Source organism: Megascapheus bottae, chromosome 10, assembly GCF_031878675.1.
Source record: "Megascapheus bottae isolate mThoBot1 chromosome 10, mThoBot2.hap1, whole genome shotgun sequence".
Lineage (NCBI taxonomy): Eukaryota > Metazoa > Chordata > Mammalia > Rodentia > Geomyidae > Megascapheus > Megascapheus bottae.
In genome coordinates this window covers 23,639,741-24,062,940 of record NC_143518.1, presented here as the reverse complement: position 1 = coordinate 24,062,940, position 423,200 = coordinate 23,639,741, and the positions used below count along the sequence as shown (strand labels likewise).

At 40.2% G+C, this 423,200-nt stretch overlaps 2 protein-coding genes and 2 long non-coding RNA genes across 5 annotated transcripts; 1 reads left to right on the top strand and 3 right to left on the bottom strand.

The window, feature by feature from the left end:
• Window positions 1-18,287: 18,287 nt before the first annotated feature.
• On the bottom strand, window positions 18,288-318,268 carry Astn1 (astrotactin 1). Of its 2 annotated transcripts, none has more exons than XM_090340377.1 (23): window positions 317,485-318,268; window positions 213,622-213,809; window positions 183,232-183,625; window positions 181,680-181,826; window positions 180,318-180,425; window positions 175,180-175,329; window positions 173,973-174,164; window positions 165,157-165,241; window positions 116,110-116,184; window positions 108,732-108,869; window positions 107,399-107,549; window positions 97,880-98,046; window positions 94,179-94,373; window positions 92,379-92,506; window positions 85,940-86,044; window positions 83,078-83,266; window positions 47,667-47,935; window positions 43,684-43,817; window positions 39,643-39,794; window positions 38,234-38,369; window positions 30,344-30,444; window positions 23,985-24,168; window positions 18,288-19,897 (listed from the first exon to the last, which is right to left on the bottom strand). In XM_090340377.1, exons 1-23 carry the CDS (start codon window positions 317,771-317,773, stop codon window positions 19,660-19,662), a joined length of 3,915 nt encoding a protein of 1,304 aa, XP_090196503.1. In that variant the 5' UTR covers window positions 317,774-318,268; the 3' UTR covers window positions 18,288-19,659. The 2 variants fall into 2 exon arrangements, with proteins under 2 accessions (XP_090196503.1, XP_090196504.1); XM_090340378.1 differs by having other exon boundaries at window positions 173,997-174,164.
• Window positions 318,269-324,355: 6,087 nt separating this feature from the next.
• Window positions 324,356-422,979, top strand: Brinp2 (BMP/retinoic acid inducible neural specific 2). The gene is made up of 9 exons (XM_090340376.1): window positions 324,356-324,391; window positions 325,024-325,205; window positions 377,337-377,681; window positions 404,419-404,609; window positions 405,659-405,867; window positions 414,349-414,454; window positions 417,123-417,359; window positions 418,622-418,844; window positions 420,336-422,979. The coding sequence occupies exons 3-9, from the start codon at window positions 377,413-377,415 to the stop codon at window positions 421,450-421,452; spliced, it is 2,352 nt and encodes a 783-aa protein (XP_090196502.1). The 5' UTR covers window positions 324,356-324,391; window positions 325,024-325,205; window positions 377,337-377,412; the 3' UTR covers window positions 421,453-422,979.
• On the bottom strand, window positions 343,878-356,487 carry LOC150057720 (uncharacterized). Its single transcript, XR_016536780.1, has 3 exons — window positions 356,440-356,487; window positions 355,184-355,256; window positions 343,878-343,972 (listed from the first exon to the last, which is right to left on the bottom strand). It is a non-coding gene; the product is annotated as an uncharacterized LOC150057720 (long non-coding RNA).
• On the bottom strand, window positions 356,582-375,983 carry LOC150057719 (uncharacterized). The gene is made up of 3 exons (XR_016536779.1): window positions 375,848-375,983; window positions 356,740-356,835; window positions 356,582-356,653 (listed from the first exon to the last, which is right to left on the bottom strand). It is a non-coding gene; the product is annotated as an uncharacterized LOC150057719 (long non-coding RNA).
• Window positions 422,980-423,200: the final 221 nt, after the last annotated feature.

Sequence of the window (423,200 nt, the reverse complement as noted above, 5' to 3'; positions counted from 1 at the left end):
TCAGCTATTTTGGATCCATTTTGTCATCTTTCTTCTTGTTCAGATGAGCTATGCATGGCATGGCCATTTTAATCTTGCTTCTGTTTATGTACATCCCATCTTCATTAATTTTTTTTTGGCATGTGGTCAGTTTGGGTTGTTTTCTTTTAACAGTTTGTGAGTTAGGCCTTAGAGAGTGTCAGGAGCAATTTCTGTTCAATATCCAGTTGTATCATTTCCTGAAGAAAGGACATGAGCCATGTCTCTCACAGCTTCTTCTGTAGTAGGTACCAAGAACCAAACTTAGAGCTCAACTTCAGTTTCTCCACATCATCTGTTCTTTGTTTTGACCAGTTATTTTACTCTTCCCGTCAATGCTGAAACAATGGCTTTCCAAAACAAAAATACTCTGTGCCACGAATATAAATATCACCCATAATATCATGTATGAGGAAAAATATGGTGGAATGAAAAATCAAGACTACAATCACATATGTGTATTCATCTGTAGGCATATGACATGAGAACAACAGTCACTAGATAAAGAATAGTTTGTTATCTGGAATTCTCCTACTGTCTGTTTCTCACTGTAAAGGAAACTATAGCCTAAGTATAATTCACTACATAAGCTATGCTTATATTACCCTGGGAAGACAATTAACATTTCTTTCTGGCATACTGATAGTCTTGAATATGGACAAGAACATGGAAAACTTTAGATTCTCTACTTAAAAACACACACACACACACACAAAGCACATTGTAAAATTGTTTTCCTAGGGGGAAACATCCAAATTCCTGGATGTGTATCAAGCTCTGCCTTAGGCAGTTCTGCCAGAGACTAGGGCAGAGTTGTAATTATGGTGGGCTTAACCCAGTACAGGAAAGATATAGACTTTACAAAAAGTATGGAGAGTCCACAGTGTGTACCGTATGTGTCCACGCTCAATCCCTTCCGAGGAGTAATAGTGAAAACATTTGTTTCTTTCTTCATTTAAAACTATTTGGTTCTCTGTTAGCAACATCTACAACTCACCAGTATCTGAAAACTCTGAAGTATTTGAAATGCCCCTAGGCAGAAGGCTGCCCAGCCAAATAACTAATAGACAGCCAGAGGTGGCAGGGTCTTTTAGTCCTTGTCTCTGGACCCTAGTGTTCTGAATGACTCTGGTAAAGACTAAGAAGCTATGTTACAGATCCCAAGGTAACAACTCACATTTGCTCTAGAGGGTTCTCTGCATTCTGCTACTTTTCCCTACCCATGGAGCCATTGAAGACCAGTCACAGAGGGTCTTTTGCTTATTGTTGTGGTTGTTCCAGAGTCACCACTCTGTTTCTTCTGTTTCCTGGTCATTAGAAGTTCTGGTGCTTAGGTTGCCTGAGATAGCTGACTATTGACTAGCTGTGGTAGTTCTAATCAGAAGTATAGGTGAGAGGTCACAGTGACATGAAAGGACAGGTTCTGACAGAAATAAATAAGCAAAGAAGTAAAGGGCTCTGCTCGATTCTCTTCTTCCCTTTCCTCCATTATACAGCATTGGACTTGGCACTTCATCTATTCTGTGTGATCACTATCGAGTGTGTCAGCACCCAACAGGACAGCTTGATTAAAAACATAGTGAAAGGAGCTGATCTACTGTATTGTAACGTAAAACAGCTACAACTAGTTATTTTGTAAGATTATAAAATGTTCATTAAAAAAATCAGCACACAAAATGTGAAGTGGGTTTGGTGTATTATTCCTGAGTTTAAATCATTTCCTTATTTCCAAATTGCCTTCTATTGGCTCTATATGGGTCCACATCTTAATTATTTGTTAATCGGTTGGTTGTCCATTCTTTTTTCCGTCACTTCAAAAGTACTATTTACATGAATAGGGTGTATAAGGGAGATGGAAATGACATGCACAAGAACAACATATAGGAAAACCAGTGTGTGCAATGATAATGTCCAGTGCCTCAGATGTCTTGAAATAGTGTTCAATGTCCATTTAAAGTTCAAAGGAACTAGGCTGATGCCTAGATGCCAAAGGCAGGGGCAGTTAAAGGATGGTTGGTGAAAGATGGCCTGAAGAAGGGTTGGGGAAAGAGAAGAATAGAAAGAAAATGTGAAGGTAGGTATGAAAAAGTGAAGCCTCCATCTAAGCTGGAAGGTCAGGCGAGACTAACATGTACCCTGCATTTGGTAAAAACCATCTACAAATTACAAATCATGAGGATCTACAACTCATGCAGAAATAAGAATTTCATGGAAGAGAACACCAAGCAATGTCCTGGGCAAGGAAACTCAAGTCACATGACTAAGTTAGGTTCAAGGCCAGTCTGTGGGGCACCAAATGTAAGAAGGAACAGAAGAAAGATTGAGACTAATCAGGGAAAGTAAGAGAAATATGGAGGATGATCTGTAATCAGTAAGTAAAGTAGACTTTAGAGGATGGGTGTTTACTTCCTCTTTTTAAAACTTAACTGACAACTAGACAGATAATTAGTTGGAAATGGCATAGACATCTGTTCTCTCAACAACACTGGCACATGCCTATGAGCCTAACTACTCAGGAGACTGAGATCTGAAGATCACAATTAGAAGCCAACTTGACAGGAAAGTCCTGAGAGACTGATCTCCGATTAACCACCAAGAAGTCATAATGGAGATGTGGCTCAAGTGGCTGAACATTAGCCTTGGACAGAAAAGAAGCTCAGGGAAGATGCCTGAGCCATGAGTTCAAGTCCCAAAACTGGCACACACACACACACACACACACACACAGAGAGAGAGAGAGAGAGAGAGAGAGAGAAAGAGAGAGAGAGAGAGAGAGAGAGAGAGAGAGAGAGAGAGAGAGAGAGAGAGAGAGAGAGAGAGAGAGAGATATCATTACTCTAAAGGAAGCTTCTACATCTGGGAGCTGGTACTAGCTTGCTTGTCATGCCAGGCCCATTTGGGTACTAGCAGTGTTGGATGGGTATCTCAGCATACCTAGCAAACATAGGAAGCTTTGAGGAATAAGTAGTTGGATTCCTAGACTTGGAACTTGGGAAATAGTTCTGTGGTTAGAAATAAACACATTATAGTAAAAAAGAATACTACCTGCCATCTTCTTTGAAAGTTTACAAAGTGCTTTCATATGTTTTCTGATTAGCCAAGTACAAAACAGAGCAGGAACAGTTTTTTGCCATTTTTCTAGAAGAAGAAATTGACAGATAATTGGAAAAATTGGGTCCATATATCAAAGATCAAATTGGGATAGGAATCCAAATGTTTTGCCCCCAAATATAATATGTTTTCTGTTCCACCATACTTAACCCACTGGGCCCAAGAGTGAACCCAGATCCAACTATAATGGAAAATATTAACATCTCTTTTACCTCTTTGTTTCAAGGTACTCATTGGTATCTTTGTGATTTTCTGCTGGCTTTCCACTCCTGCCAGCTATCCATTGCAAATAGGAGAGCCTTCTTGAACACCCTTCCAGGACCTTCTCCTCATGCCAGGCCTTGAGGATAAGCAGATGCCTTGCACATGCCCGTTAGGACAATTGGATAGCAACATCTGGCAAGGCTGATTTCTTTTTAATAGCTTCCCCAGGGAGAGCCCTGGTCAGAGCCTTTGGAGCTCTGGTTTCCACCGACTGACAAATTTAAATGGTGTGATGAGTCACTCATAGGCTGGGATATTGGCTACTCAGAGATTTAGGCCATGCAGAGGATGAGGCCCTCTGTGAGGTGGAAGGAGGCAAATAAGAATGGTTTTTATTTAGAAATAGCTTCAGTGCATCCCTTGAGGTGTCTTTAGGTCACCTATTTTATATCATCCCAATAATACAACTGGGCCATTTACGGTTTCCCAATGGTTGATTCAGAAATAATGAGAGAAGTGATAGAACCTGCCTTATATGTCACAGGTATTTGTCCTAAAGAAAAAAAAACTGATTAAAATGTTAGTTTTCAAGTCCACTCTGGTCTTGAAAACATATTTTCCAGATCGTACCCACTTTGGTAGTGAATGCACTGGGAATTCTGCCTGAGGGAAGCTGAAGACAAAGATTTGCTACATTTAGCTCCTGTCTATTGGTCATTTTGTTTGCTTGTTTATATTCAAACCCTGCCACTGGAACTTGAGGGTTCTTTGCTTAGAGTTCATAGTAACTGCTGTGATGACAGAACATATCTCCAAGGAAATCTATCTGGCCGATCCAGTTTATACTTCAAATGAAGACAATCAAAACATTTCGAAGCTCTGAAGGATTGTTCAGAGTGACAGCAATGGTTCTGAGTAGCAACCTTAACTGGCGTTTTTTCAAATCAAATTTTCTTCTAAAAGTAGTATTTTAATATAGACATGTTTCCTTTCCTTTGTCATTGTCCACATAAAGTCACTTACTCAAATGAAAATAAAGGTAAGTATAGGAAGACTGTTGACTTTGTAATGAGTATCATCCAATTATACCAATCTGCCTTTTCTCTCTATCTTAAGGCAGTTACCTTTTAAAATATGTATACAAGGGCCAGGAGTTTGGCCTACGGGTAGCATGCATGAAAACCCAGGCTCGATTCCTAGGTTACTACATACATTGAAAAAGCTGGAAGTGGTGCTGTGGCTCAAGTGGTAAGGTTCTAGCCTTGGAAAAGCCTAAGGACAGTGCCTGGCCTTGAGCTCAAGCCCAGGACTGGCAATTTTTTTTTTAATGTATACAAACATACAAGTCAGGTATTGAAGTTCCACAAAAAAACTGTTGAAGTTTTATATTTTCATATTTTTCCCCATACTAAGTGTGGTTTTAGTTTTTGCTTTGGTGGGGTTTCATTTGTGTGTGTGTGTGTGTGTGTGTGTGTGTGTGTGTGTGTGTGTGTGTGTGTGTGTGTGTGTGTGTGTTTGTGTGTGCTGGTCCTAGGGCTTTAACTCAGGGAATGACACTGTCCGTCAGCTTTTAAACTCAAGGCTAGCATGTTACTACTTGAACCACAGCTTCACTTCTAGCTTTTAGCTGGTTGATTAGAGATAAGAGTCTCTAAGACTTTCCTCATGGGCTGGCTTTCAAATGCAAACCTCAGAACTCAGCCTCCTGAGTAGCTAAGATTACAGGTGTGAACCTTTGGTACCCAGCTGGCTCAATGTGGAGATTTTGTTTGTTTTTAAGTAGCAACTCAAGTTGTATTACAACACAAATGACTTTCCAGTAATGACTTTGTTGACAGTGAATGAATAGCTATCAGAATGGCTGTAAGCGATCCTATAACTATATAAAATATTCATGTAGTCTCAACGCTGGGAAATATTGCTTATTAACACAGGTCTGCTCAGATTTTTCTCAACCTGGAGCCCAGGGCAAGGAGGACTCAATCTGGGCTTTGAAATTCAGTGTGTAGGCTGTATGAGTGACTTAAGATCCATGGGCAACTCAATGCTATTTTGCAAGGGTGGAAATTCCCAGGCTGGTAGAGTTGAACCTAAATCTAATTAGAGTCTCTCAAACATACTGCCTAACAATGTGTCTTTGCAGCAGCCTGTCTCCAGCATAGGACCTAAGCTGTGCCAGAGAAACAACGAGTAAGGAGAGTTGAAGGGATGTCCTGAGTGCGGACGATTCTCTCTGGAGCTGGAAAATGGAATGAGGGAGGAAATTGCCCTAAGATGGATACAAAAATGCTCTGAGTTCTCAAGCACCATGGGACTCTGATATTAGAAGGCTTCTGAGATGCATATCGGCTTTTCTTACGTTCTCAGAATAGAGAGAACAGATGGAGACTCCTGAGTGGTTAGGCTGCCAGGACCTGTTCTAGACCACTGATTCAGAGAGAAACAAAATGGATTTGTAGGATAATCATCTAAAACTTGGCACAGAGAAAAAAGGGGAAAGGATAAAAGGAAATGTTAGGCATTGGAAGAAATGTTTATAAACTCAGCTGGAATCTTCTTGGAAGGTTGCATTATCCATGCAAACTGCTGAATCTTTTCCTCAAAAGATAACTGAAAGTATCTAGTTTATAGAATAGCAATGCCCTACATACATGTTTATGATGTTTGGTATCTGCATTGTGGGCACAGGTTGCTGCCTGGCCCTAGTAAGATTGGGGAACTGATCCTTGAATTTTACTTAATTCCAATAATTTAAATGTGAGCAGCCACATGAAAAGTAGCCACCGTATTGGAAAGAAAAGAATAGAATATTTTTTTCTAGAATATTTTTTCAAACATATCATTGGAATGTCTTTTAAAATATCTTTCTAGTGATGTTTAAAATTGTAACTGACCTAAAGCACATGACACTCACTTTCTGATTTGATTATTCGAGTTTAGTAAAAACAAATGTAATAAAGCACCTACAATTTATGACACCAGAAACCTCGAGTCATAAGTTAAAAAGAAATACAATCCCCATGTAGTTGAAAGACACAGACGGGAGGATAGCAGTTTGAAGTTAACACAGATACAAAGTTCACTAGAAAAAAAAAAAAAGCTGGCTGTGGAAGCAGACACTTGTAATCCTACTACTAAACAGAAATATGTAGGAAATGACATAGGCACAAGTACAAGACTATCTAAATACAAATTAGCAAAATAAGTAGAGGCAGTACTGTTTGTAGGGTTCATCTTGGGCTCAAGTAGGGCTCAAATAGTAGAGGACTTGCTAGTATGCAAGGTCCCAAGTTCTCACTCCACTAATGCAGATTTAATGTAGCATTAAAATAACTACTTTTGTCTAAATTGAGAGAGAAGTCTGTCCGAAATTGAGCAGATAGCCTGTGTTATCATGTTAAACTTTTGACTGATTCTTTTTTTCCAACTTTTTAAACTTTTTTTATTATCATTAATTATTTGTACAAAGGGATATTATTTTGACATGTCTACATGTGCAAATAATACATCTTTTTTATTGTCTGGATAATGTGTAGAGGGGTTACAGTTACATTTGTCAAGTAGTAGGCGCATTACTTCTCACACATTGATACCTCCTCTCGTGTTTTTGTCCGTTACCCTCCTCCCAACCCCTCCCAATCATCTTGTTTTCCCCCTTCCCTTTCCTATTTAAAATAAACAAATAAACCTATATACAATATACCAGATAACAAAGTCAGACACAGTAATAATATGAGATTGACCATAAGGCAAAAAAAGAGAAGAGAAATAACATAGTACATTAAGAACAACCATCACACAAGATAAAGCTCTTGTTTCCATATCCTAAAGATCCTTTCATTTAGTCTCATCCTATATGACCTTATGTACCTAGGTTTTGAGCTACTGTAATCCTCTGCTAGGAGAGTCGTAGATGTGTACTAAATGACTGATTCTTTAACAATAATTCCAGTAGTGATGATAATACAAAGCCAATACAGATGGCTTTGGGTTTTAAGTTAATAGTATCAAAATAACTGATTCTCAAGTTGGCCATTGGCCTCGGGGCTTAAGATTCACACTGATGTTGAAACATACTTTGGTCCAGCTAAGGAACATACATGCACATTGTAGGTATACATATGTAGCCTGCACGAGCTGGGAAAAAGAAGCAGCAACTATTTGGGGGGGGGAGGAAATGTTTTATTGAGTGGGGTCAAAGAAGCTTCCTGCCAGAAGATCAAGTTAGATGATCTTGAGCAAAGGTAGGTAATGGCTTGTGATTCAGTTTTCCCATCTATGAAATAGAATAATAATCCCCATGCAGATGTGTTACAGTGAATATGAAGCACACATTACAGAATATCCACTTTGTGCAGGGTGGTTATACATATTCTTTGCCTAAATGAATGTAAATTTCCCCAACTTAGGAAATAGAGGATGTAGTGTGGTGAGTGGCTGACTTTTGATTTTGTACATGCTTTTGCACTTTGACCTTGGATGTGAGTTACTCTAGTAGATTGGTTCTGTGTGTATGTGTTCTCCCTCCCTCCCTCCCTCCCTCCCTCCCTCCCTCCCTCCCTCCCTCCCTCCCTCCCTCCCTCCCTCCCTCTCTCCCTCCCTCCCTCCCTCCTCTCTCTCTCTCCCCCCCTCTCTCTTTCTCTCTCTCCCTCCCTCCCTCCCTCCCTTTTTCCTCCCTCCATCCTTCCTCTAATTCCTCTCTGTGTATCTGTCTCTCTCTCATACATTTCAATGACAATTAAGTGTTTCATTTAAATCCATGTTATGTTCCATGTTCCAATTTGAGGCTCCTGATTAAATAATAATTTGTTCCTGATTCTAATCCCACATATTATGGGAAGGAAAATGTTTCTAAAATGATGTCTGCAAGGCAATGTAATTTACCTGCAGTGCAAAGATTCTTCCTAGGTAGCATATTTACTAATGTGTAAACCATAATTAGTCCTAATAGCTTTTAAGCTTCAAGATTTACCTTCATGAAGACAAGAGGACCCAATTTACGAGAGTGGGGCAGAAATCATTTATAGATACAAATGAAGGTCTTGGTGGGACCAAGAAATCTGGAATCGGGCCTTGATAGCCTTGGAAGACAGTCTGGACACTTCTGTAGTTATGTGAACATATTCGGAACGTAGACCTCATTTAGAATCCCAGTTAAGCATGTCCTTGAGCAAATGGACTCCAGTCTCATGTGTTGAAGAATCAGGTTAAAATTTGCTGGGTTGAAGCACAGATTCAAATAAGTCATATTTGTAACAGTTGACATTGAAAAGCATTCTTCGGTATAGTCTCATAGTATAAATGAAACTAAATAGTAATAATAATACCTTCCAATAAATACTTATTGGAGAATCAATTTCCTTCCTAGTCAGTGAAGTGCCTATGTCACTTGATTAGCGTTGTGCTCAAAACTGCATTATTTACTTCCAGTTTCTACTCACACTGTTATCTTCTTCAGGAGTTCTTTCTCAACTACTTAAGCTTTAGGGGTAGGATAGAAAAGACTTAGGAGAAAAGAAATTAAGGAGCAAGGTCAGAACCTGGCCAGCACTTGACTTCATTCATGGATTGTGCCTGGTTTTTCATGACCTTCTAGCTATTTTGTTCAGTCAGTCCTGGAGCTTGAACTCAGAATCTAGGCCCTGTTCCTGAGTTTCTTTTGCTCAAAGCTAATACTCTACCACTTGAACCACAGCACCACTTCTAGCTTTTTCTATGTATGCAGTACTAAGGAATCAAATCCAGGGCATCATGCATGCTAAGCATGCATTCTACCACTAAGCCACATTCCCAACCTGACCTCCAGGCTATTGAAGGCTTTGTCTAACCACTGGTCTTCTGACAGAGGATTCAGTCTTAATCTCTGATTTTTTTAACTCTCTAATTCAACTCCCAGTGTCATATTAGCTTTAGCCCTTCACTGTACTTATGGACTAGACTTTCAAGATTCAGCTTTTCTCCAGACTTCCTTCACTCCTCTGCCACCCACATCTTCTTGCTAAGCCATGACTTTTCTTTGATCAAACTGTGAGGGCCTTGAGTTCCAAGGTTCATCCTTACAGTGGAAATACCACCTTTGAGAAGGGCAGGCAGGACATTGCTGAAGTGAACTTACAGAGAAAGACTTTCAGAATTCCTTTTCATTGCACGAACAATGTCAGTCTCAGAGTTTTCGGGGAGGTAGGGAAGACATGATTTGTAGAGTCAGTCTCTTTTGGCTCTTTGAGGAGTTTTCCAACTTTCTTCTGGGAAGCCCCTATTCTGTGGCCAGCAGTAGGAAAACCTACACCTGGGAGGCCTGCTTGACTTTTCCATTCCTGTCTTCATCCCTCTCATTCCTGAGAGGTACAGGCAGTCCCTGCTAGTGGCCTGGCTCCAGGCTCTGCGGGAAGAAACGCAGCAAAGCTCAGACATTCCAACTGCTGCTCAAACCCAATGGCACTTCATTAAGTTCTGAGCCACACCCTCATCCTCTGGAGTGTTTGCTGGGTTGCCGTGGCAACCAAATAGCTTTCTTTATGTTCTCTTCCTTGCCTTGCTCCAGTCAGCTGCATCACCAACACCTCTATTGCGGACCTCTCCAATCCTTGTCCAGTGGCCAAGGGACACAGAGGCTACAGGGTGAGGATTAAAACATCCTCTCCTGTCTGACACCCTAGCCGTGAGGCTGTCTAAAATGCAGTAACTGATCTTCCTAGGATAGGAATAACCATGGTGTAGACACATGAACGAAAATGGATGTGTTAGGACATTTCTGCTCAGTAAGTGAAGATACTTCTAAGTAGCTCTGCGAATATGACCATACTAAGATAAGGCTGGTGATTATGCCTTGGCACTTATGCCACAGTAGGCCAAAAGGTAATGAGAGCAGAGAAGAGAGGCATTCTGGAGTTCTCTGTATGTTCATTGAGGCCTACCACCTGGAGCCTGGACTATGCATAGACACAGGCCCACTGTTGATCCTTTGCCATGGCACAGACTGACATGGTGCTGAAGTCCTAGAAGACGAGGGGAAAGTTGGAAACATGAAGACCACTATCTGATAGAGTACAACATCCCATTCTTCCCAAACACAGCCAACCAAACAAAGCAAACTCATTCAGCTGTTGCCATTAGGTGAGTTCTCTGTCATATGGAACTAACCTAGATTATTTCAGTGAGACATAGGATCTCAGTGCCGAGTAGCGTGCTTAAGACCTATATTGCCTTGAAGGGGTTATTTACCACCTCTAAGTTTCCTTATGGGTAATATGGGTTCATAATGTTAGAATTAGACAAAGGAGAGATTTAGAATAAAAGATTTCACTCTTTCATTCTAAAATAATTAGAATAAAGGAGGTGTTTTGATGGTCCTGACACATAGTAACCCATCAGTGGTAGTTGTTATCTACACATTAGCATCTTCATCAACAAAAGGCCTTCCATTAACAATGGCAAAAGTGACAAAGTTCTATGCTGAAAATTCAACAGGATCTTTGATACATTAAAAAGATGCAGAAGTGGGGGCTAGGCATGATGCCACACATCTGTAATTCCAGCTATTTGGCAGATGGAAGTAATAGGAAGGATTGCCACTCAAGGCTATCCTGGAAAAGAAGTGTGAGATACTATCTGGAAAACTAAAAGCAAAAGGAATTGGGGATGTGGCTCAAGTGGTAGTATGTTTGTATATCAAGCATTGTGTCTTTTCTCAGGAGAAAAATGCAAAGAGTAATTTGAACTCAGAACATATGTTCATACTGTCTTACCACGTAGCAAGGGAAGGCACTGGGGAAGGGATAACACTGTGAAGCAAGTAGCTGCATCTTAGGAACACTGAAGGAGTCCCATGCATCTCAATATGGTTAACACATCTACACACTTTTCAGGCATTACAGTTACTCTTATTTCCAGGTCAGATGCAGTGACTCATGCTTGGAATCCCACCTACTCAGGTGGTGGGATGAGAGGATTTCTCTTGGAGAAGAGTCTTGGGAAAGCATTGTCAAGATGCCACCTAACAGAAAAAGTTGGGCATATACTTCCGTATTCTGCCTTAGATGGTACTGTCACAATAATGGAAACCTTGATTCCTTCCTGTTCTCATAATATTGGCAGGTTTTGTCATCAGAGATCCATAGTGGGAGACTGGAAAGTAGAAGGGCAGAGAGGGGCTGCTTCCATCCAGATAAGGCACTGCCTTTATCAGGACCACCTTGCTAAGGGTTCTTCATGGCAGCAGTAGTATAAATCCATACTGTAGCAGCAGTATATTCCAGTCTCAATTACCTTGGTTCACTTAAAGACTAAGTCCAGCTTTCCCTCCAAGAATGTTCCAATGCTTACCAAACAGCCTTTCCTTGATGGGGGAGGTCTAGTTTGTGGTAAACCAACTTCTTCCTTTTGTCTCTCAGATCAAGGCAGAATTACAAATACCTCTGTGCTATCGTAGGGTTTCAAATGTCTCTCCATGTTGACTCTTCAATGTCTTCTAATCACTTATCTTTCACACCTTAACTTCACTCTTCTGAAAAGTCAACTGGAGCTTAACTGACTAATATCAGAAACAGAAAGAGTCTTAAATCCTTTGTGTTATAATTTCTAAGGTAGTAAAGTAATGAAAATGACAATTCAGTAAACAAGAGCATATTGTGAATTTGATCTTAAGGATATGGAAAATCTCAGATAAGTCATTTGTTCTCAGTGTTCACAGCCAACGAGCAATGAACCTACATTTATCCTAAGTTATAAACAAGATAGGATCCATATAAAGCAGAGTTTCCTGGAGAGGCCTGATTTTAAATATTCTGATCCTCTAAATCAGGGCAGCCTAATCTTATGCCATAGATCCTGGTATTTGCAAATTTCATACTTCTAACCAGCATTGATCCCTACCAGTCTAACTGGTCAGATACCAGTGCGCTATGACAATCCTCTTCAAATCAGTTATCCAGGTGGATTCTGACACTTGATCAGATTCAGTGAGAAACTTGTATAACATCACTAAAGTTAATCTTAGAGTTCTTGCAAGTACTTTTACAAAGTTTGATACTAAACTTTCATTTCCTAGATGGCTTCTCAAGCCTTAAAGAGTTACAAAAGTTCTTTTGTTGGACAACAGGCAAAGATAGTTGAAATATGCATTAGGTAAGACCCACATAGGCAAATATAGAACACTTTTTGGGTAACTGAAGAATAGATACAAGTTAGAAAGACTTTAGAACAGATGAAAGGCTGTGGAACATCTTCAAGATTAGCTGCAGCAAGATTCACTTTTGTGTGGAAGAACCAGAAGACACAAGAAAGAGACAGGGATCGTGAAAGAGTTTCTACAGACACCATCCGGGGCAGAGGCTTGTTTCTTCATCCTGCCCTCCAATCTTACACATGTTCCTCCTACAGTCTGCCTGAAAGCCAGTTGACAAGAGAGTCTAGGGAATGCAGTTATTAATAATCAATTTGAGGGCTGGGACTAGCAGTGCACACCTATGGTCCGAATAGAGACTCCGAGGTAGAGATAGGAAGATCAAGGTCCAAGGCCAACTCAGGCAAAAGCAGAAGACCTTAATTAAAAGCAAACTGAAGATACAAAGCCACTAAGGATGTGGTTCAAGTGATAAAGTACTTGCCTAGCAAGCCCAAAACCTGAGTTCAATCCGCAGTATTGCTTCTTTAAATTATACTATGGCTGGGCGTGGTGGCTCATACCTGTAATCCTAGCTACTCAGGAGGCTAAGATTTGAGGAACACAGTTCAAAGCCAATCCAGACACTACAAAGCCATGAGAATCTTATCTCCTATTAATCACTAGAAAACGGGAAATGGGGCTGTGGCTCAAGGGTAGTGCAGTAGCCTTGAGCTGAAGAGCTCAGGGACAATGTCCAGGCCCAGAGTTTGCCTCATGATCCCCCCAAAAAATTAAGCTATGGGGCCCGGAGTTTGGCCTAGTGAAAGAGTGCTTGCCCCTAGGATGCACAAAGACCTGGGTTTGATTTCTCAGTACCACATACATAGAAAAAAGCCAGAAGTGGTGTTTGTGGCTCAAGTGGTAGAGCTCTAGCCTTGAGAAAGCCCAAGGAGAGTGCCCAGGCCCTGAGTTCAAGGCCCAGGACTGGCAAAAATAAATAAATAAATAAATAAATACATACATACATAGATAAATAAATAAATAAATAGTTATGCTACAGAACAAAGCAGTAAAAGTTGGAAAATGAATCCAAGAATGCAGGTGAGGAATCTATGCATTATCACAATAATTCCAATGGTCATTAGGTCAAACTGGTAAATAATGATAATTGACTCCAGTGTCATCCATGAGTCCTGTGATCCCTGAGGAACATGGTTTGAGGTGATTCCACTCTCTGAGGTTAAAAAACACTGGACAACAGCCTCAGGATCACTTGACATTTGAAACAAAAGAAGCTTTTTTTTTTTTCACTTATTAAGTGCAGAGTCAGGCTGAGGTTGGCTGACTGGAAAAGGTAATAAGGAATCAATTACACTAATTTGTACCCCCACATGAGCAGGCCTATCATAGACTTGAACAAAAGACAGTTTTGTTGAAAGAACATGGTGTCTAAACCTATCCAAATATAAGGAAATGCATCCAATGGTGGCACACATTGCAAAATCCCAGAGCAAAGAAGTTTATTTTTTCTAACTTTGGAATAGAAAAGCACACACACTAAGTCCTGGATTCATGTGAATATCAAAAGAAACTGTCAGCTTAGTCTACCTAGTTTTAAACTAAAAATTCTAAGTAGTTTTGAGTCATTTGAAATGATAATAGGATTCATGGTAGTAGCATGATTGGAAGACACACAGTTTTCAAAATTCAAGCTGAATTCTGGGTCCATGTTGCAAGCTATGCTGTCTGTAAATCTTTGTTCTCCAAGTTCTCAGCCAAGTACTAGGTGACATGATGGATTTCATGAAGATCACAGAGAATAGGACAGAAAAGAAGTACTGAAAAGCACAATAGAGGACAATATTGAACATACAAAGCTAGAATTATGGTTTTGTATCTCTGCATTATCTCTATGTGGCAGGCAAAAAGAAAAACCTAAATCCAAGTCAAACAAACAAGTCAAAATACACTCAGAAATTAGATGTAGCCTGAGCTGCTCTCTTCATGGGCATAGTGGGTTTTCAGTGGGCCAGTTATACTCTCTCTCATCACCTAACACAGATTAAATGGATAATACTTTGCAAGAAAAAGAAAGAAAGAAAAAAATATATCGGTGGGAGGAGTATTTTCCTTTCTAAGAAACTAAGCAAGAAATAAGCGTGTTGTTATTAATGGTAGAAGAAGTATAGTATAAGGATTATTTGACAGAGATGGTATAAAGATTAAAATCAGATGGCCCATGTATTTCCCTACATCTGTGAACTTGGACAGTTTATACAGGACCTTTCAGACTTGCAATGAAGACTGAGGAATATGTAGGCTAAGGGCTAAGTGTTTAGCACAATACCTGGAGCATACCAAATGTGCCCTATGCACATTCCCATCCTGAAGTTCAAAAAGGGAAGATATTCTTGATATTCTTCCTTCTAATGTTTCTTCCTCATTCATTCCAGGTTACTTTCTTCATTCTTTTTCTTTTCCTCATCCCTAGGGATTTTTTCTTCCCTCTTGCGGGGAGGGGGTTCTCACTTGATATCTAGCCTCTCAGATACATTAGGATACAGGATTCCAAACTTTTTGTTGCTGCTCCCTTTTTTGTGTGTCAAGTTACCCGGTTATTGAGAGGGAATATTATACCAATGCAATTCCCTAGTCTCTTCTCTGATTCATAGCCAGGGCAGGCCTCACTTAGATGCTCTGACACTGGGTAGACAGAAGAGACTTTACAGGCTGCAATCCCTTATTAGTTGCTTAAAAAACAACCATTTAATTATGCCATAGTTATGGAGGTCAAGAAATGAGAAGAGACTGGGCACATGGCCCTCCTTTTCTACATGGCATTGATAGAAGTTGAGTGTTGATATTCACCTAGTGCAGGGCTAGTCTCAAGGGTCCTAAATAGTCTGCCTGGTCCTTGGCAGTTGTGTCCCAGATGGGACTGTAGGCCTGAGTAAGCACTCCATCCTTCTCCATCTTTAAGGGACCCTTTCATTTTCTGTAATGACTCAGACCTCCAAGAGCAAGAAGAACAGAAGCAAAAGCTTCTGGGCCTTCCATGACTCACACTTGGAAACCAGCAGACTGACTTCCATCTTATGTTTTCATCAGTACAGCCATAAACTTGTAGACTCAAGGAGTAAGTGGCAGAATGACATTTTTTGAGATGGAATAGTGTGGAAGAAACTGTGGCTAACGTGTGAACTAAGTAGTGTTCTAATTATTTCTGCTTGGACTGGGACTAATTCTCTGCTCATCTCTCTTCAAGATGATATATTAAGTCTACACCCTTAAAATCAGATAATCAAAGAATTTCAAGGAAATTACATGTCTTTTTGTCATCCAAGTTCACCTTTAAAGTTACAGAGAAATAATAAATGTTTGGGGCTAGCCATCATGAGACATTTCATTATACCCAGACTATCTCAAAAGCCTCCACAGAATTCAAGACAAGAATGTGTCTGGGAGAGCTTTGTGCAGCATTTTTCTTACATAACCCTAACTTCAGTTCTAGAAAGTCCCATCATATCTCCTCCTTACCTTGTAATTATTAGGTTCAGTGTCTAACTTAGCCCATAAAATTCCATCCTCTGACAAAACAAATTTGCATTCTCCATATCAAACACAGTATCTGGAATGCAGCAAGGATACAATAAATTATTTTATTGGCTATCTGGGGAAGATGATAAAATGTAGATGAAACTCGCTATTCTGTAGCAGTAAGTGTATGGTTCACTATGAATAAATGCCTTTTTTCTAGCTAGGAGGACTACATGACCTACATATTTTGAATACAAGATGTAACTGTTAAAAACTTAACAATTCCCCAGTGGATCTGATATCTCTCATTCTAAACAGACACAAGTAACACCAGGTGCTTACTAACCGCTTTATTACTTAGTTGATTACTTCATTTGTTTTAATAATTGTACAATAACTCTCTTTTAAACAACACTGTTTACTTGAAGCTGGTCGCATAAGATTCGTCTTTCTACAGTAGCAAAGTGTTTTCTTCCACACTTAAATTTTTTAATAGAACATTTGAATATCAAGAAGTGAAGTTAATTTAAAACAAGGGACCAAACTCTGTGGAAAATGACTGCACACTCAGTTAAAGGTCTACTGCTATTACAGTGGTGGCTCATGTACATTCAAGAGGAAATGACAGAGGTCTCAAAGGGATACCAGAGCTGGAGTTGTGTTGGTAGATGGAAATAATTCTACTAAGACTTGTTTGGCAGCTTGAAAATTTAAGGTTTAATACTGGCTCAGTGCCATTGCCTTTTCTAGCCAGAGTGGTTTCTCCAGGAAAGCAGTGAGAAACATAGGCAGTATGTGATCCATTGTATCTTCCCAGGGAAAATGTCCTATAGTTACTGTACACCATCCATCCAAAGCCTTAGGCATGCTGGCCTGTTTTAACTGGAAAATCAATAGGACTGACTCATGAGAGTTATATGTATAGTCCTGTGGGCGTGGGTGTGTGTGCATGCACGCGATTGTGTGTGCACGTGCGAGTGTGTGTGTGTGTGCATGTGCACCCGTGCACACTCACGTACAGTAAGGAGGTTACATGAGAATATTGAAGGAGGAAAAGAATCATGGGAAAGGAATGGAGAAAAGAAGAAAATCACAAAAAAATCAAGGAAAGAAACAAAAACAGGAGGTATAAAGGAGTCAGGAGTACTTGAGGCAGTAGGTAAGAGAGACAGAAGAGGAGAGGAAAATACATCTAAAGTAAAACCAGAATGGAGGTGACATTCATGTGATTCTATAACACTCTTTTTCTTCTCTGCCTGACCCATCAGCTCCTATTTCACCATCAGTGTGGCAGGAAGGCATTGGCAGTTTTCTCCATCCTTCTGCTCAAAGTCAAGGTGTTCAGGGAGACTTGAATAGAAGGAAGGTAAAATGTAGCAGCAAGGAGATACAGGCCCTGCCACATTAACTCAAAATATCCTTTCCTCTAGCAGTAGGTGAAAACCTTACATTTTGAGGTACTTTAACTGAAGCTCTGCACTGACTAACAGTGAGATAGCCATGTTTCCTGCTACCCTCTAAAAGTAAAAGAATCTCTGGGGCAGGTACATTCGAAAGTATGAAATAAATCTTCCAATCTTTCTTTAGAAAGAAGCCGAAAGGACTGAGACCAAGCCTTACCATAGGCTCATCACAGACTTCATTCCAGACAGCCATAGGGAGGGCCTGTGCTGCACAGTTGCTAACACTAAAAGAACCTTGGCCCAGAAGGCTAAGAATGCACTCTGGCTCCTCCTCCTTCTTGCAGTGCATGATGCTGGGGAGATGAAGCTGAAAACTTGGACAGCCATATGCTTTTTATTACGATTCTCCATGTCATTAAAATCCTAGGCTCTGAAGGAGCCTGGACTCACACTATAAACTCAGGCATAGAGTAAATGAGAGATTTGGGCCAAGGTGAATAACCTCTGCTTTATTTTCCTTATCATCTAGAGGTAGACAAAAATAGTACCTTCTTCAGAGGGGGGGGAAATTTTTTCAAAAATTCAATTATAGTGCTTACAGTAGTGCCTGGCACCTACGAAGCACTCAAAAATGTCATTTGTTGTTATTTGTACTTAGAAAAAAATTGATAAGACTTGATGACGTGCCTTGCAGGTTCTTCATCGCCTTCCTGCCTTTATCATGTGTTTCCATATGAAGGGTTCTCGTCTAAGGCAGCAAGGTGGCTGGAAGTGGCATCTCAGGCCATACACTGGTCAATATAGTCCTGGGAAGCTTATGAAATACTGTGTTTCTTGTCAGTCATGCCACTTTGCAATACTTTGGCAGTGTGTGAAAATGGTATCCCAGCCCTTAACTGTGGTCAGAAACGCTGCTATACTCTATGGCTAGAGGAAGGTGTTGTGTGTGATAATGCCAATGATCACCAGAGAAATGATGGGTGAAACTATTAAGCAAAGGGTGATATTTAGCAGGGTTGATAGACCAAATTACTTTTTGTGTATGTATACATAGTACCTGGGCTTGAACTTGAGGCCTCAAGCTTTCCCTTGACTGGGCCCTACTGTTTGAGACACTCCTCCACTTACATCTTTTTGCTAATTGAAGATAAGAGTCTCTCAGATTTGTCTGCAGAGGCTGAGATCTGAGGTCTTCAGATCTCAGTCTCCTGAGTAGCTAGAGTTATGCATGTGAGCCACCAGAGCCTAGCTCTGAAGTACTTTTGAGATCAACAATATCTTCAGTTCATTAAAACACTGGCATGAAGTATCTGTGCTCCTTGACTTGACCAAATCTCGACAAAGCCCCTTCGGTCCAGAGTAAAAAATTTAGTGCTAAATAAAATCAAAGTATTTGGATATAGATTGCTGGCCTGATTAATCCAAAGGAGACACGAAAACTTGTTCTACACAGTCATCTTCACTTGTTCCCTAGAATATGGGCTGCTATCTAGTTCCTTCAGTAGACTTCTCTGGAGGTGCATTTGACACGTGGCATCTTGTTGCCTCTTGAGGATCATGCAGTTCCAAGATGAGGGCAGAGAGCAATCCAAGGAGGACTTAACTGTGGGCCTGCCTTAAAACAAAGGAGGGCCAGAAGTCCCAGAAAAGCCACTGGGAGAATAACGGAAGCTAAGTTCACCTGTGAGGTGGGCAGATAGATAGCAATAAGAAGGCCTGGGAGAAAAAATCTGAGGCATAGACAGGGAGCAATTTTCACACCGCTTTTCTCTATGAACTTAGCTCAGGCTCCCAGAGTGAGATGTCTCCTCGTGAACATCTGAGGTGGGGCATGAGGCAGGTCCACTGTCCTGGCTTCACCTCTGTCCCCACATACAATGGACTCATGGATTTTCTGAGCATACCACAGGTGCCTCAAGCTGTAGACCTTTCATGAAGAAGAGCACGAAGGAGCTCTTGCACATCTTGATGAACCTCTTGGGGAAAAAACTGAATGAAACAAATCAATAGCAAAATGAGTCCCAAAAGTAATCCTTTAAGGACAAAATGGCACTGCATGAAACTGGCGAGTTTACTGATCATGCAGATGGAGAATAGCATATGGATGAAGTTCTTCTGGGAGCAAAATCATTTCTCTCCCTGGTTTAGACGGTGCCCGTGGGGCTTTGAATGTTCCATTAAAAATGTTAAAAATCCACAGATCACTCCAGATGTCCCCCTCTTCTCTTTAGCTTTTTTTGTTTTTTTTTTTTTTGGCCGCTACCTCCTAGCCTCCTGGTGCTAGATGTCTTTGCTGTCCCCATAGTCATTGTAGAGGACACTCAGGGTCTGCTCCTCACATGTCTTCCTGAGGTCCCGGCTGAGCTCTGACCAGTCAAGCCCATAGGGCTTGATTTCACTGTAGCGGCAGCCCATGTACTTGAGTGCGCTGCGTCTCAAACTTATTTTGGGTTCCTGAAGGAGTCCATTGCACCAATTGCTGAGATCCCCAAGCTGGGAAAGGATGAGGCCGGCTTTCCTATGGATCAAGCATGGAAAACAGTTAGATGAGGAAGAAAAGAAGACTGGGAAGGACACAAGGTCATGGATAGAGTGAGACGAGGCAGAGCCTGGGTTGTGTTTGGGGGCTTACCTATCTTTCACCATCAGAACAGTGCATTCTCTATGAACATCTGTCCAGTGAATGAATGGAGGAGTGAATAATATAGTTGTACAAACAGAAAGAAAAACAGAGACAAAATACACTAAAGGAAACAATATAGAGGTCGGAAGTTTGGCCTAGTGGTAGAGTGCTTGCCTAGCATGCATGAAGACCCAGGTTCAATTCCTCAGTACCACACACATAGAAAAAAGCTGGAAGTAGTGCTGTGGCTCAAGTGGTAGAGAGCCTTGAGAAAAGTCCAAGGACAGTGCTCAGGCCCTGAGTTCAAGCCCCAGGACTGGCAAAAAAAAGAGAAAAAAACAATAAAGGAAAGAGAATAAACAACTAGTCTTTTAGTAGGAATATGTACCTGTTTCAATCATGTAATTGGCAGTCTTAACAGACAAATCAATTTTCTTTAAAGCTAGGAATTTATCATGAAATGACAATGTGCTTGACTGAGAATTTCTCCTATCAAGGCTGTATACGAATTGAGCCAATCTATTGTACTGAAGAAGATACCAAATGTGGCCCATTGTGCCTGTACTGAGGTAATTATATCATAAAAGGAAAATAGTTCAATGGATACAGGAATATTCCATGGGCAAAACAGACTATTGGTTGCCTGTGTCACCTAATTAACCTCCAGGTAACCTCCTGGCTCATTCCTCATCCCTCATCTTCCTCAGAAAGTCAAGAGGTCTCTGTTATTAAGCCTTAATGGAAAGAATGGAGAAAGGAGAAAATGAGAACATATGTGGTTTAGGAAATCTGAATGCCATCAGACCTTCATTGATGGTACCCCATTCTGGTGCCACAGATTAAAGCTACTGAGAGATAGTCCCCAGAACTATCTAACTTTTGATGTGAGCATTTCAGATGAGCACAGGTAAAGAATTCCTTCCCTTATCATGTTGTTTTTATTTGGTTTTTGTAGAACTTGGGTTTGAAACTCAGGATCTTACACTCACATTGCTTCCTTGCTTGCATGGTTCTCTTACCACTTCAGCCATGTCTCCAGACCTGGTTTTTGAGGGTTATTTTCGAGATGGAGTCTCATGGCTCTTTCTATGGGGGTTTGGCCTTAAAGTGTGATCTTGTGGATCTCAGACTCCTGAATAGCTAGGATTACAGGCATGAGCCACCTAGCTCTCTGGACTCCATTTATAACGAGCCTTCAAACAAAAAGAACCACATTTGTTTCATTCGTCTTCTTTGCTTCTGGTAGTGAGATTGTCAGGATGATGTCAGAACATTCCTATGAGGGTATGTGAGAGGTGAGTGGGGATGATTTTGGAGGAAAGGCAAATTCAAGGGACTACGAGAGATGTGACATTATTGGAGACAATCATATTTCCTCTATCTTCAGTAGAGAATCAGAGGAAATCAAACAAACACTCCGCCTGCCGACTAAATAGCATCTCAGGCAGATGATCTGTACTTTCCCTATCAGCTTCTGTAGTTTGGCCAGGCCTATTTTCCAAGAGTCATCCCCAACAGGGCTTTGGATGGCCCTTCCTCTTAATTCATCCTGCAGTATGCCATCAGTTGCTGACATTCTTGGGAAGTGAAGGAAGAGGAAGCAAAGAGAGAGGGTAGCCTCTCTTCATCTTCAAAGGAGGGACCATGTCTCCTACCTTCTTGAAAAGAGTGAGTTGAATGAGCCTGTCAGTTTTTATTGCTGGTTTCATTGCTCAGTTTTTGTTTTGAACATAATAATTAGTTCGGGTTTGCCCTTGACCATGGGTTGTTCTTTCTCAGAACAATCGATGTTTTCAAAATAATCTGGAAACCGCTAGAAGTTTCAATGTAATTGAATTTAACTGAACTAAGGGAATCCTGTCTGCTGGCTCAGGAAGTAAATACTCATAGATCCATTTTTATTCATGCTCACAACAAACTCCAAAGTGAATTGATGTTGCTCGAGGCAGTGGGCTTTTCCTTTCCTGTGATTCTCTCTAAAATTCATGACAAAAGAGCAAGCCTTTATTTAATGAAATGGTGACATGGTTTCTACTATGCTTCTGTGAAAGACCAGTATTACACATAAAGCCACCCTAGGTGAAGACTGGTGGAGGGGAGTTTGCCGTGAGCTGTGGCCTCTTCTTGATAGTGCTCGTGTACCTCATTAGCCAATTTCCTTATAACTTGAGTTACAAAAGAAATTTTAAAAGAGTCCAAATGCCTTCCAAAATCAAGATTAACTATGCAATGCTTTTACTATTCAAATTGTGACATTTGAGCTCCCTAAGAAAGAAATGCATTTGTACATGCAATAAATATCAGAAAAAAGGGAAGAAGAGAAAAGGGACCAAGTAGGAAGCAGAGAGAAGGGGAGGACATGTAGGGAGAGGAAGTGGACAGGGAAAGACGCTTGACTTAGGTTAGGAGTAGAGACAGGGTATGGCATGGAAAGGACATTTCTTAATAGGCATCGACTTTTTAACCTGGGTTTGTTTCTGATGAAAACCAAGAAAAAATTAAGTGTCCCTTTCATAGTTCCCCAGGGTCTTTAGCAGTGGCTTTGATTGCCCAAGAACTATCTTCCTTTATAAACATCAGGAAATAATTTATGGATTGTAGAAAGATCCTGTCTGACATTTTGCACATAATCATTTTATTTCAGAAAGACTACCCTAAAATTTGCTTCAAAAATAAAAGAAAGAGCAGGTCAAGCAATGTCTTGAACAGCAGTCTTCTAGGAAGATAGATAATTGTAGATTACAATAGGCTTACTGAAGCTGAGTGCCTGGAGAGGTAGGTAGTTGGATGGATGATTCTTTGGTTTGACTATGTTATCTAGACAGCAAAGATTCTTCAAGACTGGTCTATAGCACTGATCTTTCTAAGTCTCCCCTTCTCATTGACTCTTCTACCTCTTTGTTTCCATTCCTTCTTTCCTTCCTTCATTCTTTCCATCCTTCCTTCCATCCTTTTCTTCCTTCCTTCCTCTCTTTTATTTCTTTTACCTTTTCTCTCTCTCACTCCTGTTCTCATATAGCTGTTGTTCTATCTTTATTTTTTCTTAATTCTTTTTTTTTCCAGTCCTGGGGCTTGAACTCGGGGCCTGGGCACTGTCCTTGGGCTTTCTCAAGGCTAATGCTCTACCACTTGAGCCACAGCACTACTTCTGGGTTTTTCTGTGTGTGTGGGTACCGAGGAATCAAACCTAGGGCTTCATACATGCTAGGCAAGCACTTTACCACAGGTCCACTCTTCCAGCCCCCTTTTTTCTCAATTCTTAAATAATTTGTGGATGCATAGGTACCAGTTTTCCATGGAGCAGTTTTCTTTATTATGTTTATCTTAAAAATTACAGAATATCTCTTGTTTCAAGGTGCAATTTATAGTCAAGATGAATCAAAAGATTGGTGGTATCACTACACAATTTTCTCATTTCCTGTTTTCCATAAACTCTAACTGATCATCTGCAAAATCATGGTTATTTAATATTATGAAATTGCAGCTTGAGACTAAGGGAAATCAATATGCACTACACCATTTAGCTTAGGCCAAAGTAGATGACAAAGTGGATCTTCAGCAACATGTTGCCTTTACAAGTTAATCCAAATTACACATTACATAAGGAAAATAACATATATAAAGTTCCTGTGCAATAAAGATTTCTGGATAGACTCATTAGTAAAATTCCTAAATTTTCTTCACAGGGCACTGACTGATCCCTCCAATTTCCACATTGGGAAATCTGTTGTCGCCTAATAATGGAAATAAAGCAGATCAGGAGCAAAGGTTTTCTCCGGAAATGCATTCATACTTCAACTGCTAAATAACTACTTTCTCCAAAAGGATTCTGCATATACTGGGATATCGAAAACTAAGGGCTTATTTCTTCAAGCACCCATGTTTGCTTAGGAGATCTCTGTAATTCTGGGAAATAGTATTATAATGCAAGAGGTATGAAATTTCAAAGACTTCACCAAAGACAATGCAGTTTATTGATTACCTGGGGCCTAATTCGTCCTCACACCTCCAGGTGAATTCTCCAAAACTCTCATAGTGCTGGTTATAGTGGTAGAGGACTCGATGCAAAGTGGGGGAACCCAGATCCAAAAGGGTGTTGTAGGCAGTCTGTTGCTCCTTCCCACTAGTATAACCATTGAAGAGATTGTAGATTTTGTCTGCTATTTCTGAACAGGAAATAAAGGGAAATCTCATCACGTATCCTTGAACCGTGGTTTTAACAAATATATCATTAAGTCATTTCAGTGTTGTTCAAATATTACAAAGCACACTTACACAAACCCAGATGGCAGAGCCTACTATACACACAGGACACAAAGGATCCGTATATCATAGTCATATGGACACAAAGGGTCCATATAGCAGAGCCAGTTTCCACAGAGCCCAACATTAAATCATTTTTTTTTTGCCACTCCTGGGGCTTGAATTCTGGGCCTGACAACAACTGTCTCTGAGCTCCTTTTGCTCAAGCCTAGCACTCTAATAGTTGAGCCACAGTGCCAACTACTTTGGCATTAAATTTAGAACATGAGAAGTGATGCAATAAAGAAACATGGCAAACACAAAGATTCAGGAGGTTGCTACAGGAGTACTGATGTACAACTAATATATATATATGCATACATATATGTATATATGTATGCATATATATATGTATAGAGAGAGAGAGAGAGAGAGAGCGGACCTTCCTGTACATCCACAACAGAGAGAGGAAAATGGTGAGGATGGATAAGGGAAGGCAGTAGACAGAAACCAGAAAATATCTAGTAATATTGAACTTAGTATTTACAAAAAAAAACCATCAAACCAAACATACGGTGCTGACAAAAAAAAATGGTAGGGATGGAAGAGTCTCTCCTTGGGGCAGCAGTGAATGAGCAAAGGCCAGCCTCAGACTGATCCACAGAGGCACAGCAGCCACGATCCTCCAAAAATAAACTCAAGGTAGAAAACCTATCTTACTCATCAAACAGATGCAAGCAAAGGAGCCTCTTTGACTCTCTTTCTTGTTTACTGGTGCAGTGAGCAAAAGTCACTGCAGAAAAAGCCTCCTGGCTGGGAAAGCAGTGGACTGCTCGCTGTTAATACTGTTTTTAATACCAAACACTTCTTCCCTTCACTACCTAAGTCTGGGATTTCCTCGGAATCACTATGGACCCAGAACACTGTATGTGACTTGGTCTGAATTTCAACAAAATTTGTTTGGAAGGGAAAAATGAGCTGGAGCTCAGCAACAGAGCTATGGACTAAATACCAAAAACAATAGTGGCAGAACTGGGTGGGAAAAGTCTTGTGGTAGTTGGTGGTGGTGGTGGTGATGGCGGCAGAGTTGAGCACTAGAGAGATGAGGGCACCAGCTGTCTATAAAGATGCGCTGTGCTGACAGAGCAGTGTGAGTCTACAGAAGACAGGATCAATTAGAATACCTACCATGTCTTTCCTAGCCAACTGCAAACCTCTTGGTCTTGTCAGCTTTGTCTATTTCTAGAGGGCTAAAGAAATTGGTGGACAACAGTAATTGCTCAATAAACTAGTACACACAAACTGTCTTGAGCCCAGGAGGCACCCAGCCTTGGAGCAGGGGAGGTAGTCCACAGGATCCACTGGCAGGGACAGCTTGAAAGTGACCCCTAGACTCCCCCAATCAGTGCTTAAAGGTAAACTATGTTGGGAATTCATCATAACAGAGAAGGCAGCTATAAGCTCAGCCTATAAACACTCTCTTCTGTGCTGTTGTTACAATTTAAGAAAGGAAAAATAAAACCAATCAACCAACCAAATAAGCCAAAAGGCTACTGCCCCTTAAAAGAAAGCTGAAAGTGTAAACTGGGAGAGATCCATGCTATTTACTTCAGGAAGGAAGCAATGCTGTTTGTTTGTTTAGTTGGTTAGTCATTATCTATTTTATTTATTTTTATTCACATAGTTGTTACAATTGTTTGACTTTTTTTTCCATTTTTCCCGCTTTGGCTATGTTGTCTTCTGTTGTATTCATTCTATCCTATTTTCTCTTAGCATTTTTCTACTTTTTTCCTGTTCCCTGTCCTATGTACTTTTTGTCTTTTTCCTACTTTGCCTTTTCTATACATTTTTTCCATTTTCCATCTCTGCTTTTTGATTGGTTCTTAATTCTGAATATATCTAGATATAATCATTTTAAACTTTTAACATCTGCTCTAGCTCCTTTATTTTCTAACCATATTGGAGTATAGACATATCTCCTGCATTTTTGAATTGTGGCTGCTTTCTCTGAATGAGAATGGAAATGTTATCCCAATAGAAGGCTCTCCACTATGAAGACTAACAAAACACAAATAAATGCATGTATACATCCAGCAAATGCACAAATTGGAACACAAAACCAGAAGACATGTGCAAAACTGAGAGAATAACTCCTTAATAAGTGGATTAAGAATACTGAAATGGCTGAAATACTAGAAAGATAATTCAAAAGTATATTTCATAAATGACCTATGACCTCAACAGATCATTTCTGAGCATCTCTGGACCATTAGCCTAGACTAAAACAGCATCCTTTTGCCTTTAAATGTCAGTAGCCTTCTGTGTCCAGTTTAGACCCCCTCATCGGAGTCTGTTCTCATCACAGCAGTCAGAACAACCATAAAGCATCATGTGTAATCACGCTCACTTCTGTTCTGTGGGGTTTCCCTTTCACAATCCCAGGGACAGTTCTGTACCCTACTGACAGCCAGGCTCTGTCAAATCTGACAGGTCTTAGATTCTTCTCCTACTTCTCTTCCTCCTACTCATTCCCCTCTTTTCTATTGTTTAAATTGGAGTGAACTATAACAAGCTTGCTTTACCTTCTTCAAACCCCGTGAATTTGTTTTGCTGCCTTCTGAAATGGTTTCTCCCAGAATACCTGTGTGACTTCTTCATTCATCTTCTCCCCAAACCACACCAGTCAAAATTCTACACCCTACTTCCTTCACCACAATCTGTTAATTTATCTCTATGCTATATACCATCCTCTGATGATTATATATTAATATTAAATATTTTGTTATTTTGAAGTTGCTTTCCTCACCCCTACTAAAACATGATCTTCAGGGATGTTGCATTGATACTTAGGATAGATACTAGTAAGAATTGGATATTTGTGGGAGGAATAAATAAATTCATGAAATCTAACTATAAATTCTGGGAAATCGATTCTGAATCAAATTAGTTTCATTTCTTTCATATCTAATGCCAAGGATAACTCAATGGCTATGGGAGGACCAAAGAAAGATGAATCCATCTTTATGTTTGTTATCAGAAAAGGAAGATGGGTGGTGGGGAGTAATAGGTGAGAACTATCCTTCTCTTGGTGAAATAACTTGAAGACCCTCAGAGGCCCTGGCCTACCTCTTAGGTCAAACAATAATGATGTTCTTATTATTGACATAAACCTGCTCTTGCTGAGGAGGCATTTCAGTAAAACATGGCTAGAAACTACATACAGTGTCATGACATGATAAAAATTATTCTTAGAAAGTATTTAACATAGGAAAAATGTTCACGGGTGGATATTGTCTGGCTTTTGCCTGGGTAATTAGAAGGCTGCCGTTGCAGTCTAGGTCAATTAAAAGGTAATTCCCATTTGCTATTAGATTTAAAATCAGGCCCAGGTGAATTCTATTTATGATCACCATCTGGATTTGAGGGATTCAAAGCATATGGTTTTCTTGGTAGACCTGTGAGAACAGTACGAATATGCAAGGATACCCTCAATTAGTCTAGCTTATTAATCTCCAGATTGTCTCTATGCAGGGCTCCATCTTGGCTGAAGGATAACAAGACCTGGGAGTATTATTTCAATCTCTCAGCAATCAACTGGTTCTTGTGCTGCTGGGATTTTTATAAACTGTCCTTTGCCAGGAAGTACATGCAGGTAGAACACATCTCGATAACAAACACTCAGACTAGAGCTGACAGAAAGGAGTCCTATAGGGACAATAGGGCTGTGGTCTATTCCAGGCAAATGTCCCTATTTTAGCCACATCCATTTCCTCATCATCCATCCCACAGTTAGTGTCTTGAGGTATCCTTTCTACCTGCTAATCACCTTCTTGCTGCTCCACCATCCCACTGTCTCTTCAGCCAACAACTGCAAGGCATTCACTGCAACTTGCAGTGAATCTCCTCCCCTGCTCCCCTCTGGCTTGGAATAAATCCATAGATAAGGTGCAGATGTTCTCTAGATCTCCTCTCATGTAGGGGGATACGACCCCACACTCTGACACCATCAAATGGAGCTTCACAGATGCTCAAACTCATACCTTGTAAGCCTACAGCACTACCTGCAGGGGAGGCACTCCTGTCTCACAGGTCACTGTCACCACACACTCTTCCACCCCTCCCCCAACCCCATCCCTGCAGCAGACTGACAGCTATGAGAAGGAATCTTTTTGATAACTTTTTAAAGGTATAGCTTTGGGAGACAAAGGAAAGATTTTGAATATTTTACATAATAACCCATTACCTAATTCCTGGTAATGTTGGAGACAAAATGGGAGTTGCGGGGGGGGGGTCAAGTTCTATTAGATATTTTGTGATGCCAGTCGTCTTTCATAGTCTACTCTTAATGTTTATGTCCTAAATGGGGACAATATTTTATTCAGGAAATACTTATTTTTAATAGAGACTAGTTTCCCCTAATAGAGAAAGGGCTCTATGCTTGTTTATTGATAATAATGATTCCTAACACTTACCGAATATTTACAAGGCAACTGTGTTCGACTTTGCTATTTTAATTTAATGAGTTCCTTCAATTCTCACTAGTGCTCTATTAATGAAGCTACTATTTTCTTTATGATTCATTTCACAGACAAGTAAACTGACGCACAGTTTAGTTTCTTGAACTTATTCAAGATCAAGGAGGTGGGTAGCGAAGCAGGAATTTGAACTTGGGCTGTTGAATGGAGAGATCAAAGTCTCCTATGGTCAATCAGCCGTGCTGTTTTCCAGATTCCGGGAACATAGCCATGAAGAAAAAGAGTGTGGAGCCATGTCTTTACGGAACTGATTATTTAGGGAGGTAAAGAGAGACCAAACACTTTATTATATTAACAAATGGAGATTAACATACACAGGGAAAGAAACATGGTACCATGAAGAGACCTAACTAGCTCCAGTCCCTCTGTCCGGGACAAACACTTGATCTGAGCTCTGCAGGTGGAGCTGAGTTCATCAATTGACAGCAGTGAGGGTAACAAGTATTTCAGATAATGGAATTGACTCATGAGAAGACTCCACAGAGGAACCAAAAATGGTGTGGGGAACTGCGTAAGGGAGTAAGATTGGAACACAGAGATTGGACAAGGAGTGGAGAGTGGACGTGAGAAGGGACAGGGGCTCTCACATTGGTTCTAATACATCTCCTAAATATTTATGTCATGAAATTTATGAAAGACTTTTAAGAAGGAGCTTAATATGATCAAATGTCTCTGTTAAAACACCAGGTGGTGTGTAAATAGGTCTGGGTCCCTCTTCCACCATGGGTCATTTGTGTGCCACCCTTGCATCTTTCCTCAGATATTCTGGGACTGTGTCCCGCTTGGTCAATCTGACACAATCAAGAGGCAGAAGCCACATATAAGGTCGCTGAAAGATATCAGGAACCCACCAGCCACTCTACATCCCTTCCCTATATATAGCATAGGCTTCCAATACTAGTCAGTATCTTGGTTAACATGCAAATGCTTTCAGTTCAGTTCTACCCAACAGATCAGTTTAACGAGTGCTGCTGCTCTGAGGAAGAGGTGACCAAGATGGAAGAATTCTGCTTATTGAGGAGATGTTGTTGAGAGCAGCCAGGGGACATCATGAGTGCAATGGAAGATGACTAAAGATGGGACTTTCTAATTAACCACGCCAAACCTCCCCCCTCCCCCCAGAGCTGGAGTTTAAGAGTTCTATACTGAAGGTCCAGAATAATTCCAAAACTTAGAGTTGCAGATTTCAATGCATCTTTGCTAGAAAGGAACTGATATAGCAGTGAATGCAAACCTTCAGCCTTGTGTGTGTATACTCAGTCATAATAAACTTTCAGATGTTCACAACCTATGAGGATAGAGTGCTTTTAAGTATCCCAAAGGCAGAGCTGTCGGGTCCTTCAATGGGGGTTGCAGAAAGCCATGAGTGCTTCTGCAGAAGGCAGAGGCTGAAGAGCCTATCTATGAAGTCTAGGTGTCTCCTCTGGGCCTTGAATAATGGGCCCCTCTCCATTAAACTCCAGGTCATAAGCTGCTTGCATCTGATGGTCCCTCACCTCTTGTGGCAAGAGCTGGTCCCTGGAGCATGTCTTTCGCGGATTCTGCTAACCTCTATATCTCTTACCTTGAGCTTTGACATCATCCACGACAGGACATGGAGTCTTCACAATCACATCACTGGGCCTGGAGCGGCGTCCTGTGTTGTCCACTCCCCACAAGGTGAACCTGGCAGGGGCATGGGCAGACCAGGTTAGCAGGGAGAAGGAGGCTGGAGGCTAGGGCTCTGCAGCAGCTTGTCCAGAGGCCCTGCTTTGCCTGACTTCTTTTTGTCATCTTGAGACACATATGCTGCCAACACTGCAGTGGGAAAGCACATAACCTACAGCCCCTCACTGCTCACTGTGGCACAGGAGCCATCTCTCCCTTTCTTAGGTGTGCTATATGGCAGAAAGCATCACAGGGGAAGATACTTGTTCTCCACATAGGGGCTCCAGCACGTTTCTAGCCTATACTGTCTCCTTGGAGTCAGAAGTGAAAAACAAGAGTAGAAGGGCTTTTCAGCTAGTCCAGGGCTGGACACATGCAGTTAGTTTCCTCCACTCCCTTGAACTGCTGCCCACTGTAGCCCAGGGAATCTGGAGAAAAAGGCCAAGCCTGACTGAGAGCACAGGGATAAGAGGGAATCCCAGAGAGGAAAATAACTATCAAAGTCCAATATGACATTTCTCTTTCGGATGATGGTGTCGATAAGAAAAGGAGACATTCCACAACCTCCTATAAAGAGAGGAATTTAAGCCTAACCATGAAAACAAATGATATTGTCTTTGTAGGCCCTCTGATAACCTACCCATGAGTACAAAACAAATGACTAAAAAGGCTTTTCTGGCCCCTTTTCTTGTCTGATATGGACTTTTGTTGTTATTGTTATTGTCGTTGTTCCTCTTAGCAAAGTTACAGGGAGAAATAGAACACCAAGAAAGAAGAAATACCCCAAATTGGAATGGCCCAGGTTAAACATCAACTGGACCTGAAACCATGGTGAACTAGAAAGAATATGACCTGAGTAGTCCAGAGAGACCTTTTGTCCTCCTCCACATTCCCCAATTCTTCACACTGGCATTGTGGGGGCCTCACACTGGCTGTATCTCACCAAAGGCCAGTGGGCTCTATAGTATGGTGACCTGATAAGTTCTAGAAGGTTCCACCCAAATCACACCTACCAAGTCCCTAAAAGAAGCTCTTTGATGCTGCCTGGACCCTGCTCAGCTCCCTTCCCCTCTGTACCAGAAACAAACAGAAACAGTTTACCCTGCTGACTTTCTACCTCAAGTTTTGATCAGTGGTCTTGCCTAGTAAGAAATAAACTCACCCTGATTGTGGGACCCTGACACCCTTCTTTTCCCCTTCCCACCATTCTTTTTCCCTTGCCACTCACCCCATAGAGCTTCCTGGCACTAGCCTGGAGCTGTTTAATCCCTGGTGCTGCCATCCTCTGCTGTTTCTTTTCATTTGCCCCCATGTTCCTCATCAGCTAGAATTGTGGCTGAGGTGCCTGAACCCTGATGCTGGTACATCCGATCACACCTCCCTGGTCAGAGCACAGTTATCAGTTCTCTCCTTTGCACACTTGCTCCAGATCTTCTTTAGCCAAGTTTCTCAAGGATGATCTCAAAGGCACCTAGAGCTGATTGCAGACTGCTTCTGGATCTGGGCTTCCCATGATAAGAAAGGTTCTCATGTCCTCCACATAGCACAGAAAGCCTCTGGATGTTTGTGTCGAACAAACCTTGGTGGGACTGTCTTCAGGTCTAAGGAGCCCCTAAATCTCCCTGGAGATCCTGGTTGGGGAATTGTGTGTAGGAAGTGTATCCCCTGGACAGAGGTAGATGGCTTGGTCTTCACCACAGACCCTACCTCTACCCAGTTCTACAAGATGTCTTCAGCAGAGCCAGGGATGCAAAGCCCTACTTTTTCATAGGCTAAGGACCTATAAATGACGTGGCCATGGAACAAGGCTGGCCTAGTGTTTTTAACAAGGTGTTCTTGCTCGTTTTCAGCAGCTGCCCTGTCACTCTGTGATCCAGCACGCGGAACCCTGGCCTCCTTGCCTCCGTGGCTGAGGTCCAGCCTGCCTTGTGCCCATCCTCGTGCACATCTGCTCTTCCTTTGTTTTTTTTTCAAATATTTTAATTGTAATTAATAGAACTGTTTCATTATATTCGCCAGATAGAAGGTGCATTAATTCACATACATTGATACCCTTTCTCATGTCTTGATCCCCATTTCCCTCCTCCCACCCAACCCCTCATTTTGTTTTCCCCCCTTCCCTATCCAATTTCAAATAACCAAATACAAATATATCCAATATATCAGATAACAAAGTGAGATACTGTAACAATATGAGATAACCAAGGGACAGCAAAAGAGATGAGAGATAACATAGTACATTAAGGACAACAATCACTCATTATATGGCTTTTGTTTCTATATCCTAGAGGTCCTTTCATTTAGCGTCATACTACATGGCCTTATGTATCTAGGTTTTGTTCTATTGTGAACCTCTGCTAGAAGAGTTCAAGTTTTCTACTGATTATGACAAATGAGGGAAACCATTGAGCCTAAGTTACTTTGAGTCTGGCTTACTTCACTTAATACGATTTTTTTCTAAGTCTTTCCATTTCCTAACAAATGGGGTGATGTCGTTCTTTCTGACAGCAGCATAGAATTCCATTGTGTACAAATACCACATCTTGTTGATCCACTCATCAACTGAGGGACATCTGGGTTGGTTCCATATCTTTGCTATGGTAAATAGTGCTGCAATGAACATCGTTGTGCTAGTGGATTTAGTGTGTCCTTGTTTCTGGATGATTGGGTAAATGCCAAGTAGTAGAATTGCTGGGTCATAGGGGAGCACTAAGTTTAGTTTTTTGAGGAACTGCCATACTGCTTTCCATAGTGGTTGAACCAGTTTGCACTCCCACCAACAGTGTGGTAGTGATCCCTCCTGGCCACATCCCCTCCAGCATCTGTTGTTATTAGTTTTCCTGATCTTGGCCATTCTAACTGGAGTGAGGTGGAATCTTAGAGTTGTTTTGATTTGCATTTCTTTTATGACCAGAGATGTTGAGCATTTCTTCATGTGTCTATAGGCCATTCTTATTTCTTCTTCAGAGAAGACTCTCTTTAAGTCTTTGGCCCACCTTTTAATGGGATGGTTGTTTCTTTGGAGGTTAGTTTTGGAGTAATTCAATTTTTTGAGCTGTTGATATATTTTAGATATGAGACCTTTGTCCGTTGTATGGTTAGTGAAGATCTTCTCCCACTCTGTAGGCTTCCTAATTAATTTACTAGCTTTGTCCTTTGCCATACAAAAGCCCTGCAGTTTAATGCAGTCCCACTTATCCAGCCTTTCTCTGATTTGTTGTGATTCTTGGTCCTTATTAAGAAAGTTTCGACCTGTGCCAAGGAGGTCTAGTGTATCTCCTATTCCTTCTTGTAACATTTTCAGTGTGTTGGCTTTTACCTCGAGGTCTTTGATCCATTTGGATCCTATAGACTCTACTCCCAAACTCCTTGAGCTGATTCAAAACTTTGGAAAGGTAGCAGGGTATAAAATTAACCCTCAAAAATCAACTGCATTCCTCTATGCCAACAGTGAGAGGAATGAGGCAACAATCAGGAAAGCAACTCCTTTTGGAATAGCCTCAAAGAAAATAAAGTACCTAGGAATTATCTTAACTAAGAATGTAAAGGACTTTTTTGATGAAAACTTTAAAACCCTGAAAAGGGAAATTAAAGCAGAATTGAGGAAATGGAAAAACCTCACATGCTCCTGGATTGGAAGAATCAACATCGTGAAAATGACAATCTTGCCAAGGGCTATCTACAAATTCAGTGCAATACCCATCAATATCCCAATGTCATTCTTTAAAGAAATAGAAGAGGCAATCCAAAATTTCATATGGAATAATAAAAGACCCCATATAGCAAAAACACTTCTTAGCAGAAAGAACAGCACAGGAGGAATTTCAATATCAAGCGTTAGACTCTATTACAGAGCTATAATAATCAAAACAGCTTGGTACTGGCACAAGAACAGGCCTGAAGACCAATGGAATAGAACTGAGGACCCAGATAGTAAACCACAGACCTATGGCCACCTAATCTTTGACAAGGGAGCCAAAAATTAGAATGGAAGAAAGACAGCCTCTTCAACAAGTGATGTTGGCAGAACTAGTTAAGCACCTGCAGAAAACTAAAGTTGGATCCTTCTTTGTCACCTTGCTTTGTCTTTTCTTGATGACTTACAGGACTTTGAGCAAGGCCTTGGACGTCGAAAGGTTACTGAGCACTGATAGGTTACATGAGTTCACCTGCCAGAACAGTGAAGGCACTTCTCCTAGGCTATGAAAGCCCATTATTCCATAAAACTTTCCTGGAATCTGATAGAACCATGTTCCAAGGCTCAGGTACCAAGAGAGAAGCCAGAGGGACTCTTTCTCTGTGTTCCTGGGATGATATCAAATCACCAACTCACTCCCAGCTTGCCCACTTCTCTGACTGCATGGCATCTAATCCTAAGCTACACAAAGAGGCCTGTGCCACCATCAATTTTCATATTCCTCCAAAGGATAATGAGTGCAAAAAAGGTTTGGTTTCTAAGCTCTCATTTATTTTGATTGTGTATTTTATTTCTTCATATTTATCAGATATTAGGAAAGTAAATGCCTCCCACAACCTTCCAAGCAAAGATACAACTTGATATGAAGAGTCACTCCCCAGCCATCTTAGCTCCCAGTCCCCACTCCTCCCCCCAGAGTCCTAGATCGAGCAGCTAGTTTATTTTATTATCAAGGGCCAGGAGCACTTGGCATGTTTACATGAGGAAATGCCATATTTAGTCAGGTCAGAAAGGCTTTGTCTTCTCACCATCAGCATCATCGGTCCCATCACTGTACACTCAGATGACAGGACAGGGGTTAAGCAGGAATTACTGGACAGAAGAGATAAGCCCTCTTCCCAATCCAGAAGGCTCATGAGGGAGCTTATTTACTGCTCTGTCTAAAGTTTCTGGGCTCCTTCCCCAGACACCCGGCTGCAAAAGTTCAATGCGTAGTTATCAACGTGATGATGACACGGATTGGGGCATGTGTGCGTGGGAACAGATACAGACTGGCTCTGGCTCCAGGGCTGGGTCTTAAAGGCCTGGAACTTAATGTGCATGAGAATCACAAACCGCCCTGTCAAGCGCTGGCTGGGTTGCCTGGTGCTTTCCTGTTTTCCTCTTCTAGGCATGGAGTTTGCTGTAGGCTGCTCTCTAAGACTCAGCTACCTGTTTTCCCAGTCTGTCTGTTGTCTCATGCCTACACAGGCAGCATCTATCTTGTGGGCAGGTGCTGTACTAGAGGAACACTCAACTGTAAAACTGGTAGGTTACCTCCCTTCTCTAAAATAAATCCATAAAAATGAAGATCTACTTTAAGATCTTCTCCTCATGGGTTCTTAATTCTGTATAAGCCATGAGCCTATCTTTGATGGAATAAATGAAATGATTAAATGAAGAATGAAAAAAAGTGGGCTGAAATGCACCTCCATGACTCCCAAGCAAGGAGGCAGCAGGGTGCTTCAATTTAGGGGGAAAAATGATGCAACCAGAGCCTCACAGGACTGAGAGTGGTCAGGGAAAAAGCCACAGATGTAGCTAAACCACGATAAACCTGACTCAGTTCCTAACTCATGGTTCACATTCTTTGAAACAACTAGCTATATGTGTCTGGGATGTTACTCAGTCTTGCTAAACCTCTATGTCCTTTGTGTCCTTAACTAGAAAATAGGTATAACAAATACAATCTCACAAGGTTGGAGAGAAAACCTGGGCTCACTCACTATGAAATACACGCGTGTGCGCGCGCACGCGCACGCACACACACACACACACACACACACACACACACACACACAGATCTCATTGTTTACAACCCCTGCTGCCTTCCCATTTCGTGTATTAGAGAATTCCCTCACAGCAAGTTGAAGGGTAGTACTTGTTAGACACAAAACCAAGCTTGGGGCCTACGTGTTCTGAACTCTTAATTGAAGGCTGTTTTCCTGTACTGTGAACTGAAGTGCAGGCTTCCCTGACTGATCCTTCAGAGAGCAATTTGACGCTCCTTCCCCACCCATCTCCCTCTACCTGTGAGCTGCAGCGCCACCTTGTGGAATTTGGCTGTTTCTTCCTTGGTAACAAGCACCTCTAGCTTGTTCGATAACTGATTGATAGAAAGTGTGTGTTTTACAAGCTACAGGAGAAGAACGCTGGAAGACAACCAAAGGTGGTGGGAATGGAAAAAGTTATTGGCCACAAGTTCTTTGTATTAGGAAAAATAAATGCCAAATCAGGCCAGCAGCCAGAGGATCCTAGAATGGATGATGGGTGCCCCTCTTCAATGACGAACTGTGCCAAACTCTTGTTCCTAGGGTTTTGAACTTCCTAGTTAACACTTGTGACTTAGTGATAGAAATGAACACACAGTCCCTATTTCTAAATGATAAGCCTCATGGTATGCAAGAGGCTTTGCATCGGGTTACTCGTTGGTGCTTGCAAATTTGTGCTCCTTTCACCTGCTCCTCTCCACAGAGGACACATATTGGACGTGAATCATGATGTCCTCACTCAAGGAGCAGACATTCCTTGGTCTCAGTGCTGTCATTTGATTTACTTCCTTCCTGAGCCTTCTTTTCATCTTAGATGGTCCTTGTTCTCCTCTCCCTATGATTTGAATTGCTAAAGCTGGAGCATGTAAGTTCATCACAATCACTGCCACTCAAATACCAGTGCTTTTCATCTTTGAGCTCTTTGTAGAAATGGAAATTATTTATTATGGAAACCTTGACTCTCTTCCTGTGACCTCATCTGTAAACTGTTAAAAATTTTTTTCATACAGATGGGGTCAAAGGGTCCCAGAACTGCATCACTGTGAATCCTGCCTTAGCGCTCTCCCCCATTTTTCCATCATGACTTAGATCCTGTCACTCCTCTTTGTTATCTATTATGTCTGCTTTATAGATATTTTGTTCTTTGAACAGGGAGGGATGGGGAGGAGTTCACAGAGACAATGGGATGTTCCTAGCATCATGATATAATTCACTGTATTTTCTGTGAAGTAAAATGCTGCGTAGTTCTAAACTCTATAAATCATTTCATTGTCATGGAAGCTAGTTTTCTAAAGCACAGGTCTTGGTAATACCCTTTCTTTAAAAGAATGAATAGCCTACACTGACACACAGCCTTTATCTGTGCTGCCAGTCTTGTTTTCTTCCATTCCTCTTAACTCATCATTTGTTTCAGGTCTTTCATTACCAGTTTCTTCCCTTCCTGTCTTTTCACTGTTGTCCTAGCTCTTTCTGAGCCTAGTGTATCTTTTTCTCAACAGTGGCCTAGCTATAGAAGTCTACATAGTCCAGAAGAAGGCATCCATTCAAGCTAGACTGGATTGCTTCCTCATTTTCTCTTCCACCTGTTCTTAGTTTCTAATACTGCTTCCATTCAGCCATACTTCTTTTGCCAGTCCTGGGGCTTGAACGCAGGATCTGGGCATGGTTTCTGAGCTTCTTTTGCTCAAGTCTAGCACTCTACAACTTGAGCCACAGTGCCGCTTCCAGCTTTTTCTGTTTATGTGATATTGAGGAATTGAACCCAGGGCTCCATGCATTAGTTAGGCAAGCACTCTACCACTAAGCCACATTTCCGCCCCCTCCCCACCATATGTTAAGAGTGGTCCTTTATATATTTTCCCTCTATTTGGAAATCTCCTTTGAGGGATGGGATTATTATATTTCTAGATCCTACCTATTCTAGTACTTGAGCATTCAAGAAGGTTCTCAATAATACTGATTGGGATAAGACTCCAGAGACTTGCCAAGTTCTCAAGGAACCCAAGTAGCAAAAGAGAATCAAGAAAGAGCCTTATGGTTTTCCAGGTAAGCAATTGCTAGGAAGGTGTGTGCCACTCACATGTAAATGGTGTCGGGTTCCAGGCATCGTATGATGAGAGAGATGGTGGTGAGCTGCTTGTCTGGCACCTGTGATGGCATGGCACAGGGGGCCTTCGCTCCAGAGATGATGTCATCCACAAAGCTCAGCACAGTTTCTGCCCAGAGATGAGGGAACATGAGTGATGGTCAAGAGATGAGCAACTCAATAAGAATTTATGAAAATCACATGTGTCCCAATATTTGTTTTAATTCCTAGTACAGAAAGAAGACATAGAGAGGATGATCTTTTATGATTATTTTTCTGGTGCCAGTACCGGCTTGAACTCCGATGCGATCTCTCTCCCTTTCCCTCTCCTTCTCCATTTCCATCTCTATCTCTATCTCCTGGCTTCTTTGGCATTCTACCACTTGAATCACATCTCCACTTCCAGCTTTTTTTTTCTGGTTAACCAGAGATAAGTTTCAGGGATGTTTCTGTCTAGGCTGGCTTTGAATCATGATCCTCAAATCTCAACCTCCAGAGTAGCCACCAGCACCCAGCAAGATTCTATCTTAGCCAACTCTCTGATTGACAACCACATGTCCAGAGTTAATTTAGAAACAAGTACAGCAAGACATACAACCCATATCTGTCAATCATTCAATGTTCTTAGCATGGCCCAAGGACACCTCCTCTAGTCAGGGCCCCTGCCATTCGTATGCACAACTGCTGTGCAAACCAGAAGGGCCAACTCTTCATGCCAGGAGGAAGTCACATGTATCTCCAGGTCCCAACGACAGGTTCACCCATGCCATCTACACAGAACGACCTTGCACATGGCACTGTCCTTTGGGGGATGTCGTGTTAGGGCTACGTCTCAGGGTTTATTGCTGTTGACCTTCTCCACATATAGAAAGTAAGATAATAAGGCATAAAGCGTTGTTCCAGTGGTGTCTCCATCCCTGTCAGGGTCCCCTCATCTAGCTGGACCTGACAAAAGTAGGGTTTGCTTTAGGACAAGGCATGGAGCAAGCACCACTATTTGCACATGCTCTTGCCTGAAGGGGGTTTTGAACAAAAGAATTTTTTTTTCCTGTAATCATGGCAGTTGTTAGCAGAGCATTGTTTCCTAATTGTGGGCTAGGATAACTAGTGTACTGTATTGTTGTTTCTTTGTGGATGTGCCTAGAGGCAATGAAATGGACACTTCTTTCATAAACAAAAAGAAAAGCAAAACCAAAACAAGGCTCTGTGGGATGCTCACCAAGCCCAGTCTCTGAAATGGACAAGATGGCTGCTGTTTGGAAGAGAAATGTGTCTTCACTTTTCCCTTTCTGCTGGGCCCTGAGATGATGAGGGTCTGAAGCAAAGCTGGGTGGTGAGGCGCTTTCTTTCCTTGGTATTTACTGCTTTGGATCAAGACTAGCCTAGGGGAGGGGTATGCCCACCTGTCTCCACTTTGGAGTGGTCCATCCTGTCTGTGACTTTCTCCTGGCGGATGAGATAATCCACAATCTGCACCCCAATGGGTGGCTCCGAATGTTCCCACTCCAGGACCACGAGTGTGCTGCTGGGCTCGTAAACGGTGGAGAGTCTTAGCCTGAGGGAGACAGGGAGAAACCTGAGTGAGGACTGACCACCTGGGCCATTATTACATTGTAAATTTTTCTTAATGGCTTACTAAGGTAATTCATCTGAGACCCTCGTTCTTTCCCTGGGACCCCATGATCTCATAAGATCTATGCATTTAAGTGCTTGTTAGAGACTAATGAATGTATGTTACACAAGTCAGGGAACAGGCTTCTTGGATCAGTCTTTTTTTTATTTTGTCTTTTTTTTTTGTCAGTCATGGGACTTGAATTCAGGACCTGGGCTCTGTCCCTGAGCTCTTTTGCTCAAGGCTAAGGTGAGCATTGACCAGAGATCCTCAGATATCAGCTTCATGAGTGGCTAAGGTAACAGGCCTGAGCCACTAGCACTCAGACTTTTTTTTTAATGGATTTAAAACCATTTCTGGATTTTTTCTCTTGAGCAGTATTAAGAGGATATGTGTGTATTGGCCATAAAATAGCCTGCTGATGGTAGTGTCCAAGAGAATCTTATGTTCATGAGTACAGTTAGTTAAGCTCCATAACCAACGGCGTAACTAACCACCCCCACTCTCCCACTTGCTAGAGATGTGGTGGCTTCTTCCCCAGACCATCGGCAGGCGGGGCCTTGGAAGAGGCTCTACTTGGAAGGAATGTGCAATAGGGATCTTACTGGGCTGGGGAAGGTTGGCCACGTGTCCAGTTCAACTTGGGGTGATGTCCTGCTGCTCAGTTTCTGGTTTTGTTTCTGCCTTTCTCTTGGGTTTCTATGACTATTTGGATTCCTGATTTCAATCCCTATTTGTTTTCCCCGGTTCAGTGTCTTCTCATTCTTTACAAGATGTCCATCCGGAGCACGGTTTGGCTTTGCCACCTCATACGTCTTTGTGCCCTGTAGAGACGGAGTAATCTTTCCTGACAGCCCCTGGTGTGGTTTATCCTAATTGGCCAACTAGTTTCCATTTTCAGTCTTGGTCTGAGTTCTTGTATGTAGCTCTCAGATTTCTCGCTTCATTCCAATTTCCCATTTCTCCCCTAGAGCACTGGATTTGGAGTCTTTTCCCAGATCCTCCTCATTTAAGTCTATCGCTCTTGTCAGCAACTCGGCCACTCACCTTCATCCTTGGTACCTTTATTTAATAAGTATCTGCCATGCAAAATCTTCCTACTTTCTCCTCAAAGGTGCTTCCCATTGGTCCTCAGAATCACAAGGGAACCATTGCTTGGCTGGATCACACCAGACCACTTGCGGTGTGAAGTCTCAATTCAGCAAGCATGGATGAAGTGGCTCTTGATTGTAAGGCTAGGTTGGACCTTAGGACTATAGTAGTTCACAAGCTTAGCCTATGCCCTGTCATTTATGCAGCTTAGTGAATAATAGAAATATGCAACTGCACATATGATATGAACTTCAACAAGAAATCATGGGATCTTGTGGTAGCAAAAGGAAGGAGTTCAGCCAGTAGGAAAACAATAGAAAACATATGCTCTCTTGCCTGGGGCTCCCATAAAGGAGCACATAGTTTGCATATGAAATTAGGGTGGCAGAGACCCAGAACAGTGTGGATATTGACAAATTCATTAATTAGAGACATATGCAGAATGCTATTTTGAAGTTAAAAAATAAAATAAAATTGGGGAGCTTTGGTAAAGAACTAAGCCTTCTGAGAACTCAAGTTCTATGAAACTATAAGCTTAAGACAGCCTCTACTGGGAAATAAAAGCGTGTAGAAGAGTTCACACATGGATTTGTGTAAAATTAGACTCCCCCTTCTCTTTCCAACTACCAATTAAAATGGAAGCAACTCAGGTCCTTTGCTGAAGGAATTGATCAATGTTGACAAGAAAAGTGAAGTCCTTAGTAAGTATTTCCTGTATTTGTAACTTTAATTCAACTTGATCATAAGCTATGGGATTTAGTACATTCAGGCTTCAAAACAGATATCATGTCTGAACTGTCATGTTTAAATAACACTCAAGTCCTCATCTATGAACAGGTCACTTTCTCACCTGGGAGTCAATTTAATAGCAGCTGTTAGACTAGTGGATTTTCTTATTTTTACTAACTGAATAAGCTTTTTACTAATGATGAATGTAGTTTGCTTTTACTCCAGAGGTTCAAGTTATGACTTGAAAAAGCAAGAAGCAATGTAGAGTTGACAGAGCTAAAATCATGTACATAGAGAAGAGAGACATGAGACAAGAGAAGACATTGGCATGCAGTGATGATACTCTACTGTGTTTTCCATTCTCTCCATTTTCTTCTTGTTCTGTCATGGCTCTTTGGGTTCCAGCCACATCTTCATGAAGCAGGCTAGAGGGTAGTCTTCCCCTGCCATGTCCTCTTGACAGTCTTACTCTGCTTAGTCAGCCTTCTAGTATTGGCAGGTCCTATTACTTGCTTTGGGCTTTCTTTGTCTTCCTAATCCCTGAGGGTCATATGCCACCAGCTTGGCCTACCAGCCCTCCTTCATGGACACAATAATTTTCTGGCCTCACTCCTAAAGCAGATATCATATGAGAGGAAAAGCTAGGTTTCTGATCCAAGCCTTGGCCTCATCTTGGTCTGTTCTGTTTCATTTTCTCTTGAGATGAAAAAAACAAAAAAACCCAACAACAACAAAAAAAAACTAAGCACTTTTGTGGTACTTCATCTTCTCTACCACTCAGATGCAGATACCCTGTCCCCATCGTGATCCTCACTGTCCTTACATGGTTCTGTAGCAACCTGGCACGTGGCTGTGATTCTGTCTCCTAGTTCTTTGGCATTGACAGAAATCTTCTGACTCCTACATTTTATTTCCTGTAGGTTTCTATCTTTCTCTCTGCTCACTAACTCTCTATAGACTGATGCCATGACACTTCTCAGGAACATCCAAATGAGCTGGCCTTCTCCTCAAATTCACCAGCTTTCTTTCTCCACTGGACCGACTCCTCTTCCAAGCCACCCAGATCATAAGCCATAAGTCCATTTTCAGCTTCTTTCTTGTTCCCATGGTTAATCAGCCCTCTCACCCTTTTGGTTCTATTCTGCATCATTTCCCAGTTTTGCTTCCATGTCATAAGGGCTGAAAACGAGCTGCAGCCATGGATCTGCTTCTAGCGTTACCAAGTTAGAAACAAAACAAAATAAAACAGAACAAAAAAACCCCACTAAATCCATTTGATCCCATTTCCTTTTCTATTACATCTAGAGGGGAATGACAGTACCTACCAGCTCCATACAATGTCTGGCATCCAGGAAGAATTTGAAAGGCAGTATTGTTTTGGATTCTTTTAAGTTCTCACTAAGTATTTCTAACTAACTTCCACCACTGCAATGATACTATTACCCCACCACCTTTCTCATCGTGCTTTCCTTTTCCTCCTTCATAAAGACATTCATTCACTATCTTCCTCAAGATATACCTAACAGTTGCCCAAATCTAGAGTGAGCCAATCACTCTCCTTCACATTCTCTTCAAATATCAATAAAGTTTGCCACACTAGTATCTTTCTTTTTCTTTTTCTTTTTGCCAGTCCTGGGATTTGAACCCTGGGCCTAGGCACTGTCCCCGGGCTCCTTTATGCTCAAGGCCAGTGCTCTACCACTTGATCTACTTTACCACTTTTGGCTTTTTCTGTGACTGATCAGAGATAACAGTCTCAAAGATTTTCTTGCCCTGGCCAGCTTTGAACCAGGATCCTCAGATCTCAATCTTCTAAGTTGCTAGGATTACAACTGTGAGTGACCTGCGCCTGGCATGTCATACTATTTCTTTGACTCTAACAATGTAGAATAGATTAGAAATGCCCCAAAGGCAGGTACTGCTCCATGCTCTTCTTTCTGACCAATCGTGGCTCAGTAGTGTTTTCCAGGGTGGGTCTGAGTGAGACACACAGGAAGAGAAGGGACCATACACAGGCTGTGGGAGAGGTGCACAGGTGGGGAGGCCATCCGATCCAAAGGCAGTGGAGTCACAGCGACACCAGTCCTCAATGACATCTCCAGTCCCTGAGCACCACAGAGAGCTCATGGTGGCCTCTTGTAAGAGCTGCACAAGAGAACAATGGGTAGTGAGTGTCAAGAATGCAAGGCTGGCTCCTCCCTCAGTGACTTCTACACAGAAGGTTCTAGGATCATGTTAATGTGTTTGGTTGTTGTTTCTCTAAAATTCTTAACCAAGAGAATGGTTTCTGGGGAACTGGAGTCTGATAGAAGCTCTGGGGAGTCCCTTTCCCTTTAGCATAACAATTTATCATTGAGGTGAGGAGCAGCCACCCTGGAATTAGATCTTCTTCCTTCCATCTCCCCTATATTATACTGCACCATCCCATATTGTGGAAGCAAAGTAGTGAGTCAGGTGTCTGGATGGCTTGTCCTTTACTACTTTTCTTTTAGCTCATCGGCGCTTTGACTTTCCTCAAATACTGTAAGCATCCTTATCTGCCTGCTCCATCCTGCCCTATGTTTCCATCATGCGCCTGTGGTGTACTTTATAACCTACTTGCAATATTTTTACAGCTCCACCTCGGGCTGTGATTGGGCAGAGAGTGCCGCTTTCTTAGTAGAAGAACATGCTGGGGAAAGAGCTGTGTGACACAAAGGGTTGGGGCTGGGCTCTGGTCAGTCTGGTCTGGTTGAGAACCTCAGCAGTTCAATCACTGCCAAGCAGAATTTTCTCAATGATTAAAAGAGGATAAAATTAGCACTTTCTTAATAGTGGTAGGTAACAATTAAATGAAATAAACCTTTGCCAGGTGAAATAAACTGTGCATGGTATCGAGTGCACCTTCGTCATTGATAAAGTTGAGCGATTATTATTGTCATTGATTGTCAGGGTCAGGTCTTATGTGGAACCTTGTGAAAATGATCAGGTGTGGTACAATCCCTCACAATGGGTGATTTCACAGAGAATGTGACCTTCTAGTGAATAAAGGATGAAGTTAAGCAGCTGAGATAAGAGAACTATGATGGGAGCAAATTCTAGGTGAAACAGGGGAGTCTGACGGAGTGCACTGGGGCCCTGGGGCCCTGCTGCCTTAACCCAGACAGGTGGCCATAGCAGGAGGTAGCCAAACTCAGAGCGCTCCCCACCCTTTCTCTCTCCCTCTCCCTCTCCCTGCCCCCCCCCCTCTCTCTCTCTCTCTCTCTCTCTCTCTCTCTCTCTCTCTCTCTCTCTCTCTCTCTCTCTCTCTCTCTCTTTCTCTCGTCATTGGACAACTTCAGCTTTCCCTGAAGATTTTCTTCTCCATTTCATTGTCATCATACCCACACCTAAGTGGCAAATCAGAGAAACAAAACTTAACTGTCCCAGAAAAGAAGAAATAGGAGAGGAAATGAGGGAAAGAGAGAGGAGGGGAGTAGAAGAAGAGAAGAAATAGAATCATGGAGGTTGGGGGGGAGAAAAGCAGGGAAGGAAAGAGACAATTCTATAGAAATCCATATCTCTGAATGGAAAGGCAATGTCCTTTTCTTCAGAATGCTTTCAGGATGTCCTAGCCTACCTGTGATCAAAAGATTTGGAATTAGAGTCCTTACCAAATGCCCACTTCAGATTTGCTACCTCTGGAAAGCAGGACTCCACTCTTGGTTATAACTATGATTTGTGTAGAGTTTTATGATTTATAAGGGCTCTTTAGAGGCTAACACTTGGGCAAATGATGCAATCATGATATATAGTGGAGGATTCTGAGCCAGAGGCATTGGTTGACTTTCTCAGCCTCATAAGCTAGCAAAGGGGCAGTGCTAGGACGAGAGTTCACCATGAGTCACTGAGCATCACAGGCTCTTCCTCTCGAATGCTTTTAATTACTGTGCCTCTCAGTGAGGTGCTCACTTTATGCAAAGTCTGACAGACAGAACCAGATCCAAATAAAGAGATACTTTCTTTAAAAACATAGAAAAACTGATCGGTTCTTTCTCCCCCACCCATAGACCAGAAACAAAAGCACCCAGTGCCTATGAGAGTCCAGTCAAGACTTATTTGCAAAGCACCTGTGGGATACCACTTCCTGTACTAAGCATTAAGATTGTGATGACACATGACATGTGTCCTGTTGGCATACATTTTGTGACCAGATAATAAATGGACTGGCCAGAGTGATGTGAGTGTCTGAACCTCAGGTTCATGGTAAGGGCTCTAAAAGGAAAGGTGCATGGTCACAGGAGGAGCTGGAAGGCACTCACAAACAGACTCTAAGGGAAAGACATCATTCAGCCATAAAGAAGCATAAAATCTTGCCCTTTGCAGGAAATAGGACATCATATTCACTGGGAAAAAATGAGGGAGGAGGTGACATTATTCAAAAGGAAATGTACTCATTACCTGACTTATATGGCTATAACACCTCTGTATATCACCTTTACAATAAAAATTAAGAGTTTTTATTTTTGAAAAAAGAACATCACATTAATAGAAATAAGCTAGTCGTAAAAGACAGGTGGTATTGTATATTTTCTCTCCCATGTGGAACCACCCTCCCTCCTTCCAAAAAAAATGACAATGAAAGCAGCAAAGGGATTCCAATGGAAAAAGAAGAAAATCCTCACTCCACCTGCCCATGGTACAGAGCAAAAGGGAAGATCTGAGATTGGCCCCCATGGCAGGCACACCTCTTCTCTCACCAAGCTCTTCCCTGTCTTCCAGCTTTACGCGCTGAACACCTAGCAAGATTGCAGTGAATAATCTGAACCCACTGAACTCAAGCAAGTGGCATAGAAAATCTTGGGTTATGAGCTCCAGAAGCCTTGGGCAAGAACAGGAGTCAAGTGGGCAAGACGAGGGCTGGAACTTGCCTTTATCACTGTAACTCTGGGTCTTCACAGAAATCCACACCCTTCTATTTTCCGATCCAGCCTCTTGCCTTGGTGCTCACTTTCCTCCCATGATTATCAAACTCAAGTGAAATATGTGGGCCTTGGAGACAAATATTCTTTCGGTTCCCCCCCTCTCTGTCTATATATATATGCATATATATATGTGTGTGTGTGTAATTTCAAACATTCATTGAAACATCTGTGGTAAGGGGGGGTAGGTGAGAGAAACACACACACATACATACACACACACACATACACGCAGCAAAATCCCTCCTGTTGGAACAATACTTCTGAAACAAACTGTGACACACCAGGTGTCTCTTCAAAGAGAAAAGAGAAAGCAATTATCACCCCACCTGGATGGACATGCTCATCAAGTAAGCTGTCTTGTTCCTAAACTGCTATGCTTACCGGCTCAGAAGTCCAATCCTTGGAGATCTGTCATTAACCTTGCAATCACAATGATTGTTGTTATTATGTGTGGCGATGCCCTTGAGGAGGTCAGAGAGCTAGGAAATGGACAATCCCTGCCTCTGCCTCATTGTTCCCTTATCCTCTGGATCCATTCCCTTCTCTTGATACTGCTAGGATAGGAAAGGAGGCATGGCTGGAGAGGCGAGCGAAAGCAAAGATCTGCGTGGATGAGGTGCTTTGTTTTTAGAGCCTCTGGCCATAAGAGAAGGAAGGCCCTTGAAGCTGGGGACATGATATCCATGTGTCCCTAGTGCAGATCCAGCTGGCCCAACTACAGCAGGGTCCAGCGTTAGCTGCAGGTTGATCAATAAGAGGAGGTGGCCCGATTCCCAGGCCAACAAGACTGAGACCAAGTTGAGCTCGCCTCTCCTACCTCAGCCCCCTTAGACAGGAGGGTTGACAGTGATTTCAGATCACAAATACTGTGCTGTCTACCTATCCCCCCTTTATGCTCAAAGACGCCACAAGCCATTAAGCTACAACTGTTAAATCATATTACTATAGGTCTTCCTAGGTGTGTTCATTTGACTTGATAAGCAAATATGTTAGTCCAAGAAAGCTAGGTGCCTGGTTTAGGCAACCAAACATTTCTAACCAGGCCTCTTACCCTTTGGGTCTGGTTGTTGGTCACCAGTTCATAGACGGGGGCTGCTCTGGTGACCTCCAGCAGGACTGGCTCTGCAGGGGTGTCAGGGCTGGATGTCACGTGACACAGGGGACATGAAGAGGTACATCGCCCTTTGCTCTGGCACTCCATTCGGACTCCGGCTGCCATGCGCTTGGTGCCAGAGTCTGACAGGCTAGCGATGTATTCTGGGAATGTCAGCACCTTGGAGTCTCTTTCCCGCTCCTCAGATTCATCCGAAGGGGAGTTGCCTGTCAAATGCAAGATGAAAAGGGAAGCGTCAGGGAGGTGAGACAACAAGGATGGCTCTCAGGCCTGAGTTCTGGTGTCTGAGGGGTTAGCAAGTGTGGCTGAAGGGTCGCAGTGTGAATCCACACCACACTGGATGTGGGGCACATCCTTCCAGCCACAGTTGGAGTTGGAAAGGGCCATGCCCAGTGTGAGACTTGGTTCTTTCCTCAGAACCATGAGCCTGCCTCATCCACCAGAGGGTGATGCCCACAGAATCTGTGTGTTTGCCTGTCACCAAGCAGGCACACCATACTGACCACAACTGTCCCATGACTGGTTTTTAATACATAAACTGAAGACTGTCTAGCATCTCCATGAAGATGCACACATAGGGCTGGCACACAGCATCTGAATCTCAACCACAACTCCCACTAACATGCAATAAACTACAAAGTGAGATGGATTTGACCTCTCCTTTAACCATTACAAGCTGAGAATTCTGTCCTTACAGTCCCTTAATAGACAAGGCAAATAAAAGCAATTGTCGGAGAGTCACACAGCTTGTATGTTCTGAGATCTGAATCCATTTCTTTGTTCAGATTTCTGCTTTGAGGTCTGGGAGGAAGAGAGGACTTTTCGGCGTTAGGTGTGTACGTTAGAAATGGGGAAGAATTCAGACTTTCCCAAAAAGATTTGTACTCTTGTTTGATGAGTCAAAGGTAGCTAGAGACTCTAATAGTCTACTTCGGGTGATATAAATAGCAATTAAAGAAAACAGGGTTGTTCCCAAAAGAACACAGCACGTCTCTTCCCCCTCCTCATGGTTCTCCTTTTGACTAGTCAATGCTCATGTTGGTGCCTGAGGATGAAAAGAAGCGCTGGGTTTCTGAAGTCCTTTTGGCCCAGTGGCTGTCCCAGGCAGGAAATGGTTTCAGAGACACTGCTGTGCTCTGGCAACCACAGGCCATGCACAGCGCATTCGTTCTGGTCTCTAAGACTCATCAAGAATGTAGGACTTGATGAGCCAAATCTTGGGGTGAACTGGCTGGAAGGCTTTGCAAAGTGGTTCCAGAAAGTGACTAGGAGGCACGACTCATCAACTTTCTAAAAGACTTCTTTCCCCGTGATGTCCCAGGGGCTCCTGCGAGTCCCCTTCTGGTTTGCCCATTTGGGAAAGTCATGAGGCGTGTCTACCCAGGCTGTTCCCTCTCCAGCTCCTCCCATGTGTGACAACAGAGGATACACTCCCTGACTCTAAGGACGGGGTATAATGTATTTAACATTTAGGTTTTCTTTACTAATAGACCCAGAGTGGAGCCCATGTTCTCTCTGAGTTTTAAAGGGACTGCAGGACCACACTGACCAAACATGAGACTAATGGTGCTGAATAGGTGGTGTGGGGGCTCAGAAAATCTAATGGATCCCTAAGTCAGTTTCCTCACTGATAGGTCTTTACAACACGGAGGTCTCTGTAGTTCAGCTACTCCCCCGAAAGGCAGTATTTGTGAAGGGTCCCTGGTTCTTGGCAGGTCTCTCTTCAGACTGCTTTACAGACTGGACAGGAATATGCAAGGGTTTCGTGAGGTCCTTTGACCTTTGGTTTCCTTTCTGGACAGACTTCTTCAGTCACTGAACAAGTTAATAAATTCCCTTTTTCAAAAACTAGGAAAATGCACTCTTTCCTTTTCAAAACTGAACTTTTGAAATTCTACCAGGGAAGCCTTGGTAGGAGGTTCAGCAGCTCTAAATAAGCTCTTTGCACCTTAAAAGAAGACTTTTTTCCTTACACCAGGCCCTTCGTTACAAATCTAAACAGAAGCTGAAGAAGTTCCTCAAAATGACCGCTAGATGGTAGCATTGAACCAGAAAAATGAATACAGTGTGTGTGTGTGTGTGTGTGTGTGTGTGTGTGTGTGTGTGTGTGTGTGTGTGTGTGAGAGAGAGAGAGAGAGGAGAGAGAGAGAGAGAGAGAGAGAGAGAGAGAGAGAGAGAGAGAGAGAGAGAGAGAGAGAGAGAGAGAGAGAGAGAGAGAGAGAGAGAGAGTGTTGTTTCGGAAAATCCTGGAAAATAAACTTAAAGAATAACCAGAACATCTGACTTTAACAATTTTGGTGCAGATATAATTTCTTTTTCAATTAGATAACAAAGACAAAGAGTGAAACAATTGAAAACCAGTTATCCTAAGGAGAAAAACCCAATGAAAGATGTAAGATAATGACAAGATAATTAAGGCAACACAAGAATTAGGAAAGAAAATACAAAACCTCTTTAAGAATACCTCATACAGAGGAAGCATGCTGCAAATTTACTGAAGTACCCAGAAGCCCTCCTTAGTAACTGCCTGGGATGCCCCATCCTGCAAAACAAATGATGCCATGAGGGGGCACTGCCTCCACAGCCACAGACTGTCCTCGGGAGGACATCATTAGGTTTGTAATTGCTGTACATTTTAGGGGTCGCTCCCCTCATTGCTGTCTTCCTGATATCCCAATTAAATCAAGATGCAACCAGTCTTTGTCAATACCCCTTAGCCTGAGATGCTCAGCAAGACTAGAGAGTCGAAATACAGGCAAAGGAGGACTTGGTGGAAATACATATATGTATGTATATATATATATATATCCACCAAATTCTAATTCAGAATCCTATTTTCTGTCACCTGAAAATAGTTAACTTCCTATCCAATGCAAGGTCCCTGCAGGAGGCCAAGACCCATGATCCATTTAGTTCTCTGGAATGGCATCTACAAGACAGCTGGATTTACCCAGAATTGATGAGCAATGATCTCTCCAAAGCCACCTGTTCACGTTTCTGTGAAGAATAGAAATGTGTGTGAGAGAGAGATTTTTCTAAGAGAAAATGCATTTTCTATGTGCAGTTAAGGATACTCTGGGGAAATACTCCTTTAAATGATAGAGACTAGTGGTGAAAGCCAGATAAATCTCCTTTGCCCAAAGAGAACGCCTACAACCATCACAGCTGCATCCAATGAAAGAGTAGCTCGGGTCCTAAAAGCTTCAGGGGCCTCTAATCTTGCTTTGAGCTTTTGAGACATTTGCTCTGAGTTTCTCCTCTGTTGGAGTTGGTGGTGGAGAGGTTTATGGGTGGAGAGCTGCAGGGAGGGTTGACTGACTATTTGCTTCTGGTTCAACGGTTCCACTGCCAGTTCTTGAGGACTTTCTGTCCTCTACACTCCCTCTGCACTCTGAGTAGAATTGTGCTAGGTATTTATACGTTGTCTCTTAGTAAAACAAAGGCTCTGTTTCTATGTCTCTGGACAACAGAAATAAGCTACAGTAAAGATCTCCAGAGTATAAGGTAGCAATGTCACCTTCTGATAAAGAATGCCCAGTGGGACCCCCTCCCTCCACCATCTCTGTTGGCAGAATTGAGCCCACTGCTCTCCCGTGAGGCTCTTGTCTATGACTGGTGACAAATAGCTTTCTTACAAGTTAGAGGAATAGTTAACCTGGATTGTAGTTAACAACACTAAAACTGCAAGGCATTTTGCAAATACAGTTTGCTATAACTAAATGCCATTTGCTTTAGGCTACATTTGTGTCTTACAGCACACAAGTGGATGACTTTCCCCAGTAGAATATATTGTGGTGTGCGAACATTAGCAGCCTTGATGCTCAGAATCTCCTGCCTTTGAGCCCATGACTTTAGGCATGTACATGTTGACCTGCCACGACTCAGGACGATGAAAGTGACCGGCCTATCCTCATGCAGGATCTGCTCTGCTCGTGGGAACTGACAGGTCCTGAAGTTGAATTAGTCGCTATGAAGTCAATTGGTACAATTCCTGTAGGATCGGAGGACTGCTTAAGATTCTCTCTCCTGAGTTGGTGCCCAAGGCCATGAGATGCTAATGACATCACAGCTAGAGCTACACAGGCAGTTCATTAGGCAGCAAAGAATCAAATGTGGACTAATCTGCTCACAGCTTTGGGGAATAGCATGGAAGACGTAGGAAAAGAGGGCTGATGTGGGCAAAGGAAGCCCAGGGTAGCAATGTGTACCCACATCCTGCAGGCCAGGACCTACCCCAACCTTCACCCCACTGACTGTTGCAGGCCTGTGACCTGGATAATGCTAGTACCCACATCCTTCCATCTGCCCGGTATAGTTAGTCTCTTGGGGTGATTAATACTATTTATTTGGACAGAAACATTGAGGTCACCAGGAACTTTGACTGCATCCCACTTCCATGGTGACTGTTAAGTATACTGAGGCACAAACCAAATACAGTGTGATGGATTAATAATTAGAGGAAAGGACACATAGCACAGATTGACCACGTCTCTTCATACTTGTATAATACAAAAGTGTCACATGGTCAGGAACATTGTCATTTTCACCTTGAAATGCCTTTCCCTAGCTTTAGTATGTATATTTTAGTCTGTCGATCTGTCTAGCTAGCTAGCTCATCTGTTTATTCAACCATCTGTCACCTCTATCTACATATGTCTACCTGTCTATCTACATGTATTTATAATCTATCTAGTACATAAATTATGTATCTACAAATAGCTACATATATATATATATATATCTTTCTGTCTTCTATGGCATATCTACTTACATCTACCTGTACACACACACACACACACACACACACACACACACACACACACACACACACACGTCTACCTACATACCTATCTACCTACATCCATGAGTATTCTGAACTGAATGCATGCTAAGTTACAGCTGCAGATTTCAATTATTAAAAAAAAAAACCTCAAGTACAGAAACTAAAACTGAAGCATTTGTAAACTGTTCTCTAGTCTTTTATTAGAGCTTCACCCAACCAAGTAGCAGACAGTACAAAGCATTATTGAGGTGACAGCTGACTTTCTCTAGCCGTGGTGTCTGTAGAAGTAATAGATTCTAACTCTCCTGCTTGGACATATACTTATATGGGCTACAGAACACATTCCCATATCAATCATTATCTCCTCCACATACTGCTCAGCAGCCTTTTTCTCCTCTTCTAGGTGCAAGCTCAAGGAAAGTGACAGCTGACTTCCCAGGTGCTCAACTCAGAAACTCTGGCTGCATTCATTGCTCACAGCCCCCAACCCATTAATCAGCTAATGCTACATTTACATTCTGTACCTCCCCAAACCATCCACTTATCTCCCTCCTCACCACCCCATGAGACAAGCAGTGCTTCAGAAACTCCTAATCACACTGATTAGGTTTGATTTCTGTCTTCACCACTTATTAGCTATGTGATTCAGGGTGTAGTTCTCAGCTTCCCTGAGTTTGGACTCCCGCATATGAAAAATAGAGATAACTGGACTAATTCAATTTGGTTAGTGGAGATTAGATAGATCGCTCTATGGGTGGGTGGACAGATGGGTGGATGGACAGACAGACAGAGAGAGACAGACCTGTTAGAGACACAGTGGGTGATCTCTCAGCTTTCTTCTTGCTTACCTGTGATGTCTTTCTATTTACCCGTCTTGTTCATTACCAATACCATTATATAGTGAGGACCATGAAAGACAGAATTGTGTCCTGTTCTTCACTTTAAAAGTGTTCTATATGTAGTGTGCACTAATGGATTCAACAATTCATTAAACAAATACTTACTGAATGACTACAAATGTGTGTTGGGTAATAAATCATTGCTAATGACTTGTATAACTCTTGTCTTCTGCAGGTACTAACGACACAAACTGGGTTTAAAGTCATCCTGGGCATTGCTGAACTAGGTTGTGTTAGAATACTCTCGTACTGTCCTAAGAAAATGGGCATTATTCCTACTTGAAAACACTACTTTCAGCTACAAGGATTGTGGTGAAGAAAATAATCCGGAGGGCTAGGAGTGTGACTTAGTGGTAGAGTGCTTGCCTAGCATGCATGAAGCCCTGGATTGGATTCCTCAGTACCACATACACAGAAAAAGCAAGATGTGGTGTTGTGGATCAAGTGGTAGAGTGCCTTGAGCAAAAGAAGCTCAGAGACAGTGCCCAGGCCCTGAATTCAAGCCCCATGACTGGCAAAAATAGTGATCTGGATATAAAGAGTTCAAGAAAGAGTACACACTGCTAATTTTTGCCAACTTTGTAAAGCACATGCATGTTCCTGTGCCTTGGGAAGTTAGGACTTAAGCTTCAGGAAGGACCAGGCCAGATCTGGTGCTAAAGGACAGACGGTGTTTCCTGGCTAGAATATCTGGAAATGTTGACACAGCATGTTTAAACAGCATGACTATGATCCAGGTCAGTGATGTCCTCATACTAAAGAGCAGTAGAGGTGGAAAAGAGAAGGCCCAGGGGAAGGGGAGGGGGGAGAGGGTTCTGGGTCTCTGTATAGACCTGGGAAAGTGTCACACTAAAACTTGGCATCACAAGAATGATGATGGCATGCATGGTAAAAGAGAGAGCCATTTTCGGTAGTTTTTTTCACTCTGCCCATCTTAGCTACACACAGTGGGGGACTCCGTGTTCCCAGCCTTGTGCCATCTCTACCTAGTTGATCAAAATAAGCACATCTTTCTTTTGGAACTAAATAACTGAAACCCATTGCTTCTCAAATGACCAATGCAATAAAAATAGTCTCCACTCTAAAGAATGTATACATTCATCATTTCTTAGAAATGAAATTGATTTTGTTTTTAAGTCTTTACTTTTGGATATATCTCTTAATTTTTACACTAAGATGAAAGTAATGATACATATCAGAATCAATTATTTAGAACTTTTTCCAGGGAGTTTTTGAAAAGAGTAGGTCTTTGTTATAATCATGCCCTGTAGCCAGCCTTTAAGAGCAGTAACCAAGGAAGGCAGATTCTGCGTGGTAATTAGTGATCATCAGATACCTACTCAACACTTCAACAGAATGCCATTAACTTGGAATGCTCAGGGATATGTGTCTCCTAGAAAAGTGAATGCTCCATTAATTGATGCTTAGCCAGTAAAGGCTAACTTTTCTTGTAGTCCTTGTTGATATTTTCTCTTCTAATTTCCTGCTTCCAGAACAGAATTAAACTTTTCCCCAAGGTACAACATGGTAACGATTTTGTTCATCAATTATGACTACACAGATTTAGAAGATTAGAGATAGGAGACTCATCAAATGGTATCTATACCACCAGTGGCTGTGAAAAAATTGATCAATAACCATGTTATCCTTTCTCAAGATTGTCCTTTCTTCCGAGGCATATTATCTAATGAATAAGAACCATGATTGAGGTTCTTGGCTAATTAGGTTCCCATTAAATTGATATTTGGGTGTCTTTACAAAAATGTAGTTAGTCAGCTTTGGAGCGGGACAGCACATTTAATAACTAATTGTCTAAGCTTCCCAACGCCTCCTACATGTCTCTTTTGGTCAGTGAGACTGAGTATGAGATAAGAAGTGGAGCCAAAGAAGTTGCAGAATGGTAGAAAGGATGACTAAGCACCCAGGCCAGCCTTTGAGATTTAGCTGTGATCCAGCCACCTCCCATTCTCAGCTGTCACTTTCATGAGAAGAAGAAAAGAGTGCCATGGTTGCGATTCCTAGAGATCCCCCTTCGCACAGCAAAGGCATCTCACGAGGAAGAATAATCAGATCCAACGGTTGCTGGAAATCACCAAAGCTTTTGATGCGAAAACAAACTCCTCTGCTCTGCTACACTGTGACTGCCTCGTGGGCGAGCAGTGACTATACTGCCCAAAATTTATTGTGCTCTCAGTCTCAGTCTCTGTCTCTAATCTGTGTCTCTGTCTGTCTCTCTGTCTTTGCCTTTGTCTCTGTCTCTCTGCCCCCGCCCCTCTCTCTGCTTCTCTCACTGTCTCTGATGGTCTGCCTGTCTGTCTGTCTGTCTGTCTGTCTGTCTGTCTGTCTGTGGTCTGTGTCTTTCTTGTCCTTCTCCCACGTATGTATGAATACCTGCTCTGCTCACTTATTATAAGTAAAAGTAATTTTACTGGTACTTTGCACCTGCAAATGAAAGAGCCTTGACGACAGCATATCAGACTGCACTTGGCTTTGTGACTTATCATACTCACTCCCAGGACAAGTGTGTCCTCTGGTATGTGTGGCAGAGCACTGTGCTCTGAAAGATTTCTTTCCCTCCCTCCCTTCCTCTCTTCCTCCCTCCTTCCCTCCCTCCCTCCTTCCCTCCATCCCTTCTTCCCTCTCTTCTTCACCACCTCTTGGCTGGGTTGTTATTTCTTTGTGCAAGCAGTAGCTTCTATATTGTGACACCTGGAGTAGTTTAATTACTGTGGGATTTTTTATTTCTTTTTTATTGTTACTGTAAAGGTGATATATAGAAGTCAGGTATTGAGTACATTTCTTTTTGGACAATGCCACTGCTTCCCAGACTCTCTCCCAGTTTTTCCCTCCCATCCTAATTCCATTTTCTTGTTGTTTTGGTTGCCCTCACACCATTCTATCTCTTTCTTCTATGTCTTTATTCACCAAGGGCTTTTCATGTCACCCTGAGCTAACTACTAAGGTTTGTGATCTTATCAAGCTTTTTCCTCCCAAGTCCCTAGGCTTAACAAAATAGATGGGCTGAGTGACTTTATTAGACAAAAAAAAAAAAGATTCCTCTTCAGGACTGAAGGTTAAATATCAGAAATTAAGTTGCAATGAGGGCCATGTTCCCATTGAAAGCTACAGAGAAACCATCTCTCTTTCTTCTACCTAAATTCTGGTAGCTCCCAGAACCCTTGACATCCCTTGGCGTGAAACTACACTATCCCAGATTCTGCCTCACATGGCATTCTTCTGTGTGTCTGTGCCCAAATCTACCTCTCACTGGATTTAGAGCCTACTCTAAGAGCACCTCCATCTTAAGTTACCTTGGCTGAGCTCCTATTTCCAAGGAAGTTCATAATCTGTAGTTGCAGGATTGTGGTAGGACATTACACAGCTAGATATTACGCAGTCCATAACCTTTTACCTGGAGGCGTGGACCAGCAAGCCCTCCCCTGGTCCTCACACAGCCTGTGACCATTCAGTCATTGGCCATTTGGGAACTTGTCGACCATCCCTTTGACTTTCTCCCAGAGCTCACAAGCCATCTGAAAAGGAAACAAGTTTCTGGCTCCTTGTCTTCAGTAGCAGCTGAATGCAACTTCTCATCACTGTCAAAATAAACCTGACATAGAGATTCAGAGTCAGAGCCTTCAGGATATGCAGAATCGTGCTGGATTATCCCTGCTGGGTCTCCACAGAGAGTGTGGCATGGGGAGAGGGAGGAGGGACAGAGATGAGGCTGGGAGAGAGGTGAAAATGAGGAACACCTGCGGGATTTGCTATTTTCAAATCTCCATTAGCAGAAAGACAACGTGAATGAGTGGGCATGCTCAGCATGCTGCACGAGCGAGGCTTCCATGCTCTTGTCTGAGAGGGAAGGCTCCCCTGGCCGGTTTCTCTTGTCTGAGAGGATGAACTGAGAAGTCAATGATGCACCCCCAAGACTGCTGTGGAGAAAGTGCTTCTCTCTCTTTAAAAGGAGCCAGGAAAACTCTCAGAGGAATAATTCTGCAGATAATAGGCAGAGGACAAGAAACCCCCAGAGCACTAGCTCAGTTCCTGGCCAGGCCTCTACTCTTGCTATCTTATCATTTGTCCACTAGGGGGCGGGTGCGAGTCCCTGTAACTGCCAGACCCTCAGCCCAGAACCCATCCTCTTTATGACTCCCTCTGTGCCTTCTAAGCACCCCTGGTTGCTTCTCCAGTCCTCACCTCTTCCCTGGATGCTCCTGATCCAACTCTCTTCTCCACTCAAACCTAAACTATCCCATGCAGCAGGGAAGCTCTGGGTAGTTCTGAAATGAGTATAACCTACATGCAATCATGACTTGCCCAGGCTCCATGTTATAAAAACTTTGCCCCACATTGTGCATAAGGAAGTGTGGCCTGGTGAACGCAACTAAATTGAGTTACACGCAGGTGGGAGTCTGTTGGGACAAATTCGGCTCCACCATTGGAGATTCAGTGCCTTGCTGAGATGCTGCAAGGTTTGGCTCATAAATATCTTTAACTACCAAATGGTCTAGAAATTTTTAATAAAAATATTACTCAATAATAATACTACTCCAACCAGCAAGGGAATGTTGTAACGGTCTCCATTTTCCTCTGGATACTCATTCAGCTTCTGTTTTTCAAATGAATTCCGATGTTAAATCCTTTTGCCGCCCTGACCAATTTATTCCGCAAATTAACTACATATGACAGAACTTAAAGTCCGTTACCACTTTGCTTTGCCTCACTGAAATGTATGCTGCTTCTCTATCTGCCAGAACCACGAGCTCAAAGAGCCAGGGGCTCGAGGTGGTGATTTGGGATGCTTTACCATCCTCTCACCTTTAGTCCTTACCTTGTAAATTCTCAGATGTGCTGAATGCACCGGGAACTTTTCACCTCTCACTGACCTGTATCCTCCATGCACAGATCCTCTGCTTTCTGCAGCTACCTCTCCCAGCTTTAATGAAGCTCTCATTATGAGATAGGATTTTACCCAGGGCTGCAACCTGAACCTTGTTTAGGAGAAAGAGCCAAGTGGCCCATATTAGGTTTCAGTGCTATTTGTGAGCAGTGGAAAAAGATGGAGCAGAACCAGTAGAGACAGAGAGAAGGAACAAAGGTTATGAGAAAAACAATGTGTAAAGAAGAACATGCCTGCTAATCCAACAGATGGATCTCAGGTCCTGGTAAGAGAATGCAGCCATGGAAGTCACTGTGACATTGCAAGCTATGCACTGCAAGTTGGTTCAGCTCTCAGTGGTTCTAGCAAAGAGTATCTCTCAACTAGGATCAGAGGGCATCTGGGGCCAGAGTCCATTGAACAATGGCTGTAGGAAACAGAATGGTTCAGAAAGGAGAGGCAGACTTGGCTCTCTTCACTGGATGGGTCATCACTTACAAATGAGAGCACATTAATCCTGTGTAGTTTTACAGAGAAGAATTCAGATCCAAGGCAAGAAACAGTAATAGGATGTGTTTACTGAGATGCAGTCTTTCGTTGAGTGCCTTGTCTGTGCCAGAATCAGTATTTGGTGTTTAACAAGCAAGACACTCAGAGGAACAAGGTAGGGTGAGGGTGCATAGAAACAAAACAATGACAGGACAAGTGGATTCATTAGAGGAATGGAGGGGCTTTGCAATGCACAAATACTGAAATACACTCCAGTGGAGGAGACACAAAGACATTTGGTTCTTTTTTGATTCTTTCAAGAGCAATTTTTTGCAATAAGTTAAAGCTGGCCTAAAGTGAGAGAGACAGCCTTGAAAATGTGAGTTCTTGACCAAGGGAGGTACTCTGTACAAGTTGACCTGTCACTTGTCAGGTGTGTCAGAGCAAGGCGAACATTTCAAAAGAATGAGTCCCTTGTCCCCGCTTAATAGTAAAATGTGAAGCTTCTATTATTCTATGACCTGCTCTTTTATTTCCCAAATCAGTGGAGCCAAGCACCTGCACTTCACAGGTAATCCCAGGTGATTCTGACTCAGGCAACCTGTAGATAACACGGGGAGACTCTCCTTCCTAGACGAGGTTGATACTTTATTACAGAGCATCAGCATACATTTAAGAAATCTTCCAAATGGCCCCAATACATAAGAGAGAAAAGTGGGAAACACTTTTTAACATTTTAATGTTTGGTAAACATAAGCAACTTGTTGTTCTTACAATAGGAACTCAAAGCTCCAGTAGAGAAGCCTAATTTCAAAACTTAGAATCAAATTAAACACCAACAGGGACTAAACTGGGCCAGAAATAATCAGAGCAGCTCACCAGCCAGAAAGGTCATGTGCGGGCCCTGACTAGGCTCCTGTCCCAAGCAGCAGGTACAGTCATGGGTTATGGATACGTCTCTTTTTCAGACAGAACATACAGTCCTGGACCTGCAGAATAGATTCCTAGACCTAGTGGCTTTAAAGTCTAGTATACAGGGGTTACAGTCTCTAGGACCCGTGGGTTGGGTCTAGGGGTAATGCCTGGCCTGGGAAATGAAAGGGAATGTAGGAGAGTTTGAAGTAACTCTTCATGTCTCAGGAAAAGCTGACCAGGCAGAGGTTATAACTGCTTCATATTTTTGGCCCCTACTGCAGAAATCACTCGTATTCACCTTGGATTCTTTATATCAAAATCCAAGAGTTGCTGCCGGTTCACATTCATTGGTCTGGGCCCTATGAACCTCATTGAACTTAATAATCTTAATAATAGCTGAATCCAGGCCTCTGAGTACTAAGATATGTGTGTATGTGTGTGTGTGTGTGTGTGTGTGTGTGTGTGTGTGTGTGTGTGTGTACTCTGTCAAGAAAAAACACTGTTAGAATATTGGGTCCAGCTGACCACCTAACATCAGTAACAGAACCATCCATTCCCTAAAAGCTTCATGAGATAGAAAAGAGGGGTGAAATGGTGATGAGAAATTCTTAACTAGTTAGTAAACATCCTTTTTTGTTATAAAAGATTTCACCCACATCAAGCACTGGTAGCTCACCCCTGTAATCCTAGCAACTCAGGAGGCTGAGATCTGAGGATTGGAATTCAAAGCCAACTCAAACAGGAAAGTGCTTGAGACCTTATCTCCAATTAACCCACCAGAAAACTGGAAGTGGCAATATGGCTCAATGCAGCAGAACACTAGCCTTGAGTAAAAGAACCCAGGAAAAGTGCCCAGGCCCAATGTTCAAGTCCTACTACCGACCAAAAACAATTCTCTCTAAAATGTAACACTAGATGGATAGCCTTTGCATAGAGTAGATGGTATATAAATGTAGCCTTTAAGAAGCACCATTCTGTGTTTAAATAACTACTGATAATACTTAACTATCAGAACTAAGAAAGTACTAAAATTATTATATTGTATCTTGTTTTCACAGAGAAGAAAAAATGTCTACCCCTCCTAGGTATCAGTAACACTCAGGAGGACATCTCTCCTCAGTCTAAATATGGAATCAGAAACCCACAGGGAAACGCAGAAAATCAGCCACTCGCATATATTAAGTCAAGAATTCTATTTCCAAACCTTCCAGTGCTAAGATTTAAATTGCATTCCTATAGTAACTAACCTACTAGAGGACAATATAGATATTGTCTTTTTTCTATCCTGGTGTCAAACAGATAAATGCATACAACATAATGCCTGTTTCTCTACACACACACACACACACACACACACACACACACACACACACCCCAAAACAACCCAAATATGTGAAATTTAAATGACATAAAGAAAGATGAGCGAATAGGACCCTCTCAAAATGGCTGATAAGAAAATTCATTATATTTCTAAATCCTTGAGGCAATGTCTGACTTTTTAATTTCAGAAACAGTAAGAAGGAAATGTTGCCAAATTCTTTCACAGACAGTGGAAAAGCATCCTAACCATGAATTCTTTGTGTGTGTGTGTGCGTGCGTGCGTGTGTGTGTGTGTGTGTGTGTGTGTGTGTGTGTGCATATATCATTTTCTACCTTTCTTGTGCATCTTTCATTAGCTTCCCGGGACTTCCTTTCTATCAAAAGTTTGTTGACATCAGGCAGAAGTCACAAGACCCACACTGGAACTCAACTCAATTCGAAAGAGCAAATACAAAGTTATTGAATGTCTATTTACAAGGTACTATGTAGGTCTTCAGAATATCCCAAAATGAATTATATGTAATCCTCACATTCAAAAGATGTATTATCTAGGAGAGGAGATAAGACAGACACACAAAATTATAAATGCCATTAGAAAAATAGAAAAAGATCAAATAAGGACCAAATTCCATCAAAATGGTTAGACTAAGGGAGGCATTAAAGCAGGCAGTTTCTGAACTAGGCCACATGGCTAAGGGCACTATTAATAACAGCTACCATTGATGCCAGTATATGGAAAACTTTCTCAGTAGAAAACCAGATAGAATGTACTTTAGGCTTTATAGACAATGCATTCTTAGTGGCAGCTATTCACTGGCCGTGTGTGTGTGTGTGTGTGTGTGTTTTAAGGCAGAGACAATTTGCTAATGAATGACATGTTTTACTACAACATTATGAATTATGAAACTCAAACTTTATACAATTTTCACATGTCTCCAAAAATTGCTTCATTTTCCCATTTTTTTTTACTTTTCAATCATTTAAAAAGCCAAGAAGTCTCCTTAGCTTGTGGGACATATAAAAACAGTGGTAGGGGTCAGGAGTTTGGCCTGGTGGTAAAGTGCATGAAGCACCCCAGTTCCATTCTTCAGTATCACATACATAGAAAAATGCCAGAAGTGGTTCTGTGGCTCCAGTGGTAGGACACTAGCTTTGAGGAAAGCCCAAGGACAGTGCTCAGGCCTTGAGTTGAAGCCCCAGGACTAGCAAAAACCAAAACAAACAAACAAACAAAAAAAAGGGGCAGGCTGTATTTGCCTGTGGGTCATAGATTATTGATCTCGGCTCTATAGACTTTCATCACACACACACACACACACACACACACACACACACACACACACACACACACACTTTCTTCATTTTCTAGCTTCACTGAATTGTACTGTGTGAGCTACAATGGTTTCTCTCCATTTTCTAGATATCCAGGGTGATGCTTAGAGAAGCTATGATTTTGAAGGTCATTTGTGGAGCCACTGGGCCCCCAGTATTTCCTCATGCTGGCAAGGAAGTCCTCAGGGCAGTGCACAGGATAGATTTTCTTAAGCCAGAGATATTTAAAATGTAAAAGAACTCTTAAAAGCTATGAGGTTTGAGATCATAGCTTTCTCATCATAAAAATATTTTGGATTTCTGTGATCACCATTTTCTTTTTCCCGTTATAAAGGATGTACATCAAATGCTTAATGACCTCCATTTCTAGAATATGACATCACCTATTTAAGAAGAAAAACAACCTTCTAGTATATATCCATTCAGCTTTTCCTTCCTTCTAAGGTTGCCAATAAACCACCAGTGGAATAGCTTCCAGATCTTGTAGTAATGAATATGTTTAAGAGATGAAATCCTCTCAGAATGAGTAACTTCTCATCTGGCAGCATTGAACACAATGGTTTTCTCACCTGTGAGAATTCTCTTGTTGAGAAACAATCTTGCATACGTTAAGATGGGAGAAAACAAGAGTTGTGTCTCCCCAGTTCCTGGTGAAAGTACTGTGTCTAGTACTCCCAGTTCTCCTTGGGTTTCTTTCTTTCTCTGAGCAGAACTAAAATTCCTTGACATTGTAAGGCTTCTCACACATGTGGGATCCCCATAGATTGTTAGAACCCCGAGGGTACCCATCGCCTTATCAATTTACAACCATACATCTGTCACCTGTCCAGTCCTGTGCTGTGTAGTGTTGGGGATTGTGAGCACAGCATAAGATACTTTCCTCAAAGAAAAACCCACAAACAATTGTGTTTGGGATACAAGAATAACAAATACATAACAACAATATTATTGGCTTCTCTTGAGTTAACACACTTCCTATGGCCCTCTGATAAATACTTTGCATATATTCTGCCAAATAAAACAGAACTGGGATTTAGCAAGAAGTGTTTTATTCACAAGGATAACTGGATAAATGGAACTATCTAAAATAAAAAGTTTCTGCACAGATAAAAACATAGCTACTAAAGTAGAAAGACAGCCAACCAACTGGAAAAAGATATTTACCAACAATACCTCAGACAAATGCTTAATATCCAGTATCTACAGGGAACTCAAAAAACTAATCCCCCCCAAACCCAACAAACCAATCACTAAATGGGCGAGGGAACTAAAGAGATACTTACCAAAGAAGAGGTTAAAACGGAAGAAAAGCATACGAGAAAATGCTCATCATCCATGGTCATAAAGGAAATGCAAATTAAAACAACCCTGAGATACCACAGTTCCCTAATTGGAATGGCCAATATTCTGAAGTCAGACAATGATAAATGCTGGCAGGGTTGTGGAGAAAGAGAAACCCTACTGCACTGCTGGCGGGAATGTACACTAGTTCAATCATTCTGGAAGGTAGTTTGGAGGCTTCTTAAAAACCTGAAAATAGGAGTTTGGCCTAGTGGTAGTGCTTGCCTAGTATGCACAGACCCAGGTTTGATTCCTTGGTACCACATACATAAAAAAAAAAGCTGGAAATGGTGCTCAAGGCTCAAGTGGTAGAGCTCTAGCCTTGAGAAAGCCCAAGGACAATGCTCAGTCCCTGAGCTCAACCCAGGACTGGCAAAAAAAAAAACAACCTGAAAATAGACCTTCCCAATCCAGCCATATCACTTCTGGGTATCTACCCTGAGCATCATAACCCAGGATATTGTAAGAACACCTCCTCAGCCATGTTCATCTCTGCACTATTCACAATAGCCAAGCAATGGAAACAACCCAGATGCCCTATGGCAGATGAATGGATACAAAAAACATGATATATGTATGTATATATCTAGACATATATATATATAGAGAGAGAGAGAGGGAGAGAGAGAAAAAGAGAGAGAGAGAGAGAGGGAGGGAGAGAGAGAGAAATTCTACACAGCCAACAGACAAGATAAAATAATGACATTCACTCGGAAGTGAATGGAACTAGATCGAATCATGTTGAGTGAGATAAGTCAAGACCAAATGAACAAAAGGCTTGTGGTATCTTTAATATGTGGACATTAGATCCAAACAGTACAAGAGCGATGACTCAATATTTGGGTACCTAAGATTATGGACACGGTCTTGGAGGTATAAACATAATTACATAGACATAAAGATCTATGATGGGCTATATACTCAATAGACATAATATTTTATTACATAGATTAGTATGTATCTATGACATACAAGCCCTCAGCTTAATTTTAATTATGTTCTAAAACCTATGTGCCAGTTATTGTATACAGAGATTCCCTTCTTGAATACTTGTTTGTTAAATACAACATTAGAAATATTATGCAAAAATCAATGTTAATAAATCTTTAAAAAAAAAGGATAATTTCTCCAGTAGTGATGTGAGGGAAAGATTTTTAACTCTTGCTTTTTAGGGTGGCTGTGTGGTGTAGACTCAGGCTGTGGCTGGGCCAGAATCAAAGGGTTGGAGGAAGGTGAGAAGCTTAATGCAAGTTTGATTCACAAGCTTTTATTCCCATTGATTAGCAGAGATGAGCAACTCAGGCAATAATTATTTATAAGACACAGAAAGGAGAACCTGTTTCTGGCCTTATCATAGGTAACTAAGCGTGTTTTTCCTGAATCTAATCGGCCTTAGTGAAGAAAAAAAAGTGTTTCCTTACAATAAGCCACTTAGCCATTTTCCAGAGCACAAGAGCACTGGAGGGGTCTCTCCACCTTGCATAACTTTCATGGCTGTCAGTTCTCCAGAGGCGTCATCATGGCTGGTGCTTGTGATCCCTATTGCAACGACAACAAACTGGACACCAAAAAAGTTTCTTACTCTGCTCAAGGACAGAGAGTTCTAGGTGGAAGTGCTGAAGCTCACTCACAGGTCTGTCCAACAGCAAAGTGCAATACAGTTGGAAGGAAGGACTATTCAGATGAATAGGAGACAGACAGCAAAATCAATAAACCAGTAGGCTGGATGTATCACGGGTTGAGGAGTCTAATGGCTCTGAGAAAGAGAAGAAATGAGATTTGGTGCCAGAGCTGAGAAGAGGAGGTTAAATAGGAAGCTGCCACTAAGCTGTATAATAACAACACTCAGAATGTTTTCTAGCTAAGTGTATAGAACTTTTGTTTTTAAGATCTCTTAATAGGATGAGTCAAGATAACAAACAGGCACACATAGAAGTTTTCATCCTCTAATATAACTGGACAATCCATACTAAAGTGGTACAAATCTTGCTGTAAATCTTTAAAAGGCCTTTAAAACTAATACATATTAAAATTTCCAAGGAGGAAATATAGTATTGGTCAAAATAATACAAAAGAGAATGCAACTTCCTTCTTATAGAACATCTTCTTGTCCATTTCAGGCAAATATAAATATCCTAAGAGATCCATAGCTGATAACGTGCTATGGCACAGGTATTCTACTAGCCATGCTTTATTTGTCCACACCACATACATATATATTGCTAGTCATGGGACTTGAACTCAGCCCATGGTACTGTCCTTGAACTTCCTTTGTACAAGTTTAGTCCTCTTCCACTTGAGCCACAGCTCCACTTTCAGAAATTTGGTAGTTTATTGGATGGAGATAAGAGTCTCCTAGACTTTCCTGTCCTGGCTACCTTTGAGTCGTGATCCTCAGCTCTTCGTCTCCTAAATAGTTAAGTCACAGATTTGGGCCACACAACTCACACAATATAGTTATTATCCCATTTTGCAGAGAAATATACCTTAAACCTGAAGCTTTGAGTTGTTTGTTTGAAGCTCTCACAGTCACTGAGTATCTAACTACCAGATCCTCCCCCTCTTTTTATGTTGTGATTCCTTTCACATTATAGATGCACAAGATCTTCAATATCCAATTTTGTAGCTGACTCCAGAACTCTTAATTACTAGATTTTTTTCTGAACGGTTTCAAGCTATTTCCTAAATCCTTACATGGGATGCAGGATTTCATGCATCACAGGCCTGCTGATACCAGCTCCCAATCTATTGGCATTCACCTGCCGTTAGACACGGTTTCCAGTGGTATCATTCGGATTTTAGATTACTCCTCTCCCTTTGTTCCCCAGAACCTGACATCTATAAACATGACAACACAGGCAGGAAAGGGCACAATGAGCAATCTCCTGCTCCTTAATGCAGGTTGGTATGATGAGGGAAAGAGAGGGAGGCCACAGATAAGGTCCTGACTGTCTCCTACGTCCCTGGAATTGACATGCACCAGGCTAGTACTCACAGTTGCTACCATCAAGAACCATTTAGTGTTAAATTTAGAATAAAAACCAATTAAAAGATAACAAGGAAACATATGCTCTGAATGGCAAGAATCTAACACAGCTACTAGATGCTGCAGGGAAGCCCCTATACGTTTTACAAACCTCAATCTTCCTCATCCATTCCCAGTCTTACCCACATCCCTGATTCATCTCAGTCCAAATGGCATTCTTTCTTTTTTTTTAAAGCCACTGGGATTTTTACTATAGTGGATGGAGTAACATATGCCTGAAAATCAGAGATGACAAAGAATCGTTGTTGATCTGTTCTTTCTCCCTGCTGTAGGCTGTACCACTGAATCTGGCTGGATTTCAAAGATGCTATATAATAATGTAATAGGTTGGATTCAAGGCACTTCTACTTAGGATGGCTGCCAAAGCAAAGGTGGTTGATGAGACAGGGATACATGTGAGTGTGTTGGGTCCAAGTTCCTCACTTATACCAGGTAGATGTGCTTGTAGCTCAGAAGCTCAGAGAGTCTCCAAATTTGGTGAGCTTTCTGTCTCTGATATCACCTCCATCCTCAGCACTCACAAGCAAACTGACAAGAGACCACCCCTGTCAGCGGGTTTAACGTGTAGGTGAGAGAGGTCTTTACAGTTTACTGGGCCACTGGTAGAGAGAGATCTCTGCAAGGTCCCTGTAATCTTTCATTCATGTCTTCCTGTGCAATTTCTTCATGCTGTCTTTGCTGCGGTTTCTCTACAGCCTTACCCTCCATACTCAGACAGAGGGTAGTTCACCACCTGGGAGTTTCCCTAAATTACTGTCATTCTAAGCCTCCACTTGCTATTCTGACCCTCTTTATGAAAACCCTCGGCAGTCTTTACCAGGTATACTACAGCATTATGCTGAATGGCCAGTCTCTTTTGAGTTTTCCCATCTCCCAGTTATTATTCCTGCTGCTGCTGCTGGAATTCTTTGGTAACTTTCATATAACCTGAATATAAAAATCAAACAAGAAGGTAGGATTGGCTGGCCCTTTAAACCTTTCCCTGCATCTCTCTGTAGGCTCGTGTCTTCCATATTTCTTATGTTTTCCTCATACCTGCTTTCAAACACTCCTTTTTTCTGATCCTACTTTCCTCCCCTGTCTCATACCTACCCAGGGCTTTACATATCAGCTGAATTTGGAGAGTCTTAGATTTATAACTCCAACTCCAACCTGGCCTCTGAGCTCTCAACTTGTCTCCAAAATGGCTTATTTGACATCTCCACTTCTATGTTTCTATGGCGATGGAAATTTAAAAGGTTTACATGAACCTCTTTACTCCTTACCCTTTCCCAACTTAATTTCATCCCAACACGCTCAGATTAGTACATGGCCATTTTGTATAATTCATTGTTGAACAAATATCCAGAAATTATCTTTGGTTCTACTTCTCTTGCTCCTTGCTTTCCAGCTGCACTCAATGGCCAACATTCTCTGTACCTAAACAAACTAGGTCTGTTCTTTGCTGACCCTGTCTACCTTCCAAACACTGCTTCAGACCTCTCACTGCTGGCTGACTAGCTGTCTGCCCCAAAGCCATTTCACCCAGTGTGGAAGAGATCTAAAGGCATGCATTTGACCAGCAGCTTCTCTTTGAGGAGGGGGTGGGGTAGGTCCCTTACCTTGTGGCTAAATGGATCTATATGGCCATTGCCAGCTGTTTTAACCTGCAGTCTGGCCACTGTTCCCCTTTCAAGCTATTTCACACCACCAGCCTTCCCATGACCACTAGTTCTATTGTGGGCACTGCTTCCTTTGCCCTACATCCCAGCATCCTATTAATTCTTCTCACCACCCACTCCGAATCTATAATCCATACTTGTTTATACCCTGCCTCCTTCATGTCCATCTGCTCTACCAGGAGATAGGATCATATCTCTGTACAATGATGTTTAATCCATGCCTGCACAAGTTAAAGAACTGATGACTCATAAATAAAACTCAAAAGGAAAAATTAATTGAATTCTAAGAGAGATTTTCCTTGGCCTTTTTTTTTTTTAAATTTGGTGCCAGTATTGAGACTTGAACTCAAGGCTTCATACTTTCACTTCTCTTAATTTTGGCTCAACATTGGTACTCTAGCACTTGAATCATAATTCTACTTCTAGAATTATGGCTAGTTGGAGATAAGCTTCTCATGGACTTTTCTGCCTGGACTGGCAGCACAACAATCACTGTCTTCAGATCTCAGCCTTCTGAGTAGTTAGGATGAGAGCTCTTGTCCACAGTCTGTCTTACATGTATTTGAGGATCATCAAAGACTCCTACTAACTCAATAAATAACAAGGTATGCAGTCTATACAGATTCTCCTTGAAAAAAATACTGTGAAAGGTTTGAAAGAATCATGCCTCGTTCTGCTCAGCCTTAGGAAAGAATCCAGCGAGCTGGCATTGCCTGATTTTCCTCGTCTACATTGCTGTGGCCAGTATGGAATGTGAATCCACTGTAAACAGAGTCTATGGCAACCTGGGGGAGGGGAAGGGGAGGCTGCAAAGGAGTAGAATAAAGTACCTGCTCTCTAAAGGAAAAAGGCAAAATAGGCTGGGAAAAAACACATAAAGCCTAAATGCCCCAAACACATCAATATCTATACAGCCAATAACCACCGTAATCAACTAGGCTTAGAATAAACTGACAGAAGGGACTGTGGAAGTCAGCCAGGGCAATGGAGACACACGAAGGGTGACTTTATAAGCCCCCTCTGCGGAATAAACCTGCCTAAGGAAAAACCCCAAGGAAAAAGAGAAATGTCAGGGGAGTATGGCTGTTGGTTTACACTATTAAGTGGTTCTCCCTGGCCGCTGGCACTCACATTTCATCCACAAAGCACATTCTTTAACTGGCAGATTTATTGAGAAACTGAGCTGCAGAAACACTTCTTTTTACCTTTGCTTTTTTTTTATTGTCTTTTTTTAATCAGCAAAAGAAAAAATATTTTAAAAGTCTTTCAATCTGCTTGGAATTCGCAATTGATCTAAAATGAAGGTTCTTTACAGTAATATACTCTAAATAAATGGAATGATCTCTTTCCGTGGCTGTATTTAAATATGCTGATGGTTTGTGTGGGGTGATGACTTAGCAGAGATGTATGATCCCTTTCATTGCATTCATGTTTTAAAAGGGGACCGTTTGGCTGTATTTAACCTGGGCTGGGGCTGGTGGGGGGGCAGTGGAATGGGGCCAGGTGGAGCAAGAGGCTATGAAGGATCAGAGTTCAATCAGCAGATCTTACTTCACAGTGTATAAGTGATTCTTCTTATTCTTCACAGACCTTCAAAGCAGTGATCTAGGTGCCCACATGTCTTAGGCAAGAGCCCATCTAGCCAAATATGTCTTCCCTCTTGAAATGTGTAGCAAGATATCTTTCACCAAACACCTCATGTATTCCCTGACTCTCCTAATCCCCCTTATACAGTTTTGTAGTTCCTGTTGGGGAGAGGACTGCCACCCTCAGTATAGGCAATTTGACTCTTGACTACCAAATGCTACCTCCTGAGAAACCTCCCCAGGCACAGAAAGACTGAAAGGTGGAAGTGTGTTCAGAACCTTGCAAAGACTTTTCTTGCCATTGTCCCATCATCAATAACAGATGGTGAAAAAAATAGGTATTAATCCTGTGCATTTTGTAAGGCAGCTGCCATTGGCATTAAGTTTGAAAATGATAGTAGTCTCCTTTCTAAATTGTATACCTTTCTGTTTTATTTCTTACCTATTTTTCTCATGTAAATGCACACACACACACACACACACACATATATATATACATGGATTCATATACATGTATATGTTATGTATGCATGTATGTGTTACATATATATGCACACGTATGATTCAAGAACTCTTGTCAGCTGAGGAATATGAACTAGCAACAGACTGTGCAACCTGATGAAAGCTTAGTGGGAAATGGGTTTGATTACATTTTGCTTTAGGTTCAAAGATCTTCATGTCTTGGGTTTTAAATGTAAGTTGAATCTTACACATAACAGTCATCCCCTTTTCTTCCAAAAAGAAAGCCTTCTGACTTACCTTAACAAAAGAAAAAAGCATTCTAGACATCAAGACTATAATCCTAGCACTTGGGGAATGGAGGTAGAAAAACTGTGAGTTTGAGGCCAGCCTGGACTACATAGAGAAATCTTATCTCAAAGAAAGGAAGGAAGGAAAAGCAAAGCAAAGCTATTACAAGAAAGATGGTAAATAAAATTATCAATGGCTTTCTCCAGCGTTAACGAGTGCAGCCAATACAAGCAGAACAATCACAAATAGATCTGATCCAGTTGCAATAGCTAGTTCTGCTCCCACCTGGTATTTGATCACTTTTTTTTTTCAGAAGTAGTCCATTATTTAAACAGAAAATATTCAGACATGACATTATTCACTCACGCTCATCAATACTCCAACTCACACACAAATAAAAAGACGAGGAGATCTGAGAGGAAGCTGAAAGTTGGAATGGTCTAGCTTTGGAGTGATGAAGGTATGTCAAGGCATTGTAGGGGGAGGGTTGTTTGGAGATGATTTCTACAAGAAAGAGGATACAAAATTGAACATTCACTCATTAATTCAATAAACACAATATCCAATGATTATTTGTTAGATGCTTTTCAGAGCATGATGAATTAGAGGAGAAGCAGATGCGGGGGGTGGAGGATAAGGAGAAGATCCAGAAATTTATTGAATGAGCCCCCCTTCCAGCAACTCAAAAGCTCTTGTGCTTCTGGAACTACAAACATCTTTAACTAAATGAGGATTAGTTATCAATGAAGTCAGAAAAAATATACATGCCTTACAAAACCACTCAAACAACTGATGGATCATCTCTCACCTCTCCCTGCTATCTACATTTGTTTGAACTGGGATGTCAGTAAGGCCAGGGTCCCACTTCTAGGGTCTAAGAGGAGCCAGAGTCTGTATCTGTATGCAGTCTGTGGACCCCGCCAGTACAGATTTTGAATCACAGGTAAAAGACAAGGCTGGCTCCTCTGGACCCTTTCTGGAGTTCTTATCCTTTGAGGATATTCCTGACAGCTCCTTTGCACTTAAAAGGAAGTAACACTCCTGGCTGCTCATCAGAAAGCTTCTTGAGAACAGCCTGTCCTCTCAGGTGGCCTGGAGGCTTGATCCTCCTGTTCCAACAGTCTCCTTAGTGGGGGATTTGTGACTTCTGAAATAAACATCAGTTGTTTCTGACAAGAGTGGGAAATTTTCATGAATGCCCTTTCATTTTTTTCAGTGGCTATTTTTCAAAAATAGGATGGTGTGAACTGGACCTTTCATTAAAATAATGGTAATTGAAATAGTAGTCATTATAAAAAGATGGCTCCCAAGGCGTAAACTCATAAAATAATTTACCTGTAATTTACTGGTAGTGCTTGAATTCAATCCTTACACAGCTTTATAATCTGGACAATAACAACCCTATTTAACAGCTATGGAAACTGAGGCAGGTGACCATTCTCTAAATGTCTCAGGAGAAACATCTCATAAAAGTTTTAATCTAATTCTTTTCAAAGCTAAGCCCTTGCTAAGCAATAACATTCAACCCCCTTCGATTAGCGATACCATCTGATTAGCACTGCTATATGAGTTAACCTATTTTGTCTTGAGCAAGGCATTATAAAATGGTGCATTCTCTTTTTTTAGGTCAGAAATAGAGATCATTTGCTGAGTTTATAGAGTCATAGAACATTAGAAGTAGAAGAAACTCTAAGAATCATTCAATTCAAGTTTGTTATTATACAGATGAGAAGATTATTTTGAAGAAGGTTAGGTAATTTATCCAAGGTCAGCTAGCCGGCTAATGGGTTGGCTGAGACAAAGAATCCAATTCTCCTGAATTCTAATTCTAATCTATTCTAGCCCTCTTTCCCTCACCATGCTGCCTTAGAGTTGAATGGCTGATAGCTAATAAAGACACGAGCCAAGTCCCCTAAAGATGTGCAAGGCCTTATGAAGATAAGTTCTTATTTTCACATTTGATGTGTAATCTCCTGCTTTCATCACTTTTCATCTTGTGGTTGCTTTTATTTCATTCATTATTTATTATTTCATTTCTAATTTCTTATTCATTATTTCATTTAATTTTTATATTTAAATGTATTGTTATTATAAAGGTGATGCACAGAAGGGTTCACAGGTATATGAGTCAGGTAATGTTTGGACAATGTTATCCCTTCCTTCTCATTATCTCCCACTTTCTCCTTCCTGTCCCTACCCACAAGTTTTATAGTTCATTTTTAACATAGTTTCTATTGAGTACCACTGCAGCATTTGTTCATTTTATGTCCCTCCATTTTTTTTGCCAGTCCTGGGCCTTGAACTCAGGGCCTGAGCACTGTCCTTGGTCTTTCTCAAGGTTATAGCTCTACCACTTGAGCCTCAGCACCACATTTGGCTTTTTTCTATATGTGGTACTGAGGAATCTAACCTGGGTCTTAGTGCATGCTAAGCAAGCTCTCCACCATAAGGCCAAACTCCTGGTTGGTCCCTCCATTTTTATGTTCTCTTTTGCCCCCTAAGGTAGAAAACAAACAAGACAAAAAAGCAAAAGGAAAAGGAAGAGGAACCCTCTTGATTCCATTTCCAGGTATTCTTTTTGATAAAGATTGTTTTATATGATCAGAGGCATGGATGTGTTGTACCTTTTTGTTCTTCCCCTGGGAGCTATTTTATTTTTTAACTTATTAATATTATTTTTATGTATCACAAGTAAGGCTTGAACTCAGGTCCTCATGCTCTCACTTAGCTTTTTGTTCAAGGCTGATGCTCTGCCTCTTGTGTCATATCTCCACTTTGAACTTTTATTTTTTTATTTTATTTTATTATTTTTTTTTGCCAGTTCAGGGCCTGGGCTCAGGGCCTGAGCACTGTCCTTGGACTTTCTCAAGGCTAGCCCTCTACCACTTGAGCCTCAGCACCACTTCCGGCTTTTTTCTAGGTATGTGCTTGCTAGGCAAGCACTCTACCACTAAGCCAAACTCCCAACCCAAGGTTTTATATTTTTATTGGAGATAAGTATTGCACAGATTTTTTTTTGCCTAGGCTGGCTTTGGACTGCAATTCTCAGAAGATCTCAGTCTCCTCAGTAACTATAATTGCAGGCATAAGTCACCAGCACCAGACATCCTTCACATATTTCTTGCAGATAAATATCCTTGGAATTGATCCCACAACTTGATCAAGATGCATGATAAATATATGCCTTGAATTATTAAACCTATATTCATATTTATTTCTTCTGGTTCTGTACCATTATATGGCCAGCCCAGTAGCACCCTGAACTGGATAGTAGATCAAACAAAATGGGCTCAACAAATCATTCTCATATTATCCTGCTGAACTTAACAAATGGAGCAAGTTGGGTTCCATTATTGAATCCAAGCCTATGTGGCCTACAAGTGGTTGACTGGCTATCAGTCTTATGCTTAGCAGTTAGCTCCTCTTGTATATTATTCTGGAACCTATGTGGGGGGTAGTAAAGGTTTGTATTTGCTATTTCATCTACCTGTATTATTCTGTCCCCAGCTATATGTATAGCTAGCTCCTTCTTACTTTTCAGGTGTTAAACTCACAATTATCTGATTCTCCCACCCCTGAGATCTTTACCATGCTTGTCCATCTTAATCTGTCCTTGGCTTTTTAGTGAACCTCCAGTACATCAACTAATTTTAGTCTCTTCACAGTATCTATCAATGTCTTTAACTGTTGCTTTCATGTATTTGTTATATTCTATTTTCTGACTCTTTTCATCATTTTTTTATCATTCATCATGTGCTCAGTGCCTAGACCAATGTCTGCATTCTCTATTGTAGCTCTTGGCTAAAGGATCATAACTAGGAAGCAACTAACCAAGTTATGAAAGCAAAGCTTAAACATTTAGAGTAGTTGAGAAAAACCCACATTACAATGTAACAACTAACTTTTATGATATAGAAAATATGTTGTTATTGGCAGTCCATACTTATGAAAGGGATTGTAACACTACCACCAAAATTGGCCTATCAACCAATCTGCTACCCAAGTTAAAATGAGCAACTGTTTATCATAATTTGTAATTACTAGTGAAAAAAGTCATGACAATCTCTTTGAACATTATTTCAGGTCACCTAGCTAGAGTTTACTTTAGATAGTAAGATGAGGACAGTATTTCCTAGAATATAAAGGCTTTAAAAAAAAAGTTTATCACCTTTAATCCTGCTTGTTGGCATATTTCCAATTCTTTCAGTGCCTGAGGGCTTAAGACAGTTCAATGCTGCATGCAAGCTACTTTCTGCACAAAAACCAAATGATCAAGAGCTTAATCAGAGTTAAGTCTTGATCTAAAGTAAAAGCCTCTCAGCCCAAGACATTCCTCTGCAGAAATGACACAGAACATAGCTCTGGAGCCTACCTGTTGAAGTTCATGTGCTTCATGGGATGAAAAGGGATGATGGGATAGCCACTTGTGAATCCCTAAGATAAATCAATAGAATGTAGTCTTGGGACTAAGAAAGAGCTCTAGTCTCATCTGAGAGCTTGCTAGACATGCAGAATCTCAGGCCCTACCTAGACTTACTGAATCAGTCTCCATTGTAATGAGATCTTGTGTTCATGCATATTCAATTCTGCAATATATTACTGAAAGGGAGGATAAAAACTAGCTTAATATCTGTGTAAATATCATAAACCACAGCCAATAATAATAATAATAATAATAATACCCCAAATTTTCAAGCATCCAAAATATTGAAGTGATTGGCAGTTCATCCAACATGGGGCCCTGATGTTGTTCATCTAAGACTCGCGTCCTAGACTCAGTAATTCTTCGATCTTACCTTAAACTTACTTTGCTAAATGGCTTAAAGTTCTTACTATGGTCCAGTAAGCAAAGGCATCCATTGTAAGCCACACTGTGATACTTCCTGGTTTTGTGACCATATGCAAATTACTAGAGAACTCTCTGAGGCTTTCCTTCTATAAAATAGGGAGAGAAGTGATCTACCTAGCTATATCTATATCTATCCATTTAGATATAGCTAGATAGATAGATCTATCCATATATAGGTATATATATGGATAGACAGATATAAGTTGGAAGATTAAATGAGAAAAAGCTCTGCTATATGCTTTGCAAAGTATCTGGCTCAAAGTAAGTGCTCAAAAAATAGTAGCACAAGAACCATATCTGATAATATTATTATTTTTGCCAGTCCTGAGGTTTGAACTCAGGCTCTGAGCACTGTCTTTGGACTTTTTTTTAATATATTTTATTGTAATTAATAGAAGGGTTACATTATATTCACCAGATAGAGGGTGCATTACTTCACAAATATTGAAATCTTTTCTCGTGTCTTGGTCCCCATATCCCACCCCCCACATCCACCCCTCATCTTGTTTTCCCCCCTTTCCTATCCTATTTCAAATAACCAGATACAAATACATATAATATATCAGATAACAAGGTGAAATACTATAACAATATGAGGTAACCAAGGGACAGCAAAAGAGATGAAAGACAATGTAGTACATTAAGGACAACAATTACTCATTATATGGCTTTTGTTTCTATATCCTGGAGGTCCTTTCATTTAGCATCATACTATATGGCCTTATGTATCTAGGTTTTGTTCTTTGGACCTTTTTTGTTTAAGGTTAGAACTCTGCCACTTGAGCCACAGCAACACTTCCACCTTTTTCTGTGAATGTGGTTCTGGGGAATTGAACCCAGGACTTCAAGAATGCTAGGCAAGCACACTACCATTAGGCCACACTTCTGGCCCCTGCTAAATATTATTCTTAGGAGCTTCCTCCCTTAACTTATAAAGCCAGTGTACTCTGGACTCAACGCATCACAGGCTAGGAGCTTAGGGACTCAAAATGAATCTTCATGTATGTGTTTAGAAAAGATTAAAGGCTCTGCCAGGGCTTTGTCTGTAGCATGGACAGGCTTAGCTTGGGCTCCACCTTCCTCAGGCCTCTGTACTGTGAATCTCAGAGCAGTTGAGTTTCCATCAACTCTCTGCTCACTGTTGGGCTTTGCACGGAATAGGCCTTTAGCAAATATATGTGGAATGAATAAATTAATCATTTAAAAAAATAGCTATCTGCCATAATTGCTTGAGTGCTAACATTGTTGTAAATGCTTGCAGAAAGAGCATTTGGAGCTGGTTTGCAACCCAAGGGATTTCAAACAAAGCATTATAGAAATTTGTTACTGCTCTTCAATGTAAGTCTGTAACTGTGTGTTCTTAACTTGATCACATTTTTTTAAGCCATGTGCTACAATTTAGCAAATGAGTCTACAAATTGCACATACACAAGTCTCCTACACAAGACCTGTGTCAGCCTGTGTCACTCACAGAGTGGCATTAGAAGGCTGCCTCCTTATTCAGGTGTTGCTTTGTATCTACCACAGCATAAAATCTGTCCGTTATCCTGGGGAAAGTAATCTACTGAGTCTATCCTTCTGAGTCTATACATTGAAACAAAAAGGAAAAACAAAACAAAAACAAACAATAATCTAGGCACAGTGGCTCACATAGCTACTTCAGGAAGTGGAGATTGACACGATCACAGTTTGTGGCTATCCTGGATAAAAGTTAACAAGACTGCATATCAACAAACAAGCTATCTCTGCCATTCCAGCTACCCAGGAAAAATTAATTATACCTCAGTCCAGACTGTCCTTGACAAAAATATGAGATCCTATTTGAAAAACAAGTAAAGCTGTAAGGCTGGGAGCCATGGTGTTAAGTGTGCTGGCCTAACAATCATGAAGCCCCGATTCAAACACCAGTACAACAAAAACCAAATCAAGCCACCTCAAAGGACCAAAACATGAATGTAGAGACCTTGTGTGGTGAAAATACAATGTGCAATAGGATTATTAAGTCCTTTGTTTGTTTTACAGCAGCCGGATAATGGCTTAGAGCATGAGTCATGGAGGAAGGGGAAGACACTGGAGTTCAGCTTTCCCCATGAGGAGGCAACTACATAGGGGTGAAAAATGTGTTTTGCAGACTAGAAGTTGCAGGGGGAAAGAAACCTGGCTTATTGCAATTTCTCAACCCAGATGACCTGGCTGATATGCACCCAAAGCAATGGCTAAAAAAGCAATGGCAAAGGTCAGTTCTAAAGTAACAATAAAAGTTATATTGGAAAAGGAAGGGAAGAAAGGCCTAAGGAAATCCACTCCTGAAAGGAGTACAAAAAAAGAAGAAGAAGAAGAAAGAAAATGTGCTGTGCTTAGTGTATCTGGTGGAGGATTAAAACTAAATCCCTGAAAGTTTTGTTTGAGGAAAACTCACTTTTCCCTGATCACTTCTCTGAGATTTACAGATCTATAACCCTTTATTATTTTTTCCTGAAGTAAGAACATATTAAGGATTCATTCTTTCAACAAGCTGTGGATGTTAATCATATGTGAGGCACAGAGACTAATAAGATGTGGTCATAATGTACTTCCTGCCAGACTTCTGTTCAGAGTTCAGCTTTCTATAAATGCAATTATGCATTTTGCTTTTCTAGGTTAATGTAATAAGTGCTGATCCAAAATAACAAAAACTTTTCAAGAAATACTTTGAAAAAAATTTTAAGGAATTTAGATCGAAAAGAATCACAAACTTACTATGGGAAAAGCCATATGGACATTTTCATAACAAAAATATAAATAAAAAGTCCTCATCCTTATCCTAATCTTGAGCCAAACATGTAATTTGCTCTTATTCATAAGTGAAGTTAGTTTGAAATCAAATATACATGTCTCTCTCTATATGGTATGTATGGATACAGGACTGCATATATATGTTTATACACACACATCTCTATAAATCTAAGAATTAAATTATTTTACTCCTGCATGTATATGTATACACACATATATGCACACATACGTATTAATGACTGTACCTTCATTTATCCCTTTTTATACAAATTGCTTGCTCATTTCCAAATGACGACACATAGATCAATTCTGGATGAATAGACAATAAACTGGTAGTAATGACTATCTGATTGTCCCTGGGGAATGTGATTAGCTTACTGGGAAATTGGAATGAGGATTTACTTCTCATTTTATGTCGTTTTATGAATTTTCAATATTTTCAATGAAAGAACTCTTAAAATTTAAACACATGAAAGAGAAATATCATCAGTGCTATCAAGGCAGATATTATGGAACACAGACCTATAGGGAAATGATAACACAGAGAAATGGGAATAATACTGGGAAAACCTTCTTACACAGAGCTGTAAGAGCATAAAGTAGACAACAAAGAGCTCTTCCTAGAGCATCAAGGAGGCTTTGAAGAAGTGTTGATTTTGAGTTTGTTCTTGCACAACAGGAAGGGAAAGCAATGGAGTTGGAATGAAAGACAGGACTGGTTAGCATGGGAAGCATGTGTTATGAGGCTCAGATATGTAGAAATCCTCAAGGCACTTTTCCAAACTTGGGTCCTGGAAAACCCTGCTCTACAGTTTCCTGAAGAACTATCCTTGCTGAATCTAGCCTAAGAGAAACTCAATTTGGACTTACAACCTCCAGAAGCAGAGGAAAATAAATTGTTTTGTTTGAAACCTCCAAGTTGGTGGTGATTTGTTACTTCAGCCACAGGACACTAATACAGGAGTGAATTCATGCTGGTCCTGCCAGGAAGGTAACAAGGACTTAGTGAAGGGCTTCAAGCTGAGGAGTGATGCCATTAAATTGCATTTTAAAAAGGTAACAGATGGTGAATTGTAGAATGGAGCATAGTGGCAGGAAACCAAAGCACAAGAGGTACATGAGCAAGCTACTTTGAATGATTTTATGGACACATAATAACTGTAGAAATTTATGAGCTACAATGTGATGTGTTGATTCATGTATACTTTGGGTAATAATCAAATCAGAGTAATTAGCATATCTATCACCTTAAACTGGCATCATTTCTTTATGATGAATACAGGCAAAACTTTCTCTTCTTCTAGCTACTTTGTTAACTAAAATTCACCCCGCTCTATCATGGTGTGCCTGAATTTATTCCTTTAAACTAACTGGAGTTTTATACCATTGACTAGCCTTCACCTTTTCTTTCCTCAATCTCATTTTTGTTTTTCTGTGCTGGTACTGTGGGTTGAAGTCAACAGTTAAGCCCTATCATTTAGCTTGACACTCAAGATTAGCACTCTATCATTTGAGTCACCGCTCCATTTCTGGATTTTTGCTGGTTAACTGGAGATAAGAATCTCATGGATTTATCTAACCATGGTCCTAAAGATCTCAGCCTCCTAAGACTCATAGTTAAGATCCGCAAACCATCAGTGCCAGCTTCAATGTTTTCGGGAGACTTCATTCAACAACTTCGTACAGTCTTGAAAACAAAATGGAGAAGAGGAGATAGCTGTTAAGCAAATACTTAGTGTGTAAAAAGGCCAGGATTTGTCATGAATGAAAGTTTGCAATTATTGTCTTTAGAACTTAACTCTTGAGAATTTTTTGTGTGTGTCAGTCGTACGGCTTGAAATCAGGACCTATACACTCTCCCTGAGCTATTTCCTTCAAGGCTAGCTCTCTATCCCATTGAGTCACAGTGCCACTTCCAGTTTTCTGGCAGTTAATTGAAGATAATAGTCTCATAGAGTTCCCTGTACTGGCTGGCTTTAGTCCTTAAATGTCAGCCTCCTGGGTCACTGTAGTTACAGGCTGGACCCACCCAGCACCTGGAAACTCTTGAGAATGTTAAGACTGTAGATGTTATGATTTATACACATCCTGGCTCCAAGACCATGTATAAATAAGTTGGTTTCTGGGCCATGGCCATTGGCAAAAGATGCCTGGGGCGAGATTTTCACTAAGCTGACATGTCCTTGAAGGGGTGTCTGGTACCACAACCCTTTCTTGATTTTTTTGTTTCCAGGCCACCATGTGATTAGTAACTTGCTCTACCATGAACTGGTGACATGATGTGCTGCTTCATCATAGACCTCAAAAAAAAGGTTCCAAATTCACCATGGATGGAAATCTTCAAAACTGGCAGTCAGACTGAACTTGGTCTCTTTGGAAGTCGGTCTTAAGTACTTGAAAAAATACTAATAGAAAACTGGCTATCACAGAATAATGGAGCTAGTGAAATGCCTAATTTGAGAATGCTTCTCTGACAATGAGGAATTTTCAAACTTTGTGACTAGAGAGTATGAACTGAAATCTAGATAAGCAGTTGACTAAACTAAAATCTTTGGCAGTCTAGATTTCCAACTGCCAAATTCAATTCTCTTTCCATTTTATTTTACCACAATCAACTCCTTTTCCAATGAGCAATTTTAGACATATAGTCATAGGCACAGAGTACCTGTGAAACAAAAAATAGAGAAATGCTTTTTCTAGAGGGACTTTAAAGTGGGATCTGGCAGGGACACATAATTGAAGGTCTCAAGTTTAAAACAGTAACAACAATAACAACAAACAATATTCCCTTGAGTCATAGCAGATGACATTCTCTCAACACTCTTGTCACCCTAGGGTAATGTCCTATTCTTCACTGATCTTCTCATGATGTAAAAAGCAGCTCCTTTGCTTTATAAACTTATTATAATCAATAGGATACCCTCATGGAGGGTTTTGGGTTTAGTGGCCTTATTCTTGCTAGGTAGGTGCTATACCCACTGAGCCACAGTCTTAGTCCTACATTTAGGGATTTAGTATAAAAGGAGATTAATTCCTGAGGATGAAAGATAGTATTTAAAAGTAAGAACTAGATCAAGCAATAAAATAGATAAACCTTATTGCTTATAGATAAAGCCTAGGAATAGGGATGGTGAACATATACAATAATTAGAACATGATAACATGAATTTTTGATGGTCATACTAAAATGTTTGAATGTCTCTTAAGCTGGGTAACAACCAAAGATTTACATAAATATCCCAGAAAACTCAGGTAAACTGTTGAACTGTGGCAAAATTGTTCTCTGAGTGACAAAAGAGTTTTGAATCAGGAGAAGCAGGAAAAACAAAAGAAAACAAAAGCATCACAACCATGGTAAAACCTGTGACAAAACTCAGTGTTTTACCTAAAGAACACTGTGATGCTTGGAAGAAAAACAATTTATAAAATCAGAAGCTCTGGATAAGGTCAAATTCTGCTCTCCCAGAAATCCCAGGCCCCCGTAATCCGTGAGTAATTGGCAGACTGAATTAGTGAAGGACTGAGCCTCTTGGTTCCATCCCGGAGCGCTGGCATAGAAACACTAACTGAAACTGTCCTTATCCACATTTGCTGACATTAGACTGCTGTCTTGGCAAAACGGAATCAGAGCAGAATTACAATCCTAAAGTTTGAAGAAATATCAGAAGCCTGTGACTGCATCTTTGAGTTACAGAGATTAGTACAAGGGATGACACTTGCAGTAATGCGACCCAAAAACAAATCTCTTGCTCCTGAAAGAAAGAGCTCAGCCAGAAGAGATGCTATCAAAGCTTTGTTACCTCTTCAGAAGGTAAAACAGGGACATATACAGAACTTCACAGAACCAAGAATACTATAGGAACAGGAGTACATTTTGTGACTTGGATGTTCTGCTGAAAGCAGACTGGTCCCTTATTTTGGAGGAATCCTGTGCTAACTCATCACTTGCTCACATGGCTTCATCACAATACTATTGAGATAAGCTCAGGAGAAATTACATGAATGGCAATTTAAAGCAGTTATGGTTGATCAGATTACAGATATATTAGGCATTACTATTGTTCCAGAAAGCACTCAGAAATTACAATTCCTTATACTACTAGGACTGAATATTAACTTTCTTTTAAGACATCAGATAGGGGTTTATTTGTAAGTCTCTCACCCAGAGCCATTTAAATATGTAATACAATGGAAATTTCTTCATCACATAAATGAATAGGATAACTGAACCTATACATAGGACAGTATGGAATAAGGAAGATGTGTGTGTGTGTGTGTGTGTGTGTGTGTGTGTGTGTGTGTGTGTGTAGTTGCAGGAAGAGAGTGCTAAGCTGTGTTTTGGGGTTGCCTTGGGCAAGAGGTGGTAGGGAAGATTGAAGAACTCTCTCCATTTTTCCTGTTCCATAACAGCAGTCTAATAATGTCTTTGCTGTGACAGCAGAATAGATAGTGTTATAAAATCCTCAGTGGACCCTCTCCACAGTAACAAATACAGTGACTATAGAGTTTAGATACACACTCCAGCATCTAAAATTTCTTGAATCAAGCCCAGTTGATTTGGTTTACTGGTTAAACTTTGGACATTGTAAGGAAGAGCACACAGCATGGATGAGATCCCCAAATTTTTCCAGACAGACTCCTCATATTCAGTAATGTGGATATTGGAGGGAAGCTCGTACATGAGGGAGCTGTAGGTTTTTCTGCAGAGAATGCCACTCACCCTTACTGATGTCTTCATACTCCATCCAGAGTCGCCGTTGGACTTGCTTGTTTGGGTACCAGATTGAACAGGACTCCTCAAAGCCGTAGATAGCTTCCTGGATGTAATGGTTGCCAAACTGGTCCAGCAAGGCTACAAAATCTGCACGAGATGTAGCCCCATCCAAGGAATGCAGAGCATTACTGAAGGCTATGAGGCAATAAGAAGAGTGAGGACTCACAGTTTGGATCCATGTATCCCCCAGGTAATCCATCCCCAAATGAGACTGGGTGGCCCCCCAGAGAACTATCAGAAAACTAGCTATGGTTATCTGTGTGACCAAATCAGATGTTTCAGCTCCTAAATCAATGTCTTGTCAGGCCAAATGTTTGTGCCATTAATTTGGAGGACGTTAGGCAGACATTAGCAAAACTCCACTCTTGTATCCATTATGTAAGCTGTTTTTCCCGCTCATATTGCAGATCATGACATGGAATCAATGCAGTCAGTTCAAATAATAATATTTAATAGGAAAAGAATAGTACAGGCTAAAATAGGAACACAAAGAAAGGCAGTGACCCTTTCAAATTGTAAGATGATATGTCTCACAAAACATGTGTTGTATCAATGTGGGGGATTGTATGCACAAAGTCATGACATAACATGTATTCAATTATTGGTCTTGATGAGAAAAGTTTGCAATTATTGTCTTTGGACTTGGTAATGAGCAAAAGGAAAACAGTATTGGAAAAGTAAGGTCACTGATACTCTACTTATATTTTCTTTCTGAAAAAAATTAAAAGACTGGCAAATAACAAGTGGAATGACATGTTTTCCATTTCACCTTCTCCATGGCCAACTACCCTCGATCTTTCTTGCTCTCTTTATGTGAACAGTCCTCACAGGAAAGGTGTCCTATTGTAAATTTTCCAAATCCAATACCTTCTATATCTAGATAACTTTAGAAAGCCCTCCTTTTCTATACGCTGGTGTCCTGGCTAGGCAAAGCAGAGTATAGCCAAGGCATGCGACCCCAACTACAAATGTACATATCACCAGAGTCTGAAAGGTCCTAGCAACAGAGAAATTGGATTGCTAAATCCCCTGCCTTGCCCAGAATCAATGTTGGGTACAGAGTGTATGAATGATATAGAGTTTTGATTAGCGTATTTTTTTTAGAATGAAAAATGTCTTAGTTCATTCTGCATGTTCTGCAACTGCAGAATTTCCTTTAATACAGTCCTCATTTCTGCCAAGAACTCTCTCAAAGTAAAACAAGTGAGTCCTGTTATGTCCTACAGGAAAGTTCTGTATCAACGGATTTTCACTGCCCATTCATGTAGCAGTGTTCTTTTAAGTCTACATCTCATTTCTCCTCATAACCTTCTCTTTGTCCTCTAGCATTTGTCCTCTTCCTATCCATGCTAACACTCTCTTATTGCTGACCAGAAGTAATTTCAAGTTTGAATTAAAAGTCCCTACTCCTTAATTTACTAAATATATTATACCTATATTTTATATGCTCTTCATAGGATATATTATTATATGTAGTTATAGTCCTCTGTTGCTCTGGGATTTTATTTATTTATATTTTTTGTGGGTCATAGGGCTTGAACTCTGGTCCTGGGTGCTATCCCAGAGCTCTTCAGCTCAAGGCCTACCACCCTATCCCTTAAGCCATAGCCTCACTTCCCGTTTTCTAGTGATTAATTGGAGAAAGGAGTCTCAAGGTCTTTAGTGCCTAGTCAGGCTTTGAACGGTGATCTTCAGATCTCAGCCTCCCGAGAAGCTAGAATTACAGGTGTGAACCACTGCACCCTCACCCTGCTGGGGTTTTATTTTTGTATGTGTGCCAGTCCTGGACTTGCACTCAGGGCCTCTTTTGCTCAAGGCTGCCACTTGAGCCACATGTCCACAGCTCTGAATATTTTATTGGAAATAAGAGTCTCATGGGCTGGCTTGGAACTGTGATCCTCAAATCTCAGCCCCCTGAGTATCTAGGATTATAGGAATGAGCTACCAGCACACGGCTGCCCTGGGATTTGATCTTTCTACTCTACATACTTTTTGTTTGTTTGTTTGTTTTTGTTCTTTTTTATTAGAAATCAGAGAATTTACTTTAATCTGAACATTTTCCAACATTATTCTGTATTTCATAATTTAGACATTGCTTTATCTTAACCATTAGAACGTAAATATAAACATTGCTACAAAAATATTTTCTCACATATAATTACAATGAGAGTTACATCTTGGTTGATATAAATAAACACTGGGCCATGCACAGTGACACATCTCTACTCAGCCTTCTCCAGCTATTCAAGAGGCTAAGGCAGGAGGATCATCAGTTCAAGGCCAATCTGGGCAACTTAGGAAAACTATACTCTACATACTTTGATACATAAAATACTTCAGATGTTTCCTTCTTCCTTTTTATTTGGATGGTCCATGGAGCTTGAACTCAGGCTCTGGGCACTGTCCTTGAGCTCTTCTATTGTTCTTCCTCTTTTTCTATTATCCTATCTTTCTCACTTTTCTGTATGCTAAATTGTTGCTTTTTGGATGGTTAATGTTTTCAATTTCTAAGTTATTCTCCCCAACTCTGGATGACCTCAGGAAGAAAATGATAGTTCCTTTTCCTGCTCCCAGTCTTACCAACTCCATGTCTTCTATAGTCCAAGATCCAATTTTCAATTTCATCAGTGCTTAGGAAAAAAATCTCATTCTAACCATTTACCCTTAAATCTGAGTATCCAGGTTTCTTATCTCATAGAGGAGCTTGCACAGGCTACTTCTTCAACATTAGGGCTGGAGGTTTCCTGCCTTGTAATGAATTCCCAGTGCTACAGTGGAGGGGACAAACATGCTTGCTTCAGTGCTCACCCTGAGATACCACTGCTTGGTTGAGTTTGATGTGGTACATCACAGACCGGACTGTCCAGTGCTGTAGCACAGGGTATCCAGACACTTCACTGAAGTTCACCATCCCTGGGGACAAAAGGGACACAAAGTCAGTGCTAAAGATGGATTCACAAGTCCCCAGTGGAAAAACGTGACCCCCACTTGCTCAGGTTAAGGACTGTAAGAAAACAATGAAGTGTTTCTTGAAGAGAATATCTAGCATTGCAGTTACAAAAACCATCATCTGTTGTACTGTTACTCTGTGCCAGGCATTTTGCTAAACATTTTGCATGTATTAAGCCTTCTGATCCCTGTGAGATAGGTGTGCATATCTGTAGTTTACAAATGAGTGCATCAACGATCAAAGAGGAGCTAACATATACTTCCTAGGCCTCTTGGTAAGCCAAGGTGAGTGTTTGGATGTGCCTGCACTCAAATATCCCCAAGATTCTACTCTGTTGCAATGTCTTGATAATAAATTCATATTAAACTCTGGGCTTACTGTAACTCTGGTTTTACTCTTTTTAATAGTTGTAGTAATTGACTCAGCTCACATATCTGATAGCATTGATTTTTCTGTCTCATTTAGTTGATTTGTGTTTGGTATTTAAGTTTTAATTACTTGGAGGCTGATAATATTATTTCTTCTTTACCAGAAGGAAATGTCAAGATGACTAAATCATTACATGTCAGGGATGGGCAAATATGAGTTACTAACTCTGTGCCAGGCAATGAGAAAGACACTTTGGTACCCATTTTACTGATGGAAACAGGCAGGCTTTGAGAATGAAATTACCCAAGATCCTTCTCAACAAATACAATTTTAGAGCCTTTTAGAAGTCTTATTCATGAGATGTTCTTTTTGTGAGGCTAAGAAACATTATGTCCTAATTGAACCCTAGTTACTACTATAAATATTAAATGTTACAGAAACAAAATAATTGGGATGCAGGAAATTTTAAAAGTCACATTTATAAGCTTATAAGACCAACTTTAACTATAATTCTGTAACTAATGTTTAGTAACTATGTAAATTATAGAAATGCAATGTGTATACATATGTATCTATGCATAGGTATGTATGTACAAATGTATGTACACATAAATATACATGTAGTAAATTTATGTGTGATATATACTAGGTAATGTGTACATATGTATAATATAGTGGCATTAAAATACATATAGTGAATTGTTCTGTCATTTTAACTCATGCTTCCTTTAAGCTAAATTAACTAATTTAAACCCAAAATTGAATCAAGAGTAGGCAGGATTAATTAGTTCCTTGTCAACCCTGATCAAATTAGGTGAGTAATTACCAAATTTCCATTTCTGTGTGAATCATATGGGAATAATTATTAGTAAGGCAAAAAAAAATAAAGGTCAGGAAGGGTGCTTACTAAATCAATTGCTTAAGTTTTATCTTAGGTAATCAAAGATAAGTTCCCTAAAATTTTCAAGTGTACTTCATTGAAGTACTGAGGTGACCATCATATTTTACATACTGCGGTTTTTGTCTTAACATCAAAAGCATACAAACAAATTCTAACTTACAAGTTTAAGACTTCAGTCACATTCCTCAAAGATGTATCTCACTTGAGCATCAGATATCTATGGTATGTAGAGCTACTCAGTATAATGGTTATGTTAGCATATCAGCTGTGTTGCTATTTCAACATGCCTATTTATAAAACATAGCAAGTCCCATGAATAAAGATATTATAACTAATCCTAGTGGGGGGGTGGAAATCAGGCAAAAACCAGAAGGCTACAGTTCAAGACTGACCATGCTGATGAGGTAAGTATTTCCGATGAGTTACTCTGACACCTGCTGCGTTTTGTTCTCAGTCCTCACAGTATTCTCTCTGGTTACCTGACTAGGGAATATTTTGGCTACCATTTGTTTCATCTGTAAAGTGAGAAGCTTAGTGGAGATGACCTATGCTTCCTTTTTCAGATCTGCATTCCCCACCTGCTGTGTGCATTTGAGTTTAAGCAACTCATTTGTTTCAGTTTTCATATGTGAAAAGTGGGGATGATGGTGTGCAGTATGTTTTCCTCACAGGTAGATTGCAAGAGCAGAGTACAACCACAGACATGAAAGGACTCCAAGAAAAGATCAAGCACTATGCGCATGCACACTCCATGATGCCATCTTCCTCCTCCTCCTCCCCTCTCTCTTGCCACCCCTCACTGCATAAACTTGACATTTCTTAAATGATGCCTTTATTCCAGCTTCCTAGGTGTCAGTCCAGAATAACAAAAAGAGGAAAAAACAAAAGAAAATGTGTGGCTGCTGGTGGGACAGTAGGAGCAACAGTGTCTCCCCAGGATGCACCAAATAACTAGACTCTAGTACTTAATGACCTGCTAAGTCTACTGCATGCACTTGTGCCTATAACACAGTCAAGGAAAGAGTTATATAATGGTTAATGTTTGGGAAATGTGTTTTCTGTGCCTACTTTCAGATAACATTTCCATTAGTTAAAAATGAAAAGGATAGTTTAAAATGTATGTTTTCTAGCCAAATCATATGATTCTTTCTTACTATGCCCTTGACTTGCAGTTAGAGTGAGATTTTTATTTTATTTTTTCATTTCATTTTATTATCACATTGGGACACATTTCTGCCAAATGGCTCTTTTGTCTTTTTTTTTTAACAAAGTATCCTTGAGTATATTTTCTCCAGAATGAACATTACTTGTTTTTTGTCTGTTTGCTTGTTTTGATCTTATACTTGAGAAGAGAATTATCATGCTTCCCTACGTGCAATTAGAAAGGAAGGAAAGAGGGAGGGAGGGAGGGCATTAGCTTTCTCTTATTTTATTTGAAATATCAGGTGTATGTCTCACCTCAAATTTCTAAATCTATAAGTCTGTTTCCTTTGAATAATCTTAATGACTGTAGCATCAATAATGTCCCATAAATGTGACCAGCAGCCTCTTCTACCTGCTTTATGACATCTCTGTACTGCCTTCATTTCCTTAAATGACTATACAAATGGACAAACTCTGGGCAGATATAGAAAGCAAAATCGTAACCATAACATGCTGTAACAGCTCAGGATCCAGACCACTGTCTGTAAAAACCTACCCAGAAGCCAGTCTTCTAGCTTCAAATCATAGGAAACCAGATCACCATCTCCAATGAATAACCCAAAAATCCAAATCATAAATACCACAACAATCCATCCCAAACAACTAAGAGTCTTATTAATAATTAACACTTCCCAAATTTCTGTTCTGATTTCCTGGATCCAACCATTAAAAACAATACTGACCCCCTAAATCAAAAACCTAGAATATTCGCTTCTGATGAGCTCCCCTACAATGTCCACATGCCAATAGCCTCCAATCATACCTGAAACGTTCCCTTTTTCTACCATGAAGCTTTCCCACTCCCTTTCCTGTCTTTGATTCTCTGCCAAAATACAAATGATCACTGCTTGTCTCTTCCTATAACCTATCCAGCATAAATAGCCTCTAGCCATTTGGTTGGCCTTCATGTATTTCTGCACACCTACAACAACAAAACAGCCTGTGAAGTTCAGAACTCTTCACTGTTATTTTGATGAAGTTAGGAAAGGCACGGAAGTCAGTATTTTCTGGTGCATTCTTTAATAATTCTGCCAGATGGAAATAAACAGATGTTATGTACAAAAAAACACTCTCTAGTTACATAGGTCTGAGAATTGCTGGGTTAAACACAGGGAAAAGGATTTCTTTCCTGCAGGCTTCCTGGATGCTTTTCTAAAGCTAAGGCAATGTGAATTGCTGAAAGAAGGATACTACACAGGGTCTTTCCAAACATAGATGAGGACAGAATCCCCGTATGACTGGAGCTCTGCTTTTTACATGAAAAAAAAAAGCTTGCTTAGAAATGCTCAAATAAAAAAATTTCAGAGGATCATTCACTTTTAAAATCCACTAAGTCTGCAATTTTATAGGAAATATGACTTACAATAATACAGAGTGTGACAGGATACAAAATTCACTATAAGACTCTCTGGAAAGTTATCACTGAAATGTTGCCAAATTTAGTCAAGCATCTCTTTAATCAATCCTTCTCAGTATTTTTTGATGGGGGAACCCCACTTCACTCTTTGCTTTTATATCAAAAGAAATGCATTTTCTTAGGCTTAACTAGGTTCACTTTATCTAAGTTAAAAACAGAGTAGAAAAGTAGTCATCAGAAAGAGTGATGGCTCCATTTCCAGGAATGCTTTGGAATCATGAAAATGGAATGGCCTTATCTGGCACTTCTCTCCCTCCATCCCTCCCTCCCTTTCTCCCTCCCTTCCTCCCTCCCTCCTCTTCCTTCCTTCTTTGCTTCTCACTCCATTTCTCTGTCCCTCCCATCTTCCTTCCTTTTTTATTTCTTTCATCCTTTTTCCTTTTTCTTTGCTTTACATTTTTTTCTTTAAAAAATTGACCTCAAATACACTGCATCAGCAAAGCTCCAACAGAACACAGGAGAAAAATGATTGTGTAGGATAAGAAGCATAGCTGGAATTTTCCTTGTTTCCCCAAATGCAGAAATTCTGGTGTTTGTCAGCTCAATCTCCTCCCTCTTCCTGGAAAGCTTCTGGGAGCATCTGACCCTCTTCTAGGTTGCCTTCCTTGGTTTAATCACTGAAGAGTAATTCCCCCAATGGTGAGCTAGAAAGTATGAGAAAGCAGTTATTCTGGAGGATATGAAAACTGAGGCCAAATGTGGAACTTCCCTGTTAATAGATACCATCTGAGCCCTCTTTTACAAGACTTGTCACATATACCATGCTTCTTGGCAAATACTCGGAAACTTGATTCACTGATGCTACAGATAAAGCTTTAAGAGTAGTCCTAAAGCAGTATTTTAATTTCTTCAGGAATATGTGTGTGTGTGTATGTGTGTGTGTGCGTGTGTGTGTGCGCATGTATGTATGTGTGTGTCAATGTGCTTGTGTGTGCTGTAGCCTCTCACAGAAATGATTTTGATGGTATTAATTTGTTATCCCAGCATATATCTAATTGTTTTCTCTGTTTTAAAAAAGTGTTATCATAAATTAATTGCACAAAGTGGTTTCACTGTGGTATTTGCATACTTGCACATAATGTGCTTTGATCAAACCTGCCGCTTGTATTCCTCTTTAATTCCCTGCCCTGCTCCTCGCTTTGAAGTTTATAATGTGTGTCATTATGCTATTCTCATGTACTTATGTAACATGCTTCTATAATATTCACGTTTTCTCTTTTCCTTTTTTTTCTGTAAGGAACACATAATTTGCTAGTACATTTACTTAGTTAAAAAACAGATTTTACAAACAGATTTTGTATTATAAAAACTTCATAAATGTTAATTATTCTTATCGCTTTGGTGAGGAAGTCCATAATATAATATTCATTTTTACAGGTAAGAGAAACTGAGGCACGGGGAAGCAAGTTGTCTAAAACAATCACTGTGGAATTGAGCATTGCAGTTAGGCTTTGGAGTCTGAGCTATTAGTTACTCTGCTATATTTCCTCAGGTAGACCAACTTCTAATCCCTGTGAAGTCTACACTAAAGTGTCAGCATAATTTAATAGCAGGAGGAGGCCTGTCTTCATCCCAAACTTTCATTCAGAAAGGAAGGAAAAAAGAGGAGGTATAGAATAAGACTTAGAATGAGTAAGGGATGGAAATAATGGGGAGATGAACTCAACGAAGAAAGGACTGAACTCATATGCAAGCTTTCAACAAATCATGAGCAGCCTTTCCTGAGTCCAATGAACACCTTTAAGTCCTTTCGTTAGCCCAGCAGTTGCCAGGACTCTTAAGAGGCGCAAGAAGGAGCAGAAAGCTTGAAGGTTACTGTCTCTTCCAATCAACTCACACCTGCTAATAAGCCTTGAGAAAGAATGCCTCAGGCGCAGAACAACTCATAAGATTGCTCCCATTTTATCATGAGGCCCACAGAGACCATGTTAGTCTTGTGTTACCCTGGTATAATGTAGCAGAGCTAGGATTCCAACCTGGGGTCTTCTGACAACTTAAACCGGTTATGTCCTATTCTCCCAGGGCATCTATTCCATAAGTACTTTCAGGGAGCTTAAAAGCAGTAACAATGTGCATTTAGGAACTAGCAGGAATCTAGATTCTCTCTCTTAATTTGTAATCTTTTAATTCCACCCCAAACTCTTAACACTTTCACATTTATTACCGCATTTGTTCTCAAAGAAGCCCTGTGAAAGAAGCAAGGAATAATATTATTAAATCATTTTTCAAGTAATTATATGATAGTAAAGACAATTTTTTTCTGAAAAATGTTACTCATAGTGGTTTTAAAATGGGCATTTATCATCTATCAAAGAAATCATTGACTCAAAAACGAAAAAGAATTAAGCTCAAGAGACTTAGCTACAGAGATGGCTGGGTTTTGTTAGCAAAAGGAAGGCATACTCACCAGTCAGGAAGTCAGGGTCAGGGGTAGGCTCTGAGATTTCCTCTAGGCACTGATTCTCCAGGGGGACAGTGGCCACCACTAGCCCATCTGGCAGCTGCTGGTCTAAACCTCGAGCAAAGTTGTTTTGCCTAGAAACAGGGTCGACTTTAAAATAACTTAGTGTCCAAGTGGTCTTCACTGCTTGCTTTTCGGTCTGTATTTCATGACACAATGTAACAACATGTTTTTGGACAAATTTTCCTCACCTGCCCTGCTCTTAGTAAGACATATGATTCAAGGAGAAAGGGTACAGGCGGATAGAAAAGCTACTGAAGGACTGGAATACAACTTTGCCCCCAGATCCTACTCTGAAATCCCTCTTGACAAGATGTATACATGGTCAAGTCTCATTTCTATATTCCAGTGAGGACCCCAGCCATCATTTTATTCTCATAACTCCTTTACATTCTTTTTGGGGGGGGGGGTTGTTTGTTTGTTTTTTTGTTTTTTTGCCAGTCCTGGGCCATGAACTCAGGGCCTGAGCACTGTCCTTGGACTTTCTCAAGGCTAGAGCTCTACCACTTGAGCCTCAGCACCACTTCTGGCTTTTTTCTATGTATGTGGTACCAAGGAATTGAACCCGGGTCCTCGTGCATGCTAGGCAAGCACTCTACCACTAGGCTAAACTCCAGGCCCATCCTTTACATTCTTAAAAGGAATTGAGTGCCCCAAGTCTTGTATCAAATTGACTGTTGTATTTGTATAACAAGGTCCCTATCCTATCAATATTTTTTGACATCAGAAATTAAGAAAGAGTTGCTGGTGGCTCATGCCTATGATTCTAGCTATTCAGGAGGAATGAAGAAGGAAAGATCACAGTTCAAAGTCAGCCCCAGCAGGAAAGCCCCTGCGATTCTTATTTCCAATTAGCTAGTAAGCAAAAAAAAAAAAAGCTGTAAATAGAGCTGTGGGCCTGAGTTAAAGTCCAAGAAGTTTTTAATGTTACTATTTGTGGTTCTTTGTTTGGTTTTGCTTTCTTGATTTTCCCCAAAGGTGAACTAAATCATCTGTGATACTCACTAGACAAAATGTTGGAAATGAACCATACAAGTTATTGGGAGGGGAATCAGGAGGGAAAAATCTGGGAGAAAATGAGGGAAGAAGTGACACTGTTGAAAAAGCAATATATTCATTACCTGACCTATGTAACTGTAACCTCTCTGAACATCATCTTTACAATTAAAATAAATTAAGAATATTTAAAAAGTTAAAATCAATTCTTTTAAAAGTAACAATTATAGGCCCATTCAATACTGTTCATGGAAAATAATGGTAGTATTATTTTACTTGTTTAAAACAGTTTTAAAATCTCTGACTTAACTGAAGTCAACTAGATTCTCATTTCTCATAGATAGTGGAATATAGCTTATTGCAATCAACTAAGTTGAAATATGTGAAGAAAACACAAGCCTCGGGAATTTGATCCCTGATCTACAGAATCCTTGCTTCGTACTGCAAGGATAGCTGTTGTTCATTGACTCACACTTACATGTTGACTCTTGAAAATGGAGAGAGAATGGAACTAGAGATTATCGAATGACATCCATTCAGCCTTTGCCTGAGCAAGGTAAAGCCTATAGTGTTTTACTGCACACCCAGAGAAAGTAGGATTTGTGGATTTAGAAAAAGAACATAGATTGGAAATGACAGTGGGCAAGCTCCCACTGTCTTTTAAGGAGTTTGGCACAATGGAGAGTGTAAGCCTCTTAAGAAGAGCCAGTGACAGCCCTGAATAAGCAGTTCTGTGCACACGAAGTTCACCTGAATGTTCCTTTCAGCACCTGTCCAGCAGCCACTTCTTTGGATTGGTTGTTGTAACCAAAGAACATCTCCCCAAAGAGAGTCTGGTTCATGGGAAGCTCCCTGCTCTCGCCACAGTCACTTCCATCTGGGCAGGTCTCCGTGACAAGCTGGCAAGAACGTCCATCCACCCCAAGTTTGTAGTCCTCGATGCACCTACCATGGTAGAGAATCCAACACAAGGAGCCATTCCATCAATGAGCCATGAGAGTAAGTCAGCCCAACTCATTGGGAAGACATGCTTTTGAGAGAGCATTGGATGGCCAAAAAATAGTAATATTCCCATTTGATTTTGACTTCTTTAAACTGCATGTCTTAAATCTGAACAGAAATTCTCAGCATCTTGTGAATTCATTCCTTCCTTCCTTGCTTGCTTGCTTTCCCTCTTTCCTGTGCTATGAATCAAACACAGGATCCTGCTGCCACAACAGACGGCTCTGATACCATCCCTAGCCCTCAAAGTTTATACATAACTCTTTCAGAACATGGGATATTCTCTCTTCTAATAGTTGTCTTTTCCAAATAGGTCAAAGTGAAAATCACTGGTGTTAAGCTTCTAAATGACTAAACATATTGAAATCCAAGATAAGCTTGTGCCTTTCTCAGAGCCCATCTATACAGCTAGATCCTGCATTTATTTGTAGGATCATTAGGCAGCAAAGGAATGACACTGTGCTTAAGAAATTAATCGCTTTCTAATCAGGTCCTATAACATGTCAACTAGTAAATTAGGAAGATTTATGATCACTCACTGTGTTCTGTCTGAACGTATCCAAACATAAGATCAACCTACACCATCCCTGCTCCCCCCACCCATTCACAGTCAGTGTCCTGAACTAAACAGATACTAGAACACAAGGTGTGAGCACCAAATGCTCCATTAACTGAGAGCTGCCTCCTTCGTGCTCTCCCTGGGATGACACTCTATTAGAAAAGCAATAGAATTTGTTAATCATAGGTCAGTGCCCCATAAGTCATGAATTGGGTTTTATTTTAATTATATTGTGAGGTATTATACATTCCTTAATCAAACTACTTTTTCTTTGATAATTCTGTCACTGGAAAAGAAGAAAAAATGATTTAATTGGGGTTTTCCTATAAAATATAAGATTAGAATTGCTCATGATATTAAGCACACTGTATATCACTATTTGTAATACTTGTTATAATAAGATAAAGACTACGATTCTATAGTGAAGAACAAAAGATCATAGTTTAAATACTGAGAGGCAATATTGCAATAGCAATTTCTCTCTCCATTACTGTGTGAACTTGGGGCAATTGATTAACTTCTCTGAGCTTTAGTTCCCAAAACCACAAGGAGAGTGTTGAGATTAAGTTATATACTTAATAATAAGAACTTGTGCAAAATGATACTTATTGAATTTAACTTCAAGAAATGGAAGCTATAGGATTTTTATTATACAGGTTGTGGTTTTTTGCTTCTTCTTTCCATTTTTCTTTGATTTATTCCTCTCTGACCTCGTTTTTTTATTATTATTATTTCTGTACCCTTTGTCTAGTACTTAAGTTTATCTGATTTGGGGAAGTGAGGGAAGCACAGATGTAGTGAAACAAAGTGTGGAAGCCACTAGGCACTATGTTGGAAATGAACTTACAACTTCCTGGGGGGGAGGCAGGGTGGAGGGAAGTCAGGAGGGGGAGTCTGGGAGAAAATGAGGGAAGGATTTGAAAGGAAAGCTACTCATTACCTGATTTATAAAATTGGGACCCCTCTGCATATCACCTTTGCAACAAAATTTTAAAAACTTATTTAAAAAAAACGTTCAGTGCAGAATATTACTACTCAGGGAATGTTATTATTATTAGCAGAGGTGCTCGTGAGGCCTACGTTTGTACAAGTTTTAACTGCTAGTTTTCCTCATTTACCATGTGAACAGTTGTGAGTGAAGTTCTTTGATTATAAGTACATGTGATTTTGGTCTTTATGTAAGAACATCAAATCAAGTACTTCTTTGGCAGGCTATATATAATAGTGCCTTGGATAGCATTGACATATGTATGGCTAATTCCAGTTGAAAGAGCAAAGAAAAGTTCAGTGGTGGATGACTGACTTAGTTGAGTGAACAGATTTAACTCTCAATCTACCAATGATACTATGGCTTCTTCCAGGTCTGGGGCAAGATAGTGAACTGTGTCTTTCTTTGTGCCGTAAACAGTGTGTAGGGGGGAGGAGGGGCAGATCTGGTTAATTCCCTCCTCAGTTCATCCTCCATAGCTTGCTGCTTCTTCCACATGACCCTCGGACCCTTTTTCCTGGTGTGTGTCCCAATATATAAACTCCTGTATTGAGGAATAGTAGGTCTGGTAGCTTGCAGTTTCACCTATAACTAAGACTTACATTCTCTGTGCAAATGGGTACCAATTTTATGTATTTATTAATTTTTCAAATGGACATAATTTCGGTTGAATTAATTAATGGAAGTGGGTCAACCTTGCTGATAACATTGTAGAGAACATTAACACTGAGAACAAATGTCTATTTATGGAATGAAATTTCACAAGAAATTAAATACGAAAATTGCTCAGTTGCAAAAGAATCAAGCAAGAAAAAAAAATAAAGCAGTATTAATCTATTGGATGTTCTTTGGTAGGCACTGATTTTTAGTAGCAATCCAGCATCACTTTATTTCCACAAACACTGCTTTCCATAGCAAGCTGACTGGATGGTGAATTCTTGAGAGCAATAACTAAAGGACTCTCCTCTGTAGCATAATGGTCAACACAGTATGTGGCATCAAGTAAGCCTCTGTCTGACTTGCAGGAAGAAAGACTAAAGAAGAGGGAGGGAAGGAGGGTGAAATGGAAGGGAAAGCTAGACAAGCAAGCTATGGGAACTGCAGAATGGGCTAAATATTTACTTGATAAATTTAGCAGGAAGCTGTCTTTAAATATAATTCCACTTAGTGACATAAAATTAAAATTGGAGAAAATTGCCAAACTTTTAAAAATCAAAGAGGGCCTAAATTCTTGATTCCAATCTTCCTACTTACCAACTCTCCAGTGTTAAGGAAGACACTTCACCTCACCGGGCTCTGATTTCCTCATTGGGTTAGTAGCCTTGTCTAACCTGCTCCCTACAAAGCTGCACTGAAAACACATGCAAGGAGGTAGTAGAGAGAGCTAACCCCCATAAAGGGTTTTCTACCTTGAGGAACCAATCACTTTGAGAAAGGTAGTTGCACACAGTGCTGTGGTAATGAAGAAGAAATTGCAACAAGTTTCCACTCCTCCAAAGATCTCCCTGTTTGTTTCCTTACTGATTCATTTCACACAATCTTTCCAAGTTTTAGACCACAAAATGCTTTCTTGGGGGTCACAATTAACATAAAAAGCTCTTCCAAACACAACTTGGAACATTCTGAGTTTAGGCAAACCATGTGGTTAATTAGCCATGTGGCTGATTTTCTTTGCAGTAAAGTCCCTGAGGATGGGTTTCTACATTTCCAAGGACTGGACTAGACTTTCCCACAGGTCCTCTTGACCCAGACTTTAAAACTCCCTTTTCTTTGGAACTCTACACACTCTCTCTACAGAGCCTAAAAGGGAACCTAAGGTGAGACATTCATTCCCAAGGACTTTCCAAGCTCTAGCACTCAGAAGTCCTGCAGCTCAGCAATCTCCGTAGTGACTCCACTCACCCACAGAACATGAGAATGTTGTATAATGCTGGGTCATCCGGGAAGGGCGCCATCTGCTGAAGACACAGCTGCTCACAGCCGCCGTTGAAGCCATCTGAACAGTCCACTCCAATGTGGCGGTCATAGCAGCCTGAGCTATCCTTCATGGGGCTGAGTCCAGATGGACACTGGCACAGTGAGAAAGCATCCACAAAAGCAGATGAGTTAGTGGACTAGGCCCACTGTGAACCTAAATTTAACCACTGACACTATTGGCGTTGAAACAATTAACATTGGCCAGTAATGTACTACTTCCTCTCTGAGCTGGACTGCCTTTTAAAGCAAATGACCTTTGTTGTCATCTTGTTTCTCTCTGGGCATAGATCACATCGTTTGCATTAGGCCACTTCCTTTAAGTGGGCTGGAAGGGAACTCAGTAATCTTACGCAGAGCTGAGGTATCCAGCTTCCCATTTGAGACTCAAGCTGGCAGAAAGGGTTAAGTGATGGATGAGAACTGTTATGAGTTAGAAGAGTTTCCTGTGAGCAATAGAAGGGCAGTGCTGCCATTTGGAGTTAGCAGTCAGAGCCCTGTGACTCAATGTTCACAGTACTTTCTCTCTATTGGTACCGATCAGCAGTACTGAAAGAATGAGTTGCGTCAGGGCTTCCAGCCTGCAGGAGGAAAGAGCAAAGGTAGCCTAGAAACGGGATTTGAGGGCTTTCCCCATAGGAGTGTCTGGATTAGCATCTGCCTACCTCCCTTGGCTCACCCTAAAGACACATGGATGGAGATACCTGCTCTACAAACACCCATGGGTCTTGAGAGTGGGTTAATGTGAGATTTTAGCATCTCTGTACAACAGTGTTCTCCCAAAACTCTCGAAGTATGACAGCAAGGGGAGAAATTAAAGAAGAGACCTCAGATCCTGGGCTCCTCGCCACATGGCTAGGGGAGCCTTAGCAATGGTTTCACAATACCCATTACCTGCCTGTCACTGATCTAACTTACTATGTAAATCAACCCAATAGCACTCTCATCGAGTAAATAGTGTGGCCATTTCCCCCTCCCATAGGAGGAAACGGAGGCGCAGCGCATTTGACTCCTAAAGGCACATCAATGTTCAAGGTACATCTGTTCTTGAACCTTTGCCAGGCTGGCTGTGGTGTCCTGATTTGGCTACTCTATCATCAACTCCTACGAGCCGTCTTCACTTAGAAGCCCACACTGTGCTAAGTGCTTGAGACATTTTATCTCACAACACCCTATATTATCCCCCCATTTAAAGATAAGGAAATCATTAACAATGACAATTAACTGCTGGCTGCACTGGACTCCTTTTTAAAAGCCTGTGACTTTTTGGCACCAGGCATCCACCGCCTGTGTAATGGAGACTATGCATTCACTTTAGAGTTGGTTCTTTCTAATAGGCTGGGTGGGGCAAGTGAGTTGCTCAAGCTCAAGCAGCTAGAATGAAGCAGAGCCATGTCGTGTCCATGTGCAGATGGGACTCCAAAGTCCAGGCTTTCAATGACAGTGTGATACCCATCCTGGGAGCTGTCAAACACATTTCTCTTAAACCAAAATGAAGCAAGCACAAACAACACTTTCAAAACTCAGTGGCACAATGTTCCTCTCCCTGCCTACTGTGGGGCTTATTCTTTTCCTTGCTGCCAGCATCTTGGTCTAGTCACCCAGAACTGCTACAGATGTGCATTTGAAACGCACTTCTCCTCCTCTCTCTTCTTTCCAAGTCAAAGAACACAGCAGGGTAGGCATTGTTTGCTGACACTAATTTTGCAATTTCCCAAACAAATGGCATCCTGTTGGCCTGCCAAGCCCCCAGCCAGGTCAATCCCCTCTCTCCCCACAAAGGCAGCTGGAGGTTGGAAGGTGATAGCATTTAAGAAAGTTTCCAAGAGTTGCCCCCTGCTGCACAAACCCAGATGTTTCTGGTGACAGTAAACAAGCAAATGAGGCAGCTGAGGATTGCACCCCATGGTCTGTTAGCCCCCCCCCCACATATCAAACTCCTTGGCCACCCAGCTGTTAGGCCAGATGTGTCATCAGAAGGGAGCTGGCTTCAGCACAGTGTGGCTTCCCAGGCAAGGATTTGGGTATGGAAACAGAACGTTTGATTGAAATTAAATGGGCTGCACTGGTAGCCACATGTTCCTTTTTTGTTCTTGTTGCTTTTCTTCCATAAAGCTTGCTAGAGCCAACCAGCAGAGATATAATCCAGTCCTCCTGTCATTCCTGTTGCAAATGGTTTCAACCAACTAGCTACCTCAGACACCAGCCAGGACTCCACATCTTTCCAACCACCTGCTTTTTTTTTTTCCCCAGAATGCTCTATTTATCAAGCATGATTTTTTGACAAAGACTTCACTAAACAAAACAGAAGCAGGCTAGGCCTTGCTCCAGAATTCCCAATGTTGGTATATCCACATCTTGCCTGACCCCAATGTCTTCATGACCACTGCTATTCCAAACTGGACCACCTAGTTTTCATACTCGTGTAGAAGATTTGCAAATGAGACAGCATTAGCTACCTTCTCCAAATTGACTATTGTATCTTTTTCTTATAAGAAAATCTAAAATAATAGTAATCCCCAACTATTGGGAATTAAACAAGATCGCTCTTTAATCATCTGCATATATTGTCTTCAGTCCCAACAATGCAGGCTCTTCTTTACTGTATAGATGACTCAGAAAAGCTAAGCAAGGCCACTGTGATACAAAAACAGCAGAGTCAGCCTGGGCCTGGATCTGTCTGATCCTAAACCTTGTGTGTATGTTTCTTCCTTTCTGCCATCCCTTCCTAACTATGATAAAACCAGGGTTCACTGAAAGGCCACCAGTCAAGGTAACAAAAAGGTAAAGTAAGATTATCTTTTTTTTTTTTTTTTTGCCAGCCCTGGGCTTGGGCTCAGGGCTTGAGCACTGTCCTTGGACTTTCTCAAGGCTAGTGCTCTACCACTTGAGCCTCAGCACCACTTTCGGCTTTTTGCTATGTATATGGTACCGAGGAATCAAACCCGAGTCTTTGTGCATGCTAGGCAAGCACTCTACCACTAGACCAAACTCCGGGCCCAAGACTGTCTTTTTATTATCTCATTTTAGCAATTTCTGCAGCATTCTTGGGTAATTACGGACTTGTAGATTCAGGCTAATATTATTTTTTCTTTGTCCATCTCTCCATTCATCCTCATACAACTTCACCCCCCACACACCCTGCCACACATAATTTATATATATTCACTTGTCCTATATAATGGGCACAAATATTTTTGTACAAAATATTACAAACTGCCCAAAGTAACAACCTTTAGTCACTGAGAAAGATGGGATTATTGTAACATAGTTCCGAGCAAAATATTTCAGAAAAGTTTCCAAAAAACCCCAGAACAAAAAACACAGTTTGTGGGCCAAGAGTTTGGTAGAGTGCTTGCCTAGCATGCACAAAGGCCCCAGGTTCAATTCCTTGGAACCACATACATAGAAAAAAGCCAGAAGTGGAGCGGAGGCTCAAGTGGTAGAGCTCTAGCCTTGAGAAAGTCCAAGGTCAGGGCTCAGGCCCTGAGCTCAAGCCCAGGACTGGTAAAAACAAATCAACAACAACATCAAAAACTAGTTTGTTCTTAATCCTTAGTATTCAGAATACCTGTTCCCCAAGGAGTTAATCAATAAAGCTTCTCAGGTATGAACTTGCTTTTGTGATTCTTCTACTGTGATACTTACAACCCAGGTTTCCTTTAGGTGTTAGTGGTGGTAGAAGCAATCATGGTAGTGATAGTGGGGTGTGATCTCAGGGCTTCCTGTCTGCTATGAAAGCATCCTACCACTCAGAACATACCCTTTCCTTTAGTTATTTTTCAGATGCTGGTATGTGTGGGGGGGAGCAGGTTTTGTCCAGGACTTGTGCAAAGTGAGATACTCCAATTTACAACTGCCTCAATAGCTAGGATTATAGATATGAAGCACTATGCCCAAACTAAGCACAAAGGAATTGCAAACTCCAAATCACGCCTTCCTTTCCTAGGAACATGTACAGTGCAAGTTGCAGTCTCAGATTCCAATTCATGTCCCTCCTCTTATAAATATGTGCAGCCTGACTCCAGTGGTTAAGAAGCGATCCTGTTTCTAAAAGTTGGCATTTGCTATAGCTGGACATGCTTTCCAGCCATTAACAGTGGACAGTCCTCTACTTGTTCACTGAAAGAGGACTATTTGATCAGGAGAGTGCCCCAAGTTCATATATTAACCCCTCTTTGCATAGGTTACATTTACCCATCCCAGGGACTTTATGAACTACAGACTTAAAAAGAAAATTCCATTTATTATGGCAACAGCCTTCCCCCATCAAGAAGGTTTAATAAATGAGCTCATATATCAGTGACCCCTAAAATATACAAGGTTAATCATCTTTCATGAGATACTCATGGCTTCTTGACTTATTACTGGTCTATGGCATAACTTGCTAATGAGATTAAAATGATTTTCCCCATTCAGCTCCTTTCCCTTGCCATCTTTCCCCTCATTTTCTACTGATGATTTTTGGTTGATTAATGGCTTAGAAAGCTGCTCGAAATCTCACAGGGTCTGAGACACAGGCACCTCAGTTCCAGTTTACAAAGCAGACCCTCTGTTGGTAGAGTGAATATGAGTGAACAACATTCAGGGCCACTGGGAGATGAAGGACAAATTCCTTCAGCTAATCCTGGCTTGCCCTACCTGGATGATTCATAAGACACGCAATCACAATCTCTACTCAAAATAGGTTCTCTTTCACTAGATGGAAATCTTATACCTTTCACAAATGATGATTTACACAACTTTCTGATGGACTCTGACATGCACTCCCACACCAGGCAGGACTCCACCCAAGGGGGAAAAAGTTTGATGGAATTAAATTTATATTTTAGGATTTGAGGACTTGCTTCCTGTCCCCATTTTTCTAGAAACTTCTGAAGTGTACTCTTCTGCTTTCTGTCTAATGGGGAAGATGGGGGGGGGAGAGAAAGAGATTGAGAGAGAGGGAGATTGAGAGAGAGAGAAAGAGAGAGGACAAGAGAGGAAAGGAGAGAGAAAGCTATCTACAATGGTTTCTGAGCATGAGCATCTGTGCTCTGGTAGAGGTGAAATGACATATTTCATGGGAAACCATTGTGGACAGCATGTGGAGTGAAGAGTGATGGGGTCACTGGGTAATTCAAAGCTCATTTGACCATAATGCTCTGGTTAGGAACGTTAGGAAGGTCATGTTTCCACATACAAGCTAGCATGACATGGGACTTCAATCCTTTACATGCTCATAGTCTATGTGCCTGAGTACATTCCCATGCCTACTTTGAAGATAAGTGTAAAGATGGGAAAGGAAGTTGTGAGAGTATGGGCTTCTCACTTTGCTGTCAATGTATCCTTTTCACACTGTCAAGCAAGATTTGGTATTGAACTTTCATAGGCAGGTTTGATAAGCATAAAGATGGCCTAGGTAAAGTCCAGGTAAAGGTGGGAGCTGAGAGGATGGTGCCTGCCCACAAAGCCTGCTGTAATCTCTACTACCATACTCCATGAGGTTTCTTCCAACTCTGCATCATAATCATAGGAATCTATGAACAAATTGTTATCCATACAATGAAAAAGGGACTTCAAGGTGTGACTAAAGATCTTGAAATGGGATTATCCTCTATTTGGTAGGTGGGTCAAGTTGAAACAGGAGAGTCTCTGAAAGTGGAAGAGGGAGGCAGAATGGGAGAAGAATCGTCAGAAGAATTTAGTATGGTCTTGCTTGCTTTAAAAACAACAAAAAGTAGGTCATGAGCCTAGAGGACTGTAGAAGCTAGGAAACCTTCCTCTAGAGGCTACTTCCAGGAAAGAATTACAGCCCTGGTGACTCTTGATTTGAGCTCAATGGGAACCACACTGAATTCTCATCTAGAGTTTCAAGATATTGAGTTTGTAGAGCTTTAGGCGGCTAAAATCTGTGTAATTTTCTTGAGCAGCAATATGACACTAAAGCACCCCTACAGGTGTTATACAGAGCACAACACTGCTGTCTGGCTTCCATAGGTGGGAGTCATTGTTCTCTCTCCATCCTGGATATTAAGGCAAATGCTTTAGGCGTGGTCAGTGGCAGCGGGTGGTTGACATGTGCTTCTAGAAATCTTCCTGCTATAATTCCTGTGCTGGAGAGCGCTCTCACTTTGTAATGTGTTGAGGTTCATACAAATCTGTGTCTTTCATGGGTATTTGTTTCCTGTCCTTAGAGAAAATATAAACAACAGGGCAATTAACTGGGTAGCAATTAACCCTGTGGGAGTCCGTGCATAACAGAGAAACGTGTCCTGCCTTCCTAGAAAGAATGAAAGTTGAGCAGCTAATGTGGACATAACATAAATTCCACCTGTCGGGTTTGAATTAAATCACCAAAATACTCAAGGTTCAGCATGCTCTGAAATCTCTGTCTCTCTCCCTCTTTCTCTGTCTCTTTCTCTGTCTCTCTCTTTGTCTCTCTCTGTCTCTGTCTCTCTCTGTCTCTTTCTCTGTGTGCCTTTGTTTCTGTGTTTCTGTGTCTGCCTGCCTCTCTCTCTCTTTCTCTCTCTCTCTCTCTCTCTCTCTCTCTCTCTCTCTCTCTCTCTCTCTCAATAGGCCTTTCTTGGGAATCCTTTGGATTTAGCACCTAATGAACTGAATGAAGTTGCCCTGGGTAGCGCTGAAAAGGGAAGAAAATTCAGGTCTACATGGAAAGGAGAAAAAGAGAAAGGCAGGCTGATTCTCCAATTGTGATGATACAGCCTGTCTCTAGAAGGCAAGGCAAGGGATCACTCTGCTAACACACTAGAGCTTTGGGACTATAGGGGTGGCCAATGGTATCAGGTCAAGCTCAAAGTCAAATCTGTAATCTCGGTAGTGTCACAGCATCATCATGTAATAATCAGCTCTCACTGTGTCTCCCCGCCTGCCACAGCAATCATATGCTTCATGGCCAATGAGGACATTTCATTGGTTTTGTCTGCCAATCAGCCTTCCCCCCTCCTTCCTCTGGGAGCCATGTGGACTAGTGACTTCAAAGTATTACGCAAATACCAAGTACTGGTATAATTGGGTGACTTTCTGCAGTTGCTCCAGTTCTAAAATGCAGCAGCCTTACAGTAAAAAATACATATTCATCAGAACTAGTCCTGCTAGCTCTGTCTCACAGATCACAATGTTAAATGTATAGAAACCCATCAGCAAAGTTAAATGGGCCAGGATCACCAGAAAAAAAAATACATAAAATAAAAAAGGCACCTGACAGGCAAATCCTCAGGGACTTAGTATGGGGCAGAAAAATAGTAAGAGAGGAAGAATCTGTTCCTGAGTGCACGAATGCATGGTCAGATACATGTGGGGGTGGATTTTAGGGGGTGTGGCTTGGAGGAACACACATGGGCACACACAGTGTTTCATAGCTTATAATGGCCCTAAAGACTAGTAAAGAATGATAGATGGAGATCTTGATGGAGAAACACATAATGATAGAGAAAGAAGAAAGAAAGAAAGAAAGAAAGAAAGAAAGAAAGAAAGAAAGAAAGAAAGAAAGAGAATGGGAGAGAGAGAGGAAGGAAGGAAGGAAGACAGGCAGAAAGAAGTGCTTCGGCTGAGAGTTCCAACAGACAATGGAATCTTCTGAAGGGTCAGTGGGGTGAAGCCACCCCAGGAGGGGATCACTGAGGGACAGCATCTTACCTCCTGGCTGCCTTTAGAAGACATGAGCTAAGGGGAACTTTTCTTTGCATGTTCTCTATAATTTTCTCTGTTATTTTTTGTCCTCTTTATGATACATGCTAATTTCGCCTTCTATCTTCTCCTCAGTTCTCCCCTCCCCCCCCCTCATTCTTTCTGTCATCATCTTCCTTCTTAGATGAACCAGGATTCTGTTAGCTTCAGCCTACTAGGCAGAATGATTCCAGCTAGACCCCCAAAGTACATATCTATCTTTGATGTACAATGGCTCCCTGAACAGAACAGGTGTTCAGATGGGAAAGCCAGAGGATAAAAGAGGGCCTTGGCTCAGCTTTCTCACAGCTTGCCCTGCTCTGGTCCTCTCACACAGCACAGCAGTCAGACTGGGAAGCATGATGGAGTACCATATCCTCCCCAGGGCTAGACGCTTCTGGTCCTTTCCTCCACTGCTGCAGTAACCACATGCCAGGGTGAATGATTCTTCTCTCCTCTCTGTTCTCACTTTGTATGGCTTCTATGTCATCCTTCTTTGTTCTGTCCCCTCTTCCTTCCTGAGGACTGCATCAATCCCATTCTAAACTAGGAAGAGCCAGAATGATAATTTTTTAAAGTTCAGTCTGATGGGTGTAAGAGTGACCAACACAAAGGAACCAGCATAAACCATGACAAAGGAAGTAGCTGCTACCAATTTAACCCAATAGTCTTACTAATACATAGCATTGTGTACTTATTTATTTTTCTGAGTGTAGTTTGGGCCTTTGGGCCTAGATGCTGTCCCATAGCTTTTTTGCTCAAGGCTGGCACTCTACCATTTGAGCCACAACTACACTTCTGGCTTTTTGGTGGTTAGAGATATGAATCTTACAGACTTTCCTTCTTGGACTGGCTTGAAACTGTTAGGATAATAAGCATGAGCCATTTGGCACCCTACTAACAGCACCTTTTAAAATCAACCACAGTTGAGAACTGGTGGTACATGCCTGTAATTCTACCTACTCAAGAGCCTGAGATTTTAGAAATGGTTCAAAGTAAGCCTGAGCAGGAAATTGCATGAGACAGTATTCTCTTATTAGCCATTTAAAAAGCTGGAAGTGGAGCTATGACTCAAATGGCAGAACACTAGACAGAAAAGCTCAGGGATAGCACTCAGGTCCTGAGTTGAAGTCCCAGGACTAGTATGTGTGTGTTTGCACCCGTGTAGGCACATAGATGAGTAGACACACACACACACACACACACACACACACACACACACACACAATGTTTAAAAAAAAAAAACAAAAACAGCAGCAGACCACAGAACTGAAAACATCACAGAAACACCCATTTTCAGAAGTAGGAATTTATTGTGGTTTTCAAGATTATTGCAGTTTTTAAAATATTTTCTCTGCCATTTCTAGCATGAATTACTTCTAACTCTAGATACATTACTCTAAAAATTTTCTTCTATCCTTTGAGTCAATTTATACTATCAGATCGTTGATTCTCAGAGTTCTGACCAACTAGCTTAGACTGGAAAAAAATTATTTCATATAATTCTTAGAATTTTCTGAACACATGGTAGGTGAGCTGTAAGTACTCGGCATTAGTACTGAACACATGGTAGGTGAGCTGTAAGTACTCAGTATCAGTACTGTCTGATGATTAGCACCGTATATCTATCCAGACAAAATTCCTAACATAGATTAAATAGTAGTTACAAATGGGAACCACAGCATATTCCATCTGCATTTCTGCATTTTATCCCACCTTGAGAAATTTCCTCTCTCCATGCTCCAAAGAGAAATTCCAACAATGACAGGACAAACATACCACACAACCAGTGGAATCCAACTTGCGATCTGAAATGCAGCGGAAATTCTTACTGCAGCCACCATTATCTTTGCTGCAGTCACGCACAGGCCCAAAGGAATCTAAGAGCACCTCCAGGCTGTCAAAGGAGGACGATGTCATCAGCTCCTCTCTGCAGGAACAAGAGCAGGAGGCAGGAGAAGGCATGATGATCCAGAAGCAACAACTGGCATTACTCTTCATATTTATATCTGGCCAACTATATGAAGTTTAATTCTCTCTTTGAAAAATCCAAGAGCTGGGCCCCAGTGGCTCAGGCCTGTAATCCTAGTTACACAGGAGGCTGAGATATGAGGACTGTGCTTCAAGATGGGGGGTGTGTGTGGAGGGGAGGGTAATGGGGACCAAGACATGTGAAAGGGTATCAATATATGTGAATTAATGCACCTTCTATCTGGCAAATATCATGTAACCCTTTTATTAATTACAATAAAAAATAAATTTAAAAAACCAGCCTGAGCAGGATAGTCTGTGAGATTTTTATTTATTTATTGTTTTTTTTTTTATTTTTTTTTGCCAGTCCTGGGCTTAAGATCAGGTCTGAGCACTGTCCTTGGACTTTCAAGGCTACAGCTCTACCACTTGGGCTTCAGCACCACTTCTGTTTTTTTTCTATGTATGTGGTACCAAGGAATTGAACCCAGGTCTTTGTGCATGCTAGGCAAGCACTCTACCACTAAGCCAAGCTCCCGGCCCTGTGAGACTTTTTATGTCTGATTAGCTACCCCAAAAAGCTAGAAGTGGAGCTTTGCTCAATTGGTAGACAAAAGAGAAAACAAAAAACCCACAGTGTACAGACCTTGAGTTTAAGTTCCAATACCTTCACCAGCACACACACAACTTATACACACATACAACACACACACACACACATGTGCACATATGAGCACACATGCAAAAATGTTGAAGATTATCCACATTCTGAGACTGAACTAACAAATGATGGATATTCATTATATCTGGGAAATAGGCCATGTCTGTTAGACCCAGGCAAAGGAGGTTTAAAGTCCGGCAGAAAAATGAATGTTTTCTTGCCTATCAGTCCTAGGGTATATGAAAAGTGCTTCTGGACTGTAACTCTATGTCTTCTTCTAGTGAATGAGCCGTGAGGTCTGCAATACTGACTTAGATATGTACAAATCTCGGTCCTCTGAGTGAAGAACTTGCAGGCAGCTCAACATCTTCTCCTTCCAGCATGCTTGGGTGACTTCTCCAGCACCTAGAAACTTCAGGTCATTTCTTATTTTGCCTCCCAAACCACATGTGCTACTCAACATCCTAAAAGTAGACTCACCTGACCTCCACAGCATCCTCCATCACGGTCATGTCTGTCTTACACTTGGCGGAGGGATTGATGGCCAGTTCTGCTGGCGGAATCACAAAGCTCTTGCTCAGGGGTAGCCACATGCCCTCCCCAAGGGTGTAGGTGAATCTGCAGTAACACAAACACCAGGTAGTTAAGGATGGCCATAATCACTCCAGTGACTGCCTCCCTTAGCCCTCAGTCCTCTTCAGCTAGGCTCAATGTTTACCCTTTGTGGATGGGACGACTGAGGGACAGGGATGCAGAAAGGCCTGGGCCTGCTTATGGGATCAGATAGCTGGCAAATGGAGTATGCTACCCACTTACCAGATATCAGAAGTTTTTCAACACCTCGCAAGACAGTGAGCCTTGGCTTTCTTTAGATTTGAAGCATAATTGAAAGCAGCTTGATAGAGAAGCTGCCCTTCCATTCCCACCCCCAGGTGGGGTACCTCAAGAGACAGCAATGGTTACTTTGAGCCTAGAGAAGCCCTGACAAATTAAAAAAAAAACACTTTATTTCTTGTTTCTGTGTATCAGGAACAGCAGTAACTAATGCCAGGATCCTCCAATGAAGAGAAGAGAGGGAGGAACAAACAGACTGAGATTTATTCTCCGTACTCCTACACCCTGAACCAACAGAGCTAACCCTTGGGATATGGAGAAATATTATTATTATTATTATTATTATTATTATTACTAAAAGGAATAAAAGAATCAATCAGCATTTCAAGGGAAAACTTAAAGAAACCTTGAAATTATTTGTTTATTCATTCATATCATTTCAAAGACATTCAAAAGCTCTGTGTTCACAGTCAAAACTAGTCTATGGGTGTGGCTGGGACATCACGAGTTTCAGCTGTGGTAGTCTGGCTTCCCCTCCCAACTTAATGTGGGGGGAGGAACAATGGAAAGATGCTGAAAATTAAGCTGAGTCCTGCATATTAGTGTGCAGCTCACAGAACACCATTTCAGAACCCTACTCTTCTCTCTCTCTCTCTCTCTCTCTCTCTCTCTCTCTCTCTCTCTCTCTCTCTCTCTCTCTCTCTCTCTCTCTGTGCATTAACCCACATCATCTCTTTTCCTCCCTGCTCTGTTTGAGATGCTAGGAAACTAGATTTGGTGATTTAAAATCTTTTTTTTTTTTTGCCAGTCCTGCTCTTGAGCTCAGGGCCTGAGCACTGTCCTTGGACTTTCTCAAGGCTAGAGCTCTACCACTTGAGCCTCATCACTACCTCCAGCTTTTTTTCTATGTATGTGGTACCGAGGAATCGAACCCGGGTCTTCGTGCATGCTAAGCAAGCACTCTACCACTAGGCCAAACTCCTGGCCCTGACTTAAAATCTTTAGTTTAGCCTTTCCTGGATGCTGGCCACAAAAGCAGTCCCACTGATTGGGACTCCCAAACTAGGTGACTTCCTGCCATGCTCTGCAAGTTAACCCTTGGTATCAACATGGAAAAAAAACCCCAAAAAACCAAAACAATAATAACAACAACAAAACCAAGGCTGGTGCTAGCTTCACTGTGGGACATTCCCAAGGGAGATATGAGCATGTGAGTAAGTGGACTGTGGCCTGAGTTTGCAGGATTTCTCTATCTGTACCCTAACTCTTGTTCCCTTATTTCTCCGCTGAGAACTCCCAGATGTTTCTTGTCCTGAAGGAGGCTCTCAAAACTGCCTGCCCTAAGGGGAACAGGCAGTTACATGGGACCAGCTCTGTGTGAGACAAGGGAAGGCTCTGCAGTTGATGAGAAAAGTCCATTACTTAGCAGACTAAAGAAGGCCTCTCCTTCATTCTTCCGTGAATTAACTAGTTAAGTTGAAGGCATGACAGCATATTTAATCACGTGTGCATGCACAGATAGACACATGCACACATATTACATCTGGCTATATTAAGGAGATGATTCAGGGAGAGTAATTATCCTGAAGACACCTGGCACTTGGGACTTAAAGGTGAATGTGAATTGAAGGACAAACTTTCCAAGAGTTTGATTTCTCTCTGCATTTTATGTGTATTTTCCTCTTTCTCTGTTTCTGTCTCTGTCTCTCTCTGTTTCTCTGTCTCTGTCTCTCTCTGTGTCTGCATCTTTATCTCTCTCTGTGTTTCTCTCTGTGTCTCTCTCTGTGTCTTTGTGTCTCTGTCTCTCTTTCTCTCTGTCTCTCTTTCTCTCTCTTTCTTGCTCACTTGCTCATTTATTCTAGGTTTTGAACTGAGGTGCCCCCAGCCCTGTATTTGCTTGCTTTTGAGACAAGTCTGGCTCAGTTTTATCAGGGCTGGACATCTGATAATCCTACTTCTGACTCCCAAAAAACCTGGGGCTATTGCTGTGAGCTATCACATCTGGCTCAAAACGGACATTCTGGAGACATCATTTGACCCCACAGGCTCTGGCAGGAGTGCCTCTGCTATTATCACATATTGTTTCGAGAACATCTACCAGCTTTCCTGGTGCCAGAGACGGGGCAGTTCATTGGACAGAGAGATAAGCTCTTGTTTTCTATTTTGGTTTTGAAACTATAATTTTACTTTGATTATGTAACAGATTTTAGGAAACCATTGGCAGTTCTGGTAAATTGATGATGGCTAATTATTGTTTTGGAAAAGTAGAGTCCATGCCTATCCATCTCCTAGTTTTCCCTCATCAGCTGCATGCAGCTGATTCCTGAGGGACAAAGTAAACCTGAATTGAAACTGTTTTATGGCTTTCCATCTGTTTAGAACAAAGTGTAAGCCTCCACCCCTTCACCTTCTCCTCCTCCCCACCTGTTTCACTTTGGATTCCCACCTCCTAACTGAGCCTAATTGGCTCACCACTTTGTATTTGCTCCTAATATTCTTTCCAGATTTTATACTGAATTGACTCATTGGCTGTGAGAATCCTTCTAGAAAGATCCCAAGAGCCTTGATTTTTCAATCCTGAGACTGGGCAAGGCTCCTACTTCTGCCTATTTTACACAGAGACTTCTTCTGCCTATTTTACATAGAGGCCTTCACTGACCATCAGTTATCTGTCTTTTTCCAAGCCCATCATCATTAAGAAGAGTATTATCTCTGGAGGGGAAGAGGGCAATTCTTTGTCATCTTTGTAACCCTAGTGACTAATGAAATTTATGGCCAAGGACATCACTCGATAAATACTTATTGACAAATCAATAAGGAGATGCTACGTGTTTCTCTACTTTAAAAACCAAAGTGATGGCGACAGCAATCCTCTCTATGGCTTAGCCTCTGAGGATGAATGGATTGAATGGTCAAGATGGATATGGGATTGGTAAAGTGGGTATCCTAAATTCATGGTAGCTTCTGTGATACTACACTGGAAGTCCACAAGAAAAGCAACGTCATCTTCAATCTGTGATGGGGTCAATTTGAAACTCAGAATGTAAAGCCTGCTCTCACATGGCAAGTCCACTTCAGATACAGCTTATTTGTCCTCCCAGTCTCCCACTATTGACACTTTGGTTCTATTTTACATCATTAACATCTAACATATCTATCTATCTATCTATCTATCTATCTATCTATCTATCTATCTATCTATCTATCTATTTTACATCATTAACATCTAACATATCTATCTATCTATCTATCTATCTATCTATCTATCTATCTATCTGTCTATCTATCTACATATATCTGCCAGTCCTGGGCCTTGAACTCAGGGCTTGGTCACTGTCCTTGAGCTTTCTCAAGGTTAGCAGTCTCCCACTTATGCCACAGCACCACTTCTGGCTTTTTCTGTGTATGTAGTATCCAGGAATCAAACCCAGGGTTTCATAGATGCTATGCAAACATTCTACTACTAGGCCATACTCCTGGCTCATCATCTAATATACTAAGAAGGTTAATAGTCCTCCCTCCCCTGCAAGCTGTCTCTGTAGGAAAGATAAGGTCAATCTAGATCTCAGGTGTGGATCATAGCAACTTTCAGCCTATGCTGGCTCATGCCTATGAGATTCTAAAGCTTTCTTTCATCTGAAAAAATCTACTAAACATCTCCAAAAGCCAAATATAGAGTAAGCTGTCAGAAAAAGACTGTGTCCTAAAATCTTATCTGTCCCTCATCTGTGCAGATTTGGCAGGAACAACTTCAAAAAACAAAACAAAACAAAACACCCAAGAGAAGCTGTGTGAGCATCTTGAATGTTCTCCCAAAGTGTGCCCTCTTGCTCGTGACAGCCGGTGATGTCAATTGTAGTTGGTGGCTGCATTAAATGTGGCATGGTCCTATTAAACCAGAGTTTTTACACACACACACATGCGAGAGAGCACTGGAAAGAATAAGTCTGTTTTCTCTCCATGCATAGCTTGGCATAGACTGAGAGAAAATGATAAATAGATTTTGACCAAGCATCTTTACCCTTTCCCAGAGAAGGCCATTCCAGGAAAACTGTGAGAAACATGTCTGAGAGATAAATTGGTCTGAATGAATCCTGCCACTAGAGAGTCTAGTAAAATGGAGTGATTTGTACCATAATCAAGAGGACATCTTCAGTACCAATCTGCTGAGAAGACTCTGTTGTGCTGTGCAAGATCCTCTTGTACTCTTTCAATCCAGCTTGAGTTTCCAGGTTATAAAAATGGGACTGGCATCAACCTCTTAGTCACCATCAGAAATGGAAAACGAGAGATAGATACAGAAGACCTACTGGGATCCAATTTTATGTTGTTTATCAGATATCTAAATAGAATGCCAGCCTTTCTGTCAAGATAACCAAAATCTTCTTTGGAAATGAAAAGCAAGTTAATAATAAATCTGAAATAAAATAATTGACTGGTAAATATGAGAAATTTGGAGGAGGAAAAGTCATTGGCCTAATGCAGTGTGTTAAAAAACATGTGTCAATAGTGGTTATCAGTGAGCCCATACATAGCCGTCGCTATTGGCACATCTCCTTGAATTAATTGGTTTATACTGGGTCTCACATTTGGTCCTTTTAATGAATTAAGGATATTCTTAAAGAGGACCAAAAAAAATAGAAAATAGAAAAGTATTTCCTGGGTGCAACTAAACTCTTCAAGACAGTAGTTGTCTTGGTCATATCTTAGTGATTTGCTCAAGAGATGATAGACTTAGAGACCTGGTCTGGACCAGGAAGGTGAATAGGATTTATAGTGAATTGAAAGGATAGATTTTCAGAGGAGGAAAGAATTTGATTCAATGCATAGAGTGGGAAATATCTCACTTATTTGTGGATCAGTTTGAAGCTAGTTTTGACTAAGAAGAAAGGGCAAGAGAAGAGAAGAGAAGAGAAGGGTAGGGAAGAGAAGAGAAGAGAAGGGAAGGGAAGGGAAGGGAAGGGAAGGGAAGGGAAGGGAAGGGAAGGGAAGAGAAGAGAAGGGAAGAGAAGAGAAGGGAAGAGAAGAGAAGGGAAGAGAAGAGTAGCTTGTTTACAGGAGTTTGTATGTTGGTATTCAATGGAAGTTTTGAAAGTCAGAATCTAGAACTTTATTCCACATTTCAGAGAATATGTATTGGCTTAGGACACTTAGGCTTAATTGGGACAAAATTATGAAATAGTAGCTTAACCAACTGCAGGAAGTGACTAGGTCATAAACATTTCCAGAGTAGCTATTGTTGGTAGTTGGTTAATGTTTCGAATGTCTAAAATATCACTATCATTTTGAGACACTAATTGCTTTTATGTTAGGAACAAAAATTATTAATCTTTTATTGATTAACTGATTGGCACTTGAAAGAGTTCACCTCTCTCAAGCAAAACAACGTTCTTCATTCCTCTTTATATAGTGTTTGGGCATGATATCCAGTAGGAAGTCAATATGTTTAAAAGAAAATGGTATTTCTGAGGATGGAACAGTATTGTATAAGTTCTGCTCTAATAGCAAGTTCATTAAATCTTTGTAGACTTTTAGTATTGGTTTCTTCTTCTCAGGGACCAGGAAACTTATCCATGTTAATTAGCAAAACTACACCTGATTCCCCTATTGCCTTGTTTTTCATTAGCCTTCAAAGGTCCTGGCTGACAAGCATAAGAAAGAGGAAGAAAAAGTCAGCCAAATGATAAATCATTGTTGGAAAGTTTAAAGGACCAATTTACAGCCCAAAGAATGCAGCTGATATCTTTTCCAAAATGAATCCTCAAAAGCAGCCTGAGGACAATGTCATTAATGTGGGCCCAGTCTGCCCAGGGAGAGACACTCAGGAGAGCAAAGGGCGAGCAAAGGCCTTCTGAGGAAGTGCTTCTGTATTCTAGCTAAGAGCATGCCTTAGGAGAACACTGCTATAATTAAGCCGAGTCTCTCCTAAGCCACCAGGCGGAGCAGGGCAAGTTATACAGAGTAGTGAACTCAAGGAGGCAAATTCAGGAGCAAAGTTAAGGTAGGCCTAGCAGAGAGAGTGAAAAGGGGGTAGTAAGCAAGCCTCAGCCAACTGGAGTGTGAAGGAATAGAAAGCAGGACTTCCATTTATCCCACTCAACTCATCATTTCTCCAACCATGGCATGCAGTTGCTGAATTCATCCTTTAACATCAACCACTCATGCAAAACTATTTGTTTTCTCTATTGGAAGGCTTGGTCATGGAGAGATGCACTCATGTCCATACTGCAAGGGCAAGCGCAATCTCTTCCCTTAGTAGATACTCAGAAAATGTACACTACAGGGAAAAAATAGGCTGAGAAAATGGGTGAATGATAAGGTCTTAGATTTAAAATAATTTTGCATCCCTGAAAAAGCCTGATATGAATTAAATTTTATGAAGATTCATTACTTCATAGTTGCCAACCAAATCCTCCCTTAGCTTGGGGGTCTTTGTAATGTGCACTACTGCCAAATGTGCAGGCAGAAATTTGGGAGGAACTAGAAGCATCATACTTGATCAGGTTGGCAATAGATTTTTATAAAGCCACAGTATGGTAGAATTTAGGAAAGGGGAAATGCAGGGACAGAAAAGATTAATTTTCATCAAGTTAAGATGCTGCGAAGAAGGTGCAAATTAGATGTAAAGAAACAAACACACAGAAACTGACAATTGGTCCCGCTTTTCTTTAGGGTCAAAGACTTTCCCTGTATCACCTCGTATACCCCACTAAATAATCTAGTCCAGGATGCAATGTCCGCTCATTTAACAAATGTGTGAGCAGGTGGCTCCAAAAGTTTAAGTAAGTTACTGAAGTTCACAGAGCTGTCAAGGAAGGAAACTAGGAATAAAACGGAAAGTGTGTGACTCTAAGTCCCCAAAAGCTATCACTGGCCATTATTTGGTGCATGTGCCATTGTTGGGACAAAATGCTTAAAATTATTCCTATATTATAATTCAGTACTAGGAGAAAAAACAAGTTCAGAAAGACGTGTGTGTTGGCTTTGCAGACCTACCTAAGCAATTCCCTTAATAACCACTTACCTAAATATTTTATCAGAGGGCTGCTCTCCCAAAACCAGGTCAAAGCCACGCTGAAAGATTGTATAAGGCCAAGGTCTAAAAGAAGAAATATCATTCAGTTAAAGTCCACTCAACAAGCAATCTGTTCATGCTAGCTACCGGGATAGATTATAGAGACCCAACAATGGAGAGGACATTAGTTCCTGCTATCAGGAAACTCACTGGTATGCGCTCACATAGGAATTTGAATCCTGGAATCTGACCCAGAACAAGAGTAATGTTAAAAAAAAAATCACTGAATGTCTAGGCAGGTGGAATTTAATAGTCATGAAAATCAGAATGGCATATAGAGTAAAAGTATATTCAGGCAGACTTCACGTAGTCCTAATGGATGATTCTCCAGAGGTACATTTACAGAAACCTAGCTTCAATCCACTTTTTTTTTTTTTTAAAGGAGGACAGCATAGTTTTGGGGGAAAGACACAGTCTTTTTGAACCAGACAGTTTACATTCAAACCCTGCTTTGACATTGAGCCAACTGTCTGACTTGTTGAGCTTAATTTCTCATTTGTAAAAAATATGATTAATAACAGCTACCTCAAAATCTTTGTGAAGGTTAAGCAAACTTGTTAGATCAAGGTCCAGAGCTCAATCAGGATTGTCAATATGTTCCCTACTTCATTGAAAATTACTTGAGAATTCTAGATCTTTGATAGTTCTAGATGCTCTGAAATATTTTAGTCCCCATCATTCAAACAAAATATTTGAAATGTTATATACAAATAATTGTTATCTTTAACCCTTTCTTTCTTTTTCTTTTTCTTTTTCTTTTTTTTTTGTTGGTGGGTCATAGGGATTAAACTCAGCCTGGGTGGTGTCTCTGAGCTCTTCAGTTCAAAGCTACCACCTTACCCTTGAGCCAAGCCCCACTTCCTGTTTTCTAGAGGTTAATTGGAGATAAGAGTCTCAGGTCCTTTTGTGCCCAGGTCCTTTTGAACCTTTGATCCTCAGATCTCAGCCTCCTGAGTAGCTAGGATTACAAGAGTGAGCCACCGTACCCAGCAACCTTTAAACCTTTCTAGGAAAATCTAGAAAGGAAGCATGAACTAGAAGGTAGTAACACTTGGCCCTTTTAAATAATATATACATTTTAAGGAGCTCAGATCTCTTGTCCACAATGAGTAATTTATTCACCTAAATAGGACTTGTTAAAGTTGGTAACTTGTGCTAAGTGAAATTATTATCTCTTACACTCATGAAAGTTACTCCTATTGCTAATTATTAAGAATTTTATTATGGATATTGATTTGTAAAGGCTACAAAACACATTTTAAATTTTATTTTTTAAATTAAAGGCTACACGTAATATACAATATTCTAATAATTCTAGTATTCAGTAGTTGTCAGTGCAAGGGTTATCACCCAACAGAGGATATCTGAGGGAATATAGGAAGTTGTTCTTGAATAATATGATTGATGGATTGGATACAACTGTCATTTAGAAAAGATGACACTAAAGCAGATAGAAGAGCAGAGTGCTACCACCAGTAAATCTGAAGTGGCCCTGTGGCTCAAAGTGGTAGAACACTAGCCTTGAGCTGAAGAGCTCACGGATAGCACCTAGGCCCAGAGTTCAAGCCCCATGAACTAAAAAAAAAAATGTTGACCCTGAAATTTTAGTGGGCAATCACGATTGCCTATCAAGTACAAAACTGTGTATGTGTCCATATATATGTAAACAAACTCATGAGAATAGAAATTTTTGAATTATGGACAAAATTCATAAAATTTACCTCAAGAAGAAAAACATGAACTGTTTATAACTTTGTGCAACACATTTTGACCTTGTCCTAATGTGGTAGTTTGGGAAAGAAGTGTGTTTCACAATTATATTCAGCCTTCAATTCAGAATTCAAGAGGAGTATGTGTTTTTTAACTGGAAACTTACAGATGAATATTCCAAGAAAGCTAAGGTTTAAAATGTAACCGGACAAGGCTTTCTTGATTTCATTGTTCCTTTTTTTTCTTTGTATTTAAAAATCTATTTTCCTTGGGTTATGTGAGAAAAGCATCTTGAGTTTTCTTACATTTCTGTATCACTCAGGAAAGTAAAGTTTAGGCTTAAGAGTGGCATGGTTATATCATCTGAATAAATTTTTCTTTCTAAAATTAAACACAAAAACACTTTGAAAAAAAGATTGTGTGGGGGGGGGGCGGGGAAAGTTTGGCCTAACGGTAGAGTGCTTGCCTAGCATGCACAAAGACCCCGGTTTGATTCCTCAGTACCACATACATAGAAAAAAACCAGAAGTGGTACTGTGGCTCAAGTGGTAGAGCTCTAGCCCTGAGAAAGCCCAAGGACAGTGCTCAGACCCTGAGGTCAAGGCCCAGTACTGGCAAAAAAAAAAAAAAGTGGAATGCTCAGGACAGTTTTCCACAACATCAATAACACATTTCCCATATTTTGCAGGTTTTTAATTGTCATGGTCTGCTTATAATGATCCAAGTCTAAATGTGAATGTCACTTATATATAAATATAAGAATTTGTACAATGTTAACAGAAGGCAAGTTTCCAATGCATAAAAATTATGTAAGTTAAAGAAAATGAAACTTTGTATGATCATTTTGATTTATCAGTACAGCACACACATACACTCCCATATATATATATATACATACATATATACATATATCTACATTGCTCTAACATGTATCAGGCATTTTATTATATATTATATTATGGAGAAATCTATATTAAGTGCACATTTCTTCCAAGTGCATTATTTTTCTATTTTTACATTTAAAAACAATCATACCATCATACATTAACTTCTTAGTTCTCATTTAATTACTGTAAAGTTATCAAATTTATTTGTTGAAATTTTATGTATGTAGGTTTTATTGCTTAGGAGTTTTGTGCAGGGTAACAAAAAGAGATTTTAAAATATTTATTATAAGATAGGATGCTAGGTCTGATAAGGTTGAGGACTATCAACTTAACCACAACAAATTATTAATTACCTCTTTAGTTGGGATTAACTGGAATCCATGATTGCAAGAAGTGGCCATTGGGACTGTGTGGGAATATAATTCAATTGAGTGACACACTGAGGCTTCAAAAGTACCCAATGTTGCACTATGAAACCCCTGTTCCCAAATGTTGTTCATGTTTGCTGTGTTTATTGTGGATCAAGCCACAGAACAGAGCTTTACTCTGCTTGGTGGTTGTTGTTGTTGTTGAACAGTAAATAGTCCCTTATGGCCACTGAATATTCATTCAAGAAAAAAAGTCTAGAACTCATAAGAAAAAAATGACCCCTATGATCCTAGATACCTAGAAAGGGCAATAAAAAGATAGGAAAGGCATGCAGCTTCCTCCCTTCTTTTTGGGCAGATCAACATTTATTTACTATAAGTTTCATAATTTTAAGCAACACACATTTTGTCTTTTAGCATACAAAACTGGTACAATATGTAATTAGAGTGAATTCTTGGCATGCTTCCTGGGTTGTTTGAAAATGTATTTTGAGGAGACAAATCTTGAGACTGGCATTGATTGCCACGCAAACAATTAACTGCATATAATGATAAAAATAAAAGTATCTTCAAGACACAGTTAATGAATCAATGAACTTGGAAACACATGTTGCTTAAAAGAAGTCAAAGATGCCACCTATTTTTCACATACTGGCAAATATAATCAATTATATTTGAGATGCACAGTACAGACCCACCCTGCTCATATGTAGAAGTTGCTGTTTTGGAGGGAGCTGCCTATTTCTGATACCAGTTCAGCCAGCAATCCTTGTGTGACTTTGGACAAGTTCTTTAATCATTCTATATCCCCATATCCTTATCTTGTTCTCCAAAATGAGGCTGCAGCAATAATCATATCTACCAGGCAAGGCTGTTATGAGGAAGAACTAGTGAATATAATTTAAATGCTCAGAATAGGCCTGGCATTACTGAATGCTATAGAAGCAGTTATTAAACATGTTGAATTTGCTAATTACCTGGATTAAATGTAAATCCTATAAGGAGTGATTTGTGCATTTCCATAAAGGAAGAAAGTCTTGCCCTAAGGTACAATGCAATGCCAACCCATGCTTCACTCAGATCTCAGATTTGCTGGAGAGAAGACAATGGTTAGTAAGAGTAGGCCACCTCCTTCTCCTCAGTGACCACTTTACAGCATTGACATGAACAAAAAAGAGGAGAATGAGCCTCCCATGAAATGAGAAGATAAAGAGTTGTAAACTGCACCTGCAAAAGGAAACTAAACAAATAAAAGATAATTTTCATCCTACTAGATTCAGGCATAATCTGTCAGAGAAATGGAAGTTATAACTTGTTTTAAATATTTATAGATGCCTATTGTATGTAAGCTGTGGCATTGGGCAGCAGAAATTAGAATAAAGAAATTCCTATCCCAGAGAAATACATATGAGCTCAGACAGATAAAAGACCCTGGTAACAAGGAAAGGAATGAACGTACAGGAGATAAAGCAAAGGGGAATTGGATATTGGATGATAGGAATTGGCTTCTGGCAACTCTAACTCATGTCTTCACTGACCTCTGGGAAAGTCTGAGCCTGTGAGGAAATACCATGGGCCCAATGAGTACTGACCTGTCCCTGCTTCAGTGAACATCCTACGTCAATCTCGGCCAGGGAAACAGAGGCATCTAAGCAGAGAGTAGCTTCCATTGCTGAGGGAAAGAGTAAGCGTTGGTTGAAACAGAAATTTCCAGCTCAGCTTTAATCTGTATGTAGTGGCAAGAACCCTGAGATACCAGAGGTATGCAGCACCACTAAACAGGCTGAGCTGAAGCTGGCTTTGAGGAAAGAGCTAGGCCATTAGGAGACCATGGGCAGTGTCAGATTGTGAACAAGGAGTCATAGTTGCCATTGGAAAGAATGTTCAGTTTCTTATCTCTTTTAAGGACAGGTGGCTTCTAATATTCTCATCCAGCATATGTGAGCTTAGGAAAATCAGTCGAATCAAAAGTCAAGATAGACTTTTATAGAATTTGTTTCCAAGATTTCTATTCTGAAAAAAGTCAAGAACCTTAAGATTATCCTCCCTTGTGGGCAGCAGTAGATACATGTCTTTGATTTGCATGCATCACAGGCCATGCATCACAGGAACCATGGCCTCAAGTAGGAGCAGAATTCAAGCCATAGAGGAACCTACTGTCATGGCAACACTGTAGCCAGGAGGGCATACAGGCTAAATGAGTGTGTTAGGCAACACGAGTGATCTTTCCTTGGCCTTTATTTATCCTCATGTCTCAGACAATACTCACAGTATATTCAGCCCATAAGCACTTTGTTTCCCCAGATCCCTCTCTAGTTCTCTAAGACATATTGGCAATTGTAGGCATTTTCTCTTAGACCTAGAATGTTCTGAGCCATGAATGAGCTATCTTCTTGACAACTGGTCTTAGTCCTAGTTGCATAGGTATTGCTTCTAATATATAACCTGAGTCCAACCAAGTGAATGAAAACATGCTGTGGCCAGTCTGCTTGGCTGGGAACAAGCATTCCCTTCATTCTGGCCCTCTTAGTATAGGAAGAAACTACTTCTGTTCTATTTAAGAGTCCTTTAATCTAATTTGGTCTTAGACATACAATTCTGGAGTTTTAGGGCAGCATTTCAAATGATGAACTTGCTTGTGAAAGTGTTCTCATGGGTGACGGGACAGATAGCCATTCAGACAGATAGATATAGATGAAAGAATAGGGTATGAGAGAGAACATATAATCACATGTCTATGTTTAAATGGAATGTATTGTTTGATATAATTCAGGGAGGAATAAATATTTTTACTGAAGGCAATGATGAATGTTACATGATGAGCTCTTAGAAATTAGGAATTTTCTCTGAACTCACATACCTCTAAAGAGATCAACTTATTTTGTTTTATAGAATATAATTGTGTTATCTGTGCCCATGACACCTGTCATCCTAGCTACTCAGGATGTTGAGATCTGAGGATCGCGGTTCAAAGCCAGGCTGGGCAGTCGGCAAGATTCTTATCTCCAGTTAACCACTAGAAAACCAGAAGTGGCACTGTGGCTCAAGTGGTAGAACCCTGCGCTGAAGAGCTCAGGGACAGGCCCAGGCCCAGAGATCAATATCTCCTGACAAACAACAGCAACAAAAAATAGAACTGTGTCACAATTCTATGTCAGGTTATGAGTACAATGTGTGTGGATCAAAGCCACACCTTCTTTCATTCTCCCTCATTATTCCCCCATCACCTCCACCCTCAAGTTAGCATAGTTCAATTCTTATATAATATACATTGACTATAACCACAACATTTGCTAACCTTTTTATACTGTGACTATATTGCATATAAGGACTGCATTTGCTCACCCTTCCTCCTTCCATTTTATGAATAAAAATAATTTTTCATATTTAGATAAAGTAAGATCTTTTCAAACCTGTCTGTTGCCTATGGTAGGCTAAGCTCCTGGTAGAATCCTGGCTTCTAAAGGTTCTGCCAAACTAGAGACAATGCTATAAAGGCCCATTCTACTGACCTTCTACTGACCGCCTAAATGCAAGAAAAGAGGGAAACAAAGGGATGATCATTTGAAAAGTGCTTCCAGATAGGGAAGATGAGGTTGGTCTGGATACATTGTGTACATAAATGAAAATGTCACGATGATATCCACCTTGTTTACCTAATGCGTGCTAGTAAAAGACGTTTCTGGGAAAGGTAGTTTGCAAGATATATGGGAGAAGGAGTGAAGAGAAAATAAGACAAATGACTTTTCCTGTTGTGCAGTTGGTTGATCCAGTCTATGCCTCAGTTCCTCTTAATGATTCGATGGAGAGGTGATAATACTCAGAATGACTAGGTTATTTGGTAAGTCCTATGGCTTTATACAAAATAATGAGCACAATGATGGATAATGGTTTCTATATTTAAAAAGGACTTATTAGGGTCTTGGGGAATTTCCCCACCTTCCTACCTCACTCATAATGTCACAATTTTCTATTCTCCTCTATCCATCCTACCACTGTTCTCCTGACCTTCTCCCATCTCAAATATTGTCTTCCCACTGTGCTCAGATTAAATTATCTAATAATTCCCTTTCATGCTGCCTCAACTCCCACATCTTTGAACTGCTTCATCATTCTTGTCTGATACACTCTAACACTGGTTAAACCCAAGAAGCCTGTAGCTCCACATCTGCCTCTGAATAAGTGAATGGAGTTGGCAAATAAATTGATTATTCTCATTGTAAGTGCCTGACCATGACCTCCTGCTGCTCTGACTATTCTCTGGTGATCAGACTGAATTTTCTTTGTCCATTTCCTCTCCCTCTTCTTAATCATTGTTCCAGACATTCTCTTTTCTCTTCATACCTTTGATACCTCCTCCCCAATTCTCCCCCTCCACTAATAATTTGCCTCCTACACAACTGAGAAAATAGAGACAATCAGGCTCAAAGTTTACCCCGGTACATCCACCCACCTGCCTGCTCCAGGGCCTATTACTCTAGTCTCCCTATGATCCTTAAGCAGGAGAAACTTACATTCCTGTCTACAATGCTTCCATCTCAGCTCATGCGCTGATTTTTCATAGGCAATGGGATGGAAGAAAGGGGCCTTACAGGAAGTTATAGTCCAAACTCCTTTCTACCCAGAGGATCTCAGCAAAAGTAGATAGAAAGATAATCTCCCTAAAAGTAGTAATAAAGACAAATACATATGCAAATTCCTTATACTGGATCTTCATGTTGACCCAAAGCATATAAGGTAATGTGTGAAGTGAGAGGAAAGTAGTATTGGCTCCTTGATTCATTCCCAACATCTAACTTGGAGAAAGACGAAATGTTTCTTTGACTTACAGAACATCATAGAACTTGGAGGCAGAACTCATTTCATCTGTCCTTACAATGAGAGAGTTGGCCTAGAGTTTCAGATCCCTAGTATATTTTGAGATGGAGGATTATATAAGGCAAAGGGAGAAAAAAATGTTTTGAATGAGTCAGAAAAAGCTGATAATAGTAGCTGCTATTTATTGAACACTTAACATGTGCCAGGCAGGCACAGTTTGCAGGGCCATGCATGTAAAATTTCACAACTAACTAGACAACTCTATAGCCTCTCTTGGTGCACAGGTAAAGTTCAGCAAGGTTAAGTAAGTCGCTTCAGATCACATAGCTTAGTCTGGGAAAAAGCGAAGGATTATCTTATGTCACAGAGCTTTCCAACATACTTTGTTGTGCTCCTTTAACTCTCACCATCATGGGCAGACAGCCACAATGGAAAATGTACAAAGACAGTCTTGAGTCTGTGCTCAAAGCAGCTGGTATGACATTGGCTTGGCTTGCTGACCACTGACCCTTAGGGGAAGTTTGTGGGGCAGAGCAGAAGCTCCATCGAAAGCATAGGAAGAAAGATCTGCTCTGTTTGCCTGTATTTAAGTGGGGGTGATTCAGGTACATCCCAGGTCACATCAATTATTATTTCTCTGTCTCCCTCTTGGAATGCTTTTGCCCAGGTCACATCAATTATTATTTCTCTGTCTCCCTCTTGGAATGCTTTTGCCCTGACATAGATAGCTCATGCAGCACCTGTCTCCAGGGACCTTCCAAAAGTGATCTCTAGCAGTACAGCCTGCATAGTTTAAGGTACATCAGATCCATCCACATACAGGCATCATGGTCATAATTGTTTGGGTTCTCCATTCCACACATTGAAGGTTGAGGCAAACATCAGTATTTTTGTTTTTAAAAAGATACATGACACTAAAGCATGCATTGAACTAAGCAGCACTGAGCACACCAGCATAGGATCACATTCTGGCCAACCAACCATTGAGTGTGACGCTGTATAAAATATGACTGCCTAAAATTAGAAATTGCATTGCAGTCAGAGAATTCATTGGGACACTTTTTTGGTTTGGAATTTCAGAATAATATGAGATGAAATGTATTGAGTTCCTTTCCTGTCTTCTTTGTTGGTGAAATAAGATCCCAAATCTCATTACAATTATGCAAGATATACATTTGTTTTTCTAAAATCTGTCAGTCATTTTGATTTCTGTATCTTGACATTTCCACTAAAGCAGTATAATACAGAATGGAGGTGGTTTCTTTGCATTCCCAAATGCATCTACCGGTACAGATGCCAACGCGTGCACACACTTTGTACACACACACACACACACACACACACACACACACACACACACAGCGAGGAACAAGTGAAATGCATCACATTCTGTCACCAATTCACATTGCTACCTCTGCAACATTTCCTTTAGGGTTAGGCAGGCCAGCTGGCTGGTTTGGGTTTGCCATTTTCCTCCTCCTTTCTTGCCTTCCTGGCAGCTGCTTCAGACATAGAAAACACTTACTCTGAATGCTGCCAATTGAGAATAGAGCCCGGGGCTGACTACTGCTTTTCCTGTGGTCACTCACATAAAATTCTGCAGAAAGACATCACCACAGTCTGAGTTTGTGGTTGGGCTCTAGAGTTAGGGAAATCTTCACTTGAGTCCAAGGTATGGGTTCAAGTTACTTGTTGGCTGTGTGAAGCTGATGCAGAAAAAAATGTTTAATCTTTCTTGGACTCCCCTCCATTTTTCTGTGGAAAGGTGACGATAATAGCTACTTGCTACTTATAAGACCATACGAAGATTAAATAAATGGATGAATGGAGTCTCAATGTGGCTGAAATGTAGTTATCAATTTCAAACCATAAGTTTTCCTCCCTGACTTGCAGGGTTTCTTTGGACTCCTCATCTCAAGGCTCTGCTGTTTTGTGTTCCGCACTAATGCAATCAGGGTCTCAAGTTCAATCCTCCTGAAAGCTTGTTAGCTTCCTTTACCCCTCTTTGTGGGCTCTGTCTTCTGTGTGTCCCTGACATCTGTCTTTGCTCACAAACAAACAAAGTGAGAGGTTGGCAATAAATCTGCATAAATCTATCCTTTCACAACAAAAATGTTTTAGTGCATATTCATGGCAGGATATGACCTCCCTGTTCAAAGGAGTGCTCAAACCTGAGTCTGCCTCCTCTACCACAGAAACACACATTAAATTCCATCAAGAAGCTAGGGGCAGAAGAGGGTGGGAAGAGGGAAATGGGGACAAAACATGAGAAGTAGCATGAATGTGTGAGAAGTAATGTACCTACTATCTGGTGAATGTAACTATAACCCCTCTATACATTACCCAACAATAAAATAAGTTAGGGGGACTGACCTCTCTAATACAAGAGAACACTGAAGGATAAAGGGCAAACGCTACACAATAGACATATGACTTGTAGCAATTCTATGATTTTATGGAAAACTCAAAAAGTAAACAAGACAGGAAAGAATATAGTACTCAAATAACTGTTTTGTATAAAGCTTTTGCTCTTGCTCCAAAGTCTTTTCCTGTAAAATAATTTGTTTAAATTCAACATATATTTAGCAACTCTCACTTTAATTGAGCTATTCAGTCATTTCTTCATTTATTTATTTACCTGAAAAATATTAATTAATTGCCATGTGAAAATCACTTTGCTAAACATTGTCAAGGGATACAGAAATGATTAATATGCTTTCTCTGCCACCAAGGACTTCATTAATGCCCTGAATGGCTCCCCAAACATCTATTATACTCCTCTGATGAGCCAGACATTGTAGAGGACTTGGAAGCACAGATGAAAGGCTGGGTCCCTGTCCTATATCGTGATCCAGTAGGATAAGAATGACAAGAAAATTCAAACATGTATTCAGTTTGTAAGATTTTATGGCTGAATAAGTAAAAGCTCCTACTCACTGTATATTAACTAATATGAATGAGCAAGTGGTTTACATTTATGATCACAGTTAATACTCATTCAAAACCCATAGCTATTTTATTACACTATTTAGTATAGGGGGGAAATGAAGCTTAGGAAAATTAAATCATGTTAGCCAAAAGCATGTGGCAGAGCCAGGACTCCAGGATTCCATTCTCAGAGGCCAGAGTCCTTTCTATGATGTCTGGGATCTCCAACCACCCTGTGATGCAGAATAAACATCTGCTGAGGTAAACTGCTTGGAAGGGCTAATGAAGTATGCTACCCCACTCCCAGGAAAAGGTGGGATTCTGAGGGAAAGGCGATCAAATGGGTTTGGTGGAAGAAGAAATTATATCTGATTCCTGAGTCCTGGAAATAGATCTTGCCATTTCAGACACATTTTGGACCATGGACAAACCTGGACTTTGTGATTCAGGGGAGGGAAGGAAAACATATGTTCACTTAAGGTGGGATCAAAGTGAAGAGTAAGAAAGATCAGACAATGATTTTGCCATTTTAGCTTTGTGTTTGTTGGATGGGAAGCAGGCCTAAGAGGACAATGAAGAGTAAAGTTAGACAGAAAAGATTGGGTTTCCACTGTGCGCATCTGACAAGTTTTTCAGTAGGTAACTAAACAAGCAGCCCTGTCTTCAAAGAGAGAAGGACAGGAGAAACTGGGATTGAAAGTAGGGGCAGGGAGGTAGAAGACTCAGTAACAACAAAGTCTGGTAATCACCATTTTACAGATAATGTCATGGAGGCTAATGAAGGCTAATCTGACAAAAGTCATTGAGAAGATAAATGAGAAAATATGATTTACTTACTTGTTTATTCAGTAGCTAAGTATTCAGCAGCTGGCATCAGCCTAGCTTTGTGCTCTGTTGAAATGGGGGCCAGAAGAGGTGAAGGTAGCAAGGTGCAGGGTTGTTTTTTTTTTTTTTTTTTTTTTTTTTGCCAGTCCTAGGTTTGAACTCAGGGTCTAAGCACTGTCCTTGAGCTTTCTCAAGGCTAGAGCTCCACCACTTGAGCCATAGCATCACTTCCGGCCTTTTCTATGTATGTGGCACTGAGGAATTGAACCCAGGTCTTCCTGCATGCTAGGCAAACACTCCACCAGTAGGCCAAAGTTCTGGCCCCAAGGTGCAGTTTTACCAAGTTTAGTGAATCTGAATGGCAAACTTGAAGAGAGTGCCTGGACAAAAGATCAAGTAGTCTTTTTAAAAGGGAGAGGGCTTCCTGCTTTTAACTTTGCACTTGCCATCAGAGATCCTGTGTAATGTAGCCCCACCTTCCAGTCAACCTTAGCCTGTGCTTCCCTCCCATTTACAATGACAATTCCTACAGGAAATGGTGCTTTCCTTCTCTGGGCTCTTCAGGGTAACTCAGGCCTGGAAAAATTTTCTGGCTGCTCTGATATGTGTTCATCCTTCAATTTTATTTCAGAAAGGTTCTGGTTCTGGCATGATGGAATGATGGATCAGTGCAGAGAAGAGGAAAGGAGAGGAGAGAAGAGAAGTGAGGAGACAGGAGGGGAGGGGGGTGAGGGGAGAGGACAGGAGAAGAGAGGAGAGGAGAGGAAAGAAGTGAGGAGAGAGAAGGGGAGGGGGGAGGGGAGGGGAAGGGAGAGGAGAGGAGAGGAGGGGGGGAGGGGAGAGGAGAGGAGAGGAGAGGAGAGGAGTTCTGTGTGAAGAAACTAGAGTAGAACTAAGATTGGCAGGACTTGGGGATCACTGGATGTGAGAATGGAAAGAAGGCAGAAGGGAGTTGATAACCACATTTCTGATTTGAGCAGTGAAAGATATTGGCTCTGTTCACTGTGTTAGAAGTTAATGAACAGATCTTGCTCCATTTTGTCAAATGAAAAGGGTTTTGATGAATAGAAAGGAGATAGCTAAAAGGATAGGAGGTCAGTAGAAAGCTGTACATGAAGAATCCAGTCAGCCCACATGCCCACTGTCTCCTGTCACAAGATAAACACTGGGCAGTCTAAATTTCCTTATTGGCAGGACTGGCCAACCCACAGAAAAGTTCTATGAGTTATTCAAGGCTTGTTATTAACTGATTCCTGTGGGAGAGAACTAGGAGGAAGACAGAGAATAAGACTCCGAAAAGCCTGTTTTTATTAACTGCATTTATTCTGGAAGTAATGAGACCATGCACACTAAAGGGGCAGAGAAGTCAAGATGAATACTTTAATAGCCCAATTCAGTGATTGTTTACTGTCAGCCCTGGAATAAAGCAGTGATTTTCTAACTTTAGCTGCATCAAATTACCTGAAAGGCTTATTAAAATGTGAATGTGGGGCCCCCTGCCCACACCTTTCCTGTGTTAGTAGGTTTAGAGAAGGCTGAAGAATTTGCATCTCTGAGCAGTAGTCTGGTGATTCTGCACCTATTAGTTTTGAGAACCATTATACTAATGCTTTCAAACATCATTGTCTGTCAGAAATAACCTGGGGAGCTTTTAACTCCCCCAAATTTCTAATTTCATAGGTCTTGCAGGATGCCAGACCATGGATCTATGTTAATCTTCCCAAGGAGATTCTGTGTAGAGTACGGTAAAGAACAATGCCACAGATAACCTACGGACACATGATGACACCGGGTACGTTGCTTACAGATGCACTGTCCAACAGAGGAAAATGTGCTTCTCATATATTCATAAACATCTAGGGCCCGTCATGGAGTGTGACAAAGTAGGGGGTGAATTGAAGGGGAGTTGTGGAAATACACAGGTGGGGATTGAAGTGGGATTTGCAAACAAAGACTAGAATAAACAGGATATGACATCTCAAGCCTGGAAACCTAGCTGCATGCAGACAGAGATTAGGGGAAATCACAGGTTGAAGGCAGTGAAGGAAAAGCAATAAAAAGTTCTCAAGACTCCATCTTGAGGTAAAGCTGGTGCAATGGGACCTGCCTGTCATCCCAGCAACACAGGGAAGCACAAATAGAAGGTTCATAGATCAAGCTGACCCAGGCATAAAATGATACTTTATGTAAAAAAAAAAATAGCTAACACGTAAAGGTCTGGCTGAAACAGTACCTATTATGTAGCCAATGTGAGGGCCCAAAGTCAAATCCAGTAAAGTAAAAGGAGTCAAAATTAGAGAAGTGGTTTGACTTCTCCAGGCTTAATTCCCTTCTAGTGAAGAAGATGGTATTGATCTAGAGGGTGAAGTGTGGTGATCACAGAAGACCATTTCATCCCAGGAATGGGACAGAGACTAAGGATGAGTGAGAATGTGCTTGGTTCAGACAATGCAAGTGGCGCGATGCGGCAGAAACAGCAGGGCAGCAGAAGGCAAAGGCCTGGCATGAGACTGGACAGGCTGGCAGCCAGAAGGCAGAGAGTGCCATGAATGTCCAGCTGGGCACTGGACAGTCTTGAAGAGGAGGAATCTTTATGTCCAGCGCTCCTCTGGGTGTCTTGTCTTTGTCGCAAAATTAGCCTTCTCCTGAACTGATATCATCACAACTCTCTATGTTTTTACTTTCTTTTTCATATAAAAGATGGATAGGAAAAAAGTGATTCAGTGTTTTGGTTTTGTTAAGACTCGCAGTATTTTTCGATTCCTTTTACTTATTTATGGACCTATTTTTCCCAAGTGCTTCTTTTCCCTGGTATATTTGTAAACACCATTTATATTCCATTTAATCCTTGTGTCAGGACTAACTCATTCTGCACTCACTGCCCTTATCATCCTTGGACATATTTAAATCAGATTCATTTTATTTTATTTTATTTTATTTTGTGGCTGTTGTTATTCTCTTTCAAATTTTTCCTGATTTGGGATTTGGGGATGTTTCATTGTGTAGACCATTTTTGGGTGAAGGTACTTCGCTCAACAGCTTAAAATGTGTTTTCTAGGATTTGTATCTCAGTGTCCCTAGGCTGTGCATACCTGTCTCACTCTCTTCTGCTCTTTGTCTTCCTTCCTCCTCCTCCTCTTCCTCCTCCTCCTCTTCCTCCTTCTCCCTCCTCTCTCTCTTTTCCTCCCTCCCTCTCTCCCCTCTCCCCTCCCCTCTTTATCTGACCTTGGACTTGGACGCAGTGGTAGGAAGCTTTGGGCCCCTGACTGACAAAAGGTTTCAAATTCCTGTGGCTGTCCTTCATACATCTCCCACCAGCCTCAATTTCAGTCAGACAAATGACAGCTGCTAGGATCACCACTGTTGGATTGTGTGGCCATAGAGTGTTCCAGCCAGCGCCTAATCCATTCTGTCAAGCCGGCTGCAAGTGGAGACTTCAGGAAGTCCAGCAATTTTAACAGCCCAGCCAGAGGCAAGATTCAGAGAAAGAGACCTCAGCAGAGGCTAGCCTCTATGCCTCATGGATACTGTGAATGCTTTGTGATTTCTTGGGTCTTTAGCATCCTCCGAGATGGGGCTTTTATTTTCTCTCCACACTGCTGGTGCAGCAGCCAGGAACAAAAAAAAGCTGAGGTTCAGTAATTGTTCAGAATGGACAGAAAGAAGAATGGAGTGTTCAAAAGTGCCATTCTGCAGTGCTTAGCTTTTGATTTCCTCTCTCTCTAATTTAGGGGAAGGGGGATGGTAAACACTGCTCTAGGAAAAAGAGAATGGAAAGATTTTCCCTCCCTTAGAACCAACCACCCAGAAATGAAAACCATTGGCTTGAAAGGTAGTGAAGTCACCATCACACTGAAAACCCAGAGGTTGAACCCTTTTGTGGAATATTGACATGATTCCAGTCTCTAAGGAAAAGACTGGACTTTGAAAGATCATAAAAGTACAGGATTTTAAAAAATCCATCTCTCCCTGCAAAGCTATCACAAGTACAAGAGCACTGAGTCCTGGGAGCCTCCGTCTCAGCACATGAGAGATTCCAGGGGATGGGACCCTCTGCCTGCCGGGGTAGAATATTCAATTTAAAATGACATTTGAGCTTTCTTCTTTTTCTTTTTTCTCCATTTCTCGAGACAGGATCTCATTATTTAGTCCAGGCTTGCCTTGAGATCTTCCTGTTCCTGCTTCCCTCTTCCAAAGCCTACTATTTATTACATCTATGCATCAAAATGCACTCTGTGTGTGTGTGTGTGTGTGTGTGTGTGTGTGTGTGTGTGTGTGTGTGTGTGTGTGTCTATGTTCGGATGGGTGTGTGGTACCTGGGTTTGATTTCAGAGCCCTATATTTTTCACTCAATGGTGGCACTCTACCACTTAAATCACACTTCCATTTCTGGCTTTTTTCAGATTACTTGGAGGCAAGAGTCTTGGATTCATATGCCTGGGCTTATTTGAACCTCCATCCTTAGATCTCAATCTCCTGAGTAGCTAGGATGACAGGCATAAGCCACTGGTACCAAGCACTTTGCTTTTTAAATATGATCTAAACTCTTTCCCCCCCCTAATTTGTTGCTTTTATTCTTGGGCAAAATAGAGCAAGTCTATTATGGCCAGTACCATTTTTCAGCTAATCTGCCCTCCACTTCTCTAAACCACTCCAGGTGCTTCACCCAATCTTGCCAAGTGACTGGCCAGCCTCTGATCACTGTCACCTGGATATTCTCCAATTTGTCACTGAATGCCTCAATACAAATTACAAAAGCCTAATTGATCAGATCTACATGTACTACAGCGAAATTCCACAAATCTCTCCCATACCTCCCATCAACTGTTTCCAGGGCATGCTGATCCTATAGAGTCGATGAAGGATAATCTAAGACATGGCTCCAATTAAGTCTTAATCTCAGAAGTTTGGCATTTGAGGTGACAATAAAAACACTTATATTCCTCCTACTATACTCCAAGGCTGTGGGTTTTCTGGGGGACAAATCACATGCTGACAGGAACCTAGCACTTAGGATCTCAAATACAAAGAGCATGGCTGTTGACAGACTGTTCCCGAATTCCCCACTGGAATTTATCCTAAGCAGAAGGAAGCTATCTCGCTTAATATGGGAGGGCCTGGCTGGTCCATGTAGGAGCCAGAGATCTAATCTTTCGTCTTCAATTTGGGATGACTCTGAAGGACTCTCCTCATTCTAGAGATAATGGAGGGCAGACAGTGTGGCCTAGTGGTGGAGTGCTTACCTAGCATGCACGGAGCTCTGGGTTTGATTCCTTGGTACCACAAACAAGTGGTGCTGTGGCTCAAGTGGTAGGGCATTAACCTTAAAAAAAAGCTCAAGGACAGTGCCCAGGCCCTGAGTTCAAACCCTAGGATTGCAAAATAAATAAAATAGAGATAATGGACTAGCTGGGACTTCTCATCACTCCTGTACATTAATTACAACCATATTCCTTCGCTCAATGTTCTCCTGTCACTCGCTCACAGGACATGCTCCTGAGATCTTTCCCCAGTAAATCCTTTTATGAAAGTCCTGTCTGGGTGTCTGCATTCCGGGAATGCTCATTTACATCTTACCCTCATTTATACTTTGTCCTCTTGTGTGGCCCTAAGCCCAACTTTTAGACAGTCATGATGAAATCACTTTACTCCAATAAATTCTCATCTTCTTTTCATATCCAAACACTTATTCCTTGCAAACCCTTCTGTGATGAGGGTGGGAAAGAATCACTTATTCCCAATGAAATAATGACATTCTCTCATGCCCGGTGTTCTAGAGGCGAAGACCCTCCAGGTAGCTTGCAATGTCTTCCTAGGGTAAGGAAGACTCAGACCTGAGTCTCCCTTTACTTGCACAAGCTCCCATGTCGAGCCCCCCCTCTTTGATCCTTGTTTACTTTCCATGCTGTTCTCTCGCCATCTCTCCAGTACTACTAGGCCAGGAAGGTAGCTATGCAAACTGCTTTGCTGTGTAGCTTGGCCTGCACCTGTCCCAGTTTCCCTTGTTCCCAGTTCTCAAGGTCACTCATTGCATCTTCTTGTTTCTACCATTTATTCCCTGCTCTTAGCAGTCATTGTACTCTTAGAAAAGGAATTGGGCTGATCAAACAAGGGCTCTGGGCCAGATGGAAACCTGAGCGACAGGATTTTGCTTTCATTATTTCCATTGCTGTTGATTTTTGTTCCTACCTGGTGACTTCCCTGGCATCAGCCCAAAGCCAAGGAAGCAGAATTGTGGGCTCAGATTCCTGCTACTACATCCCACTCTCTCTCTAGTGCTGAAAACTCTCATCCTGGACAGGCACTGAGCACTCCATCCACTCCAGTCTTCCCTTCTGGCATAAATCTATTTGACCTGTGTTCTCCATTACATGGGTAAATGTACTTTCAAACTATAATCTTTAGTCCTAGCTATTTCATTGTTACCCTTCCTCCTATCCAGGTCAGATTCTGAATGAAAGAAATAGGACATTTTCTTTCCTTGCTTCAGAGGTGGCCAACCAGTGTTCATGTTGAAGCCTTGATAAACTCAGCATGCCCGTGAGCAGGAAGAGATGAATGACAGGTTTCCAGAGGTGACAGCTGAGCCTGACTCCCAATGAATCCCCCAAAGCTGATTCGCAAACCTACTCACTTGTCCCTACAAGGATTAGCTCCCTTTATGATTGTCTTCCAGCTTATTTCATTTTTCCTAAATTCATCTTCCACCCATTTGTCTTCGCAGCATGTGCACTCTCTTTGGACAGAATCACAAGAAAGATGACAGAAACACTGCCAGATTCCAATAGGAAATTAAGACAGTATTACACCACAAGGGGAATAAAAGGCTTCTGATCACTTCACAAAGGGCGTATCAGAAGTCACTACTTTAGAATAAGGTAGTGTGATAAAGAATATTAACACATAGAGAATCCTAACAGTATTGACAGCCCAAGATGTATTATGCCTGATTTAAGTACAGTGCCATTGGGCAGTACTAATGTGGTAGGATTTAATAAGATAACACATATAACATTCAAGGTAAAGAGGCAGCTTGGAAGGACTAGAAATGGGATCTGAAGATAGCTGAAAATAGTGGTTTTCTACTATCCCTATTATGTCAGCAAAACACAACAATTCTCTTTGTGAATCATTTAGTCCAGTCTCATAGATAACCATATGAATTAAAGAGCCAGACTATCGAAATCAAAACCTGACTTCCTTATACAAGCTACCATTGATCATTAGTTATTCCTGCTATACTCTTTTTTTCTACCTATAGTTCAATAAGTCCTTACTCTCCAAAAGTATAATAACTAACTTTTATGCATTGTCTAGATGACCTCTGTATCTCATTCCTTTTTACAAAACCAAAGATAATTGTATTCACCTCACTGGGTACTAAATAGGATCCACCTCATAGGATGGTTGAAAAGATGAAAGGGATTAATACATATAAAGTGCTTGCAGTAGCACCACATGTTCAGCCTGTGCTAGTGTCTGCTGTTATTAGCAGTGATGTTCTCTGTTGGAGCTACCTCCTCCTTTGGCTCCTGTGCTACTGGTCTCCTGACAGTCTCATGCAGAGATCTTTATTGGTGGAAGATATCTCATCCTCTTCTGACCTGGCAATGCCTGCAGACACTTTTCATTGTCACAACTTTGAAAGGCTACATATAGGTTCTGTGGAAAAAGGTCAGGGGTACTGTGATCCATTCCTACCGGAGAGTCCCTATAACAGAAACATCCAGCCTTAACTGCCAATACTGTTGAAACTAATATAAAGCAGAGCTTGTCAGACATTTTCTGCAAAAATCATGATAGTCAATATTTTCAGTATTACAGGCCACGTAGTCTCTACTGCAAATGGGTGACTCTGTAGCAGGAAAGTGGCCACAGGTAATACATAAATCAATGGGTTTCACTGTGACCCAGTTAAACTTTATTTACAAAATTAGATAGCAGATCAGATTTGGACTGAAGCCAGTTGTTAGTAGAATCCTGATTTAAAGGCTCCAGTGCCTTCCTGAAATACTATCTTCATTACTACAGCTCTTGCTTTTCTTAGTTCCCTATTTTATAATAGGTAAAACCCGAGCTATCTTACTCCTCTTACCTTCCAATCTCTCCCAGAGGAACCCACTGAGCCTTTAGACTACCCTTCCTGAGTAAGTCATGTCTATTTTCTCCTCCTACCTGGCACATTACCATAGCAACTTTTCTGCCATGGTACACCCTCCAGTCCCCAGGGAAAATTCTTTATCCACTTCCTTCCCTCACTAATGTTTCCCCTCCTTTCCTTTTATTATTTATTAATTGCCAATCATGAGACTTGAACTCTGGGCCTGGGCTCTGTCCTTGAGCTCTTCAGCTCAGAGCTATTACTGTATCATTTTGATCCATGGTGCCACTTCCATTTTTTCTGGTGGTTAATTGGAGATATGAGTTTCATGGACTTTCGTACCCAGGTTGGCTTTGAACCATAATCCTCAGAACTCAGCCTCCTGAGTAGCTACTAATATAAGCTTGAGCTAAGGGAGGCTAGATCGCTTCCTTTTGATAAGTTACCCAGTTATCCTCATGGGAGCAGTTAGAGCTATATTGTCTATGGAGATGGATCATCTTCCAGTAGGAGTTTTGGTAAAAAGAAAGAATCGGCTGTTTGAGAGACATGGCTTAGGACAATGAAGAGGACTGGTGACTAATAGAATGCATGTGAATGGGAGAGGGAGATTAATGGGAGGATATGAAAAATAATTGCAAAATTTCTCATCTAGGAGAATAAGTGGTTGATGAAGTTGTTAATGTGAGCCAAGAACATTTTGAGGTAGAACTGAAATCCATGTGGGAGGACGCAAATCCATGAGCTAGTGTCCTAAAGTGATTGAGGTGGAGTCATAAAACAAATAAAGGAGGACTAGAGATAACGACAAGTATATAGACCACAGTTAAGACTCTGGAACAAGGGCGAAATTACACAGGGAATGTGTGTAGTCTGGTAATAGAAGGAAGAGAAAGTTCTGCTACAGCCTCCAGGGACAGAAAAAAAAATCGCCTCCATCAGGAAGGCCTTTCCTTTCAGATCCTTAATGTGTCGACCTCATATAGAATAATTTTAGTGTGGGATAATCAGAAGTCAACTGTCCAATTATTGTCATCAATAGTCACAAAGTGTATAATAAACTCTTATCCTTAGATAAGAGTAGAGATAGTAGCAGAGACATTTTTAAATGAAATTCTTATTCTTTCAACCCAATTTGGCTCTATCCTAAACTCACATCCTATCCAAACCTAAATGTGTTTGAAAGCCTTCAACTGATGTTATTTCTGCCCTTGGATCCAACTCTCAAGCAGCATTTTATCGTTTAAAGGAACCTAAGCGATAGGAATCCGTTTGCCTCTCTCTAGTATTGCAAAGATGTTTTGGTTTAAAGATCCTGGAAAATTTTCAGAGTTGCATTTAAGAATTTTATACATATTTATTTATATTCACATACCCAGTTCACAATCATGACTATAAATGAAAGGACAAGCAGAATAACTCACAGATAATGAAAATCAAGACTCAGTATTAAGAAGGACAGTCCAGACGGAAGTAAGTGCTTGTGCAAATACTCACATTCTTCTGTCTTTTCAAATGAAGCTACAATGATTGATGTCCTGTGTTAGGAACATTGCGGCAACTGTCATTCTTTTGTTAAAACTGCATACATTTAAACAACATGATTAGTATCAAGCCTAAATACATGAACTACACCATCAATGATTTATCCAGGTTGATACTTTGTCAAGGGAGGGGTCTTACACACCTACTAAGCTACACCCCAGAATAGCTCCTCAGAATTAACTTGTCCTGATCTTTCGTGGAACTGGATTTGAAGAAGTGGATTTGTCACTCTCTTGCATCCAGTTATATGTGTGGTACAGGAAGCAAACAAGGTGGTTCACTTGGATGTTTGGGGTTTTGTGTTACCTTCTGATTGACTCCAAGCTCAGACATTCAATTTATTCTTATTTAGTAGCTTTTTATCCAGCTGTCAAAGGCATTAGATCTAATCACTGCCACTTTCTTTAGAGAACAGTAACCGTTGCAAGGAGATATTTTTGCCACTTTTCGGTGGTAGGAAAAGAGCCAATTAAGCTTCATTCTGCAGAGGAACAATGTCCAAACAGACAAAACATAGACCTAGCAACTCCATTAAAGTTTTGCATGCATACCCCCTGGAAAATGAAATAGGGGAAGATGATATCAGTCACTTCAGGTCTCAGAGGTTCACATTCTCATTCTTAAATGAAAGCTACATGTGGCCTCCAGCTTTTAGTATGCTTCTTCCTTCCTACAGAGTACAGTGAGAAAGAGGAAGAAGGGAAAAAGAAAAGAATGGCTTCGCCTTAGCCATGTATTTTACCAGTAATGGACAAATAATGGGTTATTCCAGGAATACAGAGAAAATGGGCTAAATTAGAAAACACTTCATAATACCAGACCTCAGTAGCAAGTTGAGCCAAACTCAATCCAGCACGACAATTTCTCACCTCCCAACTGTTTCTGCTTGTGCTCAAAGGTCCAATTATATCAGCCTGGATGCTTCTTGTAAGATGTCTACTCTTGCCCACTCTTCCCAGCCCCCATCCTGGGCTCTGTCAGTCTCCAGAAGGAAGTTTTGACTGTCAAGGGATTTAGGCTTCTTTCCCTCCTTCAGCTTTCTTGAGCTGCTTCCCTTTCTTTTCCAGCATTCTTTATTAAAAATGCTAATGTCACCATTTTTTTTCCTGCCTGGATTTCCAACAAATGCAGTAAAAAGGAGCTGAGGATTGGAGGGAACATGAGAACAGAAATGATCTACACCAAGGAGTGGCTTTTTATCTGCCTGTCCCCTCTCAATGATGCTCTCAGCAGTGCCGGCACAGCAGGGGGTGGGGGAGGAGAAAGTTCGCTTTTTTTTTTTCATTTTAAAATTAAAACCCCTAAAAAGAGAAAATGCTGTCCTTGTAACTTTGGCAGGGACTTTCAGCTTTTGTTCTCTTTGTCAGAGCGGCAAATTTCATCTTCCATTTTGGAGGCACAGAAAGAAAGAATCCAGGGCTAGAAATGTGGAATATTTCCAGGTACCAGAGAAGCACCAAGAGGCAGATGAGGGTAGGGGGAGAATAACCAGAGGGGTAAAAAGGAAATCAATAGGGATTGTGATGAGGTATGTCAAAAAATAAGAACAAGGGAAGGGGTAACATCATCCAAAAAGAACTGTACTCATTACCTGACTTAAGAAATGACCTCTCTGCACAACAACTTAACAATAACAATACAATCATATTTAAAATATAAGTACAAGGGGAAAATTAAAATGGAGCAAGGAGTCTGGACTGGAAAGAAATGGGCAAGAAGGGAAATACAAACAATGTAAGAATCATGAAGATAAATGGAAAAAAATAGAGCTACTGAAGAACTATAAAAATTGCCAATAGGAAAGACTGCTGAGGTAACCTCACCCTGGGTGTCAGTATACCAGCTTCTTGGGTATGCTTTGGGCATTTTGCATCCTGTTTTATTCAATCCACCTTCACATAATAGAAGCAATACAGAATCATCCATATCGCCACTCCTTGCACCCTTATCTGATAAATGTTAACATCACATTATCAGCTTGGCTTTTACTTTTTTCTTCTCCCATTTCCTAGTTATATCTTCCAAAATAACTTCTCTGCCCTGCCTTGTGACATCTTTGTCACTTAGATATTAATAGACCATGGTCACATCTAATTTAAGGATGCTTAACTCAAATTATATGACAACTGTTTGTTCTTTCATCTCTTCCTATAAGCTAATCCCTTTGCCCTCATAACTGCTTTCAGTGCTTTTTGTTAAAGTCCTGCTTTTCTTTGAGCTTCTGGTAATAAAACACCTCTAGCATTTCCCCATAAAAATTGTAGATTTATAGGAGTGGCTGATCAAGACAGAGGAATAGCAAAATGGAAGTAATATAGAAGCAGGCATGAGAAAATCTGATCCCAAGGTAATTCAACACTAATCAGCCGTGTGCCCCTCTAAATTGTGAGTCAACCTGGATTATTGCTGAAGCCTATTTTAGTTCTGAAAGTCCAAGATTTGATCTTTGTTATTTCTGGAGTAGAACCAAATTGTGGTGGGATGTGTTTCTGACTCTTCCAGTGTTGGGCTCAAGTCTTATCTCCACCATTTATGACCCATTTAAACAGGTAATAATTTGACTTTCTGATCTTAATATTCCCAGAAACAGGTTTGAAGAAATAGTCCCAACCTTATTAGAAACAGTGTATAAAATAGAGAGAGGTTCTTAGACTTGCTTGAATCAGAGTACCCAAAATGACTCACTAATTTTCACAGCTTCCCTCAAAAAAATGAAACACATACACACACACCTATCTATCTATCTGTTTCATTTGTAATTATATATTTAATTTATTTAGTAGTTAATAAGTATTTATATAAAAATTCATAAATTGAAACTAGAAATATCCATTAAAATAACCATAAATTGAAACTAGTTTATTTGGTCTGATGTGGCTGTTTCCTTGACAACGTAAACTATGTCACAGAGCCCATGTTGGTCCCCATGATCCTTGGTGTATAGTTGGAAATGATGGAAGCAAAATGTAGGAGGAGGGCTTTGTAAAAATAGAATAAGCATCCAACAAACAGCAGCTATTTCTGTTACTAATGGGCACATTTTCCAGCACATAAATTGGATTTAAAGAAATGAACTAACTTTGATCCCATCAACAATCATTCTTTTTTTCTTCTTCTTCTGAGTGTTAAAATTGTAGGTCTGAAGGAAATGGAAGAAAATCAAAGATGTTGGAAACATGCCTTTATGGGGAAAAAAACCCCACATAAACAGTGAACATTGTGAGAAAGCTGCAAAGGCAATCATATAGAAACAGAATTGTGCCTCCAAACTCCCCTAAGGTAGAATCTCATGGCTACTGCCATAAGAAAGCAGGCTTGAGCTGGGAGTTTGGCCTAGTGGTGGAGTGCTTGCCTAGCATGCACAAAGACCAGGGTTCGATTCCTCAGTACTATATACATAGAAAAAATGCCAGAAGTGGTACTGTGGCTCAAGTGGTAGAGCTCTAGCTTTGAGAAAAGTCCAAGGACAGGGCTCAGGCCCTGACTTTAAGGCCCAGGACAGGCAAAAAAGGAAAGGAACGGAAAGGAAGGAAGGAAGGAAGGAAGGAAGGAAGGAAGAAAGGAAGGAAGGAAGGAAGGAACCGGAATATGAGAAAGCATTATTCACCTACCCAGATTGAACCAGGATAAAAACCCAAAACTCTCTCCTTTTTTCCATTAAGATCTGACATCCCTTCTGGGTGACTTTTCTGTTTTCAGTCTGACACTAGGTACCACTTTAGGGGAAGATGCAAAAGCAGGAAGTGACTGAGAAGTATGAGAATATCCCTATTACTCTTTCCTTTTGGGAAGTGACCACACTATCACCACCCAACACTATATGTTCATTGATCCCACCATTGTTTTAATGTTCATTGATCTTAAAACTCCAAACTTATCACATGTGACTTTACTAGAGCTAATGGGAGGTGATTTAGGTTAAATGAAATCACAAGGTGGAGCCCAAATCCAGTAAGACTGAATTTTGTTATTGTTGTTTTGTTTTAGTATTTTTTTGCCGGTCCTGGGGCTTGAACTCCAGGCCTGGGCACTGTCCTTGAGCTTTCTCAAGGCTAGAGCTCTATCACTTAAGCCACAACACTACTTCCAGGTTATTCTGTATGTGGTACTGAGGAATTAAACCCAGGACTTCGTGCATGCTAAGCAAATACTCTACTGCTAGGCCATACTCTCAAGCAGACTTATGTCCTTACAAAGAAAGGAAGCTATAACTGCAGGAACATGCATCTTATACTGTAAAAGAACACAGTAAAAAGATATGGATTTGACAGCCAGGCAAAAAGCCCTCAGAATCACACTGGTCTTGGCCATGTATCCTCTACAACAGAAAGAAAATATTTTTTTTGCCAGTCCTGGGCCTTGACTCAGGGCCTGAGCACTGTCCTTGGGGTTTCTCAAGGCTAGAGCTCTATCACTTGAGCCTCAGCACCATTTCTGGCTTTTTCTATGTATATGTGGTACTGAGGAATAGAACCTGGGTCTTAGTGCATGCTAGGCAAGCACTGTACCACTAAGCCAAACTCCCAGCCAGAAAATAGATTCTTTTTGTTGTTTAAGCCATCTACTCATGGTATTTTGTTACAGTAATGTAACTTGACTGAGATAAATACCTTTGTATGAGGAAGGAGGGTCAAATCACAAAACCATAAAAGAAATAGTCCATGTGCTTAAAGAGTTTTAAGTCCAGTGGGAAAACTGACAAGAATAGCAATAGAAGTTTCATTTGGCTATATAGAATTCTAACGGAATTCTATGGAAGAATCTAAGTTACACCTGTAAATGTAAGGAGCACAACCGAAGCAATGGAGTTCTGAGAAGGCTTTCTGGAAAAAATGTTAAAGGTAAGTAAGTAGTATGTGGCTTTGTTAACTCTTTCATTCTCTTGCCTTTCTTCTATCTAGTAGCCATTCCACCAAGCCTCCTAGAATTCTACCTGTGACACAGTCGAGCTGCATCCAGTCACCCAAACACACTTGCGTGAACCAGCCAAGTCAGTGATGGCACATTCAACCTGGGTCTTTTGCCATAGGGGCAATGTTTCTCCTATTTGCATTAGTGCTCTGGAAATGAGTGTGTTGCTTCAAGACTAACCTGCTTTCTTCTCCTATACTTCCCTAAATCACTCTTCAGAATGCTTCCTTTGTGTTCTTTTGTGCATCTCAACTCCTACATCCAGTCATTAATTCATTCCACTGACATTTATAGCTACTTCTAACTTTCCAGTACCCAATTTACTTATATCTTGTACTTACTGCACATTATATATTGGTCTATGACAAATGCGGAGTTTCATTTAAACAAGAAAGAGATTCATTACTCGAAGTTAAACTATATCAGAGACACACCTGAGAATGACAAGTGTGTGTGTGTGTGTGTGTGTGTGTGTGTGTGTGCATGTAAGATGGTATACAGCAATCCTTCTGACATTAAGAATGTACACAGAAATTAATCATCTCACAGTCTAATCTTGTTTAATCCATTTTGTAGACTATTAGAAAGATCTGGCAGGTAAATTTTCCTTCTTTCTTGCTTACTTTCTACCCACCAAGGAATAGTTAGAGGAACAGATTTCCATAATGCCTGCATTATGACTACAACATCCCCAAAACTCATTTTGAAATTTAAAAGAAGTTGTTGGGTCATGTGGGCTTTGCTCATGTGTCATGGTGACCCTCACAAGACTAAAGGAGCTTGCTTTTAGATTTCCAAGCCTTTAGAACTGTGAGAAAAATTAACTTCCTTGGCTAGGAAATTTCCTGGTCTCTTGTTTTCTCTTGTATCAATGAAAAGCAGACTAAGAAAATTGGCACTAGGGATGAGACTATTGCTACAATTACTTGGAATATTTAACTAAGTTTGAAACTAGAATTGGTAGAGGCTAGAAGAATTTGAAGGAAAATTCTTTTTTTTTTTTCCAGTCCTGGGCTTGAGCTCAGGGCCTGAGCACTATCCTTGGACTTTCTCAAGGGTAGAGCTCTACCACTTGAGCCTCAGTACCGCTTCCGGCTTTTTTTTTTTTTTTGTATGTATGTGGTACCAAGGAATCGAACCCGGGTCTTTGTGCATGCTAGGCAAGCACTTTAACCACTAGGCCAAACTCCCAGCCCTGAAGGAAAATTCTGCAAAAAGTTCTAGAAACATCCTAGGAAGTGGTAGACTTGTAAAGTTATATTTCTATGAATAGGACATTTAAGGATGATTCTGGTGGGTCTCTGAAGAAAAAGACAAGAACTAGAGGTAAAACTGGAATCCTCTTAGAATCTACCTAAATGATTATACCAAAATATTTGATAGAAATATGGACAATAGTTTCCCCCCTCCCCTTTCCTCTTTCAAATAAACAAACAAACGTATATACAATATACCAGGTAACAAAGTCAGATACAGTAACAATATGATATTAACTATAAGGGCAACAAAAGAGAAGAAAAATAACATAGTACATTAAGAACAGCACTCAAGATAGAGCTCTTGTTTCCATATCCTGGAGACCCTTTCATTTAGTCTCATCCTATATGACCTTTTGTGTCTAGGTTTTGGGTGTTCATAAGAATGAATTCTCTCTGCAAGATCAGCATTATTACTGTCCAATGATGAAACCCCTACAGCCTAATCCCTTTCCATCAGGCTCTTCCATCCCGCTGCTCCCACTCTGGGGACAGAGTGTGAAGTACAAGAAAGTATTTGAGGAGCAAATCACCTCCAATCATAGTGAAGAAAAAACAGGTATTGGAAACTGGAATAAAGCCAAATCATTGTTATACTATTGTAAAGAACCTGGCTGAACTGTACTTATGCGCTTGAACTTTCTAGAACTTAGGAGTGGTGAACTTGACAGACAACATATTTAAGTAGCAAACATCCGGGCTGTTGCATGAGTACATTTCACTGCACAGAGTAAGGCCAAGAGTAAAGAGTTGATTTAGATGTGGAATTTATAATGAAAAAGGAAGCCGAATGGGAGAGTACACACCCAATCTTGTAAAAAATAGAAAGATTCATTTGGAATCAAACACTGCGGATGTAGCCAAACAAATATAACAGAGGAAAAAGAGCCTAAACTTTTCAAATATCTTTGAGGTGTCCTTTCTTTCCCATAACAGTTCAGAGCTCTAAGAGGGAAGAATTGTATATGGAGATGGACTCTGCTCACCTTCCATGGGCTTACTTGTCTAAGCCACTTTGCGTTTTCGCTCTCTGTATCCTCACAGCCATCTCAACCACCCCGGTCATGGCTTACATGGCCTCAGGTGTTGTTTTATCAACCACTCTAGCAACTGATCCAGAAGGTATACCTAGTAAAATTTGGAAGAGTTCACATCATTTCAGATCTCTAACAGAATAGCTGTGGGCACAGGTGTTTTCAACTAGACCTCAAAAGAAGTCTATCTAGGGCACAGGCACAGATTTTTCATAAAAGTGGAACCACTTCAAAAAATACCTGCTAGGGCAATCAATGCCTAATAAACTACTTAATGAGGTAGTGAGATCTTGAGTGAGCTCAAGACTCTAGAACTGCACAGCTACAAGTGTGCAGTGCTTACCTCGGAGTTCTGAAGGCACAACACTCCAACCCAGGTGAACTAAAGTCTGGGCGGAGCCCAGTTAAGCTATGGGGGTGGACTTGTAAGAGAATTTGTGAGTCAAGCCTCGCAGTGTGCTCAATTAGGACACAGGGACACAAAGAAAATTATTCATTAATGTTAAAGATTTTCCTGCTGGCTTTTGTTTTATTTTGTTTTTTGCTTCCAGAGGCCAAGTTACCTCTCTTTTCCTTTTCTTGCCCATTTCTTTTGGTATGGGGAAACCACCTATCCTGTGCCTGTCTTAGTATTGCATTTTGGAAGTAAGTAGCTTGTTTTGATTACACGGATTCAGAGTTGTGGGCTATGTTCCATCATAGGGTAATGAAGCATTCCTTCAGTCTTATCAATAGACAATGGACTTTGGACTTTGAAATTTTTATTCTGGAATGAGTTAAGTCTTTGGCACTGTCACATAAATGAGTACATTATGCATGCAAGAAAAACTGAGGTTTGGGGGAGAAACTCAGGTAGCATGCTTTGGTTTGAATGTCTTCTTCAAACCTCATGTTGAAGCTGGGAACCAGTGGCTCACACCTATAATCCTAGCTCTCCGGAGTCTGAGATCTAAGGATTGTGGTTCAAGACTAGCCCAGGCACGAAGATCTGTGAGACTCTTATCTGCAATTAATTAAAACAAATGCTGGATATGGAGCCAGAGGTGGCTTAGGAGTTAGAGCAGTAGCCTTGAGTTAAAAAGCCCAGGGATAGCTTTCAGGTTCTAAGTTCAAGCCCCAGGACTGGCAAACACTCTTGTACCAGTGTTAAGGAATAAGATATTTAAGACATGATTAGTTAATGAGGACTCTGACATTATGAATAGGTTAATGTTTTTATCTCAGGAATAGGTACAAAATCTCTACAGTGGGTTTTCCATAAAATTAAATTGGCATAATTATTTTTTCTGTCTCATTTGTTCTTTGTGTACCTTCTGCTACGTTGTATGCAGTATGGATACTCTTGCCAAATGCTAGCCCTAGGCTTCACTTTTGGACTTCCCAGACTGAAAATCCAGATAAATTTCTATTGTTTATAAAGTTTTGCATGCTTTGTTATAGCACCAGAAAATAACTAAGTCTGCCTATACTATGTCTTATGTTCCCATCATAGTCTTCTTATAGAACTGTGGCCAGCTGGCTAATGTACCATTTGTATTTTCTTGTCCTTCTTCCTGCTTCAATTATCTCCTCTCTTCTCTCTGCTGTCCTGGAATTACACATTTGCAAGGATTACTATATGTAAGCTTTATTAGCATGGTCTTTAAGCCAAAATCATCTATGTATATGTGATCCTGGGCAAAATTGCAGGTCTCCATTAAGCCACATAATGACGAGGGTAAAAAACTGATACTCTAGTATATGTGCTGCTAAACTACCGTGTTAGGTTGCTAGTTCAATCTTTTGAGCTATAATATAGATATGGATAATAATAATAATAATGATAATAACCTATTCATAGGGTTGTTGTGGAGACTTCGTGAATTACTACTAAGTGCTTTGAACAGCCTCTAGCACATCACAATCCCTAAGTGATTGTTGGCTATTAGTATTCATCTTTTTTCTTTAACTCAGGTAACTAACATGATCTTTGAGACATCAGTAAGCACTTTTTCACTGAATGAATGATGTATGTGCTCTACTTCAGTGGCACTTGGAAGACAAATTAGTTAACACCAAAGAGAATACTTTGGCAAATAGTAAATATAAAAACACTGACTTCTGTTTAGTGGATTGACTTAAACACTAGGTGTCATGCAGAGGTTTGATCAAAATTGCACTCAACATCCTATAGGCAACCATTAATTTATTCATTCTATGAACAATTTATTTAGCACTTAATAACGAATGTGACAGGCAATGCCATAGAGTAAAAAATGAATAAGAACTTGCAGCTTTGCATAATCGGAGCTTGGGCAGATAAATGAACAGATAATTAGCGTTACCAAATATTATAATTATGGTTGGGAAACAATGGCAGACATATGCATGGACATCAGTGGGCTGCTTTGTAAAGAAAGGATGATGTCAGATGAGTATCTCAGAAAGAGCTAAGTCTGGACTCAGACAATAACCAGGGACAACCAAAGAAGTTTTGGATTGGAGAGAGGAGAAAGTAGTAAAAGGCTCTCCAACCATTACACAGACCTTAGCAACTGCAGAGGTACAGCAAAGAATGGGGCATTCACAGCCTCTACATACAGCAGATTCCATGAAATGGGATATAATATTCCATGCAAAAATGACTGGAGATGAGGCAGCTGTTTGAACAGCAGCCATGTTGGGAGATGCACACTTGAAGGCCATCTTATGAAGGCTTAAATTTATTTTCTAATGCATGATGAAGGCCACCCGGAAGTTTGCAGCTGAGTGTGAAGTAGGTAGGTGTTTTAAATAGATCTTTTGGGTGGCTACAGAAGGAGGCTGTGGGGATGATGAAGGGCAGGAGCCAGGTAGGACGCTATCATTATGCTACAATGAAGATGAAGGGGCAGCCTGGGGACAGTCATGGCAGTGCCTGTGTGCGGATGTGCACATGGGAAGAACCAAACTTGATGAATACTGAGGCAAGAGTGAAGAGGGATAATCCATGCTGGGTGTTGGCAGGGACCCTTCAGAGATCTGGATTCCATGCAAGCCCCCTCCTGTTCCCCAAATGGTCCTCCAAAGATAGAACAGCTTAGACTGGCTTCGTCAGAGTCCTTGCATTTCAATGCTAAAATCTAAAGTCCAGGTTCATGTACAAACTGAAAATCTGCCTACAGTAAATGGTTCTGTTAGGCATTCACATTCCTGAGCAGTAAAGAAACAGAAAATCCCCAGGTAAATGACAAATAAGAAAAAAAGACACAAAGCATGTTAATAACTCAGGCCCCTTTCACATCTTTCCTCCCCATCTCTCTACTCCCTATCTTCATCTCTATATCCCTTTCCCTCCCTCCCCTCCCCCCCACACAGACAGATTTCAAACTTAACAGCTTGTAGTAATTATCAAGTATATTTTCAGTGTCTAGATCCTCAAACCCAGGTTCTTTTTTTTGTTTGTTTGTTTTTTGTTTTTTTTTTGCCAGTCCTGGGCTTGAGCTCAGGGCCTGAGCACTGTCGTTGGACTTTCTCAAGGCTAGAGCTCTACCACTTGAGCCTCAGTACCACTTCTGGCTTTTTTCTATGTATGTGGTACCAAGGAATTGAACCTGGGTCTGCATGCATGCTAGGCAAGCACTTTAACCACTAGGCCAAACTCCGGGTCCCAAACCCAGTTTCTTTTTCATACCTTTCTAACCTTCATCCCATAGTATCTTAGATTACCAACTGGACCTGTAACCACGCCCTACATTCTGTATTTCAAGTCCTAGCCAATTTAATTGTTAAATAGGTTGAAGACTGAAAGAATGGGAAGAGGTTTTGTGATAGCATCGCCAGGCCTCTTCCTAGCTTCAGTTCAAAGGAATCATGGTTCAGGGCCAGAGGAAAGAACAGCAGTCTTGATGCACATGTAGGCTTTTCTCTCCCTCCCAGTGCAATCCTCTGGTGTACAAGGGCACAGCAGGGGTTGCTGGGAAACAGAGTCTTTGATGATGTACTCTTCCTGCTGTGAAGACTAATGACTTCAAAGAGGGCATCCTGCCAAGCTAGGGACTTCCCCAGAAAATCTGACTACAGTGTAATTAGGCAAGAGGCTTGAGTTCACACTAGTGTATCCAGTGATGCCCTTCCCTGTCTGGTGGAAAGCACAATTTGAGGCAGAGAGAGACAAGGCCTTTGAAGAGCAGAAATATCTTTAAGGCTGACAGAAAAAAAAGGAGAAAAGTTAAATTCAAACCAAACAAAACTATCCTACCCAGGGACTGCTGACTGGTGGTCAAAGTTAAACGGTTTTAAATAATGGAAGCAGAACTCTCTCTCTCCTCGGAAATCTGGTGCTAGATTAGGATTGCCAGATTTTTTTTGCCACTTGTCGACACTTGCATTCCATGATTCTACTGTTTATGTCACCTTTCTTTAAAGACTCTGTATGCAGAAAAAAAAATCACATCTGCACTGAATATTCAATGAGATTTTTTTGGTCATTATTTCCTAGTCAACATAGTATAGTATAAAAGCAACTTACATACCATTCATGTCCTATTAGATATTGTATCTAGCAATGATTTAATTATCACACAGATGTGCACAGATTCTATGCAAGAACAAGACTCGAGCATTGATATCCCTAAGGATGAGGTGATATTAGAACCCATTATCTGTGAACGTACTTCAACTCTTTGAGGTAGTTACTATTCTGACTCTGAGCTCATAGGGAAGAAAGTGAAGGTTGAGAATGCTTAGGAATTTGCTCAAGAGGAAGGAATAGTTAGGAAATGGTTAGGCCACAGTCAGACCTAGGTCGTCTGCTTGGTCTTAACTCATATGTTCTGCTGGAGCCCATATAAGCTTGTTATCGTCACAATGGACTAGACCACACAGACTGTTGTGATAATTTTTAATAGGATAACTTTTAGGAAAGAAGGAGGTTTGCTGTAGAAGTGCTGTGTTAACAACAGTAACAACACATGCCCTCCTTCATGCTGCCAAGACAAGTATCTTCAGGTAAGTCCATAGCTCATTTGCTCAACATCCTGGTAGTAGCAACAGTTTTAGTTTTGTAGAACACCTCTTGCATGTGCTGAAAAGTTAATCTCAGTTCCAAAAGTGTTACACACTGGAAATGAGTCAAGACATAGACAAGGGTCATCAGTGAGATACAATATGGGGATTATCGTGAGAGTCTCAGACTTGAGGTAGCACAAGTCTTCTGTCTTCACAGGAAGACAAAGTAGTTTCCGTGTAGGAGACTCGGCAGGTTTCACATGGCGTGGCCATTTGGGATGGCTTTGGAGACTAGACAGTGTTAGCCAGGTGGGGCTCCAGAGGAAGGGGATTGCAGAAGGAAAAATGGGGAGGGGAAAAAGATAAAGACTACTGTGGCAGAGAACAAGCAATCCAACATGGTTGCAAGGAAACACTGGGTCTATCTTTTTGAGGATCTAGTGATAGTCAAGATGTCAAGATGAAACTTTCTGGTCTTGTGGAAAAGATGATCTAACAGAAGGTGAAGGTCAAATCTAAAGGGAAAGAGTATGGCTAGAGGGGGGAAGGACTGAGAGGGGTAGGCAAATAAAGAACACATAGCTCAAAGCCTAGGTACACAAGGCCATGTAGGAGGAGGCTAAATGAAAGGATCTCCAGAATATGGAAACAAGAGTTTTATCTTGAGTGATTGTTGTTCTTATTGTACTATGGTATTTATCTTCTCTTTTGTTGCCCTTCGGTTAATCTCATATTGTTACTATATCTGACTTTGTCACCTGGTATATTATATATATATATATATATATATATTTGCTTATTTGAAGTAGGAAAGGGAAGGAGGGAAAACAAGATGACTGGGAGGGGGTAGGGGAGGGAAATTGGGACAAAAACATGAGAAGGGAGATTAGTGTGTGAGAAGTAATGCACCTTTTACCTGGGGATTATAACTCAACCCCTCTACACATTACAATAAAAAACCCCCAAAATAGAAGGTCTAAGAGCTTGATGGATTCTCTGAAAACTGAATCACAACCAAAGCACATAAGCATCTCTGGATGGATATTTCTAAGGGTGATACAAAAGTCAGCTTCCTTGATTTTAGGAAGGAATTCACTCCATGGTTCAGGAAATGCAGTGAGTGCCTGTGCTGCTCTAGGCTTGACAAAATTTTTTATGTGAACTCAATGGAGATATGCTGAGTAACCACACAGTTGATGAATTATTATGTGCTTGAGAAAGCAAGTATGGAGAGCAAGTTTTACAGAAGGGGTCAAGGTCAACCTGCAAGAAGATCTCTAGAGCTCGGCCTTGTTCTCCTTAACAGTTCCATCAAGGACTTGGAGAAGATCACCGAGCATAGGTCAGTTCTGGTGGCCCTTTCTCATATCCACAGAGGGCAAGTTCCAAAACACCTAGTGGATCCCAGGATTTGGATCTTACAGAAGCCCATATTCACTATTTTTGTACACATATACACTTACGATAAAGTTGAGAACATTTTTTTTTTTGCTTTTCTGCTGAAAGGAAGAAGTTACAGCTTCTTTTGCAGCTATCCACATTGCCAATGGCAATACTTGAACACTTCGGAGACATTATTAAATACAATTAAAGTTATTTGAGCACAAGCACATGGCAAAGTGAATCTGATAACTGAGATGGTACTAAGGGACTAATGGAAAAGTAGAGCATAGAGCAAGGATACTCTGGATGAGAGGATGATTTAAACTCACACGCAAAGAATGTGAAAGCATCAACTTTCCTCCTGCTAGTCAGAATGGCCTGAAATGTGAGATTTTGGACTGCTTATGTCTAGAAACGTACTTAATCTTTTCAGATCATGGTTAACTTCATAAAAACTAAAACTTCAAGAAGTAAAAGCATGGGAAAAGGAGGGGACTGTATAAGTTTCCAAATAAGAGCCTGGCACCAATGCCTCAGCCTAATAATTTTAGCATCCCAGGAGGATGAGACTTTGAGACGTGCAGATTGGAGCCAGCGCAGGTAGAAACAGCCAAGAGACTCTTATCTCCAATTAATCTCCAAAAATTCTTAGGTGGAGTTGTGACTCAAGTATAGACTGCTAGCTTTGAGCAATAAAGCTGAAACAGCATCCGGGCCCTGACTTCAAGCCCCTTGAGAAGTGTGCATGCAAGCACACACATGTGCGCACGTGCGCGTGCACGCACACACACACACACACACACACATACACATGCATGCACGCACAAATAACAGAGAGTAAAAGGGATAGTTCATGCATGGAATTTTGAGTCAATTCTAAGGATTTTATTGGTCTACAATAGCATCTAGTAAGATTTTGTACAATACCCACTGTTGGGTTGAAACAATTGTGATCATAAATATACTTGCTCTTTCTTTCACAGCAGTCCCTATGTAAATATTTTATTTTCAAAATCTTAAGCATAAGGAAGATATTTTATTTTTTAAATAGTAAGATGTCAAGAAGAATTTTCTCTCAAAGGACTTAACACAAGTGTAACTTAGAACTCACTAATAGAAAATGTGAAGCAAGAAACAAGTATGATACATTTTCTGGACTGATGTAATCAGTTCTGGATAACATGATATTAAAGGCATAATGACAGAGTAGGGAGACACAGAAGATGATAAAGGAAACTCTAAAAGATAGATAACAACATAAAACTCACAGGAAACTGTTGAATAATAGAGGATAAAAAGGATGGGGAGAGTAAGATTAAGCTAAGGATAAGTCCATAAAGTTCTGAATATGTGCATATCTGAAATAACTTGGTGAACCCCTTTTACTCAGTTATCACACACAAAAACAACAGATGACAAGAATGTCAAGCAGGTCCTGTCTAGCACATGAGTACTAATGGGAGTGTGGAGGGCAGCTGGAGAGGGTGAAGCAGGGTGAATATGGCCAAAATGCTTTATGCTCCTGTGTGAGAATGTAACAGTGAAGCTCCCTGAGATGAGTTTGGGGTGAGAGAATGAGGAGTCTGACCAAGATACATTGTTTGCATATATGTACATGTCAAGAAGAAGTCCCTCTTTAGGTTTCATTTAAAAACGGGCAAAGAAAGCAAATTTGGGAAACTGAAACAAATAATGGAAGGAATTAGGTGCAATCAGAAGAGAAGCCTCAGAAGAGAGATTGTCCTGTATACAATTATCTAGAACATCACCCTAGAGCCAGTCCAAATTTGGCAGTGCTATTTTTCTCAAGCATCCACTTTACATTCCACAGCATTCCACAGATTAGTTAGTTTTCTAGTTTACATAAATGTGCCATATGAACTGGCAGTCCTGAGCACAGAAGAAGGAAACAACATATTCACTCTTTTCAAAGGATAAAGCTGATCAAACAGGTGGAAGTCACAGGAAACATATTTGGCTCTGCCTAAAAATCTGTCTAAAAATCTATATTACAATAATGGAATGAGATATCTCTTCAAATATTATCATCTCCTTCACCAACAGTGTTCAGACAGTGGCTGGGAGGCCATCTGCCCAGAAATTGCAGACAGGATTTCTATTCCTATGGCAGGTCAGGGAATATGATGTTGACAAACGTTTCCCATTTTGAGGATCTAGAATTGTCCATGATCCAGCTGATATGTCTGCATGCATTCCCTAAAGTTAGGAACATGGCTCACCATTTTCATAAAAGTAGCTAAAATTTAATAGTCTTTTACAAAACTTGCACTTTGGTTCAAAAAGCAGAGTCCTGGGTCAGTCTTGCCCAATCCACCCCAGTACTTAGAAGATGACCATTATCCATCATCCATGAGGGACAACTGATGAATGGACACATTCCTTCATTTATTCAATACCCAGGTATTGAGCGCATCAATTTTCTTCTAGGCAGTGTGTTACTATATCATAATGGAATGATTTTTTTGTGTGTGGGTCATGGGGCTTGAACTCAGCCTGGGCATTGTCCCTGAGCTCTTCAGCTCTAGGCTACTATCATACCCTCGAGCCAAGTCTCACTTCCCATTTTCTAGAGGTTAATTGGAGATAAAGTATCTCAGGTCCTTTTGTGCCCAGGCTGGCTCTGAACCTTGATCCTCAGATCTCAGTCTCCTGAGATCAACACAAAATATCACCAGTGAGTATGCCTACTCCCATACTTTACTGTTTACATATATTATGTGCTATCGAGTGCAATGTATAGTACTTAGATCTTCTTAATAATCCTTACAATAATTCTATGAGGTAGATACTACTATTCTATTTTTTCTATTCTGTTATTCTGTTCTGTTCTGCTCTAATCTATTCTACTCTTATCCTACTCCACTCTAGCCTAGCCCACCTTGTCCTGTCCATCATTTATTCCTGGGCCAGCCTGAACTGTGATTCTCCTATTTATTCTTTCTGCATAACTGGGATGACAGATGCCACCATGCCCATCTTTTTTATTAATTGATACAGTCTCTCAAATGAAAGCCCAGGCTGGCCTTCGAATGTGATCCTCATGAACTCAGCTCCTGAAGTAGGTAGATTTGCAGGCATGAATCACTATGTTCAAAATTATATTTATTTTTAATGATAATATATATTCAATATTCTATACATACAATATATAATGACAACAAAAAGGTATTTTAAGTAGAAAAATAATATTTAACTTAAATCTGTCTGACTCAATCTGTACGCTCTTTTTGTTATGCTTTGCTGCCTCATCTAAAGATGAGAATATGAACAGGTGAGGACCCAGGTGTAACCCAGTGATTGAGTGCTTGTCTAGTATGTACAATGTCCTGAGTTTAATCTCAGCCATGCCTATACGTGTGTGTGTGTGTGTGTGTGTGTGTGTGTGTGTGTGTGTGTGTGTGTGGACCATCTCTTGGTTAGGATGGAATAGTTTAGCCGAAACAAAAGTCAGTTAATAATATCTACCTCTACACCTGAAACAATAAATTCTGAACACCTCCTGAATACCTACCTTCTTTTTGAGTCACAAAGCGTGAGGAAAATGGGTGACCCAACTGTCAAACGAAAGCCCATTGGACAGGGCTCTGACACTTTGCCAAAAGCACAGACTTGCCTCTGTTTTGTTTTTGTTTTTTAATTTATTATCTTTTGTGTGTCAGTAAGTGGGCAAATGCAATGTCTGGATACAGTCCATGCTGCAAGCTGTGTCATACCCTCTACTCCAGTGGGCCGTCTAGACTTGAACCTTGATCATGACCTCATACTAGGACCAGCAGAGAGCCTCTCAATAATAGATTCTTAGCCCCACTCACATAGATAACACTCCATGGTTGATGTCCACCCGAAGTGCCTTCTTTACCTAAATTGGGTAGCAGCCAATGGCACTTACTATGTTTAGGGCCTCCTAGCGAGTTGTCACTCTCCCTTGGACTCTACATCATTCTAGTCAAGATTCCTAACTTAGACATATACTTCTTATTTTAAGTAGACCTCAGGTCACAGGGTCTTCATAGCCCATAGTTTGAATCCCAGCTTTTCCCTCTGCTTTCATCTTTACTCTCAGGAGCAACTGCTCTTGAAGGGTAAGACAAAAGGAAGTCCTCCTTAGGAACTACCATACTTTGCTTGCCTTTAGGACTCTCAATGTTGCTTCCATGTTCAATAAATTCATCTTTAAAGTGGGAGCCAGTAATAACTCCTATTTTGCAGTGTTGAAATGAGGAATTAAATTTGTTGGTCTAGAAAATGTACTTAGGAGGCAGCTGGCACATTTCAAACCATCTTAAAAATATAAACAAATAGAAACAAATTCAGCTTTGTTGCTGAGAATGTTGAGATCGCTAGTGTAAACTATTGGGTTTGTTGGGAGTTTGGCCTAGTGGTAGAGTGCTTACCTAGCATGCACAAAGAGCCGAATTCGAGTCCTTGGTACCACATACATAGAAAAAGCCGAAACTGGTGCAGTGGCTCAAGCGGTAGAGCTCTAGCCTTGAGAAAGCCCAAGGACAGTGCTCAGGTACTGAATTCAAGCCCCAAGACTGGCAAAAAAATAAATAAATCAAATAAATAAACTACTGGGTTTGTAGAGCAAAGAGCAGTACTGTAATATCTGGCATTCAGAGTAATTTGTTCTACTGGTTATTATTTTGTCTTGTCCAGGCAGGCTTTTCCTGAGAATGTGAGGAGCACATTCCCATTTGTGAGTATCCTATAATGATGAGCACTCACTCCATTTAAAGTTAGACTTCTCACATGATTATAAACAATAGCCTGTGCTGTGCATCAGAATGAGAGGAAGCCATGTTGAGAACCTTAGTCTAGGTTCCCCATGGGGGATCTTCACTTCCAGGGCTAATTGGGCTAATGAAGCCTCAGGGTTTCATGCAGCTATCCCTGCTCTCCTTCATAGTCCTGCACAACAGAAGTCTAGGGACTCAGATATTCAAGTTGGCAGAGGCCAACTGAGACTGGCAAGGTCTGTTATTGGCTGTAACTTCTCAAGACAACCTGCAAGTCTCAATGTGGAAACCTAAGAAAAAGGTTAATAAACTAGCTGAGGTGGAGACCTTAAGGGAAGGAAAAAGTGATTCTGGCTTATGGCTTAATGAAAAGAACCTGGGTGTTGTATCAGGAATTATGTTCAGCACTCTATGACTCTGATCAATGTACGCATGAGTCTCAAATAACAAAAGTTATCTTTTTCATTCTCTTTGTATACATATATGTATGCATTTACATATATATACATATATATACATGTATATATAAGTATGTGTTCAAAGTTTGGAATAAAATAATATGAGATTATTTTGTTGAAACTAACTAAACCAAACAGAAAAATCTGTTCTCTTCAAGAGATGGAATTTCAGGTGTTTTTTCATTTTTTCCCCCAGACTTTCTGTCAATTCCATACATTCTTTTTGTAGAAAGGGATACAGCAGAAAATAATGTGTAGAGTGACAAAATGTTCACTTTCCAGTTTGTGAAATTATATAAAATGTAAAACTTACTAAAATTGTTATAGTTTGAATATTTAAATAGATCCAAATTCCTGATAGAAAAAAGTAAAACAGTCTTATTGTACTTTTTCAAAAATTGTTTACCAGTAATCAGGTGATAGACACAGCATCATTTGCTCATCTCTTTAAAAAAATATCTAGTTTGCAAGAGTTTCACCAAGATTAGTGGTGAAATTTATTTATAATTACCCACAGAATGTTGCCCAGCAGTACACACATAATAAATGGTATGAATCATGTAGCATTACAAGAAGGACTGCTCAATGTTTGCTGACATTGAACTTGGATTGCCTTAAATATTGTGGAGAACATGTAGTGTTCATGGTGGCTTTTATTATGTATGTCAGTCTACATACCTAAAGCCAACATGGCTTTAGGTAAAAATGAAAGCTTTAAAGTTAGACAGTTAAGATATAATATCCCATGGTAAAAATTTTGAGATATATGATGTACATAAAGACATGCTTAAAGATTAATTCTGCATCTTTCTCCAATGGTAATTATAAAATAAACACAAGGTTAATGTTAACTTATGAGAGAGAACAAGGCATGGGGAGAATTGAGGGGAATGGAAAGAAGCAAAACTTTTGATACACAGAAACAGAAATGGAAAGGAAATTCACCAAAAATAGTTACAGTAACTTTCTCTAAGCAAAAGATAATGAGTGGATTTTTTTCTTGATGGAATAAAACAGAAAAATGATAAATAACCAGAATCTCCAAAACTGGGAAAAAGTAACAGCAGTCTCCACTCTCATTTTCTGAGATGGAAACTCAAAGAAACTGGAGGTCTAGAGAGCATGTCTCATAGAAAATATCCATGCATTCAGGAGAATATATAAATTCAGGACACTCTCCGGAAAGCATAGGCAAGACATAAAACATTCATTTCTATAAAATTGAAACAATTTATCTTCCATTCTTGAGCAGATGGGAGGGTAAATTGAGGTTGATTTTTTTTCACCTTGGTGGTCATATGGGAGGAAATGTGAGTGTTCCTGCCTCTGGTACTGTTTAAAATAAGTCTCTAGGTGCGGTGGCTGGACTAGTGAGAAACAGCAGTGCAGCAGAGCATCTCTCCTAGGCCTTAGAGGGGAAACAGCATGTGGGTGGACAACTGTCATTCAGATTCAGGGGAAGAGAGACATTGAGCAAGATGAGTCTTCTTGGTCCTGGGGAACAGGAAGGAAGAGAAGAAGGCAAACTATATAGAATGTCAACCTCCAAGTTACAGCTGGTAAGAGATTCTCAGAGTAATATATGTTCTTCACATTGTTCTTACTTACATTCCTGTTTATCCAACTGCTTTGTTTCTAATATTCAGTTATTGCTATAAATCTTAACGTCCAAGTCTTTAGCCTTGGGTAAATTACTTTCTCTCTTTGGGTCCCCTTTTCTCCACCAGTAAAATGCTGAGATCTTTTAGTAGGCACCTAGCCACGCATTTGCAAAGCCATTCCTATTCTCCTGGAAAGAGGATGGGGGGGTGGATGAGAGGCTGACTCCCTGCTCATCAAGGAGCCTGGGGGGCAGGGGAGAGGAAGGCCTCCAAGACTTGCTGTACTTGAGAAACATTTGAGAATGCTTGTCAAAAGCACAGATTCTAGGCCCTCACCTAGACCTATGAAATTAAAATCTCCAGGCTAGAAATTAGATATAATATTTTAAACAAGTTCTTCAACTCAGACTTCAGTAGCTGCTCCCTAGACTATAGGGGCATACAAAAATTACTTACTTGGCCATCACTTGCCCTGGAATCCTCCTGAATGACCAAACATGTTACATTTGCCTCCAAGAAGAAAGCAAAGGACATCACCCAAAATGAACATGGGGCAGCACTTGCTCCTCAAGTGCCTTGCTGCAAGGGAGAGAAGGGAGGACATCTGGACAAACATGCCCCTGTCTCAGAGGTAGCATGCCTGGCAAGTACAGGCTAGGTTTGTCTGTCTGCAAAAAACAACATGCTTCCCTGCCCTCAGCTCACTGAACACATAGCATTGAGAAAATGGGTCCCTGAAAGTAAGAATCTGTGTTTCCCAAACCAGTTGGGAGGAGGGGGGAGCGAGGACCTGTTAAGCCTCAGAGGAGACCCTCCTTGCTAGAGATCAAGTTCAAGGTCTTACTGGTTCACCCAGGAAAGGGTTTGTCCCCTTCCAAAGGGGCAGCGCTTCCACAGCAATCAAGTTGCAACAGAGCCTCTGCAGAGAAGTAACTGGGAAATTTAGGTTGAATTCCAAGAACCTCCTTCGGCTAGTCTAATACTGAAATGAGTGGGAGAAAAGACAGAAAACATTTCCATTGACTCCTGGAGGAAGAATAGGAAATAAAGAGGAAAAAATAAAGCAAAGCAAAGCCAAATAAAAATATGAGAAAAGAAACACTGAGAAAATAAACCCACTGGAAACCCTTTTTAGGAATAAATGACAATGATTTGCATGAGAACATTTGTGTGTGTGTGTGTGTGTGTGTGTGTGTGTGTGTGTGTGTGTGAGAGAGAGAGAGAGAGAGAGAGAGACAGACAGACAGACAGACAGACAGACAGACAAAGACAGAGACAGAGACAGAGAGACAAAGACAGACACAGAGAGAGAGAGACAGAGAGAGGCAGAGGAGACAATTGTAAGAGGAAATGGGAAGATAATCTTATTTGTGGACAGCTCGACTATGACAGGAGGTGGGAACAGACAATGAGGTCTGAGCTGGAGGGCAGGGGAAGAGGGCATCCTGAGATAAAGGAGCAGCATCAGCCTGGCAGCACATTTTGTCTGAGTGATTGGAGGAAGGTCAACAGCCGTAGTGGCACAGAACCAAGATGGGGGTGCTGGTAAAAGGTGCCAAAAATAGGACAAAAGAAAAAGAAGGAGGAAAAGCCATATGCCACTTAGGACTGTCTGACTCCATCAGGTCACTTCTGAAGAGACTGAGGGCTTGTCAAAGATGTCCAGACTCTATCTAAGCCACGGCGTGTGCTCAGAACTACACTGCAGCTTTCCAGTCACTGTTCTAGTTGAGTTTGAGGTGTAGCTGTGACTCTTGGAGGAGAAGAGGTCCTTGATCAGTTTTAAGGGTCCAGAAGGAGGAAAAATGGGACTAGGATATTTGTGAATAATCACTAAAGGTTGGTTCAGTGCCACATGTAGAATTCAGAGGCCAGGGTGTCTATCCACAGAACTCAGCCATTGTTCTGTTAGGGGATGTCAGGAGAAAGTGAGAGATAACATCATTCTGGCTGGCCCAAATGAAATGTTCTCTGATCAAGTCATTTACCTGTGGCTTACACCTATATTCCTAGCTGAGCTACCCTGGACAGTAACGGCTACGAGAGTCAACTCAGCACCAAAAAAGTCAGAAGTTAAGTTAATGGTTAAAATGGGAGAGTGCTAGCCTTGAACAAAGAAGCTCAGGGACAGCACCCCCCCCCAAGTTCTACCTTCAGGCCTAGTGCACACACACACACACACACACACACGTGCAGGCACACACATATTTGCTTAAGGCTGTAGTCAGAAAAAAGCAGGTGGTAAACATCATCTTCTTTCTTAACTTTAACAGAAAAGTGGATTCTAGAGTTTCCCACATGGGTTCCTGATATAGATTTAGCATCTTATCCTGGCTGGATGAGAGGTAAGGAGAAGTTATAGGAATGGAGAGAAAGGAAGAGTAAGTACTTGGGACAATAGAGAAATCAAGCTGAGCAGTGCAGACTGTCTGTAAGTCAGTCTACACACACAGGCATGGGCAGGTACTTGCCTGTGCCTACTGGACAACGTCATGTTAAATGTATTGTCTCCTCAGCAGGCAGTAGGAAGAGGAGGTTTCTGATGAGCAGGCCCCGTGATGACAGCTTTTAAATCCTTGGAGGGACACCTGTCCATTTTCCTCAGCAGGCCTCTTCCTGTCTCATGAATTATCACTCTGTCTCCATCCTTCAGCAGTGAAACCTAGTGATATTTTATATTTCTCTTGGGGGTGCCCTCTGTAGCTGAGATGCCAGAATAAGAAATCAGACTATTATTTACCTGGAATCTTCAGATGCATGCATTTAATCTAATCGTGGTGGTCTGGGGGAAAAAAAGCATATCTGGAAACTCGTGTACATTTTTAATTTAACAACAGCAAAAAAAATATTACAGACTGTCTTAATAACTCCAAAGTAGCTAAATGATGTGTTTGCTTCTCCCCTAATATTTTTCATGTAGATCAATCTCTCTTGTTTTCGCCACCTTCATTCATTGCTTTTCTTTCTTGTCTGTGAAAATTTTTAATTCGTCTTGGCCATCCTAACAAACAGGAATCCAATACAAACTCTGATAGTCTCTGGTTGTGTCTAGGGAGCTCTAAGGATGTAAGACCAAGGAGTTCTTCAGAGAATTCATGCAGAGAAGAGAGAAGACAAGGTAAGCCACTGTGCTGGGCTAGGAACTCTTACTTCCCACCCCCCACCCCATTTCTCCTGCAGCCAGCCATAGGAGTGTGTAGCAGGGAATGTATAACTTTGTTGTCAGCATCAAAGAGCAAGGATGTAACCTCAAACATCCCATGTTCTTTTAATAACCCATTAGAAATCTGTCATCCCTGACTTTGTTTAAATCATTTTGATGCTATTTTTATTTTTAGCAAATAGGACTTTCTTCTCGTGTCATGGGTTCAGTGATTTTACAATCTTCCACACTAACCCTTTCACCTGGTTGAGCAACAGCTTGTCTTCCCCATCCAGACAAACGCATGAATGTTTCCATCTGTCTCTCTCCTCTCCAGAGTTTCTAGTAGAACCAGACACACCAGAAAAATAACTGTAGGCCCCTGCATTCACACACATACAGGATCACCCACTGATATTCTTTGCTGTGTGTTCTTGGAAACATTTTATGTATACAACAGTTTTAGGAATGTATGTTCTGCACTGAGTCCAGATAAATAAAATTAAGACAGTTCTAATAAACTATTTTGCTTTGCTTTTTGTATTTTGTAGGCTTATTTACACCTATTTTGAAAACTAGCCCCCACAAATAATTATATAAGAAATGGATAATCCAGAAAATAGGCCCCTTAGAACGTTCTTTGCTAACACTTGTAGGTCCTGTATGTTGGAATTCTAATGTTGCAAGCTTTAATATATTGGATATCTTTGAGGTTTAATCTTTATATTCCTTATCCAATTTGTAATCCACTCAAGCCACATATCCATTTTCAATTTTTTTTTTGCTGGTTAATTGGGGAAAAGATTTTTATGAATGACTTTGAATTGGCATCCTAAGTTCTCAGCTACCTGACTAGCTAGAATTACAGGAGTGAGCCACTGGCACATGGCATAAATGACACTCTTAAACTCCATTGGGCTATTTATTCAACATTCCCAGAAAAAATATGTTTCTTATGTTGTCATGCCTTTCTACATACTGTTCCTATCACTTCTGATCATTTTTGTGTGCCATCAACCAAAACAGTTCAAGCTTCCACTTCTTTGTCAGACCCCATTCCAAATTCAACCTCATATCAGTGACCTCTTAAACTGTACTCTCACAGACCTTTGCTAAAATCTTCCTTTTAATGCTTCTTAGAGTTCATTGTAATTGTTGTATTCCTCTTGACCTAAGTAGACCATTGATTCTTTCAGAGCAAGGGCTACATCATCTTTTTATGGAGAGTAATCCAGCATAACCAGTACCAGAACAGTAAAGGGACATATGTTTGCTGAAAATATGAATGAGTGGGAGAATAAATGACAGAATATCATGATGAGAAGATTCCTATAAACAAATTATTAAAGACAGAATGAGGAGAGAGAGAGAGAGAGAGAGAGAGAGAGAGAGAGAGAGAGAGAGAGAGAGAGAGAGAGAGAGAGAGAGAGAGAGCAGGAACAGAGACATAGACATAGACGGAGCTAAGGCAGAGATGCCCTGCCTCAGGAGTCACTCCCGTGCCTCATAGAATTATCCATTTGTAACTTCTTTGTATCCGTGTCCTTAATTGATTTTCTTCCTTTTCTGAAAGTTGCCAGCACTTATGGGTACTGGACCACTTTCCTCGCACATCAAACACTGATTTCTCACAAAAGCGTTTGTAGCCTATGATTTAGTTGCTCTAACTTAAAAGAACAAAAAAATCTATGCGGCTGTCTTTATGTATGTCATAACAGAATGTGAAGAGAAAAGTAATACTTGTGCATGACCTGCTTAATTTTTACCTTCTAGAATAGTAAATAAAATTTTCAGAAAAAGCAGTCTTCCTGCTAATTTATCCATAATACCCCAATATTTATATTATTTGGTGAATTGTCAGGATAGTTTTCAATTTGAGTGGTGATTTTCATATTCAGACAAATTTTGATTAATTTGATGAGAACCATCTAAAGAAGTATGACCATCAGATTTCTGATTTAAATGGAGATGCATGACATCTTAGTTTTTCACTTATCTTGTTATTTTAGCAGGAAAAATGAAGCCATTTGTCTGGAACTGTTTGAAAACACAAACTCAAGCTGCTTATCACTCCTGGTTCCATTATCCTCAAGATAGTCACATTTCCTTGTTTTTCTCCTAACAGTGGCTCCATTATTTTATTAGTGTCCAAAATGAGACCTCATAAACAGTGACAATCATAGAATAATGGAAATTAGAGATGGAAATGACAGATAAGGTCTCCTTGTCTGTTTCCTGGGGCTAATGTTCTTGTCAGTCTGTAGCTTGGTGCTTTAGCCTGTCTTGTTCTAAATGACACCATTGCTGGGGCTTCCACCATTTCCCTGGAGGCTCTTGTCTGCATCCTAAGACTGTCTCTACATACAGCCAGAGGGAATGACAAAGACTTTGCAATTACCAAGTGAAGTGAGGCCCATCCTTACATGATCTGTCTACAAGGCTAGAGATGTGGAGGATTGAGCGATTATCCACTGAATCAAATCACTGCAGAAAGCCAGGAGAAATCATTCAGGGCAAAAGGAAAATGATATTTTGTAGTTGTAGTTTTGTGTTGTTTCTTTTTCAACAGCAAGTTTCCAGGCAAAGAGAGAGAGAGAAGTGGTTATCCCTCAGCCTTTTACTATTTTATTCAATGAGAATCATGGTCAACTGAAATTCTTGGCTATTATGGAAGCTTAAATGCTGGCTCACAGTAATTGTGCAAACATTTCAGGAGTTAAGAGTGTCAAAGAACTATGCAGATAGTAAATGGCACTCTAAACTCATATCCTACTTGACATGTATTATTCTAGTCCTCTGCTCATCTCACCCATCTTTCAATACTTCAGATGTATTTACCTTTCTGCAAACATCTTCCTTTAAATTTTGAGGACAGCCTCTCGGATAAGAGCTCAAATTCATCTGAAGCTGGGCAATCCTTCATTTCTACTAACACAAAAAATTCATGGCATTTTGACTTCCCCAAGTTTGCTGACCTGTGATTCAGATTTCTTTTCCCTAACTTCATTTCCTCTTGTCCTTATTCCTCAACTTCAACTGGTTCCAGAACATTTGCCCTTTTCTTACATCCATGGGCATCGATCACGCTTTGACGAGTCATCAGCTGGCTAAGTCCTCAGAGTTGAGTTCCTCCATCCCTTTATCATAAATCACTCCCTTGGGCTCTTCAATCATTTTTATTACTCTTCTCCAAACTCTCACCCATTTGTCACTATATTTATTGCTTTGAGAGTCCAGAACTATATTCAATATACCAGGTTTGGTCTCATCAGATTCACGTGGAAAGAAGTAACAATCTACCTCAGGATGAGAGTTCTCCATAGCAATGTCCAGAATGACATTATTACTTTATTTTTATCACCTGTTCAGACTGCATACAAGTATCTGATTTGCACCTCAGCAACCACTCCCTGAATTATCTTTTCCCAGATTTCCTTCTTGTATAGCCATTCCGTTGATTGCTGTTATTGGTTAGCATTTATTGGTCCCTTTCTCCTCCACCCACTTCCCAAACTGCAGCCAATGCAGAAAGTAAGCACTCAAGGTACAAATTTGCTTTGAAAAATGAATACCAGATGGATAATGGTGATGGATGCCTGACAAGGTGAACATAATTAATGCCACAACATCTCACTCTTAGAAAAGATGACGTTCATGTGATGTGTTGTTTCACCACAACAAAAACATTCCAAAATGTATAAAGCAAAAATAAATAAATAAAAGAAACAGATAAAGTAGCTTCTTTGTCCTAGTCATGTATGCTTGGGGGAAAGCAAAAGTCTGACAGAAAAAGCAAAAGTCTGACAGAAAGTGGTAAACTGAAGCTCAGGCAACAAAACACTCTTAATAGTCTTTGCTTGTCACCCCTCCTGACTGTGGGCATGAGAACAAGTTTCTACTCCTTTCTCCTCACAGAATACGTCAAGCTCCGTGAGAACTGGGGCTGAATCTGCGTGGATTTGCATGTCTGCAAAATCATCAGTTAAGCTTTGCCTGTGGAATCCTCATGGCTGGCAATGGTGTGAAAGGGAATAGAGGGACAGCTTGATTTTCAGATTCCAGCTGGAAACCGCAGGGCTGCAAACCAGAGACAAGGTCTCTTGACTTATCAGTGGAGAAAAGGATTATACAGACATCATTGGGTGGCATAAACATGGAAATGCATGGTGACATTTTTACCCATTTACTGTGAGATATACACCCACCCATTAGGCCTAATCCTCCAAGCACTATGGCACCACAGAATGTCTGTGTGAGGGAGGAGAGAGGTAGAAACCCACTAGCTTAAGCCCCTCACTTACCCCTGGTTTGTCCCCCATTCATTCCGAATGCAAAGGTGCTTATGCACTGGATCCTTCATGTAACCTTCATAGCAGAGGCATTCCCCTTAGAAGCAGGGAAAGGAGGAAGAAAGAGAACTGTGAGTGAATTAATTAACATATCTGTGTTGGGGGAAAAATTATATGAAATGGTTAGGTTCAACTCTGCCTCCACTAGTACCATGAATGACACAATCCATCCCACTCTATCACACCTTCCCCTCGCCACTGCCTACGTTCAGGACACGACCCATCTCACCATTCTAATGCATGGTAATTTACTCCAGTGGAGCAATCTAACATCTGCAAAGCTCCTATGCTATGTGTTTTGTAAGTATAAAGATCGACAGTTCTTTGAGGAAAGGAACTTTTCATCTTCAGTCTCTTACTTCTCAGTAGCCTGACAGGTAGAGAAGAACTCCTGTGTCAAATATTTCTAAAGAATGTTGAAAAGTGTATTGTTAGTTAAATTATGATGATGGGTGAAACTGGCACTTGGAAAAATTAAAGGATTTGTCAACATTTTGTAGATGGCAGAGTTAATATGGGTACCTATATTTGTCTGTCTATGGACTTTCCCACAATGCTACCCTGCTACTTCACAGACCAACTGCAGCACTTACAACGCAATTTTATAGAAACTCTGTTCTAGATGTGGAATGAAAACAGCTACTTATCTTGGAGCTGGCAAACAGAGGACCATTTTGTGTTGTTTTTAAGATATGACCATCCTCCCTGATCATTAGTTCTACTGTTGGTGTACCAAGTGGTCCAGGAATGCTTTGGAACTGCATGTGTAGAAGCACATTTTCAAGGAGGAAAACTTTAATCAGATGTCAGTTTCTCTGCTTTACTTATGTAATTGATGATCCACAATAAAGCGATGAAGGAGATGCTATTTTTATCACTAATTGACAGAAATGATGACTAAGTAGCCTAAGATAACAGTTAATAATCAAGTTAATAGTCCATCAGCTAAACCTGATTATAGAAATAAATCCAAAAAAACTCTCAAAAAGATGAACAATTACAGTTCATGTGCATAGTTTATACTCATAGCCTTATATTCAAACTACTGAGACAAGTTACACTAAATAGTTGTTTGCATTTTTAATGGTTGGGGTGTAATTTATAACAGAATGAAATAACAGCATGTGGCATCCTGAAATTTGTAAATAACAAATTTACAAATTTATAAAGGTGCCATACCCCAAGGAGATAATAGGCACACAGTCTCTTTATGTCCCAAGAAAGAAACATTCATAAGACTATAAATAGAATAGCTTTGAATGTTTTTTCCTCTTTTTGAAGATAAAACCCAACAAAATGAAGTGAAGGGAGCCTCAAAGTTAAAGGAGAAGGGTATGTACTCTCTTAGCACTGGGATTTTTGTTAGGATCTTATCTGTGTCTTCCTTCAAGATTGCCCTACAAGCGGATGACCATGAAGACCTCAAAAACAAAAAACGAAACAAAACTAGCCATTAGCAAGTCCTTTTCATCCCTCATCTACTCAGCTCAGTCTCAGCTCAGTGTCCTGAGGAACAGAGTGAAAATGAGTAATTTCTTAGTTTGTGAGAGAAAAAAACCCTCACTCACTATTAGAAGACCAGTATATTGTTTCCTGTATGGCAAATTCTGTGTTCCACACTATAGATTATTGTGAACCCCACTGACTCAGAAAAATCCATATTTCTGGTGAAGAGCTGAATCTAGAAACGGTCAGGGAACTAAGAGGTAAAACACAGGCAAGCATGGCATGAGATTAGGTGGCCAAGAGCTAACTTGCCAATGAAGACTTCTTTCCTGGTGAAAGAAAATACCAGGAAGATAAAGATGAAGACAAGCTCCAGGGGAGAGCATGTGAAAGAATGAACTAGGAACCTGGCTTCAATTCTAAAGAATGTGTGGACTCTAGACTAGAAACTACACCAGCTAGGGGGCTGGGAGTTTGGCCTAGTGGTAGAGTGCTTGCCTAGCATGCACGAAGATCTGGGTTCGATTCCTCGGCACCACATACATAGAAAACAAAAACAAAAACCAGAAGTGGTGCTGAAGCTCAAGTGGTAGAGCTCTAGCCTTGAGAAAGTCCAAGGACAGTGCTCAGGCCCTGAGCTCAAGCCCAGGACTGGCAAAAAAAAAAAAAAGAAACTACACCAGCTAGGCACCACCTGAGCTCGCCAAAGTTAGTCTGTCATAAATATTGCACATGAAAGTCAAATTAACTAAGAGGTTACCCTAAGTTTACAAATGCCATCCCCAAGATTCAGATACTTAAGCTTATTAATAGTTTATTCCCTAGCACTGTGAAATAAAAATAAATACTTAATAACAACAAAGAACAACTTGAGAGCAATTTCAGGATGCTGTCCAACAGCTCTTTCTGAATCTTAGAATGGACTCAGTTAGACACCTTGTCTAGAATTAAGTATTGACCAGAAAAAAAAAGGAGGAGGACTTCTCTCCCACATTTGATATCTAGTTACTACAAAACATGTAAAAATAAATGCAGTCACAATTCAGAGTTCAAGCAGAGCCCCATTTTCCTAATGATGACAATATCTACTCTATGTAGAGAGCATTTACCTTCTGCAATTGTCTTCATGGCCATTATCTCCTTATGAGGCTTCCATCACTTACTGCCATGTGGAGACACACTGCTGACATCAAACAAAGCTTTTCTCCATATAATGGCATATGCAGCCCAAAGTCAGAGACACAGGCATTTCCAAAGCATCAGGTTAGAGTATGAGGATATCCAAAATTTGGCTCCCAACATACCCTCATTTCCAGGACCTACCATACTTGGTTCTTCTGAATTCCTCCTGAAAACCAGTTTGGCCATCTCTACCGAGAGGAAGGAGTTCAGTTCTAAGGAGGAAAGTTGCTATGACAACCAACTGCTAAATCTCGATTTTAAGAGGGGTTTTGTGCAAGCACAGGCTCCGACTGTTAGCTGTGAATTTTAAAGACCCCCACAAGGGTGTTGGATGCCCTCCTAAGCTAGAAGTGTTACAGTCTCTGCATCTGCTGTGACAGATGGTGGGGAACACATGAGGCGTGGACTCTGTGGCGATGTGCATAGGAATCCAAAGAAGGGACGTGTCATGGCCATCGAGAAGTGCCTCGTCAGGAAAGAATGTGTCTTGTATCAACTGCATGGCCAGAGAAGAGAAGCTTGCCGAGTGAGGTTGATGTGGGGGTCTGGAGACCAGTACACCTGTTTGTGCTTGGTATACAGAGGGCAAACATTTTAAACCATCTCCCGTGGTCATTTCCCATTCTACAAATAAAGAACTGAAGAACAAGTACCATTCAAGGGCAAAAGAAAGACATCCAGGCTGGGGCTCCTCAGGCAAATGGGCTTACCCGCAATTCAACACAAAAATTACGGTCAAAAGTCCAAGTCATCTCTGTTTCTGGTTAGTCCCTGACTTTCGTTAAATAGAACTGGTTATACATTCCCTAAACAGGGAAACTTTGCAAGGTATTTGGACTTGAGTAGTATCTAATTTGCCTAACAGTCATTTCCTAAGGAGAAGCTAGTTAAGAGAACCAGGGCCAAACAGCTCTATATACCTCTGGAAAGAGAAGTGGAAAGAAACATATCTAAAATACATCCTGAAAGTGAATTTGAAATTAGTAGGCAATGCAGGTTCAAAGACAAAATGGGAACTGAATTTATCCTGCTAAACTGGGTTCACCAAAACCCAGGGAAAGTTAGAGAGGACTTGTAGATTTAGAGAAGCAAGTGGTGGAGGGCTGCTTTGTCTGGGAGCCTGATCCAATGTCCCTCAGCTGATTTATACATCTCTACATGGTTAGGTTTGACCTGTAGAAAGACCTAGGAAAGAAGGGATTTCAGTGAACATCTTAGACATTGACTAAAACTTGATTTAGCTTTGAAACCTGTGCTCCTTGCAGATGCATAAGAGCTATGCATCTTGAAAAAGGCAATGAGGGTGTATGAAGTGAAAAAGGCTATGAAGCTAAGTAGGTGTCCAACAAAGCCTCTCCTGCTGCCCAGGAGACAAAGATTCAGAATAGAGTGAAGAATAAAAAGGCACTGAAATGAAGTAGCCCAAGTTTCCATCATAACACGGACACAGCAGAGTCACAACCAAAGTCGTTAGAAAACGCAGAACAAGTCCTTCTGCGCAAAGATACAGCAGAGCATTGAGCCATGTTAGTCTTAGGTGCTTTGCACTTAGATCAACCTAACCGAAGACGTAACTGAGAAAGCCAAGCTTGGAAGATCCCAGAAGAAATGTCAGTGTATAGGTGGCAAAGGGATTCATCAGAGGACTGGGGGCCCTCTTTGGTTATTCAAAAAGAGAATAATCTTCCACACCAATTCTTTCCAGAAGGTTAGGTAAGGTTGTAAAATGGCCAGAGGTATGAACTCCAGATTGAGATAACCTGAGCTTGGAATTTGACTGGACTATTAATTTGACTATTAACTGTTAGTTTAGGTTACTTAGTCAACATTTCTGTCAATTAGGGATAAAACTAGCATCTCCCTCATAGATTTATTATGGGTTAATTTGCCTAAGTAAAGCAAAGTAACTGACATCTGATGAACTCTGAATGAGTGCTATCTATCTTTTTCGTTGCTGATGGGCTTGAACTTAGGGCTTGGGCACTGTCCCTGAGCTCTTTTTGCTCAAGGCTAGCATTCTACCTTGAGCCACAGCTCTACTTCTGGTTTTTGAGTGATTAAATGAAAAAAAGAGTCTCACAGGGACTTTTTGGCCCAGACTGACTTCAAATCAAACCTCGAACCTCAGATCTCAGTCTCCTGACTAGCCAGGATTACAGGTGGGAGCCACCACCAGCACCCAGCCTATCTTTATTTATGGATGTATTTATGTTTTTAATGAGAGTTCCTGTTGTTTTATTGTTTTCTACAGAATTCCCCGTCATGGCAGGATGGGTGGAAGATGGACTACAGTCCATTTGGTAAAGTTCTCTGCAGGCTGAACTTATCCCAGAGGCATCCTGAGTTGTCAAATAACCAAGTGCTAGAATGGACAACATTTTTGTGGACATCGACTAAAATAGGGTCAGCAGTGCTCAGCAGAGATTGGAAATGACAAGCAAATGTCAGGGTACACGTCTATCTTTTGTCAGGTCCAAACACATGTAACTAGAAAGTTGGTGGTCCAAGGATGATTAATAGAACTTTTACTACTGGCTACTATATTCGAGGACCTGGGCTATGAGTACCCATCATCCTCCATCGCTCCCAGAAAGCATGTTGCTAGAATGTCAGTGGACAAGGAGGCTGGACTGGAAAGCAGATCAATAAGCTTCCTCCAGCTCCAGGGCTACCACAGGTCTTTGCAACTTTTGCAATATTTGTATGCTGGGCTGGAAGGACACAGAAAGAATGACAAATCTTCCTCTTCCTCTCTTTGTCTTCCACTTCAAGGGATACCTGTGATTAAGCTGGGACCACCCAGAAAAGGCAGAACATTGTAAAGTCAACATGTAGATGTGTGTGTGTGTGTGTGTGTGTGTGTGTGTGTGTGTGTGTGTGTGTGTGTGTGTGTAAGTAAATGGAGCTTGAATTTAGGGTTTGGGCACTGTTGGCTTTTTCACTAATGACTAGAGCACTACTACTTGAACCACAGCTCCACTGACAGATTTTCATGGTTAATGGGAGATAAGATGGTCACAAACTTTCCTGCCTGAACTGGAAATGAACTATGATCATCAGATCTCAGCCTACTGAATACCTAAGGTCAAAGATGTGAGCTACCAGCACCCAAATAATGTGAGAAGATGGATTATAGTCCATTTTCAGGAAACATAACACATGCAGAGAATGTGGCATGTGGCATCTTTAGGCATTCATTGTTTTTTCTGTCTCTCTTCATCGGTATTGGTCAGTATTGTACAGGTGATGGATAAACACCTGCTTAGCTTTAGTACACTTTTTGGAAAGATACCTAAGAGAGTGTTAGGTACTAGACGTTGCTCTTTTGCAATGACTGAGCATCTGTGTTTGTGTCCTTGTGTGTTTATGTACTTGTATGTGCATGCATGTGTGAAAATGCATACAAGTGCACTTATACAGCCATGTACATCCATATGGGCAGACCCCTCATTCTGGCTGGGAAAGCACATGTCCCAACACTCTGACATTTCCAAGTAAGCTAGCTAGCTGGAAGATTGCAAAAATAACGTCAATTTGACTTGAAGCCAATTCCCACACTTGGCTCTTTGGAGAAAGGCTCTAGGATGAAGTGTGGGAGGTGATAAAGTTTCTTACTGATGAGCGTGTGGGATGACCACATCATTCCATGTGCACGGAGAAGCAGGGCGGAGGGAGGGGTGTGGGGGAGAGGTTCCAATTATTCCAATTCCAGCATTAATGAAAATAACAGTCTTTTCAGCATCATTTCTCAGCTGCTACCCGAATGAAGATGTTGCACCTTAGCGCTGTTATGGGGTTTGAGTTCTTATTTTTAGTTTTCCTCCACGGCTTTCCATTTGGAAATTCATTAGTTGCTACGGATACTAGGAAGCTATTTGCAGGGGAAAAGCTTCCCAAGTCATTTTTAGGGAGGATTAGAAATGAGACATCTGGAAGGGACTGAAGAGTTGATAGGAAGCAACTTCCTGGCACACAGAACAGGAATGCTCAGTAACAGTTGTCGCCTATATAGGTTTTTGAGTGACAGATATGTCGGATCTGACATGTCAAGGGAAATTAAGCAACCCTTTATGATCTCACTTCTGCTCTGATTTCATGATAGATTAAACAGACTCTCACTTTTGGTGGCCATGGGACTGTGGGAAAATCCAGTGACTTCTCCAGGAATTATGTTGAGGCAAAAGGAAGGAGGTAGTTCATCTCTGCCATGCACAGAACATCAGGCCTATCTTTACACAAGTCATTGTGGGTGCTTCCAGTTCTTCGGGATCCAAGTGGAGGTATCCGAGGTCTTTGGAGATCATGTTTCTCTCAGAAGTGAGTTTAACATGTAAGATTGCCCAAATCCTTCTAATCCAAACCAGCTGGAGAACGAGAGTACCAGAGGCTGGCTCAGTTGCATGGGGAGGCCCACCTGTGAGATTAGCTCTTTTTAATTTCTTCTGTGCGCACTAGCTTTTGGGCATGGTGCACAGTCCATCTGTTTGGTTTGGTGTTTGCCTGACAGCGTAGGAAGAGCAGCAAGTAAGCACAGCCTTAGACATCAGATGTTTCAAATGCTGTACTTTCTCCTCCATATGGGGGCCTAGAATCTCTGTGATGGGCCCACGTTAAAGTAACTTTAAAACCTGAGAACATGGACATTTTAGAGGTCACAGTTACCTGTTAATCTTCCATAGATATTTGGTGGTGAGCTACAATAAGTATAGGCCATTAGATATCTTAAATAAAATTTCAGATATGATCCTTCTACCTCAGTGTCTAAAATGTGTGTGTGCATGTGTGTGTGTGTGTGTGTGTGTGTGTGTGTGTGTGTGTGTGTGTGTGTGTGTGTGCTGCAAGGGTTGCACATGATGGATAGACAGTTTGAAGGGTTGCCTCCTAATTCGAGGAACATCTTGCTTGGAGGTATTGGATATCATCCTCTATCTTTCCTTTAGTCTAAGGAAACATACTACTTTTCTGAGGATCCATGGTACTTAATTTACTGGAAACATGTCTCTATAAACACTCTTTTTATGGTGATGTATGGAATAAGGATCTGTGCTCTTGCTGGGTGTGGTGGAACCTAAATGCAATCCCAGCAACTCAGGAAGCAGAAGTAGGAAGATCAACATCCTAGATGTTCTGACCAAAAGCACAAGATGCTATCTAAAAGCTGAAAAGCGAAAGGTCTGCGATGGAGGGGTTTGGGGCGCAAGTGCTAGATTACTTGCCTAATAAGCAGGAGGCTCTGAATTCAAACCCCGCTATTGAAAAACTTCAAAAGAAAACAAAAATCTATGCTCTTGCACAAGTTGGAGTTCTGGAACCATTGGGATCACTCTAATCCCTGCAGCCCTGAATGTGGGCCCTTGCTTAGAGCCAGCCCAGTGCTTTTTGATAGCATAGCACAGTTAAAGCTATATATACTCTTCTTCCAGTAATCCCTCCCTAGTAATTAGCTAAAGAAAATAACTGCTCATGTGTCCTACATTTATGCGCACTGATGTTAATTTTAATAATATTTATAAAAATGAAAAATTTAAAGCATTCTAAATGCCAAATAATGGAGGGCTATTTAAATGAGCTACGATATAGACACACAATGAATATCAAATGGCTATTAAATTATATTACAAAGGATTATTCAGCGATTCTAGAAAAATGAAAAATGACAGATTGGTAAGTGAAATAAGTCAGAAAACTACCAGACTTAGAATGCTTTTTAGAAGCCTCTAAATACCATGCAGAGAAAAGACATTGGTTGGGGAAGACATAAAAAATTTTAAAATGATCTATCCAGGGGATAGAAATATAGATTGCTATCATTTGCTTTTATACACATTTCTAAATATGTCAAATTTTCTATGATAAGCATGCATGATTTTTGTCGTTGGAATATGCCTAGCCTCAGTAGTTAGTGACAGAATGAAAGAGCGAGGGAAGTCATTAATAACTTTCTCATCTTTTGGCAGTGGGGCCACAATTAGGTTTTCCTAGCCCAGGCTTCTCCCACAGTTTCATGCTCAGTGGACCAACTACATGCAAGCACCTTAGGTAGCCTAGGTTTGAGATGGTGAGGAATACAGTGGAGATGGGAGAGAGGGTCTGAATTACAAGAGAGTGATTGTGAGAGGCATGATCTCTCTGACAGTTACCCGCTGCCCGCTGCTCCTGCCTACCAGTTTCGGCGTCACATTGGTGTTCGCAGGGGTCTAGAAGCCGGCGGGCACAGAGGTCCATGGCCCAGGGCCCACTAGAGTTCTGCTGAGAGAAGAGAACTACTTGGGCAGGGTTCAGCCAGTCACTAGCATCCAACTGGCTCCCTTCCAGCAAGATGAAGCGGCTCCCTGCAGGGCGACAGAGAGGATGCATGTTATACCTGTGTGTGTGCACATAATACACACGCACAAACCACAGAAGACAGAATAAGTCCCAGTCTGAAAGCATTACTCGCTCAAGTCCTAGACTGTCATTAGCACCCACGACCGGCTCAAGGGATCAGCAGATGGAAGTCTGGCTGTCACATAGACTGCTGTGAGCAGGCACATTTCAGCCTTTCAGCTGTACCATCCCCCTCTGTCCTGCCTTGTCCCATCTTGCCAGAGTGTTCCTAAGGGATACAGGACAGAGAAGCTCTGTGACAACCATGGCATAGCTCCATCAGACCCCGCCACAGGCGATGGCATTCGTCCAAGAAACAGGGACCTGCTGCCTGTCTTCACTTGCCATGAAATAGCAGGCCCTCTAGCACTGCAAACTGTCCCCACCTGTTTCCAGCCTTCCAGCAATGGAGAGAGCAGACATTAACAAGTCAATTAGGTGATGTAGGCTTAAATAATGCAGGGACTCTCAGAACCTATGTTACTCCCTCACTTTATTGGGGTCCCCCTGGATAGAAGCAAATGGTTGCTTCTGATTCTAGGCTTATAGCAGGTTGATGTGATTAGTAATTTCTCACCTGGGCAAAACAAACCAAAGCATGGCTAATCCTTAAACATCTCCATTATCCTACTTGGTTTTTCTTTCCTCAAAGGCTGAGGAAATGTCAACGTCTACCTTACCTGCAGCCATTGTGGTCCATGAGTTATTTGAAACAAATGAACAACAACAAAAAAAAACCCAGAATGCATATAGAGAAAAGGAGGTGATTTGGTTAGTTTATTTTAAAACTTGGCTTTCTTACTTCATCTGTGGGAAATCCAATGTCGTCTTAAATGCTACTCATTTGGGTTTACTCACACCTCCCTAGACACACACCACAACAGAGAAGAGTGACCCTTGCCTTCTCCATCCCTTGCTCAACCTGAAAGCCTTCCTCTTTGGAAGAGGAGGCAATCACATTCTTGGACAGAAAGTGCTCACCATCAGCGATCAGGTGCTCCGGGACATGCAGGGTAATTTTGACGACAAGCGGGCAGCTGACATGAGAGGAGCACACAAGGCCAATCACACAGCTGGTGATGCTGATGAGGGTCAAGGTAGTCTTATTCACGGGACTTCGGGGAGAACCCACTGAAAGTGAGAAAAAGCAAGACATGGTGGTAAAATCCTTGGCAGCAGAATCACAACTTGAGGTTTTGCTGACACACCTAACATAGTGCAGGAAGAAAGTGCCCCCAGACTGCACAACCCTCAATAACCTGCATCCTTCCCAACATCACGGTGGATGCACGTCTCAGAAAAAGGGAATTTGACTAACGACCTTCTGGGTCAACTGCAAATTGCCTGCACTGTGCCTATGTTAGATTCTCAAGGGAAGTCACAAAGCCAGCATCTCACCCACACTGTTCTTGAGATGCTTCCAAGGAAAGAAAGCTTCATTTCCACCATTGTCTACCAGGGGCACCACAGTAAAGAGCATCCTTCCAAAGCACCAAGTCTCTAGGAGGAGGGAGGTTTCTTCCTGGTCAGGCGGAGGAGCTGGTATATGCTCTCTGTACCAGAATTCTACCATGTTCTATGGGGCAGAATGAAAGTCAGTTCCCCAATGAGTGAATGATGTCACCCCCAGAATGTTCTGGGGTGGAACATTCTGGAGGGAAAAGATTTCCAGCTGGGATAAAAGACACCTCCAGGCAGACAGGAACAAAGAATAGGGAAAGAGTAGGTTTTGTCTTGGAATGTTTGTTTTGGAGGTTGATTTTGTTGTTATTTGGAAGGTTTTTAGTAGAAGGGATAAAACAGTAGTGAGCAGGAAAATCTTTTATATATACATAGGAGTGTAAGAAACCTAGGCAGCAAATATTGTATGTCTTTTGGAATCTTCTGTTCTTTGTGAATACTTATTGTTCATAGCAATATTAGTCTCCATTATGGCAGGCATCACATGAAGTGTTGCCTATGTATTATATTCCTTTCACTGTTTTATTTCTTTAAAGACACTTCTGTACAGTAATTAAACTTTTTTTGAAAGGTTTTATTAACAGTGATTTTTATTTCAAATATCGTGTTTAACAAACATGTATTCAAGAAGGGAATCTCTATATACAATCACTGACACATAGATTTTAGGACATAATTTAAATTAAGTGGAGGGTTTGTATATCATAGCTACATATCAATCAATATAATACAACATTATGTCTACAGAATATATAGCCCATCATAGATTTTTACGTCTATGTAGTAACCTTTATATTTCCAAGACCATATCCATAACCTTGGGTACCCGAATACTGAATCATTGCTCTTGTACTAATCACTCTTGTGGATCTAATATCCACATATCAAGGAGACCATGTGCCTTTTGTTCCTTTGGTTTTATCTCACTCAACATGAATTGCTCTAGTTTCATCCACTTCCCAGTGACTGACATTATTTTATCTTGTCTGGTGGCAATGTAGAATTCCATTGTATATATGTATCGCATTTTTTGTATCCATTCATCTGTAGTAGGGCATCTGGGTTGTTTCCATTGCTTGGCTATTGTGAACAGTGCAGTGATGAACATGGCTGAGCAGGTGTCCTTATCATATCCTGGGTTATGATGCTCAGGGTAGATGCCCAGGAGTGTATGGCAGGATTGTAGGGAAGGTTTGTTTTTAGTTTTTTAAGAAAGTTTTTTTTTCAGTTGTGGGAAAGACATGTCACAGAGATAAAGCTCCTAGAAACAGCTACCCCCGAGGAAGAGACAGTTACGTGTCAGGTGTCCATACCCAGGGCTTTACACAGCTCCCACCATTCAATGATGACCAGAAAACTAGAAAGCAGTGCCTATAGAAGGTTTGAGAATCTGTGGTGCATATCTAAGCATAGAGATCATTTAAACACTGGTCTAGTGGTAAGATTTCCAGATCACAGGACCAATGAGCTATTCACTCTTGGGGGGCCCAGGGAGCCTTGGAAACTTCTTTTTTCAGGAACACAGGGATGAGTTTTTGGTCCATGGCCACATTAAGAGTGGTCTTTATGCAACAGGTTCCCCCAAGGGCATATGTCAACAATAACTGGAGAGGAGACTTGCAAGCTGTAGGTAGCTTCTGATTTCTCTGTCCTTGCCAGTTAGAGCTATTTTATTCATGTTAGTATCCTTTTGAAATTGAGATTATTTCCCCACACTTACAAATCTCCAGCCCAGCCAGGCCTCTGCAGAAGATTTACCTCCAGAATTTCTCTTGGGCACTAAAATGTAATATATTCCAAACTAGCCTTGCCACCTTCTCCTGAACCATGCTCCCCTGCCTATTTCTATTTTCCAGGAAAAGATTCTGCCATCTACTTGGTTCCTCAACTTACAGAATTCTGTCATCTAACTCTTCCTTCTTATTCACAAGTCTCACCTTCTTTCTGTAAAGGCCATTGTATCTTCTTTACATTTTGTATCCAAAATTTCTCTTACCCCTTTATCTCATTCAAATCAACTCTCACCCAACCACACTGCCCCCAGAGGAAGCCTTCAGGAAGCAGAGCTGACCAATGGCAAACAGTTGAATGAGCAGATCCAAAGCCCCTGCAACAAGAACCCAGAGGCCAAGGTACCCCTGGATTCTGCTGGTCTTCCAGCTTTATTTCCTATGCAACCCACAAACTTGCACTGGAATTTCATTTTAATAAAATATTTGCTGATTTCTGTCTAGGCCTTCACCATTTATGTCTCAGTGACTTTGTACATATTATTTCCTCCTTCACAGAAGGCCATTTTATCACCTTGTCATCTCAGTACACACCTACTCTTCAAGTCTCAGCTCAAATACCATCTCCCTCTAAATACTTCTCTGATACCTTTAAGATCAGATTCTCACTTGCCCCTTGTTCTTCCTACTCTCTATGCACCCTGCTGTTACAGCTCTTAATACACCTTGACCTAGCTGTTTACAAGCACCTGCCATTGCTCTCCTGTGATTGCAAGAACTTGCTGTTGATATTCTTTTCTCTCTTCTAACTGGACCTTCAACTCATAATCTGGCTGACTTAGCTTCAGTCTTTCAAAACAGTGGCATTCTGTTTGCTCTCAGAAACAATACTAATTGGATAACATAGCATGTGGATAATTCTTTGGCCCTAGACTGTTCTATGGTTCCATCCCTAGTATTTGTATGTACTTGTGTTTATAAGCTGGCTAGAGCTACTGCCTTGAATTAACTCTACTTCCTTAACAACCACATCCTTTTGTTTCTTCAAGGCTTCCTCTGTGTTCTTTTCCTGGACTGCTTCTCTTTCAAGAAATTCTATACATTGTATAGCACACAGTTCTGGTTGTTTTCTTCTTTGTAGCCAGGTAGAATTAAGTATTCTCTGAGTGCTTATTTTGCTTTTTTTTTAAAATATTAACAAATAAAGCCTTATCATTGTGCCACATTTTCATGCTTCTCCCACCCACCATAAATCCTGACCCATAGCAAGGAGGTTATAAAATGTTTTTGCTGGACTGATTGATGTATCCAATCCAATTAAACAAATACTTACACACATCTATTATAGGCAAAACCCTTTGGTAGGCACTTGGAAAAAATAATTAGGTATTCTCCACCCCTAATCTGCTTATAGTTTACTTAATAGCAGTCCACGGTTGATGTACTAGGAAAGCTGGGGATTTAAAATAAACTGTTTTGTACTGCAAAGAAACTCACTCTATATTTATCCAGGGTTTTCTTATATCAGATTTTGTTAAATCAGGACATGCCTTGCTTACAATGGATGGGCCTTTGTTGAATACTGGTTCTATCTAAATATGTATTGAGGATCATATTCTCACTTCAGGGAAACTGAGGCTTCAGAAGTTAGGCTGCCCAGAGCTCCACTGATCTCTTCAGGAAAATGGTGAAGAGAAGTTCAAGGCTGAAGGCAGCGAAGACCACAGGAGTTGGAATTTAGATCTAAAATGCCTCCTCCCAATTTCAGGAAAGGAGGTCCTCTGTTTGATGAGAATGTATGTAGAGAAAGGCTATAGCTGAAATGTGTGTTTAGGGGACAGCAGCTAAGTATTGGCTGGAGAAAATCCTACTGAGTGGAGCACTAGGTGACATCAATCAAACACTCTCTTGGTAGCTCACGGGAATTCTGTGTACAGCTTTTTAAGATGATGCCCTGTAGAAACCCGAGGCTGTACTGGGGAAAGTTAGAGCAGTAATAATAGGAATTTCAGACTGCTTTGGCAGAGGCCAAAACAAACTGGCATGTTTTCATAAAATGTAATTCTGACAGTAGCTCCACCCAGAAGTTATTATTATCTCCTTTAAAATGGACAGGAACTGAAGTTCAGAGAAGTCGTTGCCCTTATCCAATATCATACAGTAAGTAAAGCATGGTGCTCATTGGCATTTACATATAGAACTGCCTCAGGGATGACTCTCATAGAGCCATGAAGAATGGCAGCTAAGCTACTGGAGTCACATCAGAAAGCCCTAAATATCAGCATAGAGTGGTACAGGCTGTAGCTGCATGGAAGGACAGCTCTACCTGGACAGATGAGGACAAATTTGCTTCCTTAACTCTGCCAGGAGAAAGGAGGTGTCTGGAGGCTTCAGTCCTTAGTTTATATTGGATAGGGACATAAAAGTCAAAGAAAATTACATATTTTTTCAAGTCTCAGATGGTTCATTCCACAACCACTTAGCCCCCCAGCCCCTGCCTAGCTCAATGTCAAAAGCCAATGTGACTAAATAAGCCATGAGGTATAAATATGAGACATTTGATGCACGGAACACACTTTCCCAACCTTATCTTCTTTGTTTAAATAGCAAGATAGGATTCCTGTGGCTTTCAGAAGGAATTGAGAGTCTTCTGACCAAGAAATAGCCTTTCAAACAACTTGGAAACTTGTTTGAGAGTGCCATTATCTGGGAGAGATGATTCTCTGGAGGTTTCCTCTCTACAGTCTTCTCTCTTCCTTAGGAGGAAATACCAGCTGTGGTCCAAACATTCTTCCTGCAGAGAGTGGCTCATGTCCATAAAGTCCTCTGGGGCCCTACCTTCACTCCAGCTCCTGGTGCACATAAGACCTATCCTCTATATCCCCCCCCCACCCCCCTGCCACCCCGCCCAGGCTCCATCCTTCCTACCTCGACTGCGTCTGCGGCTCCTGGAGGGATCTGTGTAAAAGGTGAGCTGAGGGTCATTTTCTGCCTCTGTGCCAGAGTCCCCTTCGGGGTTCAGAAATGCAGAACCAGCTGAAATGAAAAGAAGCACAGTTAAGACAATGCTTCCAGTTTTGTCTTCATGACCCCAAATCTCTGGGTGAGTTCAGAAGAAAACAAATCTGTAAAAGTGAAAGTGGGCTGACTGAAAATCTAACAGAGCTAGAAGGATATAGGCTTTCTGGCATCCAGACTTGGATTTTTATGGAGAAGTAGACCTTTATGGCAGCGATCACTAAAACCCTGCTCAGCCTGTGTTTCCACAATTAGAAACATTCCTGGCATTCACCTACCAGACGACCTACAGGGGTGGAAGACAGAAAAGGAAGCAAGGTAGATATCCCCTTCTGCCTGATAGGAAGTTGCAAATAAGTGATAGAAACATAGGGTATTAGAATCTTGCATTTTTACTGGTCCCACACTATTCCTATTCATATATGTAAATATATATATACACACACATATGTGTGTACATATGTATATGTAATAGTATATGTTCTTAGACATCCATATACTATGCACATATATAAAATGTATATACGTGTGCATATTTTATATATGTATACAAAATGCAAAAAATGAAATATATTAAAAGATATATAAAAAGATATTCAGAGAAATCTCCGATTTCCTCTACATCAGACTAGAATTCAGTTACTATTAATATATATATATAATTTATATATGCTCCCATATCTTTTCTTTTGATACAGAAACAGGCAAAGGATTAATTCCCACTTAAAATCATTTGGAATGCAATTTATATTGAAGCTTATCTTTTATCACCTCATTTTTTTCCACTCAATAGATGGGTGGGCAACTGTCTATATTAACAAATACAGATCCAGGCTATCATTTTAATGATGATATTGTAAGCCAATGGACAGTAGACAGATGTCCCAAGTAGTTAGGTAATTCCAAGTTGATGGACATTTAAGCCATCCCCAATTTTTAGTTCATTTAAACAACATTGTGATGAACTGCTGTTTATACACATCTTTTCATAGTTGTCCAATTATGTCCTAAGTATATAGTCTTGCTGTCAGAAGTACTTGACCAAAAAGTTTGCACATTTAAGGTTTTATTTTTGTATATATATATATATGTGTATATATATATATGTGTATATATATATATATATATAGCATGTAATGGCATCCAGAAAGAAGACTGTGCCAGTGCATAGCCTTATAGCTGCATATAAAAATAACAACAGAGGGTATTAATTGTCCTGTTTCTTGCTGTAGACAGCAATCCATCAGAAACTCTATCATGAGACATGGATACCTCTTGCTTTGTTGTTGATCCGTTTTCTCTGGCTACTGGAGGTGTGGGACAGCAGGGTGGCCTGCTGGTGGTTGGAGTCCACGGGGCTGGTGGCAATAATGTTATCTTTGTATTTGTTCATCAATGACAGTTTGGCATTGTCACTTCCTGTACAAGGAAAAATCAAGATGAAATCTTTAAAAGTCCAAATAAAGTGAGAGCGAGAAAAATCTGTGTGAAGGAGATGAGGATTCATAGAACTTAAATCAGGAAACTGGAAAGTGAGAGACTGGTAGAGACAGAAACTTCGATTTCTAGGAGCTACAAAGTTATGGGAGAAGGAGTATATAAAATGATTACAATGGAAAATACAATTCAATCATTTTATATTGATAAAGTCACCAATTGCCACCCTTTGGCTAGACACAAATAGAAGCTTCTATTCTATTTGGGTCAGCAGAGTCTTAAAAGAATTTGCAGTTGTGTGCATTCAGGCAGAACAGGACCTCTCTTTTTCAACACAGTGTATACCATTCCCTATTGTTTGACCACTATCTTTTGCATAAATTTGTGTAATCTTTCTGGCCCCTTAAAGGCATTTGATTATGTAACCTGTGATTACTACATATCTATTTGGTAGCCCTAGGAAAGTACCATGTGGTCTGGGGGGGGGGGGAAATAGAGTTGTTAAAGACATATTGTCTTTCCCATTTTCAAAGAGTTCTCAGTCTCTAAGTCTTATTAAGAATTAGTTCTAGACTTTTGTCTAGATATGTCTAGGATCTGTTCTAGATAATATCTAGATTTTCCCTATCACTTTTATGTGATTTGACTCTTCCAAGTCTATCTTAACTGGAATACAGTATCGAATCCATTTTCCTCAAAGATAATTGGGCAGTACCTTGAAAACTCACTGTCAAGGTTTACCTTTTGGGATATGCTTATTCATAGCTGTTTGAAAGAAAGCTGGGCAAGTCTATAAAAACACAATCCTTCCCTTTCTGCTGATCTTGAACTTCTAGATAAGGTGCAAATCTGTTCTAACCAGCGTCTCCATAGATAAATCAAGCATTTGGTGCTTTCTTTTCCTTTCTTTATTTTCTAAAAAAAAAAAAGAGGCATTCTTTATACAGACCACAGAAGCATGGACAAAATAATACAAATAAAACTACCGCAAACCCAAGTCTTGGGGATTACAGGGGGGAAAAAAAAAACAGAGAACATTATCCTTCCACTTCACTGGAAAATTAGAATTAAGCTGCCAAGGCAAATACATGATACACAGCAACTTCTACACGTGTTTTTTTTTTTTTCTTTCGTTCCACCTCCTTCATTCCTAGAGGATGGCTCATTACAGCCTAAAAAGGACAGAACTCACTTCTCTGTTGTCTATAAAGGGTCCTCTGCTTCTGACAGATGGTCCAAATGGAAAGGGATGGAATGTACATTCCGTTTCCACTCATGTTAGAAAACAGCCTACCTGGAAAGGATACCTGGTACCGCCTCCCGGTTATGATCACCAAATGGGTGGGACAGACAAGGACGACCGCCCTAACCCTCTCTCCCCCCTCACCTGGCGTGAGGTCCATCCCTGCCTTCTCGTTGCAGCCCTGGAGCGAGTCGAGGGTGCGAGTGACCTGGCTGGCGAAGTCCTCCCCTCCGTTCATGCACTCCCTCTGAAGGTGGTGGCGCAGGTCGGTGATGTCGTACTCATAGCCATCCAGGATGGGCGTCTCGCGGATGCTCAGGGTGCCGCTGGAGTTGTGGCCCTGCACTCGAGCGTTGCGCAGACTCTCTCTACCATGGCCCCCGATCAACACCGAAGGGATGTAGTGAATCTCATTGGCGGCCTCTGCGCTGGCACTCTTCTGGGGTTGGGGGACCCGGCGACGTTTGCACCAGCGCCGGCGAGTGTACAGGATCATCACCAGACACAAGATGGAGAGCAGGAGAGCAATCATGCCACCCTGAGAAGAGAGGAGGGCATGTGGAGGACTCTAAGGCAGGAAGATAAGCGGGGGCCTTCTCACTCAGCCATGGTCCATCTGTTTACACCATTACTCTTTCTGTAGCTGGTTCATGCATTCAGGCGTGCTGAGCGCCTACAGCATCATTCAGCAGTAAAGAAAGCATATGCTGTGCCTGGTGTGTACTGTGAGAAGAAACTGCAATGGCCAGGGCATGACTTCAGGAGACCCATGTGCTTCTAGCTTTGCAAAAAACCCGGATTATTATCATCATTACCATTATTAGCTTCAAGGACTTTTAGTGCTTCATCATATTCATTTATAGGTACCATGTGTCTTTTGTGTGTGTGTGTTCATACTAAGGTTTGAACTCATGGCCTGGGCAATATCCTTGACCATTTTCACTCAAGGCTAGCATTCTCCTACTCGCGCCACAGATCCACTTTTGGCTTTTTGTTGGTTAACTGGAGAAAAGAGCTTCTTAGATTTTCCAGCCCAGGCTAGCCTTGAATTGATATCCTCATAGCTCAGCTTCCTGAGTAACTAGGGTTATGTTTCATTGCCACCTTTTCCATCATTCTCCCTCTTCATCTCTCCCAACCTTACCCATCCCCTCAAGTTACCAGCTTCCATCTTCACATGCGGACACTGAGTATTAACAGTATTTGAAAAAAGAGGCACACCTTTAGGTGTGTGTGTGTGTGTGTGTGTGTGTGTCTGCATGTGTGAAAAAGAGAGAAGGGAGAGTATAAAGCTGGTTGAGGCTATTATTTGTTGTTAGGGCAGTCAGTGTGTGGTGACATTGAGTTTCTCTTCCTGCCTCACATCTAATAATCAGTCTTAGGTAGAATCCAATGGGATCCACAAATTAATGAGTCTTATAAATTCTAAAACTCAGATTCCACATCTGTACAATTTGGAGAAGACACCACTTAACCACCCAGGGTAGTTGTTAAGAATTAGTCCAGACAACTATATCAAGTGCCTAATGCAATACATCACACCTCATCAGTGTTGTTCTCAGTATACCCTGAACTGTCTCCATCTGAGGAATCAGCCCAGCAGGAAAAACTATCAACAAATCCAAAGAGAAATTTACATCTGTCAGGAATTTTCCACCAAGTGTGGGGAGAAATAGTGCCTTTGAACATGACTTTTGGGGCTACAGCTTTCCCCTAATCACACTGTCCTTACGGATGCTCCCTCTTCTTGTATCATGATATGAAAAGTATTGAAACCCTGTCCAGAAGTCAGGCTGGACTAACAATTTTTCTCTTCTACAGCTCAATAGCCTTGGACTGGAGGCCAGTCCTTAAATGTCAAGGCACCATTTGGTGTCTCTTGGAAGTGGAGAGTCAGAGCTCAGAGAGAAAGAACGCATGGCCTTCAAGGCCCTCTAAGGCAGGGTTTGGTGGAGTTCTAAGCCCTTTCCTGCACAAAGCAAGGCAGACATATAAATCTTCCTGTGCACAGTTTGTAGTCACTCCTTTATTTTGGTCAATAGCCTTCAAACCTTTTTCATTAGGCTGGGGTATATCAGATGGTTCTGCTCTTAACCTCGAGCTTCAATCACTGCCCCTTTATTGTATAGGTTGGAGATGAAGCGCGCCTGCCAATTCCCAGGAGCCCCAAACTCCATGAGGATGGGCCAAGAGTACCTTTACAAACACACTCATAGGGGCTTTTTTCCAGTCTCATAATAATTATGTTGTGGATTTATAAATTTCTTCTCCCAGTAAAAAATTCCCATTTACCTTACCTTACCCCCGGCATTTCTGTGAGCAATGGAACACACACACACACACACACACACACACACACACACACACACACACTTACATAAAGGTTGCACAAAGGATCAGAAACATGAGGCATTAGATTCAGCTTCTAGGTGCCTGTCCTTATCTTATGGCTTGTTAGGGACGCATACAACCTAGTTTCTTTCGTCTGGAGAATGATTCTCCCTCTTGAAATCTCACAGAAAGAGTAAACATGCTCAGGTTACACTGAATGGAAGTATAAAGCTAAGTGTTCTTGTTCCTCACTAAAGTCCACCTCCTATATAGTCTATCCTGCTGACCCACATCGTTGCTGGGACCCCACAGAACCCTGTGTAAAAGACAACATAGCAGCCAAATCTTCCATGACCAATCTCTGTAAACATTTGTGTCCATCCCAGTAGTTTTCAGCAAAACCCTCATCTCATCATCAGATCCTCTATCCTTTCTCTCACCCCAAATTGAAACTGCAACAATAGGTAATTAAGCCACACAGAAGGAATAACTTCCCAACTGAGAGAAGTTGTCAGACATTGAATTAGGCCAGTGAAAGCCAGAGGTAATTTTATCCCCCAAAGAGCTATAAGAGCAGCAGAAGCATCCATCTCTGAGGAATGGTTTAAACACCATCTTTCCAGTGCATGGAAGAGTTTTTAGGAGTCCCTTCTACTCTTCACTTCCTCCCCAACATTCCTTTCAGATGTTCACAAGGGTTATGATAAGATCCAGGTCACAGATTTACTCTCTGTTTTACACAATAAAGAAGAGCAACTACGCATTGCTCAGTGTGTATGTATCAGGCATTGTTCAAAATGCTCTATGATTTTAACACCAAGAGTTAAATATCAATTATTTTCCCTTCTTACATATAGGAAAACAGACTTGAAGGTTTGTCTAAAGTTCCATTACAAAGAGTTAACAGGACCAGAGTGACTAATTCTGAGGACATATATTCTTAACCAAGGCTGGAGTCACCTTGAATGAACTGGGCTCCTGAGTGACATACGTCTTGATCTTTCTTTCACCAACCTTAAGAATATAGAGTAGGAGGAACCCATGGATGATTCCTCCCAGATCTATCTTCATCTATCAAAGGAGAAAAGAAAGTAGCCAAAGTGTACATATAGACAGACATCCAAGGATGAGAGGGTGTGTGTGTGTATATATGCTGGTCCTGGGACTTGAACTCAAGGCCTGAGTGCTGTCCTTGAATTTTCTTTTTTGTTTTGTTTTGTATTTGCACAGAGCTATAACTCTACCACTTGAGTCACAGTTCCACTTCTAGCTTTTTTTTTGTGGTTAACTGGAGATGAAGAGTCTCGTAGACTTTCCTGCCCAGGTTAGTGTCAAATCGTGATCCTCAAATCTCAGCCTCATAAATAGCTAGATTATGAACCTGAGCCAACAGAGCTGGCAACAAAGGATTTTTTTTTAACCAAGAACCCACTTCTTAGTGGGGTTTTGCTAATCCATGATTAGTTAGCAGTTAAATTAAAATCTCCCACTTCAAAAGCTCTGTGTTAAAATAAGACTACATACACCACACACTGCTACATGCCTAGAAGACACTATTAGAGTCTCAAATTAGACAATTTAATGTAAGAAATCAGTGTTCTTTCACCTTAGAAACTCACTGAAAATAGGTTCTGCCTCATCCTTTTCAGAAGAAAACAAGGGAAAGTATACCATCAGACAGTGCTGAGTTGATACGAGTACTACATTCCCCTCCACAGCTGTTCTCAGGATGCCGTTCTGTTAGGCTTATCTAAAATTCCCTTTGATGTGAAAAGCCCAGATTCTCCTTATGTTTGTTTTTGAAACTCATAATGCATAAGAAGCCATCTTACAAGTTTTTGTTTAGCTAAGCCAGTGCATTTAGCTTCTCTAATCTTGCTTTAGTGAAATGTTTACTACACCAAGAGGCAATGACTCCTGAAGACCTTGACTTTTGGGGAATCAATTACTAATAATAAGCCAAGCCAGTGGGTATGACTGGGACCAGGCATAGGAAAGAGGATTCCGAGGTTCCAAGTTGTGCTGTGGTTTTTCTGCCTCTATAATCTAGAATAGAGACAAGTGTCACAACAATTTCAACAACTTACTAATTAATTGTGGATTATTATGTAAATAATACACATGCTATAATGGTATACTATATTAATTTGCAATATTTCTTAATATTTATCATCACAATTAATGAGACACTGCCTACTAAATAGCTTCCCTGAAACATCCTATGAGCAGATAACAAATGGAGTACAAAGCACTTCTCTGTACCAGGACAGCACAGGATGTCACCATTTAACTAGCCTTCTGCAATAAGAACTTGGAAATCCAGTGTCACATTTGATTATTATCACATTCCTGTGATAAGTCACTGTATTTGACATAGTCATTCCCTTCTATTTCCATAGAGAGTTTTAAGCAGTTTCAAGGAATGACATAGATGTTCTAGGATATTGCTTTCAAAAAATGTAATGAAATAAGTAGGTGGCAGAGGAAAACAGTCAAAACCTTAGGTCAAGGGTTATAAGCTAGGAACTTTTTGAAAACTAGATAAAAAAGTGAAAGGTCAGATGGCTAGAATTGAGAAAGATGGGGGTGAAGAGAAAAGGGAGGAAACTGATTAAGATGCTTTGTACTCAGGACTTGGTATGTTGAATTGAAATGCCTTTATCTTGTATGACACAACTTGTTTCATGTATCCAAGGGCAATGGACAAACTAAGCAGTATGAATACATAAAGCTTTGCATGGGTTGTTTGTATGTGTATGCCTTGTTCTGGGGTTGCTTACTTATTCTAGTTGTATGTGTTCTCCATTCTTCAAATCTAGTACTACAGAAAAAGTGCCAGGCACTGTGTGGCTCATACATGAAAATCTTAGCTACTTAGGAGGATGAGAATTTAGGATCATGTTTAAAGCCAGCCAGAGCAGGAAAATACATGAGACTCTTATCTCCAATTAACCACTAAAACAAAACAAAACAAAAACAACAACAACAACAACAAAAAACAAGAAACAGCAGAGTGAAAACCTTGAACAAAAAAAAACCCCTCAAGGACAGTGCCCATACCCTGAGTTCAAGCCACAGCATGCACACACACACACACACACACACACACACACACACACACACACACAAATAAAAAGAAAAGAAAAAAGAGTAAGTTATACCTATATATCTACAGTCAGGTTGTCAATAACAAGTAGGTACAAATTTTGAATAAATAATAAGCCAAAAAAGAAAAAAATCATGACTGAGGAGCAGGGGTTTGGCTTAATGGTAGATTGCTTGCCTAGCATGCACGAATACCCGGGTTTGATTCCTCGGTACCACATACATAGAAAAAAAGCCAGAAGTGGTGCTGAGGCTCAAGTGGTAGAGCTCTAGCCTTGAGAAAGTCCAAGGACTGTGCTCAGGCCCTGAGCCCAAGCCCAGGACTGGCAAAAAAAAAAAAAATCATGACTGAAAGACAGAGTTGCTTTGTTCTTTATCTTATCTTTGCATACTTTTTTTGGATTATTCTATTGATTTTCCTCCAAACTGGTAAGGTTTTGTAACTAGACACTCACTTGGGGGAGATAAGGACTCCATATCTATTAACAAGATTTTTTCCCCTGCAAAAGTGGCATTTCAAAATATATTTTCTATGAAAGAATCAATAAATCATTTCTACTTGCTTTAATAGAGATCAACAAATGAAGTTAGCTCTTATTTTATTATGGAATTGACATTTTCAGCACTTACCTTAGAGAGTTACCTGAAGTTTTCCAGATAATTTGTAGGTTTTGGCAATTCTATGTAATGGTGTTTTATGTAACAGCAGTGGCAATTGTGCAGAGAAAGAAAATTCTACAGGGATCTCCCAAACAACTTGTTTGCTTAATCACTGTTTATCCTCTCTTACCATAGCCAACCCTTACTTGCCTTCTCCTTCTCCTAATTCAGTTCAGCATTCAGCTCCAGCTAATTACTCTTTGGTCTCACTAGTCTTCTCTGTAGACCATACCATCCAACACTCACCATACCTATCTTACCTTTTATTTGCTTGTTGACTTCTTCTACTAGACTATAGGCTTCAGGAGAATAGAGATAAGTCTGACACATCCCTTTATATCTCTAGGGTTGATCATGGTGCCTGGCATAAAGCAGTCAATAGTCTCATGTAATATGAAGAATGAAAGGAAGGAAGAAAAGGCAGTAAGGAGGAATGGTTCATCAATTTTGAATATACTTCAACCTAAACATTGTCATGTGCCTGCAGGCTTAACTTATATACATTGCTTATGCAACTCATTCCTCCAATTCATTACCAAGTTATCCAAGGAATATTTACTGATAAACTCCTTTTGGGAGGCATTTTTCTAGTCTAAGGGTTGCTGCTATTGAGGTACTATAGTGAATAATATAGGGATGAACAAATTTTACTCTCTGATTAGAGAAAACAAACTGTGTAATTTGGATTTTAAAGTGAAAAGTGGCCAAGAAAGAAAGAAAGAAAAACTATGGGAAAACAAAACCAGATGATAGATGCTATTATCAGCCAGCTGATGTTTTTCTTCTAAGAACAAAAGAAACAGAAGTAACTGGAGATATCTTGAACTAGAGGTGAGAATCTGTATAACACCCCAAGAACCAATGAAATTCTTTCCAAATTGGTGTCATATGACAAGTAAATTCTGCAATTAAAAAGAATGCGAATCTATTAAATATCACCAAAGTTTAGGGTATCACCTGGGTTTTGTGAACCTTTGGCAGAAAAAAATAGAAAGCTGAGATTTTGTTTTCAGCTACCATCTGTCAAGAGACAGCAGCCAATCAATCAGCTCACATTTCAAAGCTTAGTTTCACCCTAGGAAGAACTAGAAGAGCGAATCTGAGACATAATTAATTATCCCTCAAGGCAACTGGACATACTGAATTCAAATTACACTCTAAAGGAATTAAATACTTGTTACAAAAATAAGAATCCAGTAGAGAAGTTTAGTGGCTTGTGTCCCCAGGTTTTTAACAACAACCAATGGTCAGGGCAAAGACTCAACTGTATGACAAGAATCATTTACATTTGTCTCTCTGGCTTTTCCCAGAGTCAGATCAACAGGAGAAAAAATGTGCAAGCCCATATAGAAACTCCAGGAACATTCTAATTTAGACCCAAATTTTCCAAGGACAAAGAATAGATGATCAAGATAAATACATAGAAGATTGCCTCTCAGAGTCCTTATGATCCTGGGATTGCATGAACTCAGTAGAAAACCAGAGTTATGTTACTAATAGATTGAAAGCACTTAGTAAAATAACTGTGCTCACAAGATGCACTGCATGGCCTCTTTGGGTATAACCCAGGCCTTTATCTATAGCATAAAATACCTGAAATAAATACGATAATTCTTTCAACCTGAAAATTTCCTGATTATACCACTCACCTTATCAATGGAAAAGTAGCTTTAAGGGGCCGGGAGTTTGGCCTAGTGGTAGAGGGCTTGCCTAGCATGCACGAAGACCCGGGTTTGATTCCTCAGTACCACATACATAGAAAAAAGCCAGGTTCAAGTGGTAGAGATCTAGCCTTGAGAAAGTCCAAGGACAGTGCTCAGGCCCTGCGCTCAAGGCCTAGGACTGGCAAAAAAAAAAAAAAACTAGCTTTAAGACCAAGCGAGGTAGCTCACACCTATAATCCTAGCTATTTAGGAGGCTGAGATCTCAGGATTGTGGTTCAAACTAGTCCAGGCACAAAAGAACCTGAGACTGTTATCTCTAATTAACCTCTAGAAAATGGGAAGTGGGGCTTGGCTCAAGGGTAGGGAAGTAGCCTTGAGCTGAAGAGCTCATGGACGATTCTCAGGCCCAGGGGTAGGGTAGAAGCCTCAAGCTGAAGAGCTCAGGGACAGCATCCAGGCCAAATTCAATCCCCATGACCCCCCATCCTCCCCTATACACACACACAGACACACACACAGAAGTAGCTTTAAATTTTCTGCCCTGAAAACCCCAAAACCACAGACTTAGAACATGGTGAAGTGATCCTTCAGGATCAGACTAGCACCTCCACTTAGCCAGTGGAAACATTGAGAAGCAAACACTCACATCTCCACTGAAACTGTAAGGCTCTTCAGATGTCATGATTTTTTTGGTAATCTGCTTTTGTTATTAAAGATCCCTTTATTACCAGCTGGAGTCACCCAAACAGAGCAGATATCCCTTGGTTATCTCCTGTGACATACTAATTTTTTGTGGTGGCTAGTGAAGAGAATTCCATTACCCTCTGCCCATCTTTTCCCAAATGGAAGACAAGTGAAACACTTTAAGCATATTAAGTAGTGAGCTCAATTTATAAATTATTAGGAACATTATCTTCTCTTGGGGGTTTTCTGAAGTCTTTAATCGCATGGAAAGTCTTTCCAGTTGCCACGAGCTACCCTGTTAATTAAGAGGCCTCAATATGTCTTCTGGGGCTTCTGATGTGAATCGCACAACCCATTGGTAAAGGTCTGCTCTTCCCTACCTGCTTAGCCTCTCTCTGGGGCAAACTTATCTTGCCTGCTATCTTGGTATCCCAGAATTCCTTCCTCACCACATTATCTCAAGTATCCAGAGTAAACATCCTAGAGGAAGACAAAAAAATAAAGCAAGATGCTCCCCAAGGCCCCTCTGGTTAAAATGGCATTTGCTCAGTGAAGCGAGGCAGGTAATAAACAAACTTCAATAAATAAGAGTCAACTCTGAGACAGAGCTTTCAAGGTAGGGAAGTTGATCATCTAGATCTCTTTTAGCTTAATGAGGTTATGGGTACATTCTTCACACAAGGAAACCCAACTTGGTAGCACGATAACTTCGATCCCTGTATTTCTCATTTAGTCTGTATAGTTTGCCTTCAGTTCCTTTATGAGACTCAGGAGTTTCATCTAATGAGAGCCTAGAGCCCAACAGGGACAGTGACTGGAGGCTAGTGTGCTGGAGTCAGCCTGGGCTATTTCAAGTTGTCCTCCTTCAGATTCTTTTTTTAGAACTGCTTTTTTGGTTCTTGAGATTTTTCTTTCCTCAGACCCTTGACTTTGCTATCCCAAAGCAGACATGAGGGAAAATATTTGTTCATAAGTAGCTAACTGATCCTGAATAGCGTTGGTTACCTGTGACTTGCCTTAATGAGAATGCTAAGGTTAAGTTGAACTGAGTAATGCAGGGTAACAGAAAAGCAGGTGTTCCATGGTTTGAGTTTTCAGGTCCAAGGCTTTGCTGTTGAATCCTCTCATTACAGAGGTTGACCTACACCCTTGCGAACTGGGAGAACTATGAGAAATCAGGCTACCCAGGTAGACTGAAGTCTCTTATGTGCCTTTGAATGTAAATGTAACAATTTTCTATAAGCCCTGCCTAATCAGAAGTTAAGGGTGAAGCCCAATTGATATCATGTATAAAGAAGCTAACTAACTTCACCTATTACCAAATATGTGGTTATGTGTGTACATACATGTGCACAGGTGAATGTATTATCCACAACAGGATGGCTGGGAGATAAAAGGATTAAATAGAAACAAGAGCACTTGAGGCTGTTGTCTCAGCAAACCTTGGGCAGAGCTGCCTAAGATAGCCAACCTTCATGGACTATGTTCAGCAGCCCTTAGAAACTTCACAAGCCAAGCACGAAGCCAAATAAATATCTCCAACTGGATAATTTTCAGCACCTATTCTTTGGCCATGTTCCTTTCCTCTTCTTTGTTTCTCTGCAATAGGTTATCTTGATGGAATAAAATCATGACAATAATCTGCTCCATTAGAATCAAACATTAAGGGAATCATTGAAACAGGAAACAAAAGAGGCAGCAGGAATCATATATGCTAATGACCATTCGACTTTAACCTCCTTTCTCTCAAATCAAATGAAGCTGTAAAACCCTTCTTCCATGTTCTGAAAAGTCAGGCAACCTCAGTTCAAAGGGAAGAAAGGATATCTTAGAAAGCTGATGCTCTATGCTGCGGATAGAAGTAAAGAGAGAGTTACGGTGTCTAGATTTCTCTAAATCAGGATCACAATCTCTACCAATCAAGGCTTTGAAAGATCTGTTTCTTCCCCAGCTTAAAAAAAAAAAAACAACAACAACAACAAAAAAACTGGCAAGGATCCTTAGAAGCTATGTTACTCATCACGCTAATGTTTAAGATGTAGACAGATGGCCTTTCACGTAGGGTGTGGCATTAGTGGTATTCTTTCACACACAAGGGTATAACATGATTATAATGGTTGCCATGAGGTTGAGTATGCCAGAGCTTAATCAAGTATTCAAGGTCCTGCTCCTGTTCTATGTTATGAAAGAGGACCTTCAGCAACTCAGCCCCTATCCTGGAAATCTAAAGACTCTACATGATTGATGCTTCATTTGATGACTATCTCAAGGTTTCAGACCATTATGAAAAGATTAATCATTTACCAGCTTCCTATAACAATCCTACTACATATGCTTAATGGCTCTCTAAATCTCTGTTTTATCTTGCTATTCTATGCACACATTGCCTTCCTCCTATAGGAGAAGTACAGTGGAGACAGGAAATCAATAGTAACTACTGTTTGCTAAATACATACCATGTGCCAGGCACAACACCATGCAAACTGTATTATCAAGAAATCTAAATTTAGAATTTACTATTTCCAGTTTTAGATAAAGAAAAAGGAGGTAATAAGTGTTCCATAACTTATAAATGCTTGTATATAGTGATGAGTCCCAATCCGGGTTTGATCACTGATCTTAGCATAGTTTTGGGACCCAGAGGGAGAGAAAGAGACCTACCATTATAAGCTAGCCCATAATCCATCAATGTTCCATCTTTCTAAAATTAAATCCTGTGTCTAACCATTTCCTTACGTACTCTGATATACATTTGCACAGATTTAGGTATCTTTGTGTTTTTGTGTCCTTGTTTCACAATTATAGGCCTAAGCCAAATTAAAGTTCTTTTGCACGATGGAGCAGCACACATGATGGGAGAAAATGTACTCAAACACTTTTAAGGAAAACACAAGGTACACGACAGCCATATACCTTAATGTTTATTTATTTGCTTATTTATTTAGTCAGTCATGGGGCTTCAACTCTGGGCCTGGGAATTGTCCCTGAGCTCTTCAGCTCAAGTCTAACTAACACTCTACCACTTGAGGCTCAGCACCAATTCCTCTGAAAATTTTTCTAACTAATAATAGATTTAGAGAAGACAAGAGAATCTCTGCAGGTCACATTTTGCATTAGGACACAAAAAATGACAACTGTGACTTTCAAACACAAGTTACTCCACAGCAGTCACAAAGCTCTCTCAATGGGTAACCTGATTTGACTCACTAAAATTTTAATGGCAAGCCCCAAATTCTAACCTAAAGCCTGAGTAAAATAAGCATCTCATCATATTCCCTTGTTATACTTCAGATTTAGCTGAATGTTGGCCTCCAAACAATATGAAAAATAAAACTGAAGATTGTAGTGGAGGAGCGGCAAAGGAATTAAAGACTTAGGGGAATTGCTGATGTACAAATACCATCAGATCAACGTGCTCCAAGATCCCTTCCAAGCCTTTACTTCTTGCCAGCCAATCCTGTCTAGCATGAAAGAAGGAAAGAGGAGGAAAGACTCATAGTTTGGGAATATTCTGTTGGGCCATGTACTCAGAGCTGTGGCTCTTATTTCTCCTTTAAAACTCATTCAGTTGAGATTTTCTATGAAACTAATCAAACATGAAACATGGAGAAGGGGCCTGGTTTGTAAAAGCAGTCTCTGAGTGCGTTACTGACATTCTCATTAGGACAGGCTTCATTAAACTACCAGCTCCAACATCAAGAGCATATTGTTTTCAGCTAATTACATTTTTGCTGGCAAGGCCATTTTACAAGTCTTCAAATCCTTCCTATCATTAATAAAAAAAAAAATCAAAAAAATCAACCTCAAACCCAACTGTCCTTCCCAGCCTCTTCTCTCTCTGTTGTCCCACCCAATTTTGTCAGGTACTGTCAGCTTTGTTCTGATTTTCCAGGTCTCTCTTCCTTTTTTTGGCCTCTTTTGGAACAGAAGAATGCTGATGAAGAAAGGTATAAAGATAATTATGTAATCATTATTTCTCTACCAACTGACCATGACTTGTTCAGCTACCATTCAGACCCCAGTTACATATACCAGAACCTTAAGCGCAGACTTGGAGCTCATACCCCAAGAGACACCAGAGCAAAGGCGAGTAGGAAGCTGGATGCTAAGGCTGATCTCTTTCCAAAACCTCATGGAAAATTACAAAAGGCTTGATTCTGCTATCATTTACTAGATTTTAATTTACTGACCCATGGCTCAATCATGCAGAATGAAGCCATGGGTCAGCTTGAACCAGCCAGAGACAGTCACATGACACAAAAGCTGTTAGAGACTCTGGCTTCCAAGGCAACTGATAAGATAAATATCATCTGCTGGACCAATGTGGGGCTCGGTATCTGGGGCGAGCATGTTTTCCTGACCTCAGGAGGGCCATTTCCAACCAACCTGCAACATCAGTACAAACAAATCCCAATCACAATGTTCACCAAGTTTCTCTCCTGTTTTACTTTTTAATAATGGCTGTGTATTCTTAATGCATTTAGTTCTATTAAGGGAAAAAGAGATGGAAGAAAAAGAACACACACGCACGCACGCACACACACACACACACATACACACACACAAAGAGAGAGAGAGAGAGAGAGAGAGAGAGAGAGAGAGAGAGAGAGAGAGAGAGAGAGAACAAGTATAAGTAGTTAAGTAATACAACTGCTTTTGTCTCTGTACTCTTCCTCTTTCTCTGCCTTGATGTTTCTTTATTTGCCCTTCTTCCTAAATCCATTCTACCTTTTAAAGCTCCTCTCCTTCCTGACATATTTTCTTCCAACTCTAGACATGTATTTGGATATTTTTCACTTAATGGTTAGTACTAGTATTCTTCTTCTATACCATAACTCTGACTAGAGTTACAGACAATGACTACAATTGAATCACCTTCTAGAGGCTCTCTCTTTGCAGATTGCGTAGCATGGGACAGCCTTAGTGAGTACAACTCTAATTTTATGGAGGCGAATCTTCTAGGGTCAGTGTGTGTGTGTGTGTGTGTGTGTGTGTGTGTGTGTGTGTGTGTGTGTGTGCACGTGTACACACATGTGCACGCACCAGGTGTGTGCATCTAAGCTCTTGAACTCAGGGTTTGGGGGCTGTCTCTGAGCTATTTTGCACAGGATTAGTGGTCTAAAAGGTGAGCAAAGTTCCTCTTTGAATTTTTGGGTGTTAATTGGAGATAAAGTCTCAAGGACTTCATTGCTTAGGCTGGCTTCAAACCACAATCTTCAGATCTCAGCCCAATGCCCCACCCAAATAGCACCATTTTACAGTTAGTTGGTCTGGAAGCCTGCCTTCTTTCTTTCTAGTTAGCGCCTGGACTGGCTTGGAAGAACACACAATTAGCTATAGATCTTTCTGGGAAGAAGGAAGCCACTGTGGGGTGATAGTTTGATAGTTTTTTCATTCACAAGGATGTTAAAATAGCAAAAGTTGAGGTGATAGCTATGTTTTCAGGAAGCTGATGGCTTAACTTTATTCAGCCTCACTGTATTTCCAATATAATGGTGACATTAGCGAGAAGTTTGGAGATGGCTGATGGCTCAACTTGATGAATACCGTTAGAACTGACTCATCCTTGAATCTAACCATTCCTTATCTAGTCCACTAAGGTCCAGGTGAATTAAGTCTCATCACCAGATAGGGGCAGTGAAATTTGTCATCAAATTTTAAGCATCTATTTAGTACCCAATTATAGGCAGTGCTATACAATATACTGTACTGAGCAGTATTTTTAGAAAAAATCTTTTTTCAAACTAGGTACTAGTGGCTCATGCTTCTAATTCTAGCTACTGGAGAGGCTGAGATCTAAGGATCATGATTCAAATCCTCAGGCAAAAAAAAATCTCCATGAGACTCTTACTTCCAATTAACCACTCAAAAACCAGAAGTGGAGCTGTGACTCAAAGTGGTAGAATGCGAGCCTTGAGCAAAAGACCTCAGGGACAGCACCCAGGCCCTGTGTTCAAGCCACACTTTCAAACAAAACAAACAAAAAGTAATCTTTCTAAGAAACTAGTGATCTAATTATTATTTATTTATTAATCTATACATTATATGCATTTATGGATATTAATTTGCATTTGTATTGCTGTTTTTGCACCGTGACTGCAGGCAAGGTAGATCTTGTTCTTGCTAACTGTACTCTGATTGCTGAAAATAAATCAGGCTTATAGAACCAAAGACCTGTTGTGAACAAGTTTTCTCTGCTACTCACCATAGAATGAGAGATGAAGGTGACAAGCTGGGAAGACCCCACAGCCACAGTCTCATAGCTAGCCATAACTCTGTTGTACTCTCCCTCGACTCCCCCCGCCCTCTCTACCCCCTCAAGAAAGCATACCAGAATGTGTATTGAGTGAAAATGACTTTATGATAGATCAGGTATAACTCTGACTTCCCTTGAATGGGAAAAAATTCCCAGACATAATTTTTAACACATCATATACTGTTAGCATGAAATACACTTGCTGCGTCTTAACAACTGATAAGGACAAACACAGGATCATGAAACTATGAATGTGAGCTGCAGAAATGTGAAGGAGGCTGCTGGGGACAGAAAAGCAAGGTGCTCATTGCCAGAAATTTGGATCAGGGACTTGATTGTACAACCTCAATTGTATATCATCTTACCCCTTTGAAATTGTGCATGTCTATATAAATCCATGTCTTGCAATATGCAAACCTAGACTTTTCACCCAGAAAATCTTTTCCAGTGATTTTGCCCTGTATCAATTTGAAAATATGTTTTCAATATAATTATTGTATAAAACTGTTATGTAATTAATTATAATCATAAACATAGAGCTATTTTATACCACCTAATATACATAACATATGCAATCTGGAGGAGGTACCATCTTGTAAATAGTCACTCGTGATGTGAGTGACATGAATATGAGAAGGTTCTTTTCCCATGAACATAAGCAAAGAGAGAAGAACTGTGAAGGTTTATTGAAGAAAAGTTGCTACAAGCAATCCTGTCACATGCCTTTTTGAACATCTGTTTTCTATTGGTTCAGGCATGCTCAGTTTTCCTCATACAGTTACTCTTCAGGCCTCTTAGCAAAAGGCCTGGTCTTGAGCTAGAACACAAAGATGCAAAATCTGTCCCAACAAAGAGAAGACACTTGGGGGATAATTATACTTGTGTACAGAAAAAAAAGCAATGGAGAAATATGCAATAAGAATGGAATGACACCACTTAAACTAGCTCAGATGAAAAACAAAAAAGTGTGGGGGGGGGCAGGGAATGGTTAGGATCATTTTCCTAGAGGAAGTCATATCATAGATGAGGCTGGATTTTTTTTAATGAGTAGGAAGGGATGCTCTGTCTCAGGGAGGACAGAAACATTTCAAGTTCACAAAGTCCAGCATTAGTGAGAACATAGAGGAATTAAAGAACAAGAAGGCCCAGCCAATTGACTGAGCTGGAGAGAGTGGCCAGAACAGAGGCTTGAAAGCAGGCAATTCAGAGGATGAGGGTCAGGCTGTGAAAGGTTGAACATCTTGGAATTCAACCTTCTGAGTAGGGGAATCGAGGAAAGTTTTCTAGGCTTTTCACCAAAAAGGGAACATAGTCCTATGAGTTGCATTTTATTTGCAACAGCTGGCTGGAGGCATTGAGAATAAAGTTCCAAAAACAGATCAGAAGATAGTGAACAGATGGGGAACTTTTGCCTCTGTCTAGGGAGGTATAAGGGCTGCACCATCACTGGTAGTGGAGAGAAGATGAAACAAGGGAATGAAAATCATGATGGACCTAAGAGGAGAATCTTGTGGGCACTGAGATAGGGGAATCCCCAGTAATAAGACAAAATAGGAAGACTGTGACCCAAAAATGACCAATGACCCAAACAATGAAAATGCCCTTTTTTATGCTTATGGATTTCAATTGGAATAACTTGTCTTTTATCCCCCCATTTGACTGTTCTTTCTCTGAGACACTTGTGACCTTGAATATTAGCCAGCTAAGAGAGTATTTAATACAGATACTTGTGAAATTTTCTGAATAGAAAAATCAGGCCGTTGGACATGCATAAAATACCACACAGGAATAGCTATAGGGTCCATTTCTTGCTCTAACCTTTTTCATTCGATTAAATCAAGTGTACATGAACATTGGAAATGAATCAAAGTTGATCAAGAAGAAAAAGGAACTTGCAAAGGACAGCAACCAGTGTAGGGAAAGGATACCAGAGAGAACAAAGGACACCAGGAGTCTCCAGTTCCTCAATGAAGAATTAACTTCTCAATCCTGCCTTTGCCTGGCAGTTCCAAAATCCATCCTGAGAACCAGCAAGGTCCATGTAGAAGGGGATTCAGAGAGTTATTGTTAGGCCTTGGATCTTCTACCATTGTAATTTGGCAAATCTGAAGTTACCTTGCCTTCAGTAATTACACTTATAAAGTAAATTTTTGCTCCCTACGTTAAACTGTCTGTCCCGAGGACAGTGCATATAGGACATCTGGAACAATACTTCAGGAAGGAAGTTCGGAAGGAAGGGAAGGAGAGAGGAAGGAGGGAAAGAAGGAAGGAAGGAAGAAAGGAAGGAAGGAAGGAAGGAAGGAAGGAAGGAAGGAAGGAAGGAAGGAAGATAAATAATACTGGCTGGACTAAGCTTTTCAGGACTTATTCTGGTTTTACCCAAATCATATTACACACAGGTTAAATGTCATCTTCTTAGAAGACTCAATGACCTGTACCATTCTTTTTGGTTTGTTTGCTTTGCCAGTCTTGGGGCTTGAATTTAGGGCCTGAGCACTGTCTTTGGTCTTTTTCAAGGCTAGAGCTCTACCATTTGAGCCACAGCACCACTTCCAGCTTTTTCTATGTATGTCTTACTGAGGAATTGAACCCAGGTCTTTGCACATGCTAGGCAAGCACTCTTCCACTAGGCTATTCTTGAGGCCTGCAGCAGACATTGTGAGAGATGTTCCCCTTTACCTAATCTCTCCAAAGGAGTCTGGGAGCTCTCCCACCCTGCTGTCTTCTGTAGTTCTGGAAACATCCTGAGGATGACTTTAGAAAAACTCCTGGACTTACTTTTCACCAGAAAAATTGGAGTTGCATCTAGAGACATAATGAGAGACTTGGAAGTGCAGAAATTGCCCAGTGAGAAGGGTCCTCATCAGCAGTTCAGCGAATTGAGGCAACTGCAGAGTGGTCCTACTATACCATGCAAAAGGCTTTCATCCACTAAGCTCCTTCCAAAGGACCAGGCTAAGATCCAGAGTAAAAGTGATGGTTCTCTCCCAGGATGCAACTTCTTCCATTCCACCCAACCGACAGCCGCATAAGCCCACCATTTTTCCTGTGGACCATCCATCATTTCATGTCTATGAATGGAAAACAAGAGAGTAGGGTTGCTGCAGAGAATGAAAATTTCTTCATATATTACTTTCAAAGGTGTCAACCAGGGATTTCTGATGTCCCACGTGTGTTCTTCCCTTTCCTATTCCTACATGTGACAGCGTGAGGTGCTTTATAAGGTCATCTACCTTGGGATTCCCAAAGTAGGGGACAGAGTCTACCTATATACCCCTAGCATGATGAATAGCAATGACTGGTAAAAATGGAACTTATATCAGTTATTTTTATAAGATATTATATTTTTAACCTACACATTTTCATCTAAGATAAAGGCTGAAACAAGTTTAAACTGAAGACAAAGGTCAATTGGTCTACATAAACATACTCGCAAAATTCATGTACAAATTATATTGAAATATGGCCAGAGAAATCTCACAGATCCCTAACATTCGGACATCAGTTGTTTCAGTCTAGCCTCTCCTTTTTAGAGAAGAAAGCTGAGACTCAGCAGCTGAAGCTGAGCAAGGGACTTGCTTAACTAAAGACTTTGATATCTGGGCCCTGATCCTGACCTCTGGTGGCTTGTCTTGCTGGTGTAGCTATAGATCCTATAGAGGAGAGGCAGGCAGAATTCAGCTCATATGAGGAAAACTTGTTTCTAGGCCTGTGCCATGCTAAAAAAAAAAACATGCTGGAGCTACCCTATCCTCACCCAGAAGAGTCTACAGAGACCAAGAATGCCCTAAAGAGGCTGGAAGTGACTGATGCCAATCCCTTTTGTGACTCTGACCCATAGAACTCTGAGAAGGGCTAGGACCAACACAGCCTGTGAAGGCCCAGACATAGTTATGTTAGTGTATGTACTCCATGACATTTAGACAATGAATTGAGGATAAAAGAAAGATGCTCTAACTATGCTCAGAGCCCTCTAGCCTTGTTCTGTGTGAGATTTATTCACTTTGTAAGCACAGGGATTAGGCCCACAAATGCCAAAATCTGACATGTTCACATTTACAAATCTTAAATGCCTACCCAAGTGCATCCCAAAGCCTCTCGTCTTCTTTCTCAGCATATATATATATATATATATATACACAGAGAGAGAGAGATAGACATATATACATATATACATATATATTATAGAAGAAAATAACAGTTGGGTCTTTAATAGTACACATGTTGTATGTGATCTCCCATTCATCCCTATCTTTTGTATGCTAATAGAGTTGCAGAACTCATACTTCAGGCCACTGCTAAGTCGGTGTACAAATCTCCAGGAGGTTCCAGATTCTACTCAGTGAAGCTTCTGGTGCTGCCAGCCATGGGCGGATATTCATAAACTGATATCTGACTCTTCACAAGTTAGCAGGCTACTTGACTCATCTACAGCTATTTATGGACCTTGGCAGCAGTGGTAGGGGATAAGAAGGGTGGACATCATAAATAGCCTGGAAGCAGCACCTGGCAGGCCCAGCTGTATCATGGATATTCCTCTGTACTCTCTAAAGGACTACTGGCATCAAGTCCTCTTCTAGATAAGACATTTAATAAACTCTAGCAGATACTGAGAAGTATCACAGCTGATGTCATGAGAAAAGGTCTATGAGGACTGCTCCGACCATCTTGAGAGTCATCCGCAAGGAAGAGCCGCCATTAATGCTTCACAACACTGGCCTTAGGCCCTACACAAATCCACTTAATGGTGTTTGCAAGCATAATTTTACTCATTATTACCCACTTATTTTAGATATTTAGCTCTAAGGGAGTGTTTCCACTTATCCTTCATGAAAGTGTGCTATATGCCTCAAAGTTGAATTCAAGTGGTAACCATCTGCCTTACAGAGAAAAAAGTAGCATATCTGCTAATGGGTATCTGGTTTATATTTCTCTTGTCAGGTCTAAGCAAAGTAGTGCTATCATTAACATCTGTCTATGCTAACCCCATCAATACTTCTCAAGAGAAGATAATTTGCTTGAGTTTCACCTGAATGTGGGAGCATCACTTGCCTACAATTTCTAGTAAAAAAGTAAATTTTTATCAATGTTTGCCCCGAGGAACAATTATAATCAAGCAATAGGGGCCTGACTAAAACTATCAATTGAGTATTTTTCATACTTCCAACAGAAATCTAACATCTCTCTCAGTTTGTTAGTTGTCTGTCTCTGTTTAAGCTCTGAAGACAAAATGAGAAATTATTAGATCAAGGGAAGCAACCTCTGGTTCCTTGTCAAATTGTGCCTCATTTTTGTTAAGTTTTCTTGGAAGTCAGTCAACCTATTCATTTACATACTGTATATGGCTGTGTGGGGAACACACTGGTAAGAGTTAAGTAGTTGAAAAGAGTTTATACGGCCTCAGATGCTTATCATCTGGTGCACTACAGACCTGTGGCCTCAATAATCTCCTGTCATTGTCCATTTTAAGGTTCATTTTGTGGATTTAGTGCTGGCTATGTCTTCTATATCCAAATCTAGTGTACTATACCTTCAGTCAGGGTCCAAGGGTCTGGGTCTGAGGTCAGATTTAAACCTCAGGTTCATGAGAAAACAAAGTTTTAGAGAAAGGCAGAACCTACCAAAAAAACAGTAAGATCTGGAAGAAAAGATAGGAGCAAGAAGTAGAATCTGAGATTTTCTACCATCTCAGCCATGGATATTGTCTATTACTTTACATCTTCATTTTTACTGTTGTGGATGGGAGTGATAATCTCCGCATGTGTGGGTTCCTGGGCAGAAAATATACAAAGATATCATTTAGTCTGATGAGAAAGCATTCTGAATTAGCGATAGCCATAATGTCATAACTTATTGAATAAAATAGCAATTCCAAAATCAACAACAACAAAATAAATAAATAATAAATGAGTGAGTGAATGGAGCTCTTTCAGAGACACTAGAGCTGAGATTATCATCCTGAGCAACAGAATGTCTCCTAGGATACTCTGTCAACAATGAAAAGAAGCAACCTAAGCATTCCCTGGATGTATGCGAGAACATCCTAAAGGTTCATGATGGGCCTCTTCAGTTGCCTGGATGATGTCTAATTGCCTCAACCTTTTCCCTAGGCACAGCTTCTCAGGGACTCCTGTTGCTATGATCCCAGATGTTTTCCAGCTCCCTAATAATAGACCCCTGAGTATCACCTTGCTTGCAGAATTGTTTCAGGCAGCTTGCATTGCAAGAGTTTACCTTGTTAATATTTACTGGATGCTTCCCATGGGCCCAGCACAGTAGGAAGTATTTCATAAGAATCACCATCCTATAGCGTAGGGTCAGTTTACTAATCCCCATAATATGAATATAAAAATAACGAATTTAAAGATGATACAAAATTCTTACAAGGTCACTAAAAAAAATCTAGTAGACAGTCACCTGTGATTTAAGTTGGCCTGTCTGGTATCAAAGTGACTGAAATTCACTCTAAGTCATACAGTATAGTTTCCTGGATGTCTCAAAAATCAGTGGTTGCTCAGAGTCAGCTAAGGGTTTATTGGAACTGCCAGGGTTGGTTGCCCAGTCTGGCTCTCTACCTTTTAATGTAGTTCAGAAACTATATCCCGGGAACCTCTTGTCCAGTTCTCTACTTGTCTTTCTAAAGTTTGTCAAGTTAATGTTTTCTTTAACTAAAAGAAGTTAAATTATTCTACAGCCAACCTGATGCCACAAAAGAGAATCTGTCCTAGTGTTGAATCTGGAGTCAGATAATGTTGCCTTAAACCTTGGTTTGAACTCTCGTGGCCTATGCAACCTTAGGCCACTTTCCCTAAATCTCAGCATTTACATTGGAAAAATGAAGTCATTTGCATCTATCTTACAACATTTCTATGGAAATTGATTCTTACTATGGATAATGTGATCCTATATAGTACTGTAAATATAAAAGATTAGTGAGAGCTTTAGTACTGAGATTATTACAAATCTTGAATATTGATTTTAGTCCCACAAAGATTGTAATTCTTGCTTTCAAACAGACCTTCAGGGATTTGAGTGGAGGTGCTAAACACTTAAAAATAAATTGCTGGTCTCTATACCTTGTGAGCTACATTGTTGAAGAGAATATTATATCAACTTTTTTAAAGACATCAATATTTTTGTGAATATTTAGCCTCAGCTATTTCTCTATGTGGAAAGAGGAGTTATGTTTAAGGCTATCCATTTCAGGAAAGTCAACAAGAGAATTATAAAGAAGAAACAGACAAAAAATAGAAAACATTGTAAGCCCTTCATCTGGCTTTCAGTTCTGCTAAAGACCATCCTGAAGTGTCAAGTAATAATAAAACAGTTAAATTCCCCATAAAATCAGAATCTTGCCTTTTTTTGTCTACTTAGTAGCTAAAAAAAACCCTGAAGCATGAAAAATAATGTTAAAGAATCAATCAATAACTAAAGGGAAGAAGGAATCGATGAAAGTGTGAAAGTGTACATATAGGAAGAAGCTTAAGTTTACTGTTACATAATTTTCAACTGTTTTAGAGTTGGAATTCCCTATCTGCTGTCTTCCTTGCCTGCCAATAAGCCCATTGCCAGCTGTGAGATGGTGTGGCAAAGTCCCAGGGTTAGCAGGTGGGTTTAGTGGAGCTGAACAGAATATGAGCTTCTGGATTTCTCTGCCTGACAGAGCCACAAACAGAAAGATGTGTGTGATCACAGTCATGGGTCCTAGTGCTCACTGAGTTACCAATGCAGGAAAGGGGACATGTTGTTCTCAGAAGACAACAGTCAAACAAAACCAATAAAGTTTGGAGGCCGGCTTATGTGTTAGATGCTTCTCACAACAGAGAATACAGACGCTTATCGTGAACAAATAGTCATTATATTCCATATCCATTGTGGAAAATTTGAGCTATGTAACACGAGGGAATGGATGGCATAGTGACTTGTGAAATGGAAACCTTTTTGTATAGCTGCATAACTAAATTATAATAATAATAATGCATGTAGACTCTTCTAATTTCAATTCAAATTCTGTTCTAAAAGTAAATAGTTGTCTAGGCTTCAGTTCCTTCATTCAGAAAATAAGATAATACAGTGTCTTAGAAAGTGTGATAAGAATGAGTTAATAGATATTATAAATAAGTTTTTTGTTTGCCAGTCCTGGAGCTTGAAGTCAAGGGCTTGTGCATTATCTTTGGATTTTCTCAAGGATTGCACTCTACCACTTGAGCCACAGTACCACTTCCAGCTTCTTCTGTATATGTGGTACCAAGGAATCAAATTCAGTCTTTGTGCATGCTAGACAAGCACTCTACCACTAGGCCAAACTCCCAGCTCTACCTATAAATAAGGTTTTGTATATGTATGTAGAGAGAAAGTGAGAGAGATAAGGAACATAATATATAGTAAATGAAAGCTAAGATTTTTAATGATATAGTCATAATGGTGGTGGTAATGATGATGATTTATATGATATATTATGATTGTCTGAATATCTCTAAAGGTTAGGTCATGTTATGCTGGTTATACTAAGCATATTAATCATGGAATCTTTGCTTTGTAGCTTCTAGTAAAGAAAATTATTGTGAGCTGTACCAAGAACAAGAATATGTTAATTCCATCTTCTAACTCCAGACCACAGAAATTGTGTCTGCCTACAGTGTAGTATATGAAGCACTGGAGCCAAGAAAAACCGTGATAACTAGCTAGGTCTACCTGCTTCTTCCCCTGAGGAACTGGGACTAAGGGAAAGGGAAACACAGAATTTAACACTGCTAGGAACAAAGTTGGAAACACTGTTAAGCTGCAAGAAGTCATGAGGGGTCTCAGGTGAGGTAACTTGATTAATAAATGTGAACATATTTGTTCATGTTCCTGTTTGACCCACATTTCAAACATATAATGGCAGCAAAATGAAGAAAAACTTAGAATGTAGGTAAGACAAAAAAAGTAACTCACAGTCACAGGAACAATAGTAACAGATGCAGAAGAGCCAAGCCACAAACTTCAGAGGCTGGGAGCTTATAAAATAATGTGAATCCTGAAGAACCTTCCAGCTCCAGCCCTCATGAAAATCTGCCTTTTGGATTTTTCTTTTTTTAAATCAAGAGAGTGCTGTCTCCCTTATCTCCATATGAATTTCTGCAGTGAAACTCTATCACAGACTGCCTGAGTGGATCTTCCCTCTCTAAAGCTAGAAGGCCTGATGCAGGGCATTCATTTCATTGGTGAGATAATGAGCCTTCTGCAAAGTTCAGCAAACTACCTGAACTTGCAGAACTAGGACCTGAAGCCTACTCTTCCAGCTCTGAACCAAGAATATCCTTACACCATGGCCCAGCTCTCACTTTACACGAATACAGCAAGGCACCAAACAAGAACAGAATAGATGAACCCCTGAAATGGCTGAAGATGCCAGGATCTAACACTTGTTGGAAGAAAATGCAGAGCCATCCCATGGGATAAGGTAGAAAAGCCTTGCAAGTCAAACCTTGTTTAGCTCTGAGTGTGGTCCCCAAAGGGATCCTGGCATCTCCAGGTTATTGTACATCTGTCTTTCAGACAAACAGAAAAAGTAGATTTTGTCTAAAAATCTTGTTCAATATTTTAGCTACCCAGAATTTTCCTAAAGAAAGCAAAGTAGCAAGAGATGGTTATGGCCAAAAGGGCATATTATCAACAAGTGCATCCACTTCTATGTTGAACAGCTTGACTTGCCAACAATGTATCCCCTAAATGACCTTTTGATCCTTTCCAAGGTACTACTCTAAATCTATCCTTTTTGGAACATAAGTATTGAAACTCAACTTTTTCTTGGAGAGGGAGGGGTACTGGTAATGGGGCTTGAACTCAGGGCCTAGTGCTATGTTTTTAGCTATTGCACTCAAGGCGATGCTTTTCTACTTGGGTCACACCTCCATTTGTAGCTTTTCAGTGGATAACTGTAGATAAGAGTCTTATGAACTTTCCCTCCTGGAATGGTTTTGAATCAAGATAATCAGATCTCAGTCTTCAGAGTAGGTAGGATTACTGGTATGAGCTACCCACACCCAGCTCCATTTGTTTGTTGAAGATCAGGATTAACCCTGACAAATTACAGCTTCCTAATTGGATGAAAGAAATAATATCGGTTGATGATAAACTTACAAAAACGACCCTGTTTAATGAATTTGCTAATGAATTTTTTAACAGATTTGCTGAAGGCTAAAATGTGTTCATTTTTTAAAAGCATCTAGCTCTCTCTGTCGTGCCCATGGACACTTAATAAATATCTGATCAGCTTAATGACACACAATGATTATATTTGCCATTCTTCTCTTCCCTGGAAATGACTGTACTGTAAGAGTGAAACAATACCCCCCAGCAAGTAAAATAACTTGTGATGGTCAGGGAGCTGGACTAAAATGTAACACAGCAAGAATGCAAACACAACCATGGTGGCTCCACAGAAGAGCCCTGTGGGCTCCATATACTGAGCACCATATACTGCTTGTCTAGGATAAAACTTCTCTATGCTGCTGGGATAGCAACAGCAGAGTCATTTGTGACCATACCTTATTTTTATATTGCATTTCTCAAGAAATAACTCTGTACCTTGAGCTTACTTAGTCTCCAGAATCCTAGGAAAATGTGAGTGCTTATGACTCCAGCAGGCCAAGGCCATGGGAGCCTGCCAGTAGAGCCAAGTCAGCTTCACACAGGTGTTGTAGTAGTTTGGAATCAGGGCCTTATCCTTTCTAGGAAGACCCTCTACTACCACCTGTGCCATACTTGGAATCCAGAATTATCTTGGCTAATGAAGCAGGGAGTCTCACAAACTTTTCTTCCTTGGCTGATGCTGAGTAATGAGCTTTACGGTTTCAGTCTTCTGAGTAGCTAGGATTATAGGCTTCTCCTATTCAAGTCTCACTCTGGCCTGCTGCTTTTGTGATAGCAATTCATTAGCTAGGCTCCACTGTCCTTGAACTTTCATCCTTCTATCTCTACCTTTTACATAGCTGTGATTCTAAGTATTAGCCACCTTGCCTGGCTGAAAAACTGAAGCATGTTTGAAAGGCTACTTGTAAAAAAAATGTATTTAGACCCCCTTTACGCATATAGAATATCTATTAACACTACCATCTTTAATCACAAAGATAAAACAAATAGAAATATGCTAATATGCTATCACACAGAATTAAATTCTTTTGTATATTGTAGGAAGAAAATGTACATCATATGCTAAATTAGGGAAATTTAAATCCACACATGTCATATGAGGTTGCGATAAAAGTTGGTCTTTTATGGTGTAAGTAATTTGTTTCACTACTGCAGGATTTCTTGACTTTAGAGTTAAATTCACACTCATTTTTAACTTATCACTTTTTCTTTCACTGGTTCAAAAGTTTGAAAAAAAAAGACCATCTTTGTGTACTCTCATGGTTCTAAATGTCAATTATCTTGCAAAATTTGAAATAAATCTCTTCAGCCAAGTTTGAATCATGCAGGAGGTTCAAATACATCATTTGACCCTCAAAGCAATAATGTAAGATTTCAGGAGGGAAATCCAATTATTCTTATGCCAGGAAGAAATGGTGCCTCTTTGGAAAAAAATAATTCAAAAATTTTAGAAAGTGATTGAAAAATAAAAAAAAAGCAAAGGCATTTTCAAAGTTTTAAATTGCTAAGCTCCCCATGGAGTATTGTTTTTTTTCAAGCCTGTGATTTTGCTGATGACAGATGGGATACTAGGGACAGCAAAGAAGAGGCCTTGCAGAGTCTCATTTATCTAATGTCATAACTATCCAAACAAGGCTTACCTTTGGTTTTGCATTCTATCACTACTTATATTTTGTGATGAAAACGAAACAGTGCATGTAAAATATGGAAATAAACACCAGTATCTATATGAAGGCAATATAGATGAGGAAAGTATAAATACAAGAGGAGAGCAATATCAAGTTGAACGTTTTCACAAAACCATTTATTCTCTCTGTTCATATTGGAAATATTTAGGATTATCAGTTATACTTTTAAATATACATTTTCTTAGCAAAAGAGAAAACACTGGGCATATTTATGTTTTTATAATAACCTCCTTTTCCTTCTCTAAAAATATGCTATTTTGAAGCTATATGAAAATTACATCATTATTGATTATTGCACATAATGAAAAACAGCCTTGCTATGGTTATTTCATAATTAAAGTCTCAGATAATATTCATGAGGAGTTCACTGTCCGGTATTGTTACTTGTCCAAGGATTTCACTTACCATTCCAGATGCCTCAAACAGCTGCCTGCTTTACCTCCAAAAGACAAAGTATAAAGTGAATCAAATAAACTCTACCAATCCCCTAGTCTCTGAAAAAGAAGCCATCAGAGACTTCCAGGAACAACATCTTCAAACAGGATACCCCCAGGCTTGATTTCTGAGTTGAGGGCAGATACTCAACTTTAGACTTTGAAACTGTTTGCAGATAGAATCTTAAAGTAGTGTGGAATGGAAATGGAGGAGACGAAAGCTAGATGGGCTGCAGTCTGCTCCACCAACCAAACTACTTTGACAAAGGTGGGAAGAAGACTTTTGTCTGTAGTTCACCTGAGGCCTCCATTCTCCTGCAGAGGTTGAAGGTCTTTTGAATCTTTCATGGAGGTGTGGTCTACCCACATCCTAGAGGCAAAGCTAGAGCCATCACACACTTTCCTATCCACATCCTTTGCCTATGCCATTTTAACCTCTGTCTCTTTCAGCTTTGTTAAAAAAGAAAAAAAATAGCCAATAGAATAAATACATCTGAAAGACAAGCTTTTTCTGTTTTATTTTGGAACCATATCATTGTTGATCTACATGGATAACAGGTAGCATATCAAGAAAAAAATTTCAGAGTTAGGTTTTAGGCTCTTATTCCTCCTCCATTTCAGTTTCCCCCAATCAGTAATGCCTCCCAAGGCCTTACATGAACAAAGCATCAGTGTGTCAGGATTACAGGTATTTGCCCATAACCTTAGCTTTGGGGAGGCTGTGGCAAGAAAATCATGACTTTGAGCCCCACCTGGCCTACACAGTAAATTCCAGGACAGCTGGACTATAGGAAAACTTTTTCTCAAAAATGTATTCATCAGTAAGTAACTACATAAACAAATAAAATTTTTCAATAACATTAGTGTCATAGAGTTTCTAATAAGGGTTATATTTTAATGACACACACTGTTTCCAAAGATCCTTTGGCATTTTTACTCAGCATATCAATACACACCCACATATATATATATATGTGTATATATATATATGTGTGTGTACTGAGATACTATAAATGCTAAGATACAAATTTTATATTATATATTTATATATTATATAATATAATATATATTGTATTAGCTATTTTATATTTTAATATATAATATAAAGCTATTATATATAAATCTCTAAAACTACCCAATCTCATAAACATGCATGCATGCATATGTGTGTACAAGTTTAATATACACATGTGTATACTTAACCACACCCCACCGCACCCCACATGCATGTCTGGAAAACTTACTGGAGTGTCTCATTCTAAGGACAGATGGTAAGGTTGTTGCTGTGGCAACTAGGGAAAGCTTCAGATGGCCTTTCTGCATATCACTGCACATGCTCTTCCTCCCACTAACCTCTCCCTGCCCTCATCTGATGTAGTCCTTGTCTTAAGTTTCAGGATTCTGGATCTTCCTTTTACACACAACCTTGGGACTGTCGCTTTTCTTTACCCTAATCATTTTTAGTCAATGGGACGATAACAGAGACTAGTTCTTTAAAATGATCTTGGACAAAATTGAGGAAACAAAATGAAACCTCACATGTAAATAAAATGCTTCCCAAACTGTTGGGAAGAGATAAATGGGTGGTAGAAAGTCTACCCTATACCCTTCTTTTTAATCTGATCCTGTTACTAAGGCGAAGGTAATTCAGGCCGATTTGGCTAATCTTTCTAATCTCACCACACTGGAAAAACATGATCTTTCCCCAGAGAGAGAACACTGGTCTCTATCTAAAGAACATGAAAGTATTGAAAATATTATGTCTCCCATGTATGAATCTTGATATTTATATGAAGCATATAAATATCCTTTACCCACCTGCCTTAGGGCCACACTTGGACCAGGAGATTTAACATTTGCTATTCAAGGGCTCTTTACACAACATTTTAAGCAACCTGCTGTGAACACACAGGTGGGCCTATCATGCCAATTATTCATAAGGACATCCATTTTTTTTGATTGTTTATTTTTTTTTGTGGGTTGTGGGGCTTGAACTCTCTAGGCCTGAGCGCTGTCCCTGAGCTCTTAAGCTCAAGGATACCACTCTACCCCCTGGAGCCTCAGCGCCACTTCCCTTTTTCTAGTAGTTAAATGAAGATGAAAATCTCACCATCTTTAGTGTGTGGGCTGGCTTTGAACTGTGATTCTCAGATCTCAGCCTCCTGAATAGCTAGGATTACACACATGAGCCACTGCACCTGGCTAAAACAGGTATTTCCTGTCTCTACTAGAAAGTCCATTTTCTGTCCTACAAATGTTGATTACACATAAAATAAATAAATGCTTTATTCTGTGTACTAGGATTTATCAATGAACAAAATAACACCAAACAAAAGTCCCAATCACATTTCATCATGGTAGAATTTATTTAGAGTTTTTGAAATACAAGTGTCTACAATTTTAGGAAGACACTTATTTGAGGCTTCACTTTTCTAAATAGAAGGGTTCCGGATGGTAAAATCTCTGCGCTGAGCTGACAGGAAGAGCAAGTGCCACTTAATATGGCCTTTAAAAAATAGACAAAACCAAAACAATTGTTTCTCCTGGCTAGAAGAAAAGAGGGCTTGGTAGAGCTTTGACATGAAGTTTGTGATTGTAGTTGTTCAACAACTATTTATGGAGCAGCTACTCTAACATATTCTTAGATCCTATTTGAGCCATTCCATTCAAACATAATCTGAAAATACCTGCCTTGTAAAAGCTACTCCTTATCTGGGTACCATCCTAGAAAGAACAAATGAACAATGGTGCAATACCTACTAGCAGATGCATTCTCCACAAATAAGTTTTCTTGTTACAATGATCAATGATCTTTTGGAGTTAGGTGCTGCTATAGATTATTGTCTGCTGCTGTGATTCACATGTGATTATGGGTCATGTGTTTGAAAGTGGTTCCTCAAGATGTTGATACTGGAAGGTGATATAGAACTTTGAAGAAGTGGTATGCATTGGGAGACCTTACATTGTCTAAAGGCATGAATAGGAAAAAAATGTGGGACTTGGCCTCTCTGGTATTCTGTTGGTGAGGTGATTTCTTCCTAGCATTTCTATCAGCTGTGGTGTGAAGAAGTTAGAAGGCCCTCAACAGAGTTGAGCTATGGCTGGTACCATTCCCTGGAACTGTATAGTAAACAAATCTCTTTTCTTTCATAAGTACTCTCACAGTCATTTTTTTATAATAATGTAAATCTGATTAAAATATATGTGGCACTGACTTATTGTTGATGTGGTGCTAGGGGTTAAATTTGAACCATACCCCATCTTGTTTTGCTCTCATTGTTTTGTGGACAGGGTGTTGCATTTACACACAGACCAGCCTACATTATGATTCTCTTATTTATACTTCCCATATGCTGGAATGACAGGCACTTGCTTCCATGACCAGGATTTTATTAATTGAGATGCAGCCCCACAAAAATTTTGCCCACGTTAGCTTCAAACCACAGTTCTGACCTCGGCCTCTCAAGTACCTAGGATTATAGATATAAGCTATCATGCTTCAAAGGCACTGAGATTCTTAATGTCAAGGGAATATTAACTATATATGGCCAAAAAGCTAAGGCTATGCTGCTTACCATGACTGAGATGTGAAGAATCCTCAGCTCTTCTTCTGCTGATTCATGCTGTGGTTCTTCAGTTGGATCTTGCCCGGGGATGCTTGGGGCACCATCTTGATGATGAATGTGAAAAAGCAAAGTACCATTCTCCAGCCACTGCTGTCTCCAGCGCACCAAAGGGATGTCTTCAGTGTTCCCTGAGATCTCTGGAAGACAAACACCAAGAGCACAAGTGATCATTTGCACCAAGGTTTTTCATCTTTTGCTTAGCCATCAGTGCTAATTAGCCAGCTCTGTCTTTAGGCAATACAAGGTTTTAACAAGAGTTTGGTCATACTAACTGCTCTTACAAAGCTCAAAGACAGGAAGAGATCCAAAGACTAGGAGAATTATCCCTCACGGTTCTTCCCACCACAAAGCTAGTGAACCACTTTCCCACCCATTGAGGAAAATACCAAGGTGAAAATTTAAATTCTTCCCTTGGTTTTATGATCAATACCGTCCTTTGCATGGCACAGTTTGAATACCTCATAAGTCCCTGAGGTAAATACAAAGCTTTTTGTCTCTCTCATAAATTTAGAAGTGTGAGTTTCCTAGCAATTATTCCTGGACACACCAATGAATCTACTAAGGAGAGAGTTGGTAATTACTGTGTAGAGAGCTGTCATTGATGGACTAGTCCTCAGGAACTACTGCAGAGCCATTGGGGCTGGTGGACTAATTCTGAAACCACAAGTGTTTGCTGCATAATGCATTGGCCATATCTGATAACTTACTATGACAGGTACAGTAATGTTTGAATTCTCTTCCATTTTCTCTTCAGGCTTGCAGAGCAGAGGTGGTATGCATGAAGAAGGTGACATAAATGGGTTCCTTTTCACAGATACACTCTGTTTCCCAAAGCACTTGGCTACCATTAATAATAAAAATGTCCAAAATATACCCTACCCTTCACACTGTAGCAAGTGCTAAGGTAGTGTTGCAGAAATACTCTGAGTATCCTTCTCTTTTCATTTATTTTATTTTACTTTGTTATTATTTTTGCCAATGTTGGGGCTTGAATTCAGGGCCTAGGCACTGTCTTTAGACACTTTTTGCTCAAGGCTAGTACTCTGCCACTTCTGGTAAGTAGAACCAAGGAATTGATCCCATGCATGCTAGGTGAGCACTTTACCACTAGGTCAAACTCCTGGCCCTATCCTTCTCTTTTATACTCTTAAGTGATGTCATACCAAAACTCTGAGACATCCCATAGAAGAGACATCTGATTGGCCAAATCTTTCAACATTCAGACCATAGTCTGAATTTTTTATTAGGGGACAAGTAGACTGCTGAATGTAGTATAATAAACCATTGCTCTGTAGAATTTCACTTTTGAAAAAGGCATGGATGGCTTCTTCTCTTCAAATTTATTACCATTGATGAAAACATATATTCCACAGATATAGAAAAAAATGGCTTAACAGAAACATTTAAAATGTATTTTCATCAATTTAATAACCATAAAAAGAAAACAATTCAAAATATTTATGGAATAAGCATCATGCTATGGGGAAAAACACACATTAATGTCATTTATGTACTTAGCTACTCATTTATTTAAGAGAGATTCACTGGCTATGTACTAAGCACCAGACACTGTGTTATATGTACTCAGGTACTAACTGAAATGAGCCCCACTCCAGGTCTCCAAAGCAGATGAACACGAGCAAATGTGGCCAGTCTTACACCAAGAGCACAGGAGAAGGAACAAGTGATGTCACCTAGGTCGAGGTACAGAGATTGAAAAGTAGTCGGATTCTGGTGTTGCACTTGGTGCAGAACCAAAGGACTTCTTCCCCATAGGTAGAGAAGTAGGTAAAGGAAGTTCGGACAATGATAGACTGAGAATGTAAGCATGTAGTCTGACCTTTTCGGAGTAGGTCAGGGAGGATTTGTGTATCCCAGAAGTAATTGGATAGTCCCTGAAAGATGCTGAGATGAGTGCCCGTTACATACTGCCATCCCATAAAGGAGATCATAAAGGAGAGTGCAAAGATATGGGCACTGAAGCTTCATGCTTCACTCTTCTCTGTAGTTGCCTAAATGACTCAATATTCATTAGTTGGCTATGTGACACACTACTGGGGACGTGGCTGACCCAGCATCCAGGAAGTTTCTGCAGCAGCAGACTGAATGTGGAGGATCTCCTTCACCTCAGTACTGGTTGAACACAGGCCTGGCCTCATTTGTTAAGAGAGGTGGCAACAGGTTTCCTACGTTCTATCTTTCTTTCCTATGAGGAGGTTTCCCACATTTTCAGATGGGAAAAAAGTCCTTAGGAGGAACTCTGAAACAGTGTGGTAAGAACAGCAGCAGCCACTCAAATCTGGGCAGACCCAACCTTTACAAGCTGACTCCGGCACCTGGACATTTATCCTCTCAGCCAATCCATTTATGTCAATCAGCAGAGGACTTTTGAGATACACCTTCTACTCATACAACAATTCCTCTACACATGCACCAATTCTGCCATGCTCTGTCTCCATATTGTCTCCATATTGCCACAGGCATTAAAAAAAACCATGTAGAGTACCTGATAGCATAAACAAATCTAACAGAGCAAGACACATCCAGCCTCTTGCATGCACTGATACTAACCCAGCCACGGACTTTATTTCATTCATATATGGTTGCCATTTAGCTCTAACCATAACTGCACAGAGGGGCCTGGTACTTAGACCTCTGAATCATCTAGCAATCTGTATTTTTGTTTCCCAGGAGATTTTTTACCAATAGGACAGACTCATTATCTCTGTTTTAACTGTGGAAGCAAAGGTAAGTTAATACCTGAACCAGCCTGTCACAGGACAGGGACAGAAATAGATGAGCTATTAAATCCCCTCCACCTGCAATATTCCAGCAGATGGCATGACCTCAGAACAGGCCCAGACAGAGGAACATTTGGAATAGAAAGTCTATATAATCTGGGCTACTATAGTTTAATCTTTCTATAAGGTCTTTTAAAACTGAGATGCAATTTACATGCCAAAACTTCACTCTTCAAGATATTTAATTCAGTAGCTATTTTACAATATTCACCAACTTGTACAACATTACCACTGTGTAACTCCAGACCATCTTCACCCACGCAAAAAAGAAATCCCATATCCACATTTATGATTTGTCCATATCTTGTGGACCGTGTATCATGATTCTGAGCAGGCCAGGTTCACCACAGAAGGAAAAGGGATGGAGGAAAGACAGCACTATGCCTGCCAGGGTCTCTTGTCATTTTTTTTAGTTTCAAGATAATTACAGAAAGATAACATCTTCCTTGGCTTTTTTTTGCCCCTCTTCTGACAGGAATTGACATAAAAGAGCTCAAATACCAAACCAAAAATCTTACTTATGTTATACCTAGTCTAGTCAGCTAATGAAAAACCACATAGGGCACATTAAAAGTCTTGTCAATTTCTTCACCACCAGTACTTAGAGTATCAGTGTAATCATGTTGATCTAGATGTCAGCAAAATAGCCAAGAAGAAGAAATACAATGTGAGACGTCCCTGAGATTTCCCAAAGAGAAATTTTGGAGATTATACAATAGTTATTCTAGTTCCAATACACAAGAGAGGCAATATATAATATACTGTATGAAACAAGAGCCAACAGAATCTTATGTGGTCATTTCATACCAGTCGTGTCGTGAGCACAGAGGTCAACATCACACTGTGAGACCAAGACATCCAGAAAGATAGGCTAGCCAGGCTTTTCCCATGCCCCTTCTTTCCTCTGAAAGTCTTCTATCCCTCAGAACTACCCCAAATTCGGAAACTGCCTATAATTCACAGAAGCCAGAATACCATTCATTCTGATATACAATTAGTATTTGCGGAGCACACTTTGTTGCTTCATTCAGGAAACAGTGCTAGATGACTCCTACTCTCAAGAAACTTTCAATCTGGAGTGTCACTTTGCACATGATCATAAATAAGTACTGTAAACAGCAACAGTGCTGATGGAAGGGGTGAACCTTGGCTGGATGTTAGAAAATAAAATGGGGGAGATAGATAGATAGATAGATAGATAGATAGATAGAAAATTCAGATGAAAAGAAGAGTATGAATATACAACAATTCAAGTTTGCAGAACCAAAGAAAATTGGTTAAGCTTCAGTGGGGAAGATATGGAGAATAGCTGAAGACATAGGCTAAAAACATAGGTTAGCATCAATGCAAAACCCTAAATGGCAGCTTAAGCAGTTTATAGCTATTGGAAAGCCATTGTTAGTTGTATTATATAGAAAGAGTTTACAATGACCGGGAATACCCAGAATGTGAATGAGGGGGTAAAACACACTCAGGATCACTGCAGCTTTGATCCTAGGTTATGTGGTGACTGAGATAGAAAAGTGGAGCTCAGGGGGCCTGCAACAGCCTCTGGAAACTTGAATAGTTTCCCTACCTTAAGCTTTCTTATCTGTATAAGGAAGGTCTGTGTAGATGAGTTCAGAATTCTTCTGTAATATTTTTTTACCAAGTGTTAATTGTATAGAAGGTTTCATAATAATAATATCCAACTCAATTCCATACTTTCTGATTCAAATATGGATGGGGACTGGGAAAATTGTGAAGGATCCTTGAATTCAGTGAGTTTCTTAAAGTGTCTCTCACAGTCCTGACATTCTGGGTCCCTTTTTCACTCCTAGGAAGTCTGAGTTTCAAGCTGAATACAGCTGAGTGGTAATGAGGTTACCGTGGTTACTGGGGTCAAGGCAAGAGGAAGCATTAACTTGTCAATTCTTGGCCTCGTGCTGAGGGCAACTGATGAAGTGACCCTACAATCTTTCAAGGTTGAAGTTGACACCCCTCGACAGTCATTACTGACTGTTGAAAGACCTTGCTTAGATTTTCAAATTTGCTGGTAGTCTCAGAACCTTTCATCTAATCCAAATCTAATATATGCTTTTAGAGGGGGTTCCCCAGAACAGAATTAGAAAAGAATTGAATCAACTGAAGGAAAAATAAGATGCGCTCATATGAAAGGTTTTTCTGTTAAAGGACTAAGGGATGCCTATGCATTATTAGTTTTGATCAGTGTGATTTTTTTTGAGTGTGGCATTATGAACAATCATATGACATAATTGTAATTAATCTAATGAAATAATTATAATAATGAATACCTTTAAGAATAAAATCTAGCCATGTCCCTATTTTATGCTATCTCCTTGGTAATTATGAGTTTCCTTACATGATAAAGATAAATTTGGAACATTCATGGTGATAAGCCACCCAACAAAACAGAAGCATAACAAATAGATCTTGTGCATCAAATAGTGACTAAAATTAACCAAGCTAGTCTTACATTATATTTTCTTTTTTAATTTAATTTTATTGTCAAGGTAATATACAGTATGATTACAGTTACATACGTAAGGTAATGAGGACATTTCTTGTCAAACATTGTTACCCCCTCCATTGTTTCTCTACTGCTTTTCCTTTCCCCCAGCTCCCCCCCAAAGTTGTAATTTTCAGCATAATGTCTTGTGGATATTGCTGCTACATTGGTTCTTTTCTGTGTCTTTATTTTATTTTATTTTTTTCTTTATTTTTCTTTTCAGTTAACTTTCCTTTTTCTACCTTCTAGCTTCAGAGTTTGAAAGATATTGATGGTAGGCTTAGTTTCCCACATGATTTCATTATGGTCTTCTGATTGAAGCTATTAACATTGGTATTAACTTTCAACACCTTTGTAAGAAAATAACCTGCCTAAGTCAGGGGTTAATAACAGTAAGGGATCACTAATTATCCTGCAAATCTTCACTTTGGTATCAAATGTGACACAAGTCTTTAATGCCTCTGGAACAACAGCCTCTAAAGGCCCTAACTTGTTTCATAAACATAATGACAGTAGCACATTATTGTCCTGGCCATCTGTGAAGAAAGATGAGGGACATACAAAAAGTAGACAAAGGAGAAAGATAGAGAGAGAAGGACAAAGCCATAGGAGTAGAGGAAATAAGACCAGCCAGAAAAATGATAGTCCTTGGGCTGAGTTGGCAGGGCCTTTACACTTATCACCATAGCGACCATCTGGTATGGAGTTTTGAAGTGACCCCCCCCCAATCACAGAATGAGAGCAATACAAAATAGATCACCCCAAATTCAACCAGAACAGATGCCACGAGCTCTGATGGCTTACCTGATAATGCCTGGTTAAGTGAACTACAAAATAGGAGACTACACAGCCAAAAAATTCTTTTTGTGAAGATTCCTAGAGGCCAGCTAGAAATTCCATCTTGTTGGGGTCCTGAATCAACTCACTATCTGCTTTGGAACTATTTCCTTTCATCTCACACTTCCTTCTCCCCCTCTAAATGGGTTTGTAGAAGGACCAAAAAAGTGTGTGGAGCAAGAGATTTAGAACAAAATTGCTTAAACTTTCAAATTTTTCTACTTTTCTCAAGTAACTACAAACTTGTCAACTTGTTAAAGTTGTGATAGACATTTTATATATTAATCCCCTGATAAATGACTGAATTTCTATTTCCTCAGTGTGGTGACATTTGCCCTTCACTGCATAAATAAAAGTCTGGGAGCCTCATTCCACCAGGGATGAGAAGCAGAATGGCAGAGTAGAGAGCATGAGGCAGGGGGAGCTGAAGAGAACTCTGCTGAAATCTCAGACAAGCTTGGAGCTCACTTGCTTCATTGAAGGTGTAGCAATGATTGTTAAAAAATGCACATTCTATCTGGCGAAAATAAGGTAACCCTTCTATTAATTACAATTATAAAATAATAAAAATATAAAATTAAATAAATTTGTTGAAAAATAAAAATAATTTTTAAAAAAGTCTCTAAAACCTTTCACTCTGACTTTGTCACACCAATGACACAAAATCAGACATGACACTTGGTACGAGTTAGATTCCAAGTCAAGTTCAGGTCAAGTGTATTTCTGCATACCAAGGGGATAAAAAGTCTCTGTGAATCAGACCTCCTCTTGGCATGTAGAATGTTTCCATTTCTGTCTAGTTAACTGACAGAGAGAAAATGTCAGCTTTTGTGATCCCCTGAGACTCCAGTGGATGGTCCTCAATCTAAGGGAACCATACACAGCTAGACACTGCTAAATGTATTCCAGTGAGTTACCAACCTTTGATCATGTATGTCTATGTAGGTAAGGGGTGTTGATGGATAAGAAAACCCCACCTGATCTCTCTTGACATCCCCTTTATAGAGCTATACTCCAAAAAGGAACTTGAAATGTTCAATTCCTTTCAAGCTGCCCACCCACCCACCTGTCCTCTTTCCAAGAGAGGCAAAGATGGGCTAAAATGAACCAACACAGGGAGCAGGAGTGATACAAAAAGAAAATATGGTCCTGGAGAGTCCATAGTATACAGCCTGCAAGGGCAGTTGGGGGTGGGAGCTGCAGGAAACAGAGGGTGGCTTTTTAAATCAGTCTTGATGGAAAGCAGGGAGGCTTTCTATGGATGCTGCGGGAAGTAGGTCACTCTAAGCGACTCTGTGCTGGCATGAATAGCAATCGAGCAACCACATGCACATTCTATTTACCTAGCCACTGAGATGAAAACATTCCTGTGGGGGAAAAAAATCAGCCAAAAAGGTTCTGACACTACCAGAGACATGAGGACACATTCAAATGGCTTGTGATTTCATCCAAAATGGTTTGCTTGTTTCTAACACAGTGTTTCTCTGGATCTTTTCAGACCTCTGCAAAGAGTTTATCCACATGATACTCATTAAAGTCTCATTTGAAAGCGGGTTAAAAAGGAAGCCCAAAGCTCTGTGGAAAAGGCTGGGTTATCTGAGGCGCAGATGTACTGGTAAAAAGCTTTAAAAAAAAAATACATCAAATTCTATTCTCTGCTGCCACCCAGCTGACCTTTGTAAATTGAGATAACGGCATGTATTTAACAAAATCTGACATCAAGTATGATGTGTAATAATATTTAAACTCCATAATGTTAAAATATGTATTTATAGATCATTTTGTACATTGTGAAGAACATAAGTCATTTTGAAGCCGAGGTTTCACGACTGGAATTCTGATTCAGGCTTTTCAAGTCCTTGAGGATTACTTTCCTGCTCTGGGGTACTGGAAGCAATAGGGGCACTGGGTTTTGGAACTCTGAAACATGTATTGCAAGGTAATTACAAGGTATCTGTCTACTAGACTCAGTGAGAGCTCTGTTCACTCCAAATCCTCTCTCATCAACTGAGTTGAGCATTTTTCTCTGATCCTGAATTATTTCTAAATCTTGTGGATATATAGCCTTTTACTGAATAATATTGATGGAAAAGGAATTATTGATAATGACAAATGATCATGCATAAATGACACACAAAATTACAGTTCCTTGTCCTAAACTATTTGACTCTTCACCACATCGATGTAGTGCTTACCCATTTCTATTTCTGTTCTTATTTTCTGTGACCCAACTCACAAGTGATTATAAACCTATTATTTGCAGGCCCTGCTAATCAGCTTTTTCAATATTCATGAAGTAACTTAATCCTTGGTGACCCTTTAACGTGGGAATGTAGCTCTCTGTGTTACAAATAAGGAGCTTGAGTTCCAGAAATGTCAAACTGTATGACCAAGTTTACCCACTTAGTAAATACTAAAGATGAGAAGGGAAATTGTGTCTCCCAGGTTTAAGGCCACTGTGTCCTTCTGTCTCAAATCCTAGTCCCTCACTCTTCAAGCCCTACTTTCAGAATTTCTTAGCATTTCTGGCATTTACTAGACACCATCATCGTTAACATTGTGTTTGTGTTTATTATTATTAGTGTCACTCTCATAAATCTTAAAAATGAGCAATGCTCTTTGGCAGAATTGAGCAAATAATACCTTTCAATGGTTTCAGCCGCCTCAAAGTCCTCTCTTTTCCAAGAGAACCCAAGTCCAAGAATCAGCTCAATTCCAGCTGAGGAAACAGAGCCAGTTCATATTTGTACATTTCTGAAAGTGTTTATTAGCAGATTGGATTCTCTTCAGATGTCTTTGAAAAAGACTTTCCTTATTCCAGTTTTGCTTTAAGATCCAGTCATGGTCTACTTGTTTTAGGACGCCATGACCACTCAAGGCTGGCGTGTAAGTGAACTTGCTGTGAGGGCACTTCGCAAGATGATGAACAATTACAATTGGTGGCTTCTTCCAGAAGGCTACGCAAGTGGCAAGACTGAGTAAAGGGAGCAGAGAAGCAAACAGGCAACATGGAAAGAGTGGCTAATCCTCCTTCAGTGGTCAATAGGCTCCACAGTAGACTAATTTGTGTGATATCCTCTGACACACCAAGAGTATTTGTACTCAAGAGGCACCTTCCATTTCCATCTTCCTAGGGGGCTAAACCTCAAGTTCCTTCAATGTGAAGAGGAGACATGGCAGGGTCATAATCTCAGTTATTTCTGTTCTCTTATTCAACCCGAGAAAGTGTCAAGAGAATTCCATGAAGACTCATGCCTATTAGAAGAATCCATCAAGAGGCCTTTCTTTACAATCACCCATTTTCATTCATCAGTCCTGTGTGACAGGTTTTATGGGCCTAGAAACTGGAAGCCCAAAGAAGGTAAGTGATAGTTTGAGTTAGAGCAAATGAGATGGAGAAAACAGGGATGGAATCAAAGCTTTCTGACCCAGAGCACAGTGATCTTCTTACCAGACTGTGCTGTCTACCTAAGCCATGTTTATTTATACTGAGAAACCATGAGCCACTCTACTTCCATTTCTGATAAATACATTAGATATACAGACGATATACATCAACAGCAAACAGTGTCAGGAGTTTGCAGAGTTGGGGCTAATAAAGCTGTACTGAACTCAAATTATTAACCAGTTCATACTAGTGTACAAATCACATGGCAGACCAATATGATTTCACTATGTTAGGCTCCTTCAGAGTACCACAACTGCTCGGCTTGGCTTCCAGTTATTGCTTTAAAGACTTGACACTGCCTTGAGCCCATGGGCAAATCTTATTATAGAAAGGGTCAAGGTGACCTTTAAATGACCTGACAGACTGATACCTTCACTGAAATGTTGATCTGGTCCCTGCAGGGTAAATATTACTAAAGAAATTCAAGGCACTTGATCTCTTTGGACTCATTGTTGCTCAGCTGGGAATAACAATCAGCCACTGGAACTTTTTTTAAAAAATTTCCTTCCTGTTTTTTTGCACTAAATTCTGATGCTCTTCCTCTTCAAGTACTCCAAAGAAAACCCTCACTCAGGGGCTGACAGTGGGATCTGTGGGGCATGCTTTTTACAGGAAGTATGTGCTATAAGCGCAACTGCATTCGTGACATCATCTTCTATGCAGCAATGGGGCCACTTCTCATGCCCACTGTATTCTTCATCCCTTCAAGGAACTGGCCACCCCCAGATATGAGTGTCAGAATCTGCTCACATTTTCCTGTACACTGCCTAGTGCCACCTGACCATTATCTAGAGGCCATCTTTTAAACAGAGCTCTTTGAGTTTTATAAATCAAGCACCAAAAGTTCTACATTTTATTCTGGTGTGGAAGACCATCCTTTGAAAGAATATAATTCTAAAATTCCATAAATAATGTGTATGATTAAAGGTAGCAGCAACTAGAAGGAATGGATCCTTAGTCTTAACTCAGGGCACAAAGATAGGAACTAAGGAACAGCCATGCACTGCTGGCAGATTCTCTACATTCCTTTGTGTGTCTAAAAGGCCCAGCAGTGGAATGTGGTTCTGTTTAACAGAATGCTTTTCCTTCCCAACATCATCCTTAAAGCGGATGGTTCTTAGCTACAGACTCTGCCTCTTCACCAAATATGTCATTTTATTTTGTTTGCTACATCTCTTTTGATTGTACTACACCTTGGAAAATGAGTCCCACATGAAACAATACCAACTGGATGAAGCAGTCATACTTCCCTTCATTTGCCTTAAATTCAACTTTCTTGGTCTAAACTCATCTTTCTTGAGTTTTAATGGAGCTTTTAATCCCAGCAGCTGAATATTTGGAAAACAATGTCACATACATTCGGTCTATGCAATGAATCTGGAACATATTTCTCTTGTAATCTTTGCCTTGCATTGAAGAATCATTCATATTTCACTCATGTTTATCTGGCTATTGAGTAAAGTATGTGTCAGGATATTTTGATTTTACCTTCTTAGAACTACAACTGTGTCTATCACTTGAGCCCTTTTCTGGGGACTTCCTCTGAATATATTAAATGTATTCGGTGGAGTGGATGAATACAACATTAATGAAATAGGGAGAATTCTGTTATTTGGAAATCATAGTCTGGGCCACGTCTCCTATGCCTTCTCTGAAAGTTGTCTGCCTTTTTTCCTCTATCTTAGAAAAATAGCACTACCTTTCAGAACTGATTAAAAGAGAATGCACATAGAAATGTTTAGAAATATGAACAATGAGTTACAGTAATTGCCTTGAAAATTAATGACAAAATTAAGTTACTTAATTCTTAGTATTGAAAGCAATACAGTTCCACAAAATAGACTATTGTTGTTTTCCAAGTTTTTCGCAATAAAATTGTTTCCTCTTTTTTGTTTAGCCAAGACAGTTTATTGGACCCATATTTCCTGAAAATAATTTTCATGAACTGTAAAATAACTTTGCTGAATCATAAATGACATGATATAGATCTTTTCATTTTTCATTGCCTTGAAGGTGATTACATGAAAATCAGATGAAATCATCTACTTTCCATTCTCTAATATAGAGTCTTACAATTGTTTTATAGTCTATCTCCATCCATTTGATTTTTTCTATAGACCTTTCTGTGTCATCTGAATCATGAAATTATATTATTTTATCTCCGAAGGCCCCAATGTCCCACAAATATAGTGTCAATTATCATTTTAAAAAAGAACTGATTTGGGCCAGGAGTTTGGCCTAGTGGTGGCCTAGCATGCATGAAGACCGGGTTCAATTCCTCAGTACCACATATACATAGAAAAAGCTGGAAATGGTGCTGAGGCTCAAGTGGTAGAGCTCTAGCCTTGAGAAGACCAAGGACAGTGTTCAGGCCCTGAATTGAAGCCCAGGACCGGCGGGGGGAAAATCTAAGTAGCCCTCCTGGATGAGTATTTCTGATACATCCTACATAACTCTGAGCACTCTGGCTCTATTTCCTTTTATAGGCCCCATGGGAAGCCTGGCCTCCACTATCCTCATTTGATCCCTTTACACCTAAGCAAGGCTCAGCTAATATCGAAGTATGTACAGATGTCCTCCACTGTTATGAAATCTGATGGTCCATGACCAAATTAGAGCCAGAATCCTTACAAATAGGATTTTCTGCTAGGTACAGATGAAATTTTGGCCTTCTCCAGCCTCATCTTTGAAATGTTTCAGGATGCATGAGTGTATCTTATTCAACACCAGTAATTTACCTATTCTTATTTTATAGATTGACTCTGGTGTATTCTTAGAACTAATTATTACTTGTTTCAAGACTTGAATTGCAGGAGTAACATGCTTATTGAAATTTCACAACTTCTCCAATAGAAAACTAAGAAATTTTATTCCGTCAGTTATTTTTCTTCATTTCCCCTCCCAACAAATATAAGAAATTCAGGTTTTCTGACTAAAATCATCCCCTCTTACCTACAACCGTATTTTTGATAGTTATAAAATACCTCTATTAGTCAATTAATTTCTAAAAAACGTACATAGTCTTTAATAATTTACTAGAGTCTACTAAGCCCTTGATTTTCTGCTTTTGTCATTTAAAAGGCTCATCTAGCTGGGAGTTTGACCTAGTGGTACAGTGCTTGCCTAGTATGCACAAAGACCCGTGTTTGAGTTCTCAGTACCACATAGAAAAAATCCAGAAGTGGTGCTGAGACTCAAGTGGTAGAGCTCTAGCCTTGAGAAAGTCCAAGGACAGTGCTCAGGCCCTGAGCTCAAGCCCAGGACTGGCAAATAAAAAAATTAAAAATTAAAAAAAATAAAAGGCTCATCTAAAACAGGTATCATGTAGCTTTTCTTCCTTTGACAGAGGTTTGCTCAATCATTTAAGAATAAACAGCATCCCACTTTGTGTTATTTTTGTGATTTTTTTAATGACAAGTTTGGACCTTCATTTGGTAGGAAAAAAAAACCAATATAAATATGGATTTTCTTTTTCTAGGCCTCTCATTTTTAGATAAGAGATTCCTAAACTGCAATGGACTCTCTCACCTCATCAACCCTACCTACAGAAGAAACCCAGAAATCTTACACCACCTCACCTCTGGAGTGAGAGACGGAAGGAAGAAATATAGCCTTTGCCAAATGGGAGGCCAGACATTGGAAGAAGAATTAGAGAAAAGAAGATGTTCCCTGTCTAGAGATTCTGAGATTGTGTAACAGATGAAAAAACTCAGATGAAAGGACTTTTAAAAGTACCTGGCTCTGTCTCCTTAATTACCCTGTCTAGAAAGAAAGTCTGTCATCTAGGCTGGAAACTCGATCTGTTCAAAAGATTGATTGGAATAAGTTATTTTTTTCCCCCAATCTAGATTACTTCAGTTTTACTGGAATTGAGGCTGGTCATAAACCTATCAGTGACTCAAGAAAATTGAAGCAATTAAGCCTGTAGGTGTGCATATTTGTCATATTAATGATGGATCTGTGTTAATACAAGTCACAGAAGGCTTTAACACAGCAAGTTCACTTCAGCTGAGGGTGAAGTTTTCTCAAAAAGGTACCGTGACTCCAAGGAGTCCCTACCCCAGTCATCAGCACAAGACTGCACTCCCCAGGGATGCTTAATCTAACTGGAATGAAGAAACTGCTAAAGATATCTAGTTGGATGTAGGAGTATAATTCACAAGCACGATTTGGAATCAGAAATTGCACCATGGTTAAATATCAACCTTTATACTTCCAACTGTTTTGTCCTGAACATGTTTCTTAAACCTAACGAGGATTGGCATACCCACTTTCTAAAGCTGTTGTGAAGAGGAAAGGAAGTCATAAACATGGAGTTCTAAATACAGCATGACATAGTTACGGTCATTTAAATGATTTCTCCCTTTCTGACCTTGAAAATATTTTTGCTCCTAGAAATGAATCTCCAGTTCTTCCTCATAGGCTAGCAGACAGATTCAGGGTGGGAAAAAATATTAGAGGGGCTAGATATGTCCTTGTACTGGATGTCAACTGTAGTACTTGTTCACTGCTCCTTCCAGGAGAGTCACCATGTTCTCTTGATGCCAGTCCTTGCTGAGTCCCTTTCTTGACCTCTTTGAGGTGACCACCTTACTCACTCATGGGCATCCCATCTACAGATTGTGTAGTGATCTATACCATAACACTTACACACACACACACACACACACACACACACACACACACAAAGAAAATCACATACTCACTACTCTTGGGATTATGAAATGGGGATATAGAAGAAATCAAGCATCAGTCAGCAGAGGCTGAGCTCAGAACGATGCATAGTAAAAACACAGATGGGGAATCTGAGATAGAAGGGCCACTTCAAGCTTGAAAGATGAGGAAATAGAAGAAGGAAAAAAACCCATGAGCAAGCAAAACTCTGAGTTGGAGAAAAAGCACAGGACATAGACAGAAATGGCAGATAAGATGGCAGAGAGAAGAGAGAAACAGATGTATGGAAGAGAAAGGAATTCACTGATGCAGGACAATGCAGGGCCGGACCCCACATTCTGCTGCAATTCACTTTGCTGGCTCCAGGTCCACCTGCCTTGAGGCTTGGCAGGCACTTGGCTCCTGTGTCTTCATTCCTGTCTCCAATTTGCAGGTGCTTCCTCACAAGGATTCTCCTCCAATTAGAAACTTCAAAAGAGCCTCTGCATCTTTCTAACACAGATGTCTCTCCACTGAAATATGAATGCCCTGCAGAAGATCTGGCATGATAGGAGAAATGTGATCTCTGGTGTTTCCCTACCAGGCCTTGATCATGTTACCTAGCTCAGGCCTCCACTACAACAAGAAAATAAGGATGTGAGAAGTCATAAGACATGGCTGTTCAGGTAGTGAGAAAATAAGCTGGATTTCAGATTTCTTCACAGTTGTGCTACTCCAAAGTTCAGGTATGTCCATGAAATCTCTTGTAATTTTTCCATCTGCAGAATGGGAATCATGACAGTAGAAATTGTGTCCATCACAATATGAACTGTCTGCATGCCCTATAAATATACAAAGGTAGATCATGATGCTGGAAAGGCAATGCATTCTGTTTTATTATAGAAAGGGAGATTTTCCTTTGCCAATCCACATAACAACCATCAGCAATATTTTTTTTAAAAAGCACTGTACATGACAGCTAAACTCAGAACTTGATAAAATATTCTACTTCTAAAGGGATACTGTCATGTAAACTCATTTTGAATAGAAAAAAGTCTGGTTTGTTTATTAGTTTTGCTCCTAATGCCACCAAAATGGACCTCAATCTGAAATGGCTTTTCAAATCAAATTTACTGTTCTCCAATTTTGCAACTTACTCTTTATGCTAATTTGTCTGCACCTGCAGGGACAAAGAAACTGGCAGTATTGAACATGAGATCCAGGAAGAAAAAAAAAAGCAACACAAAGATTCAGGAAATGAAACCAGGACTAAATCATATTAGATCTAAAAGGTTGGACTGTTCATAAGACAAGCAGGAGTAGATTGAATGTCTGTGAGAGTATTTTCAGTATCGAAAATGAGGGATTCTTAGGGAAGAAGCTGGTGCCTTTCCCAAGTCCCAGAAGAAGAGCAGGTTAGGATGTGGTGCAATTAGTGACGGGCAAGAACTAGGCCAAACAACATTTTGCTCAGTACCTTTTACATAATCATAGAAGTTTCTATTAGAAAGTGTTTTAAAGAATGCCATCCCTGAGAAATTTAAGCTGCATGGGCTGAGGTTGATTCAGCCTTCCAATTTATAAAACATACTTATTTAGGGCTATAATTTAAAAGAAGTACCCTGGCTTTAAGAACAAGTCACAGTTCCTATTTTTGTATTCTTCTCCCTTATCTAATGTCTCTTTTCTCTTTCTTGCTACTACCATGCCATTGAATGCTAGCCAATAGTATCTGGGAAGACAAATCTAGCATCTTGATTATCCTAAAGCTTAAGGACACATGTATATAAAAATCCTTTGGGATACATTCATCATTTGATAGCACACATTTCTCACCTCCTTAAACAAGTACTTGAAGAGATAGATATTGGCTCTGAAGTTTTCATAGCAAAATCTAGAGAAAGAAGCCTACACTGGATCTCTTTCTGTCATAATACCTCTAGAAAACCATGGAAAGTACGTTGTTATAATCTAGCATGCATGTTATCCCTCATGCTATGAATGGGTTATTTAATTTTAGACTCTCTGCACTGTATAAACTCTAAGTTTATTCAAGTCACTAACTGTCGAGATCCAAAAAATTCTATGAATGCTAGTGTCTAAAGTTCAAACAAAAAATATCAAATTCCACCTTGAGGTTATTAGACCTGGGTGGAGGGTGTAAATTCAACTTGATACATCACATTCACACGTCTACAATCTTCTCTCTCTACTCTTTTCCTTAAAGCATCCCTTCAGTCTCCCTTTTTCTTCTCCATCACCAAATGTAAAGAAATGTAGGCATCTGTCACCTCCACCTAGTGTTCATGTAAAATTAAATGGAACAGGATCCAAAAGTTTACCCACTATTGGATTTTATTAGGCTAATTTCTTCATTTCTTTCTGATCAATACTAGTTTCTTATAGAAAAAAAGAAGGATTTTTTTGTGTGGGGGTCATGGGGCTCGAACTCTGGGCTTGGGCCTGGGCGCTGTCCCTGAGCTCTTCAGCTTAAGGTTACCTTCCTATCCCTGGGCCTGAGCATTGTCCCTGAGCTCTTCAGCTCAAGGCTATCATCCTACCCCTTGAGTCACAGCCCCGCTTCCGGTTTTCTAGTGATTAGAGACAAGAGTCTTTCATTCTTTAGTGCCCAAGCTGGCTTTGAACTGCAATCCACAGATCTTAGCCTCCTGAGTAGCTAGGACTACAGACATGAGCCACTGCACCTGACTAAAAAAGGGTATTTATATGGATTGTAACTTCACGAGACATAGTTCTGCAGCAGATGAGAGAACTTTATATCTGAACTTTTTTCATTAATGGAGGAGAAGAGTCTGAGTATGCCCCTTTGGCTAATATGAAGGAATAGAAAATAAGAGGTAAATTGACTTTCTTAAAATCACACCTTGCAACAGGATTCCAGTTAGGATTTATAGCTCCTGCCTCTTCAAGCCAAGTCACAGAGGAATGTCTTTTAGTGAAACCTCTTGAGATTTTTATGTCCATAATTCTGTTCCTATTTCCCTAGGGAGGAAGTTTAGTAAAGGAGAAAGAGAATGGGCTTTGAAATCAGCAGACGTGGTCAGATTCGCAACTCTGGTATTTTCTAGTCATATGATCCTAAGGTCGTTACATAACCTGGACGCCTCTGGGTCTTCATTTGTAAAATGCAAATAATAATATCCACTTTGAAGGGATGCATGAAGATGAAGGGAGGCCACACATGAGGCATATAGCAGACATTTAAGATGTGTCTTCTTTCTGGGTTTCTTGAACCACCAGAATATAACTGAGCATAGGGCAGAGATGGCACACTCTACAAATTAGGGACATGTTCTCATTTAATTCCAATATGCTTGTGGTTTCTAATACCTCAATCCCCAAATAAAATAAATTAAGGAAATAAAATACACTGGCAGTTCTTTTTAAAATATTATGCCTTTTTGTTGCCAGTATATTTCAGTAGAGAAAGAATAAAATCAAATTAAAAAAAGACCAACTATCTCTTGCTTGGTCACGGATGGACTGTGTCAACTTTGACTCATTCCTTTAAAAATGTATTTTGAGGGACCAGGTGTGTGGTGGCCTAATGTTAAAGTGCTTGACTAGCATGCATGAAGCCCTGAGTTTGATTCGTCGGTATCACATACACATAGTAAAAAAAAAAAAAAAAAAAAAAAAAAAAGCTGGAAGTGGTGTTGTGACTCAATTGATAGAGTACTAACCTTGAAAAAGCCCAAGAACAGTGCCCAGGCCCTGAGTTCAAGCCCTAGGATTGGCAAAATAATAAAATGTAGTTTAATGAATCCTATTTTATGCTAAACATCAAAATCACAAATATGAATAAGCTTTCCCAGAGATGATCTATATTTTAGAATTAAGAATGCAATAAAGAGCTTAAGGGAGTGGCATACAAAAGATGAAGAAACATTGGAAGTAGAGTATCAGTTCCTTCTAAAGAGAAAACAACAGAATAACTTAAAACAGGATCTGATGACTACCCTACACATACGTGGGGTTAGACCTATATGGGGTCAGCAGAAGGGGAAAGCATGCTGGCTGCCTTATTGGTTAAGCTATCTATGTAATAATAGTAGAACATCTTTCACAAACATAATTGGCGATTGGTAGTCTGCAGGATGATGCAGAGTTCACTGGAGAGTAGATTACTGTTTATTTGTTCTGTGCCTAAGAGATTATTGACAAATCGAAGGGAAGTAACTGTGACTAGGTAATTTAAGGGGATAGAAAGGGTTGAGAGAGAGAAGAGAATGATAGGAGTGATACTGATCAAGACTGATCATATATTGATAAGTTGTGCTGCTGATAAATTGATACCTTGAATTGAAACACTTTTGCACATTACTTGAACAGTAAAAGAAAAATGAAAGACATGATTGTCTCTTGCTTTGTAAAGGGTGGGCTTCAATGAAGAAGGGCTAGAGAGAGGACAAAAGAACTAGCCAAGTAAAGCATCTCTTTGTGGGGTAAGGGGAAAGAAGCTATTCCCTGAAAGGCTAAACCAAAGTCTGTGTAATTCACCCATAGAGGAAACATAGACTGGAAGAGGAGGGGGAAGGGTGGATATACTGACATTAAATTGTGAGTTGGACCTCCAACTAGAAATATCCCATATGCATAATATAAATGCACACATTGGAACTCTATGCCAAAACCCCAGTTTAGAGGCATGCACACATTACGGTAAGTTGAAGTTCCCAGACTGGATGAAATCACCGAGCAGGGTGCAGGATGTAAAAGTGTGGGAGTCAAGGATAACACCCGAAACAACATTATCATTTCAGGGACAAGCTTTTCCTGGACCTCCTTGTCCTCTCCTATGAAATGCAAGGAGTATGTTCTGCTTTCTCTTCTCTTAGATTCCATTCACCTATAAATGGCTCCTTTTATTTATTTATTTATTTTTTAATTTGGCTCAGGCTTTCACTTGTCTGGCTCTCTTTTCTTTCTCTCACTTTTGTTATTTTTGGAAAAGGTGGTTTGAAGCTTAAGCTCCTCTGAAGTGGCCCCTTGATCTTTCTGTCATAAGGATACTCACACAAAGAGTACAGCAGGGAGACTACAGAAGAAGAAAAGGCAAGCAAGAATCAGGGCAAGTCTCAGTGCCAGGATACGGCCTTTCTCATGCCTTCAAAGAACCACAATCTCAAGGGTTTCCACCCACTCCTCAGTTGTTCAGGGAAATGTTTTTAGATATAAACCAGAAAAATAACCCCAGATCCTTGCACAAAACAGTGTTGGCTTCCTTTTAGCACTTTTCCTCCTCCTGGAGGGAGCCCTGACACTAGAGTTTATCCCTAAGTACAGTAACTCATTATTTGCTAGTAGAGTTAAAAATTGTTAGCACCATACAATTTTCATTGGCCATCTAGCTATCATTTTATCCACTGTTCCTCTTACCAATGCATATTTCCTATTGTTCTACATGTCCCCTGTAATAAGACATGTGAAGATTGTTCTCTGTAAAAAATACACACAAATTCCTATTAAACCCAAGATAAAGGGGAAGAAATTCAATTTACTGTTTTGTATACTGTCCGTTTCTCATTAGCCTTGACTCCTTAAACCCTTGGGTTATGAAGCAGTGCTTATTTTCATGGCTACACGACTAGATTTTATTACATTTGTACAGAGAGGCAAGATAGTCTCATTTTATATCTGGAGAAATAGGTTTAGTGACCTGGTGACAGCAACCAGCCATGGATCAGTATATTTTCCCTATTATGTGAGTCTAGGGCCATATGTTTTTAGTTGTCTGGGCAGAGTGTTAAATTTATTGCTCATCACATACAAATTCAACAACTAGTGATCTATTGGCCTCTTTTTAGAACCACCCAATATTGGAAGCTGTCAGCCCTCAGGATTTTCTACAATTCTTATTAGGGAATCACTAAACCGAAAGCATCATTCTGTTCTCTATGTCAAATCAGGTCATGCACTATGGAGGGAAAAAAATGCTTCATCTCATCTTTAAAAATAAAAAATGTTGATTTTAGGTATTGGAAGTTAAGAATTCGAAGTGTGAAGTCAGAAATGAAAGAAATCACAGCAACTGGAACATTCTTGGTATAAAACTGACTAGGCATTCAGTTTTTAACCTCTAGAAAAAATACTTTCTAACCTTTTCCAATCAGCTAGGCCACAGAAGAGCCTTCTCCCCTCTTTCTTTCTTTTTTTTTCTAGTTTGATACTGAGCAAAGTACATCATGAGTCTAGATTAAGTACAGAGATGCCAGAAAGTCCTAACACCAGCTACACCAAATTCCTGTAAGAGGCATCCCTGCCCCTCCCAACTGAGGGTCTGGAGATCTCTAGGGACAGAGAGTCTACATCTTCCCACAGGGCTTGCTCTGGGATATATTTATTCTAACTTTCTAAGGCATTGCTCTGTTAGAGTAAATTCTCCCTTGCTGTTACTTAAGCCTGTTCTTCTTAGCATTGCCTTCTGTGAAGATGGAAAGGAACTAATACTTACAAATGCTTGGCCACTTCCCTCTGGGGCACCAGATGCCTCTGACATGAAGCAGAACACCACTCCAGTCCTCTATAAATGGGAGTTAAGTTCTTACAGCTGTAGAAATCTACACTGTAGAAATCTACCCAGGGTGAATGCTTGGAGATGTCATGATTTCCACATGGGAGAAGAGAAAGGCCCACAACCTCACTGATCAAGGTTATCACCACAATTGCAGTCCCTACAGGATTCCCACTAATGACAGAGGCTGCTGTGTAAACTCCAGTGGTTTCTGGTCATCGAGGTGCCAAAGAGTGTAATTTCTCACAAAATAAAAATCTCCAGAATTTGTACATTCTGAGTCTAATTCCTATACTCAAATCAGACATACCTATTATCTCAAGTCCAGTCTATCTATATAAAGGGTGAATGCTGTTAACTTGTTTATTTTCATCTCAAAACTTTACATATCTTCACTCCCTCCTTCACACATACACCCCACACACACCATAGCCTTTCCATCTTAAGAAGGAAAGTTGTTCCTTTTCTGCAAAAGGTTAGCTCCTCTGCCAGTGCTTTTGATACTCTCCTTTGTTTGCCATCTTCAAAGACAGTAGGATATCTTATAGTATTGTCTCATTTCAATCTCCCTTTGCACTGCTTTGGCTCCTTGGTCTAAAATGTTGCTAAAAGTTATTCTTACTCCAATCTCTTCAAGAAGTACTTCTGACCTCAATTTTTTTTTTTACTTTCCTTACTGCCTTCTTTTTTGTAATTGTCCAACTTTTTAAAACTTGAGCCTGTGAACTCAATTTTCTCTATTCATTCTCCCATTTACTTCATAGCCCAGTAACATTTGCTTCGGCTGCAATAATGTCATGTGTGGGCAGAAGGAAATTCTTATGAGAGACTGTGGATTTCCAAGTACATCTGGAGCTGCATGAAAACATGACCCAGGTACAGCAAGTCAATAGTAAGCGATGCAAGGCTGAACACAGGAAAGGTCAGCGTAACAAAGAACATTTATTGAGTGCCCAGTATGAGTCCATGTTAGACACCCTGTTAGGTAATGCAGATTCTTATCTCATTTGATTAGAGATGACATTTTTTTCCCCGGGCCTGTACTGGTACTTGAACTCATGGTCTTGTTCTCTCATTTGGCTTTTCTGTTCATGGCTGCCACCTACCACTTCAGCCACAGTTCAAGTTTTGATATGATTTTAAATTTAGTTCTGTTCTTAGCCATGTTAATGATTAGGAGCAAGTCAATTACCATCTCTGTAGTCTAGTTTCTCTTTTTTATAACTTTATGTTATTGTCAGGGTGATGTACAAAGGGGTTACTGTTACATTCATAAGGCAGTAAATGCATTGACTGCTAGTTTCTTATTCATAAAATGAAGTGGTTGGACTAAAGGATTTCTCATACATCTTAACACTGGAACCATATAAAGAAACATCATTTCTAACATCTACTCTAAATATGTGTTGGAATAGATGCTAGAAATTTAAAAATAGTCTCTTAGTTTCTAGGGTATTATTATTCACTATTTCAAACCTGACAGGAATCCATATATATATATATATATATATATATATATATATATATATATATATATATATATTGTGTGTGTGTGTTACCATACGTTTATTGATTGACAATTCATTTTTTTCTCTTCTTATTTAACGCATGGTCTAGTGACACAATAGTTTTGGAAAACAGGCAGTATGAATTTGAATCCCACTTTATTACTTATTATCCAGGATAGGCTATTTGACTTTTATTCTGATTCCTTCCATGTAAAATGCAGCCATACTGGCCGGGAGTTTGGCCTAGTGGAAGAGTGCTTGCTTAGCATGCACGAAGACCCACGTTCAATTCCTCGGTACCACATACATAGAAAAAAGCCAGAAATGGTGCTGAGGCTCAAGTGGTAGAGCTCTAGCCTAAAGAAAATCCAAGGACAGTGCTCATGCCCTAAGCTCAAGACCAGGACTGGTAAAAAAAAAAAAATGCAGCTATAGCAGAAAACACTCTAACAACCCAAGATTGCTAGAAATAAGACTTGTCTGGGATAAAAACAAGTAAGTTTTGTTCACACAATGCCTGGCATAGAGGATCCACGAAATAAATGTGAACCTCCTTCTCTTTCTTCAACAGCAATTGCAGAGTACTAATTGTGCCCACACTTTCTTAGTAGCTCTGGGGTGGACCAGCATCTTTTAGAGAAACCACTAACCTGCTGCAACTCTCTCTGTATGTGGTGAAATAACAGGTTAGCCACTCTCTCAAGTCCACAGGGCTAGTTAGTGATAAAGTCAATATCAGAAATCAGACATTTTTGTTACTATTTATGTGGTTCTACGTGAGCACCTCATAATGATACTTGGCAGGGGCATTTGTGACCCCTTGTGGCCCTCAGGAATTAAAAAAAAAATCTCTAAAATAATCTTTAAAGTAGGATCCAACTGAAAACATACCACTGTGTTTAAAATGTCTTGAACTAATTTGGTATTTTTAACTAACAGGGGCTTTACCTCATTGCTTCCTTCTTCTGGTAGTTTCACTTCTTTTTTCTTGTCTCTTGTATTTCCTTCTCTGAGCTGTTAGGAATACTCAACCACTTTTTCTTTTTTCTCAGCTCAACTAGTTTTAGTAATAAAGCTAAATTTTGAAAAGAGTAAAAGTATCCAAATAACAACCTGAATAATTAAACTTTCAACACAAACATCGTGGAAACTGATTCTAGAAATATTTTTTTATTTAAAGCTCATCAGAAGAGAACTCTCAGTGATATTGTAGACATACAAAGGAATACTATGTGTTGTAGCCATCATATAATGTAATTATATGACAAATCACTTATAAAGTCAAGTAATTTTCTTCTGATTTCTTAAAATGTGAAAAATATATCTGGGTACCATCATGTCTGTAATCCTAGCTACTCAGGAGACTTAGATCTGAGGGTGACAGTTCAAAGCTGGACCAGACAGAAAAGTCTGTGAGATCTTTATGTTCAAAAAACAAAAACCAGAAGTGGATCTCTGCTTCAACAGTAGAGTCAATAGTAGAACACTAGCCTTTCATGAAAAAGCCAAGCAAGAATTAAGAGATCCTGGGTTCAAGCCTCAGTTATACCATAAAAATAAAAAGTAAAAAACATGAGCTCAATTTTGTGAAGACAGTCGATGTATGAAGAAATTTGAAAGCATGTTTATTCTTGACAAGTAAGATTATTTGAGATTATAACTACTCTTTATATTGCTTTTTCATGTTTTTGTCTAATTGTCTCAAGAACAATAAATAGTTTTATGTGAAGAGAAAATGAATTTTTTTAAATTTTGAGACTATAGATTGTTAGGTATCTCTTATAGAAAAATAATATATTCTGTGGGTTTTGTTGGTCAAATTGCCAATATTTTCATGGATATATCCTTTCTGGCTGGAAGAACTCAACAATATCATCCACTCTCAAACTTAATGTTTTCCTTACAACAATTTTTTTTCTTCAAAAGGAACCTTAGAGAGATACTACATCAATGAAGATGGAAGGAGTTATTTTGATTCCTGTTTGGCTAATGGGCCCAGAATTCTATCACATTTCATGCTTTGTTCCTGGTGGCAACACGTTTGTCAATCACTTGGACACTAGACAATATAATTTGTAGACACCTTGAGTTGGCACAATGTCTTCATACCAAGAAAGAGTGACTTGTGAAAAGTCATTGGCTCTTCTATCCCCACATGCCAAAACAAAGAACCTCTAATTTCATGTTCCTAAACCAGAGACATGCCTCCATTACAAACTCATTTCTTAATGATGTTCTTAGGATCCCACATCAGTAACAACACATAATGGCGATCATGGATTAGCTAGCTGTCCTTACCCATGCACTAAGAAAGCCAAATGTATTCTGCCCACTCAGTAAAGCTCAGACATTATTTAGTATTCAGAGGTGACCATGGCCTCTTTTACAACCTTCATAATTTGTGAATCTTCTGCAATCCCTACATCTGCCCTCAGGCAGCCTAGGTTTACAAGAAATACTCCTTAATCCTTTTTCCCTGGTTGCCATGAATCAATGTCCCCATAGTCTGAGAGTCCTCAACCATGTTTCACACAGACCCAACGTTTGCATGGAAGCATAAAACTCCAAATCTTGCTGAAGCCATTCAGAGAGCCTGAGGTGTTTATGGGAGCTGGGGAGCGTTAATACCCACTTGTGAGGCCAGCTCCTACTCTGGTAATTACATTTTGCCTCAAAAAGTCTCCTGCCGTTGCTGTTAGAGGCAGTCTTCATTTTCACCTCACAGAGTGAGGTTTAGAGTTAGGTTTCTTTCTCTAAGGGTGGCTTGCTGCCAGTGGAGGCTGCTTCATTCAGGCACTGGCTATGTATCAGCACTGGCAGAGCTGGGCTCTCTGTCCTGGGGTTTTCGGAGCTGTTTGCAAAGAGTTTTAGATTAATGAAGTTGTGTACCTGTAAGGTATTATTATCACCTAATCTTTTTCTATCTTCTGCGCTAGTAATAGTGATGGGGAAATCGGCCTCCTGTGCCTTGGAGTTTCAGTTTAGTATATGCCTAAAGGCTGGGATTTTTGACAATATGTCTGAACCCCTCAGATGTGACAGAATTGGAATGGAAATCTACTTAAGCACCTAAAGAGAATGGCAGGATCCCTACTATTACTGGTAGAGACACCTGTCTGCCTGCCTGCTGCTCTGTCTGTGACAGGAAATCTAAGTCAAAGTTCCATGGCCAGATTCAAATAATATTCACTCTGAAGTGTTCAGACAAGTTTTCTATGGTTCTCCATTCCATAAAAGAGGAAACTGAGGCCCTTTCACTGAATCTTGAAGGTCAAGCTAATAACCCGATGGTGCCAGGGGACTGGCACAGCTGTGACAGTCATACGGCTGAGTAGATGTTTTCCTGAGTGTGCCTGGCATTCATCATCAGTAAAATTGAGAAGAAAGATATTCCCAATGGATTAATATGTACTTTCTCTGAGTTACCAACCAAACAAGAGATGCTGCTTTGTTTTGTCTTTAATCCTATATTCTTAGTGAAAGAATACTACTTGGAGTTATTTTAAATATTTTTGTTTAACAATCTATAACAGGCTCATTCTCTTAAAAATCGAACAATCCAAATTTTTACTTTTTTCTCTTTTTCTTTTTCATTTTTGAGTGTCCTACTATGTAGCTCAGTCTAGCTTTAAAATATCTGTCTTCCAGCTTTCCAAATTTTGGAATTATAGGCATGTATCCCCATATTCTATGATCTTATAAGGCTTTTGAAGGAAAAGCTGTGCCTTGGTGCTTTCCAATTACAAGCAGAAGTTACTATATTAAATTTTGGATCATAATTTAACTTCATTTTTCCAATTCATTTAAATATACATAAACACACGTGAGGCCATCCTTTTGTTTCTAGTCCCTGGAAACTCAGGCTATCGGAGGAATTAATAAACTGTCAGAGTTGCTCAGCAAATTATTAACATCATGATGAAATCTTTCAGGTATAAAGATTACAAAGATCATAGACATCCTATGTCCATCTGAGATTAAATTCCATCTCAAGGGTCATCCTTTCTGTGCCTATAGTACTCAGGCAACTCTATTTCCAGAAATGAAGAGAACAGCCACAGAGAACTCATTTGAAATGGTTTCTACAATGAGTCATAAATACCTCCTTCTATGTAGCCTTATTGCGTATATCACTATTATGCTCATTTTTTCAATTCTCACAACGACATGAAAACCTTAAAAATTTGAAGCCAGCTCTTTATGGTTCCAAGATCTTTCTCTTACCAAACACAAGTATGTCATTCAGTGTTTCCATTGATTTCCACATGCTTTGTGACCCTTCTAAAACTTAGTTTAAATACCTTCAAATATTTAAAAGAAACAAATAGGTTATACCTGCTATAAGATAATGACTGAGTGAAAGAATTCACAGCTTAGAGAAAGTCCTGACATATTGAAATGCCATTGGCTGATAAAATAGATGTATAAAAGTCAAATATAAAAATTCACAAAATTCACCCATTGACCTAGATGCCTCTAAATACAGAACGCATCTCAAAAGTCCCGGTGTCATTTAATCAATGCTCAAAAAAGTGATATTAATTTTTCATTGGAGTAGCTATAATTCTATTAATACTGCAAACATTATATTAACCTTTTCGAATGTGACATTCTATTGATTCACATCAAGCTTTCTGTGAACTAAAGCCTGGAATTATTTTTATAGGACTATTATTAGTTTTTTTTTTTATTTCTTGAATGCAGTTGGGATTCTATGTGTAGCCCTACCAAATTTCACCTAGTCAGATTCAGCCCATTTTTCAAATCTTTCAAGTGGATTTTCCCCCCAAGCATTGGTTGCTATTTCTGCCATCCAATGCAAATATTCCCTTGAGTACTTTCTTGCAACCTATAATTACGATGCATGAGCTTTTATTTATTGAAATAAGTTTCATACTGTCATATACATTCATATTTATAAAATGTACAATTAGGTGATTTCAGTAGATGCCAAAAGATATACATTCATCACTTTAGTTAATTCTAAAACATTTTCCCTCTTTATGATGGAGCCATCAACTGTCTTCATGCCCTTTTTATCCACTTCTGGCAATTACTAGTCCACTTTCTGACTGCTTTTTCTTAGATGCTTGCTCACTAAGAATATTTTATGTCAATAGGATCATATAGTATGTAGACTTTCCTTTCTTTCACTAAACATGAAGATTTTAAGATTCTCCCATATTGGAGTGTGTATACATATGCCTTTTATGACGTAATAGTTACATACTAGATGGGCATAATCTAATTTTTATTTATTCATGAGCTCATACACATTTTATTTGTATCCATTTAAAAGTTATTAACAATCTTACTATCCATAAAACGTACATAATATATATAATTTATAGTTATATGCATAATTTTTGAGTGGACAGATACTTTTAATTCTGTTGGTAATATACCTAACAGCAAATGACTTAGTCTAGGATAACTTTTTTTGTCAGTCATGGGATTAAACTCAGGACCTGGGTGCGGTGTCTGAGCTTTACTGCTCAGGGCTGGCACCCTACTACTTTGAACCACAGCTCTTCTAGTTTTCTGGTAATTAACTAGAGATATGAGTCTTACAGACTTTCGTGCCTGAGCTGGCTTCAAACCGTGATCATCAGATCTCAGCCTACTGAGTAGCTAGGACTGCATTGCAGGCATAAGCCATCAGTGCCCAGCAGCTTAACTCTTTGTTGAATGCTTCAAAGAATTGCAAAACTTTTCCAACATCAGCCTTTATACCAACATTATGGAACGTTTTGATTTCTGCACATTCTCCACAGCACTTAACTACTATTTTTCTCATCATAGTCACTCTAGCGGTTCTGAAGTAGAATCTCCTTAAAATCTTGATTTTTATTTTTTTAATGAGTAATAAATGGTATGAATATCTTTTCCAGGTGTTTATTAGGTATTTGCTTATTATCTTTAGAGTAATATCTATTGAAATCTGCCCAATTTTAATTAAATTATTTGTCTCTTGATGGTTGAATTTTAAGAGTGCTGTATACATTCTTATTATAGCCCTTTTCAGATGCATGATTTATAAATATTTTTGTCAAAATATGTGTGGCATTTTTACTGCTTCATGATATCCTTTCAAGAACAAGGTTTCAAATTTTAAAATTCAATTGCCTAGTTTTTGCTTTTTGTGTTTTGTGTGATGTAGTTAGGACATATTACCTAATCCAAGATCATGAAAATCTCCTCTTTTTCTTCTAGTAATTCTATGCTTTTAACTCTTATATATTGATATTTGATCTTATGAAGTTTATTTTTAAAGATTGTATAGTTCGTATGTGATATGTGTTTTTGTAGTTGTCCTAGAACCATTGTTGAAAAGACTATTATTTCCTCCAGTAAATTATCTTGGGATCTTTGTCAAAATCAAACTGTCTCTAAATATAAGGATTTATTTCTGGATTCTCAATTTGATTCCATTTCTACATGTCTATACTTAGGCTAGTACCACAGTCTTTATCACTGTATCTTTTCATGGAAGACACATCTTTGAGTGTTACAGAAATATGTTCTAGAAATGAACAAGTCAGGAATGAAGCTGAGCCTCCTCTCCCAGCTACTCGGGTAATAAAGATCAGGCTAATCACAGTTCAAAGCCAACCCAGGGAAAAAAAGTTAGTGAGACCCCATTTCAACAAGTAGGTAGGTGTTCATTCATATCTTTTGCCCCAGCTACATTAAAGGAATATGTAAGAGGATCACAATTTGAGGCTTGCTCTCAGCAAAAAAAAAAATGTTGGACTGTCCATATCTGAAAAATAACAGAAAAAAGCATAGAGGCCTAGAAGCATGACTCAAGTAACAGAACATCTGCCTTGCAAGTAGAAGACCTTGGCATCAAACCTTATTACTGGCAGAAACGAGAGAAGGAAGGGAGGGGGAAGGAGGGGGAAAGTATTACCTTGACAAGGTCTTAACACATGGCAAAATGAATATCGGGATGAATATCTGTTCACTAACTGAATAGATGAGAGAATAAAACATGCAGTTTGAATCCACTTTCAAATTTCAACCAGAGTCTACTTAATTTGACCAGCATTCTACTCTCCACTTCCACTGCATCTGGAAAGCTAGTAGATAAGACTATGCCAAATGCTTTGCTCATGTCCAAAAGGCATCTGAGCCAGGATACTATTTGCCACATCCATCACTCTAGAGTCACCAAAACAATGATTTTTGACCATTTCTGGCACCAGCTGAACTTCACTTGATGACTTAAAAAGGAAATTGTTTATTCCTAGAAGATTATTTTACTAATCTATGAAATTATAAAATTGAAGAGCAAACACACTCTTCTCAGAAGAATCAATGTCTAAAGAGTTAATGCTATGACTTGTCTCTTTTCCCATTGTGGAAGGTGGTCCAGAAAGCAATGACAAAAAGCAAATGAGAGAAGACCCTGCACACACCCTTATAATGCGTTCTGCCAAGGCTCTTCTTGCTTCTGAACAGGGCCTGGATGTGATGCAAAATGACACTGGAGGTTAGTGATCTCATTTGAAGACAAATCAATCAAAAGAAAGAGATTTCAATCCTTCATCAATTACTAATGATTCAGGGTTTTGTTTTTAAAAATCTAGTTTACCTAAATTGTATGTAGCAAATAACTTGAATTGTTTGTGTGTATACCCAGGCTTAGTAAGTCTCTGCATTTATTTAAAGGGATGTATTTGTGGGCTTACTTTTGGGTGCAAATGTACACACAACCTGAGATTGACATTGGCTTACAAGAGAACTTGACTTATACAAATGTCTTTGTCTGAATTTTCAGGTAACTCCTCTAACTCAGATAATCAGCAGAGCCTCCTGTACAGGCACTATTTTCACATGAATAAATATCACCATTCACCATTATCATTGGAGATTGCTTCCCAGATGATCTCATTTAATCTTTTCAATTGAGATAGATATTATTTTTCTGTGTACAAATGAGAGCATCAAAGCTCAGAAAAGCTCAGAAAATTATCAATTCATAATCAGAGGAGCCATAAGTCAAACTTGGATCGATTTGATAACAAACTGCATGCCTTCAATCACAGTGTTATCTTGCCTCTTAAAAGGATATGAGATACCAAAAAATGTGCATTGTGAATATAATTCAATTGCCCTTTCTCTAGCTCCTAGCCTTACTCTGCTATCCTTCTTGCAAGAAGTGCTGCTGAGAAACAGTGACATTCTTACTTAGGTCCACAAATTAACTTAGAGCAGGAGCATGGTAAGTTCTAGGCATCGCAATTTCTTCCATTTCTTTCTATATCCTTTTTTCCTCATGAGCTGTTCTCTATGGTAGTCATTTGCAACCATATTGGAAGTCAGGGAGGAGAGAAGAACAAACTACCAGCAGGGTATCAGTGAATCTCCCTGTAACAAGGTACCACCTGACAATTCCTGAGATAATGGACTGTCAGGCCACCTGATAACCACCTCTGACCCTTTTGGAACATGCCGATGAGCTGAGACTGTGCATGTCTTCCTACCCTATCAGTCCCCCTTATTTAACATGGCTGAATATACTGTGGCATTCACAAATCTCTTCTCTGCCATTCACTGTGTCTTTATGTGGCAAACAGGAGTGAACAAATCAGACACATGGAATTCATGGATTTGGGGCCTACACTATCAAACTCTGGTTTCATTTCTAATGTTGTTCTTGGTGGTGGGGGTGGTGATGGTAGTGATCTTGGCTGTGTGTGTGTGTGTGTGTGTGTGTGTGTGTGTGTGTGTGTGTGTGGTGTGTCTGTGTCTATGTGTGTGCCTTGGCCTCCCAAGTGCTGAGCTTATAGGCATGTACCATCACATCTGGCTCCCCTGTATTTCTATATTAACCCATTATTACATAAGTGTTTTTTCAGATAGGTTGTCCCATTTTATAGCCTTTCACCCTATTTTTCTTTGCTGTACATGAGGGTTACATTTGATAGCTGTGCTTTTGGTGCATATCTAGTAAATTATTGTCAGGACCAGTGCTATGAAACTTTGCCACTATTTTCTTCTCAGAGTTGTGCAGTTTCAGGTTTTATATTTATAGTCTTTAACTTATTTTGAATTTGTTTGTATATGAAATATAAAGCACAAGTTGCTATCCTTTTCCAAGCAGATATTCAATTTGATGAGGAGAATATCTTTTTTCCCATGTAGCAACCTGCTTAAGATAATTTTTACCATGTGAGCTTATTTGTAGACTCTGTTTTATTCCATTAATCTGTGTACCTGTCTTTATTTCAGTACCACCCGGTTTAGACTATTGTATCTTGGCAGTAATTTGAAGTCACAATATAAAGACTCCCTGTGTTTGTGGATTGAAACATTTAGTATTGTTTAAATATCTATAATATCCATAGTGGAATATAGACTCAATGTAATCCCTTAAAAAATCCAGCAGCAATTTTTGGTAGACTACAGGTTGGGGAGATATCCATCCCTTGTGGGTACCACAGAGGAGGAACAAAAAAAGCTCAGTGTGTGCTTTTATTTCTTGTTTCTTTTTAAAAAATCAATCCTCTAACAAGACCACAGAAAGTGGTTTTGAATTTCTGTAACACTCTCTTAGGAAATTAGCTTTTGAAAGGCAATTTAGAGGTTATTCAGATGCACAAATCTCAGAAACCGAAGCCTACTTGAACACTTCAAGACCTTGGATAGCTAACTTTCAAAATGAAACTGCTGAGCTTGGAATGTCTGTGTTCCTAAGATTCATATACTGAAACCTAATGGGCACTGTGATGGTGTTGAGTTAGTCTTTGCTTGGAAAAAATTATATTAAGTGAAGCAAAACAGGCCCAAAGAAAAATAGGTTGCAGTGTTTCCCTTATTTGTAATAACTAGAATATGTATACAATATTCTTAGCAAATAATCACAGTAGCCCAATCATTAATTGCATAGGACCATTCATAATTAAGTAGATCAAAATAAACTCCAAGAATTGGAAACAGGGGATCCTTATTATATCCTATGTGCAGTTATTTTTATTTCTTCCTTTCTGTTTAGTGTTCTGTGCCCTTTGTCATGTGTATAAGTTTATCTGATCTGTGGAAGGGAAAGAAAATCATAGAAACAGCAGGTCAAAGGATGAACTAATGCAATAATGCTACCCACTGGACGCTATGTTGGAAATGAACTTTATGGCTTGATGGTGGGTAGGGAAATGGAGAGATTACTTATGTAACTGTCACCCCATCCCCTCTGACCCCTTTTCCCCCACCCCACTCATTACTTTACAATTTTCTTTAAGAATTAGAGCCTTTGTTCATAACGGTAGGATGATGCACAAGGAGAGATTAGTGCCCTTGCAAGAAGGCCCAGACAGCCCTCTCTTTCCATCATGTGAGGACATAGAAAGAGCTACCTATAAACACAGCAAGAAAACAAGAACTACAAACCTGGTGAGAAAGCATGGTCCATGAACCAGGAAATTGGCTCTCCTTCAAACTTCAGGTACCTTGATCTTGGTCTTTCCAATCTCCCAAACAATAAGTACTAACATTATGTTAGTTATAAGCTATCCAATGTATAATATTTGTGTTGCAGAATCCCAGTAGGCAGAGAGAAATCTAGTTTACATATACAAAAATCTTGTTTTGCTTGTTTTGTCCACAGCCTTGATAAAACTCCCATGACTCTTCTCATTTCCACCTCTGCTAAGAAGATGCGATGATATCCTTGGAAGGGCCATTATTTTTTCCCCAATTGCCAAATGTCTTCACCTCATTTCCTGTGTAGAATTTTTTGGCAATGACTCAACTGACAAGTTTAACTCTCATGAATGTTTCAGGATTAAACCTTGAGCTAGCTCCTAGAGCCATCACTTGTCAGCTGCATGTCTCTACAAACTCATTGATTGAACCCAAACATCAATTCCCTCATCTGAAAGTGACTAGATTAACAATACTGTGATGCTACGAGACAAAAGGAAGTGTTGCTTTGTTCCTGGTTCCCAGCATAAAGATAAAACACTCAGGATTTCCTGAGTAAGATTAAACCACAGACCTATGGCCACCTAATCTTTGACAAGGGAGCCAAAAAAATAGAATGGAAGAAAGACAGCCTCTTCAACAAGTTGTGCTGGCAGAACTGGTTAAGCACCTGCAGAAAACTAAAGTTGGATCCTTCTTTGTCACCTTGCACTAGAATTAACTCCAAATGGATCAAAGACCTGGAAGTAAAAGCTGACACACTGAAAACTTTACAGGAAGGAATAGGAGATACACTAGGCCTCCTTGGCACAGGTCGAAACTTTCTTAATAAGGACCAAGAATCACAACAAATCAGAGAAAGGCTGGATAAGTGGGACTGCATTAAACTGCAGAGTTTTTGTATGGCAAAGGACATAGCCAGTAAATTAATTAGGAAGCCTACAGAGTGGGAGAAAATCTTCACCAACCAAACAACGGACAAAGGCCTCATATCTAAAATATATCAACAACTCAAAAAATTGAATCACTCCCAAACTAATCTCCAAAGTAACAACCATCCCATTAATAAATGGGCCAAAGACATAAAGAGAATCTTCTCTGAAGAAGAAACAAAAATGGCCTATAGACACATGAAGAAATGCTCAACATCTCTGGTCATAAAAGAAATGTAAATCAAAACAACTCTAAGATTCCACCTCACTCCAGTTAGAATGGCCAGGATCAGGAAAACGAATAATAACAGATGCTGGAGGGGATGTGGCCAGGAGGGATCACTACTACACTGTTGGTGGGAGTGCAAACTCATTCAACCACTATGGAAAGCAGTGTGGCAGTGCCTCAAAAGGCTAAACATAGAGCTCCCCTATGACCCAGCAATTCTACTGCTAGGCATTTACCCAACCATCCAGAAACAAGGGTATACTAAATCCACTAGCACAACAATGTTCATTGCAGCACTATTCACCATAGCAAAGATATGGAACCAACCTAGATGTCCCTCAGTTGATGAGTGGATCAACAAGTTGTGGTATTTGTACACAATGGAATTCTATGTTGCTGTCAGAAAGAATGACATTGCCCCATTTGTTAGGAAATGGAAAGACTTAGAAAAAAATCATATTAAGTGAAGTAAGCCAGACTCAAAGGAACTTAGGCTCAGTGGTTTCCCTCATTTGTCATAATCAGTAGAAACCTTGGGCTCTACTAGCAGAGATCTGCAATAGAGCAAAATCTTGATACATAAGGCCATATAGTATGAAGCTAATTGAAAGGACCTCTAGGATATCGAAACAAAAGCCATATAACAAATGATTGTTGTCCTTAATGTACTATGTTGTCTCTCATCTCCTTTGCTGTCCCTTGGTTATCTCATATTGGTATAGTATCTCACTTTGTTATCTGATATATTGAATTTATTTGTATTTGGTTATTTGAAATTTGATAGGGAAGGGGGGAAAACCAAGACAGGTAGGGGGTGTGGGGGGGAGGGAAATGGGTACCAAGACATGTGAAAGGGTATCAATGTATGTGAATTAATGCACCTTCTATCTGGCAAATATCATGTAGCCCTTTTACTAATTACAATAAAAAATGCAAAAAAATAAAAATAAAAAAAATTAAAAAAAAGATTGATGAGGGAAACACTTTTGTTGGTTTATTTGTTATCCATAAGCTTCTTTCAGCCTAGGTGGATTTATGCTAATTAAATGACTTTTAATGGAACTCTAGATAGCTTCAGGATAGACGAGTTGACAGATGAACTATGTAAGTGATTGTAGGGTTGGATACTTCAGATCCAATATCAGGGAAATACTGGAAATTGTACTGTTCATCAATGGCCCATGATTTAATCCTGTCTACATAAAGGAGCCTCCACACAACTCTGTAGGAGATGACTCAGAGAACTCCTGGGTTGGCAAATACATTGGAGATACTGGAACTCTTCAAATCTTTCCCCCTACCTTATCGTGTGATGTGTTGCTATCTGGTATCTTTTACAAAATTAGTATAACTAAATATATAAATAAGTGAAATCTCTTCCTCAGTTCGATGGAGCATTCTAGAAAATTATCATATCTAAACAGGGGATTGTGGAAAAGCCTCTTACCCCCAACTGTAAAGCTGGGTGGACTAAATTACATGTGGTCTGCCTTTGAATTTACATATAAGGTATCTCAGGAGACTCTCTGAGGTGTAGAGTTAACTCCTAGAAGTGTCAGAATTTAATTCTTTGACATTTAGATAGAGCCTAAAGAGTTGAAAAGGTGGGTTTGGGTGTGGAAAAATGAGTTAAAAAAACAAAAGGATCGGCCGGGAGTTTGGCCTAGTGGTTAAAGTGCTTGCCTAGCATGCATGAAGACCCGGGTTCGATTCCTCGGTACCATATACATAGAAAAAAGCCGGAAATGGTGCTGAGGCTCAAGTGGTAGAGCTCTAGCCTTGAGAAAGTCCAAGGACAGTGCTCAGGCCCTGAGCTCAAGCCCAGGACTGGCAAAAAAAAAAAAAAAAAAAAAAAAAGGATCATCATAGCAAAAATGAGGCAAGTGCCTGACACTAAATGAAGTCCATGTGTTAGTTCTTGTTATTTATTGTTATTTACTTCTTCACCTCGGACCAGTCCTTCTGCTCTACCACATACACCTCTGACCATACAGAGCTACTACAACTTCTTAGCATTTTGAGTTAGCCATGAGGCAGTTTATGTAGGTGAAGCAAACCTTGGCTGGGAAGATGGAATACCAGGATGTAGAAGAAGAAATGAAAGACAAAATAACAAAGTAGAAGAGTGATTTAAGATAAAATCATTGCTTATGATCTCCTAGAATAAATGAATCTTCAGTCCTTCTCTCCATCTGCCCCAGGGGATGAAAGTCCCTGGGGAGATTGTGATGAAGATCAGAGTGAGGATGTGCCTCCTATGACCTGTTGCTAATTGGCTGTCTATTCACCCCAAATCTCCGAAGTGACCTAGTGTGATTTAGGTTCCAAAAGGCCATGGAAGAACCCAGATCACCTTCTATTAATGTTGAATGAGCTCTTAAGTGTACTTCGGGCAGCAAATCAAAACCACTGTTAGCAGCTACTCCAACTCAGGAGTCTCTGTCTCTTAAAGGACCAGCTGCCCTTTCATGGAAGACCATTTTTTTTTATGAATAATACATACACTACTAGGGAAGAATATATATCCCCATTAAGCACCATCAATTCTCAACACGTTGGATATAATCTCTTCTGCTGCTATAATTAAAAATTAAACAAGAAGTATTATGCTGAAGAAACTCCAAAGCTGATTTTATGTACTCCCTTTATTTTTCCTCCAAAAACATCATTCTTACTAGTTATTTTTTAAAAAACTATAATTATATTCCTGGGAAAACAAGCAAGCAAAAATAATACATCAACATATAATCTTTTGTTTAAGTTTTAGCTTATATTTTATGATCTTTACAGCCTGTTAAAAAATGAAGTCTGCAACTTTCCACAATAAATATATACTTTTTAACTTTTTGTCATTTTTCTCTTACAAATGAAATCATAATAATATCAGTGGTGTTTTCTAACACAAGAAACAACCATAGGTGTTCACTGATGCTGAGAGTTTTTGTTAAGCTATTTCTTATCCCAAGTGCTTGAAATACAGCTGGAGTTTAATGGATTTTCTCTGAATGAATAAACATTAATATTAACAATAAAAACTAAGGGGGTATTTGAAGTATGGAAAATTCAATATTTTCCCAATATCATTGCATAGTAGATTTTCTCTTCTTGTATTCCACTTCCTTCTTTGCTAAATAAAGAAAGATCAATCTCAAGCAAAGCCACATATGTTGGTATAAGAACTTTTTTCATTTTCCTTAATTTACTTAGGAGAAGCATTATCATTTGTCTATTGAAAAAGATATACAAAACAGGTCATTGACCAGAGAGACATGTAGGTATGTATCCCCCATTAGCTACAAAGATAAGATAAATCACATAATGAGAGAAAATGAAAATTTTGATTATATGCATTTTAGTTAAGGTATCCAAGCTGTCCCTTGACTATCTCATATTGTTACAGCATTTCACCTTGTTATCTGATATATTGTATATATCCATATTTGGTTGTTTGAAATCGGATAGGGAAGGGGGAAAACAAGATGATGGGTGGGGGTAGAGGGAGGGAAATGGGGACCAAGACATGAGAAAGAGTATCAATGTATGTGAAGTAATGCACCTTCTATCTGGTGAATATAATGTAACCCTTCTATTAATTACAATAAAATATATATATATATAAAGAAAAAAAAGATATCCAAACAGCTGAAAATTCAAAGCAAGCTTTGTGATGTGCCAATTACCTGATTTAGGTTAATTTCTTACATGTCACAGAACCTAGCAACTCCCTTTAAAAATTGTAGCTATTGAGATGAACAGAAGGATTGTTCCAAGGATACAGAATTACCAATTGGCAGGCAGAATTTGTTCCTAGGCACCTAATTCTAATTCTAACACATGTTCCACTACACTGCACTCCTTAGTGCTTTATGGGCAAATAATAAAAATCAGTTAAGGCAGATGATGACGATAATGAAATTTCACTGTACTGGAAACAGAGAAATGAGGTCAGTTAGTTGGCATTTGGTGATGCTTTGTTAAGGCAGAATTCTATTCTTTTCCATTTCTTTGTACATTTAAAGAAATACAGATAGTTAAGGAAAGCCTTGGGCAACTAAATATCATTCATTAAAACATTTAAGACAAGTGACAGCTCCTGGTAATACATTTCCAGAACCGAACAAGCAAGATAAAGATAGCTTATAAACTGCATACACATAGAATTCTTCCACTGACACCTTGATCCCCTGCTGGCCAATTTTAAAAATGGGACTTCATTGTACCATAAAAATGAACATGCTGAGGTTTTGACAGCCAGAGGAAAGTTGGTACCTCCATAGGAAAAAAAATGCCTTGCTTTTAACAGTCGAGGAAAGGAGAAAAATCATTACCATTGAGAAAGGGTTAGTAACTCTAATGATGGAACTTTGATACTGACACTTCCTATGTGATTGGCACATAAATGGTCACTTGGGGAAGATGATTCCATTTTCTAAGTATAAATTGATAAGCTTGGTGTGGGATGATTTCACAAAGTCACAGTTGATACAACCTTTTCCTTTAAAAATGTGAAGACCTGGTTCTGGAGAACTAGTTATTAGTGACTATGACAGATAAGCCCCTGCACTCATAGAAGCCAGAAATTCCACTCTACACGCACACACACACACACACACACACACACACACACACACACACACACACAGAGCATTTTATATGGATCAAATGATAGTCTCATTATAGTCCTATTCAAAATAATCTCAAACTGGAAACTACCCAAGTATCTTGTGATAGTGTCACACAATGGAATACTATTTTGCAGTGATAATGAACAATATATTGTTAGTCTCAATAACAGATTTTCATTCGAGTCACAAAGTAAAAGAATTGACACCCACACTGGAATTTTCATTGTCTGACTCCATAAGTCAAAATTATAAGAAGAATCAAATTTACCTGCTATGTTAAAGTCATGTTAGTGGCGCTTCTGAAGGCTGGTGCCCGGAAGAAACCTAAGGATGATTTGGGAAAGGAATGGTGTTTTGTTTCTTGAGTTAGACATGCTACGATCTATATAAAATTCATTGACCTTTAGGATTACGATGTGTGAATTTATATAAATGTATGCAGATGTCATTTCCAAAAAAATTTTGCCCTAAAATTTGTCCTATAAAAACATGGCACTAAGTGATAAATTAGTGTGGAAAATCTAATGCCTGGTCCTCATATAATCTTTTCTTCTCTCCTTGTCTTTCCTCATCATTGACTATGAAACTGTTGAACAGCCTACAAATTTGTGAGGACACAAATGTATAAATGTCACATTGTTATTCAGGAACCAAGGCATTCACTTCTTTGTGCCCCAAGGCAAGATTAGGTCTCAGTTTTTATATACTAAAAATGGACCTATTAGGATAATGAGTGAGCTCATGTCTGTCATCTTGAAATTGATTGCTGGCAGTGTGCAGTATCTGAAATGGGCCGTACTAATTATAAGGAGCAATCAGATACATTTGGGAACATACATCATTTGGGGACTAATTGGGGATTTGTCCTTCGTGTTCCATCTGTAAGGTTTATCCTGCAGGTTCAATCAATACAGGAAAGATGGGGAATAAACTTTGAAACTATTTTGCTCTGAGTTAATGTAGAGCTAACCTTTATATAATCTTCACAATAGCCTTCCAAATTAAGTACTATTGGTCTTATTTTCCAGAGGAGGATACATACATTCAGCAAGGATAAAAATTATGCAACTTGTTTCCCTTAGGAACTGAGGTGGGGGAAGATTGAAACTCCTTACCATTTGAGTCCCTGGGCTCTTCCAGTGCTACCAAATAAATTCTGCTAAGGTCAGTGGCATTTTTCAGAATGGGTTCCTTCCAATTTCAGTTCTATCCTAAAACAACTGAGTGTTCCAAGGGCCATCAGAAACTTAATACCTTCCTGCCTTAAAAAAACAAAACAACAACAACAAAAATACCTGAAAACTTGGGAGGTAAATGGTAAAGACTGCGTCAGTATTGGATCAGATAATTTTCTTCTACCCAGCTCAGCAATTCTTTCATGAATTATGGCATCCAGTGGGTGGTCTAGGAGGAACCTTGCAAAAAGCCAGTTACAAAAGGTTTGATGCCCACTTTCCAGGTGTCTGCCTTCTCCTAGACTCAAGGAAGAGCCATTTTCATCATTGTAGAACTGGCCAATATCTAAAGAGGAGCAAAAATGAGTGGTGCCAGTCCAAAAGACTTCCAGGAAACTATAAAGCAGATATGCTGCTTTGAGGGCTACCAGAGCTGAACGTTGTAGAGGAAAGCTTTTCATCAACTACAATGGATACTGTTGTGTCCTTGAATAAGTATTTGACTCACTATACTTGAATTTCCATACTTCCAAAAGATGCTACCTACCTGCCTTCTAATTGTGAAAGAAGAGCTGGCTAGTGCCTCTGAAAGGTTGGTGGTGAGCACATCCTAGAAGTGCAAAGTCTTGCACCCAGCAGGCCTGAATAAAGCAAAATGGTGACAGGGGGCCAGTGATCAACAGAGAAGGACTGTGAATAATTTTCTCACTTATAATAGATGTAAAGGCAAACACATAATATATATAACATTATATTTGGGGACTGAATGGATCTAGAATCTAGAAACAAAATATTGAAAAAATAAAAGTGTGACACTCTCCAGGCTAAAGATCCATAGTCAACCCTGTACTTTTAAACTATGTTATAGAATGGCTATTTGTGCTCTGGGCAGTTCAGTCTGATAGGGTTAGCAAAATAGGAACAGGATACTTGGAAAATGAACCAAGACTGCACTGCAGGGGGGGAGAAGGATAGTAAGAGGAGAGCTTCCACAAATTCTGTGACCCAAAACTGGACTTTACATGAAGATTTACAGAGAAGATTTTACACCCAGAGATATAGAGCTGAAGTTTCAGATACTCAGTGATTATGCAAACATAGAAAAACAATAGCTAAATCTAACTTAATAGCTGGCACATGACTATGTGACCCTTGACTCTAAAGTTTCCATTTAGAGTCATGCAAGAATGAATAATCTCAACCAAAATGACCCTTACTTAGGTCATTTTACATGTTTATAGCACAGTCCTCAATCCAGTCACTGAAAAGTAGATATTATCATTTTTTTAATGGGAGCCAAAGTGGCAAAGTAACTAGTATGATTGAGACAGCACGACACAAAGCCATCATTAAAATATAGGTCTGGCTAGCACAAAAGCCTTTGCTCATTATACTGGTTCCTCATGTTTCTCACAGTACACACTAGACTTAAGGAGATTACTCTAACAATTAAGTAAGAAATCCAAACCGTGGTGCCACTGGAGTTACAGGCTCTATGTTCAAGTGTAGTGACTCACCCGTCAAGTGTTCATGGACGCTCTACAAGATAGCAAGTCATGCTAGATAGGGATAATAAAGAAATAAAAGGGTGCCAGAAGCCGGGAGTGGTGGCTCACGCCTGTAATTCTAGCTACTCAGGAGGCTGAGATCTGAGGATCAAGGTTCAAAGCCATGCCAGGCACAGAAGGACCTGAGACTCTTATTTCTAATTAACCTCTAGAAAATGGGAAGTGGGGCTTGGCTCAAGGGTAGGGCAGTAGCCTTGAGGTGAAGAGCTCAGGGACAGTGGCCAGGCCAAGTTCAAGCCCCATGACCCACAAAAAAGGGGGACAGGAGTGTAACCTAGTGGTAGAGTGCCCACCTAGCATGCACAAAACCCAAGGTTCCATTCCTTGGTACTACATACACAGAAAAAAGCCAGAAGTGGCACTGTGGCTAAGTGACAGCTCTAGCCTTGAGCAAAAAGTGTGCCTGGACAGTGTCCAGGCCCTGAGTTCAAGCTCCAGGACTGGTGAAAAAAGAAGAAGGAGAAGGAGAAGGAGGAGGAGGAGGAGGAGGAGGAGCAGGAGCAGGAGCAAGAGGAGGAGGAGGAGGAGGAGGAGGAGGAGGAGGAGGAGGAGGAGGAGGAGGCAGGGGTGGCAAAAGAAAGAACAGAAGAAAGAAAGGAAAAGAGAATTAAAAAGAAATAAAATGGACCTCTTCCCAGCTGTGCAATGTTCAATGACATCTATACACACAGGGCATGGTGCCATCTGGGAAATTTCTCCACAGCACAGACTCAGCCATAGTTGGAGAAAAATGGAAGCAAGCACAAAGCTTTAGATACCTCCAAAGCCCTTCTCAGCAAATAGGAGTCACTCTGTAAACAGAACTCATTCTTTAGTCTGGGTTTTGCTAATTCTTTATTGATCTCTTGAGGATTATGGCTAAAAATCCCCCTACATTTTCCTTTACTTTAATTACAACCCCGTGAAAGGTTTGAACGCTTTTAAATCAAATTAGTAAAATTACTGCAGAAAAAGTTAAAGCCTTTAATAATTTATTCATAAGACAAAGCCATGTTTTATTGCACCACACATGTGTTTATGTCATGTTGCAGAAGTCAATCAAAAGAGGAGCTTTAGTAATAGATGTTATCTATTAATATTCTCCACATATGTTCACCAGTGTCTCAGCATCAATAACTCACTTCAACAATAAAAAATGACTTTCCCAGTTTAACTCTTTCCTCCCGAAAGACAGGCACAGTCTATCATTCACAATCACAGAAACAGCAATTTGTGAGGGAAAGAATGGTAATCCAAAAGGAGATTCTTGACCCAGCACTGTCACTAACTACAAGTGACCTTGAGGTCTCGACCCTACCTTTTTCATCCGTAAGAGAAGATTTAGGTAAGCTAATGCTCACATCTTCCTAGTTTTACAACTGTGAAATCATCTTCCTGAGGGAATTATCTTTATCCTTCCTTGATCACCTCAACCTTTTGTCAAGCATTATTTAAAATGAGTTTCTCTTTTCACAAATGACATTCTTCTGCAACTACTTAGGGGGGCTCCCAGAGTGAACAGACAAAACAGAGACTCACCAGCTAGGGAGTCAAGCAAAGGCTCTTGCTGATTTGCTGTTTGCCCTTGAACAGTGAATCACTCAGGAATGCTGGGCCCATCAGTTCCTCACTGATAGGGGATTAAGTGACAACACTCAGCTACCACAAAAGAGTAAGAGAGGATTAAATAATATGCTTGTACGGGATTTAGCCAATACTTGATGTAACACTGGATACTCAGTAATAATTACCTTTTGAGTCTCACAGAACTCACCTGAAACACCTTCCAGATTCAAGGGCAAATGCTTTCTTAAGAGAGTTTAATTCACTTTCAGTCCCTAAGGAGAACAGTTCCAAAAACAGAAAGTCTTGATATACCACTGAAAGCAAGAATTCCCTTTCTCTTTAAGAGTTTTCTTTCTTTCCTTACAGTCACAAAAGAATCAGAGGCCCCCAGCCTTTTCTCCTGTATGCCTTTCAAGGCAGATGTTTATTATGATGAGAACATAAAGGGAAAATATCCTGTGTAGTTTCACATTACTAAGACATGAAACACATACTCAGAAAAAGTAACTTGGTCAGCCTCTATTACTTAACTGTATTTTCACCAAGCTAGAAGAGACAACACAACTTGATGAAAAAGCTAATATTAATGCAGGAAGTATAACTTGTGAGAATAATAAATTGTGAGTGGTGATTGGAAAAAAAAACCACTGTGCCCTACTAACGCATTGTTCTCAGTCATTTTCACTCAATTATCAACTCCTTTATTCATCAAAACAAGGCTATCAGGTGGCTCATAGCCATCTTTTCACAGAGAGATCATGCAGCACAGTGAAGGAAAAAGCTTCCACAATGACATTTCCAAAATCAACGCGCATTAGATATGAACCAGATAATCTCAATTAGAGTCAGCCATCTTTACAGAAGGTGTTATGAGCTGAAAGAGCATGTGTGGGAACCTGGCTATATTATATGCATCCATTAAAAAATTCATAATAAAATGGCTACTTTCTTAAATATGTTGCTCTTTCCAGTTTATTAGAACAAAAATGCACCCTTTATATTCCCTTTCCTTAATTTTACTGGGGCTTGTCTCTTTCAGACTATATCCAATAAGACCTATAATCATCCCAAAGCTAACCTCCTTTTCTGAGTTTTAACTTCCTTAGGTCCTGACTTCAGGGTTCTGTTGCAGCTGCCTGATACAAAATGGTAAGGAAAAAGTCATTCCTCCCTCCTCTATACTTTTCCCATTATTTGTAGATGAAGTACTCCCTTATTTTGACAAGGATTGTTCCAAAGCTTTGCAAATATCTTGCTGAACTATAAGCATAAGGATATACATATATATATATATATATATATAGTCAAGTTTTAGTTTACTATAAGGAAGCCTACTCTAACAGTATAGACGCCTTACTTTCTGCAATTCACTAATCCAAATGCCAAAACATCAGCAGTCTCTTTTGCTCGTGTAGGTAAGCATCAAGCCAAGGGGTGTTCAAAGAAATGACAGTAACATTGAGGCAGGTAAAAGGACTTAGAGGAAACCATTCCCACACAATAATCATGGTAATTTGCTGTCATCATTCTTTCACAAGTTCAGAGAGAGAAGAGGATCAAGAAATCACATATAGAAGGCAGAAATTTTCAGGCTTGCAGAAGTATGTGTTACATCTGAATCCATGGAGTTGGTGGTCAAGCCAATAATTAAATAGCAAATGGCAAGCCATACAGCATGAATGTGGGTCCTCCAACTACCTTGCCTATCTAATTTAGAGCAGCTGGCAGTTTAATTAACAACCATTTCCAAATAGTTCAGAGCCATATTCTTCACAATCAGTCTATAGACCAATGAGTGTATGAGATTGATAACTAGGGAATGTTAAAAGTGAAGTGTCGCAGACCTACAGAAGCTCGATCACCTACTTGCCTTAGGAACTGGTGATCCCTGAATACATTATTATGCTAGATGGTCCACTATTTGAATTGAGTCTGGCACACCTGGCCTACTGATAAAACACTGTCTTTTAAAAATGTAAATGAATACAAGAGCAAGGACTCAATATTTGCATAGCCAATGCTATGGACATGGTAATGGAAATATAAACTATATAGACATAAAAACCTATGACTCTATAGACATAATATTTTATTTCATAAATTAATATGTTTCTATGACATACAAACCCTTAGCTTAATTTTGATTAAGTTCTAAAAACTAAGTCCCAGTGATTGTAAATAGAGATTCCCTTCTTGAACACTTGTTTGTTAAACTTGTCATTTGAAATATGATGTAAAAAATCAACGTTAATAAATTCTTTAATAAAAATGCAAATGAATAAAGAAATTCATATGATAATATAAAACAAAATTATAGAACATGAAAATAATTTAAAAGAAAAAAACCTGCCTCACATAAATGTGGTGACATTAAAGTAGAGATGTCCAGATACCCATGTGAAAACCTAGAAAAAAATGTTCTGTTTGTGGTTCTATCCCCATTATCCACTTCTTGCTCCTTACCCAGGGAGGATAGCTTGGATGGAGTTCTTCATGGCTTTTTTGGGGGGGAAGAGAGGTTGGGGGAGATGATTATGTTCCAAGAGCAAATGGATCAAAGAGTGAAATTCCCTGTTGGCTGGCCTCAAATTAGCCATGTCCCTAGGTAAAAGTCATAACTATTTCTAAACAGTTCTCCCTCTCTCATGGGCCTAATAATTTCCCTTAGAGAGAAGGGGCTAACTATCACGAATTTGGCCACTAGGTCCTGAGGACTGTGCTAGATTTTCCTTTGACTTGTCAGTGATCCCTCAACACACTCTCTGGATGATGCCTGATGAGTATATCAACTGCTTTCTACTGAGGCATTGGCTGGTGGAATTAGGCAAAAGCGTTCATTCAAAGGAGGAAAAAATAATGAAAAGTAATAACCTATCATTGGTGAGTGCATGTTACAGAATCATACAGAGCACACAGTCTTGGCATCAGTGACCAAGGACTGATGCTCCAGCATGCTGTAGCAAAGGTTTTCTGAATGAACATGGTGGGGAGTAGACATTTCCTCATCTCACCAGTTACAGGATCCTAATTCTCCATATGGGATTCCATGGTATGGCAAGCCAGAATCTGCATCTACTGAGTGCCCTCTGATAACTGTATTCCTAGGGATGCTCACTTGGCTCATACCCACAGGAGAGCATTGTCTGAAAATGTTCTCATTCCTTTTTTTCTCCCCTAAGTGCCAAGCTGATGGAATAAGGTACTGGTTTCCCAGTAAGGTCCATCTTTTCATGAGCATCAACGTGTCCATGGTCAAATTCCTTGTTGATAGAATGTTAAATATGTATCTCATTAATATACCTACAAGGCAAAAGCATGGCCTCTAACAGATGGAACGTGGCACCTATGACTCTAGAGGAATCACTTGGTCAAGGAGTGAACCTGGTTAGACTAGTCAGGCCAGATGTTCCCCTGTAGCTTCCCATCCACCCCTGCCACTCCAGCATCAAGGCTCCACCCATCTCCTAAATATTCATCATGGGGTCTCTAGAACCATACCTCATTATCTCCAACAATCATGTCTAGCAAATTCTGCATTACCCAGCATCCTTACCACAATTACTTCTTAGCAAAATCTGCATTATCCAGCATTCAGTGCCTTAGAAATTCACATCTTCCATGTAAAGCTTTCCTTACAAATGTGAAACAAAAGTGTCTCCATCATCCCACTTCCTGAGCTTTTTTACTTCTAAGTCAGGGCCCATAGGATTTCCTTTAAGCATACACATATATATGGATATACACATATATGTGGATATACATGCAAGAAGCCTCAAGTAGGACTTGAGGCCTCAAGTCAGATTTCTGACTGACTTGAGAGCCACAGTGATGTCACTTTTTACTCCTTTAATCCATAACTATCTACCTGTTCTTCCTCATTTTCTCACGCTTTTCACATTTTCTTCAAAGAAATTCTGTCCCTCATCTTATAGATTTGGATAAATGGCTTTTTGTGAAGTCTTTGAACGAGATACTTCTTTTCCTTGTCTTCTTTTTACTATGGTCAACTACAATTTCCCATTCCAAGAAGATAGCAACTGTGAGTATACACTCACAGTTATACAATCATCACCAACATCCATCTCTAAATTTTTAATTTTCTAAATTAAAACTCTATGTCAATATACACTAATTTATTATGCAGTCAAAATTCTGCACTTCACTTTCACATATGAGTGCTCTACATAACTCATATAAATAGAACCTTAAACCACTTACCTTTGTCTGACCGATTTACTTTCCTTAGCATTATGTCTATCTACATGGTTCATCCACATTGCAATGAATGTCAGAAGTGACTTCCTTTAAATAGGCTGACTACTGTTCTACTGTAGACCTAAAATACATCCATTGAAGAAGATAAGGACTTCAGATGCTTCTACCTTTGGTGATTTTGAACTGAATGGAGCAATTTAATTGAAGTAGGGAGAACAGAAGGACAGTGTTTGGGAAAGCAAGAAGAAACTTGGCAAATCTAAAAGGCCTACCAATTTTCAAATATATTGCTATGGTTTGGATATAATTTGAGTTCATATGCAAAGTTTGTATGTAAAAGCTTGTTTAGTCCCAGAGCAGTGTGACTTGGGGATGGTAGAATGTTTGGGACCTTGTGGGGAGATCCTCGGGATCCCAAAATAGAGTCTGTAAAACTCTGATTTTCTTTTTCTCTGTCTCTGACTCTGTCTCTGTCTCTCTTTGTCTCTCTGTCTGTCTCTGTCTCTCTGTCTGTCTCTGTCTCTCTGTCTGTCTCTCTGTGTCTGTCTGTCTGTCTGTCTGTCTGTCTCTCTCTCTCTCTCTCTCTCTCTCTCTCTCTCTCTCTCTCTCTCTCTCTCTCTCTCTCTCTCTCTCAAACACACCCGTGCAGACACACACACACTTTCTCTCTCCCAGCCTGAGATATGAATGTTTATTACCACCTGTGCTTCTGTTATGATCCACCAGAACTAAGCTGCTGTTTTTGCTTTGCTTTATGAATTAGTTGTGTCATGTTTTTTGCTCAAAAAAGATGAAGCTGATCAATGTATATAACAAATGCCCATATTTAGTGTACAAATATAGTAATATATAGTTTTCAGGAAAACATCTAGACTTGAGGTACACAGCTAGCAGTTGTAGGCATTTAGATGCAAAGGAAACCAAGACAGTATATGGCATCCGCTAAGGAAAATAGAATAAAAAACAAAAGCCTTAGGCCAAGTTCTGAACAACTCTAATTTTGTGGTTAGGTAGAGAAAAAATGAGCCAGAAAAAGAGATGGAACCACATACAGAAATATAGAAATAAGTTCAACAGACTGTGAAGTTATTTGTTTTCTAGGAATACACAATAAAACACAAGAAAAAATAAAAATATTGTGTGTATATATGTTTGTGTATGTATATATGCACATATGTGTATATATATTATGCATGTATATACATGTGAAGATATAAACACACATATTTGAATACAAGCCTCATCCATTGGATAAAAACAATAAGAAAACAGATATAATCAAAATTACTTACATTATGAATATTGATTTTTCCAATATGTTATGCCAAAAGTAAAATAACATATCTCAAGATGGTAGGAAATAGATAGTAAACTTATTAAACTCATTTGCCAAAGGAATTGTGAAGGATAATGAATACCAAAAAAGAAGTCATAAAATTAGTGATGTTCCTTTGTGACAGATTATATGTTTAAGGTACTTTTGATAAGGCTAGCAAAGTGTTTTTTTTTTATTTTATTTTATTTTTTTTGCCAGTCCTGGGCTTGAGCTCAGGGCCTGAGCACTGTCCTTGGACTTTCTCAAGGCTAGAGCTCTACCACTTGAGCCTCAGCACCACTTCCGGCTGTTTGCTATGTATGTGGTACCGAGGAATCGAACCCAGGTCTTCGTGCATGCTAGGCAAGCACTTTAACCACTAGGCCAAACTCCCGGCCCTTAGCAAAGTGTTTTAAAATGAGACAATGCATGGACATGTGTGTGTGTGTACACACACACACACACACACACCTCCTACTCACAGAATATCAGTAGACATAAGCAACTGAAAACTCTATTGAGGTTAGAATTTCCTAGGATGACATTTTATAAATCTACCCTTGAGGAGATATTATGTATATATTAAACCTTGAACAAGAAACATGGGATTTAGTATAAATTTTAGGACATGCTTTCTGTGACTAGAAATTGTTAAGAACTAGAAGACTGATTTTAATCAAGAGATGATGGAGTATCCTCCCTTAAGATTGTTTAAAAGCAAAACTAGTTTTTCATCTGCCTAACACAAGGTGTGAACATGCTGGAAGATAAAGACAGAGTAGAAAGGCTCTCTTAGGGTTTTCCTTTCATAATCGTGTAGGATTCTCTTCAATACACTTTGTTCTGGGTACAGAAACTTTCATTTCTCCTATTTCTAACTTATTAGAAGAGATAGCAACTTTTCTCAATTCACCATTTTTCCTCTTCCCTGAGAAATTCACCTAAACAAATCTTTCATCTATAATTAGACTACTGAATATTCTCCTTTTATGCTACTAAATATCATTCACTTATTTCTTGTTTACTCTTCCTTTCATATTTTTATACATTAATACTTGAATCTTTCTCATTATAATACAATCTTTTGATAACTAAGAGTATGTGGATAAATATGAAACATACATGACTAGGAATTTTACAAGGTGAGAATTATATTGCTTTTGGTCAAAGGTCACTGCAAGATCTTGAGAGAGACAGTAATTGATAAAGACCTTTGAAAGAAGTTATGACTATAAAACAAGTACTAAGTTAGAATGAGTCCCTATATTACCTACAAGAAGTAATATTTCAAAGTTAATTTACAGAAATGAGCCTTCAAATTTATGTATCTTTGTGCTATTTTGGTTGAAAAGTGTAATGTAACATTAGTTCTGATTCTAAAATGACCAGTAATGGCCTTTTAGTGATCAAATATTATGCATGTCTCTGATATGCAGTTCTGTTAGGTGATATTCTAAACAAACACTACTTTAATTATCCCAAAGAATGGTTCAAGTTATTTCTGAATATCAAAGGGAGGGAAACAAATTTACCAAGCACCTATGACATACAAAAATCTACCCTTTCAATTGACCATAACTTTTTACTTCCTCTTCACAATAATTTATAACTGAGGGGCTTATCTAATCCATTTCCTAGACAAGACTACGAAGTTTTAGAGAATTTACATAACTCTCTACCCTAGGTCACACATTAGTAAGAGGCAGATGCAGAGGGTGACTTCAAAATGGTTTAATTTCACAGAGCCAGGCAGTCTCTCTAGCTCCATTTTCAAGAAAATAAATGCAAAAAGTCCAGTTCCAGGATGTCTGTAAGATTACCTCAGCAGACCAAGAAATAAGTTAGTATCCTGCCTTTAATTGTGAAGTAGACATGATTGGGGAGGGGCAGGGAAAGATTACAGTGAAAGCTTGTCTAAGTTTAAGAGAGGTGAGATTGGTCAAGCAAAGTGAAATTCTTTGTAATCTTCCTATAGTTCTTGAAATTACAAGTTTCCATAGAAGCTGGCCTCGTAGGGACAGAGGTATTTTATTCAAAAGTCTTTTAATATGAAGACTTCGTTGGTGCTGGGGAGAACTTTGCTAAGTTCTTCTCTTGGCCTACCACTTGATTCCCACAACTACCCTTATGTTATCTTACAATACAGAAAAAGTCTCAGGGAAGTAATGTTTCTTGACTGACATTACTAAATAATGTAACTAAGATCTGAATCTAGAGCTAATTCCAATGGCAGTATATTAATTGCTATAGAAATAGCAATTAATCACAGCAGTACAGCAGTAATGTCCTGCCTCTCAGTCTTTCATGAATAGATGAGCATCTTGTAATGACATACATCTTGGGTGGAGAACTTAGATTCTGCATTTTTAATAAACTCCTAGGGATGCTGAACTTATCATCTATAGACCATTCTTATTTTCTTTCTTTTCTTGTCAGTTATTGGACTTGAACTCAAGGCTTGAGCACTGTCCCTGAGGTTTCTTTTTGCTCAAGACTACTCCTCTATCACTTTGAGCCACAGCTCCACTTCCAGTTTTCTGGTTAATTGTTGATAAGGGTCTCGCTGACTTTTATTTCCGAGCTGGCTTCAAACTGTGATCCTCACACTTCAGCCTCCTGAGAAACTAGGATTGGAGGCATGAGCTACCAATGCCAGGCTTTTCACAATACTTTCTAAAAGTAATGTATTATCTTACAGATCTAGAAGCAAAAAATATCAAGATCAAATGACTCACATCTGCTGATAGCCTTTTTGTTGATCCTCCGAATTCTTTCAGCCTCTGTCATTGCTCAGGCTGCCTACACATTTTTTAATATGTGTTAAAGCAATTATCCCCCATTCCCCATACAAACTTTCTATTTTTAACCTGTTTTGTTGTGTTATAACAGAATACCTCTGACTAGATAATTTATAATGCATAGAAAACAATAAGCTCATATCTCTGGAGGTTGATAAGTCTGATATCAAAGTCTGGCACCTAGAAAGGGCTTTCATGTTATAGCTGTTGCTTTCTTTACTGTGACAAAACACATGAGACAATCAAGTTTGATCGGGGAAAGGTATATTTGGGCTCATAGCTCCAGAGATTTTAATACATGGTAGCTTAGCCCCATTACCTGTTGGCCAGTAGCAAAGCAGTATATCATGGCAAATACTGGAGGCAGATCACTCTTACAGGCAGAAATTATGTATTTGCAGACCAAACCATATAATTATTTGCCTACACACGTTACTCTTCTATTGGATGCCTTCAATGGAAATTTTATTCTTTCTACATATTCCATTATTACTCTAATTAGTAAACAGATGATATGGCTACTGACATGTAGAAAATGGAGGTATATAAAAGGTTGGTTTGGGGATTTAGGAACATGTACTAGTTCTTTTTCCAAAATTGTGTTCAAATACCCAACAAAAACAACTTGCATTATTTATTTTGGCTCATGGCTTTAGAAATGTCAGTCCATCTTAGAGGGGAGAGAGTGGCTGAGAAAGAGGAATACAGGAAATGGTCATGGAGAGATATAGAGTCCATGGACCTGCCCTCAGTGACTTCATCCTCAAATAGGCCAAACATCCTAATTTTCACTACCTTCCCCAAAAGCCATCCTATTATGAATCCATCAAGGGATTCATTCATTCATTAGGTCAGAGTTCTTACGATGTGGTCCTCTTTGGAAATACGCTTTCACACACACACACACACACACACACACACACACACACACACACACACACGGATGTGCTTTGCTAATCTCTTATGTGTTTCTTCATCCAACTAAGTTGACAAGCAAAATTAACTATCATGGGGTACTTCACAGTGTATCAGAGTGTATCTGCATGTCACTTCAAGCCCTCACCTCAGTTTTGCAAATACTGGGGGAACTGATGGGCACAGAAAGATTGCACAGCAAGTACAGGCAGTCTTCCTTTGTAAATTAGAAATTTGACTTGCCTTCTGTTTTTAGGAGATTCAGCAATCCCTGATGCTAATTCCCAGGTAGGTCCTAGAGATCTGCAGCACTCTGCAGGAATAGGGGCTGGTGTCTCGGAGGGGTCTGGTGCAAAGGCATTGTGTAACTCTTTATGATGTACCAGAGTCCTGTGCTGTGAATTTCATTTCCTTTCCCTAGATCCTTTCTCCAACCAAGGTTTCAGGCAGTTTCCTTCTCAGAACTGAATGGCAATTGACATTCCTCTATATCTGCAATCTGATTTCATTGAATGTTTCTGCTATTTCAGTGGAAACCAACTTCACAGGAAATTGCTTTGGTTACCACTGGGGTCACCTAGGTGTTTGCATAGTTTGCAGTAATTGCTTTATTTCAGCAGGAAAAAGCATATTACCATGCTTTTGCAGCTGTCAGTGGTTTTTGTGCCATCCCCCCACCCCCATGAAGAGAATCTTTTTCCATTAAAGAAAGAATATATTAATGACATACATACAAGCTGTTTCCATGTTCCCTCCTCCCCAACATACCAGCTCCAAGCACCCTGCTGAGACTGGCATATACTCCAGGGAAGAATTTCTGGAGGGTACTGTGCATGCATTCCATTTAGAGTACATGCCACCTGAGCAACAACTAGACTGAGGACATGCTCAAAGGCAGATGCTGGTAATGAGGTCTGAAGGGGGATAACTTCAAATAGACCTCCCTGCCCTTGATCAATATTGCCACAATGAGTGGATTTTTCTCCCTCTAAAATAAGCATATCTTTTTTTCTTCTTCTTCTTCTTCTCATATCCCTAATGCCCTCAGGTTTAAAATTTTAGCCTAGGAAAGGAGATGGAGAAGAAACGCATGCAGTGCAGACATCCCCCTATTCTAATAAGATGGCTGAGCCACCTTTTATCTGTACATTTCACGCAGCTTAGACAGTCCCAGGGCAGCCCAGAATCCCTTTCTCTTTTCTCTCTCTCTCTCTCTTTTTTTGATGCAGTCTCTTATCATGCCCGGTGCTCTTCTCATTAATTTTTTTCCCCACATCATCTCCTGTTCCTCCTTCTGCAATGACCTCTCTCCCCTGGGGCTGGTTGCAAAAGTTCTCTTTCATTTTTCCCTGTAAGGCAATCTTAGTACAGCTAACTTTAACTAGACATCCAATTCTATTCTAACTCTGAACAAAGTCCTCCATGAAAAGACACATAAGCATACACTGAACAGACCTGCATGAGGTCAGCAGCCTTCCAGATTCTCCCACCTTCTCTCCATGTTCTTAACATTTTCCCAGAGATTACCTGGAAGCTGCTTCTCAGTATTTCAAGTTCAGACTCTGAGTCGCCTGGGTCAGTGAATACACCACAGGAGATGGTAACTTAGAATTACCACTCATGCTCCAAAGAAAGTCAAAGGTTGTTCCCAACTTCTAAATAGCAAAAAATAGCCCATTGTGCCATTAGAACACAGTCGTATGGAACACATTTAAAGTTCAGTGGATAAAGTCATCCTGAAACATGGAATGAGGATAAATTGCATCACACTTGTAGCTATCCATGTCCTAAAGCTGGTTATTTTTCATGGAAAATATGAATGACAATTGGAATTATGGAGAAAGTATCCTTGTTATTAGATCCCTGGCCTTGGACTTTTTCTTCCCAATCTTCTTCATCTGCTACTATCTTGTTTCCTGTGGAAGTGCTAGTATCCGAGCCAACCTTGTTTTAGTCTTTATCTTTTCTAGCTAGCTTCCACTTCGGAAGTGTTGTATGTACTAAATTGGAACTTATACCTCTCTAAGTCTCACTATCAATGACCTCGTTCAGCTATGGCTCTAGATCCACATACAAGATTCTTCTCAGTTTGTCAGTGTTCTTTCTGGTAGCATAACACAACTGGTGAACCCAAGCCTAGATTACCAGTTTTCAGGCTTCTCAACTTTGCCACATTCTCCAGGTTCTGTCAACAAAATTCCTCTATAGGCACATGCCCACAGGAACAAATATATGTAGACTTAATGTGATCAGTAATTAGGCAGGAAGGAGCTCCCTATAAAAAGAATTGAGTAGTTCAATGTAGAAACACTCCTCTCTCTATACAACACAAAGCAAACTTGATTAACTAGAACAATAAAATTGGTCAGTTAAATAATGGCAATGTGTAATTACATCATAGAGGCATATACCTCAAAGGGCCAATGTAAACAAAATGACTGGGAGGGATCAAGCCACTTCTACCTACCAAAGTTAAGTATGATGTAAGGCGAACATGGTTGATGGAGCCCAGAAGGAATAGTGCATACTGATGGTGTGTGCACCTGCTCTGGACTTAGCCTTCCCAGGTTGCTTGCTCTCCTTGCAGTTCCTGGCTTGGTTTGTATGAGTGCATTGCTTAACATCCCTGGGACTCCATTTTCCTCTCTGACAAATTAGGGTACGAATATCTATATGACAAGGTGATGAACTGATTAAAAGAAAATCATACATCTGAACTACCTAGTTACCATAAAGACTAATGGGTAATTTCTTAATAGATATTTGTTTAAAAACTCATTGGTTTTACTACCAGAGAAAAATCCTGAGCCTTATGTGCAATGGATATTACATGGCATGCATGGTTCACATGTCTTTAGATAGTGAATTTTTTTTAATTTGGAGATGATAGTTTATAGTTGCATGATGAAACATGAGGATATAACATGTATCTTTTACTCATTTTAATAGTAATGTCTTGCAATAAACACAATATAATAAATAAAATAAAATATTTCCAGTAGAAGATAGACACCGATTTAATTTAATCTATCTGTCTTACTCAGAATTCTTCAGTTTTCTTTATATGTTTTTGCACTTTTTGTCTCTGTACTTGTGGGGAGGGGCAGTGTGTATGGTCTTATGTAACTTAATTGTGTGTATTCACTCACATTATCTACCACCACAGTTAAAATATATATATATATGTATATATATATCAGTTTCATCATGTTTTCTTTTACTTTTCTTCTAATTCCAGATAGACAGACAGACAGATAGATGATAGATAAATAAATTATAAATACATAGACAATAGATAAAGAGAAAGACAGATACATAGATACATAGATAGATACATAGCAGATGATGGAAATTGAACTCAGAGCCTCAATCTTGCAAGGCTGGTACCCTAAGCTACACCTCTAGCATTATTTTCTGAGTAGAGTCTCAGTTTATACCTATGTGGGCCTGGGCTTCAATCCTACTTATGATTCCCCATGTTGCTTGGGATAGCAAGAGCATTCCATGTTCTCAGCCATTGTGCCTCCCTTGTAGCCAGAATAAGTATGCCCCTATGCTCAGATATTGAGTAATATGGAATTTCTCAAAAGCTTATAGCAAGATTGGCCATAAATCATGATACCCTGATTTCCATTCCCAAGGCTTGAGCCACCACATCTATATTTTCCTGTATATCTTTCCAGTTATGTTCAGGATTTTTTTCTGATTGCTCATCCTCCATGCATATGGCTCAAAAGTCAAAAGCATAAGAGAAATATTATACCACTAAAAGAAGCAACATCTGCCAAAGGAGGAGGAAGGGGCTAGCAATGTGTGAGGATTGAATAGGAATATAGGAGGAAAGGGAGAAACAGAAAAGAGATGGGAAGAAGGAAGAGAAAAGGAAAAAGAGAAAGAATAAGGAGAACATAAGTAGGAAAAGGAAGAGAAGAAAGAGCAGAGCAAGCAGGAGGAAGAAATAGAGGGATTATGGAGTACCCTCCCCTTTACATTTGATGAAAGGGGCACCATCACCCAGTTCAACAGGGGATTCGTCTGGTGTAAGATGTCTCTAATCTGCTCTAAAGTCTAGAGCCAGTCTTGACCCAGAATAAGATTTGGTTGCAAACAACCTCCGTACCCAAAGGCTATCATGTTATCTCTTTTCTTCAAATGCGCAACTATATTTTAATAATATTTAAGTTCACCTTTGAAATATTTATGCTTATGAAAATTACATGTGCTTATTACATAAAACTTAGCAAGGATGTAATTATATAAGAAAGAAGATAATAATCTCACATAATTCCAATACCATAGATGATTGCTGCTAGCATTTCTGGGTTACAACATTCCATCTGTATTTTTGTTTCTACACAAATATAGCTACATATAGACCCTTTTCTTTATGAAATGTGTATCACACCACCTAAAAATTATAATCTAGATTTTGCACTCTTTTTGTTTTGGTGTGAGGAGGTCAAAGGGCTTGAATTCTGGTCCCAGGCACTCTCCCTGTGCTCTTCGCCCCAAGGCTAGAGCTCTAGGACTTGAACCACACAGCCACTTCCCGTTTTCTGGTGGTTAATTGGAGATAAGAGTCTCACAGACTTTAGTTCCCTAGGCTGACTTTAAACCGAGATCCTCAGATCTCAGCCTCTGGAGTAGCTAGGATTACAGGTGTGAGCCACCAGCGCATGACTGCATTCATGTTTTTGAACATACTAAATTTTCTGTATATAGTGAATTTTAGTGAAAGTCTTCTAGAAGACTAGGTGACATATCTGAACATGTTAGAAGGATTCAGGAACTCTAGAAGATTCTAGATTGCAGAATCTTCTAGAATTCTAGGATTCCAGAGTTTTTATGAATCCCAAGTTCTAGAACGATCAGGTATGTTCTGAATCTATGCATCCTGACGTCACCTCACTCTGAAGGCAGATATCGTGGCAGGTGAGTTGTTGTGACAGTTGATCTCAATACCTCCTCTTCCATACCTCTCAATACCTTCCATTCCATATGCAAACTCTGTGACTGCCAAAATGATCATGATCAGTGAGACTAAATATCATCTCTATAGATTATGTGTGACATTAACACATTAAAATTAAACCCAGATGTATTATTTTCTGCATAAATGAAAGCACAAGTTTCCTACTGCCCCTTTTCTCAGAATCAGAGTACATTTTTCTATATTATAGAAACAACTAAGAGTTTATCCTTCAATCTTTAACTAACAGCTTATTTCCATTAGCTTACAAACATAGTTCCCTTCATACAAAGTAAAATGAATTTCATCAACTAAGAATTCCCTAAAGTTAACTAGCCTCTACCCTTCATTTTTTGCTTTGCTGAACTTCTTAAACAGTCTATTTTCTCAACTAACACTAGTATCTTCCTGTCATGTTTCTGCTCCCACCATTCCACTGAACTTGCTAGTACTGTCTGAGTACCTCATCCAACCAGCCTTCACTAGATAAAGGATTCTGGCTGCATTCACTTCCAATCTCATCTTCAATAAGAAATTCCTTCTTCAACTTCACCAATCCATTCAGTTCCTAGCCTTGCGCTTGACTTTCCATTCTTGCGAACATCTGAATTTCTTGTAGCTAAGGAAAAAGAGTTCTCAGTACTGCTGTTTCCTCTTAGCCTTAGAATTTTCCTCCTTTCTCTGCTACCATCTTGTTTCCTGGGAATGTGCCAGTGCTGGAGACAACCTTGTTTTTATATTTATTTTTTGAGGCTTTCCCTCCCCTGGCACCAATATGGTTTAAAATTGTTCTTGTTCTCACTCACTTCGCTGGTTCCAGAAGGTAGGTTCATTGTAGGTCACCAGATTTTAGACACAGCAACTTTACCAAACTCTTCCACTTCTGGTCACGAGATTCATCTTTGCTTTTATTTTCGTTTATCCATTAAACACAAGCCTTCCTCAGATTCTCTTCTGTCATTGTGATCTTGGTCTTCATTCCTCTTCAGAAGACCCAGCTTCCCTCCATGCACTTGAATGATTAACTCCCTGCCATTGTCTCCCACCTCTGAGCTCCAGTCCTCCTGCCTCACTAGGAGAGTCCTCACAATAATGAAAAGGAGAGAGCACTACATATCTCTGTGTTCCCTGTAAGTGTCCACATAAGTTTTGACCTTCCTAAAAGCAACGTCATCATCCACCTTCTACCCCACCCCCTAACACCACGAGTTCATGAGAGGCAGCTCCTTTGTGGAGTTCTGCATTTGGGATAAGAGTCGTGGAGCCTATACAAAGAAGGAATATACTGGCTACTCAGCCCCCCAAGTCCTCAAGTGCTTTCCTCAACCTTCCATCTACCCTTCATTTCCTTTCTTTACCATTCCCAACAATACTCACAAGCCTGCTACTAGTACAATTTTCTAGATTGCATCTCTTGCCTGAAACCTCTCCTGTTTCCTAACTCTCACCAAATCTTCAGAGAGAAATTCCTAATGCCCTGTTAGAATTCCATTCAACAGATATTTGTAAGAATCTATTGTGAGACCGTTACTGGAATGAGGGCTTAGGATATATGAGTGAAAAAAGCCTCATCTATTGGAGCTACATTCCAGTGATAGTATACAGACAAGACACACAATTGTCTCAACTCCTTCCTCAACCATCTTCAATGGCTATTCATCTTCCAATCCCCAAATCAATTCCTTGTTGTTTAGCATAATAGTCAAGATTTTCCAAAATCATGTTCTCAGTTTCTATTCTACCTCTTACTAGACCATCCTCCATTCCCATACCCACTTGCCAGCCTTTGCCCGAGCTGTTTACTTGGCTTACTTCACCTTATACCTACTGAAATACTCATCACCCTTTGAAATTCTACATGAACATTACTTCTTTCATAAAGATTTTCTATCCTACTGTTTCTGGACACTCATCAAATTGAATCATTTCTTCTCTGCATGTTTACAAAATGTCTATTTATCCTATCAATCATTTCACACTTACAAAAAATGTCATATGTTAAGAAGTTATATATATGTGTGTGTGTGTGTGTGTGTGTGTGTGTTGTCATCTGCATTCATTCAGCTTCATATCATATTTATTTACACATTTCTACTCTCCTTTTCAGCAACGCAGAAAATTCTAAGATACTTGAAAATAAAACTTGTTATTTTTCTCATATTTACATCTCTACTACAGCATATCCAACATAGCTCTTGGATGAATGAACAAAAGACTGACTACATATCAGTAGTAATATTGATTCTGATATCAACCATCTGATCATATAACAAATCTAGGTCATAGACAGAAGTTTTGTATGAGAGTGCTCAATCAGTTGCAGTGATTTTCTTCTTTAAGGATTATGGGTGTTATTTTTTCAATTATCACCATTTAATATGCACCAAATGTTCATTGGCTGACTGTCATTGATCCTAGGGGCTTTCTATGGAAAATTTCTAAGGTGAGCCTTGCTCTCCAGCGCTCTGAAGGAAGTAATTTATCTTTATATTCTTAGTGTCAATATGTAAATTAGTATATCTCTAGAAGCAAAATGAAAGCTGTGATTTAAACCTCTCTAATGTGGTTCAAAACCGCTATGTCCCTCCTTTAAAAACTCATTACATAGAGAGCCAAACTGGTGATAGTTGAATTTCTTAGGGAGAAAGAATTCTAATCCCCCAACATTAGCCTTTTTAAAATATTTAATTACAAAGCTGTCTCTAAAAATCAACTCTTACCACCCTCCAGGCCCCCATAACATTGGGTTTGTCAAGAATTACATTTCCACATAACCTTAGAAGTACATTTAGTCACACTGCAGGTGTAGAGATAAAAGCCCCAGAAAGGTTTGGGAAATGCTGTCAGTCTGCAAACTTGCAATCAACTGAAAGTAGCCACACTACAGTGAGAGCTTTCAACAGCTGCAGGGAGGGAGTGCAAAGAAAGCTAAATCTTCTGGGCCAAGGGTCTCAGGAGCATGTCAGCCAACACAATTCCTAACTCTGGTTTTGTTTTTCTACTTCACAGATGTTATTCACACTGAAATTCCTCTCTCTTTCTATTCTCCACCTGGAAAACTCCTACTCACTCCTTTCTGTCAGTTCTTGAATGTCAGTTTCCCTGGGAATCCATTCCAACACCCTAATCTAAGTTAGTACCCAGCACCCAGCACCCAGCACCCAGCACACAAACCCACTGTGGTAGGATCTCATGGTGTGGCAACTTTGTTTACTTCCTCTAATCCTACTACAGACAATGCCTTATGGACTCTTCTATCCCCAACACCTCTTCAGTACTGGCCTAATTATAAATGCACAGGATCCATATTGAATGTCAAGAAAGAAAAACAGCATTTGCTACAAAATTCACAGATTGTTCCATACCTCTGTGCGTATGAATCTAGTGTTAATAATCTAAACTTCTCCTGTAAGGTTTTCTGGTTCGGCAGCGTTAGCTCCAGAGTGGGCTGTCACAGCCTTGCTGGCTGCAAGTGGGTTGCTATGGTAACAAGGTTTTGGATGGAGGCTTTGGCTAAAGAGCCCTTTCTCAACTCAAAAGAAGCTATAGAAATATAAAGGATATTTTGGTCTCCATTCCTTCATTCTTTTTTCCTCTTCCAAACCTCTCATTCTTCCTAGCGACTGGAAAGCTAACATGAGCCTCTAGAGTCACCGGAGCCAGTCTTTCTAGGACTCACGACATTTCTGAGACAGCCTTGCCCCCACAGATCAGTGTGGATTTGGTTCTGAGCTGGCTTTTATGCCTCTTGGCTTCCTTTCCCTTTCTTCTTCCTACCTTTAGTTTCTTCCTCCTTCCAACTATCAGACAGAGTTGCCCCAAAAGGTGTGTTGACATCCCACCTCTTTCTTAGACTATATGCATGCATAAACAAACACCTCAGTCCTCTAAAATGCAAGCAACAATGTTGATCTGAGGAGAAGCTTCACAAGCACTCAACCCTCACCCACCTGGGAGACATGTGCTTTGTTGCAGAGCCCTCCAGAGGTTCCAGCTCAAGAACCTGACTAAGAACCAGGAGACAGTTTTCTCCTCAGTCCTAACGGTGATGTCCCACTGATGTTTATTTATTCTCCAGTATTCAAAGAGAAACTGCAGCTGCGCTGGAAAATGGCAAGACCATGGAGCTCCTGGATCTGATTTCCTATTATAAAGGCCCCAAGAAGTATGTGTTTTGTCTGATTGCTTTATATTGACTTGAAATACAAATGGTTCCCAGCTTATCATCATTCAACTTTTGAATTATTCTGTTTTACAATGGTGTAAAAATGATATACATTTAGTAGAAATTGTACTTACTCAGTTTTTAGCCCCAGGATAGGGATGGGTGGCACAATACTCTCTTGTGATGCCAAACGGTAACACCGATCAGTAACAACTCCCACAGACCCATGAGATCCTAGCTGGAAACCATAGATCCTCTACAGTGTGTGGTGTTGCTGGACTATGATCTCTGAAAGGTTGGATGTACTAAACATATTTTCAAATTACAATATTTTCAACTCACACAGGCTTTATCAGGATATAAGTTAAGGGACACCTTATTCAAACGCTGGGCTGGGGCCGTGGTATATTAAAACATCTTTAGGTCGCTTTTTTCATGGGCAAGATCTGTGTTAAAATGTTATAAAATTCAAGCACAGAGGAGCTTGATGGAGGGGCCCCACTGATTATGAGGACACCTACCTACCATCTTGTCATAAAGGCTTTCTCCTCCCTTCAGGCATCCCCAAGGGGTTTCCTTGTTCTCCATTCACACAAAGAAAAAAAAAATCCCAGGCAAAACCCTGACAGAAACTTACTTCCACAATCAAATTGAAAAGCCCTTCCTAAGGGCTAGTTCCCTGAAGTTATTTAATTCTCTCAGCCTCCCAGCTTCTTGTTTCTTCTCTTAAATAGGCTTATTCTTTTGATGCAATATTCATGACTCCCAGACACAAGAAGGGCTCTTCATTGCAAAAAAGACAGCACTTTCTTCTATAATGAGTTTTCACCCTTCCTATCTCACTCACACAGGCTCTGAGTTAGAGGCTGCCTTAGTTTTCCTCTTAGCAGCTGGAATTTTATGGGAGACACTCAGGCAGCCAGTCCCTCATAACAGAGCGCCTCCAACTGGACTAGATAATATGTTCAGGCTGTATGAGGTACAAATATTTCTCTGGCACATGAACCTTTACTCTGGAAGTGATTCTTAACCAAGGTCTTCCTGTCCCTTTTAAACTGGTCTCAGCCCATGTAATAGAATTATTTCCTCTAAATATCTCCTTGCCTGTGGGTCGAGTGTTATTTGCTGAAGTTTGGAAAGAAGGCTACCGAGAGCTATGGAATATTTGAATCTCAGAGAAATAAAATATATAAATTAAAAACTCACAGGCCAGGTTTTATTGTTGTTGAATTCGTTTGTGCTGCTGCTTTCTTGTGATAAAGGCCACAGAAATACATGTGAGCTTCATAATAATGATAGATTTTTATTTTTGTAAACTGAAGATGATACTGCTAAAATCTTAATCCTGCAGAGTTTGAAGGAAAAGAGTTGGATGCTTTTTAGGAAGGACGTTGATTTAGAGAGCTATGCCCTTAATAGCAGCTCTGTGACCTTGAACAGGGAATCTGGAAATGAACTATTTTCAGTTTTCCCAGCAGGAAAATGGATGGGCCACCCTCAAGAAACTTAAAGGTAGGAAAAGGTATTTCATAAGGTTGTAGCCCATGAAATCAAACAGACCTGGATTTTTAAAAGATATATCATTATGAAACAAAAACTGGGTACATAACTATAACCTTAGTTGATCAAGAGGTAGAGGTAAAAGCATTAAGGTTTGAGGCCAGCCCAGCCAAAATTAGTGAAAGGCTCATCTGAAATATAAAGTAGAAGCAAAAGGACTCAGAGGAGTGGCTCAAGTTGTAGAGTACTTCCATGTGGGTGCCTTGAGTTCAATCCCCAGTTCCACAATTAATGAATTTAAATAAAACTACTGCTCCATGGTTGTATGATGAAGAGAAATTTCCTCTCCAAGTCCAAGTCTGAGCTTTCTCTAGCAAGAGAGAGAGAGCGAGAGAGCGAGAGAGCGAGAGAGAGCGAGAGAGCGAGAGAGCGAGAGAGCGAGAGAGAGAGCGAGAGAGAGAGAGAGAGAGAGAGAGAGAGAGAGAGAGAGAGAGAGAGAGAGAGAGAGAGAGAGAGAGAGACCTATTTATATACTTTATGGAGATTTAGAGTAAAAAAATTAAGGAATGTAAGCATTTTACTATTCTTGGCTGCCAAGAAGTGATTCATAAAAGTGAGCATTTTCACTCTTCTTTCACTTCCTCCAACTCCTTAAGCCTCCATGAGCTGTCATACTGCAATTTGGGATTTACCTGAAATCAGGTGAAGAGAGAGCTCAGGAGTATGCATTCCCAGTGTCCCTTTCAAGCAACTATATTTTGTGGTGAGGACACAGTTTCCACCAGGGAGATTGCTTAACCATTTCAGGAGCCCAAGCCTAGAAGCACTGTTAGCAGGCAGTCCCTCTGGACACTCCACGTGGCTCGGGGGTACTGTCAAGGGTCAGGACTGATGCAAAATAAGAAGTTCTTCAGACCTACTTTGTGCGATGTTGGCAGCTTGCATTTCTTGGCACAGGCAGAAACATAAATGCTAAGGGAAGGAAGTACTATTCTTACCTGGAGCACTTTGGAGAAATGGGGTTAAAACATAAAGAAATCAATGGAGACTCTATGGTTATTTGGCATATCCCATTACCCTTATGTTAATGTGGCTTGGAAACAGTGGTAGTAAGACAGCAAGGAGAATAAGCCGAGTGGTGCTGAGGAACTGAGGGAAAGCCAGGGCAGGAAGGAGGATGATCAGACCATTAGATCAGGTGAACCACGTCTCCCAGTTCTTCAAGAGACAGAGGACGATGCCAGCGAGAGAAAGAGAGGGGGGGGGGAACTGTCTTTGTTTCCTGTCAACCTGATTAGTCATACTATCAAAGGAGACGGGGAGCTGAGCAACCACAGATAGACTGCACTTGATTGCTGCTGAGATGTGGCAGCAGGACAAGAGAGCTCTTCTCTCAAGGTCACACGATGGACGGCTCTTCAGGAGGAAAATGGGGACACTCCCACTTTTCTCTCCCCTATTACCTCCCAACTTTCCAAGCCTAGGAAAAGACCCCCACCTTGTATATCTTACCTTACAGGCGACCACCACTTATTTTTTTTGGTTGGTTTTGTGCCTGGCCATTCAATGGTTCTTCTTACTTCACAGTGGACAGCATTCTGTCCAGACATTACCTAATTCATCAGGCTCCCTGCCTTCCCACAAGGGAGGTGACGGGAATTATCTTCTTTATTTAAAAAAAAAAACTTGAGGCAGAAATACTTAGGATCTAAAAAAGGTCTTCTTAATGGCACACAATAAATTATGGGGAAAAAAGCTGAGCCAGAAGAGCCCTGGAGATAGTTCCCAAGGATCAAAACACTATCCCCTGCCCCTTATGGAGCCCTGAACCTGCTTCTCTCTAGGGATTCTCATGACTGAAGCACTTCAAGAAGGTCCAGCCCTCAGCTCCATAGCCAGAACATGGCTCAACACTCCAGGGAATTAATTCTGCCTTGATGACTTGCTTACCACAGCAAGCCACATACAGTGGACCCTAGCACAGAGTCCATTGCCAGCCAGGAGCAAGAAACATGTTCCTCTATAAGGGTTAATTCACAGAAACAGTGATATGTTGCATAGCACATATTCATTCTTAGTGGCTCCAAGGAAATCCTCCCAGAACAGATAACTGCAGCATTCCATCACTCATTTGGATCATACTGGAGAGGTCAATGCAATTTACACACATACACACACACATACACACACACACACACACACACACACACACACACACCCCAAGACATTCATTAAGAGAGAAAGGAGGGAACTTTTACTCAGTAACAATTAGGGATTGTTTTCCCTTCACTGATGACAATTAACATCCAACCTTTGTCCTGCACTTTTTGTGATTTACTGAATCTCCCCAAAATACATTGCATCCCTTTATCACAAACACGAGGACAGAATATGCTGTGTACCTTTTTTCCCTCCTTTTTACACAAGGGGTAGGTAAAACATATAAGTTTTTGCAGAGATAGCCTCCAAAGCATATGACCTTGATTCAAGGTCCCAAGAGGGTGAACACAGGTCATGGACAAGAGGATGTCACATCCCTATTTGACTGCCTCAGCTTTCCATCTTATGGCACAAACCAGAGAGCCCTGCATGTCACCTGGGATGCTTTCTTTGTTCCAAGACATCGAGATTCTAAAGAGAAGATTTTTCTCTTCAGGCAGCAGCTGTTCATTCTAAGCGGCATCTTAACCATCCTGGCTCTATGAGCTGATTACATCTTGGTCAGTGGTACAGCAAGGAATTGGCACAACCAAGCCTTTGGGAGGCCTCAAAATCGACTGTGAACTAACCTCAGGCAGGAAACAGAATTCAGTGGCTAATCGGCAAAGAAAAGAGAGGAAAGGAATTAAATCTCAGGCTGGCAAGTCTATTTCCATCTTGCCTAGGAGGGAATAGGTCTACTGTGTGAAAGGTTTGATTTAAGGGCATTTAATTTTGTTCTCTCTGACAGAGAGGTTTTCGGGCACACATCTGATTATCACAGGGCTTTGGGAATTGATTCCCAACAATTGCTTGGCTCTTCCTTCCAAGGGTAACGCTTTCTTCTAAGAAGTACCAGGCATTCGATCAGAATGTTTTTCCCTGCTAAGTTAAATACATGAGCTGGAAGCAGGTACCTGGAATTTGGAATGCTGAATAGGCTTCTTACCCTGCCAGGGAAGCACTGACTATCCTCATTTGTTCAAGCACTTTACATATTTTCTCATCTCATCGTCACATGAAGCATCTGGAAGATGATAAGAAACTGAGACTGATTGAGGCCAACTTACTTAAGCTACTCACATTCCAAGTCTTTTGACCAGCCCCCTTCAAAAAAGAATTTCCCATCCTTCAAATTCTCCTCAGGAGAGATTAAAATAAAGAAGGTCCTAAAGACCCTCCGAAAGATCTGGAAACGGTGTGAATGTACCCTGGGTGTTGCTTTTCTAAGCATTGTGTCATCTCAGGTGTTAGCTTGGAGGGATTTGGTAATGATGCATTTCTTTTGCTAATGTTAATGGCCTGAAGCATTTTGCTAGCGGCTGCCCACAAAAACTACTGCCCCAAGAAACAAAAGAAAAAAAGTGTGAGGGATGGCAAATTTTCCTTTTAAAACTCAAGTAGGAGATTAAGTTCTCTTTATTATCAATTAAGAGGTCTTTAGAATTCACTAGCATGTTTTGATAGAGGAGGAGGGGTGGGAGTTAAGTTAGCACCACTAAAAGGTGCAATAACTTTTATTACTCTCAGTGAAAATTAAGGACTCCTTTCATTATCCAAAAGCAATGAGGAAGCATTTTCACACAGAGCTAGAGAAAGCTGCCTGCGATCCTGAGTCAGGCTGGTGCTAGCCTGAGTGCTTCTCACATGCCAGCCCCATCACTCAGCAAGTGTACAGCAAGCATCAACTAAATGCCTGGCAGAGTGCTTGCTGGGTGCTGGAGTAGTCGGAAAGTACTAGGAGATGTCACTCTTGTCCTTAACAGGGCTTAAAATCTAGTTTGAATGAGATCTATGTAGAAAGTGATTAACAAGACAGCATACAGCTGTGTATTCATGATAACCACCCAAAAAATTATTTAAGACAGCAAAAGTCCATAAGAAAAGAAGCAGTTGGAGATGATTTTGTGGAGAAAAGGGAGTCAGCCCAGGTCTTTCACAGGATAGATTGCATAAACAAAGACAAAACAGAATCTGAGTATAGAGATTAATTTGGGTGAAAAACTAGAGTTTGGACGGAGTATGATGAAATGAATGTATTTTTATATTTGTGTTTCAAATGACTAGGCAAAGATTAAGTGGATTGATTGCCCATTTAATTCCTTACTGGTTTACAGAGAAGAATTAAATGGTAATAGTCCGAGTGTTGACCGGGTCAGAGAAGACCTGAAAGTGAACAGCACCACTTGTTGGAACTCAGGATGCTTACCAAGATAAAGCCAACCAATTCTGACACATCCTTCACCTCCCTTAGAGGAAGAAAGTTCCAGGAAAGTACTATGAATATGAACAACAACAATCAAAGGCAAATCCTTCTACATTGCTTCAGGACAATGATCAATTAGGAGTAGAATTTTATCAGTGAAAATGACACCGAATTTATTATACAAAGTAGATGATGATTGTTCTTATGGTCCCTATTTTTGAAGGTTAGACAGGCCTTCACCTGTCCAAATGGAAATAATCTAACCTAGGAAGTTAGGAAGTAACCTAACTTCACTTCAAAATTTTCTTCTGTCTTTCATGAGAAAGGGTATCAATGTATGTGAATTAATGCACCTCCTATCTGGCAAATATAATGTAACCCTTCTTTTAATTACAATAAAAAATATGAAAAAAAAGTTTTTCTTCTGTCTTTATTTTGACTCAGGTTGGACTCCAGACGTGCTTCTTGGCTCTGTATATACACATATATAATATATATCATCTGGATGTTATATATACATATGTAATATATGTTATATACATTATATATACACATATATGTATAATATAGAGTATGAGCATCATCTGAGACCCTAAGATATTTGTTCCAACTCAGCTGCCTTTATACCTGATGAAGTTGACTTGAGCCAGCAGGGCTTTGTTGTCTTGGGCCAGTTATATATCTAGGAGTGACTGACTATCTCTCTTAACTAGAGATATAACAGCCGAGTTAACACATGATTCTATTTCAGCTTCAATATCTTTTGAAACTTTCAGATCAGATGGAGTGCCACTCTTTAGGACCTGAGATCTGGTCCCCTGAGAGGCCACTACAGGGAACAAGGAATGCAACTCAGAAAAACAGGAGAGATAGTGAAGTCCAAAGAGAAACAGAAAGAAGGAAGGAGTCAGGCACACAAATCATGGTTCTCTCTCTCTCCCTCCCTCTTCTCTTCCCCATCCCATTTCAAGTGATTACTGGAAGAAATGGTTAACTCTATCCACACATTTCCTGTGGGGCAAATATATGCACCAAGTGGCCTGCTGAATCTGCATTCTTCCGTGATTTTCCCTGGCTCAGTAAACATACTCTTATTCTCTTTGTCTTGCATTTGAAGAAGTGAGATTTACTTCTTTCCTGAAGTCCTGTTTTCTAGAGCTTTTCAGGGTGATTATCAAAATATCACCAAAAGGTTATTGATGATGGAGTAGATTCTGGGCTATGTTGTAGCTTCTCGTAACATCAGAAAGAAAACCACAATGTTATTTAAGATTCAAAATGTATAGGAAAAAGTTAAATAACATTTTCAGGCTAACATATGTTCCATGCCAAAAAAGAACATAAACAATAAGCATAAAAGAAATTCCTTGAGGTGAGCAAACATCAGAAGAGGAAGGGGAATAAAAGAAAAAAAAAAGAAATGTGCAGGTAAATCATTTCCATCTGACTGTAAGATATTGAAGTTCTAATTTTTTAAGTACCTTTCAACTTTCATCTAAGCTTCTTTAGTACTTCTGAAATTTATGTCTATTGGCTTGACATTACTGCACGTAGAAGACTTTAATGTCGATTGCTCACTAAAAGAAATTCCATTATGGCCTGTGTTCTATAAAAATATTAAAATGTTAAATTAAAAGTTTTAAAGTAGTGGTTTCTAAGAGCCCCCCCCCACATGTTAACCCTTTCCATTCTGAGAAGAACTCATTTATTCTCCTTAATATCCAATCAGTCCATCAGTCATGTCACAGGATTTTTCTACCCATACCAAACCTTCTTCCTCATTACAAAATTTTGACACACCCAGTCCATCATGTCTCTCTAAGCTTGAAGACCAATACTCTAACCAGCATACATATTAACTTTCTACTCTGTGGATGGTCCATTCAAAGGCTCTTTTTTGTGTTTCCTCTTTTTTTCTGCAAAGGATGGGTGATGAGAGGGTACCACTGACACATGTAGAGGCAATCCTGTGATGAAAATTCCTGAACCAGGAACCCTGTGTTACATCTTGCCCTTGAATTACATTCTACTTCCAAGCTCTTTCAAACTTGCTGGATGAATGGCAACCCATTTTGATGATTTATTTAAACAGTTTGTCAAGTCAACAGCATTCTGTACTCATATGATTCAAAACATAAATGTTTGCTGTAGATGTAATTTTTCATGTCAACTTATGCACCAAGAGAAAATGACCTTTATTCCAGAGAGATGCAATTTCTCTACAAACAGTAACTTGAAATGCCCTACTGAAGCTATCATTATGTTCTGATAGAATATGTTTCAACTCCATAGCAGAAATGATCATGAGCCTTCATTTTGTCTTAATTGCAACCCTGTAGGGGGTGTAAGAGTTATTCACATAACTTTCTTTTAGTAAGTGAATTTGAGAAAATAACACATTTCTGAAGACAAGTCATAACTTGGAAGTACTGTATAAAAATGAAAACAAGACTAACAAGAATGTCTAGTCCTCTGTTTTTATAATCCACTCCGGAGATTATTCCTTAGCTCTAGAGGCTTTCCTCACCTCAAATCTTCTGATTATGCACAGACAGAGTTTCTGGTTGGCCTTAGATTTTTTTTAATGGTCATTTCAAAGATTGTAACCTACTTTTACCTGAATCATACTTCCAGAAGTTAAAATATTATTAGGGAGTTAAAATTGTTACCCTCAAATCCTCTATATATTGCTTTCAAAAGTCCAACAAGTTACTTTTGAATAAGCCCACAAATTTTAAAAATATTCTTTTCCTTAGTCTGGAGAACTAACTGTACCAATGCTATTTTTGAAATTGGTGCATGTCTGTTTGTGCGTGTATGTACCAAATATGACATCCCATAAGTGACTCCCAAATTCAGATCTAGAAGAAACATCTGTGAGAAAATGACTCTTCTCTTTTTTTCCCTGTGATTTTAACATTTTGCTCATTTGAATATTTGACAAGAATAAAAAAAGCGTCGTCTCCTGTGGGGGCACCTGAGGGGAAGATTGTTTAATTTTACAGAATGGACTAAAAAACTGTAGAAGTAGACAAAACTAGCAGCCTGACCCATGAAAAGTCTTGTTAGACACTGGCCTTGAGATAGAACAATAACTTCCCCCTGCTCTGAATATAATGTAACTCTTGGGACATCTTATAGGATTTGAAATAGGAATATAGTAAGCAGTGGGGAAAAAAAGAGCACGAACCTAAGAATGGAGAAGGAATTAGCCTTGGATTTTCAAGCGTGTACAGGAGCTTTTAGGAAGCATAGCACCATCACTCTAGCTTTAAGACCAGGTCAATATGCTAAACTCTGCCAGTAGATGAAGGGGGAGAGGGTCACATTTCAACAATGGTGGGATTCATCTTATCAGGACAACAAATTACTAAAGAAAACTTTATATAATATGAACATTCCCCAACAAATATACATAAAGGACAAGCGTGGAAGTCCAAAGGCTATACAATCTTTGAGTTCATAGACATAAGTTGAGACAACTTTCAAGTAAGATGTGAATGGATGAGGGGCCAGGAACTTGGCCTAGTGGTTAAAGTGCTTGCCTAGCATGCACGAAGACCCGGGTTCGATTCCTTGGTACCACATATATAGAAAAAGCTGGGAGTGGTGCTGAGGTTCAAGCGGTAGAGTTCTAGCCTTGAGAAAGTCCAAGGATAGTGCTCAGGCCCTGTGCTCAAGCCCAGGACTGGCAAAAAAAAAAAAAATTAAAAAAAAATTAAGATGTGAATGGATGAAAAAAATATAGCTTCAAAAGCAAACTAAAAATCAGTTTCAGTTCTGGAAAACAGTTTAGAGGACAGCATGTAGAAGATTTAAAGATCCCACCAAGGAGGCAATTTATCAGAAGAGATCAATATTTCTACTAGATATAGAAACACCAAAATTGTACTTAGTGTGGGAGGATGAGCATTTAATCCGTATTTAATCTACCTCAAAGAGGTAGAATGGACAGAGCACGATAGTACATGCCTATAATACCCCACCACCTAGATGGTTTAGGTAGGAAGATCATGAGTTCAAGACTAGCTTGGTATATAGAGTGAGACTGTCTCAAACAACAAAAAATTATATGAATGAATGAATAGTAGAAAGCAGGCACTGTCACTCATAATTATTACACAAGCTACTCAGGAAACAGAAATCGGGATGACTGAAGTTCAAGACCAGTGTAGGCAACAAGTTAACAAGTATCGGCCAAGAAGCTGAGTGTGGTGGGGTGTTCTTGTGATCCCAGCTATGTGGGAAGTATAAATAGGAGGGATGTGATCTAGGCGGCTCCAGGCAAACACTAGAGACCATATCCTAAAAGGACTAGGTAGGATTGTAACTCAAGCTGATGGTGTGCCTGTTTAGTAAGGTCCTGGTCTCAAAACCCTGGCACTACCAGATAAAAAGAGAAGGGGAAATTAATCGAAGAAAGGACAAAACAGTACAATGGTGACAATCTGGGTGGGAGGAGATGAAGAAGGAGGAAGGGAGGAGAGGGGAGGGGAGGGGAGAGTAGAGGAGGATGGGGCTGGGACAGAGAAGAGCATGGTCTGGGTAAAGTACAGGGGAGGACAGGGTAAGGCAGGGCAGGGAATGACAAAGAAGGGCAGGGGAGAGGAGGGAAGGAAAGGGAAGAGAAAGGAAGGGAAGGAAGGGGAGGGGAAGGAGAAAGGAAGGGGAAGGGGAGGGGAGGGGAGGGGTGGAATAGTTGTTATCTTGAACCCTAAGGTTATGCTAAAAGTAATGCTGTACACTCCTCATGACATACTCCAAAAATGTTCACAAGAATCCTATAATTTCAGTATCTGAATTTCACAGGAGAGGAATCTGAGGCTCATAAATGCAAACTGATTGGTTTCAAGGTTCTTAAGTTCATGGGTAGAAATCTTGTTCACAGCCAAACATTACTTGTAAATCCATCTAATTGTTTAAATTTATACATGTTTTTTTTCTATTGTTTCTTCCCATTGAAACTTCTCTTTCATAGCAGCAGTGTTGCTCATTCAATAAAGCCAAAAATAAAAACAGACCTTGCTAACATTGGCCTCTACAGCCCTGGATAGAAGGAGAGACACCTCTCCAGAGTGTTGAACAGGCACAGCTGCCCTACCCCAGATTTATCCAAACTAATGATAAATCAATAGGATGCTTTAAATAAACATAAAAAAATAAGCAGTGCATGTCCCCAGGATGTCAGATACATGCAATGCCTGTTAGTAATGCTACTGCTCTTAAAATGGTCCCTATGGTTCTTCCTTCCTAATGATGTAGGGCTAGGAAAATATCAGGTGTCACCTCTGCTTCTAAGTAGAGGCTTAGAAGCATTACATTGCAAATCACTAGCTGCTGTCCTGTCATTTGTACTGAAAGTCCCTAAGCAGGAAGCAGGGTTTATGCTCTTGCTAGAGTTAGCACAGGAGCAGGCCACACCTTTTAGGTAAAGCTCTAAAACCCCAGGATGCAGTTCATTAGAGACCTAGCTTGTTAAGTCCCATCATACTCTGTCAAGGGTAATTAAATCAGGGATTAGTGTCACCTGGAGAGTTTGGTGTGAGCCCAGTCCATGTTAGAGTGTTTGACAGAGTGGTGAAGGCAGACAAGGTTACTGTAGCTCCTGGCATGGACGGATCATTTCGAAGGCTTACAGGAGCCAGTCACTAGGTCCCTTGGGTGACTGAAAGCTTTTCTTTGAATTCTCCTAAAATGTTTTTTTTTTTCCTTCCCTCTACCATGGGACTCGATTTGCAGGCACACGAAGTTTTAATTAAAGTATATGACATACTTTAACTTTGGGATCTTATTATACGTAGCTTTCCCTCACCTTCCCATAAGGTGTTGTATTCCACCTTCCCAGGTGCTTAGAACTCTCCAAGTGGTCTTGAATGGCTGTTTGCTCCCTATTTGCTTTTGATACAGAAAAATATTGCTCTCCTCTGCTTCTTGTGAAAATGAAAATTAATACTATCTTTCTGGGAAAACATTCAATAATATAGTATCCTCCAAAAACTTCAAAAAATGCTCATATCCTCTTGATTGTATAATTGAACTTCTGGAAATTAAGCCTATAAAAAAATCAGAAATACAAAAAGGAGGATATAACACCCAAGATGTTCACTCTGTGTCTGTATGTATATAAATATATATATATATATGTGTGTATATGTATATATATGTGTGTACATTTGTCTGTACATATAAAATAAATGTAATATATATACATATATATATTTCACAAATTTTGAGAGATCATGTTATATCACAAACTCCGGTTAGGGACAGATAATTTAGTAGTAAACTGTTAAACTGTCCATACAGACAACCTAACTATGTAGTGTTATAAACTTAAAATTTTTAGACTAGATTCTAATAACAATTTAGGTTACAATTTCAAAACATTAACATTAAAAATGTAATATATAACACAGCATTTCAATAGATTAAAAATACACTTACATATCAACAGGAATACCTCTGTTAGGTAACACTGAGTGATTCTTTTTCCACTTCATTTTTTTCTACCTCTTCTGAAATCAATACTGTGAATATATATTACCTATATAAATCAAGAAGATGGGAAAGTATTGTGTTTCTAAAAACATGCACTAAACCTGTAAGTATGAAAGTGACTATTTCAAGCTCCCAATTACTATCTTGTTTTGGAGTTTAATACCCACAGAGTAATGAGAAATGAGGAAGATGGTAATAAATTCACCAAAGAGGATGGATGGCAGTCTCCCTCCCTCATCTTCTAAAATGGGATGGCTTTGTGATTCTGGGGATGTGAGTGAGTTCTCTGCTTCATAAGCTCACCTAGTAAAAGGAAAATGTAGATGGATTCTCAATGGACTTTCCTTTCTGGACTAAGATCATAATTTCAATAGAAGATCCAAGTAGTAGTCTAGAAATACTAATCTAGAATTCCTCCAAGGTCTTGAGTGCACAATAGGGGGTGGCTGGGTCTTATTTGTCACTAGACGCCAAAGGCTCTGGTATTAAATCAGAGCTAATGTAATTGTCTGTAAACCACCTTGTCATTGTCTGTAGCCTACAACTTGCTTTGCAAACTGCCTGTGTTTCATTGGTATAAACGGCTACAATGCCAACCAATCTGTTCATTGAAGACCTGAAATCACACATTCACATATTCATATCTCAAGTACAATCAAAGGTGTTCATGGATATTTACATCAAGAATGAGAAGGGGATAAAAAGAAGAATGTTCCAAGGTTGGTATTCCCCTCTGTAGTGCCATCTAGCTTGAATCATGTTCTCAACAACAACAACAAAACAAAGCATTCTACTTAGATTATTCATAAAGAAAAATGAATCACATATGGAACCAACCTAGATGTCCCTCAGTTGATGAGTGGATCAACAAGTTGTGGTATTTGTACACAATGGAATTCTATGCTGCTGTCAGAAAGAATGACATTGCCCCATTTGTTAGGAAATGGAAAGACTTAGAAAAAATCATATTAAGTGAAGTAAGCCAAACTCAAAGGAACTTAGGCTCAATGGTTTCCCTCATTCGTCATAATCAGTAGAAACCTTGGGCTCTACTAGCAGAGATCTGCAATAGAGCAAAATCTTGATACATAAGGCCATATAATGTGAAGCTAATTGAAAGGACCTCCAGGATATTGAAACAAAAGCCATATAATGAATGATTGTTGTTCTTAATGTACTGTGTTGTCTCTCATCTCCTTTGCTGTCCCTTGGTTATCTCATATTGTTATAGTATCTCACTTTGTTATCTGATATATTGAATTTATTTGTATTTGGTTATTTGAAATTTGATAGGGAAGGGGGGAAAACCAAGACGGGTGGGAGGTGTGGGGGGAGGGAATGGGTACCAAGACATGTGAAAGGGTATCAATATATGTGAATTAATGTACCTTCTATCTGGCAAATATCATGTAAGCCTTTTACTAATTACAATAAAAAAAATTTAAAAAAAAGAAAAATGAATCACAATGTGTATTCTTAAAAGTTATCCTTTTCCAAGGCTTTTATGCCCTAGAGATTAGCCCATAGGTTAAAACCAATCCTGGTGAAACTTAGTTTTATAATAAATAGTTGTTCCAATTAAGCTTTCTATAAAAATGTCTCTTGCTAATCTAAATAATAATAGTAAGAAGAACTAGTAAGTGAAGTTTATATGTGGACCCTTTACTCTTTCTGAACTTCTCAATGGTCAAAAGAAAAACTAGGCTCAGAGTCGCTGAGTTACTGTAGCAATTGTCCCTAGTTGAAATCAAAACCAGAAACTTTCTGGATTATGAGATCCAAGGTCAAACTTTCCCATAGCATCTTGTCATCTGGAAAAATTTAAGACTGCTTTTAAGAGTGAATTATTTTCCTACTACATAGCAGAACTCATGGTACAACATTGCTGTGTCATGTAGACCTGAACCAACCTAACCTCAAATAACCCACTGTGCCTTTCTCTTCCTTCTAACTGGTAAAGGATCTTAAAGTTCATACAGAGTGATGGAGTTATACCTTGCCATTAACAGTGCTTGCACATTGAGTATCATAGGAAAAAAAAGACAATATTTTACCAATAGTACATCTAAACGAGTAACTTTCCACTGCAACATCTGTCAGTAAAATATAGAATGCATGTGCATTCTGGTACTGGAACTTGAACTCAGGGCTGCATAATTTTGCTTAGCTTTTTCACTCTAAAACATTGAACTACCTCTTATTTCTGCCTTTTTGCTGGTTAGTTGGAGATAACAATCTTAGGGACTTCTCTGTCTGAGCTGGCTTTGAACCTTGATCCTAAGATCACAGCCTCCTGAGTAGCTAGAATTATAGACATGAGCCACAAGCCCCCAACAGGTAAGAATTTCTGTTTAAGTAGGGGAAAGAGTGAGAAGGAATGAGTTCATAGTGTACCCTAGGTAATCTGACTCATTATTTTCATATTTCTGAAGTGCAAAAAATGAAACATAGACACATAACTAGTTTTCTATAGATGGCCTGCTTATGAAAGCTATATGAGGAAAAAGAACACATCTCATTTGCCTTGGCTAGTACGTTTATTTGCATTGATTTATTCAGCTTACTTTTCCCAAGTACCTACTATGTATTAGATGCCGGGAGACAAATCTTTCTGTGTTGTGTCCAGTGTAGCTTCCCAGGGAATGTGTGTTAGAAGCAATTATTTATTTTCCATAGCAGTGGCAGAATCCAGACAGATCTCTAGATTCCCAAGTCCCTATCTATTGTACTAACACCGACAGAAGCCATTATTCCTTGTACACAACTGGCCTCTGTGCTTCTCAGGAGCCTGAGAGCTGCAGATTAGTGATGGATTGCAAACATAAGAATGTCATTTCATCAGCACTAAATGGGTTACATTTTCATTTCACTGAGTGCCTGCTTGCTTTGGAAACACAGGCCCCAGAAAGAAGTGGCACCTACCTGACCTCTCTACCACTCATTATCCACTCCTGCTCCATCACACAGGCTTAATCAGCTCTTACAGTCCTGATCTTGTTACAAAACATGGGTCTCCCACCCCCAGATCCCTGCCAAATACACTACTGGAAACAACCTCACCCCAGAATGGAGGATCACAAGAGGTCTGGATTTCTGTTCTCCATGTGAGTCTATTCACCACCAGTGCACCAAAGTGACTTAGGCAAACACCAAACAGCTATATTATTTCTCTCTTCCTTTTATTCAAAAGAGAATGAGAGGAGCTACCCTATCTAATGCTTTAAAGGGTTACGAAGATTTATTGTCTCGTGTCTGCACAAAGAAAACATCTGTGAAAAACAATGGGTTGTTATTGCTTAGAATATTGATATTTTTCTCAGAAGTTTTAAAAATAGCCTCACTGGATATTGCTACAGAATGAAAAGAGGAAGTGGTAAGGATGCACACAGGAGGGAAAGGCAATATTAGCAATAATAGCCCTCCTATAAAAGATCAAATCATTATTTTTAAACAAACGGTGAGAAATGCCCCAGGAATTCCCGGAGGGATATCCAAAGACAACCATTTGCGGTTAGTTATGACCTCATGAGGAAGGAGATGCCAGGAAAGACATTATAGCTGGTGAATAATGAAGAGGTTGATGTGAATGAAGACACGAGTCTCTAGTCTTTCCTTTCCCACCTCTCCTTGCTGCTCCCCAGTGCAATATTAATAGAGGCCCTGTCTCTGGTATTCTAAGAAGCTTTGCTACATGCAGAGTGGCAGGTGGATGCACTCTCTGCCACAGGATGCTGCTTTTACTTTGTTGCCTCGTTTCTCATCAGCGAGGAGTGTCAGTTCCCATTAAACCCTATGCATCTCATTGAATCAGTAGCAGCCCTGAGCCAGCTTAAAAGGTGCCCAGATCCATTTGTGATCAAGTTCAGAGCCCATCTTAAAGAAGTGCACTTATGAAACAAAGACACCATCTGCTTATCATGCCAGTACCCCATCACAAGTATCCAGGTGAGTACCCAGCCATTTTACACTTACCGAACCCTGCTTCCTGCATTCCTCAGGTTTCTTCCTTGGAGGCAGCCAGTCACAGAGAACCTTGAGAAGCAGTAACCAGGGGTGGCCCCCTGACAGATGCATAGACTAAGGAGATGAATGTCATAGCTACAGCACAACTCACCAGACACTATAGCCAAGTTGTTTCCAAAAAGGAAAAGCCAAGAACAGCAACCTAAAGGCCAGTGGCATGAAGAATGGAGCAGGAGTGTGCAGACTGTGTCAAGCCTGGATGTCTGCTCATTGTGCTCTGTCACTGTCTCTCTCCTAGTCTCTGGCCTTTTGGTTCACCATCTATGAAAGGGGGCTTGCACACAGGATCTTCAACATGCTTTCAAGCTTAAACATTTGCAAACCTTGTCTCTAAAGATGTGTCCGTGGCCCAATAACACAGACACCACCTCCAGCTTATCAGAAATGTGCATTCCTTTCACGACATCCCCCAGATGATTCATCTCCACATTACAATTTTACAAATATTGTCCTAGAATATTTTATCCCAGGTCTAACCGAGAACCTGCAACTCCAAATGGAGGGTTCTGAAACACAGCAAAATGAAGGTTAGACTGCATGACCTCTACCCTGAACAATTAAAAGACCATTGCCATTTAAAACAACCTGACACCACTAACACTCATCATCAATTCAAATCACATCCTCTCCAGGATGACAACCTGCTCTGTCTTCTCTCACATAGCACCTAATGCCCCTGCTCTCAAGGCCTTGGAAGTCATTGGCATGATCTTTGTGGTTCTCATGTGGACAGCCTCTTGAACATAACTCAATTGGCGAGCCTCTGGGTCTTTAGTTTTACTGTATGTGATTAAATATTCCAATAGTGTTGTTTTTCATATTTCAAAATATCATATGAAGTATTATTACTGTGGTTTTGGTCCATCTTCTCCATCCAGCTTTCTTAATGTGTTTGTGAGATGTCGATGCCTTCACTTGGCCACAATTACTCTGTTTACCTACTTACTGGTTACTGAGTCAAAGAAGGTTAACTAATCCTGTCCCTCTTTTGTGTGTAAACATTTGCTATACACTATGATCACAGAAATGAACAGATTTGGTTTCTGTTTTGAAAGGACTGAAAATAATTATGCTAAGGTTTTTTGGCATCAGAACTATTGGAATTTTGGTAGTGTTCATTCTTTTTTATATGGGTTGCCCTGGCCACTTTAGAATATTTATCACATTATTGGGTCCTGTCTTGATCCATTGAAGTGCCTGAAGTAATAAACATCTCCAGGCACTTCCAACATTTTTTTGGTTGGAGAAAATGAATAAAATCACCCTGGTTGAGAACCAGAGTTAGAAACACACTGTTAGAGAAAGCATTTAGAAGTCTATGAGGAAGTGATTCTAAAGAGCTACACTGCAAATGTTAAGCAATTCCATTAATGGGTGAAATAAAAGAGATAATAGGATATGTAATTAAAGGAAGAAGCAAGAGAGATGCATGAGTCAAAGAGGAGACACCTACTGGAATGGGCTACCTCTAATTCCAGCAAACATCACTTCTTGAAGAGCATAGGTCTTAATCTCAGGCTTTTTCTCAGCCACAGACATTGCTAAGATGAAAATAATGTAAAAGACAAAAGAATTCAAGGATATAATATAAGACAGGTATTATAGCATGAAAATGTTACTTTGAAATATTCCTTAAGGCATGTCTACCACACAGCAATTCAAAAAATGGACCACTTTCAATAAGTATTAGATTGACCTTCTCCCATGCCACCTTTATTTATATACATGACTCCAGACAGATAAATGCATATGTCTGAGGTTGCAGTTACCTATAGTCAAAGATCAAATACAAACCATCAAGGGTTGTGAAGAATTAGACTCAGTACTCAACTGTCATTGAATGCCCAGCACCCAAAGTGAGGCCTGAAAAATACTAAAGGCCAATGACAACAGTACAGTTAAACTTAACCTAGGTCTCCTGCCTTTTACCCTAATTAATAATCTTTTAAATATGCCTCTCTGTCATGATTTATGGTGATTTTTATTTAATAGAAAGTCGTTAAATGAAATGCCCACTGAAATTGCACCTAGTGTATTGGCAAACATAAAGCAAACTTGGATGGGTCTTGGAACTGAAAGTGATGTAAATAGAGTTTAGAATGAGGTCAAGATCTCACCACACATGGAGGGAGAAGGTTCCTTCCAGGTACTGGTGGCTGGGAACAATGCTCTCCTGAGGCTGAAAGAAGTCTCACAAGCCCATTTACCCCTTGACGTCCACTGAAACAAGCTCCAGAACGAAACCTAAAACAACTTTTTCCAGAGGAGGAGTCAAGTCTGGAGAGAAGAATGATGGCTCTTCTGAGCTAACTTATTCTATGACCTTAAGAAGGCTAAAGGTGGTTTATGTTCCAACTTAACTTTAGAGCCAGTAGATTGAGACTGGGGACTTTTCCTTCATCCTGCTGGATGATGATCTGATCTCCCTCATCAGGAAGAGAACCTTATTTTACCATAGATATAACTTAACTGGTAACTGGTTGGGATAATGCAATGCTCAAACACATTCATATTCAACTATTATTCATTCATTCCAGAGCAGGGATCAGATACTTCCATTTTCGTGGCGGAGGTAGAGAAACCATTGAGGAATTTGTTTGCTGAAGAAGGGAAGGAAAAATACAAATACAAAAAGACTACAGACTCAGATATATTGAGCATACTTGGTCATTTTGCTGAGCCAACATGGCTCCATCTTCAACTGGACTGGGACAAATAGCCCTGTCTGGAGGTGGTTTTGTCATGCTAATGTACCCAGACAGCTCTGCTTCAGAAGATTTAGAGGAGGGTTTTGTGAGTTTGTTTGTACCAAAGCTGAGCTTCCTTAGGAAGCCTTCATAAATCAGGATATCACTGGACAGGAAAGGAAAAGGCACTTGGGAACCTGAGAGAAGGCAGAGGAGAGGGTACAGCCTGGGTGGAATTCAAGAGAGGCATTTTCATTCTGCCAAATCCTGCTTTAGCTTCAAAGATAACTTCCTGCATTCTTGTGAGAAAACTGCTATCTCTCCAATGCAGATGAGGCAGTGATGTTCCCAGGCCTTGGAATAAAACTTGGCTGGACTACTTAAAATGAGTGGTGGATTCTCTGAAAACCAAAGTCTATGCTCTTTTCATCTGACCATGCAAAAAGTGAAGAAGGAGAAAGAACAGTGTGTTGAAAAGCCTTTCCAATAAGTTAGCAACAGAAAAGAGCTCAGGACTTTGTGAAAACACCTTCATTTATTCTGTGACTATACACTGGGCATCTGGAATGAACACAACATTGCCCCACAAGACACATTTCTGGCTATACATGCTCGAGTTTACCATCTAGCTCAAAAGGAAAAACTAGGTAATACAATGCACAGTAGCTAACAACATCTGTGTAACTTACAAGTTGGAGAAGATCTATATGAGAGAGGAAATTCTGGGGAAGGAATTATTAAGGATTATTGCAGGATGACTAGTGTTTTATGAAGCAAAGAAAAAAGAAAGAACAAAGACATGCTGGGAACCAGCATAGAACCAGTACATAGAATTTCTGCACAGAGCTTGAATCAAGATGAGTTTTAAGAATGTAGACATAAGAGAATCTTGCCTGGCACAGTGGCTCACTCCTATAATCCTAGCTACTCAGGAGACTGAGATCAGAGGATCGCGGTTCAAAGCCATCCTGGGCACTAAAGTCTGTGAAATTCTTATGTCCAACCACTAGAAAACCAGAAGTGGCACTGTGACTCAAGGGGTAGGGTGATATCTTTGAGTTGAAGAGCTCAGGGACAACGCCCAGGCCCAGGGGTAGAGTGGTATAGCCTTGAGCTCAAGAGCTCAGGGATAGCACCCAGGCCGAGTTCAAGCCCCACAACCGACCAAAAAAGAAAGAAAAAGAAAGAAAAAAAGAGAATCTTGTGAAAATGACAGAGATACATTGTGAAAATGAGAGTCATAAAAGCCATGAACTGATATAATTATTACTCTCATTTTACAGTAGAAGAATAAAGGTGGGTACACGCACAGTGGGGCCTTTGTCTAAAGATGGCAGCAGATGGGTATAGAAAAGACTACAAAATCTCTACTCATCTTTCTGGTTTCTCTTCCAGAGGATCCACATGCAAGAGATTCCCAAGCGATGAGTCACAGATCTTTATTTTGTCTCATCTAAATAAACAAATCACATGCCATCTCTACTTCTATATCTCTACTTTTTATTAGCTACAGAATAAATCATTTTCAGGATTATTTTCCCTATATAGTTGAAAGCTATACGTATTTGTGCGTATGTAATATGTGTATTTGTAAATAAACCAAATTTCACTAACCACCAAATGAGACCATTTTTTAAACACCACAACTGGTCTCTGAAATTATTTCAGGGACTATTAGTGAATGAATAAGTGAACTAAGCCTGTCAGCTGGGAGCTTGCTACAGTGAACATGTTTTTAAGAAGAGAAAGTTCCAATAGCTAAAATATGGCTCTGCCAAGAAGTCACCATTGCTGAGTACACCACAGTCTTTTAAATGGTATTTCCTTTTATGGGTATGTACAACATTTCACAGTTCTTGCTTATATGAACATTATCTGTGTCATCAGGACACCCCCCCTTTTTTCCTGAGTCTCCTAGTATAGAGGAGAAACCCTGTGTTTTTATGGATGTATCAATCAAGCACAGTGTGACCCAATTCAATGATTTATAGGAAATTGGGCTAACCTCCTAAACCTAGGATGTATCAGCTCACAGAAAAAGACAAAAGAAAAGCCTGGGCATATTCTATTATTCAAAATATAAAAACTTATCTTTTATCCATACATGGATTCTTTGGGTATCTAAATATGTTGTAGCCAAGTCTAACTTACTAGCTATTTCTCTTCTCTTCTAAACTAGCTAGGGTTACGCTTCCATTGAGCAGAAAAAGATGTAGCCACAGACTAAGGCACAGAGTGAGCCAAAGACTTCCAGGTTCTCACAGTTCTCTGACTAACACTTTGGGGATCAAAGAAACAGAAGGTTGTAAATACTCTCTTAGCTGTGTGATCTTGAGAGAAACCATCTTTGAAGGATTCAATCCGGCCTTATTCCCCAGGGTCAAGCAAAGCACCAGGTGCATGTTCATGTACTTGTCTATAGGCAGGTCATTCTGACCTTAATCCCCAGGGAACAATGACCCCCACATCCCAGGTAGAACATTCCACTGTGATCCTGGCCAAGGACAATACCTTAGGCCCCCAAGAAACCATAATTCATTTTTTAAAAAATTTTCACCTCCTTATTAAGCCCTATATAAGCTTTCCACAAAAATCCAGTCCCAGACACAAAAACCTCCAATCCTGTGGAAAGGTCTGTGCCCCTCATTGCTCCTCAATAAACAGTCCTTGCCTGTTGATGATGGACTCTGGCCTCTTCCTCTTCCATTCCATTTTTCTAACAATCTTACAAACCCTTAGTTTATACATTAATAAAATAGTACTCCCCATTTAGGACTGTTAGGTAAAAAATGGTGAGTCATAGAGGCATAACCTTTCACAGAGGACCTGGCACATTAGGTGCATGTTGAGAGATGCGCAGAGCCACCCTTCCTCTGGATTTATCCCATAGGAGATCTACAGTAAGGAACATCATTGGCCTGTCTACTTTTGCACTCCCGGTAGAACAAGAGAAAATGATCCAACTGATGAGTATGGCAAACCCAATCTTGCAAGGTTCAGCCCATTCTATCTCTCTGTGTGTTCTTAGTGTCTGCAAACCTGAAGTGGATGCATCTCTGCACTGCTTTCTATACTCTGTAGATGCTTAGCAGGGATAGCTTTGCTCCTAAGGAGGACTGTTATTAAGGGATGTAAGTTTTATTTAAAAGGATAGAAAACAAGCTTCTAACCATACCTAAGCATTGTCTCCTAGTATAGCTTTGTCAATAACAATAATGATAGCTTCATTCCCACCTGTCTGGCTCTCAACTGATTCTGAAGTGGGAAAATAAGAATTTTGCAAATGGTGCCTTGGCACTAAAACAAAGGATAGTTATAGCGTGTACCTTCTCGTGTATCACATTGTCCAATGGGTTAGGTAGTAATAGTAAAAGTGGCGAGAAAGAAACTAGAATCTACCTGAGATAGTGCCCACCTGCCAAGTTAGTCTGAACAAATATTCACTTTCCTAAATTTTATTACATGTCTTGGTGTGGGATAAGTCTCTGCCAGAATTATAGCCACTATAGAACCATGTATATCAAAGCACCATGAACCTCAGGTTTTATGGCTATGTAGACATGTACTGACGATTGCTCCCTTTGGTTGCATTATTCTGCATTTATTGTCATTTGAGTCAATAAAAATAATAATTACACATTGCCAACCATTTTTACAAATTCTACAGCATGTGGCTTCATACTCCAATTGCTGTTATATAATTTTAATTATGCCTGTAACATCAGTAGCTGTTGCATAATCTGTAGTCCCAGAACATAAAATTAAAGAATAAACAGTAATAAACAAATTAAAGCCAATGTAGAAATAGAGTTAGCTATAGTTTATGTTTGACATTTCAACATTGGAATATCACCATACAAAACTGATTCTAAGACCTTGAAGAGATCAAAAGATAGGAGGCTCAAGTGTCTTATATAAAACAGCACTGCATTCACATATAACCTACAAACATTCTTTTTTGAACTTTAAGTCATTCTGGATTACTTATGTTTCTTTTTTAAAAAAAAACATTGTTTTTATAAAGTGATGTACAGTTACATAAGACAGTTAAAGAATACATTTCTTTTTGGACAAAGTCTCTCTCTGTCTCTGTCTCTGTCTCTGTCTCTGTCTCTCTCTCTCTGTCTGTCTCTCTCTCTCTCTCTCTCTCTCTCTCTCTCTCTCTGTCTGTCTCTCTCTCTCTCTCTCTCTCTCTCTCTCTCTCTCTCTCTCTCTCTCTCTCTCTCTCTCTCTCTCTCTCTCTCTCCCAGTCTTTACCTCCTTTTATTTGTAATTCTTAATGTAATATAAATGTTGCTAGAATCATTATTATACTGCTTTGTTAGGGAATAATAACAAGGAAAAATCCATGCATGTTCAGAAGGATGGTTTTCTTTTTAATACTCCCAATCTCTGGTTTAGTAGATTAATAATATGGAACCCTCATATGCAGAAAGTTAATTATACTTTGATATCCCTAAGTACTCTAACACCTTGGGGAAAAAAAGTACTTTAGAAAACCAGATTAAGGAGACTGGTTTAGAAAGCCAGGCAAATATAAACAAGAAATACAGAAGCCTATCAAGTGGTAATTATCATTCCAATGAACCTTTACATTGTCATTGTCATTTTTCACCCTCAAGATATTACAAAAAGAATGGCAAGAGGATCTGAAAGTCAGTTGGATCAAGTTTATTTGTACTCAGAAAGCTTCAGTTAAAAAAAAAAAATCCAAAAGCCTACCCTATAGTCAAGAACACTGCTGTAAGCTGGAAGTTATTATTTAACTAGGGCATTTGCCTTTTTTTTCTTTTTTCTATTTTTTCTTTTTCTGCCAGACTTGGGGCTTCAACTCAGGTCCTGAGCACTGTCCTCAGGCTTTCTCAAGGCTAGCTTTCTTACCACTTGCATCACAGCACCACTTCCAGCCTTTTCTGTGCATGTGGTACTGAAGAATCGAACCCAGGGCTTGGTACATTCTAGGCAAGCATTCTACCACTAGACCACGCTCCCGACTCACTCTTGACTTCTGTAAGGACAAACACAATGGACGTAAGGAGGAGAGAGGAAGACATTCACTGAAGCCCCATATCTCACCAGGCATAGTCACTGACAAGGAAACATGGAATAGAGAACTTGGAGGCTGGAGAAGGGTGGATCACTGTGACTCTAAAGGACCACAATTACTCAAAGTGATTTTTGACCACTGAGGAATGGGGAACTTCAGCAGACAAAGGTGGTCAGCAGATTTCCCCCCCACCCTGCTTCCCCTGCCTTCTGCATGCCCCCTGTGGCTATCTAAACTCTTCACACAGCCACTGTGCTTCAGAGCACTCGGAAATCCTCTCTGCACAGAACCTGGGAGGATGTAAAACTGCCAGGCTGCAGTATGATTTACTTGGAGACCTGGAAATGAAAGCAGGTTTTTTTTGCATTTATATTGGGGAAAATCCATTAACTGGATAATTTACATTTTCCTCTCAAATCTCCCTCTCGTATGAACATTTCCAAGTTGTTGTCGATGTTCGTCTTCAGAAGAACATTAGCTTCCATCATCACCACTATAAGCGTCAATCTACATTGTAATGTGAGAATTAGAGCAAAGTCAAATTTGCTATGATCATGTGCAGGAACATTATTCGAGACTTGACCATCATCAACCTAGTGGATGGAGAACGCAAATCATCTAGAAGTGGGGCTCGGAAGTGGTTCAAGCCCCACCTGGGAAGCCATTGTCCTAGTAGTGTCTATCTTGGTATTAATGGGGAAGCAGCAATCGCCTTTGAATTTTTAAATCATGCACTTACTTTGACAGATTCCCAAATGTCAGTCATCAAATAACACATTTGATTTTGCCATATGCCACCTGAAATTTTAGTCACTTCCAGGGTTTTTTTTGTTGTTAATTCAAATATACAGCTCTTTAATCGGAACCCTAGTGACAAAAATCAGTGAAATTCTAGGTTTGTAAATATGATAAATATGCCAGTCATTTTTCTTGTCTTTTCTGAGACAAGGGTTTTCTATGCAGGTCAGATCAACCTCAAATTCACAGTTTAGCTGAAATTCACAAGCCTCCTTCCTTATCCTCCCATACTGCAGCTCCTTCCTGGATTTCTTATTTTCTTAATATGGTTTTTCTTTCATATATATTTAAGCATTTTTTAAGTGATAGCTTAAATTGCTTTGTTGAATGGCAACTCAACTACTTTGTTCAACTACTTAAAGATACTTTTTAAATATTAAATAAAATGATAGTCTAGTACCATCTAAAAATATTCTCGCAGCCATTCGATTTTCTTTTTTTTTTCAATGCTAAGACATTTTATTCTCATGTGAGCAACATTTTCTTTTTATTTGGTTTTGTGATTAGCATTTATATATATTTTTTATTGTAATTAATAAAAGAGTTACATGATATTTGCCAGATGGAAGGTCATTACTTCACATATATTGATACCCCATTCGATTTTCTTAGCTTCAGTGAATATACAAATTAGTGACCATGAAAATAAAGAGAATCTGGTAGAAAGATAAGTAGATATTCTCTGAATTATTTCGGCAACATTTTTGCAAGTATGATGTTGTTTCAAAATACTGAGCAACACTGACATTGAACAAGTCTGACCAGTAAATAAAATACTAGCTAGAATTTTGTCCAGTCCCTGTGGAAATTGGGACTTCAGCAATATTACATTTTCTAATTTGTGTTGATGATAGCCTGAGAATTTTTGGAATAATTTCTACAACAGATTACCCGACTAAGTAGGAAATATCTCTATGTCTAAGGCTAAATCAGGTTCAAAGAGGAGCTGTGAGTGAGGCTAAATGCTTTGAATTTATCTTTGAGCCTGGCTTAGCAACACTGGATACCAGTTCCAATGGTTAAGAGGCAATCTCTTCTAATCTGTAGTTGTCATAAACTTTGAGCAGTTGGGAAGATTATTAGTGATCTTTACATAAACCAACACAGAGCATATAGCAGGACTAGAACCTTGTCCTACAAAGACACTAGACTAGGAAAGACTTTTTTCCATAGATATGTCACAGCATCCTAAAACATTACACATAGATAGCAGATGTGTTATGGCACTCACCTACTATCCCTGGAATCACTGTATCTCCAGGGAGATACAGAGGTTATTATTTTTAGAGATGTCCTGTCATGAAAAACTTGGGGATGCATTCCCGTAGAAGTTTTCAGGGTGCTTTAAGTCCTTAAATCTCTGGATCTCTTATTGCCTGATCCCCTGGGATTCCCTAGCTCTGGGTGACAATTTGAGACACTCATCTTACTGGATTCCTTTAACCTTAGAGAATCAGCTGTCACCTCTGTTCCTTTGGTGATAAATGAAGAGAAAAATGTCTGGTATTTTGAATGTATGTCCTAACATAGCTCAAACTCTTGCAGTAGTTCTATAACAATAACAATCCCTGTCTCCTTTAATATTGAGGCCCCAGGGAAATAAGCTAAAGTTGCTTTAAATGTCAAAGTCTCTCAATTGGTCTCCCTAGTGACCTTTAAGTAACCATAACAGTGTGCCTTCCAGGCTCACTATACAGCTGAAATCCTGAGGAAAGTGGCAAAAGGAAAGCAATTTTAACTTCCTGGCTCTCAGACTTCCTGGCTTTCAGCAATCACTTTGCCTCCTGACCCCACATTGCTAAAGTGGGTTGAGACTAAGCATATCTATCTATTTGGTAAAAGTTATTATGTAAAGTCAACAAAATTCTCACTTTAATTCCATAACAAAAATCAGAGCTAAGAGTAGAATGAGAAGATAAGGAGGCATCACACATTCATTCATGCATCCATTCTTCTGCTCATTCTGTGTGAGCGCTAGGCTCAAAAGCCATTACAAACAAGGTGTAAGAACGCAAGTGACTCAGGGGAAAGGTTGTAATAGAGATGTAACCCAAGTACTGCAGCATCCACATGAAAGAAAATGAATCCTTGGATCATCAGGGTGAATTCCCAGCTGAGGTACTGCTGAGTGAGCTGGGTCAGCAGTTCACCCACTTCTTGGTCTCAGCAATACCTTTTGATGCCTGAAAATTACTAAGAACTGAAGAGAACTTCTGTTTACGTTGAGCTCTGTCTGCCAGTGTTCACCACATTTGAAACTAGAACTGAGAAATGTTTAAAATATTTATTAGTCTATGTAAAAACAAGAAATTCATTCTGTTGACATGGACCATACGTTTTGTGAATTAACTACATATTTTTTAATCAAAGAGAACCAGGACCTAAAGACTCAGATCTGTGATCTTAACTATTCAGAAAGATGAGGATTATGGTTTAAAGCTAGCCCTTGGCAAAAAAGGTCTGGGGAAGAAAAAACGCACATCAAAAATAACTAGCAGGGCTGGGAATGTGGCTCAGTGGTAGAGTGCTTGTTGAGCATACATGAAGCCTTGGGTTGGATTCCTCAGTACCAGATGCACAGAAAAGGCCAGAAGTGACACTGTGGCTCAAGTGGTAGAATCCTAGCCTTGAGCAACAGAAACTCAAGGACAATATCTAGGCCCTGAGTTCAAGCCCCAGGACTGGAAAATAAGTAAATAAACAAACAAATAGCAAAAAGCTGACTGTTAGTATGGCTCAAGTTGTAGAATACTGGTTGACTAAGTCTCAAAGCTAAGGCCCTGAGTTCAAATCCCACTACTCACAAAAAACTTTTATGATGAAGAAAATACTTTCTAATATGTTCTTGAAATTCTTTTAAATAGTGTCTTAACAGAAGACAACTGTAATCTTATCTCTGATTCTCCATGGAACACATTATACCAAGTTATTTTGGCTGAAGTATATACAAAAATTTCTGCCATACACTCATACAAAGTTAAATAAGGGGGTGTATTTGCCTAGCTTCTTCAGATAACTGTGGATATTCTCCTTAGAACTACATTAAAACTTAGCAAGAATTAATTTCTTATTATTTTTCTGTTGCAGGTGGTGATTGTTTTTGTTTTTTTTTAAGTGTGTGTGTGTGTGTGTGTGTGTGTGTGTGTGTGTGTGTGTGTGTTTGTGTGTGCCAATCAGGGCCTACCCACTGTTCCTGAGCTTTACAGCTTAAGGCTAACACTCTCCATTTCTGGCTTTTTGGAAGTTAACTAAAAATAAGAGTGTCACAGATTTTATGCCTCAACTGGCCTTGATCTACGATACTCATGATCTTAGCCTCGGGAGTATCTAGGATTACACATTTGAGCCTCTAGTTCTCAGCAAGAATTAATTTCTTAAAGATGAGTAGCAATATGGAAACAGAAACTATACACCAAGCATTTGCTACACATTTCATTAATATCTGTTGTCTATGCTGAAATTTGAATGTATTTTTTAACCTAGGCATGGTTTTAAAGCAAGATACATTGATCCCTTAGGACAAATGACTAAATCAAGGAGTTCTACAGACTTCCAAATGTTGGCACATGTCATTTAAAAACTTCAAAAACTCTTACAGATTAATATTTTTTCTGTTTTCATCACAAAAAATGTTTAGTTACTGGAAAGTTACAAGGTCACCCAGAGCTATTTGCAAATTTTCATGATATTCTAATTTTTTTCAAGATCTTGATTGTTATAGACAATACATCAATCACTTGTTTTATTTTTTTCAAGAAAATTTCAAACTATAGTTTTAAAATTTATGGACTCAGTTCATAGGTCTAAAACTATAGTGTGGAAAACTAAAGTTTAAATATCATTTGTTTTTTTCAGCTAAAAATTGAGTCACAAGACAGGAAACAGAATAGCCATTATGCACCTAAACAATCCCAACAGAATTTACCTTCTGTTTTAAGACTAGGAGATAACATATACACAAGGATTAGCACTTAATGAATTAATTTGTATTCTTTTATTTCTGGTACACTGAAGAGAAAAGCGGGCCTATATATAAAAGAACATCATGACATGATTAAAAAGACAATGACTACTAGTGTTGTTTGATGTGAGCCCACTGATGATTTCATTTTTTAATATGAAAGAGACATGTGTACACTTATAGGCTGAAGGGAAAGATCTAGGAAAAGTAAAGAAAAATATAAGGACCTAGAAGAGAGAAATGATGGATTCATAAGGCAGAATTCCCACAGCTGGGGATCATGACTGATATTTAGCATCTGCTCAGAAAATTTTGGAATTTTTATCTTAAAAGGTAAGAACAAAAGCTGAATATTTATATTTTGGGGTTAGAGTTCAGGTAGTTTAGGCTTGATAGCCTCATTAAAAAAAGAAAGTATGCTGCAAGGTCTTACAGCAAACACAAAGATAAGGGAATTAAGTTGAGCCCTAATTATCTTACTAAAAGCTTGAAGTAACTGCTTAGGGAAATGCCAGGAGATGTTCATCAAGATCAATAAAAAATTAATATGCCAGCTTCAGGACCAAACTAAGGTTCTAACTCAGGCAATTACACTACTTGCAATGCACAAAAACAAGAACATTTATACACAAATCTCAATATTCAGCCTGGGATAAGTATAAATCAAAGCAATTTGGAAAATCAATCCATATCTGGACAATTGACTAGTAGAGGCTGTATAATGACAAGAAACAGCAATAAAATTGAAGAATCTGATGGGACAGTAGTTCAGGAAATAGATGAGATGTCAGAGGATTCTAATAGACCTGGGAAATAATGAGGGTCAATGAAATGATGAATTCCCAAGGACCATTGAGGCAAAGGGAAACTGTGAGAGAGCTAGAAAGAGGGACTGCATGTGGGCAGGGTCAGCTTCAGGACAGGACAACATTTGGGAATGAGGAAGATATGCCTGACTGGTCCTGGGTGAGTAAAACAGAGTTTTGAAGCTATCGCTGTGGGAGTGAAGTAAAGTAAGATACTAGATGTCCTATCTACTTCAAAAGTGGCTCAGCTGCCTGATTTTGTGAATAAAATTGTAGAGCAACGCAGCTAGTCATTCATTTACCTCTTGTCTGTGGTTGTCTTCTATTTCAGTTATCTTTCGAATAGTTACAGCAGAGACCACATGGCTTTGAAAAGCCAAAAATACATTTATTGTGTTGACCTTCAAGAAAACATTCCTTGACCTGGGTCTAGAAGGTTAATGGATTGTTCTGTATTCCCACAGGTGATAAGACCAAGAGGGAAGCAGAGGGGCAACACAGAGCTCACCGGTAATGGCCTGGAAGCTGGTAAATGGAGGCAATCACTAAGGGCAGCAGATGACAGAGCTGAGTGTGTGAACTTTCAAAACGGAAGTCTTTCTGGAAAAACAGGGTAATTTCACACATATAAAAGGATGAATCTTTAGAGAGCCCTTATGTCAAGGACTACAGTTAAAAAAAAAAAAAGACCTATCCCTTCCTTCCTCCTTCCCTTTCTTGAGAGAGAGCACTCTTACTTAGTCCAGGCTCTTCAGCTGGTCTGGAACTTTCAATCCTCTTGTCTGAGGTTTGCATGAACTGAAATTGCAGTTGTGCACCAACTTACCTGACTCTCATTTCTGAGAGGTCTTTTGTAAATCATTTCCCTATACACTATGACCCATTCTCTCCTGGTATTTTATACTCAATAGTCTTGGCAATCTTATGTGGTCCTGATGCAGAGAACACATGGTATGACACAGCAGTAGAAACAGAAATGCCCACTACCACCCCTCTGTGATTAGGAAAACTTTGAGAAGAGGGCCAAGGGCAGACCTGTCTCACACTTTGACATTGCATGGGTTGGTGATAAACTGAACAAGGCCATTGTATTTGGTCACACATTTTGTTACTGTGACAAGTACCAGAGAGAAACCACTTTGAAGAGAAAGGATATATTTTTGGTTTATTGGATTTCAGCCCATAGTTGGCTTTCTCCATTACTCTAAAACCTGTAACAAGACAGAAATGTGATAGAAAGGCATGGCGGTGGAAAGCAGCCCATAGCATCCAGGTACCAAAGAAGTATAATAGTAAAGGGTGTGCCCTGGGATATGCCTTCAAAGGCATGCTCCCAGTGAACCCTCCAGCTAGGCCTTCCTTCCACAATCCCACCACCTCCCAACAGTACATTTAAATTTTAGTTGTGAATTTTCAACGACTTAAACCATTCATTAGGTCAGAAGTCTTATCTAATCATCTAATAATGATCAAATCGTCTCTAGAATCACCCTCACAGATGTAATTTATTGATCTCATAGATTTCTCTCAATCTAATCGAGTTGACAATTGAGATTCATTATCACAGACACATAGAAAATAGAGAAGAAAAAGGTAAGGGAATAGGATGAGTTAATAAAGGAGAAAATAAATGAGATAATTTTAATTCTCAGGATTTATATGTGATACCCAGAGAGAAAAATGGATCATCTGAAGCCACAATGAGGGACACAGGAGGTTTACGTATCCATGTTCTACCAGGCAATGCTCAGGTCATGATTTCCATAGGAAGGGAGTTTTGTAGAGCTAGCTAGTGTGGCAGGTTCCTGCCTTGATTCTGGCAACAGTAAAATAATATTACTGGGCTCTTAGTGGACTGACAAATATTTGAAAACTACATAATGCTAACAGGTGATGGAGAATGTGGGAATACAAGAATCTTCTTATCTTGCTGATGAGAGCACAGACTAGGTTAGGAAAGCCATCTGAGCACAATTTGGCAGCATTTGGGGAAATTAGGTGTTCATAATCTTTATGAACCAGAAACTCTACTCCTGCCATATAGCTCAGAAATGTCTATGAAAGTCCTTAAGGAAGTGTGTACAAAGACAATAATCTTAGCACTATTTCTAGTGAGGGGCAGCAGAAAACAATCTATCTGAGCAACCTTAAGTTTGGTAAAATGTGATAGCTCCCTATTACGGAGCCGTCAGAATCAGTGGACTGGACTGTTGTATATAAATCTTTGCAAAAATGTGATGATGCTGTTCTCTAGAAGTGCTTTTCAGTATGGGACTCTCTAGCCATGTGAAATTTGTTTTAATTAGTTATCAAATTAAAACTTAAACTAAAAATGCATTTTTCTGCTGTAGTAGATATGGCTCTACAAGGAACAGTGTCACTATCAAAGAAGGCTCTATGGACAGTGCAGGATTATATTCATGTATGGTGACATCGGTAACACTTTAAAATATAGTGTTGAATCAAAATGTCATATCACACCACCATTTAAACGAAAACAACTTGATGCCAAATCCAGTGACTCACACCTATAATCCTACCTACTCTGGAAACTGGGATTTGAAGATAGTGATTCCAAACCAGTCTGAGCTGAAAAGTCCTTGAGACTCTTATCTCCAGGTAACTGGCAAAAAGCTGGAAGTGGGTAGAGGATTGTGGCTCAATTACTAGAGTACCAACCTCAACTATGAAAGCAAAGTAAGAGACTGAGGTCCTAAGTTCACTCTCCAATACTGGTACAAAAACAAAATAAGCAATTAAAAAAAAAACTGACACTAATAAAAATGTGAAAATCAAATTTATTTCATCTGAATTAAAGATGATATAGTACAACCATACATCAAGATGTCACATACTGCATTAATGTGTGATTTTTTTATGTTTTTATTGATTGGTTAAAAAAGAATTTTAAAAGTTTTAAAAATGTGATAACTCCTTGGCCTTTTGGCTAAGTTCAAATATAAAAATATGTCAACATGAAACAACTCTACATATTTGCAAGGAAAATAAAGGATAAATTAATTAGAATGCAGCAGAGGGCAAGTAAAATATGTAAATAAGGATGTACAATAGAAACATACAAGCAGACAAGCTAATAATCACTGGGAAAAGGGGGCTTTCATAGATAAAATTCACAATGCTGTGAATTGGGAAATATAATTGACTCAGTTGTGGGCATTGAATTAACAGAGGAAAAACAAGGTATTAAAGCAAGAAAACAAACAATAAAGAAACCTATAAGAAGATATCCACTAGAACCAAGATGACAAATAGATACAGAAATAGGAGTGGTAACCAACAGATGTTCATTAGGCCTTTTAGAAATCATGGGGCTGTTCCTATGGCCACATGTATGTAAATTTACAAGAAGGTAGCTCTATATATGTCAAAAGAATAAGTATTGTTTAGAAAGGAATGCGTTATAAATGTTACCATGGCAAAACTGGAAGAGTCTTCAGTGTTACCCAGAATGCTGCAGGCATTGTTACTAACAAGTAAGCTAAAGGCACAATTCTTGCCAAGAGAATTAGTGTGGGTATTGAACGTATCAGACCCTGTAAGAGTTCAGATATTTTCTGGCACATGTGAAAGGAAATGATCAGAACAATGAAGAAAACCAAGGAAAAAGGTAACTGGGTTCCGCTGGGTAACTGGCTCGCCCAGAGAAACACACTTGGTAAGAGCCAATTGAAAGAAGCCTGAGCTTTTGGAAACTTCTAAGAGTCCATGTTGCAATATGTTTCCTTGACTGAATAAAAGCATAGAACCCTCTTTAAGTAATTACACAAAGGGGCCTAATGTTAATTTATTTATTCAACACATCTTAAACAGTGTTTCCTTCATTATTCTCCCTATCCCATCTATCCCAACTTCAATTTTACTCATGTATCAGGAAGAATAATAATTACGTCATTTTTAAAGAACTAGTTGGACCTGGAAGGAAAATTACAATGAGTGAAATAAATCAGGTTCAGACAGACTAAGGCTGAATGTTTTCTACACATGTGGAAGTTAGATCTGAAATATAAAGGCATGTATAGAAATACATCTTGGGGGCTGGGAGTTTAGTTTAGTATTAGAGTGCTTGCCTAGCATGCACAAAGACCCAGGTTCGATTCCTCGGTACCACATATATAGAAAAAGCCGAATGGCGCTGTGGCTTGCCAAGGACAGTGCTCAGGCCCCGAGTTCAAGACCAGGACTGGCAAAAAGAGGGAAAAAAAAGAAAAAACATATGCATATATACAGGACCAAACTGACTATAGTATAGTATACCAAAGGTTGGATTTCCATAGTTCCCTTTTGAACAAGCATGTTAAAGTAAATACTAGGAAGCTGAGACATAGAGTATCTGAGGATAAAGGGGAATAGGGCAGGTGATTGGACAAAAGGAATGGTGGGAGAATGCAATCATAATACACAATATATTATATGAAATATACCTTGGTTTCTAATACTATTTTCCAAGCAAAAGGAGCTCAGGTCCTTGGTAACCAGCTAGGAAGGAACAGACAATATACAAGACAAACCAGGAAGAGATTACAATAGAGTGTGAAAGTTCTGAAAAACAAAATCAAAACTGCACATTGACAAGGGTACACCAAAGATACACAGTAGCAAGCTGAAAGAGTCCCCATTAGCCCAAACTGGTACAAACAACTTGGAGCAATAAAATCAATAAAGAAATATCGAATTAAAATCCAAAGTAGAAAAATAAATATTCATGAATAAATTATAAAATGAATAAATGAACAGAGAAGAAATGACTATTTTCTCTTTATAGGATCATTCAAAACCATGTACATAGATGCTCATTCTACAAAAACATAGACTACAACTCTCCATTCCTAGAAAATTGTCAGTACACGGTTAAGTACAAGAAGGGAAGAAGGAACAACTTCTAGTGGAGAAAACTGAAAAACATTACCTCAGCCAAGTAACAGAAATCAATAGCAACTCTGATCAGTCATGTTGATAAAATATACTATTGAAATGATATAACAAAAATTACAGTCTATATCTTCCTGTAAATTCTAGATCTTGTCTCATCATCAGAAAAAAATTCAGACAAATATCCATGCAGAAACATCCTATGAAACACTTGACTACTACTCTTAAAAGTATCAAGGTAGGGGCTGGGACTCTGGCCTAGTGGTAGAGTGTCTGTCTAGCATGCACAAAAACCCAGGTTTGATTCTTCGGTACCACATACATAGAAAAAGCCATAAGTGGTGCTATGGCTCAAGTGGTAGAGCACTAGCCTTGAGAAAGCTCAAGGACAGTATTCGCGCCCTGAGTTCAAGCCCAAGGACTGGCAAAATAAAAAGTATCAAGGTTAACAAAACCAAGTCTGAGAAGTTGTCATGATCAAAGGAAGTCTATGATATGAGACATGATTAGTAAATGTAATGGACATCCTTTATGAGACTCTCAAACAGGGCAGTAGGTTAAAAAATTAGAAAATCTGATGGGCGCATGGAATTTTATTAATATAATGTATCAACAATTGTGAGCAACATACAATAACAATGTAAGATGTTAAAAAGAGGTGAATCGGAGTGTTAGGTTGATGGGAATTCTCTGTACCGAAATCACAATTTTTTTCCATACATGTGAATTTGTTCTAAACATAGAAGCCTATTTTATGGAAAAGCAAAAGACAACCAGAATCATTAAAGTCTCTTTTCTTTCCTTCTCTCTCACATTATCTTTCTTTTTCTTTCAGAGGCAATTCCTGTCCCCTCATTTGTCTTTTGCTTTCATTCTTTTCAGAAGCATTTTACCACACCAGTACATTTCTTTAACACAATACATTGTTTTGAGTTTACAAAAATGCAATTGTACTGTAAGCATTTCTTAGCTCATTTCTTACTTTCACTGACCATTGCCTTTGTGAGTTGTACCTGTATTGGTACAATAATTGGCTTCAATGTAATTCATTTATTTTCAGGATTAAAGAATATTCCACTGGATGAATGTAGTACCTTATTTACTTCTAAGTGCCCCATTAATGGCTGTTTATAGAATTGTGCTATTATCAATAGGGCTGTTGCAAATACTCGAATATTGTTGCTTTCTTTTTTCCCTTGCAGTGCTGGTAATTTAAGTGAAATCTGTTAACATGCTAGACAAATGTTCTCTCAGTGAACTACACCCCCAGCCTTTCTTAAGTGTATGTTTTGGGCTATCCATGGCTAGAGGTAAAAATCTATGAGTCATTGGGCATGCACAGTTTGAACTTCAACAAGCATTGTCATATCAGTGTAAATTACCACCAGCAACTACTTCAATCTTCTGAAGTTTGTTTCTTAAAAACTCTTGATGAGGGCGCAGTGGCACATGCCTGTAATCCTAGCTACTCAAGAGGCTGAGACCATGGTTCAAAGACAGCCTGGGCACTAAAGTCCGTGAGCTTCTTTAATTAACCATCAGAAAACTGGAAGTGGGGCTGTGGCTCAAGGTGGCAGCCTTGAGCTGAAGAGCCCAGGGACAATGTCCAAGCCGAGTTCAAGCCCCAGGACCGACAAAAACAAAAAAACAAACAAACAAATTTTTTTGAGACCAGGAGTTTGTCCTAATGATAGGGTGCATGCCTAATATGCACAAAGCCCTGGATTTGATTCCTTGGTACCACATACATAGAAAAAGCCAGAAGTGGTGCTGTGGCTCAAGTGGTAGAGCTCTAACCTTGAGAAAGCCCATGGACAGTGCTCAGACCCTGAGTTCAAGCCCCAGGACTGGAAATAAAAAACAAAAACAAAAAACTTCCTTGAGATCCATAGGGTTACTTAAGAGTTTAGAGGGCTTTTCTCAAAGTTTTAAAATATATATGTACAATTTAAAAACTAAATATTAACTAGTTCATATTTATAATTTATACTAAGTGGTGATGGATGCCAAATGATAGTAGAGATATTGATCATGGGCTAACTTGTCCTGGAAGATTAACTTGGTCAAAATAGAGCTTGCCCGTCCAATCTGTCTGCACATCTTTGTACTTGGTGTAGAAGTTAAGATATAAAAACTTGTGTCTATTGAAAGGTGCTAATTTCTATTTTTTAAACTGATGTTAGTTGGAGAAGCTTTTTATGTTTAATGTATTCTGAAAGTAAGGAAGAAAGGAAGGAGGGAATAAAGAAGGGAAGGAAGGAAGGAGGGAGGGAAGGAAGGAAGGAAGGAAGGAAGGAAGGAAGGAAGGAAGGAAGGAAGGAGGGAGGGAGGGAGGGAGGGAGGGAGGGAGGGAGGGAGGGAGGGAAGGAAGGAGGGAGGGAGGGAGGGAGGGAGGAAGGGAGGGAAGGAAGGAGGGAAGGAAGGAAGGAAGGAAGGAAGGAAGGAAGGAAGGAAGGAAGGAAGGAAGGAAGGAAGGAAGGGAGAAAGACATAATATATGTTTCTTGTTTTATAAAACTAGATGTCAATCTCGCCTCCAAAGGGGAATAATTAAGCATATGCTTTTTTTTCTTTAAAAACTGCAACGTATAAAATTCAAACCACATCAGCATATCTAGAAGAACGCTTGAAGTGTTGTAAAATTCATCACTCCTTCATTCAAAATTCCTTTGATGTAAAAAATCTCCATTTCTGTGGAGAAACAGTAAATAATAACCCACTCAATGCCATAAATTACCCTATTCTGCTAGTACAAGTTATAAAAGTGCTGAAGACCCTACCTTGAAATCGCTGCCATTCATACCCTACTTGAATGGGGTTGTCAATAAACACATTTGTTCTCTACAGTTCACTATTCAGAGTAAAAGAAGGATAAGAAATAAATTTTAAAGTTTGTTCTCAAATGGGAAGATGCAGAGATATGTGAAGTTATAGATACATATTTGAATTGCTTCCTGTTAGTCCAAAGCTCATCTATAAATATAAAATTATGCTCATATAATACTCAAACCAATTAAAAAGTCCAATAACTGCTACTCTAGCAGTTCACTTATCATAACTCTGACAGTAGATTTTACAAGCAACCCATCTACTATGCAAAGATCCAGGGCTTCTTAAGACAATAACACCACAGTAGCTTCTTCTGTATGGCTCCACGACCCCATCTTTCTGCTTTTCTCAATTTTCGGTTCTCTAAGGTCTGTCTCAGGAGAGCACTGAGCATAAGATCTTCACCCCGCCCCATGCTACATACTTAGCATATCCATGGATATCATAACATGCCACCAAGCAGCAAGGAAAAATTACTTCTCAGACCTGGAAACCACAAATAAAATAAGGATTCTCAAATTCTTCTTAGACAAATATTTAAATATTTCTTGATGCAGGTTTACTTTCTGTGTTAAGGCTTATTCAGAAATCCCTCAGTGTTATTCAATGATACAAGAATATTCAAGAGGCATTTGCATAGAAATCATAAAAGCTTCGTCTGTACAAAGTGAGTGTGCTTGTCTCATCCCAACCATTTCCGGGCTTCTTTTATCTACCTACAAAAGCAACAATTTTTTTTCGGGGTGCGGGGGAAGGATAGGCATGCGAAAGAGAAACTAAGAGAAAAATCCTAAAATTTCTATTGACCTGATGGATCCATAAAATGTTAGGTAGGGGACCCTGAGTAATTCATTTCCCCTCACTTTTCTGCACTGTTGGAACAGGTGGCACGCCAGAGGTTGACACCAGATCTGTCTTCATAGCTTGTTCTTTTAACCACCACACTGAACTGCTTCAAACACTTTAAACAGTACCTTGCACGTGGGAACCTGCTACATCTCTAAGAATTGATTGATTTACCTTCAGGTATACCTGCTTCAATCAAAAGCCATGACAGTAAAGACAAACTCCAAGGGGCAAGGACAATAGCTTTCTTCACTCAGTTTTACACATGTAAAAGCTCAACAGTTGGGCCTATAACAGCAAGGCTTCTTCTTCAAACGGTAATGAGACTAATAAATGTTATCTTGTTCACAGGACAGAAAATTGGGAGGTCACACTTCAAGTTAACCGTCTCAAAAATCAAATATAATCCCAAAAGCAAGGATATCTACTTTTGGGTTTTTTTTCTTTTCTTTTTTGACAGTCTCAAGCTTGCACTTAGAGTCTGAGCACTGTCCTTGGGCTTTCTCAAGGCTAGCGCTCTAACACTGAGCCACAGCTTTTCTAAGTATGTGATACAGAAGAATTGAACCCCGGTCTTCGTGCATGCTAGGCAAGCACTCTACCACTAGGCCAAACTCCCAGCCCCAGTCCACTGTTTGTTTGTTTGTTTTAACCTGTGGAACAAAATTGTAGCTGAGATATGAAATTTTAGTTGCTGCACTTAACAAATGTTTACGTTCTCCTGAAAGAATATTAAAGCTTATGCATCCATGTCATTTAAATTATAAATTACTGCCATATCCCAGAACTCTGGAGAATTTTACAAGACATCTGAAAGCAGAAGTTTAGATTATCTGTCTTGAAGTTACCAGAAATGTACCATAAAGTGGTCTCGTATCTATATGATAAATATCAGTGGAAAGAGTGCCATGCTGGAAATGGAATTCTCAGACTAAACTCATTCCAGCTCAAGACTACATGTAGTCAAAAAGAAAAAAAAAACCGTAAAGTTACACCAAACCCTTACACAATTTTCAAGCCTACTATCAAAGAGCAGGGGACATGAACTCCTCCTCCCCTTCCATGTAGTATCATCCCATAAGCGAGAGTGACAACACTGGTGGCCTAGGTATCTGGAACCAAGCTCCACTGTTCTCCATGTCAAGTCAGCCCTCCCTGACTGACCTTCACATGGAGAACCATGCCTCACCTCCTGGAACCAGGCCTGGCCTTTACTGTCCTATCACAAGTCTACTTTGGTCAAGCTGATCTTCCCATTGTGCCATGGGAGCATACCATTCCCATGTCCATAGTCACTCAGCTTCCGCCTTCTGCTTGCCTTTTCCTCATGACTTCACATGTCTTGCTTCTCCGACAATATGCCAAATCACTTCTCCCATAAATTTTATTCAATTCTTTGCTTCTGTGGCTTCCAAATCCGTCCAAAGAACATGAATGAGCATTGGGTTAAGATTGCCTCTGTAAAGTGTCTGAAAGGTTTTACAGAGAGGTGACGTGTATAGGACTTAAATGAATGGATGACTGCTTGGTAGGGAAGGGACATAGAGTCCTTAAGGCAGAAGGAATAGCGTGTGAAATGTCATGAGAGAATCCAAAAACCCATGGCAAACACGGAAGGATAAGAAACTTGGATAGTCAGCCACAGTAAAACTTTTAAGGAAACTCTTGTTCCAAATGAGGAAACCCTTGTATGTCTCATTAAGATGAGAAGAATTATTCCTTAAGCAAAAGGAAGCTACAACTTGTTTTTTAGGATTTGTTTGCTTGTTTTTCTACCCAAATAGATAGCAGGATCTGATTTAGTCAAGGCCTCTGGTCAAGGGACATCTTTCATGAGTCTACTTTTTTGGAAGCATTTCATTCTTGAGACGTCCTGGATTTGTTATTAACTAAACACACAACCACATGTTACTATAATCTTGCAATCTTTGTGTTTTTGAGGACTAGAGATTAACTAAGGAGATTTTTCTGTTTATCTTCTGTGTCCCATTAGTATTCAAGTGAATTAAGAAGTACGTTAACATCTAGAACAAGATCGTTGAGTCTGTCCTCAATAAACATGGACTCCTTTCCTCTTTCTTTTTTTTTTTTTTTTTTTGCTCAGCTTGATTCCATCAACCAAGCTGAGATTTTCTATTCATTCTTGCTTCCCTTGGGGAATCTAGACCAGAACGATGAGGCACCAGCACATGGCTGATTCAGAACACATCTTGTTGACAGGGGGAGTAGAGGACAATCAATGCATTTAAAAAGTGCATCTGGGGCCGGGAGTTTGGCCTAGGGGTAAAGTGCTTGCCTAGCATGCATGACGACCCAGGTTCGATTCCTCGGTACCACATACATAGAAAAAAGCCAGAAGTGGTGCTGAGGCTCAAGTGGTAGAGCTCTAGCCTTGAGAAAGTCCAAGGACAGTGCTCAGGCCCTGAGCTCAAGCCCAGGACTGGCAAAAAAAAAAAAAAAAAAAAAAAAAAGTGCATCTGGCCCTGAAGCGAAAGTGGGCCCATGCCTATGTCTAAATGCCAAGTTGCAGCAGGTTACTATAGCAACCACAACAGAGTGCTGCAGTGGGTAGCTTTGCATAGTGAGGCAGAAAGCCCATTCTTTAATACCTGTGCTTTTGTTGTCTATATCAGACATGAGGAAGCATGTTACAGTCTAAGGCCTGGCTTTGGGACTGAACAAAACAAAAAAACAAAACAACAACAACAAAAAAAACCAAGTAGGACTTTGAATAATTTCTGGGCAACTTCTTTTATTTACTTCCATACATGTCCCTCTTCATGCACAGAAAACACTACATACAGAACACAAACAACAGTACTTTTAGAAATTCATATCCTCTATATTCTGTCTTATACAACATGATGAACATATTATATACATTGCAAAGGGTTGTAGCCAACCCCTGTTTTACTGAAAGTGTTGATATTTTCTTTATGCAAAAATAAATAATCCTATCAGGAGTGTAGTTTGCTTTGCATAGGTTCACCTGAGTTCAACTATAGGCCAAATGTTCACAAGTCCAGACAGATTTAGAAAGTGCTTTCCCATTGGGGCTGGGAAGTGGGGGTTTACTCATCTCCTGTCTAAGGTTTTCAGTATGAAGGCATATCTTTGTGAAGGAAGAGCAAGACAGAGAGATGTTAAAATTCAACATGTAGTTCTAACCTACCAATGGCCACTTGGTTCCTGCAAAGTGAGCTGAAGTTCGTAGGATAATAAGTAGACATAACTATGTCTTGGAGGTCATTCTTGTCCCTTGGTTCAAGAGTCTGCATGGTGATTGGCTTTCCATTCTCTCCTAAGGACAGTACGGAAGTGGCCAACATCACTAAAGAAATGGATTGCACAGTGGAAGTGCACAGCGTGAGAAGAGAACAATTGCACGTGGAGAAGAGGTGCTTTGTACCTGTGTGCTTTGCAAGATTCGATAGCAGGACTATAGTGTCTTTGGGACTTGATAATGAAAAGATAATTCAAAGTGATGTAAGGATCCCATACTTGCAGGAATTTTGTAGCACCCAAGAACATTACAAAGGAGGTAGCACAAATACAAGAAGGAATGAAGAGCCTTTTGCTTAGGGCCTTCATTCTGTGTGCATGACTCTAAGAATCTGGAAACAAAGAGACCTATAGTAACAGACCACAATTAGGCAATATCCTTAGAGAAGAATCTGTAATGTGACAAGGTGTAGAGGTGGCTGAACATGGAGATTAGACTTACAGGCAGAGGTACAACTTCCAAACAATCAACTCCAGAGGTTGTAAGAAACTTAACAGTTTGGGAAAGGGAAGTGTCAATAACCCAGTGACAGATCCACAGCTCTAAGGAGTGAAGACTAGCCATCCAGCCAGTGCAGTTGGGCCTGCACATGCCTGGCAAGGTGATGACAGAATACCTGTCTCTAAAGCCCTTGGGAATGGCTGTGGGTGTCCTAGGATGTCCAAGGACTAAAAGCAGGAGGCCTGAGGACCAAGGAAAGGGCTTGTGAGAGTTAAGCAGGTGACAGAGTAGTAATTGGAGGTTGTCTCCTGAAGGAAAGCTGAGGAATCAAGACTAGGAAGAGGTTCCAGGGAGACTCATGCAACCTGTTCCTTTGGGAGCAGAGCAGCGTGCTGAGGAGGGAGGCAGAGGGCCCAGCCTCCAGGTTAGATTTGGGATTGAAGTCCAGTGCACCGGTGGTCAGTGGGTGTGGAGAGCGGTCGGGGTGCGGGGGGGGGGAGGGGAGTGGGGCGGATCCGGGGAGGTGGGGGCAGGGAGGGGAGGTGGGGGTGGCGGAGTGGGTGTGTGGGGGGAGCCCGATTGGGGGTTGGGGCCGAGGCCTCCCCGACCTCCCCCCCCCCACCAGGACTCACCCAGCACGAAGTAGGGCAGCTCGGTGTTCTCCAGATCGTCCACGACCACCATTTCTCCCGGGAAGTCGTTGCGCACGGAGAAGAGGAGCTTGGGCTCGGAGGCCGAGGGGCTGTGCATGATGCTCAGGTCGTTCTCGCGCAGGAAGGGCAGCGCCGACACCGTGATGCTTTTGAGCTTGCACTCCAGCTCTTTGGATGGATCGGCGTCGCCGGCGGCGGCCGTGGCCAGCACCACCATGGCTGGACCCCAGCAGCAGGCGAGGAGGGCGCAGAGCCGGGCTAAAGCCATCTTGAGCCCCGGCCGCCTTCCTCCCAGCGCTGCTGCGATGGTGGGGGGTGGGGGGAGAGGTGGAAGCGAGGGGGGGCGCAGCGAGCGAGCGAGCGAGCGCAGGAGGCGGGGGAGGCTGGGGAGGGGATGGAGAGCCCTGGTCCCCGGAAAAGGAGGATGCTGCTTCTGCAGCTGGCCCAGTGCGGGCTTTCAGCGGCGGCGTCGGCAGATCTCAGATTCTTTGTTTCCCTGAGCTGCTTATCGAGGGAAGGGAAATGGGAGGGTTGGGGGGAGGGAGGGAAGGAGGGAGGGAGGAGGGTGAGATGGGGAGAGGAAGGGCGTTGGGAGGCGAGGGGAAGGGAGCTGAGGATTCTAGGGAATCAGGTCAGCCCCCGGCTGGCCCCCTGTGCTCCCGGCTTCTCTTCCTGCCTTGCAGCCTCCTGTGGGAGCCAAGCTCTGGGCTATTCCTTACCTGCACGGCCGGCTTCATAATTTCGTGGGTTGTTTTTTTTTTTTTTTTTTGTAATGTCGCATCCGGTGGCACAAGGCTTGGGAAAGGTATCCATGGGCACACACTTGGAAAGGGCTCTTCCTCAGAGCAGGTGTGTGTATGGGGTTCTAGAGAAAAATTCCTTCAGTGAGAGTGTGTGTGTGTGTGTGTGAAAATAGCTTTCCTAATACTTTCTTTAAAAAAAAAAAATCTTTTAAAGCCAGGACGCATTTGGATTTCTCGGTTGAATAAATTGGTTGCTGAAATACATTCACATCTGTGCACTTTTGACTCAACATCGGCTTTGCAGAATGTTTAAAGAAAAATATTTGTTCTATGGATACAGACAGTTGAGTAGATGAGCACAGAAAATTAACGGGGGGGGGGGAACCCCACAAAGTCTTTTTCTTGCAACTTTTGGCCTTTTCATTTTTGTTGTAAGTGTTATCTACACTAACCAGTAAAACGATTATTTGGGAAATATAGAGTGCTGTAAAATTGACAGGAAAAAAAAGCAAGCTTAGCTCAAAGAAATATTGATCCTTTAATTTTAGAAAACCCAGCAAGTAAACAGAACTGAGAGAAAAAAATGTGAGAAAAAAAGTAGTTTCTAACTTCCCTTTGCAAGTAGAAAAATAATAAGAATAAATCTGACTCAGTCAGGAGAACAAAGCAGATATGCAGCCCTTTGCCTAAATATTCTGAAGACCACCATCACCACCCCAAATCCTAGCATGATCTATTCCCAACAATACTTGGAACTGTTGCCATTTAGACATGATAGCACTATGCAATAAACAGCAGTAGAGGGTGACATTTGGGAAATGCTGAAATCTGATATTTAACTGAACTTTCTCTCACATGATAACCAATAAGTTATTTCAAAAGCATGGCTCTCCCACACTTTTTTTTCCATGCTGATTTAAAAACTATGTAGGTTAAGGCTGTGTTCAGCTAAGTTTTCACTCTAGAAATTCAATGCACTACCTTACTCAAAGAGGACTTCAACTGTAGAAACAATTGTATTCTCAGTCTACCAGGAATAAATTAATAGACATATGCAAACATGTATCTGTTCAAAAGACCAAAAAATGCCCTATGCTATGCATTTCACTGGATTAATTTAGTTGAATAGTTCAATCTCATTCAATCAGTGTACTAAAGGTCACGTTTAAGGACCTTTACTCTTACTAGTACTAAAATATAGCAGACAATTGAAAATTGTCAGCGTCATTTGTTAGAGTCATTGCAGGAAACTACAGTCAGTCTTAGGATGTGAGACCCGACATGAAACAACTAGAACTAGAATCTGTTTCTCCAATTGTTTACTTAACAAATGAGGAAACTGAAGCTGATGAAATAATGAGATGCTTTGCAAGATTAATCTACTAACACAATACGGAGCTAAGGCCATAAAAAGATGCCATATATCACAGAAATCCAGTAGCAAACAAATGAGCATCTACCATATCCTGGTATTAATCTAAATATTGGTAGGAAAATATGCCTCCTGTTTTGAAATAACATGTAACCTACTATCATGCTAAAATCTTTTCTTCTAAGTTCCAAAAAAAAAATCTTGGGTCATGTTAGAAAATATAAATGAAGTTATGAAGTTAATATTTAGTCATTGTCCTCCTCCTCCTCCTCCCCCTCCGCCTCCTCCATCTCCTCCTCCCCTTCTTGTCCCTCCTCCTCCTCCTCTTCCTCCTCCTCCTCCTCCTCCTCCTCCTCCTGATCTCAAGGCCTGGCCACTCTCCCTGAGATTTTCTCTTTTTTTTTTTATTCAGTGCTGTGTGCTCTAGCACTTGAGCATATTTGCCATTTTTAGTTAATTGAAGGTAAGAGTCTGACTGAGGCTATCCTGCCAGGACTGGCTTTGAACCATTATACTCAGATTTCAGCCTCCTGAGTAACTAGAATTACAGATGTGAGCCATTGGTATTTGGAAATAGCTAGTCCTCCTAAATATATATATTTGAAATGTTGAAAGTTGATATTTTATGGCTTTGTAACTGTTGAAAGAGTCAAGCAAAAGAAGCTCTGGGAATAAAAGACAGCAGGGCAATTCATTAGCATTAAGCAAAAGAATATTTACCAAGCAGCATTCTAATAGGTATAATACAACACATTCTCCTTTTTTTGAGAATTAAAGATGTGCATAGAGATTGAATGCACAGATAACCTACTGTATCTATCTAATGAGTGATTTTTTTTTCCAATCCTGGGACTTGAACTCAAGGCCTGGGAATTGTCCTTGACACTTTTTGTTCAAGGCTATCACTCTGCCACTTGAGCCACAGTGCTACTTTCAGTTTTTTCTGTGGATGTGGTTCCAGGGAATCAAACCCAGGGCTTTGTGCAAGCTAGGCAAGCCTGCTACCACTAGGCCATATTCCCTGCCCCAATGAGTGATGTTTTATGTGTAGCCCTCTCAGTCAATATTTTTACAAAGGAACATGTATGAAAAACAACATGAATTTAAGTCTTATCCTCATAATTGTCTTATTTGGAGATGCTTTGACCATTCCTATCTTTCCTATCAACAAAATGGTTAAAAGCATCTCCACTCACCTCACAGGTGACATATAATATATGCAACTATTTTATTACTGACAACACTATGAAATAGCAAGTTATGTTCTCTCCACTAGCTTTCCATATCTAAATGTTTGTAGGTTCTTTCTTTGATTCTCACAAATAGCTTCTGATTCCTTTTCTTGCTACCAACCAATTCTGTACATACATAGCAAGTGGATCTGTGTGATGTCTTGCTCTTATCACAGCATTCTGCCTTTTTTTTTTAGTAAAAAGATAAAGTTCAGACATTATGGTTTGAAAAAAATAGACTTCCAAAACATACACTATTATTTCCTTAGATTAGCTGTTCACTACCTCTGCCCCCTCCTTAACTCCTTACACACAACAAAGTAAAACTCACTTCCTGTTCTCACTCCTCCCATACCTTTCTGTTTAGGTGGAGTATATCATCCTTTACTCTTCAAGCTGTCCCATTTCTTCAGATGAGGGTCCAGCTTCTCCTCGCAGTGAGAACTTCCATCCCTTCCTTTCTTCATATTTCTACTCACTGAGTACTTACTTACTCATACTCACACATGCTCATACACAGAAAGGCAAAAGCTATTCCCACATACAATGTCTTCCACTCGATAATTTTATCTACAAAGAAGAATGAAAAGTCAATATTCTGTAGGATGCCTTTGAGGAAGAAATAAGATTATCAGTGCCAAAGAGATGCACATTTTAGAGATTTACTTTATATTCAGAGGAGATAATCCGCACGATTGTCACCTTTATCAGCTATTTCAACAGAAAGTAGATGCTAAAATCATGTTCATAAGACGAAGCAAAAGCAAATCACATGATTTAGACATTTGATGTTTACCTAAGAAAATGGATGCATTTACATACCAAAAGATAAGACCATTACTACCAGGTTTAATTAATACACAAAATACAGGTTTAAAAAAATACAGGTTTAACTTCATACACAAGAATGCAAGCAATCCAAATATTCATCAGTAGAATGGAAACTCCATATAGTCAAGCAATGGAATGCTATACACAGCAATTTAAAAGTGCATATGTATGGATAAGTCTCCTAGACATGATACTGAGTGAAGGAACAAGATGTAGAAGATCATATGCTGTAAGACACTATATTTACCAAACTTGAAAGCATCTATGGAGACAGAAATCAGAATAGTATTCTTCCTGGGAATGGAGAATTTTAAACTGAGATACTGCATGAGATATATATTTTTGGTGCTGAACATGGGATGGATAATCATTATTATGTAAATGAACATAGGAGCAAATGTTCATTCAAATATATGCACTTGTGGTATTTAAGATATATGTGTCACCTTATTAAAAATATGTTGTGGGCTGGGAATTTGGCCTAGTGATATAGTGCTTGCCTAGCATGCACGGAGATCCAGGTACGAAGATCCAGGTTCTATTCCTCAGTACCACATACATAGGAAAAAGCCAGGAGTGGTGCCGTGGCTCAAGCAGTAGAGCTCTAGCCTTGAGAAAGTCCAAGGACAGTGCTCAGGCCCTTGGACTGGCAAAAAAAAAAAAATGTTGCACCATAGAGGAATGAATACACAGGCAGGTTTTCCCTCCTCTAATTGTTTTCATGCTTGCCATCTCCACCCCATCTCTGCTTCTGCAATAAAATGTTTTCATTTCCTTTTAATTCAAACTGGCACTCATTTATTCAATCACCTCCTCCATTTAGTCACTCTCCTCATACTCATTATTTTACAAGAACTTCAAGATCTCATGTGTTATCACAGAAGAGAATAACACAGCCATTGAGCATCCATAGATTTAGACACTTACTAGCAGATTTAAATATCTTATCCCAGATAAGGAGCTGGGCTGTGGCATGTTATGTAGTTTAGGCAGACTACAGTATAAAGAAGTATGTCAGAAGAGAAACTATAGATGAAAGTGAGGGATAGGTGGGAATGAGCAGATGTAATGGGATGCTATTTCTAAATTTCTTGTTCATTTAGAACATCTTGACCTGACATCATTTAGCTAATACAGCTGTATATCATGCTGACATTCATTATTTAATTATTATCTTAGTTTTGTACAGAATAGTCTCTGTTGTTGCTCTCCAGTCAAAGAAACTAACTTAACGTGCTTCTCTCCCTTTCAGGTTATTCTCCTCTGCACATTCCTCCCATCTCGGAACTTAACGTGACTCCCCGCATTCTTTCTGCAGTTCCAACCCCTAGTCCTCCCATTGAATAGGATTTTTCTTCTATGGCGATTCTCCCACATTCTTGCCAGAATTTAGTGTAAGTACATCACTAGCCAGGCATAGCTCAGCTTTGCACTTTCCCTGGAACACACACACAAAAAATAAAAAATAAAAAAATAAAAGAAAATACAATGCACACTTTTCGAGTCAAAGTTACTATTTTCTTCCCTTTCCTTTTTCCTCCCCTCCTTCCTTTCCTCCTCCCTCCCTCCCTCCCTCCCTCCTTCCCTCCCTCCCTCTTGATTCACAGGCTCAGCAACAGCACCTGCTTTAGAGAAACAAGGCTGGTCCTGTTCTGAAAGCTCTAGTCTTCCTTTAAAAACCAAGTGCCTCTCCCTGAAACACACACACACACACACACACACACACACACACACACACACACACACACACACACACACACACACACACACACACACACACACTGAAGTCAACGGAGATGCACGGAGGGAAAACACCGCAAGCAGAGCAATTCCCTTTTTTGGAAGCAGGACATTACACCCCCCCCGTCCCCTCCCCCCGCCACAAGTCTCCCCAGATCTCTGAAGTTCACAGCTGCCTTCATCTTCATAGCTCTAGTGTGAAGGACAAGATATTTCTTAATTTGTCCAGCGCTACCAAATCTGTCTCTCCAGCCATGTTAGAGTTCTTGCTATCTTTTGCCTTCCTTTCCCCTAGAACTCTGCTGTGTGCGTGCCTGCGTGCGTGGGAGCGTGTGTGTGTGTGTGTGTGCGTGTGTGTGTGTGTGTGTGTGTGCTCTGTTCTTCACTTGGGTGCCCGCTTCTAATTAAGTAATTCAGGAGGCTAAAATGCACCAAGCCACCGAATGAAGCCTCAAATTGAGAAGGAGAATGGCTCAAATGGGTCTCCATCTCTGGGAGTTCTAGTTAAGCAAGCAAACAACACCACGGGCTGGGACAAATGATTATTGTAACTCCGGAAGATTGGAATAAAATGCAATTAGCTCCCCAGCTACTTGGTGTTCCTAAGCCTTTTTACACTCCCAAGTTTCCACCTCCCACCCCCACCCTCAGCTAAGGTTTTTCTTATTCTCTGATGGGGAAGAAGAAAAAGAAGAAGAAGGAAAAAAAAAGTCCCTACTGCAACGCTGGGAGGGTTAACAGAAGCTGGTACCCTAGCCTTGCCAGCTAACCAAGGGAGATATCCAGTGGGGCTGACGGCCCGCCCCTGCCAGGCCGCCCAGCCAATGGGCGCCTTGGGGGAATGTGGCGCTGCGTCCCATTGGCCGCCGAGCTACGGGCATAAGAAAGAAAGCGAAGAGGCAGGCAGGGCAGCATTGTTATCTTAAGACTCTGCTCGGGTGTCTGGGTCTGCAGGTGACACTGCCTAGGTGCGGAGCGCGGAGTCGGAGCAGGGCCGGGGACCGGGGAACAGCCGGGCTGCAGCCCGGGGATGGAAGCCGCCGGCCTCCCGAGCTGCGGCCGCCTCCGCCGCCTCCGCTGAGCACGGAGGACCCACGCAGGACTCGCCGGGGACATGCACCTGCCGCGCGCACCCGGGGCAGCCGCGGGGAAGCGGAGCGGCCACCCCTGCCCGCGCGCCAGGCACTGAGGTGGGAGGGTGGGGGTTGGTGGGGTGCCACACCGGGCGGGTGAGTCTCTTTTCCAGGTCCGCGGGTTGAGCCTCGCTGGCTGGACAGACAGGTGGAGGGACTTCCCCCCCTCTCCCCCACTCCACGCTCCACCTCTCCACGTTGGGCTTTCCACTTTCCCTACCTTCTCCCCAGCCAGCCCGAGTGCGCCCGGGCCCAGCGCCCGAGCCCCACTTGAACATCGAATGCTCGGGACGACTGGGGTGCTCGCCGGTCGGCGGCTGGGAGGCAGCGGGCCGGGGGTCTAACCCGGGCAGCGGCGGCGGCCAGCGCGCAGCGCCGAGCCTGAAACCTGGGAAGTGACAGACATCCACCGGCTCTGGCGACCGCGGGGACAGGAGGACAGTCGCATCTCCCCCCTTCCCCCGCAGATGAGACGAAAGGACCACAAGGAATTATGAAGTAGAAAGAAAAAAGAAAAAAAATTAAAAAAAAAAAAAACTTTGGAAAGCTGCCACTGGAGATGGTGCCCCCAAATCTGGAATCTTTTAGGAGTCCCCTCCCTGGCGGTGGAGGCTGATACAGCCCAGGAGGGATCTTGCCAAGATTCAAGGTAACGGTGCCCTGGAGGCTTCCGGGATCTTTCCCCGACCCTGTTTTAACTGTCTTTTTTTTTTTTTTTTGGTGTGTCTGTGGGGCAAAGGGTTCCTTTTGCCCTCATCCAGTCCTCTCGCCCTCGTGCCTGGTAGGTACAGAGGGGATCCATTCACCTCTTAGTTTGTGTCTTGGAGAGCTGAGCACTGGGACTTTGGGATTTTGCTGGAGATAGCTTCTGATATCTCCTCCTGGGGTGGGTGACAGGCTGTCACAGGGGTTGGGCAGGGTGCCTGACCTATATTGGTTTTTTGGTTTGCTTGTTTGTTTGGTTTTTTGTTTTGTTTTGTTTTGTTTTTGCCTGGCCTAAGTCCTCAAAGTTAGTTCAACTCCCATTAGCTTCAGAAAATCCATCCCGGCTGTATAATTGCAGACGATGACAAGGACTTTTGCCTGCAGAACCTAGGCTGGACTGAAGAATGTGAGGTTCACTGCCTCTGAGAAGAACCCTAAAGAGCTGGTGGGGTGATATACATGCATATCACAAAGCCCTGTAGCATGTCTCCCCAGGCCAGTCTCCTTCACCCATGCTCATTTCGCCATTCCAAAGAGGCAACCATATAAGGCACATCCAGTCTCCCCAGGGTGATAGTGGGAGCCCAGTTGATAGAGTTGAGCCTCACAGAGCACTAGAGACACTCTGTGCTGAAGCATAGAATATGCTGGTATCGTGGAACAGATCACTCCTTGTTTCTATGATCATCTAAGTGCATGGTCGAATGTTGCCTGTGTGCCTGTGGAGAGTGTGTGTGTGTGTGTGTGTGTGTGTGTGTGTGTGTGTCCATGCATGCTCATACTTATGTCCACAGCTGTGTGCAGGAAGCTGGCTGCTCATAGAAGAATCGGGCATGTGTAACACACTGCTCAGGCCACAGATATATGGAAGGTTCTTGCCCAATGGGAACATGAACTTGTGAGCTGCTGTTTTAACCCACAGGAGTTTTCTCCTCACCAAGCAATCCCTATGCATGGTACATATTTATCTAGGGTATATAGACCTAAGCCAAAATATTAACTAAAAATCAAGCTAAAACACTGTAACATGATTGAACAGACCCCTCTGTAAAGAACTGTGTGTGTGCTCTTCCACACCCTGGGAGCTGATTTCCCTTAGCAGAAATAAAGGTTTTGCTAAAGGGATAATAATAATAATTATAAAAGGCCATGCTTATAGCCAGACAGTCTGGGTCTTATCCAATAGAGACAGTGATATGTCAGTGATAGACCAGTCAGAAGGATAAAATGGCACATTGTAAGGCAAGTATTTCTGCTTCTGTCATTTTCCAGGTGTGTACATGTCAGAAACTCTCTCTCCTCTCTTTTTCTTAACACCATGCTCTCTCTAGAAGACATGTAGTGCCAGTATTAACCAAACAAAGTATTTTACCAAATCCCCTTGGGGGCAGTCTGATGACATCAGGCAGTAGCAAAGTGATGCTGGAGTTGGTATGTTTTCCCTCTTGACTTCACACCATTGTGTATATGTTATTTGTTTAAAGTATGGCCCTCTGGAGTTCCCTTTCAACCAGAATAAGTTGCCTTATCATGTTGATGCAATGCCACCACAATGATCCTGTCTTACCAATATCACAGCTTCTGTCTACTCTGAGAATTGATTCATGCTTTGCTTCTTTGAGTAGGGGGTATGACTTGGAAAGATGCAGAACATGGATACTGTGGCCTGTTTCAGGGCAAGGAAGCAAATGGCAGCCCATAATCTCCTCTGCTGAAAAGCAACTGGTTCCAAACCATTTGATATCTGGGTTTCAGCCGTAAAGAAAACAAGCATTCTTGTTTCCTTCTCATCAAAAATGGAGCTGGCTTCCCCCCTCCCACCAAGAATGGAATGGAATGTGCTATAGTGTAGGCACAAGAAAGGAGGTGAGGAAGAGAAGGACTGGGGAGAGTCGGAGGATCCTGCTCTGCTGGCATTGGCTTGGTCTAGTGGTCAGGAAGTGTCATTTCTTCTTGATCCTCAAGGCCATCTCTAGATGTTCCTGTATGGCCTCCTGACAGGTTGTTTACTGAGCAAGGCCAGAGGGCACAGAACATCCCTGCATCATCAGCTCCTCCTGATTCCCTTCCCCAAGGCACAGGAGAGCCACTGGGGAGCTCCACCTCATAAGAGACACCCCTTCCTAATTCCCTCTTTGCTCACAAACAAGAAGTAACCTGGAGGGACTGAGACCTCTACATAGGCACTTTCCACTGTCTAGTACACTTCATGTTCAGGTTTACTGGTGAAGGTTTAACATTATGCGGTGTATTTTTTTTTTTAATTTGGTGATTCAACTGTCTCTCTTAAGTAATAATGCCTTGTATACATTTAGGAAGGCTTCCGTCCCAAAGGTCTGGGAGTATTTTATGGAGCTCCTCTAATTCATCCTGGCATGGCTTATTGTCTCATGTATGTTTGGTTTCCCTAGGAAGAAGTAGAATGATTTTAGCTTACCTCTCAGAAAAGAAAGGACAGAAAGCCAGAGAATGAAATCTACAAAATCCGTAGGGGATCACATGGCACACAAGGAAAACAACCAAATGGGATCTGGGTCTTACTGTTCCTAAACAAGCTCACTGTCTACTGGATTCTTCTAAACGATGGTTTAATCTTAGCCATTATGACCTACTATATTTGTGACTTTAGAAGACTGCTAGCTTGCAGAGAACCAGGGTTTGTCCTCTGGCATTCGTCTGCGAGTAGTCAGGGAGGAAAGTCATAGACACCTTTACCCTCTGTGATCTTACAGTCTAGTTAGAGAAAGAGGTTTACATCTGTGAAAAAGCACATGACGATACAAGTTTAAAACAGCAGTTCAATACAAGAGAAGTCAAAAGGTTGGCCCAATTAATCTGTAATTGATTTGTACAGATAATGAGAGCTATCAGTATTCAAAGGAAGGAGAATTTGAATGGATAAAGGCAAGATGGATCCAGCCATTGGTGATTCTAACAGTACCCACTGAAGAGGCTGGAGACTTCAAAGCTTGAGGGACTCCTTGAGGTTTATCCTGAACCATCTCTTCCCTTGCAACCTGGAAATATGACATAGCTGTTTTAAAAATATTAAACATAGATTGGCCTGGAGAAAGTTTCCTCTGGGATGAAGATAGGAATCTCTGAAATATCAGGCCTCTCATTAGGCATTGGCAATTAATTACCTAGCCTTTCACCCATTCATTCTGAAGTGTAGTCTACATACAATGGGAAAAATATGGTTCAAGGTCAGAGAGCTTAGCTGCATCCTATCCAAATTTTTGAATATAGATATTGGGAGAAAGCAGGCAAATTTCAAGAGAAGATGAAACAGTCTCATATTTTAGAATTAGAATGTCTGAGGAAAAAATCTCTGATTTTCCTTCATTTCCTTTTTCCCCACCCCAAATGTTCCTCCTGGGGTTTACTTAGAGCCGGCAAAATGCCAAAGCCCTTAGGCATTTAGTATGGAGCAGATTTTCAATCTTAAGATTCTTGAGCATGCCCATGTACATAACCTCTTGTCTTCCTTTCTCTTTCCTTTTTAATAAAACATATGCTGTAGCAGTCACAAAGGAGGAGGCCACAAAAAGGCAGGAGGGGGTTGGGAGGGAGGTATCGCAGCTGTACCACAGGGTATTGTGATTGCTCAGCTGAACAAGTGAGGGGAGAGGCAGCCTGCCAACCCTGGCAGCACCATTCAAGGGCCAAGTGCTTGGCCCTCCAGAAGAAGCCTATGGCCAGTCAGCCACATACAGGTTTGCTCCAGCAGCAGAGTTCTCTCCCAAAGAAAAGATCAAGGCAGACGACAGGTTCTTGGAGAATCTGGCAACACAACCACCTTGTTTGTCATCTTCCCTTCTTTTAAGACATCTACTTTAGGCTCTCACTGTCTGAGTGGCCCCATTCCAACAGTAGAGGAAATTCCCACTGAGGAGGAAGGTAAAATGACTTGCCAGACTGCTCTAAGGTCAAGAGAACGCAGTCCATGTGTATGCTTTACCCCAAATCTCAAGGGATGTTTATGTTCTCTTGAGAATCTTGTCCTAGACCTTCCTGTCGCCTTTGTTTGCTGTGTTAATAGCCATGCAGCTGGTCTGTGGGTGACATTGGTCTCTTTTTTCTTCAGTAGCATTCACTGTCTTGTTTGGGGCAGAAAAGGAGCCATAGGCTGTGGATGAAAGCTTTTTTTTTTTTAACTTGGTAAAGAAGTCACAGCTGGCTCAGGGATGCTTCATCATGAGGCCTACTGTAGTTGACCAATAAGAGACAGGTATGTCCCTATTTCAATTGTAACTGTGCTTTGCAGAAGAAAGCAAAGCTGAATAGCTTCACAATAGCATGAAATCGGCAGCCTGCCCTGTCGTCCCTTTTCCTGAAACTTGTAGGTAATGCAGATACATTTGGAATGCTGAACTGGGTAAATAGAAGGTAGCTTGGTACCTAACAGGATTGAACTCAACCTTTGAACTGTCAAATGTGGTGGCTGCTCGCTATTCCACTGGTAGTTCTTGAACACTTGAAATGTGATTTAAGTGTAAAACACACATTGGATTTTAAGGATTTATTTATATTTTGTGCTAGTCCTGAGGCTTAAACTCAGGGTCTGAGTGCTGTCCTTGAGCTAGATTGCTCAAGGATAGTACTCTACCACCTGAGCCACAGCTCTGCTATCAGCTTTTTGGTGCTGAATTGGAGATAAGTGTCTCATGGAATTTCTTGCCCAGGCAGTCTTTGAACTGTGATCCTCAGATTTCAGCTTCTTGAGTAGCTAGGATTACATACATGAGCCATCAGCATCCAGTAAGATTTAGGGTTTTGTTTTTTTTTTTTGAAAGCATGCAAAATATCAGTAATTTTATTGATTACATGCTAAAGAGATAAAATATTGGTTATTGTATGGTTAGTTTCACATATTTCTTTTGTAATTTGTTAAAATGTGGCTACTAGGAAAGTTAAACTTCTTTCTGTGCCATTGTATTTCTTTTGAACAGTGCTGGGCCAAACCCTGCAGAGATGTGACAGGTTAAAGGGGCTCCTGTCTCAAGCTCTGCCCTTTCTCCCCCTTAACCTGTCACATCTCTGCAGGGTTTGACCCAGCACTGTTCAAAAGAAATACAATGTCACAGAAAGAAGTTTAACTTTCCTAGTAAGACAGAGAACATGGAGGAAGAGGTCAAGTACAATCCCAAATAAGCCTCTGGGCATGTATTTCTGAACTTTAAGGTCAAGGAGGGCACACATTATCTACATGGGCCTATATTAACTTGGAGAGGGACCTCCTTGACTATGAGACTACTCAATGCTTTTGAAGAGCATAGCAACTCTTGATTCTCATGTGATGCATGATCCAGGAAGAAGTTTTGTGGTTTTACTCTTGCAATTTTAATTAATAATTGTGGAAATAACCAAGCACATGAGCTGTAGGATCTCACTCCCAGTGTATGAAGGTACATAGTGTGGATCAGCCTGTGTATGTTTAAATTCCAAAATCCCCTTCTTTTTTTCTTACCACCACCATGTCATGCCCATAAAATGAGAGACATTTTTTCTTTCTCAAAACAGATGTTGATGGTATGGTGGGAGAGAAAGAAAAGCCACTGCTCTGTGTTAAACATTATCTCATCAAACTACAATAGGAAGAATGGGGAGAAGGCATAAGGAAAAAAATGTATCTAATAGTTAGCAATCTAAAGCTTATCACTCAGTCATTATTATGATGATGATATTAATGTTAGTTATTGCAGTGAGATGAGATTCAGCCATGACTAGATTGTGGCTATGGTTTGCCCATCCTCCAAGAGTTTCACAAGCCGTATTACATCTGATTCGCGCTGCACCACTTTGGGGACAATTGTTACCTCCATTCAAGATTTTCCATCGGCCTCCAAATTACCTTTATTACTATGTTTTCTAGCCCTTTTCTTTATATACACTTTGTTCAGTCTTGCTTAATCTTAAATTTTAACCATTCAAAAGGGGCATCCTTATCTCTCTAAGCCCATTTTATCATGTAAAAGATCAATAATATCCCATCTTTCAAAGGTTGTTTTTTTTTTTTAATTGTAAAGGTGATGTGCAGAGGGGTTACAGTCACATAAGTTAGTTAATGAATACTTTTCTTTTTTGCCAGTCCAGGGGCTTGAACTCAGGGCCTGAGGGTCGTTGGACCCTTTTTGCTCAAGGCCAGCACCCTACCACTTGAGCCACATCACCACTTCCAGCTTTTTCCATGTGGTACTGAGGTATTGAACCCAGGACTTCATAGATGCTACGCAAACACTCTACCAGTAGTCTACACCCAAGGCCATGAGTACATTTCTCTATGAACAGGGTCACTTCCTACCTTATTTTCTCCCAGTCCCAGTTGTACAGTTCATTTCCAACATAGTGTCTAGTGAATATCAATGCTGGATTAGTTCACCATTTGTCTCAAAGCAATGTTAAACCGGACAGAATACAGAAGGTATTAAACATAGTTCCAGGTGCACTGCACAATGCTATATGAATGCTAACCTTTTCTACTAAAATTCTCAGTTGGAAACCTTCAAGGTTACAGTGACCACATGCTGAGCTCACACTCAAGCCATTCCCTTCCTCCAGTGCCCTGCATTGGTTAATGACATAACCAGACTTCTAAAGGTATCATTGAGAGGCAGGCTTGTGTCATTTGGGGCTTTACTTTCTCTCACACTGCCTGCTCCCCCTTTTCTCCCCATATCCAATCAATCACTGGGAGAGGACAAGGTATACCTCCAGGTGATTTCTCAAAGCCATATCGCTCTCCTTACCCCTCCTGCCACTCTGATGTCAGTCTCTGGTCTCTTTTTCCTTGAACTTTCCAGTATTGGGTCTCTCTGTTTCTTAATTTGAGAGTTATCCAGTTGTGTCTCCTTCCCTAGAGCCAGACTGATCTATGGAAATGGTAAATTTGATTATACTTCCCACACTGATCCTCCAGTGACTCCCCACTACCATTAGAATGAAATCCAAATTTCTTAGCAAAACAAACAGGAGCTCCTTCTTAAGCTGGTCTAACAGCTTCTCTGCACATGTCTTCCACCCCCCCTTCACACTTGCAGACTCTTAGAAAAGACAGTCAGCTCCCTCAGCACTGAGCCTTTAGATGTGTCTGTTATTTTCCTGCAGAACTTTTCCTGTCTTGGTTTCTGCTTCCTGAAGGGTTACTGAGCTTCAAGACATGGTAAATATTATCTCGTCTGTGAAGGCTTCTCTGAGACAGAATTAATTGTCTCTCCCTCTCTACTCCTACACATTTTGCTCCAACTCTGTCCCTGTACTATACCCACCACAGTGTAATGATCTGTTTATGTGGCTATCTTCTGCACTAAGCATTGGGGGGTCGAGACTGAGGATTTCAAACATTTCTTAGGCAATATTAACTGAGAATTCTAAGTGTATTCTTAGAATACACTGGGTCTTCTTATTCAGCAAAGAACAACACAGATCAAAGCCTGGCCATCAAAGCATTTCCATTCTGGGGGGAAGAGATGGGGATAATCATAAGAATGGTTACTCTGGATATTGCTGATAATAGCTAACATTTTAATAGTATTTATGTGTAAGACACTGTACTGAAGACTTTCTTAGGGTAAGCAGGTTTGTCATTCTCATTTATATATGATAAATCAAAGGTCTAGAAAGGCTAAACATCTAGTTCCAGGTCATGAAACTAGAAAGTAGAGGAACTGGAATTCAAAAAAGAAAGAAAGAATATATCTTTATTTTTTAATTTTTATTTATTTATTTTGTAATCCTGGGACTTAAACTCAGGGCCTGGACACTGACTTGGACTTTGTTAAGGCTAGCACTCTACCACTTGAGTTATAGTACTACATCTGGCTTTTTCTGCCTGTGTGGTACCAAGGAATCAAACCCAGGGTGCGTGCATGCTAGGCAGGCATTCTACCACTAGGCAACACTCCTGGCCCCTAACTCCTTATTTTTTTCTAATTGTGCTATGACAAAAATAATCACAGACAGATAAATAGATGGGGTACTTTCAGTGGTGATAATGAAAAAGGAAAATGGAGCGTTGCAGGAGGTAGTATTGGAGATTATAACATTTAAATTGATAGGTGGTTTGAGAAAGGCAGATAGACCCAAGCTTGAATCCAGCATAAACTGAATCAGGGGGTGTGATTGTTTATACTGTGACTCTGGGGGTTGTAGTTTCCCTGCTTCCCAGAAGATACCAGATTCGGAACCTCTCCCCTGTTAGTCCACTTGTTCCTCCTTTTCTTTGTGGTTAAGACATATCTCATAAATGTCCAGTTTGCTGCTCTTCACAAGGGTAGAAAGCATAGACACACCTCCCCCCGCCACACACTAAGGCTTTGCTGAACCACTTTATTTGACTTCTCTCCTGTGAATGATGTGTAATTCAGATCCTTAGTAAAGTGACAGGCACAAACAAGGCAAAATGGTTGAAGACAACACAGAACACAGTCAAAAAGAGGAAAGAGAATTATATTTTAAACATGAAGTGAATTGGATTGAAGAGATGGGGGTTTGATTAGGGAGGGACTTATTCCTGATTTTATACAGGACATGCTGAGCCACACACACACACACACACACACACACACACACACACACACACACATATTCACACACATGCATACACACAATATAAAAATGATTTGGGGAGGAGAAACTTAGGTGGAAGCAGTTTATGAATATTTAAGAAATATATAAAGCTATTTTATGATAAAAATTGTACCAAGCTCATTTTTACATGTATTATCACATTTAATTTTTATTCTACTCTTAAGAAGTATAATTGCTCATTTGCAGATCAAAGCAGAGAAAGCAAAAGAGCATATGAGTTGACATTCAGACTCATAGTTCTTTGCCTTGTACCCCAAGAAGCTCTGTAAGAGTTAGTCAGGTAAAGAGAAAATGCCCTCTAATTCTGGATCAGACAGCTCTTGTCTTGGTTGCTTGCTCACTGTGTGTCTTCAGTTAAGTTCCATAACTACTGTGGGTTTCAGTATTCCCACTGAATAAAATGCAAGTGACAATTTCTTATCTGTCACAAAAATTTGAAGAGTCAAGATTGGAAAAAAATATCAGCCAATTTCCTGTCCCATGAAGGGCAGTGGAAAATGGTAGTTGCAGTTTTTGTGGCCCCAAGAAGATGTATTGGCTTCCCTGGAGACCAGTGGCGCCAATAGCAGTTGGGTTAGTGGTTTCCTAAATTCTGCTGAAAAAAAAAAATAAAACAAACCAAACACTTTTTAAGAATGGTTACCATATGTCAGGTACCATGCTAGCTGCTTTTGAGGACTTGTCTTGTTTAAATATAAGATAAAACATCTAAGATTGGTTGTTGCCTTCTGTGTACAGATAAGGAAATTAGAGTTCCTAGACATTAAAATAACTCCTCCAAAGTCTCACAACTAGAATGTGCCAGAGTTCAGAATCAACCTTAGAGCTATCAAATATAAAAGCTACTTACATCAGCATTGAACTTGGTAGTGTTAGGTCATAGCCAGGGGAAAAGGTACCTGTGTTCCAGGTAAAAGTCACTGCTCTGGAGTCAGAGCTACATCTATCTGTCGGATGTGAGGCAGAAGCATCCTTAGCTCCTTATGGGGTTTCTGGGAAGAGCCACAGGAGCTGATGCATGCTCAAAAACCACCACAAATGGTTCAGTCCCCAGCAGAAGAGGTGGAATTCCCTCAGTGTTTCTAACAAAATGCCCTATACTTCTCAGTATGTACCACATGTGGACTGAATATTTCAAGGGCCACTATTCTGAATACAGGTGTGCTCCATTTTTCAAAAGAGCAGGCTTTCAAAACAAATAAAATTAGAGATGAGTGTCCTTAGGCTTGAGAGATGGGGAAAAAAGATTTCTCTGTATTGTATAAGAATATATTTGCAGTGATTTTTCAACTTTTCAAAAAATAATAATGTAGCAGAAGACTTTAATCAAGAAACCCTGACCTAGAATTTCAACACAGAAAGCAGGTTCTGGTGGGCCACTGTGACAGAGTAGGCCCTGGGGTCTGGAGCTCAGCTACCCTGTACTTGTTTTCTTGTTTTTAATCCTCAGCCATGAGTACCACGTGAAGCACCTCCTTGGAAGTTAAAGGCTGCTCAAAACACATCGAAAACCTGATATGCTGTAGGAGTTTTTTTTTTTTTAAACCAAGACTGTGATTTGTTTAAAATAATAGGTGACATATTAAAATTGAACATAAAATAGAAGATCTTCACCCACCCAGAAACACTTGTGATGTTCAGGGAGACTAAGACAAATTATGGTTGTTTTCTTTTGTTCTCAATGACTGAAAATACATGAAATTTAATGTCTAAGAATAAATGCCCGCTGTGTTGTGTGCTAGGAACCCTACTATACACAGAAAGACCAGTGCTAGCTGTAAGCTCTCCTTCAACCCTAAACACTCCCAAGAAAGGCCATATGACTGACTCTCATTTTGCAATTGAGAGGAATGAAGTATGGAGGTATTAATCGGTGATCCATGAACTCACAGCTAGTAGACAGTGGATCTGTGATTTGTACCCATATGGTAGATGGATTAGAAAACCTGGGAGTAGCCAACGACCCCTTCTGTTTCCACAGGGAATGGAGATAATCTTACTACTCTCAGAGTTTCTCACTTTTCCCAATCCTCCTCAAGCCCAAGGACTGACTTTAGTTTGCATTGGGTCCTCAAGTCACCCACTTCTCAGACTGTGGTCTTCCCTCCTGGTTCCTTCTCTTTCTGGGGTACTTCAGGGACAGTCAGATCACTAGGATCCAGTCCCAGTGTCAGCAGGAGGGTCCTTGCACAGCATGCTGAGCCCGAGGTCGCCTGTGAGAGAGGAGAGCTGAGAAATTCCGGCTCAGGGGTAGAATGAAGAGGTGGCTTACTGGAAGAGCACGGGGTGGGGCTGCAGAGGGAAGTCCTTGCAATCCCCTTGAGGTACAGAAATGCTTAGGCACTGGATAAGTACTGCCTGGTTGTTCCTGTCTGCTGCCCTCCCTGGTTCCACATTCTGCACACTAGATATAAATACGCTGTTAGTCAGGAACCAGGGCAGGTGAGGAGCCACGTGCCGGCGGGTGCTGGGATCCGGGAGGCGTCCTGCCTGTGCAGTCTCTCCTGCAATCTTTGTCCTCTAGAAGTTAAGACTCCAGGGAGATGCGTGAGGAAGGTCAGCAACAATCTTCCAGAAGGCCCTGGACCACTGGAGACCTCTAGAGGCAAAAGCACACACACACACACACACACACACACACACACACACACACACACACACACACACACACACACACTGGTACCAAGACACAAGGTGCCTGCCCAAGGCTGGGGTCTGGAGGTGGCTGCAAAGTGGTGGTTATCTTCTCTAAAACCCCCTCTAGAGGCAAACATACACACACACACACACACACACACACACACACACACACACACACACTCCCTGGTACCAAGACACAAGGTGCCTGCCCAAGGCTGGGGTCTGGAGGTGGCTGCAAAGTGGAGGTTATCTTCCCTAAAACCCAGCCTTTGGAGTACGCTTCCAGTAAGCTCCGAAGGGACAGCAGAAACCCTTGTGCGTGCGCCAGGGCTGGCTTGTGGGTGAGCAACTCCTGCTCATAGAGGAGCTAGCAAAGACAGCTACATTTGTTAAAAAATAAATAGAAGAAGAAGAAGCCGTCCCGTCCAGAATTAGCTAATTAGCCAGGCTTCCCTGTCGCATTCCCCCCCCTTCCCTCCCTGCTGTCAGGGTGTCATTCGGCCCCTGCTGCCACTGGAGGGAGACTGACCTCCTCAGCAACGCCCCAGCATCTCCAGCAAGAAGGCGGCTTTCCCTGGGGCCCTTCACACCCCTCAGTAACTGGATCAACTCATTTGTGCTGAAGTATTCATGACTAATAATGATTTAATGTGCTGCCCTCCCAATTAACAGTAGAGCATTGCAAAAGAGAAATTCGCAGATTTTTGACCCAGGTAAAAGATGGATTTTTTTTTTCTCCTCAGGGAGGAATTGTAGGCCCCCTCAACAACGAATCAGACAGATGGCTGCCTGCTCTGTATATGCACGCTTCTGATCTTAGCAATCTTTCGAGGCATTGTATGGGACTTAGGTAGAATTTTCCAAAGGGGAAAAAAAATAATTCATAGGCTTTAATGATAGCAGCCATTCATGTAATCTTGACTAAGAAAAGAAACCTGGAATGTAAGAATAGGTATGGATGCTTGCCTGTGTCCATTATCGTGTCTCTAGGGGTCTGGTGGGTTTCCATCACACAGGCAATAACTTGTCATCGACAGAGGGGGCTCTGATGTGATTAACTTGGGTTCAAGTCTACAGCGGGTTCTGCGGTGTGCTCTATGATGTCACTTCACTATATCATCCTCAGCACCCACCTCTAGAAAATGAGTATAGTAAGATTCACAGGACTGTTTGGAGCATGAAATGAAATCATACAAAACTAACACTTATCATAATGTCTGATGTATGGGGAATGCTCAATAGATGACAGTTCTTTTCCTTAATCTTATTTTTGTTTTTATTATTTTTCTCCTTATCTCAACGCTCCAGTATAGGGAAGCATGCCAATGCTGTGTTTTATTATTATTATTATTATTTAAACGCAGGTGAAGCAATCTAGCCTGCTAGGTGTGGTTGGTTTGGTAATGAACTAGATTTCTTTCAAGGTGACAGCCCTGTATGAGATTTTTCTTCCCCTCTACTTGGTTTCTTTAAATGTATCGCACAAATGCAGTGAGTGAAATGGAGTTGGCAGTGACTTGGAAAGACTTAATGCATTTTGGAAAGGGGAAAAAAGTCACAACAAAAACGGGTTTGTTTTTGTGATATATGGTTCATGTGATATGACAAAAATCCATTTTTATGCTTAGGAAAATTGGCTAATTTTAAAACAGTTGACATATGCCATATGCATATAGAGTAATGATAGATTTTGCTCAGGCAAACAACAGAAGAACACAGGGCCAGAAATATCTCTGTTGGGGTTTTAGGCAGGAAATTCTTATTTCATGATAGACCTGCCCCACATAAGAGAAGAGAGTGACACAGAAAATGGACTCAGAATGGCCTCAGGTGCTCCAGTCACATATTTAATCATAAAAATACCAACTATGAAGAAGGGAACACAGACAGTGTTTTCATGAAATAAATGAAAAGAAACTTAGAACCCACCAGTATTACAAGCTGTGTATTTGAAAAATGAAATAGTTTAATTAAATACTATTGGGATAAAAGGTGCAAATGATGGGAAAAAAAAACATGGAATTAGTGGGGCCTCCTAATGTGGGGTGACAAGTGAACTATAGCTGGTCATTTCTTCTGGTGAAAACATGGATAATTTTGGCCATTTATAATATGATTTGAGATCCTGTGGTTTCTAGTACTGCATAAATTACTCCGAGAAGGGATTCCCACACACTTCCAATTAGAGCGAAGAGGTTACTTATGAAAATGAGCTGCTCTGAAGCTTGCATATGAAATAAGAAATGGTTATGAAAAGTATAAAACCAAGACAAGCTGTCTGTTATCTGGATATCTTTCCTGTCGACCTCTTCCTTGTTTAGCCTCTTGGGTGTGTCAACCAGAATTCCCACTACTTGACTGGAAGCATCCAGTTTAATATTACTGAGTGGAAGAAAAGAGCTAACTGAATTAGAAGAGGCTTAAGGTTAGGTCCTCACGACTCAGACATTTGGCATTCTAATTCTTTTATTTCTCACCTTAAACAGAACACAATCAGCAGGGTTGACCTTTTTTCTTCCCATCATGCATTTAGTTACTAGTCTTTCCCTTTCTTTATTCTTTGCTTTCACTGATTTAAAAAAATCCTTGTAGTTGTGTATTACAATATTTCATTTTTGCTCCTTTTCAGGGCATCAACAACAAAAACAAAAACAAAAAAGCAAAAAATAAAACCAGTACCTTCAAGGTTCATTGGTGAATGAGTCATCTAGAAAAGATTTTTTTCCCTTTTCCCTACATAGACAGCCAGAATAAGTCAGTAGTCTACCATATAACCTTGACTATTAAGGTGACGTCAATGAGGCAAGAGGCTAAGCACTGTGTCTGCTCCCCTTCCTTCCTTCCTTCCTTCCTTCCTTCCTTCCTTCCTTCCTTCCTTCCTTCCTTCCTTCCTTCCTTCTTTCCTTCCCTCCCTTCCCCTCTCTCTCTCTATATATCTCTGTCTCTCTCTCTGTCTCTCTCTCTCTGTCTCTCTCTCTGTCTCTCTCTCTCTGTGTCTCTCTCTCTCTGTCTGTCTCTCTCTCTGTCTCTCTCTCTCTCTCTCTCTCTCTCTCTCTCTCTCTCTCTCTCTCTCTCTCTCTCTCTCTCTCTCTCTCTCTCTCTCTCTCTCTGTCTCTTTAGTGTATGTAGCAGTATTTCAGCTTGAACTCAGGGCCTGAGCACAGTCTCTTAGCTTTATCATGCAAGGCTGGCTCTCCATCATTGGAACTATAGCTTCACTCCTGTCTATTTAATTGGAGATCAAAGTCTTACACACTTTCTTGCCCAGGCTACCTTTGAGTGATGATCTTTAGTTATCCTCTCAAGTAACAAAGAATAAAAGCATGAGTCACTCAGACTAGCATTCTTTATTATAGACATCAATACCTTGAAGGCAGAATTTGGGTCTTATTTATCATTACATCCCCAGATCTCTCACACAGTGTCAAGCACAGGGAAGGTTTCTGTGTTTATGCAATTTAAAACAAAATAGAAATCCCCCAAACCTCACCATTTGCTCCATCATACTCATTTTTGTTAAATGTAGGCTACAGGGAAGTTTGCAAGCATCATTCCTATTAGAGATATTTAGTATTCAGAATTTCATACTCATAGAATTGCAAAAATTGGAAAGCAGTTCCTTCAAGGCAGTGGTTCTCAAAATTTAATGTGCAGTGGGGGAACTTATTAAAATACAGTATCTGCAGCCCCTCCTCTAAAGAACCTGACTCTGTAAGTCTTGTGTGAAATTCAGAAAATTGCATTTTAACAAATAGATGTTTCAAAGACCACAGTTTGAGAAATACCATTTTAAGACACCCCGAATAACATGCTGTCCAAACTCAGTTTAGTAGAATGAGTGTCCTTTCATTGATTAATAGGTGCCATGTAGAAACAAAAAGACTGTGATGAGAAAAGTTGAGGAACACAACTTTTCCACCCTTCCCTCATACATAACTGGATGTTTACCGATTTATACAGCACTTAGCATGGTAGAGGGTCTGAAAAGTTCCACAATAAAGAGACATGTTTTAACCAAAAAATGCATGTGCACTTATTTAACAAAATATTACTTATGTACACATGCATATACTATCTGTATTTGTATACACACGCCCGTGTATGCGTGAGGTGTGTGTGTGTGTGTGTGTGTGTGTGTGTGTGTGTGTGTATCTTGAAACTTTATGTTATTACCAAACAACTATTAAATGTTGATACATCTGGGAATCTTGGTATGGAAAGCACTGCCATAAGGGTATCTATAGCACCTATAGGAAAAGGGTGGGATTGCAACTCAGTTGTGTGAACTCTCGATGAAAGAATGAGTCCAATAAATGTCAACATTGAGGGACTCATTAGTCTTGGGGATGAGCAGAGGGTACTTTAAAAAGATTCCGTCATTCATTAAGCACTTAATATTTACTGATATTATGTATTTAATTATGCATTAACTCACTCAATTCTCAAAAGAACCCTAAGTCAAACATTTTTAGTATCCCCCATTTCACAGAAAAAGAAGCTGAGATCCTGAGAGGTTAGTAACATGCTAGTGATTACAAAATAGAAAGTGGCACAGTGGATTTGCTATGGAGAACCTGTCCTGTTTACTGCTTTATCACTGTATCTTTTGATAGTGAAGTTCTGGGAAATGATGGACAGTGAGGGAGAGGACAGGTCCTGACAGACACAGCCTGTCCAGTTGTCATGCTGCTCCAGCACCTCTGGCCATGCTCCTGTGTGTGAAAACCTGTGGTCATTGCCCGTTTGTCATAAGAGAATTTATTATAATGACCGCCTGAACTTCTAAAAGATTTTGCTGTACTTAAAACACAAAATATGCTTAGCAAAACAACCTGACAAAGATGATTCATGGATAGCAATTAGGTACAGCATTTTGTGCCTACAAAATTTCAAATTGTGTTGAATATCCAGAAATCCCGCTGACACCCTTTGGTCTGGAAACCAGTAGCCTGGCCCTGGTCATTCTACCTCACTTTCGGTACCCTAGTTCCTCCCTCTCAAACAAGTGGGGCCTCTGAAAGGGCAAGGTGAACTGGAAGAGATACTTTATCTGTTTGGCCTTTCAGTTCCTAGTCTCAGTAGAAAAAAATTGAGAAGACTAATGATACACATTAAGCCATGTGGTCAACCCTAATTCTAGGGGTGGGCACAGGAAGGTATTTGGCCTCTTGCACTGTTAGGGCCTGAGGATGAGACCATTTCTTGTCAGTACCTTCAAAGATATTAATATAGAGGTAGCAGAGATTGGAGAATATGAAAGAATGGGGGAAAATAGTCTGGACTTGCAGATCCTAAATCTTTTCCAAAATTTATATGGAATGTGGGTTACTAGGGTTTACAATCCATGATTTCATGGCACCTTACTTTCTCTTTGTAAAAATATGGATAATACTAGTTAGAGAACATATTCCATGATGAAACATCATCTTCATGGATGGATATTGCAAATGTAACACTTGAGCATAAAATCTCCCAAGCTTGATTTCTTCAGACCTAATACATCTCACACATCATTTTAGAGACCCTACAAATACAAAATAAAGCATCATGTCCCTGTTATAAGAACTGAAATGTGGGCCAATTTGGTGTCTGCCTCCGGTTACACAAATGGGGAAGCATATGAGAACCCAAGTCAAATCTGTCTAAATCAAATCCTTAATTTTTCTTATCAACTATATTGAAGAGCTCTGATGGAGGAGAAGAATTAGGAAAGACACATTCAGTCTGGCTTTTCAACAATAGGTACTTAAAATCATATTTGACCTTTGGGAAATCAGCTTTCCTGGCTCCCTCTCATATCCCTTGTACCTCAAATTTTATGGTTGAGCTGTTTTCTACTGTAGTGTGTAGATGTACATGTGTCTACTATGTAATAGAAAATGTTTCCTGATTGGCAAACTTATTATCAGCTGACGTCAGCCCCCCAAAGCCCAACTAGAGATATCTGGTCTTGTCCTCCATTCTCTCTCTTTTTGAGTTTCAGCCCTCTAGTGATGAAACTTAGCAAAAAATGCTTCCTTCCCAAATGAAGTACATGAGCTTATGAAAATAAGTCCTAATGTTGTTTTCCTTTAAAACAGCCCTTCCATATACCTGCTGAGCTCAGGTCAAGGCCAGAGTGGGGAAAGAGCCTTTATAAGAATCCTGGAGGTTCCGCTTGCAAAAGGCAAGAGAAAAGGAGATGAATTAAAGCAAGCCTCATTGAGTTTTTTCCACATGTTCCAGTGTACAGAGTCCCATTTTTCTGCTCTATATTTTCTATGCTCTTCAGTTGCTCACGTAGCAAGTGGTGATGACCATGGACTCTGGATACCAGATCAGCATAAGTTTATGTTATATAGTGATGAGTACAGAGAGATTAACAGGATGATTCTACTACTGTAAATGTTTGGAAATATGCTATTATTAAAAGGATTAAAAATGATCCATGGATTCTGGAGTAAAAGAATTTTGGCTGAAATTCCAACACAAGCAATTTTCTCGCTGTGTTACCTAGACCAATTATTTAAATTTTCAAGGACATTATTCCTCATCAATAAAATGGAGACAGCATCTCTTTTAAAGGATTGTTGTGAAAATTAAACAAGATAGTAAAACAAGATCAGCATAATGACGACATACTAGTGCCTGACAAACAACAACTTCCATCCTTGCTGTCATTATTGTTCTTTGTCGGTTATGTCATTTTATGAATTTCTTCAAAGAAGAGCAATAACTTGGATCAGCTTCATGTATATTCTATCTAGTGCAATTCTATGCTCACATATGAATAAAAAAAATATTCATTGAGTGTTTTTGAGGTTTGGGTATTTTTTAGATGCTAGCAAAATCAGGGCAGACAAAAAATAAAATCCTTGCCCCTGTATAGCTTATATTACAATGGTAGTGGTGAGACAGACAATAAACAAATTGCATGGGAAAAAGAGAAGTTTGAGTAGAGGAAGGGAACTGCAATTATGGGATAGTCAGATGATTCCTCAATAAAGAGGTGATATTTCTGCAAATATCAGAGGAAGGTGGCAAAAATGAGTTAAGTGGAATCTGGAGAATTTTTCCACAGTGAAAAATTAATGTAATTTAGCTAATGATTGCCCCATGATGTGCACCAGTATCTACTTAGTTCCTGCATTACCTCTTAACTTGTGAGGTTTCTTTGTTTTATCTCACTGGGGGCTCCTTGGAGAGCTTAGAGCATGTACTGTACTTTCTATTTGTGCTGGTTCCCGCAGCTCTTGGCTCAGTATTGTGCCAAGGTTAAGAATTCAGCCATTGTTTATAGAAAATAAACCCACATCTATATTTCTTAAAAGTGATTTTTTTTTAAAAAAAAGCAGAAATGGCAATGTATAGATTTATAGTAAAACTCATACTTGTATGAAAGCACTCACCTTTTCTAGGTTTTGCCAGCTTGATTTTTGTAATTACGCAAACTGAAGACAAAGCACAAACTAATTGTTGGGAAATATGCAGTTCAGGAAGGTCCTTCAAAGGTAATGGAGGCCATGATATAGGAAGAGGAAGGAGAGACAAGAGAGAAGAGATGGGTTTACATAAGTCATTTAAAATGTCTTAATGCAATTATATATTTATTATACATTGTGCAAACTTAAGCAAAATCAATAGTGTCACTTAGATTTGAATATTAAAATTCCTAACAAATAGCTAAAGGTTACAGCAAGCAAGCTGAAATATGGACAGTTTGGTTTCTCTTAGGAAACAATCAACATGGATTCTGCTTTGGATTCAATTTATAAATGAGTCCTGTTTGTCAACAAGATCATTTTAGCAGTTTAGCCCTTCAGTTGCCAAACAGAGGCCCAAAAGTCCTGTCCCAGGCCAAGACTGTGCACAGAGAATAATGTGGAAGGATGACAGAATGATTCCTTTGTCTGCCCCAACTCTTTTGCAGAAACGAACCACATCCAACAATGGCAAATTCCCTTTAGTGTGGTAAATTATCTTGTTTGGATTTGTTACAGATTCAAATAATCAGAGATGCTAATCAGTTCTCCTTAATAGAAATATCCCCTGCCCTGTTAAATATGTTTACTATATATATATATGTAGTGTGTGTGTGTGTGTGTGTGTGTGTGTGTGTGTGTGTGTGTGTGTGTGTCTGGTGGTAGTGAGGTTTGCTTGAACTTAGGGCCTGGCCACCCTCCCTGGGCCACAGCTCCACTTCCAGCTTTTTGGGATTTACTGGAGATAAGGACTTCCCTGTCTTAACTGACTTCCAACTCTGATTCTCACATCTCAGCCTCCTGAGTAGCCAAGATTACAGTCATGAGCTTGCAGCATATGCCATCTTTTGATCCCTTACCTCCATCATATGTCAGTATAGATGCTTCTCAACTTGGAGATTGTGGAACATTGATCATTACTTTAAACAGAGGTGTCAACTTTGAGATGTTTTGTACTCATAGAGCCTGATGGAGTAACACATTGTGTAGCTGCCACTCTCCAGAGAGACCTTCACAAAAGCAGGTTGTCTATCTCCTGTCTCCTAAGGCAAACTCATGAATAAACCATTTAACATTAAGTCATGTGCATAAATAATTGAAGATTGGCTTGTGAAGGAAAAGGAAAGGAGAATATGTGAGACATAATCAGTATGCGCTCAGCCAAGGTTTGGGAAGATCTTTGGAGCTTCATAGCAGGTGTTAGTTACCAAGAGCTTGTAACAGGTATAAAGTTCAACTGCACAGAAATCCCTTTATGTGGCATGGTATTGGTTCCCTTCCTGCAAGTCAGCTGGAAATGGCTAGGATCTGGTAAAACTCAAGCTCCTCAGAATGTTCCTGCATTTTCTCCTTTTATAAGAAGACTTCAGATTAGCCCAGATAGGGCAAGAAATTCCCGATGTAGAGGAACCCAATCTACATCTCTTGAGTCTTTTGATTGAGAAGCTTCTGAAAGAGGAGCTTGCCCTTCTTGTTTCCTTTCTTCACGAGGCTGGAGTGATATGACATTTAAAAAATGTCTTTTCAAGTCTATTTACCCATCTGTTGCCTAGAACAGTCCCTAATCCTTCTTCTTCTTCCCTTCTACATATATTTCAAGTGCAGCTCTTTCTGCTTATGTCACACTTTTCTCCAATCTCTTTCCCTTGTTCTTTGTCAGCCAGCAAAGTATCTTTTTCTTCCCATCTTCAAAACAGCCTACATACCATCTGCCAAGGTTGGCAGGCTCTGGTTCTCTCCTATCTTTTCTCTCCTGGTGGGAGTTGGTAAAGCAAAGCACGCAGCATCCCCCTGGGAAGCATCTAGAGGCAAAGTAGACCTTCTGGTGATTTTTCTTCCCTGATGGAGGTCTGTTTCACAGAGTGGGAAGCTAGTTTGGGGATCCCAGGATGCAGCTTGGTTTCAGGTAAAGAATTGCTCTGTAAGTTGTGGTTAAGAGAACAGACTGTAGGGTCAAATTGCCTGGATTCAGTTCTAGGCTGTACTAGTTATGTGAATGTGATTATAGGTGAGTCATCTTAACAGATGTAAGTGTCCTCATATAGAAAAATACAGATGATTTTTTTTTACTTTTTTTTTAGTGAGGATTAAATGAGAAATTTCAGTCTTTAATATGGTTGTCTGGCTCATAAACATTAGCTTTTCTTATCATATTATTCTCATTGAATAGACTAAAGGAAGAAATTCTCCTCACCCTTTGAGAAAACTACTTCAACACCTTCATATTTCATAGGGACCTGGCTGTGTCCTAAAATATGGAGTCAGAGAGCATTGTCTCTCCGGGGAAGTAAGATGTTTCCGTTGGCTCCTCACCCTGAGGGTACTACTTTACAAATCCAGAAATCTCTGTGCTGAAAAATCCTATCAAAACTTGCATCTTATCTAATGGAATGAGTGGTAATTTGAGCATAGAGCGTTTCAGAAGCTAAGTTTCAAAGGGCAGCCAGAGCTTGGTGGAGAAGGCTTGTTTTAATGGCAAGTTCTGTTCCTTATTCTGTTTCCTCTGGGAAATATGTTACTTAAGACATCTCACACTAAACTAGATAAAATTCCGGAGAGCATGAGGATGAGAACAAACGATAGTAGCCCTTGGGGACGTAATACTTAATGGCCTGGCAGTCTTTTTCCAAATCTGGTTCATTTGATGTGTCTCTCACGTCTAAGGTATACAGAAGAAATTTATAATGGAAATGCCAAAAAGCTGATGTTTCCAAGCTGCATATTTTTAAGCTGGAAATGTACAAATATCAGATCTCTTTTCTATGGCGTAAAAGATTTTTCTTACACTTTTCTTAATATATATTTTATAACCTTATATTAACAAATAAAAGACTATAATGAAAGACCATATTTCTTGCAAATAGGTTTAAAAATGGCATCAATCAATTGCAACAATAGCAATAATGGGAAACAAATTTAAGCATCAAATTCATGTCCACAGTGGAGCAATTATTCCAGTAATTGTTCTGCTCTCAGAAGATTTGATAGGGGTCTTGTGCAAAACTTTTGTTCCTTCATTACTTCCTATCTTTGGTGCAAAATCCTCACCCATCCCCTAAAGTGTTTTAAAGTCAGCCACTGGTGGCTGATGCCTGTATTCCTAGCTACTCAGGAGGCTAAGATCTGAAGATTGCAGTTCAAAGCCAGCCCAGGCATAAAAGTCTGTGAGACTCTTATCTCTAATTAAACACCAGAAAACTGGAAGTGGTATACACAATGGAATTCTATGGTGAATGACATCACCTCCTTTGTAAGGAAATGGAAGGACTTGGAAAAACTCATATTAAGTCAGACCCAAAGGAACATAGGCTCAATGGTTTCCCTCATTTGCAATAATTGGTATACATCTAGGACTCTCCTAGCAGAGGATTACAGTAGCACAAAACCTAGGTACATAAGGTCATATAGGATGAAACTAAATGAAAGGATCCCCAGAATATGGAAATAAGAGAGCTTTATCTTGTGTGATTGTTATTCTTAATGTACTATGTTATTTATCTTCTCTTTTTTTTGCCCTTTGGTTAATCTCATATTGTTACTGTATCTGACTTTGTTACCTGGTATATTTATTTGCTTATTTGAAATAGGAAAGGGAAGGAGGAAAACAAGATGATTGGGAGGGGGTGGGGGAGGAAAATGGGGACAAAAACATAAGAAGGGGGCTGGGAGTTTAGCCTAGTGGTAGAGTGCTTGTCTAGTATGAACAAAGACCCGGATTTGATTCCTTGGTACCATATACATAGAAAAAAGCCAGAAATGGTGCTGTGGCTCAAGTGGTAGAGTTCTTGTCTTGAGAAATCCCAGTGCCAAGACCCCGAGTTCAAGGCCCAGGACTGGCAAAATAAAAACACCCCAAAAACATAAGAAGGGGTATCAATATGTGAGAAGAAATACACCTCCTATCTGGCTAATGTAACTATAACCACTCTGTAATTACCTCGATAATAAAAAATAAAATGAAAACAAAAAGAAAACCAGAAGTGATGCTGTGGTAGGGCACTAACCTTGAACTGAAGAACACAGGGACATTGTCCAGGCCCCATGCCCGACCAAAGAAAAAAAAATGTTTTGACTTGAACCTCCCCAAATATGGCAAAGGATGGACCCTTACAATTCCACAAGAGTCAAAAGCCCACTGGTTATCCCACTAGCTTCTCACTGTACCTGAGTATGTCCACTTCCATAGGGGGTAGATGGACCTGGTGATTATCCAAGGGTTATTTTGAGAAGGAAATAGTTGGCAGAAGTAAAGGTGCCATTATAAAAACACGCTCTGGAAGCTTTCTGGTCCCATATTCAGTCTAACTCATTTCTCCCCATTATTGCACTGCCTGGATCTGTGAATATATATTGGTTTGTGGAGAGGAAATGAGCCTCTCCAAGCTCCAGTCTTATTAAAGAACATCACTCATCTCCCTGATACAATTGAGTTTCAACTTTTATTACTATCACTGACCAGTGGCTGGACCTTGTGTTCAAGTTTAGATTAATAGTAGATGAGAACATGAGTAAATGCAATTTGCAGAATACTTAAAACTTATTTTACCCCAGACTTGTCACAAATATTGCATTGAAGCCTTGAACAAAGGGCAAACAAAGTACATCTACTCAGCCAACATGCAGAAATGAATGGGTTACCAGAAAATTGGAAACATATGATGGATAAGAAAGTACCCTGAACAACTAAAACACAGACTAGACTTAGAAATATTCAATACTGAATAACCCAAGAAAAACTAAGATTTAACTGAAAGGTAGACACCACATGGCTAGGGCTGCAAGGTGAAACTCTTGCATTGGATGTAATTAAGACAAGCTCTGACCACCTTCTCTGTGTGCTTACATCAGGATCTTAGTATAACTACTTCATTTTGTTCACTTTGTTGTTAGAAGCAAGGAGGACTAGGGAAGGTTTCAGATGCCCCAATAGCACTGCCTGTTTCCAAAGCAATTCTGATCAGCAGTAATAAATGACTGGATGTGAGCAATTTCAAGCCATTTCCCAGGCGGTGAGGGGGAGGGATTAGAAAAGACAATTAGACAAAATCATCTGTGTTATCTTATTGCAAGCAAATATCTGCCTTATGTTAATGGCATTTATAGGACCTACAGAGGTAATACTAATAGAATTACAGGGGAGATGGCCAGGAATGCCCAACAGGCGTCTGTGGTAATTCAATTAGAAGAACGTTCGAGAACCATATAATTGCATGAAATTCTTAGTTTCTCCTTGTTGGGTGATTTAACACCAATGCGTATGTGTCTTTCTTCTCAGGTCATGCTCCCTTTTGAATGTGAGCATTTCTTGAGCAGAACTCAACTGAGAAAATCCGAACATGTCCAGCATACACCCTCACCAAGGCCTGAGAACTTTATAGCTGAGGCTGTAGAAACTACCAGTGATGCCAATCATTCTATTTTATTTAGAAACAACTAAAGCTCAAGGGAGTGACTTGCTTAGAGAAGTGATTTGCTCAAGGTCATTGGTAAAACCTGCATCTGGAATTCAGCTCCTATTCTTTTCGGTCCACAACTCTAGACATTTTCTTTTTTTTTTTGCCACAATTGCAATGGAAATGCTGGAATTAGGACTAGAGCGAGTGACACATGAAGAAGATGCTAATGATGCTTGTGATATGTTTGTCTATGTATCTTATTGTTTGCATCATTCAGAAAGGAATAAAACTGACATTCTTTATCTCCCATCATTATTCAGTATGAGAGAATATGGGAGGCTTCCCCCACAACTCTATCTTTTCTAGTAACATTTTTATAGTAACTTGTAGGAAAGCACATTTCATATTCCTTCAATACCCTAAAAATAGTTTTCCATGATATGATCTTAGTCCTGGTACCTTCCACAAATAGGATATTTTACTTTGACATTGTTTTGTCACCCCCAATTCAAATAGGATAGATAAGGAGTTCTTTTCTCCAAGAAAATGTTTAGGGGAATTCAGGGCTAGAGCCAGGACACAATATGGTATTCTGGACCTTGTCTCAAAAGAACTTCCATAGTTTAAATGAATAAGATAGCAAAGAAGATGAGACATGACATCTGCCTCGAATCAGAAATGGGAACAAGATGCATTCATAATGTGCAGGCAAAACTTTTGTGCCTAACCAGTCAATGTATCAAATCTCGCTGTAACCCCCTTTGGCTTTAATAAGATTGCATTTATTCCCTCTCCCCTGAGCAGCTATCCATGACTAAGAAGATTTAACTCCTTTTCTATACATACATGAAATCCATGCATATTTGCATATGGATAGAAAAAGTAGTCCTAAGAAGTGATAGTACTTTGAATGTGACTGTTTACATGTGTGTGTGTGTGTGTGTGTGTGTGTGTGTGTGTGTGTGTGTGTATGCAAACAAAACATACACACCAATAACAGGTGATCCTTCAATAGTTTCCGGTACCATTGCCATTGTTTCTAATTAGAACATTCTTGCACTTCATCTTCTCTAGGCCTCATAACAAAATAATTCACATTCATTCATTAATTTGCTCAATGCCTCATCAAACACTTATTGATCAAGACAAGCAATATGGCAAGGCCTATGGACCTAGAATTTTAAAACAGCATGCTTAGAACCCTTGAGTTTACAGCCACTGGCTTTCCTAAACAAGCGCTTTCATCTTCACTGTCCTCTTTTGTAGTTACCAGATTTGGTTCAAAATGACTTATCTAAACATAAATTATTCCCTCAAAGGACAAATATTTGCCACCATTAATTATATTTACAAGAATGTGCTTCGGGTCTTGGAGATAGTTCCAATAACATTATTGGGTCATTGCCACATCCCTGGAATAAAACAGGACGCCTATGGGACTTCCTTAATGAACTAAATTCTTCCTTTGAATGTTTCAATTCTAACACATCTCATAGAATTTTCTGTATTTTATAATCTGATCATATGCTCACAACTCAGGCTCTAGGAAGAGTTATAAAAGGCAAAGCACAAGTTTCATGTCCTCATTTCATTTCAGCCTCTTTCTCTTTCTTCATGCCCACTCTCCAGCTCAAAACATTGAGTCTTTGTGTGTTGTTTCTTACTCCATTTGGGAGGGAGCCACTCACTGCCTTTGTGGCTCTAGGCAAGGCATTTAACTCCTCTGAGCTCAAGTGAATCCAAGCCTATACCTGATTTCCTGCAGTGCAGGAGGGTACAAATCAGTTATCTGCTGAAAAACAATGGGCAAAGTATAGTCAGTGTTGGATACCAAAAGACAAAGCCTAAACAAATCATTGACCAGCATGAAAGTAAGCATGCCAAAAGTCAAGTGGAGAAAATGTTTGGGGTCCAGGAGTTCCCATTGTAGATGATCAGCTAAGAAGGCCCACAGACAGTATTAGACAGTATTGTTGATAACACAGAGGCCAGGAGCAAACAAACTTGGCAGATGGCATTTTGCTGATATGTTGCTTCCTCTTTGAGCTGTTGCCTCAAAGCATTTGTAAAGAATGATACCTTCCTCACTGGGTTATTTTAAGATTTTGATGACACACTGCATATGAAAGTGCTTTGAAAACTGTAAAGTGCTCTACAAATGCTAATTTCTCTATTTACCCCTTTTCAAAACTGTTCAAAGCTGGCAATTTATAGTAGGATAAGAGAAACAAATTCATGGTCAGAAGTAAATGACTGATAAATTTGAATGAAATGCATTTTTTAATGAATTATATTCCCCTTGCTCAATTGTTCTAACACAGATATACATTACAATCATCTAAGGAACTTTGATCCTTTAGGGTTAGCCCTGACATCTAGAGAGCCGCTAGTGGAGGGGAACAGGCTTAAAAGTAGATGCTAATGAGTTGTTTGGAGGTAGAACCATCGCTGAAAGAGAAAATCTAGGTGAAAATTTATTTGAAACCTAATGAAACAAAACAAACAAACAAGCAAAAAACTCTCCTGAACCAGAGAGACCTCCATATACCCTCACAGATGCAGAACACTCTACATTAACTTCCCTATTCAAACCATATTCACTAGGAATTTTTTCAGTATCATATATACATATGTATATATGGATGTTAAAGATAAGTAATACAATTCCTCTACTTAAGTTCACAGTCCAGGAACACGTAACGATTCATGGAAGGTATAAGTGGTTAAAATTTTGCTGGTAAAGTCTAGAAGGCAAAGAGGCTATTGGGCAAAGGACTCCAAATGATACCAAGGAATATCAAAAGAGCTTTCCAGAAAATAGAGGTTTAATACAAGTGGTGATATACATGTACAATTTTGCCAGGCGGAGAACAATGACACCCAACATTCATTAGACAATTAGCAGAACTGCTCTGAGCACATTATCCTGTCACTTATGTAATCACACGAATGACAAACTTATAAGGCATGTGCTAATAATATTAATCCTACTTGTATTTTTTAAAAATGATGCCTCTAATAACATCATCACTACTACCTATGCGGGAACTTGTTAAGCATATGCATTCTCAGGCCTCCCTCCAGATCTGTTAACTCAGCTCCTGGGTATGATTTAATAACCCCTCACCTTCAACTCCCCCACCTTCACCAACAATTCTGCTCTATACACAGACTTGAGAACCCATGCAGTAGGAAAGCTGAAACAGATGGGATAAGTAACCTGTTCAAAGTCATTCAGAGAGTAAATGACAGAAGAGAATTCAAACCCAAACAGCTACTCTCAGAATACCTACTCAGACTGCTTGTGCTGAAAAAGGAAAATCATCCTCTGTAATTCCTATGTTAGAGTCTTAACCCCTAATAGGATGTGTCTGAAGATAAGATATTTTGGAAATAATTAAGATCAGTGGGTTGGGGCTCTAATCAAATAGTGCTATGACCTTGGAGGGCAGGGACATTTTTATTTCTCTGTCATATTAGATAGTAAAGGTCTGCAAGTGAGGAAGGGAACTCTCCCTAGAAACAAAACCCTGCAGGGACTTCACCTTGGACTTTCTGATTTCTAGAGCTGTGAGAAAATGGATTGCTGTTGTTTAACCAACAATCTATGGTATTTTGTTATGGCAGCCCGAGAAGACATTTGGTTTGACTTTCTAAGGGGAACTTTGCATAGAAGAACAGAAGAGAGAATGATTATTGGATACTGTTTGCATATCATTCAGGAAGAGGGAGGTAGCTATGGAAAAGGACAGAAGACAGGAGAGAGCCTAGAATTTATTTGAAACATAGAATAAACAGAATGGAGAATGTAGATGGAGGGCTCAAGAGGAGTGAGAGAGTGTGACAAGAACTAAAGATAGAGATTGAAGGCAGATTGTCAAGGCCCTTGAAGGCTAGGAAAAAGTGCATGAACTTTTAAGATGAGGAGCCACTGAGTGATTTTAAGCAGATAAGTTTTTCATTTTAGGATAATAACTACTAGGGGGAAAAGGTGAGTACAAACATGATTTTGGTGAGGACAGGCTAGCTTGATAAACAAACTATTGCAAAATGCTAGTTCAAAGCAAAGCAAGCAAACTGAAGTCATAGTAGTTTAGGTATAAATACAAGATGCATTGGGACTTAAATGCCTAGGAACTATGTATAAATGCATGTGTATTTGTTTATAAGTATATATTCATGAACATATTATATAAACAAACAAATTCCTACGAGTTGGTTAAAAACCGGTATTAATCGGTGTATTAAAACATGTATAACTTATTCAGACAGGTAAAACTAGAGAGGGAAGGAAGAAATAATTACTGTTCCTTTACGCCTTTCCATTGTTTCACTTAATGCAATGAGCATGCAGTGCTATTTAATTTTTCCACAAATCCAATAATGCTGGTGTATGCACATACACATGCAGTTTTGGAATGCAGTTGTGAGGCCTTGGTTTAAGAGGTGAAAGTGGAGACATTGCCAAATAGGTAGTTGTAAAGATGATGGGATTTCAGAAGCCTTGAGAACCAGAAGGATGGCAGGCTAAGCCTATACTTAGATAATTATAAGCAGGTGAATGGAGAAGGCCTCAGCAAAGAAGGACACCCACCACACAGTGAGTGTAGGATCCAGAGAAAGGAGATTTTTTTTTAAATTTGGCATATTTTATTGAAAACCTTGTGAACAACTACTTAATGATAATAACAATCAATCAATAAATACATAAATACATTCTTCCTTAAGCCATCTCTCCAACCAATGACTCTTAAGAGAACTCAAGAAGAAAGGAGATTTTTTTATCCCTCATCATCAGGTCCATGGAACACATACCAGATAGTTATGTGACAGTTGTTGGGGAGAGAATTTGAAAGAGAAGTGACACCAGCATCACACACTGCTGGAAAATGTGGGTTAGTCCCACAAAAGACCCTTTAAATTGACCACTGGGAATTTTAGGAAAGTCTTTATCCCTTCTCAGGCATATTTTAATATGTGACATCCCCCTTTCTGAAAAGAAATATGCTTTCATAGTTACACACACACACACGCACACACACACACACACACACACACACACACACACACACACCATGAATGCATGGATGTTATATTCTATTTTTGTTCCTTAGGTCCTTAGAGATGGCAAAAAAAAGTAATGGGAGAGTGGGAGAAACAACACTTAAAGATCTTTTCCCTTATTATGTCTTATTGCTCCCAAATGGTTGTTGTCATAAACTTCAAACTTGGCACCACACTAATCTGCTTAGGAAGAGAAACTGTAGGCCAGACTTGAAAAATATTAATGACCTTTTTACAGCAGGGCAATGATTTTGGTTTCCAAATTTGGCCACCTACATGAATACACTTCTTGTTTGACTTTATTATTATTATTATTATTTTTAATATATAGTAATAATAATTTTGGTACTGGAACTTTAAATCAGTTCCTGGCCACTGTCACTTAGCTTTTTTACTCAAGTCTGGTACTCCACTACTTGAGCCACAGATACATTTCTTACTCATCATGATTAATTGGAGACAAGTATGTCACAGTCTTTCTTGTCCAGAGCTAGCTTTGAACCTCAATTCTCAGATCTCAGCCACTGAGTAGTTAGGATTATAGACACAAGCCATTGACACCTGGCGTTTTGCTTGACATTTTAAGGGCAACTTTGTACGACATGAGTCCAGCAGAAAATGTGATTATCTGATACTGTTTATTCACCAGCTCTCTTTTTGAGACCTAACTTGCAAAGATAGCCAAGAGGCCATCAGCCCTCCCCAGAATGTCCTAGGAAGAGTGAAATTAAAGGCTATTTTAAGGGCACAATCCCATTTTTAGTAACTCATACCATCGGATCTGGATTTTCTTTGTATTCCAGTGGAGTCCATTGTGGTACAGCCAAAGTTCTTCCTTGTGTCTTTCTTCAGATGAAATACAGAAAAGACAGAAAGCATTTTTGTGGTGAAAAGACTTTCTTAGCATTCTAATTTTAAAATTTTATTTAGGTTGAGAAATTTAAGGTCAGGCATGTTCTGAGATTGTTTCTCTCATGTCCTATAAAAAGCAGACTGGAAAAGAATTTGAAAAAAATGTCCTTTTAAAAAAATGCACATAATTCTAGGGATGAGCAATCCCTTTTCTTTCCTTATACTTCCCCTAAGCAGACACTAATAATCCTCTATGTAACACACATATAGAATCCATCCATCTTGAACCATTTTAGCTCCAGCCACCATCACCTTGTATCTGGACAGGGATTGTGACCTCTTAAGTGCTCTCTACTTAGCTTTCCAGATACTATTCTCAGTAAAGAAGCCAGAAAATGCCCTTGCCAGCCCAAGGTACAGAAGAATCTGGTCACCACTAACTAACATGATTTTATCTCCACTTACTTCCCCACTCAGTGTTCTGTAGCCACTCTAGCATCTTTGCTGCTTATTTTTGTTGTTGTCTTGTTGTATTTTAATTTTGCATTATTTTAATTCGTTGTATAAAGGTAATTCAGTTCAACACAGTAGTTTATGACTATAAAGCATTTTGATCAATGACACTCCTTTCAATGTGTTTCCCCATCTACCCCAACTCCACCCATCAAGTTACACAGTTCTGTTTGTACCCACATTCACTGAATATTATGGCTGTACTCTTTATCATTCTTGTACCAAGGAAAACAAGCTCAACCTGCATTCTTTCCTCCCTGTAAGAGGCATGCTTTTATGCTTAAAATACTTTTTGTAGGATCCCACCTCCCTTGCTAGAAATATTGACTCAAACACACCTGTTACTTTCGTCTTCTATATACATCCCCACTCCTCACTGGTACTCTCTGACCTCTTGCCCTGCTTCATTCTTCACGGCACTTCTTGCTACATGATACTTTATATATATTTGTTATTAATGTATTTGTGCATGTAGTCCTCAATAAAAGATAAGTAACGTAGATGTTTTTAAAATAGCTGAGTAGGGCATAACATAGTGATAAGATGTGTAAGTATATGAGATAAAGGATATTTATAGTGCTGTATAGTTTATAGAACAATTATGGAGTAATACTTGAACAGCCATGAGTAGTAGAAGGCTAAACTTATGACAGCCCATCCATACCTGTGGTTTATTTTCTCCTAATGTGTTCCTCTTTACATTAAGATGAGCTTGAACAAGATTCTTCTGGCAATTCCCGCTTCATCAAGTATATCATAAAGGACAACTGGTTTAATAAAAGAAATGGAATGTTTGTCCAGAATTTTTCCTGAGCCTATAAAATGATGCTGTGCCTGTCATCAGAAGTCAGAGATTTTGTATTGTTTCTCTTGGTGACCTGCATAATAAGTAACACGTTACTTTTCTTATAGTTGGATGCCATTAAAAATCCTCTGCTTGAAAGATAAAAAATTCAATATTTACCTTGCTAGGTCTCTTTTTGCTGAAAACTAGGCTTTAAAGTTCCATGGTTGAATCTGGACTGTCAAAATTTACTGGGAAGAAGATCCAAGATATAGCCTAAATGCACAGATATGAAGTGAGAAGCCATATTCAATTTACTTTCATATATCTGAGGAACATATTGAGTGACTCTAATGTATTAGGTAATATGTTAGGTACTAAAATGATGTGCCAAAGAAAGTAATGTGCAGCCTTCGTGGAGCATATGCTACAGTAAGGAAGACAAATCTTAACAGTGTTAAAATTGTTAACTTTGAATCCATCCAAACAAATATTTAAAAACATAATTGCCATGAGTAAAAGGGATATATTTCAGAAAACTGTCATCAAGAATTTGACCTTGACAGTGGTGAAAGAAGCCTTCCTGAAAATAGTGCTTCCAGAACCAATAGCCTTGGATCGAGTAACTGCCGGAAGGGTCAGTTGGGTCCCAAAGAGTTGGTACCTGTGGATTCATTATGATGATATTTAATGACTGTATAGAAAGACTGATAAGAATCTACTGGCTAAATGCTATAATTAATCATTAGAGATAAGGAAAATTATTAGTATTTTAGCTGAATAAGAGTATCACACACACACACACACACACACACACACACACCAATACATATTAACTATCTCTCAGTTGTTATGGGTCAGAATCTGTATGGCTTAATTAGTCCAGTGGCTCAGGTCTCATGAGGCTACTTTCAGGGTGACAGCTAATTTCTATTGTCACTTGGAATCTGAACAATGGAATCATTGCTGCCAAGCTTTTCTCATATTGTTAGAAGAATTTATGTCCTTATAGGTCTGAAGGCTCCATTTTCTTACTTTCTGTGGCCTGTAGTTTCCCCTAAGGTCCTACAGACCACCTTATATTCTGGGCTACATATCTAATCATGTGCTTCTTCAAAGTCAGCAAGAGAATCTCTGTTTCCCTAGTCAGCTAAATGGAGTCTTATGTAATGAGATGTAATTATGAGTAACATTCTGTCACCTTCACTGTGCTCTATAGGTAAATTACAGATCCTACTCTGATCAAGACAGGAGCTTTATGAAATGATCTGACTCATTGCGAGGGTCACCTTAGGATGTGTCCAACAATGGGAGAGCAAGGAAAACTGATGAGTGAAAATGCATTGATAGTCTGGATGAAAAATGATAGTTTAGCATAGATGACACTGGAAAAGGAGTTAGTAATAATTGTAATATTTTAGAGGTAAAATTGGTGGAAATTGGTAATGGGTTGTATATAAGGGACAAGGACAAGAAGGATATCATAAATGATTGGTGGGTTTCCCCTGAACAATAGCATTCAAAGCTATGCATTCATTGGAATTCACTGGAAGAGCTAGGGTAGATTTTGACTTCTGACTTTGAAAACCAGAATATTTAGGGTGTCCAAAAACTGACAATTTGTAAAGGCTTTCCCAGCTATTTGAACATGAACCTAGGACTGAGAACCACTTGAATACATGGCTCTTCCCTACACCAAGAGACCGCTTAAGATCCTGAAGCCAGTCTGAGGTATATAAAGTGGGAAGACATTTGGAGACATCTACTTAGTGTCTTTAAATAAAGCAGTACATAAATCACATGGATTAAGGAAGAAGGCTTAGGATGCAGGTCTGAATTGGATAGAAATAAATGAAAATAAATGCCTAACATAGGGCATAAGAAGTGACATAGAGCCTTGTGGAAACATAGATGTGAGTGAGATCACTGAGGACACAGAAGACTGTGCAAAGAAAAAAGTGGCCTAGAGTTGAACTTTGAGAAACTCCAAGAGTTAATGGCTAATATAAAGTATGAGTCTATAAAGAGTGGGTCATAGTGAGAGAGAGAAATATGCCCCGGAAAGTGTGGGGTCAAGGTAGCTGAGAAAAGAGGGATTTCAGGAATGAAGTCAGTGGTAGCAAATGAATGCACACTAGTAGATTCTTGTGCTACAATGCCTCACAAGAAAAGAATGTAAGAAGGATAGAATTGCCTTTAACTGAACTGCAAGTTAGCACCTGCACGTCTGTCTTTTGTCTTAATTACAAAGGTAACATGTAAAAAAAATATAGGAAAACCAGATTAACTAAAATAAAGGACATCTGTAACTACTTCATAAACCTACCAAATGGTGCTTTGATGCACATGTGTGTTTTCACTTGAAATGTGTATGTGTTCTAAAGGACATACATTGTTCTTTAATGGAATAACATATTGCAAGTATGCTGTTTTATGCCTTGTATTCATCAATTAATATGACCTCAACGATTTTCCATATTGTAAAATATTCTTATTTCAATATCTTTGAATAATTAATTATACCAAATCGTCTGGTTAGGTCATAATTTGCTCAAGGAATTTATGAGTTGACATTGAGGTTGTTTCCACTTATGTGCATATTATAAAATATAAAGTAGGTTTAGGAATGCTGGAGGATCAACATATACTCTTTTCTTCATCTCTGTCATTAAGAGCAACTAAGGAATGAGGTTCAAGATCAGCTCCACTTCTGAGAAGGATGAGCAGACAATGTAACCTAGATCTTCAACCAAATCACTGCTATGCCTTCAAAAATCCTACCCTGTCCAAACCTTTCACTGTACAAAAGAAGTAGAACCTGCCATGCTAATGCCATTAGATGACAGAGGGCAGACTGTACATCTACTGTGGTCAGTTGCCAAACAGAAAGAAGTCTAAATCTAACAGAGACAGATGAATTCTGTTCTCACACTTGAAATACAAGCCATCTTTGTTAAGGAGAGAGATCAGGAATTATTTTCCTTGGTGAAGTTGTGTCCGTACGTGGGAGTTAGCCTTCAAGATGGTGAAATGGATGATGTTCATCATGATGCATTTTACGCCTAAACTGGCATGTTGCATTGAAACCTCTTTGTAGAACTACTTTAAGATCACTATAAGATGGCCAAAGCAATCCTCAGTCTGGTATTCACACCTTTGTCTAGTCCCCTACCACAGTGTATCAGTGTTGGCCTATGACCAATAAATAGAACAGATGTGATGCTGTGTGATTTTAAAACGTAGGGCCTAAAAGTTATTACGGCCTTTACCTTGATGTCTTTGGAGCACTTGTATGCATGGAGTTAGATTTCATGTGTGAGATGGAAGCTAACTAAACTGCCAGATAGAAAAATCCATGGAAGAGGAGCAGAAACTCTCTACCAATAGCCAGTACCAATCATCCATCCTTGAAAATTATCCGACATGGCCGTGAATCCTCTCGCCAAACACTGAGAGAGGGCCGTGGTTCATCACGACTGCAACCCCAAGAGAGGCAGAGAAGTCAGAACCACTCACATTTCTAGTCCAGAGAGATTGGGTGAGACAGCAAAGCTTTATTGGTGTTTCTGATGGTTAACGTCTCCTAACTTGTCATACAGTAGTAGGTTATTACTATATATTTTTAAAATAGAAAGGAAAAATGGTGCTTCCTTCTCTTCTAGTTTGCCAACCAACAGACATCCATAGAACCAAATTATTATCTGTGACTACAGAACTCTTACAGATTTACTAAGTGAAAGTAGATGCAGAGTTCTGATCTGATGCAGAGTTTAATTGTTGCATATGTTATTTTAGATATCATTAGCATTGGCCATGAAGCTATGCTACGAGCACTGCTGCTTCATTTACATGGTTGTCTGAAGTTGTTCACAGACAACTGTATGGTTGTTTTCTATAGGGAGACAGACTAGATCAGGTGTAGGGAAAAGAATCATGGACTTCCCAAAAGTTGGTAGGGAGTATTAGAAGGCTCTGAATGTGTGTTAACTTTTGTAGGAGGATCTTTGTAAGTAGACGAAAAAAAGATAGGTTCTATAGATATTCAATGTACTTTCATTGATAAAAATATAAGGCTCCATGCACTGACAGATGTATTTGGTGTGGGAAATAGAAACACAGGGATGGGTGGAAATCAGAACTATATCTAAGAGACATGTGGATAGAAGATAAAGGAGGCAAGAATAAAAGAAACAAAGAGCCCCAAAGCAATACATAATACCTACGGTGTAGAATGTTAGAGAAAATCATAAGGACTGATTGCAGCAGGGGCAGGAGATTTCAGGCTAACACTCCCACTTGCAGCAAGAGGCTCCCGTTTATGGACAGGAAGCTATAAATTCCAACAGAAGCCACATCATGCTTTTCAAAGGCTTATTTTTAGAATGTTCATGATAATGCCCCAGGAGTTGCTAGATCTGAATTAAAAACTCCAGGTCTCTACTTCCCCTCCCCTTTCCTAAATAAAGAGTTATTGATTGAATAATGGCCTTCATATCCTGCTGCAAATAACCTCTAAAAAGGAAAAGAGATGTCACCTAGAGCTCAAGTTGTTAATAGTTTGGCAGAATCAAGATTACAGGTACACAGGTAAGCAGGAGATAAACTCTGAGAATTCTTTGAATCTACAACACAAGGTAGAAGTCATGTAGAGTTAAAAAGAGACATTTAGTATAGGATAACGCTAAATGAAAGGACTTCCAGATATAGAAACAAAAGCCATATGATGAGTGATTGTTGTCCTTAATGTACTATGTTATCTCTCATCTCTTTTGCTGTCCCTTGGTTATCTCATATTGTTACAGTATTTTACCTTGGTTTCTGATATATTGTATATATGCTTATTTGGTTATTTGAAATCGGATAGGGAAGGGGGAAAAGAAGATGAGGGTAGGCATGGAGGGAGGGAAATGGATACCAAGACATGAGAAAGGGTATCAATGTTTGTGAAGTAATGCACCTTCTATCTGGTGAATACAATGTAACCCTTCTATTAATTACAATAAATATATATAAAAAAGTGAAATTTAAAACTAGAAGTAGTGGCACATTAGGCCTATAATCCAAGTTCTTGCCCAGGGCAAACGTATGACACTCTACCTGAAAAATAACTAAAGCAAAAAAAAAAAAAAAGAAGAAGGGTCTGGAGTTTAGCCTAGTGGTAGAGTGCTTGCCTAGCATGTACGAGGACCCAGGTTCGATTCCTCGGTACCACATACATAGAAAAAAGCCAGAAGTGGTGCTGAGGCTCAAGTGGTAGAGCTCTAGCCTTGAGAAAGTCCAGGGACAGTGCTCAGGCCCTGAGTTCATGGCCCAGGACTGGCAAAAAATAAATAAATAAAAGTAAAGATGGGCTATGACTCAAGCATATCAAGAATGAGGTCCTGAGTTAAATGCATCTAAGAAGTGTGGAAATGCTGAAGAAAACTTTGGTAAGATATAGATACGTAAATGTAGACATGCACATATCCTTCATGGATGACAAAGCTCCTTGGCATTTGTTGGATCAGGAGCATTTTCAGAAGAGTGACACTTGAAGGATTCTGGAGATAGAAGCAAAGTTCCGTCTTGATTTTTACACCAATTCGGCCGTTAATAGGCTACATACACTGAAATCTGGACTCTGCAGTCTCTTGTGTGCAACAATTATCCTTCCTGGTCTCTAAGTGGAGAGGGCAAAAATCACATCTGCTGAGGTGGCTCTTTGCCAGTGATTTGACTTTACCTATAACATCTGTAGTTTTTATCTGGTGCTGGTTCTCACATGAAAGTTTGTTCCCAGGACTAAGTTAGAACAGACTCCCCATGTAAGGATGGGAGGAGGATATGGATGGAGGGGAGCAGAATTTGGAGGGGCAGGATGGAAAATCAGGAGGAGACAGAACTAGAGAAGAATGAGGAAACTGAGTCAGATAGGCATGTCCACCATTCCTGAGCTACAGAGAAGTCAGGCTGATGAGGGAGAGGTAGACCCAAGGGAACAGAACCTTGCGACTGTCACATGGGCCTTGGTTCCAGAGAGCCTGCTTTGGCCAGAAAGTGCTGGCACCTTAAACAATTGCATCATCTCTTTACTCCTAATGTCCTCACCCTAAAAAAAAGTCACAGTAGAACACAATGCTTTTTATTGTCTTGTGAGTCAATGGAGACAATGTATGTAAAACATAAAGACAGATCTCTGGTCCTTAGCTTGGACAGATAGTAAGTAGTAAATATTATCTACAGATATATTAAACTATCTCCAAGGTTTGGAGATTGGAAAGGTGCTGTGGGTTTTGCAGAAGTCGGGGTCAGTGGTTTTGTGGAATGGGTAGTGAGGAAGGATGATGCATATGTGTGAGTTAAAATCAATCCGTGTTCAGGGTCAGTTTATCAGAAGGGGTTAGGTTTGTGAAATAATTCAACAAGTGAGAAAAGAATGCATGTATTTTAAGAAGTGCATTCAACTTTTCTTGTATTCCCCCACCCTGGAGTGGTGGAGTCTTGCCCAGTAACTCTTGGTAACTGCCCTGGAGAGACATGGCTTCCCTTGGCTGAAGCCATCATTTCATGTATTTCTCCTCCAATGTAGTCTGTTTTCACAGCCTCAGAGGCTTGAGGCCTGGCAAATCAGCTCAGGGAATGCCACTCTTAGTGTGTCTTCATGTCATCCAAATATTTACACTAGAAACTCGCCTGTACTCATTTCTTCGCCTTCTGATTTTATTTTCTTCCTCAGGTTTCTCCTCCTGCTCCTCCTCCTCCTCCTCCTCCTCTTCTACCTCCTCCTCTCCCTCCTCTTCCTCCTTCTTTGTGGTTCTTGCCGTTCACAACTGTGCTTGCTACCTTTCAAAACAGGGACTTTATTATCATTTTAGAAATTGAGAAGTAAAATGTAGGAAATGGCAAGGCCCCCTGTGGCAGGAATCATGAGGATTGGGTGCTGCTCAGCAATACCTAATGCCATTCACTTAGACTACAGTGTGAGGGATGGCTCTTGGTGGCCCCGTAGGGGAATATGTTCCAAGTCAAGATTCCAAGACAACAAAATGAAGCAAAGCAAAAGGGACTAAGAGGGTCTTTAATTAAAATTTCTGGGACAACAAGTCCAGAAAGCAGATGCATAATTGCTCTTGAGGCTCTCCATATCAGCAGGATTGTCAGGAGGGAAATTCTCCCCTTGGGCAGCTCATTAGGGCCCAGTGAGTGCACACAGGGTAATTCAGAAGCTCCATGCTGCTGAATCACCAGTGCCTGGCCAAGGATTGAGTAAGAATAGGGCTACCCTTGGCAGAACATCAACGCATGGGGTGGGGCCAGATCATAGCCAAAGGAGAGAGGCTATTTGTGAATGAGTGTGATGAATTGTGTTTGTTTGTTTTACTAAACCCCAGCTCTGCTGACACATGAGTAGAGCAAACAAGTGTGTGATACCCAGAGGACTGGAAAGGGAAGCTCATCTGACTGGCTATGAACGATGGTAAGAACTGCCAAGTCTAGAGTCTCTCAAAATGATACAGGACGTAAGAAAGATGAGACAGACAGGTGATAAAATTAAACCAGTGGGGTATTTCTCATATTTTGCCTTCCTTGTTGTTGTTAATTACAAAAGGTGTTATTTTCCCCCGATTACAAAAAAAAAGTAGTACATTGTTCAAGTAGAAAATGTGGAAATAGAAAAATCATAACGAAGGATATAGGACGTGTACATAATTGTGGCAGATGATTATTGCCATATATTTATTTGTAATAACTTTCTCTCAGGAGAGACCAGTATTCTGAAAGTATTTTCTAGTTCATTTGCAGTACAGGTGTGTGTGTGTGTATGTGTGTGTGTGTGTGTGTGTGTGTACATGCAGGGAGGAGTTTATGAAAAAATGGTGCATCCTTTCATTATCATTATGGTAAAGAATTCAAAATATCAAATTTACCAGCTTGTTCAATGTCACAGAAATATGTGACAGCAATGCATTCTGTCCTCTGGTTCTCACCTCTATCATAAAAATAACCTGGGCAATTAACATCTGCCTCACCCTTTCCCTGCGGGAGCATCCTACTGTGTACTTTTTATGTTTGTCACCTGGTTCTGAAGCCATGATTTAAGTGAGGTTGTCTGATAGTTAGAATTCAGAAAGTAGGAACCAGGACCTCTGATCTCTTTACTTAGAATCACGCCTCACTCAAATGTTTATGCCTTCAGCAGCAAAATGAAGGAATTGCTGCCCTTCATCACACTACAGAATGAATCCATACATAGATGTGATGAAAAACATACATGCACAGGGATGTATACAAATGAGCAAATTCTCTATCCATCACTGTGTGTTCATGATGGTGGACGTCACTACGTGTAGCTATGGTATACTTAATGTGTAGCCAGACACCTGAGAATCCCATTCTAAAATTTTTATTGAATTTTTAATTCAATGTTAAAACTCCAACTTGATTCACAGGCTAGAAAATTTCAAACTCAGATATGAGAATCTTTTTTTTTTAATAGTAGATATCAAAGTAGAGAACCAAGTCTTTTTGAAGGAAACTCACCATTTAAGTTAAGACACAGGATAGGTATAAAATGCACACCAGTTCTCAGACTCAATAGAAAACTCAATAGAAAAGAAATAATATGCTTCTATTCATGTAAGTCATAGTATTTTTGATTGAATAGAATGAATAAAATATTAAAATTAAGTGCATCTTAATTTTACTTTTGTTAGTATAATTACTAGCATATTTACGTATTGGTATAGTTTATAAAAACATATATTTTAATATGACATAAACAAACATACATCATAACTATATACATTCTATACAAATATACAGAAATAATGCAGTTTGTGTTCTACCCCCATCCTGAACATAGCCATAGGTAACAAGCTTCCAGCTGTGTCTACTAAACTATAATGACAAGGAACAAAACCGGGGACTTCTTTGATTTTTGTTGGGATAGAATTGTGGCTTAGATAGCAGCTTAGGTATCAGGAACAGCAGAGGTTTTTATATCTTAGTTATTATTGTTATTTTGTAGGATGGTCCTCAGTGTGATGTGTCTGCACACTGAGATTCAAGCTATGAATTTGGGGCAGGATGAACACAGCAGGAAATCTGTGGTCTGACCATATCCCTTCAGGAGGCACATGGTTTTTGTCTGTCTATTACTGGTGATGTTAACTGTGACCACTTGAGCAAACTGGCAGATCTTCTCTGTAAAATTATTAAATACTTTTGAGCATAGTATTTGGAAACTGAAACTTCTCATTCTCCATCTAATTTTTCCCACACACTCACATGTTTTCACACACATGCACACACTCACATACACACACACATATATGTGTGCCTGTGTGATATATATATATGTCTGAATGGATTATAGACAGGATGACTGTTGAGTAATTTTGTAATTTCATCACTTTTTTCTATATTTTGCTATAAGGAAATGATCTCTATTTTTCCTGAGATCTGTCTATCATCTATCTATTCTTCATTTCTTTGAAAGTAAATAGCACTTAAAATCGGGAGCTCAAAGCTATGAGTACTAATATACCTACCTTTCAACCTGTTTATCTGATTGGCTGGCTGGCTGGCTATCTTTTCTATCTATACATATAAATAAAACATATAGATGAGTATCAAATAAAACATAGATTAGTATAGATGAATATGACCATGTAATTTCATATATTTAAATTGAATGTTACCTGTTATATTTGTCCTAGAGGGCATAAAAACAGCTCTGTCAAGGTGAGTTTGTGTCCTATGACATGCAGCCTTTATTCTTAGGAAAATTATGGTTTTGTACACTAGTGTGCTAGAGCTGGCTTCACACTAGCTTATGAGATCTCACTGCAAAATTTTCAGGAAATTTGAAAGCCATTAACATGAAGTTGATAGCATGAAATCAAGCATGGTGAGAGTATTTACATCATGTAAATTGGCAAATGTTGCAATGAGAGCTTTTTCCCCACAGACCTGGTTGTTAAAAATTTACCGGCATACCACTGTTTCTGTCACAAAAAGATGTTCCAAGCTCTTCATACGCTTTAACTGCCTCAGTTCCATAATCATCCATTTCTCCAAGGAGCCTTCATTTCTTTGAGAGGAAATTAGCACTTACAAGCAGACATTCAAAGCCATGTGAGTGCTATGCATGTATGTGAGAGTATGTATCTGCATACACTAAGATGTGTGTGTGTGTGCCTACATATGCAAGTGTATTCTATAATTTTAAAGAAACACTTTAACTTGAAATCATTTTAGATATACAGAATTCCTATGTACACTGGACAACCACTAGGGTAAACAGTAAATTCTCCATAGTCAACAGACTTCAGAATCAAAATATTTTATTGCACTTTTAAAATTCTTAGGCAACTACTTCATGTAATTTTTCCAGATATTTGAGTATTTTTCCAGATATTTGTAGTAAAACCATAGACACAATTGAAAATTAGGCTGAACGTAATTGCACCTTCGTCCTAATTCACAAGCCTCTAATTTCAGTGTCAGCCATCAGTGAGTGGTGGAGATGTACAAGGCTTGCTTGGCATGGGGTCCTCCCAACATGACTTTGGGCAACAGGAAGGCTTGCTACACAGCAAGGATTTCCACTAGTGCAAGGGTTTCTGTACAGCTTTCTTTTTTTTTCTCCTTTCTTCTATCTTCCCCTTCTTTTATTTTACATTCTACCTAAAGGAAATGTTCTTTGTCAAAGAAACATTTATCAAATGGATGAATAGGTATTTATTAACTTTCCTAAAAGAAAAAAAATGGGAAAATGATTGCCACATTTCCTCTAAGGTTTTCATCTGTCAGAAATAGTTCCGATGCCAGGAGCAGCCTGAACCAGAATTCAGTCAAGCTTCTTTAGAATTACACTAATTTTCTTTCCTTCTTTTTTTGCCAGTCACAGGGCTTGAACTCAGAGCCTGTGCATTGTTCTTGGGCTTTCTCAAGGTAGAGCTCTACCACTTGAGCCACAATCCCATCCAGCTTTTTCTATGTATGTGGTACCAAGGAATCAAACCTGGGTCTTGGTGCATGCTAGGCAAGCACTCTACCACTAGGCCTAACTCCGGCCCCAAGAATTCCACCATTTTTCTATTGGGGTATCTCAAATAGTGTGGCCTAAGTACCCCAGAGAATATGCAAATCACTGTAGTCTGTCTAATTATATATCCCACTGATGAAGGGAACAATTTACTATTACAACAAATAAAATTGGCAAGAACATAGCAATGATACACGTTCCAAGGGAGCAACACAAATGAAACCTTCACCCTCTGGACAATGCTAACATCACCTTGAGTGCAAAGCACCATTCCTTTTGTACCACCTAGAGAACACACTTCTCATGTGAGTCATAGTTGGGACTTTGCATTCACACCAATGATTACACACCATTCAGTCTTCTCAGCTGAAGATGAGAGTCTTCTATTTTCTTTCAGGGCAATAATTTTATTATATGAGTACCAACTACTGGTAACTCTCTGTCATTATTTTAGTAGGCTCCTGATACATAAGATCTAGTTGTCTATAAAAACAACCTAAGGAAAGGAGATTCATTGGCTTAAGAACTGAAGGACTGGCAAGCTTGCCATCAGTAGTTCTTCAGCAAGCAGCAGGGCCTCTCAGTCCATTTTTTTAAAGATGGTGCCTAAAGGGGAGCAATCCCCAAAGTAGGCTATTTTACACTACTTCTGGTAACTTTCCAAACTCACTACCCACTGCTTCCCTAATACAGCAACTAGACTGATGGCACCCCTCAGATTCTGTACCTCATGCCATCATTCCCCACAGCTTCCTATGAGAACCAGAAGAAAAAGAAAGGAAAGAAGGGAAGAAGAAAGGAATAAAGGAGGGAGGGGGAAAATGGAAAGGAGAAGGGGCAGAGAAAAGGAAAAGGAAGGAAAGAAGGAACAAAAAAGGGATGATGATTCTTTCTTAGTGTACTTATTGACATTCATTGAGCAGCATATAGTTTATTTTAGCTTGAGTTTGTGATGTAGCATCTATATTTAATTCTGCAAGCTGTTGAGCAACTCATATATTTACAAACACAGTCCCGGAAACAATGTGTTTGCTGGTCACATCTGCATCTGTAACATTTGGGATCTCTGTGTTGTTTAGCACTGCTAAGGGCATTATCATTTTACATTCTGGTTGGTGCCAGGATCTGAAGAGGCCAGAGCCTGCGCTAAAAGTTCAGATTTCATGACAGGCCTGGCAGAAAGCCAATAGCAAGAGAAGCTTTGAGGACTACAGGTCAGAATGGAGAGTTGCTTGTCAGATATCCCTCAAGTCTGCAGCCAGCACAGTGATGAGCAATTTCTTTGTGATTGGCTAGGGCTTAGTTTGGCTTTCTAGGCTTTAACCTACTCTATGTGTATACAGAGGCTCTGCTAGAAAGATTGCTGGGGCTTAAAAAATAGAAGCCAGGCTGCTGCAGGGACGTAAGGACAGAGAAGAGCTCTTCTCTAGAATATGGAACCAATTTAGGGCAGAGAATCAAGTGCATGACTAAGCCAACTTCAGTGGTTAGACTCAAGAAGGACAGCTGTGCATGCCCCAAACAGGAGCCAAATGGCACAATTCAGGCCATTTTGTTAACAGAAAGTCCAACCCATAGGCCAAAATACCCTAAGAAAAACTATAGGCGGCAGTGCATTTCAGTATTGGGCAAATGGCCATATATTCTTGGAGATCTGTCTCCCTAAACCAAAAGTAAGGGATCTTACAGCAGGAAGCACAAGAGCCATCAGAAATATGGTCCATTGCTCTTTACATGGAGCCACAGAGACTGGGCAGAAAGAAGGGAAGAGAAACCCTGGGCATAGACTCAGTTGGCTTAAAGGTATAAGTGTTGAGCACAGAACTTAAAGAATACAACAGAAAGGTTTAACTGTGAGTCATTCAGCAGGCAGGGGAGTGGAACTCTAAGCAACCTTAGGGTTTTTCAGGTAGCACAAGTGCCTTCTCAGAGGTCATGCTAACAGGCTGTCTAAACAGAAGCCCCCAGCTTCCTGGGAGCAAGAGGCTTAAGTGCTGCTAGTCAAGTCTGGGAACATAATTATAGGTTAGTCTGTTCTTGCGCTCTCAGAGTTTAAGTTTTTACCCAGTTCACGGCATTTTTTTTTTGAGTCAGAGTGACCTAAAGGAAACTAGAATCACATCACTTATGGAAGTGATTCTGGCTTTTAGTAACTTTGCAGGCCATTTAGACAACATTAGTATTTTCTTGGGAGACCATTATTATTGTCTTCTCCTCTTATGTGTTTTCCTCTCTGTGAAATGGGCAAAAATCCAGACAACCCTTGACTTTGAATAGGATTTTGCCCAGATAAACCCACTGAAAGTTGATAATATTGAAAAATGCATTTAATACGTCTAACTACTGAATACCATGATTTAACAATGCAGTGCACTGAGTGTTAGTTCTTTTCTCTTGTGAGAACTATAGCACCAGTATAATCCCCCCCCAAAAAAATCATACATTAAACCATCTATAATTCAGGGGCCATCGGTTAAAGCATTAATTTCCCAAGATTTTGTGAATTTTAGAAGTGGTAATTAATGGATAGAGTTTAGGTTAGAGTCCAGACCATAATAGGAAACTATAACTCTAAACAATCAGAGGTGATTATAGTGGCAGTTTTGAGATTCATGGATTTTCTAATTTGAAAATGTGAGTTTACCATGAACACAGGTGGAAACAGGAACAGAACAAGCTCCATGCCTAGAGCTGGAAACCTAAGTTGAATCTTGGTTTTGCCCCAAACCATTCATGGCACTTGATTCCGTGGCCACAGGTTTCTCCACATTTTACATAAAGAGATGGGGTCCCATAACTAGCTCTCAACTGGAGAGCTGCGTCTCCCAGAGGGCAGTTCAGAATAATCCACACTGTAAAAATATGTCCTCAAATTCTCTCCCCATCACTGTCCCACCTTCTACACATCCACCCACGGCCACACATGCTAAGGGCTGCTGATAATCACTGATTCAGACAAGCTAGTTTTAGGTAGGTATTAATCAGGGACCACAGACAAAGTAACCAAGCCATCAACACACATCCTAATTCTGAAAAAAAAAAAAGATTCTTAGAGAAAAGTAGTTCGAGGTACAATGATAGTTATAGATTCAGGTAATCAGGCAGAAGTAGAGACAGAAAGCTGAGAAATCAAGGGATCACAACATGCAGGAAAAGGGAGCCTGGACTGAAACTGCCACCCAAGGAGCACAAAGGAAGAGACACTGGACATGCTTTTCAGGAATGCCCAAAGAAAACCATTCTTTTACCTTCCTAGGATGCTTTTTCACCTGCAATCAACAAAACAACAACAGCAACAACAACAAAATTCCCTGTGTTGGGTGAGCTGGTGACAGGGCCTACTTTTCACTGTATTATATTGTATTGAAACAATGAAAAAAAAGAACAGCGAACACACCCACACAGCACTCAGCACTGGCTAGGCACTTTTCAAAGCTTTACAAATACAAACTCTTCGAAGCTTCACATTCAGTGGTATTACTAGTATTTTCCTTTCCTTAAAGTCGATTTTCATAGCCACTACCGTTTGCAACCGCTGACAAGGAGGTTACACTGCTTGGGAGAGGAAGGTAGATTGGGGTTGGTTTTCTGGGCCACAGAACTGCTAGGATGAATGAATGAATGAATGCACTAGCTTTGGGGAAGTGATCTTATTTGCATGGAAATGATGTTCTACAAGCTTCAAAATGGGCAGCTTTTCATTGAGAGGTTCTATTTGATCAACAGTGTTGTCCTTCTCTTTGGTGAAGAGCCCTTGCCCTCAAAAGTCTGTGAGGCTACAGGGTCTTTTGTCTGTACACTGTGACTTGGCTTCATCATTCAAGGCTCTGGACAAGTCTGTCAGCTTGTCTGGCTAAGGAAAGTGCCAAGGACACTCAGGCAGGCAAGTACATAGCCTCAAAAACTGACAGATAACTCTGTCCTTGGTAAGTGAAGGGCTGGTTAGCACATGGAGAAGCCTATAAATTTGGGGCCTCAGGGAGAATGGGACCTACAAGGTCTAATATCACCAAGGCTGTATGTGTATATGTGTGTTCTATATGTGTATGTGTGAAATTTTGTGTCTGTGGGTTAATTTTTTAAGCTTATTACAGGATCTTGGAGCCCCGGAGGGGGGGTTGTTTGCTTGTTTTTATTTTTGTTTATCTGCTCTAGGAGGCCAAAGGCTGAGTCTATCCTACCAATCAGGTTTACTCCCATCCCTAAGGATAGTTCTTGTGCATCAACCTGGCTATATCTGATTGGCTGTTTAATGGACAGTACTGAAAAAAAAAATAAGCAGAGCCGACGTATCAGTCTCAGAGTCAGAATATTGAAGTTTCCCATCTACATTTTATGGAGTGGCCCCCAGAGAGCTCATTTGCTTCTCTCATCCTCCCCTCTTAAAGGTCTCAAATTAATGTAAGAGCATTTAGTAAATAGTAATTACGATTAGCTCCTTCCTTTGCATAAATAATCATTAATATTGTTGACCTGATTCTATGCAGTGAGAATATCCACATCCTTACCAATTTTCAGTCATTTCCTGACTAACACTGGGAAAAGGCATCAAACAGCAGCTTGGTGGGTCTGTGCCATGCCTGGGGATGAAGCCAAAGGTCACATCATGTACCCTGGGATGACAGTGACAATAGAAGTGTCACACCTGCTTGAATTCAAACCGAGGATGATGGAAGCTGCTAGAACTCTGTGAAGTACAGCCAGGAGCACGGCTGTGGTGCCTCTATGTGGAGGCAGGCTGGCAGCCCCAAGGAAGGAAGGATGCAGCCACTGACCTGAGCCAATAGCATCCCCACCTCCACGACTGCCCATGAGAACATCCTGTCTTTTCTCCTGTCTACCTACCCTTTCTAGGAAAAACAGGTTTTGCTCCAACATGTTGTAGATGACAAGTACAAATAACACTTCTGTGCTTTTGTTTTTTAAACTGACACTCACAGATTTATTCAAGAAACCATTTCCTCCATAGAATTGGCCAATTAACCACTTAAATGGCTTGAAAACTTATTTAATGTCACTGCCTAATCACTTTATAAAATGTCACTGCCCCCGCAGGGGAAAAAAAATTCTGCTTTATTACCTCACTTCACTTGCACTTCACTCTTCCCAAAACACAGAGTTGCCTTTCAAAGAAGACTAAATACTTAATGCTTTTCCTTTTGTGAGGAATTATGGGACTCCAGCGTCAAGCAAAATCATGGTATCATCTTGCCTCATAAATCACTTTCTTGATGACTAAGGTGTGGGTCCCACAGGGAAGAGTCTTATCTAAGGGTATCAACTTGTAAGTTGCAAAGCAACTGTTTTTTCTAACTGTAAGTCATGGAATCAAGAAAGAGAAGGACAGGTGAGGGTAAAAAATCACCAGGAAAGCACAAAAGAACTCCCTTTATCCCTTCCTCCATCCAGCTCCCCCTCCTCCTCCCCCTCCCCCACTGCAGAGTAGTAACCTCAGAATGGTAGAGACATGACTCTTAAAGGCACTACTATTCTGAAGATTACATTTTATGTGGTCTCGTGTATACTTGATTTTTTTTCTATTGACCAAACTGTGACCCATTTAATTCATAGCTTAAACAATAGATTTGAGCTAATGCACTCAGCCAAAGAAACCCATGGCTTGTTTTACTTATACCTTTGGTGCAAATCCAATTTACTATTTGTCTAGGTGCAAAACTGACTTAAGTATGGTGAAAGTAGAAGGAAATGATTTGGCTGCCATGGAGAAATGTATGATTTCTTTTTTGTAGAGGAGCTAGTTCAGCTGTTGTGCTTATATATGAACATATAACACGAGAGTGTGCTTGTAAAACAAGCCTTAGGACATGAAGGAAAAAAATGGAAGCAGGATGCTAATTGTTTTATACTGCTGCTTGTTAGCCGTACCATCAGAAGCTGCAGAATTTAGACTGGTGAAATATACTTGACAGGTTGCTATTACAAAATTTTGAGTGATATCACTCTGGAGAATAAACAGAAAATGACCAATAGCTCTTCCCCTTCATAAGTGAGGTTTTTATTTAACTTTCAACATAGCAACTACTATATCTTTTTTTTAAGGTGAAAGCTTATGTTCCAAGGACATTTTTTTAAAGAAAGTTTTGAAGCTTATTTAAAACTCTTATTTCTTACAAAAAGAGAAAGAGGGAGGGAGGTTTTTAAGTCAAAATGTCTTTGGATCTTGAGGAAAAGCAGTGAAGCAGAAACCATGTGATTCCCAGGCCAGGTTTTTCAGAGCCGCGTGAGAACTGAATTCAGGCATTCTTGCTGTGCTCAGCAGACTTGGCCCAGCAATCAAAACCATTTGATTCTAAGGCTGATATTCCTATAACCAGGCAGGTTCCAGCACATTGTGTGCTCTGAAAAAGCATAATTACAAACAAAAATGATGAGCAGAGCCCTTAATATAGCTTGCTTCTTGCAAGGAGCACACAGCTTTCTGTATATATGCTTACCTGTCTTTAGGAAAATTCTCTTTTGACAGGTGAGGGGGTGGTTACAGGAAGACTTGGAGGCCAGCCTACCAGAAGCTAGGGGCTGGCTAGAGCCATGGAACTACAACGAGTGTGTGTGTGTGTGTGTGTGTGTGTGTGTGTGTGTGTGTGTGTGTGTGCCAATTAACAATATGAGTAATGAGATGGCAAAAATAAAGATGTGACCTCTGATTATGAACCTTCATGGGTGGGGCTGGTATAGTTAGAGCTGAGTTAGGGTTGATGTTCAATAACACTCGTCTCAAGAAACAGCCATGTTAGCTTATCATTCAGAGAGGTAGCTTGTCTTTGTTAGGGATCACAAGGACCCTCACCAGTTCAGGCATTCAGGACAACTGGGCAGAGTGAGGTTGACTTTAATGCTGTGCATTATTATTACTGACGCATCAGAAATCTGCATATAAGTTGACTAGGTGCTTGGTTCAACATCTCCCAAGACTGAAATCAAGGAATTGTCCAGGGAAGCAATTCTCTTCTAAGCTCATGTACTTGTAATTTGCATGTGTAGGACTGAGATTCCTATTTCTTTCCTGAATATTAATTGAGATTGTTCACAGCTCCTAGAGGCTATTCTCAATTCTATATTAGCTATACAATAGCTAGACTGCTCTCCTCCACTGCCCTAGCCCCAGCCAGGGAAAGTGGAGACTCATCTGAGATATTGCCCCAAGTTATTTATAAGTCTTGGTCCTCACTGCAGCTATCATCTAACTGATTATCTGTATGTACATCAATGCATTCCACATTCTTCAGATCTTTAACAGAAGTCAACTGATTATTAATCTGATCATGGGGAATATTTATCATCCCATTCACAAGTATTTGCTGGCCACATTATCTAGGACATACCCAGAAAGATGAGAATCTAGAATTCTGCTTTGTGAAATGGCGGTCCCCCTCTATCTGTGCATTTCTACCCCCCCCACAATGTTTGCTCCCCTAACCTCCTGTGCCAAGCAGCCACCAAAGAATAGTCTTTCTTCTTTGCATCAATATGCCTTTGAAAAACTGAGCAACATTGTAGAAGAGAAATTAATCACTAATGGTAGAGTTTCAGGTAATGTGTTTCATTACTTAGCCTAGTATTGGGCATTTAGGCCTCCTCAATTACATTTCTTCAACAGATAAAAATATATGAATGATTAAATGAGAAATATTTTGGGCATCCTCATCAAACTGTATTTATACAAAAATGTCTACTCTCTTGATGTGCAAGGATCCTTCCTCCTTTTCATTTTAAATCACTCCCCCCCTCCACCTTCCTGGTAATGCATGCCTACTATAAAACACTAGGGAATTTTTCTTCTTACTATGGTTTTGTTTTTATACTTAACTTCTTAATCCAAGTGGAACTAAGTTCCTAATATTATGTGTAAAATATCCCATCCCTACACAATTAGTCAAAGATTCTCTTGTTCATATACCAAGTTCTTACATATAAGGTTTATTTCTGAGCTGTCTTAGTTCATTGATCCGCAAGTCCAATTTGTGTGCCAGTATCATCTATTTTAATTACAAGAATTTTATCATGTTTTAAGATCTGAGGACTGGCGACTCATTATTTCTTCAGTCCCCTCTCTCAGCAAGTTCATTAAGCATGAGTCTGTCTAACTGCTTGCTCTAGATCTCCAGGCAGCACGGCATTCTTTTGTAAAGTCTGAACACGGAGCCAAATCTAGGTTTATATTTCTGCCTTTCCCCAGCTCAGCTCTACTGAGTCTCAATAAAATGGAAACTCATAAGAATGGCCTTAAAATGGACTTACTTAAGTGAGAATCTACGCATCTGAGCATCAGTCAGCACATTGTGGGAAGTCCACACCTAACAGCTGGTGGGGAGGGATTAGTGGGAACGTCCAGCCCCTCATCCTTCATCCTTCCTTTCTTATGAGCAGGGACTCTCAATAGTATCCTGTACGAATGTGCCAGCAGGAATGTAGCTCAGATTAGAATCAACTTTGGAGCTTAGAGGTCCAGGATTCAGAATCAGTTCCAGTCTCCATGGAGTCCCTTCAGGATTCTCTGACTTTAAAGAATCCTGGTGATTGTGTGAGTTAGAGCCATCTCTGACTGTCCTGGGAGTCTTGGAAATGATGCATGAATCAGTGTTGAGGTTAACTTTGCCCACTTTTATGGGAGATCCCAGACAACCTCTATTTATCCCCAGAAAAAAATCTTCATATGGTGAATTACAGGTCCTGGGAGTTGGAAATTATTCTGGCACATGCTAAAGTGATGCTGGCAGGGGAGGGGGCATGGGCCAGACTCTGACTGAAGAAACGATTCCAATTCTGGGAAGTCCCACAGTATTGAAGGATCCCTTACTTCTGCCTAGAAGTTAATAAACGTGACTGGTTGTCCTTAGACAAAGTGCAACCACTGGAAAGCAGAGGGGTGATGAGTCACAAGGCAGCCTGGTAATGGAAAGCCCGGAATCTTACTTCTTTCCTGGCATTCTCCCTCCAACCTCAGACAAAGCAGGGAATAGACTCATTCATTTCTTCAAGAAGGGTGTTTGAGGGCTCACTTTAGGCTCTCAGGAGCTAGAATAGAAGGATCCTTGTACTGCTTACCTGCTGTGGAAGGAAGATTGTCTGATAGCCTGTCAGGTAGAGATCTACTCTGATGATGGCAATGTGGATGTTCTTTTTCCATTCTGTCTTCATCCCTGCATGACTCCCAATGTAGGAAGACATCTTAGATATTATTAGTCAATTCTCTATTTCTAGAGGCTCCAGGGAAATGATTTGCCCAAATTTTCATCCCGCTTCAAAGCAACAATGGGACGAGGCTGCTTTTCTGTCCCTTTGGAAAATGAAGCTGTTGGGTTTGCCTGCTCTCAAGTTCCTAGAGACGGTGCTGAGTCTAGGGGTGATCCTGGGAACATACGGAACATTTCTGAAAGACAAATACAGACATGGGGCTGAGTGAATCAAGGAAAGAAAGACAGACACAATGTAGCATCAGGACTGAGTTTCACCACACTCCCTGATTTCAAAGTCACAGTCTTTCCACTTAATAGCTGTGCAGACAAACATAGACAACAGCCTTCACCTTTCAAAGCCTCATTCCTTCTTGTCTATCAAGTGATGATAACAGTGTTTCCTCATGGGTTTGTTTGAGCAAGTAATTAAATGAAATAATACCCATCAAGGATTCTGAAGTAGTTGCCACCCAGTTATGTTTGATGCTTATAGGGGCGCCATAGTGTAAGGGTAACAAGCCTAAGTGACATCTTCTTTCCTACTTTTCTAGTTCCAGAGCCTGGAAGAGCAGCACAGACGGGGAGAGCTTGGCGAGAGAATGAAGAAACCAATCCCCTGGGAGAAGCATGAGGTGGCAGTGTGGCTCTCGGTTTAGAGGGCTTCGGCCGGCCGCCATCCCATGGGCAGGCTTGCTGGCACTGGGCCTGCCCGGTTGGGTGCTGGCTGTCTCTGCCACAGTGGCCGCTGTGGTCCCTGAGCAGCATGCATCCTCAGCTGGCCAGCCCCCCCTGGACTGGCTGCTCACAGACCGAGGCCCCTTCCACCGCGCTCAGGAGTATGCTGACTTCATGGAGCGCTACCGCCAGGGTTTTACCACCAGGTACAGGATTTACAGGTGAGTGGGGATCTCCTGGACCTGCTGGGTTGCCCTCAAATGGAACTAGAGATGAAAACCCAAAGGAACAAATGAAAAACAAGCAAACAAACAAAAACTGGAGTAATACCAGGCAGGGAAAAGAGGTCTGCCATGTTGGTTTAAAAGAGAAAGAAAGAAATAAGAAAACACACACAAGCTGGAAAACCTGCTGATGCCTCCTGGGGACCTAGCAAAAGGGATTCTATTTATAGGTTGTGCTGCTTATAAATTGAGGACAAATCAGGCGGCAGAGAGACAGCGTGTGGCCCATGCTTCCTTAGGAGGTCAGAGTGAAATGCTGGGGCTGGGTTTTAACTAATGGGTTAGACCGTTTTTATGAGCTGTAATTACTCAGACATGCAAATGAAGAAAGGGCAGCTCCCACTCCTGTTTTAGAGGCCTTAGTTGACCTGCAAGGGGCAGGGACAAACCTGCCCTTACCCTTGTTGACCTCACATTGTCAGCCTGGCCTGAGTCTCACCAACAGCACAGCTGGCCTTGGGTATACCAGAGGATTGGACTTCCCTAGCCCTGGTGGCCAGGCAATGCCCATCTGAAAGTCAAGCACGGCAGCCCTGTGTGATCCATTGGATGTGTCATAAACTAAGTACATATTCCTGGCTGCTTCAAAATGGGAATTCTTTTATTCGTCCCCTACTTGAGGTGACCCAGCAAGGCTCAGGGATTCCACAAGGGCATGACCAACTTCAGGATTTCTTTGAACCTCCCTGTAGACTTGTCCCTTGTTACCTCTCTCTCTTTTTCTCTTTATCTTAACCATACTGAAGGAATCTTTGGAAGTATTGGGAGGGTTTCCCCCACCCCCAGAATATTTTTATTTCGTATTAATTTTTTTCTATGTCTAAGTATATTTACCTTCTAAATTAATGTTAGATGCTCACTAAAAGTGAAGACATGGAAAAATATTAAGAAAAATCGCAAAATTACCCATTCTTTCAGCATCTAGAGATTGCTATTGTTTACATTTTGGTCCATGATTTTTTAAGCCTAGGAAGATAGTTAGGTGTTTTTGTATCCCTTGCTAAACTCTTTGTATAACTTACCTAATTCCCTTTATTTAGTCCTTCAAACGACCCTCTGTTAGAAGGAAAATTATTCCCTGTCTCTCTTACACACAATTTTCCAAAGAAAAAATACACAGTTGGTAACTGGTATATCTAGGATTAGGTCCCAAGTAGTCAAACTCCAAAATCTCTGGCTTCCTGAAATGCAATTACTTTATTTCCTTTTCTGAGTTTATTTTAATCTGCAGCAACTATAGACCCTGTTTAGATTAGTATGGAGCCTCAAATAGAAGGCTTTAAGAATATTTAGCATACGAAGATTCCCAGATGGAAGAGAATAACCATTTCTAAAGGCCATTTCACTGATTCATTTAGATGCAGATAAAGAAGCAAGGTCAGAGAGTTAAGGGGTTGGTACTTCGTGAGGTGCAGAGGTTTGGAGACTTAGAATCTGGATCTAAGGAGTAGTCTGCTCATTTTCCCTTTCAGGCCATTTCCTTCTCTGTATGCTTAGCTCCTGCTGGGTCCTGGAAGAGATTACAGTTCACACTTCCTGCTTTGTTGCCTCTGGTCCTTTCAGTCTCCCAAGACTACAGCAGAAATTCCCACAGAATCACTGAAAGAACAGAACAATACAGACTGAAAGTGTCTCAATTAACACCTGCTCAGGTATAAACATGAATATAGAGCAGAGGATCAACTCAACTTCGAGTAATAGTTAAGTCATATTCTAGTCATATTGTCCCACAAATATCCTACAGGACAAATTAAGAGTGCTCCTTTATTTTTAAATTCAAAGCAATTCTTTTCCCATACCACCAAAAAAAAGAAAAAAAAATCAGAACAATCTTTTATACTGTGTTTAGGAGAGAATCTTACAGTCCAGTAAAGTAAGATTTAATTTACTTTAGACTATTTGATTATGCCAAATCTCATAGAAACATTGTTATCATAAAAAGAATATTTAAAAGTATATTGGAGAAAATGTGAACAAATGCAGCTGTGATACTCACTGAACACTATACTGAAAATGTATTATACAACTTATAGGTGGTGATAAGAGGAAAAACTGGGGGAGAGTGAAGGAAGGGGTGACATTGTCTGAAAAGAATTGTAGTTAGTCGCACTGTGGCTTAAAGTGATAGAGTGTTAGCCTTGAGCTGAAGAACAGCACCCAGGCCCAGAGTTCAAGCCTCATGATGTAACCCCTCTCGGCATCAACTTTATAATAACAATAAAATTATTTTTTAAGTATATTGAAACATAAATCAAGTTTATAATCCTAACAACACTAGCCACTCTGAAGAGCCTATAGAAACGAGAAGGGATTCATTTCTGTCTTCCCTCAGTAGATTTTTCTTTGCTCACCAAGCCCCAATCCCAATTCTGGATAAGTCTAGCAGCTAGTTAATGCCTAGGCAGCAGCTTGTTGCTAGTCCATGGGGAACGTCTGTACTCACTTCTGCACCATCAACCGTTCTATCAGTTGGTAATGGTTTTCTGATCATTTAATGTGACAAGCTCTTACACTGTGCCATTCTGTTTCTCTGGGGTCAGTTATTGCACATGAACCTGTACTTGGGGAAACAGTAACCAGTCATTCTGACAGGAATGCACTATTCTGATTTGTGATCCCTTGGAGAGGCCAAGCAATGGTCACACACCACTGCTGCATAATTATTCTGAGAGTTTTGCCTTCAGTGATTAAGTAAAATGGTGGTTTCAAGGAAGCTTAGGGATTTCCCATTCTTATTGGGATTTTTTTTCCCTCGCATCCTTTCTCCTTTCTTCTTCGGAGTGAAATGCCTCGGGAAAATTCAAGACCTTGCTTCCACTGACTGAAGCAGGTCCTGGTAAAAACAGATATTGACTCATCTCTGAAATACTTGTCAAAGAAAAAGAAGACCACGAATATTTGAAAAGTTTGTGGAGAAATAGTAGGGTCTCAATGTTAGGCTTTCATTCATTGTCCCTCCTTCCTATTGTACTGGGGTTTAACTATGGGGTCTCTGCTCACGAGGCTGAAGATCTACCACTTGAACCTTGCCCCTCTAACAGTACCATCTCACGTTTCTTTTAATGTAAGTCATGTATTTGCAGAGGGTATTGCTTTCCTGTCTAGGTCAGCCTGCGTAGAATACCATTATTTACATCTATCATTTCGCCACCATGACAGGTGCATCACACCCAGTTTTATTATTGGTCGGAATGGATCCTTGCAAATACTTTCATTGATGAAACTGGAATCTCATATACCTTTGTCTAGGCTGATCTCAAACCATAATCCTCTCAATCTCCACCACCCGAGTTGCAAAGGGAGCCTCCTATGAGCTACCGTGCCTGACTTAATTTTATTGCTAAAGAAATGTCTAGTACATAGAAATCAGTGGTGTCTTCCACCCTGTAAAAGGGGAGAGACTGTGATGGGAGAGAATGAGACTTCACAGTGCTTTTGCAAGACTTGGTACAGAATTTCTTAAAATTCTCACATAACAGGAGAGTAACCTTTCCTCTCGGCTAGCTGCAGAACAGATCATACCAACTTCACAGCAAGGTTCTTACAATAACCCCTAATTCCACCTATTCTTACTTAGATATCAGTGTGTGCTATCACATTGAGAAGAAGAGGAATCACTCCAGAATAGCTCCAGCTTCTCTAACCATGGACCCCCAGAGAGTGTTGCTTGCTCCATTACATATTTGTAATAAGGGTGAAAACTCTGTGCAGGTGACTGGTCCTAGTCCCAGAGATGAAACTTATACTTAGCCCCACTATTCTTTAATTCTCTCTTTCTCAATTTCCTTATTTGTAAAGTGGAGGCAATAATAGTGCTCACCTAATGATCTGATGTGAAAATTTAATGACTTAATTGATACGAGGTACTTAAAACAGTGCTCGGTATTACCAATTATTACTGGAGTGTCCTCAATAAATCTTAGCCTATACAGGAACAGTAGTGTAATGAGAACCATGGCTGCTATCTTTTCCATTAACATATGCCAACAGCTTAGGCATCCACCACCTATATTAGGAAAGGGGGAAATTGTTTACTAGTTACCTTTCAGAATCACATTAACCTTTACACCTCAATCTAGCTCTTTGGTGTAAGGGAATCTCAACTAAAGAATGAATGAATTTTCTCTAGTCAAAGGGGCCACCAGAGGGAGCAAGATGGTGTCCAGGGTACATGAGAATTGACCCCAGGGCAGCTATGGTTTCTACTGACAGAAATTGCCAAGCTCAAGTCTTGGTCTTGTGGACTGGTTCTTAGTGGGCTCCCTGGTCACAAGGAGGTGCGGGTAAGAGGAGAATATACTCACCAGTTAAGTCCTCCTGAACAACAGGATGGCTTTGGTTATTACACCTAAAAACTTTTAATCCATTGACTAAACCTCTCAGTGTGTTCTCCAGCCATCAGAGCATGCTTGGAACAATCAGCTCACTTCTCAGACACTGTCTCTTAATAGAATAGTGGTAAGAGCCATAAAAGAAGAGAGTCTGTCTCCAGTTCCATTTGTGACTCCCAGGTTTCCCCTCTTCACTCCACAGTCCCCACTGTAATAAAACTTAAGTGGCTAGCCTCTCACAGCAGCATTACAGAGGATGGAACTATTTGGGTCTCAGACAGTGAAACAGAGCTGTTCAAGGTCAGAGAGGTAGCCAGTCACTGCCAGAAATAGCACTCAGGGCTCCTGACTTGAAGTTTCTTGCTCATTGCTCTTAGACCATGCCACTTCCTTTTGACTGCTAAGTGCATCTTCATCATAACACGCCACCTAATCAGGCCCCTAAATTGAGCTGATGCAAATGTAAATATGGTTTCTCGAAACACTCTAGCAGTAATGTTCCATTCTCTCCATGCTACAAATCAAAGTAATAAGCAGTCTGTTTTTTTTTTAAAAAAATTTCTTTTTGTATTAAGGTTTTAATAGAGAGATAATCATGGCACTGGAAAAAATCCAGGCCACTATGATGAAACACTTAAAACTCGGAAAGAATAAATTAAAATTAAGAGGCAGTGTTAGAAATCATACAGAATAAAAAAGAACATAATATGGTGGTTGGAAGGAAAGAAAAGTTAGCTACAATTCCCTTACTCATTATTACCTGAATTTCTACTTACCTTTTTTTTTTTTTTAAAAAAAGGAAGGTTCTAGGCATATATAACAAATCTTTTGAGGGGGAAAAACTCTGAACAAAAATTAAATAATTACCTTCACATAAAAGGGACCAAGTTTCTGGGCAAACTTGGCAAATTTCTAAAACAAAATTAGAACAAGGTTGAAAATCGCACAGGGCTAGGATCAGATGGTATGGGCGACAAGATAAAAGAACTTTCTGACAGTCACTGAAACAATACTCCTACAAGAAGACAATGTGTTTGAAATTCATGATGAACAAAACAAGTAATGTGTGGAGTTAACTTAGGGTGGGAAAAGCTAAAAGTAGGAAGACAGAGGTATTTATGTTAACCTCATGATTGGTGTTGACTGCTAATTGCAGACCAGTAGCATGAAAATCATCTTAGAATTCTTGCCACTAGCCTATTAAGTGTCTGAGAAGTGGGCTGAGTGCTCAGATCATGATCTAGAAGTTCTGAAGTACACTGAGAGGTTAGTCAATGGAAATGTCAAGCTTTTGAGTGGATATCCAAGATCATACTTGTTTGGAAAAAACAAAAAGACTTCCCCCACACCGATAGAATCAGAATCTGCCTCTGGGGAAATCCCTAGTGGGCAGTGGATCATTGCTCAGCATCATATGGTTCCCACTCAGTATGTGGAGTTGGAATGGGAAACAGAAATGGCCAGCATAGTAAAATATGTCATCACAGGAAGGCATCACCCCCTCCAATGTACCTGTGGTCTTAACAGTACTTAGAGAACCTGTCACAAATGGCAGAGAATTGTAGTCAAGGGAGGTTACAGTTAGATTTACTAGTGCCAAGACCAAGGCACTCAACAAGCATAGTGGCTGCAGCTGGGAGAAACGTTTAGTGGTAGAAAAGGCTGCAGTGCCTAGAAGCAGTCTGTGAGTGCCTCCTGGGAAATGGGGAGGTGAAGAGGCAGAGAGCATCTGTGGAAGCAATCACAGGAGGAGCTCTGGAGCCGATTTGTCATACGGACCACGTCTTGCCGACTAACAAATACTGATTTGGATAAACAGCGAACCCTAGGAGAGGCAACATCTCCAATTAAGAGATCACAATCCACATAAATAAATGGCAACCAAAGGCAACTGTGTTCTGCTTAGGTAAATCCCAGTGATTTCTTAGACATTCGTTACAGCTCGGAAATAGAGGCTGCATTTTCATGCAGCTGCAAGGCTTTGAGAGGAAAGGAAGGCCTACTTTTCCAGTGGATAGTTGGATAAGGAAGGAGCCTAGGTCTTCTGGAAGAAGGATCTGGACTCAGTAAACTGCCTGATCTCTAAAACTCACTAGGATTACATTTTGGCTTTACTGGAGTTGGTTAGAGCAGAAGGAGAAAGAGGAAGATTCATTAATGGGTACTGTGATTGAAATGAGGGAAAATTTGAGGCAACTTGGCGGTGATGAGCCTGCATCTCTGATCATAAGTATTCTTCCTGTTCACAGGTGCGAGAGGTAGGTCAGGACAGAAAAAAAATAGTTAAAGTTGCTTTAATCAAAACTCTAGTTCTGCCTTACGGTATAGCCCCTCTGGCATGTAAATATTGATGTGGATTATAGACCTAGCATAAGGCGTTTTTAGCCCTTCATCAAAGAATTTTATTCCAGAAGTGTCTGGGGGCTACATCTCAGCACATCCTCATCCTTGTGCAGAATCTCATCTCCATCTCTGGGGTGGAAACATACCACAAATAGCAGACCTATATGAAAGTTCCTGTTATGCAAGACACACAAAGAAATAGCACTGAATGAAAAAAGTGTTCTGTTCCTTGAAGCAGGAAAAAGAACACATAAACAACTGCAGTTCAAGAGTGACATTTGTGATCTATCCCTTCATTCATTCAACAAGTTTTTGTTTTGTTTTGTTTTGGGTATTGCTTATTTCCAAGGGAAGGTGTTGTTTTATGTTCAGGTTGGCCTGGACTATGACTTTCTTATTTGTGCTTCCCTTTGTAGCTAGGATGAGATGTGCTTGCCCAAACACCAGATGACAGGCCTAGCAACTGGTTCAAATGAAGCCCTAGGAACGTATGCTCAGGCTGACCTCTGCTTCCTGAGTAACCAGGATTACAGATTCATTTGGGCAAGGTGCTACATTACATAGCAATGTCTGGAGAGACGCATCAGTCATAGGCAAATATGACGGAGGACTGGAGGTTCTTCATGTGAGGCTGGTGGGTGGGTTGTATTGCTGACATAGGTGCAGTATATGGGGCACAGGTTGTAGTTTAGGACTTGAGCAGCAAGTCCTTTTTGTCCAATATGACTGTCAAGAAGTAAGTGTCTCTTTTTTTCCCTGCCTTAATCTTGCTTTTCTCAAATGCCCAAAATGTCCCTCAGGCACTGATTTCTTCTGGGGTGCAGTTTTTTTTTTTTTAAAAAACTGTCCTATAGAGGAGCATGCCATGTCTCAGTCTTAAAGATAAATTAAATCAAGTTCAAATAATTGTGTGTCTGCAGAAGGCAGGACCAAAGGAAATTCTGTCTGTAAATGGAGTAAATATCACGAGGTGAAAAAGTAGTTATCAGTGTTTTAGAATACTATGAAGTATAGTGGTTTAAATGAAATTCCAGCATTGTGCTTGAAAATTGAATTCAACATAAGTTTAGTACTTCATGCATCTGCTTCTGTAAGTCTTATGGATGGTCTCCTTTGTGAAAAGTATTATTCTGGGAACTCTAGCAGGATACCAAAAAATTAGAGAAAATACAGTCCTACAAGCTTCTGGTGGATCGATAGCTAGTTTGGTGATAGCAGATCCACTAGAAACGCATTCGGATATAGCTCCTATGTTCTCAATGACTGATAGATTTGTTCCATGGGTTTTGGGTCAAAAGTCTTAGGATGCCATTCCCAGGGTCCCCGAGTATACAACACTCACATCCCCACATTTCCCACATGTTTTGGGGGACTATAGCCTAGTCCCCCAAAGTCCCTCTTGATTTGAGGTAAGATTGCTAAGATGCTTCGTAAAGAGAACATATGAAAATTATATCATTCAGGAAATGAAAGGTACACCCAAAGTGGCCAAGTGAACAGGACAATATCAATTTTGTTTTCAGATGAGATTTGGTAAAGAGATCTTGAGTCAATCAGGCAGAGAAAAGGAAGTTTAATTTTCACTTTGAGAAATGATTAATTTTATTCATGAATGAACTGCTGCTCAGAGACATGTGTATGTGAAAAGGAGTAAGGAAGACAGTGTCTAGAAACTGCCAGCCCCAGGCAGACAGGGCCATTGGCTAGGTGTATGTCGCTGCTGCTGCTGCTGCTGCTGCTGCTGCTGCTGCTCCTCCTCCTCCTCCTCCTCCTCCTCCTCCTCCTCCTCCTCCTCCTCCTCCTCTTCCTTCTCCTCCTTTTCCTCCTTTTCTTCCTCCTCCTCCTCCTCCTCTTCCTCCTCCTCCTTTTCCTCCTCTTCCTCCTCCTCCTCCTTCCTCTTCCTGAGAAGCAATTTATCTGTGTCAGAGATTCTCAGTTACTTAAAAAAAATTTCATTCAGCTTCTGCTACATTTCTTCTACCTCATAGCTTCTCACATCTCCCACAAGAAAATTATTTCAGTACATGGAGCTTAGAACCATGAGTGGCATGTGATGGGGTCTTTCTTCATCCAGAGCAAATTTGTGTGCTGGCATCTATTGGTGCTGGCATTTCACAAGTAATGGGGCATGGCCCAGGCTCCAGAGAATTTAGCCATGATGGAAGACCCAGCAAGGGAAACTGTACCTGTAGGCTGAGTCCATAATGCATTAAAGGGCATGTGAGAGTTATTTGATTCTCATGCCAATCATTCATGGCCGGCTTCCAAGATGAAAATCAGGTGCATCTGCTCCTGAGGTACACAGCACCATCTGATTTGGACTGTAATCTGAGATGGGTACCCCCCTCCCCCGTACTTGTTCTTCATTCTTTCCTACTAGAAATAACTGGATCTGACTGTTGGATCATTGGCTCAATCCTATGCAAAGTAAGTGGAGATGGCCTCACGAGGTTCAAGGAAGTTCTGCCCCGTAGATGACCTGTGGGGAAGAGGAAATAGCTAGATGTTTCATTCATTTCAGACTACACATGTCTTAAAGACAAGAACTTGTTACGAGCAGAAATCACAATGCATAAACTCTATGCAGTTTTGAAGTATAGGTGGAAACACGAGGCTCTCTCCAACCTCTCTGATTTTTCTCTGGAAAGAAAAGAGGAAGGAGGCCAAGAAAACTGATAGTTGTGTGTGTGTGTGTGTGTGTGTGTGTGTGTGTGTGTGTGTGTGTGTGTGTATACTTAGGACCTGGGCACTGTCTCTGAACTCTTTAACTCAAGGCTGATGCTTTATCACTTGAGCCATAGCTTCACTTCCAGCATTTTGGATAGTTAATTGGAGATAAGGGTCTCATTTGCTTGCCCAGGTTGGCCTCTAACCTGATCTATAGATCTCAGGCCTCCTGAGTAGCTAGGATTATAGGCGTTAGCCACCAGTGCCCAGCTAAAACTGGCAGTTCTGAGAGGGAAAAAGGAGTTGGCCCAATATCTATTTAACTTTGAGAAATAATGTAAACTCTTTTCTCTATGCTAATATTCATGACGTTGATAAAGCACAATAGCTAATATGTATGTAACATTTACCATGGACACAGTATTTTACAAAGTTCTTATGTACATTAATTTAAATTATTCTAATAAGGACCCTATGGGGTGTGCTATTTGAATACCCACAACATGGATGAGAACACTGAGTTATTGAAGGTGTCATACTATCAGAAGGAAGAGGTAGCAATCTCCCTACAACAGGGGATTTTACTATAAGTGCCTACTATTTAACCAAATAAATCATCTAGGTCTGGGAAAATGAATTGTTCTGAGAGAAATCATGATCCCAGCTCTCCCTCTTTCTTCTAGCATTCCCATAGATTATAGGGATGCAGGAGTTGGGCCTCAGGGGGTAGGTAGGCAGAGCATACTCACAATCTTTATGAAGCCCTCTTTTCTACCAGAATTCCTCCTGTGCCCTGGGGCTCTGGGAAATCCTGCATGGGAAGAAGCCACAGGAGGATCTCTCTGCCACACTGCACCCCTGCGAGTGGGGTATGTGTTGGCTTTGCATTCCCTGTGTGTTTCTACAAGGATGTAGTGTAAATCGAATTTCTGTAAATCGAATCCTCTACTGGAGAGACCCTTAATGCCATTTCCAAGATGCAGTATCTTATTTCTTGCCTGGAAATGGCTTATAAAAATGCAGCGTTAAGTAAATCTCTGGCCTCTGCCTTTAGGAGTGGGCAGGTACGGATTTAAAAACATACATGTCTACTTGGATATGTCATGTATTTCCAGGAATATCTTCATAAAGCCGGAGGAAACATGCAGTGCTGCAAATAACCTATTTACTGGGTGACTGCAACAATGGATTCGTTTTTAACAGGGACAAGGTTGGTGTGTGATACAGGACGGTCCCACTTGCCATCACATCCTCAGCACACTGTGCAATCAGATGAAGGGGATGAAAAACAACATGCCACCTAGACATTGTGACTCCTGAGTCTGTGTTAGGATGTGCATGTAGGTATAGCTGTGGGAACAGGGTGGCTTTATTCCACAGGACATGAAGATGCGACTCTTTCCCAAGCCCAGAAAAGTGTTTCAGCATCCCCCCACCTCCTGCAAACAAACAAACAAACCAACAAACCCCTTTTAAATGTCGGAGTAACTGCCAAGTCTCACTCCATGGGCAGGGGGGTCTGAGGAGAGTAATAAAACAGCCACAGGTAGTGCTGCTCCAAGTTCTTTGTTCCAATCCCCAGTGCCTGGGAGAACTCTCATTTTCCTTGTGTGCCAGGAGAGCCTGGCCTCATCTGGGGACATGCTAGTGACGGAGAAGGGACAGGAAGAAAGGTTCTCAAGGGAATGACTTCACCTGGATCTACAGAGACACAAAAACATACACAGATCCCTCGACATGGCTACATCATCGGTTTACTAGTAACAGAGATAAACTTTAGAGTCAGAAGCCAGCTTCTTGCTTTTTGGTTCTGGTTATGTTTTGTCCTGAGTCTTAGAAAGAAAACAGACAAAAAAATCCTTTGTTACTGGCTTGGTTTGTTGAAAAGTCATATACAACACAGAATAAAATGACTTAAGGCTGAATAACTACATATCTATATACTCTGTACGTATATCTACATCACGGTCTATCAGCATGAGAGAACTATAAGCCCAATGCCAGTGGCTCACACCTGTAATCCTAACTACTCTGGAGGCTGAGATCTGAGGATCACGGGTCAAAGCCATCCAAGGCATGAAAATCTGTGAGACTCTTATCTCCAATTCATCATCAGAAAACTGGAAGTGGTGCTGTGGTTCAAGTGGTAGAGCACTAGCCTTGAGCTAAGGAGTTCAAAGTGCCTAGGCCCAGAGTTCAAGCCCTACAGCTGATAAAATAAAGAGCTATATATATTGTTGCTCCTGTAAATCATAGAGAGGAAGAAAAATGAAAGCTGAGAATAACAAGACTTATTGGACTAAGATGGGAGACCAAAAAGCCACAGGCACAGTAGATAAAAACTAGGGAATACCCAAATCTTCAGAATCACCTGTTTCCCAAGAGAGGCCAACAATCACAATGTTACCTTTCCCCATGCCAGCCAAGAAAGTAGTCATCAGCCTTAACCAGAGAAGTTTTTATCCATAAATGGTACACTGAAACCAATTTCTATGGAGCAGCCTAAAGTGCTGAAAAGACTTCCCTGAAACAGAATCAGTCTGTTTTTCCATAACATGACTTAATAGTCCCGATTCAACTTTCTTTTCTGCAGAACCAATCTAAACACCCCTTCTTCATAGCAGATCTCTAAATATTTGAAATAAGTTATTATTCTTTCTGATTCTTAAGACTCATTAGCACTCTGTAAATCCTCCTTCCCGGGGGTTCTTCTCTCTCTTGTTCCTCCTCTAGAATATCCTCTCATAAGCTGCCCTTGTTTCTTTTCCCCCAACTCTTCCCCCTTTTATCTTTCTTCATAAAGAAAAGTACATGAAATTTATTTTGACATAAGGTTTTCTTCTTAAGCCAATTCTGATTTCTAGGGACCTTCCCTACTGGCTTGTTCACTTTTCAGAGTACTCAAGAATTTTGAGGACTTTGGATCAATATTAGTTCTCCATTTTAGAGTCTCTCAGATCAGGCTTTTACTCTCTTTACAGACTTCTTTAGCTTTTTACATTCCATGTGACTCTTGAAGTTGAGCTATGATGGTTCTAGGTCCTAGGCACATCTCAGGAAATGGGGTGGCTGTGCTCTGAAATCAAGACAGCAGAGCTTCATGAAAAGTTAGAAAGTATGCTGGAGATGAGTTGAGAAAATGAAAGCTTTTTAAAAAAACATCAGGTTCAATGTATTGAAAGCCTGTTGGCTATTTGTTGTCATAGACTTTGGTTTGATCTTGAATGCCTATAGTTAGGGAGGGTGATAAAATCTTGGACAGAAGGGAACGAATCTCATTTCCTACTACATGTCTTGTATATTTTTGGCCTTGCTTTCTTGTATGACCAATCTTCTGGCTGCTGCACATCTTGTCTCCTCTCCATCACTGATCCCCATCTGAATTGGGTGGCTTCATAATGTCTTTTTCTGCCTTCTCTCCTTTTCTGGGTTCATCATTCCCCACTCGTATTTTTTCCACTTGATTAAAGCCCTATCTTGGTCTGTCTGATCCGAAGGATAAAACTCAAAACCAATTTTCTTAACATAAAATTCATTTCCAAACTCACTCCTTCACTTTTTCAACCCATAGTCCATGAGTGTCAGTGCTGAGCTGAAACCGTTGATCATACCACCCCTTCTTCCTGCTTTCCCTTGGCTCCAGCATCAGTGGCATCTATGCCATGTCTTTTTATATTCCATTTCCTCTTCCTGCGAAGTTCTGCCCACCTCTGCCAGCTGAGCACCTATTTACCTTTCAAACCATTTAAATAGCATCTTTCTAAAAGGCCTCCCTTGGCTTCTCCAAGGATTTAGTTATTCTCATCTCATTATTCTTTCCATGTTTCTGCTTACTTGCACTTATTGTTTTGTGTTTCCTATGCATTTACCTTTTTGCAAAGAACAGATCTTGTTTCATCTTCCTATCTCCAAGGCCACATCTGCTGCGTAGAAGGACTAATAAAAGGACACAGTTATTCAGTAAGGCAAGGCACTGGAGACTTTATGCCTGTAATCCTAGCTACACAGGAGGCTGAGATTTGAGAATCATGATTGGAGGCTGATCAAAGCAGGAGAGTTCAGGGTGCTCTTATCTCCAGTTAACCAGCAAAAGGCTGGAAATACAGCTGTGGCTGAAGTGGTAAAGTGCCAGTCATGTGCACAATGTTGAGGGACAGTACCCATGGCCTGAGTTCAAGACCCGGTAACAGCACACACATACAAAAACATTCACTAAGAATTAGATGATATAGGACTGAGTTAGGTAGAGATGCTGCAAGTGGTTGGAATTCTAGGTTCCACGTGCTGGGTTTAAATTACTTATCTTCTGCTTCTAGATGTGTGGCTTTCTATAAGCTATTTTTCACATCTGAACTTTATTTTTTTTCTCCTAAGTACGTGAATAGAATAATAATAATTTATCAATATGATTATTTACTACTGAATGAAAATGATTTGCTTTATTTCAAGGTAGATATTTATTATTTTTTGTGAAGGACAAACTGGATAAATATAGAAAATATTTAACTAGGAAACATCAAAAGAACATGAAAGCCAAAATGATGGTAGACTCACTAAGAAATTATTTTTAAAAGGAATAGGGAAAGAAAGGCAATCTCATACCACCAAGATTATTTTATTGCATGCAACTTCATTCATAAATCAAAGTTCTCTCATAAAAATCTCTATGCTATTCTCCATAACTATGCTCTAAATTAATCTAGCTATTAATTTTTTACAAATTATAGATAGTTCAAAGTAATTATTTCATTGTCATAAGACTCACAGCAGAGTCCTGTAACCTACAGGTTAAGGCTTTTGAAGTCCAGGACTATTTAACATGTGTGACAAGAAAACAAAAAGAGAGGCTGCATGTAGGAACATTGCTAAGCTGATGGAAGATGAAGGATGGCTGTTTGATCATACAACCACAAAAAAATTTATGGAAAGTGATCCTTCCCTAGTAGGGCAAAACAATCAAGAGCCAAGATTATGTTAACCTTGATGGAACACTAGATAGATACAACGAGATAGTATGAATCAAAGTAACTAGCTGCTGAAACTAAAAGTCCTTAGATCTCAGTGACTTAACAGTAGTTTGCTTTTGCTTATTTTACCCTCCAAAATGACTTATAGGAAAGACATTATTTTGTGACCTCATTCAGGGCCAGGCCTCCTTCAATGTAGGTCCTCTGATCCATTAAGACCTCAAGGTCTCTTCTAGATCCTAGTAAACAGAGAAAGACAGCGAGCATGAAGAATTTCATAGATGTTTGGCTAAACCTAAACCCGAGTTAATATTTCATTGGCCAGAACTCAGTCACATAACTACATGTAAATGCAGAGATAGCTGGAGGAAGGAGAGTGACCATCTGTGAGTCTAGGAGAAACATGGAAATAGCTTACAGAACAACTTGCCGAAGAGGTGGAATGCAAGAAGGATGTGAAATACAAAACCCTAAATTGAAGCATAAAAATGTCAACCTCACAGATATAGAATAGAGAAGGTTCTCTTGGTAGCCATTTTTATGAAGAAAAATAATCTGGGACTGGAAAGAAATATGGTATACTAGTTGATCATAAAATTGTTGTCAGCCAATAATATGCTGTCTTTAAAAATGAACCCAATACTCAAGTGCATTTTAATAAAGTATATATAGGTAGTGGAACAGATTGTCTTTTCCTTCTACTAAGTATCCTTGACTAAGATATTTAAATTATTTAAATCTTAACTAGCTTAACTTTAAAATAAGGCTAAAACTGGTGTATATATCATTTAACTATTGCCATAATTATACATATACAACCCCCAATTCACTTGTTAACTTAATATACTTACTTACTCCTTTTTTTCTTTTGTTGTTTGTTTTGTTTTGTTTTGTTTTGCTGGTCCTGAGGGTTGAACTCAGGGATTGGATGTTGTCCCTGAGCTTTTTTACTCAAGGATAATCTACCACTTGAGCCAAAGCTCTACTTCCAGCTCTTTTTATTTTTCTAGTTGTTTATTGGAGATAAGAGTCTAACAGGCTTTAGTGCCTGAAGTGGCTTTGAACACAAATCCTTAGATCTCAGCCTCCTAAGTAGCTGTAACTGATGTGAACTACCACCAGCCCTCAGCTTCTTTTTCTTACTATTCATGTGTAGGTTAGCCTTGTGAGATTTACTTCAGGCTGAAGGCTAGCAAGGAGCTCATTAGGTCTTTCTTCTCATGGTATTTATCTTAGAACCCAGGATGAAGGAATAGCACCTGAAATGCCTGTGGGGAAGAAACAGCCAGAGAAAAATCTCACAGAGATGGCAGGTATACCAGCAAAGAGAATAAAAACATGAAATGCCTGTTGAGGGCTTTGTTTAGAGCTCATACATTCCCGCTGCTACACTCATTCCTTTATTAAAACAAAGCCATTTAACCAAGTATATAGGGCAGATAAATAAGCACCATCCATATAAGTGAATGATACTATAGAGCCACGAACCAGGACTTCTGATATAGGTTGAGAATGATCAGTTACCTGACCACACTGGCATTTGTAAATTATGATTTCAAATATATGAAGTATCACATTTCTGAAAATGACAAGGCTTAATAAAAAGTGAACCTGTGATCATGATCCTCATGATGACGTATTCCAAGCTTGTATCCACATGTACTTTCAGTGACTTGGAACAGACCAACCAGATGGTAGTCAGTTTGGCTGCCATCTTTAAAAAGAAATGCAATGACAAGCTAGAATGCAAGGGGCGGAAGTTGAACATGAAAGCCTGGATATGTGAAGGCTCTTTTGAAAGAACTAAAAATACTGCCAAGAACCAGGGCATTTGTATGCCTAAACACCAGAAGCCTATGATAAATGAGATGCATGGAAGGATGGCAAGGCTGTCAGCTTGCTGAGCAAAAACAAGTACAATGGGAGATATATAGTAAGAAGGAGAGTCATTTTGAGCATAAATAAACAGATGAGCTTTGGAGTAACAGGTCAATGTGCAGGGAAGAGCTGGAGTCACTTTGCCTAGAAAAATACATCTTAGGTCTTATTTCAGTTCCTTCCAGTCTCACAGACTTCCTGGCCCCTCATTTTCATATGGCTATTGTGTTTCCTGTTGATTCTGCAAGCACATTATCTCTTGGGCCTTTCCAGGTCCCAGAGACCCCATCAGGGCAGTGAAAGACTCACCAAACACTGATCTCCTCCTCCTCCTCATATAAGCTTGACTCACCCCTCCCCATCTCTCCCAATCAGCCTTAATTAAACTGTTTGAAAGCTGCAGCTTGATTTTAATTAGAGCAAAATTGAAAAGATTAGAATGAAATTGGCCAATCATTGTTTACGGGCCGTTGTTTGAGAACACAGCAGGCTGCTAAATTACCTCCAGGCCAGGCTTCTTGAGTTCTTCCAGACTGGGGGGAAAGATGAGGTGCTATGACATCAAGGGAGGGCTAGCCTTGTTTCTGCTCTTGTGCATTCAAGAGCTGTAGGGGCTGAGATCTTATTTAACCAAATGATTCCTGGGTTGAAATCTTCCTGCCTGGAGATTTTTTTTCCCTATCCAAGGTAGTAAGCGAAGCAGAATTACCTGGCAAGGGTCCAGGGGAGCCCCTAGCTTGAGCAGAGGTCATAGACAAAAGGCAGAAAATCATTGGTGGAATAGCTTGGTTCTGCTGACATCTGACCACTCATCTTCTGAGCCTTAGGGCTAGCCACCTCCCTTAAGTGTCTTTTTCCCTTCATTAGTTAACCTGTAAAGGTTAATAATTAAGTAATGATATTTCTCTTCTCTCTTCCAAGGTTGTTTTTTTGTGTTTTTTTGTTTTGTTTTTTTGTTTTTTTTTTGCCAGTCCTGGGCTTGAACTCAGGTCCTGAGCCCTGCCCTTGAACTTTCTCAAGGCTAGAGCTCTACCACTTGAGCCTCAGCACCACTTTCAGCTTTTTTCTATGTACGTGGTACCAAGGAATCAAACCCAGATCTTCGGGCATGCTAGGCAAGCATTCTACCACTAAGCCAAATCCCGACTCCAAGGTTTTTTTAAATAGAAAAACTAGAGTGAAATTTGTTGACAATAAAAAAAAATTTGAAAGCATGAACTATGCCAATGTAAAAGAATATGGTTTTTCAAATTATCATTTCTTTTTTATAGCTTAGATTAATCATGTCTTATTCATTATAGAAATAGAGATTCTAATAGCTGAGTACATTATAGTAATCTGTTGTTGAGACTGAAATCTCTTAATGGCGTGATGTGTCTAGAAATATTGCCTTCTGTATAGGAGCCAAAGCATGACAGATCCCAAAGCCCCCAAACCATCCAGCTAGAGAAGGTGAAATCCTCTTCGTTGAGTCTCTGAGGTTTTTTTTATTTAAAAAAGGCATCTTTCCATATACATGTTGGGCCCTGAGTTTTTCAAGATGAAAAAAGTGGGCACATGAAAAAGAAAAAAAATGGCAATATCCTAGGTGTTTGGAGCCCTGTCACGCACACTGATAAAAACATAAAGTAAGAAGTGTTTGCAGTTCTTTAGAAAGTCAGTGGTATAGTTCTGAGTCATGCTCACTGAGTTTCCTGTGTCCAAGAGGCAAATTCTGAACTGTCTGGAAGAAAACAGTCCTTCAAAAGGAGGGCTCAGAAAACAAAGTAATTGCATTTATCAAGGATTGGTTGATATGTGAAAACTTTCTGAGGGAGTCGTTGGTTGACAGTTTAAGTAGGCAAAGTAAAGTCACAGGGGGAAATATGGCAAGAGTACAATAGTATTCATGTCTTTAGCTTAAGGCCAATTCCTCCAAAGTTCTTAAATATTTTAGTCAATAACCAATCCTTTGTCTTTCTTAATTTTCTTTTATTGGAAACCAGCCATAGTTTTCTTATAAGCATGTTATGCAGAAAAACAACTCCTTAGAGAATCATAGCCCCATCTTGCTTAGCATTGCACAAGAAAAAATGGAAGTGTACCCTCGCCCACAAAGAAATGACTGGAAACAGACCAGTAGTGCACAAACCAGAGTGGAACAGATTTGCTATCATGACAGTTCACTGACTTTGTCATTATTTGCAAATCATTGCTTATGTGTGGTATTCTGGACTCTGTGGCTAAGGGTCTACTTTGCCACAACCTCTCTGTGAGTCCTAGGTCCTAGTCTGAGAAATGCTACCTAAGGGAACAGGTGATGATTTGTTAGTTCTGTTGGAAACAGCATTGATTCCTTCCCCAGTAAACTCAGCCTGGAATCTAGCTCGGGAGGAACTAATAGCTCCTAACACATGGGAGTGCTCTGACGGCCAAACACACATAATTGCCATGAAGGAGGGGGTGGGGCATGTGCATACCCAGGGAGTTGAGTTGTAGAGACAGCCACACGGGTCAGAACATATGGAATGTGATTTTCAAATGATAACCCTATCACTGGCTTTGGGCATGGGCTTTAATGTGTTTCTCCTGTAGGGGTGGAAAGAGGAGAAAGATATATTTAAAAATCTAGTAATAGAATAGTACAGCTGTTACCATAAAAATCTCTGTCAAGCAAGGAACACTGTAGACTGCAATATGCATATTTATGATTTCAAGTTTTCTTCTGCATTTACGTAATCTATCTATCTATCTATCTATCATCTATCTATCTATCATCTATCTACCTAACTATACATACTCCCTCTACTAGAGGAGACATCCTAGGTAATAGGTCTCCATGGGAGCTGGATCAATGTTCTCAGTGTATAAGCTTCAAGAATGGGGCTTAAGTGTGCAGCTGTTGGAAATAGCAGCTGAATGGAAGGGCCCAGCTGTGCTCTTTCTGGGTCTTCTGGAGCCCTGAAACCCTGGAGTTCTTGTTGACCTTGTGTCCTTGAACACAAAGGAACACAGTGCTACTGCATAGTTGGTGACTTGGAGACACCATCTCTTATTATTTATTTATTTATTTGTTTGTTTGTTTGTTTATTTTTCCTTTTGAATAAAGACGATCTATTGCCACTTAACGTTCTCACTGGAGACACCCTTTCACTTCAAATCTAGAACTGGCTCACTCATGATTGGGTCCAATGACACTGTTGCTTGAGGTTTGGCATGAATGTGATTCGACTTTCCTATGGCAAAATCCCTTTCGGGCTACCGAAGCACCCCTAAATCCATGTACAGCCATCACAAAACAACTAGTAGAACTAACCACTGTGTATTGCCAATCTATACACTTAATGTGAGATGATTTGAGGCAAAAATAACTGTGATCATTTCTGAATAATTATCTCTATTTGTACTTTTGTATCTAAAATATTTGCCTGTAGTTGATATATACTGGATTATATTTTCATGAGTATGTTAATCCTTTGACAGAAATAGAGAAGGAGATTGGAAATAAAGTAATTTTCTGCATTCTCCCAAAGCACTTTTTTTTTAAAAAAAATGCAGTATGGATATCTTTTGTAAGCAAAGTTCACATTGAATAGCTTTGTTCATGCTTTGGCCCAAACCGGCGGCTGGTTTCTGTCTTACTATTATTATTATTATTATTTTATTTTGTTTTTTGGTAGGGGAGGAGTGTGTGTGTGTGTGTGTGTGTGTGTGTGTATTGTGTGTGTGTGTGTGTGTGTGTGTGTGTGTGTGTGTGTGTGTGTGTGTGTGTGTGCTGGTTCCGGGGCTTGAATTCAGTATCTGGGTTCTGCCCCTTAACTTTTTGACTTAAGATTAGAACTCTTCCACTTGAGTCGTAACTCCATTCCTAGACTTTTCTCACAAATGTTACTACTTGGGTTGGTTTCAAACCAGAATCCTTAGCTCTCAGCTGCTGAGTAGCTAGGATTCCAGGTGTGAAACCCTGGCGTCTGGCCTGAGTGCCTTCATCTTGTGGGCTCTGCTATTCAGCAGGTACTCTGCACAAGACATGCAATACAGTTTGCAATGTTTGCTTTCTTGTGTAACAAACACAGTGGGAGAGAGAAATGGCTAAATTGAAATGGAGATTTACTTGATGTCTTAATTGAAACAAAGATGATGGCTTAATTGAAGCAGTGCATGTTAATATAATTGATATATAGAAAACATTCCTTTTCTCAGGGAAAAGAGGGCCTTGATTATTTTATTACTGGGGGAAAAAGCCCTGCTAAATGAAAACTCAGAAATGAACATTTATTCTTTGAATAGCTCAGGCTGCCTTCCAGTATTGCCTTCTGAGATTTTCAGATACCGAAAAGAACCAGGTTAATAAGTGCTATAAGACTTTTGTTAAACTTCTTTCTGGATCAAACGCCATTTACAGATGTTTCCTCATTATTTTGATTCAGTGAGGATCCCAAAGGGCAGAGGAGAAACTTATTGCAGTAGAACATAAAACCACTGGAGTCTCAGGATCTAAACATTTCTATGGTGGAAGACTTGTTCTGAATTCGGAGCTGATACCTGTATTGGTCAATTCTCCATTACTAAAGCAAAATTATCTCAAGCTAGATACTTTGGAAGGAAAACAGGTTTTTTTTAAAATATATTTTTATTGTAATTAATAAAAGGGTTACATGATATTTGCCAGATAGAAGGTGCATTAATTCACTTACATTGATACCCTTTCATATGTCTTGGTACCCATTACTCTCCCCCCACCCCCCATCGCCCCCCACCCCCTTCTTGGTTTTCTCCCCTTCCCTATCAAATTTCAAATAACCAAATACAGGAAAACAGGTTTATTTAGCTCACATGTATGGAGATTCTAAGATTTGGCTCCAGCACCAACTCACCTCTGGAGAGGGCCACATTGGCTTTATTACCTGGCGTGTAGTGTCATGTAGAACTGTGTAGAAGAGTGAGACCACATGGTGAAATAGGAAGCCAGTGGAGAAGGAAGGAAGATGGGTTCCTTTGTAACAAACCACTCAGGAAACCTAAGTGTCCCATGAGAACTCACTTAATCCCTTCCTAGGTGAGAAAACCCATTGGCTTTTCCCTCAATCTCTCAATGGTCCCACCAGCTCTTAACATTTCTATGATGAAGATCAAGCTTCCAATATATTAATCCTTATGGGATCAATTGCACCTAGACCATAGCAAATGCCTGTTGTAATTCATTATGGAAACAGTTTCTGCTTTATGTTTTTGCTGTTATTTTGTTTTGTTTTGTTTTATTGGGTTTTGCAACTATACCCCTTCTGCACCTACTTGGGGTTCTTTCTTCAAAGAACTGTCTAATAATTTTTTCAAATAGATATACATGTTATTATGAATTCTTCACATAATAAAAATCACTCATGCGTGTATATATGCAACACATAGTACATAGAGCTATCATACACACACACACACACACACACACACACACTTCTACAGAGATGACATCTCAGCATTATGGTCACAACTGTGTCTGAAGAGACAGTTTGTGTTTAAATTCTATCCGTCTACCTATGGCTATTACATACGGAACATAAAAATGTGTTTATCCTTTGATTTCACGATAGAAAAGATGAGCATAATTATATCCCCCTTATAGGAATATTGTATTAGTTAGTCCTTAGAAGAGGCTTGAAATGGCTAGCACATAGCAAGTTTTCATTAAATATTAACTGTTGTTTTTTATTAGTTGCTCATAAAATACTTTCTAAAACAATAACATTCATTTTTCTAGGTCACTTGTTATTCTTTGTTATGATTTCCTAAATGACTACGGGAGTTGTACTCTGGCCTTTGTCTCTGATCCCTCCCATTGCACTCTGGATATGAGCTTTACAGTTTTCTCAGTCTCAATTTCTCCTCCTGAAAATGAGAATCGTGAAATCATTTTAATCCAAATAGGTTTCACTTGTATAAATATGGCAATATAACTTGCATATAGAGTAAATTCATGTTTGTTTAGATAATTAAAGAAATGGAATGTCCTGGGTAAAGAAACTATTTTTGTTTGAATGCAATAAACATTTAAGGAGTATTAGAGTGCAATAAAATACACTTAACTTCATCCACACAAGGGAAAACACTTGTACAAATAGCAATATGGAATTGACCGCAAACACTAGCTTTGGGTTTTAACCTCAACATTTCCACTAACTAACTGGGACTTCCTTCTGACTACTTACTTAACCTCTCTGGGTTTCTGCTGTTGTAACCACCACCATCCTCACAGTTCATAGCACTGGGGAAAGGTCAGGGTGGTAGCTGTTCTGCTATCAACTGGTTGTATTGCTTTAGGCAATCAACTTGCCTCTCTGTTTCATGGTTTGCTTACAACAGAAGAGAATTGGAACTGACTTCTTAATCAGTGAACTGGCTGGCACCAGGGCATTCTGCTAATGGATTACAGGTATGTTGATACACTGACAGCCCCCCCACCGCCGTTCCCCCCCCCCCTCAGTTCTTGGGGCAATTGAGCAAGAGCTAGGGAAGCAGATTTCTAGCTCTGATCTCCTCTAATCTAAGCACAGCATCCAGACTCCACTGTGTCATATCAAAGGAGTTTTCAGTGTACATCATAATGTTGAAGACTGGCAAATGGTACTCACGTGTCTCTTCCAATTCTAATAACCAGGTTTTCCTCTAGTGGTTGTGTGATCTTGGACCAATTACTTAGCTTTCTGAGCTTTGATTCTATAATTTAAGTAATATGCCCTAAGAACTATCAGTTTGAATGATTTCCCAAATCAGATGTTGAAGTGGGTAGAAGTGCAAAGCTCTAATATTATTGTTTCTTTGGACAATATTTAACACAATGAGTGTGACAGAACCTTGCAAGATTTACTGTAGAGAAACAGACCTGGTGATCATTAATCTATGAGTGTAAATTACAACAGAATCTAATGGAGAGAATTCTTCCATTCACTGGATTTGGGCGTGTGACCAGTAGACAGCCATTAGAAGTTGTCCACATCTGCTGAAGACAATAATAAGAGGATTCAGAGAATATAAAAAGATAAAGCAAAAATATATACAAGCAGTGTCTTGATTTATACTTTCAAATGCACAAAATCATGCCTGTTAGAGTTTTAAAAACCAAACCTAATTGTCTCATATATATATATATGTATATATACACACATTTACAATAATTTACCTCATTTTAGACTGATAACTAGTTGGATGATGTGGCTTCACATGTTTTCAATCTAAAACTATTTCTAATCTATCTTTCTGTAATTTGAAATCAACTAGTCAATTAGGAGTGTTGTGACATGAAATGGGTGTTGTGACATGAAATGAATGACACGCAACTCAGTCATTCAACAAAAATATATTAGAAGCTGGACTCTGGTGGTTCAAACCAGTTATCCTAGCTATTCAGGAGGCTGAGACCCAGAGGACTATAATTTGAAGACAACCTAGGCAGAAATGTCCACAAACTCCATCTTCAATTAATCAGCAAAATGCCAGACTGGATGTGTGGTACAAATGGCAAACATCAGCTCAGCAAACCAAGTGAAAGTAAGGTCCTAGGTTAAAGCTATAGTACCAAGAAATAATGATATGAAGAAGAAAGAAGGAAAGGAAGAAAAGAGGGAGAGGCTGGAGGAAGGAAGGAAGAAGATGGATGTTGGAAATCTTGTATTACTTAGCATCTTTCTACTGCTAGAGATAGAGGTGAATAAAGTAAGAAAAGTCATTCCCATGCAGAGTATATCTTTTAATTGTATATAAGAAGAATGATAATAGATGTCATGTAGGAATGAGTACAGAGAACGGGGCATAGGAACAGACAGTAAGGGAGGGCACTATTAGGGATAGGATGACCAGAACATGCTTGACAGTTCTAAATGAAATGGCAGAGGATCTGTTTTTGATAACCCCAAAGAATGGATCACAGTTCTCATTGGAAGGATATTGGAAAACTGGGTTTCATTTTTGTTGTTGTTGTTGTTTCTGGTGGTGTGACTAGAGTTTTAAGGCAAGGCTTTTGTGCTTGCTAAGCTGGTACTCTACCACTTCCATCTGCCTCTAACCTTGTTATTTTGCTAGCTATTTTTGAGATGGAGTCTCACTTCCTCCCCAGGCACATGCCACCACCATAGCTAACTTCTCTCCATGGTGATGGAGTCTCCTAGACTTTTCTGCTCAAGCTGGCCTGGATCCTTGATCCTCCTAATCTCAGTCACTGAAGTAGCTAAGATCGTAGGTAAGAGCCACAGGCTTCCGGCATAACTGTTCTTTATTCAGCAGCCCTATTTGAAATAGAAAATGTTTTTGACAGATACCCTGCACTTTAACTAAAGTTTACTGTTTCCTTCACAAAAGAAATAACTGATAATATATTATTATGAGCTTGCCTGCTAAGATAAATAAAGCCACACTGCAAGAATTTTTAAAGACTTTATTGGAAACCCCGAATTATTAGTCACCCATTTTCTTTTGTTTGCCTAGTAATGTTTGGTATGTAACCCTCCCATTATCTTGGCCTCCTGAGTTAGATGTGGGGAGGGGGTGTAGGGTAGGAAGAGGCTAAAGATTTAAATGAGGCATGGATTTTCATTTATTTACTTTCAGTTCTTGGAATTTCCTGTAGCTCCATATACCATGGTTTGGGGAGAAGATTAAACCGAATTTAGCACAATTGCAGTGAGTGGGGTCGGGAGCCCTGAGGGAGGGGCTGTTAGGACTCTACACGTGACTGCTTTCTATGACTGGTGCTCTGGTCCTTCTCCATGTAATATGTGAAAGCGGGAAAGACACTTTTCCTATAATGGGCGTGGTCCTTTTCATATCATTAGGACAGATTCCTCTCAGAAATCATTCCCCTTTGAATTGTAAAGCATGAACATCAAGACCTTAGATGAGACTAGTAAGGGACTTGGTCATCCTTTGGAGTGGGTTTGTTCATTGTATTTCTCTTCATTCTTTCCAGTGTTTGTGTGACAGCTGAATTGAATGTGTAAAAGCACAAGTGAAGAAAATTCTCGGCATCGAGCCCCCAAACACTACAACTTATGGGCTCTTCATTTCCATACAGCATGTCTACCTCCACATGTACATACTATGCACATGCTAGTTTAAAGCAATACTATGTATTCATTTCATTACATCTTGACCTTTTATACATGTCTTTTTAATTTTCTGTGTGATGGGTTGGGTAATATATATTAAGCCTATCCAAGGCTATCAAAGAACTGTGGTTCTATCAAGGAAAAATACATATGTGATTGACTTGTCGGCTGAACAAGCAAATTTTTTCATGATTTTCCTTTTCTTTTTTTTTTCTTGAAAACACAACCAGCAGAAAAATCTATGGTTATTCAGACCTCAGAGTTTGGCAGTCATGTTCTTTAAAAAAAAAGTAATCTAGCTTCCATAAGGAAAGCTGACAGTATTTGTTACCAATGATACAATGTCAGCTTTCAAATGAAAATTAGAATTTTGGCAAACATGTATTTGTCATTGTGAGCTTGACAACTTCCTAATGGTTAACGATATTTCCGATGAGATTGGTGGTGATATTAGCTAATATGAAGTTTGGATACTGTATAATGAAAAGTGTCAAAATGTGGAAAAGCTGCCTAACTGAGTGATCTAATAATTTCCTGATGACCACTGCATGCTGTTATAAAATCATGAAGTTAAAAAACCTGTTCAAAGTACAACAAACAGCACTAGATTTCAATACAGCACTGTCTAAATTATTCGTTGATCTTGCTTCACATGCTACACTGTAACTTATCTTTACGAAACTTCCATTTGTTTAGAATAGTTCTGAGAACAGAATTCCACAATAAGGATGACATAATTTGGATGCAGAAGCAAATCTGAAAGTGCAGCCTTCTCTTCTCTTCAAACAGATGTAAAAGAGTTTTACAAACACACAAAGCAATGTGACTTTTCTTGGTTTTGTTTCAGAACCTGTAGTGGTAGCCCCAAACATGCTCGTGTTATAATGAAATCAGTTTCTTACTGTCTTCCCATCCTGGCCTGTGAGGCTATGATGGATGGGGTGACTGATCCAGCAAACGACAGTTGTGCCTAGGTCACTTCTCTACAAATCACTTTTCCAATACTTGGTGGTTTTTATAGTTCTTTCTTTTTATTTATTTTTGCCAGTCCTGGGCACTGTCCCTGAGCTTTCCTCAAGGTTAGTACTCTACTACTGGAGCCACAGCACTAGTTCTGGCTTTCCTATATATGTAGTATGGAGGAATTGAACCCAGAACTTTATGCATGCTAGACGAGCACTCTACCACTAGGCCACATTCCAGGCCCATTTTCTTTTCTTTTTACTACTTTACAATATCAGGCGAGGCATGGGAAAGAGCTGGACAACTATGGGTGAGGGGCCAGGGTGACTCTTCCAAGGTTGGGTTTTCTGGGGAGACATAGCCTGAGATGAGGCCTGTGATTTTAGTTCATATGCTTCTCGTTCTGGAAGGAGATGAGTTTTTCTGTGTCCCTTGGTTTTTCCTTCAGGGAGTTTGCTCGCTGGAAAGTGAACAACTTGGCTCTGGAAAGGAAGGATTTCTTCAGTTTGCCTTTGCCTCTTGCCCCAGAATTTATCCGGAATATCCGCCTCCTTGGAAGAAGACCCAACTTGCAACAGGTTACAGAGAACCTGATCAAAAAGTACGGCACACATTTCTTGCTTTCTGCCACCCTTGGAGGTAAGCAAGGACACACTCCCATATAATTGGTTGCTAGATTGTTAAAAATGAACTTTAGGACCTACTCCTATACCTCCAACTGTCTCCCGGGTCTTTCTTTCCTGGTTGGCACATCATTGCCAGAGAAATATTTTGTTCTGTGTACTGGAGAACAGTGTATTCTCTTTCTCATCCCAATCTATCCAGAACATTTGGAGTTGCTTATAAGTATTTCCCAAGGAGTGAGTGTGTTCTGAGGTGAAGGGTGGATGTGGGGGAAGAGGTGGTGGTGGGGAATGTACAGATTTTGCCAAGCCCGCACCAGCAGGGGGCGCTCCTACTTTTGTTTTATTTGAGCAGCAGTTAACCCCAAGGCTCCCCCACTTTCTAATACTTGCTGTGGCTACAAAATTAAGACCCATTGATTCTCTATTCCCTTTTTCCTCAAAACCAGCCAAAAGCAGTTCCAAAGACTCTGAGCTAGTGATGGGGGTGGGGGTAGGGTGAGGGTGGTACCTCAAAACTCTGAAGAGGCATAGTCTTCCCCAATCTGGTATGAAGAAAACAGGATTTCTTGTAACATTGAGCTCATTGCCACATGGAACAAAGTAGCTTCTTTAGCTGTCAGCATGTGGCAGGAGTTGAGTGTTTGATGGGGAAGAGGAGCAAGAGCTTCAACGATTTTGTCCTTTCCCAGGGAGCAGAAATAGCTATGATGGCGTCTTATCAACAACTTGAGAGAGAGAATTGTATCCCTCCCCTGGAGGCAGATTGTGGGAGACAGAGATCAATAGAAGATGTTAAATGAAGAAATTGAGGGTGATGGGGGGTGAGCTTTGGGAGACTGCGAGCAAAGAGAGAGATGGAGGCCTTCCCAGGGAGGGAGGCCCGTGACCCCGCTCATAGCCTAAGGAGAGTGCTCTGAAGACAGCAAGGGGTAGGCAGAGACCAACAGCAAGGGCTACAATTCCTCTGAGCTCCATTTGCCCAGGCTCAGGGTTTCCTTGCTCCTATTAGTAGGGCAGTGGAGTAGAAGGCCTCACCAGTCCACCTCTTTTTTTTTGCTGCAGGAGAAGAGTCCTTAACCATTTTTGTGGACAAGAGGAAACTGAGCAGAAAGACAGAGTCCACGGGAAGTGTCTCTGCTGTGGGAAGCAGTGGGAACAGCTCTGCCGTGTCCTTGGAGACCCTGCACCAGCTGGCAGCTTCCTACTTCATTGACAGAGAGAGCACTCTGCGGAGGTTACATCACATCCAGATAGCCACTGGAGCCATAAAGGTAAAGGCAGCCTGAGAGGCCTGGAGGGGTTTTTTTTGGGGGGGGGGCGGAGGAAACAGAGTCTTAGGCAGCTGCAGGTCAGCCAGGCGAAACTTATCAAAGAAGAAAAACAGTTTTCTGATGGAGTCTCAGACAGTCCTCAAAGAGCTTTGAGTCACCGATCTTGCATGAGCACAAACACTCGTGGGCTGTGTGCTGAGGCAGGCTCAGCTGCCTCATTGTTGTGCAAGATAGATGGGGCCCGGCTCCCAGTCCTCACATGTGACAGGGGATTGGGCAATTAGTAAAGTAGCAAAGTAGTTGCCTACAAATATAAATGAAAGGATAGGAGTTTTATATTTTCTGGGGTGAGGAAAGGGAGCAGCTATTATTACCTTGAAAGGTCAGGAGGTACTTTGGGGTTTAGACTTTGAGGCTGAGAGGTAAAAGGTATGAGATCTTGTGTGTGTGTGTGTGTGTGTGTGTGTGTGTGTGTGTGTGTGTGTGTGTGTGTGTGAGAGAGAGAGAGAGAGAGAGAGAGAGGGAGAGAGAGAGAGAGAGAGAGAGAGAGAGAGAGAGAGAGAGAGAGAGAGAGAGAGACAGAGACAGAGACAGAGACAGAGACAGACAGACAGACAGACAGAGACAGAGACAGAGAGACAGAGAAAGACATATAGACAGAGAAACAGAGACAGAGACAGAAAAAAAGGAAAGAAGAGTATGTGGGCACAGCAATAGTAAGTGCTAAGGGCCTGAAGCAGGAACCAGCTCGAAGCCTTGCTGGAGTACAAACATGACTGTAAATGGAGTACAGATCTGTCACGGCAGAGAAAAGAAAGCTACTGGAGTTGGTGGCTTACACCTGTGATGTGAGATCCTCAGGAAGCTGAGATCTGAGAATAGTGGTTCAAAGACAGCCCTGGCAGGAAAGTGCTCAAAATTCTTACCTCTAACCATCAAAGATTGGGAAGTAGAGCTGTGGTTCAAGGGTAGACCACCAGCCTTGAAAACAAAAGCTCAGGTCCTGGAGTTTAAGCTCCAGGAATGGTAGAAGTAAAGGAAAGAAGGAAGGGATGGGAGGGAGGGAGGAAAAGAAGGGAGAGAGAGAAGGAGGGAGGGAAGAAAAGAAGGATGGAAGGAAAGAAGGAAGGAAGGAAGGAAGGAAGGAAGGAAGGAAGGAAGGAAGGAAGGAAGGAAGGAAGAAGGAAGGAGGGAAGGAAGAAGGAAGGAGGGAAGATTATTGGTATACTATGAGGTTCAGAAGAAAGCTGAAACCATACTACAATGTCATAGCAATGAATTTTTTAAGTATTAGCAAAAGAGTAACATTCATGTTTGATAAAAGAACAGTGTTTATTGTGACTTTAAATATATATAATCTTCATCCTATCTTGTCTGCTTACCTCTAGTACATTAAAGTTTGTATTATTGTATAGAAGGCTTAGGAATGTTGAAATAAACCATCTGGAAAACATCTTTAATAATTATTTTAGAACTGGGCACAGTGGCTTATGCCTGTAATCTTAGCTACTCTGGAGGCTGAGATCTGAGGACCATGGTTCAAAGCCAGCCTGGGCACTAAAGAACGTGAGAGTCTTATCTCCAATTAACCTCTAGAAAATGGGAAGTGGGGTTGTGACTCAAGAGGTAGACTGGTAGCCTTGAGCTGAAGAGCTCAGGGACAATGTCCAGGTCCAGAGTTCAGGTCCCATGACCCATAAAAAAAATCATTTTAAGAGGCTATGATTGTGGCTGAGTGGTAGTGTGCTCAGTACCACATTCACAGAAAAATGCAGAAGTGGCACTGTGGCTCAAGTGGATGAGGGCTAGCCTGAACAAAAAGTAGCTCAGGGACAGCACCCAGGCCCTGAGTTCAAGACCTAGGTCCAGCAAAAGGAAGAAAGAAAGAAAGAAAGAAAGAAAGAAAGAAAGAAAGAAAGAAAGAAAGAAAGAAAGAAAGAAAGAGAGAGAGAAAGGAAGGAAGAGAGAAAGGAAGGAAGAAAGGAAGGAAGAAAATCATTTTAAGTATTTATTTAGGGTGGTAAATAGCTTTCAAACTGATGATGCAGTTGGCTTTGGTTTCATCTAAAAATATCCCAAGGAAATTTTCCTCATCATTCATTCAATAAATATTTATTGAGTACCTATTATGTGCCAGTCTCTTTTAGGTTCTGATATTCAGGGAGTGAATCAGATATAAAATGTGTGTACTCATGAAGCCTGAATTCAATAGCAGGGACAAAATTAGAATAGGAAATGGGGAAAGGGAGGCCAGAGTGAGATGCAGTGCTTAACCATGAATTTTAAGTGCTGTGCTGATAACTCACAGTTATAATCCTAATCACCCAGGAGGCTGAGATCTGAGGATCACAATTCCAAACCAACCTGAACAGACAAATCTGTGTCTCTTGCCTTCAGTTAACCAACAAAAAAAACAGAAGTAGAAATGTGGCTCCAGAAGTAGAGTACCATCCTTGAGTGAAAGAGCCAAGCGAAGAGTGCTAGATCCTGGGTTCAAGCTCCAATACTGGCACAGAAATAAAATGTAATGGAACAATATAAACTGAAGAATAAAAGATATGGTTCATGTAAACTACTAACACAGTTGGAGCTTTGAAGAGTCCCATTTCTCTTCTTCACAGCTGAAGTCTGAGATCAACAGATTCATTCCTGCTTGCTGTCTTTCTGATTTCATCTTTAAACAATCCTTTGACACATGTCCTCATCTTCACTTATCTCCCTTCTCTTCATCCTCCGTTCCTAGTGTATAACCCTGTTGTACTTACACACCAGCCTTTTATTGCTCACTTCCCAGCACTTGCTTTTCACCCTGTGTGCAGTGCTTATCTATTCTCCAGAGCAGCTCTTCCTAACTTGTCCATGATTAGCTCAGAAAGGTGAACCCCCCTGAAGTTTTTCCTGTATCCTTACATGGATAACTTCTTTTTGGTGTTCCCAGTGCATGCATTTATTATAGGGCTTGATATTTGAATTTTAATTGCTAGCTAATATGATGGTTGCAACAATGAGAGACTATGGTCTTGTTTAGTTTTGATCCTCTCCAGTAGTATAGAGGGCATCATATTGTATTTGATAGATAGACAATTCATTGTCAAACAAATGAAAGAATGAATGAATAAGTGAATGAATGAAAGGCATCTTCTGGACATGGCATTTTCCACATGGCTCAGGTTTGCCTGCTCAGTATTTGCGTCCAAATACCTATGAGCATGTTTAGTTAAAAGAAACAGAGGTCTTCTTAAGTAAGCTTGATACGAAGACAATTTATTAAAAGGACTCTGGTGAAGAATATCCCAGATCTGCAAAGGCAGAGCACTAAATCCAGATCATACATCTGGGACTTGTAAAATGATGGTTGCACTCGGGTTACTATCTCAGTTTCTTGTTGCAATAGATGCCTCTACTTTCTTCTTCTTTTTTTTAAACCTCTATCTGCTTCATCTTCGCGCTTCTCTTGTGCAAGAATTATTTCCTCTGTTTATCCAAGACTATTTGATACCCCAGTGGCTTCAACTTACCTGTACTTTTGCCTTGCAGTGGAGACATCTCTAGCCCTGGCTGCACATTATTCTTTCTGTTTTTATCTGTCAGGTAGTGCCACCAGTGCAGGGGTTTTGTTCCCTGTTGGTGATTATATTTTCAGTTCCTGGTACCTAGAAAGTGCTTGATAGTAATTTCTTATTGGAATTTTATAAATACCTACAGTCATTTTTCAAACTTTCCTCCATTCTGGTTCATAGTCAAACCTGAGCCTAAGAGTGGAGGTTGTATGCATTTTCTCCATCCTGGGTTACTGTACCTATGTCTTGTTAAGTGAAAAGCAGTAGAGTAACAAGGTAGGAAGAGATTCAAATCACATCTGTTCTAAGGCCTTTGGGTACACTTTCCAGAGCCAGAGCCACTGCACAGCCCTTTAATGAGGGGCCAAGACCTTGGAAGCCTCTTCTTGAAATTCTTCAAAGAGCACATTAAATGTGAGATGAGTATTCAGTTTCCACTGGGATGACTGACCTGGGATTTTTCTCTGTCTAGGCGTGCAATAGATCCTCTCTATAGGATATAGTTCTAAAAATCCTGGGTACATGAGGGTGATTTCAATTTTTTTTTTCTTCAGCTCATCTCAGTCTTTTAGTGAGACTCACAGGCTTGATATGACATACTCAAGGACTAGCCTACGTCCCTGGCCTGTGACTCGGAAGCTCAAGATTACCCTGGTTTTCCTTTCCACACCTGTGCCCATCTGATGCTGTCGACACAAATAGTAATGTCCCATAAAATGCCATCTCTTTGCTCTACAGTGCTTAGTGCTAGGCTAGGAAGGGCCAGTAGCTCAGATGTCTTCTGCAACACACTCTTTCTAACAGTCTTTCCTTGGTGTGGGACAGCATCTACTTCCCTCTCCTGAGCATGCCTTAGTGGTAGTTGCGTTGTTTTCCAGCAGTCATTACTCTGGGTAGAATGCATGTGGTAATGGGATGGGCTCCGATCACCTGCTCTGCCTTCAGGAAATAAAAGTGCTACAGCATATGTGTCCATTTCTTTTTTTTCTCTAAGCGAATGCATACTTAGAGTTTTCTTGGAAACTTTTCTGCAGTATCATTGGGGGAAGAGTTGCCCCCTCTTATTTGCAATGTATTCTTTTGGGACCCCAATAAACATCACTGTTGGAAGGTTTGCCCTGATCAGAACACATGTCTAGGATAGGATTTGTCACATTACATTTCAGCTGATAGCACACCTAGTTTTCCTCTCCTTGCACCATCCATGGCAGTAGGTCTTAGAACAGTAGGGGCTCTGCAGTATGCACATAGCTTTGGGTTCCTTTATAGCATCTGGTATGTGGCAATATGCTCAATAAAATTTTCGATGGGTGAAAGCAGGTGATATGGTTTAGTGGGAGAAAAACTTATTGAAGTAAGAATGCTGAGAATTGAGTTTTAGCCTGGATATTTTCTCTATGACCTTGAGGTATCATTGGACCCCATTTGTCACCTCAAGGTTATAATTACCAATTATTTGACTGAACTGTACGCAGGTCTTTAAATTCCACTAAGGTGGCAATATCAGGTTTTAGAATATTAAAACACTTTCATATATTCCAAGCCACTTGTGCTACCTTAGTCCCTTTACCTTTCTCCTGGAATCTGTAGCCATTCTTTTGATAACAACAAAGGGTACATGTAGACCAGAAGTTCTGCAGAACCCTGCCTGGCCACTAAAGACTGATCACTGAACAATAAGACCAGACTGATCACTCAGGACTAATGATAAATATGGTAAATGTTACCTGTGCTATAGGATCATGGTGATACCAGATGATTCAATCTACATGGAAGTCCTTTGCAAACCACATATGAAAAGTTTTGTATCCATATACATATGCAAAAGCTTGTGTATGTATGCATCTTATCCATAATTTGGGGGAAGGGGTAGGGGGCCTGAGCCTTTTTCTTAGTTATAGCTCAGTCTCTATTACATAGAGTCAGAAGAGATGGAAGGACTTGGTGGGAGGATTTAAGATGTTTATAACCTAACTGAAGAGCCCCCAGGAAAGTTCAGCTGGACCCTAGACTGGCAAAAAGTAGCCCATCTCACTAAGTATCCTCCAAAATGACTGGTGAGAATTTTTTCTCTGCAATAGCCTACGATTTGCCAATTTGGCCCCTTTCAACACACATAACATCAGCTGTGCTAAGCTCAACCCCGTTGCTCACTATTAGAAGCCCATTTTTAGTCTGCCCTTAGGCATTGCAGGTATTCTCCCAGGTAGAACAAGAGCAGTCTGAAAGTGAGAACTGGGAGGGAGGCAAACAGGCTTGCTGGAACTACTGTTTTCAGGATCTGGTATTTATGGAACATTGGATGTGCTAATGAACCTAAATCCATCAGGGCTTTCTGAAGGCAGGATGGTCTCTGTCAACAGGCCAATTAGCACACACTTATTTTCCTCTTCTGAAAGCTTATCAGAGGCACTCTTTGAAAGGTGTATGTGCCCTGCCCGAATGAACTGCACTTTGCATTTTCTCTATAGGCCCTCTTTATAATAATCTCCAGGAGCTGTCTGCCACTTGTAGAGAAAGCTGCAGGATTCTCCTGACTTCAGAGTCTCTGGAGCTTTTGTCATGGGCTGGGGAGGGATAGTAGGGTAAGGGCAGTTTTCTGCAGTCTCCCTGGGTTGGATCTGTAAAAGGGCGCCTACCCAACTCCCTCTCTTCTTCCCAGATCCTTCACTTCCTAGGGAGGAGAGAGGTGGTCTCAGAAGAAAAGAGCTAGTACATTGGGATCTAATGAAATCTAAACAAGCCATCCTGGTGATGATGATGGGACTTCTCCCATCAAGCAGAAATAACAATACTGATCCCAAGTCTATGCAATTTGTTTTTCAGAGGAAAAATGGTATGAGGAGAGGACAGATTGCTAACTCACTTAAATGAATGGGCCTCAATTTAGAACATTTATTTTAGGAAGTGGTGGTGTCTTGAGTGGCTTAAACTCACTGTTGGCTGCAGTTCTTAGACCTGTATTCTCAGCAGACCAAAAGGTACTGAACAGAGTCTGGAGACTGTTTCCATCACACTCCAGCTCTATGGTCTTAGATATTCTGTCTCTTGGAACCATGGTGTCCTCTTTGGAGGGCAGAAGTAGTGAGTTTTGTATCAAAAGACTCCTATGATGGTTCAACTAGGTCTAAAACCATGGAGTTGTTCCTACCCTTTCATGGTCTTATTCCTGCTTTTTCTTGCTACTACTCAGGCAGCAAGATGTGGTGTTTCTCCTTTATTCTTTGCATAGAGATGCTATTTTTCCTCCAATTCTTTCCGACTTCTCTCACACTCCCATTCATTGATTGATTAATGTATGATTTGTCATCTCTATAAGGCTTCTCAGACTGCTTTAAACTCCAAGGTCATTCCTGTCTGTATATTTAGCCAATTTCATATCATCTCCCCATGACTACTTTGTTACATGTATATATTTTTAAGCCTAGCTAAACAAAGCCCTCACAATTGTGTTACGTTTGTTTCCCATCTTGTAACCAACAGGATGCTAGACATGTGCACTGTATGCCCATTTGTGAGTTCTGTGTGCTAGAAGCTTTGCTGCTCTGTCTTCTCCCCCATAACTTGTTTCCTCCATCGTCCTTTTCAGGCTAAGGAAGCTTACTTATCCAATAAGTAAACTCTACAGGCCCACAGGTTGCTTATTTTTTTAAAACGGAATAGATAATAGTTCCTTTGCTATTTTTGTTTTTCTGGTTTTGCTGGTACTACTCCCTGGAGGCATATCCTTTTGCCACAACTTGAATACCTATCAATCCTGCCTTCCTGCACAACTTGTATGTCTTTTGTGCACCCTCCCCATGCTGTGAAGCCTAGAACACATTCCTAATACATTCTCTCATTCACTGAGTACCTGTTATTTGCCGGACAGCATGCTAGTTGTCATTAAATGGTGAACAAAATAGAGTGTGCAGGACTCAGACATGAATCAAATACTCCCAGGAAAGGATATAACAGGACATGTCCCATGTCTGGAGCAGAGCAGACATGGCTGAAAGCTAGAGGAGGAGGTCAGAGGTGTCAGGAAGACTTCTTTAAAGGACTCCCAAAAGGCATTCTATGAATGCTTGATGAATTGTATGGCATTGAACAGTGGCTGCTCAATAAATACTCGTTGATTGGTTGATTGATTGTTGGCAAAGACTTCAGAGATCCTGAGAAGAAAGGGCCTTGGGTCCCCATCATTCTTATTACATAATTATTTCTGTGCATTTAAAACTTCCCATTTTTCATCTTATACTTTGAACATCAGGGAAAATGGATGGGCTTACTTTGTAATATTTTAAAATGACTATGGTGTTTTGGAATGTAAGAGTTTATGTATATTTAATATACTTATTAAAATATGTAGAAAGACCATGCCTGATTTTCTCTAAGGACATCTCAGTGCCGAGGTGGGACTTAAATGTTTAATACTAATAATAATACTCATAACTCATATTTCTCTAGTGCTTTCCATCTTCTGGATCCCTAAAGCCCATGAGCACCACATCAAATAATACAGCTGGGCACACCTTCAGGTCAATAAGTATAATGACTGCCTGCCACTCACCTTCCTGTGGAGAGAAGGAAAGGGATGGCTCCAACTTAAAGCTTTCACTCCTCCAGCATGCTCTGCCTACCTTCAATTTTCCTTCCTAGACATAAATACTCTTTGGCTCTCTCCGACAAGTTCCTAACTATGTACAAGTGTGACATTAGTCATCTATTACAAGTATTGTCTTGGAACAAGGAAGCAAAATGACCTTAAGTTCCTGGGAGAAGAGCATAAGGGATGCATGGGGTGGGTAATCAAAGACACATGCTGTTCATTGGCTGCTCAGAGACTGGATGTGGAGTCTCCAAACGGATGACTGAAGATAAGGACACAAGAGTACATTTCTTGTTTTCTAAATCCATATCCTGTTCCTTCTTTGAGTAGGTCACAGAGACTAGGACTGGACCTCTGGGATGCAGCAACTATGATAATCTGGATTCAGTCAGCTCTGTCCTGGTGCAGAGTCCAGAGAACAAAGTGCAGCTTCTAGGTAAGCAGCTCCAAGACGGGTTTTATACTGCTCATACCTGGTGGAAAATCTGGGTCACCAAAGAACAGAAAAGGGGCTAGTTTCCCATTCTGTTAAATCCTTCTTGAGAGAAGTACCACAAATTCTGGGAGCCAGCTACACAGCAGGGACGCCAGACACACACCAGTATACCTAGTTATTGGTTGATGGGGCTCATACTTTTTGCTGGGCTGGCCTTGAACCTCTGAATTCCCACCTCCTGAATAGCTAGGATTATAGACATAAACTATAAGCACCAGGCTATATCATTCTTTGGAAAACCACCACCACCACCAACAACAAACATCTGATAGTGTATTTTACAGCCAAGACCCATTGCCCATATCCCTGAGTCCACCTTCCCATCTTTCATTATTTCTCAAATACTCTCATTATCCTATGAGAAATAGCACATTCATCCCGAGAATTTGACCTATTTATGTAATCATCTTTATTACCTCCAAACCCTTCTGCTTTATCCTCAAGATACACTGAAGAATAATTTGTCATTGCAGAGTGGTTATAGGGTAATCATTTTTATTTCAAAAATGATACCTACTAACGTTGGGTCTACTGGCTATTGTAACCATACCCTGAGTGTGGCCCATACTTTCTGTTATGAGGCTGTTGTCTTTTGTGGTAGTTTCAAAGCCAGGAGGTACTTGAAAGGAAGGGGAGCTTTTTTTTTCTGGAGAAAGAACATATAAAATAGTGAAAGAAAGAAGAAATGTAACCACAATAAGTCTGAAAGGTGGAAAATAAAAGGAGGTATGTATTTCCTAAGCATCTTCAGGAAAGACTCCCACATCAGATTCAGTAGGAAAAGTCCATTTTTCTTCAGGCCTAACTGAATTTTACTCTGCTTAAGATATTATTATCCCAGCATTACAAAATCAATAGCCCTCATTCAGGATCTACGATTACAAATTCCAGGCAATCCAAGCCAGATGTGACCCAGTATTGCTGTAAGAATCAAGAAATGTATAATAAAGAAGAGTAAAAGACTTTTATTTAGAACTACCTAATACAATTAGCATCTTCTTGCCCCTGGATGGGCTTGGTTTGTGTCTGAAATTTACCAATGAGTGAAGTTAGAAATGTCTGGTGGTTCATTTGGAATAGTTTATGCCATTTAATTTTATAGCCCATCACTCATGCAGACATTGCTCAGGGCACTTATTTTTATAGCGATGGGAAATTTTCTGGTGAGGATGGAGGGGGGAGGCAGAAGGAAACTGCATAGAGAGGGTGAATGTTGAAAGCAAGCATGTGAACAGTGCAGAAGGCGGACTGCTCAAGTGCCAAGATGGGCATTGAGTCAAGAAAGAAAAATTTAAAAGCACTTCAGAATAAGAGGTAGACCTCCAGCAAAATTTAAAAAAAGGAGATCCTCTGCAGATGACAACGTTAAGTTATAGTTTGAGGTCTTCTGAGACCAGGGTATATACTGTGAGCTTTGTGATTTCATGCCAAAGGCAAGGTCAAGAGTGGAGAAATAAAAGAATTAGCAAAGTTTTGAGGAAAGGAGACTTTATTCCAAGGTCCTCCTATCCCTTACTCTCTAGGCCTAAGACCTAACGGTGTCCCTATTAGGAGAGAACCTCTTTCAGGTCTCACCTCACACATGGCCCACAATGATTTCAAAGTCACGTCTACTCTTCATTCATCCTTTGTTACGCTTCTAACCCCCAGCTACCTTCTATATGGCTTGAGGCCACCTAAGGGCTACATTCTGCTACCAGTAAACTGATATTCATCATGAATAGGTGAGAAAGCAGAAGCATGGAAAAATTGTTGTGTATTATATAACTAACATCAAAGCAAGCCAAATGAAAGAGAGGCCACAAGGCTCTACTGGTCTCCAGAGCAATGATATCATCCTAGTCTTTGATCTCCTTCAGAGTTAAATCATGTTGAGAATGGGCAGCTGCAATCATGACTTTCTGAGACAAGGATAGTGTGTGCCACTAAGGAAGCACACTAATAAGTAGTGAAACTTGGATAGGTCACTGTGGTCTTGGGGCTTATGTTTCATTACCTTTATGAACCTCAGTATTACCACAAGGATTACTTGCAGTTATAGATAACAAGTACTTGGCATAGTGCCTGGCTATTATACATGCAGAATACTTAGCTCTACTTCCTAACCAGAGTAGCCTCATCATCCATCAAGGATAAGATGAGAGCATCGTTTAGTAATGATGCCTACTGTTTGTCTCAATTAAGCTAGAAACAGGATGGCTGTTGGAGGCAGAGAAACCCAGAAAGACTCTATTTCTTTCCTGATGAAGGCTGTAAATTCTTCTTTTATCTGAAACATCTTGTTTCTCCCTAGAAATGCTGATGTGTAGCCAATAAGTCCGTTCTTATGATATGCACATTCTTAATTTGGCTGATGTGAGGCGTTTAGCTAAGCCTTGGGCTTTGATCTTCCTTGTCTGCATTTTCCAATTGTCCTCCATCTGTCGCAGTGCAGGGACAGCCCTAGCTCCCAACCAGCCCAGGCAGGATCGGACCCTCGGGTGATCATTCTTTGAGTCCAGGACACACAAGTCAGCAGAACCCCCAGATGGGATTTCGCTAGCCTTCGGTGTGGGAAACGGAGTCTCCACTGGCATTGCCCAGTGATTCAGATACATCCTTTCCCCAGGCCTGCAGGTGCTGCTGCCTGAGTACCTGCGTGAGCGCTTTGTGGCTGCAGCTCTGAGCTACATCACATGCAGCTCTGAGGGTGAGCTGGTCTGCAAGGAGAATGACTGCTGGTGCAAGTGCAGCCCCACTTTCCCAGAATGCAACTGTCCTGACGCTGACATCCAGGCCATGGAAGACAGTTTGCTACAGATCCAGGGCTCCTGGGCTACTCACAACCAGCAATTTGAGGAGTCAGGTGAGCAATGGACTACTCCCAGAACTCCTCCTTGAAAGAGAGAGCAAGGCAAAAAATAGGAATTTGGCTTGGATTCCATTTCAGCCACTTATCATCTCTGTGACCTTAGGGAGGTGATATCACTCACCCAGAATCTCAAGTGGTTTGTTTTTCCTTTACGTAAATAGACCTCCTTTCTCACTAAGAATGTATCTTAAGGACTTAACGAGGTGAGATAAATATCATTAAGTTACATCTCCTCTGTCTTATTTGTTATTGATTCCAATGTGCCTAGAACAATGCTTGCACACCAGTGCTAATTGTATACAATAAGTACTTGTTGAATAAATGTGTGTAGAATGTCTCTAAGTGACACTTGATGAAAGCTAAGTGCTGTGCTTTGCTATTATCACTAGTATCAATGTGACCTTAAAATGGGTTCAAAGGAGTCATTTTTGTATCTTTACCCTACTACTGCCAGCTACATTTGTCTTGGATTAACAATGCAGCACCTGAATTCCTCAATCTCCTCACCTGTAAGTATAGGTTGATGGACATAGCTAAAAAGCATCAAAAAGTTCTTCAAGCCCATGCTTTGGGTTAAGGGTGATAGAATAATGTGACTGTAGGCTTTTAGCACTGTAAGTTGCCGCTATGTAGGCAGAGTAGATCTCCTATCAGAGCTAGAGTAACTGGTGGTGGTAGATCCCAATTAAAAGAAGAGCAGAGAACAGAGACATGAGTATGAGTATGAGTTCAGAAAAGCTGTGCTTAGGAAGCTCTGAGGAGAACTCAGACTTGGTTCCAGAGAGCCAAAGATAAGAGTTAGATGCTCAGATAGAAAAATCTGGAGGGAAAAACTGACCTCAGGAGTCTGAAAATGATTCCAAGATTTTTGAGCTGGAGATAGCACCTTTGCTGTGTCTATATTACTTATGGGTTTCCTGGCATTAATGAAGAGGGATTATCCTGATATCATGCTGTGGATGACTTACAGGGAGGTATAAAGAGGGAAAGAGGTGCATCCCAAAGTTATTAGCAAAGACAGAGTCCTGCGCCCTCCATGTGGTTGCAAGTCTGTGTGAAACTCAGCAACATCCTAGAGTAGGAAAGGATGGAAACAATCCTGTTACTTAATATGTTTCTCAATAAAGCTATTAACGGAAAAGGAATGAGGAAAGTAAATATGAATCCCCATTTCTCACAGTGATTTTCAGAAGTTTCTGGCTCCCAGGACTCCTCACAGCTACTCCTTGGTTCAGCTTCTGTGTTTTTGTCCACAGAAGAGTTCCAGGCCTTGCTGAAACGGCTCCCTGAAGACCGATTCCTGAACTCCACTGCCATCTCTCAGTTCTGGACCATGGACACGAACCTGCAGCACCGCTACCAGCAGCTGGGAGCCAGTTTGAAAGTGCTGTACAAGAAGACCCATCGGATCATCCGCCGGCTCTTCAACCTCTGCAAGCGCTGCCATAGGCAGCCTCGCTTCCGCCTGCCCAAGGAGAGGTGAGCATCCCAGGCTCTAGAACCAAGTTCAGCATCTCTCTGGCAATGGTGGCTGGGGTAGGGTGAGTCCCCAGACCAAACTGGATAAGAAAGTAGTGACACTCACAGTTTCTGCAGTCCTATGATCTTGACCTACTTCCGTGTGCCATTTTCAATTTTGTTATGTTTGAAGTGAGAAGTATTGACTTCAAATTTTTCTACCATTGAAACAAAATTATACTAGATTAATGCATTGTTCTAATCATAATCAAACTGTCCCTTATTCATAAGTCTTGTAGGAAAAAAGAGGTAGCATTAAAGTTAACATACCAATTCCATATAAGAGGAAATGTACACATGAAATTATTTTAAACGAGTGATGGCTGTATTCTATGGGAGGCAAGAAAGCTGAGATGCATGCTCTCAAGAATAGAGGACTGCACTGCCACTGTACTGTCATACACTCACACACCCATGCATCCATTCCTTTCATTCAGCAAGTTTTTTACTAAGTCTATATCCCATATCCTAATACACATTAGGAAAGATTTTCAAACATAAAAAGGAGACAATTATGACTAGATAACAGCCACTTCAAGTCATGGTGGCATAGTCTCTCAGAGAAAAGCTTCCTTGGTCATCTTGGGCAGAAATGATGGGCTGGTACATGCAGATAAGACACTATTCTAGTTACAGAGATGTAACTCTAAGTGAAACACAGGTAAAGCGGGAATGAAAGGACAAGAAACACAATGGGGCTGTTTGGTAGAGAGTCATCCCCCCCCCCGAAGCTAATTAGTGAGTGCTTACTATACAAGAGAAACAATTTTGATCTCTGAAAGTATTTTAGTCAATAAGACAGTATCCCTGTTGTTGTAGCTTCTCCAAGGAAGCAGCCCATAAATAAGTAAGCAACAAACACACTAAGTTTAAATATTGATAATCACCATGGATTAAATAAAAACCAGGTGGTGTGATAGTGACAAGAGTGGTTCTTTTGAAATAGACATCAGGAAAGCCCTCTCTGAAGAGCTAATGTAAAAGTTGATATTAAAGTTTTAAGAGGGTTGGCAATAGAATATTCTAAGCCTCGGTGAAAGAGCGACAGAAGCTGAGAGAATGAAAAAGGAATGAGACCTTGAAATGGGAATAAAGTTGGCAAGAATTTGCAATCTTGGAGTCATCTTCTATACAAGGCCGGAAACTTAGATTTAATACCAGAGATGTAGATCCTTCATTTTAAAAAAGGGGGAAACAAAGTAATATTTGGAAAAAATGAAACTTGCTGTTTCTAGTACAAATCTGATGCTAGATATCAGACTTGGTCTGATCCAGCTTTTCTCAATCAGACCCACATAGTAGGGTCAGGGTTCCATCACGCAGAGAGCACGGAGCTTTCTCTTTCAGCCAATGTCTTCCATGCCTGTGAGTCAAGGTCCTGCTGCTGTTAGGGCAGATGATGGTGTGCTGCTTCCTTTGACTTTGCTTCATTTCTAATCTACCCTCCTCAAGGTCCTTGTCCTACTGGTGGAATCGAATCCAGTCTCTCCTGTACTGTGGAGAAAGCACCTTCCCTGGCACCTTCCTGGAACAGAGCCACAGCTGCACCTGTCCCTATGACCAATCTTCCTGCCAGGGCCCCATCCCATGTGCCTTGGGTGAAGGGTCCGCATGTGCCCACTGCGCTTCAGACAATAGTACTCGTTGTGGAAGCTGCAACCCAGGCTACGTGCTGGCCCAGGGGCTGTGCCGGCCCGAAGTGGCTGAGTCCTTGGAGAACTTTCTTGGACTGGAAACAGACCTGCAGGATCTGGAGTTGAAATACCTGCTGCAGAAGCGGGATAGCCGCATTGAGGTGCACTCCATCTTCATCAGCAATGACATGCGTCTGGGCAGCTGGTTTGACCCTTCCTGGAGGAAGCGCATGCTGCTCACCCTGAAGAGCAACAAGTACAAGCCCGGGCTGGTGCACGTGATGTTGGCCTTGTCTTTGCAGATCTGCCTCACCAAGAACAGCACCCTGGAGCCTGTCATGGCCATCTACGTGAACCCCTTTGGGGGCAGCCACTCTGAGAGTTGGTTCATGCCTGTGAACGAGGGCAGCTTCCCTGATTGGGAAAGGACTAACGTGGATGCAGCTGCCCAGTGCCAAAACTGGACCATAACCCTGGGGAATCGATGGAAGACATTCTTTGAGACAGTCCATGTTTACCTACGGAGCCGAATCAAGTCCCTGGATGACAGCTCCAATGAGACAATCTACTATGAGCCTCTGGAGATGACAGATCCCTCCAAGAATTTAGGCTATATGAAAATCAATACCTTGCAGGTCTTTGGCTACAGCCTTCCCTTTGACCCGGATGCCATCCGGGACTTAATTCTTCAGTTGGACTATCCCTATACACAAGGTTCCCAGGATTCCGCGCTTTTACAGCTCATTGAGCTTAGGGACCGAGTGAACCAGCTTTCTCCACCTGGCAAAGTCAGGCTTGACCTTTTCTCCTGCTTACTGAGGCATCGACTCAAGCTGGCTAACAATGAGGTGGGCAGGATCCAGTCATCCCTGAGGGCCTTCAATTCCAAACTGCCAAATCCTGTGGAGTATGAGACTGGCAAACTCTGTAGCTAATGGAGGACCTACCCCAGTGCTTAGACAGAGAGTGGATCTGTACCTCCGGGGTGTGAAGAAAATCCAAGTCCTCACCTTAGTGCCAACAGGGTGTTCCAATGAGTCTCTCAGCACCCAGATGATGGGATCCCAAGGCTTGGACTGAAGCATATCCGAGAGAAAGAATCAGCCAGTGCATATGTGCACCTGTGCGTACACATACACACACACACACACACACACACACACACACACACACCCTCACAGGGAGGCCACAACTCAACAGCCTCAGATCTATCTGTAAAGTTGGTGCTTTCTAAAATGAATGCAATGGAATGAAAAAAATCTAAGCCAGGGAGAGTTAAGGAAAAGAACCAGCCACATGATGAAAGCAACAAAAGTTCCTTCAAAGTGATACTTGTCATCTGAGAAAGCAAGAGGGGACAATGATGGGGTGGGTGGGAGTTCATCCTCTCACTCTGTGGAGTCACTTTTGTATTCTTTTTAATCCGATTTCTTAAAATGTTGTTGTTTCGTGACTCCTTACCTTGGATCTTACTTTTTGTATGTTGTTTCCTCTGCGTCCTGGAGGCCTGTGCTGACTGATCCTAGAGCCACTTCCAGAGGAAGGGGAGAAGTGGAAAGACAAGAGGAAGCAACTGGAAGGGCAGGCAGCAGTTCCTTGTTCATCTCTTCTCCCTCCTACTGGCCCCACATCCCCTCACCTCCTCAGTGGGAGGATCTGAGCTTGTTCCAGCTACCCCTCGGGGTACATCCAGAATTCCTGTTCCCACAACACTTGTTCTAAGCAGTCCCATCCAGCTAGAGAGACACAATGTATAGGAAAATGTTTCTTTAAAAAAAAAGAGCAAAAAACAAAGTATTTTGTGATGGTTTTCCTTGTCAACTTGCTTCAGCCACGTGAACATCTGAGTAAAAAGTTACCTGGTTTAATTAATATATTTTTAAAGTTCTTTTTCTTGAAGGAGAAATAAGAAAGAAAAGAGAAAGAAATAGTTTCTTGGGTTGCCTGGATTTACTTTAAATTGTCCAGTGTGTAACACAAAGGTTTTTCTTAGGTGAAAGATATTGCTGATGAGTAAATATATGACTGTGTTGACTCAGGTGTGAAGGGAGAGTGTGTGTGTGTGTGTGTGTGTGTGTGTGTGTGTGTGTGTGTGTGTAGGCATGACAGACAGATAGACAGATAAAATGCAGTAAGAACAAATTTGACCAGGTAGTCTCATTGTACATGTCCCCTTCTCACTTTCCCAAATATGAGGACTAACCTAGGACCTATAGCCAGGACTTTCTACTACTGGGGCAAGAATTTGAAAAGTTCACAAGTACAAAAAAACCTCAGCGTTTGTGCCAGAAAAATGTCTGTTAAGGGGGCTCCTCTATCAATGCTACTGTGAGCATCAGAAGTCCACTCAACATCTCATGGTCCAGGATTAGCCTTCGAGGAAATTGGGGAAGACACAAATGTGGCATTGTCTGCCATTTCCTCAATCTCCTACAGAGAACAGAACATCCTTCTCCTCTTAGTGGCCCTCCCAGATGACCAGCAGTATGATAATCAGTCATTTTACAACACAAGGTTTGGCAACTCTCTTTCTGCTATATGCCGCATGTTCCAACACAGTTCATGGGTATGGCAACCCCATTTTTGTTCAAGAGAAAGTCACCACATAAATACTTATTCCATAACTATATTTCATCTCAGTTTGGTAGAAAAAAATGGGTGACAAGGATAAGATGCTTATGTC

Coding starts and splice junctions, on each gene's coding strand:
- Astn1 (XM_090340377.1), bottom strand. CDS start 317,773: ATGGCTTTAGCCCGGCTCTGCGCCCTCCTCGCCTGCTGCTGGGGTCCA. Junction 175,330..180,317: donor GAGCCGCAGACGCAGTCGAG/GTAGGAAGGATG, acceptor TCTCACTTTCAG/TGGGTTCTCCCCGAAGTCCC. Junction 107,550..108,731: donor GAGGATGCTGTGGAGGTCAG/GTGAGTCTACTT, acceptor TTGTTCCTGCAG/AGAGGAGCTGATGACATCGT.
- Brinp2 (XM_090340376.1), top strand. CDS start 377,413: ATGAGGTGGCAGTGTGGCTCTCGGTTTAGAGGGCTTCGGCCGGCCGCC. Junction 405,868..414,348: donor TAGCCACTGGAGCCATAAAG/GTAAAGGCAGCC, acceptor TTCTTTGAGTAG/GTCACAGAGACTAGGACTGG. Junction 414,455..417,122: donor GAACAAAGTGCAGCTTCTAG/GTAAGCAGCTCC, acceptor TCCTTTCCCCAG/GCCTGCAGGTGCTGCTGCCT.